The 576716-nt window shown below is 37.9% G+C and overlaps 4 protein-coding genes, 1 long non-coding RNA gene and 1 pseudogene across 9 annotated transcripts; 4 read left to right on the forward strand and 2 right to left on the reverse strand.

Annotated features, from left to right (window-relative positions):
- Window positions 1-11361: 11361 nt before the first annotated feature.
- On the forward strand, window positions 11362-102310 carry FGF2 (fibroblast growth factor 2). Its single transcript, XM_060096363.1, has 5 exons — window positions 11362-11422; window positions 14104-14159; window positions 39799-40579; window positions 83284-83387; window positions 96580-102310. The coding sequence occupies exons 1-5, from the start codon at window positions 11362-11364 to the stop codon at window positions 96763-96765; spliced, it is 1188 nt and encodes a 395-aa protein (XP_059952346.1). The 3' UTR covers window positions 96766-102310.
- Window positions 54064-54594, forward strand: LOC132494583 (succinate dehydrogenase cytochrome b560 subunit, mitochondrial-like; annotated as a pseudogene).
- On the reverse strand, window positions 57327-58805 carry LOC132494599 (uncharacterized). Its single transcript, XR_009533152.1, has 2 exons — window positions 58674-58805; window positions 57327-57795 (listed from the first exon to the last, which is right to left on the reverse strand). It is a non-coding gene; the product is annotated as an uncharacterized LOC132494599 (long non-coding RNA).
- Window positions 95124-131238, reverse strand: NUDT6 (nudix hydrolase 6). Of its 3 annotated transcripts, none has more exons than XM_060105708.1 (5): window positions 131165-131238; window positions 126542-126745; window positions 122223-122278; window positions 101780-101834; window positions 95124-97642 (listed from the first exon to the last, which is right to left on the reverse strand). In XM_060105708.1, exons 1-5 carry the CDS (start codon window positions 131166-131168, stop codon window positions 97245-97247), a joined length of 717 nt encoding a protein of 238 aa, XP_059961691.1. In that variant the 5' UTR covers window positions 131169-131238; the 3' UTR covers window positions 95124-97244. The 3 variants fall into 3 exon arrangements, with proteins under 3 accessions (XP_059961691.1, XP_059961690.1, XP_059961692.1); XM_060105707.1 differs by lacking the exon at window positions 131165-131238 and adding an exon at window positions 130832-131101; XM_060105709.1 differs by lacking the exons at window positions 126542-126745; window positions 131165-131238 and adding an exon at window positions 107148-107313.
- A 364-nt stretch (window positions 131239-131602) lies between these two features.
- Window positions 131603-479899, forward strand: AFG2A (AFG2 AAA ATPase homolog A). Of its 2 annotated transcripts, XM_060105705.1 has the most exons (16): window positions 131603-131786; window positions 138015-138136; window positions 139170-139327; window positions 142840-142898; window positions 143543-144187; window positions 145353-145482; window positions 145757-145813; window positions 147525-147648; window positions 150082-150337; window positions 175762-175916; window positions 210478-210687; window positions 227835-227888; window positions 229577-229656; window positions 243733-243859; window positions 418918-419082; window positions 478985-479899. In XM_060105705.1, the coding sequence occupies exons 1-16, from the start codon at window positions 131642-131644 to the stop codon at window positions 479159-479161; spliced, it is 2664 nt and encodes an 887-aa protein (XP_059961688.1). In that variant the 5' UTR covers window positions 131603-131641; the 3' UTR covers window positions 479162-479899. The 2 variants fall into 2 exon arrangements, with proteins under 2 accessions (XP_059961688.1, XP_059961689.1); XM_060105706.1 differs by lacking the exons at window positions 418918-419082; window positions 478985-479899 and adding an exon at window positions 255510-260877.
- Window positions 479900-544045: 64146 nt separating this feature from the next.
- Window positions 544046-551969, forward strand: SPRY1 (sprouty RTK signaling antagonist 1). Of its 2 annotated transcripts, XM_060105710.1 has the most exons (3): window positions 544046-544207; window positions 544935-545793; window positions 548628-551969. In XM_060105710.1, the coding sequence occupies exon 3, from the start codon at window positions 548683-548685 to the stop codon at window positions 549640-549642; it is 960 nt and encodes a 319-aa protein (XP_059961693.1). In that variant the 5' UTR covers window positions 544046-544207; window positions 544935-545793; window positions 548628-548682; the 3' UTR covers window positions 549643-551969. The 2 variants fall into 2 exon arrangements, with proteins under 2 accessions (XP_059961693.1, XP_059961701.1); XM_060105718.1 differs by lacking the exons at window positions 544046-544207; window positions 544935-545793 and adding an exon at window positions 546362-546833.
- The last annotated feature ends 24747 nt before the right edge of the window (window positions 551970-576716 follow it).

Raw genomic sequence — 576716 nt, forward strand, 5'->3', positions numbered from 1 at the left:
AGTACTACTTTTGTAATTTAGAAAAAAAGTAGCTATAAATTGAAGAGGGAGTATAAAACACTAAGCAATATGATACTACTCTCCCTAACTCACTCTTATTACCAGAAGTTTTGTAAGAAACCATGTTTTTGGAAGAAATCCACAGAACTCATGACACACTTCCTACAAGTCCAGTTTTTAGGGTTCTCCCTGATGCTCATTGATCTGTTAGCCAGTAAAGTTCTCTGATTTCAGGTAAATAATATCTACATTGCTTCGTGTGGCACTCTCTTAAAACAGAGTATGCCAGAATTCCTTGTCCCTCCAACTTACGGTTATCCACCTAAACCACTGAGTTCTGGCTCCTACATAGATGTACATAGTTGGACCTTGTTGCTGCTCTTCTACTCACCATGTCAGCTTCAAAACTCTAGCCTGGATAGTATGGTCCTCTCTGTAAGGATTACTGTTTTATGTCTTTCTCATTTCAATTAAACAATACCGGAGGGAGGAACAAAGATGGCAGAGTAGAAGGATGTGCTCTCACTCCCTCTTGTGAGAACACCAGAATCACAACTAGCTGCTGGACAGTCATCGACAGGAAGACACTGGAACTCACAAAAAAGATACCCCACATCCAAAGACAAAGGAGAAGCCACAGTGAGATGGTAGGAGGGGCGCAATCACAGCAAAATCAAATCCCATAACTGCTGGGTGGGTGACTCACAGACTGGAGAACACTTATACCACAGAAGTCCAACCACTGGAGTGAAGGTTCTGAGCCCCATGTCAGGCTTCCCAACCTGGGGGTCCGGCAACGGGAGGAGGAATTCCTAGAGAATCAGACTTTGAAGCCTAGTGGGAATTGATTGCAAGACTTCGACAGGACTGGGGGAAACAGAGACTCCACTCTTGGAGGGCACACACAAAGTAGTGTGTGCATCGGGACCCAGGGAAAGAGGAGTGACCCCAGGGGAGACTGAACCAGACCTACCTGCTAGTGTTCGAGAGTCTCCTGCAGAGGCAGGGGGTGGATGTGGCTCACCGTGGGGACAAGGACACTGGCAGCAGAAGTTCTGGGAAGTACTCCTTGGTGTGAGCCCTCCCAGAGTCTGTCATTAACCCCACCAAAGAGCCCAGGTAGTCTCCAGTGTTTGGTTGCCTCAGGCCAAACAACCAACAGGGAGGGAAACGAGCCCCACCCATCAACAGTCAAGTGGATTAAAGTTTACTGAGCTCTGCCCATCAGAGCAACAGTCAGCTCTACCCACCACCAGTCCCTCCCATCAGGAAGCTTACACAAGCCTCTTAGATAGACTCATCCACCAGAGGGCAGACAGCAGAAGCAAGAAGAACTACAATCCTGCAGCCTGTGGAACAAAAACAACATTCACAGAAAGATAGACAAGATTAAAAGACAGAGGGCTATGACCAGATGACGTAAAAAGATAAAACCCCAGAAAAACAAATAAATGAAGTGGAGATAGGCAACCTTCCAGAAAAAGAATTCAGAACAATGATAGTGAAGATGATCGAGGAACTTGGAAAAGGAATGGAGGCAAAGATTGAGAAGATGCAAGAAATGTTTAACACAGACCTAGAAGAATTAAAGAACAAACAAACAGAGATGAACAATACAATAACTGAAATGAAAACTATACTAGAAGGAATCAATAGCAGAATAACTGAGGCAGAAGAACGGATAAGTGACCTGGAAGACAGAATGGTGGAATTCACTGCTGCAGAAGAGAATAAAGAAAAAAGAATGAAAAGAAATGAAGACAGCCTAAGAGACCTCTGAGACAACATTAAACACAACAACATTCTCATTATAGGGGTCCCAGAAGGAGAATAGAGAGAGAAAGGAGCCGAGAAAATATTTGAAGAGATTATAGTCGAAAACTTCCCTAACACGGAAAAGGAAATAGCCACCCAAGTCCAGGAAGCGCAGTGAGTCCCATACAGGATAAACCCAAGAAGAAACACGCTGAGACACATAGTAATCAAATTGGCAAAAATGAAAGACAAAGAAAAATTATTAAAAGCAGCAAGGGAAAAATGACAAATAGCATACAAGGGAACTCCCATAAGGTTAACAGCTGATTTCTCAGCAGAAACTCTACAAGCCAGAAGGGAGTGGCATGATATGCTTAAAGTGATGAAATGGAAAAACCTACAACCAAGATTACTCTACCTGGCAAGGATCTCATTCAGATTTGATGGAGAAATCAAAAGCTTTACAGACAAGCAAAAGCTAAGAGAATTCAGCACCACCAAACTAGATCTACAACAAATGCTAAAGGAACTTCTCTAAATGGGAAACACAAGAGAAGAAAACTACCTACAAAAGCAAACCCAAACCAATTAAGAAAATGGTCATAGGAGCCTACATATCGATAATTACCTTAAACGTGAATGGATTAAATGCTCCAAACAAAAGACACAGGCTTGCTGAATGGATACAAAAACAAGACCCATCTATATGCTGTCTACAAGAGACCCACTTCAGACCTAGGGACACATAAAGACTGAAAGTGAGGGGATGGAAAAAGATATTCCATGCAAATGGAAATCAAAAGAAAGCTGGAGTAGCTATATCAGAGGGCACACACATATCAGATAAAATAGACTTTAAAATAAAGAATGTTACAAGAGACAAGGAAGGCACTACATAGTGATCAAGGGATCAATCCGAGAAGATATAACAATTATAAATATATATGCACCCAACAAGGAGCACCTCAATACATAAGGCAACTGCTGACAGCTATAAAAGAGGAAATTGACAGTAACACAATAATAGTGGGGGACTTTAACACCTCACTTACACCAATGGATAGATCATCCAAACAGAAAATTAATAAGGAAACCCAAGCTTTAAATGACACGATAGACCAGATAGATTTAATCTATATTTATAGGACATTCCATCCAAAAACAGCAGATTACACTTTCTTCTCAAGTGCACATGGAACATTCTCCAGGATAGACCACATCTTGGGCCACAAATCAAGTCTCAGTAAATTTAAGAAAATTGGAATCATATCAAGCATCTTTTCTGACCACAACACTATGAGATTAGAAATGAATTACAGGGAAAAAAACGTAAAAAGCACAAACACATGGAGGCTAAACAATACATTACTAAATAACCAAGAGATCACTGAAGAAATCAAAGAGGAAATCAGAAAAAACCTAGAGACAAATGACAATGAAAACACGATGATCCAAAACCTATGGGACGCAGCAAAAGCAGGTTTAAGAGGGAAGTTTATAGCAATACAAGCCTACCTCAAGAAACAAGAAAAATCTCAAATAAACAATCTAACCTTACACCTAAAGGAACTAGAGGAAGAAGAACAAACAAAACCCAAAGTTAGCAGAAGGAAAGAAATCATAAAGATCAGAGAAGAAATAAATGAAATAGAAACAAAGATAACAATAGCAAAGATCAATAAAACTAAAAGCTGGTTCTTTGAGAAGATAAATAAAATTGATAAACCATTAGCCAGGCTCATCAAGAAAAAGAGAGAGAGGACTCAAATCAATAAAATTAGAAATGAAAAAGGAGAAGTTACAACAGACACTGCAGAAATACAAAGCATCCTAAGAGACTACGACAAGCAACACTATGCCAATAAAATGGACAACCTGGAAGAAATGGACAAATTCTTAGAAATGTATAACCTTCCAAGACTGAACCAGGAAGAAATAGAAAATATGAACAGACCAACCACAAGTAATGAAATTGAAACTGTGATTAAAAATCTTCCAACAAACAAAAGTCCAGGACCAGATGGCTTCACAGGTGAATTCTATCAAACATTTAGAGAAGAGCTAACACCCAACCTTCTCAAACTCTCCCAAAAAATTGCAGAGGAAGGAACACTCCCAAACTCATTCTATGAGCCCACCATCACCCTGATACCAAAACCAGACAAAGATACTACAGAAAAAGAAAATTACAGACCAATATCACTGATGCATATGGATGCAAAAATCCTCAACAAATTACTAGCAAACAGAATCTGACAACACATTAAAAGGATCATACACCATGATCAAGTGGGATTTATCCCAGGGATGCAAGGATTCTTCAATATATGCAAATCAATCAATGTGATACACCATATTAACAAACTGAAGAATAAAAACCATATGATCATCTCAATAGATGCAGAAAAAGCTTTTGACAAAATTCAACACCCTTGTATGATAAAAACTCTCCAGAAAGTGGGCATAGAGAGAACCTACCTCAACATAATAAAGGCCATATATGACAAACCCACAGCAAACATCATTCTCAATGGTGAAAAACTGAAAGCATTTCCTCTAAGATCAGGAATGAGACAAGGATGTCCACTCTTGCCACTATTATTCAACATAGTTTTGGAAATCCTAGCCACAGCAATCAGAGAAATAAAAGGAATACAAACTGGAAAAGAAGAAGTAAAAATGTCACTGTTTGCAGATAACATGATACTATACATAGAGAATCCTAAAAATGCCACCAGAAAACTACTAGAGGTAATCAATGAATTTGGTAAAGTTGCAGGATACAAAATTAATGCACAGAAATCTCTTGCATTCCTGTACACTAATGATGAAAAATCTGAAAGAGAAATTAAGGAAACACTCCCATTTACCATTGCAACAAAAAGAATAAAATACCTAGGAATAAACCTACCTAGGGAGACGAAAGACCTGTATGCAGAAAACTATGACACTGATTAAAGAAATTAAAGATGGAGAGATATACCTTCTTCTTGGATTGGAAGAAACAATATTGTGAAAATGACTGTACTACCGAAAGCAATCTACAGATTCAATGCAATCCCTATCAAATTACCAATGGCAGTTTTTACGGAACTAGAACAAATAATCTTAAAATTTGTATGGAGACACAAAAGACCCCGAATAGCCAAAGCAGTCTTGAGGGATAAAAACAGAGCAGGAGGAATCAGACTCCCTGACTTCAGACTATACTACAAAGCTATAGTAATCAAGACAATATGGTACTGGCACAAAAACAGAAACATAGATCAATGGAACAAGATAGAAAGCCCAGAGATAAACCCACACACCTATGGTCACACACCTGTAATCTATGACAAAGGAGGCAAAGATATACAATGGAGAAAAGACTGTTTCTTCAATAAGTGGTGCTGGGAAAACTGGACAGCTACATATAAAAGAATGAAATTAAAACACTCCCTAACACCATACACAAAAATAAACTCAAAATGGATTCGAGGGGCCTCCCTGGTGGCGCAAGTGGTTGAGAGTCTGCCTGCCGATGCAGGGGATACGGGTTCGTGCCCCGGTCTGGGAGGATCCCATATGCGGCGGGGCGGCTGGGCCCGTGAGCCATGGCCGCTGAGCCTGCGCGTCCGGAGCCTGCGCGTCCGGAGCCTGTGCTCCGCAGCGGGGGAGGCCACAACAGTGAGAGGCCCGCATACCGCAAAAAAAAAAAAAAAAAAAAAAAAAAAAATGGATTCGAGACCTAAATGTAAGACCAGACACTATAAAACTCTTAGAGGAAAACATAGAAAGAACACTCTTTGACATAAATCCCAGCAAGATCTTTTTTGATCCACCTCCTAGAGTAATGGAAATAAAAACAAAAATAAGCAAATGAGACCTAATGAAACTTCAAAGCTTTTGCACAGGAAAGGAAACCATAAACAAGACAAAAAGACAACCCTCAGAATGGGAGAAAATATTTGCGAACGAATCAATAGACAAAGGATTAATCTCCAAAATATATAAACAGCTCATGCAGCTCAATATTAAAGAAACAATGAACCCAACCAAAAATGGGCAGAAGACCTAAATAGACATTTCTCCAAAGAAGACATACAGATGGCCAAGAAGTACGTGAAAAGCTGCTCAACATCACTAATTGTTAGAGAAATGCAAATCAAAACTACAATGAGGCATCACCTCACACCAATTAGAAAGGGCATCATCAGAAAATCTACAAACAACAAATGCTGGAGAGGGTGTGGAGAAAAGGGAACCCTCTTGCACTGTTGGTGGGAATGTAAGTTGATACAGCCACTATGGAGAACAGTATGGAGGTTCCTTAAAAATCTAAACACAGAATTACCATATGATCCAGCTATCCCACTACTGGGCATATACCCAGAGAAAACCATAATTCAAAAGGACACATGCGGGCTTCCCTTGTGGCGCAGTGGTTGAGAATCCGCCTGCCGATGCAGGGGACACAGGTTCGTGCCCCAGTCTGGGAAGATCCCACATGCCGCGGAGCGGCTGGGCCCGTGAGCCATGGCCGATGAGCCTGTGCGTCTGGAGCCTGTGCTCTGCCATGGGGGAGGCCACAACAGTGAGAGGCCCGCGTACCGCAAAAAAAAAAAAAAAAAAAAAAAAAGGAACAAAATTAAGTCATTTGTTGAGACGTGGATGGATCTAGAGACTGTCATACAGAGTGAAGTAAGTCAGAAAGAGAAAAAGAAATATCGTATATTAACGCATGTATGTGGAACCTAGAAAAATGGTACAGGTGAGCCGGTTTGCAGGGCAAAAGTTGAGACACAGATGTAGAGAACAAATGTATGGACATCAAGAGGGGAAAGCCGCGGGGGGGTGGGGATGGTGGTGTGCTGAATTGGGCAATTGGGAATGACATGTATACACTGATGTGTATAAAATTGATGACTAATAAGAACCTGCTGTATAAAACAAAGAAACAAAAACTAATACTAAACTTTCTTTGGGTTATTTGTATGGAAATATTTTAATATAAATGTTTCAGACATTACATGAAATTCCTAAAAATCTTATATTTTCTGGTATAATGTTATAAGTCATAATTCTAGTTATTACTTTAAAATGTATATCTCAGGGGCCTCCCTGGTGGCGCAGTGGTTAAGAGTCCGCCTGCCGATGCAGGGGATACGGGTTCGTGCCCCGGTCTGGGAGGATCCCATATGCCGCGGAGCGGCTGGGCCCGTGAGCCATGGCCGCTGGGCCTGCGCATCCGGAGCCTGTGCTCCGCAACGGGAGAGGCCACAACAGTGAGAGGCCCGCATACCGCAAAAAGGAAAAAAAAAAAAAAAAAAATGTATATCTCAGAAATAACTAAGTTTCCTTGTCAATTGCATTATTATGAACTTTCATCAAATCTTTAACTGTGGTCATTTTTAAGTCTTTTGTCATTTAGACAGTTCTGGGTGTACTCTGATGCTTTTGCAAAAGTGTTCCTATAAAAGTGTTTCATCTTCGAGGAGTTCATGGAAAAGACTGACAAGTACAGGTTTCTGGTAACTGACTATACTGCTGAACTGAATGAATAAGCATTTTCAGAACTCTAATGGAAAACTGATGAATTCATAAAAGTGCTAAGAAAAGATCAAGATGAAAAAAAAAGTAATTACATGGGACTAAGTGAACCAATGAGGATGACTATAATTTTTGTGACTTTCTGTTTGAATTTTTAAAAAATTTAAAAAAAAAACAGTATCAACATGTCTTGGTTCAGGCTGCTATAAAAGAATATATTTATTTCTATTATTAACAGAAATTTATTTCTCACAGCTCTGAAGGCTGGAAAGGCCAAGATCAAAGTGCTGGCAGTTTCAATGTCTGGTGAGAGCTTGCTTCCTGGTCTGTAGACTGCCTATGTGTTCTTCTCACTGTGTCCTCACCTGGCAGAAAGGGCAAGGTATGTACCTGGGGTCTCTTTTATAAGAGAGCTTTACCTTACCTCCATGGCCTAATCACCTCTTAAAGGCCTCACGTCTTTATACTGTCATATTGAGGCTTAGGATTTCAGTTTGTGCATTTTGGGGAGATCAAGCAATGAAGCAAGTTTATGGAGGTGAGCCTTATGATAGCAATTGTGACACTTCTAATAGCCCCAAACTTTGGGGATGTTCCACATTGAAAGCAATGCTGTAAACAGCCTTTCCACTGCTTATAATTTCTACACTATAATGCAATTTTTATTATACTTTAATACAATTCCTACAATATATACTATTATATATGAACTGATACGAACTGATCTATAATATACATTGTATATAAATATAATATATGTATGTATGTACTATTATATACACACATGCGTGCACGCATGCATGTGCACGCACACACGCACACACACACACACACACACACTAGATGTTCATCACATTGATGAGGGACACAGATAATTGAGTCTATTTGAAATTTAAGCTTTTCACCATGGTGTTGTTTGAATAGCTATATTCCCTTTATCTTAAGACTTCTAGTGCTGATGGCATTTTCTCTTTCATGACAGTGAGATATGTTTAGTAAGACACTAAGGCTTGTATATAACATTTACAATTATTAAGAATAAGCAATTATAAAAATCTTAAGAGCATCTTTCCCTCTCAAGAATCTAGATGTCTGTCAAGAGCCTAGGTCACCTTAACAGTTAAGATTATTGTAGAATTAACAAATTCAACTTGTTCCTGGTCTCCATCAGGTTTATTTAGATATAATAACTCCTATGTGTGGGCATACCATGAGAAATAGATATGATGAGATGTAGCTGTAATAAATGTAGGTATAATAACAGCTTCTACGTATCTGTGTGGAGTGGGGATCCCAGCTTGAACTTAACGTATGTCTACAGTTCTACTGACAATTCCCACCCTTTCCTGCCATTGAATTATCAGGAGTCCTTGGGGAGCTTGGCTTGAAGCAATGCCTGTCTCCCAAACATGTCCAGGCATGTTGGAACAATGTGTTGCCAAAAGATTAGAAATCACGAAAGGCCATGGGACAGAAAATGAGGTCCCAGTTGGCCTAGTTTCCTTAGTATTTCAGCCTAATGAGTTAATCCTGTAATCCATCCTTTTAATTTATTCTTTTAATTCCAGAATCTCGTGTTTATTTAGTCATCTGACTACTAGGAATTACTTCTGAAGTATAATATTACAAGAAGACAAAGACCAGAAGAAAGTATTACACACAGGATTTCCTGTTTATAGATTTGCAAAATACTTTAGGAACCCCATTAAATGATTAATGGTGGAGAATGGAATATATCCAATGTATGCACTAGAAGTTTCTACACAAATGCTTTGGATATCTTGCTCCAATGTCTGACTCAGAGGGAAACATTCTAGTCACTCATGTACACAGAGATGAAATCTAATGATAGATGGATGTAACTGTTGGGAATGTAGTGGCAGTGTTAATACTTCTGTTTTCTTTTCTTTCTTTCTTTTTTTAAAATTAATTTTTATTGGAGTATAGTTGCTTTACAATGTTGTGTTAGTTTCTGCTGTACAGCAAAGTGAATCAGCTATACGTATACATATATTCCCTCTTTTTTGGATTTCCTTCCCATTTAGGTCACCACAGAACACTGAGTAGAGTTCCCTCTGCTATACAGTAGGATCTCATTGGTTTTTTTTTTTATATATACATAGTAGTGTATACATGTTACTCCCAATACTTCATTAAAAAGATTTCATCAAAAATATAATGCTGGGATGCTGAATTTTTTAAATGACAGCATATTCTGCTATCAAATTGTCCAATGACACCAGTCAGTTTCTCTTTCCTTGTAACTTCAATTCTCTTCTGTTTTTCTACCAGTTTTTGAAAATAAATATGCAAGAAAATCACCAAAATAAACTGTCATCATTTTCATCTTTCTAACCTCCAACAGGTGCTGACTCCTCCCCTTTTGGACAGTAATTCTGATGTATGGAGCAAAGGGATTTTCTGATTCATTTTTTTAAAAATATTTATTTATTTATTTGGTTGCACTGGATCTTAGTTGTGGCAGGCGGGCTCCTTAGTTGCAGCGAGTGGGCTTCTTAGTTGTAGCATGTGGGATCTAGTTCCCTGACCAGGGATCGAACCCAGGCCCCCTGCATTGGGAGCATGGAGTCTTGACCACTGTGCCACCAGGGAAGTCCCTCTGATCCTTTTTTTTTTTTGGCTGCTTTGGGTCTTCATTGCTGTGCACGGGCTTTCTCTAGTTGCAGCGAGCGGGGGCTACTCTTTGTTGCAGTGCACGGGCTTCTCCTTGCGGTGGCTTCTCTTGTTGCAGAACACGGGCTCTAGGCGCATGGGCTTCAGTAGTTGTGGCACGTGGGCTCTAGAGCGCAGGCTCAGTAGTTGTGGTGCACGGGCTTAGTTGCTCCACAGCACACGGGCTCTTCCTGGACCAGGGCCCAAACCCGTGTCCCCTGCACTGGCAGGCAGACTCTCAACCACTAGTGCCACCAGGGAAGTCCCCCTCTGATTCTTAATAGAAGTAACAATACTTGGAATTTCGGTGCTTTGGGGATTTTTTTTCTCAAAAGCACAAACTATTCTTTTGTACTCTTTCCAAGAATTACTATATGACAGTTTCCAATCTGATTATGACTTTTATCAATGCACAGAAAATTCAAAGACAGTTAGTATTCAGTACCAATTATCAATAAAAAAAGAAAAGGAGAAATCTACAGTTTTCTTTTTTTTCCCCCACATCTATAACAAACGTGGCAAGAAGTTTCTTAAAGCATTTAGAGAAGAAAAAGGGAAAAAATTTATAAAAAAGGAAAGGAAAGAGGAAAAGAAAGAAAGGATAAATGGTTGCTGTTCAAGCTCAGAAGCTTCTTGAGTTTGATGAAGTTGTAATAGAAATAGTTTAAGGGAACATGGAATTTGAAAGCAATTTTGAATGTTGGAAAAGAAGTAGCAACATGAGGCTATTGTTGGAGCATATATGTATGCTGATTCCTGCTTTTGGAGCAAGTCAAAAGTCTTGCATTACCAGTCCCTTAGCTAACCTGCTCTATTCCAGCTTCAGTTTTGTGGTATATCTTTTCCCAAGATAAAAAAACTGTCATCAAATGAACATTTTTTTAGATATACTATTTTCTGGCTATTTTTTTTTCTTGTTGCCCAATTACAGGGGTAAACAAGTTATTTCTTCTGGGTTCCAGGTCTGAAACTCTTTATAGTAGAAGGATTGTTGTAAAGCTCAGAAAGATACTGTATATGAACATACATTAAAATATACAAGGAATCATACAAATATAAGGCAACATCATTACCAAAATCACTTTGTGATATGTCCATTTTTTCCTTTTGTTTTTATTTTTCTCTCTTATGCTATCTTTATTTTATGAATAATCAAAACTGCTATGTTAGAATTATAATATTATTCAGTTAGGTTGAAAATGGGAAACATTTTTGGTTTTACCTTTCAGGAAAACTAACAAAAATACTCTAAACTGCAAATTTTTACTTTAGATTGAGGATGGTATGTTAAAAAAGATTAGAAAACACAATCATAAGAAGTTATTTTCTAAAAAGTAGTTTTTCTTCTCGATTTTCAGTGATTAGCCAGCTGCTTTGGTAGTGGTCATTGTCATCAAAACTGCCATGGAAGCAAAATTCCATAGCCTGATATGCAGCCCTCAGAAAGCTCCTCTTATGCTTCAAGGTAATTCAAGTTGTTACAGTAGTCATTTAGAGGAAAGAAGTCAATGGTCACAATAAATTATTTCTTTTCTTAGTATTTATAAACAAAGATCTCTGGGAAACAGACTGTGTGCAAAAGACAAAGAAAACAAGAATAAGTTGTCAGATGGCTACAGTCACAGGGAATATGGTCTGTGTTTGGCCTGTGTCCCGTTCCTAGGGGTTTCTGCTTAGACCAGTAATGCAGCAAGCACACATTTTGCATATTAAACATGCAAGAAGGAAAAGCCAAAACCTGAAATGCTGTCCACTGCCAGTAATCTGCATGCTTTTTTTTTCTGGTTTATCAAGTAATGTTTTTTTTTGTTTGTTTTGTTTTGTTTGTTTTGCGGTACGCGGGCCTCTCACTGTCGTGGCCCCTCCCGTTGCGGAGCACAGGCTCCAGACGTGCAGGCTCAGCAGCCATGGCTCTCGGGCCCAGCCGCTCCGCGGCATGTGGGATCTTCCCGGACCGGGGCACGAACCCACGTCCCCTGCATTGGCAGGCGGACTCTCAACCACTGCGCCACCAGGGAAGCCCAGTAATGTTTTATATCAGATGGGAGATCTGGCTTACTCCTTGGCTGCTTCCCCTGACTATTGCTTTAGTGTTTGCTATGGTATCATTACTTAATGTTTTATTATTTCCCCAAGTAAAAATAAGAAGGAAAGAAGTAAACCCATTCTTTAAAAAACATAATCCATTACAAAGAAAAAAAAAAGGATTTGGAGTTTGGCTACAGTTCATTCTCTAGAATGAATAATTATGCGGGGCTCTCAGGTCAATACTAACCAGAACAGAGACGTGTGCATGAACCAGCCCTATTTCACTGTTAGTTATTGGTCTTTAATTTATCTTCCCTCCGTCTTTGCTCATCTGGAGACCCACATGGAAGAGCCAATGCCAATAAAAAAATGTTCTACATTCTTCCCAATATCCCTTCCTATACAGGCCCTTTTTTCCTAAAGCTTGGTCATTTTGCTCTCTTCACCTTTAAAACCCCATCAGAATCCACACTAAGACTGAATACTGGCAGAATATGCCTCCCCAAAGTATGCCATTGGGCATAAGGATTATTTCTAGCTGAAGGTACTTGAAAAACAGCAAGTACAAGAAGGATGCTCTCACCTTCCCTCCCCCCCCCCTTTTTTTAAAATTTATTTTTGGCTGTGTTGGGTCTTCATTGCTGTGCGCGGACTTTCTCTAGTTGCAGCGAGCGGGGGCTACTCTTCGTTGTGGTGCATGGGTTTCTCATTGCGGTGGCTTCTCTTGTTGCGGAGCACGGGCTCTAGGCGTTCAGGCTTCAGTTGTTGTGATGCACGGGCTCAGCAGTTGTGGCTCATGGGCTCAGCAGTTGTGGCTCGCAGGCTCTAGAGTGCAGGCTCAGTAGTTGCGGCACACGGGCTTAGTTGCTTCACAGCTTGTGGGATCTTCCCGGACCACGGCTCGAACCTGTGTCGCCTGCATTGGCAGGCGGATTCTTAACCACTGCACCACCAGGGAAGCCCCTCGCTCCCCTTTTCTTCCCCAAAGCAGAAGATAAAACTCCCTTTTGAAAGATGCCCTCCTGGTACCAGGAGGAAAGGAACATTCTTATCACCAGAGACGGGGAGTGGAGGCCAAGAGCACTCTATACAAACAGACCTTGTTAAAATAACTCTGATCTTCCTTTGCTTTCCCCATATATGTTAGTTACTTTTCCACAACTTTCTTTGTTCAATCTAGTATATAAACACTTAGGCCTGGCCTCTTCTTTGGGTCTTCATTTTCCCATGAAGGCTCCCATGTACATGTAAAAATAAAATTTGTATGCTTTTCTCCTGTTAATTTGTTTTATGTCAGCTTAATTCTCTGGCCTAGCTGGAGATCACAAGAGAGTAGGGGGAAAGTTTTGCTCCCCTTCAAGGCCAAGTGTAGACATTATACAATGGCTCAGATTCTTTTGAACTAGTTTTTCATTAGAGCTTGCTCTTCTTCTAATCCATCTGGAATGAGTATTCTTAAGATTGGAATTGGAGTAATCATAAATCTCATCTTCTATATGATTCCACTTACTTTCTGGTTTCCGGCTTTTTACTTGACTGCCTGCCTTGGGTAGACATTAAAGAGGAAGGCACTTGGGCTTCCCTCGTGGCGCAGTGGTTGAGAGTCCACCTGCCGATGCAGGGGACACGGGATCGTGCCCCGGTCCGGGAGGATCCCACATGCCGCGGAGCGACTGGGCCTGTGAGCCATGGCCGCTGGGCCTGCACGTCCGGAGCCTGTGCTCTGCAACAGGAGAGGCCACAGCAGTGAGAGGCCCGCGTACCACAAAAAAAAAAAAAAAAAAAAAAAAAAAGAGGAAGGCACTTAAGCAGGAAATGAGATGAAGACTTACAAATGTTACACCTCAATAAAATGGAATGTGCACACATTTCCCATAGATGTAGATTTCAATAATCACAATTTCTATTAGTAAACCATGATGACCTGCTCGATATTTTTGTTATGCAGAAGTTTTTCCTCTTGAAAAATAACTGTTAATATTTGAATAAAAAGGAAAAATACATACCATCTATGTATTTTAAGCAAAAGACTTTATTTTGTGGGCAATTATTTTTAATAATATTAAATTTTTTCCAGAATACCAATGCTTTCTTACTCTTTTTAATTCTCATTTAAAGGATCAGTTTATCCTGAAATATGTTACAGAGGAGAAATGGAAAGATTCTTTGAAAAAGTAAGTATTGCATATGTTACATAAAAGTCCTGCATATCTAGTCATCACTTGCTAGATGACTATTAAACTGAGTATGCAATCAGCTAAACTAATAGGAAACACAGTTTGAAACTTTATTGATTTTCTACTTTATAGCACAGGGAACTCTACTCAATGCTCTGTGGTGACCTAACTGGGAAGGAAGTCTAAAAAGAGAGTGGATATATGTATATGTATAACTGATTCACTTTGCTGTACAGTAGAAACTAACTCAACATTGTAAAGCAACTATACTCCAACAAAAAAAAAAAAGAAAAAAAAAGAAACTTTACTGATTTCAACTAAAAGCACAATTTGCCTTTCCTATACTTACATTAAGAAACATATATAATAAGGCAAAAAAATGCTTTAGATTATCTTTTAAAGTTGGAAATTGAATTATAAAATTATAATACTTAATAAAAATAGAACACATAGAAACTTAGAGAAGAATTATACAGAATATGAACTAAGGTAAAAAAAATATTAAATCAGTTTTGCCATAGTGACAACAGAAATAGCAGTACAAGGCAAAATTGGTGTCACTGGCCAAATTGTATGCATCTTGAATTCATTTGTGGTGTGGAAGTTAATTCTGTTCTTCAAATATGTCTTTCTCTCTCTGGTTCTTTGTTTCTCTCTCACAACACACACACGCATGAACACACATTCACAAATACATACATTCAACTTCTTTGGTCCCAGTCTACCATAGAACATTATTTCTTGATTCAATTATCTTCAAAAAAATGTTTTTTGAATGCCCTGTATGTAGTAGCATAGCACAGTAGTAGCTATGTAGTGGCAAGTAAGACACTGGTCCTCTATGTACTTAGTGGAAGAAATAAATTATGCACACAAATAGTTATAGTAGAAAACAGAGTCAAACACCATAAATGAGACATCTGATGGTTCAAGAGATGTCATTTTGCTTAGGGACAAGTCTTATGGAAAAAGACAAGTCTTTTGGAAAAAACAATGTAATTTAGTGTAGGCTTTGCAGGTGGTGAGGCTTTTATAGAAATGATGGCAGAAAAGCTGAGGGGACTGATGGAAACCAGCAGGGTGAGCAATGACACAGAGGAGAGCCCAGTCTAGAGTGATTATGAGCAAGTCATTCTATTTAGCTGCAGTGTAAAAAGTGGCGAGTAGCTGGCAGGGCAGGGAGGGTCGAGAGAAGCTTGAGAAGGTAAGTAAAACCACCAGTAGGAAATTATCCTTTACTCAGAAGACAGTGAAGATTCCTAGGAGGTTCTGGAGAAAGAGCATGGCATGCTCAAGTAGCAGTTGAGAAAAAATTATTTTTAAATGAGACTGTAGGTTAGACTGTAGGCACAGAGATTGATAAGCAGGTATACGCACTGCACAGAAAAATGAAGGAAGCAGTGGAAATGGACAAGAGGACACTAAGCCACAGATAGTTCAGGAACTTTAGGACCTGGTAATCAGAAGAACTTGGGAGCTAAAGGTGTTACTCTTGGTTACAGCCAGATAACAGAAGGTTAAATTGAATTAGCTTGGGCAAAAAGAGTTCACAAAATCCAAAGAGGGGCTGAAACCCAGCCCTGGGAGCAATTAGAGCCAACTAGAAGCAGGGACCCAAATGCCATCCTATCTCTCACCTACCATCCTTCCTGCAAGCTGTTGTCAACCAACTTTCCATCTTACAGAGGAGCTTTTTCCACGTGGCAGACGTGGTCACTAATACCTCCTTAGGTTTATATCTTTCAAGTTCTACCACTGAGAGGAAATAACAAACAGACATTGCTTTCTTCTCAAATCCAAACATCCCAGGAAATAACTGCTTTCCATGGTAATTTACATGTATTATCTCACTTGATACTCATAACAGTCCAATGAAGTAGGTACTTTATTATCAGAGAAACCCATGCCACCTGTCTAGAGGATAGTAACCTAGTGATTAAAATCCTGCCATTTACTTCAGAGTCAAGCCATCAACCACCGTGTACTGCTGCTCTCCACAGGCATACTGTGGATCCACCCTTTAGCCAATCATCTGAGGCCAGAGAAGGTTGAACCCTGTAAGACTGTGGCCATGTAGCTAGGATGGGACAGTTCTTGAAGAAGCAAGGCTGGCAGACAGAAAAGCCTCTAGAAAGCCACTGAACAAAGACAAATACAAAGTATCAAGCTAGGGTGCTGAAAGATAAATCATCAGGGAGTAATCATTTGCAAGAGAACATAATGAGTTTGACTTTGACTAGTTTAGTTTGTGCTGGCCGCTCACGTAGGTAGATATAGCCACCAGGTAGGTGGGAATGAGATGGCTGTGTACCCAAATAGAGACTAATTTTATAAATCTAGGAGTCACGCTCAAAGCAGGGGTAATTAAAGAAAAGGGAGTGGATATTTGCTGAGGAAAAAAGTATAGAGAGGGTTCTAAAAATGAAAGAGAGAGTAGGAGTTCTTGGTGGAGGAGCCGGGGAAGGAACTTGGGAAATACTTATACGTTTGGAGAACAGAAAAAGGAAAAGTCAGTAATAATGGAAGCAGAGAAGAAGCCACCAGGAAAAGACGAAAAGGATGAGAGAGGAGGGTCCGAAGACAAGAACACTGCAAGATGAAGTAATGACCGTATCATCTTAAGACAGAGAAGGAAGGGCCAGAACAATCTAATTAGACAACAGTCACTGGCATCCATTTGGCAGCAAAACGTGGGAGGGAATGTTTAAACTAATCATGGTTTAAGGAGTGGAGAGGGGCAGTGGGTCACGAAGTGGGTCGCAGGTGTAATGAGTCTTTGACGAGGTTCAGTGATGAAGGAAAGAAGAGAAGTCGTATGGAAAACAGCGTTTTATGATATGGTAGCCCCAAGTCTGCTGTAGGTCCAGGGGGCAGAGCCGTTAGAAAAGGAGGACTCACATGTGGGCAGCCCTGAAGGAAGGAAGGCCTCGTAGCACCTCACCTACCTAGAACCTGGCGATCCGGCAACCTCTCCTACCCAGAATACAATCAAGAACCATGAGGCAAAAATGGTCTCAACAGCCTAAATCAATGTCATTATACTTTTTCAATCAAGTTCATGGGTTTCACCTAAAAAAAACCTCTGATTCTTCTGCAAAACTGAATCAGTCTTACTCTCCTCTAGGTCAGAGATGGAGAAATGTTTCTCCTGGACTCTAGTCTGACAGTAGAAAACCACACCCACATGTACACATGATAAAAGGTTAAATCAAATTCCCATTTAATTAGCTAAGGATACAAAATCTCATGGGACATCAGGAAGCCACAGAGCAGGAACAGATGTAGCATATTTCAGCATGGCTTTCCTTGACCCAGGGTCCCTGGGAGCAGAGGTGGGATAGGGACAAGAAAATAAAACTGACACTGTCCATACGGGGTGGGGTTTTCTACCTGGAAACATAATTCTGGCTAAAATCCTGTCCTTTTATACCAAGTGTTCAATCACCATTCTAGAACTTACTCTAACACCATAGGTCATTCCGTTTGATGGAAGGCTTATAGATACCAGGTTTCCTGGTCCTTGAACCATTCTCAGCATCAGCAGGACACATCAGTGTATAGTCAGTACCAGGTATCCCCAAATAATAGCTCTGCCTCTGGTTCTCCAGTACCCTAGAAAGATCATTTCCCCTCTGAGTCAGAGATTTTCTGGTGCCTCCTATGTCCCTTCTCCACCCATCTCCATCCTGCTCTGTGCCCTGGGAGGGGGATCTGTATGCACTGTGCCAAAGAGATCTATCTTGCCTTCTGTATTCCAGTTGGGGTTGGCCAATAGGAAACACTGGAAGGACACTGAAATAGAGGAGGGAAATGAGGTCAGAGGTTTGTTCTCATAAACTCTCTTCAAATCACCAAGTTTGAGGTGCCATTTATTTTTTGCAGGACCTGACTGCTACCAACATCCCATGACAGATAGGTTTCAGCTCCCATGCCAATTCTATCAATTGGTAGGCACTTCTGGGAACGTCTTTTGTAAAGGATTCTAAGACCACGTCCAGGCTTTTAGTGATTGGTTGGGGAAGAGTAGCTCTCATGCCAAGTGTTGCCAGCCCTTGTTTTGCATCTTAACAATCATCTCGTGTCCAGATTCTCAGAAGATTTAAAGCCAGAGAGACAGAGATTTGTTACAAGTGGTCAATGTGGGAAAAATACAAAGTGGTGGCTGACAGAGTAGCAGAAGAGGAGGCTGAAAAGAAAGCTTAAAAAATAAACAAACAAAAAAGCTAAACACAATGAGATTTCTGCTGAAATCTAGCCTCAGCTTGCTGGGGAGCCCTGGAGTGTGAGTGCCACTACAAAGTCGATGCTCCTTATAACTGTTGAACCGCCCAAACTAGCCCTGTCCTGTTTCTAAAAAGGCACTGAGTTGTTTTTCAGAGACAGCAAAACAAAACCCACAAGTCATGTGGCCAAAGCATGCCCAGAGGAGAAAAGTTTGACCTAAAATAACACCTGGAACCAAAGTTCCTCCCCACGGAACCAAAGGACTGAAACATGACTGGAACCTGAACACCGGAACCCTTTCAGAAGTGAAGGGTGCTGAGACAAGGGGGACAGGTGTTTGTACCCCATGTCAGTCAGTCATTGGTTCCCTGGTTGGGTGGGTGGAGGCAGGGGGTATGCAGTAAACCTCACAGGTAGTTCTGGGCAGTTCCCTGGTGAGGGCAATTCTCTGGAGAAGGGTGGATCCACAAGCTACTATCAGCCAACACAACAGCTGAGGGTGCTGTACTGGTCAAATAAAGGTGGTGGGGTGGGACCAACAGTGTCTAGTAGAGGGGGCTTCCAAGGTGTCTAGGCATTGGCCAGTGTCCTGGATACTTGTTCTCCTTACCACTCTGTCATCCAGAGGTCTCCATTTATCAGCACGTACTGACACTGGTGGTGCACAGATATGCCATCCCATGTGGTCTTCAGGTGGCTGTCATCAACTGAGATCTGATAACTCATCTGATCCCCAGGTGTACTCACTGCTGTAGCAGCCCCTCTGAGTCCCAGCCCTGAGAGCCCTGCAGTCTCTCTCTCTCTCTCTGTCTCTCTCTCTCTCTCTCTCTCTCTCACACACACACACACACACATACACACATACACACACACACACAAAACCCTCTCATCCCTCCCAGGGCCTGGAAGCACTGACTGCACGCTGCACCTTCTCAGGTGAACGAGGTGAATAAGCCTGCACCAGGCTCTGTGTGGGTTTTATGAGGCTTCCAGCCATCCCAGAGCTCCATCTTAGGACAGGAGGCTCCCCATCTTGGCATTTTGAAAACTTGTCAGTAGAGTCTCTTCAGCTACCCTCCAAGGTTTCAACCCCTAAGGAAGTGGGACATACGTCTTCTCTGACCCACATGCCATCCATGTGCTCTGAGCCACTTTCCACCCCTCTTCTGGGGCAACACTTTTCTACTCTCTAGCCTGGTAGGTTCTTCAACTACTTTCTTTACAAGGTAATTTTTCTGTTAAACTTCATTAGGGGATTTTTTTATTGATACTGAAAACTAACCTTTTGGAACTGAAAAAACCTTTTCTCCCTCAAAAAGCCCTGATATATATGTTTTTTTCTTTCACTATTGTTTCAGCTCTGGGTTTCAAAAGTCTATTCTTGAAACACAAAAGCTGAACAATAATTTTTTCCTTGTTTTTACATTCCTGCCTTAATAATGCTGATCCTCCCTGAGGCAACGATGCCTCCGACTAAATAATAGAGCCTTTGAAACAAGGAGGGTTTCAGAAGAGAGGGCACAACCTCCCCACAGCTGAGATGGGACCACAAGACCAGAGGCACGGAAACGTGCAGCCGGCTTAGAGGCTCTGGAGGCATAAGAAATTTGCTAAAGAGGAGGACTGTGCCAGAAAGGCAAATGAAAAGGAATGTGGAAAGAAATCAAGATGAGTTTTTAGAGGTTTCAGTTTCAGGCTTGTTAGGGGAATCCCTAGATCACTTCACCTCGCCTGGGGCTGCCCCTCGAAGGGCATGTCCAGACTTGCAGGATCTGGGCCCTGAAGAAGAGAATAAGATGGAAAAGAATAGGAAGAGAAACCACTTTAAATTTGTTCAAGATACTTAAAATAGGCAGCGATGAATATTTGTCTTCGGTCCAGATACACGAACAAACATCGCAAATGTCTACTACTAGAGAAGAATTTAAAAGACATAAGAATTTAGTCCAAAATATGTCTGAGAGCTAGATAAAAAGAGTCGTATGGAACCAGTCAAAGGAAAATGTTAGTTTTCTTCATTGTAGAAAACACAGATGAAGAGGGAATATTGTTCTGGTTTTAAAACTGGAATTAATCGTGTTAGGGCAGGCTGCCCCCAAATGTGCCAAAGTGGCATATTGATTATTTTGAATTATTTAAGAAACAGCCGATACAAGATGGACACGCTGACCCTCCTCTGTCTCCCTGAAAGCAGGAAATAAATCCCCCGTGTGAAAGGTACCCTCCCTGCATCAGGAGGTAGGGAGACATTCTTATCACCTGAGAGAGAGAAGTCAGTGCTCAGAAGGCTGTATAAACAACACTTGTTACTTTACTGCCCCAAGCCCAAAGTTCTGTGTCTTGTCAGTTCTTCACAAATGTGTAGCTTCTTTGTCTAAAAAGTATAAAAGCTGCCTGCTCTGGTCATTTCTTTAGGTTCCATATCTATGAGACCTCTGTACACACAAAATTTAATTTGATTTTCTCCTATTAGTCTGTCTTGTGTCAATCTAATTATTATACCAGCAAAAAGAACCCAGAGGGTAGGGGAAAATTTTCCCTCTTCAACAATGGCATGATTGAAAATGGGCCCAGTAATCTAAATAAAACGTACAACTATCCATTGTGTTCCAGAAACTTACCAGAGTAAACTAAGGTTTGGCCACGTAATTCCTCTTGGTTTCAGATAGTTGGGTCAAAGAAGCATTTGTAAACTGTTTTTTAAAGTATTTTTGTCTGTTTATAAATAACTGACAGAGTTTGTTTTTCACTTTTTGGTCTTTTAATTGATAATTTATTATCAATCATCTCTGAATTGCTTTATAGCTGATAATCAGATTAACATTTACTGAGAACTTACTATATGCACTTTACATATAATAACTCATTTAATCATCACAAAAACACTGTGAGATGGATTCCCATTTTATAACTGAGGAAAAATTAATTAAGCAAATACTATGTACCAGGCACAAAGTGCTTTGTATGTAGTATCTCATTTAACCCTTAAATAGAAAATAACTATTGTTACCAAACCAAACTTGGGTCTGCTTGCCTGCCACGCAGCAAAACCAATCTAATGATACCAGGTTGTGATGAAGGAAAGTACAGCATTTATTTGCAGGGCACCAAACAAGGGAAATGGGCAGCTCACACTCAAAAGACCCGAACTCCCTATTGGCTTTCAGGCAAGGGTTTTTAAAGGCAACATGTGGATGAGATTTACAGCTCCTGGGCTTTCTTCTGATTGGTTGGTGGTGACGTGACAAGGTGAAGTTTCAGGAATCTCAATCATCAACCTTCTGGTTCCAACCGGTCTGGGGTCTAGTGCTTGTGCTCAGAATGTAGTCACCATCCTTCACCTGGACAGAGGTCTTTGTTTCTGCAGAACAACTCAAAGATATGCCTCAGATTGTTATGTATATCTCTTGGGAAACTAGGACTCTGTTTCCTTGCTGAACTATTGTTTCTTGACTGCTTTTCCTTTGTTTCTGAATTCCCTCACTTTCCTAATTAGTAACTACTTGAGTCTGCTCTTTGAACTGAAGGAAGGTCTAGAAGACTAAAGCCTTGTTTTACAAACAAGAAAACATGGAGCACAGGGGTTTTTGTACCCGGGAGGGCCCCGCAGGGTCCTGCTTGGTTTCAATCCCCTTTTCTTTGATACCCCTCAATCCTGAGGGGAACAGGTTTGGGACAAAAAAGGGAATAAAATTTCAGATAGAGAGGTTTGTCGTAAACTCAGCAGGGGAACTCGATTTTAGGGGGACTCAGTTTCACTATGAGGGTCTATTATTTTCCCCATTTTATAGATGAGGAAATTGAAATTCAGATAGATGAATTTGTTTTAAGGTGATACAACTAGTAAGTGATGCAGGAAGGATTTTAACCCAAGCCTACCTATTAACCCAAATGTAATGTTAAAAAGCTAGAAATAATCTATGTTTAATAGGTAGAAATAATCTATATGTTCAGTAATAAGCAATTAGTTATATAAGTTAATGGTACATCCATATAATTAAATATTATGCAGGTATTAAAAACAATGCTGAACATATACCATATTGACATATAAAACAAACTTTTCAGCTGAAAAAAGCAGATAACGTAATATGCACCTGTGATTTCATTTTAAAATATATAAAAATAAAAACATGCATACTTTCTTAGAAAGGAATGATGGAAGTTAAATGAAAATGCAGGGACCCTTGTGAAGGGTAGCAAAATATGCCACCCCAAAATATGCCTCTTTGGCATAGGGATTATTACCTTAAACTGATTATTTTTGAGAGCCTTCAGACACAGCAGAAGCTCTAAAACAGAGAAGTTCCCCTTTTGTAAGGGACATTTACATTTATAAAGGAAATCTCTGTGCCTCTCAGTACCAGGAATCTCAGCTTGACTAAATCACAAGAGAATCTTACTAGTATTAGAGAAGGCACAGACTTCAATCTGCATAACAAATTTTACCTTTGTTTACCTTGCTTTTCCTGGTAACTTCCCGTAACTGGTCTCTCCCTGTCTTTAGCAGAAGATGGTATTTAAGGTAGTGGCTTGGGCCATCTGGAGAGTTACTCATTTTCCCTGGGTATCTTCCACATATACATGAAGTATACATGTTAATAAATTTCTGTTTGTTTTTTTCTCTTGTTAACCTGTTTTTTTATTAACAAGGGGGCCTCAACCAAGAACTCAAAAGGGTAGAGGGAATGTTTTTTTCCCTCCCCTACACTTGTTCAACAATTACCAAGAATTTTAGGATGGTGACAGCAGAGCACTGAACCACGTACAGGAGCCTTCTGAGTTCAGGGCTCCGTGTGACGTGCCCATGCAGCTGGCCCGGTTATAAGTACTCTTTACTTTCTTGTTTTTGCTTGTGAAAGGAATCAGAACATACCACCCCCAAATAGGCTACTTTGGCATAAGGATAATTTTGAGCTGAAGGCAATTGAGAAGAGGTGACACAGGAAGAGCTCTTTGCCTCCCCCTTTCTGCCTAAAACCGGGACATAAATTTCCCTTCGTAAAGGTGATATAAATTTCCATTTGTAAATGTGCTTTCCTCTCCAGGAAGAGGAGAAATATAGCTCTTATCTGCCTAACTAAACAAACTTTGTCTCCCATATATTTCCTAGTCATCTTTCCACAGTTTACTACCCACAGAGGCCCCAAACCCCTTTTCCTTTGCTCACTTCTCCACAATTTATTACCCTTTGTTAAAAACGATACAGACATAAGTCCACTGGTTTAACTGATTCTTTGGGTTTTCACTTTTTTCTTGAAGCCCCTGTGCATGTGAAAATATTAACATCTATAAAGAAACACACAGTTTTTCTCCTATTAACCTGTCTTTTCTCAGTTTAATTGTAGGCTCTTAGATACAAAACCTGAGAGGGTAGAAGAAAAAGTTTTTCCTTTCCTACACTTATCAGTATTACATTGCTTGTATGACTTGCTTTGGTAATAAGAAAAAGAAAATAAAGTAATAAAAGAAAGGGCATCAAATATGGCGATGGGAATTTTGGAATATATACATATAAATATAGGTATACATATACATACACATATATGTATAGATAGATAATTTTTTTTTCTAAATGCCTGCCTTCATTCCTTCCTTCTTTCCTTCATTCTTTCTTGCTTAAATAATTTGGTCCTAAAGCCAGTAGGTGAAATTGAGCAAAAGTAAGCATCCACATTGGAGAGTGGGTGCTAGTGGCCCAGGGCAAGGAGGTGGTACCCAAGAGGGAGGAGAAAGGCCTTTGCATGGAGTGGGGTTGTAGCAATGGTGTGGCATGTGAGCCCACGCAAGATAAGGATAGCATCCATACATGTGGGTGACTGCAGAATGAGGTGAGGAGGATGCCCACTCAGGGGGCAGTGAGGATGAGAAGAGACTGATTACCTTGGGGGTTGATCCAACAAACAAATATATTGGGGTTATGGGGTCCATGCTTCTCCCTCTTAGATAAAGGATTTACAAATATGGAAAGGGAGGAAACTGGAATAAACCCTGCGGTATGTAAAATTAGAATTGGATATATCAGTCATTTTGTGTTTTCGATAGTATATGTATATAGGTGTGTGTGTGTGTGTGTGTGTGTGTGTGTGTGGAGATATATATGCCCTAACTCTTTCCATTGAGAGAGCCTAAGGGCAATGCCATTGCAAAAACATTGAGCATACCTACTGTTCAGATCTGTTACTAAATACCATTCTCTACAAAAAAAATAACAAAAGAAAAACAGACAGACAAACAAAACAAAAGAAGCCCAGAGCTCTTTGAAGATGTACTTGATTCCAGGGCTGGGGTTGGAAAAGTATAAGATAAGCCTGGAAATTTGTTTTTTTTTTTTTTGAGGTTCGCGGGCCTCTCACTCTTGCGTCCTCTCCTGTTGTGGAGTGCGCAGGCTCAGCGGCCATGGCTCACGGGCCCAGCCACTCTGTGGCATGTGGGATCTTCCTGGACCGGGGCATGAACCCGTGTCCCCTGCATCGGTAGGCGGACTCTCAACCACCACACCACCAGGGAAGCCCAAGCCTGGAAAATTTTTGTGTGTGTGCCAGAAAGTACAGAAGAGATGATGAGAATATGTCAAAAGAACTGAAAGCCAGCCTAAAGGGGCTAGGCAAATCCGGGACAATTTGAGGGTCAGTAAATAATGATAGAAACAGATATTGCCTACTGAATAAATTAAGCAACCGTGAGTTCATACTAATATACAAAAATGAATGAATGAATGAGAAGAAAAAGCTTTTCCTTACAGTATACAACACTATATATATTATGCTCACTAATAAATGTGGAAGGAATGATGGATTTAGGAAATCACCATTTGGCATCATAGTTGAAAATCTTACAAGGCTTCTAGACAAAGAACAAAACTTTCAAAGGCAATTGATAATGGAAAGATAACTAGACTAGTAATAGACTTCTTATCTGTAACCTTGGTTGAGTCAGACAATTTGCATTTATATTTACAGACCACTGGCAATATCCCTCTATCAAGGGAAGTTCTCATCCCCATGTGAGAGCAAAGTAAAGAAGTTTTGGCGTGTTGCAAAGGCTCCGAAAATATCCTACCTGTGTACCTTTCTGAGAAAATTTTCTAACCAAATGAAAATCAAATCTCTTGATAGGGAAGATGAAAAGTTCAGGAAACATTGATGAACAGTGAATTTCATAATACTTACAATTATATCTAAATGGAATATGACAGTTAACTGGATATTATACTCTGGTAAGAATTTTGAAACAGGAGAGAGATTCTGTGAGGAAAAACTTTTTGACTGTCTGGGATTGAAATCCTATAATTATCTCATACAAACTCAAGATTTGGGCAATAGGGAGAGTATGGGCAGTTAAATGTTCTAAAGGTTTCATTTCAGTGCAAGAAATGGAGAAGCATAAAGCTAGTAATAGAGTGTGGTAGGAAGGCAAAGTTGTTACTTATTTTTTGATCCATGAATAGAAAGATTTAATTATTACAGTTGGGAAGACAACTATTAGTAAAGTTGAAAAAATATATGTCTGGTAGGGAATGAGCAAGTTGGAAGACATTATTTAATTTTCACATATCCATAGAAATATAAAACTAACTGCTAAAGCCAGGAAAGTTATGAGTAACAGAATAGAAATCCAATTTATGAGCGGAGGAGAAAAAGATAAAAAGAAACCTTATCAATCTAATAAGAGTGAGGAAAAGAGAGAAAAAAAATATACAAATGTACAATAAAGTGGAAGAAATAAAATTAAGTATATAAATTTTTACTACAATTGTGAAATTCTCCTATCAAAAGGCAAAAACTCACAGATTGAGTTTGAAAATCAAATTCAATTATATTCTGTATCAGGCAGGGCCTCAGTAAGATGACATATTGGAAACAGGATAATTTGAGAAAGGCCCACTCTGGAAGGTGTGCATGGGGAGTGGAAGTACAAGGCATAGTGTTATACTGGGTGAACGCCAGCAGGGCTGTTCCCACTCCTAGGCCCAAAAGGACAAAGGGAGTGTGGGATTCCCAGAACCTGGAAAGAAAGAATCATGTAGAGTAGGACACCCAGAGAGGAACAGTGACTCTTAGTTGAAGGTCATAGAGGTGACATCACAGGAAGGAGCCAAGAATTAACTTCAGTCTCCCTCCCTTGGTTCAGCCAGAGAGCAAGGGAAGAAGTTGGTGTGGTCCCTACAAGTCAGCCCTTTTGCAGGGACCAGAAGGGTGAATGGTGGGTCCAGAGTAGCAAGCAGACAAGAAGCTTGCCACACATACTGTTTACAAGAACTGCACCAAAATTAAAGCAACAAGGAAAACTTTGAAGAAAGGAAAGGTATGTAATAGTAATAGGATATTAATAGGATTTTCCTATTATCCAGAAGTTGTGAGATTTATGCTAGACCCAATGCTGGGGAGCAGATAGGGACAAATGTTCTCCCATAAGAGAACTATCTGGAAGTCAAGCTGCCAGAATATCCCTGCAGGACTTACTAATGGACACACCAGCCAGTACCCTCCTCTCCCTAGTCTATGTAAAGAAAGATTTGGGGATGGGGAAAAGTGATTTTTAGGCCTTAAGGAAGACAATATTCCTGGAGAGAAGCACTTGAGGAGATGCACAGAGATTGTAAATGAGGTGACTTGTGTCCAGTTCCTTGGCTGGATGCTTGCTAAGTTGCAGAACACACAGGTCTGATCAGGTGATGCCACCAAAGTAATGCATACAGAGAGTTCTTGGGAGAGTAATGTGATCTCCTGAAGTATGGGGCATGCCAGAACATGGACACTGTGTCTACTTCTGGCCTGGAGAATCTTGAAGATGGCCACTGAATGATCCATGCCATCAGGGCTTGAAAGAACAGTGGTGAAGTGTAACCAGGAAGAAGATGAGGCAACCATCCTCCCATCCCAGGTCCAACTTGATGTGACATGATATTACAGAGGATCTTATACTTTTTCCATAGTAGATAGAATACCAGCCACTATATCATAGGATAGCTATACCACATTTTAAATGACTTCTCTACAATATACATGGACAAACAATTCATACAAAGGCTACTGGTAAATGAGGTACATGAGGTGCTTAACCAAAGCAGTATTAGTAACAGTGGTAAAATACCATGTAAATGGCCCAAAATAGTGGATGGTGAAATGAATTTTACACATATCAACTAGATGAAATTTAATTCTTAAAATAAGAATTCTTTAACTTGTGTAGCAAGATAGGAAATTATACTCTTAAGCAAGGAGAGTAGCATAAAAAAATATTCCTAGTCTATGATTGGAACAGGGTAAAAGGCATACACCAATGAGCAAATACAAAAAGTGAGCACAAATAAAACAAGAACTGATGTCTTAGGCTAGTGGAATGTGGATGAAGTCTTTTTTGCAGTCACCACTTTTGTTGTCATACAGTTGCTTAAGCAATAAATGAAATCAAAGGCTCAAAACAGAGAAACAAATGGGTGGAAGCAGAAGAAGCAACAATTAGACAACCCGTGAGGAATTTTGCTTTAGAGGGAAGCAGAAAATGGGGTGGTACCTGGAAAGGTCTGGGCCAAGGGAAAGGAGGGGCTTTTATGAAGTTAGGGAAAGAACTACATATTTTTATGCTGATCATATTTTTATGATCAACTAGGAAGGAGCAAAACTGATGCTGGAGAAAAACCCTTCAGCAAGGGAGAGGAAATGTGAGCCCACACTCAGGTGGAGGTGGGCAAGGGGCAGGTCAAGGGCCACATAGAGTACATGGGAGCAGATACAAGTAGGTTGGCTGTTTGATGGTGGGAAGTTGAGGGCATTCTATTCTGATTGATTCCATTACCTTCAGTGAAATAAGAAGCAAAACGAGGAGTCAACTAAGAATGGGGTTTGTTGGAAGTTTAAGATAAAAGGAGAAGTGTGAAATGGTCTCAGAGACTGAAAGTTTTAAGCAACCAAGGCAATATGGTAGAATTCCCTGAGAAAACTGAGGGTCTACTTGAGGTTTGGGCAGTAACAGGTCTTATTGACATATCCTGTGCAAGACAACCTATCTCAGCTATATGATATCAACGCCTTGAACACATGGTCCTTCCTTTTGCTGTGTCTCTTAAAAATTTCAGTTTCGGTGCTGTAAATTGCTAGTATCCTCCCTTTTCATTTTATGTGTGAACAATGATGTTGAAAGTACACTTGCAAGCAGCTGTCTTAAAGTATCAACTTCCATTTACTCTTTGAAAATTTTATCATTATTCCAGATCTTCTGGAAATATCAGAATGAGCTGACGCTAGGCACTGACACCATCACCCATCAGAAGCCATGACCCGTGATTTATGGGTGTGAATTAGATCGTAGACTCTCAAGAGAATTGACACCCTCAGCAACTGCAAAATGAAGAAATCTGTGTCATTTTGCTCAGGATGAGTGAGGTAGTTTTTTTGGGGTGTTTTTTTAATTTTGGTTTGGTTTTTGTTTTTCATGTGATGGCTTTAAGTGAAGACAGGGCCACACAAATTGCATGACTAGCTCCTCTCAAAAGTTAGGTATTTTTTGCAGCCTACACACTGATGTCACTAACAGTACTTAATACCGGTGAGGTGGATATGATTGCACAGTGGGATTTATTCAAAGTGTATCAGGAAATGGGGGAGAGAAGTGAACACACTAAGAGGAAAAATAAATTTAAATTAAGTGCTTATAATAATTTTTTTTTTTTTTTTTTTTTTTTTTTTTTTTTTGCGGTACGCGGGCCTCTCACTGCTGTGGCCTCTCCCATTGTGGAGCACAGGCTCCGGACGCGCAGGCTCAGCGGCCATGGCTCACGGGCCCAGCCGCTCCGCGGCATGTGGGATCCTCCCGGACCGGGGCACGAACCCGTGTCCCCTGCATCGGCAGGCGGACTCTCAACCACTGTGCCACCAGGGAAGCCCTGCTTATAATAATTGACCAAGAAAAACGGTCAATGAATATTTTATCTTTTGCTCCTTTAAAAATGCATGTCGTATGGAAATGTGATGAGCAGAAAAGAACAATTAAAAGGTACAGGTACCTGACTGGCTTTTCCTGTCTCTTTCCCGGAATGTCAGGCTCATAGGAACCCCTATAGTCCACCTCCGTGCAGATGAAAATCTTTCCTTTCCAGACTAAAAGTCAAAATTCTGAATATTTATAGCCTGAAGTTATTGTCTGTGAGCCTGGTAACTTAGACCAGAGAGTGTTGCTTTGAACACTGGTATTTTAGGCACTTTCCAGATAACATTGAAATGACCTTTTCTTAGCACTTGCCAAACTTATGAAAAAATTTAAAAATCTAAATTAAAACAGTAATTTAGTTAATTGACATTTTTTGCATGTCAAGGTGATGCCCGAGATGATACCCAAAGTGAATATGGAAAAAAGAGGGACTCTTATCATGCTTTCAGGAAAAGTGTAAACTGACACAACTTTTTCAAACAAACTTGATAAAATGTACCCCAAAGTCTTAAAACATTCATTTATTTAATCAAAAGTATTTATTTATTGAGTGTCTTCTATATCAAGGGCTGGAAATTATATTCTATCAGTGAGTGAATAGACACTACACAAATAATTACAAGTGCAATGAGCCCCGTGAAAGGGAAATCAAAAGGACCTAAGAGCAAAGAATTAGTCCTAAGAATGTAATTAGAATTATACAGTAAGATATAATTTAAACAGTGAGAACTACCTAAATGTCCACAAGCAGTGGATTAAGTAAATTATTGTATATCCATGAAATGCAACAATACGATGGCATTAAGAATAAAGCTATAGAAAAATACCTAATGACATGTAGAAATGTTCATAATATACTGGTTAATGGAAAATGTTATAAAAATGTGTCCAGTATGACCCAATTTGGTAAAAACTAAACAAAACTATTTATAGATCTCTATCCTTATCCATCATCTATGAAGGATACACCAGAAAATGTTAGCATGATAATTGCTGGCTAGGGATATTATAGCCATACTTTCTTCTTTGTGCTTATCTTCATGAACATTCTTGTAGTTGTAAGAAATAATAATAGTAATAAGTATATAGTTGGGCATGGGGTAACTGATATTTGAGAGAGAAGACCTAAGGAGTGTATTATTCAACTGCTCTTCTAAATTACATAAAATCTGTTCTTGTATTAAATTAGATCAACAGAATACAGTGTTCCTGAAATAGATTTTTTAAATCCTCTACAGAAATGCTTTCACCAAGTTATAACTGAATGTTGAACTTGGCTTTATTAAGGCAATCTGAAGAATATTTTCTTAATCTTTGGCAAAATTACAGTTCAAAATATTGGCCCTTATGTTACTTACTGCTCCCTTTATAAAGAGCCACTTAACAGGTTTCTAAGAGAATTGATGCCAGGAAAGAGTTAACTTTTCAGTGAGCTCTTATCAAATAGCACACATTTTAGAACACATCTTATTTCCCTTATTGCCTTGTCTGCCAGGAAGATTAGAGCTAAATTCAGTGTTTGGTTAATGTAAAGATCCAGCTCCTAGTACAATTAGTTCTGTTCTTTTAAGTGACATGTGTTGCTCATTTTTATAATTTTAAGCTCTTCTCCTTTTTTTTTTTTTTTTTTTTCTTTTTTTTTTTTTTTTCTTTTTGCGGTATGCGGGCCTCTCACCGCTGCGGCCTCTCCCGCCGCGGAGCACAGGCTCCGGACGCGCAGGCCCAGCGGCCATGGCTCACGGGCCCAGCCGCTCCGCGGCACATGGGATCCTCCCAGACCGGGGCACGAACCCGCATCCCCTGCATCGGCAGGCGGACTCTCAACCACTGCGCCACCAGGGAGGCCCAGCTCTTCTCCTTTTAATAGGCAAGTCCCCTCAAATTGTTTTTCTAAATAGACATGTAAGGTAGAGAGATGTCCAGATGCTCTATAATAAATAAACAGGAAAAATTGGAAATTAGTACTCATTTGCTGTTCGTACATATACATAATGCTAAAGTTTTAAAAATAGTTGTCCTTATAATAATCAATATTATTGATTGTTTTCCTAACTATGTTTGCCTTTTACATGGATAGTGAAAACATTAACTTTATCTCAGCCTATTTGAATTGCAATGGTTTTAAATAGAATCTTTAATGTAACTTCATTATTCTATTAGTTAACTACTGGTCAGAATGTTAGTTTTTTTTTTTTTTTTTTTTGTGGTACGCGGGCTTCTCACTGCTGTGGCCTCTCCCGTTGCGGAGCACAGGCTCCGGATGCGCAGGCTCAGCGGCCATGGCGCACAGGCCCAGCCGCTCCGCGGCATGTGGGATCTTTCCAAACCGGGGCACGAACCCGTGTCCCCTGCATCGGCAGGCGGACTCTCAACCACTGCGCCACCAGGGAAGCCCAGAATGTTAGTTTTTAAGACAGCATATTGTTTTGGAGAGTTTTAATCAATGAAATGCATTTTCCTATCATAGAAGGAATATTGAGAGAACACTTGAAAATTTCAAGTCTAGTCAACACTGGTTCCAGTTTTTTTTTTTTTTTTTTTAAATCACTACTCCTTTCTGTATTACTTTTGTGAGAAGAACTTAACCTTAAGAACACTAATTTGAAATGAAATTTTGTATTCTCCTAATGACTAGGGGCTGAAGTGTTTAAATAACCTTTTTCATCCCCAGGGAGATGACTGCTGTAGGTCAGGCTTGAGGTCATTGGCTGAAGAGTTACAAAGAAAGTCATAGTTTTGGCTGAAGGTATAGTAAATTGGACTACGATAAAGCTGATGCTTCCTCTGAGATGAAAGAGAAAAATATTCAGTCCTCTCCTCTGAACACAAATAAACACTGGCTATAGTTAGCCAGTTTGGGTGGGTTGGAGTTTAAAATATTTCTAAATTTGGTACACATTACCATATGTAGTCAGGTTAAAGCTACTGACGTCTGGGAACATTTCTGGGAAAACAGAAGTATATCCAAGAAAAGATAAAGAATCTTAGAACTGTAGAGATGGAAGAACCCTATGGTAGTCCATTCTCCTGTGTCTAGAAAGGCTGACAAAGAGTCCATAATAAGTAGAAACTGTCTTTGGAGAACTGAAGGAAGAGTGTTTCTGCAGCTTCTTGCTGTAATGAACTTTTATTCAGCCTTTGCATAAAAGAACCTGATGAAAAGTGGGCATTTGCATGATTATGGTAATCAGTGTTGCCCTATCTTGAATACTCTGTCTTGTCAATGTCCCCTTAAGATATTAATGTTCCACATGTGATGTATTCAGAGTTCAGAGAAATTGTACCCTCTTATCTGCTCACTAAACATCTATTAATGAAGCCCAGTTATGGTAGTTTTGGGGGCAATTATTTACCCTATTGGTTTCTACTAATCATGTGATCTTTTATTTTTCTTTTTTCAGTATACCAACAGCAATGATCGCCTTTATTTTCAAATCATGGACAATCAGAGGTATAGATTTACAAGGGGATTGTAGGCCTGGGATTAGGCCATTGAATTTTTACTTACATGTGATTTTTTTTTTTTTTTTTTTGCGGTACGTGGGCCTCTTACTGTTGTGGCCTCTCCCGTTGCAAAGCACAGGCTCTGGACACGCAGGCTCAGCGGCCATGGCTCATGGGCCCAGCCGCTCCACGGCATGTGGGATCCTCCCGGACCGGGGCACGAACCCATGTCCCCTGCATCGGCAGGCGGACTCTCAACCACCACTGTGCCACCAGGCAAGCCCTTGTTTATATATTTTAAAAGGCTTCTTTATGTAAATATTATGTATTAATCTATATATTTTATTTATATTTCTTTTTCTATGAACTACTTGTTCATGTTCCTTTGCCAGTGAGTCTTTTCTCACTGATATTTAAGGTCTCTTTGTTTTTTAGTTTAACTTTGATATCACAGATACTGCATAATTTCCCAGTTTGTCATTTATCTTTTGACTTGGGTTTAGAGCAGGGAGGGGGACGGCACTAGCGGTGGATACTTGTGTTAAATTTATATAATTGAAGGGTTTGTTCATATAGCTTTCCCAAAACCAAGGAGCAGTCTGTCCCAAAGGTAAATTCAGGTTCCTGCTTCTTACACAATTGTTTTAAGATGACAGGGGTTTTTTCTGCTATTTTTTGCACATTAAAAAAAAAAAAAAAAGTGCCTTGAAATGACGGTCAGGATGTCCCCTTTACACTACTGTCAAATAAGAACAAATGGACAATGATATTCGAATCTCTCTAATCTGAGCAGACCACACAGAAGATAAGGAATAGCAGGGTCTTTCTGTAAGGGGCTATCTTTGAAATATATTTATTATTAACAACAATTTATTTGAATGAAATTAATATAAGGAAGGCTGAGCTCCTCTGATTCAATAGCTTTTTTCATCCAACTCTTACTATAGTGTTGAGCTAATTAAAAAACATAGAACATATGAATAAACCTAGTTACTTCTAGCATCCCTCTCTTTTCAAAGGTAAAAGAACAAGTCCTTGTGGTTGTCCAGTGGCCCTCAGGGAAGCCCAAGATAATTTAAAGGTAAAAGACATCATGAAGTTTTTATTTTTCTGAATTTAGGAGTTGATCTTGGGAAGGCAAAATCAAAGCCTATGAGAGGATACTGGTCACTTGATTAATAAGTCATAGACATCTGAAAATAGTGCATGATTGTATCTTGACTGTCTATTTAGAGTGACAATACACTATTTAAAAATAAACTGACCGAAGGTGACATAATTAAGCCTTGGCTATTTCAGGAGCTTCGGTGTGTTCGTTGTTTATTTATCTGTTTTTAAAAATCAAGGACACAAAATCCACATAAATCACAGATCATTATTCTGGGTGAGACCAGAATCTGCCACCTGGGCATAGAAGATAAACAGTAACCTTTTATTACCTCTCATGGAGATAGAGGTGCTCACTCTATTATACCACAGCTGATGGTCATAATGATGACTCGAGAACTGATTAGATGATTTCTGATGTACCAGGCTTTAGAAGTCAGTAATTTGTATATTTTAGTAAGCTTTCATAAGGAAATGGGCTTGGAGTGATTTCATTCAAAAACGGTTAACATTTAGAGCTCCACAGTCATTGACCACACCCATACATAATGTAGACGGGGAGTTTGGTTTTCAAAAACAACTTTCTAAAATGAAATTAGTGCATGTATTCATTAAAAATATATATATATTTGTTCAGACTGCTTAGTGCCACTAGGTCCAAGGATACAGCAATGTTTAGGGCAAAAAGATCTCTCCTTTAAGGGACTTTGTATTCTATTGAAGTGAGGGGACTGATAATATATAATATAAGGAAACAAATAAACAAGATACAATTTTAGATAAGTTTTATGTAATAGTGAGTAGCCAGAGGTTATTTTTATAAAATAAAAATAATTTGACCATCCAAGGTATCAGTACTGACATTTAAACATATCTCATTCTAATATGGGTTTGGGAGTATATAACAAATGGGATATTATTCTATAGCTTTGTAAACTACTTTCAATTAACAATATGTATATTGCAAGTATTTTTCCATGTTATGAATTCTCCTACAAAGCTGTCTATGTGGCTACATGGAACACATTGGTTTCTATGACTATGACATGATTTATTTAAATTAATTTGTTCACCTTTAATTACTTGGATTATCCTTCATTTTTTCCTTATTATAATCAATGTTGTAATAAACACCAAGGTTGCTAAATGTACGTGTCTGTGATTTTTTTCTTTAGAGTAAATTTCTTGCAGCAAAACTGTTGGCCCAAATGATATTTAATTTCAAAAATTTAAGGACTTGGAACTTCCCTGGAGGTCCAGTGGTTAAGACTCTGCACTTCCAATGCCGGGGGCGCTGTTTTGATCCCTGTTGGGGAACTAAGATCCTACGTGCCAGGTGGTAGGGTGATTAAAAAAAAATGCTGAGAAAAAAAAAATTTAAGGACTTGATGCACACACTTTTAAACTGCCTTTTCAAAATGCTACAATAATTTATCCTCCATCTGGCAGTTCATGAAGTTTCCAGTTCACCCTGTCCTTGACAACCTGGGGTGATATCATTTCTTTTTTTCTCTCAACTATATAGGAGAAAATTTTCATTTTTATTTCAACATGCATTTCTTTATTTTTTTCTAAGATAATTCACATGCCATAAAATTCACCATTTTTAAGTGTACAATTTACTGGGTTTTTTAGTATATTCACAAAGTGGTGCAACCATTACCACTATCTAACTGCAGAGCTTTTTCGTCACTCCAAAAACACCCTACACCTGCTAACAGTCACTCCCCAGCCCCCTCTTCTCCCAGCCCTTGGCAGCCCCTTATCTGCTTTGTATTTCTGTGGATTTTTGTCTATTGTTGACATTTTGTATACATGGAGTCATGCTCTTCTTTCTGGCTTTTCTGATTCCACTGTAACAAGGTTCATCTATGTTTTAGCATGTATCGGTATTTCATTTGTTTTTAGAGTCAAATAATATTCCGTTGTATGGATATACCAAATTTTGTTTATCCATTTGTCAATTGATAGACATTTGGGTAGTTTCTACTTTTTGGCTATTATGAATAATGCTGCTATGAACATTCATTGACGTGTTTTTGTGTGAACACAGTTTTCATTTCATATATATATATGAATGCAATTGCTAGGTCATATGGTGACTCTATGTTTAATTTTTTGAGAAGCTTCCAGACTCTTCTCTGTATTTATGTTCCCACCAGAATTGTATGAAGGTTCCAATTATTCCACACCCTTGACAGCCCTTGTTATTTTCTGTTTTTTTAATTATTATAGTTATTTTAGTGGGTGTGAAGTGATAACTCATTGTGGTTTTGATTTACATTTTACTAATGACTATCTTGAACATCTTCTCACATACTTATTGGCTATTTTTGTACATTCTTTGGGGAAATGTCTATTCAAATACTTTGTCCACTTTTAAATTGGGTTGTCTTTTTACTGTTGAGTTGTAACAGTTCTTTATATATTTTGGAGACTAGACTCTCATCATATATATGATTTGCAAAATTTTCTCCCATTCTCTGGATACCTCTCATTTTCTCTATAGTCTGATTTGATACACAAAACTTTCTAATTTGGATGAAGTACAATTTATCTATTGTTGCTTATGTCTTTAGTGCCATATCTAAGAAACCATTGCCTAATCTAAGGTCACAAAGATTTATACCTATGTTTTCATCTAAGAGGGTTCATAGTTTTACCTTTTACATTTAAGTCTATGATCTATGTTGAGTTAATTTTTTAAAATATAGTGTGAGTCAGGGGTCCAAATTAATTCTTTTCATGTGAATACCTAGTCCCAACACCTTTGTTGGAAAGACTCCTTTTTCCCCATTGAATGGTTTTGGCACCCTTGTTGAAAATCAGTTGATCATAAATGTCAGAGTTTATTTTTTGACTCTCAATTCTATTGCATTGATTTATATGTCTATCCTTAATCCTGTATCACACTGTCCTATACATTGTAGCTTTGTAGAAAGTTTTGAAATCAAGTCTTCCAACTCTGTTCTTCTTGTTCAAGACTGTTTTGGCTATTCTCAGTCCTTCACCTGTCCATATCATTTTCATAGTTGGCTTGTCTATTTCTTCAGAAAAGGAAGTTGGAGTTTTGACAGAGAATGCATTGAAGCTGTAGATCAATTTGAGTATTACCATCTTAACAATATTGTCTTTCAATCCGTGAATACAGATGTCTTCCCATTTATTTACATCTTATTTAATTTCTTCCAAATAATGTTTTGTAGTTTTTGGTATACAAGTCTTGAACTTCTTTGGTTAAATTTATTCCTAAATATTTTATTTATTTTGATGCTATTGTAAATGGAATTGTTTCCTTAATTTCATTTTTGGATTGTTCTTTACTAGTGTTAAGAAATACAACTGATTTTAATGTACTGATCTTGTATCCTGCAACCTTGCTGAAGTCATTTATTAGCTCAGATAGTTGTGTGTGTGTCTGTGTTTGTGTGTGTGTATTCTTTAGGGTTTTCTATATATAAGATTTTGTACTCTGCAAATACAGATAGATTTACTTCTTCCTTGGCAAACTGGATCCTTTTATTTCATTTCTTGCCTAATTACTCCATTATAAGAACCCACCCTTATGACTTCATTTAACCTTAATTACCTACTTAAAAGGCCCCATCTCCAAATACAGTCACACTGAAGGTTAGAACTTCAACACAGGAATCTGGGGGGGGGGGGGACACAATTCAGTCCATGACAGTTATCTACAACTTACAAGACTTGTAAAGTTGCTCAAAGACAAAGGTACAGAGACCCCACAGAATCAGATAACCTAGACAATGCCTAATTTTCCATTGAAGATATATAGTAATCATTTTTGTCCACATAAAAGTCTTTCAGATTTTTTCCCTGCAATTAAGAAAAAAGTATTTGCTATTCTTATACGTTTATTTGTCCAAATGAATTTTACAATATTGTTAGATTGTTTTAAAATAGTGCTAAAATTTTAAACTAATATTGTTTAAAATTTTTAAATATGGTTAGGGGTATTTGACGTTGTTATTTTACTGTATGTTTCCATCCAGGAACGCTTAAAATTTTTTTAAGTTCTCATTAAGTCTTTGTACTTTTCATCATTTAGATTCTGAACAATTCTTATTAATTCCAAAGTAATTTACCTTGGTGTTGTGAGGGAAATTCCTCTTTCCTTTATGGTTCCTAAATAGTTATCACTGAAAACTAATGGTTTTTAAAAATAATGAGTTTTGTATCCATCATCTTATAGAATTCTCCTATTGGTTCTAGTTATTTTTCAAAATTATCTTTATTTTAATATTCATCCTTATAGTTGGGTAAATTGGGAATGTAAGTTGAGTGCTCATGGTTTAGCTGAGAGCAAATTGATTGCATCTAAGAATATTTTGTCTGTCTCTCTGTGTGTTTACAGGTGTGTGTTGAGAAGAGTCTGGGTAGGAACATGAGACAACTTTCTTAATGAAGTCTTCTTGGAATTAACACTATTTGTCTTGGAGACCTAGATTCCCAGAGCTGGCTTATCCATTTCATGTGACATCTCCTCCTCTGGTTTTGGAAGCAACTAAGAAACAAGCAGTTATTGTACATGGGATGCAGTTCCACAGGACCTGTGTTCTATTAGCATACAGATTACTTAACTGCTTGTAGCTGTCCCCCAAATTCTGGATGCTACTGTTCAAAAATATTTTGACTTAGCTTTTATCCCTTTGCTCTTGGAATACTCAGGTTTGTGTGACACGGAGTTCAAGGCTTATTCAAATCTAACTCGATTTCAAAGTTAAGTGGCAACCTGATGCATGCTGCAGTAGCTTTAAGCATTCCCTAGGATACCCACAGAGATCATCTGGAAGGGAGCTGTTTGTCTTAACAGACTTTCAAAGCAGATAAAACCTGTCCATTTTGGAGAGAGATGTCAGAGAACATACATCAGCCCGGAGAAGAGTATTCGTGGTTTTAAAGCTCCAAAGAATTGATTCATACGTCCTAGAAATGCATCTAGAGTTAAACACCTCTTGGAAACTTATGAACAAGTGTACTGATGGATAATCTTTTGAGACCAAATATGTTCTTAAATAGAGGAATTTCTGTATTCTCACAGCTTCCAAGAAGCTTTCCCTAACCCCTGCCTACCCTCAAGCTGAGTTACCCCTTATCTGAAATCTCACGACACTTTATTTTTACACTGCTATGGCCTTGACACTTTCTGCTGGTATTTGTGTTGTTCGTGCTCCCCATGTATCAGCCTCACTGTGCCAGAAGATTGGGTATCTCCCACTGCACTTACTGAAATGCTTTGCAAACAGTAGGTGCTCAGTATATGAAGTTCTGTGGATGGAAATTTTGATAATCTGTAGTACCTGTTATATTCTACTGAAAATTAGCAAAGTGCAATTAACTTCAATTTTGTAGTTTGGGATTTTCAGTAAACTACCCTCCCTCCAAGAAATGCCTAACAGTTTAGCTAGAATAAGACATTAACATACTTCTATCACGATGAGGACTTGAGGCCCATCTTCATCTTTCCACGTTTGTCTAATTCAAGTTAGTCAGACTAGTAAAAGGAAAACCTTTTCCTCTTAGCAACCCAACCCGCTCCCCTTCTCTGGCCTCTCTCTTCGCTTATGTTGGAGAACTACTTCAGCCTCTGCGTTCAGTGTTAACAGTTTGTGCTTGTGCGTAAACCTCGTCTTTTGGTGATGAGAGATGTTCAAAACCTATTCTGACACAGAACCCTCCCTCGCTTCCGATTCCTCTGCTTCTTGGGGGTGGAAATAGTTTCTCCGCTTTGAAACGCTGGCAGGGAAAAAGAATGGGGGAGAAAATTGCATTTAAACTTTGAAAAGTTGGATCACGGCTGGTTGCACAGCAAAAGCTCCGCAGTGTGGAGAAAGTCTGAATGTGACTTGGGTTACGCGGGGTTGGGCTGGGCGCCTTCTGGGGAACGGGCGGGGTCGAGCCCCCGTAGCGGCGGAGGCCCGGGCCGTGGCCTCCCGCCGCATCCCCGCACCTCCCCCGCCCCCCGGCTGCGTTCGGGCTCCCCCCGCCGCGCCGGGCACGGAGGTCGCGCGCTTGCGTGTTGCGGCCAGAGCGCCCGACCCGGAGACCGGCCCCAGAAAACGCCGAGCGAGTAGGGGGCGGCGCGCAGGAAGGGAGGAGGACCAGGGGCGTGCGGGGTTGGTGGGCGTTCGCGGGTGGAGACTTAGAAGATGTGACGCCGCGGCCCTGCTGCTGGCAGACCAGCGAACGCTGTGCCCGCGGTTGCAAAAGGATCCCCAGCGCTGCAGCTTCGGGAGGCGGCCCTCCCGAGAGCGGCGGCCGCGAGACACCCAGCCCTCACCCCCAGCTCCCGGGTCGCTCGGCTCCCCGCGCTCTAGGGCCGGCGGAGAGGGAAGCGCGGAACAGCTTGAGGCTGGGGGCCCGCGGGCGCGGCCGCGTGACGCGGGGAGGGAGGCTGGGGGGCCGGGGCCGGGGCCGCGCCCCGGAGCGCGTCCGAGGCCGGGGCCGGGGCGCGGCGACTCCCCGCGCGGCTCCAGGGACTCGGGGACCCCGGCCGGGCGCTGGCAGGGCCATGGCAGCCGGGAGCATCACCACGCTGCCCGCCCTGCCGGAGGACGGCGGCAGCGGTGCCTTCCCGCCCGGCCACTTCAAGGACCCCAAGCGGCTGTACTGCAAAAACGGGGGCTTCTTCCTGCGCATCCACCCCGACGGCCGAGTGGACGGGGTCCGCGAGAAGAGCGACCCTCACGGTGAGTGCTGGCCGGCTCTTCCTCCCCCGCGCCCTCTCCATCCCCTGCCGTTCTCTCCCCCGCCCCTGCCTTCCAGCCTCCGCGCTCCTTCCTTCTCTTCACTCTGACCCCAGTGGGGCTTGTGGTGTCTCCCCGCGCGGCCCTCGGCGGTTTCGGGTTCACCACTCGACCCCTCCTGCCCCGAGCTGCGGTGGCGGGTAGACGCTCGCCCAGGCTTTGGAGTGTGTCGGTTTCCACTGGTAAACCAGTCCCCCGGGCCCGGAGCCGCAGGGCGCCCGGGCCTTGCCGGCGACTCTCTGGGCGCAGACAACCTGTCGCGTCGGGGATGCCCGGCGGCCGAGCAGAGGTGGGTGGCTCACGGAGGTGCCGCCGGCGCCCCCAGCCTTAAGTTCCGACCCCTCTCTGTGGGATGCGCGCAGTCCCCGGGACAAAGCCAGGAGGGACCGCAGCCGAATTAAACGTTCCTTATTGGAAAGATACCTTTCCAGAGTCGTGCCCTTAAATTCCAGTTCGGTAGGATCCAAGGCAGCACACTGCTGTCACCCATCCATTTCTATTTTTTCCCCCGAATTTCGGAAAACTGAAAAAGCAGAAAATATGGACTGTATTGATAAAGTGCTATAGACCTTTGTTGCAGTAGTGAAAAGAACTGCAAAAACTTTAATCTTCCGCTTGCAGTTATTAGCTATGGGACCTTGAGCGACCCTTAACCCTTGAGCCCGTTTCCTCATCCCGAAACGGGGGATAATCAACTTTGCATCAGGCTTGAGGATCAAATGAGGATTTATATAAAGTGCACAGAGGACTCAGTTTACTAGTATGCAGTTTCGTTTTCTGTAAAAATAAAATAAAATAAAATAAAATCTATCTGTGGTTATAGAAAGAAGATTGGCCTAAGTCATTAGTTCTCAAACTTTAGGGGTGCATTAGAATCACGTGGAGGGTTTGTTATAACACATGGCTGAACCATCTCCTAGAGTTTCAGATTGCTTAGGTCTGGAGTGGGGCCTGATTTGCATTTCTAACAAGTTCCCAGGTGATGCTGACCAGGGAGCATACTTTGAGAACCCACTGGTCTAGAGAAAAGGTGGAGAAAAAGGTGTAAAATGGGCTGATAAAAATACTGATGAATTGGAAGTGAGAGAAAGAGATCAGATACATTTTAACTGTCATCCTGTAAGTGTAGGTAAAACATCTCTTTTGAAAGCTGTTTGTTCTGCCATTCCTTCCTTTATGGGTTTCAGGTGGAAAACCTGATCCTCTTTTTGCCTGAGAAAAGACCCGCAGGAGTCCGTCTTTACCTTATGATGCTAATGGTGTGCGCTTCACTTTGGAATGCGGGAGTAGGAAGTGGAGAGAGCTCTGCAGCCAAGGCTCCATTGACAAATTCGGGAATGGGAAAAGTGCTTTCATAAGAATTGAGTCTTTATTGGTTCCAAAATAGCAGCAAGCAAAAGATGCAGGTCTGTAATTTTTTTCAGGCCTGCCATAATTAAAAAATGTTCTCATGTACTATCCAGTGAATCTGAAAAGATGCTTGTAGTCCAATCTATCGGTAGCGCTCTTTCTCTATTTTGGTAACTTAAATGGATTTCACAAAATTATCTTTGTGTTTGGAGTTTGTTCTGCAGTTGTCTGCCAGGCTAGCCCAGCTGGTTAGGGCAAGGTGCACATATGTCCCAATTAGTTTTGCTGTTTTCTAGTAGCACAAAAAGGAGCATGTTCTTTGACTAGAAGACAGAAGAACTCTCCCCCAGATTGGGTTCATATTGAGGCTTCCCCTAGTACTGTTTTCTTTTTTTCCAGACATTTTATTCATTACAGTTTTTTTCTTTGACACTCTCGATACCCTATTTCCTTTAGAACAAAACTGTATAGGGGCTAGCGAGTGAGGGTAATTCTGAATTGCATACCGCATTACCACTCTTGTAAAAACAACCGTTAACTTTTTATTCCCAATTCTGGGCTGGGCTGTCATTTTTTTTTTTTTTTTTTTTTTTTTTTTTTTGCTGTACGCGGGCCTCTCACTGTTGTGGCCTCCCCCATTGCGGAGCACAGGCTCCGGACGCACAGGCCCAGCGGCCATGGCTCACGGGCCCAGCCTCTCCGCGGCATGTGGGATCCTCCCAGACCGGGGCACGAACCCGCATCTCCTGCATCGGCAGGCGGACTCCCAACCACTGCGCCACCAGGGAAGCCCTGGGCTGTCATTTTTGTAATCTGATTTTAACTCAGTGGTACTCAAATGGGATTGATACTGCCTGCCCCCTTCCACCTCCAGGCAACATCTAGCAATGCCTGGAGACATTTTTCGTTGTCACGCCTGGAAGGGTGCTATTGGCATTTAATAAGTAGAGGCCAGGGATGATGCCACAGTGCACAAGTTACCTCCCTAATCCCTCAGCAAAAAATTTTCTGACCCTAAATGTTAAAAGTGCTAAGGTTGAGAAACCCTACCAACTTGATAACTAGCTGAAGACAAAATGTTTAAAAGTGAAGAGTAGAATATTCATCCAGATCTGTGGAGACACTGATTTTTTAAAATCACCTTGTACCAGGTGATAGCCTGACAAGAATGTAAACCTAAAAATGATAAATTTAGGCCACTTTTGTATAGCCCAACCTGGACATAAGTTTAAGTACAGAGTTTTTTTCTGGCATGTCGAAGGCGTACTGATAGTTGACCAAACCAGGAGGAGACTGATGGGAAATATATTAAAAAAAAATGACATAACAATATCCTCTGAATTACGTTCCCTCCATTCCCCTGAATGAGCAAAACTGATCAGGAAACATGGAGAAATCAGTTAACCGTTGCTACAACTTCCCTCCAAATTAAGGCCCAGATATCTAGACCTATTTGAAACGTTGGAAAACCCAAGGCCCCATTCCTCAAACTGTTTTGCCCAATGGACCCTAAAATCTGTCATTGGAAATTTATTCTTTTGGCGTTAACACTTTCCGGACGTTTCTAAAATGCAAGTACAGTCTGCTCTCCGTATCCGAGGGTTCCCCATCTGCGGAGATGAGGGTCAACAGTACTACGCCACGTTCCTCGAGGGACTTGAGGCTCCACGGTTGTTGGTACCTGCGGGGGATCCTGGAACCGGCCCCCCACGGATACCGAGGGAGGAGGGTCTCTCTGGAAGGAAGAGTTCAGCAGCGTTCGGATTTTACCGTTTAGCGTTGATTAAATTGCACGTGCAGTTTCTTCCCCAAAACCTGACCAGGAGGACCGGAGGTGGCGGAGCTGGGGGGCGGGGAGCTGTGAAGGCTGTGGCATGAATGTGGGGCGCTGCTTAGGGGCGGGGGCCGTAGCTCAGGTTCTGGAGAGGACACGGGGCGGGGCGGACGGCGGCAGAAAGGAAGGGATCAGACGCCTGGATGCCTGTGTTTCCAGCTTCTCAGTGTTGCTGAAGATCACCTGTGCTTCTCACTTGGGTTCTCTCTTGAATTGCTTTCGCACTTTTCTTAAAATCCTGGAATAACCTGTGTTTGACACGAGAGTCTTGCTAAAAGCAAGATAAAAACAAGGACGAGCCTGTGCTGCCCGCCGCGTGCGCGGTGCACACCCACCACCTTCCCTTCGGTGTCCTGGATGTTTTTACAGGCCTCTTCCAAATGCCCATGGGAATGGGTAACGTTAAGTGTATGCGCTAAAGTAGTGAACCACGTGAAAACATTCAGAAGAGAGAACATTTTATCCCAAGCAGCACGTACAACATGTGGTGGAGTATAGTAAGGGCAAAGTATGCTGCTTGTGTGCATTTTAACATCAAATTTATTCCAGATGCTCTTATTTTGGAAAAAATGAAGGTAGTGAGAAGTGCTGGATCGACCCTTGGGCCTCTCCCAGGAGGGCTTCTCCCAGGAGGTGACTGCCTGCTTGCCTCACTTCTCGGCTTCCAGGCTCCAGAGGACACTGAGCCTTGAAAAGACTCGGGGACCCGTCCACTCCCATGTGGAGAAGGGATGGGATCCCGGTCTGTGTGACTCCCGTGCCCTGTACCATGGCACATATTCCATGCAACCCCTCATCGTTAAAAACATGAACTTGCGAAATTCAAAGGGAGGCTTCAGACCTTTTATTTCACAGATTTTTAAGATATTCGGGGGGGGGGCGTTTTTTGTTGTTGTTGTTGTTTGTTTTTTAAAGGAAGTTTGTATAGTGTAGTAATGATCTGGCTAGATTCTGTGAGTGGATTATTCTCTGTTCATGATTTACGCACTTTGAGAAAATGCTGGCACCTTAAGGTAGGAACCATGACTTCTCCATATAAATAAACATCATAAAAGATTTGTATCTTTTACTCTGGGAATTCTCACTAAATATCAGCTGCTGATGAGAACATTCTGTGTGGACCATCCCGTGGAATAACTCCTCCTGGACCACATGATGTATAAAAGCACGGTCGAGGTTTATAGTTCTCTTGGTGCAGTTAACACATACGTTTAGACACTTGGTCAGTCTTTTAATGAAGATGATTATATGTAACAAAATTATATTTGGAAAATATTTTGGAATCTTAAAAGCTGGCTATTAGCATTTTTAAGGGTAATCTATAAAAAGGTGAATCATTTCTCAGGATAATTAGTTTAAAGCTCTCATTATGAATCCTGTTTTCTTTAAAAAGCACCTGAGATTTTTACCATGTACTGTGTGATATAAAATCCTCAGGTATGCTGTGCATTGTTTGTTCATTCTTTCTTTTGTGGCCAACACCCTAGAATCCTGTACGCTCTTCTACTTCATCTCCTTTTCTCTGTTTAACTCTGGATTCTGCACCTGGTATTCTACTTAAATCATTCTGGGCCCCAGCAGTCTTCCAGTTCAATCACATGGACTTATCCAATTTGTCACCCTACTTCTGACACTTGACACCATTGTCTGCCTCTGTCTTGCCGAGAATTCCTTGGCTTCTGTTACACCACATCAACCTGGTTTCCTCTCACCCATCCGACTGTCTTCTCCTCTGGTTTCTCCTTCTTTTGGTCTTTTGCTATAATATTCCCCAAGGCTCTGTTTTGGCCCTCTCCCCGTCTTTCTGTGTACTCATGGTCCTTCAGCAGATCAATTATAGTCTTTGTCTCTGATTTCCCATCTCTGTGTTAGTACCGTGTTTCTCACTGCCCGACAGACAGATGCACTGCCGCAGCCTCAACTCAGCCCACGTAAAACAGACCATAACACAGTTTTCTCCAACTAGCACCCTTCCTACCGAATTTGTTTGTAGTGAAATTATCCTTCTAGTCTCCAAAGCTAGAAGCCTTGCAGTCTTCCCTACCTCAGTGACTTTTCTTTGCCTTGTCTCTTGGTTTCCCCTGTCTTTTATTTACCTACAACCATACCCTCCCCGACTTTCCCTCTCAAATATGACCTACCTGCTCAGTCTTATTTCCCACTCTCTGCCATCCGCACTCCCCTGATGCTGCCAGTGCTCTGTGCTTTCATTGTAGTCTCTAATCTGACAGACCCATCACTATTACAATGATGGGCTTTTCCACTTGTGATGCTTGTTTTTGGAAAATCCTTCTTTTCCTTATCAATTCTTCTCTCACACCCTCCTCCCACTCCCACCTTTCTCTGGAAAGATCTTTTATGAGTCAGCTCAGTAGTCTTCTCCTTTGTGAAACTTTCCCCTGCCTTCCCAGGGAGAATTAATTGTTTCTATCTCTGCATTTCCCATAGTACTTGGTACATATTCTTCTACGGACTTCATGATTTTTGTTGTAATTGTTTATGTGTTTGTCTCCTGCACTGGGGCTGTGAGCTCTGTCCTCTCTGTGTCCCCTCAAAGAATGTGTGTTAAGTTCAACATGTACCCAACAAATTAGCCAAGTCTTCTAACTTCCTTTCTGATCGTCTTCTCACATCCTTCTTCTCTTAGCCTTTAATTGGCCGTTAATCCTCTTACCTTACCCCAGTCCTAGGCATGCGTCAGGCCCCATTTCTTTCATACCGCCCTGTACCTGTCTTTGCTCTCCTGCACGCTATCTAAAAATTCTCTCTAATAGCTTGATATGTTCTAACTTAACGTCCCTCAGTTTTACTGGAAAGTTCTAGTTGGCAAGGATTTTTAAAAATTCAAATGACATTACCTAGCAGTCCTTTACTCTATTCTATTCTGAGGTCTGAGACTGCATTTACTCACCCCAGGATCCCCTTGACTCCACTGCTCAGTGAATGACCAGGCTGAGGCCCATTGAAGAGGTTCAGTCTGTATTGTTGAATGAACTAGAACTTTAAATAAACAAGCATATGTACTTCAGCATGAGGCGTGTAAAATGGATAAACTGAATGTAGCATCACTGTAGTTCCTTCTGCAGCAACACCTTTCACGTTATTTGAAGGAAGCAATAAAGGTAAAACACAATCATTTGTTAGGATTAATTTTTATTGTGGAAGATTTTCTTTTCAGCTATTGAATAACATAACATTTCTAGCCAATTCCAGAACTAGTTATAACCCTCTAATTAAAAAAATACAGATCTGAGAATTCATACTTGAATCATATACTTTAATCCTTAAATCTCTCTCTCTCAGGTCTAAAACCTGTGAATCATTTTATAAATTAGGATTAAGAACTGTCTGGTACCATTGTTAGTATCTGCTTTGGCTGTGAGGAAATGACACAAATAGTTTCATCCTAATATTCATTCAGATTTATGAGCCAGCATTCATCACAACAATCATAAAACTCTTAGAAGGATAGAAACAGTATGACAAAGTGAGTCATAGTCTTTGTGATGTGATGTCTGCAAGGGTGGGTGGGAGAGATTGCTGAATGACCAGTCTCCTTCTACTGCTTTCTGAGCTGAATCATTTTATAAAGAGAAAACAATTCATAGGTTTACAGATCGTCATAACATAAATAGGAAATGGAAGAGAGTAACAGAGTCAAATAATACCTCCTTTTAAAAAGTTACTTTTTGAAATATAACACTTGATGAACAGTGTTTGTTTTGAATTAGAAATGAAATTATTTACTGCCTAATAACATATATTTTAATTTAACACCTGCTATATGTCTTCTTTATATATCTTCATTTTTTCTATTAATTATGTTTCTTCTCCCATCTTTTTATTAAAAAAATTTTTTTTATTCTCTCATGTCATTTGACCTTTCCCTTCTTAGCTATTTCTACCTTTGGCTTATTTGACAAGTGTGTGTGCGTGTTTATGTAGGGGCAGATGTCATTATTCACTGGTTGGATGACTACTTGAATTGGATGGGGACTCGAGAAGAAGGTCCCTTTCATCTTGGAAATTCTGATTCTGGGATGGTATAATCTTGGATTTTGCATGGTTGGTCCTCTTTTGTTACTTTTTATCTTACTAGAATCAGAAATTTGGAGAGCCTCTCTCTGAGTCAAATTTAATCTTTAATCTTTAAATGTAAGATTGATTAATCTTATCTCCTTATCTTCTTTGAGGCAAAACATTTGTCAAAACAATTATGTGAAAAGAGAAATTCTATTTTGAGTGTGTTTCTTAGTTTTAGAAGTAGTTCTTATATACTTATATTTATACATTACTCTAAATGCAGCAGTTTAGTAATGGGAATATAATGCAAGTAAAATTGGGAAGCCAATCTTGCTGTCTGGTTTAGTAGAGCACAGTAGTATATGAAGAAGGCATATACAACAAGTGTTAGATTAAAAAATAATGAATTACAGCAACACCTTCAGCTGTGACCAGGTGGGGAAAGTGAGACACAGACTGTTTTGGAGGGGGGGTATTAAAGCATGAGGGGTTGATGGGATCTGTCCAGCCTTAGCCAGACACCTAGGGAGATTACCATAATGACTAGGCAAAGTCCCTGTGCCTTCATAGGGGAAGGGTCAGTTGTTTGACCTTCACCTCTGTATTCCTTGGACCTTGTTACTTTCTGAGTGTTTTTTCAATGAATGAATGAAATTCTTGAGGACATGCTCTATGTCAGCTTTATGAACAATATGTTTAATCTTATTACAATCTTCTGAAACAAGTATCATTTTCATTTTACAGATAAGGTTAGGGTTTTTGCTGTTGGCTTTTCAAAACATGATCTCTTTGCGACAAGAAGTAATTAATTGTGCCTTCCATACTTCTTAGTGTTTAGAATACAGTTCATGGCCAGAATTCCGGATGGATGGTGTAGCAGAAATTTGAACAGAATTAATGATTTTAAAAAATTATTTAAACTCTTCCCAGAGCCTTTACCGTGTCTAGCAAAGTTAGCCTCTGTCATCTTTTCTCCCACCCCTTGCTTTATTGCGTTCTTTTTTGTTTAGAAAGTATTTCTGTCATGATTTATTATGAAACAGCTCTTTAATATTTAGGGGTTGTTTTCTGAAGCACTCAAAGATTTTGAAATGGCTTATTTAATTTAAAAAGTAAAATAGAAAGAGTAGGAAGTAATTAAGGATAAATACTGTATAAGAATGGAATGAAACTCAAAGATGGGGTCTGGACGATTAAGATGCAGAATAAGCTAAAGCATGCAGAAAATGCAAAGAGAATAACTAAAAGGATGTTTAAAAATTACAGTTAGGCCCTTTCAAGGAAATTCAAGCTAGGCTCACTCTTTAAGGACATGTGGTGTAAGATTAAAAAAGCAACCAAGGGCTTCCCTGGTGGCGCAGCGGTTGAGAGTCCGCCTACCGATGCAGGGGACACGGGTTCGTGCCCCGGTCCGGGAAGATCCCATATGCCGCGGAGCGGCTGGGCCCGTGAGCCATGTCCGCTGAGCCTGCGCGTGTGGAGCCTGTGCTCCGCGGCGGGAGAGGCCACAACAGTGAGAAGCCCGAGTACCGCAAAAAAAAAAAAAAAGCAACCAAAAGAAAAAAAGCACATGTACTTGGACCTATTTTATTTTAATCTTCTTCACCAAGTGAGATTTTCAATCAACCAATAACTGTTTGGATGTCTAGTATGTGAGGAAGTAAAGACCAAGATAAGACAAAAAGATACAAAGAAAGTGCTTAGCCAGACACATCTAGAAATGTGTCTAAAATGAAAAATGAAACTCCTCTTTCCTTGGAATCACTTGCCTCCCTTTTTTGACTCCCCTGTATTTTAAAATATAAAATATATTAAAAAAATTTCTTGTCAACCTTACCCATCTCTTGGAGTAAATTTCTCCTCTTCATTTGCCTCAATCCTCACACCCCTCTCTCAGGCCCTGTGCGTTTCGGTTCTGCAGTGTCTTTTACACTCACGCTGGCCTCTGCATTGTTGCCACAGCTGCTCTAGTTCTGTCCCTGACTGTTGCCAATGGCTTCTAGCTTTTCCCATCTGTGTAAGTCTGCTAGGGCTGCCATAACAAAATACCATGGACTGAGTGGCTCAAACAACAGAAATTAATTTTCCCGTAGTTCTGAAGCCTAGAAGTCCAAGATTAAAGTGTCTGCAGGTTTGGTCTTTCTGAGGCTTCTTCTTGGCTCACAGACAGCTGCCTTCTTGCTGCCCTTTCACGTGGTCATCTCTCTTTGCACACATACAAACCTCCTCTTCTTGGTTCAGATTTGGTTAGGGCCCACCCTAATCGACTCATTTTAATTTAATCACCTCTTCAGAGGCCCTATCTCCAAATAGTCATTTTCTGAGTTACGGAGGCCTAGGGCTTCAACATATAAGTTTGGGGCAGCGAGGCAGTAGGAGATACAATTCAGCCCATAACACATCTAATCAACTGGATATTGTTCTGCGGCAGAGTAATCTTTCCAGAGAGCAGCTCTGATCTTGTTATTCCTCTCCTCAGAAAAACATGGACTCGAAACAGTCCAGTCCCCTGGTACACACATCACTTACAGATGTGGGCACTGTTAAAAGTCTGTGAGAATGATAGAGAATAGGAAAGTTACCAGCAGATGAGTGGTTGCCTTATATATCAAAAAGTGGGATAAAGCTATTTTCCGGAAACTCTATATAGGTAGTAAGCTTGATGTAGTTCCTTGAAAAAAAAAAAAAATTCCAAGAGTCTTGAGAATACTGAGAAAAGAAAATAACACAGAAAGTAGTAAATAGGGTAATATATAATGGGAGAGTAGTAACATACATAGGCTTGATATGTTCATTTCAGTGGAATATCAGACCAAACTTCTCATAATAACCTTCTACAAAAGAAATACATTTTCTTTGGGAGAGAGTTTAGAGTTTTTCATGTTTGGGTTTCTAAGGCCAGGCTAAGGACTGTATCACTTTTAATGAACTGGAAGTATGCTCTCCCTCTAAAAGGTAAAAAATTGAAGATAAATTGGTGATATGAATTTATTATCATAATCTAAAAGTATACCTAATAGACAGCTGACTCTGTTTTCTAACTACCACCCAAAAGTGAAGCTTTAGATTCTTATTCTAATTCAGGGTTATAATTTTTGCTAGACCTTCCACCCAACTTTTAACGGCAGTGTAGCTCACATCCCCATACAGCAGGAGAATTCATTTAGTGATTTACACGTATGTTTTGCAGCTCAACTAATTTTTCTTGGAACGCATTGCAGGAAGTTACATTACTCAAAAAGTAGACAGTCTTTGAGTGTTTTAATGAGATTAGGGGGAAAAAAAAACAGTTGGGATATCTATTTGGTTATACCTATGTTGAATATTTTCCAGACTTAAATTATTTTTGGCCGTGCTTAATGATGTAGGACTGTGGAGCTTTTGTGTTGTAGAATTCTGGAGACTCTTGGCCTTGCCCATGGTATCACCTCCAGAAGTGATTGGGTGTTCCTTGTAGGCACCTCTGTTTTTCTAGAAGGAGCCTAATGCTCACCATGGCTGACAGTTAAAGCACATGGTTCTTTACAATTCAGCCCATAGGCCAGAGAGCAGCACTTTTTTAAGGTCCCGCTGTGGGAAATAATATCTATGGAGGCCTGACTCAAGGATCTATAGTACATCTTTCCTCTGGGTTGTGGATTTTAACTTGGGTGGTCCATGGACAAGCTTCAGGTTTCCATAATCTCCTGAAAATAGATGCAAAATATTATGTCAGGGTGTTGTTTCTAAGGAGAAGATACATAGCATTTTATCAGGTTCTTCAAAAGTTGTCCATGGTCCAAAATATGTTAAGGATACTACCACTAATAACTAAGGTATATCTTCTAATTAACCTGACCATCAGCGAGGGAGCCAATTTGAATGTGTTGGTGTGAGACTGCGGTTTATGGTAAACGATTTTCAAGAGTAACATCTCTCTGAAACTGGTGTCTGTGTTAATTCTAAGAAATGTGTAAAGCTGCTGTTTATCTCATTACATAGTGTCCCCTCTGAGGACTCCTGAGAGAAATTTCTCTGTGGTAACCATGTCAGGACTAGTTATGCTTCTCCTTAGTGACCAGTTTGTTCTAACCTTATGGAATTCTGGGAGACTTGTTATGGCTACTGGCTTCTAGAAAGCTGAATATGTGGTGTGCTTCTAGCAAGTATAGTAATCTCAGTCCTGGCTTCACCAATTTTTAACTCTTATTTTCTACTTACCTTATTAAAAAGCCATTTTTAAAGTTTTTGTTTGTTTGTTTTTGGTCTTGTTATATTGTCAATATCTTTGTAACTCATCTTAAGTATTAAGTTGTACCCCAATAAAAATAAAATATTTTTTGATTTGCCATTTTAATCACAAAATTTCTACTATATTGTCATATATAGCATTGGGTGCTGGGGATTAAAAGTCAGATAATGTAGGCACCTACCACCTGAAACTAACACAATATTTTAAGTCAATTAAAATCAAATTAAAAATATTTTAATTCAATTAAAAAATGTAGGCCTCTGCCCCTTAAGGTGTATATTGTCCGACAGGACAAGAAAGCGATGTAAGTCAGAAAAAAAAAAAAAAAGAGATGTAAGTCAGTAAGGACACTGAAATGTTACGGCTGCTTTGCTTGTGTTGTGTCCTGGGGGAAGAGTGAGATCGTACTAAGGAGGACAGTGATTCTATGGGGAAGTCAGAAAGGGCTTCAAATGGGAGGGACTGCTGGCCTGGGTGTTGGGAGGCAACTAGATGTTTGGCTGACAGCTGACTCTGTTATCTGATTGCCACCAAAAAGTGATGCTTTAGGTCCTTATTCTAAACAGAGTTAACAGTTTTTGCTAGATCCTCTATACCACTTTTAACAGCAGTATAGCTAACATTCCCATACGGCAGCAGAATTCATTTGGTTATTTATATATGTTTTGCAACTCAACTAATTTTTCTTGGAAGGCACATAAGGGCATGAAGGCCAAGGAAGCAGCTCCAGGTTTGGTATGCTTTGGGAACTGCAAACATTTTGACATGGCTAGAGTGTAGGGTTATAGTAAGAGGTAAGGCCAGCCACGTAGGAAGGGCCAGGATTCTTTTTTTTTTTTTAAATTGAAGTATAGTTGATTTACAAAGGTGTGTGTGTTTCTGGTGTACAGCAAATGATTCAGTTGTACATACACATATATCTATTTCTTTTTGGATTCTTTTCCCTTATAGGTTATTACAAAATATTGGGTATCATTCCCTGTGCTGTATATCTTTGTTGTTTATCCACTCTTTTTTTTTTGCTGTATGCGGGCTTCTCAGTGTTGTGGCCTCTCCCGCCGTGGAGCACAGGCTCTGGACGCGCAGGCCCAGCGGCTATGGCCCACGGGCCCAGCTGCTCCACGGCACGCGGGATCCCCCCGGACCAGGGCACAAACCCGCGTCCCCCGCATCGGCAGGCGGACTCCCAACCACTGCGCCACCAGGGAAGCCCTATCCACTTTTTACGTAAGAGTTTGCATCTGTTAGTCCCAAACTCTCAGTCCAACCTTCCCTCTCTCCCCCTCCCCCTTGACAACCACAAGTCTGATCTTTATGTCTGTGAGTCTGTTTTTGTTTCATAGATAAGTTCATTTGTGTCATATTTTAGATTCCACATATGAATGATATCATATGGTATTTGTCTTTCTGACTTTGCTTAGTATGATGATCTCTGGCTCCATTCATGCAGCTGCAAATGGCATTATTTCATTTTTTATGGCTGAGTAGTATTCCATTTTATATGTATACCACATCTTCTTTATCCATTCATCTGTTGATGGACATTTAGGTTGTTTCCATGTCTTGGCTATTGTAAATAGTGCTGCTATGAACACAAGGGTGCATGTATCTTTTCGAATTATAGTTTTGTCCTGATATATGGAAGGGCCTGGATTGTGATGGGCTTTGTAAGCCATGCTAACAATTTGGTCTTTATCCTCAAGGCAGTGGGGAGTCAGTGAAAGAGTTTAGTCATCAGAATAAGAATATCAGGTTTGGGCTTTTGTAAAATCACTCAGGCAGGTGTGTGGGATGGATTGAAGGGTATAAGGCTGGGAGTAGGGGGGAGAGTTAGGAAATTTATTGTGGTAGTCCAGTTGAGAAACGTAGATCTCTTACATCATTGCCTGGCACATCATAAGTGAGGTACATACATTAGAAGAGAAGGGTCTCCATTTTGTCAAGAGAAAAAAGGAAATTATTGTACTTCTGTCCAGGCCAGAACCCAAGATGGCTGTGCCCTTGTTGAGACATATTGGCCGTCATTGCCTCTGTGCCAACCTTGGTCCTCAGCTCTGTATCAGAAATGCTGTTCCTTTGGAAACCACAGCCAAAGAAGAGATGGAGAGGTTCTGGAATAACAACAGTGGTTCAGAGCACCCTTTGTCTCCCCATATTGCTCTCTGTAGCTAGTCTCTTCCCATGGTGATGTCCATTTGCCACCACGGCACTGGTATTGCCTTGAGTGCAGGGGTCTCTCTTTTTGCTTGTCGGCCCTTTTGATCCCTGGGAGCTTTGAGTCTCATTTGGAACTTGTGAAGTCCCTGTATTTGGGGCCAGTACTGATCCACACAGCCAAATTTGCACTCATCTTCCTTCTCATGTGTCACACCTGGAATGGGATCTGACTCCTGATGTGGGATCAAGAAAGGGCCTGACAGTTCCCCAGCTATACCAGTCTGGAGTGCTTGTCTTGGTTCTTACCGTGTTGTCCTCTGTAGGGCTGGCAGCCCTGTGAAGAGCCGAAGTTCCCAGCATCTTCTTCCTCAAATTATTACATTGACCTGTCTTCCTGCTTGTCACTCTTATCTTCAGCCAGGGCAAAGTTCTCCTGATTTGTTTAGACCCCTTTGTGCTTGCAGGTCCCCTTGGAGCTCAGCAGTAGAGGACCTTTTAGAACCATAGTAGTGGAAAAGGGTCCAGTTTTCCCCTTATTTATTTCTGAAGGTAGAATGACTGCAATAACTCCCTTTTCCTGACGGTAGCTTGTAGCCTACTCTGGGCCTGGGAGCGCTCAGTCTTTCTTCATATTAGGCCTTGCTTAGTGCTGAGGGTCAGCTTTCGGCTCCTTCTTCCTGAGACAGTGGAAACAATGCCAGCTCTGTGGCCTCTGCCCTGGGGACTGGGAGTGGGGCTTTGGGTCCCACTGCCTGTGGGTTGCTGGCTTAAAGGACAATTCTGTTCATTGGTCAGAGCCCAGGGTCTTTAGCACCAACACAGTGTGACTGAAAGAAGAGAGGGGTGGTGGAGGGGAATTAGCCTGTCCCGGCTAGAGGCAGTAAAGAGAGTGAGTTGGCTCTTGGAGCAGGTGCTTTGGGGAGAAGATATACAGCTTTTGATGCAAGAGGAAGATCCAGAAAATTATCATTGAACCTATTAACGGTTATTTCTTTTCCTTGCATTTACAGAAAAACCAAGCCTCTTATTGTCATGTTTTCTAAACCAAATTTATGTGACAGCTTTTTCTGAAACTGAATTAAAAAGATCATTTTGTCTTTGGAAACAAAAAGGAAATTATTGGAATAACACAAAAAAATTACGCCATTTATAAAAATGCACACACACAAAAGAACTATATACTTATGGAGTAAATAGGTAGGCTAAGAGCTGAAAAGGATGTATACCAAACTGCTAACTCGTGCTTATAACTTTGGAGAGGGGGCTAGGATTGAGAGAGAAGAAATGAAGGGGAATCTTTACTTCTTTATCTATGTATATGGAAAATTTTAACAATTACATATCCACATATTATTATTATTATTATTATTTTTTTTTTTGCGGTACGCGGGCCTCTCACTGTTGTGGCCTCTCCCGCTGCGGAGCACAGGCTCTGGACGCGCAGGCTCAGCGGCCATGGCTCACAGGCCCAGCCACTCCGCGGCATGTGGGATCTTCCTGGACCGGGGCACGAACCTGTGTCCCCTGCATCGGCAGGCGGACTCTCAACCACTGCGCCACCAGGGAAGCCCTCCACATATTATTTATATAAAGATTTCTGAGAAGGATGAATGGGAGTGAGGGAGCAGAGACAGATGGTGGGTACTATTCTCTGGGGTGTGTGAATATGAAGGGACAGAGAGAGATGAGATGATAACCAAGAGGCTTCTGTCTTGGGAGGGTGGAGCCATGGGTGGGGTCTTTGGCCATCGGTCACACAGATGGACGCAGCACTCTAGCTGACTGATTGTTGGTGAGCAGTGCCCAGGCCTATGCCTGCCCCCTAGGAGGAACCCACTTCTTACTCCTTCATCCATTCTTTGGCTTATTTCCTCTTAAGCCCCACTCAGTTGCATGGCCTTGGTCGTTATCAGCAAAACTGCTTTACTTTGCTTTGGGAAATGGTGCTTAATTAGTACTAATTATTTCTAATTCACTGTACATTCTAAGTCAAAGCATACCAAAAATTTAAATCTAAAAGTATTCTGCATAATTTCGTTTACTTTTTTAAGGTGAATCATAACCGTGTTCTTTTGGAAAGTCCTATACTGGTGCAACAGTGGGCTGGAAGAGACATTAAGGGACTGGATCAGATCACAGAGGGATGGAGTAAGTTTAATGGAAGCAAGGAGACTCTGGGAAGGGAGGAGACCAGCACGGGTGCAGTTTGGACTGACCCTGTGGACGGGGTTTGACATCCGAGCAGCAGTGCTCACTGAAGGTCAGCCTGACTTTGGAATCTCATCACAGAGGCTAGCCCTGCTGGTGAAGATGCTGCCTAGGGCAACAGCTAAACAGCTGCTATCTCCTGACGACCTAGCAATTCAATCTGTAGGAGGACTGAATTAGTCAGGTTCTCCAGAGAAACAGAACCATTAGGAGATGCAGATGAGATAGAGAGAGTAGGAGAGGGAGTGGAAGCTGGAAACCTGTTAGGCTGGAGACCCAGAGGAGAGCCAGTGTTGTAGTTCAAGTTCAGAAGGCCGTCTGCTGGCAGAATTCCTTCTTGCTCAGGGAAGGTCAGTCTTTTGTTCTACTAGGCCTTCAAGTGATTGGATGAGGCCACCCACATTATGGGGGACAGTCCACTTTATTCAAAGTCCACCACTTCAAATATAAACCTCATCTAAAAACACCCCTCACAGAAGCATCCAGAATAATGTTTGACCAAATATCTGGGCACCATGGCCCAGCCAAGTTGACACATGACATTAACCATCGCAGGGCCCTTGTTGGCATAAATCCTAGATTGGCCTAAGTGTTCAACCCTGACTTGGATAGGACCCCCTTATTCACAGCGATATCCCAAGGACGTGGGGCGGAGGGTTCCTGAGAGAGGCACGAGACTGGCCTCCTATTCATGCTGAGATCATTTTGCTTTGGTCCCCACTGAGACCCCAAGGAGGCTCCACCTTCCATGACGGGTGCTTGCCAGGGAACATGGAGGCTAGCTTCTTTCTCCTCCCCCCCTTCTCCCTCCTCTCCTCCCTTTTCCTCTTCTAAATTGAGATATAATTGACATACAGCATTGTACTAGTTTTAGTTATACAACATAATGATTTTTAAAAATTATTTATTTATTTATTTGTTTATTTTTGGCTGTGTTGGGTCTTCGCTGCTGCACGCGGGCCTCTCTCTAGTTGCGGCGAGCGGGGGCTACTCTTTGTTGTGGTGCGCGGGCTTCTCATTGCAGTGGCTTCTCTCATTGTGAAGCATGGGCTCTAGGCGCGCGGGCTTCAGTAGTTGTGGCACGCGGGCTCAGTAGTTGTGATTCATGGGCTCTAGAGCACAGGCTCAGTAGTTGTGGCACACAAGCTTAGTTGCTCCGCAGCATGTGGGATCTTCCCGGGCCGGGGATCGAACCCGTGTCCCCTACATTGGCAGGTGGATTCTCAACCACTGTGCCACCGGGGAAGCCGTTTTTTTTCCTGAGGAACCTCTGTACTGTTTTTCATTAACTTTTTTCTTCTGGTTCTCTTTTCCTTCCCCCAACATACGTGAGTTAGTTTTGCTTCCTTAGGATTTCTGAAAACAACATAATGATTTGATATATGTATATATTATGAACTGATCACCACAGTAAGTTTAGTTAACATCTATCATCTCACGTAGATACAGATTTTTTTTTCTTATGATGAGAACTTTTAAGATCTACCCTTCTAGCAACTTTTAATTATACAGCACAGTATTGTTAACTATAGTCACCGTACTATACATTACATCCCCAGGACTTAATTATCTTATAATTTGAAGTTTGTGCATTTAGAACTCCTTTACCCATTTTGTCCACCTTCCCAGCCTCCTGGCTCGGCAGTTGATTAATCAATCTGTTCTCTGTATCGAAGAGTTTTTTTTTTTTTTTTAAGATTCCACATATAAATGATATCATACAGCATACATCTTTGTCTGACTTATTTCACTTAGCATAATGCCCTTAAGATCCATCCAAATGGATCAGGATTTCCTTATTTTTTTATGGCTGAATAATATTCGTGTGTGTGTGTGTGTATGTGTGTGTGTATTTCACATTTTCTTTATCCATTCATCCATCAATGATGGACACAAGTGGTTTCCAAGTCTTGGCTATTGTAAACAATGCTGCAGTGAACATGGGTGCAGATTTTCTTTTTGAGTTAGTGATTTTGTTTTCTTTGTATAAATACCCACAAGTGGAATTGTTGGATCATATGGTAGTTTCATTTTTAATTTTCTGAGGAACCTCTGTACTGTTTTTCATTAACTTTTTTCTTCTGGTTCTCTTTTCCTTCCCCCAACATATGTGAGTTAGTTTTGCTTCCTTAGGATTTCTGAAAACAAGAATAATGATCCTATTCCAGAAGAAGGGATATTATTAAAATCAACAAACACAAAAGGATTCCCAACAAGATCAGAGTAATACTTACATGTGGAGATGTCTGAGGCTGTCGCCTGTGGTCACAGATAGCATCACTGCTGTCCCTGGTCTCTATCAGCTACCATCTTCTCCAAAGGCTGCCTTGCTCGTCCCTCATCACAGAAGTGAACTGGGCCTCAGATGCCTGTTTCTGAGGACCAGACAGCAGAGGGCAGTTGAGGCTGCAGTCTGATTGGGTAGAAGAGGTGTTAGTTTTTTTTTAAAGTCATATTCTAGTCTGTGATTGGAAACGTCTGTTGCTTCTGTCTTACATCATCCTCAAACAAGCATTGATTAGAAGCAGGGTTATCAACATAACTAGAGACACTTCTGTTGTCAGTTGTCTGAGCCTCATGAGAGGTCCAAGGTGACATAGAAGTAAGGGAAGGGGGAGATCAGATGCCTTTCTACTTCACTGGCACTACTGGGAGAGAGCAGGGGATGTAAGGGGCTTTGATTAGGTGCTGGGCCAAGAGCAGGGGAGTTTCTCCATGTACTGCCCGTCTCCCTTACCCGCACCCTGGACTGTTGGGTCTCCTTGACTGGGCCTCTTTGTTTATCTTTATGTCCTCAGGGGCAAGGTGCCTCCCCACTGGGAAGCTAAAAGGTCATGCCAGACAACACCACCAGATACACAGAGATTTCAGTGTGCCGATTTTGTAGCAAAATGGCACAAAATGACAAACCCTCTTTGGTGGCTTAGTTGCTGTTTAAAAAAAGAAAAGAGAGAAAGAAAAGACAAATGTATTCCGCTAAATGATGAGCTTAGCTTGGCCAGCGCAGTGTGAGTGAATATGTTTTAGGTATGGGAACACCGAGGGACCTTAGGTCTGCGATCTTCGGTTTTTCTTTGAAGCAGGAGGCAGTGTTACCTCCGGGAGGGAGGTATGGCTGTGGGCTGGGCCTGTAGAGCCAGCTCTAAGTCTTATGGCTGCCCTAGGGAATGGGAGAGGACAGAGACCGGGATGTGCCCACGGTCGCTGGTGGCTCACTTGAGGCTGGAGACCCACATTCATAATAACACCGGTCTGGATGGTTGTGTCACTTCTGGGGATGTTTCCACTGTGTAGGTTCAACAGCGCAAGTGCAGGAGTGGAGAAGCCAGATGACTATATTGATCCAAAAGTTGGAGCTTAGATTGCAGAAGTACGAGAAAGAAAAAGCAGGAGAACTGAGTTATGCCCTGCAGAGCTCAGAGTGATAAGGAGGGGAAGCCCAAGAGGCTACGGACGGGTAGGTAAGTGAACCTGACTCCACCATTTAAGTCAAAGCAGCTGAAGAACCAGCCGAAGGAAATGAGGTTATACCATGTTGGAGTTTGAGAGGAAGCCGCTCTCTAATGATGGCATGGCCATGAGAGTGGTGAATGCAGGTTGCTAGACTTGATAAGCCAAGGATCTCGGAGGCTCGATTGTTGGTGGATCTTCTGCATGAACAGTGCCGTCTCTCTAGATGATGGCAAGGGATGCGGGGTGCCTAATTCCAAGGTCTTCAGTGAGTGACAGTGACAGTCAGTGGATAGCACTGACAAGGAGGAAGAGAGGGTATGGACCTTGAAGGATGAAAGACTTTAGTGTGGTGGTGGGAAATTTATATTGTAGATGCCGTTGCAGGAAGCCAGAAAACAGCTGCATATGCTAAGAGGGAAGAGGCCCGATTCCAGTGGAAAATGGCTGTTTGGAAGAATTGGCTGGACCCCAGTGTGTTTAGCTCCCAGTGGTGTTGCAATGGCCTGTGATGACCAGCAGCCCTTAGGATTTGAGTGTTGCAAGGGGGAGACGTCTGGATGGGGTAAGGAAAACATCTTTTGGTCAAAGTGATTGTTTCCTATTTTTAAAAACATCGGCGTTGGGACAGGTGATCTGCAAAGCACCTTCCTGGTTTAAAAGTTCTTTCCATGAATCTGAAAAAATGAAAATCAGGAGTTTGATCCCTTGTATTGTCTAGCTGGAAGAATATGCCTAGATTCTGAATAATCTTTTCTTCATGTGAAAATCACCGTTCCCATAGAGATAGAAAGTAAAATACTTTAGAAATTCTTGGGGGGGAAAAGATAATTACACTAAAAGGTATGAGTTGAACAAAGTGAGCTATATTTTGTGTCTGGTCTTGGGACAGTTTACTTGGGAGGGCGACTCCCTTCCATGCCTGAGATAAGAGGTTTCAATTCAGAGCATCTCAAGAAGAATCACTTTCTGTGCCTAAAGGCTTTCCTATTCCTCTAAAAATAATGTTGAGATAATGGTGGATGCCTTTATAGATGTCTGATTTTTTTTCTCTTTTTAGTAAACTCATATATCTTTTGGAGGAAGCAGAAAGGCTAAATTAAATCAGGGGAGCAGACGGGGCAAGGGAGGTAGAAAGTGAAGAGGGAAAGGAAGAAAGAAGAAAAACAAACACACACCCAGGAATATGCAAGAGAAGCTGAAACAGACTTTCATATTCAAAACTCCTGAGTAATTAGTTGTGTGGGCTCTTGGCATTCTCTTCAGAGAGGTATTCCAACTCTGGGAAGGAGAAAGGAGCAAAAGAAAACAAAATGATGACTTTCCATGGCACAGAGAAAGGAAATACATTCAATAATTATGATTTTAGGCTCCTTTTTTGGGATCGACGTGTGAGTACTAGAGCCAGGTGCTATTTGCTTTGCTATTTGTGTACTTTTATGGCTTTTTTTTTAACTTTATAAACTATAGCAATTAACTCTGTCTTTTTATTATGAGGAATAAGACGACATAGTATAAGAAGATTTTCTCTGGGGAGATAAATTCCCTTACTTCTTGGTATTTTTCTCCATTCGCCGGTTTTCCCCCTACCCTCTCCATCATCACACAACTCATTGCTTGGAACAAGGCACAATTTCAGCGTTATTTCAACCAGCTATTTCTTGAAGAATGGCAGATGAGGAAACAGTAGAGTGACATGCTTCTCAGGGCAGTTGGGCTCTACAGCCAGCAAGAGAGGAGGGTTAGGACCGCTGACTTACGACCCTGTGTCCTTAGGTGATCTTGGGCAAAGCAATCCACCAACCTGGGGCTCTGCTTCCTTATCTTGAACTGGAAAGTCTGCACTAGATGATTTCCAAGGGCTAAGCGCTAAGGATTTTTGACTCAAATTCTGCTGGAGGGTTTTGACAGTCAGTTTTGGGGAAGGGCTGATAATATCGTCAGAAATAGGCCTGGCCAAAGGAAAAGAGTGTGAGTCCAGAAAAGAGGGCACTTCGTGTCAGGCGTGTCCCTGGAGATGGCCAGTGATGATCTTAAAGCAAAAGACGTATGGGGTCAAGGGTCAACCAGTGACTGTACACGTGGCTGTGGGGGACACCTGCTGTTATCAGAGTTAAGTGCAGAGGGAGAATGACAACAGGAGCTGGCTTTCTAAATAGGGGCTAGATTTGATTCACTCCCTAACTAGACTGTGTTGAACAGCTCTTCTTGAAATCAAAGAAAAATGCAAAACTGTAATCAAGTCGTTGTTCTTTCTGCCCTGGTCCTACCCCCGGCCCCCTCTCCCCTTTATTCTCACTCCTCTGTTAAGGTCATTCTTGTCTTTCACATTTGTTCAGGCAACAGGTAGACCTGGGTTTAGGTCTCAGCTGTGCCTTTCTAGTTGTATGATCTTGGGTGAAGTTACTTCATTTCTTTAAATACCAGTTTCCTCATCTGCCAAGCAGGGATGCTAGCTAATAATAGCCACCGTGTTAATAATGTTGTATTAATATGTCAGATAGTAAGCCCTTAATGAATGTTAGCTGTGACTGCTGTTTACTGTTCCTAAAGCTCCCTTTTATAGACGTATATCTCGTCTGTCCTCCAGTGCTTGAGATATCTATTGGTGTGTAACAAACATCTCAAAATTTAATGGCCTAAAATTACCATTTTATTATTTCTCATGATTCTGTGTATTGACTGTAGTTCATCTGGATGGTTCTTTTGCTAGCATAGTTTGATATTTCTCTTGCAGCTGCAGTCAGATGGTGGCTGGAACAGGAATACCTAAAATGGCTTTACTTACGTGTCTGGTGCCTTGGCAGGGTAACTGAAACTCCAGTGATTTGTTCCTTTCTCCACGCGGTCTCTCCATGAGACTAGCTTGGGCTTCTTTACGTAGAGGCTGGATCGCAAGACCAGAGCTCCAATCTGTAAGCACTGTTCACGTCATGTCTGCTAATGTCCCATTGACTAAATTCAGGCAACATGGCCCAAGACTAGAGTCAATACGGGAGGGGCTACACAAGGTATGACTATCAAGAGGTGTGGTTCATTGGAGCCACCAAAATAAGTCTCTACCACATCCAGTTTCCAAACCCCTACTGTCTGGAAAACAACTTCACTTGGATGTCACTCTGTAAGCTTGAACATAACTAATTCACTTCCAATCAAATAAGCAATTCATTGTTCTCCTTGATGAGCAGGAAGCTGGTGCTGGATCATAAACTGGATATCCTCATTTTGTCAACTTTCTTCCCAAATTATTCCATCATTTTTCCTTATTTCCAAGTTGAAAACCTAAACATAACTTTTTCCCCCTTCTTGTTTTTGTTTTTTACCAAAATCCAGACTTCATGAAACCCTGGCATTTATTCCTTTGTTCTCTGACCTCACTGCCACTTTCAAAGTCCATATCCTTATTATCGTACACGTGTATGGCTGCAATAACCTTTTAGTTAGGTTTTCTTTAAACACCGCTTTCAGTCTGATGCCTTTCTTTTCAAGAACCTGCAATATATTTGTTGTTCTTACTGCATTAAATCTGACCTGTTGCATTAAACCTGCATTTTTTCCCAAGGCCCTTATTTATTGGACCCTACTCCATTAATACAACTCTTTTTTCCACTACTGTATGTCATCTACCCTTCAGAATCGGTGAGTGAGGAGGGAAGGTACTTAAAATGGAAGAGTTTCAGTCCATCTACATTATAAATATCTTTGAACACAGAGGGGAATGGAGGAGGTAATGTGGAGGCAGAGCAAAAATCCTGAAGATAAAATGTAACATGGAAGGGAGTTTATCGTTGCTATTTGTGTTTTTGAGAATTAGGTGGGAGGAAAAGGGGGAAATCAGATATTTCAGGGGGTTGGAAATTAGATCCATTTTAATGGAATTCCTTAAGTTGAAAAAAATCTTGAACTGTCTCGTTCCTTTCACTACTCCTGGCTCAGATGGGTTTTACATCCACGTAGTCTGGTTTTATTGTTATCGGTGGTGCCGGGTGTATGTTCTAATGTGGTGCTTGGCGCACACTGGGTGCCTCATAAATGTTTGTTGGATGGAGAACATAAGCAAAACTTAAAGTTAGACTTTTTATTAACTAAACTGGACAACATCAACAAAGTCTAAAAAGATGTATGTTCTCTTATGTTGAATGGAGAGAGATGCAGAAGGCAGTTCCATGAATTATCTTCATCATTAAAAATAGACATTTGTTCAGCACTCAGTACATGTGCTCTAGTCGCTCACCGAGGCGGGGATGAGTGAGGCTTACTTAGCTAGTTACATGGCACAATGAGAGCACCTGTTTCTTCTGTAGACGGAGAGTATAAAACATGTTAGGGGGCTTCCCTGGTGGCGCAGTGGTTGAGAGTCCGCCTGCCGATGCAGGGGACGCGGGTTCGTGCCCCGGTCTGGGAAGATCCCACATGCCGGGGAGTGGCTGGGCTCGTGAGCCGTGGGCCCGTGAGCCATGGCCACTGAGCCTGCGTGTCCGGAGCCTGTGCTCCGCAACGGGAGAGGTCACAGCAGTGAGAGGCCCGCGTACCACAAAAAAACAAAAAACAAAAAAAAACATGTTAGGAACATGGGAAGAGAAACCTATTACATTTTTTATTTTGGATCAGATAAAAATTTAAAAATTGGACTTTGAAAGAATAACTTCCTGTTCATATGAGGGAACATTATAAAGTGATAAACATAGAGAGGCATTAACCTGAGGAAGTTGAACAAGCATATTCAGTTAATCCCTGACGTTAATTTGATACTGTTCATTTCCATTCCAGAGGCGTCGTATTTTTGTGAAACCAGCGATAGTATTTAACCTCAGTAATTGAGATATCGTGTACGGAAATGGCAAACATACTGGAAGAATCTCTCCCACTCTGCCAACTTTCAGCCACAGTTGCAAATACCCTATTTCAAAGAACTTAACTCCAGAGTAGTCCACTTAACTTTATTAACTTGGACTTCAAGGCAGCTACGTTCTTTGGGGTGGAGCCATGCTCTTCTTTTACTGTGACCCTGTTATTCCTTTAAAGTTATTCCGTTAACTTCTCAGCACAGCCGAAGAAGGGGCCCTGTTTCTTCCTTGAGACTTTCAGGCAGAGGGGCCGTTTCCAACTTCCTACTAAGTCCACCCAGCTATGTCATGCAGGGGATGCAGGGGAGAGCTTTCCTTGGGAGGGCCTCCTCAGAACTTTTGGAGATGGGCCTTGAGCTCTTGGCTGCAATCAGGGTTTTCCAAAGTGGCGGCCACAGTAAAGCTCGTCATTGACTGAGAGACGTGCCGCCCAGGCTATTTTCATGAGGGTCAAATAAAACTCTCTTGTCTTAAGCCTGCTTTGAAAGGTGTTTTCCTAATGATTTTACCAGTCAAACAGAATGACTGTGTGGAGAGTGCAGTTAAATAGCTGGAACACTCTGGGCAGCTCCCCTTCTCCACCCTTTGCCCCCCCTCGCCTTTCCCCCGAAGCTCCTCCTTTCCCAGGCACACACTTGCTGCTCTGTTTTCTGTTCTGGAGCTGCCTGAATTGTGTGATTTTTGAGGATGAATGTGAACTCCTCAATCCAGAAAGAAGTGCCAGGAACACAAATAGCTAATTGGCATTCACCCCTAGGGCAGGCGCATGACCAGCCAAGCTGGTTGCATTATCTCCATGGGGCACTTAGCTTTGAGAGAGACCTCAGCTCTCTCAAATCATCCAAGAAGCATTTCCAAAAGGTAGAAAGAATCGCCAAGAAAAGGCTGTAATCGGGAGGTGCTCTGTCTCTTGGGTATGTTGGATTGGTTGCAGAAATACTTGTTTGAGGCAGTTTATATTTTTGCTATTACTCTCTACCTGAGCTTCTTGTGATTTCAGGGCACTCTGGCTAGCTTAATAGCCTTTGAAACAGGGATTTCAGATTGGTGATCCACAAGCCAAATTCCAGTCACAACTCTGTGTGTGTGTGTGTATGTGCGCACGCACGTGCAAGCACCTGGCTGGTACTGAGTAGTGGCTGCCCCATCGGTTGGGAGGGGTATATGTTCTACGGTTTATCATGGTCCCTACTATTCCCTGCTTCTCCTAGCCTTATCACCAAGGTGCTTCTCTCTTGTCTGTTACTCACATGGTCCCTGTAGGCCTTTGAGTTTGCTACCCTGCTTTTAGTACAAGTATTTTCAGTGTTCCTTGAACGCTGAACTCTTCACTCTGAGACAAACCAAAGGAGTTGATAAGGATTTTTCAAGAAATGATTTGTATTATAGAACTAAAATTGAGAAACATCAACTGTTATTTTTCAGTGAAAATATTTTTCAGCCTATAGCAGGGGCTGCCCCTGACTGAAGGTCTGTCTGACTTTGAACAATTTGGTCCATACTAGGCTGTTGACTTCCTCAGGGGCCTGTCTGCCGCTGGTCTCCTCAGACAACAGAGCAGCAATTCTGTAACCTGGTGCTTCCACCTCCAGCTTCGGAAGGCCTCTGCTGGAAGACGTCTTCTCATAAGTAGCACAGATGTCGGCCCCAGGAGCCGGTACACATCCTGTTTATTCAGTAACATTAGAGGAAATATGAAGAAATGGGTGCGGAGGGTGGGAGGGAGGGAGATGCATGAGGGAGGGGATGTGGGAACAGATGTATATGTATGACTGATTCACTTTGTTATAAAGCAGAAACTAATTAAAAAACAAAAAAAGAAATGGGAAGTGACCACATGTTCTGGGGTCACCAGAGCAGTTCTTAGCATTCTTTTACTGATTAAAAATGTAATGCTCTATAACATTCAGCTATCTGAGGCATACAGAATCTTTCTGTCTGGCCTTTATATAACCTTTCCATAACGTCCTTCCACCACCTAACGTTTTAGTATGGCCACAAACAGGTGGCAAAAGTGGTGTTTGAACTTCATCCTTCTTCCCTCGGCCTGCTGTTCCCTCACCATCTAGTGGGAGTATTCAGAGGCTATGAATAGAGACTGGAAGAAATTGAGAACCCATGGTGGCAGAATAGCACATAGACCATGTATTGAGCCTCTGAATAACTGAGAATCTGATAAGTAGAATAAGCCATCAAAAAACAAAAGAATTTTCAAACAGTGATTCATCTTAGAATCATTTCATATTTTCCCCATGACTATTAGAGTAAAATCCTAAAAATGGAGTGTTAACTGAAACTTTGCATCAGATCTTTGTACTGTGTTGTATTGTGTTTTATTCCATGAGCCCAGATAGGACTGCACTCATAGTGAGTGAACAAGTTGTAGAATGGAAAAACCTGCATACATGGGAGGCAAATTATTTGGTCTATGGGCTGTTCCACCTGTGGGTTCTCAATTACATCCATTTCTATTCTGCTATGGAAATGAAACTTACAGTAAAAATAATATCTAGAGGAGTCTATCTTCTTTACATTACTTGGCTTTTTTCTCTCTCAAATAATTCCTTGTATCTTAAAGCATATATTTCAAATATTGATTATTAAACTAGATGAGATTTTGAACTAGTTGGTTGATATTTTTTAAATTAGTTTAAAAAAATTTGAGGTAATTTTAGATTCACATACAGTTATAAGAAGTAATAGAGATTCGATGTCCCCTTTGCCCGGTTTTCCCCAATTGTAACATCTTGCAGTACCTTTTATAGTATCACACCAGGATATTGATGTCGACACAGCCAAGACACAGAACACTTCCATCATCACAAGGATTCCTCAGGTTGCCCTTTTATAGCCACACTCATTCCCCCAATCCCACCTCTGGCAACTGCCAATCTATTCTCCATTTCTGTAATTTTGTGGCCCCCTTATTTTTAGAACCATTTCTCCAACAGTTGGTCTCTGGGAAGAAAATAGCCTTTAACACTTATGTAGGGCTGAGGACTTTTTGTAGGTGGAAGCTGGTACTTGTTTATACCTGTGTGCCCTCAGAGTTGACTTGGGGTTCTATGCCAGGAGACAGCGTCTGGTCCTGAAATCCAGCTCACTAAGATGTCGCTACTGCGGCTATTGCCAGAAAATGCCCCTGCCAAAGGTTGATGGATTTTTCCCTCCTGAATTACACACCGCTTCAAAGCAGGCCAAGAAATGACCTGGGTGGGAGGCATTTCTGTACTCTCCCTGACACTACAATAGTCAGATATTGTCTGGGGCCCCTGGTAGCTGTGGAAAGGGTGAGAGAAGGTATTTTATTTTCTCCACCTATCAACCTGTTGTAATTGTTTACTGATGGGTGTTGAGACTTTGAACTCTTTCCTTTTCTCTCCATCTTTGAAGTTATCTTCGCTGCTGTGCAGCTCTGCGTTAACCCTATATTGCCCTTTGAGCTTCTGGAATGCCAAAAGGTGCCAGATAGTCTTTCCCTCTTTCTAGCTATCAGTGTGACTTCATTATTTGATGCCACTTACAAAGTAAAAGCCATTGCCATTGTGTTATTAGAAGAATCAGGAATCATCTAATGTCTACAGCTGTTCGGGCCTGTGTTACACTTGCTCTTATCTGTAGCTCAGCTACCTCAAACGCTTCCACTTTAGGACATGAAGTATGAGATCCAGTAGAGGAGATATTGGAGAAAATTGATTTCTGCAGGTTTTTATGGATTGGAATTGCTTGTAACAGCCCTGTCTTTGGCATAAATCAACTGTACATTTAAAAAAATTTTATTGCATAAATTAAATGATATGGCTTAGACGTAACTGGCAAGAAATTTGGTATTTCATATATTTCACATATTTTATTCACATATTATATTACACTTACTTTTTTAAAAAATTTTATTTATTTGCATTGCGTTTGCGTTGGGTCTTTGTTGCTGCGCGCAGGCTTTCTCTAGTTGTGGTGAGCTGGGGCTACTCTTTTCTCTTGCTGTGGAGCACGGGCTCTAGGCGTGCGGGCTTCAGTAGTTGTGGCTTGTGGGCTCTAGAGCGCAGGCTCCATAGTTGTGGCTTAGTTGCTTAGTTGCTCCATGGCATGTGAGGTCTTCCCAGAACAGGGCTCGAACCCACGTCCCCTGCATTGGCAGGTGGATTCTTAACCACTGCGCCACCAGGGAAGCCCCTATTACAGTTACTTTTATTTAAACTGTTTTCAATATTTTGTCACCGTTGGTAGTCTTAAGTCCCACGATGAAAACAATTTCTGCTTTGTGGATATAAGGCTTGATACAGAGAAAGATTTAATGGACTCATAAAGCCATGTCCTGATTGAGTAGTAATGAAAGAATTCATGGACTTCTAAGGTCCTCCCTTCCCTTCTTCCTTCCTATTTTTCTTTCTTTCGTATTATGTCTAACTTTAGCTTTCTTTGCAAACCGAGGAGTTGCTAAGAATTTCAAAGAACTGTGTGTGTGTCTAATATTCTTATCTATAAACTTTAACCAGCCAGTTGAGTTGTGAGAAGAATGGAATGTGTGGTTTTTGGTTGCTGGGATGATATGCAAAAGGAAATGACAAAAAAAAGAAAGTTTAAGGAGAGTCAGTGTGAAGCTCGTTAGTCAAATTAGTCAAACAAAAAAGGAAAGAAGGAATAAATAAATAAATTTAGGTTGCTGATCTTTGTAATCTATCTGATTATTACCTCTGGTATTCCACATATATATGGAGATTTAAAGTTTTTCATTTTTAGCAAGTGAGTTTCTTTTGTTACAGACACTCCTTTGTCAGTTACCTGCATTAAAAAGTTTTCAGTGCTTGGTCTTCAGCATTAAATTGGATGATTCCTGAAAGAAGAAAACAAACCAGTGGGTTATGCCTTGGAATTTAGTTATCAGTTACTCATTAATTTCGGTTCCAAGGAGACTACTAAACCTGACTCAGTTACTTTTTGACTCAAAAACATAATTATATTGGAAAGCTAACACACTGTACCACCAAGTTGCAAATTAATATGTTTGTTTTGAATGAGTAAGTAAGAAATTAAAATGTGTACAGGGTTCTCAGAGGAGGATGTCAGGAATGTAAGTGCTCGTCAGCGGTCGAGCCATATAGTGAACTTTGTAATATAGTATTAGACAACTTCTTTCCGATTATTTTTGTGTACTAAATTAAGAGTTTCACTTTGCTTAAGCTTAAAAGTATTTAAATGAGAAATAACATTAATGCTGGCCCAACTAAAGAAACACCATGCAGCTGCCACCAGAATGTAAGCTCCATGAGGGCACAGACTTTGTAGATCTGGGCTACTATTGTATTTCTAGCTCCTAGACCAGTTCCTGACACGTGAGGCAACTGATACCATTTTGTCAAATGAAGGAATAATAAACACAGGATAATAGATTGAGAAATTGTATAAGGTCTGTGTCTTCTTTGCAGTAAGTACCATTTAGTTTACTTCCCTTGAGAATAGTGAAACTATAAATTTATTTGCCATAGGTAGAGTCAGCCTCAGTATGGTACGACATTATGTACAGCATAAATGACATTACTGAAAGATGCCTCTGCCATTTTGTAGATCATACTTGCCCTTTTCTAGATATCCTCATGTCCTAGATCAAGTATAAGGTTTCCTAACACATCCTATAATCCTTGACTCTCAAAACAAAGCAATAGGAAGAAGCAGGTGTAGAGTAGGAGGCCAACATCTATGATGGTTACATAGATGATTACAAGGCTGTACTAAAACTTTTACATATGCAGAGAGATCTAATATCTAATTTTCACTATAGCCTTGTGCAATAGCAATTATTTTCCATTGTGCAGGTGAAGAGGTAAGCTCAGCTAGTAAGTGGTGAAGCCTGATGAGTCCAATTCTGTCTGAAATATGTCCAATTTGTCCAAAATGTGTGCATTTGACACCACGTTTTTTTTTCTGAGTACTACAATTTAATTTCTGTGGTTTATTTCAGTCAGAATTCTTGAAGAAGTTGTTTGCATACTGTTCTCAAATTCTTCCTGTGGTTAATCCAGTGACTACTTTTCAGTCCTATATTACCTGACTCTTCTTTTGTACCATTTGACACTGAAGTTCTTTTTAAAGGTCCCACTTGAGATGCTGTCTTCAGTTGGTTTTTACTCTCCCCTGGTTTTCTACTTCTGACCACTCTTGGGGGGTTCATTAAATGTATAGACTACACGGGGGGCGAAGTGACTCTCTATATTGAGTCTTCCCATTGGTAAGCATACATAGCTCCCCTTTTAAGTCTTTTCAGAATGACTTTCAATAAACTTTTATAACTTTCTCCGTACAAGTCCTTGGTACCTTTAGTTATTATCTCAAATGGTATCTTTTTAAAAAAAATAATTATGTGTTCTAACAGTTTGTTGTGGGTAACAGAAACTCAACTGATTTTTATATATTCTTGTATCAAGCAGCCTTGCTGGAGTATTTTCAGTACTTCATTTGTATTTTATTTCGACTTTCAAAAAACTTTTTATTTAGGAAAAATTATAGAAGATTTATAGAAGAGTTGCAAAGATTTTACAGAGTTCCCCTGTACCCTTCACCCTGCTTTCCCTAAGGTTAACTTCTTGCATAACTGTGGCACTTTTGTCAAAAGTAAAAAAAAAAAAAAAAGTAAAAAACCGATACTGATACATTACTGTTCACTACAGACTTTATTTGGATTTCACCAAGTTTTCCACTGACATCCTTCTTCTGCTCCAGGATCCAATCCTTGCATTTAGTCTCTTAATTTTAATGCAGAAAACTGTACCACCCACAAAGAATAAGTTTTGTCCCTTAGTTTCCAAATCTGTGTGTGTGTGTGTGTGTCTGTGTGGTGTAGGTGTGTGGGTGGGGTGTAGGTGTGCGTGCACGTGTGTGTGGGGTGTAGGTGTGTGCATGTGTGTGTGGGGTGTAGGTGTGTGTGTGCACGTGTGGTGTAGGGTGTAGGTGCGTGGGGTGTTGGTGTAGGTGTGTGTGTGGTGTAGGTGTGTGCATGTGTGTGGTGTGTGTGTGGTATAGGTGTGTGTGTGTGGTGTAGGTGTGCGTGTGTGTGCGCGTGTGGGGTGTAGGTGCATGTGTGTAGGTGTGTGTGGTGTAGGTGCGTTCATGTGTGTGGTGTGTGTGGTGTAGGTGTGTGTGTGCGCGTGTGTGGTGTAGGGTGTAGGTGTGTGGGGTGTCGGTGTAGGTGTGTGGGGTGTCGGTGCGTGCATGTGTGTGGTGTGTGTGTGGTATAGGTGTGTGGGTGTGGTGTAGGTGTGCGTGCACGTGTGTGGGGGGTGTAGGTGTGTGCATGTGTGTGGGGGGTGTAGGTGTGTGTGGTGTAGGGTGTAGGTGTGGGGGGTGTCAGTGTAGGTGTGTGTGTGGTGTAGGTGTGTGCATGTGTGTGTGGGGTGTAGGTGCATGTGTGTAGGTGTGTGTGGTGTAGGTGCGTGCATGTGTGTGGTGTGTGTGTGGTATAGGGGTGTGTGTGTGGTGTAGGTGTGCGCGTGTGTGGTGTAGGTGTGTGCACAGTGCACCCTTGTGAGCTGGCTTGCCTGACCACTCTTTTCCAGGCTCTGCTGGCTCTACACCCTCTACTCCTCCTGCACATGTTGGTGTGTCCCAGGATTCCATCCTTTGCCCTGTACTTCATGCCTGTTACACACTGTTCTGGATCTCATTTTATATCTCCCTGTGTGGGTTTGCAGCAGCCTGTGTGTCCAAGGTAGCCACTGTTTGCTATGATTACCAAATCTTTATTTCCAGTGTAGATTTCTTTTTTTGAGCTCCAGATTCATATAGCTGACTCTCTTCCGGATATCTCTGTCTGGATTTTCCACAGACTGTCAGTATGTCTTAAGGGAACTTATCTGATTATCTTCCCTTGCCAACTTGTCCCTCCTCCTGTATTTCCCATCTCAACAATCTCTCAAATAGCCAAGGCAGAGAAGCCCGTGGCTCAGAGAGAAACCATTCTTTCCTTCCTTCTTCTTTCCCTGCCTCCTTCTTACCTCCACTATCTCCCTTCATTAACTTTTTTTTTTTTTTTTTTTTTTTTTTTGCGCGGTACGCGGGCCTCCCACCGCTGCGGCCTCTCCCGTTGTGGAGCACAGGCTCCGGACGCACAGGCTCAGTGGCCATGGCTCACGGGGGCCCAGCCGCTCCGCGGCATGTGGGATCTTCCCGGACCGGGGCACGAACCCGCGTCCCCTGCATCGGCAGGCGGACTCCCAACCACCGCGCCACCAGGGAAGCCCTCTTTATTAACTTTTAATTCTTTTTCCTTCAATTCTCACATATTTATCAACTTCTCTCCATCCTGTTTCATGCAAAGCTCTCATTCTTTCTTCTTTTTTCATACTATCAAACTCCTTAGCATAGTCTTCAGAGCCTCTGGCCTCTCCAGCCTCATCCTGTCCCTCGATGCCCTCTCACACAGTACGCACCACCCCCTCACTCTGTGCTGGCCACACCCATGTACCTGACATTCCTTGGCTGTGCCATGCTTTCTGTCCCTTTCTCCTTTGCAAGTTACATCAGGATGCTTTTGTTGTTGTTGCTCCTACTCTTTCTTTTCCTGACTAACTCTGCTAATTCCTGTAGTCTCCATTCAGTTGTCACTGCTTCCAGGAAACCTTTCATCTCCCAGGCTGGGTTAGGTGTACCTTCTGAGTGTTCTTGGATAGCTTGTGTGAATTTCTCTCATGGCACTGACATTATGGAGCTCATCTAGTTATCTGTGTACCATCCCTCTTCTCCTCGACAGTATTGTATGTTCAAGGTCAAAGACTGATGATGTATTTTCCTTTATGCTTCCTATTGCTTAGCACGGTACCTGGCACATACCTATTACTAGTAAATGTTCATGAATGAATGAATGAATGTATTCACTGTTCTCGGAAACACTGACTTGTCTATTTCCCAAAACCATATTCTTTCACCAGGGACAAACCTCTCTAAATGTCAGCTTCTTTATTTATAAACGAGGAGGGTGCACTGGATGATATCTGAAGTCCTTTACTGCTCTAACAAATTAGTATTCATGATTTTAAGGTTTATCATCCTTGAGCCTATTCAAAAGAAGATGATAAAAATTCAGGAGGAAATTCCAAAAACGGAGTTGCAAAATGTTTCGAGCAATAGTGGTCACATTGAAGTAATAGTTCAGCTTTTTGGTTATACTCTGTTAACTAAATGTGTCAAGTGCTAATAAATGGTCTGAGCACTTGAACGTTTGAGTAGTTTACTGTGAAACAGAGTTTCTGTTCCTTTGCTTACATATCTAAATCATTTTAGAGAGACTGTGCAAATTCTCCTTTGCTAAAGATTTTCAAGTAAAAGTTAGACAACTGTTTCTCATGGATATTGTAGATGGGATTTAAGATGTAATTGTATAGTGATGGAACCAATTGACCCCTAAGATCTTGCCTAATGATGAGATTCTTCAATTTTGTGGTTTACAGCTTTTGTTTTTATGCTACAACAGAGAAAAAAAGTTGAATTTTAAACTTGGATAACACACTGTGTAGTTTTCCAAGTTCATCTCTTACTGGATTTAATATCAACATTAGAAAGCCACCAGAAGTCTATGTTTATCAAAATTGTTGACTTCTGTGCATCCAAAACCTGAATATAGTGGGTGGTCTCCAGCGTGCTGAAATGACCGGGGCTACATCAGTGTTCAAGGTCCAATTTAGAAAGGTCTTTTATTGTAGACTTTTTTTAATTTTAAAAACTTTCAAAATGTAAAATATAACATAGATACAGAAAAACACATAAAACAAATTTGTACTTTAATGAGTTATTACTAGGTGAACATTTTTGTAATCGTTCCTCAAGTCAGAAAACAGAACTTTGCCAGTCACCGTAGAAGCCCCTCTGTGTGTCCCCTGTCCCAATCACAGTCCCCTGCCTCCCCAATAAAAGTGTACAGATCTTTAATTACTTCTTTGAGTTTCTTAATAGTTTCATCACACTGATAGGCATCCTTAAATATTCTGCTTTAGTTTACTTTTTAAAGTATGTCAGTTTTAAGCCTTTTTTAGTCTCAGGTCCTCCTTCCATCTTTTTTTCTCCCTAGTAATTGATTGTTGAGGAAATTGGATTATTTGACCTGTGGGGTTTCTCTAAAGATTTTTTTTTTTAATGTGGACCATTTTTAAAGTCTTTATTGAATTTGTTACATTATTGCTTCTGTTTTATGTTTTGGTTTTTTGGCCTCGAGGCATTTGGGACCTTAGCTCCCCAACCAGGGGTCGAACCCACACCCCCTGCATTGGAAGGCAAAGTCTTAACCACTGGACTGCCAGGGAAGTCCCTGACCTGTGGGGTTTCTCAGTCTGGATTTTGCCTGTTGCTCTAGCTGTCTTGGACTTGGCTGTTTAGGCTGTGTGGCTGTTTCGTGCCTCAGTCCTGAAATGACATTCTACCTGGAATATCATTCTATCTAGTCTCCCTACCCTATACCTTGTTCATGAGGTTATCTCCTAGATATCCTTCAAAACTTAGCTCAAACCTCATCTCTCCTAGAAAGAGTCTCTGATTTTCCCTCTAATAATAGATATGTCATTTTCTGTAGTCTCATAGCACCTGTATAATGCTCCAGTATGACACCAAGGACGTTGCTGCAACGGTTCCTTTACCCGCTTTTTCTCGTGTGAGATGCTTTCAATCCATCAGACATGCACAAGAGACTTCTATGTGCCTGGCATTGTGTTAACTCACAGGATACAGAGATGGATATCGTTCCCTGCCCTCACAATCAAAGAGGGCCAGACAAGTATGGTACAAAATTGTTCCGAGTAGAGGAAGCAGGATAAAGGAGTATAGAGGAGAGGACTCCTATCATAAACTGTGGGGAGAAGGGAAAAGGGAATGACCACAGAAGGTTTTCCAGGGTAGATTATAATTCCACAGTCTAGCACACTGCGTGCAAGAGAATTGGTACTTATTTATACTACAAAAAGGAATGTTCTATTTTATAGTCATTTATTAAGCACTTTTTAGGTGGCAAGTTTCACATTATCAATATTATAGAGAAAAACCATGTTTTTTTGCTTTTTTGATAGCTATGACAGACACTTTTCAAGTGTATAAACAGCTAGATTGAAGTATTAAAATCGGGTTTAGTTTTATATAAGGTGAAAATCAAGGCTTTAACCTTTATTCTAAATGTAAAAAATATACATTAATATTTTCTATTTCCAGAAACTAGGCTGAGGATAATAGTTTCCCTGGTTAGGCACAGAAGGGAATAGATCATTTTTATGGTTCAGAAGAGTTGATGATAAAGTTATCCAAAGTTATCCTCGATTTTTCAGAACAAATTTTTGCTAGCTTGTCTATTGTTTCATTTCCTGAAAAGTATGGAAAATTTTACATTGTATGCGTTATGTGGAAATTTAATAGAATTCCTATCATTCCCTATCTTGAAGTGCCTGATATTTAAAACCACTCCTTTAAAGAAGACCCTCTTCCCACTCTTCCTCCAGCAAACAAAACATGTCTTTGGTTTATGCCTTTTCTATGTCATAAGATCTTTGCTTATTAAGAGTCTTCTAAATCTCAAGTGTGATTATTTTATTGTAGCTTTCCTCCCTATGAAGCCAGTCCAGTATGAAACAGTGACTGTCCAGTGTCCTTGAGTACTGGCTGAGATTTCACACTGTATAGAATCCAAAAGTATCTCTCTGGAACATTATTAACACAGTTTTCATACCTGTTATGGACTGAATGTTTGTGTCCCCCCCCGCCCCCCAAATTGATGTGTGGAAATCCAAACCCTTGATGGAATGGTATTAGGAGATGTAGGGCCTTTGGGAACTGGTCATGTTATGGTGGTGGAGCCCTCATGAATGGGATCAGTGTCCCTACAAAAGAGACCCCACAGAGCCCCTTCTGCTATGTGAGGACACTGAGAGAAGACAGCTGTTCGTGAACCATAAAAAGGGCTCTCACCAGACACTGAATCTAACGCCATCTTGATCTTAGATTCCTTAGCCCCCAGAACTGTGAGAAATAAATGTTGCTTAAGTCACCCAGTCTATGGTATTTTTGTTATAGTAACCTGAATGGTCTAAGACAATACCCTTCAATAAATCGGTACCCACATTTAACATTAATTGCCCAATGAACTGCCTTAGTTACTTTTTGTTCTTTTATAACCCCCCCAATTTTTTATTAGAGAAAGTTTCAAATATATACAAAAAATAGAAGAACCAATTTAATGACCCCCACGTATCCATCACCTAGCTTCAGTAGTTATCATCACAGTCTTGTTTCATCTATACCTGAGTTAGCTCTTTACCCCCTTCCCTACTACTGGATTATTTTAACTATATCTGAGACATCATGTCATTTCATCAAAGCATTTGAAAAATGACTACATAAATTATTACATAAGTGATATGTATGTATTAGTGCATATTAGATACATAAATGATTGATATGTATCTCTAAAAGACTGGTATATATCTCTAAAAGATCCTTTAAAAATAATTACAGTTCCATTCTCATGCCTAAAAATTAAAAAAATTCCCTTAGAAGTATAAAATATCCAGTTAGTGTTAAAATTTCTCCTATGGTCTTACAGTAATTTTTATAGTTGGTTTGCTTTCATCAAGGTTTACTCATTGCTTTTTAAAATAAATTTATTTATTATTTATTTATGTGTTTTTGGCTGCGTTTGGTGTTTGTTGCTGTGCGTGGGTTTTCTCTAGTTGCGCCGAGCAGGGGCTACTCTTCGTTGTGGTGTGCGGGCTTCTCATTGTGGTGGCTTCTCTTGTGGAGCACGGGCTCTAGGCGCGCGGGCTTCAGTAGTTGCAGCACATGGGCTCAGTCATTGTGGCTGACGGGCTCTAGAGCGCGGGCTCAGTAGTTGTGGCTCATGGGCTCTAGAGCACAGGCTTAGTAGTTGTGGCACACGGGCTTAGTTGCTCCGTGGCATGTGGGATCTTCCTGGACCAGGGCTCGAACCTGTGTCCCCTGCATTGGCAGGCGGATTCTTAACTACTGCGCCACCAGGGAAGCCCTACTCATTCCTTTTGATTGATACATTTCTTACATTACTTTTAATTGAGAAACTTCCCTCTTGGAACTCATGACTGCAATTATTTCATGTTTAATATGGCATACACTTGGCATTTTATTCTACATTATTTAAAAATTCTGACAATGCTAACATTGTTTTTATTATAAAAGTAACATGTTCAACCGAGAAAAAAATTTTAAATATCAAAAAGTGTATGAAAGTAAAATATTATTTTCCTTTTATTACGCTGAAATAACTGTTAGCTCTTTGGGATTATTTTCTACTAATATGTATATATTCCATTGTATAATTTTTACATAGTATGTATTCCCTCTGTTACTACTTTAGGCTTAATTTGCTTTTCTAGTTCTTAAGGTAAAAGCTGAGATTTTCATGATTTTTTGCTTTTCTAATATAAACACTTAAAGCTATACCTTTCCCTTTAAGCATGTTGAGTTTTTATTACCATACAATTAGAAATATTTTCTAATTTCCCTTGTGATTTCTTTGATATGTGTTTTGCTTGGAAATGTATTGCTTAATCTCCAAGTATTTGTGGGATTTTCTGGATATCTTATTATTAATTTCTCATATTACACTCTGTATGATTTCAGCCCTTTTAAGTATATTGAGACTTGTTTTATGGCCTGCATATAATTTATTCTTGGGAGTATTCCTTGAAAATATGTATATTCTGCAGATTTGGGGTGTAGTGATCTTTAAGTGTCACTTTAGGCACATCCACATGTAAAACAATGAAGTTGGACCCTCATACAACATACAAAAATTAACTCAAAATGGATCAAAACCTAAATGACAAGGTAAAACTAAAACTCTTACGAGAAAAGCATAGGCATAAATCTTCATGACCTTGGATTAGGCAGTAGTTTCTCAGATATGACACCAAAAGCACAAGCAGTGAAAAAACAAAATCAATAAATTGGATTTCATGAAAATTAAAAATGTTTATGCATCAAAGGATAATACCAAGAAAGTGAAAAGACAAGCCACAGGATGGGAAAAGATATTTGCAAATCAGATATCTAATTAGGGTTTGTATCTAGAACATATAAAGAACTCTTACAACTCAATGAGAAGAAGACAATCTAAAACATGGGCCAAGGATCTGAATAGACATTTCTCCAAAGTAGATATACAAATAGCCAATAAACACATGAAAAGATACTCAACATCAGAAAAATGAAAATCAGAACTAAGAGATACCACTTCACACCCAATTAGGACTATAATAGAAAAAACAAACAAACAAACAAAAATCACCACCACGGACTATCACAAATGTGGCCTGGATGTGGAGAAATTGGAACCCTTAATTTCTAGTGGGAATGTGAAATGGTTGCTTTGGAAAAGTCTGACAATTTCTCAAATGATTAAACATAGAGTTACCATATTGACTTCTTGGTATATACCCACGAGAAATGAAAACATATGTCTACACAAAATCTTGTACATGAATGTTTATAGCAGCATTATTCATAATAGCCAAAAACTGGAAACAAACCAAATGTCTATCACCTGATGGGTGGGTAGATCAAATGGGGTCTCTCTATTCAACGCAATGTTATTTGGCAATAAAAAAGAATGAAGTACTGAAACATGGCTATAATGTGAATGAACCTTGAAAACAATATGATAAGTGAAAGAAGCCAGTCACAAAAGACTACATATTGTATGATCCCATTTATATGAAATATCCAGAATAGGCATATCTATAGAGACAGGAAGTGGATTAGTGGTAGCCTAGGGTTGGGGATGGTGGTATTGGGGACATAGGAGGTGAACCATAGGAGGTGTGGGATGATGAAGATGTTCTAAAATTGATTCTGGTGATGGTTGCACAACTCTGTGAATATACTAAAACCACCGAATTGTATGTACACTTTAAATGAATTGTATCATACATGAATTATGTCTCAGACTGTTAAAAAACAAAAGTACCAGGGGTACCCACAGTACAGGACAAGAGCCAGTGATATTACTTAACATCATGGTAACTTTGGAAAAAGAACTTATAAGCTGAAGTTAATTGATATGAAAAATTCAAGTCCACTAGGCAAATAAGCATAGGATCATTTACCATGCTGGCAGAGTTAATTTTTTTTTAGCATAGTTTTCAAATGACAATGATGTTAAGAAGAGACTAAAGTTTCAGGTAAATGAAACCTACCTGATATTAAAAAAAAAAAAAAAAGTCAGGTCAGGTTGGCTGATAACATTATTCTTATATTCCATATACTTACTGATCTATTTCTTCTGTCAATTTTTGCTTCAGGCAGTTTATTATTATAGCACATTATCTATTATTATGTGCTACATGTTTAAAATTATTATGTTTTCTTGAGGTATCTGACCCTTTTATCATTATGAAATAACTTTGTTCATCTCTAGTTATACTACTTACCTTGAAGTCCACATCAGATATTAATATAGCCATACCAGCATTCTTATAATTAGGGTATACATTTTATATTTTTTCCCACATTACTTTCAACTTGCCTGTATCTTTGTATTTAATGTGCTTTCCTTGTAAACAACATAGTTGGGTTTTGCCTTTTAACTTCTTGACAATTCTTCCTTTAAGTGTTTAGTTCATTTACATTTAGTTCAATTATTGATGTGTTGGGTTTAATCTGCCATCTTGGAATTTGTTTTCTAATTTCCCCATCTGTTCTTTGTCCTTCTGTTCCTCTTCTGCCTTCTTTTGGGTTGAGTACTTTTTCATATTCCATTTTGTCTAAGACAGAAATAGCCCAGCTGTTAACTATTTGGGTAGGTCAGGATTATCCTTGCTCTTGAAATCTACCATTGTCTTTGAAGATCTCTCTTCATCCTGCTTTTCTTTTGATGAAGGCTCAGTGATTCTCAGAGGGCTCTCTCTCAGCTCTGTTCCACTCCCAGCTGTCACTGGACTGTTGCTTTGCACTCGGCAAAGCCTTAGGTGCTTCAGAAGGATCTCTTAGCCCTTCTGTTCTGTCCTCTGCCTCTGGTGTGTGATGGTTGTGCCCTAGGTGCAAGCTCTGTAGGAGAGAACTGGCAGGTGGGTATGGAATTGCTGTTTGATTAGGGCTCCTTAGAAATCCAGTTCTTCATGTCAGCAGCACTTAAAAGTTTGTAAAAGTTCAGCTGGTTTCTTTATACTCCCCATTTTGATAGGGTTAGTCTTCTTCCTGTCAAAGATGGAAGCAGGTCATCTTTTAAGTGGGGGAAGGGATAATCTGTATGTGAAATTTAGTTTACTTAGGTCTCTTTGCATCTCAGCTCTGATGGGTTTTTAAAGAAAATCTATGATTTTGTGGATTTTCCAGCTTCTTATTGGTTTCAGGCTCTGGTTACTTTTAAAGTTTATATTTTTATAGTTATATGTTAATGGAAACACTTTTCAGGCATCTACAATTAGTGTTTACTTTATAATGGCTTATAAAATGACAATATCCTAATGTGGAATCCCAAGAAATCTGTGAAAAGCCAATGAATAAATGAATGATGACGTTTACTTTGGGTACTGAATTGCAGGTACTGACCACACATTAATATCCATAATCTGCCTTATGACCAGTAATACACATTTACAAGATGGTGGGCTTGAGCTAGCCTACAGTTTATTGATAAAGTGCCAGGAAAAAAGTATAGTGATTGACTATGCAGTCTTGCCTCAGGAGCATTTATACAACCATATGAGTTAAAAAGAGATGCAAATACATTCATAATTAATATGGCTTATCTACATCACTTTAGAGCTATATACAAGGATTTTTATTCATAATCATTAATTTTGCTTATATTTGTTAAAAATAAATCTTATTTTCTACAGTTTCCCATAAAGTTTTGAAAGGGGCTTTATGCCTTTCTCCGTTTAGTTTTCATGTCTTGATTATATTCCTTTTACTTTGTGTACTGTCTTTTAAGATTCTGTAGAAGAATTTCACCTGGAGTGACTGGCACAGAGGAGAATCAGACATTAAATGTCCAACAAATATCTTTTTATAAAAAATGTAAATTCTCAAACATTCATAAAGTAATGAGAATAGAATAATGAACTCCCATGCTTCTAATAACTATTGACATAGGTTAATCAATCTTGTTTTATTATCCCACCCATTTTATTAAAAAAATATTGATTGATTGATTCCTGGAATGTTTTATTTTATTTTTTTCCTGGAATATTTTAAAGTCAATCCCAGATGTTATATCTCATTTTACCCGTATGTTGTTCTACCTGATAGGAAAAAATTTAAAACATAATTACTATGACATAATTATGTCTAACAAAGTTAATAGTAATTCCAGAATTTTTCAAACATTGCCTTTTTGTGCCGTGTTTCCTAGCTGCCCAGAAACACCTGGGAAAATTAAATTTACTTTATGTTTCTAATGTTATCCAAATAATATTATTCTGATTTCCAGAATTTTGAATATTCATTGCTTTTTTCTATTGCTCTCAAGAATGTCCTAGATATGTTTATAGGCCACAGAATAGCCTGTGAAAAAACTTGTTCTGGGACCCAACCACATTTTATACACACTGTGTACTTGATACCCTTATGGTGATTTATAACGCAGGTTATGAGAGGCAAAGTTCTGAGAAGTTTGACAATAAAGAGTTAACTTGACTTAACCAAGAATTTCCTAAATTTATTTGGCCCCAGAACCTGTTTTTTAAGTAATCTCTGTTAGCCAAAATACATTTTGGGGAATGCTGTTCTAGGCAGGAGAATGCTGCCTCTGAATAGCAAAACAAATTTTAAACTTAATTTTAACTGAATTAATTAGATGATTATTTGTCCCTATGGCATTATCATCATGATCATGTAATATCTATTTTTTTGTTTTCCAACAGTCTGCTTAATATTGATAATGTAGGGTAACACATAGGTCATCCTCTTCAGGATCTTACATTCTGAAAATCTTTCATCACACTATAAGCAAATTAAGCATAAACATTTTGTTTGTCCAATAGATATTTGCAAAAAAAAAATCTATACATCACAATCCCTCCATAAACAAAGATAAATGCATTTGGTATTGTATTGAAGGGGAAGCTAGAAATAAGAGGTGAGGAAACTCACGGAAATACAAACCAAAAGATAATAGTGAGCGATTATATTTTATTTGTGAAGAATTGGTTAAAATAACTTTTAAAGAGTTTAAAGTTAGGCAGTAGTGTGGAAATTCTCATAAGTAGTTTATATATTTATGTACTCTTAAAATATGTTCATTTAAAAAAAATCTAAGTAGTTAACAAGGCCAAGTGGAGGCTAATTACACATGAAGGGAAAAAAATTCTCCATCTGTCACTCTTATCCACTCACTGACACTGGATTGAGAAGGGAGTCAAGAGGCACTCATACTTTAGTGGGTCTGCCTCTCATTCTAACAGAATTTAATTGACATCTGTCCCCTGTCCCCCAGCTCCTTGGCTGGATGCACAAGCGCCTTGTCTTTACCCTGTATGTTGCATAAACGTGTAGATGCCTCTTTTTTCTATGATGCTACAAAGGTAATTTTCTCCATTACTTATAGTCAAACTACAACTTCAAGCAGAAGAGAGAGGGGTTGTGTCTATCAAAGGAGTGTGTGCGAACCGTTACCTTGCTATGAAGGAAGATGGAAGATTACTGGCTTCTGTAAGTAATGTTTTCTCTTTTTGTACTTTTTAAAAAAATTTAGCTTTTATTGCTATGAATTTACTAGTATTGGTATTATTAAATCTTTATTAAGGGTTTTACAGGTATATCATTTAATCTTCACATTCATCCTATAAAATAGAGTGTTATACTCTATTTCACAGAGGCAAAAACTGAAGTTCTGAGGGAGTAATAAAGTAACCAAGAAAACACAGGTCATATGAGGCAGAGCCTGGATGGCACGCCAGGACAGCATGCCAGGCAGTCTTGACTCCAGAGCAGGAACTCTAATTCACTGCATTTTACTGCCTTTGCTGCAAAGCTATTAAACTATAGTTTTATTTTTAAATTATTATATTTTTAATAAATTTACTTTTGGACGCATTGGGTCTTCGCTGCTTCACAGGCTGTCTCTAGTTGCGGCGAGCGGGGGCTACTCTTCATTGCAACGTGCAGGCTTCTCATTGCGGTGGCTTCCCTGTTGCGGAGCACGGGCTCTAGGCGCACAGGCTTCAGTAGTTATGGCACACAGGCTTAGCAGTTGTGGCTCTAGAGCGCAGGCTCAGTAGTTGTGGTGCACAGGCTTAGTTGCTCCACGGCATGTGGGATCTTCCTGGACCAGGGCTCGAACCCGTGTCCCCTGCATCGGCAGGCGGATTCTTAACCACTGTGCCACCAGGGAAGTCCCTAAAACTATAGTTTAAAAAAAAATCTTTATATTGTGCAGTTGTCTGAAAATCATTGGGATGGACATATAAAATTTTGAGTATGAGTTTTTGGTGTTTTTTTTTTTTTTTTTTGCGGTACGTGGGCCTCTCAGTGTTGTGGCCTCTTCCGTTGCGGAGCACAGGCTCCGGACGCGCAGGCCCAGTGGCCATAGTTCATGGGCCCAGCCGCTCCGCAGCATGTGGGATCTTCCCGGACCAGGCACGAACCCGTGTCCCCTGCATCAGCAGGCGGACTCTCAACCACTGCGCCACCAGGGAAGCCCTGAGTATGAGTTTTTAAGCTTCTTTCAAATATGACATAGAAACACTTGCCATTTAGAATACTATAAAATAGAGTCAATAATGATCGTATCTCAGAGGTTTTTTTTTTGTTTTTATTTATTTATTTACTTTTTTGCAGTACACGGGCCTCTCACTGTTGTGGCCTCTCCCGCTGCGGAGCACAGGCTCCGGACGCGCAGGCTCAGCGGCCATGGCTCACGGGCCCAGCCGCTCTGCGGCATGTGGGATCCTCCCAGACTGGGGCACGAACCCGTGTCCCCTGCATCGGCAGGCGGACTCTCAACCACTGCGCTACGAGGGAAGCCCATATCTCAGAGTTTTTGTGTGGAGTAAATAATTCATATCAAATGCCAAAATCAGGGTCTTATACATAATAGGTCCTCAAAATTGTTACTTCCTCCTCCTGTTACTTCTCATTTATATATAAGCTCATTAAGGGCAGGGACTTCTCTATTTTTTTTACTTTTTATCACAGCTACTCCAGGGTCCTTGCTGCTGGCTAGTATTCTTTCCATTAATACAGGCTCCCTGTCAACTTCACCATTATTACAACCAGGATTGTATGTCTATTGAGCAGACACTGTGTGGGGAATGACGCAGGGAAGCAGATCAGTATAAAAGACACAGATTGTACTTCTGTCTCATTGGGGGAGTACATAAGACATGTACCTAAAAGTGCGTGTATATACAAACCACAGCCATAATACCAATACCAGTAGCCGGTTATATAGCACTCTGTAGCTTTCCCCACAGAATGAATCTAATAGTACTGAGCAGTTGTGGTGTTTTGAGCTTAGTTTTTGAATTTTTTTCTGAGTGAAGATCTTTGGATTTTTTTAAATTAATTTTTTATTGGCGTGTAGTTGATTTACAATGTTGTGCTAGTTTCTGCTGTACAGCAAAGTGAATCAGTTATACATATATCCACTCGTTTTTAGATTTTCCCATAGGTCATTACAGAGTATTGAGTAGAGTTCCCTGTGCTATACAGTAGGCCCTTATTAGTTATCTATTTTATACATAGTAGTGTGTATATGTCAACCCCAATGTCCCAGTTTATCCCTCCCCTTTTCCCCCCGATAACTACATTTTTTACATTGTGACTATTTCTGTTCTGTAAATAAGTTCATTTGTACCATGTTTTTAGATTCCACATATAACTGATATATATTTGTCTTTCTCTGTCTTCACTTAGTATATAATTTCTGTGTGCATCCATGTTTTTGCAAATGGCAGTATTTCATTCGTTTTTATGGCTGAGTAATAGTCCATTGTGTATATATGTACGACATCTTCTTTACCCATTCCTGTCGATGGGTATTTAGGTTGCCTCCATGTCATGGCTATTGTAAATAGTGCTGCAGTGAACACTGAAGTGCATGTATCTTTTCAAATTACCATTTTCTCCGGATATATACCCAGTGGGATTGCTTGATCATATGGTAGCTCTATTTTTAGTTTCTTAAGGAACCTCCATACTGTTCTCCATAGTGGCTGTACCAATTTACATTCCCATCAAGTGTGGGAGGATTCCCTTTTCTCCACACCCTCTCCAGCATTTATTGTTTGAAGATTTTTTGATGATGGCCATTCTGACTGGTGTGAGGTGATACCTCATGGTAGTTTTGATTTGCATTTCTCTAATAATTAGTGATGTTGAACATCTTTTCATGTGCCTCTTGGCCATCTGTATGTGATCTTTGGATTTTTGAAGGGACTGAAACAGACTTACAGAGAAATTACAGAGAAAAAGAATATTCAACCATCTGACTGATCATCTGACAAAGATATGTTTAATATATTTATGTGATTTTTGCATAAGTCTCAGTGTAGCGGTGCTCTTTTCTTGTAATTGAATAAATTTTAGAATCTTCTTCAATAGCTAGTATTTTTTGAGTGTACAGCATACTAAGTACCATGCTAGGCATTAGGGTTATAAAGTTGAATACAAAATGGCCTGTGCCTTAATAAGTGACAACCTGGGGAGGCAGAAGTGTAAATAAGTATTTGTAATAATGTGTAAGGGGGGTGGCTTTGAAGTGTTCTTCTATATGTTGCATGTATGCATAGTAATAAAGGAAAGGGAGTGATTAAACTTGTCTAGATTGGGAAGAATGACCTACAAAGAGGATTTGACATAATGTAGAGGAAGGGGTTTATCAGGCAGTTCGGGAGCAGAGGAATGGAGATCAGGGTATAGGTAATTCTAGGACATGGCACTAGGGGTTTCTCCAGAATTACAATTCACTACTGCTGGAGTGTAAGGTGCCAAGGCAATAGAAGGTAGAAGGGAAGAAATGAGGCTGGAGAAGCAGGTAAACTGCCTGCTGAAGTACCTGATAGCACCATGCTGCTCTCAGCAGTGGGAAGCCATAGAGTTTTAAGAGACACATGAGATTTGAATTCAAGAAAGAGCTCTCTGGCAGCAGCGCAGAGGATGGATTTGAGGGGTCCAAGGCTGGTGGAGACAGGCCAGTTAGAAGGCCATGGGAATAGTCCAAGCAAGTGATGATCAGAACCTGGCAGTAACAGGATGAAGAGGATGGAGTAAAGTGCTAGCACTGAGGCTGACCAGAGTTAGGAGCAGAGTAGAGGGAAAAGTCAAAGATGACATCCAGGTTTCCAGTTTGGATGAGGAGGTAGATGAAAAAGGGGGAAGAGGAAAAGAGCAAGTGCTGGGAAAAGGTAATACAGGTTCAAATTTAGTCTTATCTAGTTTGAGTTGCCTAAGAGAAATTCAGGTGAAGATGTTCACTACATAGTTGGAGTTACGGGTCTGGAGTTTAGAGGTGTGTGTTGATATATAGATTTGGGCGTCATAAGCATATATGTGGTGGCTAAAGCAGGGGAATGGATGAGGTTTCCTAGGCAAAAAAAATATAGCTATGAAAGGCTGACTACTTGGAACTTTCACTTCTTCCACTGTTTTTTTTTTCTCTACCAGCCTGTTGTCAACTCAAGGGATGATGTAATACTTTGGGAATCTACTGAAGTAGCATTTTAAATATTTCCAGGGCAGTGAATCAATGGGTAATTTTGGATGACCTTGACCTTGTAGAGAGAAGGGGGGTTAACCCTGCTCTTCTCACCTCAGAATGTAACAAAACACCGTGTGAATCACTTTGTCTCCTGCAATAGTGTTGATTTGGCTACTGTCAGACAGTAAAGGTGGTGGAGGAAAGTAAATACATACAACATTTGCTTCTGTCTCAACTATGGACAACACTAGTCAAACTGACACTAGTCGAAATGGTTTTAAAGCTCTAGGCTTTGCTATGTCTGTCTTGTGACTTCAGATTGTTACCCTGTGGTTTTCCACTTAAAGAGATTAGAAGATCCAGTAATCATGGCCCTGTAAGATAGTCATTGGAGGGGTTATTTATCTTGAGAACACAGGCTGGAACACAGGTTCATCTGTAATGATAAAAATAATTGTCAAAAGTGATGAAAACAGAAGCTACTCTACCTTATTTATTAAAATTTTTTTTTAAAAATTGAAGTATAGTTGATTTACTATGTTGTGTTAGTTTCTGGTGTAGAGCAATGTGATTCAATTTTAAATACATATATATATTTTTCATATTCTTTTCCATTATAGGTTATACAAGATATTGAATATAGTTCCTTGTGATATATACACTAGGACTTTGTTGTTTATCTATCTTATACACAGTAGTTTGTATCTGCTAATCCCAAACTCCTAATTTATCCCTCTCCGCTCTTTCCCCTTTGGTAACCATAAGTTTGTTTTCTATGTCTGTGAGTCTGTTTCTGTTTTGTAAATAAATGTCAATGGACATTTAGGTTGAGAAGTTACTCTACAGTGAGTCTTTGAAACTACTGGGGTCTGTAAAAGAGGAGACAATTTAAGACACTAGACCTAAAACCTGAGCTGTCTTCTCATTCTTAGAGAATTCTCTACAAGTTAGAATTCAGAGAATTCTGACCTCTTCTCGTGGCACATAGGCATTAAGCTTCTCAAACTGTTGATTCTGTAGAAGCATAAAATGCTCTAAACAGTGTTTTCTAATTTTTTCTTTAGCTAAGCAGGACCTTTCACAAGATTAAGGTCACAGCATTCTATTTAGTCTTAAATATGTTTCTGTCCCCTTGGATGTGTGTTAATTCTTCCAGATACAACGGATTTCCTTCAAGCTGGTACAGTAAGAGTTAATTTAGCAATACTCAGAAATTTATCACAAACTCTGTAGGGACAAAGCCACAGCTGTTACACATAACTGGAATATTCAGGATTTATCAGTTTTCTTTGAGGAAAGGCACCAGCCAAGATCCAGTTGTTCCAGCTCCCGTCACTGGATCTATTCCATGCCAAGGTCACGAGTCAATCTCTAGTCTTACCATTCAATCTGTGTGGCTTGCTGCCTTGCCTCTTCAGCAGCAATCCTCTTTCAGATTAGTCTGGGTGGGCTGTGTCAATTTTCAGATGAAAAAGTAAGTGTCCCTAAAACAAGGGACACTTACCCCCAAACCAAGGAGGTGGTGTTGGTGGTGGTTCAGGAAGTGGCATGTTTTCCTCTGAGTCAGCTCCATAGGCACTGAGCTGTCAACAATAGCAACTTTCAGGCAAGAAATTAAAAGTCTTGACCCTTGGCTATTAATAGCATCTGTTCCACTGTTTAATGGGTTGAGATGAATCACTGATGATGAAAGACACTGTAGCCGGGGATGTCAGCAGGGACCTCACTCAGGTGACAATGGGAAGAGACATCTGGCATGTAAAAAAGAAAAACAAAACAACTTTGGGGGGCTTCCCTGGTGGCGCAATGGTTGAGAGTCCGCCTGCTGATGCAGGGGACATGGGTTCGTGCCCCAGTCTGGGAGGATCCCACATGCCGCAGAGCGGCTGGGCCCGTGAGCCATGGCCGCTGAGCCTGCATGTCCGGAGCCTGTGCTCCGCAACGGGAGAGGCCACAGCAGTGAGAGGCCTGCGTACCGCAAAAAAAACCCCCCAAAAAACAAACCAACTTTGGGATAAGTCCAGTATTGTGATCAGTAGCCATCATTTGGGGATGCAGATGTTCCTTATTACCTAGAGACACTGGGGTTTATGAACTTGCATTTGCCAAAGGCATAATTCTTCCCACTCTTCTTCTACAAGGCCCCATTTCAGACTGCTATGTTATGGCACATCCCTGGGTTCTTCTGCATTGTATCCTGTGTGTGATTCCTACACTGATTTGTAAAACATTATAGTTTACCCTCAGAAAAGCATGCTGGATAATAACACATTTTGGTTTCTAAGAGTCAGGTTAGGTTGATTACTACCAGTTGAGAGTATTAAAAAAGACTAAGTTGTGTACCATTTTTTTCCTCCAACATCTTCACATATTAATAGCATGAACGTATTCAGGCTAAGGATTTCTCACTGTTTGAAACACTTCTTAAGTGTCTTTACCCTTCTCTGAAGCTAGAAAATATAAATGTTCAAAGAGTAACTATATTTACCTGCCAAAGCCTAAATTTGGAGGCTGAAGTTGAGTAGTTCTTTAATATACAACAGACTCTGTATTCCATTCCATAGCAAAATAAATTTTGTTGCTATGAACAACAGAATCCCAGGACAAATATTAGGATCTATGATTTCTTCTATGTTCAAAAATTGCATATAATGAGGTTAAACTGTAGTCTTAAGTTTAAATCACCAAACAACCTCAGTGTTAGCACTGGTATGAAAAAATCTGCCTGGTCTTTAGCTGCTAGAAAGTTGCACATTGTTTTCTATATTATGCGACAGATTGTGATAACCTAAACAAAATAATTCAGTAAGTAATAGAATGTGTGTGATCTGTGTTGATCCGTAAGAGTCAAATATGCAAAAATTATGTATCGTATCTGAGAATATACATTTAATTACTGTAAAAGTAAATTTTTTTTTACTTATCCAATAACTTTCTTACTTGAGGGGAAATGAAACTTAGAGTAAAGAGACTTTTGAGGGTTCACTTATACAGAATGGTGATATATACTGATTAAATTTGTCAGAAGAATGCAGTAAAGAAGAATATCATTTTTCAGAGATAAAATACTAGATTAAATGCAAAGGTTACTGCTTAATAAGAATTATTGCTTCTTTTAGAATCCACTCTTATAAAATTTTATATAAGCTACATACATATATTACAATATTAAGATTAAATTTACTTTTAACTTTTTACAATTTGTGTCTTTCTTAGTTTGTTTTGAAATGATACTTACACATCATGTCTGTTTTTAATTCTCAGAAGCTGTGTAAGCAAAAGCATTCTTGGACTCATGTTGAGCAAACTCTCTCATAAGCCAAAACTGCAAAATCAAAGTACTGTAAAAGAATAAACAATCCAAAAAACAGAGCATGGGGGAGTGAGCATAAGGGTCAATCTAACATTTAGCAGTGCAGGAGAATTCTGAGGCTAATACATAAGGACAGGGGATGGTGGGGGGCGGCAGGGGGAGGAGAATTTACTCTAGTTCTTATTTTCTTATAGTATGCCAGGGCTTTAAGATTGTTTTAAAGGCTTAAAAATTGTTAAAGATTGGGAGGGATCTTAAAGATCATCTAATCCAGTCTTATTTCACAGATGAGAAAAGTAAGGTTCAGAGCGGTTAAGTGGCCTGCTCAAAGGTACAAGATAGTTAGGGATCAAGGCAAGACTGGAACCCAGGTTTCCTGGCTCATAAAGATCCTCACAGATGTTGTTAGGATAGTCAAACTCTTGCAATGGGCCAACTGGCTTAGTTTCCTCAGGGACTAAATTAGTCCATAAAATTAGACTATATTCTATATTTCAGTACTTAGGCTGGATTTTCCTTGGTCTTAGTTCCTTTGTTCTTATTTAGATTTTGCAGTGCCATTGAATGGTATTTTTACTGTAACCTATATGAAAGTTTCATTTATTCATTAATTTAGCAAATATTTATTGATCACTATGTGCCAGGCACTGATACAGCAATAGAACAGAAGAAAAACAACAGAAGAAAATCTCCACCCACCTGGCATTTATAGTATGGTGAAATAAAGTGGATATGTATATATAAATAAATGATCTGTATTTGGATGTTGTAGAGCACAGAAATGAATGAGATGCTTTTATCCCTCATAGTGTAACTAGAGTCACTAAATTCAGTTACTTGAGATTCTTTTTTGCGGTCATACTTGTAGCCCTAAGGTCAGGTTTTTTTAAAAATAAATTTTGATTTTAGATTAGTAGTAGGTTTACAGAAAAGTTGTGAAGATGCAGTACAGAGAGTTTCTGTATACTCCACACCCAGCTTCTCCTATTAACATGTTACATTAGTATGGTACACCTGTCACGACTAATGAACCAATATTGATACATCATTATTAGTTGAAGTTCACACTTTTCATATTTCCTTAATTTTTACCTCATGTCCTTTTTCTGTTCCAGGATCCCACTCAGGATACCACATTGAGTCATCATGTTTCTATAGTCTCCCTTAGATCATGACATTTCCTTAGACTTGCCTTTTTTGGATTACTTTGACAGTTTGAGGAGTACTGGTCAAGTATTTGTTAGAAAGTCTTTCAGTTTGAGTTTGCCTGATGTTTTCCTCATGATTAGACATGGGTTATGAGTATTTGGGAAGTAGATCACAGAGGTAAAGTACTATTTTCATTGTATCGTTTCAGGGAACATGCTTATCACTAATAATATTAACCTTGGTCAGCTGGCTGAGGTAGTGTTTGTCTCCACTGTAAAGTTACTGCTGTTTTCTTTCCCCTTTCCATATTGTATTTGGAAGAAAGTCACTATACACAGTCTACATTTAAGAGATGGGAGTCGGGGTGGGGGAGGTTTATGCTCCGTCTCCTTGAGGAGGAAGTATCTGCATAAATTATTTGGAATTCTTTTGTATGAGAAACAACTTATTTTATTTAGTTAATCATGTATATCAGTATATATGCATGGATATTTATTTTGTACTTTGGGTTATAATCCAAAACTGTATTATTTTGTTGTTCAAATTGTTTCAGCTTTGGCTCTTGGGAGCTTTTTCATTTGGCTCCTGTATTCTTTGACATATTCCAGTCAATGTGGGGTTTTTTGAGCACTTCCTTATTTATGTCCTCTAAGAGTGCTCCAGTCCCATCTTGTATATTCCCTACTCCAGCCCAGAATGAGCCATTTCTCTAAGGAGGCTTGGTTCCTTCTACTGGAAAATGGTATCAGAAACCAAGATCTGGGCGTGCTTGTTGCTACCGAGGTGTGTCTGCTTCCAGGCCCTCTTATCTGACCGAGCAAGGAATATAGGCATATACCAACCTGGATATATATATATATATATATACACATACACACACACACACACACACACACACATAACTATAAATACTTCTATATTTAACCATCTGTAGTCAACTAAAAATGAGTACATACTGATGTTATCCAACCCTAATCCAACAGTATCACATGAACCATTTTAGCCTTCCCTGCTGGCTTGTCTGTAACCACCCACTCCAATAGTGAGAAACCTGGTTCCTACCATTTCCTAGGGTCAGTTTTTCATTATGTATAAATATGTCACATCAGTTTACTTTCTTCTGAAATTTCAACGTAAATTAAATATATAGACAAAATACAAATCAAACTATTTAAAATGTTGATTATGCTTTTTCAAACTCTATTTGATTCTTTCCTATTCAGATGCCCCGACAAGGGGTCAAATTTCCAGCACCATCTTTAAAATCAGTAGCATCACTGTTATCAGTATCAACAAATGGTTACTGTGCCCCTTATATAGGACCATAAGCTAAGCTAGTTCATGTGGATAATGCTCAGGCAAGCCTTGAGGTGTGGCCTACCACTGATGTATGACTAATTTATATTACTCTTATACATGTACATCTACATTCATTTTTTAGACTGCATACCTTTTAGAATTGAGAATATGGCTTATTGGAATTATTGTAACTTAAAACACTTCTCAGTATTCCAAATAAATTAGTACTTTTCAAGTTCCAATTCTGTGGTTATTAGCATTAGTAAGAGGGAAAGAAGGTTAAGTGATTTGTCTCTTGCAGAGTATGTGCTCAGTAAACACTCTTTATCTCCTTTAGGACACCTAATATTTATCTCAAACTCAGCATGTCCAAAACTGAGTTCCTAACCTTTCTCTCTAAAACCTGTTCCCACTCATAGCTTTCCCCATCTCAGCAAGTCCATCATCTAGAACATAAGCTTCAGTGCCACCCTTGATTCCTCTATATCTTACACTGCACATCAGATCTGTCAGGAAGCTGTGTTGACTCTACCTTCAGAATACATCCGGAAGCAGACAGCTTCTTACTCTCTCTGCTGCTTCCACTGTGGTCTGAGTCTCCCTCTCTGTCTAGGTTACTGAGCAAGCCTCTAATGGGTGTATCTGTATCTGCATCTGCCTTTGGCCCAGAGTAATCTTGACAGCCAGAGTAATCCTGGAAAAATGTCAGATCATGCTCAAAAGTCTACAATGGCTTTTCAATTTCTCAGGATAGAAGCTAAAGTACTTACAATAGCCTATAAATCTCCTATCTCATTACCTCTCTGACTTCATTTCCTTGCCCCTTCAAACCCTCTGCTTCATTTACACTGGCCTTCTTGCTGCCCTTCACACACTTTAGGCATGATCCTGTTGTAGGGATTTTACACTGGCTTTTCCCTCTGTCTGCTTGGGATGCTGTTCTCTGGTATCTGGAGGGTTAACTCCAGCTCCTTCAGGTTTTTGCTCAAATATCACTTTCTCAGTGGAGCCTACTGTGGCCGTGCTATTTAATACTGCAGACTAATCTGTACCCACACCATCCCCCATCCCTCTTATCCTCTCAGTTTTACTTTTTCCCGTAGGATTTATCGTATTTTAGCAATTTATCCAATTATGCTTACTGCTTATTTTGTGTCTCCCCCATTGAGGATCTGACCACACAAAGGCAGGATTTGACCTGCACAAAGGCAAGGATCTTTGTTCAGTTTTGTTCACTGATGTATCCCACTGCCTAGAAGAAAAAAATTACGTTAAATGAACAAATGCATTATTTGAGCTGTGTGCTTTCTGTATCCCAAAATTATTCTTAAATTAAAAAAAATAAAGGAAAATGTAATTTGATGAAAAGGTGTCAGATGGACACATGGGCAAAGGGTATCCACAATCTGAAATAAGTTACTAAGAGCCTTGAGTTTTATGTATTTATTCTCCCGATTTTATTTATTTGTTTATTTTTTTGGAGTGTAGTTGCTTTACAATGTTGTGTTTGTTTTTGCTGTACAGCAAAGTGAATCAGCTATACATATATATAAATCTCCTCTTTTCTGGATTTCCTTCCCACCACAGAGCACTGAGTAGAGTTCCCTGTGCTATACAGTCGGTTCTCATTAGTTATGTTTTATACACAGTAGTGTATATACATCAATCCTAGTCTCCTAATCTATGAGCCTTGAGTTTTAGGTTCCTCATTTGTTAATGAGTATATATGATACATTATGTCAGAGGATTGTTGTGGTATTTAAATAAAATGATATGCATGAGAGCAGTCAGTAACCATGAATTAAGGGATTTCCCAGCTCCTGGGCCTATATAAAATAAGGCTTGAAGGCAAGGTACAATTTGTTATAAGCCTTTAGAAGCTACTTACCACTTCCTCTGTGATGTCCTCTGAAGATCTCCTTTTCTCTTAAGTTTGAAATGGTGAGCAGTTAAACATTGAGTATAGGAGAAAAAGCTCTGTGAATATGTTTATAAAGGTTAAAAAAATTACACTGCATCAGTTTTTAACAGGATTATTGACATCACAACCAATGAAGATGATTTGTAAACTTAGGATGGAGAGAACTGAAAATTGCTTAAAATGGGATGTTAGATGCATGCTTTTATTGAGGCTGAATTTTGGCTCTACTACCCATTAAAAAAATGCAGTTTGTTTTCAAGTGCACATCAGCTGTTTAGTAAACTTACATGTCTGAATGTTCAGCACAGATGCACAATTTCCTTCTCTCCCCTCTGTGTAAAAAGGTACAAGTAACCTCTGTTTAAAAAAAAAAAACAAAAACTTGTGGTTTCCATAATGTATCAATATTATCCACTTAATCCCTGGTACTATTTCTTTTCTCTAAAATACTAGCAACTGGCTGAGAAGGCAAATATTACTGGCATGGTATGTATCCCAGTTGGCCAAGCATTATAGGGAGTGCTAACTAGCAAGGTGGGACACCCTGTAGGCTGACTGAACACCAAAAAATGAGCATATCAACGTCCTGAGGATAACTGACTGATGTGGTTTAGGTCTATTTCTGGGAAATGAGCCCATGATGCTCAATGCTGACCTTTCATTTTATCTTTACGATTACATGACTTTTCACTCTTTACTTTTCGACTCCTGACCTTAAACCTGGAATAGAGAAAGAGGAAGATTTTTATTGGTGGCACTAAAAAATGACAAGATAAAGTAAAACAGGGTTAATTTCAGTTAATAAAGGAAGCACAATAATTTCAGCAAAGGTAGCAAGTATTGGCTACAGAGTATCCGTGTCACTGTTATTACATTTGAATCTCTTTGAAAATCATGAGACAGTCCTGGGTATCGTATAGCTGGGTCCTTGTGCAATGTATGCTTCTTTGTAAGGCTACCTGTGACTTATTTGCACTTAAGTTGCTTTCTTAGTAAGTTACAAAAAAAAAAATGAGCAACTAGGTAAGTTTGCATTTCAATTTTTAAAAGTTCAGTTAACAGTAGTCAAAACATTAAAGCCAAGTAAATATCCAGTAAAATTCTTATCTCTAGAAGCCGACTACAGGAGCTATTAATCACTTTTAGGTCTTTCTTGTTACTGGATGTATGTCTCTTTTGGAGACCACTGAAATCTATGTTCATGGGATGTTTCAAGTCTGAGCCAGTGTGGTTCCTACACCACCTGTGTGCTCTTGCTGCCTAGCACCTGACCTGTCCATTCATTGAGGGGCTGGAGAATGGTCCTTGGACTGCTCCTCTGAAGAAATGTGCTTGCAATTGTCCTGCTGATATGCTGTGTTCCTGCGCTGCGTCTTTCTGCAGACTCAGATTCTGTCAGATTTTGGCCTGTTGAGTCTCACTAGTTTGACTGTCCTGCTGGACCCAAAGCACTGTGTACTGTCGTTAAATATTTAACATGAAAAGTATGACAACAACTACTAATTTTTCCTTTGTTTTTCAGAAATGTGTTACAGATGAGTGCTTCTTTTTTGAACGATTGGAATCTAATAACTACAATACTTACCGGTCAAGGAAATACTCCAGTTGGTATGTGGCACTGAAACGAACTGGGCAGTATAAACTTGGACCCAAAACAGGACCTGGGCAGAAAGCTATACTTTTTCTTCCAATGTCTGCTAAGAGCTGATCTTAATGGCAGCATCTGATCTCATTTCATATACCTCATGAAAGAAGAGGTATATTTTAGAAATTTGTTGATGAAAGAAAAAGAAAAATGTATACAGCTATCTGCTCAGTTTAGGTAACTGGTCAGACAGCCTTTTATCTAACAGTAAAATATTTAACCATTGCCTTAGTTAAAACAACAACAAAAACAAAAATTCCTGGAAAATGCATAGACTTCCACTTTTTAGTGGATAGGCATTTGCCTTTATCCAGTGAAGCTTACTTACAGCTACAATCTTTTTCATACATTTGCTTCATTTGAAAAGAGGCTTTTAAAATGTGCATACGTACAAACAAGTTTTCTTCACGGCAATCATAGACATTAGAAAATTTAAGTCAGATATTTAGTTAACCCAAATGTCCACTACTTCTTATAATATGGCACACATTAATCTACAGGTACAATTTATTTAAACATTTTAAAACCATGTAAATATAAATTTAATCCATGCCTGTCATAGTTTTATAACTGTCTGGCAGTTCCTTGTGATAGATTTTATAGAACAAGCCTGTGTAAACTGCTGGAAGTTCTTCCATGGTCAGATCAATCTTGTCAAACCCTTCTCTGTATCCATAGAGCAGCAGCCTAGCGACTCTGCTGGTGATCGGAGTTGTATTTTCAGTCTTGACTAGGTCACTGAGATCCATCCACTCACACCTTAAGCATTCACGCTGGCAAAAATTTATGGTGAATGAATATGGCTTTAGGCGGCAGATAATATACATATCTGACTTTCCAAAAGCTCCAGGATGGGTGTGCTGTTGCCGAATACTCAGGAGGGACCTGAATTCTGACTTTATACCAGTCTCTTCAAAAACTTCTCGAACTGCTGTATCTCCTACATAGAAGAAAATGTACAAATCAATAAGGATCACATTTTTAGGAATTTAATCATCAAAGATTTTCAAGAAGCATTTTCTAAACGCTCAAAAAGCACAACTTTACCCTAAGAAGATAAAGTTTTCAATGTAAACTCTTTGCCTTCTGGACATCCTGAAGTACCGAAGTATTTTCTTACCAATGTATACCTAAGAAGCTTTTGAAATATTGAATATTTCTTTGGCTGCTACTTGCAGGCTTATTACCCACTTATATATATATTTTGGGAGTCACATTTTAAAAAATTCTTCCTGCTTTATTTCCCCAAAGGTGAAAACATAGGTTGCAAAGCTGCAGATACTATTCCTATGTATTTTTTTCATTATTATCCTCTTCCTGATTACCCATTAAAACTGCCTAAATTTATAAACATCAGAATTGAGAAAAAGTGATCCATTCTTCTTTATAAAAGTCTGGAGAGCTACAGAATGTACTGAACTATGAAATGATTCAACTCTCCCCTGGTCTCTCCTGGGACTGTCAAGCCTCTGAAAGTCATAGAGCAGACTCCTTTATAACCATTTTGTTATGCTCTTGTAGTTATCCTGTGAGTGGAATCCCACCATGGTTAATTTTTGGCATTTTCTTTGTTTCTTGCAATTTCAAAGAACTTGGATTCATTCCTCCAACAGTAAAATGCTACAGTCATTTCATCAGAAGTTTTCAAAAAACTTGCAATTTACAGAATTTTATAATACAACTAGGGTTTTCACATTTTATAAGGTTGATTTTTCAATAATATGCAAATTTCTGGGACAGGATTTTTATTGCCAATAACTTATTTTTGTGGCTGCTTTTTCTAAATATCCAGATGAACCTCCTACATGGGATTTCTCTAATTTTGTGATGCTCTGTCATTGTCTCCCTAAGTGTTTTACGAGAAGCCCCTAAAAAAGCTGCCTTCCTTGCCTATTTGCTGGGAAGCTTCACAATAGCCACAGGTACAAATTTTTGTTCAACTACCCTTTAATGCCTCCATTTTCTTGTTTGTCAAATTGTCAATTATATTTGTCTTCTTAGTAGTCCTACTAGTGAGGAATAGGCAAGGAAGAGCAAGTCCTTGAAAGAAAAAAAAATGTCTCAATGTTTTTTCTGATAAACAGCTCTGGAAATATGCACAGGAAAAGTGTTTAATATATGAGACATTTGTCTGCCATACTTGAATTATATGTGGACTTCCCTTATAATTGAGATTTGCCTTAGGTCAAACATGGTTAGAAATTATATTTTTAAACTGAAAACATAAAAGAAGAATTCATGTTAAGAAAAGGAAAACTTGCCTTAATAAGAAAGATAATTTTTAGTATACATGTTTGTTATTAAATTTGTTAAAGATTGTGGCAGTAGTCTTAAATTTCACATGTCACTTGCTGATCTGACTTAAAAATTGTTTAAATGTTTATTTTTATTCTTTAAACACTTTGAAAAATGACCATGGGGGTCTTGTTTAGCTGTTAGCAACACTAATCAAGAGTTTGGCATTTAGTTCCTGAGTCTGGCCTGTTGGTGTGTTATGGAAGCACAGGACGGGGCTGATGAACGAAATCTGCCCTGCTCAGCAGTCACCACAGCAGTTGATTCAAAATTGGCGCTGCCTGGGTACTTTGATCCATTTAATTTGAATCCATGATATTGACTAGACTAAAAACTGAATGGGCAAATAAGCGCTTTTGTATCTAGAAGAACCCCTTCCATCTTAAGATTGAAATCTCTTCTCCAAAGATTTTACCATGAATTTAAAGATTTTCTATCTAGATAAAGTGCTTTATTCTCGTGTACCTTTATTATTTTAATGTACTGTAAGCTAAATTGAAATAACTGTTTTATAGGTTTGAAGAACATAGGAAAAACCAAGAGGGTTTTGTTTTTATTTTTGCTGGTTGAAAGATATGTTTAAAAACATCAGTGTTTTGTTTCGTTAAAGGACAATAATGAAATGGAATTTATATTATTTCTATTTTCTAATATTTAATAGGATTAGATTGAAATAAAATAAAAGGAAAAACTGTGCAGAATATGGGTTTTCCTGGTGTTTCCCTCTGACTCTGGTACACTGATGAACTCTGATCAGACCCCCACTGCTTTAAAGACCTTTGGCTATGCAGGAATGCTCTTCCTGTCAGTGGTAATGAGATTTTTTTTTCAGGAAGGCAGCTTCTCCATTTTTAACCTTGTACATGCATTGTACTCTTAGGGTATTATATTACGTGAAAACCTAAGGATTGCATTCTATTTTGTATATGCCCCCTTAATTTTTTTTTTAAGCACTACAGACAATAGTGCTTCATTTACCTAGTAGTATCAAAGAATGAATGATTCCAAACAAATGTGCTTCTCAGTTAACTACTGTTTACTGCTTAAGAGCCAATATGAATGTTTGCACATTTGTGATGGCAGTATACCTAAAGTATATTACACACTTTCCTAAAAACAGAGCTTAAAGAAAATAATTTAAATAATTCCTGGATGATTTGGCTTCATCATTAAGAATAATCTATTATTGTACTGTTACAAAATAGAAATGCCCTCTATACACAGTCTTCCAGATCTCTACTGTCAGTTATCATTTCTAGCTGCTTTCAGGGTTTTATCAGTTCTGAGGCAAAGCTTCAATTTATACTACTCCTAGGTAGTGTGGTGAATGCCAATTGCTGCTTTTTTCTTACTTCCACATGGTGAGGTGTATATGATCTCTGAATAGGTGGGTTGTTGTGACAACCACAAACACACAAAAAAAGTAGTGAATTCCTAATAATATGGACTTGAAGTGTTCTGGAGTACACTCAAACCTCCAATTATACACATTTGGCTTGGAAATGTGTTTCTTCATTTACATTTAAATATATCTGAAACTCAGACTATCCATAAAAACTCAAATGAGGAAAGTCAATTCATTTGAGGAGGCAAGACTCAGAAGAGGAAGCTACACAAACCTTCTCCTGTAGACTGCTGTTTGCCCAGTATCAATTGGATAAGGATGTAAAACATAAACTTAACTAGTTCACATGATCTCATATCACATAAGGATAGTGTGAGATAATCAGGAGTTCTAGAATAAATGCCCTTCTCTTTCAACACTTGCACCACTACAAAATCCTTTTTATTTCAACGGAAGGCCTAGCAAACTCTAAGCAAAAGGTCAGTAAGTACCTAAAAAACAAAATTTGCTATGGATATATCTGAATGTAGTGAATTTACTTGTAGGATATTAGGAGTTGATTCTATACTATGTATAGGGCATTTCTAATTTGTGGAACATTAAAAAAAATCATTTCAAGTATATATATATTTAAAATACTGAAAAATAATTTAGGACATTGCCTTCATATAAATGATGGCTAAAGAGACTAGGGGACATACATATTGAGGAAAAGTCACAGACAAATAATACTGATATGAAATCAGTTGATTTATTATGATAGGGACTGCACTTGACCCAATGGTTTAAGGAATAGGTAGGAAAACTCAGTTTCTATTCTTTTCTTCCTGTAAAATCCTGACATAATGAGCTCAGTAAATTGTTTTAGGAAGTTATCTCTCATTTCAGACTTTCTCATATGAGACATTTTACTATGTTTTGGCTTTCTGACTCTCCAAAATAAACAGTAGATAAAATTTTCATAAACAGAAGAATTATGTCACCACTGTTCTATAATTCACTTTATAAATAATTCTTATTTCACAATTCATTTAAAAGTTACTCTTCATCCTTGTGTGATAGAATGCTCAAGAATTTGTTTTATCATAGTTTAATTCCGACAATTTTAGTTATATTCAAAATAACCCTTAATGCTAAACTTGACTGATGTACATCCAAAGCTTCTCATTTTCAAGCAAATTAATCTAGAAGCAGTCCTAAGCAGAAAAATAGGTGTTATGCTCCTAATGGTATTATTTATACAATGAAATAAGTTGTAATATTAGAAGTTTTGCTGCTAATTTTATATCATCCCTGAAGTAACTTCACTGAAATTTTCTGACTTAGTCTAAACCAATTAGAAAAGTTAAAATCTTATTCTCAGCTCTAGAGCAAGAAAGTAAACATATGAATTTCCTCAACATTTTCAAGTCAATTAAAGATATGTAAAATACACACCAATATCTTCTCCAGGCTCTGACAGGCCTCCTGGAAACTTCCACATATTTTTCAACTGCAGTATAAAATCAGAAAATAAAGTTAACATACCTTTTATTCACTAACATACACAAACACAGATGCCACAAAATTTACTCATAATTGGTCAAGGTGGTTGAGAATTTAATTTTTGGTAATTACACGCAAATTTTTTTCAGCTTCCTTCCTCACGCCTCCCTTCTTTTTAGGGGAAACTGGTGACTTGTGAAACCTTTTCCCACCTTTTTCTTCAGGAACTAGAAGTGGTTTTGTTTGGTTAATGTGATAAATTCTGTATGAGTGAAACAGTGGTGGGGGAAACATCTACTGAATTTGTGTAGTTAAAAAAAATTTGCTGCTAGTTTATTAAAAAATAGAGGAATCTTACTGATGCTGCTATAAATAAGTAGAAAATACAGTATAAATTTAATCACTAAAGTATGCTACTTTTAATTTTCACATTTACTTTCTGTATTATGTCTAATCAGATATGTTAATCTTAAGATTTCTCTTCTCTGTGTTAATCATTTTATGTAAAAATGTAACTGCTTTTCATGGGAAGTGTGAATAAAATTGATTAGTTTAAGTTTGTGGCTTTTTGTATATCATTTCTTTTTTTGGTGGGGAGGGGCAGGTGGGAAGATCTGATCTAGGAATGGGGATAAATATGGAAAATTGATTTTAAATAATTCTGAAGTGACATGGGGCAATATTCTTATGGCTGACACGATTATTTTTTCCTGTTAGGATTCTGTTTTATCAATCCATCACCATGATAAAAGCTGAAGAATGAGAAATTATGACATCCTCATAAAGGTACTGCAGCTTAGAGCCAGTACACCTCATACTCTTCATTCATAAAACAAGTTTATGGACCTTTACTGGCGTGCCTTGTGACCCACTCATTTCCTGCACAAGAGCTTCTTAAAGAATGTGTCATTTCCCAACTATGCTAGGTTGGAGCCCAGTGGCATGGTTCCCAGAGTTTCCACAGACTTGATTATGTGGGTACAGAATTGAGGCTTACCACCCTTCTGTGTCTGGCTCAGACTTGAGATTAATTTATAAAGCATATTATGTTTTACTTTTTTAATGTAGAAATATATCTCTAAGAATATCTCAACATTAATGCACTGTCTTTGGGGTTCCATTTTGAAATTGTTCCAGAAGCTATGTTTCTACAAAAACTATGCAGTCTTTTGTCTGCTAGTATATTAAACTTCACCACCGTAAATTGTTTCTAACAAAAGAAATGTTATAATAGGGCAAACAAATAATTCTCCAAAACAAAATCAACTTTTAAAAATCTTTACCTAGACCTGATTATAAATAATTGGAAACTGTTGATTAAATTTGGAGATATGAACTTATTAGAAGGGGAAAACACTAGCTATAAGGATTGAAAACAGCTCACACATTTGATTTTGATTATTTCATAAACCTTAGGTATGGAAAGATTATTTTTATGCTGGTGATTAGTTTGAGATATTTTCTGGCATCAATTAGGTTTAAAGAGCTTATTTTAAAACAGCTTCCTCCTCCCCAAAAGCTTGAGCTTACAGTTAGTTCTAAGTGGTAGGTTGAGAGGCCTAAGTTTGAAAAACCTGGTTAATATTGTAGATATGATAGATCAGTGGAGGGACAAGTAGGTCTTCTCACTTTTTTTTTTACATTAAAAAAATACTCCCACTAGCTGGGTTTAGCAATATCATAAGTAATAATAATAAATATTACTAGGTAATGTATATTGAATGTCCACTATGTTCCAGATACTATGTTAAGTGCTTTAATAATCATACACATTTAAACTTTATAGTAATCCCATGAGAAACTATTATTCCCATTTTAATTTTTTTCCATTTCTTTTATTGAAGTATAGTTGATTTACAATATTGTGTTACAGCAAAGTGTACAGCAAAGTGATTCAGTTATACATGTATTTTTTCAGATTATTCTCCATTATAGGTTATTATAAGATATTGAATACAGTTCCCTGTGCTATATAGTGAATCCTTACTGCTTATTGTTCCCATTTTAGAAGTGATGAAACTGAGGACAAATAGGTTAAATAATTTACCTGGAGTGACACAGTGTGTAGCAAATATCACAGCTAAGATCCAGGCAATCTGATTCTAGTCATCTTTTAAGAAATGTAAAAAGTTAGTTTGCTATTTTCATACTAATCCTTTACCACTATTTGCTTTTTCATATATCTTTTGATCTTCAGATCTCACTGGAACATTCTATATAAACCCAACCAGAATCTGTATCTTAGTCTTACATTCCTCCAGGGTTTGTGAATTTGAACTAAAACCTAGTTTGGTATCAAACGTCTTTGTATCTACCTCTTGCCTGTAAGTTCCCTATCAAGAATCGTTTGATTGGCATGAGATTTATTACTCTGCTAGTGGTTTACTACTACTCTACTAGTGATTTTCTGTTACCCCACTAGTGATTTACTGTTACTCTGCTAGTGATTTACTATTACTCTGCTAGTGATTTACTACTACTCTGCTAGTGATTTACTGTTACTCCACTAGTGATTTGCTATTACTCCGCTAGTGATTTACTATTACTCTAACACTTCCAGTATATTGTTTCATAGGGGAAAAATTACTGAGGAAGGGGTAAGGTTGGGTTTTGAATATGAACAGAAACCCACAGTTTCTGTTTTCATCTTTGTTCTCCCTTCCAATAAAAGACAAAACATCTCTGTGCTTCAAGTGTAAAATTCCAGATCCTTTTCTCCCTAATCTTAAAAAAGGAACTTTCCACTCTCTTCTAAAAGAAATACTCTACTCAGACATTCTCTTGCCTCTTTGCTTGTTGGGTCCTACCCAACATTCACATATATGACCCCTCCCTGCTTTGAGTTAGTGAGGTCATCTAGTTCCTGAAGCATATCTGATCTGATTTTTACATACTACAAAGGGCAGTTATCCTTTTAAGTTATAAAAATGTGTGATTTTAAAGCATATTTAGAGTAATTCCAGCATATTGTAGAATGGTGAATGTGATAAATTTTTCCTATACGTTTGCCAATTATAAATCTGATTGTGTGTGTGTGTGCACGTGTGTTTGTAGGTGTGAGTGTAAAACAGAAGAGTGTGTAAATGATGTACAGTGGTCCCATCAATCACTGGAACCTCTTTCCTTCCTCGGTGTTAGGAACTGCTAGCCCCAATAGTAAGCATTTTGGATATCAACAAAGGGTATTATTTTTTAATGCATTCTTCATACTAGCAGAGTGTAAGATATTTTCTGTTAAGGCAATTTCAAGTTTAATACCAATGTTTCTTATAAAACCTATCCTGAAGATAAACTCAAGTTTATTTTAGCATTTCTAGAATGGGTAAATAGGAATGACTCATTTTCTGATCCTTTTTCTCACTATTTTTCCAACCCCACAGACATCTTCTGTTTTCCTAAGCAGATGATTAGCATCAGGATCTTCCCTGGGTGTGGCTGCTGAAATCCTAACTAGGAATTTGTGTAAACAGAACCCCCCCAAAGACTATTAATTTCTTTCAAATAGAAATTGTCTAATCTCAAGAACCTAGAACCAAGGGTACAGACTTGCTAGCCTCTTCCTTTTGGTTCTTATATTATTTGACTTTATCATTCTTCCCTAACTCAAACTTGGTCAGATGCCTGAGATCTCATTATCTTTTCTTTTCACTGCTCTGGTCTTTAATGCTACTACTCTCACTCTTCAGAATTCAGAGCCACTGTGTTTAGATAAATCTAATTAACTACAATATTATCACTGTTATGAAACAGATGCTACCACAGAGATGTCTTAATAAGTTTGTTCATTCATTCAATAAAAATTTACTGAGTACTAGGTTTAGGGCATACACAAAATTAATGCACAATATAGCAAGGCTAGTCATTCTCTTTCTCCTTATACTACTGCATTTTTCTTAACATTCACCATCACTTTATATATTTAGTCATTCACTTATTATTTGTATCTTACCTATTTGAATATAAGCTCCAGATGTAGAAACTTTGCTTTGTTCACTAATGTTTACTTAGAGCTTAAAACAGAGCCTACAACATAGTTATGTACAGGCACTCGGTAATGTCTGGCAAATGAATGAGTAGGTCCCTACCATTAACTCAGCTCTTTAGCACCTGGTTTACAAGGTCAAGCCACTGTTAGGTCTTTTGTTCCTCAAAATTATGGGGCAGGGACAAAGGGAGGGACTATATGGGTAGGAAAGGAGAAAGGACATGTTTTAAGTATTTCAGCTTTGAGTCTGAGTGTGCATTTGCTCATGCAAAGAAAGGAGAAAAAATGGCTCAGATGTCTGAAAATAATGCTAATTAGTTATTTACAGCTAATAGCTGTCATTTATGCTTAAATTCCACCTAACACCAAAATAATTACAGAAATTAAATATGATTTAGTTTCACTTTATACTTTTTATTACAACATTGAGCTATACATTAATACTCCGTTTTTATATTTTATTGCTCTGTTAGATAGATCTCTGTTCATAATTTAAATCAAAACCCTAAGTAAGAGTATCACTTCTATTTAATTCACAAAGAAACCAAAGTCTTATATAATTTGAATTTGTTTCCAGCTTCTGCCAATCCCAACTGCCTAGAAGCATGGTGGGGATCATGATTAGGTTCTGAGCAGCAGTACTTTCGCACTCTTAAAGAACCAATCACTGGCAAGACTGAAAATCAGCAAATGAAGAATCTGGATGCCCAGTGTTCTAGTTTGGAGGTTCTCAAACTTGACCGTGCACCTAAAACACCTGGAGGGCTTGTTAACACACAAATTGTTGAGCGGCATCCCTAGAGTTTGATTCATCAGGCCTGGGGGTTGGGCAGGGGTGTGAGAATGTGTGGTTTCTAAGAAGTTGACACTATGATTGTCCCTCAACTTCAAATTCAGCCTCCATGCTCTGCCTAGTGATGCTGGAGCTGGGACTCTGCTAAGCAGTTTTGGTCTTGCCAACTGACTCCCTGTTAGGCTCCACCAACAGACTGAAAGGTTGGAGGAGGAAGAAGGGAGCAGCTCCTCCTGTCTTCTTCCTGTGGGCTTCCCACATGCTTGTGGTTCCTGTATTGCCTTTGCATGCTGCTTCATTCTGGCAGCAGCAGTTCCTTCCCATAGCAACAGCCAAATCCACTTTGCAGTTTCCTAGCCTTTCCAACATAAGCTTCTTTGTGTCCCCTCCCCAGAGACACCGGCCAGCTGATGCTGGGTCCCAGGCCCTTTGAGTTTAGAGACATCAGCAGCTGAACAGCATTTCTTATTAGAGATTTGATAAGCTAATGTGCAGTCCCAAATGAAGGAATGCACAACCTACCAGAATGGTATAAAGATTACCTTAAACTGAAGACATCTGAGATACAGCAAGATGCAGAAAGAAGCCTTTTCTGAGATTCCCTTTATCTGATTAAAAGTAAAGCTTTCTGAGAACAAAGCTGCCATAAATCCTTTCTGGGGAGCTTCCAGCCAGGAAGGAAACTAACCTTCAGCACCTGGTGAGAAACTGCATACACAAACTTTATTAGAAGCTGCCATAACTTCTAAAATTACTCTTTATATCCTTCAGTTAATCATGTCCCTTTTCTCCATAATACTTTTTCTTCACACACTTTTGTTCTAACCTCTTTTTTTTTTCTTTAGGCCAAATATGTACTGCTTAAGTATCATTGTTGGCAACTGAACTGAATGGAATTGTCAACCTAAGCGATAGACAGTGGCATCTGTACTATGTATTTAAAAAAGCGAAAAACTACCTCCCTAAAAAAACAAACCCCATTCAAGTGAAGTCTTTTGTATCCTATGCAAAGTATGATAGGCATTGCCATAAAACTACTGACTCCCTCAAATCCAAGTTTTAATTCCATTTATGTTTTCATCTGCTTTAGTTTAGTGAAAAGATTCCTCTCTAGCCTTAAATTCTGACTCTGCCAATTACCAGTTGTGTAATTTTGAAAAAGTTACTGCAACCTCTCTAAAGTTTTTTTGAAAAATGGAGATAATAACGAATACCACTATTAAATGAGAAAATTTTTGCAGAAGTATTTTGTCATCACAATTATCATCATTATTTATCTGATTTTATTTCTATTAAATAGCAAAATGATAGAATTAAAATAATTTTGTTTAGCCTGAAAACCTCATCAATTAGGATCACGAATATGTACTATAATAGAAGAACAAGTGACTTGGAGAATGGTCGAGTGTTAGCAAATGTTCGGTTATGAATTTTTAGTAGGCTGGAAGCCATAGCAGAGCTGGTGCTACACTTTACTTGGGTTTTTAATCCTCTTCAGATATGGCTGTTAGTTCCAAGAGACATCAAATAAACCATTTAGGAACCTATCTAGGGTTAATTACTCAAAAGTCCCCCCAGCTTAAGGGTATGACCTTCAACTGACCCTAAAGGCAACTGACCCCCAAAGGAAACTTGAGGTGGAGGATTGAAAACTCTCCACTCATCTTTATAAGCCGATGTTACAGGATGAAGAATGGCTAAAACAATGCCACTGTGGATAGGTCTCTTGGAGTTTTTGTTTAGTCATTAAGTCTTGGGTATCCCTTTGTTTCCTGACTACCTTGGAAAACACTAACAAACATTCCAGAAAACACTACCAATTACTTCTTTGAAATTAAGATGAGCAAAACTAGAGAGGCACTGAATGCAATCATGATTAACTGACAATTATAAAAGTTTTTAGTCATTTACGGTGGAGTTCAGGCAAATTTAGTATAGTTTTGACTATTGCCCTGTTTTAAAAATAAAGCTCAATTCAATTCTTTCCTTTTCAATTGCTGCAATACAGATTGCTCTGGAAGTTTGATTTCTGCAAATTAAACCTGTTAAATCATTTGTCTTGGAAGGTTTTATAAGGGAAAAAAAAACAACCATCCCCAAAACATCACGCTGTCTAGGTTTGGAGTAAGACAGGTTAGCCATAACTGCCAGGGAAGCTCCTTCTTTTCTTTTTTTCAGCCAATTTTTAATATTATTAGTTAGACCTAGGTTTGTTCTCCATGAATTTCCATGTTTTAATAAATGAGTAATTACATAAATAGATTCTTAATTTGGTTGATCCACCAGCCCTGAAAAACTGCTCAGAATGGAGCAATCATGTTACTCTGGCTGTCTTTCAGTCTCTGTCCAAGTTCTTAATGAAATTTTATTTGATAAAGTCACTTATGACACAGTGTGCTATTTTAAAATTTTAAAAGTTTACCCTTTTCTTTCCAAAATACCAAAGAAGTTTAAACCAGGTTATATCTGGTATCTTATCTTACATGTGCATAAGTGTATAGGGTGAATTATAGTATTGGGATATTTCATTTGTGAACATTGAATCTAACTCCTTAATTTCATAAATGGGGCAACTTAGGTTCCCAGGGGCTCACAGATTTGCCCAGAGTTGTATAGCTAGCTAATGGCAGGGCCAAATGTTAGAACCCAGGTCTCCTGATCCAATTTTGTTTGTACAACTTCTTATGTCACCTGAGCGTAGAAAAAATTAAATTTTGGTGATACTGTTGCTTCTTTAAATGCAAGGAAAAGACAGTTAAAGGGCTACACTTGAAAGATAGTAAAACCTTTTATAATATCTCTTTAGAAGTAACTTTTATATACCAAGGTATAGATTATTTTTCAAACTTAGCAAAAGAAATTAACCAATTTATGTTACTTGTATATACTTGTATACCATATATATATATGGTATCTGCCAATATGTTTGGGCATATCATCTCTCTGCCATACTGCAGAGAGTTATAATATCCATTTTCAGTCTAACCCAATTTAATTGAACAAAATCCTAAATAAGTTTCCTCAGACCTTGGGTACTAAATATTAATTATATATTAATACAACCTCCTTTGGCCTAAGGGTAGTTAAGACCTGAATGATAAAATAGTAAAATAATGACTACGGGAACTTTTCTTTTGTAGGTTAGAGTAGGATAAGTTAAAGACCATCTGATGGCTCTCATAATTTCATGGCGTGTAGGGAAATAGCTGTATATCTTTGAAATCCTTACTTGATGCTTGGAATTGAATGTGGAGAGAATCAGGGCTTATCACTCTCACATGAAATGAGTTTATTTAGGTTTTGGCTAATTTTTTTAAGATTACAGACTCTAAAATTAGATTGGCTAGATTGGTTTTACTACTATGTTATCTGCATAATTTTGGGTAAATAGCCTCTCTGCATGCCTTTCACCCTATCTCCAATTTCTAGATCTAGCAATTTATCCTATGGTAAAAGGGTAAATAACATAGCATAGAGATAAATAAACAGAGTAGAGCTGTCCATATATCATCTTCATCACTGTCACCTCAATCAAAATCTTTCAGTAAACAAAATCTGAATTGTTTCTATATCAAATCTAAACTCCTCTTCCTGGCTCTCAGGGCCCCTCATAACTAGGCCCTATTTTTTTTTTTTTTTTTTTTGGCAGTACACGGGCCTCTCACTGTTGTGGCCTCTCCCGTTGCGGAGCACAGGCTCCGGATGCACAGGCTCAGCGGCCATGGCTCACGGGCCCAGCCACTCCACGGCAGGTGGGATCTTCCCAGACCGGTGCACGAACCCGTGTCCCCTGCATCGGCAGGCGGACTCTCAACCACTGTCAGTGCACACATGGGGGTGGTGGATCAAACTGGGCAGACACTGTCAGTGCATGCACCGGGCGGTGCCACAATTACGTGCGGTGGCTAACTGCCAAATCTCCAAGTCCCTGGGAGAGGACTCAATATAGCTGCACAGAGACAACTTGAAGGGTCTGAGGTGTGGTCTGGGGAGAACCTCGGAGCCTGTGGTAGGTGTGTGCACAGCAGGGGCGGGTCTGGCTGCAGCAGACTTTGTCAGCGCATGCATAGGTGGTGCCAGAGAAAAGCAGAGTGGCTGGATGCTGAGTCTTGAGCAGACAGGCCCTGGGCAGGAGTATGCAGTGGTACGTTTCCAGTGGGAGCGCTCCAGCTCCACCCACTTCACACTGCAGTGTGGAGCTGGATGTGGGGCTGGCAGGTCCTGGTAGAGGTCTACCACAGAGGATGCCCAGGTCCCAGGTGCAGCACAGCAACCTCAATTCCTGCAGTCACAGCCTCCAGCCCCAGCCTACTCCGCACCACAGCCTAGCACTAGATCTGGGATGAACACTACAGAGAAAGGGACGAGACCACTGGCTGTTCTGGGTGAAACCATGGGCAACTACAGGTGCATAGGTTCGCTGTGACTACACAGGCCTTATATGCTTCCGCAGTCACCTCCTTTGGGGCAGAGCACACACTCAAGGGCAACTGAACCTAACTGCACCCAACCATTAGGGCTTCTTCAACAACTGGGGAGCAGACACTGCCCCCAACAGGGTGGTGACAGCCATGGGGCAAAGAGGAGGCCCTGCCCCTCATCTAGCACAGGTTCTGCACACCACAACACCTATTACAACCCCTATCAGTGGGATAACAGCCAGCACACTCTGAAGAAAGAAGTGGCTGGCATCTATACCAAAACAAGCCCTTGCACCAAAAATAACAGACTCACACAATCTACACACGGAAACACCCCTTCAAGACCAAAGTAGATAATGGTTTCTCCTAAATTCATGGAGACAGAGAAATTTAAAAAACAGAGGAACTACTCCCAATTAAAAGAACAAGAAAAATCTCCTGAAAGAACAAATAATGAAACAGACCTCACCAGTCTATTAGACTCTGAGTCCAAAAATGAGGTAATAAAAATGCTGATTTAAGAAAGATTATTGGGACTTCCCTGGTGGCACAGTGGTTAAGAATCTGCCTGCTAATGCAAGGGAAACGGGTTTGATCCCTGGTCTGGGAAGATCCCACATGCTGTGGAGCAACTAAGCCCATGTGCCACAACTACTGAGCCTGTGTGACACAACTGCCGAAGCCCACGTGCCTAGAGCCCGTGCTCTGCAACAAGAGAAGCCACCACAATGAGAAGCCCACACGCTGCAACGAAGAGTAGCCCCGGCACACCACAAATAGAGAAAGCCCGCATGCAGCAACAAAGACCCAACGCAGCCAAAAATAAATAAAGTTAAAAAAAAGATTATTAATAAAATTCAGATTATTAATAAAATGAAATTTACTAAGATCATTAATAAAATAATAATAAAAGTTTATTATTTATTAATAAAATAAAAAAAGATTATTAATAAAATTCAGATCACTGTAACAAGGAACTATAAACTAAAAATGAACCAGTCAAACAGACAATTCAATTACTGAGATAAAAACCAATCTAGAAGCAATGAATAGCAGACTAAATGACACAGAAGGAATAAGTGATCTAGAAGACAGAATAATCGCAATCACCCAATCAGAACAGCAGACAGACAAATGAAAAAAAAATGAAAGCAACATACAAGATCTATGGGATATGTAAAGTGTGCCAACCTATGCACAGAAGGAGAGAAGAGAAAAAAGGGTATCAAAAATGTATTTGAAGAAATTATGGCTGAAAACTTTCCAAACCTTAAGAAGGAAACATATATCCAGGTACAGGAAACACAGAGGGTCCCAAACAACATGAACACACACAAAGACATATCATAATTAAAATGGCAAAAGTTAAAGCGAGGATTCTAAAGGCAGCAGGAGAAAAACAAAAGAGTCAGTTACAAGGGAACTCCATAAGGCTATCAGCTGATTTCTCTGCAGAAACTCTGCAGGCCAGAAGGGAGTGACATGATATATTCAAAGACCTGAAAGGGAAAAACCTGCAACCTAGGATACTCTACCCAGCAAGATTATCATTTAGGAGAGAAAGAATTTCTCAGACAAGCAAAAACTAAAAGAATTCAGCAATACTAAACCTACCCTAAAAGAAATACTGAAAGGTCTTCTCTAAATAGAAAAGAAGCAAGAACCTATAGAAAAAAGAAAAACACAATAGAATAGGCAAATATATGAAAGGACTGAAAATTATATAAACAAGCACACAGATTTAAAAAACAATAAAAAATTGTAAAAGTGATTATAACTACAACAAACAGTAAAGGGTAAGCATGAAGATGCAAAACAGGATATCAAAATCACAAAAAGTGGGGGAGGGGAGTATAAAAATGTAAATCTTTTAGAATGTGTTTGAACTTGAATGACTATCAATTTAAAGTAGATACAGTTATGGGTCAACATACTTGTAAACCAGGGTAGCCACAAATCAAAAACATACAACAGATTAAAAAAAAACGAAAAATAAAGAAACTCAAGCAAACTAAAAAAGAAAACCAACAAATCACAAAAGGAAAAACAAAAAGAAGAAATGAGCCAAAAAAGAGCTACAAAAACAACTGGAAAACAAGGTTTTAAATGGCAACAAGTACATACCTATCAATATTACTTTATGTGTCAATGGACTAAATGCTCTGATCAGAAGACACAGAGTGACAGACTGGATTAAAAAAAAAAAAAAAAGAAGAACCCATAATATGCTGTGGACAAGAGACTCACTTTAGGGTGAAATACGCACACAGGTTGAAAGTGAGGGGATGGAAAAAGATATTTCATGCAAATGGAAACCAGAAAGCAGGGGTAGCAATACTCATATCGGACAAAACAGACTTTTTAAAAAAGTCTACAAAGAAAGACAAAGATGGACACTATAATGATGAAAGGGATCAATACCAAAAACCTGATATTACACTGTAACATATATGCACCCAATATAAGAGCACTTAAATATATAAAACAAATACATAACAGACATAAAGGGAGAAACTGACAGAAATACAATAATGGTAGGAGACTTTAACACCCCACTGATATTGACAGATATTACAGACAGAAAATCAATAAAGCAACAGAGGTCCTAAATGACACAACAGACCAGTTGGACTTAATTGATGTTTACAGGACACTACATCCAAAAAAAAAAAAAAAAAAAATTCTTCTCAAGTGCACATGGAACATTCTCTAGGATAAAACACATACTAGGACACAAAACAAGCCTCAACAAATTTAAGAGGATAGAACTTACCTCAAGCATCTTTTCTGACTACATGAAACTAGAAATTAACCACAGAAAGAATATTGGGAAAAGAATGAACACATGGAGACTAAACAATATGCTACTAAAAAACCAATGGGTCAACAATGAAGTCAAAGAGGAAATCAGAAAATACCGAGACAGATGAAAATAAAAACACAACCTTACAAAATCCATAGGATGCAGCAAAAGCAGTTCTATGAGGGAAGTTCATAGCAATACGGGACTTCTTCAAGAAACAAAAATAATCTCAAATAAACAACCTAACCTACCAACTGAAAGAATTTTAGAAAAAGAATGCACAAAATCCAAAGTCAGCAAAGTCAGCAGAAGGAAAGAAATAATAAAGATCAGAGAGGAAATAGAAGAGAGATCCAAAAAAACAAGAGAAAAGATCAATAAAGGCAAGAGCTGCATTTTTGAAAAGATAAACAAAATTGACAAACCTCTAGGCAGGTTCATCAAGAAAAAAAGAGAGAGGACCCAAATAAACAAATTAAGAAATGAAAGAGAAGAAATAACAACTGATACCACCAGAAATAAGAAAAAAAAATCCTAAGAGAATCCTATGAACAGTTATATGCCAACAAATTAAAACAACCTAGAAGAAACGGACAAATTTTAGAAACATACAGCCTGCCAAAACTGAGTTAAGAAGAAATAGGTAACTTGAGCAGATCAACCTCTAGATGTGAAATAGAATCTGTAATTTAAAAAACTGCAAACAATAACCCAGGACTGGACGGCTTCGCTGGGGGATTCTAGCAAATGTAGAAAGAAGAACTTATACCTATCCTTCTCAAACTATTCCAAAAAACTGAGGAGGAGGGAACACTCTCAAATTCATTCTATGAAGTGACCATCACCGTAACACCAAAACCAGACAAAGACACTACAAAAAAAGAAAATTACAGGCCAACATCTTTGATGAACATAGATGTAAAAATCCTCAACAAAATACTAGAAAACCGAATCCAATAATACATACAAAGATTAAACACCATGATCAAGTTGGATTAATTCCAGGGTTGCAAGAATGGTTCAACATATGCAAATCAATCAACGTGATACACCACATTAACAAAAGGAAAGACAAAAACCACATGGTCATCTCAACAGATGCAGAAAAAGCATTTGACAACATTCAACATCCATTCATGGAAAAACTCTCAACAAAGTGGGTATAGAGGGAAAATATCTCTGTAATAAAAGCCACTTAAGACAAACCCACAGCCAACATAATACTCAATGGTGAAAAGCTGAAAGCCATCCCACTAAATTCTGGAACAAGATAAGGATGCCCACTCTCACCATTTCTATTCAACATAGTATTGGCAGTCCTAGCCACAGCAATGAGACAAGAAATAAAAAGTATCCAAACCAGAAGGGAAGAGGCAAAATTGTATTTATACGCAGATGACATAATACTCCATATAGGAAACCCTCAAGACTCCACACAAAACTATTAGAGGTTTACCTCCTCCCACAAATACATCAAAAACACTGACAAGTGGAATGATTCACACAGAACATCTAGTGAATGCTGGCAGAATGGGCAAGAAAACTTCCACATAACCGAGTAAGACAAAAGAATAAAGGAAAAAAAAGAGAGAGAAAGGAATCCAATGGGACCTGAGCCCCAGGGAGGGAGCTGTGAAGGAGGAAAACATCAAATAAAATACAAGGGAATCCCCATAAGGTTAACAGCTGAGTTTTCAGCAATAACTATTCAGGCAAGAAGGAAGTGGCACGATATATTTAAAGAGATGAAAGGGAAAAACCTAGAACAAAGAATACTGTATCCAGTAAGGCTCTCATTCAGATTTGATGGAGAAATCAAAACCTTTACAGACAAGCAAAAGCTAAGAGAATTCAGCACCGCCAAACTAGCTTTACAATAAATGGTAAAGGAACTTCTCTAGGCAGAAAAGGTCACAACTAGAAACTAGAAAATTATGAATGAGAAAGCTCACTGGTAAAGGCAAACATACATTTAAGGTTGAAATCATCTACACACAAATATGATAGGAAAACCAGAAATTGTGAGCACAGCAGAGTACAAATGGAGGATATTGGAAATAGTTTGGAAATTAAGAGACCAGCAACTTAAAACAATCTCATATATATATATGGCCTGCTACATCAAAACCTCATGGGAACTGCAAGCTGAAAATCTGCAATAGATACACACACAAAAAGAAAAAGCAATCCAAACACAACAGAAAAGATAGTCATCAAATCACAAGAGAACAAAAGAAGGGAAGAAAAAAAACCCTACAAAAACAAGCCCAAAACAACTAACGAAATTGGCAATAAGAACATACATATCGATAATTACCTTAAACGTAAATGGATTAAATGGCCCAACCAAAAGACGGAGACTGGCTGAATGGATACAAAAACAAGACCCATATATACGCAGGCTACAAGAGACACATTTCAGATCTAGGGACTCATACAGACTGAAAGTGAGGGGATGGAAAAAGGTATTCCATGCAAATGGAAATCAAAAGAAAGCTGGAGCAACAGTACTCAAATCAGACAAAACAGACTTTAAAGACTGTTATAAGAGACAAAGAAGGATACTACATAAGGATCAAGGGATCAGTATAAGAAAATATAACAATTGTAAATACATATGCACCCAACAGAGAGGAACTCAATGTATGAGGCAAATGTTAACAGCCATAAAAGGAGAAATTGACAGTAGCACAATAATAGTGGGGAACTTTAACAACCCACTTTCATCAATGGACAGATCATCCAGAGAGAAAATCAATAAGGAAACACAGACCTTAAATAACACATTAGACCACATAGACTTAATTGATATTTACAGAACTTTCCATCTGAAAGCAGCAGAATACACGTTCCTGTCAAGTGCACATGGAACATTCTCCTGGATAGAGCACACCTTGGGCCACAAATCAAGCCTCGGTAAATTTAAGAAAACTGAAATTATATCAAGCACCTTTTCCAACCACAACGTTTTGAGATTAGAAATCACATACAAGAAAAAAACTGTAAAAAACGCAAACATGTGGAGACTAAACAATATGTGACTAAACAGCCAATGGACCACTGAAGAATTCTAAGAGGAAATCAAAAAATACCTAGAGACAAATTAAAATGAAAACACAATGATCCAAAACCTGTGGGATGCAGCAAAAGCAGCTCTAAGAGGGAAGTTTATAGTGATACAAGCTTATCTCAGGAAGCAAGAAAAATCTCAAATATACACCCTAACCTTATACCTAAAACAAGTAGAGAAAGACGAGCAAACAAAACCCCAAGTTAGTTGAAGGAAAGAAACCATAAGGATCAGAGCTGAAATAAATGAAACAGAGATGAAGAAAACAATAGCAAAGATCAAAACTAAAAGATGGTTCTGTGAAAAGATAAACAAAACTGATAAATCTTTTGCCAGACTCATCAAGAAAAAAAGGGAGAGAACTCAAATCAATAAAATTAGAAATAAAAAAGAAGTTACAACAGACACCGTAGAAATACATGAGATCATATGAGACTACTAAAAGCAACTACATGCCAATAAAATGACAAATTCTAAGGTCCAATCTCCCAAGACTGAACCAGGAAAAAATAGAAAATATGAACAGACCATTCACAAATACTGAAATTGAAGCTGTGATTAAAAACCCCCCACCAAACAAACGTCCAGGACCAGGTGGTTTCACAGGTGAATTCTACCAAACATTTAGAAAAGAGTTAACACCTCTCCTTCTGAAACTCTTCCAAGAAATTGCAGAGGAAGGAACATTCCTAAATTCATTCCATGAGGCCAAAACCAGACAAAGATACCACACACACACACACAAAAATTTACAGGCCAATATCACTGATGAACATAGACACAAAAATCCTCAATCAAATACTAGCAAACTGAATCCAACAATACATTAAAAGAATCATACACCATGATCAAGTGGGATTTATCCCAGGGATGCAAGGTTCTTAAATATCCGCAAGTCAATCAGTGTTATAAACAACATTAAGAAACTGAAGAATAAAAATAAAAAAACCCTATGATCATCTCAATAGATGCACAAAAAGCTTTTGACAAAATTGAACACTGATTTATGATAAAAACTATCAAGAAAGTGGGCACAGAGGGAACCTACCTCAACATAATAAAGGCTACATATGACAAACCTACAGCTAACATCATTCTCAATGGTGAAAAGCTGAAAGCATTTCCTCTAAGATCAGGAACAAGACAAGGATGTGCACTCTCACCATTTTTATTCAGCATAATTTTGGAAGTCCTAGTTACAGCAATCACAGAAGAGAAAGATATAAAAGGGATCCAAATTGGAGAAGTAGAACTGTCACTGTTTGCAGATGACATGAGATCACACATAGGAAATCCTAAAGATGCTAACAGAAAACTACTAGAGTTCATCAACGAATTCAGTAAAGTTGCAGCATACAAAATTAACACACAGAAATCTCTTGCATTCCTATACACTAACAATGAAAGATCAGAAAGAGAAATTAAAGAAACAATCCCATTTACCATTGCATCAAAAAGAATAAAATACCTACCAACGAAAAAACGACAATCCAAAACCTTTGGGACGCAGCAAAAGCAGTTCTAAGAAGGAAGTTTATAGTGACACAAGCTTATTTCAGGGAACAAGAAAAATCTAAGGAGGCAAAAGACCTGTACTCTCAAAACTATAATATGCTGATGAAAGAAACGGAAGATGACACAAACAGATGGAGAGACATACTATGTTCTTGGATTGGAAGAATCAATATTGTGAAAATGACTGTACTACCCAAAGCAATCTACAGATTCAATGCAATCCCTATCCAATTACCAATGGCATTTTTCACAGAACTAGAATAAAAAATTTTACAATTTGTATGAAACACCAAAGACCCTGAAGAGCCAAAGCAATCTTGAGAAAGAAAAACAGAGCTGGAGGAATCAGGCTCCCTGACTTCAGACTATACTACAAAGCTACAGTAATCAAGACAGTATGGTACTGGCACAAAAACAGAAATACACATCAATGGAACAGGATAGAAAGCCCAGAGATAAACCCACCCACCTATGGTCACCTAATCTATGACAAAGGAGGCAAGAACATGCAATGGAGAAAAGACAGTCTCTTCAAAAAGTGGTGCTGGGAAAATTGGACAGCTACATGTAAAAGAATGAAATTAGAGGGCTTCCCTGGTGGTGTAGTGGTTGAGAGTCCGCCTGCTGATGCAGGGGACACGGGTTCGTGCCCCGGTCCGGGAAGATCCTACATGCCGCAGAGCGGCTGGGGGCCCATGAGCCGTGGCTGCTGAGCCTGCGCTCTGCAATGGGAGAGCCCACAACAGTGAGAGGCCCGCATACCACAAAAAAAAAAAAAAAAAAGAATGAAATTAGAACACTCCCTAACACCATATACAAAAATAAACTCAAAATGGATTAAAGACCTAAATGTAAGGCTGGACATTATAAAACTCTTAGAGGAAAACATAGGCAGAATACTCTTTGACATAAATCTCAGCAAGATCTTTTCTGACCCACCTCCTAGAGTAATGAAAATAAAAAATGAGACATAATTAAACTTAAAAGCTTTTGCATAGCAAAGGAAACCATAAGCAAGACAAAAAGACAACCCTCAGAATGGGAGAAAATATTTGCAAATGAAGCTACCAACCAGGGATTAACCTCCAAAATCTACAAACAACTCATGCAGCTCAATATCAAAAAAACCCCAAACAACCCAATGAAAAAATGGGCAGAAGACCTAAATAGTTCTCCAAAGAAGACAGATGGCCAACAAATACATGAAAAGATGATCAACATCACTAATTTTTAGAAAAATGCAAATCAAAACTATAATGAGGTATTGCCTCACACTGGTCAGAATGGCCATCATCAAGAAGTCTACAAACAATAAATGCTGTAGAGGGTGTGCAGAAAAGAGAACCCTCCTACACTGTTGCTGGGAATGTAAGTTGGTACAGTCACTATGGAGAACAGTATGGAGGTTCCTTAAAAAATTAAATATAGAATTACCATATGATCCAGCAATCCACTCCTGGGCATATATCCAAAGAAAAGCATGATTCGAAAAGATACATACAACCTGGTGTTCATTGCAACGCTATTTACAATAGCCAAGACATGAAAGCAACCTAAATTTCCATGGACAGATGAACAGATAAAGAAGATGTGGTATATATATACACAATGACTATTACTCAGCCATAAAAAAAAGAATGAAATAATGCCATTTGCAGCAACATGGATGGACCTAGACATTATCATACTAAATGAAGTCAGACAATGACAATATCATATGATGTCACTTATGTGTGAAATGTCTAAAAAAAAAAGAGAGAGACAAATGAACTTATTTGCAAATCAGAAACAGAATCACAGACTTTGAAAGCAGACTTGTGGTTGCCAGGTGGGGGAAACGTGGTGGGGAGAGATAAATTAGAAGTTTTGGATTAACATATACACACCACTATATATAAAATAATCACCAGGGACCTACTGTATAGCACAGGGAACTCTGCTCAATATTCTTTAATAACTTAAATGGGAAAAGAATTTGAAAAAGAATAGATACATGTATATGTATAACTGAATCACTTTGCTGTACACCTAAAACTAACACAACATTGTTAATCAACTATACTCCAAAATAAAATAATAACTAGGAAAAAAAATGTTTTGCTATCCAGTCTATGGTATTTTTGTTATAGCAGAATGAATGGACTAAGACACCATATCAGCCCCTTTCTGAACTCTGTGCCTTTATATATGCAATTGTAATTTTCTCAGTCTGTTTTTCTACCCCACCTCCCTTCCCCACACTGGTTTTTGTTTTGTTTTGTTTTTGTTTTGCCTCGAACCTCCTACTCATTCTTCAAGACCCAGTTTAAATGTTACTTCCAAGGAGAAGTCTTTAGGGGCTTTTTAAAGGCGAAGTTAATTGTTAACAATCTGTTATATGACTACTTTCCCAAATGGATAGTAAGCTACAGGACATCAGGGATACTGTCTTATTAATCTTTGTATTCTTAGCACCTGGTTCAGAGTAGGAGCTCGATGAATATTGAATGAGTGGAATAATATCTTAATAGCTTGTTAGAAACAGAGTTTGTCTTCCTAATTAAATACAGCCATTTATAATTTTTTTGTAGTCATAAAATAATACTTAGGAATACTGAGGTTACTCTGACATTTTTAAGGCCTGGATAAGTGTTTTTTGGATTAAATAAGTATCCAAATGATCAACAACTCCTTAGAAATGACTTTAAAAATATCTAAGATATCCCATGCTCTTGGATTGGAAGAATTAATATTGTTAAAATGGCCATACTACCCAAAGTGATCTACAGATTTAATGCGATCCATATCAAATTAGCCATGACATTTTTCACAGAACCAGAAAAATCCCAAAATTCATATGGAACCATAAAAGACCCAGAATTGCCAATGCAATCCTCAAGAAAAAGAAAAAAGCAGGAGGTATAACTCTGCCAGACTTCAGACAATACTACAAAGCTATAGTCATCAAAACAGCATGGTATTGGCATAAAAACAGAAATATGGAACAGAATAGAGAGCCCAGAAATAAACCCACATACCTACGGTCAATTAATCTTTGATAAGGCAAGAATATACAATGGGAAAAAGACAGTCTCTTCAGCAAATGGCAAAGTAGGACAGCCACATGTAAATCAATGAAATTAGAACACTCCCTCATACCATAGCACCACTATTCACAACAGCCAAGACTAGGAAACAACCTAAATGTCCACTGACAGATGAATGGATAAAGAAGATGTGGTACGTATATACAATAGAATACTACTCAGCCATAAAAAAGAACAAAATAATGCCATTTGCAACAACATGGATACAATTACAGATTATCATACTAAGTCAGTCAGAAAGAGAAAGATAAATACCATATGATATCACTTATGTGTGGAATCTAAAATATGACACAAATGAACCTGTCTATGAAACAGAAACAGACTCATGAACATAGAGAACAGACTGGTGGTTGCCAAGGGGGAAAGGGTTGGGGGAGAGATGGAGTGGGAGGTTGGGGTTAACAGATGTAAGCTTTTATATGTACAGGGGATAAACAACAAGGTCCTAATGTATAGCATAGAGAACTATACTCAATATTCTATGATAAACCATAATGGAAAAGAATATTTAAAAAAAGAATATATATATATGACTGAATCACTTTGCTGTACAGCAGAAATTACCACAACATTGTAAATCAAGCATATGTCAATAAAAAATATTGATCAGAGTAAATTAAAAAAATATCTTTCTATAATTCTTTGAGCATATCAAAATTCTACACTTTTTCTCTAGATAGACCATTTAGAAAGCAATTTATAAAGCAGAAACAACTTACTTTATTTCGATCTTGTACAACCAATATTTTTCTAGTATTTTCATCAAATACAGCTCCTGTTGGGGGGGGAAGATAATTGAGAAATATGAATTTCATTCACCTCAGACTACTCCCACACTGTTACCTGTGGTCATCAAAATCCTACCCATCCCTGAAGGCCTAGTTCAAATAACCACCTCATTCATGAAGAGTTGTAAATTTCTCCAGCAAGAAATCAGTTGCTCAGTTATCTAGGTTCTTTTAACAACTTAGAGTACCAATGATGGTTCTAGCACATGCTAACTCGTAGGATAATCATTTGCATCTCCTTCTCTAGATCATCTATTCCTGACAGTATAAATTAATCTCTCTATACTTTTTTAGTGTTTAGTGTCCAATTTTATTTTTTTTAATTAAGTTTTATTGGAGTATAGTTGCTTTACAATGTTGTGTTAGTGTCTACTGTACAGCAAAATGAATCAGCTTTATGTATACATATATCCCCTTTTTTTGGATTTCCTTCCCATTTAGGTCACCACAGAGCACTGAGTAGAGTTCCCTGTGCTATACAGTAGGTTCTCATTAGTTATCTATTTTTATGCTAGTATCAATAGTGTATATGTGTCAGTCCCAATCTCCCAATTCATCCCCACCACCACCACTTCCTCCTTTGGTGTCTATATGTTTGTTCTCTATGTCTGTGTCTCTATTTCTGTTTTGCAAATAAGATCATCTATTAGTGTCCAATTTTAAATGCCTAAAAAGATTTATTGAATCAATGAATTGACTTTTCCATTCTCATTTTTATTCCTTGAATCACTATGTATAAACATGGGCTGTGCTCCCTGATGATCCAAATCTCAAATATCTCAATATTCAGTTCAAGACTGCCTCCTTAAAGCACTTAAATTTCTTTACCATGTTATGTACACAATGTTATAACTTACCAAAATATTGCTTTGGAATATTTATATTTAAGTTTTAGTCCATTGCTTTCATTTATTCATTCATCATATACATTGCCCAGTGTACTAGGCATTTTACTAGATGTTAGTGACTCAAAAATAAGTTTTTTTTTCTCTCTTTGGGTAATGCTAGGTCAAAAATACAAATGACACTAATGATTTGTATTAGGTTCCTTTAAATGTTATAATTTTAAAATTATTTGTATTTACATAATGTGGGAAGATACTGTTAAAAACATATTTTCCACTTATTCATCCATTCTTTTAATATTAACCGAACTCCTATATATAATACATACAGGTTCTATGTATAGCATATTAATTGAGATCCTATTATGTGTCAGGTACTTTTCTAGGTGCTAGGGATATAGTGGTGAACAAAATAAAATTCCCCATTGTTATGGGGTTCGTGCTCTGGTGTGTGTTTGAGGAGGTGACAAATAAATAAAAAATTAATTACATAGAACATGAGATGGTGATAAATACTATGTAAAGGTAAAATATAGTAGGGAATAGATACATGCAACAGAAGGAAGAACAATGGTCTCTGAAATTGAAACACCACATTTTAGTATCTCAAAGCCAAGAAGGAAAACCACAAAGTGAGATATAATTTAATGTTGGATTCTATTAGAAAATATAAACTGTAATTTAATTGGACTTTACAAGGGATAGAATGCCAGGAAAACCTATTCTTAAATTTTAATAATTTGTGATTGCTCAAATTGAACTTTTTCCTAATTCACTATAAACATGAGCCAAAATCAGCACAGCTAAACACAATGTGAGCGACCCCTGTTGGTCACAACATAAAAGTTAAATAAACCCAAAGAGATCAGGGATTAAATAGAGGTTATTATATTATGATTAGTCAGGTACTGTACTAAGTGCCTTAGGTGCATTATCTCAGCTATTCCTCATAATAATCCTGTGAGTGGTATAATTTTGAGTGCCCAACTTCACACAGCCCTAAAACTGACGTCCTGTCTGGGTCCCAAGCAGGTATTCTTCTCACTGTGCGACACTGCCCCTTCACCACACTACAACTGCCTTTTCAGAGGGCTGACATTGCCAACTGAAGATCTACCTAACCATTCGAGAAATACTTATTGAGCACCTACTTTATACCAGACACTGTGTTTAGCCTGAGGATAAAATGGTAAACAAGACAGATAAAATACCTGCCTTCGTGGAGTTTATATTATTGTGGGGTCAATTAAGTATATGACAATTTCAAACTGTGGTAAGTACTATAAAGAAAAACAGAGGATAAAGGGACAAAGGATGATGGGACTGGCAGGTGGGAGGACTCTATTTTATGCAGTAAGGTCAGGAGCTTTTCTGAGGAGATATTTCAGCTCTAAAGAGCTCAATAAACAAAGCTCTGGGGAAGAGCACTGAAGGAAGAGGAGCCAGTAGGTTTAAAGGCTCTGAGGCAGATAAAAGCTTGCTGCATGAAGAACAGAAAGAGAGCCATAGCTCACTCTATTCCAGTGTAGGGGAGGAAAGATTTTCTTCTACCCACTTAGGTTCTGTGTCTGGGACCTGTGAGTTGAACTGACAAAGTACAGATAAATGGATAAGAAGTATATATATTTTATTTGATGTTAATAATTTTACGTGGCCTGAGTAGGGGTGGAGAACTTCATAGAAAGAAGTGAAGATCCTCCCAAAGTGTTAGACCCAGGGGCTTATGTTCCATTTTAAGAAAGAGGGATAAATTGTGCAGAAATGACAAGAGGAAAAGGGGTGTGGGCTAAGGAAGATAAACTGTGAAAAAGTGACTAGGAACTATATGGGGAACTAACAGAATATAATGGCTGTTTGCACAGATTCATCTCTGTGCCAACTCCCCAGCTCCAGTGACAAGAATGTTCTCCTCTTCGTGGTAGAAGAAATTTATACTCTGCTTTAGGCAGAAAGCTCAGAATGATCAACGTGCCAAAGGGGCACTTGGGGTGGCGGGCTGTGACTCCCTTCACCAGCTACGCCTTCTGCAGCTTATAAACAAGTGTCAGCTATTCTCTCTTCACCTAAAAACTCTGTACCTTCCCAGAAGAATTCCTTACACAACCTCCTGATCCCAACAGCCACTTCAAATCCTAGCTGGCCTTCAAGACTCTCATGAAGTTTCCAACCTCTCATTCCCTGAACTCCTGTGGCGTATCTTAACTCTAATATACCATATTGTACTTGGTTATAAACAAGTTCTTCATAGGATACTCTTTACGCATATATTACCAAATCTGTAGTACTAACTGGAAACTCTGCTTTGAAAGTCTGTACCAATGAATTGATAATTATCTCTATGTCTTTTCCACGAAGTGTAAGGCTGCCATCAAATTTTCAAGTGGTCTTTTGAAGTAGAGCTGAATGGGAAGTTGCTGAATTGCCTCTACTTGCTAGAGGGGAGTGAGACCGTGGACAGAGAAAACAGAAATCCTTTAACAACTCCTTTAAAACACTTCAAAGATGCAAACTACCTTTAAAAACTCTTGTAAATTATATAAAGGCAAATAATACTATTATTAACAAATTACTAATAATACATATTACTGCTTTATTTCATAGTAAATCATAAGGATTCTTTCCTATTTTTGTTTTTTTGGAAATCTAGTTTTCTTAACCCTGGTTCTCCAAGGGTAGTCCTAGGACCAGCATCAACACTAGCAGCTGTAGCAGCAGAGCACTTATTAGAAAAAGCAATTCTCAGGCCCCGCCCCAGACCAACTGAATGAGAAACTCTTGGGGCTGGGGCCCAGCAATCTGTTTTAACAAGCCCTCCCGGTGATTCTGATGCACTCTCTACAATGTGAGAACTCCTGTCTTCACCTAAAGCAAGTCTTCTCTCAAGACTGTCTCTGAAGCTAACCAGTGACTTCAAAATTCTGTATTTAAATTATGCTATTTTAAAACAACTGCTTGGCACAATGACTTAATGTAAATGTCTCTAAGAAGTAATGTTCAAATCACTGAAAAACTGGTTTGCTTTGCCTTAAATTCAACTTAAAAGTTATCTTTTATTTTACTAAATCACATAATTAGTACTAATATGTTTTACCATAATGAAATGAATCTATTCCCTGATCCCAATTCATTGTTACTATTTCAGTAGTGAAGTTCACATATCCATGAAAAACATGTTCAAACATATCCTTTGGAAAACTAAACTTGATTGTTCTCTGTGCTGCCCTCTGCTGATTCATAAGGCAAACTTCATCTATTTAAAGTATCAATACTAGCTGCAGTTCCAAGGAGGACAATCATTTAATCAACTTAATCATTCCACATGAACCAACTACTGGCTCATCTGTAAGAAGAAACTGGGTGAACCTTTAAAAAGTTAACTGTGATTAACATTAGTTTGAAACAGACCTGCAACTCCCACTTGATGTGTAGCATATCCTGGTAATCTGCTGGGCCCCTCTCCCAGCCACAGAGTCAGCGTGGATGAGTCCGATTCTGCGTGGTGAAAGCAGAAGCCCAGGGAAGCGGCAGGGGCAATAAGTCGACTTTGGAGGATGGGAACGTGCAGCCATACTGCTACTCTACCTTCTGATCTCCATTTCTGTATTGCAGCTAAAACGCAGAAGATAAACATCTGTAAATATTTTCCAGTGAGAGGAGTGGAATAAAGTAAAACTCATCTCTGGGTGTCACCTCCTCCAGGAAGCCAAGTTTAAGCTCCACTTCCCTTACTAGTTAGCTCTCTTTGGGGGCGGGGGGGGCGGCACGGGGGAATCGCAAAATGTACTGTTCACATACATCAGCAGCACGTAAACTACCACGTTTTATTACAATTATATATGATTTTTCCACCAGACTGAATTCCTTGAAAATAAAGTCAATATAGTGATGATCTTTATATATCACCTGACACAATACCTGGCATATAACTGGTGCTCAATAATTGTATTAGAATGAACAAATAAATTGATTTAAATAAAACACCGTTTCATTGTTGTTCCTTTTAACAATCTTGGTTTTCATCTTTATAAATGACTATTATGGTCTTTTATTTACTCTTCCTTTAAAAGTCCTGTCTCTAATATATATGTGTGTGTATGTGTATATATATATATATATATATATATATATATATATATACACACACACATATATATACACACACACACATATATATATTTTTTTGGTTTATACATTTCAAGGTGAAAAATATAACTGTTGTTAAATAATGTATGATAGTTCTAGAAAATTTTCAAAATAAAGTACAATGAAGAAATCAAAACTTCACATTAGCACACAAATTTAAAATCGACATTTTTTGCATGAATATAATTTTGGAATTGACATACCATATATAATTACAACATTTTTTAAACTACATATTATAAACGTTTTGCTATGCCATTAAAATTCTTTAATGTACACACATTTTTAATGACTGTGTAATTTTCCTCATATAGGTATACCATAAACTACTTAACTGATCTCCTACTTTTGGACATTTAGATTGTTTCTAACTTTCCTTTATTACAAATTATACCATGACAAACATTAAAATAGATTTTCGGTCTTTGACTTTAAATTCTCTTACTTTATTACTTGAGACTGAGCCAGGGAAAAAAGATGCTAACATTTATATGGCCCTTACTAAATTCCAGACATTTTAGATACACTGTTTCATTAAGTTCTCACAACATGAAAGGCAGGTATTATCACCCCTAATTTATAGGTGAAGAAATGAATACTTCCACAGTTTTAGAAAAACTTTTCAGATCACTTTCTCCATCCACCATCGCGATCTTTACAACAATCCTGTAAAGTGTGTGTGGAGAGAGGGGGAAAGACTTGATTATTTATTTAATGGTTAGATTCCTTTCCCTCCTCTTCTATGGCCTCTGCAGTAAGCATCTCTTGGTTAAGGACCATCTTTCTCTACCTTTTTGAAGTCAGTGTGCCTAACACAGTGACAGTCAATGTGGGAGCCTTAATTTAACGGACCTTTTGATTTGGGGCCCTGGCGCCCCTTCAGGTCCTTCTCACATCAATTCTTCTCTGATCAAATCTTTTAAAAAACTGACACAGAATTACATAAAGTGAAATGCACAAACCTTAAGTGAACATTTGATGAGTTTTGACCTATGCATACATCTGTGCCACCCACACTCCAGTCCAGGTTATAGAACATTTCTATCACCCCAGAAAGTTCCCGTGTCCTCCTTCCCAATCATTCCAATCAAACGAAAAAGCTGAAGTTCTACAAGTATAGTCACTTGTTTCCTATTTTTTCTCTTTACACTCTGGCTTGGAGAATCTGTCCACTGCTACTGCTTCAGCTAACAACTAACAACCTAGTCCTGACCTCACTGAACACTGCATTTTTTTTGCTCTTCAGCTGCTCACATCTCCTGAAGGCTGCTGCCTCAAACTTCACACCTATATTCAAAACTGATTCCTACACCAGCCACCTTAGTTTTGCTTACAGGCATTTTTATGGCTCCAATGCTCAAAGCCTAAGAATCCTTTTTAAAATGCTTTCTTTCTTCTCTTTTCCACTAATAAACTTCAATGATTTTTCCTCCTCTTTCCCTCATCCCTCTGCTCAGATCCAGCCCTCAAAGTGAGCTCACATACCACCTCTTTGACAATAAGCTTTCCTCACGTGCTTTCCAAATATGAACCTGAGGACTACTTTCTAGTAGATTTACTAGAACTTACTACACATTGCCCGATGACACCTGTTACTGTCTGTTTTTCTAATCCTAATTAATATTTTGTGCATTTGCAATCCTCCAGGTTAACATGAGATTATGCACTGGGGCTCAATTCCTATTCAATGACTTGCTTGTCTAAACTCACACAGCTAGTGAGTGGCACAGCAACAACCAGAACCAGTGTTATTTCCCCGCTGATGCAGATATATGTGAAGCTTAGCAACATATTACCTCTTCATCCATCTAACTTTAGTTATCAGTAACATGAACAGTAAAAGAATAGACCTCAACATGTAAAGGTGCAAAACAACTATTGCTAATACATTATAGGCAATCAGTTCTATTTACTTGAAAAGAAAGAATACATTTAGACTTCCTACAAGGCTTTCTTCTCAGATAATTTTAAGATTCTTTTTATAGGCAATACCATTCACTTTTGTTTGACTGAATAACAAAAAAAAAAAAAAACAGCAATAGCTCTTATAGTGCATCCAAGAACAAATTCTAGAGTCAGGGGAAGTTAATCTGTCTCTTAGTACCATCATCTTTGAAATGGGGATAATAATAGTACCTACTTCACAGGTATGAGGATTAAATGAATCAATACTTTTGAAGTTCTTAAAAGTGTCCAGCACTTAGTAAGTACAAAAGAATTTATTAAAAAGATACAAAAGAATATGGTACTTCAGAGTTTATAAATTAGTTTCATGTAATTTATCTTTGATTACCACATCTATCCAGTAAAGTAGTTAGAGTGGGCATTATTCACATGAGCAACCTAAGAGGCAAATATTTTCAGTGGTGATTTTCCTAATGCCTGGTTAAGCATGTGGCAGAACCTGGGACTTGAAACCTGGATGTGTGACTCCAAATCCAACCCACTTTCTGCTTTGCCTTCCTGACTGAGGTAATGCTTTAATCACTAACAAGTAACAAGTGTGTACAATAAATACCTGTGTCTACCCACACAAACGTGCTCATATTAGAGGATGAATATTTGATTCTCGTACTGTTAACACTGTTGTAGTTAGCAGCTGTTCCCCAGGAGAGAAAACAAGGTGAAGAGGTAAACAGTTTAGAACTGAGGATGGTTGAAGATGAAAACGACTAGCTCAGTTATATTTCCATAGATGCTCACTTGCCATATTGCTCCATAGGATACAGATTACTTTGTTTCCTCTAAGTGTGAGAGGATGAGTTTCCATGCTGTGCTTTCAAGTTGATTATAAGGGCCCTCAGGGGCAGTGTGAAAAACAGGCTGCTCCGCCAAATCACGGGCTCTCAAAGTGAAGGCTCCTCCATCCAAGCTATCTTTCTTATCACAGGACTCAAGGTTCAAAGAGAGTGGCAAGTTTTCCCACTGGAGACTGAAACCACTCACCAATCTCCCCGGTGAATCACAAAAGGCTTGTTACTAAGGAAAAGCAAACTCTAGTTCTAGGCGCCACAGCTCCTGACCCAATTTGTGCACAAACAGACCACTCAGAACCTCTCTGGCCCACTCACTGTCCACCACCTGTACTAGAAAGTGCCATGGTTCTGCCTTGGGCAAAGTGTCCGGCGAAACGAAGGGTCGGTAAGTGATAGTAAACGAGAGCGTAACATCAACAAACATTTACTGAGCGTTAAATACGTGGCAGATACCGTGCGAGGCACTTCATATGCATTATGCAATTTATCTCTCAGCCATCCCATGAGCTCCTATTACCTGGTTTTACAGATGAGAAAACGGTGGTTTACAGAACTTGCCCAAGGTCACACACTAGAAAGATGACCAGAAACAAGGGCTGCCGATCCCAAAGTCTGAGTTCGTCACCATTTCACCCAACCGCCTCAGAGACCTCCCAGCCAAGGGCACAAGAACGAAAAGCAGAAAACGGCTGCGGGTCACGCACGCCCTCTCTCCTTCCCTCAGGCGCGACTCGGGGGTGGGGGCCGCGGTTACTTCCTTAGAAAGGCAGGGGAGCCTCGGACCAGGCGCACTTGCCCTGCAAGGCCCTCTGGAAGGCGACCGGGTCCAAGCGGTGCATTGCGTCCAGCCGCGCCAGGCGCACGGAGACGCCCCCGAATCTGTCAAGCTCGCCCCGCAGCTCGCCGGCTCCGGAAGGGGCGTCCCAAGCGCAACCCGGGCCGCCCGAGGCCCCGCGGGGCCCTGCAAAGAACACTGCGCGGCGGGCCCGAGCCAGCACCGCACGCCAGCAGCCCCCTCTTGGTAGCTGCTGCATCTCCGCACCGGCCCTCGTGGCCCACACGGACGCTCCCAAATCACGCGGCCAGTGAGTGACGGCGCTACCGTAAGTTTTAGAAGAGTGTCACCCACCCATTCTCAGAGTTGAGCAGGGGTCTGCAGCGCTAGGTAGAGGAGACGGCGAAGTCCGGTCGACCGGCTCCTCTCAAGAATTTGCCCGGCTCAAGGAAAGAGACAGAAACTTTCCCACCACTCACCCTCCCTCCCGTTCCCCCCACCCCCACCTCAGTTTAATTCAACAGACATTTTGTTCAGGGATAGGGAAGGAGGCGGAGATACGAAAAAGTCCTGTTTTTCAGGAATTTACAATCTAAATGAGGGTTCCGTCCACCTAATCCGTCTTCTTTGGCGAAAGTCAGAACGTCTTAAACCTCTTCAACGACAGCGGATTCTGAAGACGCTATGTTCTCCCGCTCTTGCTGCGCTCCACTCAGGGGATTACGGCGCGGGACGGAGCCTCGCTGGTTTCTGCCCCGGAAGTTTTTCTCTCAGCGAAGCGCGCACGTTGAGCCGGCTTTGCCGCTGCTTCTCTCGGGCTGCCTTCCGATCATGTCGTCCAAGAAGAACAGAAAACGGTTGAACCAAAGCGCCGGGAATGGTTCGCCCTCGGCCTCCGCTGCTTCCTTTTCTGCGGGGGCCACAGCTTCTGCCGTGGCGGCCGGGACTCTGGTGGTGATCAACTTCTTAGAGAAGGGTAAAGAGTTCTGAGAGGGAGACCCGAGGCCGAGGGGGCGCCGCCTGAGAGGACGAAAACCTAGCGATTCTGCCTTGAGGTGTAAAGGTTTTTAAAAAGTTGGGTGAGGCAGAGGTGTGCGAGAGGCACAGAAGTATGTAAGACGCTCGAAGCCGCGCCTGCACTAGAGAAGTTGGGCAGAAATGACTTAGTGGCTAAGTCAGGCTCTTTTGTAAATTGCTTTGAATTTCTAAATTGCGCTTGAAACGGCTTTGCCTTATTTAAGACTAACGGCGTATTTAACTGCGATGTCGCTCGTCTCTAGCGAGAATAGTATACCTATACTAAAAAACTGGAAGCCCAGTTCAGTACCGCTGTCGGTACGTCCTTCCTAAGAGACGTTAATGTGCCTTTAAAACTGAAACTTGGCTTTTTTTCCTACTACACGGGTTCTGGTATTTAATTAAACAGCTGTTAAGTGCGCACGGGTGCTAGCAGGAGCTTGGGTATTTCACGTATCTGCGCAGAGCTTTGGGAGATGGGTACTGTATTATGCTCATTTTACAGAGAAAGAAAAGTTAACGCAATCCCTCCCCCTTCTCCCCAGGTTACACAGGTCCTAACTAAATGGCAGAGGCTTTTTTTGAGTCCAGATGTATTTGACTCTAAAGCCATGGACCTAGATCACAGCAGCCTTGGGAGAACGGATTTAAGTGAAAAGCATTGAGTTGGAAAGCTTTTAGCAGGCGTGATGTTTTGTAGCTTTGAAAAAGGGATCAGATTAACCTAGTGACAAGATTTTTATTTATGTCTGGTGCAGACCTTAAGACAATCTAACAGTTAACATAGTATTTGCAGGCTTTTTTGGGGATCGGAGGACAACTTGTTCTGTTGGACATATTCAGTCTCTTTTTCAACTGGATCCTTCCCATTGACATTTAAACCTACTGATTTCTCTTTCATCTTTTTTTTTTTTTTTCCGGTACGCGGGCCTCGCACTGTTGTGGCCTCTCCCGTTGCGGAGCACAGGCTCCAGACGGGCAGGCTCAGCGGCCATGGCTCACGGGCCCTCCCGGACCGGGGCACGAACCCGTGTCCCCTGCATCGGCAGGTGGACTCTCAACCACTGCGCCACCAGGAAGCCCCTTCTCTTTCATCTTTAAACAAAAGCTCCACACTTCTTATCACCACCCTCCACTGCAAGACTTCTTAGAAGGAGGGGTCCCTGTCTCCTCATCTCTCACTTACTCCATAGCCTATTCCTATTTGACATCCACCTCATTATTCCATTCAGACTGCCTGTGCCCTGGTCACTGATGATCTCCACGTTGGTAAATCCAATGGATGATTTTTCATTACTTACTTTACTTGACCCCTCAGCAGCTTTTGGTATTGTCAGCCATTTCCATCTTCTTGAAACACTTTATTTCTTAACTTATGTGTCATCAAAATCTCCAAGTTTTTCTCCCTCCTTTGGTTCATACTTCATCATTTCCTTTTGCAGGCCCACCCTCTTCCACCTAACCATCAAATGTAGAAGTTCCTTATTTCTTAGCCCTAAACCCTCTTTTTCTCTCTATAAATCTTCTTTCTTTGGCAAGTTCATCCAATGCCCAGCGTTTCCTTCCCATTTACCCTTATTATTTTCAGATTTGTATTTGTAATTTAGATTGTTCTGAGTATGGATTTAATTGTCTTCTAGATCAATGCTTCTCAAACTCCATAGGGAAGGTTTAAAAATTTACAACGCGTCACAGATCAGCACTGTTGTAAAATATGATAAAAGTAAATTATTGGAAAAATAAGTTAAAAAAGAGAGATTTTTATTAGATTCAACAGATGTAAAATTACTCTGTCAAATTGCAATAAAAGCTTCTAAATGCATATTCTCATTTTTTTGTACTTACCTCATCATGAACAGTATCAGATAGTTTGTGGACCACACTTTTTTTTTTTTAATTGAAATATAGTTGACGAACAGTATTAGTTTCAGGTGTAAGTCATAGTGATTCACTTTTTTTTTTTTTTTTTTTTGCGGTATGCGGGCCTCTCACTGTTGTGGCCTCCCCCGTTGCGGAGCACAGGCTCCGGACGCGCAGGCTCCGGACGCGCAGGCTCAGCGGCCATGGCTCACGGGCCCAGCCGCTCCGCGGCATATGGGATCCTCCCAGACCGGGGCACGAACCCGTATCCCCTGCATCGGCAGGCGGACTCTCAACCACTTGCGCCACCAGGGAGGCCCATGATTCACTTTTAAATACATTAGGAAACGATCACCTTGACAAAGTCTAGTAACCAACCATCTGTCACCATCCAAAATTATTTCAGTATTGACTATATTGCTTATGCTGTACATTACTTCTCTGTGACTTATTTACTTTATAACTGGAAGTTTGTACCTCTTAATTGCCTTCCCCTGTTTGCCCAGCCCCCCCCTCCTCCCATCTAGCAAATATCCCTTCGTTCTTTGTATCTATGAGTCTGTTTCTGTTTGTTTTGTTTTTTAGATTCCACATATAAGTGAAATCATCTGATACTGATCTTTCTCTGACTTATTTCACTTGGCATAATACCCTCTAGATCCACCCGTGTTGTTGCAAATGGGAAGATTTCATTTTTATGGCTGAGTAATATTTCATTGTAATATATATGTATAAAAGTTATTTATGTATTTTGGATATTAACCCCTTATCGGATATATCATTTGCAGATATCTTCTCTCATTCAGTAGGCTGTCTTTTTGTTTCGTTGATGGTTTCCTTCATTGTGCAAAAGCTTTTTAGTTTGATGTAGTCTCATTTATTTATTTTTGCTTTTGTTGCCCTTGCCTCAGGAGACAGATCCAAAAAATACTGCTAAGACCAACTTCAAAGAGTTTACTGTATATATTTTCTTCTAGGAGTTTTATGGTTTCAGGTCTTATATTTAAAGTCTTTAATCCATTTTGAGTTTATTTTGTACATGGTGTAAGAGAGTGATCCAGTTTGATTCTTTTGCATGTAGCTGTCCAGTTTTCCCAACACCATTTATTGAAGAGGCTCTCTTTTGCCCATTATATATTCTTACCTCTTTTGTCATCTATTAATTTCCCCTATAGGTGTGGTTCATTTCTGAGCTCTCTATTCTGTTCCATTGATCTATGTATCTGTTTTTGTACCAGTACCATACTGTTCTAATTACTATAACTTTGCAGTATAGTTTGAAATCAGGGCACATGCTACCTCCAGCTTCGCTCTTTCTCAAGATTGCTGTGGCTGTTCCAGTTCCATACGGATTTTATGATCATTAGTTCTAGTTCTGTGGAAAATGCCATTAGTATTTTGATAGGGATTGCATTGAATCTGTAGATTGCTTTAGGTGGTAGTATAGACATTTGAACAATATTGATTCTTCCAATCTGTGAGCACAGTTTATCTTTCCATTTATTTGTGTCTTCAGTTTCTTTCATCAGAGTCTTATAGTTTTCCGAGTACAAGTCTTTCACCCCCGTGGTTAAATTTATTCAATGCAGTTGTAAATGGGATTGTTTTCTTAATTTGTGGTCCATACTTTGTATATAGCACTGTGCTATACCTCTTCTTTTGGACTTTTCAAAGATAGTTCAGGACTACTTCCTGAAGTCATATTTCCTCCAACAAAACAAATGAGCTCTGCTCAGTCTTTCTCATTGTAAAATTCAGAAATCTAAGATTCCTTCATGACACCGCTCTCTTACATCTCACATTATCCAGTCCACCACCAAGTCCTGTTTACTAACTAAGTTTTTCCCACATTCCACTTCTGCACTCCCTTCGCACTGCTTCAACCTTAATCTCAGACACCATCCTTTCTCAACCTGGACTACTACACTAGCTGCTCCCTTCCAATTCCTTTTCCACTCTGCAGACAGAATGATCTTTTAAAAGAAAAATCCTGTTATGACCTTGCTTTTCACCACTAACTGGCCTCCAATTACTGTCATTAAAGACCAGGAGCTTGATAAAGCCCACTGCCCTGGGTGGTCTTGACCTTCCTTATGTGGCTCCTTGTTTCCCACCACTCTACCTGTACTTTTCCCCTCAGATGCACAATGCTGTCTTTTGTCAAGGATGTCTGTACAAGCTGTTCTTTTTGCCGAGAATTGTCTTCGCCCCCCCGCTTCATTTAGTTAATTTTACTCTACTTCAGACCTGAATTTAAATATTCTTGGAGAAGCATTCTCTGATTCTTCCAAATTAGATCCCATCCTGCATTGTAGCCTCTCTTAGGACTCTTAGTTTTTCTTTCATTACATTAATCTTAGTTTAGAACTGTACAGTTATTTAGTGATTGTTTAATACCTCTCATTCTATTAAGTTATAAACTCCATGAGGCCAAGGAGTGTGTCTGCTTTTGTTCACCTTATTTCCCCAGTGCCTAGTGTAGTATCCTGCCATATAGTGGGCACATGGTAAATATTTGCTGAATGAACAAATGAAGGGTGGGTGGTTGTTTGAAATTACCTTTACTATCTCATTAGTTAATCTGGCACATAAGGTGCTCAGTAAGTGTGAAATTAATTAATAGGAAGTAGATGTAGAGATATATTTTTAAAGTATTGAAGGAATGAGGACTGGTGAAAATTGTGCGGGGGATAGCTTACGTAGATTTGGATGCCGTAAGCAGAGAATACAATGGAAATGTATTAGGAAATAAAGCCAACAGATGGGAATTTGAACATGATCTCCATTGCTGATAGGGAGGAAATGGAGGTATTTAGAGAAGTGTGTGATGTTTCAAATCTTGGTGCAGGATAGGATGGAGGGAAGAGAGGAAGAAAACTTAGAATCTTGTCAGGGACTGAGTACCCCCCTCAAGGTAATTATCAAGAGGGAAGGGTAATTCATTGAGGTTTCCTTTATTAGGAAGAAAGAAGTGGCAGAAACTGAACATTATGAGGTTATCAAACAGGACGCTTTGCTCTTATTGCTGGGTAAACTGTGTAAGAGACCTGGTACTCGTAGGAAAGTTGAATTTCTTTTCAGCCTGTCATATTTTAAAAAATGCTTATTTTATGCTCAGTCCTGTTAATCTTATCCCTGGGAGCTGCTTTGTTTTTCTAGATTTGTTCATCTGTTGACAGAGGGAAAATAAATGTGTTGGGAAGTTACTTTGCAGTGGCAGAGAATGATGTGAATCGGACATACCTCATGGTTTTGCTTTTGTTGATTTAGTTCCTTTTTAATTACAAAAGATCTGTTTTTCTGATTATGAAAGAACACTAATACTAGTCAGAGCTCTGTGATTATGATACATGTGACTGTAAGTTTTATAATAAAGTTTATGTGACAGGCATCATAAGTGTTACATGGATTTTGTGCTGAAAAGAAAAATATTGTATACTCATCTACTACATTCATTCATTTCATGCATATTTGTTATGCATCTGCTGTATTTGATGCACTCCTAGGCGTTGGAGTTACAAAGATGAAAATGATCCATTTCCTGTTACAAAGCAGTATATTGTTAAAGGAAAGTCAGATTGTAAAATAAATGAATATTGTGATAAGTGCTAGTATCTGACAACATAGGGTGCTGGGAGCATCAGAGGAGGGACAGCTAACCAAATGTGGAGCTTGAGGGAGTGTGTGGGCAGGGGTGGAGATGTTAGCACATCATTTTCAGAGGTTTAGAAACTGGACTGAATTCTGGGCCCCTTCTTTGGCCAAAAGTTGAAAGCTCTAATGGTCATTTGAGTCGGTGTGTGTTCGCCTAAGGAATAAGACCTGTGTTATTGTTATCCATGTGTTCCTGGGAGTAGAAAGGAAAAATGTCTGGTTGCTATCCTGTGGGTGAGAAGTGGAAACATAACTTAATCCTCCAGAACCAGATGATGTGTCATTTCCCCAGTTCAAGCCTTTGAGTACTAGTAGCCAACTCAACTTAGAATCTGTAATATGAAAAGTTCAGAATGCAAGTATGCAAAGCCCTACTGCAAGTATGTTCAGTTAGTAATGAAATTAGAGATTTTTAAAAAAATAATGAAAACCAATACCTACCCCATAAAACATCCTTTTTTAGTTAGCAGTCATATTGTCAGTGGACCCTCACAAAGGTTTGGTTTTAAGTCTGATTGCCAAAATAAGGAGGGTTGGGACAGTAGTTTCTCCAGGGTTTGGTAAGTGCATTCATATGGTCATGTGGAGAAAGGATTTTTATTTACTCCAAAAGAGCATGCTTTAACTTCAGTTACAAATAGTGCAAATATAATTTTCTTTTCCTTCTTGGTAGACGACAAAGTTCCTAAAGCATTCCAGAATTCCCTTGTTCAACTTGGACTCAACACCATGAAGTCTGCAAACATATGTATTGGTCGACCAGTGTTGCTTACCAGTTTGGATGGGAAGCAAGAGGTGAGAGTCCTTTTCATTTCCTTACTTTAGAAGTATTTCAAATGTTTTTGATCTTAATTTTCAACACAAGCAGTAATAAATGAAAAGCTGTATCTTACAGGACCCTCACATCTATGTAAACTTTTCCTTCCTTTGATACCCTGTGAGTTGTAGGCCCTGAGTGTCATGATGTAGAAAGAAGCCTTTCTTCCAGAGGTAGTGACACACTACCAGCCCTATTTCTCCCAGTCTGTTAGTTGCATTTCTTCACAGAAATGTTATTTTGGGTCATCTGTTTTGTACGTAAATATTTGATTACCCTCCGTTTGTCCTGGCTACCATTCATCATACCTGAGACTCTAAGTCCAGAACCTTTCCTGGGTCATCTTTGGCAGCTTAGCTTTCTTCCTCTGACTCTGCCATGTCTTCTGCTGCTGCTTGATCAGTCAATGTTCTCTCATCCAGTGGGGTCCTCTGGAAATGTTTTGCAGTCTTATATCTGCTGATGGCTTGCCTCCCATTCCTTTCATTGTTCTGGGCTTATACTGTAAAAAATCCTTTACTGTGTTTTGTGGAAGAGAAGACTATAAATGTGTGAGCTCAGCCTATTATCCGGAGCTCGAAATCTTTGAGTTTCTCCCTTACCATTTAAGTCGGTTGAGAACCAGGTTCCCATGGAGCTCTTGTACTAGGTCACTCACTGTTTCCTGGATGTAGTTTATGCTCCAAACTGAGCTACCTTACAGTTAGCTTGCCTTCAGTATTTTTTCTCGTTTTTCGCTTATCACCTGTTAATGCCTTTGTCTCTTTTCTTAAATCCATCTTTCAGCTCTTCCACCATTTTCACTGTGGTATTATTCCTAATCTTCACAAAAGAGATGTAATATTTATAAAAAAACAGTTTTTTGTAACTGATGTCAAATCATAACTCTGGGGTAAGGACTGTGTTTTGCAGATCCATATACTTGACTGTGCTTAGTTTTCTTCCTTATAAATGAATGATATTCTACAAATATTTATTTTCTTATATTTTTGTTTCCTATGTTCCGGACAGGTCTATACAGCCTGGCCTGTGGCAGGATTTCCTGGAGGCAAGGTTGGCCTGAGTGAAATGGCACAGAAGAATGTGGGTGTGAGGGTTGGTGATGCCATCCACGTCCAGCCTGTTTTGGGTGCTGTGCTGCAGGCTGAGGAAATGGACGTGGCACTCAGGTTTGGCTCTTTTCTTTGGTGACTGTCTGGATCAGTGCTACCCAAATGAGTCACAAATGTGAACCACACATGTAATTTTTCATTTTCTAGTAGCCACATTTAAAAAGTGAAGAGAAAGAGAAAGTAATTGTAATGGTATGTTTTATTTAACCAGTATATGTAAAGTCTTATTGGAATTTATAATAACTACAAAAAACTATTAACAAGATTTTTCATTCTGTTTTTCTAACTGAGTCTTCAAAATCCAGTGTGTTATGTTACACTTGTAGCATATCTCAATCTAGCCTAGCCATATTTTTAGCACTTGATAGCCGCATGTGGTGAGTGGCTAGTGGCCTACTGTGTCAGACAGCACAAGCTAGATGGGTGCTGTGTGATTTATGGACTATGGACTCTCTAATGTCCCGTGAATAGAATATGCCCTGACATTTTAGGTGAGAGGAATTGTTGTTGATGGATATTTAACAATGTTTTTTTTGGTCTTGGTTTGCTTCTTGTCTTTTTTACAGTCATAAAGACAGGAATAGATTACTGTGATTTGGCAAGAAACAAGTTTTAAATAAGACTGCTCAAGCGAAGTGTACCTGATTGTGTATTTTAACTCATTGATTATTCAGTCAAATAAAACAATTATATCTATCCAATTTTTAAATAGTCCCCCACCAAAGATGACAAATATGGTTAAAGTATATCACCCATCCTCTTGAATGTTCTGTATCTAATAGGATTTTTACTCAGTTTGCATATATAAGTCTTATCAAAATTTGTTTAAAAAAAAAAATCTTGGGCTTCCCTGGTGGTGCAGTGGTTGAGAGTCCGCCTGCCGATGCAGGGGACATGCGTTCGTGCCCCGGTACGGGAAGATCCCACATGCCACGGAGCGGCTAGGCCCGTGAGCCATGGCCACTGAGCCTGCACGTCCGGAGCCTTTGCTCCGCAATGGGAGAGGCCACAACAGTGAGAGACCCATGTACCGCAAAAAAAGAAAAAAAAAATCTTTTAATACTTTAATATCATGTTTGTAAAAACTTGGGGAATTTTATATTACATGCCAGAATCACAAAACATTTTTCAATCATTAGCTTGATTTTGAAAAATTTTCTTCACTTTTCTACTTTTGTAGATTCCAAGCTTAAGCTTTGGTGTATTTTTTCTTTTAAAAACAGGAAAATGTCTTCAGTGCATTGAATAACAGTTTAACAAGCAACAAAATAAAAAGCCAGAAAGGAAAAGAGAACACAACATATGTTAAGCATCAGCTGTGTACTAGCACACACATGCACACTTTCCCCTTTTTCTTCTCTCATTTAGTCCTCTAAACATCCAGCAAGGTATCCATATTTATCCCTCTTTACAGATGAGGAAACAGGCTCAGTGAGGACAAGTAACTTGCCCATTATTTTATGGTAATTTTTTAATTAACTCAGGTTCAACAGGATTAATCTTTAGACTGTTTTAAAACAGTGCTTTAGGTAGCAGTAATCAGTTGACTGGATTTTTGATGATTACAAGTGTGACCTCTTGAGGGCGCAGCAGTCTTAGGTGATAATGATTACCTACTATAGAGGGACTGTATATATTTTAAATGGAAACTTGGTTTTTTATTTTAAAGAACCTTGTGTTTTAAACATGGCAGCAGAACTTAGACGAGAAACTTAATTTCCAATAAGAAGAATCAGTTTTTTTAGTCTGCTGTTTAAATCCTTCAGTTGTATCTGAAAAAATTTATTTTCAACACGTTAGAGCTCCTTCTAGTGGAAGTGATTTCATCTGTGCTTTTTTTAAAAGCAAAACTGATTGTTTTACATATTTTACATATTTGTACATATTTGCAAATATCTTCTCTTCAAAGTTTAATAAATAAAAGCAATTTAAGTAGTTTCAGAGTTCTTTAAACAGTAAATTTAAGTATTTAAGGAAATATGTACAATCTTCTCTTTAGTGTATACACGCATTTGATTCCTGAAATTTTCTCCTTGTTTTTCTCTCTCTTTTATATGAATACATAGTTGGTTCTCATTATTGGTGGTAGTTGTGTTCCATGACGTTGCCACAAATACTGAATTAGCAAATACTGAACTGTTGCTCCTAGAGGGTGTGTGTGTGTGTGTGTGTGTCTATATGTATGTGTGTATTTATTTAACACATGAATATATGAAAATATATATGTTATGTAGATTATAATCTTAAGTCCTTGAAACAACTCATTCTGGTAGATCCTATTTTCTTTATTTTTCAAACGAGGAGAAGTGGCTCAGAAATATTAAGTGACTTGCCTGAGGCCACCCCATTAACAGATGCCAGAGTTAGGATGCAAACCCCGTCTGTGTGGTGCCAGAGCTGGAACTTTTCACGCCATACTGCACTGCTCCCTGCCCTGCCTGGCTTCCATCCTCTGGTCACCTCTGAATGAGAGTTGAAACAATAGGCCTTTTTCAGCCTCAGCTGGGAAAGTATTGGGTTACAGTTTTTGCCTGCTCTGTGCTCATCCACAAATGACTGGCAAAGTTCTGCTAGTATTGATTTTGGGGTTATAAACACATTTTAGCAAGTAGGTGAATTTGCATACGGAATTTTCAAATAATGTAGCTCGGCTGTATTGATTTTGTTACTGATAAAGTGGTTGGGAGCAAGGCTTAGATTTGGACCAGATGCGCCTGCTAATACACCTTTTCCTGAGCTAAACCATTCTCCCTCTGTGATCTCTGGCAGAGCTCGCAACTGTAGGCTTCCTCTGCTGATACTGGCTGCTTACACACGGAGGAGGACGGAAAATGCACATATTCTGAGAACTCTCCAAGAATGTGTTTCTTTACAAGTGTAATGATTTTTAGGCATGTTTCCTGTACTCAAACAAGCAATCTTCCTGGAAGACACAGTTTTTGGTCAGAAGAAGGCTTTTCCATTTTTTCCTAGGCATACCCTTTCTCTAGAATAAACTTGCACTGTACCATTACTCTGCTTTTTTTCTACCTCTTCAGATAACGTACTGTATAGGATTTAAATTTCCTTAAAGATAATTTATAAATTATACAAAGAGAATAAAGTAAGCTATTAGTAAAAGCCTTTCTCCAAGCTGGGCAAGTTCAGAAAGGAAATGATTAATTGAGGCCAGTGTTTTTCCAATGTTTCTGACTATAACACACAATAAAAAACACATACTTTTCATTGTGATTTATTGCTCCTATACATCCACAGATGTAGTACATAAATGTACACATGTGTGTACATGTATATACCCGAGTATATAGGGGTGTGTGTGTGTGGTGTATAAGATAGTAAAGAAAACTGATTTAGGCCACTAGGACACCAAATTGCAAATGGTGTTTTCATGGCTATAAGAAGTATCTAAAAAGTGTAAATCATTCCGAAATTGTATAAATCATTTCCAGGTTGTAAACTAACGATTCTTTTGATTAGGTCTACATCACAACTGTGTACATGTCATTTTATATTACCTTTTAGTTTCTGGTGTACTTAATGCTGATTTTTATTTCTCCCACCCTTCACAGTGACAAAAATGCAGATATTAATGAAGAACAACTGACTGCTTGTCTTCTGAGAAAACTAGGTGAGATGTATCTTTCATACGTTTTTTAAATTTTAAAACGCAAGGCAGCAGCAAATAAACTGATGTGTCTTTGAGGTCTTAGGTACATAATGCTGTTCTTTAAAATAGTGTAGAGAATATTCTCCTCAACGAATGAACGTCCTTTTAAGATAGGGATGTAGTATCTGCTGCCGCCCCCCACCCCCAACTGCCAAGTAATTGATTGGTAGCTGAGCAGTGGAGAGAATTTTTGACTTAACTGTGAGCAAAGTCAGTGGTAGAACTAAGACTTTTAACCCTTGAACTCTCTTCTTTCTGGTCAGGTATGTTATCTTGGAGTGTTGGTGTAGGTGTGCCATTTTAGCTTGGTTTGTTACTGAACATGGAATGCCTGGCTCTATGGGGTTATAGCTGATAGAATCCTAAATGTACTGAGTGTAGAGGATTTCAGAGAATTAGCTTGACCTTCTGTCTCCAGATAGTGCCATATCATAGGGGGATATTAGGTCCTCTGTTTTTCGTAACAGTTGTTTTATTAATACTTCCATCTTTGATTTAGTCTTTTCAGTCAGATAGTTTTGTTAATAGATGACATAAATTGCTATTTAAACTTTAAATGGGTGAAAAATTGTGCTAACGTATATATTTAATAAATTGTTTTCCAGATGGCAAGATTGTTTTACCAGGCAACTTTCTGTATTGTACATTCTATGGACGACCATGCAAGTTGCAAGTGTTGCGAGTGAAAGGAGCAGATGGCGCCATGTTGAGAAGGGCTCCGAATGACTCTGACACTGTTGCCCGGGGAATGGCCTCCATGCCATCCAGCGTGGAAGCTAGTACCCTGGATATATCCTTACAGCTAAGCCAGTTAGGTCTGGAAGTGCCCCAAAACCCAACATCAAGCAGTACTCCTTACAAACCAGGAGATGGCAGAATGATAAATAAAGCTGGTGGCGTTTCGTCAGGTGTTACACAGAGTCCTGGGAATGGCAGTGGACTTGGACTAGAGGCAGTCACAGGTCTTAAACGTCGTTCTCAGTCTGCCAGAGAAGGAAATGAGCAACCTGTCAATGAAGAGAGATTGCTAAAGTCACCCAGCGTGGGCGCACAGTGCAACACCGATACCTTTTATTTTATTTCTTCGACAACAAGAGTCAATTTTACAAAGATTCGTACAAATTCAAAAGATCAAGACAACCAATTAAAAGTAACTTATGACATGATTGGTGGCTTAAATAGTCAGCTGAAAGAAATTAGAGAAATAATTGAATTACCTCTCAAACAGCCTGAGCTTTTCAAGAGTTATGGTATGATTTCTTCAGTGTATTACACCCAGAAATGTTAAATTCAAACTAAAAAGCAGTTGGCTCATTTCACTTACCTAATAATTGTTCACCCTCTTTTCCTGTTTTTCTTTCCTGAGTGGGAGGTGTGGTAGGAGATGCCAGTTAAGTCGGCCTTTTTCTATGCTTGGTCTCTTCAGCTTGTAATGTGAGTTAGTTGTAGCCTTGTCTCTCTTAACTGCACACTTCCACAGTTGTTTGTATTAGATCTAGAGTAAGTATCTTGTCATGCTAGATTAGCCGTAATGACTAAAAAAATAAACATTTAAATAGTTTGGATAAAACTTCTTTGTTAGGAAATGTAGCTGGGTGCAGATCTCTTTGCATTGAAACAAGTAGTTGAGGGAGTGACTTGGCTTTTAGAAAACTCAGGGCTTCTTCTGCCTTGTTAACGGCCCAGATCCTCTGCATACATTTGGTGCATACCGTGTCTTTCTCTGCTTTTTGCCTTTTCTTTTTTCATGAATATCTATACCTATATCTATATATATAATGAATACTTGGATTCACATATAAAATGAACCCTGATAAGGCTTATATACTCTGAGATGGCTAGTTGGATAAAAATTGGGGTTGGTGGCTTATTTTGGATGCCCTTCTTGTTGTTCAGGCTTTGTTTTTTTTTTTTTTTTGCGGTATGCGGGCCTCTCACTGTTGTGGCCTCTCCCGTTGCGGAGCACAGGCTCCGGATGCGCAGGCCCAGCGGCCATGGCTCACGGGCCCAGCCGCTCCGCGGCATATGGGATCCTCCCAGACCGGGGCACGAACCCGTATCCCCTGCATCGGCAGGCGGACTCTCAACCACTGCGCCACCAGGGAGGCCCCAGGCTTTGTTTTTTGATCATTGAACTGTGCTGTGTGGGATGGGGCATGTCAATAGTGTGGGTGTTAAACCAGTTTTTTTTACTAACCAGTCTGGCCTGGTTGGGTCTACAGAGAAAAAGTCATTGCTTGAGATCAGCGTTTGGGCTAGTTAGTACATTTTTCTATGGGGAAAGGGAAGTTCTGACTCTTACTTTAGTTTTTGTGCAAGGTAAAGTTATTTTATAACTCCTGTTTGAAGTCATATGACAACACTTACAAGCAACCTAGTAATGCTGCATCCAGTGTTCTCTGCTTTTTCTTCTAGGAATTCCTCCCCCTAGAGGAGTGTTGCTCTATGGCCCTCCAGGTACTGGAAAGACAATGATTGCCAGGGCTGTTGCTAATGAAGTTGGTGCCTATGTTTCTGTAATTAATGGCCCAGAAATTATTAGCAAGTAAGTGCATAATTTAATAGACCAAACAATATTATTAGATATACTTCTAAATGTGGTTTTTAAAAAATGGCTCAATAGTATTCTGTCTGGATATTTCACACATTGAAATATTTTAAATTTGCTTTTTTAAATGTGTATAAACATTAAGTTTGGAAAATAATTTTTGAAAGTAGTATTAAGTAATGTGGAAAATTTGAAAAGTCAGGTGAGCTTTTATAGACAGAGCTTTAAAAATGATAAGAGTTGGTCCTTATATGTATTTTATTTGTTACAGATTCTATGGGGAGACTGAAGCAAGGTTACGTCAGATATTTGCTGAAGCCACTCTGCGGTATTCTTTATTTTTGGATGTTTGGAATTAGTAGTCAAGGCTGTATTAATGAAAGTAGAGATAGTAGTACTTTATACGAAGCATGAAAGAATAGAACAAAAATAATAGTGATAGCACTGGAAGTAGATTGTAAGTTTAATGAAGTTCTATCTAATCTAATTCTAATATTGTTTTGGAAATGTGAGAAATAAGTTATTAAATTACATAACGTAGCAAAAGGTACAAGCTTCCAGTTATAAAATAAATCATGGGGTTGTTATCTACAGCATGGTGACTGTAGTTAATAATACTGTATTGCACATTTGAAAGTTGCAAAGAGTAGATTTTAACAGTTCTCATTATAAGAAAAATAATTTTATAACTGTACGGAGACAACATGAATTAGAATTATTGTGGTAATCATTTCATGATACATAAATACAAATGTTGAATCATTATGTTGTGTAACTGAAAGTAATGTTATATGTCAATATCTCAATTTTAAAAATTACATAAGGTAAAAGAATTAAGACAGTGCTGTCTGATAAGTCATGTGAATTTGCTTGAGCATATAAATTTATGATTTTCTTTCTTTTGGGTACATCTAATCTCAATAGACTATTACAGTTGCCCTTTAGGCTTAAAACTTTGTTTTATTACAGTTTGCTTCAAAGTGACAAATCTTTTGCTTTAAAAATGATTCTTACTAATCATTTCTCAGTTTAGGCTACCATTGTTACATTGCAAGGAGTATTAACGAGTGGCCTGTAACTTGGTCTTATGTAGTTTTATTCATAATATGGCTATGTCTCTTCCATTGTTTTGGTATGTAACCTACCATAATTACTGCTCTCTTATCAAAACTTCCATTTTTAAAGTTTTTTTTTCACCCAGTAGATAAAATAAGTAGTCTTTACTCCAAATACTGAAGATTTGAGAACCAGTGGTATACCTTATTGTTTACTATGTTTTTGTTACTATTTTTTTTTTTTTTTTTTTTTGCGGTACGCGGGCCTCTAACTGTTGTGGCCTCTCCCGTTGCGGAGCACAGGCTCCGGATGCGCCGGCTCAGCAGCCATGGCTCATGGGCCTAGCTGCTCCGCGGCATGTGGGATCTTCCCGGACCGGGACACGAACCCGTGTCCCCTGCATCAGCAGGTGGACTCTCAACCACTGTGCCACCAGGGAAGCCCTGTTGTCACTATTAATTTGTTACTGGAAGTTGAGACTTCCTCTTAGGAGAGAATTTACATCTTTGTATGGGAGAATTGGTCATCTTGAAAGTTGTTTTTTTAGTAGATTTTTTAAAAAGAGCATTTCTACTTTCTATCCCTTGGAACTTTAAACCGTCTCCAAGGAATAGCATCACTGGCCTCAGCTTCTGAATTGATCCAGGCATAGCAATTTAGTGAGCATTAGTGGGCAAGTTCTGTCTGGGCATAGACTGTCATCTCATGAGCAATACGTGTTCTCAGTACTCTGCTTTTTATTGAGGGCAGATCTACTAGAATGTGATATTGGTGAGTTAATAATTTAGGCTAGAATTAATCTAAGATTTTTCAGCTTAACATCTTATTGCTTTTGTCTTTAATATTATTAATTAAGTCCTAAATTTGATGCATTGCATTTCAGTCAAAAAATTAAAACAATTTCAATTTTTTAACTGCAGTGCAACATATCATTTAAAAATTAAATATATATTAGAGAATTCATTTTACTTGTTTATTTTTAGGCACCCATCAATTATTTTTATTGATGAGCTGGATGCACTCTGCCCTAAAAGAGAAGGGGCTCAGAATGAAGTGGAGAAAAGAGTTGTAGCTTCACTCTTAACACTGATGGATGGTATTGGTTCAGTAAGTACAGCACCAGTATTGATTTCTGTAGGAGGGGCTATTTTCTTAATAATATGCATGTAGTGGCAAAAACTGTCAAATATGTCTGAGTTTTTTGGATACTCTAGGGTAAGGAAGAAATATTAGCTGTAAAAACTAGAGGAAAGACCCATAAAATAATTTTCTTCATGATTTCTTAGTAACAGCTAGGACAGTATAACCTGGCATATTTTTCTAGCATATAAAATTATATACAATGATAGATTTATAATAAATGGTATTAACCTAAAAACCTGAAGCCCAAGTCAGTAAGGAAAATTTAGCAATTAAATTTAAGGGGAATTTGCTAAGAAATTTCATGAGTAAGTCTTATTACTCTTGTAAAAATTGATTCTTTGGGGGCTCTAAGTTGGGCAAGTGAAAGGACAGGAAGTGAGAATAATGGGAAATGTGTTTGTACAACATTTAAAAAGAATTTAGTCATGTTACCAGATTCTTTAATAGTGCATACAGTCTTATATTAATAAAAACTATATGCTGATTATGAAAGGGAGATCCATAGGACTAATAGGGAAGAGGAATGAAGAAAAATTCTCTCAGACTCCTGTTAGGCATTTATCAGAAGAATACACTTCTTATACAAGATTGTAAATAACTCATATTTTTAGAATCATAATATGTCAGAACCAAAAGAAATTTTAGAAATCATGGAGTCCCTAGTCTTTTGCACATTGAAAAACTGGACAATTCGAACTTTTTGGTTTTACTGACTATTGGTAGAAACTGAACATGTGAAAATGATGGGAACGTTTGGTATTGTCTCTATTGGTTGCTAACCTGTGTTACAATTTTAAGAGTAACATAAGAGAAGGGTTGTAACCTGCAGGAAGCTGGATTACCATCTGGTTCTCAGTCTTAGGGCACTACCTAGGTGTGATCATAATGTCCCAGGTTCAGTCCTGAACTTAGAGAGCTGGAGGATTCAGTGTTGTTAGTATGTTGGAGATAGTGGAGCTCTGAGGATAGATCCATAATAACAACACTCACAAGAGACTGATACATAAACTGGGACACCAGTTCGTCCATTTATGATAAGAAGTATAATTATTATCAACTATACTTCAATGAAAAGAGTTTTAAAAAAGAAAAAGAAAAAGAAAAATATAATTATTAAGCTGACCAAATACTTAGTTTATGAACGGCTCTCTTTTCATCCTGAAGAAAAATATATGTGGAGAGCTGTATTACAATTAGAATGGACTTTGGTGAGTAGGAAATCAGGAGGCTCTGTGTTGGAGGATCTTAATTACTATGTCATTGCTACCTCTTTCTCTGCCACTGGGATAGACGTGCTGTGAACTTATGTTCTTGCCTTTGGGCAGGACTGGGAGCATGTGACGCTGATGTTTTAGCCTGAAAATGTTTAAGGGCCTGTATTTTTGTCTTCTAAACTCATAATTCATAGATTCACTGTAATCCGTGCACTTCCTGTTGGCACATCCAGTATAGTTGATTAGGTTTGAGTTTTCTTACTTCAGATCACATTCCAGTTAAGCTTGTCTCTGTGAGATTACACTTGGGTCTTCTGAGTAGAATGTTGGCTAATTTCTATAGGTGGCTCATCGTGAACACAGTTCTTTATAATTTGTTGTTCCAAATTTTATTCTCAGAGTAAAAATCCGTATGTATTCAAGGGTATCTGATACTTGGATGTTGGTTATATTGTTGTGTGTATTTTCAGGAATTTGAATATTTATCAAAACAAAATAGAAACAGTGTGAATGTGAGGAAGATTTCTTAGACAACTGCGTAATAGAGCCTTGTTCTGTTTGAAACGTGTAGGTCATAATCTTTGCTTTCAAGTAGGGAAAAGGACAACTTAAAACAATTAAACAAATTAAAACTATATGGTATAGGGTATATATGTTGTTATTCATGAGAATTGTGTAGTTAAGATGCTAGAAGTGGGAGAGACATCACTTACAGTAGATAGAGAGTTAAGTATTGGAAAACTTTCTAGGTAAGGGAGAATTTAGACTGAGCTTTGGGAAATATGGGATGAATGACAAAATTTGAGAAATAAGGGATAGGACTTAGCAGCCTGGACAGTTAGATCTATCCTTGTCTATATAGCGAGTGCATAATTTTTTTATTTTTTTACTTTTAGAAGAATATGTGTGTGTGTGTGTGTGTGTATATATATATATATATTTTTTTGTGTGTGTGTGTGTGTGTGGTATGCGGGCCTCTCACTGCTGTGGCCTCTCCCGTTGCGGAGCACAGGCTCCGGATGCGCAGGCTCAGCGGCCATGGCTCACGGGCCCAGCCGCTCTGCGGCATGTGGGGTTTTCCCGGACCGGGGCACGAACCCATGTCTCCTGCATCGGCAGGCGGACTCTCAACCGCTGCGCCACCAGGGAAGCCCCTGTAATATATTTTAATTTGTTTTGTTAGGAAGGAAGTGAAGGACAGGTGTTGGTTCTTGGGGCCACAAATCGCCCCCATGCTTTGGATGCTGCACTCCGAAGACCTGGACGGTTTGATAAAGAAATTGAGATTGGCGTTCCGAATGCACAAGACCGGCTAGATATCCTCCAGAAACTGCTTCGAAGAGTGCCCCATTTGCTCACTGAAGCTGAATTGCTACAGCTGGCAAATAATGCTCATGGATACGTTGGAGCAGACTTGAAAGCGTTGTGTAATGAAGCAGGTGAGAGTGATTTGCTGTAGTGATTCTGTACTGATGGATTTAATAACTGGTTTATTTACAAACTGATAATTTATATCTCACTTATTTCCTAATGGAAATAGCTAATTTTTTTTCTAATCATAAAATATATATGTTTTATGAAAAAAATCTGGATAATTCAGAAAACTATAAAAATGAAATAAGAATCACTCTTAATCCCTCTACCTAAAAATAAAAATATACACATAAAAAATATACACATAAAAAAAGGATGTACTTGGCATATACAAGCAGTAAATAAATATTAACTGCTGTTAATATGACTTAATAATTTCAAATTTTCAGGTATTTAACTGATCTTCTGTCTCCCCTAATCTAGCAATGAATCAGATTTTGAGAAGGTAATTTTTAAAAAGATTAGTCTTAAAATTAAAGTGTCCAGTAGGGAAAATATGTAGTTTTGTGTATACTGTCTTAAATACTAGTGTATGTTGTGTTATGCAGTGGTGTTCTCTAACTTTATATAGCAGAATAAAGCTTAACAGTGTGCTAGAATTTTTGCAAGAGATTTTTCTAAAGAGGCAGGGGTGTATAGTAGAAAATGGATTTTGAGTAGAAAATACCTTTAAAATCAGGCTTGTGGTCTTGGGCGAGTTCTTTCCTTATCTGAGCCTTAGTTTTTTCCATTTGTAAATTGAGGGGGTTGTGGTAGATGATACTTAAGTGCCTTTGTACATATGACACTCCTTGGATATAAGGGAGAAGAAGAAAGAAATGGAAAAAAAGAAGGGAAGAAAGGAAGGGGGGAGGGAAGAAGGATAGGAAGGATAGGATGAACTAGAACATAACAAGGAAGTACCCAAGTTAGGCACTAAACCTGGCCTGGCCTCATTAGCTACTTTCATACACCTGGCTTTTCCACTCTTCATTGCCTTCTCTTTTGTGCCTGTTTGTCTGAATGATTTAAACTTAGGTGGTTAGTCAGGGCTTTCTCCCACAGTGTTTTTAGAAATAATGCTACAAAGCAGACTAATGCTGATTGTGAAGTTAACTGCATTTTCTCATTGAAACAGTCTGACTAAGGACTTGATTAACTTATACATTTGGTTAATAGTGTGACTCAGAAGGAAAGATAAAACAACTCAAACTCTATAAGCATTAAAAATAGTAGAATTTGGGCCTCCCTGGTGGCGCAGTGGTTGAGAGTCCGCCTGCCGATGCAGGGGATACGGGTTCGTGCCCCGGTCTGGGAGGATCCCATATGCCGCGGAGCGGCTGGGCCCGTGAGCCATGGCCGCTGGGCCTGCGCATCTGGAGCCTGTGCTCCGCAACGGGAGAGGCCACAACAGTGAGAGGCCCGCATACCGCAAAAAGAAAAAAAAAAAAATATAGTAGAATTTTGCTCCAAATGCTATAGAATGGGCATATCTCACTTATTGGATATACAAGGGCACCCCTAATGTGTGCATTGAGCATAAGAAGAAAAAACTCAGCTATATAGTAAATTTGAACTACGTATTCTCCTAGTTCTAGATAAAAAGAATTGAACATTTAATGTTGCCTTCTAACTAAATTCAAATTTAGAGGAGTTATTAGGGGAAGAGTTGAATGGCTCCTAGTCTTTTAAAATGACTGCCTAGGGAAGTTTGAACTGCTGTGCCCTCCCCTTTTTTTTTTAACATAGTATCCTTGGACAAGTAGAAGCAGTCACAATTATTACACTGACCTTAGATTACACACAAATTTAGAATCATATTTTTTACAAAAAGAGTCATGGTAAAATTTTAATATTTAGAGACAATATGCTCAGTAAGTATTTGAGAAATGTATGTGAAAACTGGGAGACATAGTGAGATGTAATTACCACTCCACTCCTCTTGGTAGAGTAATAAAAATATTTATTCACTTCAGAGTTGAGTTTAGTTTTGTCTTTAAACCCCTGTTGAGCTTCATCCCCTCCTGGCCTTTCTTGCCTTTAGAAATCCCTGCTCTGTGCTAAGGAAACAACTCCGAGTGGTTATGTGGCAATAGACAAGGTAGTGTTCTGTGGTGCCTTAAATAACTGCTGCTATTTTTTTGAACATTTCCAGTCAATTTTTGGCTTCCCACTGACAAGATTTCTCAGCTATGGTTCTGACTGTGGACTTTAAATACATCTTGCTTAAAACCAGTGCTTTTTGGGCTTACCTGGTGGCGCAGTGGTTGAGAGTCCGCCTGCCGATGCAAGGGGACACGGGTTCATGCCGCGGTCCAGGAAGATCCCACATGCCGCGGAGCGGCTGGGCCCGTGAGCCGTGGCCACTGAGCCTGTGCGTCCGGAGCCTGTGCTCCGCAACGGGAGAGGCCACAGCATTGAGAGGCCCGTGTACCGCAAAAAAAAAAATAAAAAAAAACCCAGTGCTTTTTAGGAGGCATTTTCATTGTTCACCAGTTGTGCTGTGTTTAAGTGGACAGCTTGAGAATTCCTACTGGCTTATCTGGGAAGTAAGTCACCTTGACCTCCAAATTTGTGAGGAAAGTGAGAGACTCCAGCTCCAAGAGATGTATTCCTGAGTACACAAGTTAATTCTGTCTCTTATTTATTCTTTTCTGCAGAATTCAGATTCATTTCACATGTTCTCAATTCCAGACAGATCACTTGGAGTTGAGGTTCTCAGATTTTATCGTGCATCAGAATCACCTGGAGAACTTGGTAAACTATAGATGGCTGGCTGTGCCCTATTCCCAGAGTTTCTGATTCAGTAGGCCTGGGCTGGTACCTGTGAATTCCTAACATGTTCCCAGCTGATGCTGTTGCTGATGCTGCTGGTGTGGGGACCACACTTTGAGAGCCACTGACATAGGTCACTGGTTCTTTTTTTCTTTTTAAAGGTAGGAACCCCTGTTTTTGTTTTTTAACTTTTTAAATATTTATTTTATTTATTTTTGGCTGTGTTGGGTCTTAGTTGAATCACACGGGATCTTCCTTGTGGCACACGGGCTCCAGAGTACCTGGGCTCTCTAGTTGAGGCGCACTGGCTCAGTAGTTGAGGCACCCGGGCTTAGTTGCCCTGCCCATGTGGGATCTTAGTTTCCCGACCAGGGTTCAAACCTGCGTCCCCTGCAACAGAAGGCGGATTCTTAACCACTGGACCACCAGGGAATTCCCAGGTCATTGGTTCTTAAAACCTCATTATGCCTCAGGTTCACCTGGGAAGCCATGCATGCTCCCATGCAGGTGCGCGCGCACACACACACACACACACACACACACACTCACACTCTCTCTCTCTCTCTCTCTCTCTCTCTCTCTCTCTCTCTCTCTCTCTCTCTCTCTCACTCTCACTCACTTTCCATACTTAATTGAATAAAGAAGGTGGGGAACTGGAATCAGTATTTATAATGTTTTCCAAGTGATTTGAAGTAGCCAGTCTTGTACTTCCCTGTGAACAGGAAGTGTATCATTAATTTAGGCCAGTGGTTCTCCTGCCTTAAACCTGTATAAGACTCACTTGTAGAGCTTGTTAAAACACAATTCTGGGCTGCATGCTACTGGTTTAGTAGGTCCAGCTGGGGTACAATAATTTGCATTTCTATCAAGTTACACGTGATAATCAGTGCTGCTGGTCCAAGGGCTACCCTTTGAGAACCACTGATCTAGGCCAACCAGCTCTCCGATTTTTGGAGATTCTCTGTAACTGATTTAAATAACTGCATTAAGTTTAGGTAATGTAATTCTGACTCTCTCACTGATAGTGTTGAGTTTCTTCCTAGAGTTTTTATGTGATAGTAATGTACTATTCTAAACTACTGTATCATTTTAGTCTCTGACTGTAGGAGAAAATGAGTGTCCAAGTTTGTCTTGCAGGTATATATAATGGTTCTGAATAAAACTTTAAAATGAAAAATAATTCTGAAAGATAGAAAGCCACAATTAAGGAAATAGTTAAGGATTAACAATTAAGAATACAAGTAAAAATGTAGACATGTGTTTTTCTTAGAACATTTGCTTGCTTATGATTTGTGGATATGTATGTTCTTTGAGCTTTTTGTGTGTTGGCTGTCTGGTGGTTTTCCTTTTTCCTGGACTGCCTTCTAGTTGGGGAAGCTCTGCCATTTTTAATAAAAATGGTGCACAGGTGTCTAGTAGTTACATACATTGAAGTGATTCCGAATTTCATGAAACCTAAGTGAACTATGTTACTGATTGTTTTGTTAATCTTAAGGTTATTGTTTGTGGGTTATTAATACAAAAGATCAAAATCCTTGTAGTATATATGTTTGTGCATTCTTTTCCAGAGGATGGAAGGTTTGCAATCTATTCCAGAGTTTGTAAAGGTGATGCTGTGTCTTTTGCAGTGTGATTACTCTCAACTTTTCTAACCTTTTATTCTGGTGTTACTGAATATTTTCCGTATTTTTAAACTTTGTCTCCATAACAAATAAGAAAGTTGGAAATACTACTGTAGTATTGCTTTCAACAATTGGATCTCTTATTATCTGAGCAGATATAATGTTTAATGTTGAGGGTTGGGTGTGAAACTGATTTTCGAATGTTATGTTTTCTTTATAATTAATTTTTGAGCTAGAGTGTGGTTTGATAAGTCGTGACTTGTCCAAAAGCCTAATGTTTTGTAGCTCACCTTTTTAAGCAAAGAGCAGCTGCATTTTGAAATGTTTTATCTCAAGCAGACAAGCTGTTTATAAGCTCAACTCTGACACATCCTGACATTTGATGTCTATGTTTTTATCCCTCCTGGGATTAGGCTGCCTTTCTAATTAATTAGTTGCATAACCTTTTATTCCCTCAAAATTTATAATGTTTTAAATTAACAACATAGATAAGCATACCACACTTTTTTAGAAAACATGAAATGTTAATTATGCAGTGGAGGCATGAATTATATAAACTCTGCTGAATGTTAGAAGATGCTTAGCAACAGTGTTTTCCAAATGCAGGGATTTATTATAAACTTATCCTTCTAAGGCTGCCTGTGCCATTTCAGGAGAGTGAATATAAATAGAGCTTGATTTCTTCAAGAAGAGGACTCGGTCATTTTGTTAACAGTGGAAGGAAGCATTTGCTTCATATCTCTAAGAATTTATCTTTAGCATCCTTGTTGATTACACATCATTTCAACATGTTCATACCAAATGCTTGGGCCTTGATAAGATACCATCACAGAACAGGAAGAATTAAAACTCTTATTTAAACAATGATTTTGTCATTATTACACTTACGTAGGTCTAGTAAAAATACTGAATCTAATTATTATAACATAACTTCTTGTGAAATGGAAAATGTTATCTGTCTTGTAGCAGCGTTCTCAGATATTTATAGCTGTTAGTCCTTCCTCCCACCCTTCACTAGCTTATTTGAACAGGAATTTATGGAGGATCTCCTATGTCCAGTCCAGTTCTTAAGAAAGGTTCTTTTTCTAACATTTTCTACCATTTTTGAATTCTGTCAATGTTATTTTCTAAGTTAGAATTAAAATGTTGATTCTGTAAAAATTCAATATTTTTAAATAAGGTCCAGGGAAATTGTAGGATTTTGTGGAAAGCTTATGGTGAGCTCTAGTTTCAAATGCTAGTACTCCCCCTTATCAGCTGAGAGTCACTGGGCAAGCCATTTAACCTCCTGAACTCTTTCCTCACCTGCTAAATAGGGATAACTTTTTGTTTTTTTGGATAACATTTTTAAAAGAGTTCTTATGAGGTTTAGAAGTATAGCCTGACAGCAGTGTTCATGGTTTATACAGGCCCTTGGTAAGTGTCACTTTCTCTCTTTTTTAAAAAAAATTTTTCATATTTTATGTGTATTTATGCACTTCTCTGGTAGGTACTTATTTGAATTTTGACAGTATTCCTGATTTTATGAAGTATTTGGTTACTCTAGTACAAGTGGTATCAGGGAAGTCTAGCAGAATCCTTTACCTTGCTAGGGTAGTGACTTTTACTGAATCTGGATCGGTAAAAGTCTTGCCCATCAATAGAAATATGCAGACTAGAGATAGATATGGCTTATTTTGGGGGTTCCTCCCTGACAGATTTTCTTGCTGAATGTGAGAGCTCTCCTGTCATACATAGTCAGAGTTACAGTCTCTTCCCTCCCCTACCCACGTCGTCCCACATGTGAGTCCACTGTAGCCCTGCAGTAGAGCAACAAAATTAAATTGATGTGTGTATCACGATTATCACTCTAATTAATGCATTTTATAAGGGATCATATCTTTATTCATTATTGTAGGTGGATAAATAGGCAGTAATTATGCAATATAATATCATACAGCAATGAATTTTCCCCTCTGTTTTGTAATTCTGAAATATAGTTATATTTGTGATGTTAGGATTTTTCCTACTGCATAAACATTATGGATATTATATGAGAAGTAGAATTTTTTTTGGTCAGTGAATTGGGTATCTTAATGTTAGTTCTGCTGTTCATTTGAAATGACTGGAGCTGAGTGGTTTGTTTCAGAAAAACAAGTGGTAGTTTTGGTTCTGTTTAAGCTCTAAGTGATATATCCTATGTACTTCACTAGTGGAAAATTTTCTGAGTTGCCTTGCCAAGGCTATAAAAGTAGAAAACCTAAGGAAAGGTTTTCTTTCTAATTAAAAAAAAAAATCAGTCTTTCTAAAAGAAAGTTACTTCTAAGAGTTATTCTTGATTCCTTTTTTTGTTACTCTTTATCAAATCCTGTCGCTCTATTTTCAAAATTTATTCAGAGTTTCAGCTTTAAAAAATTTTTTTAACTATTTTTCGTTGCTCTTGTCTGGACTGTTGCGATGTCTTCTTCCTGCCCACTCTGTCCTCCACCTTCTACCCATCTTTATTGTTTACATTGTCTAAGCTGCAGGATTTTGAATTGCAGGTTTTGGAGATGAGAGTCTTGGTTAGATCTCTGTTTTAGTGAGTTGGCACCAGTTAGATTATGACTGAAGCCATTGAAATGAATGAAGTCACTTAGAATGAACAGAGTTCATTTGTTCGTTCATTTATTGAGCCAGGCACTGCACTTGGGGCTGGGACTACCTCAGTGAATAAGAGAGACTTGGACTTTCTCCTCTTAGAGCTCAAGATGCACAGAGAAGTGCAGCAGTGTAACGGGTAAAATTATAATATGTTGTGTTGTATTTGTGAAGGATCAGGGAGGTTTTAGCCTGCTACTGAGGAAAGAAGGGATCCTGGGGAATACCACCATTCAAAGGTTGAATTGTTAGGAAAAATCTGGTATAGGAGACTGAGGAGTGGCTAGAGAGGTGGGAAGAGAACCCCAAAAAAGTGGTGACTCAAATGAGGGAAGATTCAGGGAGGAAGTAATTAGAAATAATATATTATTAGTTACCACTAATTGAGTACTTACAATGTGTCATCCATTGTTTGAAGTGCCTTCACACATGTTAATGATTTCTTACAGCATTCCTTATATGGTTATCTTCATTTTATAGGTGAAGAAACTTAGGTCAGAGAGGTTATGGAACTTCATCAAGATCACACAGGAAATAAATAGTGGGGCCAGGATCGACAGTATAGAGACCACAGTGACATCAAGTGCTTAGTACTTAGGTGGTCACGAGGGCCTTGGAAGAGAGTAGTTCTAGTAGATCGCAATAAATTGAGGGGTTATTGAAAGTTGAAGGAACAGAGATAGTGACTGTGAATTATTTTTTCAGTTTTAATGGTGTGTTACTTAGAGTTTTTGTACCTTCCAAAAAGGACAAATACAGTTGGCCTGCCCCCCCACTCCCCAAGTCAAAATCATATCAGACTATATTCCTTCATTATTTTCCTGGTTCCTCTCCTCTTACCTGGACCTTGCTCTAGACCACCAAGCCATAGATCTTCAACCTCTGTTGGCATAAGAATTATGCTGTAAGCAAACTATCCTTTTTGTTCCTAACTCTGCATTTTTTTTTTTTTTTTTTTTTTTTGCGGTACGCGGGCCTCTCACTGTTGTGGCCTCTCCCTTTGCGGAGCACAGGCTCCGGACGCGCAGGCTCAACGGCCATGGCTCATGGGCCTAGCCGCTCCGCGGCATGTGGGATCCTACCGGACTGGGGCACAAACCCGTGTCCCCTGCATCGGCAGGCGGACTCTCAACCACTGCGCCACCAGGGAAGCCCCTAACTCTGCATTTTAATAGGGTTGGTAAGCCAGGTAATAAATAATTTGATATTAAAATTTTGAAACTAAGCTGTATTTTTAGGAAAGTTTGTTAAAACCTGGGACTGGTGAAGTGAATTAATTCTGTCGTTTTAGAACTAGAAGACCCTATCAGAAATCATTTAGTACATTCCCTTATTTCACAGATGAGTACAGACTGTGTGATCCATCCAAGCTTAAGCAGTTAGTGAAGTCTTGGCCCAAGATTCAGGTCTTGACACCAGGGTGCTTTCCATAGTGCTATTACTTTTAAAAGCAATTTTTTAAAGTGATAGGGGATTCGCAATAGACCTGGCTTCTGCAGTCAGTCTAAGTTATACCAATCATTTGTAATATAAATAATGCAAGAACCACAATACCCTCTTTGAGAGTATTCTGTTTAATTTCTTTTCTATGAATAAGGAGTGAGAAATGGAACTCTCCCAGTAATATATCAAGTAATACTTATCACCTTGTCTATACTTAATACTGAGTTGAGGGAGAGCAAAGACTCCAGATAAAACATTTCTGGAATTCTGATATTTTGAGGAAAGTATATTTTAAAAAGAGAGACTTAGATTTTTATAGTTGCTTTCAGTCTTCATTTGCCTGAATATACTATTCAGAAATTTTATGCCTAACTTTTACAATTCAAGTCTGAGATCCAGATGCCCATGTTTCATGTTACTTCTTTATATAATTGTCTGTAGGGTAGATAATAATTCTAAAAAACATTATTACTCCTGTGATGAATTTTAGTTTCTAAGGAAGGGACTTAATTGCATGCTCAAAAAATAACATCATTATTTAGCAAGCATTAAGTCTAAAATTGTAGGATGCCATATGCGTGGAGCTAGATGTTTGTTGATTGAATATGGAGCAGATGGTCTTGAAGAGCATGAATTTATAGTAATTGCTCTTGTCTAGAAGTGATTATATCTGGATAGTGATGTGGGGCTTGAGGAGAACATGTCATATACCGGAAAGAATGTGTTGGCATTAGGCTTGCCTGGGGCATTTTGCCTTTTGTTCTCTTCGTTGCAACTTGTTTCCCATTTCAAAACTTTTGAGATCATTAGAACATAAAATAATGAAAGCAAAATGACACATTTAATTAGCTACACCTGTTTTTTTGTTTCAAAGCTGTGTTTCTTAACATAGTTGTATTGCTTCTGTTTTTGTTTACATTTTTAAAATTAAACTTAGTAATGAAAGGAAATGTTATAGATTGCTTGCCCTAAGCTGTATTCCTTGATGATGTACATGTGTCCATTTGCTCCTCTAGTTAATTGTTTACTTCTGGTTTATAAAAATATGTGTATTTTTAAAAATTTAATTTATTGCCATAGGTTCTAGTATGGCGTCCTGAGGAATGGTGATGTCCAATAATTTAAGCTTAGCATCACAGAATTCTCTGCACACGGCTTCATTCCCAATGGGCTGGAAACAACCTGGGGTTGTGTTTTGTTTGGGAGTTGTTTGGCCAGGGCCTTTTGAACAGTAGTGTCCCAATGAAGTACTAGATACTATTTATGTAAGAATGAGCTTTTCTTTTTTTTAACAATAATCTCCTTTCAGAAACTTCTAACTACTTTGTAACTGCATGACTTAACCTGGTGACAAAAGCAGTTATTAAAAAGACTACCTTTTCCAAAAAAATAAAGCTGAAAATAATTCAGAGAAAATACTGATATATTTTAATCTTTCCATTTAATAAATGACATAACTGATGGCCAGAGGAGCTAAGTTTTATATGTCAAGTGACATCTGAGCTAGTGGCAGATCTAGGACCATGGAGGGTTGTTTGCATTGATATGATAGCTCCAAGGGTCTTTAACTTTGTAAGCTCTGATATACATTTAATTCATATAAATTCTGTTTCAACTTATGTTATTTTCAAGAATAGCATTTGTATAAAATACAGTACCTCTGTACAGCGTCTAGAATCATAGAACCTCATATTGAGAAAGAATCTGAAGGGCTCTGGTAGGAATTTCCAGTATCCTTGTTATGTTTTTACAGCTTTTGCAAATCTGTAATTTTCCTTATTTTCTTTTTCCCTTTCTGACAGTCTGCCATACTTCATCTTCTCACATATCTACAAATGAATAGAGATGGATTTAGGTTTATTTAAAACATGTTCTTTCATATTTCTAAGAGTGAACTCTTTAAGGACAGAGATTTTGTCTTTTACTGTTCTTCAGGGATGCATAATCTCTGAAGTGTTATGCTCATTCTTGTCCCTAGGCCTTTATATATGCTGTTCCCTCTGCCTTGAATACTCCGCTGCCTCTTTGGCCTTAATTCCCATATTAGCAGTTTAACATCAACTCATTTTTCAGGTCTAACTAATTTAGGTTGTATACACGTTTTAGTCTCTCTTCATTTGTGAAATAAAGGAATATACTAAATGATTTCTGTGAGGGTTATCTAACTCTAAACTGTCACTAATCCTACTAAACTGAGTTAGATGTCCCTGACATGTGTTTTTGTGCCACTTTGTTCTTTCCATGTCATAATACTTGGCACAGTATATAATAATAACTTGTCACTAATCCTACTAAACTGAGTTAGATGTCCCTGACATGTGTTTTTGTGCCACTTTGTTCTTTCCATGTCATAATACTTGGCACAGCATATAATAATAACTTGTTATCGTATGTCTTCTCTATTAGACTATTAGCACTATGAGAGGTTTATCTGCCTTCTTGCTCTTTTGTACTCTAGAAAAAGAGCTCAGTACATTGTTGAATGAATTAACTATGTCTAGGAGTTTCTAAGTGAATCTTTTGAATGAACGTATAGAACTAATGTTGAAGAAGAGTACCTGTGAAAGAGTAACTTATAGTCAATGAATATCTCTTCTCAGTGGCTTCATGACATGATATTTTATTTTACTATTTGCTTTAATATGAATTGTACTGAATTGGCAAGTAAATAACACAGGTACAGAATAGTGATTCTCTCATTGAGAACTATTCTGTAAAAAATACTTGCAGATTCATTAACATAGGGAATGCTCTTGTCTCTCCTCAAGTCCTGTTCTTTTCTCCCTTGTTTATAGTGGCTTTGTTTATAGGTTTTTTTTCCCTTTCACTTCATTTTTTATGTATTCTATTTTTTAATAAACTTCTTTCTGAAATATATATAGAAAAGTGTAAAGACTATAAGATCCATGCATTTTCCAAAGTGAATACACTCATGTGACCACATGAGTGTATTTATATATGTAACCAGATATAAAGCATTATTAGTGCCCTAGAACTTCCATCAGATTCTCTCCCAGCCACTACTCTTCATCTCAGCACAAAAGGCAACCGCTCTTTCTGGCTTCTAACACCGTAGATTAGTTCAGCCTGTTTTGTGCTGTCTTCTTTCTCTCATATTATGGTTTGAGAGCTTCATCATTTTATTCTGTTGTAGCATTAGTTCATTTTTATTGCTATATTTTATTGTATAAATATTGTGAGTAATGATGCCATCAGTATTCTTGCACATTTGTTTTGGTGCACAGATGTAGACATTTCTGTTTGCTTTATATCTAGGGGTGGAATTTTCAGGTTATAGAATATGTGTGTGAGTTGTTAGTAAATACTGCCAAAAGTTTTCTGTGGTGATTGCTTCAATTTCCTCTTCCACTAGTAATGTGTGAAAATTCCGGTTTCTTCTCATTCTTGCCAGAATTTGGTGGGTTATTAACAGTATTTCATTGTGTTTTTATTTCTCTGAAGACTGAGTTGAATACTTTTTTATATATGTATTGCCCATTTAGATATCCTCCTTTGTGACATGCCTATTCAGATATCTGTTCAATTTTTCTATTGTGTTGCTATTCATTCTTTTTTTTTTTTTTTGCGGTACGCAGGCCTCTCACTGCTGTGGCCTCTCCCGTTGCAGAGCACAGGCTCCGGACACGCAGGCTCAGTGGCCATGGCTCACGGGCCCAGCCGCTCCGCGGCATGTAGGATTTTCCCGGACCAGGGCACAAACCTGTGTCCCCTGCATCGGCAGGCGGACTCTCAACCACTGCGCCACCAGGGAAGCCCTATTATGTTGCTTTTAAAAAAATAATTACTCTCTTTACAGTGTCTTTGAGGAATAGAAGTTTGTAACCATATACATTTATTATAACATATAAATATAATGAACCAAGTTATCACCATTTTTCTTTATGGATAGTGATTTTTTTTATCAAGTTTAAGAAATCTGTGTAAATTCCACAATTGTGAATATTTTATTTTATATTACCTTCTTTCATTTAAAGATGCTTTATTATCTTTCCTTTTACATTACTATCTATAATTATTTCACTTTTTTCCATGTAGATAATGAGTTGTACCAGCACTAGTTAATGAAATGACCATTCTTCTTGCTCTGCAGCGTTAACCTTTGTCACAAATCAAGAGTTTGGGTTTGTTCTGAATTCTCTGTTCTGTTTCATTGATCTCTTTATCCTTGTGCAAAATACTGAAATATCTTTAATCACTTAAACCTTCTGAAAAGACTTAATTTCTGGAGGGTAAGTGCACCTTTTTTCTTCTTCCTCAAGATTGTCTTGACTATTCTTGGGCCTTTGCATTTGCTTAGAACTTTAAAAATCAACTTGCTAGACTCCCTCCCCTCCAAGACAAAACAAAATTGGCTTTAGATTGGAATTATTAAATCTCTTGATCAATTTAGGGAGAATTAGAAAGTTAATATCTACAAGTTATCTACCATGTGGTAGATCCCTTCATTTATTTTAGGTCTTTAATTTCTCTCAGAGTTTTATAGTTTTAAGTGAAGAAGTCTTGCATAATGTTCATTAGATTTATTCTAAGGTATTTAGGTTTTTTTTAATGCAGTTATAAATGGCATCTTGTAAAGTTTCACTTTAATTGTGTTCATTGGTATCTGGAAAAACTAAACTCTTATGTATTGACTTTGTGTCTACCTACCTTGCTAAATTCACTTATTAATTTTAATAGTGTGTATGGAAATTGGTTGAGTTTTTATGTATGTAGTCATGTTAAAGTTTTCTGTGTATACAATCTGCAAATAATGACAGTTTTCATTCCTTTTAACCTCTACACTTCTTTTCTTGCCTTGTTGTAGTGGTTAGGATCTTTAACAAAGTATTTAATAGAAGTGATAACAGTACTTATCCTTATCTCATTCTTGATCCTAGGGAGAAAATTTTTAACCTTTTACTATTAGGCATTATATTTGCTCTTTGTTTTTTTGTAGCTAATATGATAGAGTAACAAAATTTCCATCTGTTCCTAGTTTTTATAATTAATGATATTGATTTTTATGACGTTCCTTTTCTGGGTCTATTGAGATAATCATATTCTCTTCTTTATTCTATAATGTGGAACATGATGTTGATTGATTTTCAAATGTTAAGCTAACTTTACATTCTTGGAATATAGCCATCTTGTCATGGCATATATCCTTTATTTACATATTGATATTTTTGCTGATGTTTAGGATATTTGCACCTATGTTCAGGAGAGATATCAGTCTGCAGTTTTCTTTTAATGTCCTTTTAAGATTTGAGGAAGAGGGTTATGCTGGCCTCATGAATCAAGTTGGGAATTATCCTGGCCTCTTTTTTTCTCTGCAAGAGTTTTTGTAAGCTTAGTGTTATATTCATACTTAACTACTTTGTAACATTAACCAATGAAGCCATCTACGTTTAGAATTTTCTTTGTGGGAAAGGTTTTAATTATATGATGAATTTAATAGCTATTGGAATATTCAGTTATGTACTTTGTGTATTAGTTTTGATAAGCTTTTTACCCCCCCTAGAAATTGGTTCATTTCATCTAAATTTTTGAGTTATTTGGTATAAGGTTATTCCTGATATCCTCTTATTATCTTTTCAATGGCCTGTGGGTTCTGTAGTGTAGACCATCAGTAGTCATTTTTGCTTTCTGATATTGGTAATGTGTGTCTTTTCTCACATTTCCCTGATTCGTCTTGCCAGAGATTTATCTCTATCAGCCTTTTCAGAAAATAAACCTTTGGCTTTATTGATTTGTTTTTTTAATTGCACATTTGTTTTCCATTTCATTAATTTCTGTTCCTATCTTCATTATTTCTTTCCCACTGTTTTGTTTTTTTATTTGTTTTTGGTTTATTTTATTCTTTGTTTTATGAGATGAGCACCTCATTGACTTTCACCCTTTATTCTTCCCTAATATGTGCATTATGCCTGTCATTGTCCCTTTAAGTACAGCTTTAGTAGCACCCCACAAATTTTCATGTTATATTTTCATTATTATTCAGTTAAAAAAATTAACAATTTTCATTGGATATTTTTTTGACTATGAATTATTTGGAAATGTATTGGTTAATTTCCAAATATTTGTATTTTTGGTATCTTTTTGTTACTGATTTTGCTATTAAGTCTCTTGTAGTCAGAGAACATAAACATTATGATTTCAATCCTTGAAATTTGTGGAGAGTTGCTTTGTGTCCCACCCTGTGGTCAGTTTTGGTACTCCTTCCAGGTACCCTTGAAAGCATGGATATTTTACTATTTTGGATAGTTATTGTTTTGTATATATGCCAATTAAGATAGGTGAGTTAATTTTGTTTTTATAACTTCTACATATATATATTTTTGTTTGTTTGTTTGTTTTTGTTACCGAGGGAAGTGTGTTAAAATCTGCAAGTAAGGCTGCAGATTTGTCTGTTTCTCCTTTTAGTTCTGCTTAGTTTTGCTGTTTATACTTTGAGCCTTTGTTACTAGGTATGTATTAGAATTTTATGTATTCTTGGTGAATGGACCCTTTTATCATCCTGAAATGTCTAGTAATACCTCTTAAAGTCTATTTGATAGTAGATATAGATGCACTATTTTCCTTTTACATTCATGGTATCCTTTTTCTATTTTACTTTCAACCTTTCTGTATTTTTATATTTCAGAATATGACTCTTGTAAACAGCACAAATTTGGGTTTTATTTTTTTCATTTATCTGATGCTGTCAATCTTTTAATTCAAGTACATGATACGTTTATATTTAGGGTAATATCTTAAATACTTAGTTTTAATTTACCTTCTATTTGTCCCACTTGTATGTTTTTTTCATCTTTTTTACTGTCTTCTCTTGGAATAGTCAAGTATTTTTGTTACTTCCTCATCTTCTGGTTATCTTTTTAGTTATGTATTTTACTCATCTTTTAGTATTTATCTTACATACTACAATATGTCTCCTTGGCTTACTAGAGACTAATGCAAGAAAAGTGCAAACAGTTTGGGAACACTTTGATTCTCTTTACTGCAAAAACACTATTATTAGTGTTTTATTCAATTATTATTCATTTGTATTTGTCTACATATTTGGTGGTCCCTGTAACAAACCACTAAGTTTGATGCCCCACTAGGAGTCATCACAGGACTCAGCATATAGTTGTATTCATGGCCTTGATTTATTTCAGTGAAATAATACCAAGCAGAAGCAGCCCAAGGCACATAGTGCAAAGTGTGGGGAAAAAAATAGGCATAAGCTTCCAAGAGTCCTCTCCCTGTGGAGTCACACAGGACATTTTAAAAATCCTCCAGCAATGAAGTGTGACAACACGTATGCAATGTTGTCTACCAGAAATGATCATTAGAGACCCAGCACTAGGGATCTACACAATGAGCCAATTTTCCTATTATTCATTTACCAGCTACTAAATAGCCTGTCCTTTCCTCATTGATTTATGATATATTATCGTAAATTTATCAGATATTAATATTATACATTATCTCTGAACTCTATTCTGTCCTAGTGTGGTCTGTCTAGTCTTATAACTTTTAAACACATTTTTAATACTATTAATTATATCTTAATATCCAGTAAGGTAGATCTTATTTATTTGCATTACTGTTGACTTAGTTATGTATAGACCTTTATTCCACAGTATATTTTTAGGGAAAGTTTATTCTAATTTAACAAAAATATACAACTGACATTTTGACTGCAGTCACATTTACAATATATAGATTATTTTGAATATAATCGATATTTTTTTCGTATTGTCATCCCATTCAAGAACATGGGATGTCTCCCTGTGTTCATATTTTCCTCTTTATTAGAATTGTCTCCATAGAGGTGTTGTGTTTTTGGTTTGGAAAATTCCTATATACTTTATTATTTTTGTCATTGTTGTGAATGGTATCTTTTTTTCTTACTATATTTTAAAATTGCTTTTCTTGGTGTGGAAAAAGCTTATATTGATTATTTTTTGCAGGTTGTCTACTTTGCTTACCTCTTATAATTTTAGTAGTTTTCTTTTATTTTTTGGCTTTTCTGGGTAAATGATTGTCATATGCAAATAATGGCAGTTCTATTTCTTTCCATCGTTTTGGCTCTTTCTCAGTCTCATTTTTTGTATTCTTAATTGCCAGGGACTCTACAATTGAATTATCCAGTAGTAGTGATATTGGTGTCCTTGTCTTGCTGACAGTTTTGAAGAGACTACATATAAAGTTTTTTCATCAAGTGTAATATTTGCTAAAGATTTATGGAATGTAATCTTAAATACACTTTGCTAAGAATATTTTGAATTATTTTTATCATTATAAATGGATGTTGAATCTTATCAAATATTTTTTCTGCATTAGTAAAAATAGTTATATAATCTCATAATGTGGGGAGTTAGGTTTTTTGATGAACTGGCCTTTCATTTCTGAGATAAACTCTATTTGATTGTGAAATATAATTTTTAATGCACTGTTAGATTTAGTCAGCTAATATTTTATTTAGAACTTTTGTCCCATGTCCGTAAGTGAAAGGCATTTTTTTTCTTGGTCATATTTGGTTTTGGAGTCAAGGTTATATTAGCCTCTTAAAATGTTTGGGTAGTTTTGCTCTCACTTATAAAAACCTCAGTCTGGGGGACTTCCCTGGTGGCGCAGTGGTTAAGAATCCTCCTGCCAATGCAGGGGACACGGGTTCGATCCCTGGTGCGGGAAGATCCCACATGCTGTGGAGCAGCTAAGCCTGTGTGCTACAACTACTGAGCCTGTGCTCTAGAGCCCACAAGCCACAGGTACTGAAGCCCGCACACCTAGAGCCTGTGCTCTGCAACAAGAGAAACCACTGCAATGAGAAGACCGTGCACCGCAACAAAGAGTAGCCCCCGCTCGCCACAACTAGGGAAAGTCCTGCGTGCAGCAGTGAAGACCCACTGCAGCGAAAAATATAAATAAATAAATTAAATAAATTTATTAAAAAACAAACACCTCAGTCTGCATATAATGGGAATAAAGGATATTTCTTAAAAATTCCATAGGATTGTTACTTGTGTCATGATCCAGTTAGGAGATAGAACCTCTACCACTCATTTTTGTAGAGAGAATTTACTATAAAGAATTCATAACAAATTATAAAATTACTAACTGAGAAGCTACTATCACCTGTAAGGCTGGGGAAACAAAGGAAAGAGGTTGGGATTTCTAAAATCTAGAACTCAGACCTCTGAAGACCTACCTGATATTTTGAAGGCTGGCTCAGACCTCTGAGAAAGTGGCACTGGTAGGTTGGTGCTGATGTCTCTTAGGGGTTGCTAGAGTGGTGGTCACAGGAATAGCAGACAGACAGGAAGCCCACAGAAGTAAAGAGTCCCTTCTCTCCCCTTCATCTGCAATCTCTCTCTAGAGCTTTGCTCTAAGCATTGGCAAAGCCTACCATGGAGCCAAAGTGTAGTTTGCAGAGTCTCAGCCCTAAGTATCACAAAGCCAAGTTTAGAAGTATGGTTTTGGAGCTGAAAGTCAATAATTTAATAACTGGTACAACTGAAAACTAAGTTACATAATGCTCATATAATCTCTGTGTGAGCTGCAAAAGAAATTATATAAGGAACTAAATGTTAAGAATAGAATGGTAGTAAAAACTCTGTTTTATCTAAGAGGGAACTATAACAAAAACAGTTATCAGGAAACAGGAAGGGTTAAAAATAAATGCATTCAACTCAGATAGTTGGAAAAGAGCAACACAGTAAACCCAAACATGAAAGAAGTTTAAAATGTTAAGGGTAGAGTCAATAGACTTGAGAACAAAACAACAAAGTTTAAAATAATCTCATTCTTTGACAAGATTTTTAAGATTATGAAGTCAGACCAAGGTCCATTCAAGAGGCAGAACCACACTAGTGGAAGTTTTTGGTGAAAGAGAAAAGTAGAGGCAAATAAAATATAGAATGGAGGAAATAATGACATGGTAGAGATCAAAAAAACAAATGTTCATTCTGGCTGTTAAAAAACTTTGTCTGCGGAAGAATAATGTGGAGATCTATGTCACTGGCTTACCTATTAATTTCCTTGCAGCCTCATGATTAACTTTACTTTGATTAACTATACTTAAACATGTATGTTAACATTTTTAGTATAACCATTAAAATAATAGAGAGTGTATAACTTTAAAACTAGAAGGCAAAATGGAATGTGAAAAGCACAAAAGATTGAGTCTCAAAGAAAGCAAGAAAAGGAAGTGGTAAGGATTAGAATAATTTTAATGCAAAACTCACTCCTGAAGATAAGGATGACTACCGTATATTGATAAAACATTCAGTTCACTGGGAAGCTATAACTGTTTTAAATCTGATGTACTTGACAGGGTAGCTTTGAAACATATAAAACAAAAAATTTCTGTAACTACACAGAGAAATGAACAGAACAACCATTTTAGTGAGTTTTAACACATCTCTGTCAGTCGTTGAGGATAGAGAAGGTTTGAAGAACACTATCAACAAACTTGATCTAATGGATATGTATTTGGAACACTGAACCAACAACATATATACATATTCAAACAGGCTGAGAATGTTTAAGAATTTGCCATTCGAAAAATTCATTTCATACAAACCTTGTTCTCTAAGTTAAATTCAGTCAGTTAAAAAACCTTCACAGTTTGGAAATTAGAATATTTTAAATAAATTATTGGTTGAACTGTAATATGCAAATAAAAAACTATTTTGAATTGAATGATCAAAATCTGTGGTATGCGGCTAAAGTAATTCTAACAGGGAAATTTACAACCTGAAATTCTTTTTTCTTTTTTTTTTTTTTTTTTTTTTTTGCGATACGCGGGCCTCTCACTGTGGTGGCCTCTCCCATTGCAGAGCACAGGCTCCGGACGTGCAGGCTCAGCGGCCATGGCTCACGGGCCCAGCCGCTCCGCGGCATGTGGGATCTTCCCAGACCGGGGCATGAACCCGTGTCCCCTGCATCAGCAGGCGGACTCTCAACCACTGTGCCACCAGGGAAGCCCCTGAAATTCTTATGTTAGAAATGAAGAAAGGTTGAGAAATAAAAAGCTGTGCATTATTATTAAAAAAATAATAAACCCCCCAAAACAGAAAGATTTAATCAAGATTAGACAGAAATGAATGGAAGAATAAAAGAATTATGAGAAATAAGTAGAATGACTTTATGTGCTATTCCATCCTGATTGCCCTCCCCTCTCTGCTACCTCTGCATGGGTATCGTGAGCTCTGGAGTTATCACAGCCTCTGCTCAGCTTCTCTTGTTGATTCCAGTACTTCATTAGAAGCTCTTCTTGGGCAGATCTTTTACTTTATTTAAAGAATAGTCCTCGGCTTTATTGGCGAGGGGAGGCAAAACTATTCCTGCAGCTTTTCTCTAGGTCCCAACTATTTAGAACATGGTGATTTCCACTACTCTGTCTTCCAGTTTGCTGATGCATTCCTCTGTATCATGTAATCTACTGTTGATTCCTTCTAGCATATCTTTTATTTTAGTTGTTGTATTCTTTTTTATTGAAGTATAGTTGATTTATAATACAGTGTTGTGTTAATTTCAGGTGTATAACATAATGATTCAGTATTTTTGCAGTTTATGGTCCATTATAGGTTATTATAAGATAATGGGTGTACTTTCCTGTGCTGTATAGTAAATCATTGTTGCTTATCTATTTTGTATATAGTAGTTTGTATCTGTTAAGCCCATACCCCTAATTTGTCCCACCCCACTTGCCTCTCCCCTTTGGTAACCACAGGTTTGTTTTCTGTGTCTAAGTCTCATTTTGTTTTGTTTATACATTCATTTGTATTATTTTTTAGATTCCATATGTAAGTGATGTCATATAGTATTTGTCTCTTTCTGTCTGAGTTGTTTCACTATGCATAATATTCTCTAGGTCCATCCACATTGATGCAAATGGCAGTATTTCATTCTTTTTCATGGTGGAATAATATCCCTATGTTTGTGTGTGTATGTGTGTTTGTGTGAGTGTGTGTGTACATATATATTCTTTGATTTTTATGAGCTGTTTGTATATATGGATTTTATCAGTTATTCTTTTTTACAAATTTATTTTATTTATTTATTTTTGGCTGCATTGGGTCTTCGTTGCTGTGTGCAGGCTTTCTCTAGTTGTGGCGAGCGGGTACTACTCTTCATTGTGGTGCACGGGCTTCTTGTTGCGGTGGCTTCTCTTGTTGTGGAGCACCAGCTCTAGACATGCGGGCTTCAGTAGTCGTGGCACGCAGGCTCAGTAGTTGTGGCTCGCGGGCTCTAGAATGCAGGCTCAGTAGTTGTAGCTCACAGGCCTGGTTGCTCTGCGGCATGTGGGATCCTCTCAGACCAGGGATCAAACTTGTGTCCCCTGCATTAGCAGGTGGATCCTTAACCACTGTGTCACCAGGGGAGTCCCCAGTTATTGTATTCTTTACCTTTGTTTTCTTCAGTATATTTTCTCTCTGTTAAAATTTTCACTGTGTTCATCCATTCCGTGTTCGCTGAGCATCTTTACGATTATTACCTTGAGCTCTCTACTGAGTAGCTTGCTTATCTCCCCTTTGTTTAGTCCTTTTTCTGAGTCATTTTTCTGAGTCCTTTGTCTTGTTCCTTTATTTGGAACATATTCCTCTGTCTCCTCATTTTGCAGATTTTGCTGTGGTTTTTTTTTTCTGTGTTGGGTAGGTCAGTTATGTTGGCTGATTTTGGAGAAGTGGCCTTTTGTGGGTGACGTTCTATGGGGCCCAGCAGCACACTCCCCTCTGGTCACTAGAGCTATATGCTCTAGGGCAGCAGTCCCCAACCTTTCTGGCACCAGGGACTGGTTTCTTGGAAGATAATTTTTTCACGTGTGGTAGCAGGGAGGGATGGTTCAGGCGGTAATGCGAGTGATGGGGAGCGGCAGATGAAGCTTTGCTCGCTCGCCCGGTACTCACCTCCTGCTCTGCAGCCCGGTTCCTAACAGTCCCCAGCCCGGGGGTTGGGGACCCTTGTCACTCTAGGGTGTAAGTTGTGAGCCCTACATGAGCTGCATGGGTCCTTCTGTTTTGGTGAGGCTGACTGCTATTGGTGCTCGCAGAAGACACAGTTTTGTTTTTTTTTAATCAAAGTATAGTTGATTTACAGTGTTGTGTTAATTTCTACTGTACAGCAAAGTGATTCAGTTATACATATATATATACACTTTTTAAAAAATATTCTTTTCCATTATGGTTTATCATAGGATATTGAACATAGTTCTCTGTGCCATACAGTAGGACTTTGCTACTTATCCATTCCATATACAGTAAGGCCCCTACATACGAATGAGTACCATTCCGAGAGCCCGTTTGTAAGTCCAACAAAGTTAGTCTAGGTACCCAACTAACACATAGTACTGTACTGTAATAGATTTATAATACTTTTCACACAAATAATACATAAAAAACAAACACAAAAAATAAAACATTTTTAATCTTATAGTACAGTACCTTGAAAAGTACAGTAGTACAGTACAACAGCTGGCATACAGGGGCTGGCATCGAGTGAACAGGCAAGAAGAGTTACTGACTGGAGGGGGGAGAGGAGGTGGGAAATGGCAGAGCTGAAGGATCATTAGCAATAGGAGACGGAGGGCAAGCTGCAGTTTCACTCACGCCTGACATCGATGGCAGGTTCTGGTTCCTTGCTGGATTCAATTCTATCTACCCTCTTGAAAAAACGATCCAGTGATGTCCGGGTAGTAGCTCTTTTTTTTCTTGTCATAGATGACACCGTAGCACTGGATTGCATTCTGAATGGCTGCTGCAACCTTCCTGTACTGTTCTATGTTTGCGTCCTGTGCCTCAAAAACTAACAGTGCCTCCTCAAATAAAGAAAATCCCCTTGCCATTTCCTGTGTCGTGAATCTCTTCGGTTCTTCAGTTTCTTATTCTTCCTGTTGTCACTCCACTCTCAATTATTTTCACTTTTGTATCCATCGTTATTGCTTGGCGTTTCTTAGCAGTACCACTTATATCACCGCTGCTTTCACACTTGCTTCCCGACATCCTGGGCTTGAAATAAAGATACTGTACTACTGTAATCTATACAGCAGGGGTCCCGGAACTGGGCCACACAACAGGAGGCGAGCGGCAGGCAAGCAAGCAAATCTTCATCTGCTGCTCCCCATCACTTGCATTACTGCCTGAACCATATCCCCACCCCACCCCGCACCGGTCTGTGGAAAAATTATCTTCCACGAAACCAGTCTCTGGTGCCAAAACGTTTGGGGACTGCTGCTATACAGTACTCTACAGTAAAGTACACAAGAGCTCAACCAGTTGTAGAGGATGCATGCATGTGACAATGTATTCCAGACACGTGAACAAACTTACGTGATTAGACATGCAAATGCATGTTCGTATCTTTGAAAGTTCGAAACTTGAAGGTTTGTATATAGGGGACTTACTGTATAAAAGCCTACATCTGCTAACCCCAGCCTTCCACTCCATCCCTCTCCTAACCTCCTCACCCTTGGCAACCACCAGTTTGTTCTCTGTTTCCGTGATTCTGTTTCAGTTTCATAGGTTAATTTGTGTCATATTTTAGATTCCACATATAAGCGGTATCATATGGTATTTGTCTTTCCCTTTCTGACTTACTTGGAGGCAGGGCTGTCCCCAGCTCAGTAGGCTGCCAGTCCCTGCCTCATGAGTGGCTGCTGCCCTTTCCAAATCCCTTTCTCAAATGAAAATAATTGGTCTCCTTTATTGTCCCACTTTATGCCTTGTGATGTAAATGTGGGAAAATTATTAGACCACTTCCTTTGTTTCAGTTTCTAGTATATCAGTACTGGTAAGAGTAAGGTGTCTGGTCTAAATTAGAAATATTGACAAGTATTGCCAGATAGCCATTTGGGACATGAAGTGTTAGGTTCTTTTGGTCTTTTGATCACTTCCGTTTATGTAAGATTTTTTAGAACTGCTTTAATTCTTTCAGGTCACCAAGGTGCTGTTTAATACAACACAGTGCCTTGTTACTGAGGATTTATTTATTTAGTTTTTTATGATTGCACCATTTAAAAGGTATGTTGGGCAGTGAAACAACCTAATTTAAAGTAAACTTTTATTTTCATGTCAAGAACTGTGAAGGTTTGCGATTTTACCCTACTTACAAGTTAACAAGTTTCACAAGTGCTTTCAGAAGACACAGTATTCCTGGGTCAGAGTCAAAGGATAGACTACTACTTACAGCAACAGAAGTAGCCAGAGAAGCAGCATTTGCACCAGCTCCCGGAGCCTCACTTCTCAGAAAGAGATACAAAAAGGGCTGGGTGACATCTGAGTCCTTATAAGGTGGCATTACAGGAGAACCTTGAGCTTAGGGAACCTTAATCTTTTGTAATGGGCAGTAAGCATATCTGCCCTTTGCTTTGGAGGGAGACACTCTGTCTTCCTGTATACAAACATCCTTGAAAAGATAGTCTGTAACAGAGGCAGTTAGTGCTTCTGCTGGAAAGATAAGCAGAAATGTGAGAGATGTGAAGAATTATCTTTCAACATTTTTGGAAGGCAGAAAACCATATAGGTATTTGTAAGATAGACTTAAATAAAGTGACATAGATTTCAGATTGCAGAGTATGGCCTAAGAAATTTTCCATAGAAAATAGTGATCTTTTTACATATATTTTCAGTTTCCTCTTTTGTAGCTTTTTTTCTGGTTAGCCTATTGTCTCGGAGACCTCCATGAATATTAGACTCGCAATGATAGCTTTCCTTGGGAAAGATTACTGTGGATCTATTTTCTGAGTGGTGTATTATTCACTGTTTTTCCTTAGTAGTCGAGGATATCCAAACCTCTGTTTGGGGGAGTTTGTGTTTTCCTTCCTTGAACCAATGCTTCTGTTTCAAAGTTCAAATAAATGAAGGCAAGTAAGATGATAATTATGGTATCATTTTAATTTAGTAAAAATTCACTGAGGCATAACATTTTAGACAAAAGACATTCAAAATGATGGAGCTTGTTGGTGTCCCAGGGCAAGTTCAGTTATTCAGACTGGATTTCTAAGAGGTCTCTGAGACTAAAATTCTTCAAAGTGGAACTTCATTGTGTACTAGAACACAAATATAGCACTTCATTACAAAATACCCTCAGGCAAAGAACACATAGGGACTTTGCTGCCCTCTAGACTAGAGGTCTTTGTCACAGATAAAGGGGCTCTAAATCTGGCAACTTTGATGGGGGGATGGCTTGGGGCATTTAGTCCTATCAGTGCTTAAACTCCAAGCAAACAGCAAAAACAAAGAACCTAACATCGGTAATGTTTTAGGTCAGCATGATCTCTTTTAAGTTATTTTGCATCTCTCTAAATTTGACTTGGTTGATCATCTTTTTGGCTTTGTGGTATTTTACTATTCTGATTCTACTTGTCTATTTCTACCTAAACCATCGTTTGTTCCTATACTCCTCAAATGATCGACTTTCCTAAGATTGAGACGTCAACCCTCATTCTTCCATCCCTGATCCCTCTCTAGCTTCCCTTTTATAGGTCTCTTCTACTCCTATAATATCAGATCTCGTGTGTATACACATAACTCTGAAGTTTGATTCTGTCTTGAATTCCAAAACCACATTTCTAACTGCCAACTGAACATTTCCTTCAAGATGTTCTACCAATACCTTACAAAACTTGTAACTCTGGTTTATGTGTATTAACAAAAAGGGCAGGGCAAAAGGTATGTTTCTGTTTTAATATTTTACTCTTTTCAAAGAAATTCTCCAAACAGGTTATTTTGACAAACCTTTATGGTCTTTTTTGCAGAAGTTGTTTTGTAAATTTTATTTCACCTATGTAAAATATCTGTCTTTTCATATTTCATAGCAGTTTGTCATATTTTTACCACCAAAACTAAGCATTTAGATTTTTGCCTTCATCCCCCACATTATCCCTTCTCTCTCCCCACCCTCCCACCACTGTACACGCATGCACGCACGTGCACAAGCACACAAAATTTTAAATGTTATAATATTCATGAGCTTTGGGGTTTTTGTTATTATTTTTATTGGTAATGGTTCAGTGTGTATTTATGAGGTGGAAGACAAAGCTTGTGTTACTTTTCCCTTTACAGGTCTTCATGCCTTGAGGAGAGTCTTGAGGAAACACCCTAACCTCCCTGATAGCAAGATGGCTGGGTTGGTGAAGATTACTCTGAAAGATTTCTTGCAGGGGATGAATGACATCAGGCCCAGTGCCATGAGGGAGGTAGCAGTTGATGTCCCAAATGTAAGTCATTTGTACCCTCATGCCAGCCACACTGTTTGAATTAAACTCTGAAAGAAACTAAGACCCCAGGGAACCTACCTTCCTAAGCTAAACTTAAAAAAAAATTTTTTTTAATTGAAATATTTATGGAGATAATTGTAGATTTAGTACAGTTGTAAGAAATACTTTAGGGAGAGCCTATGTATCCTTTACCCATTCCACCCCACAATGGTAACATCTTACAAAACTATAATACAGTATCACAAGCAGGATATTGATAGAATCATCGATCTTTTGCAGATTTCCCCAGTGTTGCCTGTACTCATTTATGTGTACATGTGTGTCTGTGTCTGTGTATTTAGTTCTGTGCAGTGTTATTACATAAGTTTTGTGTATCCATCACCAGAATCGAGATACTGAGGATTTCAATCCCCACAATGATCCCTTGCTTTGCCCTTTCATAACTACACCCACCTTGTTCGTGCATCCATTTCCAAATTCTCTCATTTCAGAAGTGTTATATAAATGGAATTATACATTATATAATTGTTTGGGATTAGTTTTTTTCGCTTACTGTAATTCCCTGGCAATTCATTCAAGTTGTTATATATCAATAGTTTGTTCCTTTCTTTTGCTGAGTAGTATTCCGTGGTATATGTGTACAATAGTTTGTTTAACCATTCACCAGTTGAAGGACATCTGGGTTGTTTCCAGTTTTGGGCTATTATGAATAAAGCTTCTATGAACATTTTTCTACAGGTATTGTATGAATATAAGTTTTCATTTCTCTGGAACAAATACCCAAGTGTAGTATAGTTACTGAGTTGTATTCTAATTCCATGTTTAGTTTTACAAGAAAATGTCAACTAGGCTAATTTTAGAACAAAAAAAAATCTTCTAGTTATACTTTCTACTAATGATGCTTGATGTTTCCTTGGGTTCTTTTACATATACTTCATCATTGACTGTCTCTGCAGAGTTTTCAGTGAGATCACCACAAGGGCAACAGAAATTACCTTTTATGCATGGACCACCTGTTACGTCACCTGTGACACACATGTGCCTAACATTCGGGGGTGGGGGATGGCCTTATAGTTTTCTTTGAATATATTAATATTTTTAGAAAATGGACATTGAAACAAGCATTGGCAGTGTGTTCTGCATTATATTATATTGTAATATGTCAATATGTATTTTGAAGTGTCAAAAGAGAGCTGTTATTTAAACTTATTTCACCATGGACCACGTGGAGCTGAGACTTGCAGCATTTTGCAGTGTGGTAGATTGCAAAAAGTGACCACAAATTCTTCCCTTCACTGTGTTTGCCCTTTTGCACTGCAGTCTTGTAGCTCCTACTCTAAATGCTAGGGAGTCAAGTTTTCCATCGTTGAATCTGCACTTGGCCATGTAACTTGCTTTGGCCAGTGGAGTGTTAGCAGCCATAATGCAAGCAGGCTTGAAAGCGCTTAGGGCTTGCCTTCTCTTGCTGGTCTTTGACATTGCATTAGCTTTGTTAAGAAATCTGTACTAGCTTCCTGGAGGATGAGAGACTGTGTGAACAGAGACGAGCCCTCCTAGTTGAGATCCCCTCATTCTAGTCATCACTAATTGTCAGACATGTGATGCCATGCTAGACTATCCCACTCCAATCAAAGTTTGCCCCAACCGGGAGAAACCAGTTAACCCTCAGAATTGTCAGAAATAATAAAGTTATTTTGAGCCACTAAATTTTATGGTCATTAGCAAAAGCTAAGTGAAGCAGGCACTTGTTAGCTTCTTATAGAACATAGTTGTTTTGTAAGTTTAGGCTGGGAAACGGTACCCTGGAGATAAGAACATTCCCAAGGACTAACTGCTAGTTTAGGCTGCTTAATGTGATTTTGAATTCCTTTTGAAACATTTTCAAATTTACTACTGAAAGCTCAACTTTGGGGTTTTTCAGAAGCTCTGTAGCAGAACATGCCCATTTTGTATGAATAATTTGACAAATGGAATTTTAGAATGAAGAATGATTGATGTTGGGTTAGTAGAAACTTCACTTCTTTGGAACTTATGGTCTAAAGTTCGGGGACATTGATTGGTATGAATACCAATATTGGTATGAATATTTGCAGTATTTATCTGTATTTTATTGGGTACCGTAACATAATATAATGGGTCAGGTAGACACCTAATCATCAAATGCCTCATGTGAAAATTTCAGGGGATAGGGTTATAACCAACTGCACCATCCCAAAACATTTCAGTGATTAAAAAAGTTTAGGAGCTAAGGAAACCTACAGTCGGCTTTTAAACTTAAAGTTATTGCCAATGAAGAATGTATTTAAACAGTGGCTGTCCACTCTTAGAACTGCTGAACTGATTTATTCATCATAGGAACTGGTACTACAACTGCATTTTAAATTGCTCTAATGAAAGAGTTTTTCCTTTATTTTCTTTTGATACAGTATTTACAATCCATGGACTTGTGCCATTTTCCATTTGGCGTTTTATTATTTGGTCTAAGTCCATGGTGTACTATGATGTTACTCATGAGCTCCAAAGTGATTAGCCTTGGTCAGAGTACTTTCTTACATTGCTTTTCATGCTCACTTCAGATTGTAAAAATTTTCCTGAGAAGTCAACATTTCTGTAATTGGATTCCTAAAGTTCACTCTTCTGATTTCTGGCTATTACACCTACAAAAATATCTCCAAATTATTTCTGCAGAAGATTTAATATTTATTTTGCTATAGAAAACCTGTTTCAAGTAGCTAGTTAATTGCAGGCTTTTTTTTAATAGCAAAGTGAGCATTCAACATCTTTTGAGAAAAGATTTTAGTGTGTGAAATTAAACCTTCTAAATCACACTTGCTAAAGTTTGAAAGAAATGTCTTAAGGTTGGAATGTTGCCAATTATAATATAGTGCATTATTAATTTCAGGAGACCACAAGTGTTAGCCACTTACTTAAATGTAATGTTTCCTTTTTTTGGACTTTCTGAGTTGGTGTTTATACCAATTGGTGTGTTAAAAGTCAAATGTATTTTACAGTTAATCAGTGATGAAAATCAAATATATTTCTTTACTTGAGGAATCCTTAGATTCTTTGAATATGCTAATATGCATTGTGAAATTTCAGTTTTTCACCCAGAGATAACTGTTAATATTGTGTCACAGTTCCAATAGATTTTTTAGAAATTTATAGATTTCCTTCTGTGCATATAGGTATTTTAATATAGTTAATCTTAGGATATATATAGTTTTATGTTCTGCTTTTTTCATTTAAAGTTATATGATAAATGTTTTACTCTAAAATTTCTTGGCAAACATCTTTTTATTGACAGCATAATAGACTATTATGTTGATAAACTGTAATTGTTTTATCTTTCTTCCATTCTCAAATATTTAGGGTTTTTTCTATTTTTCTCTCATATAGTTATAAACATATTTGTGTCCAAATCTTTGCACTTTTGATTTTGATGAAGTGGAATTACCAGACTAAAATATGTGATTTTTAAAGTTCGTGACAAATATCGTTTTCTTTTTTTTACCCCAGAAAGGTTGTTATAATTTTTAATCATGTGATAAAAATGTAAAATTGCAAAGAGCTTAAGCAAAATCTCATTTTATTTTCACTTTAGTCCTTTTCTCTTTTTACTTTCCACTAGATTATTTTCTTCACTGAAAAGTTCTTTATTACAAGGAATAATACTGGATAAGTTTTAGATGAATAGAGATTTAAAAAGAAAATGAAAGGCAGCTATCAGTTATGTCTCTTCTCCTCCCTATAAAAATGTTAAATTTTTAGATCAAGGGTATACCTGGATGGCTTTTAAATGAATTTGAAGTTCCATAAGACCAGAGGTTCTTACTTTTTATTTTTATCCTTAGTACTTAGCATAGGACTAGCACATAACAGATGTCCAATTAGTATTTGTTGAATAAATGAGCAAATAACTATAATTTTCATGAAAAAACATATTAGATTGTCAATTTCAGATATTTGAAAAATATTTTAAAAAGAGTGTATCATCCTTTTTCTGTACCAAAGTACAATATAGGCCATTACTACCCTCATGAAACATTCTTCAGATTTTTCATATTTTATAAAGCAACTAATTTCTTTAGTGAATTTACTACTGTTAGTGAAGTTAACAATTTTGGAATACAGATGCCTATAATAGAGTTAAGCTGTCTAGTCTGGAAGGATATACAGTAATTCTTTATATTTTCTGCAGAACATGTTACTTTCTTGATCTATTAAAAATTCTCATTTTATTAAGGTAAAGAAAAAATATAGTGCTTTTAATATTTGTATTTATATATTTTTGTTGCAATAAGTCATTGTGTATACGTCACAACAATCATTCCTGATAAAAGTCATTCTTAGCCAAATATATACAAATTAATTCCATCAAGTTTATGTAATTCATATATGTATCTTAACAACCCCCTCCTCCTGGCTTTCTCTATTTTATTTTATGTAGTTTTAGGTTGTCCTTTATTATTTGGAAATAATCCATCTGTACACTTTTGATATTACCTTTGGATTGCAGTTTTCAGAATTTGGACCTTTGGTTCAGAATAAGCCAAAAGCCAATTAAAAAAATAGGACTCTACTTTCACGTGAACCCACTTTTGTAAAGTGAACTGCAGGCAGAGCCTCAGGACTACCTGTAGAGCCCCAAACCCATTTGCGGTCTTGGATCCAGGTTAAACTTAGAGGTAGTTGGTGGTCAAATTGAGTGTCTACCAATGTCATTATTTAAGTAAACATTACTCATTTACTCCCATTTTAAAAACTAGCAAACCTGTTAATTATATGAATAATCAAAAGGTTATCTGTTTCACTACATATTCAAAATTTGCAGCTGTATTTTCATTTGGAACTTTTTCAGATGAGACTAGAACATCAGAATGTGACAAGTGAGTTGAATTTCCTAGGATGAGTTCATTAGCATTACTTTTCTGGTGCAGAGATATGAGTTAAATAGTTTAATTGACCATAATTAGATTTTATTCTTCTTGTACCTTCAGGATAATTAGAAGGAATTTGAGTTTCCATCTTTTAAAGGCAGTACTGTATTCTATATTTTATTTCTTACAGACTCAGAAGATTGAAGGCTTCTACGATGCTTTACTAAATAACAGATTTTTTTTTTTTTGAATAGATAGTACAACCTGTAGAAATTCTATTAATTCCATATTGGTCCTTGGCAGGGCTTTTGATTTTGGTTTCTTTTGATTTTGCTTCTTGTTGTCTAGACAGAAGAGTGTCTTCTATCACTTCCAAGATCCCAGTCTTTCCTGCCAACTACTCTTGCGCATTTTTATAGTTTTAAGTAATAACAATTGAACAGGAAAGCACATTTGGAAAAGTAGATTACTTTTTTTTTAACATCGTTATTAGAGTATAATTGCTTTACAATGGTGTGTCAGTTTCTGCTTTATAACAAAGTGAATCACATACATATACATATATCCCCCTATCTCTTCCCTCTTGCATCTCCATCCCCCGCACCCTCCCTATCCCACCCCTCTAGGTGGTCATAAAGCACTGAGCTAATCACCCTGTGCTATGTGGCTTCTTCCCACTAGCTATTTTACGTTTGGTAGTCTGTATAATATGTTCATGCCACTCTCTCACTTTGTCCCAGCTTACCCTTCCCCCTTCCCGTATCCTCAAGTCCCTTCTCTAGGAGGTCTGCATCTTTATTCCTGTCTTGCCCCTAGGTTCTTCTGACCATTTTCTTTTTGTTTTTTTTTTAGATTCCATACATATGTGTATGGAATATGGTATTTGTTTTTCTCTTTCTGCCTTACTTCACTCTGTATGACAGGATCTAGGTCCATCCACCTCACTACAAATAACTCAGTTTTGTTCCTTTTTATGGCTGAGTAATATTCCATTGTATATATGTGCCCCATCTTCTTTATCCATTCATCTGTTGATGGACACTTAGGTTGCTTCCGTGTCCTGGCTATTGTAAATAGAGCTGCAATGAACATTTTGGTACATGACTCTCTTTGAATTATGGTTTTCTCAGGGTATATGCCCAGTAGTGGGATTGCTGGGTCATATGGTAGTTCTATTTTTAGTTTTTTAAGGAACCTCCATACTGTTCTCCATACTGCCTGTATCCATTTACATTCCCACCAATAGTTCAAGAGGCTTCCCTTTTCTCCATACCCTCTCCAGCATTTATTGTTTGTAGATTTTTTGATGATGGCCATTCTGACCAGTGTGAGATGATATCTCATTATAGTTATGATTTGCATTTCTCTAATGATTAATGATGTTGAGCATTCTTTCATTCTTTCTGCTATCTGTATATCTTCTTTAGAGAAGTGCCTGTTTAGGTCTTCTGCCCATTTTTGGATTGGGTTTTTAGTTTTTTTGATATTGAGCTGCATTAGTTGCTTGTGTGTTTTGGAGATTAATCCTTTGTCAGTTGCTTTATTTGCAAATATTTTCTCCCATTCTGAGGGTTGTATTTTCGTCTTGTTTATGGTCTCCTTTGCTGTGCAAAAGCTTTTAAGTTTCATTAGGTCCCCTTTGTTTATTTTTGTTTTTATTTCCATTTCTCTAGGAGGTGGGTTAAAAAGGATCTTGCTGTGATTTATGTCACAGAGTGCTCTGCCTATGTTTTCCTCTAAGAGTTTGATGGTGTCTGGCCTTACATTTAGGTCTTTATTCCATTTTGAGTTTATTTTTATGTATGGTGATTCTAATTTCATTCTTTTACGTGTAGCTGTCCAGTTTTCCTAGCACCACTTATTGAAGAGGTTGTCTTTTCTCCATTGTATATTCTTGCCTCCTTTATCAAAGATAAGGTGACCATATGTGCGTGTGTTTATCTCTGGGCTTTCTATCCTGTTCCGTTGATCTGTATTTCTGTTTTTGTGCCAGTACTGTAGTGTCTTGATTACTGTAACTTTGTAGTATAGTCTGAAGTCAGGGAGCCTGATTCCTCCAACTCCGTTTTTCTTTCTCAAGATTGCTTTGGCTATTCGGGGTCTTTTGTGTTTTCATACAGATTGTGAAATTTTTTGTTCTAGTTCTGTGAAAAATGCCAGTGGTAGTTTGATAGGAATTGCATTGAATCTGTAGATTGCTTTGGGTAGTAGAGTCATTTTCACAATGTTGATTCTTCCAATCCAAGAACATGGTACATCTCTCCATCTATTTGTATCATCTTTAATTTCTTTCATCAGTGTCTTATAATTTTCTGCATACAGGTCTTTTGTCTCCTTAGGTAGGTTTATTCCTCGGAATTTTATTCTTTTTGTTGCAATGGTAAATGGGAGTGTTTTCTTAATTTCACTTTCAGATTTTTCATCATTAGTGTATAGGAATGCAAGAGATTTCTGTGCATTAATTTTGTATCCTGCTGCTTAACCAAATTCATTGAGTAGCTCTAGTAGTTTTCTGGTAGCATCTTTAGGATTCTCTATGTATAGTATCGTGTCATCTGTAAACACTGACAGCTATACTTCTTTTCCAATTTGGATTCCTTTTATTTCTTTTTCTTCTCTGATTGCTCTGGCTAAAACTTCTAAAACTATGTTGAATAATAGTGTTGAGAGTAGGCAACCTTGTCTTGTTCCTGATCTTAGTGGAAATGGTTTCAGTTTTTCACCATTGAGCATGATGTTGGCTGTGGGTTTGTCACATATGGCCTTTATTGTGTTGAGGAAAGTTCCTGCTATGCCTGCTTTCTGGAGGTTGTTTATCATAAATGGGTGTTGAATTTTGTTGAAAGCTTTCTCTGCACCTATTGAGATGATCATATGGTTTTTCTCCTTCAGTTTGTTAATATGGTGTATCACGTTGATTGATTTGTGTATATTGAAGAATCCTTGCATTGCTGGGATAAACCCCACTTGATCATGGTGTATGATCCTTTTAATGTGCTGTTGGATTCTGTTTGCTAGTATTTTGTTGAGGATTTTTGCAACTATGTTCATCAAAGATGTTGGCCTGTAGTTTTCTTTCTTTGTGACATCTTTGTCTGGTTTTGGTAACAGAGTGACGATGGCCTCGTAGAATGAGTTTGGGAGTGTTCCTCCCTCTGCTATATTTTGGAAGAGTTTGAGAAGGATAGGTGTTAGCTCTTCTCTAAGTGTTTGATAAAATTCACCTGTGAAGCCATCTGGTCCTGGGCTTTTGTTTGTTGGAAGATTTTTAATCACTGTTTCAATTTCAGTGCTTGTGATTGGTCTGTTCATATTTTCTATTTCTTCCTGGTTCAGTCTCAGAAGGTTGTGCATTTCTAAGAATTTGTCCATTTCTTCCAGGTTGTCCATTTTTTTGGCAGAGTTGCTTGTAGTAATCTCTGGATCCTTTGTATTTCTGCACTGTTAGTTGTTACTTTTTTTTCATTTCTAATTCTATTGATTTGAGTCTTCTCCCTTTTTTTCTTGATGAGTCTGGCTAACGGTTTATCAATTTTGTTTATCTTCTCAAAGAACCAGCTTTTAGTTTTATTGATCTTTGCTATCGTTTCCTTCATTTCTTTTTCATTTATTTCTGATCTGATCTTTATGATTTCTTTCCTTCTGCTAACTCTGGGGGTTTTTTGTTCTTTTTTCTCTAATTGCTTTAGGTGCAGGGTCAGGTGGTTTACTCGAGATGTTTCCTGTTTCTTAAGGTGGGATTGTATTGCTATAAACTTCCCTCTTAGAACTGCTTTTGTTGCATCCCATAGGTTTTGGGTCACTGTGTTTTCATTGTCACTTGTTTCTAGGTATTTTTTGATTTCCTCTTTGATTTCTTGAGTGATCTCTTGGTTATTAAGTAGTGTGTTGTTTAGCCTCCATGTGTTTGTATTTCTTCCAGATTTTTTCCTGTAATTGATATGTAGTCTCATAACATTGTGGTTGGAAAAGATACTTGATACGATTTCAATTTTCTTAAATTTACGAAGGCTTCATTTGTGACCCAAGATATGATCTATCCTGGAGAATGTTCCAGGCACACTTGAGAAGAATGTGTATTCTGTTGTTTTTGGATGGAATGTCCTATAAATATCAATTAAGTCCATTTTGTTTAATGTATCATTTAAAGCTTGTGTTTGCTTATTTATTTTTATTTTGGATGATCTGTCCATTGGTGAAAGTGGGGTGTTAACGTCCCCTACTATGACTGTGTTACTGTCGATTTCCCCCTTTATGGCTGTTAGTATTTGCCCTGTGTATTGAGGTCCTCCTGTGTTGGGTGCATAAGTATTTACGGTTGTTTTATCTTCTTCTTGGATTGATCCCTGGATCATTATGTAGTGTCCTTCTTTGTCTCTTATAATAGTCTTTGTTTTAAAGTCTATTTTGTCTGATATGAAAATTGCTACTCCAGCTTTCTTTTGATTTCCATTTGCATGGAATATCTTTTTCCATCCCCTCACTTTCAGTCTGTATGTGTCCCTAGGTCTGAAGTGGGTCTCTTGTAGGCAGCATATATATGGGTCTTGTTTTTGTCACCATTAAGCCAGTCTATGTCTTTTGGTTGGAGCATTTAATCCATTTACATTTATTGTAATTGTTGATACATATGTTCCTATTACTATTTTCTTAATTATTTTGGGTTTATTATTGTAGGTCTTTTCCTTCTCTTGTGTTTCCTGCCTAGAGAAGTTCCTTTAGCATTTGTTGTAAAGCTGGTTTCGTGGTGCTGAATTCTCTTAGCTTTTGCTTGTCTGTAAAGCTTTTAATTTCTCCATCAAATCTGAGTGAGATCCTTGCTGGGTAGAGTAATCTTGGTTGTACGTTTTTGTCTTTCATCACTTTAAGTATGTCCTGCCACTCCCTTCTGGCTTGCTGAAAGATCAGCTGTTAACCTTATGGGGATTCCCTTATGTGTTACTTGTTGTTTTTCCCTTGCTGCTCTTAATATTTGTTCTTTGTATTTAATTTTTGATAGTTTGATTAATATGTGTCTTGGCGTGTTTCTCCTTGGATTTATCCTGTATGGGACTCTCCGTGCTTCCTGGACTTCATTAACTATTTTCTTTCCCATATTAGGGAAGTTTTCAACTAAAATCTCTTCAAATATTTTCTCAGTCCCTTTTTCCCTTCCACTTCTGGGACCCCTATAATTCGAATGTTGGTGCGTTTAATGTTGTCCCAGAAGTCTCTCAGACTGTCCTCAGTTCTTTTCATTCTTTTTTCTTTATTCTGCTCTGCAATAGTTATTTCCACTATTTTATCTTCCAGGTTACTTATCTGTTCTTCTGCCTCAGTTATTCTGCTATTGATCCCTTCTAGAGAATTTTTAATTTCATTTATTGTGTTGCTCATCTCTTCATGCTCTTTAGTTCTTCTAGGTCCTTGTTAAACATTTCTTGTATTTTCTCCATTCTATTTCCAAGATTTTGGATCATCTTTACTATCATTCTGAATTCTTTTTCAGGTAGAGTGCCCATTTCCTCTTCATTTGTTAGGTCTGGTTGGTTTTTGCCTTGCTCCTTCATCTGCTGTGTGTTTCTCTGTCTTCTCATTTTGCTCAACTTACTGTGTTTGGGGTCTCCTTTTCACAGGCTGCAGGTTCGTAGTTTCCGTGGTTTTTGGTGTCTGTCCCCAGTGGCTAAGGTTGGTTCAGTGAGTTGTGTAGGCTTCCTGGTAGAGGGGAGTAGTGCCTGTGTTCTGGTGGATGAGGCTGGATCTTGTCTTTCTGGTGGGCAGGTCCACATCTGGCAGTGTGTTTTGGGGTGTCTGTGGCCTTATTATAATTTTATGTAGCCTCTGTGCTAATGGATGGGGTTGTGTTCCTGTCTTGCTAGTTGTTTGGCATAGGGTGTCCTGCACTCTAGGTTGCTGGTTGTTGAGTGGAGCTGGGTCTTGGCATTGAGATGGAGATCTCTGGGAGATTTTCGCTGTTTGATATTTCGTCGAGTTGGGAGGTCTGTTGTGGACCAGTGTCCTGAACTTGGCTCTCCCACCTCAGTGGCACAGCCCTGATGCCTGGCTGGAGCACCAAGAGCCTGTCCTCCACATGGCTAAGAAGAAAAGGGAGAAAAGAAAGAAAGAAAGAAAGAATAAGATAAAATAAAATAAAGTAAAATAAAATAAAATAAAGTTGCTAAAATAAAAACTAATTATTGAGAAAAAAATTTTTTAAGTAAAAAAAAAAAAAAGACAGAACCCTAGGACAAATGGTAAAAGCAAAGCTGTGCAGACAAAATCACACACAGAAGCATACACATACACACTCACAAAGAGAAAAGGGGAAAAATATATATATATTGTTGCTCTCAAAGTCCACCTCCTCAATTTGGGATGATTCGTTGTCTATTCAGGTATTCCACAGATGCAGGGTACATCAAGTTGATTGTGGAGATTTAATCCGCTGCTCCTGAGGTTGCTGGGAGAGATTTCCCTTTCTCTTTTTTGTTCACACAGCTCCCGGGGTTCAGCTTTGGATGTGCCCCGCCCCCCGTGTGTAGGTTGCCTGAGGGTGTCTGTTCTTCGCTCAGACAGGACGGGGTTAAATGAGCAACTACTGATTTGGCGGCTGTGGCTCACTCAGGCGGGGGGAGGGAGGGGTATGGATGCAGGCTGAGCCTGCTACGGCAGACGCCAGCGTGAGGTTTAACCAGCCTGAGGCATGCCGTGCGTTCTCCCGGGGAAGCTGTCCCTGGATCACGGGACCTTGGCGGTGGCGGGCTGCACAGGCTCCCGGAAGGGGAGGTGTGGATAGTGACCTGTGCTCGCAGACAGGTTCTTGATGGCTGCAGCAGCCGCCTTAGCATCCCATGCCTGTCTCTGGAGTCCGCACTGATAGCCGCGGCTCGTGCCTGTCTCTGGAGCTCCTTTAAGTGGTGCTCTGAATCCCCTCTCCTCGAGCACCAGGAAACAAAGAGGCAAGAAAAGGTCTCTTGCCTCTTCGGCAGCTCCAGACTTTTTCCCAGACTCCTTCCCGGCTAGCTGTGGCACACTAATCCCCTTCAGGCTGTCTTCACGCTGCCAGTCCTCTCCCTGCGTCTGACCGAAGCCCGAGCCTCAGCTCCCAGCCCCGCTCGCCCTGGCGGGTGAGCAGACAAGCCTCGGGCTGGTGAGTGCCCATCACACCGATCCTCTGTGCGGGAATCTCTCCGCTTTGCCCTCTGCACCCCTGTTGCTGTGCTCTCCTCTGCGGCTCTGAAGCTTCCCGCCCCCGCCACCCGCAGTCTCTGCCTGTGAGGGGGCTTCCTAGTATGTAGGAACCTTTACTCCTTCACAGCTCCCTCCCACTGGTGCAGGTCCCGTCCCTATTCTTTGTCTCTGTTTTTTTTTTTTTTTCTTTTACCCTACCCAAGTACGTGGGGAGTTTCTTACCTTTTGGATAGTCTGAGGTCTTCTGCCAGTGTTCAGTAGGTGTTCTGTAGGAGTTGTTCCATGTGTAGATGTATTTCTGGTGTATTTGTGGGGAGGAAGGCGATCTCCGCGTCTTACTCTTCCGCCATCTTGAAGCTCTCAAAGTAGATTACTTTTAACCAGCAAATACTCTGTGCCAAAATCAAGATTTTAGTTTTACCATTATTAAATATTGTAGAAGTTTAACTCTTTCATTCCACTTTTCTTTTTATACCTTACTTTTCTCTGGTTCAGTAGGAGGAGAAATGAGTGGAAGGATCACCAGTTTCTGTTCTCAGCTCTGATCCCAGTTAACATTGATGAAATTGAACACTTTTCCGTTCAGGTTATAAATAGAGAACTCTTAATTTTCAGTTTCTGTTGGGTGTCTCCTTTTGAATGTATAAATAATGTTGAGGTTGTCCTAGAAGAATATGCCACACTTGTATGTATAGTTGATCAGTACTCAGTACAAGCACAGCTCATTTTGTTGTGGTTCACAGATACTGGGTTTTTTGTTTTTTTTTTAATCGAAGGTTTGTGGCAACCCTGTGATGAGCAAGTCTGTCAGCCAGTTTTCTAACAGTATTTTCTCACTTTGTGTCTCTGTATTACATTTTGGTAATTATTGCACTATTTCAGACTTTTTCATTATTATTATATTTTTATGGTGATCTTTGATTAGTGATCTTTGATGACACTATTGTAATTGTTTTAGGGTGCCACGAACTGCACCCTTATAAGATGGTGAACTTAACTGGTAACTGTTGTGTGTTCTGACTGCTCTACCAACCATCTGTTCCCCTAGCTTGCTCCCTCTCCTTGGGCCTCTCTATTCTCTGAGGCACAGCAATATTGAAATTAGGCCAATTGATAACCCTACAATGATCTCTGAGCGTTCAAGGGAAAGGAAGAGTCACATCTCGCACTTTCAATCGAAAGCTACAAACGATTAAGCTTAGTGAAGAAGGCATGTCAAAAGCCAGGATAGGCCTTTAAAAGCTAGGGCTCTTGTGCCAAACAGTTATCCAAGTTGTAAACGCAAAGAAAAGTTCTTGAAGAGAATTAAGTGCTACTCCAGTGAACACATGAATGATGTGGAGAAAGTTTTAGTGGTCTGGATAGAAGATCAAACCAGCTACAACATACCCTTAAGCCAAAGCCTAATACAGAGCAAGGCCCAAACTCTCTTCAATTCTATGAAGGGTGGGATAGGTGAGGAAGCTGCAGAAGAAAAGTCTGAAGCAAGCAAATGTCGATTCATGATGCTTAAGGAAAGAAGCTGTCTCCATGACATCAAAGTGCAAGGTGAAACAGCAAGTGCTGATGGAGAAGCTGCAGCAGGTTGTCTGAAAGATCTAACTAAGATGGTTTAATGAAGGTGGCTACCCTAGACAGCAGATTTTCACTGTAGATGAGACAGCCTTACATTGGAAGAAGATGCCATCTAGGACTCTAATAGCTAGAGAGGAAAAGCCAGTGCCTGGCTTTAAAGCTTTACAGGACAGGTTAACTCTTGTTAGGGGCTAGTGCAGCTGGTGACTTTAATTTGAAGCCAGTGCTCATTTACTATTCCAAAAATCCCAGGGTTCTTAACAATGATGCTGAATCTACTCTGCCTGTGCTCTCTATAAATGGAACAACAAAACCTGGCTGACAATACATTTGTTTACAGCATGGTTTTCTGAATATTTTAAGCCCACTATTGAGACCTAATACTCAGAAAAAAAGCTTCCTTTCAAAATATTAATGCTCATTGACAATTCACCTGGTCATCCAAGAAGTCTGACCGAGATGTACAACAAGATTAATATTGTTTTCATGCCTGCTAACACAACATACATTCTGCAGGCCATGATCAAGGCATCATTTCAACTTTCAAGTCTTATTATTTAAGAATTACTTTTTGCAAGGATATAGCTACCATAGGTAGTGATTCCTCTGTTGGATATGGGCAAAGTAAATTGAAAACCTTCTAAAAAGGATTCACCATTCTAGATGCCATTAAGAACATTCATGATTCACAGAAGAGATGTCTATACCAACATTCACAGGAGTTTGGAAAAAGCTGATTCTAACCCTTATGGATGACTTTGAGGGATTCAAGACTTCAGTGGCGGAAGTAACTGTAGATGTGGTAGAAATAGCAAGAGAACTGGAATTAGAAGTGGAGCCTGAATTGCTGCAATCTCATGGTACAACTTGAATGGCTGAGGAGTTGCTTCCTATGGATGAGCAAAGAAAGTGGTTTCTAGAGATGGAATTTACTCCTAGTGAAGATACTGTGAAAATTGTTGACATGACAACAAAGAAGTTAGAATTTTACATAAACTTAGTTAAAGCAGTGGCAGGGTTTGAGAAGATTGACTCCAGTTTTGAAAGAAATTCTACTGTGGTTAAAATGCTGTCAAAGATCGCATACTACAGAGAAATTGTTTGTGAAAGGAAAAGTTGATTGATGTGGCAGGCTTCACTGGTGTCTTCTTTTTTTTTTTTTTTTTTTTTTTTGCGGTACACGGGCCTCTCACTGCTGTGGCCTCTGCCGTTGCGGAGCACAGGCTCCGGACGCGCAGGCTCAGCGGCCATGGCTCACGGGCCTAGCCGCTCCGTGGCATGTGGGATCTTCCCGGGCCAGGGCATGAACCCGTGTCCCCTGCATCGGCAGGCGGACTCTCAACCACTGCGCCACCAGGGAAGCCCCACTGGTGTCTTATTTTAAGAAACTGCCACAGCCGCCCCAGCCTTCAGCATCCACCCTGGTCAGTCAGCAGCATCAACATCAAGACAAGACTGTCCACCAGCGAAGGATTGTGACTCACTGAGGCTCAGATGATGATTAGCATTTTTAGCAATAGTATTTTTTAATTAAGGTATGTACATTATTTTTTAGACATAATGCTACTGCACACTTAATGGACTATAGTGTAGTGTAAACAACTTTCACATGCACTGGGAAACCAAAAAATCTGTGTGATTCACTTTATTGCGATATTTGCCTTGCTGAGAGTGGTCTTGAACCAAACCCACAGTATCTCTGAAGAAAGCCTGTAAATACTTGATGAGTGTTTGCTAAAAACACCGATTTTCGTTTACAGTAAAGGAAATCGTTGGTAGGGTTAATGTGGTTCTTTTGTGGTACCACCTTTTCACTTCACCTTATACAGATACAGAGTAATTACACACTGATCTGATCTTGTCCCGTAGTCCATCTGTCCCAAACTGTCTTAAATGCCATCAGCATAACTCCCTATTGATAACCTCTAAGACGAAGTCTAAGCTCTTTAGTTTGGTGTTCGTAACCTGGCTCGTGCCTTCTTCACTTTCATCTTACATTGTTCTGTTAAACCACTTTGTATTTTTGCACGTTGTCCTCCCCTCTGCCTGAAAAATTACTTTCTGACTTCTCAGTTACCAAAGATCTTGTAATATGATTCCTAATAAACACACACAAAGCTAACACATATATGCCTTGTGGTTCTTTTGTCTTATTCATCTTTGTATCCCCTCTGTTTGGCAAATAGTACCAACTAAATAAAAGTTTGTTGAATGACTGAATATTTTATGTAGCATTTTGGTTCATAGTGGTTCTCATTTTTCAGAAATGATTCTTTTACCTTTTTGTATAAAAATATATGTATATATATTTGGTAACAGCTTTATTGAGGTATAATTCACCTTACAGTCATTCACTTATTTAAAGGGTACAATTCAGTGGTCTACTATATGCAAAAAGTTGTACAGGCATCACTACATTTAATTTTAGAACATTTTCATCATCCCCAAAAGAAACCCTATACACTTTGCCCATCATATCACAACCTGTGCATTCCCCCATTTTTAATTGTTTTTTATTTATTATTGAGTTGTATATGTACTAGATACAAGTCCTTTATTCTTATATTTGATATCAGGTATATATGATTTGCAAATATTTTCTCCCATTCAGTGAGCTGCCTCTTTTCATTTTCTTGATAATGTCCTTTGCTGCATAAAAGTTTTTAATTTCAAGGAAGTCCAGTGTCTCTATTTTTTCTTTACTTGTGTGTAGTTTTGGTGTCACATTTAAGAAAGTATTGCCAAATCCAAGGTCAGGAGGATTTACTGTATATTTTCTTCTAAGAGTTTATAAGAGTTGCTTATAGTTTTAGCACGTACATTTAGGTCTTTGGTTAATTTTTTTTCCCCCAGGTAGGGTTAACCCTGCTCCTCTGTGTGTAACCATAGGACTCTAAAACTCCAACTATAGCTTGGAGTCATAAACATATATGGGAAAAGTTTTGTTGTTTTTTTTTAAACTGTGGTAAAATATGCATAACATGAAATTTACCGTTTTAACCAGTCTTAAGTATATAATTGGGTGGTATTAAGTATATTCCCATTGCTGTGCAACCATCACCACCATCTAGTCCTGTAATTTAAATTATTTGAAGGCTTGAGTTAAATTTAACTTTTTAGTAAATCTAGGACTATTCAGGCTATCTGTTTTTTTCTTGAGTTTTGGTAGTTTGTATCTTTTAAGGAATTGGTCCATTTTGCCTTAATTGCCTGATTTATGGACATAGTTGTTCATAGTCTTCCTTATTATCTTTTTACTGTCTGTGGGATCAGTAGTGTTTTCTCTTTCACTTCTAATACTGTTAATTTATGTCTTCTCTTTTTTTTCATGATCATTCTGCCTGGAGGTCTAGCAGTTTTATTGATTTTTTTCAAATTATCAGCTTTTTGTTTTATTTTTCTGATTTTGATTTCATTGATTTCTGTGCTAATCTTTGTTATTTCCTTCCTTGTTTGCATTAGGCTTAATCTGGTCTTCTTCCTTTAGTTTAAGGTGAGAGCTGTGGTTAGTGAGTTTAGTTCTGTCTCTTCTAGGTCTGTGTTCAATGCTATAAATAATCATTAAGCATTGTTTTAGCTGCATCCCACATATTTGATATGTTGGATTTTCATTTCCATTTAGTTCAAAATATTTTTTATTTCCTTTGAAACATCTTTAACTTAACATGGTCTACCTTCAAGTGGTAATATATCACATGTATAGTGTAAGAACCTTAAAACAGTATACTTCTTTTGCTTCCCTCCTGGCCTTTGTGCTGTTGTCATACATTTTACTTTTACATGGTTGTAAACCCCAGAGTACATTGTCATCATTTTTGCTCTAAATAGTATTTCCTTTTGAAGGGATTTAAATAATAATAAAGAAAATTTTCTGTTTGCACAATGTAATTACCACTTCCAGCTCTCTTTAGTCTTTTGTGTAGATTCAGGTTTCCATCTGGTATCATTTTCCTTCTTCCTGAAGGGCTTACTTGAACATTTCCTGTAATGCAGGTGTGCTGGTCAAGAATTCTTTTCAGTTTTTGCACGTCTCAAAAAAGTCATTATTGTGTTTTTGTTTTAAAAATATACTTTTATTGGGTGAAGAATTTAGATTGACAGTGATACCCCTCCCATTACCCACGCACCCCTAGTTCTTTAATGATTTGCTCCAGTCTCTGCTTTCTTGCATTATTTTTGAAAAGAAATCTGCTGTCTCCATTTTCATTGTCTTTGTGTGTAATATATCTTTTTTTTTCCTCAGGTTGCTTTTAAGATTTTCTCTTTAACACTTGTTTTAAGCAATTTGATTACCATGTGCCTTGGTAGTTTTCTTCTTGTTTCTTGTGCTAGTTCATTAGTCCCCTCACTGGGGACTAAAAATACACATGTACATTTGTCTGCTTGAGATTCTCCCAAAGCCCAGTGATGCTGTATTCATTTTTTATATTCCTCTGTTTTCTTTCTCCCTTTGTTTTGTTTTAGAGGGTCTCTATTGCTGTGCCTACCAGTTCACTAACCTTTTTTCCCCATTAAAGTGTCTAATCAGCTGTTAGTTCCATCTGGTGCATTTTTAAAATTATGGACACTGTAATATTTCTTTAGAAATTTGATTTTTATCCTTTTTATATTTTTTCTTCTCTACTTAGTGTTTTCAGTGTTTCCTTCATTTGAACATATGCAACACATTTATAATAATAACTGTTATAATGTCCTTGTCTTCTAATTCTATCTGTAATTTCTGAATCAGCTTCAATTTATTGATTTTTTTTCCTTATTGTAGATTATATTTCCCTGCTTCTTTGCATGCATGATACATTTTGATTGGTTTCCAGAAATTCTGATTTTTATTTTGTTGGGAGGTGAATGCTTTATATGCATAAAAATATTCTTGAGGTTTATTCTGGGGTGTGGTTAAGTTATTTGGAAAGTTTGATCCTTTTTGGTCTTGCCTTTAAATTTTCTCAGGTGGTACCACGGCAATGTTTTGTCTAGGGTTAATTTTTCCCTACTAGTGAGCTAAGATCCTTATCAATATCCTACCTGATGCTCTATAAATTATGAGGGTCCACTCTGGCTGTTGGGAGAAGGCATGCTTCCTTCTAGTCCTTTTAGGTCTCTGGTTTCATTTTTTTTTTCCTGGCCTCATTTGTTTTTCTCACATGCGTGTACTGATAACTGAATATTTGATGGAGACCCTGTACAGATTTCAGGAGTTCTCTCTCTGTCTCTGTACCTCTTTTGCCTCTAATACTCTGCCCTGCAATACCTACCTCTTTGACTTTCCCATACTCCTAGCTTCATTTTCTCATCTCAGGGAGACTGTGGGCTCTGCTTAGGTTTCCTCTCCACTGCTGCAACCTGTGGCCTTTCTCCAGGCAGTTAGATAGGCACAGTCATAGGGTTTACCTCATTGTTTCCCTTCTCTCAAGGATCACCCTCCTTCATTGCCTGATGGTCGATGTGTTAAGAGTTTGTCAGCTTTTTAAGTTTTATTCAGACAGAAAGGTAAATCTTATTTCTTCTCCTCCTTGGCTGGAAGCAAAGGTCCCTATTTGGCAGTTTTCAAAAATACCATTTTTAATAATTTACATCTAAGCCACAGGGTGGGACATATTCCAATGCCCCATGTTAGAATTACCATGTCAGAATTTCATGTACTCCTCAGAAAAATGCTTTGCAGTTTTTTATATAGGCTTTTTTTTTTTACATCTTTATTGGGGTATAATTGCTTTACAACGTGGTGTTAGTTTCTGCTGTACAACAAAGTGAATCAGCTATGTGTACACATATATCCCCTCCCTCTTGAGCCTCCCTCCCACCCTCCCTATCCCACCCCTCTACTTCGTCACAAAGCATCAAGCTGATCTCCCAGTTCTATGCAGCAGCTTCCCATTAGCTATCCATTTTACATTTGGTAGTGTATATATGTCAGTGCTACTCTCGCACTTTGTGCCAACTTCCCCTTCCCACCGTGTCCTCAAGTCTGTTTTCTACGTCTGCGTCTTTATTCCTACCCTGCCACTAGGTTCATCAGTACCATTTTTTTAGATTCCATATATATGTGTTAGCATACGGTATTTGTTTTTCTCTTTCTGACTTACTTCGCTCTGTATGACAGACTCTAGGTCCATCCACCTCATTACAATTAACTCAGTTTTGTTCCTTTTTATGGCTGGGTGATATTCCATTGTATAAATGTGCCACATCTTCTTTATCCATTTATCTGTCAATGGACATTCAGGATTCTTCCATGTCCTGGCTGTTGTAAATAGTGCTGCAGTGAACATTGTGGTATATGACTGTTTTTGAATTATGGTTTTCTCAGGGTATATGCCCAGTAGTGGGATTACTGGGTCATATGGTAGTTCTATTTTTGGTATTTTAAGGAACCTCCATACTGTTCTCCACAGTGGCTGTATCAATTTACATTCCCACCAACAGTGCAGGAGGGTTCTCTTTTCTCCACACCCTGTCCAGCATTTATTGTTTCTAGATTTTTTGATGATGGCTATTCTGACTGGTGTGAGGTGTTACCTCATTGTGGTTTTGATTTGCATTTCTCTAATGATTAGTGATGTTTAGCATCTTTTCATGTGTTTTTTGGCAATCCGTATGTCTTCTTTGGACAAATGTCTATTTAGGTGTCTGGCCGTTTTTGGATTGGGTTGTTTGTTTTTTTTGATATGGAGCTGCACGAGCTGCTTGTATATTTTGGAGATTAATCCTTTGTCAGTTGCTCTGTTTGCAAATATTTTCTTCCATTCTGAGGGTTGTCTTTTCATCTTGTTTATGGTTTCCTTTGCTGTGCAAAAGCTTTTAAGTTTCATTAGGTCCCATTTGTTTATTTTTATTTTTATTTCCATTACTCTAGGGTCAAAAAGGATTTTGCTGTGACTTATGTCATAGAGTATTCTGCCTGTGTTTTCCTCTAAGAGTTTGATGGTGTCTGGCCTTAAATTTTGGTCTTTAATCCATTTTGAGTTTATTTTTGTGTATGGTGTTAGGGAGTGTTCTAATTTCATTCTTTTACATGTAGCTATCCAGTTTTCCTAGCACCATTTGAAGAGACTGTCTTTTCTCCATCGTATATTCTTGCCTCCTTTGTCAAAGATAAGGTGATCATATGTGCGTGGGTTTATCTCTGGGCTTTCTATCCTGTTCCATTAACTATGTTTCTGTTTTTTTGCCAGTACCCTACTGTCTTGATTACTGTAGCTTTGTAGTATCGTCTGAAGTCTGGGAGCCTGATTCCTCCAGCTCCGTGTTTCTTTCTCAAGATTGCTTTGACTATTCGGGGTCTTTTGTGTTTCCATACAAATTGTAAAATTTCATGTTCTAGTTCTGTGAAAAATGCCATTGGTAGTTTGATAGGGATTGCGTTGAATCTGTAGATTGCTTTGGGTAGTATAGTCATTTTCACAATGTTGATTCTTCCAATCCAAGAACATGGTATATCTCTCCATCTGTTTGTATCATCTTTGATTTCTTCCATCAGTGTCTTATAGTTTTCTGCATACAGGTCTTTTGCCTCCTTAGGTAGGTTTATTCCTAGGTATTTTATTCTTTTTGTTGCAATGGTAAACAGGTGTTTTTTGGGCTTTTTTTTTTTTTTTTTAAGTGTTATACGAGTGAACTTTCTTCTGGTATTGACCCAATAGAAAGACCAAAGCTCTAAGGTGGAATGGTATATGATGCAAAAGTGGGAAAGATGGGATAGATTGAGAAAATGTAATCTGAAAATCAGCAGATGTCTGAGAACTCCACTATAAACCTAAGATAAATTTAAAGATGAGTTTAATACCCTGTGATAATGTTTCCCTAATGTTCAGGCCTATAGATGGGTAGTGGGGGAGCAGGTGGGAATGTGAGTTTTAGGGAATTCTAAGTTGTTTGTAATTTTATCATCTGTCTTTCTGTCTTTGTTGGGGGACCTCAGGATCACCCTCAGGCTTGATGATTCGCCGGAAGGACTCACTGCACTCAGAAGCTATTATACTCATGGTTATGATTTATTACTGTGAAAGGATACAGATCAAAATACTCAAAAGTGAAAAGTCACATGAGGTGAAGTCCAGGAGAAAACAGGAACAAGCTTCTAGGTGTACTCTCCCAATGGAGTCACTTGGGAGCACACTTAATTCTCCCCTAAACAGTGTGTGACAATATGTGTGAACTGTTATTGACCAGGGAGGCTGACCTGAACCTTGGTTTCCAGGGTTTCATTGCAGGTCAGTCAGTGTAGGTATACAGCACTGGCATGTCTGACTTCAGCTTCTTAGATTCTAGCTCTTCCCAGAGCAAAAACAAATGTTCATAAATCACATTGTCAGGGTCAACTTATCTGGTCAAACAGGTATAGCGTAGCCCAGGGCCTCATGCATACAAAAACACTCTTAGAGGCACAATATTTAAAAGGCCTAGAGAATATCTCCCAGAAGACTGCTAAGGGCCAGTCCTAAAGACTGGCCTTTCTTTGAAATGGGCAGGGTTTGAATAACGCAGGTTTTCTGATTAAACCTGTCTTGAACACTATTTACTAAACTCCACACTTTAGTTGGATTTCATTAGTTCCTCCTAATGTCCTTTGTCTATTTCAGGATCCCATCTAAGCTATCACATTATATTCAGTTGTCATGTCTTCTTTGGCTTCTCTGGGCTATGACAGTGTTTCTGTTCTTAACAGTTTTGAGGTATACTGCTTAGGTCTTTTGTATAGAAGGACCCTCAATTTGAGTTTGGTTGTTGTTTTTATTATGGTTAGGCTAGGATTATGGGGTTTTGGGAGGAAGACCACCGAAATGATATGTCATACTCATCATAGCTTAACAAAACTATAAAATTAGTTATCTAAGATAAAACTCCTCCAGCCCCTCAGAAGTACTTAACCAGAATTTAGGCTGATGTGCTGCTTACATGCAGAATTTATACTCAATGGCTCTTTTTACAACTGTTCTCTTTTCAATAGTGTCAAGATCTCTAATGTGCATAACTTCAGATTTTTCTGGAGACAGCAGGGAAAAGAACAGAAAGTATGACAGTAACTGGTCAAGTCATAGATGAGGAAAGCTAAAATGGATCTGTTTTACCAGATTGAATCTGGAATGATAATGAGTCAGGTCCCTCAGTATGACTGCCATTATTCTCATGCATCTCTTCCTTCCCCAAGATGAACTAAAAGCCAGTATTAGGGGCTACAAATGGTTCAGTGTCATTCAGTCTCTTTAGTTGCCTAACTCCTACTTACCTTTCATGCCTGTTTAAATATCAGATCTTCTAGAAAGCTGTACTTAACACTCTAGGACCCTCCAGGCCTATTATGTACTATTTGTGGCACCCCGTACAATTTTTTGTCTAGTCTTTAAATTAAATACTTATTAATGTATTTGTTTAATGTCTGCCTCTCCTTTCAGTCTATAAGCTCCATGATGTAGAGACCATGTCAGTCTTGTTCATTTTTTGTTATCTCAATCTGTATAGTCTACCTGTATTCCTAGAGCCTGGCTAAGCACTCAAAACCTAACAGCCTTTTGCACTAAGATGAATATATTTGAGTGAATGAGTGAATAAATAAGTGAGTAAATAAATGGATATTTGATATTAAAACCTCTGTTAGTATACCTATAGGAGTCTGACTTTCTTGTTGATACCCACAGCAGAGGAGACCCATACTTGTGAGAACTTATAAAAAATGGCACAGTTAGACAACATTTACCATAGGACAGTTAATTTTTTCTCAACAATCTACCACTTAGGCTTGGTCAGTTCTCTGAGACTTGCCTAACCTGTCTCAGTGAACTTAGTTATATGCCTAGGATAAATGTCTAATTTCTCTAGGCAGCTTCTTTCTCTAGGATTTTCTTGCAGCATCTTTTGGCCTGATTCTCAAGTTGATCCTGTCCCACTAACATTCATCCCCCTAGCTATTACGTGCAGCACATTTAGCAGCCAGGGACCAGCTTTGAGTATAAAGGTAAAATCTTTTATTCTTTTTCTAAATATTGCCCGTTAAGACTGTCCTGTAAGGATTGTTTCCTAGTATCTCTTTTACCCTTTTTCAGGGCTTTCTCCTTATGTCTGTAGACCTCAAACCAAAACAACATAGAGAATAACCAGTGCTCTCTGGCCAGCAGCATTCGTTATTCTCCCCCATGTAGGAACTTCCTTTCTGGTCTGTATCTCAGGACATAGTCGGGACTGCTTAGGAAATTTGCTTACATGAGTTTGCTCAGCTTTCTGACAAAGAAGGGCCTCCTCTCTTTGCCTTCTATTTAACAAAAACTTGGAGCATCCCTTTAGCCAGTCTTGTCAGCAGAATATTTTTCTGTCTATATATGCAAACATTTTTATTGTCAACCAGCCATCAAAGGAGATTCAGAGGAAATGGTTTGAATTTATTACCCAACTATTTGGACAGATCTGGGCTAGAAAATGTCTTGCAAAGCATATGTATAACCCTTGTACACTATTACATGTTGGCAACATTTTTTTACTAGTTCTGACCACACATGTTGGTTTATTCCTAACTCCCTAACTCTCTCCTGTTTTCCCCATCTCACTTCCTACAGCCTGTCTCCCTGCCATTTCTACCCCTTCTGCTACTTTTTTTTTAAGATAACCCAAGAGAAATGTGCATCTGCCCATTAATTTATTCCTATACCAAACAAACATTGAGCATCTGTAATATACAGGCACTGTGTTAAGAAGGTCCTGGTGATACCTACATATATAACAAAAGAGCTTTTCTGTTTGATTATTATTTGCTTATATCACAAATTCCCAAAGACAAGTAATCCGAACAAAACTCATTTGAAAACTTTTACTATTTGAAACATTTTTTTCTGGGCCTTTTATATGATTTCTTTTAATTTTGGGGCATTTGGTCATATATTATTTACATGTGGTTGATTTAAAATTCGCTTGAGAAACTTGTGACCATGTGCTTCTTTAGTTCCTGGGCTTGGGGCCCAATCAGTAGAAGTCCTGATCTCTTTCCTCTGTTCCTGTATTTTTCATTTATTTTATCCATACTCCTTTATCTTTTCCTAGTTCTGCTATGCCAAATAAGAATGGCAGAGGTTACTAAGTTTCCTTAAATATTCAAAGCATTTTATGCTGAATGCAGTTAAATTATTCAAGGAATTTAGTAAATTAGGAAAATATTTTAATGAGATATGAAGAATTTTCTAGGTAAGACTTTATGTCATTTTCATGGTGTGAGTTTTACTTTTTTTAAATTATTGCTTCTATTTTTTTTTTCTTGTTTAAAGTTTCCATTTTTTGTGAGACTTTTCCGTGTTTATTAAACAAAAGTAAGTAGTTTTTTAAAAACTCATTTTGGAAATGATTAACCATTTTTAAGTTGAATTAAGGCAGAAAGTTTTTTGATCTAAGGCAGGCTTATTTAGATAATTACTATTTTATTTATAAGATTTGACTTCATATATAGCCCGCTCTCTGAGCACAGCTCATAGTAAACTTATTAAAGAGGGATTGTAATGTAAATGCTATTTTTGAAATTGAACTCAGGTTTTAATATAAGCACTAAACTGATTATGAAATCTATAGTTTGAAATTTGGTTAAAATATTTGCCTTTAAGTTGATCATTATTTCCATGTTTTTTTGAATATCTATTTTAGTTTTACTTGAATAGTTCCTTTCTTCTTTACCTTAATGTTTCCCTTTATTAATTAGGAATTATAAGAGCATCTGGCTCCCATAGCCTTTATAATATGTTTCAGTGAGATTCTGAAATGTGATTTACTAAAGAATAGCAAAATCACTCGGATTAGTGGCAGTTTGCAATTAGTGGCAAAGTTTTGTTGTAGTTTCTTATATTCTTTCTCATTTACTTTTTTTTTTAAACATTCTGTGCTCTTTCCTGTGAAAATATTAGATATTTCAACCTAGCAATCTTATGCAAAATGGAAGTGAAACAGGAGGGGAAAAGCTGAGTCAAGAAAGAAAAGAGAAGGACAAAACACTACATGCTCAGCCCTTTCCACCACACTGTGCCGGGCCCTTCTCCATAGTTTTACCTGCCTCATGCTCCACTTTACTTTTCAGAGTCCTCCTGTAGTGGGTTTTGTATTTTTTGTGAAGTGTGTATTTTTAATCAATTTGGGGGTGAGGGAGAGGCTGTAGATGGTTTATGGTACCATAGTGGAACTGGAACTTTGACTTGTTTTTTTAAGAAACCTCGATAGAATTTTTTTTTAAGCATGGGGAAAAATATTTTGTCTTTCACCTTATAAAGCTAATGGCTTTCACATATTTTTACTTAGATCTAAGAACATATTTTGAACACTTAACTGCATCCTAATTTTGCTTTGTCGCCATTAAAGAAGCATCTGGAAATGTGTTTTTTTCTTTTGGATCTTAGAGGTGGGTTTTCTCAACTTATTTCTTTCTGCATTATGTAGTATCCCTAGTAATTTGGTATCCTTATTATTTCTTATCAAAATAAATCTACTTTAAATATTTGAATTGTTAAAAAGCTGGTGTATGGCCCAGCAGAGAATTGCCAACCCACGTGTTAGTGCCTGGGTTCTTATCCTTATGTTGGGACTTGTTAGTGTGAAAGAGCAAAGTGAAAGGCACTCTTTGTTGCCATGTTTTCTATAAAAATAACACTTTCAAAAGAATTTTTGTGCCTGGCAGTGTAAAACTTGGCACCTAGAAAATAAGAGGATCTTGACTCATAGATGTATAAGGACACTGAGTCCCTCTGGAGCTACTGAATTCCTCTCTCATAGTAATTCTCCTACTTCATTCATTTTTATTTTGTCCTCTTGGAACTTGTCCATAAAAGTTTTTTTGTTTTGTTTTGTTTTAACCTAATCATCAGGTCTCTTACTTCTGTGGGTGTGCAGTTTGAATTGAGTTTTTGTTTTTTTTTAGATTTATATATTGTTGGATGCTTGCTTAGAAAGTACTGTGAGATATTTGTGGGGGACATTTCCCTTGGGAAATTTATGTCACTGCACTGTGTGTGCTTGTTTGACAGCTGTTCCGTCACTTCTAACTTTATTATTAATTCAAAAAGTTATAAAGCCATATGTGAGCAGCTGTTCACTGTTTTCATCAGGACAAAATAAGAAGGCAAGGACCCAAGTATAATATTCTCAGGAGTGATTTAGGTTAGATTGTAGGAATAATTTTCTGGCAGTTACGATATAGTGTAACTTATTTAAGAGAGTTATAGAATTAAAAATAATTTTAAAGAGCATAAAATAGTATTTGTTGAAAGATGAGAGGATTTGAAAGATGAAATACTGACTGAAGGTAGGATAGTGAACCAGCTAGTTTGTGAATTCCTGTTCTAGTTCTAGGATTTTATGATTTCATGCTGGTGCTTATTCTTCTCTTACTGACTAATTTTCCCATGACTTTCTGTGCTTTAAGACTCTCCTATGCAATAGTATTTTAAAGCCAATTTATATTTATTTTTAATAGGTATCTTAGCTATACAAAGAGCCATCATTTATTTGGCATTCAGGTGCTAAATTAAAATGCAAAACTTTTTTGCCCTTATTTTAAGAAATGTAGTAATCAGACAAAAAGAAAAAGAATAGAAAAGTTATGGTAATTAAATATTGTTCATGAAACTACAAATGTAATGGCTTGATTGTCCTTTATCTTTTGTCACTAGTCCTTTAAAATATGACTATTCATTGTAATCATCTTTCAGACATTTAAATAAAATAATAATAATAATACCTACCTAGTATTTATTAGTTAACATGTACCAGGGAAAGTGCAGTTAATGGAATATTTACTATACTGTTTGATTCTCACAATAATCCTGAGAGCTTAGGTTTTATTGTCCCCTATTACAGATGAGAAAGAAGTTTAGAGAGATGAAGCAAATTGCCCAAAGTGATACAGTAACTAGTAATTTCATACAAAAAAATGTATGAAGTATTTAAAACGCAGAATATAGAATTGTGTATATATTATGATCTCAATGAAAACTCATGCACAGGCATTTGAAAGACTAGAAGGTACTAAATACTAAAAATGGTTACTTTTAGGTGTTGGGGGAATAGATAATTCTTATATTGTCCTTTGTAATTTCTTATAGGCTGTACTTATATAATAGCTATCCTCATAAACATATGAGGTGGGAATTGCTATTATTACTTTGATATTCTAACAGCTTGATGTAAATCTTTCATATATGCAACATTTTCCAAATCTCTGTTCTCACTATCTCACATATTTACGAATATCTTAACCTATTTTATATTTTTTTCAGTAGTTTTTGTATTAATTGTGTGAAGACAGATATTTTATGTCTTTAGACAAAGACTGTGTTTTTTAAGATACTTTTCTTATTCCTCTTTCTAGATTAAAAATATTTGGAGATATTATCTCACTTACCTTTGTGCGCTTACAGTCTCTAAAACAAGTTGAGCACATAGAAGACATTTCCCAAAGTTTATTGAATTTCTTTCCCTTGTAAATTCCAACCACGGTACAGTAACTGGAAACTAATTCCTTAATTTTCAAATATGTTTTTTTTCTCTTTTAATGTAACTTTCATTTACACAATTACCCAAGTCTGAATCCTGACTGTTACCCTTGATTTCATTTTTTTTTTTACCGTCTCCTCTCCAAATCTCATTAATTATCAAGACTCATTGATTAGCCTTGTTTAATATAGTTTTTATCCTTTTTTGTTTTCTCCATAGCCCTACTGCTACTACCGTAGTGCAGATAACCACAGTCTCTTATAGGAATTACTGTAGAAGCCTCTCCTCCTCACCCTCCCAATTCTAAACCCCACTCTACTTTGTAACCACAGTGGTCTTCCAGCAGTCTGATCATGTCATTTCCCTGATTACATTGCTCTCCATTGCTCTCAGGATAAAGTCTAAATTTCTTGATGTTTTATGAGTCTTCAAGGTCTGATAGCTCCATATGCTGGCTAACCTCTTTTGTTTCTACTCCTTTTCTGGCTCTCTAAATTCTAGCCATACTGAATTACTTTTATGTAGTTCTCCTAATGTATAATGCTTTTTTTTTTTTTTTTTTTTACCTTTGTCTTCTCCACGGCATTTGCTGTTACTTTCAGCTGGCTAATTTCTGTGTTTATTAGATCCCACCTCATATGTCACTTCTGAAAAGCTTTTCCTGACCGTCCATTTAAACTCTGTGGCTACCCTTTTAGCATATACCAGGCTTTATAGTAATTGCATAATTATGTAAGTATGCCTTTTTAAGGAAATATTCCATCAGGTCAAAAACTCAGTATGGACAGGAACTATTTTGTTCCCAGGAACCAGCATAGTATGAAATAGGCATTTAGTCAGTATTTAATAGATAGATTGATGTTTCTGCAGATGACTTTGCCTCAGATTTTCCTGAGAGTCTAGAGACGTTCTGACATAATGCCCTTAGCTCCGTGCTTTCCTGCCAGTCTTTAAACTTTTTACCTTTATCTTTTACTCTCCTTTCCTATCACTGCTTGGGGGGATAAATACTTAACTGAAATATAAAGTGGAAAATATAAGTGCAGTAGAAGTAGAGAGGTATTAACTATCTTTCAAGAAGTTTAGTGGTGAGAAAGGAGGAGATAAAATATTAGGTAGAAATAATATCAAAGTAAGGTTGTTTTGAAGGATAGGGAGAAAAAGGAAATATTTGTAGGCTGAGGAAAAAATATAGTGAAAAATATAATTAAAGCAGGAATAGAGAGAGACAGTTGGTGTAGCAAGAGCCCCGAAGTTCAGGAGATAGGAAGGGGATAGGATTGTTTCACTTTTTTGCTGGTTCTTACAGCCTTCAGGGCAATGGACCAACTCCTCAGTATAGACTACTAGTCCATGCAGTGGCATTGGTGTTTTGGCCTGTTGCATGTCCAGTGAACATTCAGTTTTCTGGTAAGAGCCTCTTAATTTCTCTTGAGGAACACGCCTTCTTCAGCTCCTGGTCCAGCTGACACTGTTTGCTACTATTCCCAGATCCCTAACTAAAGATACCATTTTTTATGATATGGACTTCCTTTTATTTTGGTGATTTCCATGTGTGTTCCACGTGAGTTTAATATCTTATATTAGGTTCTTTTAAATGACTCTTTTTAAAGGTTTTTAAAAGACTGATTAAAAACCAAACACACGAAAATGTATTAAATACCAAATTTTATCATATTGAAAATTATCAGGTTGTATTGCCAGGTTTATTTAGTTTTATATATATCTGAGAAAAACATCCTCCTAGCCATTTATAGGCATATCATTGAATTTTGTTTTAAATGCTATTAATTAGGAAGGATATAGTTCTGTACTAATCTTGAAGAAAATTTTATCTGTATGTGTGCTTATTAAATTAGCTTAAGTAAATATTCTGCTATAGTACTCAAGGTATAACTCAAACATGCTCCAAGGTATGGAATAGCTGTTCCTCATGGAGCACGTTCTCCAACAGAGCATGCTGTTCTCATTGTATAGGTATAATAGTTGTATAGTAACAACTGAATGGGTATCTGCAGCATCATAACAATAACATAGTGTCAGTTTAGTTCTTATAAGTTGCTTCCCTGACTTGTGTATCTATGACAGTTATAAATACAGCTTTCATCCATTTTATATATATATATATATACACACACACACACACACACATACTGTCCCTCTCTGTATGCATGTATGCATGTGTATGCATGTATGTATGTGTATGCATGTATGTGTGTATTGTGTGTATGTATATATGCCACTCTTAAAAGGCATAAAAATAAACTCTACTGACTGAATTAAACCACTATCCAGTAACCTCATTGCCAGATCTACTGACCATTTCTTTTTAAGTCTCTCTACTTTCTGATCTATTAATTTTTAATAGTTGTTGACTACCCTCCTTAAAAATTTCTTCCCAGAATGTTTATTTTCATGAGAGGTATGCTAAAGTATTTAGAAGTGTCATACCTGCAGCCTACTTTAAAAGTTTCAACAGAAAATTTAAAAATTGATAGTGTCTGGCCTTACATTTAGGTCTTTAATCCATTTTGAGTTTATTTTTGTGTATGGTGTTAGGGAGTGTTCTGATTTCATTCTTTTACATGTAGCTGTCCAATTTTCCCAGCACCACTTATTGAAGAGGCTGTCTTTTCTCCATTGTATATTCTTGCCTCCTTTATCAAAAATAAAGTGACCATATGTGCATGGGTTTATCTCTGGGCTTTCTATCCTGTTCCATTGATCTATATTTCTGTTTTTGTGCCAGTACCATACTGTCTTGATTACTGTATAGTATATACTACTATTTGTAGTATAGTCTGAAGTCCGGGAGCCTGATTCCTCCAGCTCCGTTTTTCTTTCTCAAGATTGCTTTGGCTATTCAGGGTCTTTGTTGTTTCCATACAAATTGTGAAATTTTTTGTTCTAGTTCTGTGAAAAATGACATTGGTTGTTTGATAGGAATTGCATTGAATCTGTAGATTGCTTTGGGTAGTATAGTCATTTTCACAATGTTGATTCTTCCAGTCCAAGAACATGATATATTTCTCCATCTGTTTGTATTATCTTTAATTTCTTTCATCATTGTCTTATAGTTTTCTGCATACAGGTCTTTTGTCTCCTTAGGTAGGTTTATTCTTAGGTATCCAAAAATGGGCAGAAGACCTAAATAGACATTTCTCCAAAGAAGATATACAGATTGCCAACAAACACATGAAAGGATGCTCAACATCACTAATCATTAGAGAAATGCAAATCAAAATTACAATGAGATATCACCTCACACCAGTCAGAATGGCCATCATCAAAAAAATCTACAAACAATAAATGCTGGAGAGGGTGTGGAGAAAAGGGAACCCTCTTGCACTGTTGGTGGGAATGTAAGTTGATACAGCCACTATGGAGAACAGCATGGAGGCTCCTTAAAAAACTAAAAATAGAACTACCATATGACCCAGCAATCCCACTACTGAGCATGTACCCTAAGAAAACCATAATTCAAAAAGAGTCATGTACCACAATGTTCATTGCAGCTCTATTTACAATAGCCAGGACATGGAAACAACCTAAGTGTCCATCGACAGATGAATGGATAAAGAAGATGGATGTGACACATATATACAATGGAATATTACTCAGCCATAAAAAGAAACGAAACTGAGTTATTTGTAGTGAGGTGGATGGACCTAGAGGCTGTCATATAGAGTGAATGAAGTAAGTCTGAAAGAGAAAAACAAATACCTTATGCTAACACACATATATGGAATCTTAAAAAAAAATGGTTCTGAAGAACCTAGGGGCAGAACAGGGATAAAGACGCAGACGTGGAGAATGGACTTGAGGACATGCGGAAGGGGAAGGTTAAGCTGGGATGAAGTGAGAGAGTGGCATGGACATATATACACTACCAAATGTAAAATAGATAACTAGTGGGAAGCAGCTGCATAGCACAGCACAGGGAGATCAGCTCAGTGCTTTGTGACCACCTAGAGGGGTGGGATAGGGAGGATGGGAGGGAGACGCAAGAGGGAGGAGATATGGGGACATATGTATATGTATAGCTGATTCACTTTGTTGTAAAGTAGAAACTAACACACCATTGTAAAGCAATTATACTCCAATAAAGATGTTAAAAAATAAAAATTGATAAAGTATGTGTGTTTTTGTGTGTAGTGTGTGTGTGTGTGTGTGTGTGTGTGTGTGTGGAGAGAGAAGGAGAAAGAGCACGTACTAAAGCAAAACTGGTAAATGTTAAAAATTGGTGAATTTTGGTAGAGTATATATTCACTTATGGTACTGATTTTTCTTCAACTTTTGCATGTTTGAATAATTTCAAAATTAAGTTAAAAAGTAGAAGAAAAGGATAAAGGAAAGATCAGAAACACCAGAGAGCACAAGCAGGAACTACACATCAGGGTGTGACAGCTCTGCTGTACTTCTGCCTATATCAGGCCTTGGTTATACAAACACAGTCACCTTCTGCGGTAAACAGTCACTTTGTTCCTGCTGATGATAGCTGGATGTTTTTAGGGCCATAAGATCATGTGTACTAATCCCAAGTTTAATTTTAATTTTATTAATTGGTGAAATCAGAAATCAGTTAGGAAAAAGAAGTTAAAATAAAACCCAAGGCTAATGATGCTGCAGGGAAACATACATGTATCGCTCATGGCATTAAAATAGATGAAGTGGTTGGGATAGCAAACTGGCATCATGTATTAAGAGACCTAAAATGTTCATGCCTTTTAATCCAGTAATCTCACTTCTCAAATTAACTTCCAAGAAAGCAATTTAGAAAAAAATAATTAAATCTGAGCTCAGGGTTATGGTTGATAATACAGAATTCTCCTTGTTCTGTGAACAAAAAACAAAAACAATAGAATGCCCCCAAAAAACCATGCAAGTTCATTTGGAAAAAGTAATCTTTTCCTGATAGTAACAAACAAACAAAACCCTTATCTTTTTTGGGTTTGTAGATTGTTTTCTGACTTTTCTTCCTCTTTCTTTTTTTCCCTCTTCCCTGTTAAATGTAGGTAGCATCCATAGACATGCCTTTCATCCACATTTCTCTTCTCATGGTTGACTACTTCAATTGATCTCATGGTGTCTATTGTTTGTATGTAGCTATCTCTGAAATCTAACATTTCAACCCTATTCTCTTTCCAGAGCTCCATTTGTGATATATGTTCAACTTCGTTTGTGATGTATATTCAATTGTGAATGTATGCAATTCTGTGTATCCAAAAAAAAATCTCATTTATTTTCTCTTCTACTGATCATTTTTTCTGTGGTCTATATTCTTCTTATCAGTCCATCTTGAAATCTTTAGCTTCAGATTTTCCCTTTCTTCTGCCTTCAGAACCCTCAGCTGTAGACCTGTAGAAGTTTTCTGGTGTGTCTTCATCATCTCCATGTGGTTACCCTAGCTCAGGCTTCTTTTTTTTAGAGGATGTTTGTGATAGATCCTTAATTGTTCTCCCTGCACTTTCTCTCCTCTCTAATGAATCTTGTCAGAGAAGTCTTTCTGAAGCTCAGATCAGACCATATCACTTTCTAGATTAAAAACCTTCAAAGACTTCTTATGAATAAAGAGATTCGTGAACTCCATCTAGTCTTCAAGGTCTTCCACTATATGGCTTGAACTTACTTTTCTATTTTTATTTCCCCCCTTAAATCCATTTTCCTCTCATCTTCTTCATACTTCCTTCTGAGCTTTTCATAATTTTTTGGCCTCTATCTGACATTGTCCCTATTTTCACATTTCTGGATCTCATCCATGCTTCAAGAGTTGGCTTTCAGATTTGCCTTCCAGCTGGGAATAATCTTTTCTTCCTGGGAAGTCCCAAAGCCTTTTTCTGTTTCTTTGTTATTGTGGTTAGTATGCTTTCCATTGTACTATGGTTATTTATGTGCATGTTACTGGTAGTTGTTAAGTTCTTTAAAGTCTGGATTTATGTCTTATCTATTTCCTGTGTACAGTATATGATACATAGTTCTCAATGAATATTTATTAAGTAAATATCTAAGGAGCTATCTTGTTTGGGGGGCCTTTTGGGGGGAACAAAATTTTGAGGATTCTTTATTAATATACCAAAGGCAGAAAAGATTACATATTTCATAAGAACCTACAGAAGTATATTTAAAAGTAATTTTGCTAAAAAAGAAATACAAGAACTTAGATATATAGATGAGACCTTGGATCACTGATTCAAACCATTTTCAAACAGATGAAAGCTAGTTTTTACAGCCACGTAGAATAGAATATAGACTTCTCAGAATGTTCAGTCGTTTAACCAGTTACTTATACAAGTCTTGGCAAACAGAAACATTTTGTTTTTCTTTAGTATTTCTATAATATGCAGCTCACATTTTATAAACTCCTAATTTACTTCTTGATGCTGTTAAAATTGTTTTTAGGAAATTATTGATTCTTAAATAGTTCTGTTTCCCTTCTTGCATATATATTTTTTAAAATTTTTATTATTTGTTTGTTTGTTTTGCAGGTATCCTGGTCAGATATAGGAGGACTAGGAAATATCAAACTGAAGCTGAAACAGGCTGTGGAATGGCCCTTGAAACATCCAGAGTCTTTCACCCAAATGGGTATTCAGCCACCTAAAGGAGTTCTTTTGTATGGGCCTCCTGGATGCTCTAAAACAATGATTGCAAAGGCTTTGGCCAATGAGAGTGGGCTGAATTTCCTAGCTGTAAAGGTAGGGTGTTAAATTTTTTAACTGCTACTCTGTCTTCTAGGCACCCCCGTCCAATCCTCTGATTCCTACCCTTAGGAGCCATCTTAAAGAGTAGTTGATTTTTATTTGAGATTGATGGCAATATAATATAGGGAGATGGGAGATAACTAAATTAGTGCCTATAATCAGCAAATCATGGTTTAGTTTCTTGATTCTAAATATTTCTTAGACTCGTGTAATAGAAACCAGTTTTCTTTAGTTTCTGCATTTTTAAATTGTACTAATCACTTTTGTTTAACCAAGACTTAATTATAAATTTGATTGAATTTAATAAATTTAATATTTACAAACATATTTTAAAAGAAATCAAATACCTTATATGGTACAAATAATTTTTTTTAAAATATTCATCATTTATTTGGCTGCGTTGGGTCTCAGTTGCAGCACACAGGCTCTTTGTTGCAGCATGTGGACTTCTCTAGTTGTGGCACACGGGCTCCAGAGTGCATGGGCCCAGTAGTTGTGGCGTGCGGGCTCTTTAGTTGCAGCACATGGGCTGTAGAGAACACGGGCTTAGTTGCCCTGCGGCATGTGGGATCTTAGTTCCCCAACCAGGGATCAAACCTGTGTCCCCTGCATTGGAAGGCGGATTCTCAACCACTGGACCACCTGGGAAGTCCCCGAAAATACATTTTTTAAAAACACTTTCCCGGGCCTCCCTGGTGGCGCAGTGGTTAAGAGTCCGCCTGCCGATGCAGGGGATACGGGTTCGTGCCCCGGTCTGGGAGGATCCCATATGCCGCGGAGCGGCTGGGCCCGTGAGCCATGGCCGCTGGGCCTGCGCATCCGGAGCCTGTGCTCCGCAACGGGAGAGGCCACAACAGTGAGAGGCCCGCATACCGCAAAAAGAAAAAAAAAAAAAAAAAAAAAAAAACACTTTCCCAGTCAGAAGATATATATACATTATTTATATTCTGAAACACACACATGCATATTTTATTTGTTTACTGCCCTGCCCTATTACTTGGGATAGATTATCTTACCTGATATGTAGTTTTACATTTACTATAGGACTAGATATTAATTTTGTTATTAACTTCTGTGTAACATGATAATATATCCATTTACTAAATATATATATATATTTTAGTATATGTGTATATGTATATATAAAGCCTTAAATCCATTTCTGTAGACTTTATCACAAAAATACATATTTAAATATGTTAACTATCAAAGTCATTTCAGAAAAGGTACATGATAATTTATTTTGATGTTGTCAGGGAATTTTTTTTGTAATAAAGTATGTTTCTTTAATCTTAAAACATTGAAATCATTGGCAGGTTGAACGTATAAAACTTATTTCAGAGTGTCAGTCTTTTACTTTACTGTTGACCCTTGAACAACGTGAGTTTGAACTGTGTGGTTCCACTTATACGTGGATTTTTTTCTATAGTAAAACTATAGTATTACATTATCCGAGGTGGGTTGACTCCGTGGATATGGGGAAACTGTGTAAATGGAGGGCCGACTATAAGTTACACTAAGTTATACTTAGATTTTTGACTGCATGCAGGGTCAGAGCTCCTCACCCCCTCATTTTCAAGGATTAGCTATACTTAAATTTTTTGTGGAATGATATTTAGATGTATTTAGGCTATTTGCTATTTAAGAATCAGTATCTTCACAATCACTAGTGTTTGCCTGTTTTTTATTATCTTGTAGAAGACATTGGATAGGGATTTGGGGAGGGGACCATTTTCACTATGATTAGTTACGCTGAATCATGACCATAGTTTTAAAGGTTGCAGTTTTAAATGTTGGAGTAATGAGTGATTTTGAAATTTCCAGAGACATCTTGATTTCTCTTTGGTCCTTGTCCTCTCATCTTGTGGTAGTGGAAATGGTCATTTTACTGGCATTTCCTACTCTTTTTTTTCTGTCATCTCCATTTTTCTGTGCCTACCTTCCACAGTGTATATTCATAATTGAATTTTTCCTGTCTATTGGAAATCTAAAACTTACTTAATGAGGATTTAGCTCACTGTTATTTACACTTGAATGTCAAGGAAGAAACAGCACATATATTTCCTTACAAATTAGTATCTCACTCTTTTGTGATCCAAGATAACAGTTCCAGGTGCTACCAGGACTGCTTTCCGGCCTATCCTAGGATTACTTAGAAATATATTTATTATTGCTTTTGCATATGAAAGCTTTCATAACTTTACAGTTTCACTTTTGTCTTTTTTCATGATGAGAAAATGAGGAAGACCATTTTTTCATGTAAAATAACCAACTATGTGTTAACTTATATGCACCTTTCATTAACTATTTAATTCTTTTAGGTCACACACAAAAGATAAGTGATGTTAAGAAATTGTCTTAATAAATTGAGTTTGTACTTGCTTAGGGATTATTACATATCCTACTTACTAATTTTTATTTAATGTGGACTTTTATTCATTATACAATTTAGTGTACTTTGACAGTATTATTCAATTTTTGAATCTGGGTGGAGGATATATTAGGTGAAAAATGGGTGTTCATTTACTATTCTTTTAACTTTTCCTATGTGTTTAAAAATTACAAAAGAAAAAGTTGGGAACACAAAAAATATTTGCTTTTTTATGCATTTTCATTGGTCCTTTCATCTTGGTCTGATTAATGCTTATGAGAAGAGTTAAAATAGCTATATCATACCATTTATGTAGGAGGATATCAAGTCAAAGAAGTTAGGAATTCATATTGTATTCTTTCAGGTTTTATTTTCCTACAAAGAAAAAGTTGTCTTTTGTTTCCAACATAGATAATTGTTTTCTGTGGGATTTAAGTGTTATAATTAAATTTGAACTTTTTGAAATAACAAATCTCACACATTTTGAAAGTGATCAGAAAAAAATAGGAAGACTCTGGTTTTTTGTTTTTTTAACATCTTTACTGGAGTATAATTGCTTAACAATGGTGTGTTAGTTTCTGCTTTATAACAAAATGAATCAGTTATACATATACATATGTTCCCATATCCCCTCCCTCTTGCGTCTCCCTCCCACCCTCCCTATCCCACCCCTCCAGGCGGTCAGAAAGCACCGAGCTGATCTCCCTGTGCTATGCAGCTGCTTCCCACTAGCTATCTACCTTATGTTTGGTGGTGTATATATGTCCATGCCTCTCTTTCGCTTTGTCACAGCTTACCCTTCCCCCTCCCCATATCCTCAAGTCCATTCTCTAGTAGGTCTGTGTCTTTATTCCTGTCTTACCCCTATGTTCTTCATGACATTTTTTTTCTTAAATTCCATATATATGTGTCAGCATACAGTATTTGTCTTTCTCTTTCTGACTTACTTCACTCTGTATGACAGACTCTAGGTCCATCCACCTCATTACAAATAGCTCAATTTCATTTCTTTTTATGGCTGAGTAATATTCCATTGTATATATGTGCCACATCTTCTTTATCCATTCATCTGATGATGGACACTTAGGTTGTTTCCATCTCCGGACTATTGTAAATAGGGTTGCTGTGAACATTTTGGTACATGACTCTTTTTGAATTATGGTTTTCTCAGGGTATATGCCCAGTAGTGGGATTGCTGGGTCATATGGTAGTTCTATTTGTAGTTTTTTAAGGAACCTCCGTACTATTCTCCATAGTGGCTGTACCAATTCACATTCCCACCAGCAGTGCAAGAGTGTTCCCTTTTTTCCACACCCTCTCCAACATTTATTGTTTCTAGATTTTTTGATGATGGCCATTCTGACTGGTGTGAGATGATATCTCATTGTAGGTTTTTTTTTTTTTTTTTTTTTTTTTTTTTGCGGTATGCGGGCCTCTCACTGTTGTGGCCTCCCCCGTTGCGGAGCACAGGCTCCGGACGCGCAGGCTCCGGACGCGCAGGCTCAGCGGCCATGGCTCACGGGCCCAGCCGCTCCGCGGCATATGGGATCCTCCCAGACCGGGGCACGAACCCGTATCCCCTGCATCGGCAGGCGGACTCTCAACCACTTGTGCCACCAGGGAGGCCCTCATTGTTGTTTTGATTTGCATTTCTCTAATGATTAAAGATGTTGAGCATCCTTTCATGTGTTTGTTGGCAGTCTGTATATCTTCTTTGGAGAAATGTCTATTTAGGTCTTCTGCCCATTTTTGGATTGGGTTGTTTGTTTTTTTTTTAGACTCTGGTTTTGAGAAACACAAGTGTTCTGGATGTATTGAAAGAATAAACTCCCTAACACTTTTTGCAATGATGATTACCTTTAATTCTGAAGATAAAGAATTTTAAAAGTTTAAACATTTCTTTCTCTGAGTTTATGAAATAACCCTTTATCTTCCCCTGTGCATCTTTTCTAAACAGTGATTACAAGATTTATATTCTACTCAGAGTTAAGACTTCACCTTGCCTTGTGTGGGCTCTTAATAGCCTTTGGCATCTGTGTGTGTTTTTGTGCAGACTGTAGCACTTGACATACGCTTAAGTTTAGTTTGTCATCTGGGTCAATTACGTCAAAATATTTTCCAGTTGAAATTTCCTCTCTGCTTCTCGCTTGCTTTTTGTCCGGAGTGCTACAATAGATTAATTATCCTTGAATGGCTGGGCTGCTTTACTTTATGAAGAACTGTTACTGATTCTGGAAGAAGGGTGATTAGGCCTCTGACAGGGATTTTCAGAAAGTCCTTTATTAGCTGTATTGGTGAGTACAAGAATGTAATGAACTTAGTATATCCTTAACTTTTGGGAGAAACTTTTTCTGACACTTGTCTCAGAGAGGAATTGTGCAAAATACATCCCATTTTCAGGAAAAACCTGTATTTTATTGAAAGCAGTGCACAATTCAAAGTAATTACTATTGTTCGTTTAACTAGATCCCCTACTATTCTGTTACCAAAGGTACAACATAATTTGAACTTTGTAGGTTCCAAGTTCATCTTTAAATTAAAAAAAAAATTATATAGGCTAGTCTATAAATCATAGAGCTTTCATTTTGCAGATATTGCATGGAAAACTGCATAGATACCTCTTTTACATACTGAATGCTTTAAGATTAGTTTCTAGGATTACAAATAAGGATAGTGATGTTTAAGAAGGTGAAGTGACTTTTCCAAGTCAAAGTGGTGGTAATGGAACTGAAATTTGATCTCAGGACTTTCTGACTCCAGAGTCTAAGCACTAAACCCCACTGTATTATACAGTCTTCCATTTTCCTTTTTTTTTTTTTTTAAGTAAAACTAGTGCCCAGTGCTTTTTTTCATTAATTACACCAAATTACTTGAAGAGGTAGTTCAGGCAGTTTCTATGGGGCAGGTTCAGAGATGTGGAAAGATGTTTCTGGGACCTAGTTTAAAAAATAATTTTGTTTCTCTCAGACAAAGAAAACTGAGGAAAATAGCATGACTTTGGAGTGGAAGTTGATTGAGTTAATAAGAAAGGGTAAACACTGCCAAAGAAACAGGAACCTGATGAACTAAATGGAAGTGTAGGGAAAAAGACTAATGGTTGAATAATGTGAAGCTTGAAATTTACCTATTACTATATAATTTGTGCCCTTGAGATTGAGTGTGTTACAATGAAAAGAGCATTAAGCTAGGATTCTGATAGCTTTGGTTTGATTTCTAACACTAGCACTTTTTAGCTCTGTAACCTTAAATGCGTTAGCTCTAAGACTTAGTTTTTTCATCTCTATAGGCCTTTTGAGAGGATTATATTTAAAACGTAAGTGAAGAAGTTTTAGAGGGCATAACTACTTAACTCTTAAGTGTGGGCTGCATATAGTTATGACTTCTTTACAAGAGGGTTCCTTATGGAAAGGAGGGAGGGGCAGAGTTACTTGGTAGTGGAGAAGCCTACCTCAGCCAGGTTATCATGGTTAACACCAATTGGTCATGTTGTTAGTATGTACCCATGCATGATGCGATGAGAATGGTCCTTTCTTCCCAAGGTCTTCCTCCCAAACACTCATAATCCATGTCTACCTATGAGAAAAACATCAGGCAAACCCAAATTGACGGACGTTCTGTAAAGTACCTAACCAGTACTCCTGAAACTGTCAAGGTCATCAAAAATAAGGAAAGTCTCAGAAACTGTCACAGCCAAGAGGAGCCCAAGGAGACAGGACAGCTAAATATACTGTTGTGGTTTCCTGGATGAGATCCTAAAAGGACATTAGGTAGAAACTAAGAAAACCTAAATAAACTGTGGACTTCAGTTAATAATAATGTATCAATATTGGTTCATTGTGACAAATGTATCATAATATATTAATATATGATGAGAATAGGGGAAACTGAGCGTGTGTTGGGGTAGGGATGAGTATATGGGAACTCTTGGTACTGTATGCTCAGTTCTTCTGTAAACCTTAAACTTTACCAAAACAAAAAAGTCTGTTAATTAAATAAGAGTTCTAAGGTCAGTATCAGGGCATACATATTATGTCTGGATTCAGTGAATGTAACTGAAGTTGAAAAGGCCAGCTTAGGACGTCCCTGGCAATGCAGTGGTTAAGACTCCATCTTCCACTGCAGGGGGCATAGGTTCATCCCTGATTGGGGAAGTTCTGCATGCCACGCAGTGCAGCCAAAAAAAAAAGGCCAGCTCAAGTGTTCTGTACTGTGCTGTACATGATGAGTGGGATGCAGGGAAGGAGCAGAATCACAGGGAGATTGTCGATTCCTTGGGTGAGGGCTTTGGAGGAGACCTTTCCTATTCATCACCGCTCTGTTCATGTTCCACAAGATAGTGGAAAGTGACTGAGAAGAGCCCTGAGAGGAAGTTGGCTAGAGAAACTGAGTTTGAGGCTTCCCTGAGCTTGCCTGTTTTACTGCAGTTCTCAGTTGAAGCCTATAAAGGTGTGTTGGTTCTGGCCCTAGGCCCCAACATTATAAAGAATACTTTCTTTTAGTGTTTTAGTTATTTTTTCTTTCACCTGGGTGCAGCTTCTAATTTAGAGTCTCACTAGGAACTATGTCCAGTTTCATGCCTTTTGTGGACCCTAACTCTTTATTCTCCTTCCACAAGTTTATTGCTATTTGGGCTCATCTGGAGTCTGAAACCTTTTGAGTTTCTGTTTAATTTCCATTAGGGTTTTTTTTTTTTTTTAACTTAAAACAATCTTGATGTCTCCAAATAGTGTTGTCTTACGTGCCCCATGCTCTTAAGTTGACAGTTATTAGCATCCATGTTAAATAAAGACATATAGTTAGTTTTATCAATGTTTGAATGGCTATTAGGGGATAACTAATAATTATATAGTTTTCTTAGGACAAATAGAATTGTTACTGTGCCATGGTCAGTATCACAAAGTTATGTAGAAGTTAGATTGAATTTACTTAAATTTTGTGCACCATATAAGCTGACATGTTAAATTTGAGACATCATATATTAAAACCGTGTATGTTAATAAATTTTTTTTGAGTTGGGCTTGTATCAGATTAATGTCTTGACATGAAAGTATTCTGTAACACGTGGCTAAAAGTAAAAAATGACAATATATATAACAAATAATAACAAAACCTTTAGTATTTGGAATCTAAGAAGACCTAGAGAAATTTAGAAGGAAAAGAATGCTTTTACACTTCCAAGAAGTTTACTTAATAATAGAACATTTTGTTGTTGTGTCAGTTCAATTTTTATTTGTGGATTTCAGCTGAGAGAGTTTAGTTATTTTTTCCTTCTTTTAAATCTCTTTTGAATGAAATTTAATTGGGGTTGAAATAAATATTACAGTTTCATGTCTATAACACTAAAAATACTTGTAAGTGTTTTAGTATTGCAACAATAACTCAAATATATATTAAGCACCTTCTGTATGTTTGGCACTGTACATGGTAAACAAAGTGCATTAGATGGTCTCCTTGCTATCTACCAACTCATGATTCAGTAAGAAAGACATTTGACTAAGCAAGTGATATAATGAAATGGATAGCATTTAGAATCTTGATGATTAATTGTATGTGAGAAATGAGAAAGAAGTCAAAGGTGATTAAAATTTTTACTTTTAATGACTGGCAGATGGAAATACCCCAACTCTAGGAAGAGTTAGCATGTGAGGAGGAAAAGTAGGTTGGAGGTGGGAGAGCAGGTACCAGATTGAGATTTAGATATGTGGAGTTTGAAATGCCTTTAGAGCAATATGGCAGAAATGTCCAAAAGGGTGTTGAATATGAGTTTGTAGCTCAAGAGAAAGGTTATTTCTAGAGATTAAAACATGGAAGTTGAGACCTCGTGTTTAAGATTGTGCACAGTAGTCAGTAAAGGAGATTGAGAGTCATGAGAGTGGTCACTAATAATATAGGGGATTTTTCTGGGGGGGTGTGCACAAGCGCACTTTATAGCTAGCTTAACTGTAGTCAGCTTGGTGCCCACAGTGTAAGTTCTGAAGAAATGTGTCATTTTCTTTTCTTGAATAAATGAATTGTGGGGAAAGTTTGTATTATACTTTTTGAGAAAACAGCTTGAATTCTATTTCCTTCTCTGCCAGACCCTCTCACTTTTTAGGGGTTTTTACTTGCCCACGGCATTTCTTGCCTAGTACTTAATGCCTGTTTTCAGACTCTTTGAAGTGCTTTCCCAAAATGGCCTTCTCTGTGTGCTGATGCTGTACTTTTTATTAATTTTCAAGATCCTTTACTCACATTGCATATATATAATTCTATCTCATGTGACTTTGGGTTTTTATGAGCTTATTCCATAACATTTAACCATAGTTAACGCTTGGGTTAACTTGCCTTCCCTAGACATTCGGGAACTTATAAAACCTTGATTTGAATTGTAATAGCCAAAAGCAACAGGCAGGTGTCAGACACATTTAAAAAGCCCTTGAGAAGACTGGAAAAAAACCAGTAGTGATTAAAGGGGCAAAATTGCAAGAGCATGAGGTATAAATATTGTACTCGAATTTGTGACTGATATGGTGTAAAATACTGAAACACAGTAAAAAATAAGTCAGGTTTAGTTTTCACTAGATTTAACAGAACAGTTGGGCAAATTTTTACATGTTTTTATGTTATTTTTGTTGTTTTATAAACTTGAACACTTGAAATCTTGGTCATGGAAAAATTAAAAATAACACTACCCCAAAACAAGCCAATTTATGGTACTTAACTTACTTTTGGTGGTTTTCTTGGACACGCTTATCAATGAAACACTTACCTAGGCAGGCAAAATGTGGCAGGACTAACATAGTCCTGTTACCAAAATAACATAGTTATTTTGGTAAGTAAAATTAGAAGAGAAATAACCTTATCAGGTTTCATCAACCTTATCCATTCTAGGGATTCATGTATTATTTTTTTAAAGAGTTAAATAACTTAAGAGCAAATATGGGATTCATAGACCATACTATATGTACCTAACCCTTATAATTAGATATTAATGGTCTCTTGTCTATAATGGTTATTAATAAAATCCTTATTTTCAAATTAACCCATGCTAGCAGCCATTTATTGAGAGTTAGAATTTGCCCTTACCACTTGATCTCTTCCCACAAATACCTTTGAATTTGAATTGCTGGTACCATGTACAATCTTAAGTGGACATTTCCTTTTTTTTTTTTTTCCTAATTTTATTTTTTTTTTTAGAACTTGGAAAACAGAGGACATCATAGTTTTTAGAAAAAGTAGTCTGGGAACTCAAATCCTGTATTCTTGTCATCATTTCTGTCATTTAACTTTTCTGGGACTTCTGGCATTTCACTTAACTTCTTTGGGCTTTGTTTTCCTCAGGTTTTAAATGAGATAGGTTAGAGTAAATGATTCTCCTAAAGCCCTTCCACGAATAACATTCTATGAGTAACTCACATAATGCTTATATTCTAATCTGTTGTTTATCTTTTTTGCCTGTTGGTGGCTAAACTATTCACCTCAGAGGAGTGTTGTAAGCAGTAAGGGGATAATACATATCAAGCGTTTAGCAAGATTTCATAAAATTAGCTGATGCTAGTTGCTGTTTTCCTCTGTTTTTAAGAATTGGATTGTATTTGACCTCAAATAGAACAAAAAAGTATAGCAGCACAGCTTATGATCCCTTAAGTTTTCTGTTAGTGTTAGAATAAAATGTAGTATATATCTTTGAAAGTGATTTTAATCTTTTGCAACTTGTACCATAACACAGTGATTTTTGGCAATTTGAACTTCAAACTCAAAATAACCTTTCTTGGGGATGATATTTCCTAGACTTCATATGGAATTCTGGATTTATGTAACATATCAGTTCAGTTACTGGGATTGCATTTTTAAGCCAGTCATCCAGGTAGAATTCCTCAGCATGCAGTTCTGTACAAAATCACATGTTCTCTAGAGACCTTACAGTACTTTTCATTACTGCTATGACTTGTTAGTAATACTTGACTTGAATTATTCTAACCCAGATTTTCGTCACAGCGCTAACTTCTTAGGTTAGATTTTCAAATCTGTTTGATTTTTTTTTTCTTTTGTTTTGTTTTTGGAGAAAAAACACTGTTTGTTATCCACAGGTTTTTCTATACGTAGCCCACCTCTACGTAGTAGTGGAATGGCCCTTCATTATTTAAGGCTGTAGGCCATATTTTCACATTTTCAACACAGTATTGTCGGTTTGCCTGTACATCAGATTTTTAAAGCATGTTAATCTTTCTGTTGTCTGTAGCACCGTATTGTGTTCTTAGATCATGAAATGATCATAATCTTGTACTTTCCAACACCGATATTCAAGTCATCTTTTTTAGAGTCAGCTCTATGGAGAACAGTAATCATTTTTCTGGATTCTCTAACCGCTTTCCTTCACTTAAGCCAGATAATTAGAAGGCAGTATATATGTATTAAGTATATTGCCTGCTTAAGGAAATGTCTTCACTGGCTTACTATTTTTATGTTACACCATTGACTTTTATGGAGAGTAGCTAGAAGAACAGTAACAGTAATACAGACTTTGCATGATAATAAAGTAACAGTGAAACCAGTTTCCTTTCTGATTTTTATTAGGTCACACTTGCCTAAGTAGTCACCCTAAACTGAATGAAATTCTGCATAAAATTTTCTTATCCCTTCCTCACTGCCCGCCCCCAACCCCTCCCCAACAAAAATCCATTCTCCTGATTATCTAAAGCTTCTTTTATTGAATGGGCCCAAATTGTTTTGTTGTTTACTTTCTTAACTCTTTGTTCATAGTCCCTTTTGGGTAAAAGTATAATTTATATTATATATTATAAATGGGCAGACCTTGTTTTGCCCTGTAGTGCAGGGCTCTAAGAATGGTCATGCAAGATGAAACCATGCAAAATGATCTTAATAACCAATGGGGAAAATTACAACTGTTCCATGACCTTTGAAAATTTGGCAAAACATTAGGAGCTCTCTACTCTTGGTTGTAAGTGTACAAGGCAGTGGATTTTGGCTGTATAATAACTTTCTTGCTGGTCTTCCTGCTGCCAAACTGTCTCTGTAGTCCAGCCCTTCATATTTTATAAGGACACTACAATTTATTTACCCATTTTTATGTTAATGAATTTTTAGATTTAATTAATGTTTAGATTCCAGGTTTAATTTTTTTTGTTGCTGTTAAGAATGCTACACTAATATTCTTGTACATATCTCCTTGTGTGTATGTACAAGAGTTTCTCTAGGGTATACATACCTAGAAATAGAAGTTTGTCATTGGGCATGAACAACTTAAACATTACTAGCTATTTTAAAATTGCTTTTTTTTTTAACGGTCATTGATTTTTTTCACTAATATTTTGATCAATTCAATTTTTTTTTTTTTTTTTTTTTTTTTTTTTGCGGTACGCAGGCCTCTCACTGTTGTGCCCTCTCTCGTCGCGGAGCACAGGCTCCAGACGCGCAGGCTCAGCGGCCATGGCTCACGGGCCTAGCCGCTCCGCGGCATGTGGGATCTTCTCGGACCGTGGCACGAACCCGCGTCCCCTGCATCAGCAGGCGGACTCTCAACCACTGCGCCACCAGGGAAGCCCTCTCTCAATGTATTGAAGTCCAGGTTTTTCACTCAGCAATTGTGTCATTGATATTTTTGGTGACTTTTGATCTCATTGGCAGAAATGAACTATTTCAAATTGTATGAGATTAATCTAGATCAGGGGTCAGCAAACTGCAGTTTTGGGGCCAAATCCAACTTACAGTTTATTTTAATTTAGCCCTCTGGTTAAGAATGAACCTTATGGGCCTCCCTGGTGGCGCAAGTGGTTGAGAGTCCGCCTGCCGATGCAGGGGATACGGGTTCGTGCCCCGGTCTGGGAGGATCCCATATGCCGCGGAGCGGCTGGGCCCGTGAGCCATGGCCGCTGAGCCTGCGCGTCCGGAGCCTGCGCGTCCGGAGCCTGTGCTCCGCGACGGGGGAGGCCACAACAGTGAGAGGCCCGCATACCGCAAAAAGGAAAAAAAAAAAAAAAAAAAAAAGAATGAACCTTACATTTCCAATGGGATGTTTAAAAGAAGAAGAATATGTGACACAGGGTGTATGAGTCCCAGAGTGCCTGAAATATTTACTCTCTGGCCCTTTACATTTTATCTTCCTCAATCCCACAATACTTGGGAAAATGCCTCCAGGTTTATTTATCTTACTGATAGTTGTGAGTATAAATTTTGTGTTTCTGTTGTATAGTCTAACCTGTGTCTAAAAACAAACTTGTAAAATTGGTTTGGTGTTAAGCTGTTGCTATTTCTTTATCCTTTAAAAAGTGAGAATGTTGTGTCTTGGCATTACTAATGTTTCATTGTTTGTCTTTATTCAAGTTAAAGCTATTTGGGATTGTATTATTTAAGAAATTAAGATAATTAAATCATTGGTGATGAGGTCTCTCTGTAGTTATCTTTGGGGAATTAGCTTCAAAACAATTCTGTTGTGTAAATATGATTGCTTGGAGACAGTTTAAGTGTCGATGTACAAACAGTTGACATTCTAATTGTAAATAATATTTAGTCATCAAAAGCACTGTCCAAAGCAAGTTTTCTTAATAACTTTGTTTGCTTACAGGTAATTTATGCATTCCTTGGTTGTTGGTAAGTTTCAGTCAGATGTAGGAGTACCTTTAAATGTTAGTTATGCTTTTCATGCATTTGCCCCCTAATTAGCCTCAAATATTATTTTTTTTACAATATGTATAATTTATTACTTTGAAATAATTTTGAAAAGATTATTTTTAAAGAAAAGAGGAAAACACACATAAGATATAGATGAGAGTTTTCTTTTGGGGGGAGAGGGGAACATTATAATTAACCTTGTTAATGTTATATAAAACTTACTAATGCATCAACTTAGATTACTCAGAAAATCAGGCAGAAAGGTAAAATTGCCCCTCTCATTACTTAAGGATTTCTGTATTGATGCTATCAGATAACTCAGCTGAACATGATGAATGGCAGTCTCTTTGGAGCAGCTAGGTTTTGTCAGCCTGAACTCTGAGTTATTCTTCCTATCCTTTCCTTACTCTTATTCTTGACTGTTCTACCCTGATCCCCATATGTTCTAATCTATTTACTTGTTACCATATTATCAAATTTCAGTAGTTTTGAAGCACCATTGTAGAGGTAGTATAAAAAATATTAAAAGATTATCTTCCTTTCCTCAGGTGTGTTTGTAATTTGAAAGACTTTTTTACGTCTGTAATTTTTGTTCATTTATCCCATCTGTTCTTTTTTTACCCCCTCTTCCTGCCTTCTTTTGGATTAGTCGAGTATATTTTGGTATTCTAGTTTATCTCCCCTATTTTCTTGATAGCTAAACCTCTTGGTTTTTCTTTTTAAAAAAATACTTGCTCTAGGATTTTAGTATACACACTTAATTTACAATTTACCTTCAAATAATACTGTGCCACTTTATGTATAATATAAGATTCTTAAAGCAATTTGCATACCTTTGGATGGAGAATTTAGAAACTAAGTTCTGAGTGTTACCTCATGGTGAGACCCCTCTGTGGGGAAGGTCTCCTTAGCCCTCTTGATCTCTGACATCTCATGCTAAGTGGCTGCCACCACAAAACCCTGTACTGATGTCCCCTCGTCCTTCTGTGCTGTCCCTGTCTCTACCACCCCATGGCTCCCAAACTCTACACTGCCTTTTCTCTGTCCCTTGTGGTGTTGCCCTTCTCACCCTACACCTAGTTATTCCCAGCATGTTGCCCTGAAACCATTTTTTGTCCATGTGCTTCCAGAAATTCTCTTTCCATGTTCTGTTATATCTGACCGTTTCCTTTATGTTAGCTTCTAGTTTCCTATCCTAGTTTATTAACTCCCTCCTTCCATTCTAAATGACCTGACATAGTTGTGCCCTTATTGCTGTTCAGGATTATTCCTTGATTCCTTTACCTGGAAGGAATCTTTGTTTTATTTTTGCTTCTCTTCGTGGCATTCTCTATATAGGTGTGATATTTTTTTCCTCGCTGTATTTTTATTTTTTAAGAATATAATTATTGTTATATTTTAAGAATAAGATTATTTTAGCAATCTATTAAACCATAAACTCATTATAGACACTTAATAAATATTCCTTGAATGAATAAATGAATGTTTCAGTGCCTCTATATGTCAGCAAAGAAATTAAGGTGCTAGATATTTGTTTCTGATTTTCCCTGCCTTTGATTTTGTGTGGATCTTTAATTTACTCACAGATGGAAAGTCATCATAGTAGCTCTGCATCTCTGTCATTTTACATAACTGAATTAATATATATATATAAATTGCTTAGAACAGTTCATGGCACATAGGAAATATTCAGTAAATGTTAGCACTTATGTTTATGATTACAAAATTTTTAATTTTAATCATCTTGGATGGAATATTTTTAATGAGATATATATTTCTGAGAGTTGCTACACTGAATATTGAGCATCCTTTTTTCCTTCATGAATTAAGTCATTGTGAACATCAGAAATAGTATAAGTCAAATTTGAATTAGTATCCCTTACCTCTTATTCTCTCTTTCACATCTTGCTACTCACAACAAATTAAGTTGATTTTATCTTTTTAAATAGTTTATGTGGCTGTCTTCTCATTTCCATTCCATTGTTTTACCTTAAGCCTGTGCCTCATCATTTCTCACCTTTGCTGTTTTAAGAATTTCATAACTGCCATTCTGGTCTCATATGTTCCTCCAAACCATCCTTTATATTGTGTCTGGAATCATCTTTCCCTAATACACCTATTATCAGTTAACTCCCCTAAGACTCTTCCCATTGCTTACAGGATAAAGTTTAAACTTGTTTTTGACATGCTCCTGCCTCCCACTTTAAGTAGCCTTACTGTTGCTGCATTCTCTCTGCCCCCTAAGCTCCACCTGTTATAAATTCTTAGATCAGTTCAAACTCAAGTTTGTTAGTCTTGTATATAACTGAAAAAGTCAATGAACTCTAAGTTAAAATCTTAAGAGCTCTTCTACCATTAAAGTGCATATCAACACCTGTTTTAGCTCATCAGAGACCTTTTTGATTTATTTCTGGGTCTTGATGTATTTCATATTTTTGAGGGTGGTAAATCAACTGCACACTCACCTGAAATGTTACTTTCTCTAGGAACATCCTTGACTCTAAGCAGTTGCTTTTCTATGTTTCAGTGGCACCTAAGCATCCCTCTATCCTAGTACTTGCCATGCTATATAGTATAACAATTATCTTTGTAATAAGGTGTCTTATCTGAAGCTAACTATTGCCTGTACCAGTTTGTAGCACTAGTTGACATTCTGCTAGGGTTTGCCTGTGTGCTTCAGTCAGTCCGATTTTTATTTAATTGGTGTATTTTGTTTTGGAAATACTCAAGCTAGTGTCTAGTTAATATCCCGTAAATTGTTGGGACCCATAATTTGCCTGGGGTAGAACATGAATCTTGTTCAAAATAATGTGTGTGTGTAGGTGTGTGTGCGTACACGCATGCGTGTGCAGAGAGAGAAGCACACACATACATGTCTAATGGGTTTGGAATTGTGTGGGGAAGGGTGTCAATAGAAGCCAGATGCTGGGAAGAACAGTGAGTGAAAGCCCATAGCCGAGAAAGACATCTGGCATTTTGTACAATAAACTTTATACCAGTATCTGAAGGGAAGAGTTGTGGTTCTCAGGACAGCATTATTATTATTATTATTGTTTTATTTATTTATTTTGTAATCCCATGACTTCTTGTGATGTGATAACTAGCATGAGAAAGTAGATAGGTGTGTGGTAAAAATGAAAGCCTACCATTTCATACTATACATAATATTTTAGGTACTTAAGAAAGAAAAATCTTACTATTCAGAAATGTTGAATGTCCAAAAAAAAGTGTATCTTTGAATCAGTGATAGGTGCTTTATTGCTGGGAGTCCAGCCACTTTTATGAGGATTCTTCTGTTGATGGCTGGTTAGTAAAAACTGGTAGATTTTATTACTAGAAGTCCATACCTTTCATTCTTGGTACCCATTCTAAAATAGCTGGACACAGAAGGGAAAAGAGATTTCCCATCAACTGGATGAAATGCTGAGTGGCAGATATCTGAAGGGAGATTCAGACAGAGGCTGAGTGAATAGACACTATGGAGGGTAACAAGGTTATTGTCACAATGTGATACACTGACTGAGGGTTAGCTTTGTTGGTGGTCCTAAGATTTTTTTCTGCAGGAGTTATCTCCTTTGGCTGGGATAGTGGCTGAGAAGAGCTCGTTTGGCCCTGCAGATCCATAAAGTCAGCGTCTACATGGCCAAGTCAAATGAGAGGAGGGAGCTGGAGAGTAGCATTTATTTTGGAAATACTCAGCGACTAAGATAATGTCATTGATTACATGATTCCCATTCCATTTTCAGGGATTATCATGGAGTCATAAAAAGAATTAGCCCTGAGGTCTTGCTTCTTGTCAGAGAGGGCTGTAGATCTAGTATTAGACTGTTCTATCTTCAGTGCCTAGCACCATTCCTGATATATAGTAAAATTATGGATGGATGGGTAGACAGATGATGAATGAGATGTTAAACTATCATGTTTAGTTGCAGTCACTGTGTTGACCTGTAGTTTTTGGAATACAGAATGGCTTTAATTTTTGAGGCATAAATAACACCCAATAAAAATAAGCATGCTAGAGGAACTATTTTAATTAAAAGCTGATTTTTGTCTATTTTTTTCATCTTTTTCTTTTATTTGTGTATTTTCTCTTTTATTGAAAGACATACATGTGTTTGGATTTATAAAGACACTGAACAGTTGTTTTCTTTTCATTCAGGGGCCTGAATTAATGAACAAATATGTTGGTGAATCTGAAAGAGCAGTTAGAGAGGTAAGAAGATTATGTCTTAAAGTGGAACTCTGCATAGGAGAACCAGGCTTCTGTCCTGTACGGTTTCCATTTTGGTTGGGGTTATAGATTTTGAAGTTTCCAAATCTAAATTCTAGTGGTATATTTTTTCTTCAGGAAAATATTATATTTAAATGCAATTTTGGTCATCTACAATTCTTTGTTTTTGTTTTTAAACATCATAATATTTCCAGCCTTTAGTTTTATCAGATATTTTTTAACGAATGTCAGCATTTCATTAAAAAAAGTAAGGATACTTTTAAACTTAACAAAGCATGCATGATGTCAGAATGAGATTTAAATCCTTTAAACCAGGTAGCCCTTTAAATCAGATAAGCTTATTAGTATATGAAAATGTCACTGTACTCTTCTTATTTTATTTACTTTACCTTTGACTGGTGATTTAGAAAGTGCATCCCCCTCCTGTCTCTTAAATTTTACAGCCAGTGCCTGATTGGCCTACTGGCTAATCCATATTGCTGAAGCTACATAACTGGGAAGTTCATGCAAAATCAAGGCACTGAAATGGGGGTAACTATAGCAGTTTGACCACAAGTCTCGGCTTTCCCAAGCAAAGATTGGCCTGCCTCACACAGGCACCCTGTATCCTCACAGAAGCTAAGCAAGGACAAGAACACATAAATAGCAGTGGAACGGATGGTCTCCACTTATGACATATGTGGGTATCAACCAAGAGTCTTAGAGACTGGAATACTTCGTTTTGCATCTGAGAAAAAAAATTTAAGTTACTTTTTCTTTCTTTTTTTTCTTGAAATATAGATGTTGGTTATCATATAAAACATTAACTGATAATGATAGCACCTCATTGATTAAAATATGAAAAAGCTGGTGTTTATTAATATTAAGGTTTTGGTGACAGTTGTGTATTTTTATGGTCATCATACTTGTGGCCAGAAAATGGAGGCCTAGGTTACAGGTTACACACATTTGGATTTCTTTCTGCTTATGCTGACGTTTTCTAGCCCATTTCCACATGTTTTCCCCGTGGCTGTCTGGCCAGTCTTTGATGTTGATAGTGTGATTGACTTCAGGTCTAAACTATCTATGCTTTTCCAAGTTTTAGCTGTTTTTTCCATACAGTCTTCAGAGAAATGAGCAGTGTGTGACTTTTAGGTTTATGGGTATTTTATATGCTAAACTTTGGCTGATTTTATACATTTATGATTTTTCTTTTAAATATGTGTTTCTTTAGATAAATGTTCCAGGCATTATACTAAGTGCTTTGCATTCTTTTTAAATTCATTTCTTAAACTTCTGAGGCAGGCATTTTTCATAATCTCCATTTTAGAGATGTGGAAATCGTAGTTTAGAAAAATAAAGTTACCCACTGAAGGTCACACAGCTACCAAGTGGTGAAGGTGGGATTTTAACTGAGATTGTTTGATTACTTAATCAAATTGTCTCCTACACACCTCTAAGAATATGTATTGGTGTCTTGTCTCTGATTGCAAGTAAGCACCGTGGAAGAGGATACTTTTACATCCATTATGAAATGCTTATACATCTGTTACAGGTTGTATACAAAGTGATTGGGCTGGTTTACTAGTACATAATAGATTTGGTTCTAAATATAATTTTCAAACTAAAACTAGCTATGGAGTGTTCTGGAATTTGCTGATCTTTAGCTAATGTAGCACTCTTTCCACCAGATCTTCCGAAAAGCGAGAGCAGTGGCTCCTTCCATCATTTTCTTTGATGAACTTGATGCCTTAGCAGTTGAAAGGGGCAGGTAAGAAATATTTAATAGGACTGCTATTAAATATTAGCAATTACAGTGTAGAGGAATTAAATTATTTCACGTCATCACTTTATAGTACTTTCATGTATAATTTTTTTTTTAAGACTGATACGCATTTGGGGCATTTGAGCTAATTTCCATAGTTTACTATCTAAAGAGAGCCCCCTGCACTGCCTATCAAAATTTGGGTTTTTATTAACATGTGATTAAAACTGTAAATAAAGTTCAGTTAAGCATAATTACATGATAGAGTAGAACCCAATTATAATAAAAGTTGTTATTATAGAGATTTTAATATTATCTGGATTCAGTCATGTTTCCTAAAATATAGTTACAATAGAATAAAAATTAGTATTAATAGTTTTGTTTCTGAATGTCAGACAATAAAGAGGATTATTTATAATATATCAAACATATTATGTGTGTGTGTATATATATATATATATTAAACTGTTTTCAAGTGTGATTTTTTTTTTCTCTACAAAGATTTACAGGTCTTTTAAGGAATACATGGTACAAGTACTTCATGTTGGAGAGTGTTTATTTGTGTGTTTTCTTCATAGCCCTCTGATTATACATTGACTAGAAAAGTTTTGCTGATGATAATTATAGTGATGGCAGAAGGCACCTTCTAACTCTCAGTGTTAAATTTGATAAGAGGCACACTGCTCTCTTCTTTACTAGGTAGAGCTGCCTAATCAGATGAGAGTATGAACTGTCACTAGGAAACATTAGGAGGTAGCCTGCCCTGCTCTCTACCCCACCCATTTGATATTCTGTAAATACCTACCAGTCTTGTTATTTTATGAGTTGGAGTTCATGAGTCCTTTTATTACTTCTGAAGTGAGATGGACCAAAAGGTTACAAATAGCTCAAGTTCACCTTGACTGCAGGAGAAGAAAAAGAAGCCAGAGAAGTTTACTGAAGTAGGGTGATCTGCCACATTTATGTGCCATCAGAGACGTCTGTTTTTGGAGCCTAGAAAGGGACAGGGTGGGAAACACTGTTAAATATGAACCAAATGGGAGGTGGAATATGTAGCAGAGTTCTCATAAAATGCCTTTGAAAGGTAATGGTGTGAGAAACCAGACAAGGCACTTGGTAGAAATAACCTGTTTTTGTTGGCAATTTGGCGCAGTAGGAATTTGCAAATGTATTAAGAGATGCTAATAATTTGCACCCTCTAGATATCATTTCCTTTAGTAGTCTTCATCATATTGTGAGCCCTTCCTCAGTGGCTCATTCAAATAAAGTACAGGTAAATTCTGTGTAGTTTCCTTTGCATAGAGAAATTTCGGTCAAGTTAGTTGACATTTCAGAAAACAAAGATAAGGCTGAACTACCAAATGTAATGTTAATAGTCCAAAGTAGAGAGTTTTAGTTGTACTTTAGCTGCACTAAGTCTTATATAGTTACTAAGTTTTATAGCCATAAGAATCTCATAGAGTGATATTTTGGTTGTTTTTTCCCCATAATTGTGTGATGGGCCAACATTACCTAGAAAGTTATTGTTTTATCTAGTTAGAGTGCTGTAACCTGAAAACAAAAACAAACAAAAGCTTCACACATATATTTTTGTTCTTCAGCTATTTGAATTGGACACAGTTTCTAGAAACTGAAAGCACAGCTGTTGATAGATAGCAAAAGTATGAAATTCCGAAAATACTAAGCCAACTTTATACATTGTTAAAGAAGTAGAAAACATAGGAAAACATAGAAAAATTAAAAATTCCATAAGCTAGAAATTTTCTATATAATTTTGGGCTGTAGAATATTCATTGCTTTCATTTCTTCTGTTTTTCTATGATAACATTCAGATCCAACTCATAATATGACTAGTCCAAAAATGACAGTGCCTAAGATGACTGTTTCTTCTTATCAAGATTTGGATTTCCACACTTAAGATGTTTAACAGATTGAGCCCTGAATTATGATATATACTAGTCTGTACTATCCTGTGCATGTTATGTCAATTATTTTGACTACTTGAAGTTACTCAAATTAGCCACGAAACTGAGGATTGCAACCCGCACATTAAATAGAGTATAGACATACTATTTGCTTAGCTTTAGAAATATTTGTGCTTTCAGAGAGATTTTTCATGTTTATAAAAGTGTCTACTTACAACCATTATTTTCTCCTCTTCCCTGCCCCATTTAAGTTCTTTGGGACTTGAAAAATAAGTAAGCCTGATATTTACTTGTCTTTTTCTGTATGCCTATTTAAATTATGGGTGTTCTGAATAAGATTTTTTGTCTTATTTCATATTGTGAGTTGGATGAAATGTTGTAAGATTCCCTTTGCAAAGTGCTTTAATGATCTGTAAATATTTGGGAAAATCGAAAATGCTGTTAAAGTAGCATAGCTCTTTGGGAAATGGATACTATGGTAGGGAGTAAAGCACTGATGTAGGGAAGAGATTTGAATTATACTGAGCTAATAATAATATTGGGTAACATTTATTTAGTGCTTATTGTATTCTAGAAACTGTTTTAAGTGCTTTACAGCTGAAGAAAAAAAATCATAAAAAGACCCCTGCATTAATGCAAAGTAGGATATTACACAGTTGGTTTTAGTATTCTGCCCTGCCTCCTAGCTAGCTTAAATTTTTACCTTTTTCAGGGTTATAGTGGGGAGGGGAGAGCACGCTGGGCAGTAAATCATCAGTCACTCTTGTCTTAGGCAACACTTCTGTCCCCAGAAGTGAAGAAGGATAGGGTGATTCCCCATATACTGTATTCTGTTGGCCCGGTCTCCTCTGACTGAGGAAATGGCCACTAGACTAATCTAGAGATTCCTAGAACAACTTCCTCTGTCTAGGACGTTCCAGCTAGTCAGTGGATCTTGGAATCATCCTCACCAGCTGACATTAATGACTTTCCTTAGAGAGATGGCCTGATGTAACATTTTACTAGGAATTGGGAGTTATTTTTTGTTGTTATAGGACACATAGGTCATTTGTAGCTATCTTTTAAAATGAAAATTTGCTTGCATTTTGCATGCACCAAGAAAATTACCATAAGTAGTGCTTGTGTGCAGAGTGTTGATAGTATATGTTTGGCTAGTCTTTAGGTCTCTTTCAAGCCTGAATATTGACATTGGGGGTGTGGGGGATAGATTTTAAGAAACAAATTCAGACGCTTGCCATTTGGGATTCTTTATGACATTTAAAAATTATACTAAAAAACATTTTAAAATTTGAATTGGATATGAGTTGTTGGCCTATAATTTAGAAATCATATGAAGAGATGATAGGGGATTTTATTTTATTGCAGGAGCTGAAAGGAAATAAATATCATTTTTGTGAAATTTTTGCTATTGAAAAATAAAATCAATGTAATAATTACCATCATGGTGGTGAGATCTCCTTAAGATAGGGGTTAGCATTCCTTTTCTGAAACAGGCCAGTTAGTAAATATTTTTTGCTTTTTGGGCCATACAGTTTCTATTGCAGCTATTCATCTCTGTTGCTACAGTGCGAAAGTAGCCATAGACAATATGTAATCAAATAAGAAACAGTTGGCTGGCCAGATTTAGACTGGCTGTAGGTTCCTGACCTGTTTTAAGATACCATAAAGTCCCTTCAGTCCACGGCACTCTGACTTTTGAACAGGGATAATTTGGAAAAGGGGCTTGACTTCCGAAGGGAAAAGAAAATTAATCTTTTGGAAACGTCTAATTTCAGTACTTTCTATAGCTGAACATTTTTTCCATTGTTGTGTTGCCTATCTCTAGCAGATAATAAAGTTTTATAAAATCATTTCATTATGTTAGTGATTATACATTTGTTCTTAAACTTGGAGTTGGTCTTGATTTCCTAGGATGTCAGTTTTATGGATTTTGTTTCCTACTGCGGCTTTGAAAGTCAGCCAAGAATATTTCTCAGTCCATAAAACAGTTTCACTATGCTACTCCAGCTAGCTATCAGTGATCTGTGGAAATAAAGGGCAAAGGCAACATGAATAATGGGAATCCAAAGAATTCCCTTCACCTTATCTTCAACATTAATTATAGCCACCAGTTTCTCTGCAGCAAGTAGCAAATTAGACCAGTATGAGCTTCACCTCTTTCTGTTTAACGGTACTTGACTAGATCAATACATTTCTGAATACAAGGAAGGGATATATGTATACAAATAGTTGATTCACTTCATTGTTCAGCAGAAACTAACACAACACTGTAAAGCAATTATACTCCAATTTAAAAAAAAATAATGAATTAAATAAGTTACGTGCTCCGTGTTACCAACACAGAATTTTTAAACTAGAAAGACCTGTATATATGTCTTATCTAATTTAACTCCCTCATTCATACATGCCAATAATTATGAAATCCTCAAGGGAACAGTAACATCTTCATCCTCTTACCTCAGATGTCCAGCACAGTGCCTAGCAGAGAAGGCACTCTCTGCTAAAACCCAGACATTTAGTTTTTGAATAAGGGAATGAAGCCTCAGAGAGACCAGAGATTAGGTTCACTCAGCTGGTTGTTAGCAGAGTATGATTTCACCATGTTTTAGTGTCATTTGTGAACCAATTTTATTTTAAAATTAAACACTGAGGCTGTCTTTTGGAATTTTGTCACCTGCATTACGTTCATAGAAGCATCAACATCTTCATAAAGAATCATTTGTAAGCTTTGGAATACATTCACCTGTCAAAGAGCTCCAAAAAGAATTAAGGAAGTGCTAAGTGATGCGTTTTTCAAAAAAATTCAGTAGTTTTTGTACACACTAACTTTAAAAGTGAGTCTAGACTCACAAAACTTTGTCAGTTGTGCTGAGGGTACAGAAAGGATAAATGTTCTTTTTAATGTAGCTGATAGCAACAGTATTCAAAGGATAATAGAGGATAGCAACAGTAATGAAGATCATGCTTATTAGATCAGTGGCACAACATTTTGAAAGACTATGTACGTCCTTGGTATACTAATTAATTTTGTAGAAAGATCACCGCATTACCCTCTGCCAGAAGGCCATTCAATCACACTTATTTTATTGTAGGGGGATCAAATTGAGTCTTTTCTCAAGTAAGCAAGCATGCAAATCACAGGGTTCCAAATCCTATGTGTCTGTAGTCACAGAGGGTTATAAATCAAGAGCCTGAGTCAGTATCCACCTATCCCCCACTTCCCCCCCGTGCCCGCCCCCCCCAGAAAAAGTTCATTTAGAAGATACAAAAAGAGGATAGAAAAAACAGATGGGGCCTCCCTGGTGGCGCAGTGGTTGAGAGTCCGCCTGCCGATGCAGGGGACACGGGTTCGTGCCCCGGTCCGGGAGGATCCCACATGCCGTGGAGCGGCTGGGCCCGTGAGCCATGGCCGCTGAGCCTGCGCGTCCGGAGCCTGTGCTCCGCAAGGGAGAGGCCACAACGGTGAGAGGCCCACGTACTGCAAAAAAAAAAAAAAAAAAAAAAGAAAAAACAGATGAAGAGAACTTCTTTCGGTATAGATCTAAGAAACCAGGGAAGTGGAGATTTTCTTCTCACTCTATTTCATTTCTGCATCTGAGCACAAAGTCTTACAGTATATTCTGTTTTTTTTCTGTTTTAGAAGGTTTGCCGTTTTTTAAAAAGTCATTTTTCAAGTATAAAAATATCTGAGAAAGTATAAAGGTCTCCTCATCTGGAACTTTTTGCTGTTCAAAATAAATTGTTCCTTGAGGACCCTGAGGAGCCAAATTGTCACTACATTTGAGCAGCTAACGAAATAAGAAGAATTCTCATTGCCAGGGCATAGCAGGCTCCTACTAATGCATCTTGTATAAACAAAGTGTCTTTTAGCAGTTTATTTATCAGGCTCACTGTTTTGGGCATAGTTACAAAGGGCTTAAGAGGAGTAGTTTTTATCTTAGAATTATGTTGGTGGCTTTCATGGAAGAACTTAAGGAAGTTTGATACTTTCTACCATGTTTTAAGTAAAGCTCAGTAGAGAGCTGGCAATGTGAATCTGCATGTATCTGCTGACCTGTACTATCCTGGCTTCTGAAAATCTTCAATCATATATCACGTTCATGCTTTATTTCAGTAAGGTTTATGTGCCAGACACTCCTTTTTCAGTTTAATTTGTTAGGATAACTTGTAAAAGGTTATAGAGATCTCTTCATTAAGCCAGGTATACTGGTGATAATTATAATGATAATGCTTAAAACTGTTATCTATTGACATTTCCTTTGTGCTAAGTATCAGTAGATCCTTTATACATTTTATTTAATTTTGAGGGTGGTATGAGTCTTTCCATGTTTGATTGAGAAAACTGAGTCTCAGAGAGGTTAAGTAACTCTTCCTCCAGATTACAAAAAAAAATAATGGTAAGGCTTACTAACTGAACCCAAGCTTACTGATTATCAAAGCTCTTTCCCAAATTCAAAGTAAGCTTCCCAATGAGTACTAATCAATGAAGATTTTACTGGAATGATTTTAAAACCTTTATGTTGTATAATTATATATTATGATTACTATAGAACTTTAGTTTTTGTTGTCACCATTTCTAGCTCTATGGTACTTAAGAAAATGACACATGTTTAGAAGCATTTTCTCTGCTTTAATTTTTAGCTTGAATAAGTTTGAACTTACATATATTAATTTTCCTTATTTTTCTTTTGTTGGATTATGTTTATAACAATAACCTGGGGACATCCAAGATTGTGAAAAAATTCCCTTCAAAAATTGCTTTTGGGGGCCTCCCTGGTGGCGCGGTGGTTGGGAGTCCGCCTGCCGATGCAGGGGATACGGGTTCGTGCCCCGGTCTGGGAGGATCCCATGTGCCGCGGAGTGGCTGGGCCCGTGAGCCATGGCCGATGGGCCTGCGCATCCGGAGCCTGCGCTCCGCAACGGGAGAGGCCACAACAGTGAGAGGCCCACATACCGCAAAAAGGAAAAAAAAAAAAAAAAAAAATTGCTTTTGGCATAGGGTAAATTGAACTGTGAGTTTAAGAATCACTTGTTTCTCTAATACTGTGTTTGAGTCAAAACTATACAAATGAGTGTTGCCTATGTTAGCTTGGAATTTCTACTGGGAAATCATGGCAAGACGGAAAAATACATACTTTTATGTCATTTTCTGTGTTAACACTTTATACAAAGCTGCAGTTATTCAGCGCACATGCAGCTTGCACAGCTCTAGGACAGCATGTGAAGATAACTCATTATATATGTCTGTCTGCTTTTATAGGGTATGTTGTTAATCTAAAAAAATTTATTTACTATTAGGTTCAAGCTGAATATAGATCATAATCTGACAGCATAGTTTATCGTGAAGTGGTCAGCTAGAATATTCAAGGCATTATAGATTCTTGACATTCATCAAATGATTTTTGCTTTCACTTTCTGAGTTTCTTGGCATATATTTCTGAATATTACTCAGCCATAAAAAAGAATGAAACAATGCCATTTGCAACAACATGGATGGACATAGAAATTTATCATACTAAGTGAAGTAAGTCAGAAAAAGACAAATATCATATGATAAATAGCTTATATATGGAATCTAAAAAAAAGATACAAATGAACTTATATACAAAACAGAAATAGACCCACAGACATAGAAAATGAACTTATGGTTACCAAAGGGGAAAAGGAGGGGAGGGAGTTTGGGATTAACATATACACACTACTAAATATGAAATAGATAACCAACAAGGACCTACTGTATAACACAGAGAACTATACTCAATATTTTTGTAATAACCTATAAAGGAAAAGAATCTGAAAAAGAATGTTACACATATAAATAATATTAAATTAATATAAAATCATAAATATATAAAATTATTAAATATATTAATATAATATAAAATTATATAAATATGTTAAATATAATACAATATAGAATTAATATAATTTTATATTTCATTTTATATAACTATATTATATATAAAATTACAGTTATTTTATAATTATTAAATTATATTATAAAGTAATTATAATTATAAATAATACAAAATATATAAGTATATATATAAAACTGAATCACTTTGGTGTATACCTGAAACTAACACATTGTAAATCAGTTATACATGAATTAAAAAATTTTAAAAACCCAAAAATACCCCAAAACTAGTCTTCCATGTGATTTTATTTTTCATGGATTATAACTTGCTTAAGCATTTGTTCTCTTGCTGGACTTTTTAAATATATAAAAATTGTCTCTCCTTTAAATTTTTTTTTTATTTTAAAGAAGTGTCTATCAAGGAGCCAGAACTGTAATTATTGTTCCCGTAGTGTTATCATCTTCAAGGTATTTGATCAGAGTATAATTCATATTCTGCCTGAACCTTAGAAAAACAGGGAAAATAAAAAATAAATATTGTATCTGTTTCCTCCTGCCCCAAACTCATTTTCCTTTAGATGGTTATACTCACTGCTTCAAGGAAAACCAGCTCCTTCACAAGTATATAGGTTTCCTAATCATGGCAATTCATTTTAAAAGAAATTCACATTGGGCTTGTCAGGATCAGGTAAAGAAAGAAAAAGCAAAATAGGACCTGGAACACTTGTATGTATTCTTAACATTTTCAGTGAGTGAACAGTATCTATGCAAACAGATGGCCTCATAAAATCTACAGTTTCTCTCATTAGGGAAGTTGATACTTAGGACTCAGAAGTATCATGTTTGTAACTCTTTTAATTTTAACCACTGTACAGAAATCATTTTGCAAAGAAAACTTTTTTGTTGATCACTTTAAATGTTGATCACAGACTTTTTATCTTTAGTTAGTAATAATTTTATTGGCTTTAGCATTTGAGAATCCCGAGCCCATTCTTGATGCCTTCGATTACTTTTGATGATTTTGGGAAATTCTCAGGTTGTGTTTCCTAAGATATGGCTTCTATTTGATTCTCTCACTTCTCTCCTTATGAGACTGCAGTTATACGTTTCTTAGGCTTTCCACTGGGTTCTATATGTATTTTTACTATTTTCATTCTTTTTTTCTCTTTGTGCATCAGTTTGGATATTTTCTACTGACCTACCTTCCAGTTTAAGGATCCTGTGTTCTGTTTAATCTACTATTACATTCATCTTTTTAATTCTTAATTTTAGTTATTATAATTTTTAGGTTTAGAATTTTTCTTATGGATCCCAGATCCCTGCTGAAATTCACCACTTTTAAATTTCTCTGTTTTTTTCTTTTTTTTTTTAATACAATTCAGGTGAATTTTTGTTTTTAATTATCTCAGTCCCATCCCTGTCCAGATTACATCTTAATTTAACATTGTTTCAGATTCTAATTCCCTAGCATCCTTCCTCTTCTTAAGAGGGAACTAAAAAGTAGAAGGGATAAAGGCTAAATGAAAAAATAGGAAAAATCTTTTCCTATTTATCTTTTTATTTGTAGGGTATAGGGTTTTGAGGAATGGGTGAATTAAGGATGTATATATTCAATATTATGCTTTTGTTGATAACAGTGTATCTTGGACTTAATTGTTCCGTTTCTTTTGTGGACTCCATATCTAATGCTTATTGTTCAGGTTCAGTGTCTAAAGCGATTATGGTAATGGTTATTTTTCTATTCGTGAAATGTTTTACCCATTCTTAACTTTAGATTAGTTTATGTTAATAGAATGTGGTGGTGCGTCAGTGTGCTTTCAGCATCTAAAAATGGCATTTAAAAAGCCCCTTAATTTTCTTTTTCTTACCTATGACTTAAATTCAAACTGAAAGACTGTTGTATAGTTTTTGTTTTTGTTTCCCCTGATAAGCTCTCATGTAAAAAGTGCTTGTAATGAAGCTTGTATGTGACATCCTTTCATCTTTAAGTCTGTTATTTTCTACAATGATTTATGTTCAAAACATTAATCCAAGGTTATAAGATACTGAAATATGTTCAAATTATATGATGAAAATTTTTGTAAATTTGAAATGCCTTCAAATGTATTCAAATTTTTTAATAAAGTTTGAAGAGTTAAAACCAATATGTGGATTTTAATAATAATAAATCTGTGTTATTTGTTAAACTTACTCATTTTTTAGCCTCTTAACATCATTGTTTAATTTTTCTTTCAAATGTTACCATGTAGGAAAGTTTGTATTGAATGGTGCTCAGATTCAGTACTAGCCCTGGCTAAACCTAACTTTGATAACTATAAGATTGCTCTCCTTTCTATAAAAGATTCTAGATGTTCTATATAGTATGAGCATTCATGATTATAAGTTAGAGCCACTTCTTCATTACTGATGGGGTAAATCAGTTATCTTAATCTAGTTTTATTTAGTTACGTTTATTCTGTCCAAGTTCTTGATTTAAACTGAAAGCAAATGTTATCCAGAGTTCTTGAATCAGTCTTTCAGGAAATATTCTGTGTTACTTATTTTGGAAAAGCAAATGAATGTGGAGTTTTCTTTCTCCCTGCTAGACTCTAAGGTCCTTGAGGAAGTAGGGACTGCCATCTTAGTGTTTTCATTCCCATTTCCTAAAGCCATGTCTGGCCTGCTAGGCAGTGAATGTTTATTGAATAAATGAGTTGAATTGAATTGAATGAATTGTTGCACTTTCTAATAAAATTACTCCCCTCATTTTTCCTCTCATTCTTCTCTCACTGTACCACAACGATGTTTGCCTGATCTGAAACAAAACCTAGTAGCTATTTTTTTTTACTTCTCAGGAAGTTCGGCTAATACATTCATACTTACCAGTAAGACATCTAGCAGTCTTACTAATTCACTGGAGGAAGAAGGGAGAGTGTACATAACATAGTTAAGGATGGGTTCTGACATTATTTGAATATAGTTCCTATTAGGAGAAGGCAAAGCAAGCAATAGCAGACATAAGATTTAGATGTGGCATGGGCCCAGGATTTTTTCTTTTGATGGAAGTGTGCCATTCACTTGAAGCTATTTAGTTATGTTACACAAATTCCTTTAGGTAGGTCACAAAAATTAGAACTTTATCATTATCTAGTAACGCTGTTAGGTTAATTTTTTTTTTTTTTTTGGTGTATGTGTAACTCTCTCCAGTGCTAGGTAGTATAACATTCCTATGGGGATTCATTCTACTCTCCTTGCTGACATATTTTCTGAGGAGTCATTCAATGTAATTCTTATCTTTGTGCCTCTGTAGTGAAGTGTTTTTGTCCTCTAGCTACTTTCAAGATTTTTTCTTTATCTTTGATTTTCTATTGTTTGAATATGATATGCCTAGGTGTAGCTTTTTGGCATTTTTCCTACTTGATGTTCTCTGGGCTTCTTGGATCTTGGTGTCAGACATTAATTTGGGGAAATTCTCAGTCATTATGGCTTCAGATAGTTTTTCTATTCTACCTGTCTTCTCCTTTTGGTGTTTTAGGTACCCATATATTACATATTTTTTTGTTGTCCACAGTTCTTGGATTTTCTTTTCTGTTTCTTTTTTCTTTTTGTTTTTCTTTTTCACTGTTTTCTTCAGTCTTTTTTTCTCTTTCCTTTTCCGTTTTGGATGTTTCTATTGACTCATACTTAAGTGGAGAGATTCTTTCCTCAGCCATGTCTAATCTGCTAATGAGCCCAATAAAGGCATTCTTTATTTCTGTTATAGTGTTGTAACAACCTTAGAATTCTTTTTGAGCCTTAGAATTTCCATTTCTCTGCTTATGTTGCCCCTTTCTTGTGTGTTGTCTACTTTGTCCACTAGAGCCCTTAGCATATTAGTCATAGTTTAAAAAAATTACTGGTGTGATAATTCCAGTGTTCCTGCTGGTTCTCTGGTTCTGATGCTTTCTCACTTTCTTCCAACTGCGTTTGTTTGCCTTTTAGTATGCCTTATAGTTTTTTCTTGATAGACATGATTTACTGGGTAACAGGAACTGTGGCAAATAGGACTTCAGAAATATAGTGGTAAGTGAGGACACAGTGAGGAGGTGTCGGTTACCAGCCAGGGGAAAAGAGTCCTCATCTGACCATGCTGGCCTCTTCATCTTACCAGCCTCCAGACTGTGAGAAATGAACTTCTGTTGTTTATAAACCACCTAGTCTGTGGTGTTTTGTTATAGCAACCTGAATGGATTAAGGTACCTGTGATCTCACATTTCTGAGGGATCTAAAAAGAATTGTTAATTTTTCAGTTTATAGAGCTTTTTACTTGTTATTAGGAGGAAGTAGAGCCTTCTAAGATTCTTATATACTGGACTGGAAAACATACCAAAACTGCCCTTTTGTGATCTGTTTCCTATACTGTAGCTGCTGTAGTCCTCAAAAACATAAATCTGATCTTGTCATGTCTCTACCTGAAACTTCCCATCAACTTTAGGACAAAATCTAAACTTAGTAATTTGGTAATTTGGATAACAAAGCCTTTGACATCCAGCCTTGGTTTATCTTTCTCTGCTAATATTTTACATTTTTATGTTACTGCTATGCTGTGCTACTCTGAACTGTTTTCCATTTTCAGTGTTCTGTATTCTCTCTCTTCCCTATCTTTTTCTTTGCTGGTCTGGCCCCCACTCATTTTTCAGGTTGTAGGTTAGAAGCCATCACCTCTGGACAGCCCACCTTGACTCTCCCAAGACCTGTTCCTGTGACCTTCCTTTGCCCCTTGTAGTGTAGGATCACAACTAATTAGCAAAGTAGATACAATTAAAGGCCTTGGATGTAATCTGTTGGCATCCTTAAATACTTATATGCTTGCAGTCATCATGAAGGAGCCCATAGAGCTTTTGCTAGCAATGTTCCTATCTAACATTTGGAAAAGTTATATTTTGAAGCATTTTTGGAAAGATATATAATCTATTTATTCAAAATGTTAAATCTTAAGTAGACCCAGATCAGCAAATCCATGCACCAGCCAGCTGGTTACTTGCAGGAATTAATGTTAACCAAGACAAATCTCAGTGGCTTCCCAGATGCTCCTTGCTTGGTCCCAAACTTTCTGACAATGGGAAGGACCATTTAATAAATTGACAGTGTAATTTATGTAACAACCTGGAAGGACTAACCATTTAATTTAATTGACAGTATGATTTGTGTAACAACATCATGTATGTCTGATTAGTGTGACTTAGAGGCTACTCTCCTTTGTGTCAAGTTTTTGAAGTTGTAATGCACACTGAGATCTAAATTCTTTTATTTAGAGATCCTGATTACCTTATTATTAAATATATTATGTGATGATTATACTAAGGTGTACTTGCTGTCATGGGTGCTAAGACAAAGGTATGGGGTGTGTCTCTTCTATCCTCTTTCCCTCTTCTCCCCCCTCCCACTCTCAACTGCATCTGATTGAATTTATATGTTTAATATACTTACAATGCTGTTTCACTCTGTAATTGTCCACCTAGATGTTTATTATATATTTCCCAATTCTGAACAGAGCTTAGTAAATCCCAGCTAGTGCTAATGAGAATTATTATTGTGGGGCCTTGATTGTGTAATATCAGGGTTTTGTTCACTATTAAGACCTGTTGAGTTTACTTCTTAAAAATCAATATTCAGTAATTTTTTGTGATCAAGGAAATGAGATTAAATTAAGGTGTAGTTTGTTCAGGAGTAGCTTTGTAATTGACCTGGTGCATGAACAAAAGGAACAAAATAAAATGGTTTTTTTTCCCCTATTTCTCCAGATATGGGTATTGTGATGACGCCCTACCTGCTGATGTGTTTTTAAAATATTCTTAATATTTTAAAATATCAAGATAGGTCAGAAATATCCCGTTTGCTATAGGTTTGTAAAGAGTTTTCTGTCTCGCATAGGCTCTAAGGTTCATGTGAGAATGAGTCTGTATCTTATTCATTTTCTTATTCCCAATTTCTGTCCGTTTATTTGCCATATAAAATGTAAATATTGATTAAGTTAAATAATTACATATTTGATGAACTTTTAAAAATAATCTTATATCTTACTTCCCAGATCTTTTATATTTGACACTCTTAGCATTTCATTATTGGAGAGAAAATAATCATGGTTGTTGATGGAGGAAAAGAAATGATTTAATATAGTTAGTTCTTGGATCTAATTCAACAAGTAATGAATTCTGAAGCATGCATTTTATGTTTTGAAAAAGACAGTGTTTCTTGTTATAGAATATACGATCTTTTAAAAATAGTAGAGTATTTGGGGATAGATAAACAGATTTTTAAAACTGTATTTTTAAAAATCAGTTCATCAGGTGCCGGGAATGTAGCTGATCGTGTTTTGGCTCAGCTCTTGACAGAAATGGATGGCATTGAACAGCTAAAGGATGTGACAATCCTGGCAGCTACTAACCGTCCAGATAGGATAGACAAGGTAAGAAAGAAGGCAGTCTGGGCATTTTAAAATCAAGAACTGGATCGTTTGATTATGTTGGGGATTTTTGGTTTTGGGGGGTTTTTTTCTGTCAAATTACTTTCTAATCAGTTTGTCATTTAGAGGATACTGAAAGATTAAAGGAAATGAAGAGAACTGAGAAAAGATTTTGTTTATGTTTTTATTACTTATGTTTGGTATTAATGAAACTATTTTGTAACCCCTTGAGTTTTCCCTCCCCCATTGTTGCATTAAATTCTTAGTATATTTCCCTAGAGTATTTAAGTTCTGAAATTCTTTTTGTGTTTCATCTGATTTATTTTGAGAACTTTTTAACATTTTCATTCATTTTAAGGTAAGCTTCCGGCTATTTACTACTAGTTAGACTCAAGTTATTTTCAACAACTTTCTAGGAGTCCTGGCCTATCAGTTGCTTTCAGAGTAATTAGAATAAAAATGACAATGGATTTTATTTCTCTTAAGAAGTTACTTAGGCTTAAATTAATCTACATAGGTGCAAAATTAACACTTTCAAGCTATTGCTACCACTATTTTTCCCCAAGTCATATTTTAATAAATGAATTCACTTAACTTTTAAGTGCCTAATTTATACTTAATGATCTAAACTGAGAGTAAAAATTTACTCCCAGGGCGTGAACCAGTTTCTCATTTTTTTGTTGCTGTTATTGCCTCATGTCCATGACCTTATGAGCTCCTCCCTCCCTGTGCACATATATACAAACTTGCAGTTTTAACAGTGGGATTTTGAAAGAAATCATCTTTTTGAAGATATGAAAAGAGGTTTTATGTGGGAAGGTATTTCGCTGTGTGATAAAGTCCCTTGGTCAAATGCAGGTAAGGAAGTTTTGAACCTTAATAAGTTAAATTGTGCCCTTTCTGCTGCAGTGTCTTACAAGAAGCTAGGTAAGTTATGAGCATTTGTAGGCTCTGGGTTGGTGCCCAGACATCTCTGATGTCTATAAAAAAGATAGAATTGTGTCTTGACAAGAATTACAGAAAGTGCTGAAAGAGACCTTAAAGATTACCTAATCCCACCTTTTGGTTTCAATGAATCCAAGAATCATCTTTATCCAGGTAAATATACATTGTATTTTTATGACATTTGTCTCCTGGTTACCCCATGGCTAATGAGCTCTAAAATTTCTTAGGTTTTTTTCTCTACAACGTCTAATCTAATAGTGGCCTTCTTTGGTTTCTTAATATTGTATATCTTTGATGTTAGACACATTTCTTGAAGTAGGACTTTGGGCTTATAGTAAACCTCTTGGTTTCTTCTAAATCAAGCTGTATGATTTAGCTTGTTTAGTGCTTGTACTAATTTTGTCTTGCTGTGTAACAGATTACCTCGAATTTAACAGCTTCACACAATGCTCGTTTATTAGTGTTTCTGTACGTAGGTCAAAATCTGGGCGTGGCGTGATGGGGTTGTCTGCTCAGGGACTCAACAAGGTGTTGGCCGACCGTTCTCATCAGGAGCTGGTATTCCTCTTCTAAGCTCACGTGATTGTGGCAGAATTCACTCTTGTGACTGTAGACCTAAGGACTGAATTTCCTTACTAGATGTCAGCTGGGCCACTCTCAGCTCCTAGAGACCCACATACGTGGTCCCTTCCATCTTCAAAGACAGCAATGGAGAATCTCCATCATATTTTATCCATCTTATGCTTTAAATTTCTATTGCTCGGAAAAGCCTAGTCTCTTTTGAAGTCTCACCTGATCAAGTTAGGCCCACCAAGAAAAATCTCTCTACTTTCAAGTCAGCTGGTTCAGGATCTTCATTACATTTGCAAAAGCCCTTCCCAATAACATCTAGTCCAACATTTGATGGAATAACTGGGAGAAGGTGTGTGTCTAGCAGAGGACCAGAATCTTGTGGCTGAGCAAAATTCTTTCTACCACAGTGCTCTTCAGCTTCTTCCCCAACCCCTATGTGAGTTCTCTTCTGGGCACTAAGAACAACTTCCAACTTTCATAGAGACCAACTTATCTTTGCCAGTCATTTGATTGGCTACAGACCTGCTCCTTTGAAATGTCCTTTTCTGTGGATTCTATCTTTTCACAGATGGAGCATTTCTCTGCCTTGCCTTGTCCAGATATATCTTTCTTCAAGTTATACATATAATCTCTCTTAAAATAGAAAAGAATAAATGAATTTAAACTCCTTTATTTAAAAGATACATTTTTCATGTTCTTTATATGTATAACATGTAGTAAGCCTATTATTTATTTAATACAGTAGAATTGTTGACTTACCTCTTTTGCTTACTTTTCCCTCTGTAAGACCTAGATTGAACCCCAACTGTTGTATTTTGCAGTAAGGTGAAATTTATCCTAGGTTTTACCTCTACCTGATACAAAAGACCCCAAGAAATTTTTAATATAAACCTAGAGATAATAAGTTATCTTGGGCCACTCTAAGGTTTTGCACCTTTTTTCAGCCTCATCTTAGAATACGTCAAAACCCCAAAGATAATGGTAGATGACTTCCATTCCTTTTGGGATACTTTAGTCTGTGGATATCTTGGCTCTCTTGGAGAAAATGATTGACTGGATTATGGGCAGAACTTGTCTCCAAAGGTGGGAGATTGAAGGGATGGAAGTGGTTCTTTTTTACATTTCTTTTTGCATTGTTTTTAATATGTTTCTTGCTTGCTAATAATATTTGCCTTAGAAGGCAGATGCTGTGTTTTATTATGTCAGCTCATAAGTGACAGTCTCCAATATCACAGTTTGAGAAATTAAAGTTTGGAAAATATCTTGCCAAAATTCTAGTCATATTTTTGATCCTTTATAAAATGTTACCTTTAATACCTTGGTTCTCAAACCACCTAATTGTCCAAAATAAGTGTTTAAGTACCAATATTATTACACACTGGTAACATCTTTTGACTGATTAACCTTTGCTTCAGGAGGCTTCAGAGAGAAGTGCAAACATATACAAACACACACATATATATATGTGTATTTATATGTATGCTTGTATGTGTATATGCATGCATCATATATATACACACATGTTCATATATATACATACATGTACATACATTGATTAGTTTTAAAAATTAGGAATCCAACTTTTTTTAACCAGCTAATCTTGGATGAGCACATTTAAATTAAGATATTGAAAGTGTTTGTAATTAGATACAAAGACTCAATTTTCTAGTTCAGGGGATCTAAAGGCCTTTTTAATTTATTCAAATTTTTCAAAATTTATAATGTTTAATTTTTAATAGATGAAATAATATAATTATGACTGGCAGTAAAACATAAAATTGGTAAATGGAAAAAGTATTTTTAAGTGGTAAAGCAGTGCCTTCAAGATCATCAAATTATATGCTCTGCTTTCAAGTACAACTTTGAATTTAGTACATTGAACCATGGTCTAAATTCTGCATATGTTCTGTAATTGTACAAAAAATACTACTTTAAATAATCAGTGATTTTTGTAAAAAATATTTTAATCATTTTCTATTTCAGGTAGAATTCCATATTCATGTGTAGTGTGAATTTTTTGTTAACTGTACTTCTTTTATTACTCAGATGGTATAAACTATCAGAAGTATATTTTCTAGATTTTTTTCTCTGAACTATTATACAGCATTATTTGTGTATTGTTTAATAGCACTATAAAAAAAAGTTTCAGCACATGTGTGATTAGAACATGGTGTTCAAACTGTGCCCTGAATGTGCCATTAGAAACAAAGCAGTCTTAAGAGATGATTTAAAAAAAAAAAAACAACTTCCTTTTATGAAATGAATAGACATAGTTTTCACCACCTGTCTTGTCTGGAGGAAACAGTAGTAGGAAGAGAATAGGCAACAGGAGAATTAAAGTAAATTTCCTGTGCTTATACTGAAAGGTAGAGATTTTGTTTTTGGCTTAAAACTGGAAAGAAAAAGGACTGTTCTAGTGTGAAAGAAATAATGCATTTAGTCTAACTTTGGCTACATTTAATTCAGGTGTTTGGCCTTGTAAGTTAGCTAGCTTACTTTACAGTCCTTTTGCCTATTAACGCACAACCTCTATGTCATGATGACCTTAAGTTAGTATATTGGAAGGGAGAGAATTCTTGGCTTGAATTAGCTTGAAAGTGTTAATTTTGCACCTATGTAGAGGAGTGAAATTGATATCATTATATGACCCATATGTTGCACATTTTTCGTGTCTTTTTTGGACAATATTTCAGTTTCATATAGTCTGGGGAAACTAAAGCTGGAGCTTCCTGGGGCTTCAGCAAGGGAAGTGAGACACATAACTCAAGATTCACTTTATCCTACTTCCTGCTATGTCATATTTACATGTCAAACACAATAGCTGTAATGTAGCACACTAGGCTGAGTAAAGTGATTGCTTGGGGTCTCCAGTGGTATCCTGAAGTCTCCATAGACCTTTTACCCCGCTACCCTCCTCCTTCAGCTTATAGATAAGTGAAGAGAAGTTGCATTCTTAAGAGTCCATTTTGCAAAAGAATGACAGGATATGAAGGACAGATGAAGATTAATGAGATTGTGATGTCAAGTAGTTACATTGTCCTTAGGTTGATGATGGCCTGGATTTCCACAGCATCAGGAGACTTCAGAGCAGCAAACAACTAAATTGTTTTTGATGCCCAAATAATAGTTAAAAGCCTGAACTCTAGGAGTTTATATTATTTTTTGTTAGACTTTTGCTTACATGGCCCCTTTTAGAAGAGTATAGTGTTCAATCCACGGTATTTCATGCATTTGTGTTGAATATTAAGGAAGAAATGATCATGTCTTCTTATCCTAGTGTTAAACAAGCTTCAAAATTTTTTTAATTTTATGAATATTTTTAAATTTAGTCCCTTTGGTTACTTTTAGTACTGATGCTTGGTATATAATAGGCTCTCAATAATGATTACTATTGTAATTATTATCTCTAGCCTGAAACCTGGTTTTCTTATAATAATAAATTTGTAAAATTTTAAAAATTCTGCTCTGAGCTATCCATGGAACAGATTGCTTGATTTTTTGTAAGTTTTGTAGAGGTCTTGAGTAATTCAGTGTTCAGAATTATTTTCTAACTTAGTATGTTTAACTCATGGAAGTTATAAACTGGCATTAATTTTCCTTCCAGTTTTTCTGGAAGATGGGTTGATGGGTTAAATATGACAATATTTTTATTTCTTAAATACTATAAAAGTTGGTTTTGATTGGTTTGTAACATGGAAAAAATTAGCATGTTTAGAAATGTCAGCAAATGAGAAGCTAAATATATGTAGCTTCCAATTTTAAATGAATTGTGTTCCAAAAATACCTTCAGACAGGTTAAAAATATGTTTCTGAATGGTTTTCCTCCCCACCCTTCCTAGTTATAAATTAAAGGTCCCATTCATCTATTATTGCTGTTCTCAGCTAAGTCAGCACTAAAAAACAAGCTGCTTGATCTAAGAAACATTAAAAGTTTAAATGAATCATAATTCTTTACTTTCCTGTAAGTATTTAAGGAAGGGATGCTTATTGATCTTTTATGTTTATCAAAATGATGTGGAGAGTCTTAGGGTGTTAGAAGGTGAGCCACAGTGTGGTCAGACTTGGGCTACTGCTTCCAAGGTCATCTTCCAATATCAGCTTTACCATCATTTTACAGGACTGTTAGAAGTAGTTTTATTATTGTTGCTGAGTGTTTGTGTGTTTCTTTTTTGTTTTTTAAAACGCCAAGTGTTTTCACTATATCTATTATGGTAGCAGCTGTAAGGGTTTCAGCTTCGGGAATGGGGTGTTGGAATTTGGTCAGAGGTTATATGCATATGTGGGTCATATTTCATTTAGAAGTTAAGATAAAGACTGTCTGTCCCAGGGGTCAGCAAACTGTGGCCTGTGAGCCAAGTCTGACCCAGCAACTGTTTTTCTACATCCCATGAGCTAAGAATGTTTTTTACATACTTAAATGGTTGGGAAAAAAAGATGATTTAGTGACATGTGAAAATGATTGAAATTAAAATTTCGGGCCTCATAAATAAAGATTTATTGGTATATAGTTACACTAATTTTTGATGTATTGTCTGTGAGTGCATTTGTACTACTGTAGTAGAGTAGTTACAGTAGAGAGCTATGGCCTATAAAGCCTAAATTATTTACCATTTGGAACTTTGCAGAAAAAGTTTACTGACCATTGATCTATCCTTGTAAGCTTTTAGCAGTTTCCTAAAGTCTCTAATGTCTGTTGTTCACACATGAACCACAAAATTTTTCTAAAAATTGTTTAAATATATGTATTGCATAAATTTTCTGAAGATAAATTATATATGTCAATAATATCATGCTTAGCTTAAAGTAAACCAATAGTAGTAGGAAGGCTGTATTAACTTCTTGTTCTTTAAAATACCTTCAATCTCTTCTTGAATATTTTTTAATACTTAATCTTTTAAAATACATTTTCTTGGACTAAATAATTATTTTTCCAACTGAATGACTTACCCAAATCCATAAATATAGAAATGAAGTTTTTTATTATATGAAAAAATAGCAAATATTTATTCATGACACCTCAGTCTTATAGTTGCATTGGTTTTTTTGCTTTCTATAATTGTGAGTTGAATGCTCTCTGTAGTGTTTTTCATCATTGAGATTTTCAGGCTAGATATTTAAATTTTGAGAAGTTAAGAGTCTATGTTTATACATTTGATAGTAAATAATATTTGGTTATGTCACCATGCAAATAGGAGTATGTTTAATCTTCTTTTAGAGAAAGAGTAATAACATAATAAAATACATATTGTCCTTGATACACAAGTTCTAAAAGAAATTAATTTTTTCAAGATTGGAGAGAACTTGGAAGGTGTGATAGTCTAATTATCCTTCTGATGCATTGACCCTGTTATAAAATTTCTACCCCTCATTTCTCCATCCTTTGCTTACTTGCCTATACTGATGGGGAACCTGTTAACTCATGAAATAGACCACTTCATCTTTGTCTCAGACTATTAGAAAGCTCTTTATTCTACTGAACAAGCACCTGTTTTTCTGCCTAAAGCTTCTACACACCAGCCTGATTCTACTCCAAAATGCTATAAAGAACAGTTTTTAATACCTCTTCTATGTGGTTCTTTATTTTTGAAAACTGTATTGTGTGTCTTATCTTTACATTCCATCTCACGAACCAATCTTTCCTCCTCCTGGTTTGGCATCTTGTTTTATTTCATATGATACCCTTATTCCATCTTCAGCATTCTTACCCTTCCCCCCCCCCCCGAAATGTTGTCCATTTGTTCTTTCTCTCTGAAATTGTGGTATCCACAAATGTATATACTATGATTAATTTTTAGTGTGATCAGTACAGAGCTGACTGAGACACTTAGGCATTTAATCTGAATACTGTGCTTCAGCTAATGCATTCCAGGACTGTGTTAGTTTATTAGCTAGGTCAATCACACTGTGGACTGCCCCAATGTGATATACCCCAGAATTCCCCTAGCCTGCACCCACTCCAGCTCCAGCTGGCCTGCCAAAGATGCACAGCACATTCAATCTACATAGGGGATGCTTCTACACAAGGTGATAGCTTCAAGACCAGGAGAGGTAGCTATTTCATCTAATTCGTAGAAACAAACAGAAAGTCAAAGCAAAATGAGACAGGAATATATTCTAAAAGAAAGAAAATGATACAACCCTGGGCAGGGTTGGGGAGGGGGGCTAGTGAAAGGGAGGCAAGTCATTTACCTGATAAAAAGTTAAAAGTAATGGTCATAAAGATGCTCAGTAACTTGGGACAAGAATGGAGGAACACAGTGAAAACTTCAACAAAGAGTTAGAAAATATAAGAAAGAACCAACCAGAACTGAAGAATACACTAATTGAAATGAAAAATACACTAGAGGGATGGGCTTCCCTGGTGGCGCAGTGGTTGAGAGTCCGCCTGCCGATGCAGGGGACATGGGTTCGTGCCCCGGTCCAGGAAGATCCCACATGCCGCGGAGCGGCTGGGCCCATGAGCCATGGCCGCGGAGCCTGCGCGTCCAGAGCCTGTGCTCCGCAACGGGGGAGGCCACAACAGTGAGAGGCCCGCGTACAGCAAAAAAAAAAAAAAATACACTAGAGGGAATCAACAACAGTTTAGGTAATACAGAAGAACAGATCAGTTATCCGAAATACAGAATAGTGGAAATCACCCAATCAGAACAGTAAAAAGGAAAAAGAATTTTTAAAAATGAGGATACTTTGAGAGACCTCTGGAACAACATCAAGCATACTAACATTTGCATTATAGGGTAAGAAGACATGATCATTTCTTCCTTAATAGTCAGCACAAATGCATGAAATACCATGAATTGAACACTGTACTCTTCTAACAAGCAATAGTCTTACAAAGAATAATATAAACTCCTAGAGTTTGGGCTTTTAACTGTTATTTGGGTATCAAAAATAATTTAGTTGTTTGCTGCTCTAAAGTCTCCTGATGCTGTGGAAATCCAGGCCATCATCCATCTAAAGATGAACAGTTTCCTAACCTGGGAAAGGAAACAGATGTTCAGGTCCAGGAAGCACAGAGTCCCAAACAACATGAATCCAAAGAGAGCTATACCAAGATATATCGTAACTAAAATAGCAAAAGTTAATGATAATGAAAATTTTAAAGGCAGCAAGAGAAAAACAACTACAGTTGACCTTCGAACAATGCAGGTTTGAGCTGCAAGTGTCCACTTACATGCAGATATTTTCTAATAGTAAATACAACAGAATTATATGGTCTGTCCTTGGTCGAATCCATGGATGTGGAGGAACCATGCATACTGAGGGCTGAGTATAAGTTATACACAGATTAACCCCCATGATGTTCAAGAGTCAATATATAGTCATAAGACCGTCAGCTGATTTTTCAGCAGGCACTTTGCAGGCCAGAAGGGAGTGGTGTGATATATTAAAAGTGTTGAGAGGAAAAAACTTAGAACCCAAGAATACTGTACCCAGCAAAGTTACCATTTACAAGTGAAGGAGAAATAAAGAGCTTTGCAGACAAGCAGAAACTCAAGGAGTTAATCACCACTAAAATGGCCTTACAAGAAATGCTAAAGGGTCTTCTTTAAGCAGAAAACAAAAGGTCATAACCAGAAATAAGAAAATATATGAAAGAAAAAAATCTCACTGGTAAAGGCAAGTATATGCCAAATGCAGTGTGTCAGCCACTTAAAAAGCTAGTATGAAGGTTAAAAGAAAAAAGTAGTAAATTCAACTATAACTATAGTGAGTAGTTATCAGATACACAAAATTAAAAGCTGCAAATATGACATCAGAAACATAAAACATGGTGTGGAGAGTTAAAATGTAGTGCTTTTAGGATGAATTTGACTTACATGTCTATCAGTTTCAAACAAACAGCTGTATAAATAGGCTGTTATAAATGAACCTCATGGTAACCACAAATCAGAACCCTACAGTAGATACATAAAAAATAAAGAGAAAGGAAATCAAACATTATCACACCACAAGGCAAGAGACCAAGAGAAGACAGATACAGAGAAGAACTACAAAAACAACTAGAAAACAATTAAAATGTCAGTAAGTACATACAATCACTTTAAATGTAAATGGGCTAAACGCTCCAATCAAAACACATGTGGTGGCTGAATTAAAAAAAAAATGATGCCACCCCTATGCTGCCTACGGGAGACTCACTTCAGATCTAAAGACACACACAGACTGAAATTATAAGGATAGAAGAAGGTATTCCGTGCAAATGGAAACACAGAAAGCTGGGGTAGCAATAGATGTATCGGACAAAATAGACTTTAAAACAAAGATCCTAACAAAGGACAAAGATGGGCATTACAAAGTGAAAAAAGGGTCAATCTAAGAAGAAGATACATTTGTAAATATTTATGTACCCACCATAGGAGCATCTAAATATGTAAAGGAAATATTACTAGACATAAAAGGAGAAATTGATGGTAATACAGTAACAGTAGGGGTCTTTAATACCTCACTTACATCAACAGATAGATCATCCAGACAGAAAAATCAATAAGGACACAGTGGCCTTAAATGGCACATTAAATCATATTAAATTAATCGACATATATACAACATTCCATCAAAAACATCAGAATACACATTGAAGTGTGCATGGAACATTCTCCAGAATAGATCTCACGTTAGACCACGAAACAAGTCTTAATAAATTTAAGGAAGGGGACCTTCAAGATGGTGGAAGAGTAAGACACGGAGATCACCTTCGTCCCCAGAAATACATCAGAAATACATCTACACGTGGAACAACTCCTACAGAACACCTACTGAGCGATGGCAGAAGACCTCACACTTCCCAAAAGGCAAGAAAATCCCCACGTACCTGGGTAGGGCAAAAGAAAAAAAGAAACAGAGACAAAAGCATAGGGATGGGACCTGCACCTCTGGGAGGGAGCTATGAAGGAGGAAAAGCTTCCACACACTAGGAAGCCCCTTCACTGGTGGAGATGGGGGGTGGGTGGGAGGAAGTTTTGGAGCCACAGAGGAGAGCGCAGCAACAGGGGTGCAGAGGGCAAAGCAGAAAGATTCCCTCACAGAGGATTGCTGCTGACCAGCACTCACCAGCCTGAGAGGCTTGTGTGCTCGCCTGCCGGGGCAGGTGTGGGCTGGGAGCTGAGGCTTGGGCTTCGGAGGTCAGACCCCAGGGAGACAACTGGGGTTGGCTGCATGAAGACAGCCTGAAGGGGGCTAGCACCACAGCTAGCCAGGAGGGAGTCCAGGAAAAATTCTGGACCTGCCGAAGAGGCAAGAGACCATTGTTTCAGGGTGTGTGAGGAGACGAGATTCCTTCCCTGTGTGCCCACAGAAGGCAGAGCACCACCTAAGCAAGCTCCAGAGACGGGCACGAGCTGCAGCTATCAGCTCAGACCCCCAGAGACGGGCATAGAATGCTAAAGGCTGCTGCTACCAAGTATCCTGTGTGCAAGCACAGGTCACTACCCACACGCCCCCACCCCCGGGAGCCTGTGCAGCACGCCACTGCCAGGGTCCCGAGATCCAGGGACAACTTCCCTGGGAGAGCACATGGCATGCCTCAGGCTTTTGCAGTGTCATGCCGGCCTGTGCCACTGCAGGCTCGCCCCACATCCCAATTATGATTACCTCCTTCTCCCCAGCCTGAGAGAGCAAGAGAGCCCTAATCAGCTGCTGCTTTAACCCCTTCCTGTCTGGGCGGGACCACATGCCTGAAGGCGACCTACACGCAGAGGCGGGGCCAAATCCAAAGCTGAACCCCAGGAGCTGTGCAAACAAAGAAGAGAAAGGGAAATTTTTCTGTGCTGCCTCAGGAGCAGCAGATTAAATCCTCACAGTCAACTTGATAAACCCTGCATCTGTGGGTACTTGAATGGACAACCAATGTTCCCAAAATGGAAGCAGTGGACTTTGGGAGCAACTGTAGACTTGGGGTTTGCTGTCTGTGACTGATTTGTTTCTGATTTTTTTGTTTCTCTTAGTTTAGTTTTTAATGCTTGATACCATTGGTGGATATGTTTATTGGTTTGATTGTTCTTTCTTTCCTTTCTTTCTTTCTTTCTTTTCTTTCTTTCTTCCTTCTTTTTTAAATTTTATTAATTTTATTTTATTTATTTATTTTAACTTAAAATTTTTTTTTCTTCCTTTTTGTTCTTCCTTTTCTTCTAAGCTGTGTGGCTGACAGGGTCCTGGTGCTCCGTCCAGGTGTCCGACCTGAGCCTCCGAGCTGGGAGAGCCGAGTCCAGGACACTGGACCACCAAAGACCTCCCAGCCCATGTAATATAAATCGGCAAGAGGTATCCCAGAGATCTCCATTTCAACACTAAGACCCAGCTCCACCCAATGTCCAGCAAGCTCCAGTGCTGCATGCGCCATGCCAAACAACTAGCAAGACAGGAACAACCCCACCCATTAGCAGAGAGGTTGCCTGAAATCATACTAAGTTCACAGACACCCCAAAAGCACCACTGGACACGGCCCTGCCCACCAGAAAGACAAGATCTGGTCCCACCCACCAGAACACATGCACCAGTCCCCTCCATCAGGAAGCCTACACACGCCCCTGAACCAGCCTCACCCACTGACACCAAAAACAGATGGGAACTACGAACCTGTGGCCTGCAAAAAGGAGACCCCAACACAGTAAGTTAAACAAAACGAGAAGACAAAGAAATACGCAGCAGATGAAGGAACAAGGTAAAAACCCACCAGACCAAACAAATGAAGAGGAAATAGGCAGTCTACCTGCACAAGAATTCAGAGTAATGATAGTAAATATGATCCAAAATCTTGGAAATAGAATGGAGAAAATACAAGAAACGCTTAACAAGGACCTAGAAGCACTAAAGAGCAAACAAACAAACAATGCTGAATGACACAGTAAGTGAAATTTAAAATTCTCTAGAAGGATTCAATAGCAGAATAACTGAGGCAGAAGAACGGATAACTGACCTGGAACATAAAATAGTGGAAGTAACTGCCGCAGAGCAGAATAAAGAAAAAAGAATGGAAAGACTTGAGTACAGTCTCAGAGACCTTTGGGACAACGTTAAACACACCAACATTCGAATAGTATGGGGTCCCAGAAGAAAAAGAGAAAAAGAAAGGGTCTGAGAAAATATTTGAAGAGATTGTAGTTGAAAACTTCCCTAACACAGAAAAGGAAATAGTCAATCAAGTCTAGGAAGCTCAGAGAATCCCATACAGGGTAAATCCAAGGAGAAACACGCCAAGACACATATTAATCAAACTACCAAAAATTAAATACAAAGAAAAAATATTAAAAGCAGCAAAGGAAAAGCAACAGATAACATACAAGGCAATCCCCATAAGGTTAACAACTGATCATTCAGCAGAAACTCTCTGCAAGACAGAAGGGAGTGGTGGGACATATTTAAACTAATGAAAGGGAATAATGTACAACCAAGATTACTCTACCCAGCAAGGATCTCGTTCAGATTTGACAGAGAAATTAAAATGTTTACAGACAAACAAAAGGTAAGAAAATTCAGCACCACAAAACCAGCTTTACAACAAATGCTAAAAGGCCTTCTCTAGGCAGGAAACACAAGAGAGGGAAAGGACCTTCAAAAACAAACCCCAAAAGATTAAGAAAATGGTAATAGGAACATACACATTGATAACTGCCTTAACTGTAAATGGATTAAATACTCCAACCAAAAGACATAGACTGGCTGAATGGATACTGAAGCAAGACCCTTATATATGCTGTTTACAAGAGACCCACTTCAGACCTAGGGACACATACACACTGAAAGGGGATGGAAAAAGATATTCCATGCAAGTGGAAATCAAAAGAAAACTGGAGTACCAATTCTCATATCAGACAAAATAGACTTTAAAATAAAGGCTATGACAAGAGACAAAGAAGGACACTACATAATGATCAAGGGAACAATCTAAGAAGAAGATATAACACTTGTAAATATTTATGCACGCAACATAGGAACACCTCAATACATAACGCAGATGCTAACAGCTGTAAAAGTGGAAATCGACAATAATAATACTAGGGGACTTTAACACCCAACTTTCACCAATGGACAGATCATCCAAAATGAAAATAAATAAGGAGACACAAGCTGTAATGACACATTAGACAAGCTGGACTTAATTGACATTTATAGGACATTCCATCCAAAAACAACAGAATACACTTTCTTCTCAAGTGCTCATAAAACATCCTCCAGGATAGATCATATCTTGGGTCAGAAATCAAGCCTTGGTAAATTTAAGAAAATTGAATTCGTATCAAGTATCTTTAAGACCACAATGCTATGAGACTAGATATCAATTACAGGAAAAAACTGTAAGAAATACAAACACATGGAGGCTAACAATACGCTACTAAATAACCAAGACATCACTGAAGAAGATATCAAAGAGGAAATCAAAAAATACCAAGAAACAAATGACAATGAAAACACGACGACCCAAAACCTATGGGATGCAGCAAAAACAATTCTAAGAAGGAAGTTTATAGCAATACAATCCTACCTCAGGAAACAAGAAAAATCTCAAATAAATAATCTAACCATACACCTAAAGCAGTTAGAGAAAGAAGAACAAAAAGAGCCAAAAGTTAGCAGAAGGAAAGAAATCATAAAGATCAGATCAGAAATAAATGAAAAAGAAATGAAGAAAACAGTAGCAGAGATCAATAAAACTAAAAGCTGGTTCTTTGAGAAGATAAACAAAATTGATAAACCATTAGCCAGACTCATCAAGAAAAAAAGGGAGAAGACTCAAATCAATAGAATGAAAAAGGAGAAGTAACAACTGACACTGCAGAAATACAAAGGATCATGAGAGATTACTACTAGCAAGTCTATGCCAATAAAATGGACAACCTGGAAGAAATGGACAAATTCTTAGAAAAGCACAACCTTCTGAGACTGAACCAGGAAGAAATAGAAAATATAAACAGACCAATCACAAGCACTGAAATTGAAACTGTGATTAAAAATCTTTCAACAAACAGAAGCCCAGGACCAGATGGCTTCACAGGTGAATTTTATCAAACATTTAGAGACGAGCTAACACCTATCCTTCTCAAACTCTTCCAAAGTATAGCAGAGGGAGGAACACTCCCAAACTCATTCTACGAGGCCACCATCACACTGATACCAAAACCAGACAAAGATGTCACAAAGAAAGAAAACTACAGGCCAACATCACTGATGAAAAGTCCCCAACACAGTACTAGCAAACAGAATCCAACAGCACATTAAAAGGATCATACACCATGATCAAGTGGGGTTTATCCCAGGAATGCAAGGATTCTTCAATATATGCAACTCAATCAATGTGATACACCATTTTAACATATTGAAGGTAAAAACCATATGATCATCTCAGTAGATGCAGAAAAAGTTGCCGACAAAATTCAACACCCATTTGTGATAAAAACTCTCCAGAAAAAAGGCATAGAGGGAGCTTACCTCACATAATAAAGGCCATGTATGACAAACCCACAGCCAATATCATTCTCAGTGGTGAAAAACTGAAACCATTTTCTCTAAGATCAGGAGCATGATGAGGTTTCCCACTCTCATCACTATTATTCAACATAGTTTTGGAAGTTTTGGCCATGACAATCAGAGAAATAAAAGAAAAAAAGGAATCCAAATCAGAAAAGAAGAAGTAAAACTGTCACTGTTTGCAGATAATATGATATTATACATAGAGGATCCTAAAGATGCTACCAGAAAGTGAATTTGGTAAACTAGCAGCATACAAAATTAGTGCACAGAAATCTCTTGCATTCCTATACACTAACAACGAAAAATCTGAAAGAGAAATTAAGGAAACACTCCCATTTACCATTACAACAAAAATAATAAAATACCTAGGAATAAACCTACCGAAGGAGACAGAATACCTGTATGCAGAAAACTATAGGACACTGATGAAAAAAATCAAAGACAATACAGACAGATGTTCTTGGATTGGAAGAATCAACATTGTGAAAATGAGTATACTATCCAAAGCAATCTACAGATTCAGTGCAATCCCTATCAAACTACCAAGGGCATTTTTCACAGAGCTAGAACAAAAAATTTCACAATTTGTATGGAAATACAAAAGACCCCGAATAGCCAGAACAATCTTGAGAAAGAAAAATGGAGCTGGAGGAATCAGGCTCCCTGACTTCAGACTATACTACAAAGCTACTGTATTCAAGACAGTATGGTACGGGCACAAAAACAGAAATATAGATCGATGCAATGGGATATAAAGCCCAGAGATAAACCCACGCAGATATGGTCGCCTTATCTTTGACAAAGGAGGCAAGAATATACAACGGAGAAATGACAGCCTCTTCAATAAGTGGTGCTGGGAAAACTGGACAGCTACATGTAAAAGAATGAAATTAGAACACTCCTTAACACCATACACAGAAATAAACTCAAAATGGATTAAAGACCTAAAGGTAAGGCCAGACACTATAAAACTCTTAGAGGGAAACATAGGCAGAGCACTCTATCACATAAATCACAGCAAGATCCTTTTCTAGAGAAATGGAAATAAAAACAAAAATAAACAAATTCGACCTAATGAAACTTAAAAGATTTTGCACAACAACGGAAACCATAAACAAGACAAAAAGACAACCCTCAGAATGGGAGAAAATATTTGCAAACGAATCAACTGACAAAGGATTAATCTCCAAAATTTACAAGCAGCTCATGCAGCTCAATATCAAAAAAGCAAACAACCCAATCCAAAAATGGGCAGAAGACCTACATAGACATTTCTCCAAAGCTGATATACAGATTGGCAACAAACACATGAAAGGATGCTCAACATCACTAATCATTAGAGAAATGCAAACCAAAACCACAATGAGGTATCACCTCACATCAGTTAGAATGGCCATCATCAGAAAATGTGCATAGAATAAATGCTGGAGTGGGTGTGGAAAAAGGGAACCCTCTTGCACTGTTTGTGGGAATATAAATTGATAGAGTATGGAGAAGAGTACGGAGGTTCCTTAAAAAACTAAAAATAGAACCACCATATAACCTAGCAATCCCACTATTGGGCATATACCCGGAGAATCCATAAATCCAAAAGATGCATGCACCCCAGTGTTCACTGCAGCACTGTTTACAATAGCCAGGACATGGATGCAACCTATGTGTCCACTGGCAGATGAATGGATAAAGATGATGTGGCACATATATACAATGGAATATTATTCAGCCATAAAAAGAAACAAAACTGAGTTATTTGTAGTGAGGTGGTGGATGGACCTAAAGTCTGTCATACAGATTGAAGTAGTCAGAAAGAGAAAACCAAATACTGTATGCTAACACATATGTATGAAATGTTTAAAAAAAATGGTTCTGATGAACCTAGGGGCAGGACAGGAATAAAGATGCAGACATAGGGAATGGATTTGAGGACACAGGGAGGGGGACGTGTAAGCTAGGATGAAGTGAGAGAGTGGCATTGACGTATATACACTACCAAATGTAAAATAGATAGCTAGTGGGATGCAGCTTCATAGCACAGGGAGATCAGCTTGGTGCTTTGTGACCACCTAGAGGGGTGGAATAGGGAGGGTGGGAAGCAGGCTCAAGAGGGATGGGATCTATGTATACATATAGCTGATTCACTTTGTTATACAGCAGAAACTAACAACATTTTATAGCAATTATACACCAATAAAGATGTTAACAAATTAAAAAATGAGTAAATTTAAGAAGATTAATATCATATCAAGCATCTTTTCTGAGCACAACAGTATGAAACCAGAAATGAATTACAGGACAACTGGAGAAAATACAGACACATAGAGAACTGAACAACATGCTACTAAGCAACAAATGGGTCAATGAAGAAATCAAGGAGGAAATGAAATGAAACACATGAAATGAAAGAGAAACACAACTTTCCAAAATCTGTTGCACTCAGCAAATGTAGTCTAAGATGCAAGTTTATAGCAATATAAGCCTACCTCAAGAAACACGAAAAATCTCAATCTATCTTCACACCCAAAGGAATGAGAAAAAGACAAAGCGCACAGTTAGTAGAAGGAAGGAAGTAATAAAGATCAGGGCAGAAATAAATGAAGTAGAGACTTAAAAAACAATAGAAAAGATCAATGAAACCAAGAGCTATTTCTTTGAAAAAATAAAATTCCCAAACCTTTAGCTATAAGCATTGTGAAAGAAAGAGGGCCCAAATAAATAAAACTAGATATTCAAGAGAAATTACAGCTAGTTCCATGGAAATACAAAAAGTCATAAAAAATTGCTACAATTACACTACAACAAATTGGACACCCCAGAGGAAATGGACAAATGCATAGAAACATGCAATCTTCAAAGGCTTAGACAGGAAGAAATAAAAAATCTGAATGGACCGATTAGTAGTAAAGAACTTGAATCATTAATTGAAAAAGCCCCAACAAACAAAAGTCTAGGATCAGATGGCTTCACAGGTGAATTATATCAAACATTTAAAGGAGAAGTAATAGTATCCTCAAAGTATTCCAGAATAATTGAAGAGGAAGGAATGCCCTTAAACTCATTCCACAAGGTCAGCATTAATTACCCTGATACCAAAACCAAAGACACAACAAAAAAAGAAAATTACATATCAACATCCATGGTGAACATAAATGCAAAAATTCTGAATAAAATATTGGCAAACCAAATTCAGCAACACATTAAAAGGAACATACACAATGATCAAGTGGGATGCATTCCAGGGATTCAAGGATAGTTCAGTATCTGCAAGTCAGTCAAAATAGTATACCATATTAGCAAAACAAATGATAAAATCATGTGATCATCTCAGTAGGTGCAGAAAAAGTGTTTGGCGAAATTCTGTATCCATTCATTCATTATAATAGCTCTCAACAAAGTGGGTAGAGAGGGAACATATCTCAATATATAAAGGCCATATATGGCACACCAAGAACTAACATCAGACTCAGTATTGAAAAGCTGAAAGGTCTTCCTCTAAGATCAGGAACCAGAGAAGGATGCCCAGTTGCCTCATCTATTCAACATAGTATTGGAAGTCCTAGCCAGAGAATATTCAAGGAAAGGAAGTAAAAAGCATCCAAATTGGGAAGGAATATGTTAAACTTTCAGCATTTACAGATGACATGATATTGTATATAGAAAACCCCAAAGACTCCGCCAAAAATGTAGTAGAGCTATAAATGAATTTAGTAAATTTGTAGGGTACAAAATTAATATACCATACCTGTTCCATTTCTATACACTAACAAAAAGCTATCAGAAAGAGAAGTTAAGAAAACAATTCCATTTTCAATTGCATCAAAAATAAAATACCGGGCTTCCCTGGTGGCGCAGTGGTTGAGAGTCCGCCTGCCGATGCAGGGGACATGGGTTCGTGCCCTGGTCCGGGAAGATCCCACATGCCGTGGAGCAGCTGGGCACGTGAGCCGTGGCCGCTGAGCCTGCACGTCCGGAGCCTGTGCTCCACAATGGGAGAGGCCACAGCAGTGAGAGGCCTGCGTACTGCAAAACAAATAAAAATAAAAAATAAATAAATAAAATAAAATACCTAGGAATTCGTTTAACCATGGAGTGAAGACGTGTACTCTAAAAGTTATAAGACATTAATGAAGGAAATTAAATATGACTCAAATAAATGGAAAGATACACTGTGCTTTTGGATTGGAAGAATCAATATTGTTAAAATGTCCGTACTACCCAAAGCAATCTACAGAGTCAGTGCAATCCCTATTAGAGTTCCAGTGGCATTTTTCATAGAGCTTGAACAAATAATCCTCAAAAGTTGTATGGAACTACAAAGGATAGCCAAAGCAGTCTTGAGAGAAAAACAAAGTAGGAGGCATCATGCTTTTTTTTTTTTTTTGTGGTACGCGGGCCTCTCACTGTTGTGGCCTCTCCCGTTGCGGAGCACAGGCTCTGGATGCGCAGGCTCAGTGGCCATGGCTCACGGGCCCAGCTGCTCCATGGCATGTGGGATCCTCCCGGACCGGGGCACGAACCCGTGTCCCCTGCATCGGCAGGCAGACTCTCAACCACTGTGCCACCAGAGAAGCCCGCATGATGCTTTTTGATTTCTAATTGTACTACAGAAATATAGTAATCAAAACAGTATGGTACTGGCACAGAAAGAGACATACAGATCAATGGAACAAAATAGAGAACCCAGAAATAAATCCGTGCTTATATAGGCAATTAATCTATGTCAGTGGAGTCAAGAATGTACAATGGGGAAAAAACAGTCTCTTTCAATAAATGGTGTTGGGAATACTGGACAGCTGCATGTGAAAGATTCAAACTGGATTACTTTCTTATACCATATGCAAATAAACTCAAAATAGATTAAAGATTTAAACATAAGACCTAAAACCATAAAACTCCTAGAAGAAAACATAGAAGCTCTTTGACATTGGTCTTAGCAATTTTTTTTTGGATCTGTCTCCTGAGGCAAGGACAACAAAAGCAAAAATAAATAAATAGGACTACATCAAAATAAAAAGCTTTTGCACAGTGAAAGAAACTACCAATAAAATGAAAAGGCCACCATCTACTGAATGGGAGAAGATATTTACAAATAATATATCCAAGAAGGGGTTAATATCTAAAATGTACAAAGAATTCATACAACTCAACATCAATAAACAACTCAATTAAAAAATGGGCAGAGAATACATATTTTTCCAAGGAGGACACACAGATGGCCAACAGACACATGAAATGATGCTCAACATCATAATTATTAGGGAAATGCAAATCAAAACCACAATGATATATTACCTTACACCTCTCAGAGCTGTTTTCAAGAAGACAAAAATTAAAAAGTATTAGGGAGGGCTTCCCTGGTGGCGCAGTGGTTGAGAGTCCGCCTGCCGATGCAGGGGACACGGGTTCGTGCCCCGCTCTGGGAAGACCCCACATGCCGCGGAGCAGCTGGGCCCATGAGCCATGGCTGCTGAACCTTTGCGTCCGGAGCCTGTGCTCCGCAACGGGAGAGGCCACAACAGTGAGAGGCCCGTGTATCGGGGGAAGAAAAAAAAAAAAGTATTAGCGAGGATTAAGTAGAACTAGCATATTACCCAGAAATTCCACTTCTCGAGATTTATCCAAGAAACAAAAAAACTAATACAAGAAGATATATGCACCCCAGTGCTTATTGCAGCATTATTTACAATAGCCAAGATAAGGAAGCAATCTAAGTGCCCAACGATAAATGAGTGGATAAAGATGTGATACACATACACACACACACACAATGGAGTATTACTCAGCCATAAAAAAATTGTAATCTTGCCATTTGGAACAACATGGGTGGACCTAGAGGGTATTATGGTAAGTGAAATAAGTCAGACAGAGAAACATAAATACTATGTTATTTCATCTACATGTGGAATCTAAAAAGCATAACAAATGAACAAACCTAACAAAACAGACTCATAGATACAGAGAATGAACTAGTGGTTGCCAGAGTGTAAGGGAGTGAGGGGATGGGCAAAATAGGTAAAGGGAATTAAGGGGTATAAACTTCCAGGTAAAAAATAAATATGTCATGGGGATGTCATGTACAGCATAGGGAATATAGTCAATAAAAATTATTATAACTGTATGTGGTGATTGATGGTAGGTAGACTTATTGTCATGATCATTTCATAATGTGTAAAAATATCAAGTTATTGTTTTGTACACCTGAAACTAATATAATATTGGAAGTCAGTTGTACTTCAATAAAAAATGGAATGAATAACTGATGCACACAATAACATGGGTGAAATTCAGGGACGTTTCTCTAAGTGAAAGAAAATATAAAAGATTACATATTGTATCATTCCATTTGTATGAAATTTCTAGAAAAGTCACAGCTATAGAGATAGAAAGCAGATTATTGATTGAGCGTGGGAGTGAAGATTGACTACAAATGTGCATGAGGGAAATTTTCCAGATGATGAAAATATTATAAAACTAGACTGTTGATGGTTGTACTACAGACACTTTAGATGGGTATATTTTATGGGATGTAAATTATATCTCAATAAAATAAAATGAAGTGAACCTGTTTGGAAAATAAAAGAAAAAGACAGATGAAGGGATCTTGGTTTCTAACTCTAGCTCTGTTGCTATCAAACTGTGTATTCTTTGAAATTATTTAGCCTCTCTGGGCCTCTGTTTCTGTACCTGTCAAAGATGTACTAGACAATCTCTGATATATCAGTAATATTCTACAATTCTCTTACTTTGTGACACAGAGATAGATAGTAATAGAGATTACAAATGCTACATAAAAGGTTGATATTTACCAAACAGATGTCTGAGGTTTCTCTTTTGGTTTTTTGGGTTTTATTTGTCTTTTTTAAAAAAGTTTTTTCAGATATCACCTTTTCAAACTTTCTTGTTATTGAAAAGTTCCTTTCTTCGTACAGGTTATAAAGTAAGCAAATATCATCCAGGTACAAAAGTGACTTTTCTTTTTAACCACTTGATTGTCAGAAAAGGGGGGGGGAAGCCATAAATCAGCCTTAAAGGTGCTGTTGTGTAATAGAGAACTTAGTTGACAGTTGAAGAACACTTTAACTTCTTCCCTGAGAATTTATTATTCTTTCAAAAAGGAAAACTTGTTGAGCTGCATATTTTCTCTTTTCACAGTTGTCTGTTCAGCCTGTAATATTTTGGTGTATTTTGTATGCTCTTTTTAAAAGCTTCTATTAATGTAAAAATAACTTTTACTTAAAATAGAAATGTCTATATGATTATTTAAAATTGAGTTACTTTGAAAGTTGAAAAATCTTCTTCACTTGGATTATTAATGCTTATAGAATCTCATATTAGGGAACTAATGTTGATTGTAGCCAAGAACTAAATCTGAAGCCATTTATTGAATATTTTAAAATCATTAATAGAAGAGCTAATTTGGTGATTACTTTTAAAGTGCATAGAGAGCGTTAGCAGTAACCCATTTTTTTGTCTGGCATTATATTCAGTGTGTGTGTTTCTGTGTTTGGAAGGGGTGTGCAAAAGTATCAGACAGGGGCATATAATATAAGAAAACTCAGTTCTTTTTCTAAGGTATAGGCCATCTAATTTGAAATACAGTTAAATTTTGAAATATTATAATCATCAAACATGAACAGTGTAGACTTTGTATGCCATAATGTATTGGCGTATACATCAGAGTAAATTTGGAAAAATGGATTTTAGATCTCATACTTGCTGGTCTCTGTCATCATCTATCTGTGTTCTCTATTTGACAATAAATTTGTTATTGCAGTTACTCTTTTTGGACACAAGATGGTGATGCTTACCTGAAATGTTTCCTGTGTGTAGGATCTACTGCTTCTATTTTAATTTTTTTAGTCATCCATTACATTTTTATGTATTCATTTACTTTACCTATTTATTGATTGATTGAAGTATAGTTGATTTACAGTATTATATTAGTTTCAGGTGTACAGTATATTGATTCAATATTTTTACAGTTTATCCTTCATTAAAAGTTATTACAGTATAATGGTTATAATCCCCTGTGTTATACAATATATATTTGTTGCTTATCTATTTTATACATAGTAGTTTGTATCTCTTAATCCCATACTAACATGCCCCTCCCCTCTTTTCTCTCCCCACTGGTAACCACTAGTTTGTTTTCTATATCTGTTTTCTGTTTCTGCTTTGGTGTATAAATCCATTTGTTTCATTTTTTAGGTTGCATATGTGATATCATACAGTATGTGTCTCTCACTTATTTCAATATATATAAATAGCTTATACAACTCAATATCAAAAAAAAACAAACAACCCAAATAAAAAATGGGCAGAAGACCTGAATAGCCATTTTTCCGAAGAAGACATACAGATGACTAACAGGCACATGAAAAGATGCTCAGCATCACTAATTATTAGAGAAATGCAAATCAGAACCACAATGAGATATCACTTCACACTTCTCAGAATGGCTATTGTCAAAAAGTCTGTAAACAACAAATGTTGGAGAGGAAGTGGAGAGAAGGGAACCCTGTACACAGATGGTGGGAATGTAAATTGGTGGAGCCACTGTGGAAAACAGCATGGAGGTTCCTCAAAAGACTAAAAATAGTTACCATATGATCCAGCAGTCCCACTCCTGAGTATATATCCAGAAAAACCAGAAACTCAATTTCAAAAAAGGTACATGCACCCCAGTGTTCATAGCAGCACTATTTACAATAGCCAAGACATGGAAGCAACCCAAGTGTCCATCAACAGATGGATGGATAAAGAAGATGTGGCATATATGTATATACACAACAGAATATTACTCAGGATCTGCTGCTTTTAGAGGCTTCCCCTCCTGCAGCTGAAGAGTGAACAGCTTAAGGGAGTGAGTGGAATTGGCTTTGCTTTTAAAAATAGTAGTTGAAATTTTTGTGTGCTTTTGTTCTACTGTATAACTTATTTAACAAATAATGATTTAAGTTTAAGTGTATGTTTATGTAAGTTTGGGTCTGGGGGAGTTGGGAACATTAAGAAAAGGGAAGTTTGAACATTGGAGAGAGAACCAGCAGTCATTAGGTTTATACTCTGCACCAGGCCTGCTCTGGGTGATTTACATGTTATCTAAATGATTCTAGTCAAATATAAGCACTCTATATTTTACACACCACCAATGTATTCCTTAGCTCGATAACTTGTGCAGGATTAGTAGTGTTTTCTCTCTCATAAAAACTATGGTATACCATCAATTTAGTATCTTTCTTCACAGTTTAAGTGAAGTTATCAATTTTTTTAAATAAAAGTTTCTTATATAGTTAAATACATGCTTATACTATATAGCAATCCTACTCCTAGGTATTTGTCCAAGAGAAATTTAAACATTTGTCCACACAAAGACCTATAAGTAAATGTTTAAGGCAGCTTTGTTCATAATCATATAAACAGCCCCAAATGTCTATCAACTGATGAATGGATAAAGAAATTGTGATATGTTCCTACAGTGATGTACTATTCAGCTGTAGAAAGGAATAAACTACTGATACATGCAACAAGATGAATGAAATCTTAAAAGTGTAATGCTGGATGAAAGAAGCCAGATACAAAAGGCTACAGAATATAATGACTGATTCCATTTGTGGGACAGTCTGAAAAAGGCAGGATGATAGGGACAGATATCAGATTTGAGAATTGAGGGAAAGGCCCTGGACCACAGAGCACCACGAGGAAACTTTCTGGGAGGATAGAAATACTCTATATTTTGGCTGTAGTGGTGATTATCGGACTGTATGTGTTTGTCAAAACATTTCTATCTGTAAAACTAAAAATAGAGAATTTTATAGTACTTAAAGTGTATCTCAATAAACCTGACCATTAAACACACTTGAAAAAAACTTTTTAATTGTAAATGCAAAGGAAAATGTCAGCTTTATTTCAGCAACAGTTTGTCCTCAGTAGTACCTTCTTGGAGGTAAAGCCTCCTGCATCTTGGCTCTTTTCCCAGCCTTGATTATCTTCTGATAACCCATTTACACAGACCTCCCTTTGTCACTGCCTCAGTAAGCTCAGAACTGCTTCAGCAGATTTTGCTTTCAAATATTACCACCCAGCTTTTAGGGCAGAACAGATAGAATTTTGGTGCTGGGAAGATTCTTAGAGAATTTGGTTTCTTAGTAAAAATTTGGCAAACTAGAGATTTTACAAATAAATCTTTTAGTAAGGTTATTAAGTAACAAAAGTCAGTTAATTTGTTATGCATGTATTATGGACAGTTTTAAATCTTTTTTTATTGTAATAAAGTATAACTAAAATTATGAAAATATAGTTTTCCTTTCTTTTTTTTTTTAATGCTAGATTATATTCTTGTCTCCTGGAAGGAACAGTGCAGGTAAACCAGACCAGGGATTTGGATACATCATTATATTGCATATCAAGTAATAGTGTTTACCTTCCCAGTAGCTTTTTAATCTCTTATGCCAGTAAAATTTATGGCCCAAAGGTTACATATTTGATGGCATTTGATGGCAGACCTATTCAGAGTTATACTTTCTTATGGAAAAAAACAAGTATAAGCCAATCATCATACTCATACCTTTTGGAAATCTTGATTCTCAAACATCTTTTTGGTATTAAAGTACAAAAAAGAGTATTTAATGTAATAACATAAAAATAAGAGGTAGTATATTTTATATAAGTAGAAAGGTGAAGAAAATTAAATGTTAATGTGTGGGGAGGGTGAGCAAAATTGTATTTTTAAGCACATGTAGCATACTTTTGGAGATTTAAGAGTTCTCCTCCATTAATCCCTTATTTTCAGGCTTAATGATGTACTCATTTCCTCTTCTGGATAAAATGAAGGTGTGCTTTTTCAAACTCCAGTAGAAGGCTGATAATTTTATTGATTGCAGTGACTTTATGAGGTAGGCGCTATTGTCCCTGGTTTACAGCTGAGGAGACTATAACTTTTTTTTTTTTTTTTAGAAGATGTTGGGGGTAGGAGTTTATTAATTAATTTATTTTTGCTGTGTTGGGTCTTCGTTTCTGTGCGAGGGCTTTCTCTAGTTGTGGCAAGTGGGGGCCACTCTTCATCGTGGTGCGTGGGCCTCTCACTATCGCGGCCTCTCTTGTTGAGAAGCACAGGCTCCAGACCTGCCGCAGGCTCAGTAGTTGTGGCTCACGGGCCTAGTTGCTCCGCGGCATGTGGGATCCTCCCAGACCAGGGCTCGAACCTGTATTCCCTGCATTAGAAGGCAGATTCTCAACCACTGCACCACCAGGGAAGCCCCGAGACTATTACTTTAAAAGAGTAAGTAAATTGCCTAACTCACTGGGGCTGGCAGTTTAACAGATTCAGGCAATTTCAGAACTCATACTCTGAACCACTAACTAAATTAATTCTTAAATTCTGTGTCAGATTTAATGTCTTTGAATTGTTTGCTTGTTTAATACTTTGACCATCTTCTGCTTTTGCATTTATAAACCTGAATTCAGTCTCTGACATTTGCATTGTATTACCAGTTGACTGGTGCTGCATGTCTGTATGTTCTCCCTCATAAAAACTATGGGCTAACATCAGCTAGCGTAGTAGCTTTTGTCACAGTTTGAGTGAGTTAACCAATCTTCACTTAAGAAAGAGAAAGGGAAAGGAAAGGAGAAAAGGAGACAGAAGAAAAGAGAGAAGGAGGGAGAAGTGGAGTTTGCATGTATTGTTATTGTTGTAATTATGTTTTGTTTATTTGAGTTAGTTGATTAGAATTAAAAATGTAAGCATTTGCAAGTAGATATAAATTTACCTTTATACCCCCAGGAAATTTTAACTGAAGGGTTAAGCCAATTAGGTATAGAATAAAGTAAGCTGAGATTGGAAAACTCCTGTGCTTGCTGCCTGTTTTTGTTTTGTTTTGTTTTGTTTTGTGGTACGCGGGCCTCTCACTGTTGTGGCCTCTCCCGTTGCGGAGCACAGGCTCTGGACGCGCAGGCTCAGTGGCCATGGCTCATGGGCCCAGCCGCTCTGTGGCATGTGGGGTCTTCCTGGACCGGGGCACGAACCCGTGTCCCCTGCATCAGCAGGCGGACTCTCAACCACTGCACCACCCGGGAAGCCCCCTTGCTGCCTGTTTTTATAAATAAAGTTTTATTAGAACAGCCACATCCATTGCTTGTTTAGATGACAATATGAAAGTATTTACTGTCTGGCCCTTTACGAAAATCCCTGAACAAATTTTGGGACCAAAACTGTTCAGATAAACTGTTTATTGGCTTGGATTGAGTCATTCAGTAAATATTTATTGAGCATCTGATATGTGCCAGGCTGTGTGCTAGGTGATGGAGATGCAAAATCAAACGTCCTACAAAAATGTTTGACTCTCTTTTTTACTACTAATTATAACACCAGTTGTAGAAAGCTAGTAGGAGTTATAAGAGCTAGGAAATACTAATAAGACAGATCTCATTTGTTTGAAGCAATAATAATACTGCATCTCTTAGGCAATGACCTTATCAGTTATCTGACACCATAGATACTCCAACTCCTTTTCTCTGATTTTCCTGATTCCCTTCTATGCTACTCAATTATTTTTTCTATAGTATTTATTGCCATATAGTTTACTTACAGTGTTTATTATGTTTTATCTCCCCTTGTCCCAGTGTAAACTCCATAAGGGCAAGGATTTTTGTTCTGTTTACTAATGTGTCCAAGTACCTGGAACACATGGTAAGCAGTTAGCATGAAGGAGACCTGCTTTACATACTCTTCTTAGTAGTTATATTAATATATTTGGAAAGCATCAGTGTTTTCATGTCAGCTATAATTTTGTTGATTCAAAATGAAAATAATTTGCTGAGCTAAATTGTGTATATTTTTTTTTTTTTTTTGCGTTACATGGGTCTCTCACTGTCGCAGCCTCTCTGGTTGCGGAGTATAGGCTCCGGACGCGCAGGCTCAGTGGCCATGGCTCATGGGCCCAGCCGCTCTGCGGCATGTGGGATCTTCCCAGACCGGGGCACGAACCCGTGTCCCCTGCATCGGCAGGCAGACTCTCAACCACTGCGCCACCAGGGAAGCCCCTAAATTGTGTATCTTTTTGTTTTATATGTTCTTCATTGAGAAAACTAGTATTTCCTATATTCTTAACCTCCTCACTTTGTCACCAGTTATATGTCATTCATGTAGTTTTTCTTGGACGTAATAGATAAATGTTTAGTAAAAATTGTTTTGCATAGTTGAGTAATATATTTATTGAAAAGAAAAGTGCACACTAAGATTAGAGTTTATATCAATTTTTCTGATGACCTTGAGGAAGTAATGTGCTTGCACATTTGCTATTAAAATAATAAGAATAATTTCTCATAAAACTTTTTTTTAGTTACATTCGTGAGTATGTTTTGGTGATAGTTGATTACCCTGCCTACATAGTTTGCAAAATTAGTAAGGAGAACAGTATTCTGAAGCCAAGTTTCCATGAGTCGATATTTCACATTCAAGTTTGTGACCTGAACCTGTATTCCTTCAGACAGTGAGAAAAGCCAAATGTTCTCATAAGCAGTGAGGATTTTCTTCATGGAAAACAAAGCAGTAAAAGTGTATTCCAAATAAAAGTATAATGCATATATTGAATATTATAGGTCAGTCTACCTATATAAATATGAATAAATGCTTTTATGCATTTCATTGTAGGATTTTTTTCTTGGTATTATTTTTAAAGTAAAAATTGAAGGGAAGGTACATGAAGGGAATCAGAAAAATCAAGAAATATTACCATTTTTAATTGAGCAGGCAACATCATCTGTAATTCTAATGACTCTGCAAAGTAGTATTTCTGTTTACATTTTGGAGATGGGAAGATTGATGTTCAGTGAGATTAATAGCTTGCCATGGTTCAAGAACTAATAAGTAATAAAGGCAGTATTGTACGTCAGGGCTTTCTGCCTCTGAATACCTTATTCTTTATCCTACAGCATGTCAATTTCTCATATATTGTCATGGTGTGCTCCCAAATAACTATACTCTATATTGACACTTCATTTTAAAAATTGTAACATTTACACTGTATACTTTTAAAATTTAAATTTTGTAATGTAGTATGCTTCTAAATTACCTGGAAAGAATGTTCTACAAAAAGAAACGGTTTTCTAATTCCAGGGAGTGGTGCATGGAGGGAATAAATGCCTCCTTGTCTGTCATTTTCAAATTAAAGCCATTGCTTTCCAATTTTAAGCTGACATATGTCCTTCCATTTTACCTCTCTCATCTTGTTAACATTTATTAGTCATTATATAGCCACATATATGCATGCACATAATCACAATATGATTTTCAAAGTTTATTTTTATTTAAAATATTTAATATTGCAAAAGTTTTTAATTGAAAGTGTTGTGTATGAAGGCATTACCCAAAGACATCTTTATTATATAAATTGACTGCTGAAGGAACTGGGATGTTATATGGTACTTTTTATGACTATAGTTTATTTTGTTCATATCATTAACTGGGATTACCGTGCCATATTAGCCAAGAAATTGAGATAATGTCATTCTGTAGCCCTTCACATAAGATTCACTTCTAGTTTTTCTAAATTCAGATGTGTAATTTTCTAAGAATGAATACTTTGCCTCATTTAATGAGTTTTCACTTTTTAAAGCATTAAGAAATAATGTTTTTGTTTTTACTGTGACTTGAGGATATATGACATATGAACCCTTATATTCTGGTTTAATATAGAATTTGATGTTATCTTGTTAGATAAACATCTAAATTTTGAGATAGCCCTCAGATTTTACATTTAATAAGACAATGAAAAGGGCTCATTAAACTTCGTTTGATGAAAGACTGAGAAACCATAGGGCAGTGAAGGAATTAGCATTTGTGATAAAAGTTATATGTTTAAGTCTTGTGGTGGCATATGAAAAAGAACACTAGTCTTGAAAAATCAGGAAATTTAAGTTTTAATATTATATTTAATTCTGTAACTTTCCAAGACTCCCTACAGCTGCCTCCCATTTCTATCTCTTATTCATCATGAATTTAACTTTTCCCCTTGCATTAGTAGATCATAAAACCAAGAAAGAGTGAAAGGTTAATTATAATAATGTTGTGAAGTTGTTTTGTATGTACTTAAACATTATATAATGTTAATTCTTATTATAATAATGATTATTATAATAATAGAGGACCTATGGATACTGTTTATTAATATCAGAGATGAACTTAAATTAGTATCTGTTGAATGAGTATATCACTGAATGACTGAATGAATTCAGATCTCTGGGCTCCAAAATTATTTAGAGCCTCCCTTTGAATGGAAGGTCCTTCTCCTTGGTTTTGGAAATATTATTTTAAAAGACAACTTAATATTGTTATTTAGTTATTTTCTATAAATGCCAAAGAGAAACTATAGAGTCCTTCTAAAGACAAGTAAGGAGGTAAAGAAAAACCAAAAAAATTGATGAGCTAAATTGTTAATTTTTATTTGTTTTATATGTTCCTCAGGTATTGAGATTAAAATTCAGGTGTAGATGCAGTCCTCTTTTGAGTTTTTTGTTAGAGTCCTGTGATGTTCATTCTCTCCATATCAGACAATAATACTGCCCAAGATGGTTCTTGATTTAAGGATGGATTTTTTTTTGTAGTTCATATTTGTTTATCAGTTGTCTTATGAAACTTAATTTTTTCCATCATTCAGATTTCAGTTTCTCTTCCATCAGAGAAATATTGATATGGAATCATTTTGTCTAATTAGTTGGTTAAAAGTACAAAATGCAGAAGATAGAAACTTAAATACAGAATAGTAAATTTGTTTCTATTCTTCTTTATCTGATTCCCAAGAATTAACATTTTTTCTTCTGGTACGGTGTTTTTAAGATTCTTCCAAAAGTGTCCCCGGGGCACAGAAACTCTGTTTAGATTTTTCCTATGTGCTTTATTTTCTTGATATTTTCATTTTTCAGAATGAATTTGCCATTTACTTTTGATGAAGTTAATATCTGTATAGTAAGTATCTTTAGATTCTTATTTCCTTGATTTAGAGGATAATTTGAGCGTTAGATTTTTTTTAAAGGCATGTACACAGATGGCCATTGGTAGTCAAATCTGGTTTGTAACTAATCTACTGTAAGTTAGTTACCAGGGGCTAGTGGGGAGTCATTCACATATTTATATTTCCTGTTTCATGTATTTACAAATATTTGATGATCGTCATTGGCTTTTTTTCTCTAATGTATTTTAAACTTCAAGGAATGAAGGCTCTGTATACTTATCTCTCTGCATGTGCATTTTCTTGTGTTTATTTTCACTGGTTTTAAGTAACCTACTATACATATAAATGTACATTTAAAAAGATGGTCCTTCCAAAAGCTTTGCTTGGGGTCTTTGCTAGGAGGATGATTTAGAGCTATGGAGAGGGTCGCTTGCATTACTATTTATCATTCTCCCAGACAAATCCATGGAGACAGGCTGCTGATAGGACAGGAGAAAAACAACAAAAACAAATACAGTGCTTTGGCTTGGAACTGAATTGTATTATCTGTGCTGTCAGCTAGAGTCTTTGCTCACTTACCCAGACAATCTCTACAGGGATTAAAACATCCCCCTGCATTAGTAATAGCCTTTAGTATGCTGCAGCCTCATATCCAGTTTAAAAAAAAAAATCTGGCTATAAACAGTTTTTAATAGCTTGCAAAATCCTCACCGGTTCAACCTTTGGGGAGAGTGATTATGCTGATGAATCAAACAGGAGTGTCAATAATTAAATTACTAATTACCTGTATTTCATTTTTAGTTTCCATGTATAGCTCCTCACAACCCCCAACTTTGAGCCTGATTTGGAAGGTTTATATTTTGTTGTCTTTGTCAAAGTTAAGAAGAAAAACATGAGCATATATAGTAATGGGTACACTGGCAATACAAGAGTTATTTTGAGGACATTTCTCTTATTTTTTAAAGTTATAAGAATTTTGACTCTGCATGAAAGTTTAGAGGGAGAGATTTATAGAAACAAACAACAAGAAGAAGAAAAACTTCAAAAGATGCTGTAAACCAAACAAAAACTATTAGAACTAGCTTTTATATCAGTGTCTGAGCTATCCAGGAAGTTGATTATCTATTCTTTTCTTTAAAATCTTTAATAGTGGCGATTTTACAATCTTCTATAGCAGTGATTCTCAACTGGTGGTCCCCAACCATCCCACACCCCTCGGACACTTCGCAGGGTCTGGAGACATTTTTGGTTGTCGCAAGTAGAGTGATGATATTGGCATCCAGTAGGTAGAGACCAGGGATGCTGCTGAACATCCTATAATGTACAAAAGAGCTCCCACAACAAAGTATTATCTAGCCCAAAAGTCAGTTTTGTTGAGGTCGAGAAACCTTGCTCTCAAGCATGGATTTTTATCTTGATGGGAGTTTTTAAAAATGAATAGCTACAGTGATGTTTACGGTGTTTTATAGAGAGATTTTATTTTATTTGTTTGAATTACTAAGAAGAGAGAAAAGAGACTTTAGACGTTGATTTGGGGTTTATGGATTTGGAAAATACAAACATTCTTTGAAAAATGTTCATGGAGACAATATGGTGATCTCATGATACAGAGGAATGAAAATCTTACTTTATCATAGATGGACATGAGACATTTTATGTTATTTTTTTACCTTCACAAATATGGAAGGAAAACAACTACTTTATAGGATTTGGGGTTATAAAGAATTATTTCTATATTGATGAATTAAATAGTTTAATAAAAAAGAATAATCACAGTATGTAAAGTTAATTATCTTAGCAGAATATTCAGCAGCCGGAAGCTCTGAATTTACTTCTTAGTTGTGACTGTGGTTAATTTATGTAATGTCTAAACCTCAGTTAACACATCTGGAAAGTCATGTGGTTATTTTAAACTTGTCAAATGGGTGTTTGCTAATTTGTATTGACACTTAACTTTTCTCAGGTGAATTAAAAGAATTGTCCAACCTTTAACTAATTGATTGCTGCACCTCAGTGTAAGAAGTAGGCATTCCCTTGTTCATTCCACAAATGGAGCTATTGTACCTCCATTCATTTTCATCATTATCTACTAAATCACAGTAATTTTCAGTAGAAGGAAGTATATGTAACCACACATGTATAAACACAAAACACACCTAGTAACTTAGTGGTAGGGAAGTTAGAAACTGGCAAAAAGTACTTACATTGCCTTCCAGAGCTCTAGGCTTTTGGAACCTGGCCTGGGATCCAGGGCATAGCTATTACAACCATTGAGGTTTATGGAAGTAGTACATGGGGAAGAGAATATAGCCTCTAAAGAGATTTAATAATAGTTCATCCATTGTGCTAAACAAACCAAAAAAATACATTGGGCACTAAATGTAAGTCATCTTCTTAACTCCATGAACATTTAAAAAATTGCAGTTGACCTTATTTTTTAAATAGTTATGTTGTCTGCCTTACTTCCCACACCCCAATAACTGGATGCATTCTATGAAAAAGTCATGTTTTCTGTAAAGTAGAAGGTGAAAAAAAAATGCAGTTTGAAGTCACACATCATAGCAAGTCACTTTACCTTTGTTTACATGGTTAAGAAGTTGTCTCTTTCATGAAGACACACAGGAGATCTGCATTCTATCATCACCAAAAGTCTTCTTAGGGTTTTCGTATTGTTTTGTTTTTTTAAATTAAGGGACCAGCCAGAGCCGTGAAATTAGTACAGAGAAAAAAAATGGATCTCAGCTAGAGGTAAAAAAATGCAGTTTGACGATCTCGTCAAGATTGTAACGTGTAAAATAACTTCACTGATAACCGAAAACAAAGTAATAAATTTCATGTTATCCTGTATTTTGTATATTCTTTTAGTTATTTTTTCATTTTAAAGAATTTTTTAGATGATATTTTGAATAGGCAGTATAGATCTAAAAAATCTAAAATGTATAGAAAGAACTACATTGTGATACCTTGCTCCTACCTCTGCATCCCAGTCTTGTCTCCCTCACCTCATTTTTATTAGTCTCTTTCTTCTTCCAATGCTGTTTTTAATACAAGCAATATGTATTTTTATTGTTTCTAAACCCACGTCCCCATAGATATACAAAATGTAGGAAACTGTGCATACTGCTCAGTGCTTGGTTTTTTTCCTTTAGCCTTGTATCTTGGAGATCTTTCCTTCTCAGTATATGTGTATTTTCCTCATCCTTTTGTAGGCTACATAGACACAGAACTACATACAAATAGTCCCCTTTTGATGCACACTTAAGCTGTTGCCAGTCTTTTGCCATAACTAACAGTACGTCAATGAATAACCTTGTCCAAGTGTTATTTTGTACTTGTACAAGTTTGTTGTAAAGTGGAATTGCTGAATTAAAGGATAAATGCCTTTGTAATTTTGGTAGATATTGGCTTATTTCCTTGTTTACTAGTTCTACCATTTTGCCCTTTCATCAGTAATTTTGAATGTGTCAGGATTTCCAGGTTGGTACCAGCAATTAGTAGTTAATTGAAAAAGTCAGTAAAGAATCATTAAAATATTTTATATGAGGTTTAATGATTTTACTTTAACAAAACATTTAGATACTCATTAATTTCCTGTTCTTCTTTTTTTAAGGGAAAATGCTTTTCTTTGAGAATAGTCCACTGATTTGGAGTTCCATGATATCTCTGATCTAAACTTCATTTATTGATTTCAGTGTTTGGCTTTTATAGAGTGAAAACTTAGGACACTCTGAGTGTCCCTATTCTTTTACAGATGTTCTGTTTACACCAAATTAACAGTTTAGTTGCTCACCTTTATTGAATTTTCTTGAAGCATTTACCTTGGTTTTCCCGGAAATAGTAATGTTCTTTTAGCAGTCATATTTTATTGGCTTATTTTATTTATTTACATAATGTTACTTTAATATTAAATCATTGTTAAGCTAGAATTTTTGATTCAGGATTTTAAAACTGTGTTTTATTCACTGATGTTTCACTCTTTAGGTATGTCTGGACAAATTAAGTGCTCAGTTAATATATATTGAATAGAATATAGAAAGGAAAAGAGGTAGTATGGGAATAGACCCAACTGACTGTTGGTATGCACCCAGAACAAGAGAGCAAAAGTTAGGCAAGGAAGGGGAAGTGAGGCATAGCAGAGGGTAATTTACCAGCCAGGGATGTTTAGCCCGTCGTCACAAGCACTATTGTGTATTGGAAAATTAAGACTTTTTGTGTTATTCCTCTGTGATGAAATTGAAAGAGAAGTGACCTAAAGGAAGCCTGAACTCTTAAGTTCTAACTCACTTACTTAGCATGAGTGCCAGACTGGGCTAGACATCTGTATTATGCTCTTGCCCAGCCAGCAGCATACTCTCTTTTTGAAAAAAGATACTCAGACTAGTTGAGTATTTTCTAAATTTTGTATTCCCCCATGCATCACCATGAATTTGCCATATTCGCCTTACTGCAGCACCTTACTGCTATTTGCTTTATATTTTTCTTCAGTTGACATTTTAAACACTTAAGGACAATTTATATCTCCCTAAAAGGAGCACTTACTATAAATAAAAACAACAGTAAAAAATAAATACAGTGCAAATAAAGCAGTGCTATGAAGCAAAAGTTAAATATGATCTTTGCAGAGGGCTCTGAGCAAAACAAGATTTGCAGTTGTTTAGAGAGATATGAAAAGCATACCAGTAAATGGAAACTTTCTTATTTGGTGAAGGACCATGATGTATGCAGCCTATTCTCAGATGGTTCAAAAAAACAAAAGCAAACAACTACAAAAACCCACAGCACACTAGAACAAGAGAGCAGAGATAAGGCAGAAGGGTAAAATGTTAATAATAGATGAATTTGAGTAAAGGTTACATGGGAGTTCTTTGTACTGTTCTTATTCTTGCAACTTTAATGTGAATTTGAAGTTATCTCTAAAGAAGTTTAAAAATTAAACTTATGTGAAAATTGAAAGGGAATAAATTTTTGATGTTATTTATTTAGTATAGTATCCATGTATTATCTAAAAGCATCTCAGGTTGTTTTAGGCACTCTACTCTTCCAGAAATAGTGTACTAGATGATCTCTAAGGTCCTTTATAGTTCCAGTGTTCAGTGACAGTGTGCATTGCATTAAGGCAGCATAGTTAAAGCCACCTGTGCTCCCAACTCAGTATTTCAATGAATAACATTATAGATACTCAGTCTGAGGAAAGGCTATATATTTAGATAAGGTAACCTGAATGGGTTGAAGAGTAGAAGTAGCTTAGGAAGAATAGCCTGGTCTGTTTCAATTGTGAGGAATAGAATATTAGGTAAGAAAGTTTTTGAGAGGATTCAGAGAGGCTTCTGCCTAACACACAAAATTATTGAGTTTTTTATTTGTTATGTTAATAATACTGGTCCTGCTATAATATTTTATTTCTGATAATAAGAGACTTTAAGAAGTTTGGGTATGGATATATTTCTGAAAAACACTACCACTACCATTAATACTACACTGTTAATGGAAGATTTTTTATGTGCTGATGCTGTTCTAAATTCTTTGTATAAGTTAGCCCACTCACTTAGTCCTTATAGCAGTCATATGAGGAGGTACTCTTAATCCTATTTTACAGATAAAGAAAGTGAGGCACAGAGGTTAAATAATTCGATCAAGGTTATATGAAAAGTATGTGATGGAACCAGATGGTCTGACTTGAAAGTCCATCGCCTTGGCCTTTCTTCTCTACCATATGTATTTTTACAGTTTGTTAAAAAATAGATAACTAGGGACTTCTACCTTTTAGTTTTCATTTGTCACTGTATCTTATTTATCCATTATTATGCTTTTAGTTCCATTTTATTTCTTTAAGCGTACTAAATATAGTCATTTTATATTCAGTTTCCAAAAAATTCCAATATATTCAGTCTTTGTAGATCTGATTCTGTGTTTTATAATAACTAATTCTTTGGTGGTGTATTTCCTCTATTTTGTATGTGTGTGTCAATTTTTATTGTTAGCTCATGTTTCTTGGAAGTTTATTTTTTGAGATCTGAACTTAACTTTTTTTTTTTTTTACTACCCAGAGAGTTTGTTTTTATTCTGCAAGGGACCTAGAGACACTATCAACCGAACAAAAAACTTAAAAACAAAAAAACCCACCTTTTTTATTTATGACATTATTTCAGACTTACAGAACAGTTATAGTAATTTTGCAACAAATTCCCTTATATCTTTAACCCAAGCTTCCCAATTGTTAACATTTTCCACATTTAATTTGTCCATTTTCTGTCTACCCGTATTTTTGTATTTTTTCTTAACCATTTGAAAGAATGTTACAGGTACAGTGCCTTTTGACCATAAATACTTATATGTGTGCTCCCTCAAAACTAAGGCCATTCTCATACAAAATCACAATTTATTGATAAAAATCAGGAAACTGATGCTGACACAATAATGTTATCTAATGTATAGATCCTCACATTTTGTTAATTATCCTAATAATATCCTCTGTAGAAAAGAAAATGCAGTATCATGTACAGCATTGAGTTGTTATATCTCTTTATTCTCATTTAATTTGAAATAGTTCCTCTGTCTTTATCCTTCATGATTTTGACAGTTTTCACAAGTACGAGACAATTATAGAATGTTCCTCCATTTAGATTTTTCTACTGTTTCTTCATGAGTAGATTCAGGTTATGCATTTTGACAGGAATATCAAATGTATGTTCTTCTTATATCACGAGGCACATGACTTTGATTTGTATAATGTCATTACTAGTGATGTTATCATTGATCACTTGGTTAAGGTGGTCTCTTCCAGGTTTCTTTACTGTAAAGTTACTATTTTTCCATTATAGCTTATAAGTATCTTGTTGAGGTATATTGTAAGATTGTGTAAATACTCCAGTACAACTAAGACTTTGACCACTAGTTTTAGAATCCGTTGATGCTTCTTGCCCGAACCAGTTATTATTACAATGGTTGCCAAATGGTGGTTTTTCTCATTACATCATTTTTCTGTCTATTGATTGGCTTTCTGCTATGTGGAAGAATGTTCCCTTTTTCCTTGTTTTTATCACTATGGACTTATGAATTCTTACTTTATTCAGTGAGTTTTAATCCTTTACTATCATTATTTATCTTGATGTTCACATTGTCCCAATTTAGGCCACTTGGAGCAACTTTTAGCCGCCATACCCTTTTGCTATATCTCCATCATTCTTTTATACGTTCTTTCTGGCATGATGTATCCTGAACTAATAATATACTTTCCCTGCTCCAGTCCTGAAATCAGCCACTTCTCAAGGGGCCCTGATTCGTTTTGATGGAGAATGGTATTTAGAAGCCAGGTTCTGCACACTAAGTGTGCTTATAGCTACTGGGGTGTCCAGGACCAATTTAAACTAAATTTTTAGTTTGAGGTTTTGGGGGCTATGTGTGTAGTCTTAAGACTCGTGATTATCAATTCTATGGGGAGTCTTTTTTTTCTTTACTTCTCTTTTACCAAGATCTAAGGCTGTGATGCCATATTCTGTAGGCTGGGTTAGGCAGTATTGACCTATTTAAGATGTCCCATTTGGGAGTCACTTCTCTATGTGCTCCCTCTGATTCAACCATCCACCAAGGCCAGGCCCTTGATTTTTTTTTTTTTAACTTTCACAGATATATGGGATTCATTAATTTCTGGACCACAAGGAATTCTCAGATACACTCAAGGCAAATGCCTGCTCTATAGTTAGCTATTTTTCATTAGCTTGCCTCTGTAAATTTGTATTTTCTTTTTGTTTCTTGAGAATTCTCTTATATTGCCTTCACCTTTTTTTTTTTTTTTTTTTTTGCATTACGCGGGCCTCTCACTGTTGTGGCCTCTCCCGTTGCGGAGCACAGGCTCCGGATGCGCAGGCTCAGCAGCCATGGCTCACGGGCCCAGCCGCTCCGCGGCATGTGGGATCCTCCCGGACCGGGGCACGAACCCGTGTCCCCTGCATCGGCAGGCGGACTCTCAACCACTGCGCCACCAGGGAAGCCCGCCTTCACCTTTAAAAAAGACAGTTTTTTAAATTTTGTGTTTGATATTTTTAGGTGCTGATAACCTAGGTTTTCTCTTTGTTGGGAAAAATACGTCTCTATAATTTTAAAATTAGAAATATTTGAGGCTTTCTTCAACAATATGGGATTTTGCTTAAAGAAATTATAAAAATATTAAAGCAAAAATCAAGACAGGGTGTCTTAGAAAGAAGGAAATATTTATGAAGAGTTACAATTGACTAATTTGGTGCTGAAAGTGAAAAGGTAATTCTGAGTGTGGGCAAGTTTCTTGTATCATTTAGACAGTTTATTTGTTCTACCATTTCACTCCATCTCCTTTTGTCTCTTGTTCTTGTCTTTGAGGAATCTGAGGATCATAACCTTGGCTTTCAGAGAGAGATGAGATAAGCAATAAGTATCCTTGATCTTTTCTGAAGAGTCTAGGAAATTATGTACTTTGCTTTCCACTTTCCACACTTTCTCTTCTTAGTCATAAAAAATTAAGATGCAATAGAGTAGTATGCAGGGTGGATCTGTCTTCACTCCCCATTTGGCTTTCATTTGCAACTTGTTTGTTCTTGAAAATCATAACATTGCCTGTAGAATTGATGAGCTAGACGTGCTGGGGCTTAGAGAGCTTTAGACCAGATTACAAAGATAAAGGTTCAGTTTAGATAGTATTGTGTTAATGAGGCCGTAATTATGGGATATTTCCTTGTAGTGACCAGTGATTTTCATCTCTTCCAAACTCACAGAATTTATCATCAACCCTGACCAGCCATTTCAGTTTTGTCTTAATTGTTGCAAATACTGGTCAAGGGACTGTGGATGGATCCCTGCAAATCAACAGGAGTGATTACTCCTGTTGAGGAAACAATTCATTGCATTTGAATTTGTACAGTGAGTTATTAACATAATGCCCATATTTAAAGTTCTGCCTGTATCTTTTCTGACATTTTCTATCTTGCCTTTATCCACATAACTTCTAGAGAAACCCTTAAAAAACAAAAAAAGACAATAATAATTAAGTGTTAATAATGAATAAAGGACTTTGGTGTGATGATGATATCATTTTATTCATTACTATTTACCAATAAAACTGATAATTAGAATTAACCATCCTTTCAGTTTACATATACATAAATTATTTTTCTTATTATGTGTGCTGTCATCATATACAGGACCTAAACATGTCCCTCAGGCAAGACTAAATAAGTCTTGGTGAGTGAGGATTGTTACTGCTGTCAAATTCAAGATACTTTGTTCTGTAACCTTGTCTAAATAGACTATTTTAATTGAGTCAAATTCCACAGGCCTTTTTGTATCCCCTTGGAGCATAATAACCTTTTTCCTTCTAAGCTCTTAAAAGATGAGTATATTCAAGGCTGACTGTTTACAAAACTTTTTAGGGGGCAAATTTAGCTTTTTATTTTAAACTGGCTTTGTCACTCTCAGGGATACCATCACCCCGTATTTTTCATTTCTGACCCAGGGGCCAATGTACTCTTTCAATTTCCTAGTTGTTTTTTGTTGTTTTGTTGCCTCACTCATGTCCGCACAGCACCCTATTTTTCCAGTCTGTATTCAAAACTTACTTGTTTTAGTGTCTAGAGTAATATTTAGATAATCAGGTAAATAGTTCCTCAGGATATGCTGATAGGAAAGAGGTAGATTTGCTCTGGGATACATATATTTGATTTAACTATCCTCTTCTTAACATAATACTGCTACTTTTGATGTTTAATGCAATAATAGCTAATGAAGAAAAATACCAGAAAGAAAGATTTTTGATATTGTATTGGTAAACTGTTTTTTCTATACATAGGGCTATCTCCTTGTATTTATATTCATCTACTTTAATGAATATAGTATAAAGCTATTATTTTGGCCATGTTATCTTTTTTCAATTACACACTTGTTAGACAACATATACATTGTGGGTAGTGTTTTGAAATACACCTCTGCTCTTCACCCAGATGTGTCCTACATGCAACGTCGAAATCTGCTTTGCATGCCTCAGATTTAAAATTGTCATTCCTATTGTTTTATCATATATATTTTACTTTCTGAAAATTGACCTCTTTTTTTTATTTTATTTTTTTGCAGTTAAGTCTCTTGTCAGAGGAACTCTTATTTCTTTTTCAGGAGGCAATTGCCTTGGAAAAATCCCTTTACTTGAGTTTGAAAATGGAAAACTGACATTTTTAATTGCAAAAGTTGTTTGAAATATCGAAAATAACTATTGCTATAAAATGTATTCATGTATATAAAGACTAGAGGATAATATTCAAAGAAGAAAAAATGGTTAATTCTTTTTTCTTTTTCTAAAATTTTATTTAATAACTTATGTAATCTTTTTCAATTTAAAAGGAAAAAGGTATTATCAGATCTCCGCCTATTTAACTTTAGAGAGAACTTACTTTGGTCTATTATATAGACATGTAATCAGTGTAGCACTTTTATTCATTGTACAAATACTTAGGAGTTCTTGCTGATTTTTAATCTTTTCTAGGAAGTATCAATAAGTGTTAACATCTCATATCAATTTTATTGTAATATTCAGAATATTTAGTCATGAAGAATAAGACCTTGCCTCAAACCAATTAGTGACCTGTTCAGTAAAATAATATGTTATTGGACCTCTGCATATCCTGAGGTTTATTGCATCATTTTTTGAGTTTTAAGAGGAAACTTTATCATTACACTGGTCATTTTTTTACAAGTGACATTACAATGACACGTAGTGAACTTGGGTCAGAAACATTACACATAATTTGCTCTGTAAGCAAATTAATTAACTGAAATCTAACTTTGGTATTATACTTCTTTTAAGAGAAATTTCTTTACAAAGAAAATGTAGCATAACATTCAGAAATTATGATTTCCCATGTTTGTTTGTTTTGGTGATTCTAAAAACTACACTTTTATCTTAGAAGACACATTATTTTTCCATAAGGTCTTACCATTACCACTTTTACCTATAGCATGTGAATAAGATCTATTATTGAGTTGCATGCTTGATTCCAGATGTCTTCACATAAACCATGTTTGGAAAAACTATATTTGTATGTGTCGGAAGCAGTGTCATCAGTGAGTCAGCTTTGAACTTTTTTACAAAATAGCACACAGATTTTTCTAGACAGGTATAGAAAAATGAGAAGTCTTGGCTAGATGAGGCCATCCCTTGGGACTGGATATCTCCAGTAGAAACTGGACTCTGATGTAGAAAAGTGATATCAAATATTTTTCATGTTTTTTTCTGAATATTAATCTATCATTCTTTTTTTGAGAAGTGAACTTGGAAACTGATTTATAGAGATAATTGAGACCATTTGCCATGAAATTCCTCATGCATCCCATCTTTAACTATAAACGTAGCTCTGCCCTGTTATTTACGTGTTCTTCCTCTCCTCTACGTTAAGATGGACGTGTTCTCCCTAAAGTGAATTCCTCTACTTAGTTTCTGAATTTCATCTCAATTTAAAAAATTTTAAGCTCTCTAGTTCCTCCTGACTGTACAACTTTATTAAAAGTGAGTATGTGAGGGTCACCATTGGCTGCCAAGCAAAATGTAATGGCTTCTTAAGGGTTCTTATTTGTTTTGAATTCCACAAATTTGATCCCGCTGACTACTCACATCTTCTTGAAACTCTGTATCCCATTAACTCCAGTGACACTACAGTTTTCCCTTCTGTTAACTCTTTGTCCACTACTCCTCTTTTATTTCAGTTGAATTGAACAATCACTTAATATGGCATAAGAATTAGGCAAAAATCTAAATCCAATCAGGCACCCAGTTTTGTTTTTAACTCAAAATGTGTCTCAATTCCATTTTCCTTTTCCATTCCCATTGCTTCCGTTCTGGTTGACTTCTTTCCTTGGCTCACTATAGTTGTCTCTTCACCAGTTTCTCTGCCCGCAGGCTCTTCTTCCTCTGTTTCCTCTTTGTTCTATTTCACGGTACTCTTCCTAAAGGATTGTCTTTAACCAAGTTATTATGTTGCTTTACCCATTTATTATAGTGCTTTACCAGGTTATCATACTGCTGAGGAGCCTTCAGTGGCTCCTTGTTGTTTGCCTCAAGTCCAGCTCTTTATTCTGGCTTTTTTAGTTTCAAAAGTTGTGCCCCAACCTCTCACTATTTTCTGTTCTTACGAACATTTGCCCATTTATTCTGGAAATTAAATCTCCTGGTGTCCTGTGTTATATGTCCTCATTACTTTTTCTCAGCTGTCTCAGTCTTAACTTTTTCATTAAGTTTTTAAAACTAATTTGTCCCTACCAATCTCTCTTTCTCTAGCTTACTTCTCTTCAGTATCACTTAGTTTAGTTCTTGATTTTCTCTAATAGTTTATTATTTTCCAGATTTTTCCTATCCCTCTAATAACTTGTAAGTATTTTGGGGTCAGAGAGATGAAACCATATTTTTGATAAGTGTCAGGTCATAGATATTCCACAAATATTTGCCCATTGAGTGAAAATAAGACACAGAGGTTATTTAAATATTTAAATCTCCTTAGTTTTCAATAAGAAATTGAAACCAATTTCTGAGTAAAAACAGTTTAAAAAATTAAAATTTTATCAAATCAACTTCTGTAGTTCTAAAAATTTCACATCAGCAGGGGGCAGTCAAACCAAAGTTCATTTTGCTATCATACAGAAAATTAAAATTTATCTCTGTGAGACTTATTCTATTATTACATGGGATACCAGCTGTACTTTATAATCTATTTGTAAATAAAGTTTAAAACTCTTCAGTAGTAGGTTTGTAGAATTAATTTTTTTTTTTTACTTATGGAAGGTAAATACTTCTTTGTTTTGGGGGGTTTTTTTAGTGAAAAAAATGGAAAAATATTTTTTAGAATGTGAAATGGTTTATTTGGTGTTTTTGATGGGTGGCCCCTTTACATAGAAATTTGTCTTTTCTGCCTCCAAATCAGTATTTCAATTAAATTAATTTATTATTAGGTTGTTTTTCATTCAATAAATTATTAACTTTTATAGAATACTTTTATTTTCCCCTGTGAACCTGGGGGAAATGAGTTTTTATTAGAGACTGTAGTGTAACTCTTACTAAAACACAGTGTGGCAAATTCTTAGTTTAATTGAGTTTTTTTTCCCTGAACTTTGGTCTGGCCAACTGCAAACAACTAGTGGTTTGTGTTTAGAGATGTGCTCATTTTCATCTCCTTCTCTTGGAGCTTAACCTAGTACTTATTAAGGGAGAAACACAGTTTATGCTAAATAGTGTTTAACATATACCAGTGGTATTACTGTATTTCCTGTTTTGTGTTCACAATAAGAAGATTCTGAAAAACTGCCTTTGTATAAATACTTCACTGACATTCCAGACATGTATAATCTTGTCTGCTGGTAGACAGGAAAGAGTGATGTCCTGGAATGCTGTTAGAGAAGGAAATCTCTTTGTGTTCCACAAATGATACCCCTAAACCTTTTAAGAATATAATTTAGAAATGACAACACTGTATTTGTTTTTCCTTCCGTTTATTAACTTTGTATGCTTTTAGTTCAGAAATGCATTTAGTCGGGAAAAAAAATCCATTGTGTCTAAGAAACAAGCATCTTCCTGGTAGTTTGCTGGAAATTGTTGGTAGAAGCATCAGAGGGTAAACATAAAAAAAGCTTTAGTAAATAATTATTACTTTTTTTCCTCTTAGCTTCAAACATTTTTTTGATACTTGAATCAGGCTCTTGATAATTCTTTGTAGGCATAAAAGATGCAAGGTTTCCTACTCCTTTCCAAATTTCCAGTAAAAAAATAATTTGGAGATTGTTTTTAAAATACAGATTATATTTTTTTAAAGTTAGATTTGGAGTTTTTATGCTATTCTATTATTTAATGTGAGTCATTAAGATATATAGAAATCAGCTGTATACCTTTAGTCTTGAATAATCTAATGAATGTATTTTCTTATACTTAATTTTGATAGCTAAGAATTCAATTAAAATTGTACTGAAGTTTCTTTTCCGTGACTGAAAAAAAATACTCATAGTTAAAGCTTTAAATAATAGCCAAAACAAACAGCATAGACTAAATCTATGTCTAATTTCTAGATCAGTAATTCTTTTTCTTCTCATTATTCCCATTATTAACATGGGAAGTAACCTAATTACTTACATTGATTCTCTACTTCAGCCCCTCACTCCCTCTAAAAGCCAACAAAAGGAAGAATCACTTGTGAGAATTTCCAAATATATGCAAAGTTTAAAATGCTTATCAGTCAGTTTCAAACTGTAGAAAGGTATCGTGCTTTTTATGATCAGATAATTCTTATATTATTAATGTATATGTCATATGTTGTGCCTTTTGTTTAAGTATTTGCTTTAAAATATGTTGACATCATTCTTTGTATATGTCCCTTCTCGTAAATCTGCTGTGAAATACCAAGGCTACTGCATCTTCAGTTAAGAGTCTTTTAAAGGGAGTAATTTAACACAATGGAGCCACTAACTGATATGGTGGTTCCATGGTGTCAGAAACTCAGGTTCCTTCTGTCTTGCTGCTGTACCATTCCTTAGGCCACATGGTAAGAAACATCACTCATGTCACTTGGGTTCTCATTCAGGTGAGCAAGAATGAGGAGGTGAATACGACCCAGCACTCCCACTACCGGGAATATACCCTGAGAAAACCATAATTCAAAAAGAGTCATGTACCACAATGTTCATTGCAGCTCTGTTTACAATAGCCAGGTCATGGAAGCAACCTAAGTGTCCATCGACAGATGAATGGATAAAGAAGATGTGGCACATATATACAATGGAATATTACTCAGCCATAAAACGAAACGAAATTGAGTTATTTGTAGTGAGGTGGATGGACCTAGAGACTGTCATACAGAGTAAAGTAAGTCAGAAAGAGAAAAACAAATACCGTGTGCTAACACATATATATGGAATCTAAAAAAAAAGAAAAAAAAACGGTTCTGAAGAACCTAGGGGCAGGACAGGAATAAAGACGCAGATATAGAGAAAGGACTTGAGGACACTGAGAGGGGAAAGGGTCAGCTGGGATGAAATAAGAGAGTGGCATGGACATATATACACTACCAAATGTAAAATAGATAGCTAGTGGGAAGCAGCCACATAGCACAGGGAGATCAGCTCGGTGCTTTGTGACCACCTAGAGGGGTGGATAGGGAGGGTGGGAGGGAGATGCAAGAGGGAGGACATATGGGGATATATGTATATGTATAGCTGATTCACTTTGTTATAAAGCAGAAACTAACACACCATTGTAAGGTAATTATACTCCAATAAAGATGTTAAAAAAAAAAAAAGAAGAATGAGGAGGTGAGGTAATAGCTCAGTCCCTCACTTTAAGGACATAACCTGTAAATTGCATGTATCATTTACATCCCATTGGCTAATCTTAGCTACATGACCATGTTCAGCTACAAGAGAGGCTGCAAAATAAATACATTCTGTATTTTGAGTAGCTGGTTTCACAGCTTGAATTGAGGGGTTTTGTTACTAAACGAAAAAGAGAAAATCTAAAAGTCTTAGTCATCATCTGTTAGCTTTATTCACTGTGTTTATCCACTCCTTCCTCTTGAAACATTCTCTGTTTTATATGACATAATAATCTCCTGGTTTTACGTCTATTTCTGTCCCCTCTTGAGTCCTTTGCATATTTATTCCCCTCTGTCTAGCCATAAAATATTGCAGTTCATGAAGACTGGGTGCTAGGACCCCTCTTCTGTGTCCGTGGGCACTGTCATCCACACCCACGGCTTCAGGAATCAACATCATTGTCCCTGATTCAGCTCAGAGATTTCCTCTGACCTCTTCAGTGAATTGCCTACTTAGATATCTCAAAGGCATTTCAGATTCAACATATCCTGAATCTAAGTTTTGCTCTAAGTGTTTTAATCATTAAATCTTCTTAACTTTATGAGGTCAATGCGATTACCATACCCGATGCTATAGGTGAGAAACAGAGATACAAACAGGTTAAGAAACTTGACCAAGGTTACAGAGCTAGTAACTTGTGTAGAGTTATGTGAGTTTTGACAAATGTGCAAAATTGTATAGCTACTACTACAATCACAATAAAAAACAATTATTCACTCCAAAAAATTTCTTCAGGCTGTACTTTTGTAGTCAAACCCTCTTTCCACCACTAACCCCTGGCAACTACTGCTCTGTCCCTACAGTTGCCTTTTTTCATATGTCATATAAATGGAATTATATAGTATGTAACCTTTTAAACATGGCTTTTACTTAAGTTTTTGAAATTTATCTGTGTTGTATGTATCAGTAGTTTGTTCCTTTTGCTGGGTAGTATTCCACTGTATAGAAGCACTTCAGTTTGTTTACCCATACACTTGTTGAAGGACATTTTAGATTGTTTTCAATTTTTGCTATGAATAATGCTACTGTAAACATGGGTGGACAGATTTTTGTGTGAATGTAAGCTTTCATATCTCTAGGATAATTACTAGGGTGGGACTACTGAGTCGTAGGGTAACTAACTCTATGCTTAACTTCATAAGAAACTGCCATATTCATCTTCAGATTGTTGGAACTTTGTTGCATCCCTGCCAGCATTGCTAGCACTTGGTATTGTCAGTTTAAAAAATTTTTTTAACCATTCTAATAGATATGTAGTGTTAAGTTATTGTGGTTTTAATTTGCATTTCTCTAATGACTAATGATATTGAGCATCTTTTTTTGCTCTCATTTGTCATTAGAATATTTTCTTTGGAGAAGTGTTTTAAATTCTTTTGACCTATTTATACCCTTTTAATTAGGTGGTTTTCTTACTTTCATTCTTTATATTCTGATTAAAAATCCTTTGTTAGGTATATTGCAAATATCTTCTAGTCTGTGGGTTATCTCTTCTTTCTCTTTTTTTTTTTTTGCGGTACGCGGACCTCTCACTGTTGTGGCCTCCCATTGTGGAGCACAGGCTCCGGGTGTGCAGGCTCAGCGGCCATGGCTCACGGTCCCAGCCGCTCCGCGGCATGTGGGATCTTCCCAGACTGGGGCACGAACCCGTGTCCCCTGCATCAGCAGGCAGACTCTCAACCACTGCGCCACCAGGGAAGCCCTCTTCTTTCTCTTAACAGTATTTCACAGAGCAAAAGTTTTTAATCTTGAAGAAGTTCAGTGTCCTTATTTTGTTTTTCAGGGTTTTTTTGATCAACTCTTTGCTTAACCCAGGGTCATAAATAATTTAAAAAAAAATTTTTGTGGTAAAAAAACGTACAACATAAAATTTACTGTCTTAGCCATTTCTGAGTATACAGTTCAATAGTGTTATGTATATTTATTGTTGTGCAACCAACGTCCAGAACTTTTTCATCTTGCAAAAATGAAACTCTATCCCGTAAAACAGCTCTCCATCACATCCTCCACCCAGCCCTGGCAACCACCATTCTACTTTCTGTTTCTATGAATTTGACTACTCTGCATACTTCAGACAAGTTGAAGTATGTATCTTTTTGTGACTGGCTTATTTCATTTAACATACAGTCTTCAAGGTTCATCCATGTTATAGCATGTATTAGAATTTCTTTCCTTTTTAAAAGGCTAATATTCTATTATCCTTTTATATAGGCTATATTCTATAGCCTGTACATACACACACACACACACACACACACATGCATACATACATACATATGCACACTACATTTTGCTTATCTATTTATCCGTTTGTGGCTGCATGGGTTTCCACCTTTTGGTTATTGTGGATAATGGTGCTTTGAACATGAATACAGATATTTCTTTGAGATCATGCATTCAGTTATTTTGGATATATATCCAGAAGTAGAATTGCTGGATCATATGGTAATTCTATTTTTAATTTTTTGAGGAATTCCCACACTTTGTCAGCAGTGTACAAGGGTTCCAATTTCTCCACATCCTTGCTAACACTTGTTATTTCCGGGTTTTATTTTGTTGTTGTTGTTTTTTTGTTTTTTTGTTTTTTTGTTTTCTTGTGATGAGAACTTTTTAGATTTACTCTCTTAGCAGCTTTTAAATGTGCCAGTATTATTAACTATAGTCACATGGTGTACATTACATCCCCATGACTTATTTATAACTGGAAGTTTGTACCTTTTGACCCCCTCACCCATTTTGCCCATCCCCCAAAATGGTTGCCTCTGGCAACCATCAGTCTGTTCTCTGTATCTATGAGCTTGTTTGTTTTGTTTTGTTTTTCAGATTCTTCATATAAGTGAGATAATACAGTATTTGTCTTTCTCTGTCTTATTTCACTTAGCAGAATGCCCCCATGGTCCATTCTTGTTGTCACAAATGGCAAAATTTCCTTCTTTTTTATGGCCAAATAATATTCCATTGTGTATATATATCACATTTTCTCTATCATCACTTCATCCGTCAGTGGACACTTAGCTTGCATCTATATCTTGGTTTCTATAAATAATGCTGCAGTGAACATGGGGGTGCAGATATCTTTTTGAGCAGTTCTTTTTTTTTTTTTTTTTTTTAATTTATGGATCTATTTTTATTTTTTCAAGTATGGCTTGATTTTTTTTTTTTATTTTTTTTTATTTTTTTATTTTACAAATTTAATCAGTTATACATATACATATGTTCCCATATCCCCTCCCTTTTGCGTCTCCCTCCCACCCTCCCTATCCCACCCCTCCAGGCGGTCACAAAGAACCGAGCTGATCTCCCTGTGCTATGCGGCTGCTTCCCACTAGCTATCTACCTTACGTTTGGTAGTGTATATATGTCCATGCCGCTCTTTCACTTTGTCACAGCTTACCCTTCCCCCTCCCCATATCCTCAAGTCCATGCTCTAGTAGGTCTGTGTCTTTATTCCTGTCTTACCCCTATGTTCTTGATGACATTTTTTTCTTAAATTCCATATATATGTGTCAGCATACAGTATTTGTCTTTCTCTTTCTGACTTACTTCACTCTGTATGACAGACTCTAGGTCCATCCACCTCATTACAAATAGCTCAATTTCATTTCTTTTTATGGCTGAGTAATATTCCATTGTATATATGTGCCACATCTTCTTTATCCATTCATCCGATGATGGACACTTAGGTTGTTTCCATCTCCGGGCTATTGTAAATAGGGCTGCTATGAACATTTTGGTACATGTCTCTTTTTGAATTATGGTTTTCTCAGGGTATATGCCCAGTAGTGGGATTGCTGGGTCATATGGTAGTTCTATTTGTAGTTTTTTAAGGAACCTCCATACCGTTCTCCATAGCGGCTGTACCAATTCACATTCCCACCAGCAGTGCAAGAGTGTTCCCTTTTTTCCACACCCTCTCCAGCATTTATTGTTTCTAGATTTTTTGATGATGGCCATTCTGACTGGTGTGAGATGATATCTCATTGTAGTTTTGATTTGCATTTCTCTAATGAGTAAAGATGTTGAGCATCCTTTCATGTGTTTGTTGGCTGTCTGTATATCTTCTGTGGAGAAATGTCTATTTAGGTCTTCTGCCCATTTTTGGATTGGGTTGTTTGTTTTTTTGCTATTGAGCTGCATGAGCTGCTTATAAATTTTGGAGATTAATCCTTTGTCAGTTGCTTCATTTGCAAATATTTTCTCCCATTCTGAGGGTTGTCTTTTCGTCTTGTTTATGGTTTCCTTTGCTGTGCAAAAGCTTTGAAGTTTCATTAGGTCCCATGTGTTTATTTTTGTCTTTATTTCCATTTCTCTAGGAGGTGGTTCAAAAAGGATCTTGCTGTGATTTATGTCATAGAGTGTTCTGCCTATGTTTTCCTCTAGGAGTTTGATAGTGTCTGGCCTTACATTTAGGTCTTTAATCCATTTTGAGCTAATTTTTGTGTATGGTGTTAGGGAGTGATCTAACCTCATACTTTTACATGTCCCTGTCCAGTTTTCCCAGAACCACTTATTGAAGAGACTGTCCTTTCTCCACTGTACATTCCTGCCTCCTTTATCAAAGATAAGGTGACCATATGTCCGTGGGTTTATCTCTGGGCTTTCTATCCTGTTCCATTGATCTATCTTTCTGTTTTTGTGCCAGTACCATACTGTCTTGATTACTGTAGCTTTGTAGTATAGTCTGAAGTCAGGGAGCCTGATTCCTCCAGCTCCGTTTTTCGTTCTCAAGATTGCTTTGGTTATTCGGGGTCTTTTGTGTTTCCATACAAATTGTGAAATTTTTTGTTCTAGTTCTGTGAAAAATGCCATTGGTAGTTTGATAAGAATTGCATTGAATCTGTAGATTGCTTTGGGTAGTAGAGTCATTTTCACAATGTTGATTCTTCCAATCCAAGAACATGGTACATCTCTCCATCTATTTGTATCATCTTTAATTTCTTTCATCAGTGTCTTATAATTTTCTGCATACAGGTCTTTTGTCTCCTTAGGTAGGTTTATTCCTAGATATTTTATTCTTTTTGTTGCAATGGTAAATGGGAGTGTTTCCTTGATTTCACTTTCAGATTTTTCATCATTAGTATATAGGAATGCCAGAGATTTCTGTGCATTAATTTTGTATCCTGCAACTTTACCAAATTCATTGATTAGCTCTAGTAGTTTTCTGGTAGCATCTTTAGGATTCTCTATGTATAGTATCATGTCATCTGCAAACAGTGACAGCTTTACTTCTTCTTTTCCGATTTGGATTCCTTTTATTTCCTTTTCTTCTCTGATTGCTGTGGCTAAAACTTCCAAAACTAGGTTGAATAAGAGTGGTGAGAGTGGTCAACCTTGTCTTGTTCCTGATCTTAGTGGAAATGGTTTCAGTTTTTCACCATTGAGGACAATGCTGGCTGTGGGTTTGTCATATATGGCCTTTATTATGTTGAGGAAAGTTCCCTCTATGCCTACTTTCTGCAGGGTTTTTATCATAAATGGGTGTTGAATTTTGTCAAAAGCTTTCTCTGCATCTATTGAGATGATCATATGGTTTTTCTCCTTCAGTTTGTTAATATGGTGTATCACATTGATTGATTTGCGTATATTGAAGAATCCTTGCATTCCTGGAATAAACCCCACTTGATCATGGTGTATGATCCTTTTAATGTGCTGTTGGATTCTGTTTGCTAGTATTTTGTTGAGGATTTTTGCATCTATGTTCATCAGTGATATTGGCCTGTAGTTTTCTTTCTTTGTGACATCCTTGTCTGGTTTTGGTATCAAGGTGATGGTGGCCTCGTAGAATGAATTTGGGAGTGTTCCTCCCTCTGCTATATTTTGGAAGAGTTTGAGAAGGATAGGTGTTAGCTCTTCTCTAAATGCTTGATAGAATTCGCCTGTGAAGCCATCTGGTCCTGGGCTTTTGTTTGTTGGAAGATTTTTAATCACAGTTTCAATTTCAGTGCTTGTGATAGGTCTGTTCATATTTTCTATTTCTTCCTGATTCAGTCTTGGCAGGTTGTGCATTTCTAAGAATTTGTCCATTTCTTCCAGGTTGTCCATTTTATTGGCATAGAGTTGCTTATAGTAATCTCTCATGATCTTTTGTATTTCTGCAGTGTCAGTTGTTACTTCTCCTTTTTCATTTCTAATTCTATTGATTTGAGTCTTCTCCCTTTTTTTCTTGATGAGTCTGGCTAATGGTTTATCAATTTTGTGTATCTTCTCAAAGAACCAGCTTTTAGTTTTATTGATCTTTGCTATCGTTTCCTTCATTTCTTTTTCATTTATTTCTGATCTGATTTTTATGATTTCTTTCCTTCTGCTAACTTTGGGATGTTTTTGTTCTTCTTTCTCTAATTGCTTTAGGTGCAAGGTTAGGTTGTTTATTCGAGATATTTCCTGTTTCTTAAGGTGGGATTGTATTGCCATAAACTTCCCTCTTAGAACTGCTATTGCTGCATCCCATAGGTTTTGGGTCGTCGTGTCTCCATTGTCATTTGTTTCTAGGTATTTTTTAATTTCCTGTTTGATTTCTTCAGTGATCACTTCGTTATTAAGTAGTGTATTGTTTAGCCTCCATGTGTTTGTATGTTTTACAGCTCTTTTCCTGTAATTGATATCTAGTCTCATAGCATTGTGGTCGGAAAAGATACTTGATACAATTTCAATTTTCTTAAATTTATTAAGGCTTGATTTGTGACCCAAGATATGATCTATCCTGGAGAATGTTCCATGAGCACTTGAGAAAAATGTGTATTCTGTTGTTTTTGGATGGAATGTCCTATAAATATCAATTAAGTCCATCTTGTTTAATGTATCATTTAAAGCTTGTGTTTCCTTATTTATTTTCATTTTGGATGACCTGTCCATTGGTGAAAGTGGGGTGTTAAAGTCCCCTACTATGATTGTGTTACTGTCGATTTCTCCTTTTATGGCTGTTAATATTTCCCTTATGTATTGAGGTGCTCCTATGTTTGGTGCATAAATATTTATAATTTTTATATCTTCTTCTTGGATTGATCCCTTGATCATTATGTAGTGTCCTTCTTTGTCTCTTCTAGTAGTCTTTATTTTAAAGTCTATTTTGTCTGATATGAGAATTGCTACTCCAGCTTTCTTTTGGTTTCCATTTGCATGGAATGTCTTTTTCCATCCCCTTACTTTCAGTCTGTATGTGTCTCTAGGTCTGAAGTGGGTCTCTTGTAGACAGCATATATATGGGTCTTGTTTTTGTATCCATTCAGCCAGTCTGTGTCTTTTGGTGGGAGCATTTAGTCCATTTACATTTAAGGTAATTATTGATATGTATGTTCCTATTCCCATTTTCTTAATTGTTTTGGGTTCGTTATTGTAGTTCTTTTCCTTCTGTTGTGTTTCTTGCCTAGAGAAGTTCCTTTAGCATTTGTTGTAAAGCTGGTTTGGTGGTGCTGAACTCTCTCAGCTTTTGCTTGTCTGTAAAGGTTTTAATTTCTCCATCAAATCTGAATGAGATCCTTGCTGGGTAGAGTAATCTTGGTTGCAGGTTTTTCTCCTTCATCACTTTAAGTATGTCCTGCCACTCCCTTCTGGCTTGTAGAGTTTCTGCTGAGAGATCAGCTGTTATCCTGATGGGGATTCCCTTGTGTGTTATTTGTTGTTTTTGCCTTGCTGCTTTTAATATGATTTCTTTGTGTTTAATTTTTGACAGTTTGATTAATATGTGTCTTGGCGTATTTCTCCTTGGATTTATTCTGTATGGGACTCTCTGTGCCTCCTGGACTTGATTAACTATTTCCTTTCCCATATTAGGGAAGTTTTCAACTATAATCTCTTCAAATATTTTCTCAGTCCCTTTCTTTTTCTCTTCTTCTTCTGGAACCCCTATAATTCGAATATTGGTGCGTTTAATGTTGTCCCAGAGGTCTCTGAGACTGTCCTCTGTTCTTTTCATTCTTTTTTCTTTATTTTGCTGTGCAGCAGTTATTTCCACTATTTTATCTTCCACCTCACTTATCCGTTCTTCTGCCTCAGTTATTCTGCTATTGATCCCACCTAGAGTATTTTTTATTTCATTTATTGTGTTTTTAATCGATGCTTGATTCGTCTTTAGTTCTTCTAGGTCCTTGTTAACTGTTTCTTGCATTTTGTCTATTCTATTTCCAAGATTTTGGATCATCTTTACCATCATTATTCTGAATTCTTTTCCAGATAGACTGCCTATTACCTCTTCATTTGTTAGGTCTGGTGGGTTTTTATCTTGCTCCTTCTCCTGCTGTGTGTTTTTCTGTCTTCTCATTTTGCTTATGTTACTGTGTTTGGGGTCTCCTTTTTGCAGGCTGCAGGTTCGTAGTTCCCGTTGTTTTTGGTGTGTGTCCCCAGTGGCTAAGGTTGGTTTAGTGGGTTGTGTAGGCTTCTTGGTGGAGGGGACTACTGCCTGTGTTCTGGTGGATGAGGCTGGATCTTGTCTTTCTGGTGGGCAGGTCCACGTCTGGTGGTGTGTTTTGGGGTGTTTGCGGACTTTTTATGAATTGAGGCAGCCTCTCTGCTAATGGGTGGCGTTGTGTTCCTGTCTTGCTAGTTGTTTGGCATAGTGTGTCCAGCACTGTAGCTTGCTGGTCGTTGAGTGAAGCTGGGTGCTGGTGTTGAGATGGAGATCTCTGGAAGATTTTCGCCGTTTGATATTATGTGGAGCTGGGAGGTCTCTTGTGGACCAGTGTCCTGAAGTTCGCTCTCCCACCTCAGAGGCACAGCACTGACTCCTGGCTACTCAATTTGGGATGATTTGTTGTCTATTCATGTATTCCACAGATGCAGGGTACATGGAGTTGATTGTGGAGCTTTAATCCGCTGCTTCTGAGGCTGCTGGGAGAGGTTTCCCTTTCTCTTCTTTGTTCTCACAGCTCCTGGGTCTCAGCTTTGGATTTGGCCCCGCCTCTGCGTGTAGGTCGCCGGAGGGCGTCTGTTCTTCGCTCAGACAGGACAGGGTTAAAGGAGCAGCCTCTTCGGGGACTCTGGCTCACTCAGGCCGGGCGGGAGGGAGGGGCACGGAGTGCGGGGCGAGCCTGCAGCGGCAGAGGTCGGCGTGACGTTGCACCAGCCTGAGGCGCGCCGTGCGTTCTCCCAGGGAAGCCGCCCCTGTATCCCGGGACCCCGGCAGTGGCAGGCTGCACAGGCTCCCGGAAGGGCGGTGTGGACAGTGACCTGCGCTCGCACACAGGCTTCTTGGCGGCGGCAGCAGCAGCCCCAGCGTCCCACGCCCGTCTCTGGGCTCCGCGCTTTCAGCCGCGACTCGCGCCCGTCTCTGGAGCTCCTTTACGCGGCGCTCTTAATCCCCTCTCCTCGCGCACCAGGAAACCAAGAGGGAAGAAAAAGTCTCCTGCCTCTTCGGCAGCCCCAGAGTTTTCCCGGACTCCCTCCCGGCTAGCTGTGGCACATTAGCCCCCTTCAGGCTGAGTTCTCGCCGCCAGCCCCAGTCCTCTCCCTGCGCTCTGACCGAAGCCCGAGCCTCAGCTCCAGCGCCGCCCGCCCCGGCGGGGGAGCAGACAAGCCTCTCGGGCTGGTGAGTGCCGCTCGGCACCGCTCCTCTGTGCGGGAATCTCTCTGCTTTGCCCTACCCAGGTATGTGGGGAGTGTCTTGCCTTTTGGGAGGTCTGGGGTCTTCTGCCAGCGTTCAGTAGGTGTTCTGTAGGAGTTGTTGCACGTGTAGCTGTATTTCTGGTGTATCTGTGGGGAGGAAGGTGATCTCCGCGTCTTACTCTTCCGCCATCTTACCCGGATGTCTGTGCAGTTCTTTAGATAAATACTCAGAAGTGGAATTGCTCGATCATATGGCAGTTCCATTTTTAATTTTCTGAGGAACCCCCACACTGCCTTCCACAGTGTCTGCACCAATCTACATTTCCATCAACAGTGCACAAGTGTTTTCTTTTCTCCACATCCTTGCCAACACTTGTGATTTCTTGCCTTTTTAAAAATATCCATTCTAACTGTTGTTGTTTTTTAATAGTAGGTGTGAGGTGATACATCTTTGTGGTTTTGATCTGCATTTTCCTAATGATTAGTGATGTTGAACATCTTTTCATATGCTTCTTGGCCTTTTGTATGGCATCTCTGGAGAAATATCTAAGTCCTTTACCCATTTTTTTAATGTGATTTTTTTGTTGTTGAGTTTTAGGATTTCTTTATGTATTCTGGATATTTCCCCCTTATCAGATATATTATTTGCAAATATTTTCTGCCTTTCTGTAGGTTGCCTTTTTACTCTGTTGATTTTGTCCTTTGAGTCACAGAAACTTTTAATTTTGATGTAGTCCAATTTGTCTATTTTTACTTTGTTGCCTGTGTTTTTGGTGTCATTCCAGGAAATCCAATGTCATGAAACTTTTCCCTTTTGGTTTCTTCTAAGAGTTTTATAGTTTTGGCCTACATTTAGGTGTTTGATCCATTTTGAGTTAATTTTTATACATGATATAAGGTAAGGCTTCATTCTTTTGCATGTGATATCTAGTTTTCCCAACATGATTTGTTGAAGAGACTCCGCTTTTGTGAAAGTTTTACAGTTTTACATTTCACAGTTAGATCCATAATTCATTTTTGACGTTTCGTATCTAGTGAGAATTATATGTGGAGGTCCATTTTTACATGTGCATGCAAAATTGTTCTAGCACCATTTGTCAAAAAGACTACCCTTTCTCCACTGGATCGCATGTACACCTTTGTCAAAAATCAGTTGACCATACTTCTGTGGGTCATTTCTGTCTATCCTTTCAGTAAACCACACAGTCTTGATGATCACAGCTTTATAGTAGGATCTAAAATCAGTGTGTTTAACTTTGTTCTTTATTTTCAAAAGCTGTTTTAGCTATTCTGCTTCCTTGGCCTTTCCATATAAAGTATCATCTCAGGTTGTCATTATCTTTGAAAAATCCTTTTGGAGTTTTGTTTGGGATTATTTAAAATCTATAGATCAATTTGGGGAGAATTTATAACTTAACAGCATTGAATCTCCAGTCGTAAACATTGTCTATCCATTTATGTAGATGTTCTTTTATTTCAGTGTGTTGTAGTTTGCAGCACAGAGAACTTGCACATATTTTGTTAAGTTTATACTTAAGTAATTCTTTTTCTTTGAGGTGTGTTATATGTGGTATTGTTTAATTTTGGTTTCTAGTTGTCTATTGTTAGTGTCTAGAAATATGGTTGATTTTTGTACATTGCCACCTTTGCTATACTCACTATTGGTTCTTTGTACCTCTTGGTACTTTGTAGATTTCTTGGGATGTATGTACTTAATCATGTTGTCTGTGAATGAATATAGTTTTACTTCTTCCTTTCCAACCTGTATGCTTGTTTTTCTGACTTCCTACAAGGATTTCCAGTACCATGTTGAATAGAAGCGGTGACAGTGGACATCCATGTTTTGTTCCTTATCTTAATGAGAAAGTGTTTAATGTTTTACCATTAAGTATGATGGTAGCTTAGACATTTTTGTAGATGCCTTTTAACAAGTTGAGAAAGTTCCTTTCTTCCTAGTTTGATCAGAGTTTTTAATCATGAATGGATTTTGAACTTTGTCAAATACTTTTCCTACATCTATCAATATGATCATGGGATTTTTCTTTTTTAGACTGTTAAAATCTTGGATTACATTGACTTTGAAATGTTAAGCCAGTCTTGCGTTCCCAGAATAAACCCAGTAAGTCATGTTGTATTACTCTTTTTATATATTACTGCATTCAGTATACTAATATTTTGTTAAGGATTTTTCTGTCAGTGCTTATGATGGATATTTGTGTATAATTGTTTTACATTTTCTTTGTTTTAGTATCAGAATAATACTCTCTTAATAAAATGAGATAGGAAGTATTTCCTTTCTTCTAGTTACTGGAAGAGATTAATTTAGAATCAATATTTCTTCCTTACATTTTTGGTAGAATTCTCCACTAATACCGTCTGAGTCTCGAGTTTTCTTTGTTGCAGTTTGTTTTTGTTTTACTAGGAGTTCAGTACCTTTAATAGATAATAGACAATTTTGGTTATCTATCTTCCTGGAAAAGTTTTGTAAATTTGTGTCTTTCAGGGAATTTTGTTCATTTCATCTAGGTTGTCAAATTTATACCTTTAGAGTTCACTGTTTTTTCTTATCCTTTAGTGTCTGTAAGGGTCTGAGTAAGATTTCCTCTTTCCTTTCTGATGTTGTCAATTTGTGTCTTCTTTCTCTTTTCACTTTTCCATTTTAGTAGCAGTTTATTAATTTTGTTGATCTTTTCAAAGACCCAGGTTGTGGTTTCATTGATTTTTCTCTATTGCTTTTTGGTTTTCAATTTAACAGATCTCTGTTCTTGTCCTCTCTCTGTTCCTCCCTCCCTCCCTTCCTCTTTCTGTCCTTCTTCTTCCTTTGAGTATTTTTTGCTCTTCTTATTCTTGTTTCATATGGTGGAAACTTAGGTTATTGATTTAAAACCTTTCTTCAGATACTATAGATTCCCTTCAAAGCACTGCTTTAGCTGCATTTCACAATTTTTTGATATATTTTATTTTTATTTGCATTCAGCTCAAAATTTTCTAATTTCTCCCCTAAGACTTCCTATTTTATTATAGATTATTTAGAAGTATATTGCTTAATTTCCAAATATTTGGGAATTTTACAGATATCTTATTGTTTTTAACTACTAGTTAATTGTTATGGTCAGAGACATGCTTTGTATGATTTCAGTTCTTTTAAATTTGATAGATTTGTTTCATGATCCAGGATGCCATCCTATCTTATTGAATGTTCCATGTGATTTTTAAAAGAATGTAGTTTGCTGTTGTTGGGACACCTTTTTCCATTCTTTTACTTTTAACATACCTATTTCTTAATTTCATTTCAGTTTTGTATAGGTAACAGTTAGGTCTCAGGTTTTTTAATTGGTGTGTTTATACCATTTACATTTAGTATAATTGTCAGTATGTTTGGGTTTAGTTCTGTGATTTAGTTGCTTTTCTGTTTTTTATTTTTTCATTCCTCTATTTTCTTCTTTCTGCCTCCTTTTGAATTATTGGAATATTTTTCAGTACTCCATTTTACTTCATATTTTGCCTTTATTATTGTATTTCTTTATATGCTTTTTAAAATTAGTTGTCCTAGTGATTGCAATATTCACACTTCACTTTTCAGACTGCACTTAGAGTTAATATATTATAAGTTAAAGTGAAGTGTAGAAACCTTACAACCATCTAGGTCAAGATGGGTATTCAGTGGGTATTCAATTCAAGATGGATATTCAGTGGGTATTCAGTGACAGCTAGGTGTGTGCCTCAGAAGGCATCCTTAAGTTAGCTGCTCTTTAGCCTCTTCTTCTTCACTTAATCTTTTCTGTAGTACCTTTAAACATTTGTTTTGTTCTGTACTACTTTCAGCCTTGTAGTGTTACAAGTATGTGGAAAATAAGTTTATTCATGCCTCTTTTCTTGGAATTTTTTTAAATTCAATATGAGATTATCAATATAGATGAGAAAACTGAGATGCAAAGAGATTTAATTGCCTAAGGTCACACAGCTAATAAGTGGCAGAGCTGTGATTTTTACTCTGGCACACTTGCTTCAGGGTAGGCACATTTGACTGTATTTTATTTCAGACAATAGTAGTGCTTATGACAAATCTCTTACTCTTTTAAGCATGTGGTTTTAAGTCTACTTATCATATCTTAGTTTTTTTTTAATATACTTATTTATTTTATTTTTGGCTGCGTTGGGTCTTCATTGCTGCATGTGGGTTTTCTCTAGTTGCGACGAGCGGGGGCTACTCTTCATTGCGGTGTGCGGGCTTCTCGTTGCAGTGGCTTCTCTTGTTGCGGAGCACAGTCTCCAGGAGTGCGGGCTTCCGTAGTTGTGGCACGCAGGCTCAGTAGTTGTGGCACACGGGCTTAATTCCTCCGCAGCATGTGGGGTCTTCCTGGACCAGGGCTCAAACCCATGTCCCCTACATTGACAGATGGATTCTTAACCACTGAGCCACCAGGGAAGCCCCTAATTTAGTTTTTAAATTGTGACTTTTTTTCCATCTTCTTAAGTACTTCTTAAAATAGCTCATTAAAAATTTATTCCAGCAATCTTTAACTTTTTTGAGTAATGGAACTAGTTTTTGGCATCAAAACATTTTGTGGATTCCAACATAATTGCAGTTAAATTTTCTCAATGTAATTGAAAAAATATTTTATGGAAAAAAATATTACTGAGAACTGTGTAACACCTTTAAATGATTTTCTGTTTTTGTAATTGCAACACAATATACATATATTTGAAAAAACAATAGCATATATATGTGCATGTCATATTATTTATTCATGTTTTAGATCATGCTTGGTATTAATGTAGGGCCTTCAAGCACAGAAGTCTGCAACCCACAAACTGGGAACCATACTTTAGACTATTAATGAATAATAATAACAAAAGTAAAATTTACATTTTTTTCTAGGATGCTAGAGTTGAATAGATTCAAATTCAGGGGGAAAATATTTACATATATAGATCAAAGAAGTCTAATTTTTATCAAACTCAAACCTTACCATTAAAGTGGAAGTACTCTTCACATTATCCACCTAAAAGGTTCCTATTACCTGTGAGGTGTTAACAGGTATAATTATGGAATTTTTAATAGCTATCTTTTTCACCTTTGATTATAGTATAGTCTTCTCAAATGGAAAAAGAAACAGATTTTTCAAATATTAAGACAACCAAAAACATGATGTCTATGAAGCACAGATTATTTCCAGGAAAATAGAGCTGAAAGATCAAAAAATGTTTTGAGTTTGGCTGCTTTCTTTTTCTTTCTTCTTTAGTAATCAGTGTCTTGTTCCTAAAGAATTAGTACTAAGAGTCATTCAAAAAGATTCATTAAAACCAGTAATGAAATTGTTCTGAACAGACTTCTCTTAAGCAGCCTCTATTTTGTTTTTTGTTTTTTAGCCTTGGACACAATAGTCTTTTTTCATTCTTCTGAAATCAGATGAGTTTTAAAGATTTGAGAAAATGAACTCTGGTATTTGAAGGTTAAAATCTGATCCATTCAACAGAATTTTGATTCAGAAAAGCTAGAAGTAAAAGTACAAACTCTAGTTTTACAAATATAGTAATAAAGAATATACTTTAGTGGTAACTTAATCTCCATATTAGAGAATTAAGATACTCAATGAATTTCAAAGTATCAGATTGATAAAGCAACACCTGGATTAATGTACTTTATTTAAAACCGTTATGAAGGAATGACTAGTCATATGAAGTGAACTTTTTATCTTTCATTTAAGTAAAAATGTATGTTGTATTTTATGTTCTGTAAAAGTTTACACATTATTACACTACTTGTAGAGCATAAGTAGCAACTTGGGAACAACTTTGTGAATGGTTACTAGTTTTCTAAATCATTTAGTTTATACATTCTATTAAATTTTTAAGCTTATTAACAATATTTAGTATGAACTTTTTCCCATTTTCAAATTGAGATTCATTGCTTTTCAGCCATAGCAGAGAGATAGGTTTCCAGAATAAAACAAACAGTTTAAAATACTATGCCCACAAAGAGATAAATTAGACGTCCCGTGGGAATAGGGCTAAAGTTGGAGAACTCACATTCTCCCTTCTTTTCAAGACACACAAAGTGTGAAACAAGATAATTTGTCCTGTTCATTGCCATCAAGATTTGCATGTCAAAATAATAGCCCCATTCTGACAGCTCTGTGTTGAGTACTCTCCAGAATACTGTGGTAAATCACAGGTGGATTGTTCAGGTGTTCAGAGAGCCCTGAGGAATGGGCAAATAATCAACTGACAGGTCATTGCTGAATCAAGGAATTTACCCTTTTCTTTGGCATATCATAGCTCATGAAGGCTAACATTTTGGTAACTGTTTCAGGAAAAGAAATATTGTACTATATTTCCTTTCTTCCCTTCAGTCTCTGTGATACAAAGCAAACAAACTTGTTTACAGAACATCCAACATTTGATTGAGTAAGTGACAGGTAGGAAATTAAGCTGTTAATACAGAAGGATGATTAAGTGAGGAAATCCGTCTTTTGTCAACCACTCTTATATTTTTATTAGTTTTAAAATAGAATCTGCCTTCAGTTTCAGTGGGAGTGTTAGATGTACATGGTTTAATGGATTTTGTACTTGAAATTCTGGCTTTCCTCTTTTACTTACAATCTAACATCACAATAGAAAATAATTAAAATAGTCTTGTAAATGATTGATAGGATGATGGTTTAGGCTTATTTATTGAGTCAGAACTCCACACCTGTTCTGTGTCATAACAACTTCCTCAGAGGATGCGTTTTGTTTTGTTTTGTTTAAGCCATCCTTTCTTGTGATGCCAGAGACATTATAAATCTCTAAATTGTAAAATGCTGAATTAAATTTGGTTCTTATTTAAATCTGTTTAAAATTAACCCTTTGGATACTTTCTGATTTTTAAAGTGGGTTGCTGATTATCACATTGCTCTTTATGTATTTCTTTTTTTTTAATAAATCTTGATATTTATTGCAATATAAAGAATAATTCTAACATTACATACAACATTCTTCCCCTAAATGAAGTTTACTGAAAACAACCATAAATTTTTACATTTAAGATCATCAAAGTAGACATATAGGATGACCAAGATTTTATTTGTTTGGTGGTAAATGGAAATTTGAGCTCACATGTAATATACACATTGTCATAAACCTACTAAAAAATGCTCATGTCATTTTAGGCTTCATTAATTATAGTATCCAGATCACATAAACTAATAGTTTTGTGGTACTCTGTCCTGGTCAGATCACATCTAGAACATAATACACAGTTTTGGGATCTCATGGTTTGTGAATAATTTTAGACATAACAGATATGGATCAGAACATCATTTTACCTTGGAAAATAGAAAAATAAAAGGCAGTTATTGCCTTTAGATATTTAAAAGTTTATCCTGTAGAAAAGACAGAATTAAAAGGTTCTGGCAAAACAAATAGAACAATTTCCCAATGAACTAGAATTGTTCACTTATTATTATCATCCTGTTATTGCAGGTGTTTTAAAAAGGGGTTGATTATGCTAAATGTCTGCTATGTTGATTGGAAGTTGGAAAAGATCATTTTTGATCTCTTCAATTTTGATTGAAATTGATTAGGAAGTTGGAAAACATAATTTCTGATCTCTTCAATTTTGAATTGAATTGGCAAGTATAAAACGATTTTATTATTCAATCACTTAGCATATATGTGAATATTTACAAATTTGGGATTTGAATTTTGAGACTAATCATTGAAAATTACCTTTGGCCCTATGAACGTTCCATGTATTTTTGCCTTCTATATTTTTTCTTCTTTTTAAAGATGATTCCAAATATGTATCAAAAAGAAAAAGAAAACAAACATCAAAATTTGGCCCAGGTCATATAAATCCAGTCTGAAGCTAGAGATAGGAATAAGAATGAACAATACAGGTCCTCTGTTTAACATGTGAATCCCACTTTTCCAATCATATGTGAAAGTTGAATATTAGGAACTTAATAGCACAGTCTAGTAACTTGCTGCTTTCTTTGAAGCAAACATGGTCCCTCCCCGAAAGGGGGGAAATGTACTTGAAGATCATTCCTTGGCAGTATTGCCCATTGAACTCTAGGTTGACTATTTGAAGAGATAGGCTTTCTGGCTCATCTCATCATCCAAAACTTCTTGATATTCTTCTCCTTTCTTTAATGTTGTAAATATTTGGGAGAGTGGTTAGTGAATATAGGTTGTATGTTTGTACAGAATTCAGCAAGAGAGGTTGGGTGTTTTGCATTAAGTATCTATATTACTATAAAGTTTAATTGCTTTTAGATACTAGTTAGCACTGAGTAGTACACAGAAAGTACCTGTTACACAGAGTTACTCATTTGCGGAATGTAAGAGTGAAAGAATATATGCATGCATCCTTGATAGTTACAAGGGCAGTCATCATGTTTTATCCATGGCCTAGTCTCAGGATGTTTTTTGGCACTCTCAAGTCCTGATTAACATTTGTCATGTAAGTAAATATATTCAATTTAGATAGCAGCAGATAGATGTTAGCATTTAGACAAAGCAGATATATTGTCATTTTTTAAATTATATATGTAATTTATTTCATCATTAAATTATGAATTTTCTAGGGAATCTATACATATGTTGATTTCATATCAATCTAAAACAATGTATTGTATAGATATATTAACTTTGGTAGTCTGCCATAAACTTCACTCCATTCTTGTGACCACTGATATAGGAGAATGGTAGTTCTTTTTTTTGTTTGTTTTTTGGCTGAGTTGGGTCTCCGTTGCTGCGTGCAGGTTTTCTCTAGTTGTTTTGAGTGGGGGCTACTCTTTGTTGCAGTGAGCGGGCTTCTCATTGCGGTGGCTTCTCTTGTTGAGGAGCACAGGCTCTGGGTATGCAGGCTTCAGTAGTAGTGGTGCGCGGGCTCTAGAGTTCAGGCTCAGTAGCGGTGCACGGGCTTAGTTGTTCCATGGCATGTGGAATCTTCCCAGACCAGGGATCAAACCCATGTTCCCTGCATTAGCAGGCAGATTCTTAACCACTGCGCCTCTAGGGAAGTCCTGGAGAATGGTAGTTCTTTTAGATGCTCTCTCACTATTAATCTCTGAAAAACCAAGAGCAGTTACGAAAAGTACTTCTTACATAATACAGGATAGAATAGCTCTTTTTTTTGTTTTCCCCTTAAAATAATCTATAGTTATAAATGGGTCTTAAATAATTTGAAGCTGGATTTGAATTCTATTTTGGCCTTTACTGTGTGATATGAGGCATTGTTTGCTTATCTGTAAAATGGGGATGCTACCTCTTTTTCAAAAATGGTGGATTGTGTGGGGTAACTCATATGAACCATTGAGCTTTGAGCCTGTTACAAAGTGAGCCCTTGAGAAACAATAGCTATCATTACAATTTTGCCAGGAAAAAAAAAAGAAAAGATTAAAATGTCATGGATAAATACCTGACTTTAGCACTTAAAATTTTAAGTTTAAAATTTTAAATTGTTACATCTTCGATTGTTTTATTTTTCCTTTTCAATTCTAATGTTGAAAAGTTTTCTCCCATTATACAGACTGTATCGGCATTTTGTCGTTGGTCATCACTATAAATGAATTGCTTGTTAACTCTAAGTATCCTTTGGGAAACCTGGTGATATCTCCTTTTTCTCTCACAGTGTGATGGTTAATGCATATGATATCTATGCCCCTTCCTCTATATTTTTCTGCACAAAGGTTTCTGAGATCTCAAGGAATCTGGTATGGTAAGGTCCTCATCCATTGTCAGGAATCCAGCTTCTTAGGAGCTTTTCCAGCCTTTTGGCTAATACCTAAATAGAATCTTCTGATTTCCTCAACTTGGTGACTAACCTTTTTGTATTTTTAAACTGGCCTGGGTTGATATGAGTCTGTTTGGAGAAGGGTAGTCTGGAAAGTGTTAAGCCAGAAACAGGAAGATTAAAGATTGAATCACCCTGTCATTCATTGTATACATAATACCTTATTTTCTCCAAGGTTCTTGTTTAGCCTGTATGATTTGCCTTATATACATGTGCACACACACACATTTTCCAATATAGTCTATAACATATACTGAATAAACTACACCATCTGTATCTTTCTGTCTATTCTAATCTTGGTCAGCATCTGCATAGCACTTCTAATAGAATTGCATAGAACTTATGAGCTCAAAATAAATACAAATTTAAGCTTTTCATCTTTATTCTAGGAACATTCCCCATTTCCAGATTATTTATATTATCATAATTCTACTCTGAAATCATAAAACAAAAATTGTACCATCCCTTCAAATCAGAACTTTATTCAGTTTATTAATCTGCTTGGAATAAGAACAAAAGCTTAAAGAAGGTATGATTTAAGTATTACTAGGGGAAAGTAAGGAGAAAAGTGTTATGTTAATAAATTTGCATTGTATGCACATTGTCAGCCTCCCAATCTGTAGAAACGTGAAGAATAGAATTTATGTTTTGCATTTTTCAGAAAGTGAGAGACCAGTAGGATTTTAACAGTTTCATAAATGGAGCAGAAAAGAAGAAAACTGTTGAACCTAAAGCCTGGCTTCATCCAGAAATAAATATAAATTTTTCTTTTTCTGTCTTTAACCTGAAAGTGTGCTCAGAAAGTCAGGCCTCACCAGAAACATTACTGATGCTTTGTAGGGGCAGTATTTTTTTCAGCTTATGTCCTTTAGTTCAGTCTTTCTGTCTAATACTGGGAAATATTCCCACCAATATTGAATGAGTGAATTTATGTGAAAATTTATGCCTGGGGAAAAAGCAAGCTAGAGGCTTTTGATACCTAGTACTAGCTGGTTTGATATAGTGAATGTTACAGTTCAGAGAACAGAGAGATTACGGAAAGTCAGAATAGTTAGGAAAAGATAAACACACATTACTTATTTGTTAAAAAATTCATTTTCTATGTGGTAGGCTAAGTAGTTTGCATATACTATCTCATTTCAATCTGCATAATAATGCAGTTAAGGTAGATATTTTTCATACTGTTTTGTAGGTAAAGAAACGGTCTCACAGAGGTTAAGAAACTTGGTCCGTGATCTAACAGCTTATATGTGACTCTATAATGAATGTTACTTTTGTTCATTTGGATATTCTTCCCAGAAATCAGTGACTTTTCATGGCCTTTAAAGAATCTGAACTAGTTAACAGGGTTGCTACAGACCTTGGGAGTTTCTGGGAATGGATTTAAAGGCACTGAGAAAATCTGATGATGGCTATTGAGTGGGAAGTTAAGTAATCCACCTAATTCTCTGTACTAAAAATAAAGTCAGTTGCAATATATTCTTTTATCATTGACCTGAAAAATTTCTGAGTGTGTAATCCTATGGTGAGTGATAATGTGTCATCCAAGCTTGCTTTACTTTTGGCAGGTACCAGTTGAATCTAAGAAGTACCTGCTTCTTGTATACAAGGTTTTAATTTGCTTAAGAGACAAAAATATGTATTTGCAGCTTGAGGGATCTTTCACGAATGGGGGTGTTCAGTAACACCTGTCTTTCAAGCATGCCATGATATCTTATTAACAGTGATGTTTATGAGTTGAACTAGAAAGCAAAATCATTTCAAAATAGACACTGTTCACTACAACATTATTGGCATCTGTTTTTAGCATACCAATAATTATTATTAGGGAGCTCTTTTTTGTATGGCAATTTAACATTTTTTTATTTATTGATTGGTTGTATCTAAGCTTCTACAGCTTGATATGTGATGGTTAAGAACATGGACTCAGGCCATGGGTTTGAATTCCAGTTACATCTCCTACCATATGTATGACCTTTGGTAAATTAGTGAATCTGTGTGACTCTGTTTCTTCACCTGTAAAATGGAAATTACAATAGTACCTATTACAGAGGGTTGTTGTGAGGATTAAATGAACAGTAAATTTGAAATAACTTAAAACAATGCTTACTAAATATTGTTTGCTAGCCTACTTTTTAAAAGTTTGCCTCAGTTTATACCCATGAAAAATTCTTTATGGATATTTTGTTCACTGTGTATTAAAATACATTATTAAATGTGGTTGATTTATATGTAATAGATCATCTATATATACTCATTATAAGGTATCATTTATATATTAATCTGGTAGGCTAGTACAAATATATTCTTTTTGAAAATTATTTGTGCTTTTGGAAATCTGAGATCCTTCCCAATATTTATGTATAGTGAATTTTCAAAAAGAAAATGAACATTAGATTTATGAGATACATGGGAAGGTTCTATTCCCAGACAGTTAATAATTATTATTAAATTCCTAATTATACTTTCCCAATAGTAATAATAATTATTATTAAATTCCAATTATATTTTGCCTTTAATAATTATTATTAAATTCCTAATTATACTTTGCCTTATAATTATTATTAAATTCCTAATTATAATTTGCCTAATTATATTATTAAATTCCTAATTATACTTAACTTCCTAATTATACTTTGCCTATACTTTTTAATATATTAAAAATATTCCTAAAAATATTTTCAACAGTTTGATTGTTTTCTGGGGGTTTTGTTTGTTTTTTACCTACTAAAAATATTTGTTTAGATCCTTAGTGTGTATAATGTTAAGTGCTGGGAATACAAGAATGAATAAATCGATGAAATCTCTTCTCATGAGGCATACAGTTTGGTGGTGGTTACAGACAAGTAAACAGGGAACTACAATAAAGTATGCTAAATTCTGTGATGGCAGAAGTGCAGAGAACTCCAAGGGGAGTGGAGTAGGACAAAGAGAACACTGAAACTAGATTTAGGAAAAAAGAAAAGTTTCTTAGAATGAACCTGGTAAGGGGGCTAGAAGTAATGGAGTAGAAGGGATGAGATGTTTCAGGAAGAGCATAACATTATGTGGAAAGGCCTAAAGTGGAGAGAGCACATGATACATTTGTAGTTCAGTATGGCTTGTCCATGGAGGGGAAGATGAGAATGGCAGAAGTGACGATGCTGAAGAGACAATTTATGGTTTAACCGTAACAGTCTTTGAATGCCATAGCAAAGAATTTTTCTCTTATCCTGGGAGCAAGAGTAACCATTAAGGCTGCTAAGCAGCAGGTGGCATGATCAGATAGGTGTTTCAAAATTCTCTGATTACAATAAGAGGATGGACAGTGAGGGTCTATTGGTAGAAGTGACTTTTCAGCAATCTAGGAGGAGAGTCAGTGGTCTGAATTAGGGAATTATGAAGATGGGGTGAAAGGAAGTAGTTAATTTCAAGAGATCCTAAGGAGTGGAATGCACAGGACATCATGGTTGGTTAGAGGATGGCCTTGATTTTACTTTGACAGGATCAGCATTATGAGCATTCAGTCTGTACAGTTGAATGGGGCCCTGTGCCCAGAAGGGACTCACTATTGGTTTAATGCTGTTGTTGCTGTCTTTAAATTCTTAATGGTTTTTGAACAAGGAACCCCAGATTTTCCTTTTAAACTCAGCCTTGTAAATTATGTAGCCAGTCCTGGTCTCGAGAACTGGTTGGATGGTGGTATGTTTCACAGGGAGAGGGAAAACAGGAATACATTTTGGGGGAGAGATAAACAGCTCTGTATGGGATATATTGAGTTTAAGGTATTTAAAATATTTAATAGCCTTTGGATCCTTAGTTCAACTGGCCAATGATACAGATTTAAGACTAAGCATTTTAGTGATAATTGAAGCCATTGGAATGGATAGTATCTCCTAGCATAAGTATATAGTAGCTGAAGAAAAGGTTGAAAGGAAGGAACCCAGGTGCACTCCAATATTCAAGGGTGGGCAGAAGAAAAAGAGTCTGTAATGAGTGCAGAAGAAATTATATCTATGTAGGAGTTTGAGTATTCAGAAGAAAGAAATTATGTAAAGTTAGAGTTTGTAAGTTTATTGATGTCAGGAATTTAAGAGAGTTCCTATCTAATATATTTTATTTCCTCTGTGACATAGGAGGTTAGGTCAGCTGCTGAGAAAAAAGGAAAGTAGTCAGGTTAGGGACTTGAGGAGAATGGAGAGCTTGAAATAACTTCTGAGAAAAAGAACTTTATGAGGAAATTGGAATGCCAGACAAGGTTAAGGATCTATATGAGAATGGAGATAATTTTGTTGAGATGTTTCATTATCACTGCTTAGCCATCAGTTGTAGTTGTGTGAAATGGAGATAGTCATATTGATTGGGACTCAGTTTTGCCACATGGAGGAAAGATTGTTGAATGGATGATTAGGCAGCGATTCTTAAACTTTAATATGCATTTGAGTCACTTGTATGTCTGTGATGGAGTCTGAGATTTAGCAATTCTAATGTTTCTGGGAAAGACTGATGGTCTAAGTATTATATTTTAAGAAGATCTCCCAGATAATTCATATGCACATTAAAGTTTGAGAAGCACCTAGCTGGAGAATGATTGAAGTATACAGTAAAATCTAAAGAAAAGGACTGATAGGGTGAAAATTGAGGGGTTATACAACTGGTAGTCTCAATGAATAAAGACTATCTTTAATCATTTGGATAGTCTCTGAATTCAGTGTAGGTATATTTTTGTCTTTTGTGACTGTTAATTTTTCCATTTTACCAGAGGCAAAATATTTTCAATGATTTTTTTGAACAAAGTAACACTTGTATATAATACATGTCAAGGTCCATATGCAGAAACCAGACCAATTATAAATTAGTAAGTAGAATCTTGACAGTGGGATATTATAAAAATCATGACTCCAATTTGTATGGAACTTTTAATAATCATTATCTTATTTAGCCTTTATAATCCTATGAGTTGGTAGAATTAGATAGTTTATGCTAATTCTACATGTAAAGTAGAGCTACCAGATTCATTAAACCCTCCCATGTCATTTTGCAAATACATATTTTTAGTGATTTAGAAATTGAAGTTATGAATGCCTCTGTTTCCACAAATGAATACTTTTAATAACTTAATTTCATTTTAACTTTTATAAAGTGTTGCTTTGCAAATAGACTGCACTTCATATTTGGACGTGCACATAACACCACATTTCATTCAGAGACATAGATGTTGGTGAATAGACTGGGGAGAATTAGCCCTTCATTTTGCCTAGTAATTTTCAATATAAACTCTTAAAAAAACTGCTGTATATGCATAATTGTGTGTACATATACCTTTGTTTATAGGAAAAAAACCTGAAAAGATACATATGTTCAAATGTTAAAAGTGGTTATATCTATGGAAGTGATGGTAAGTATATATTTCCCTCAGTTTTCTAACTTTACTGCAATGAACATGGATTTCTCTTTAAATTATTTTTAAAAGTGTAAATATATATAAACTTTACTGTCATAAAATTTTGATAATGTCTTAAATTGTCTCCTGAGCTAAATTCTTTACCATTCCTTAGCACCATAACTAGACATACATACTTGATCTCAATTCCACAATGAGTCAAGACAAATTCAACAGTCATTAGGTGATGAAGGTCTCATTCAGATGAAGTAAATAATCTTTTCCTTCAATGCCAGTAGATAACCTATTTTATATAGACATATTATTTTTCAGAGGGTACTTAGCTGACTGTAGCTTGCTATAATTGTGCCCACTAATGATTAAAATCTCTGATAATTATCATGGTAAGGCTATAAGGACTTGTATCTCTGCAGTAAAATCTTTTATCAACACAACTTAAAATGTATGGTAAATTTATTCTGTGGTACTAAATAAACCAAGGATTATGGGTTTTGAGAATTACAATGAATTCTACAGTTCTTATATATGTTATATATAAGAATTAGAGCTAGTAAGAGAGTTTAAAATATTAATATAATAGTCATTAAAATTAAATTTTGTGAATATTCAGGTTTTTAGAATGTTTTTTACTCAATCTTCTGTTATCTTTTTTGTACCTAAATCAAACCACAAATAGTGGTTACTATTAATTTTAATAATAAATATGTTTAATCAAAGTACTTTGAAAATAAAAACTCTTATTATTCCTTAATGTTACTCTAATCTGTTCAGGTCATTAAAGTACATTTTATAAATATGTATCTTCCCAGGAATTAAACTATGTCCTGTTTGCACCCCCAGGAAGAGACTAGTTTACTCTTCTCATTAGTAAGGCCAGGCCAGTTGTCTTAATTAATTTGCCAAGACATACTATGAAATTAGTAAGTGCCAATTATCCCCTTTTTATAAAAGACTGAGGGACAGAAAGCATTAGGCAGTTTGCCAGTAGACAAGTAGTGAACTTCATGGAAGAGCTCAAGTATTCTCTAGGCCTGGGGAATTGACAATTTTTCTAGTTGCTCTAGGAATCATTGGCATCATTTTGTTGTTATTACCCTGTCATATATAGACATGACAGAAATTCTGGAAAGAGTACATCCTCATAACTTTTTTTTTCTTTTTTTTTTTTGCTGCATTGGGTCTTCGTTGCTGCACATGGGCTCTCTCTAGTTGCAGCAAGGGGCGCTATGTTGCGGTGTGCGGGCTTCTCATTGTGGTGGCTTCTCTTGTTGCGGAGCATGGGCTCTAGGCACGCGGGCTCAGTAGTTGTGGCACACACGAGCTCTAGACCGCAGGCTCAGTAGTTGTGACACACAGGCTTAGTTGCTCTGCGGCATGTGGGATCTTCCCGGACCAGGGCTTGAACCCGTGTCCCCTGCACTGGCAGGTGGATTCTTAACCACTGCGCCACCAGGAAAGTCCATCCTCATAACTTTTTGGCTCTATATATCCATCGGTTTCATTTACTTTTTTTTTAATAACCAAAATAGTTTATAACTTAAAATTCTTTCACATAAAAAATAGCAATCTTTAACTAATGCTTTCTACTCTCCTAGGAAAAGGACATTAAAAATGCTGGACATTAAGACATTAATTGCATTCCTTATATTTAATTTCCACATTTCACATTTGCTGCCTGTAATTTCTCCAAGATCTATTTCACCTGGCCTTTATAAAATATTTCACTTTGAAATGATTATATAATCATTCATTTACTTTTTAATATTCTTTCTAACATATTTTTCTGTCTTGCTCAGCAAAGTTCAATTTAAGGATAAACTATATAAATGATCTAATTCAATTTCAGTTTCTTTACATGCTTTAAGAATATAGTCATGCTAATTATGCTTTCCCTTTTGTTCTCTTATCATCTGAAGCCAGATTATAGTTTTATACACTAGGTTCTGCACTGGGTGCCAGATGCAAGGGAAGCCAGTAAATAACTTAATATCCAGAAAGATCCTAGCTTTGGTTGAAAAAGGAAGATGTCTTGTAAGTAGGACTGTTGTAAACTATACAGTAATTGTAAATCTCCATAATTATAAAGGGGCATTTTCTCTTCTTTCTTTAACCTGTCTTAAGTATTAGATATGATTAAAAGAAGAAGTGTTTCTCTCAATAACAAGAAAAAAATTACTTGTTTTTACAGTCAGTTTTGAGACAAAAGGAAAAACTCCACTGGGATAAAAATATGTCCACACAGGGCCTGCTATGTAAAATTTTCCAGACTCATAGGGACTTGAACCCCGTTTTTTAATTATTTGATGAAATTGCGCATACTAGTTTATGAATAGTTCTGAATGTTCTTGTGTTCTTTTTCATATAAAATATTTTAAAAATCTGTCAGTTTTGGTTTCTCCATTAGTAGATGGACCTGTGGAAAAGTGGGACTTGCTTACAAAATGCATTGAAAGCAAGTACTTTCCCAGTCTTGAATAATTTATTTTCTCCTTCTTCCAGTCTCTTGTGGAATGTATTATCTATTGTGTCCACTGAACATTTAATATACATGGCTTTAAATTGCTATTTATCGTTTTGTTTATCTCTACATTGCAAGCTCCTGAAAGGCAGAGATTCACTCTCTTGCTTGTGATTTTCCCAGTGCCTGTATCTTACATAGAATTAGTTTTTAACAAATTATTCATAAATTATTTATTCTGACAGTTTCTTTTACCTGTTACACAATTGGGGGAATAATTTTATCTAGCTACACTGACAGCTTGTATATATATGCCAGCTCTTTTACTCAGTTGCCTAGTTGTTTAAGTGAAACTGAAGCTGGAGACAAGTCAAGGAAGAGGACCAATGCAGCGAAGACACAGGAGTCTTGAAGGTGGCTGCAATTTCTTCATTAAATCTTGTCAGTGACATAAAGAGTTCTTCAAATAAAACTCATCGATGACAAATTGAGCAGTTGGTGATACTGCACATCTAATAATAGCAAATCATGCAATTTCAATTTGTTAACATGCTAAGCACCTTACATTATTTCTTTCTTTTACAAGAGAGAGTCTGAAGCTTAGAGAGTTTACAAATTTCCATGGAGTAATATAGTTCGTAGTGGCTGGATTAATATTCTGTTTGAATCCAAAGCCAATGATTTTAACAACTTCAAAACAATTAATAATAACAACAAAAAATGAGAAACATAATTCACTGTATACCTGAGTTCACTGAGGCATACACTATCTCATCTCATTGTTAGTCTTCCCAGCAATTCTCTGGCAAATACCTTCTCATTTTATGGATGAGGAAATTGATGCCCAATGAGAGATATCCATTTGGCATGTTGGTTTACATTTGTAGATAGATACAGATATAGATAGATAAAGATACATCTTTTGGCATGGCATTCTAGTGACTGATGATTGAACTACTAAATTTTTAAGATTTAATTAGCAATAATTTAATTTCAGATGCATTTTATACAGTATTTCTTAATCCTCGATTTTTTTTTTTCCTTTTTGGAGGTTGCATATGGATTACTGTTAATGATTTATAGCAGTACTTTAGAGCAGTTTAGAAAGGTCCCAGCCTAGAAATGTCTGAAATATTTGTAAGGAGTAATGCAATTTTATTATCTAGAATCCTGCTAACATATATGATAAATGTTAGTAGAAAAAGATATATTTACTGTCTTTTAGATTTTCATTTTGTAAAACAAAACATTCCTGTTAAGTTAGAAAATAACCAGGATTTCTGATTTGGAGAAAACCATGTTTAAGTTAAGTAGCTTTATATGTTTTATATGTCAATTGTTCTGGCAGCATTCAGAAACCCTGGTGTTTATGAGTATGAGCTGTTATTTAGATTTCCATGGTCCTTCACAGCCCCAAGTCCTAGAAGCAAACAAACAAGACTTTACATAATAAAAATTGAAACAGAAATTTAAAATATGACCTATAACATGAGGTATGAACTTGCTTAAACTGTGGTTGCTTCCTGCTATGAATTTTCAGAATGCCATTGGTAAATGTGGAAGTAGTTCAGAGTCTAGTACGAAATAATTCTGGAGAGAATCAATGCAGTGTCAAAAAGAAAAATGTAAAAGGAGAAAATTTACTCAATTTTAGAACCAGGAAATGTTAGAACTTAAAGAGACTTTAGAGATGATCTTAGCCTACCTCCCAACTAGGGAGGTGGAAACTGGCTTTATTATGAAGGAGAACGTCAAGAGCCATATTAGAGGGATCATAAGCTGAGGGAGAGTTTTCTAATTGAGCCCTTTTCTTTCCTTCATAGTGCCCTTATAATTGCTCACTCTGTTTTTAGTATAAGGCAAGAAAGTAGCAGTCTAGTGCCAGCTAGAGACAGGACAGGAGTATCAGGACATTATGGGAGCCTGGCTTGGGAGACAGTATTGTATTAGCAATAGATTTAGGTATCTTATCTCTCTCAACTCTCTTCACTCTGTGGACCAGGCAACTGTTATAGAAGCAGGAAAGCCCCTAATAATAAAGATGCCTAGGGTGGAGATCCTAAGAGATTTGCTAGTGAACAGAGGCCCTGGAGAAGTGGGATTGGAGAGTAAAAACAGGAAATGATTTTCACTCTCATTTTCTCAGGAGTTGCAGTTTGAAAAGACTTTCAGTTGTGATTTGTTTGTTGTCTTTTCTGATATATAATTCAAATTTCAAAGAACTGGGAGATGTTATTATAGCAAAATTTCCTATATTGTCACCTACTTGTTTATGTGAACAAAGTCTCTCTGTGCTTTACTCCATTAAAAGAATTAAAAAAGAATTGAATCCTAGCAATGAGTAATAGTCTCCCATGTTTACAAGAATGCATTGGGGAGGAGGAGACTAATGAGATAATTCTATCGGTCTCATTAAGAAATGAATTTCCAATAAACTTGGGCTTCCCTGGTGGCGCAGTGGTTGAGAATCTGCCTGCTAATGCAGGGGACACGGGTTCGAGCCCTGGTCTGGGAGGATCCCACATGCCGCGGAGCAACTAGGCCCGTGAGCCACGACTCCTGAGCCTGCGCATCTGGAGCCTGTGCTCCGCAACAAGAGAGGCCGCGATAGTAGAGGCCCGCGCACTGTGATGAAGAGTGGCCCCCACTTGCCACAACTAGAGAAAGCCCTCGCACAGAAACTAAGACCCAACACAGCAAAAATAAATAAATAAATCAATAAATAAAAACTCCTACCCCCAACATAAAAAAAAATTTAAAAAAAAGAAATGAATTTCCAATAAACTTTAACTTTTTATGCTTAATATTTTGTCTAAGTCTATAATATATATAATGGTACATAAATAATTGCAATGCTAATTCAATCCAGGGGAACCTTAATAGCTAGAACCTTATATTCATGTGAATTTTTAAAAATTTAATGTATGTACATATTTTCATTTGTGAAAGTTATTACAAAATGAGTAATGAAGGAAGGAAACTCTTGGGGTAGTGGAATGGAAATACAAATTTAAGGAGAAAAAAAGCAATTTAAAGTTTCTCAGAGCTAGCTTTTATATGGATGATAGTGTTAAATCACTTAAAATCTATTGAATAATCGGAAAAAGTTGAAATAAAAGTCATTTTAAAATATCAGTATTTATGGTATTCTGGAAGTTACATCTGTTACAACTATTTAAACATGGGTACATGTGAGAAGGCAATAATTTCACCTTTCTTTTTAAAATATATGTATAGTTCCTTTTTAGCACTGCTAAGAGCTACATGTGCACACTGATTAAGACCAGAACTCTACATTTTTGGAGAACAGGAGGGAGATGAAGAGAGAGAAAAATGCTTTTAAAATTACACAATGAAGCTTTTCCAAGGAGTGATGAAGAGTGCATGCTTATAAAATGATTTTAGAAGCAGATCAGCCAGAATGGTGAAAGGATCAGAATGCTGATATGGCAAAAGATAATGGAGTTGGTCCCTAGCCAGGCTGTAGCAACTGCCTTATTATATTTCAATATGTGCCATTTGCTGTATATCTTGATTCCTTCAACTTTCTGCCCAAACGAATGACTCTTATTTCTACAGTAACTAGAATAGAGTTGGCTGCTCTGCTGATACCACCACAGCCTTTACTAATCCACTGTATATTCGTAGAGTGGGATAGGAGGATGGTGGTGTTCCTTTGATTACCAAAAAAAAAAAAAAAAAAGTACTGACCTTGGAAAAATTTATGACATGTTAGAATTGAAGTCAGTATAGAACCCACACGTGAGTGCATATGCCTGTAGCGCACTGTTCTTCTACACCTTACCCAAGTTGTAACAAAGGTCTTACTTATGCTTCGTAATTAGAGGAGTTTCATGCTTAGAAATGGGGAATAGAGAATCAAGTGATGAAGGGAGATAGCAATAAAACTATGTAAGATGAATCTTTGCTGCAGATCTTGGCAAAATCCTAGGCTAAAGAATTAGAATCATCTAATTCAGAAAATGTACAAGGAGTCAATGGAGGGAAAAAGGAAAGAAACAAACACAGGAAGAATACTATGAAAGAAATTGCAGAGAAATTGTGCATGGTGGGGGAAGGTCTGAGGGGAGGGACAGGAAATAAAATAAGTTGTTTACCTAAATCAGTGATTATCAATGGGTCTCCAAGGTGTGCCTCTGAAGAGTATGCATGTATTTACATCAAAGTATACAAATGCTCTCTCTTCTTCACGGGATTCTGATATGACCAAATGATCTTAAACAATGCTTCCCCTGCCTACCTCACACATACAAAAATAAAGTAAAATAAATAACTACTTGATTTTGCATGTGGAAATATGCATCCATGTCAATGATGAAGTCTAAACAATGTTATTTTCATCATACAGCAAACATGTAAAAATTTTAGATTTCCTAAGCATTATTTTAGGTAGGAAATTGTGGGGGGGGTTTACTGCTTTAAAAAAAAAAACTTTTAGTTAGAATAATTTTCATACTACTCATTTAACTGAGTTAGAAGTAAAATATTAATGAAGAAATATAGCAGCCATTTAAAATATATAATCCCCAACATTTCTTAATGGGAAGTGGGTTCTGGTAGCTAGAATGCTTTCTACTTTATGCTGTGGTAGGTGTGTATGGACACGTTTGAAAGAGGAAACTAGGATTGGCCAAACTGCTCACTCCGGCAAGGGGATAGCTGACATCTGATGGATAAAATAATAAATAATGAGGAAACTCAGGTTTTTTCTTTGATAGTAGTTATAATAGCTAACATTACTGAATACTTATGGTGTGTTGGGCACTATCTTAAAATTTTACACATGTTAAATTATTTAATTGTCATAATAATAACCGCATGTGTCTTATAACCACAGAAATGTCCCAAATTTTCCTCTTATTTTCTTTCTTATTTATTTCTTTGATCATTCAGCTGTTGATTAGCTCTCCCCTTGTCTGAGTGGGCAGTTGAGCCCAGTCCTAGCTCCCTCTTAAGTGGAGGCTTGACTGACCTAGAGCATCCACAGTGGCTCACTCATGTCTGGCTCACCTGGGGCATTCTCCTGGAGCACCTTGGAGCTCTTCCACATGGCCTCTCGACAAGCACAGGCTTGTAAAGACATGACAGCTAGGTTCTAAGATGGAGGTTTCAAGCCCAGAAACACAAAAGCCACAGATCTCTGAAAGCCCCTCTCTGAAGTTATACTGTGTCAGTTTACCCAATTCTCTTGCCCCACCTTTTGGCCAGAGCATCTCACAGATTGAATGGGAGGAGAATAGACTCAACCTCTTGATGGGAAGATGGGAAAATATTTGCAGCCATCTTTAATCCACCATAGATAATATGATAGCGTCCTATGTTGTTGTTATTGTTAAATTCTGTTTATGAGAGCTAACCACCTATTTTACTTCCAGTAACATAAACTATTTCAAAAGTGTCTTGCCTATGATAGTTTTCTTAAAGACTGTCTGATAGTTGGATAAGATTTTGGTCCTGGAGGATGGAAGGGAAGGGGACTGAGTGTTCTTGTGCACAGAGTTTCACTTATGCATGACTCTACTCAGTCTCAGCCTTCAAATAAATCACTCTAAGCAGTATGAGGTAGAGAAAATTATCCCAGTACTTCCCAGAGTGCAAAAGCTTATATTTTGTGGGGAGACAGAGAGAGAGAGGATCGTATTGCTTATAAAATCATTTTATATATGTATATATATCTATATTTTTCATTTATATATCTGTTTCTGTTTAGTTTTATCATAGTAATACCTGCTCATATTTTTAAAAATCAAAAAGAACTACAAGGCTAAAAAGAAAACAGAAGTCTCCTGCCCTTTCCTCCTCATCTCAAATTTCTACTCCCCAAGACGAACTGCTTTCTATTGATTTAGTAACCCTCCCCATTGCCTTATCAAATGTCATATTTATATTCTTATTTCTTGAAAAAAGAACCAAATGAAACTTCTAGATCTAAAAAATACAAAATCTGAAATGAAGCTTTCACTGAATGGGATTAACAGCAGATAAGACATTGCAAAGAAAAATCAGTAAACATATCAACTATTGGCAAATGAACCCATTCAAACTGAAGCCCAGAAAGAAAAAGGCAAAAATAAAACAAAATCATGCGCGTGCGTGTGCACACACACAAATACACAAAAGAACAGAGCTTCAGTGACCTGATGGACATTATTAGGTGATCTAACATAGATGAATTCCTGGGGGTGGATTGGGAAGAGAATCAGAGAAAATAGGTTTAAAGAAATAATGGCCAAAATTTGTTCAGATTTGATAAAACTGTCAACCCAACAGAAAAAAGTAGCTCCAAGACTAAGCAGGATAAGCAAGCACAAAGCAATTCAAGCAAGATAAACACAAGAAGACCTCACTAGGGTATATGATAATGAAGTTGCTGAAAAGCAGTGATAAAAAAGGAAGTCTTAAAAGCAAACCAAAAAGAGAAAAAAAGGAAAAACATGTTCAATACAGGAACACAGGTAGGAATTGTCAGAAACAGTGCAAGCCAGGCAACAGTGGAATGATATCTTTAAAATGCTGAAAGAAAAAAAAAAAACATCAATATTACAAAGAGCAAAACCTATTCAACTTAAATAATGAAACGTGTTCATATTGAAAGAGTCCTTTCCATTTATAGAGTCACAGAAACCAATGCCGGAAAGGACCTTTGAGCTTATTATAAGTCTGTAGTAATGGGAGTAGGTAGGAGTAAGGAGGCGATTAGACTGACTACCCCCAGAAATGCACACAGGGCTTTAGGTTTCTCACATACACCCGGAAGCTTTTTCACAGACACCCTCCCCCTCCCCTCTCACTGTAGCATTACTAGGGCAGTGAGCCTCTGAATAGAATGAGACTGAATAGGATCATCTCTGGTGTGTTGAGGCAGAAAACAAATTGAAAACCATCTGCAGTCCAAATTCTCACTTTATGCATATGATCATTAAAGCTTTGAGAAGATAAAATGACTTTTCCCAAATCATTTGTGACAGAGAAAATAGTAAACCTGAATCGCAGATCAGGTACTTCTCTATTTCTTTTGGATATTTAAAAAATTGGGGGTCCTCTTGGAATTTGTCTATGACAGTGTATTTGCAATGAGATGAGTCTAAGGAGTTACAGAGCAAAGGTTGTGTTTATATATGTGTGGAGGGGGAGATACTTAGAGTTTTTATATCAGTGCAATTTTATATAAACTCTTAGTATATAAAGACGAGTTTACTAAGCTATTAATTTACTAAGACATAACAATAATAGAGATGAATAACATATCTTTCCAGTATTTCATCTCTCTCCTTCTTGACAAGTGAAGTTCCAGATGTGGTAATACCTATTATGTAGTGGCTCCCCAAAGAAGTTCAAGTCCAGAAATACAGAATACATAGGCAGTATATAAATATGCTTATTGTTGCATCATGTCAGTGGAGGAAAATACAGAAGGAACATTTGAGCTCAATAAATCTCTGCTAAAGAGAGCTTTACTTGCTACAACCTGTCTGCAGCAATCAGAGGAAGGAAGTCAGCAAGAAAGGGAAAGAATGCCAAGTTGCAAGTGCCAAATTGTCTCATCACTTGCAACTCAAGAGAAAGAGCAGATTCCTATAACTCAAAACAAGGTTCAAATTCAGCTGCTAAAATCGTAATAGTATCCTACATTTTAGAACCCATTTTCCCCTTTTTTTCCCTACCAATAAAGGTGATCTGTAACCAAATATCAGTACTGAAAACCACAGAGGCTAAGTGTTGAAAGGGTCTTGAATCATGTCAAACCGTCTTCTTTTCAGATGAGGTAACATGGATCAAAGAACATTATTTGACTCCTGCTCCAGTGTTCTGTCCATTAGACTCTGTTATGGAGAATAATTCTAACCAAATCACTTGCAAATTCCAGGTAAATCATTCCCCACCAAAAGTGTGTGTCTTTGTGATTTGGTTACAGCTATTAAGTATTCTGAGGAACTAATTCTGAAGGATTTACAGGCATTATTTAGTTTTCTTTTGTAAACATTTTGACAAGTTTTTAATCTGATATTTTGATCCATTTGGGAGCTACCAAATGTTGCTTTTAAAAGTCTCATTTCTCACTCAAAAGCAGTTTTAATAAGATAAAACAGGCATGATTCTGTGGGGGAGTATTTTGAAAACATAGGAGCCAAGTCAGATGGAAGTCATACAGGTGTTAATATGCCATTGATGGTAAGGTATATCATTACTTTATAGATTACTGAGAAAGAAAATGCAGCCAATTAAGTTACGATGTGCATTGATTCCAAGATACACACTCACTCATTTCTGTGATGTTAAAGGATGAAGAAGTGTGCTCCTTCGAATCATTGAAATATTGGAGGTAGTTGGTTAGGAAAGGTGAGGATATTCTGAAGAGGAGGAAGCAGAATGGAGGCAGGAGTGCAAGGTAGAGCCTGGGTTACAAAGCAGGTGAGCCTAGCTGAAGACTCCTCAGGGAGCAATGGGAGATAATTGCAAGCCAGCAGCACCTGGGGGCCGGGGAAGAGGGTGTTGTGAAAAGAGTTGTGAGGCCCTTGGTTCTGAGATTCTGATTCTGTTCAGTAGTGAACAGAGGAATGTATCCGAAATTGAGTCTTAACAATTTAAATGGGAGAACAACCCTCAAAATCTATGAGACTCTCCTAAGATTTAGAAGACAAGTTAAAAGATTGAATGCTAACCTAAAGCATTTGAACCTTAGTTTTTAGTCAATAGTGAGCCTCTGAAAAGGAGCGAAATAAAGTTAACCAGTGTTTTAAGAAGATGAATCTAACTAACGAAGGTGTGAATAATTATAGTCTGCCAAAAATCTTGTCTTTTTTTTTTTTTCTCCCTCAGCAAGTACTCTCTCTGGAGAAATAGTAATGTGATGACTAGCTTCTTTCTTTCTTTCTTTCTTTCTGTTTTTTCCAAGTTGTGCTACTTCTTTGAGAAAACTCCAAGTCCTACGCATGATAGTAAAGAAGCTAGAAGTTATTTACATGAGATTTTAACCCACCCTCACCAGTAAACTAAAACACAACATTGAGTTACATCCTTCAAAAAAAGTGATTCACTTTGGGCAGAGTACAGACTTGCCCATAGTCTTTGGTTTTACTGTAGGCAAAATAAAGACACACCTCTTCCTGAAAACATAGACAACACAAATTACTGTGGCCAACTTCTTACCTGCTCATCACCTAATACTACTAATGTAAACACCTGCCCTTTTCAAGCACCAGGCCTCCTGCGGTGTAGTACTCTGGGATAATCTCTCATTCTGCACTGTCTTCTTTGACATTTCTTCTTCCTACACGATTCTCTCATCTCTGTATTTTATTACCTCCGCCATATCAATATGAACAAGAAATGGTCTTCCTATTTGTTTGCTTTGCTAAATTCCTTTTTCTTTTAAGAATCAGATCCCCTGATCACTCCCAGCAGAGATTTGGGGTTCTTCTATGCATAAAGCAGTCTTCCCTCCCTCCCTTCCTTCCTTTCTTTCTTTTTAAACATACTTTAGTTCTTTCATTGTATTGTATACTCCTTGAAAGCACAGACCATATCTCTTCAGATTTATATCCCAAAAGCTTAGCATAGTGCCTCATACATAACAGATGGTCGCTAAATATTTGTTGAATTGATTGGTTAGATCATGGTGATTTATATCATCTGCTAGCTATAAAGTTTGTATTTACCATGCACAGTATTGGCTTAATAATATATATCACTAGCCTCAAAATCAGAATCTAATATGAAACTTAAGAAACACAACTACTTTGAAGACAAGGAATCTGGAAATAGTGCTCTAGAAAGAGTGTGGAGATCATCTAGGAAGGACAGATTGCTTCCAGCAAGAGTAACTAAGAGATAATAATTATGCTAAGTCTTGGGGGAAAGGATGATATTTCAGGAATCAGAGGAGAGGAGTAGGTAGACATTCCATATAGACCTGACACTATAGATAAGGGACATAGACATGAAAACAAGGAATGTATTTAGAGAATGATGAATATTCTAATTTGCATGGTTCAGAATTATAAGTACAAGATCAGTGGCTGATACAGCTATACAAGTAAGTTGAAATCACATCTAGGGGGAGTTCAGACTTTAGTAGACTATGGAGAGAGATAATTTCTGAGTAGAAGAAAGAAACTGTCATGAGATTTTAGGAAGATTAATCCATGCTCAGGCTGGATTAGAAGAGGCAGAAACTACAGAGTGGGGTGAAGCGTTTATAGTAGTTCTTTAGGACAGGAATTTAAGACAAGCAACTAAACTAAATCAAAAGAAGGATATATGTGAATGACATTGTAATGTATAAAGAAAAAAAAGTGTCTCACGCTATTGCATGTTGGTCAGCTTACATTTGGATCACCACATTTTATGAGAAACACTGGCAAGCCAAGGTAAATCCAAAGAAGAGTAATCAGGATTTGGATGGGAGGGAGGGACAAACAAGGGTCTGCAAACTGTGAGTTCCTGATTAATCAGGAGGAAAAAAAAGACTCTGAAGGAGAGGTGTGATAGGCAACTTCAGTTAATTCAAAGGACTGTCATCTAGAAGAAACGACAGCATCCTTATTGTGTTACTCCAGGGGGACAAGCAAAAATACTAGGCTGTTTCCAGAAGAGTGTGACCTAGATGTAGAAACCATGTCACACAGGAAGAATAATTGAAGTATTTTGAGAGGTTTAATTTATGATAAAGGAGATTTGTAAGGGACTGAGCTCTGTCTTCAAATACATGAAAAGTTGGCCACGTGGAAATGGGATTTGTAAGCAGATTAACTCCATACATCAGAACTATTTGTAAATTATAGATAGGCAGCTTTCTCTTTAATATAAGAAGCTGACTATCAGTTGTAGCAGGGCATCCATCAGAAATATTATAAAAGGTATGTTAGGGGCTTCCCTGGTGGCGCAGTGGTTGGGAGTCCGCCTGCCGATGCAGGGGACATCGGTCCGTGCCCCAGTCTGGGAGGATCCCTCATGCCGCGGGGCGGCTGGACCCATGGGCCGTGGCCGCTGGGCCTGTGCGTCCAGATCCTGTGCTCCGCGGCAGGAGAGGCCACAGCAGTGAGAGGCCCACATACTGCAAAAAAAAAAAAAAAAAAAAGTATGTTAGAATTGGCAAATAGTTTTAAAAGGACCAATTAATAGAGACCATTGGATTTATTTTATCAGTATGTATCTCTATTATCAGAGAGTAAAGAAAGAAAAATCAATGAGCCCACCAATGTCTTAGAATTTAACATCCATATTATTTACTTATTGTTATTGAATGAGTATTTCAGGATTTATAGCTCTAAGATAAACAAAGTACAAAGTCATATAAGGAAGTTTAGGTACCCACATATCAATAACAAAATCTCTTTCTTAAACTGCATGCCAAATAAGGAGGTATGGCATAGTATAAAGAGTGTGGGTTGACATCAGGCATACCTGAATTTTAAGCCAACTCTGCCACTTACTAGCTATTTTAACTTTAGCATATTACTTGGTCTCTCTGGGTCATGGTTTAAACAGGGATATAATTACTGTCTTCCAGGGTTATTACACAGATTAATAATAATGTTTATTCAGTACATAGAAAAGAACCTAGAACATATTTGATATTAAAAAATAGCAACAATTGATGTTATTATCTGAAAAAGTTTTAAGTAAGCATACTTCATAGACACAAAATGGTAAAAAATGGAAAGAGCATGGGCTTTGGAGTCAGACTGACCTCACTTTGAAGCCTAGCTCAGTCACTTCATTAACAGTACATCCATAGCAACCTGTTTAACCAATATGAACTCAGGTTCTTTATCTGTAAAATGAGAACAATACTTATCTACTCTCCAGTTCAGAACATTAAATTAGGTCATTTTCATTATTTCTATGTTTAGCAGAGTATGGTATATAGTAAAACCTCTGTGTTAATATCATTTCCTCAAATGTATGAACAGGCAGTATCCCACTCATGACCTGCTAATAGTATTTTTACTCACTTACATGGACTGGAAGTCCTGGCTGGGCTTCATAGTCCCTGAGGGAAGAAAGAGCTGTTCCTGTTTGCCAGTGCCAGCTCCTAGGACTGAGTCACCTAATGGACTGCCCTCTATTATGCAACCCTGGAAAGGAAATGTCTAAGTTTTAATAGTTGAGGAGAGGACAGAGACTCAAAAACTTACTTTATTTTATACCAGAGTAAAGAGTTTGTTACTAACATCTGGGCACACTTGTAATTCCTCCTCTCTTAAACCTTATCTAATACTTCTATAGCTTTACCTTTTCCAGAACTGCATAGTGACCAGAGGAGAGATTTGAAGTCACCACTTTACCTGGTTTTTTACCCTCTCATCTTCAGCCATATGTCATAGTTAACTTATATGGACTCTTCCTTATTATTGAGCTAACTCACTTTCTTCTTTCTTTCTGCAGATTTACTGTGGTGTTCTTCTTATTTAGAAAGCCACCCCCTTCGGGCTCTTATATAATTCTGAGCCACACTTGAAGAGTCATCCTAAGTTCTGCCTCTTCTCTGTGGCCTCTAGTGATCTTCCTAGCCCACAGTATTTTTCCTACCTTGATCTCTCTCAGCCCCAATTCGGACTTCATATTTTGACACTTATTTTCTATTTTGAGTTCTCTAATCATTTCATGTGTGTCATTTATTTTCCCCAATAGAAATTTAAGCTCTTGACAGGTAGAAAACTATATTATTGTATTTCTACTACGTCCCCCGTGGTGCCTAGCAAAAAATGTAGTTATGTATGGTAAATATTTGATTAAGATTTATTGAATTACTTAGTTTTAGATATTTTTTGAGGTCTCTGCCAACACTTAATTACTTTGTTCAGTTAATTTGCCTTTGAAAATTCTCTTAGCATTTCTGATTTATTTTCATAATTGGAAACACTTTGAGGTTTCATGACTAGGAATCACTTAATGTAGAAAACAGACTAAGTGTTCTAATCCCTAGTCCAATTTTCTTTGTTCTAAATATGATACTGAAGAAAACAACAAATAGCACTTCTACTTATTTAATGATTCTGCAGTTCTGACTTATGCTTAATCACAGTGAGTGTAACATTTGAAGGTTCTTTAAGTATCTCTGAACAGTCCTAAAATTTTCCTTTTCATTTTATGGTTATAATCTTGATAAACATCTGGGATTTTCATTTTCACTTCACTTGAAGGATAGCTTTATTTGGCGAGTCCTGTAAAAAAGTACATTGGGCTTTAGAAAAATTCTTCTTAGTGTAAAAATAACTAATAAGTTACGTGATTCCATGATTTATATCAAATATCCAGATAAGACAAATCTATGGAGACAAAAAATAGAACAGTAGTTGTCTGGGGTTGGGAGTTGCCTGGGGGATTAACTAAGAAAAGTTATAAGGCAACTTTGGGGGGCAGTGAAAACTTTCTGAAACTAGATTATGATAAAGTTTGGACAACATGGTACATTTACTAAAAATCATTGAATTGCACACTTAACAATGGTGAATTTTATGGTATGTAAATTAATTCTTCAATAAAGTTGTTAAAAATAACTTATGAGATTACATGGTTAGATTTTATTTTACAATAAATTGTCCAAAGTGATAATATTTCTAGTATGAAAGACCAATATGTTGATTCAAATTACTCTGTTAGAAAAACAAATTATTGCTACTTTTTAATTGTTGTATTGATATATGTAATATTCATTAAATTCAGATGACTTCTGACTGATATCTGTGATTTTCAACTCTGAAAAATATAATTATTACTTGCCTTTTTAAATCAAGATATACTACCAGAGTTGATCATAGAGTGTATATTTTCAAAGGAAGTCTTAATTTTTCATATATTTCTATCATTAAATTTGAGAGATATTCACATTGGGAAAAAAATTCAAATTTGGTAAGCTGTAAACTTTTGACAATGGAAGGTTGAATCTACTGGCTTAAATTTTTGCTAATCTCTGTTTACTATTCCATTCCCGAGAATTTCCCTTATGCCTGATGTCGTTTGACTTTATACTTTTAGCTTCTGTTTCTAGGTTTGTGTTCTCATGTCCAATTGAGCAGTAATGCTGCTGTTTTACTTCACAAACATGTGCTATCAGACAGGAAAATTTGAAGGTGCAAGAGACCTTAGAAATAATCCAGTTTGTCTTATTAAATTATGTGGTTATTATGAGATCCTAGGTGGTGAAGGGACTTGTTTGGATGTATAGAGTTAAATAGTTAGCTCTTCATTTTCAAGGAGTAGTCACAATAAACCAGCATAATTTCCTCATCTAGTCAAAGAGAAGAGAGTTAGACTGATTTGGTCAGTTCCTTGAACTTCAAAATTCCATAAACTCCCTGGATTTGAATCTAGCTCTGCCAGACATTTACTCTGTGACCTTGGACAAGTTATTCTCCCCCTCAGTATGGTGAGAATAAAATTCTTCATGAACTTGTGAGGATTAAATGAGTTAATATATGGGAAGTGCTTAGAATAGTACATTGAATATAGTATAATAGGAACTCACTATTAACATAATGTTAATAATATGCTGAACAATTAATATAAGTTGAACAAATTGGTTGGAATGGGTAAAGAGACAGATATGTATTAGTAGCTTTTTTACTCTCTTTCTTAGCCTTTTTCACTTCATAGGTTTAATGACTTACTCTTAAACTTAAGTAATGCATGAACACATTTTAAAGAAAATAATTCCATCAGGCTTTTAAGAATATACCTCCAAATTCCAGCCAAGGAATGTGCATTATTTAAATGCTGTCATTTCCATGATAACTTGGTACCAACACAATCAGAAATACAAATGCAGATTTATATGCTGAAATCAGGTTAGCAGTAGCCTGTTGTAAGGTGTTCATTCAGTTGATCTCGCATTTTTATTTTTTGAGGTTATCATCAAAATGAAAACACAAATTTAAACTTTTAAAATTTCTTGACAATATTTCAGCATACCTTAGTATGAGTATTTTTGCATCAGAGGCAAAAATAACCCACCTTATATATAATGAATCTCTTGTTTTATATGTACCTAAGACTCTATTATTCCTATTTGTTTTGATCAGTTGAAATTACTGCAAGGTGCTACCAAGTCTGGCTGCCAGTTGGTGGTAGCAACTGAAGCTGACTTTGGTCAGATCACCAAAGAGCAAGGACCATGCCAGTGCTGGGGCCAGCCCTAGGTATAATGATAAAATTGGTTGTAACCTCTTTGTCTTCCTTCTGTCATCCCACTAAGTCCACTAAGTCCTCCTGTCCGTCCTCCCATCTGTGACTTTACTCTTAAGTATACTATACTCCCAAGTATATGTTCCATACTAAACTGAGATTGATAAGTGCTTATTAGTGTGTTACTTCTCCCAGATTTACTTTTTAATTAAACAGTTCTAAGGCCCTGAAAGACCTTAAGATTTATTAGAATCTCTTAAAGTGGAATTTCCAACACTACGACAGTTTCAATAAGAAGAAATATAGGGATATATATTTTTATGTAATTTTTTTATGTTTGTAAAACAAGAACATGCTCTCTGTAGTAAATTTTGAGAATGCAGTGAAATAAAGAAAAAAAACATGAATTCTGAGCTTATGAAGATAACCAATGATAATATTTTTGATATGTTTTTGACAGATATCTTTGGCATTTAAAAAAAAATTATTAAGCTGGGACAAAGTGAGAGAGTGGCATGGACATATATACACTACCAAATATAAAACCGATAGCTAGTGGGAAGCAGCCGCATAGCAGAGGGAGATCAGCTCCGTGCTTCGTGACCACCTAGAGGGGTGGAATAGGGAGGGTGGGAGGGAGGGAGAAGCAAGAGGGAAGAGATATGGGGATGTGTGTATATGTATAGCTGATTCACTTTGTTATAAAGCAGAAATTAACACACCATTGTAAAGCAATTATACTTCAATAAAGATGTTAAAAAAAAAACTGACCAGTTTTATAGTTTGTCTTTTTCATGAAACATAAACATAAATTTTTCATGTTTTTATAAACTATCTAAACATTATCTTTAGTGATTGCATACTGTGGATTTACTAGGTTATGAGTATTTATAATGTTCTTTTTACATATTGCTAATAACTTTTCAGAAATTTTGTACTGTATTACATTTAAGTCAGCAGTATATGAGTCACTTTATTGCCATATTTTAATTAATTGGTGAAAATGGTATCATTAAAAATATCTTTTCTAATTTTCATATTTTTATTAATCATTTGATTTTCTCTTGTGTAAATTTTCTCTTTATGTCCTTGCTCATTTAGCTATTGAAATCATAATATCTTTCTTAGTAATATGTTTACATTCTTTACATAATTAGATTATTAATCTTTTCTTGGAGGTATTTTCCCAGGTGGCTGTTTACTTTGTAATTTCATTTGTAATGTTCCCTAACACACACAAATCATCTCTACAGCTTCTTCTTTGCTTTTAAACTTGGAAAATTTTGAGGGGAAGATATTCAGAGATAATGTGGGACTTCTACTGCATTTCAAACTGTTAAGCTTTATATTTTTAAAAAATCTAAACTTGTGTTCATCTCTAAGCAGTTTTATTAATGAAGAAACAAAGAATGTCAGAGGTTTGTATAGAGTCTTAATTGTGATAACAGATAAAGTGAAAATGAGAAAGCAAATCTCAACTAATTATTTACATTTTTATTTTTATTTCAGATGATACAGTAAATGATGTAATATCCAACTGCTTTTAAAAATATGTACAAGACAGGATTGCTAGTTTTTAAAATAATTTGTCCAACTAGGTAATAACAGGTTAATATTCAAAACCTAGGGTGCTTTTGCAAAATAAAAAGAAAGTTAAATTTTAGAACCTGGCACATTACGAATACCAAAGTTAGGAGGAAGGGCAGAGTAGTCTCCATTTTCCCTTAAGTAAAGCTTGCTTATAAAAAGATAATGATCATAAGGAATTAATTGAATACTACTTCAAATGGGGGATAATTATACCTGGAATATTTTGGATACCTATTAAGATAGAAGTCATTTAAAATATAAAAGCATTATATCTCTTTGTAAGTCTTTTTAATTTGGGGAAGAAAAATGCCAAAGATTCCTTTTGTATGTACTAAAAGCTATAAATATTATTAATTTGTGTCTGATAGCTCCGTATAGAAAAGGAAAAATTGATATTACCATAAATATACTTTGTTCTTCGACTGAGTAGTTGAAGCTAATTGTAGGTGATTGGGATTTCATTTTGTTTCTGGTTATCATGTTTAGAATCTTATCTTACGACATGATTTGTTTTAGAGTACTTAATGCCTGCTTGCAGTTAAGTGCATCCATTAGCTGTAAGCCTGGTTAAATAGTACCTGTCCTCAGTTGGTAAATGTCTACTTGTATGATGATAATGCAGTAACAATCTGGATATAACAACTACAGTATTAAATCCATGATGATGAGATGGAAACTGTCGTGTTAGTTTAAAATACTATTAGAAGGTTGCACATTTAGTGGGGGTGGGGAGAAGACAAAGTAATAGCTTCTTCTTGCTAGAAGTCAAGTGAAGGCTTATATGAAGATTTCTTACATTCCTTGAATGATCCCTTAAAAGGTAACATTTTTTCCATCTTTGCTTTCAGTTCTTGCTTATATAGTGAAAATAAAGTGAGGAACCTAGAAATAAGAGCTAAGTAAATTCTCATTTTTGTATTCACATGCTATAATATTTCAATCAGTAAGTACCAAATGGGGGAGAGCATTTATATTTGTTACCAATCTATGGTGTTCCCAAATTTTAAATTATCAGTCCTCAGAATAACCCCATAAATCCAGGGAGGATTAGTGACTTGTCCAAGGTCATTCAGTCCCAAATAGGTAGAGTCTGCCCTGGAGCCATGTTCTATCTGACTGTAAAATCTTACTCATTCCCTCTTTTTTTTTTTTTTTTTTTTTCCAGGGAGGTCATATTTCTTTTTTTTTTTTTTTTTTCATTTTACAAATTTAATCAGTTATACATATACATATGTTCCCATATCCCCTCCCTTTTGCGTCTCCCTCCCACCCTCCCTATCCCACCCCTCCAGGCGGTCACAAAGAACCGAGCTGATCTCCCTGTGCTATGCGGCTGCTTCCCACTAGCTATCTACCTTACATTTGGTAGTGTATATATGTCCATGCCGCTCTTTCACTTTGTCACAGCTTACCCTTCCCCCTCCCCATATCCTCAAGTCCATGCTCTAGTAGGTCTGTGTCTTTATTCCTGTCTTACCCCTATGTTCTTGATGACATTTTTTTCTTAAATTCCATATATATGTGTCAGCATACAGTATTTGTCTTTCTCTTTCTGACTTACTTCACTCTGTATGACAGACTCTAGGTCCATCCACCTCATTACAAATAGCTCAATTTCATTTCTTTTTATGGCTGAGTAATATTCCATTGTATATATGTGCCACATCTTCTTTATCCATTCATCCGATGATGGACACTTAGGTTGTTTCCATCTCCGGGCTATTGTAAATAGGGCTGCTATGAACATTTTGGTACATGTCTCTTTTTGAATTATGGTTTTCTCAGGGTATATGCCCAGTAGTGGGATTGCTGGGTCATATGGTAGTTCTATTTGTAGTTTTTTAAGGAACCTCCATACTGTTCTCCATAGTGGCTGTACCAATTCACATTCCCACCAGCAGTGCAAGAGTGTTCCCTTTTTTCCACACCCTCTCCAGCATTTATTGTTTCTAGATTTTTTGATGATGGCCATTCTGACTGGTGTGAGATGATATCTCATTGTAGTTTTGATTTGCATTTCTCTAATGAGTAAAGATGTTGAGCATCCTTTCATGTGTTTGTTGGCTGTCTGTATATCTTCTGTGGAAAAATGTCTATTTAGGTCTTCTGCCCATTTTTGGATTGGGTTGTTTGTTTTTTTGCTATTGAGCTGCATGAGCTGCTTATAAATTTTGGAGATTAATCCTTTGTCAGTTGCTTCATTTGCAAATATTTTCTCCCATTCTGAGGGTTGTCTTTTGGTCTTGTTTATGGTTTCCTTTGCTGTGCAAAAGCTTTTAAGTTTCATTAGGTCCCATGTGTTTATTTTTGTCTTTATTTCCATTTCTCTAGGAGGTGGGTCAAAAAGGATCTTGCTGTGATTTATGTCATAGAGTGTTCTGCCTATGTTTTCCTCTAGGAGTTTGATAGTGTCTGGCCTTACATTTAGGTCTTTAATCCATTTTGAGCTTATTTTTGTGTATGGTGTTAGGGAGTGATCTAATCTCATACTTTTACATGTCCCTGTCCAGTTTTCCCAGCACCACTTATTGAAGAGACTGTCCTTTCTCCACTGTACATTCCTGCCTCCTTTATCAAAGATAAGGTGACCATATGTCCGTGGGTTTATCTCTGGGCTTTCTATCCTGTTCCATTGATCTATATTTCTGTTTTTGTGCCAGTACCATACTGTCTTGATTACTGTAGCTTTGTAGTATAGTCTGAAGTCAGGGAGCCTGATTCCTCCAGCTCCATTTTTCGTTCTCAAGATTGCTTTGGCTATTCGGGGTCTTTTGTGTTTCCATACAAATTGTGAAATTTTTTGTTCTAGTTCTGTGAAAAATGCCATTGGTAGTTTGATAGGGATTGCATTGAATCTGTAGATTGCTTTGGGTAGTAGAGTCATTTTCACAATGTTGATTCTTCCAATCCAAGAACATGGTACATCTCTCCATCTATTTGTATCATCTTTAATTTCTTTCATCAGTGTCTTATAATTTTCTGCATACAGGTCTTTTGTCTCCTTAGGTAGGTTTATTCCTAGATATTTTATTCGTTTTGTTGCAATGGTAAATGGGAGTGTTTCCTTGATTTCACTTTCAGATTTTTCATCATTAGTATATAGGAATGCCAGGGATTTCTGTGCATTAATTTTGTATCCTGCAACTTTACCAAATTCATTGATTAGCTCTAGTAGTTTTCTGGTAGCATCTTTAGGATTCTCTATGTATAGTATCATGTCATCTGCAAACAGTGACAGCTTTACTTCTTCTTTTCCCATTTGGATTCCTTTTATTTCCTTTTCTTCTCTGATTGCTGTGGCTAAAACTTCCAAAACTATGTTGAATAAGAGTGGTGAGAGTGGGCAACCTTGTCTTGTTCCTGATCTTAGTGGAAATGGTTTCAGTTTTTCACCATTGAGGACGATGCTGGCTGTGGGTTTGTCATATATGGCCTTTATTATGTTGAGGAAAGTTCCCTCTATGCCTACTTTCTGCAGGGTTTTTATCATAAATGGGTGTTGAATTTTGTCAAAAGCTTTCTCTGCATCTATTGAGATGATCATATGGTTTTTCTCCTTCAACTTGTTAATATGGTGTATCACATTGATTGATTTGCGTATATTGAAGAATCCTTGCATTCCTGGAATAAACCCCACTTGATCATGGTGTATGATCCTTTTAATGTGCTGTTGGATTCTGTTTGCTAGTATTTTGTTGAGGATTTTTGCATCTATGTTCATCAGTGATATTGGCCTGTAGTTTTCTTTCTTTGTGACATCCTTGTCTGGTTTTGGTATCAAGGTGATGGTGGCCTCGTAGAATGAGTTTGGGAGTGTTCCTCCCTCTGCTATATTTTGGAAGAGTTTCAGAAGGATAGGTGTTAGCTCTTCTCTAAATGCTTGATAGAATTCGCCTGTGAAGCCATCTGGTCCTGGGCTTTTGTTTGTTGGAAGATTTTTAATCACAGTTTCAATTTCAGTGCTTGTGATTGGTCTGTTCATATTTTCTATTTCTTCCTGATTCAGTCTTGGCAGGTTGTGCATTTCTAAGAATTTGTCCATTTCTTCCAGGTTGTCCATTTTATTGGCATAGAGTTGCTTATAGTAATCTCTCATGATCTTTTGTATTTCTGCAGTGTCAGTTGTTACTTCTCCTTTTTCATTTCTAATTCTATTGATTTGAGTCTTCTCCCTTTTTTTCTTGATGAGTCTGGCTAATGGTTTATCAATTTTGTTTATCTTCTCAAAGAACCAGCTTTTAGTTTTATTGATCTTTGCTATCGTTTCCTTCATTTCTTTTTCATTTATTTCTGATCTGATTTTTATGATTTCTTTCCTTCTGCTAACTTTGGGATGTTTTTGTTCTTCTTTCTCTATTTGCTTTAGGTGCAGGGTTAGGTTGTTTATTCGAGATATTTCCTGTTTCTTAAGGTGGGATTGTATTGCCATAAACTTCCCTCTTAGAACTGCTTTTGCTGCATCCCATAGGTTTTGGGTCGTCGTGTCTCCATTGTCATTTGTTTCTAGGTATTTTTTAATTTCCTCTTTGATTTCTTCAGTGATCACTTCGTTATTGAGTAGTGTATTGTTTAGCCTCCATGTGTTTGTATGTTTTACAGCTCTTTTCCTGTAATTGATATCTAGTCTCATAGCATTGTGGTCGGAAAAGATACTTGATACAATTTCAATTTTCTTAAATTTACCAAGGCTTGATTTGTGACCCAAGATATGATCTATCCTGGAGAATGTTCCATGAGCACTTGAGAAAAATGTGTATTCTGTTGTTTTTGGATGGAATGTCCTATAAATATCAATTAAGTCCATCTTGTTTAATGTATCATTTAAAGCTTGTGTTTCCTTATTTATTTTCATTTTGGATGACCTGTCCATTGGTGAAATTGGGGTGTTAAAGTCCCCTACTATGATTGTGTTACTGTCGATTTCTCCTTTTATGGCTGTTAATATTTCCCTTATGTATTGAGGTGCTCCTATGTTTGGTGCATAAATATTTACAATTGTTATATCTTCTTCTTGGATTGATCCCTTGATCATTATGTAGTGTCCTTCTTTGTCTCTTCTAGTAGTCTTTATTTTAAAGTCTATTTTGTCTGATATGAGAATTGCTACTCCAGCTTTCTTTTGGTTTCCATTTGCATGGAATGTCTTTTTCCATCCCCTTACTTTCAGTCTGTATGTATCTCTAGGTCTGAAGTGGGTCTCTTGTAGACAGCATATATATGGGTCTTGTTTTTGTATCCATTCAGCCAGTCTGTGTCTTTTGGTGGGAGCATTTAGTCCATTTACATTTAAGGTAATTATTGATATGTATGTTCCTATTCCCATTTTCTTAATTGTTTTGGGTTCGTTATTGTAGTTATTTTCCTTCTGTTGTGTTTCTTGCCTAGAGAAGTTCCTTTAGCATTTGTTGTAAAGCTGGTTTGGTGGTGCTGAACTCTCTCAGCTTTTGCTTGTCTGTAAAGGTTTTAATTTCTCCATCAAATCTGAATGAGATCCTTGCTGGGTAGAGTAATCTTGGTTGCAGGTTTTTCTCCTTCATCACTTTAAGTATGTCCTGCCACTCCCTTCTGGCTTGTAGAGTTTCTGCTGAGAGATCAGCTGTTATCCTGATGGGGATTCCCTTGTGTGTTATTTGTTGTTTTTGCCTTGCTGCTTTTAATATGATTTCTTTGTGTTTAATTTTTGACAGTTTGATTAATATGTGTCTTGGTGTATTTCTCCTTGGATTTATTCTGTATGGGACTCTCTGTGCCTCCTGGACTTGATTAACTATTTCCTTTCCCATATTAGGGAAGTTTTCAACTATAATCTCTTCAAATATTTTCTCAGTCCCTTTCTTTTTCTCTTCTTCTTCTGGAACCCCTATAATTCGAATGTTGGTGCGTTTAATGTTGTCCCAGAGGTCTCTGAGACTGTCCTCTGTTCTTTTCATCCTTTTTTCTTTATTTTGCTGTGCAGCAGTTATTTCCACTATTTTATCTTCCACCTCACTTATCCGTTCTTCTGCCTCAGTTATTCTGCTATTGATCCCATCTAGAGTATTTTTTATTTCATTTATTGTGTTTTTAATCGATGCTTGATTCGTCTTTAGTTCTTCTAGGTCCTTGTTAACTGTTTCTTGCATTTTGTCTATTCTATTTCCAAGATTTTGGATCATCTTTACCATCATTATTCTGAATTCTTTTTCAGATAGACTGCCTAATACCTCTTCATTTGTTAGGTCTGGTGGGTTTTTATCTTGCTCCTTCTCCTGCTGTGTGTTTTTCTGTCTTCTCATTTTGCTTATGTTACTGTGTTTGGGGTCTCCTCTTTGCAGGCTGCAGGTTTGTAGTTCCCGTTGTTTTTGGTGTCTGTCCCCAGTGGCTAAGGTTGGTTTAGTGGGTTGTGTAGGCTTCTTGGTGGAGGGGACTACTGCCTGTGTTCTGGTGGATGAGGCTGGATCTTGTCTTTCTGGTGGGCAGGTCCACGTCTGGTGGTGTGTTTTGGGGTGTTTGCGGACTTTTTATGATTTGAGGCAGCCTCTCTGCTAATGGGTGGTGTTGTGTTCCTGTCTTGCTAGTTGTTTGGCATAGGGTGTCCAGCACTGTAGCTTGCTGGTCGTTGAGTGAAGCTGGGTGCTGGTGTTGAGATGGAGATCTCTGGAAGATTTTCGCCGTTTGATATTATGTGGAGCTGGGAGGTCTCTTGTGGACCAGTGTTCTGAAGTTCGCTCTCCCACCTCAGAGGCACAGCACTGACTCCTGGCTCCTCAATTTGGGATGATTTGTTGTCTATTCATGTATTCCACAGATGCAGGGTACATCAAGTTGATTGTGGAGCTTTAATCCGCTGCTTCTGAGGCTGCTGGGAGAGGTTTCCCTTTCTCTTCTTTGTTCTCACAGCTCCTGGGTCTCAGCTTTGGATTTGGCCCCGCCTCTGCGTGTAGGTCGCCGGAGGGCGTCTGTTCTTCGCTCAGACAGGACAGGGTTAAAGGAGCAGCCTCTTCGGGGACTCTGGCTCACTCAGGCCGGGCGGGAGGGAGGGGCACGGAGTGCGGGGCGAGCCTGCAGCGGCAGAGGTCGGCGTGACGTTGCACCAGCCCGAGGCGCGCCGTGCGTTCTCCCAGGGAAGCCGCCCCTGGATCCCGGGACCCCGGCAGTGGCAGGCTGCACAGGCTCCCGGAAGGGTGGTGTGGACAGTGTCCTGCGCTCACACACAGGCTTCTTGGCGGCGGCAGCAGCAGCCCCAGCGTCCCACGCCCGTCTCTGGGCTCCGCGCTTTCAGCCGCGACTCGCGCCCGTCTCTGGAGCTCCTTTACGCGGCGCTCTTAATCCCCTCTCCTCGCGCACCAGGAAACCAAGAGGGAAGAAAAAGTCTCCTGCCTCTTCGGCAGCTCCAGAGTTTTCCCGGACTCCCTCCCGGCTAGCTGTGGCACATTAGCCCCCTTCAGGCTGAGTTCTCGCCGCCAGTCCCAGTCCTCTCCCTGCGCTCTGACCGAAGCCCGAGCCTCAGCTCCAGCGCCGCTCGCCCTGGCGGGGGAGCAGACAAGCCTCTCGGGCTGGTGAGTGCCGCTCGGCACCGCTCCTCTGTGCGGGAATCTCTCTGCTTTGCCCTACCCAGGTATGTGGGGAGTTTCTTGCCTTTTGGGAGGTCTGGGGTCTTCTGCTAGCGTTCAGTAGGTGTTCTGTAGGAGTTGTTGCACGTGTAGCTGTATTTCTGGTGTATCTGTGGGGAGGAAGGTGATCTCCGCGTCTTACTCTTCCGCCATCTTACCCGGAAGTCCACTCATTCCCTCTTAAACAAGCAGATATGTATGATATATGAAGCATAATATAAAATAGTTACAGAAAAGGTGACTGCCAATATAGTGTAGTTTCTGGTTAGTGCTGAAAGAGTGGAAGAAAGAAAGGAGAGATTGCTCCAGAGTGGAATAATGAGGAAAAGCTATATGAGGTTACAACTTGGAATTGGACTCTGAACTCTGGGCGGATGGATTATCACTAGATAGAGATATTGGCCTTAGGTGGAGTGAAGACCTTTGGAAGATAATTGTTCGTATATGTTTGAAGACAAAAGGGAAGATGGTCTCTGGGTTACTTAAGGGCGCAGTTTCTGTTATTGGTGTCTCAGTACTTAGCACAGTACCTGACACCCAGCTAGATGCTTAACAATATTTAAATGGTGCATCTGTTGAATTGAAAGCTTTCTGGGAGATGAGAAGCATAATTGAGCATGTGTTGCATTGTTGGAGGTAGCAGAATTAAGAGCACTTTCCCCCAAGTTGTTAGCCTTGTGTTGGGGCTGGGAATGGGGAAAGGAAGAAAGAAAGTGAGGGCAAGTCAGCTCTTCCTCCGATTTAGATTAATGGGTCTAAAAAAGGAGGACTTTGAGGTCATGAGCAAGGTTGTTGAAAGAGTTAATGCCTGATGCCCTTAGCCAACTTTGAAGGACAGGAGACTTCCTTGAAGCTTTGTGGGGAGTAGAAAGGATTTGGATTAGCCATTGAGGCAAGGGCAGATGGGTTAATAAAATGAATAGCCATAGAGCAATCAGTAAGGACCAAGTTGAAATTTGAGAACTACATTTGAATTATGTTTTTTTTACAAGGTTTTTCTGTTTTCTTCTCAGAAATCTGAGGTAGTGCAGAGCAAATAGCTCTAAATTTACTGTTCCAAATCTAACATATGCAATCATATCAGGTTCCATACTTTATTCAGGTCACGGGATCTAACTGCAAATATATCCCTAGATCTTTATGTAGGGTTGGAGCAGTGTGTAGACACAAATTAAAAATATTCTCCTAAACAATTTCTTTTACGAACGCTTAAAAAACCTTTAGGTCACACAGCTCAAGTAGCAGAGCTGGAAAAAATGATTTGCTGGGGATAACTAATGGGTTCATTTTTGCAATTCTAATGATTGTAGTATTTTTAGTAGTTAGGATGTGGAGCTCTGTCCTTCCCATCATCTAATTATAATGTGCAAGGGCTGATTGCATGTGCTCTTTGACTACCCTCCTGGCACTAAGAACCATAAACAAAGCTGCAGGCACTAATTACCTCCTTTTCCTAATCTGAATTTTGATGTGCTTTTGAACTAGTAAGTCTTCCAGCATTCTAATAGGTCTTCTCCCACTATAGAAAGAGTTTTACTTCCCCTGAATTCCAGTAACAAGATTTTGAATTAAAGTTTTTTGGAGAAGTTTTTGATGCATATCGTTTTATAGCAGCACAAATAAATCAGTATGTCTTTGTTTTATATATCCAAACCAGCACTGCCTGCATATGAGAAAGAGATAATTAATTATAAAAGTTTAAGATACAAGATGTTGTGTGCTTTTTCATAGAAAACATAGAGACAGAGAGGGTTCATTTTGTCTCCTGATGGTCAGATTCTATCTATAACTAATCAATAATGTGACCCTGTATCTCTTTTTGATGTGCTATTACCTGAATTTCTTGTGCTAATACTAAGAAAGTAGAAAGAATAAAAACTAACTTTGGGTTTACGTCAGCTTAAAGGAAGGTAATTCACTGATTGCTGAACAGATTTGAAAAATGACAAAGCAGAGTCTATTTATTCCTTCTTGGTTAAAGAACCAGGAGACACTTTTTGGCTAATGGCATTGCAGTGAGTCAGATTTATTAGCTTGAAGCACAGAACTGTTGTTTTTCTCCAAAATCTTGACCAAAAGAATATGGTCACATATAAAAATAAAGATAATTTAGTTTATGATTTTTTCTTCTTTTTTAAAAAATTCATTTAAATTTTTCTTACTCCTATTATTGTTTTTATTAGTTATGTGACTTGGGCAACTCACTCTACTTCAATTTCCTTATCCTTAAAATGGGGTTATTAACCTACCTATTTAACAGAGTCATTGTGAGGATTAAATAAGATCATGTCTGTGTAATGATTAGAATGACTAGAACAGTACCTGAAAATTACTCAGTTGTTTTCAGTTAAACTAGTATGGCTTCAACCACACTGGCAGGGATAATATTTCAGTTCTGCCCTTTACTAGTTATGTGACCTTAGGAAAGTTACTTAACCTCTTTGTACCTTATTTTCCATATCTGTAACATGGATGCCTACCTTATAGATTTTTTGTGAAAAGTAAATGAGTTAATGCATGTTGAAGTGCTTAGAACAACCTGGCATATAGTAAGCTTATTACTGTAATTATTTTCAACATTATCACTGTTTTTGTTAGGACAAATTTTATAAAAATGCAAAAAAAAAGTGCTATGAATACATAGTTCTACATCATGGCCAAGTAGGGAAATAAAAATAGATAAGGTAAAATCACAAGACATGAGGGAAGAAAAAGAATGCAAATTGATAGGATTAGGCATGAGAGTAAGTACTATAGAAGTAGACAGTGTAAAACATATACACACAGGGAGAGAGAACACATAACATAGGAAAGTTCCTGAAAGTTCTTCCTACTTCTAAAATTCATTTACTTGTTTTTACACACACACACACACACACACACACACCACACACAAAATAAAATCCTAGCCACTTGCTCTGTGTGCTGCTATCTCCCATCACTTCATAGCATTTATTACACTGTATTCCATTTGCTTGATTAATTGTCCATCTTTCCCTTCAGACTGCAGGCTCTTTGAAGGCAAGAAACATCTATGTCTTGTTCATTTTTGAAATCATTGTATCTTTCACATTGTAGGCACTCAGTAAGTATTTAAATTTCAAAAATAGGACTTTGCAATACTAACTTGGATTTTTCCATCATTTTTTCCCTAATATTTCCCATAAATATGCCTTGAACATGAAATATATGTGTGTATTTTATGATTATATAAAATCCCTTGACTGTGTGTAACCTATTTGCCTTTACTACATGTAACATTTTTGTTTATAAATTTTTTGTTTTAACTTGGAAGTCTCAATAATTACTAAATACCTATGCTATTTAACATAGTAATGCTTACCACATCTTTAGGAAAATGCAGTTTTCTTATTCACCACATTTATGTCATGTTAATTTTTCTATATTTCTTTTCTTTTGGAGCCTATTGTTCTTTTTGTTTGTAAAGCAGCATACTTGTTACTGCAACCAGTGGCTTTTTGCCATGCATTCTTAGTACTTATTGGAACATTTGGTTTAGGAAGTAGGGTAATTAGTATATAAACATTGTGTAGCAGAACTATTCTAATTAGTGCCTTTTGGCCCAGGTCCAGTGATAAACAAAGTAAGATGCATGTCAGTATTTGTCTTAACAGTTTATAAAAATCCTGTTATGGCCCTATGGGACAGCATACACAAGATATATTAAATAATGTGGTTGTTGAGATCATGAGAAAGGGTTCCATCATGTCAATTTAATAGTCTTCACATAATAAATTAGCTGCCTAACTTTGAAGGCTTTCATTTGTCTTAATTATTCAGAAATCCTAAACTTAGCCATCCAAGTGTATCCCTAATAACTTTTCACATCTTTAGTGAAATGTTGCCCCTTTAATCTATACCTAAACCAATTTTTCTATGTTCCTACAGTCTGCTAGCAGGAGAAGAACATTGATTTAGATTAGACCATCAAAATGGAATAGATTTAAAAACCAAGTTCAGCGGCAAAACATTTCTCAGTCACTTTATGGGACCTTCAGCAAATTTTCTTTGGTTCAGTTCACTGTTTCTTAAGTCGCTTACTTCTGAAAAGCACTACTTCCTATTTTTGAAGTATACATGCTCAGAAGACTTGTCCTATTAAGATGTCGTCCTGTCAGTCCACATTACTCAAGCTGCTATCCACATAGGGAAAGATAATTTTTTCTAGAGACTAAGAACAGAACATTTTGCTAGCCAACTTATTTTTTAGAGATACTCTGAGTTTAAAATTGGGAACAGAGTATGAGGTCTCAGTGCTGGTTCTTTTGAATCTCATTTGTGCTTAGAATGTTGGCTGTCAAAAACCTTGTGATTAATTTCCTTGTATGAAACCACTGAAAACAGAAAGTAAATATGTATAAAAGTGGAAAACTTAATAGTCAAATATTTGTCAAAGAAATGGAAATGATAATCAAAGCCCTCCCTAAATTCTACACACAAACACCTGAATAAACCGACACACCTCCCCCTGTTGAATAAGTTTTACAAGGTACTTTTGCCAAGCTTTCAGGAGTTATAGCTTCTGTCTCATGCAGTTTTTTTTTTTTTTTTTTTTTTAATCGAGAGGGGCTGGGAGAATGCTGCCTGGCTAATTTTGTAAGACTTGTACAACCTTAATTCCAGAATAATAGTAAAGAAAAGAAAATTATAGGTCCATCTCACAATGGCAAGTGTGGGAATTCTAAATGAAATATTTGCTGTCTAAATCCCAACAGCAGATTATTTTAATACAGTATTTTGCTCTGGAGGGTGAGGATGTTTTAATATCAGAAGTATCAATGAAATCTATTAATGGTGAACATACATAATAGACAAAAAACATCACAGTTTATCTCAGAGAATGCTTAAAAAGTATTTGATTAACTCCTATTTATGACTGAAAGTCTAGAAAACTAGGAAAAGGAAACTTTACAAGCTTGATAAAGGTTCTATACTAAAACCTATAGCTATACACTAATATGTATAAAATGGATAACTAATAAGAACTTGCTGTATAAAAAAATAAATAAAATTCCAAAAAAAGGAATGGATATATGTATATGTACAACTGAATCACTTTGCTGTACACCTGAAACTAACACAACATTGTAAACCTATAGCAAACATCAAAACTTTAAACAAACTTTAGATAAAGCAAGACAAATATACCTGCTAAGACTGATATTCTTGATATAGATCTGACTAATTCAGTAAGAAAAAAAATAAAGTGAAATAAAGATGGACAGAGGGAAAGGAGGAGGGAGGGGGAAAAGAGAAAAATATAACAGACAGAACAGCCCTTATTTAGAGATTATATGATGTCTACATAGGCAAAGTATTAGAACTAGCAAAAGCAAAGTGTATACTTTCAAAAATCAATAGTTTTGTTCTTTCACATTAGCAGTAACTACATGGCAAAATTCACAGTAGTTTTAAAAAAATTATAATCCATTTAGACATTAACCTAAAAAATGCATAACAACTTTATAAATTTTAAAACTTTATTATAAAGGATGTAAATTAAGACTTGAATAAATGAAGAGTTATAACATAGTCATTGGTGGGGCACATAACAGCATAAGATGTCAATTCTTACCAAATGCAATTCCAATTAAGATTATAGTGGGACTTTTTTTGAGGACCTCAATAAAATGCCTATGATGAAGAACAAAACTCTCCAAATAGCTTTCTATTCGAAATATATCTGGAAGAAGATTACTTTTTTATTTTTTTAACCAGATTTTAATTCATATTAATAAAAACAGTTTGAAACTGGCACAGAAACAGATAATCAAGCTAATGAAACAGAGATGGGTACTCAAAAACAGACCCAAAGTGGGGAAGAGGTTTGTTGCTTAGTAGGTTCTTGGAATAATGGTTTATTAGATGAAAAAAATAAAGTTGGGCCCCTACTTTACATCATATACTATATATGAACTGCAGAGAGAACAAAGACCAACCTAAAAGTAATAGGTAAAACTATAGAGCTAATAAAAGAAAATGTTAGAGAATATCTTTGTGACCTTGGTATGTGAGAGAACTTCTTAAACCCTTTACTAAAAGCACAGGCTATCAAGAATAAATTGGTAGCTTTACAGTGTCAAAACTAAGCATTTGTGTTCAGTGAATTATAGGGTAAAGCAAAACTAACATTGAAGTGACAGGTTGGAAGAAGATATCTGCAGCATCAAAGACTGAAAAAAGATAAATATGTGGAGTACATGAGAAATGCTTGCAAATTCAAAAATAAGAAGAGGAAACATATATTGGATTGGCTGAAAAGTTTGGGGTTTTCCGTAACATCGAACTTTTTTGGCCAACCCAATATATACATACAAAGGTTATTACTAGGCAATTCATAGAAGGAGGTTCCTGAACAACTAAGTGTTTGAAGAGAGATGTTTAACCTTATAAGTAATTAGAGAAATGCTAATTAAAATAACAGTCACATACCACTTCACACCCATCTGAGTGAGAAGAGATTTTTGAAAAATCAGTAGGTAAATCAAATCAAATCAAAATGTAGGTGAAAATTTGGGGTAGTGGGGACACTTAATAACTAATGGTGGGAATCTAGACTGCTGTAACCAGTGTGAAGAGAAATCTCTTAACAATCCGTAGTAAAAGTATATGTATAATTTTTACCCAGTAGTCCCTTTTTTAAAAAAATATCTTTATTGGAGTATAATTGTTTTACAATGTTGTGTTAGTTTCTGCTGTATAACAAAGTGAATCAGCTATACGTATACATATATCCCCATATCTCCTCTCTCTTGCGTCTCCCTCCCACCCTCCCTATCCTACCCCTCTAGGTGGTCACAGAGCACCGAGCTGATAGTAGTCCCATTTTTGTGTACCTATTCCAGTACAACACAGCTCAGGTCTATAACAGGGTATATTGCAGACATTGTTTAGCACAGAATTGTTTCTGGTGGTATAGAGTTGAGGACAACTTAAGGGTCTATCACTAGGGGAATGGTTAAGTAAATATGATGGATGCATCCTATAGAACACTGTAGCAGTCAGAAACAGTAAAATAACTGTATTGGCAATGCCCTCCAGCCCAAGACCCCCAGGAACATACCCCTGTAGCTGAAACAAAATGGATTTATTATTCATCATAGGGAGTGGGTAACACACACTAGAACTGTGAGGCTTCTCAGCAAGAGAATGTTTGGAAGGATTTACAAGATTCGAGCTTGTGTTAGATGATTTGAGAGAGGGTTAAAGTGGGACTTTGCTTTGGCTTGGACACGTCAGGAAGTAGAAGCAATTCTATGATTGGTTATCTTAATTAAATCTTATCCATAGGAAGGGAAGACTAGAATGAGGCAAAGCTATAATTGACAAGGAAGCTGTGGTCACTCTTACTAGCCAGGATAGGGAATGTGTGGTTGTTTGTGTGGCTTGGACAACGTTCATGTGTCTGTGTTCAAACATGATTATGCAGTTGGTCTTGTGTTTGTCTTGATCCATTATGGTCACAGAGTGGCCTTGTGTGATGTTGATGTTCTGTGAAATTGTTTATGTTCAACAGAACACAAGTGTTAGGCTCGTAATAACATGAAGGCCTTGCTGATTATACCAAACCCTGATGTGCTTTTCTCTTTCACAGTACAGCAACAACTTGAAGAGAACTTAAAACATGATATAGATTGTTAAAAAGGGCTTACAACAAGATCTATAGCATTAAACACATAAGTAAAACAAGAGTATGTATTATTCAAGGATGAAAACACACACACACACACACACACACACACACGCACACACGGTTCTATACCAAATGCATAGGTTCTCATCTTTAGTGAGGGTAGAGGGAAGGGGCCAGTAGCCAATACTGGGGGTAAACAATATTGGGGGTGAAAGGAAATTATTAAATAACAGAGGAGTCTCCTGAGGACCATTGTGATAATATGCTATGGATTGAGGATTATAATAATTCAGTTCTCAACTGCTGAGATCTAAAGGGCAGTCTATACATCAGCAGAAACATGTTAAGGGAAAGAGTAGGAGCCTGTGGCCCAGCTTCATGTTTGCATTTACTGCCCTTGCCTTGTGGGAGGTGAGGGAGGCCTTCTTTAAGCTTTTCCTAAATCTCTTTCATTTCCCCCAGCGGGAATGAGCTATTGTAATGATAGCATGTTGATGCTTGTTGAAATAAAACATGCCCACTAGTGTAAAATTAGAGCATTAATATTTCATGTGAAAACTTGATTTAACTTTAAACATATCCAAAAGCTTTGAAAGTAAAAACAACAACAAAACAAAAACAGCAAAACACCCAACTCATATTAGCTGCAGAGAAAGCTAGTTTATTACGTTGGTAAATAAAAGGTAAAAGAAAGGTAAAGGTAGAAGATTTAAAAACAATCTTTTTCATAGGTAAAAGATTTCTTCGTAAACCTTAAAATTAGTGTCTGTAATCATGTAATTATGTCATAATTTACTTTCAAACTATAGAACAGAGCTTGTACTTGGCCTCTCCTGTTGCGGAGCACAGGCTCCAGACGCACAGGCTCAGCGGCCATGGCTCACGGGCCCAGCCGCTCCGCGGCATGTGGGCTCTTCCCGGACCGGGGCACAAGCCCGTGTCCCCTGCATCGGCAGGCGGACTCTCAACCACTGCACCACCAGGGAAGCCCAAGAGCTTGTACTTTTAAGAAACAAAGACTTCCTATCCCCACGCCTGGCATCTTATCAGTGATTCTTTAAAAGTAAATGTCCTAGCGTCTCGAGTGAATTGACTTCAATTTCTATAATACATATTTAGAGGCAGTATTAATAGGTATTAAGATAATAGATTCTTTAACTTAGGAAAGAAAAAAACCTTAATTTTTATTTTGAGACTTTTCTGCTCAACTCTTAAGTGAACGTGTAGGTCTCTGTCTCCTGGGGTCCTCATTATGCTTTTCTTTGCCCTTTCCAGTGTTTCCATCACATTGGGCCCCCTGGCTTCACAGGCGTTAGCAAGATAAGGCTAGTGCACCTATGAAGGGCAATCTACCTTATGTCTTACTGTTAGTTCTTATTCTTCATTGACTATGTTCCGGAAAGGATATCTTGGTGTTTTTTGAAACATTCTTTCTCTTTATTTACATCATTTTCTGGACAGGCAGGGGGAAAAGTATCCTGTGATAGTTCTTATGTCATCAAGTCTTGTTTTGTAATCTCTATAATTACTTGAACCTTCATTAACATTGTAGGAACAAATATAGAACTTTTTTATAAGCATTTCAAAACCCTGAAATTGGTTTTTAAGGATAATTACTCTTTATTACACTACCTCTATAAATCCATGGCAGATCCCTAGGTCTCTTTTATGTCCACTGATAAATATAATGAATTTTGATTTAAGAAGCAAACATACCCCAGTTGAATTACTCTGGAATTTTGCTTATGAAAATACAATATAAGCTATGAAATCCCTGTATTGTATAAGACCACCGTTTTCTTTCTTTTTTTTTTTAAAGAATTGGTCTGTAGCAAACTAGAATTTTTTTAATTAATTAATTAATTTTTATTTTGGCTGCGCTGGGTCTTCGTTGCAACACACGGGCTTTTCTAGTTGCAGTGCGCGGGCTTAGTTGTGGTATGTGGGATCTTAGTTCCCCAACCAGCAATCGAACCCAGGCCCCCTGATTTGGGAGCACAGAGTCTTAACCACTGGACGACCAGGGAAGTCCCTAGACCATGTTTTCTGGAGAGAAGTGACATTGTTTCTATAGAACTTATTCAGACTTCTGAGTTTGATCTCTTGAAATGTCTGTGTTTCATCTCTAAAAATATTTAACAAACTCCACATTTGTTTTATGTAGATAGGATTATGAAGGAACTGTGTTCTCAAAATTGTATTGTACATAAATTGTCCAAATTCACATTTTGCTGTAAAACAGTATTAAGAATGATAGCTCACTCACAGTCTCTTTTAAACCCATAATGTGGCCAACATACTATGTTTGCAATAAAGAATACTAGAAAAATAATACTACTGTAAGCATACAGAATAGTCTTTAATTCTACATGCCCCGTGCTTCTGTTAGTACCTGCAGATAGGCTTCCCACAGCTGCATTGGTCCATTCCAGATTCTGAAACTCATTTACACTAAAATGAGTGAAAAATGCTTGATCTGCCTTTGATCTTATGAAATAGAGGGAGCTAATGGACAGTAGTACAATATTATTCCCCTCCTTCCCCCCAACCAGTTTTCCTTCCTAGACATATTTATGTTTTCTATATCCCCTACACCCTTGGGCCCAAGACTATGAAACATAGTAAGAAGCTGAAAAGAATACCTTTAGAGGAACTTTTTTCAAGTTAGTGTACCTAAGCGGACTAGGACCTTAAGCAGTTTTTCCTACAGATGCTAGCAATCTGGAAGGAGTAAAATGAGAGCAGACAGGTTGCTTCCTCAACTAAATAACTGAATGTGGTTTTTTTGCAAACTCATCAAGTTGTCAATTCACACACACTTTAAGTAAGACTGTACTTAGTATCTCCATATCAGGAATGGAACTTGACACAAGTTGCCATATATGCACCCACACATAATAAATGTCAGCCTCTTGGCAACTGCTATAAGAATTAGTGCTTATAGCATTGGAGATTCTGTTAAAATCATTAATTTGAAATAGTGTTCTTTACAGGGGAATTTTATCAGAAAGGATATAAAGTGTTTTAAGCATGTGATTCCAAAGGAAAGGGAAAGCGAATACAGAACTTAGTAGCATCACATTGATTTAGCTATTTTACAGGTACAGTTTGGAGCTAAAGTGATTTTTAGCCTCTTTAGTGATTTAAGTCTAACCACTGTGGTGGTAGGAGACAGATTTCATATTTACAGAGGTTCATATGTGGTACATTTGGCTTTAAAAGTAATTGTGGTTGGCACAGTAGTAGGAAGCCATCTAGGGCACTGCTGACATCTAATACACAGTGTTTCTGGTAGGCATGGGCCAGAGTTTGATTTGTTTTTTGAGGAGAGGATTATATACCTATTTAGGCAAGGTCAGTTCTTATTTTTGGCATTCATACTAGAATTCTCTATTCTGGTTCTTATGTTTTTGCACATTATAGACAAGTAGTAAATCCCAAACAGAGAAATTCCTGAGAATACAGGTGTTTAAAATCTGAAATCAGTTTACCTTAAAACATTTCAATGTTTTGAAGGAGAAAAGGATATTGTTTTAATTCCCCCTTTGCAAAGAAGTTTTGACTACCTTTTTGAAATGTGTTTTATTACCTGATATACCAGGGGTATTTGGTTGGTATTCTTTTTGTTCTTAAGTCTCAGTATCTCTGTTTTCCTTTAAAACGAGGGTCAGCGAACTTTTTCTGCAAAGGCCCAGAGAGTAAATATTTTAAGCTATGTAGACTACATATGGTGTCTGTTGCATCTCCCCCAACTCCACCGTCCTCTTCCCCTTCTCTCTCCTCATCCTTTGTTTTTTTCCAACCTTCTAAAAATGTAGAAACATTCTAACCTTGAGTAGCCTACAAAAACAGATTTGACCCCCTGGCTGTTTTAAGTGAGCCCTTAATTCTAGACCCAGTTCTGCCCCAAACTCACTTGCGCTTATAGGCAGTTGGTATGATTGGCTTCTCTCACCCGTTTATGAAAATAACTTAATAGTCTCTTCCAGCTTGCAGAATCTATGAAATACCTATACACTTGCTTTTGTTTTGTCATTTTAGATATACAGTTTAATTATTGCAGAAAAAGTTTGATTGTGCTTCAGTTAAATTCCATAATGCCGAGATTAGAATTATCTAGAGCCAAGTCATCTGGCATGTGAACTCAGTGTCAGAAAGCCTGAATTTGAGTGTTTCCGACCCCCACACCCCTGCCAATTGTTAGACTCTTATGGTCTCAAGCAAGCCACCAAACCACTCTGACTTTCCGTTTCCTCTTCATCAAATTGAGGAAATGACATCAATTCTTCCTACCTCTTAAAATTGCTTAATTTTCTAATTGAAATGTAGATACTGAAAATGCTTTGTAAACTACAAAACATAAAATCGTCATTATACATCATTCTTTTAAGCTATGTGCTTTTATAACTGAATTTCCCTTTATAAATTTTATTATAGGAAAAAAACATATATATATATATATATATATATTTTTTTTTTTTTTTTACTTAAAACTACTAGTTTAAATAACATTAGCCAATAGGGGCAATAAATTCTTCTTAGTTTAACATCTGGAAAATAGTAGGTGACCAATGACTAGTTAGTCAAGGCAGCAGTAGCTTTTTCCAACCAGAACTTATACCTAGATTTTGAATACACTGTTTCTTTTCCAGTGGTATCAAGTGCTCTCTAGAGTATGGATAACTCAGTTCTTAATATAGTGCCTTGCACATAGTAGCCACTCAAATATTTGCTGACTTTCTCTAGGACCTTAGTCCACAAAGACATCAGATGTTCCTATTTCCCTTTCAGCTGTAAATAATTACATTTTTATACTTAGAATATAAAACTGTTGGCTTTCCTTCTTTCATAGTTGTTGTTAAAGAAATTCTTCACTGATGTTTGCTCCATTCCCTCTATTCCTTTTCTTTTTTTCCTTCTTCCGTGACATGGAGAATGAAAGTCTCCATTCCCTGAGACTAGACAGGTTTTGTCCAATTAAAAGGTAGTTAATTCCCAGTTGACTTTTTTTCTTAGCCCCCTCCCATCAATTATGTCCATCAAGAGCCTCTTTAAACCAATTTTCATGTAATAAAAGCTATGCCTTGGTTAATGGAAGTTGCTCTGGGTGGGGGCAGGTAGGAAGGAAACTCCCTAGAAATCTGAGATGAATTTCTCAGGTTTATTTGGTTTTGTGTTATATACAACCTAAAGTACTGCACAAAATACCCTAGTGCAGTACTCCCCAAATCTGGCTGTACATCAGAATCACCAGAGGAACTTTGAAAAACCAAGGATTTCCAGGCCCTGTCACAGACTTACTGAATTAGAGTCTTCGAGAGGGTCATGCCTAGGAATCCATATTTTTTAAAAGATCCAGCCAGATTTGAAAACCAGTGGAGTAGTTACTGCTGTGGTCTGTAGGGTAAGACAGATGTGAGTTTAAATTCTGGCTATGTGATTTACTTCCTATATGAATTTGAGCAAATCATTTAACCTCTCTCCAAAAAAGTAAACATAATAATAAAATTATATTGCATAGATGTTTTCAAGGATTACATGAGATAATTTAGCATTTAAATGCTTGGCATGGAACACTCAGTAAATCATTTATCATTGTATATGACTGTATTATTATTTTTCTGACAAATACTGTATTCCTTAGGAAAAAAGTTTAAACTGAATTTAAATTTTGAATATAATCTTATTTAAATAGGATTTGAATTAGAAATTTATTTCATGACAGTTCCAAATTAAATTAGTTATGCCACATGTGACTTTTCAGCATCTCATTAATAGAAATATATATTCACTCTGTAGTTTTCTTAGGAAAACTTGGTACTTCTTACAGTAGTAGTATGTACATGTTGCTAATAGGCCAAGGAGACAGTCATGTCTATTTGGTAGAAACTATTTAGAATTAAACTAAATGCAGTAAAAGAAAAATTGAAAAGAAAGGATACAAAAGTATTCTGTGTTCACTGCTTGATTTCCATTAGGCCCAACCTGATTTTTTTTTTTTTTTAAGACCAAAGCCACAACTGAGTCTGGGGTGCTAGTGCATACAAGAATATGATATATGCATGGTAATTGTAGCAAATGTTTAGTTTTCTTTAAAAATATGATCTCAAATACTATACCAGAAAGAAAGAAATGATATCAGCCTTTTATATGTGCTAAAATAAGTATCTATATAGGCTGCTATGGTTTTTAACATCCTAAATATTATGAGATCCTTTAAAAATACTTATCCTTCATGTTTGTTTATATGTAAGAAAATAAGTCTTATCGTGAAACGTAAGAGTGCTTCATGCTCCACTCGTCATATCATGCTAAGTATTGTCTTACTATTTTAAAAAATTATTTTCCCAATAGTTTGGATGTGTTCTATGAAACACTGAACTGCTATCACAGTTATGCATTACTGGGACTATCCCTTTCAGTAAGGTCTAGGGTAGCCATTTCTAAAGTGAAAATGAGCAGTGAAAAATCATCATTAAAAATAGCCAATTATGTTGGTTCTTTGGTTACAGTGAAATTCCCAGGGTTAGCCGTATTAATTATAGCCTTGTACTGGTAAGTTGAATTTGGCCAAGTCATAGCTCTAGTTTGTAGCAGAGTCAATCTTAAAACTCAGGTCTCCTAACTCCCCTCGGAAATGAGCCCTTTATTCAGTAGATAAGCCTAGACTAAGCCAATTTGGTCCTCACCCCCTTCCCAGAATCCCCAAGATGGATTGTTAGAGAGTATTGAGACCAAATGTCTGAAGAATTAGAGTAATATTAGGAGTAATAGTTAACCTTTATTCAGGTACTGAATTGGTGCTTTACCTGCTTTCATTTAATTTTTATTCTATCACCCTATGAGATATATATTGTTATTATGTCCATTATGGGGTTATTATCTACCTAGTATTCATAATTTCATATCAAAACCAGCCATAATATTAACTTATTAGAATAACTACTGTAGGACCTTATTTCTGATACTGTCCTTTACTTTCTCTTTTCATATTATTTTATATATTTATGAGAGTATGGGTGTGAATATTCACATTTTGAACATGTAGCACCTGACACTAAACAGGTTGAAATAACTTATCCAAATTCACACAAACTGAGGTTTGAACTGAGGTTTGAAATCTGATTCCAAATTTCATTCTTGTTCCGCAACTTTATTTTACTTCTTCAACACTGTATTCACAACTCTTATTAAAAATAAGATTGGTTTTATTTGGGGAACAGGGAGGGCATATCAGAGCAAACATCTTTTCTCTTAAACCAGGGGTTCTTACCTTATGTATGCTTTACTTTTCTAAGATAAAAATGTTTTCCTGTTCCATTGTTATCAAACTGTAGAAAATCAGTTTAGCGCCACAATATACAAGGACTTTAAAAGTTACTTAGAGGGTAGAAGTGTTGTGGCCTCTCTGTGAATTGTCAGAGATCTTCTCCAGGTATGTTTCATGGGCACTTTTGTTAGGTGAACTCGGAACATAGATACTTGTGGAAAGTATCATAGTGTCATGCATGTTATTATTTTCTTTTGGAAGCTAGACAAACTTGCAAGATTATATCATTCAAAATGCTAAACTTTGGATCTTCTGTAGCTAATCTGATTAAACATTCAAAGTTTCAAATTTGTGATGAGTATAATGCCAAAATTTGCATAGGTTGTAGTAATTAATAGCACAGTTGTCTAGGAATCGTGGTATAAGGATTATTTTGGAGACAGATCATTCATCCATTTCTATTTTAGTTTACAGCTGACAGTAGTATGATTGATACTGGTACTGTATTGATTCATCTTGATGGATATTGTGACTCCAGAATAATTAATATAAGGGATGATTTTGACATAAGCAATGGAGAAGTTGAATAAAAATTATTAAAAATGGAAGGTTTACTTCTCCAAGACATTGGCTTTTCAGTTTTTCATTATTGTGTTCTGCCTTAAGTAGCTTTTAGAATTTAGTAAATACCTATAACCTATTCCAATAGAGTTGGTAGACCTGTCAAAACTAGATGCCTTCTTTTTCTTTTTATTGGTGTATAGTTGCTTTATAATGTTGTGTTAGTTTCTGCTGTACAGTGAAGTGAATCAGCTATATATATACATATATCCCCTCCTCTTGGACCTCGCGCCCCCCCCCCATGCCACCCACTTAGGTCACCAAAGAGCATCCTGTGCTCTTTGTGCTATACATCAGGTTCCCACTAGCTATCTCTTTTCCACATGGTAGTGTATTTATGTCAAACCTAATCTCCCAGTTCATCCCACCCTGCCCTTGCCCCTCTGTGTTCACACATCCATTCTGTATGTCTATGTCTCTATTCTGGACCGGCAAATAGGTTCATCTGTACCATTTTTCTAGATTCCACATATATGCATTAATATACAATATTTGTTTTTCTCTTTCTGACTTACTTCATTCTGTATGACAGACTCTAGGTCCAGCCACATTTCTACAAATGACCAAATTTCATTTCTTTTTGTGGCTGAGTAATATTCCATCATATATACGTACCACATATTCTTTATCCATTCATCTGTCGATGGGCATCTAGGTTGCTACCATGACCTGGCTGTTGTAAATAGTGCTTCAGTGAACATTGGGATGCATGTGTCTTTTTGAATTCTGGTTTTCTCTAGGTATATGCCCAGTAGTGGGATTGCTGGGTCATATTGTAGTTCTATTTTTAGTTTTTTGAGGAAATTCCATACTGTTCTCCATAGTGGGTGTACCAATTTACATTCCCACGAACAGTGTAGGAGGGTTCCCTTTTCTCCATACCCTCTCCAGCATTTATTGTTTGTAGATTTTTTGATGATGGCCATTCTGACCGGTGTGAGGTGTTACCTCACTGTACTTTTGATTTGCATTTCTCTAATGATTAGTGATGTTGAGCATACTTTCCTGTGTTTGTTGGCAATCTGTATATCTTCTTTGGAGAAATGTCTATTTAGGTCTTCTGCCCATTTTTTGATTGGGTTGTTTGTTTTTTTGATATTGAGCTGCATGAGCTGTTTGTATATTTTGGAGATTAATCCTCTGTTCGTTGCTTCATTTGCAAATATTTTCTCCCATTCCGAGGGTTGTCTTTTCATCTTGTTCATGGTTTCCTTTGCTGTGCAAAAGCTTTTAAGTTTAATTAGGTACCATTTGCTTATTTTTGTTTTTATTTTCATTACTCTAGGAGGTAGGTCATAAAAGATCTTGCTGTGTTTTTCCTATGTTTTCCTCTAAGAGTTTTATAGTGTCCGGTCTTACATTTAGGTTTTTAATCCATTTTGAGTTTATTTTTGTCTTTGGTGTTAGGGAGTGTTCTAATTTCATACTTTTACGTGTAGTTGTCCAGTCTTCCCAGCATCACTTATTGAAGAGGCTGTCTGTTTTACATTATATATTCTTGTCTCCTTTGTCATAGATTAAGTGACCATAGGTGGGTGGGTTTATGTCTGGGCTTTCTATCCTGTACCATTGATCTATATTTCTGTTTTTGTGCCAGTACCATACTGTCTTGATTACTGTAGCTTTGTAGTATAGTCTGTAGTTGGGGAGCCTGATTCCTCCAGCTCCATTTTTCTTTCTCAAGATTGCTTTGGTTATTTGGGGTCTTTTGTGTTTCCGTACAAATTGTAAAACTTTTTGTTCTAATTCTGTGAAAAATGCCAGTGGTAATTTGATAGGGATTGCATCGAACCTGTTGATTGCTTTGGGTAGTATTGTCATTTTCACAATATTGATTCTTCTGATCCAGGAGCATAGTATATCTCTCCATCTGTTTGTGTCATCTTTGATTTCTTTCATCAGTGTTTTATTTTTTTTTAAAATTAATTTATTTATTTATTTTTGGCTGTGTTGGAACTTCTTTGCTGTGCGCAGGCTTTCTCTAGTTGCAGCGAGCAGGGGCTACTCTGCATTTAGTATAGATGCCTGCTACCTCTTTCCTCAATGTATGCTGACCATTATCCCCTTTATAGGTGTGGCTGATGTGGTGACCAGAGCCTGCATTGGCTATTGAGAAGGGCCACCCCTTTGCTCTGTGGTTGTCACTGCCCTGTCAGAGGTGGGGTCTGCTCTGTAGTTGTTGGAGTTGAGGCCCCCAGATCTGTTTCTGAGCTGTGTTTCTGATCTGTGGTGCAAGGTAAGTGGGAGTGGAGCACTCCCACTGGGAGAGAAGCAACTGAATATTGCTCCTCTGGAGTTGTTGCCCTGTGGGCATGCTCTGTTGTGTCACCTTTCACCTGTTATGTGAGCTCTCAGATTACACTGTTGTTGGCACTGCTCTCGGCCCCACCCAAACCCGGGGTATGCCAATAATTAGCTAGCCCTGGTGTCTCTCAGTTGTTTTTGTTTTTGTTTTTAATTAATTTATTTATTTATTTTTGGCTGCGTTGGGTCTTCGTGGCTGCACGTGGGCTCTCTCTAGTTGCGGCAAGTGACGGCTGCTCTTCATTGTGGTGCGCGGGCTTCTCATTGCAGTGGCTTCTGTTGTTGCATAGCATGGGCTCTAGGTGCGCGGGCTTCAGTAGTTGCGGCATGGGGGCTCAGTAGTTGTGCCTCACGGGCTGCAGAGCGCAGGCTCAGTAGTTGTGGCACACAGGCTTAGTTGCTCCGCAACATGTGAGATGTTCCTGGACCAGGGCTGAAACCCGTGTCCCCTGCATTGGCAGGCAGATTCTTAACCACTGCGCCACCAGGGAAGCCCCTGTAGTTTTCTGAGTACAGGTCTTTTGCCTCCTTAGGTAGGTTTATTCCTAGGTATTTTATTCTTTTTGTTGCAATGGTAAATGGGATTGTTTCCTTAATTTCTCTTTCTGATCTTTCGTTGTTAGTGTATAGGAATTCAAGAGATTTCTGTGCATTAATTTTGTATCCTGCAGCCTTACCAAATTCATTGATTAGTTCTAGTAGTTTTCTGGTGGCGTCCTTAGGATTTTCTATATATAGTATCATGTCATGGGCAAACAGTGACAGTTTTACTTCTTTTCCAATTTGTATTCCTTTTATTCTTTTTCTTCTCTGATTGCCGGAGCTAGAACAATACTATGTTGAATAATAGTGGTGAGAGTGGACATCCTTGTCTTGTTCCTGATCTTAGAGGAAATGCATTCAGTTTTTCACCATTGAGAATGATGTTTGCTGTGGGTTTGTTGTATATGGCCTTTACTATGTTGAGGTAGGTTCTCTCCATGCCCACTTTCTGGAGAGTTTTTATCATAAATGGGTGTTGAATTTTGTCAAAAGCTTTTTCTGCATCTATTGAGATGATCATAGATTTTTATTCTTTTATTCGTTAATATGGTGTATCACATTGATTGATTTGCGTATATTAAAGAATCCTTGCATCCCTGGGATAAACCCCACTTGATCATGGTATATGGTCTTTTTAATGTGTTGCTGGATTCTGTTTGCTAGTATTTTGTTGAGGATTTTTGCATCTATGTTCATCGCTGATATTGGTCTGCAGTTTTCTTTTTTTGTGTGATATCTTTGTTTGGTTTTGGTATCAGGGTGATGGTGGCCTCATAGAACAAGTTTGGGAGTGTTCCTCCCTCTGCAATTTTTTGGAAGAGTTTGAGAAAGATAGGTGTTAGCTCTTCTCCAAATGTTTGATAGAATTTGCCTGTGAAGCCGTCTGGTCCTGGACTTTCATTTTTTGGAAGATATTTAATTACAGTTTCAATTTCATTACTTGTGATTGGTCTGTTTACATTTTCTGATTCTTCCTGGTTCAGTCTTGGAAAGTTGTACCTTTCCAAGAATTTGTCCATTTCTTCCAGGTTGTCCATTGTATTGGCATATAGTTGCTTGTAGTAATCTCTCATGATCCTTTGTATTTCTGCAGTGTCAGTTGTTACTTCTCCTTTTTCATTTCTAATTTTATTGATTTGAGTCCTGTCCCTTCTCTTGATGAGTCTGGCTAAAGGTTTATCAAATATGTTTATCTTCTCAACCAACTTTTCATTTTATTGATCTTTGCTATTGTTTTCTTCATTTCTATTTCATTTATTTCTTCTATGATCTTCATGATTCCTTTCCTTCTACTAACTTTGGGTTTTCTTTGTTCTTCTTTTTCTAGTTGCGTTAGGTGTAAGGTGAGATTGTTTATTTGAGTTTTTTCTTGTTTCTTGAGGTGAGATTGAATTGCTTTAAACTTCCCTCTTAGAAGGGAAGTTTTTTTGCTGTGTCCCATAGGTTTTGAGTCATCATGTTTTCATTGTCATTTGTCTAGGTATTTTGCTGCATCCCATAGGTTTTGGGTCATCGTGTTTTCATTGTCATTCATTTCTAGGTATTTTTTAATTTCCTCTTTGATTTCTTCAGTGATCTCTTGGTTATTTAGTAGCACACTGTTTAGCCGCCATGTGTTTGTGTTTTTTACAGTTTTTTTCCTGTAATTGATTTGTAATCTCATAGCATTGTGGTCGGAAAAGAGGCTTGATACATCTATATTTCAATTTTCTTAAATTTTCTGAGGCTTGATTTGTGACCGAAGATGTGATCTATCCTGGAGAATATTCCATGTGCACTGGAGAAGAAAGTGTATTCTTCTGCTTTCGGGTGAAATGTCCTATAAATATCAGTTAAATCTATCTGGTCTGTTGTGCCATGGAAAGCTTATGCTTCCTTATATATATTCTGTCTGGATGAGGTTTTCAGCTGATTTTTCAGCAGAAACTCTGCAGGCCAGAAGGGAGTGGCAGGATATATTTAAAGTGATGAAAGGGAAAAACCTACAACCAAGATTATACTACCTAGCAAGGATCTCATTCAGATTTGATGGAGAAATCAAAAGCTTTACAGACCAGCAAAAGCTAAAAGAATTCAGCACCACCAACCAGCTTTACAACAAATACTAAAGGAACTTCTCTTGGTGAGAAACACAAAAAAAGAAAAAGACACAACTCAATTAAGGAAATGGTAATAGGAACATACATATCAATAATCACCTTGAATATCGATGGAGTAAATGCTCCAACCAAAAGACACAGACTGGCTGAATAGATACGAAAACAAGACCCCTATATATGTTGTGTGTAAGAGACCTACTTCAGACTAGGGACACATACAGACTGAAAGTGAGGGGATGGAAAAAGATATTCCATGCAAATGGAAACCACAAGAAAGCTGGAGTAGCAATACTCGTATCAGATAAAATAGACTTTAAAATAAAGACTGTTACAAAAGATAAGGAAGGACACTACATAATGATCAAGGGATCAATCCAAGAAGAAAACATAACAATTATAAATATTTATGCACCCAGCATAGGAGCACCTCAATATATAAGGCATATGCTAACAGCCATAAAAGGGGAAATCAACAGTAACACAATAATAGTGGAGGACTTTAACACCCCACTTACACCATTGGATGCCTTCTTTTCTTAAAAAGCAATGTGCTCTTCTGATTTGTAAGCTCAGTTTTCTGTAGTCTTATAACCTTGTAAAAGATAGAACATTTTTCGTTTGAACTCTAGTTGAAGTGTCTAATTGAATGCTTTCAATCATGGGTTGTAGTTTTCCTAAAGGTTTCATTCTTGAGAAGTATTGGCCCGGAGTATCATAAAGGAAAATAATGAAAACTGTATTCATGAACATACATGCTGTTGAGGATGTGAGGTGTAAAACATGTGGGGATGTTCCTAAGAAGTTACCTTAATTGTAAGGAGAGCACCGTATGCTATTCTTCGGCCATTCAGAGAGCGAGAGTACAGGTATGGGCAGTGGGGAGGGTGAAATATGTACCTGCAGAGCTTTTATGAATGGAACTGAAAGGCATGTCTGGCATGTGAAAGGAGTGTAGGTCAGACTGAGCTACCTAAAAGACTGTTGTCATTGCAGTGGCTCCTAGACACTGCTTTTTGAGGAAAGAAATGAAAGAGGAAGTGTGTACATACTAAGGGAAAGACTCAGGAAAAAGAAACATCCTTGATTTTCTAAGTGCCTCTTCTGTTTTCATTGCTTTGTAAATAAGATGGAGGGCAAATACAGTTATTCAAAAATATAAATGACCACAAAAGAGAGAAGTCATGGTTCAGTATACTTTGGTTTTTACTGCTGTTTTTTATGGTGTGCATTTGTGTTTACAATGCTCTCTGAAACAAACCTCCCATAGTCACTTTTTTTGTAACTTCTTTACCACTCATCATCTCATTTTTATGAAGTTGTTTGCATTAATTTGCATCTGTAGTCATTCCCTAAGTTCATTCTGGAATGGCTGAAACCACTTATAAAGAAGAAAATATTGGGCTTCCCTGGTGGCGCAGTGGTTGAGAGTCCGCCTGCCGATGCAGGGAACACGGGCTCGTGCCCCAGTCCGGGAGGATCCCACGTGCCGCGAGGCGGCTGGGCCTGTGGGCCATGGCCGCTAAGCCTGCACGTCCGGAGCCTGTGCTCTGCAACGGAAGAGGCCACAACAGTGAGAGGCCCATGTAACGTAAAAAAAACAAAAAAAACAAAAAACAAAAAAAAAAGAAAATATTGAGGGTATCTAATGGCCCAGTGTGTTACTTAACTATTGTTGAATTTTGCTTTTGACCAGGAGTGTTTTTTTGTTTTTGTTTTTTAATATTTATTTATTTATTTGGCTGCATTAGATCTTCGTTGTGACGTGCGGGATCTTTCATTGAGGCACATGGAATCTTTCTTTGCAGCACTCAGGCTTATCTCTAGTTGTGGGACAGGCTTCTCACTAGTTGTGGCACTCAGGCTCAGTAGTTGTGGTGCATGGGCCGTAGAGTGCATGGGCTTAGTTGCTCCACGACGTGTGGGATCTTAGTTCCCTGACCAGGGATCAAACCCGAGACCCCTGCATTGGAAGGCGGATTCTCAACCACTGGACTACCAGGGAAGTCCCCTGACCAGGACTGTATTAACGTTTTCATTAAAATATACATCATTTTCTCTTTGTAATTAGAATATGTATGGAGACAATAGAGTCTTTAATTTATTTATTAAGACTAGTAATAAATATTATTTTGAATATTTCTCTTTGAAGCTTAGAAAATTTTGGCATCAAAGTTACATTTAGTGCTGATTATACACAACAATTGTATTATTTTTATCAATTGTATCTCAATTAAAGTGGTCCTCTGTGATTCTATGCCCTAGGGAGAAAAAGACTGAACTCTGTTCTTTAAATCTATACTACTAGATTTTAAGAAAAAAGAAAGGAAATAAAATTACTTTTATTCTTAATCTTTTATTTTTGTTTCCTATTATTAAATATATAGAGCACAGTATTATATAGTCCATGTAATAAATTTAATAATCTGTATTTAGTGGGGATTTGTATATTTTAATATCTCTTCCTTAATAGAATAGATATGTTCCTAAAAAGTTTGCTCTACAACTTTCTATTTATTATAGTGATTTTTTTCCCGATGATTTCCATAATATTAAAATTGTAAACCATTCTTCTGTTCTGACATTTAACTATCATAAAATCATATTTGTTTTTAAACATCTATATCCTTAGAAGAAAAGCAGTAGTTCTCCCATAAAATATTAACAACCTTGAAATATTAACAACATTTCTGCAACGTACTCAAAATAAGAAACAGAATCTTTGGCAGAAGGATTGTCATTCTCATTTTCCTTCACAAACTGTTTTCCCATCATAAACAATCACATGAGCTTTAGTGATTAGGTGACATTGTATGCTAGTGTGGAACTGCACTACCACTTCAAATGTTATCTCCACATTAACAGTATGTTTTTTCTCTTAGCCTTTTTCCTTCTTTAAAATTTATTATCGGGCCTCCCTGGTGGCGCAGTGGTTGAGAGTCCGCCTGCCGATGCAGGGGATACGGGTTCGTGCCCCGGTCTGGGAGGATCCCATATGCCGCGGAGCGGCTGGGCCCATGAGCCATGGCCGCTGGGCCTGCGCATCCGGAGCCTGTGCTCCGCAACGGGAGAGGCCACAACAGTGAGAGGCCCACATACCGCAAAAAAAGAAAAAAAAAAAAAAAAAAAAAAAAAATTTATTATCTTTTCCAAAAGTCTTGATTTAGATCACTTCTATTTTGACATGCTGATCATAAATAATTCTGTTTTAATAGTGTATCTATTGTATATTGAATCATAAAAGCACCATTTTATAGGTAGGCATCCTCATAGTCATAGATGTTGTATTGGGCCCCTGAGTTCTGTAATCAGCTAGTTCTTGTTCGGTAACGTTGAGACTATTGACAGACTTCTAAAATTTGCAGGTTTAACAAGTGAATTTATACTCATTGTTCCTAAAGGTATGTCCTTCTTACAGTATTAAGTATATGAGATAATATCTATGAAACACTGAAGAGCTAAACATATTTGGTAGTTATGGCTATCACTGCTCTGTGTCAGCCTTCTTCCTTGGGTCATGTTTTCCCTTTTCTCCAAGGACTTCTTTGGGTTTTTTTATCTTCAGCTTCAAAAAGCATTGTATTGGTTTAGGTTAACTCAGCAGCCAAGCAGAGGTGGATGGTGAGCCGTTATAGAAAGGTTAAGAAATGATGGGACTATTGTACAAACACTTCTCCAGTCCCTTTTTATGTGAAAAAAATGACTTGTATTTGTCTTTGTAGTGCTCTCATTGTGACCCACTTAATAATATATGAAAAAGAAGCATCATTTAGATGATAGAAATAAAACATGCAGAGGCAGAGAGTGGAAATTGCTTATCATTCCCCAACTTTTCTTTAAGCACCATCCTGTGTCAAACCAGATTAATGTAAAGTAGCAGAAAAATGATATTAAATATGAATATACCCAGATTTTCCTGGCCAGGCTTATTTGTTGGCTTCTTGATATAATTCCTGAATTTCAGAATCCAGACCTCAGCATGTACTTTAGATGAATATTTTTTAAAATTTGAAATACAGAAAATATTATCAAGTACTTGGTTACTGGATGTTAAAATTCTGAGCTCCCAACTACATCTCTGTATAACAGATTCTCTCCATTTTACCAATTCACCATGTAGGGAGGGGTCTTGAGACCTTCAGGAGAGACTTGATAGCAGTTAAACCTTATACTCCCGATCCTTTGGTTCAGACTTAAAGAGGTTGCATACAAAGCTTCATGGCTTTGCCTTTGTACATTTCATTTTCCCTTTATGGAATGTGCTGACCTCTGACAAGCGCTGGTTCATTCTATAAAACATAGTATAGGTGTCCTTATCATCTAAGGCAACTCCCTGACCTTTCTACTCTTCATAGATAAAGTTGGTTGCATCCTTTGCTCTCTCATATCACTTTGTGTACACCTATTAGAGCACTCTTTCTCAGTGAGTAGGATATAAGTTCCTTGAGGGGAGAGACCAAATCTAATTATCTTTGTTTCTGTTTAACCTGTATACAATGGTTTATACCTAGTGTATGTTTAGTATGTGATTGCTGAATACAAAGATAAATGACCATGTTAAGAATCAGTGACTCAGTGAATCCAGCCATATCCTGGGTTCAGGAATATATGTTCCATCTTTACATGTATATTTTAGGTGATTATCAATCTATAAGCATTATTGAGTATACCATATCCACATCTACCCCATAGGCTAATAGAGTTGCTGGAAAAAAAAAAAGTTGTAGAGAGTCAGGGAACAAAGTTAAGACAAAGCAAGAAGGTGGCCCAGATCCTAGGCTAGACTGAGATTGGATTTTACAGCATTAAATCATATTAACAAGTGAACTATTTTTATTGAATATTAAATCATATCAACAAATGCAACTATTTCTACTATGAGCAAGGCATTATGCCATAGTTAGTTGTGGGTTCTCTGTTATAAAGAAACTTATAGTCTAATTTAGGTAGCAAGACATAAGCAGATGAAGAGTGGCTCTACAGTTCTCAACATTAGTTCAAAATATGAGAAGTCATAAGAGATGCCAAATGATTTTACAGATCAATTTAAAACCAAAACCAGAACTACTATGTTGAATCCTGGTCATGTAATGGCGTGACCACTAACAAATCACCTTTCTCCATTTTATGCAGCAGATGTGCTACACTGCAGAGGACCTCCTCTGTGTTCTTATTCTCTCATACCTAACCTTCCCCACCATCGTCTTCCAGTCCCCTGCTGTATTCAAATAGGGAAAACAGGATTATTTTGTGACGCCTGTCTCCTCACCCTAAAAACTTTAACAATATCTTTGGCCATTTTGGGGGTCTTTTTCCTATTACTTTCTAGGTCTTCATATCTTCTGATTACTAATCCTTTGTCAGTTATATGTAACTTAAATGTCCTCTCCTAGTCATATTACTTGTCTTTGTACTTTATGTTTTTGTTTTTTGTTTTTTTTTTTTTTTTTTTTTTGCGGTATGCGGGCCTCTCACTGTCGTGGCCTCTCCCGTTGCGGAGCACAGGCTCCGGATGCGCAGGCCCAGCGGCCATGGCTCACGGGCCCAGCCGCTCCGCGGCATATGGGATCCTCCCAGATCGGGGCACGAACCCGTATCCCCTGCATCGGCAGGCGGACTCTCAACCACTGCGCCACCAGGGAGGCCCTGTACTTTATGTTTTATGTGGTCTTTTATTGTAGGAGAGTTTTTCACTTTAATATAACCTAGTTTATCAGTATTTTCCCTTTTGTGTTCTTTATGTCTTCTTAAAGAAATCCTCTGTACACCCAAAATCATATTTTTTATTAAATTCTTTCAAGTTATACCTTTTATATTTAGGTCCTTAATCAAACTCTAGTTTTTGATGTAATATTCAGTGCTGCAGTGAATATAGTCATGCATCTCCTCATATAGATACACACTGTCCAATACAGAGACTACTACCCACATAACTATTTCAATTTAAATTGATTAAAATTAAAGAAAATTTCAAATTCAGTTCTTCAGTCTCACACTAGCCACATTTCAAGTTCTCAGTAGTCCCTTGTGGTTGATGACCACCCTATTGGACAGTGCACATACAGAACATCGCCAGCTCTTCTCTAGGGTCTTTATCAGGACTCTCTTCTTAGTGGGTTTTGATTCCAGTTTCTGGCCTCCTGAACCCACAAGCATGTTGAAAAGGCAGCTAGCTTTTTATCTCTCAATAACTTCTTCCAAGAGTTAGAGCTGTTCCCAAGTGAAAAGCCGCCCTAAATACAGGACTCATCTCTATAGTCCTCCTCCCAGATCTTGGCCTCATTATTACTTGTTATTTCTCTGATTTCTTCATTTAGATGTTTTTCTCCACTTTTTCTACCTATTCTGAGCAGGAGGGTTTGTTCAAATTACCTAGACTGTCATTATTAAGAATGCAGCTACCCAGCATTCAAGCTTGCATTCCTTAACTAAAATATTGTTCATTTATATAAAAGTTTGATTCTTCTACCCTTAATTTGTATTAAATTTACCCTTAATTTTAATTTAAATTAAATATAGTTTATTTTGTAGTCAATATATTTTTCATCCTAAATCCAAATCTAGTTTTCTATTCTACCTGTGATTAGGCCTGTCAAGTAAATAAACCAGTCTATTTAAAGACATGCCGTATTCAGTATTAACTTTAAACATAAGCATAAATTATAATGGAATATTTGCTTAATATTTCTAAGGTACTCATGTGAATAAATAAGAAATAAGTCTAGGCTTTATCTGAAAAAGTACATTGTTCATTTTTTAAAATATGTTTTGTTTGCTCATTGAATATCTGTAATTCTTCTGAGGACACCAGTAAACTCCAAGTAAATACAAGTAGTCTTGGAAACCTGAAGCTTTCTAGTAAAACTTCGCTGAAACACAATTTTGTGGGGAGAATTATAAACTTTTCAGATGAACATAGCGACAACAACCCAACTTTAAGCATTAAAACCAAACTGCTTGATAACCAGTGTCAATAAGGCTATCATTCATGCAGCTACACATTAACATACTTAGTGGCATTAATTCAGTGCTACCAACTGTGAAATAAATACTGCAAGCTTCAGTGCACTCAGAAAGCATCTAGGAAATTGAAAACAGCATTCTTAAGGTTTCTGTTTTTTATACACTCCCTAATGTTACAAGATTTTAATATATTTACCATATGAAGTTTTGGCCTTCAATGCAATACGAAGAGAATATAAGATTGAAGATAACTGTTAATACTGATTATTCCTAATAAACTTTGTTGCTGAATGTTATAATAATAAATAACAAGCTTCACTTTAAAGCACCACAGATAAGAATAAAGGGTAATATTCATTTTACAGCCAATTAATAAATGATTTAACATTTTAAAGCATTTAATAAGACTGAAACCCACAGCAAAGCTGTTCGCTGGTGTATAATTACCAGAGAAGTTCACTAGGTCAGAGTAAAAGCAAAGAAGATCGATCTTAACGTGTAATATGCAGTGTACCTTTGTTTCTTAATCAAAATGTGGAAAAGGACATAAAATACAGACTTGTATTTTCATCAAAATTTAAACCAGACTTGACATCTTTAAAATATGCCTCAAAAATTAGAAGTATAGGAATGTCATCATTTACACAAGTAAGAAAAAACTAACGTGTGTAGTCCATCTCAATCATTCCTGAAAACAGACCACACAACAAACTTACTTTTTTAAGCCAAGGTGTAAAGGGAGAAAAAGGAAACTTAATGGCATCAGAACTAATGTCCCCCCGGGTATGGAAAGGAAAGTCTAGTGTAATAGGGCAAGGATTCTTCCATCAGCCTCTCTGTTTACTCTCCACTGTTTTTTAGGGTGAGGAGGTAATTAATTATCTGTACTTTATTGAATCATAAGGCTTTATTAAGCAACAACTTGAGATGACTTATATAAAATGTCTTATTATGTGGACTTCAGTCTTTGAGGCTAATCATCAAATTTCTTTTTATAAGGTGATTTACAAGGCTATACAGTTTCCATGTTAATATGTAACTCATATGCTGCCTTATTTTATGTTCTACCATGTCTTATAAGTGGCTCTTAGAAATTTTAAAGCACTTATGTAATTCGGTATTAGCTCTTGGGTGACTCTGAGGAATGGAAGGCAGGATAATACAATCTGCTTTTCTTCCATAAGGAACATGAGTATTAGCAGGGAGAAAGCAAGTTCGGACATAAGGGCTAGAGAAAAACTCATTGAAACCTCAATGGCACTTTTTATAGTAATTTTTCTTAGGGCTATGCTAAGACTAAGCCATATTTTTAAATATATTTTCTCTATAAGAAAAGGCAAATCTGTCTTAATGAGTAATATAAAAGCTAAGAGATTTGAAAATTCAAAAAATTGTAAAGAAAATGTATCAGGATTTTTATTGCATTTCAATTAACAAGTTCATTTATTTATATTTTGAATGGTGTTTAAATTTTTTAATTGTTAATTCAAAATCAGTGATCAGTGCATGACTTTAAACATGAGATTTCGTAGTTTTGTGGTGACGACAAAATCAAAGTTCCTAGGCTCGTGAGCAAGACTGGTACTTATTAGCAGTAGTAGAAGTCATAATAAAAATAATGATGTCTGACAATCATAATAACACTTCTTACTTGATTACCATCTATTACCGATTTTCTTTTAAGATGCCCCCATATTATTATTACTCTTAAATAGCAAATAGGGAAAATAAGGCAAAAACAAGTCAAATAACTTTAAATCTTCATTCTTTCATTCATTCCCTCATTATTCATTCCCCTCCTAGTTTCTAAAAGGATATTAAGCTAATAACAGCTTAATGTTAGACATCATATGGTGACTCTTAAACAAGTTGACAAGGTAAAATGAAAGCATGACTACTTTACACACTTCTCTCATCACTAAGGCATTATGCCAGTTAGTTAAATAAAAAATAAAGAGATAAATATGTCAAACCAACTTGTTTTATGTAGAGAAGACATAATCCAAGACATTCCCTTTTCTCACAGTTATTTGCTATCCTGTGAATCCAATCTGAATCTCAGTAGTAGATGTTTGAAAATACAGTGCATGTACAGAGAGAGGGCTTATGAGTTTAGGTATATGCAGATATACAGTGATGTTTTTAAAATCTAGATTACAAAACTGATATAAAATTCAAGCTAACAACATATCTTATTAAGATAAGAATCTTAATCCTCTGTGAAAAGAAAAACAAAACAAAACAAAGCCGGATAACAGGTTTCTTTTGGTGGTGATCTACAAGGTATTAGGGATATGATTTCCCTCTTGTTCTGCTGTCTCCGTGTCCCTCAGTCATCAGAGGTAGCCCATCACTCCAGTTACTCTTCCCGTCAGTTATTGGTGGCGACAGCCAGTCTGACCTGAAAAGAAACCAACACTCCTTCCCAACCTGGAAATGCTGGTGACTTATTTCAGCAGCCCCCATGCCCTGCAGCTGCTGCTGTCACCCTCCCAACAGCAAGCTTTGTTTATTTAAAATACAGCAGGCCGCCTTCACATGGAAGCTGGCTGGATTCTTCAAGCACTAATCAGCTTAACACAGTTTTCCTGAGCATTTCACATAAGAAGAAAAAGCCTGTCACTTTTTTCCACATTAGACCATTACTTCTGAACCATCCTACTTCTTTAAAGAATTTCTTTATAGTGGATGTTGTAATAGGAATTGTTTTATTTGCTATTTGTTGGTCAGGTATAACTAGGTGCAGAGAGTGGATGAGGGAAAGTAAAGAGAAACTACGGAAGCATACTTCTCAGACCCCACAAGTTAGTTACTATTTAATAGTATTAGAAGCAAAGTCACTATAACTTCCTTTTCCAGCCCTATGTGTAGTGTTAGTAATATTGTTGTCATGGTGTCTTTACTATTTATGGATTTATAGGAGCCATTTTTCTGGCAATCCAAAACTCTCTTAAACACAAAACATTGAACGAAATGAGTTGAAAAGATTATTAATACTATTAGACAAAAATGCTGTCCATTAGTTTCAAAGAAGATGATGTCATTAATATTAACAATGTCACTTGCTTTAAAAGAATAAGTATCCTACTCCTGTTTTTCATTAGAAATACAAGCAAGAATACTAACAAAGTCTTTACTGCAATAATCAATCATTTGAAAGAGTTGTCTGAAACTATTAGATTTACACACTTTATATTAGCCGTACCTAAATTTATTATAAGTAGTCAAATACAGCTAAAGTATATATTAATCCCACCAATTCAGTCAGTGCAACAGTTTAGGGGGACATTGATTCTCTTATTTTAGACAGTGTTAGCTCAAATAATATGACTAACCATTAGTGCTTGTTATAATTATATATTTTCCCCTACTCATCCCAAATTATTCATTTCTGTTACTTCTTAAATCCACCCCTTGGTTAAGAGAACATAGATGTTTGCATGTAGCAGTTAAAGACAAGTAAGATAAAAAAGGAAATACATATTAAATTCCCTATTAGGCTCCCGACCTTGCTCACTAGTTTCATTCTAGGTTTCTTTTTCTATAAGCATATGTACTTTACTTTCATGGATGTGTTCAAAGTATTAACTCTATTAAGAGTTTTCGAATGCTGAATTGCAAATTCTATTTAAATAACAATAGAAACTCTGGGATTTTGAAGCCGCCAACATAATGGTACATTAAGAGGATAATAGAAACCAACTTGAAGGTATCTAGCTTACAGCTGCCCAAGCCTCCTCTCCCTACATCATGGACCTATTTTGCTTGGTATTATGGTGTGTGTGTATGTGTGTGTGCCTGATTGTGTATCTGTGTTTGTATATATGTGCATACATCTATCTGACTAGAGTGTTCTTGTCTCCTTTGGGTCTCTGGCTCCCTGGCTGAACTCTGATAAGACCACCATTTGAAGGGATCCTACCAGCCTCTTCCTAGAATTATATCTCTGCTTCTGAATTTGTATCTTCTCAGATAGACATCATTAATTGAAGCTAGGACTTTACATAACACTAAAAATCACGAAGTAGGACCATTCAAAGCCAAAACAGCTTCCTACCCTAGGATTGGGTCCTTTCCCCACCTGAGATTGGTATATGCTAAAGTTGACTTTCATTTTAAAATATGTTTTCTGTTACTTGTTGCAAAACAAAATAAGATTAAGGAACGCGTGGACATTTGTGGGGGTTAGATCTAGGAGGTGAGGGGTGAACTGGAATTCTGGGACATCTTGTGTTAGTCTGACATAACATAGATGAAGGGCAACATGATATTAGTATTGGTAGATTCAAGGCATAAATTGTATTGGTGTCACTGTGAATGGTGGGAGAAGGGATGGTCAGGTGTTTGGGGCTCCCTCTTGAACCCACTTATGAAGGCTTAATGGTCTAGGAAAGTGGATCTAAACCCCAGTGTTCAGAACTCATGCTTAACCTGTCTGGAGGAGGGCAGATGCCTCCGTGTCAGGGGTACTCCTTGATACCTATGGGTTATAGACATTCTGGATCAGTAAATAGATGATCGGTATGGATATAGAGCCTGGTTAGGTGTATTAAAGATACAGATTCCGATCTCTCGAAACATCAAATATAAAACAATCTTAATGTTTACATTATACAAAAGACTTTTAAACAAATTGAACTTGGAGAATTTAGATGACCCACAGAGACTGTGATTTTCAGGATCAGTAATAACATCATTGTTTTTTTTGTGGTACGCGTGCCTCTCACTGCTGCGGCCTCTCCCGTTGTGGAGCACAGGCTCCGGACGCGCAGGCTCAGTGGCCATGGCCCATGGGCCCAGCCGCTCCGCGGCATGTGGGATCTTCCCGGACCGGGGCACGAACCTGTGTCCCCTGCATCAGCAGGCGGACTCTCAACCACTGCGCCACCAGGGAAGCCCTGTTTTGAATTTATGAGAAGACTTGTAGTGGTAATATAAGAGACTAAAATATAGCTCTAAATAGATAATGTCATATTAGCTTTTCCCCATTAAATTTTTTAATTCGTCATATTATAAGCACTAGATACAATAAATTATAGAATCTTTTCAATGATATACCCAGATTTCTAATGTTTTGTCTGTGACTTTCCTGCAAGTCTACTTATAGATCCACTAATCCTCATGGCAGAGTGTATAAAACATCTACCTTTACATGGTCCTTACTTTATATGGAATATTTACCTAAACCAGGCTTTGGTTTTCTTCTGGACTAAATTTTTTAAAGGTATTTTAGCATGTATACATTTAGCATGCTTCTAAAGGAATGAAAAATATCTTTAGGTTCCTTAAAAACTACTTTTGTTAATTCTTTGTCCTTAGATTGCTCTCTGTCTTTTTTATTATTATTATTATTGATATGTGGAGCAAGACTTTAATTTTTCTCTTTTCCAAATTTTGAAATGAGAAATATGTAGCAATTCATGTTATGATTATTTCAGAGATGAACTTAAATTCACAGGGCTTCAGTACACACCAACCCTGAATAAATGAATAAGTAAAACACTGACACCAGTTATTCTCTTCCAAAGGAATGTCCGCATTCTGTGTGTTAAGTTGTTTTCTACCATAACCATTTCATATGGTATTCAGAATTATGAGAGGATTAACATTTATTTTCTCTACTCTTCCTGTACATCATCTTGAAAGCCCAAAGGAATGTTGTGTCCAGAACAGCAATTCGTGCTGTTGTTCAGTGCATATTGAAAACATACTGTTAACAAAGATGTGGATACCTCAGGGGCTGATGCATATGTAATATTAAAACATTTCTTTGAAGAGAAAACTTGTGTTTGCCCACGGTTGCCCAGTTGGGAGTGCTCCTGTGCATACCATAAGCTTGGCCCTCGGTTTGTCCCTGCTCATGGTTTGGAGTGGCTGCTTTCGTTGTTTGAATTTGGTTGCACTGAAAAAGCAAGCCTGTTACTTCATTGTAAAAAGAAAGTACTTGTCCAAGCACGTTGCATGTTGGCAGTTTAGAGGCTGCTCTTTTTGCTGTCTGGAACTTGGACAACTTTTTAACCTCTCCAAGGCAAGGTAGCTGTGACAAGGTGTCAGTTACTTTAAAAAAGTAAATAAATCACAGGCTTCGAGTTTCGGTGTAATAATAAAGATCCAATGTCCTCACGTGAGTTTCTCATTCCATGATTTTGAATCATATTTTTTGTAGTGAATGCTCTACCTTCAAAGTAAAACTTTAAAACTAAATAAATAAATTTAAAAAATAAAAGCACAGTTTAGAGAGCAAAGCACCCTGAGAGGAAGATTTTTAAGAATTCACAATGAAGGAACAATGAGTTAACTTTAATAACATGAACTAAAGAACCAAAAAAATTAAAGATATATTTGAAATTTCCTCTTTCCTTGCCTATTTTCTTTACCAAATCAGGAAATACCAGGATAGCTGTAGTGTGAACATCTTTGTACTTGAGGGAGTGACTTTAAATGTTTAAGATATTTCATAAGCCAGTTAATCACTTGCTGTAAGTTCACCTAAGACAAATTTCCATGAATAATTCTAAACTTACTCTATAAGACAGTACCTCAAAAATGACAAATCCAGAGATGAATCTTTATGGCTTAACTGTTGATCGGCTAATATCAAACAACAGTCTACATTTGCCAGGTTCCCCTCCAAAACCATAAATTCGTACTTTTTTTTAGAAGGGCAATAAAAACACTAGTCATTAATTGAACAGAGAGACTATTTGCTTGATACAAAATGGTCTGCAAATATATGGAGCTTGAATTTGCTAATCTTTACCAGCTAATTTCCAGGGTTCTTCAAGTATGTGTAATAGAGGAAGGATACCTTGCTGAGCAAAAATTGTTTCAGTTTTAGTTTCATTTGTTCTTATAACGTCCAAAACTGTTGGTAGGTTTAATCCTGAGTCACAGATTGTCTAAAAAGAATGAATAAGAATATGTAAATAATAATAACAGTAATAACAGCAATAACATCCATAAATTAGATGAGAGTACAAAGGGTTTTTACAGCTGACTGAAAGTGTGTTAGGATTGCTAAAGTCTTTTCCAGAGAGAAGCGACATAAATGACTAGTTGCCAGAATTGCTGGTGCTTACTCTATTTCTACTTAGCATTTTCTCAAATTTATTTTTTGTATTTCTTACTTTTACTGTTTAATGCTTGGTTAATATTCTGGAGATAATACTGTGTCAGAATACTATATTACATTTTGTTTTTCACTGTTTAAGAAAGATATGCTAATAATACTTCAGAGCATTGGTCTCTAAAAAGTAAACTTTTTAACTTTTTAGCATGAACCACCGGTATATGCTTATTTATTTATAAATTATATACAAGTACATTATACAACATATTAAAAAACATATAAACACAGAAGTATAAAAGGATGAGATTTTATGTATTAAATATCTATTCTAATTATCTTAATTTTATACCCAGTGGATCATTTTTCTCTTCCCTCTTATTTTTTAACTTTTTGTTTTAGTGTAATTATAGACTTACAGAAAGCTGTAATAAATAGTACATAGAATCCCAGGAACCTTTCACCACCTCCCCCCAAATGTGACATTTCATGTGACTGTAGAACAATATTAAAACCAGGACATTGTCGTGAGTTTAATAGTGTTAATTAGACTACAGACCTGATTTGGTTTTCACCAGTTTTTACATGCATTCATTTGTATTTGTGCATTTGCATGTGTATTTGTGTGTGTATAGTTCAGCACTGTTTGATCCCATTTATAGATTAATGTAATCACTACTACAATCAAGATACAGCCTTGTATCTTGGATCACCACAAAGAATTCTCTTGTATACTCTTTTATTGTTGAATATTCCCTCTTCCCTTCCTCTCTGTCCCTTGACAACCACAAGTCTGTGTCCATCTCCACAGTTTTGTCATTTCAAAAATGTCATATAACTACAATCATAGAGCAAATATGTAATCATTCGAGATTGGCTTCTACCAGTAAGCATTATATTCTTGCGATCCATCCAAGTTGTATGTATCAATGGTTGTAACTTTTTTTGTTGCTGAGTAGTATTCTACCATATGGATATATCCGAGTTTGTTTAGCCATTCACCTGTCCAAGGACATTTAGGTTATATCCAGATTTGGGCTCTTATGAATAAAGCTGCTATGAACATCCGTATAAAGATTTTTGTGTGAATAGAAGTTTTCATTTCCTTGTGCCCAAGTGTGCAATTGCTGGGTCACATAGTATGAAGTTTAATATGTATCTCACTGGCTAAAATCAAGCCGATGGCAGGGCTGCATTCCTTTCTGGAGGCTTTAGGGGAGAAACTGTTTCCTTGCCTTTTCTAGTTCCTTCTGATGTCCTTGCCTAGTGGCCCACTCTTTTTTTCATGTGCTTATTTGCCCTTAATATCTCCTCTGTGGTAAAATGTCTGTTCGTATCTTTTCCCCATTTTCTAGTTGGATTCTTTGTTATTTGACTGTTGTGTTTTGAGAATTCTTTATGTATTCTAAATACAAGTTGTTTGTTGGATATGTACCTTGCAAATATTTTCTCTCAGTCTGTAACTTGTCTTTTTATCCTCTTTAACATGTTCTTTTGCTTATGGGAAACTTTATAAAATCTCATTTCTCGCCTTTGAGTGAGTGACGCCACATGCTACAATCATGAATATTTCATGGGGTTTTAAAGAAATTTACATGAGACAGTAATCATTACTTAAAACTGTATTTCAGGTAATACTTTGTGTTGTTTTGGATGCATTTAGAGTTGGACCAAGTGATGTGCTAGAACTGGCTCTTAACCAGTTTGCAAGAGCTGCTTTAAATTTTTTCACGAATGTCACAAATCAGTTTTAAACAGTCAGTACCCATGGTGGGGTATGTCTACCATGGGAATTGTCAATCACTACAAACCAGTGTTTAGAGGTGAGATTTGAACCAAGACTATCTGATTGTGACGTTTATAGTCTAATCCACACCACTAAACTATACTACTTATTACTGCCTGATATACTGGAAAATTATAATCCTAAATAAGACAAAGTTGCCGAAACAAAAATAAAATAGCAAAAAAATACAAAGCAAATATTATAATCTGTTGCAGAGAATGCCCTGACTTATTTATTTATGATAGATATCTCAATTGGTATTGATTTACTTTTTAAGAAAAGAAAAAAAATCAATTTATTGATAATGCTTTGCCTAGTTCCACTAGTGGTGTGCTGATAAATATTTAACAACCCACTCCCCAGAAAGAAACAAACAATTTAGAAACTGTTTGACCCTGGGCAATATCATCTCATATGTAAAATTGTGATAGTGATAATACATACTTCTAGATTATGCTGCTCCTATCAGTATAAAATGATGTTTATAAAACAGCATTTAACAGATAATGACTCAGTAAATGTTAACTGTTACTATAATCATCATCTCTATAATCTCTACAGGGTAAACTGAACACCTTTTATAGCCACAGCAGATTTTACCACAGGACATTCAATAAATTATGTATATAACAGTACTAAGAACATGGCTACCTCCATATGTTAGTCCATATGTTAGTAGAGTTGAAAAGATAAATCAACAGACTACACATGGGAAAAATTCATCTTATAGGTATGACACTGGACATAGAAATATATAACAATACAAATATATGTAATAGAATAGGTTAAATATAAGTCATTCCTATTTACTAAGTACCTACTATATGCTGTTGGATACCATTCTTTTCTCTTGAGGGAAAAAGCCCTGGGAAGTATAAATAAAATAAACCCTTTTCTTAGAAAATAAAATTAAAGAGATAAGATGATTTAAAAATTACATGACATGAGCTTTTTTTGTAGTTAAACTAAAAATGCCTTGTTGATATTAGAATACCTTTTTAGTATTCAGGCATTTCCTACCTAACACTTAACATCCTAGAAAACGAGGTGTCCTGCTTGAAAACGCTAACCAGGAGCCCATTTCCCAAAAATCCCCAACCAGATTCTTAAAACCTGCTAAGTCCATATAATGGAATGTTTTTAAATTAGCAAATTATGATGTTAGGATGTAAAATGCTTAAACCGTGCTTCCTGCTGACCTAACAATCAAATGTAGCTGTTAAGGAAAAGTTGCTTGGTTGACACTCTGAGGGCTTTCATAATGTCTACACATGATCTGCCCTTTCCACCGATTGTATTTGGGCTGTAACATGAGACTTTCACCTCATACACCCTTTCGTTTAAAATGTTATATTACGTTTGAGAAATTTAAGGAGAGAATTTTTCCTGTATAAACATCAGCTGGAAAATGTTGGATTAAGAGACATATATTCCCTGAGATATGGGTGTTAAAACTAAGAGGCATTCTACCAGGTAAATGTTAGCCATGGAGACTCCCTTCAGGTAGGCCTGTTTTTTGTATTCTGGCTTACTTATTGGGTGAAGTGCAGTATAACAGTAAACCCCTGGTTTAGTGCTGCATGCTTTAAATATGTGCATATTTAATTCTCAAACAACCTTTAATGAGAAAATGGGAGTTCAAAGGCCTTAAATTAATTTCACAAAACCATATAACTCCTCAGTTTCAGAGCTGGGATTCAAATCTACTTCTATGGTGATATTCAGGAACAGCTATTAGAAAACTTGTAAAGCAACAAGGAAAACACACTGTAGTGTGCCTCAGATGGATCCAGTGTCATGTTGTTTTGGATTAAATGCTCTTTCCATCCCCCCTGCTCCTACAGGAAGTTTTAATCCCTGTTTCCAAATAATCATTATATGAGTCACACTTTTCCATTGTGCTATATATACAATTACCCCATAGTATTTTTTTACTCATCCTTTAGTAAATATTTCTGAAATCACTATTTGCTGCAAAAGAATTAATAAAATGTATTAGGAAGTTTGCTAGAGCTTTTTACTTTGCTTATCTCATGGAATCAAGTGAAAAATTAGACATCATATTTCATTTACTCAGCAATTCACATGAAAGTCTACTTTAATATGGCAGTTGAACTGAGCATATCCTAACTGCCAGCCTCATGGAATCATTGGGCATTGAAGCAATCAGTTTTTAAATTTATGTTAGAGAAGAAGAAATGAATTAATGAGGAAGAAAATCATGAAGGGAAAGTTGAAGCATTATAGAGAATTCTATTGAAAATTAGCTGCTCGACCACTTTTGCATCAAGTGTTCTAGAAAAAAGCAATGTGGTACTTGGTCAAATGTTAAGTCACAGTCTGGCCATTCTGTTTCCTTGGTAGCAGTCAAATTATTTTAGATAGTGTTTCCATATACCAGCAGTGAACAATCAGAAAATGAAATTGAGAGAACAATTTCACTTATAATAACATCCAAAAGAATAAAATGCTTAGTAGTAAATTTACCCAAGGAGGTGAAATACTTGAAATACTTGAAAACTACAAAACATTCATGAGAGAAGTTAAAGAAAACCTAAATAAATGGAAAGATATCCTGTGTTCATGGATTGAAAGACCTACATTGTTAAGATGTAGGTACCACCCAAAGCACACTACAGGTTAAATGTAATCCCTGTCAAAATTCCAACAGTGTTCTTACAGAAATGAAAAGATTGATCCTCAAATTCATATGGAACACAAGGGGCCCCGAAGAGCCAAGACGGTATTGTAAAAGAAGAACCAGGTAGAGGACTTATACTTTACTGATTTCAAAACCTACTGCAAAGCAGTAATCAAAACAGTGTGGTACTAGCATAAAGAGAGACTGTATGTAGATTAATGGAATAGGATTGAGAGTCTGGGAATAAACCCATGAATATATGGCCAATTGAATTTCAACAGTGGCCAAGACTGTTCAGTTGGGAAATAATAAACTCTTTAAGCTGGCACAATTGGATATCCACGTGGAAAGAATGAAGTTGGACCCCTGCCTCACACCATATACAAAAATTAACTTAAAATTTATCAGTGATCTAAATATAACTAAATATAACTAAATATATAAAACTAATATAGCTAAAATCATAAAACTCTTAGACAAAAACTTGGGGATAAATCTTAATGACTTTGGATTTGGCAATGGATTCTTAGGTATGAAACCAAAAGCACAAGGGAAGAACAGAATTAAAGGAACAGCTTGGCTTGTAAACAAACCCAGACCACAATGACAAAACTGTTATAAAAACAAACTAGTTAGATCCATCTAAACAGATTAGCTAGCTATCTACTGATTTGGATAAGTAACATGAGACCAATTTTTTTATTTGTTGGCAATTAACCTACATGTAGTAACTAACCTCCAGGCTTTCTATCTGTAAGCTTTGTCAGACTTTACCAAACTGACCATCAATGGTATTGTGGATAGAATATACCAAAGTCTTTGTGGTAATGTATTTGGATGGTGAAGAGGATTAGGGATATTCTCCAGAAGGATACTAAAGTGATTCTTATCAAACAGTATTAAGAAATAGCCATTGTTCTGTTTTCCTCCCACTCCCCAGATCTACTCTTGCCTTTATCAGTGTTGCATGTGTATACCTCTACATGAAAGGGAGGATGAGGTGACCCCTATGGGCTGTATAGCCCTGACTTCCATTCCATTGAGTTCAGTGAAAAGCATCAAGAGGAGATTAGATGATGGGAGGAGAAAGAAGTCAGGATATGTCTTTCCTCTCCCATCCTGTGTAGCACTACAGTTCTAGCATTGGCTGTGTCACTTTGTGACTATATTTCCTGTACTTTGAGTAGCCACCCTAACTTCCCAGCAGCTTCAGCTTTATTTAGGTTTTGATAAAACTATCTCCTCCCCCTTGCTCCTTCAAGCTCCTAAGCAGTAATAGCTTCCTATAGTTTCTAGGTTTTGGGTCCCTCAGCATCCCTGGAGGGTACTCTTAACCTTTCCCACTCTTCTGGAAATGTTTCTTAAACTGATCTATCTTTAAAATCCCTGCAAGAACCCTGGCTAATGCACTGATCTTCCAACACAGTTATTTCAGCAAATATTTACAGAAGCTATGTAGAATAACTTGTATCTGTTTAGTTTTTTTATATAATTTAATACAATATAAATTAATTTACATGTAAATGGTCCTTAAAATAGTTGAAATTATTAATAATCTCACTATATTTACTCTTAATTGTCCTATCTCGTTTTACAAATATATATAAGTACCCTTGGGTATTTTGTTACTAGATCAGTGATTTAAACTGTCAGTACATTTATTATTAATACCTACAAAGGTCACTGAGGTGCAAAACAGCAGTTTAAGCAGTTGAGGAAAAGCATGGGACATTAGTAACATATTTATTTTAATGTCTTTGCAATTAATGGGAAGTTCAGTAAGCAAAAGAAACAGATTATGACAGAGTTCATAATTATAATATGTTAACAGAGAATTTAGAAGTATGGCATTAACATTGATCTTATTGAAATTATTTGTTTTGACTGGATATTAACTGCTTATTTTTTAAGATATATTTTTAAAAACTTAATATTATGTAGATATAAAAATTAGGTCCAACACTGGTTTTACTTTAATTAACCTTTGGAATAAATTAAAATTGAAAAATAATACTCATTTGCCCCTGCTCATTTTAGATATTGAAAATATTAAACCCAGTCTAGAGCTAAACCAGTTTAGACAAAGTCGACATATCAGATTTGCCCACTTTTCCATGAAATATTTTAATGCTTTAATCAGGCCCTAAAGTTATCTTCTAATACTAATTGTAATGATGTGGATCATATGGGTCAATAATTTTATTTTTTAAATGTTAGAAATTGTTGGATAAATTGTAGCTGTTTTAATGACTTCTAGAGTTTATTTGTACAATAAAGTCTGATCAGAATGCTTGCGCTAAAGAATATGTTAGATATAGTGGTCCAGTCCCTGTCCTTTTACAGATGAGAAAGCTGAAGCTCCAGAAATAAAGTGAGAATAACTTCGCAGAGGTCACACATAGGATGAGAAGAGACGTGCAGATGTGCACTCCAGTCTGTCAATTCCTTTTTTTAAAATTTTTATATCAACGTCATTAGAGAGGTTCTATGATGAGCACTATTTTACACATGAGGAAACTAAGAATAAGAAAAAATAAGAAAATCATCTTATCAATTAATTGGAAGTTTTTTTCGGGCCTCTCACTGTTGTGGCCTCTCCCGTTGTGGAGCACAGGCTCCAGACACGCAGGCTCAGCGGCCATGGCTCACGGGCCCAGCCGCTCCGCGGCATGTGGGATCTTCCCGGACCGGGGCACGAACCCGTGTCCCCTGCATTGGCAGGCGGACTCTCAACCACTGCACCACCAGGAAGCCCAATTGGAAGCTTTAACTAAGTATAATTATACTTTGAAGCCTCCCTTTTTTTTTAATGGCTTAAAACAGCACAAATTTATTATCTTACAGCTCTGTAGATGAGAAATCTGACAGTGATCTCACTGGGCAAAGATCAAGTGTCAGTAAGGCACATTCTCTTCTGGAGGCTCCAGGGGAGAATCCATTTCCTTACGTTTTCCATCTTTAATGGCTACTTGATTTCCCTGGCTCATCCCCATCTCCCTTTATCTTCAGAGCCACCAATGTCAGTCTGAGTTCCCATGCTGCCATCTCTCAGTTCCCTCTTCTGATACTCTGTTCCACTTTCAAAGACCCTTATGATTACATTGGGCCCACTGGGATAAGCCAGGGAAATCTCCTTATTTTAAAGGCAACTGTTTAGCAAACTTATTTCCATCTGCCACCTTAACTCATCTTTGCCATGTTACCTAACATATATTCATAGGTTATAGGGATTAGGACATACACATTTTGGGGGGCCATTATTCTGCCTGCCACAACTATCTTATCTATCTATCCAATTATATGTACATACAACCTAGGAAATGTAGTGAGTCATTTTAAAAACTTTGTCTGTATCCTACCTCTGCTTTCCCAAACCACAGCCCCCCAAAAAAGAAAGAAAAAACTATCCAAAGACTCAAACCACAGAATGAAGTAGTTCTAGAGTCAAAAAAGTCCAGTTCCTCTTTTGCTATATGGATTTAAGAGGTCAAGATCTCCAAAGTATCACTTGTGTGGGAGTTTTTGTGTGGGAACCTAAATGCTCATAAGTTATTTCCAAGTCCCTCTCACAGAATGATAGATATGATCCTGTTATAATCTGCCTGCTGTTTGCCTGAAATTTTTTAAGCCCTTTTTAAAATTGAGGTGTAACTGACATATAATGTTTTATTTTAGGTATACAACATAATGATTTGATATCTGTATATATTGTGAAATGATCACCCAGTCTACTTTGAAAGCCCATGTTTTTCCTACTACATCACGGTGCCTCCCACCTTTTAACTTCCCACCCGTGCTCCTTCCACATTCCAGATATTACAGGTTTTCCTACCTTCCCTCAACACCCACCAAAGAAAAGTTCCTAATCCCCATTCTCTCTCTGCCTCCAGGGATATTTATTGCCTGAATGAATCTCTAAATAACATGTTCAAATAGTGTAACAAGATGAAAAGAGCATTCTAATGTCAGAGGGGCTCTTTGGGGGGCCAACGGGGCTACTAATGCGAAGGCTATTCTGTCTGAATCTGCCCTAGTTCCAGTCTTGCTTCTCATTATCTCTTGTTCTTTAGTTCACTCCTGAACTGCATGCGGTCTCTAAAAACTCTGGGTGTTTTCCTTTTTTTTTTTTTTTAAACCTATATGATCTCCTAGTAAGGGCAAGAATAAAGGGGAAAGGCTTTTCAAGAAAATAGAGATTATTTTTAATTTGGTAATTAAGTGTATAGCAGACATTTAGGATCCTGAATTTCATGTTCCAAGATAGCAAAAGAATATATATAGACAGCACAATGGCGTGAGATTTGACCTATGACATGTTTTTCTTGGACATTTCTAGAAGGCATTCTACATTTTTTTCAATATCATATATTTCCATATTATACTTTTGAAAATATATGTAGATAAAAGTGATTGTGGGCATAAATTGGCATAACCTTTCTAGAAGGTAGTTAATATGTAACAAAAAAACTTCAAGTGCTCACCTTTTGTCCCACTAGGAATTTATCCTAGGATATAACAAGCAATCCAAGATGTTAGTTTAAAATGTTTGTTGCAGGATTTTTATAGGTTGAATCTCTAAAATAAGAGTAATGGTACCCACCTATCTTAAGGGTTGCTTTGAGGATTAAATATTACATATGTGTTATATGTAACAAAATAATAAGCAACTATTAAAATGGTGATATGTACTATATGTATTAACAGTAAAAGAAATCCATACACTATAATTACTGAGAAATAAAAGTATCAATAGGTTATAAAACAGTCATAAATAACACAAATTTTATGTAAAACAATGTACAGTGATCTGGAAGATTGTTCCCAAAAATGTTAACAGAGCCATCATTTTGTCAATTTTTACTCTCTAATTAATGTAAATCAGTATTGTGTCAAAATTGTTTACAATACTATGTATCATTTTTATATTCACAGAAAGCAGTCATTTTTATTTTTAAAATAAGCTGAATGTGCATAGCGTTGCTAGTTACTAACAGTATCACTTTAAATTTGTTCTAAACTTCCTCCTGTGTAAAAGGAGAGTAATAATAAACTTCCAGCATAAATGTCAGTTATAATCCCCATCCCATCTTCCTCCCCGTTTATCAGTCCTGAGCCATTCTTGGCTCCATAATAGCTGAAATGAATGAATGCCTTCTCAAAGGATGTGGGGTCAGATTTCTTATCATCAGCTTCCTTAGCACAAGTAATGCTGTCAGAGAGGTGGAAGGGGGTGGAGGGAAACCAAGATGTTGACAGAACCGAGGAGAGAAGTCAGCCTGATGATTCAAAAGAGTATTGGCAAAGTCGAGAATTGTGTGGCAATTTTAAGACTGTATTTAGTTTTACTTATCATTTAGAACTCAGTCATGTTTTAAACATTATCTCGGTGAATTTCAGGAACGGGAGACCATCTCTCATTTGGACTCAGCAATTTTATTTTTAGGAATATATAGAGGGGAAATTCTCTTCGTTAAAAAAAAATTTTTTTTTTTTTTTTTAAGGAAAAACTTTAGACAGCTAACTGAAGTGAATGGTAGTCTGAGTGTATGTGTAGAGTATGTAGTGAGTGACAGTGTGTCATACCCCTCCCACACACACCAGAACCTTTACCTTGAGACATGAGTGCTTTTGCCTGGCCATTCTTAGAAATAACACAATTTTTTAAGAGTACTGTGTGATCAAATCTGAGGGGTTTAAAAATAGGTGAGACAGGGTATCCTGTAGTGCAGCATATGGATTTACAGGGTTTTTTTTTTCTTTCTTTACTTCCCCATTTAGTTAATACTAGGCAGTAAACCCATTTCAGAATTATTCACTGAAAAGGAAATGGCTTAACTACTCACAGCTGTAGCTGCATAGGTCATCAACAGCTCCCTGGGATTTAGGATCAAGTCTGAGTTGATATTATCAGACTACTTCTGCCCAAGATAATAAAATTTGAAGTCCTGTGTTTTAGGAGGACTGAAATGTGTGCAAATACCTGAGGAAGTTTATTTAAAGTATTATCTTTTCAAAAAGCAGGAGAAGCAGGAGTGCAAGACCAGGATAGTATATTGGGGCTTTAGTTTAAGATTTCCTTAACAGTTTCTTTCCCTGAGGAATTTTAGTTCTCTTTAGCAACCTAGCTGTCAAGTTGCTAGTGAATTCACAATTGTGAATCTTACAGAAAATATGAAAATGAAGAAATGAAGAAATTCATTTGCTATTTGTACTGGATTGGGTGCAGGTGTAATAAAAGTAGGCATCTGATATAAGAAAAAAGAATTCTACTTAATTGAGCTGAAGTGAATCCCATCTCTATATAGTTTGAAGGGTTGTGAGAGGTTTGTGTTATGATTATTTTGTTTAGAAAAGTTATACAGGTTTTGTCTTTAAGAACAAAACTTTCAACTTTTCATCATGATTTGAAACCATTTGTTACCTGTCATCTCCATTCTGTAAGCTTCTTTAAGGAAAGGGTGATATTGCTTATCTTTGATAAATCCAGCACCAGACATAAATATTTATTTGGTTGGCTAATTAATTGATTCTGCTTTTTAATGCAGGTGATTTTGCCTAAAAATAGTTTTATACACACACGGGCCTACCTTCTGTTTTCTGCTGCTTCCAACTTCAGGAGTTTGTGAATGGGAATAGTTTTGCTACAGCAATTTACAAAGTTTTAGTCTTAAGGGATGAAATTACAATAAATTGAGTGGGAATTGGAAGGAACAGTAATATTGGAAGCTGTTTTTATTTTAATGTTTATTGCTAGAAGATAGAAAATGGTTAGCTGTGGCCTTCACTACATTGAAACATCACAATCTGTGACAAAAATGAATTAACCACCACTCCCCATATTGGCACTTAGTGTGACAAGTGATGCAAAGCATAATTATATAATTACATAATTTCTTTTCATATTTTAATTTCTATAGATAATATATGTACCCATCATTTACATATATGTAAATATAAATATAGAAAAACAAACCATAATAGTATCTATTTCAGACAGTTGAAATATAATTTTACTTCTGTGTGTGTGTGTGTATATTTATTTATACATACATACATACATACATATACACATAATATTTCTAAAAGTAGTACCTAACAAGAAGACCTTAGCTCTGTTTCTTAAAATTAATATAAAGCTCTAATTAATAGACATTTTTTCATATCTCTGAACTTGAATGAGTTGAAATCTTGAATTTCTGCTAAAAGTCTATGACAAGAATTTGGGACCCAGTGTCATAGAAACAGTACAATTCCATTACATATTTCTCTTAACAAGTAAAATCAAATAGTTTACAGGATTACTTTTCTTTCTAACAGTTAGTTAAATCTAAACTAGAGTTAAATCAGAGTTCAGCATATAACTGAACAACAAATTAAAATTTTACTTGAAATACACCTCTGTTGTCACAGATTCTATTTTATAGTGAGTCTTAGCCATGATCCTTTTGTTGTTGTTATTAATGAGCTAAACATTTTTCATCTGATAATGGTTAATTTTTTTTAATGAATTTACACATTTTTTAATTTACTGGTGAAGATAAACAAAAGTCTTTGGAAGAGAAAAATGCTCTCTCATGCATGTGAAGGAAGTTGATGAGACTGGTTAATGCTTTCATAAGGGTAATTTATCCAGTGTCCTAACAATTTAGTTTGTATCTGGGAATAGTTTCTTCAGTGAAGTTCTCCACATACCCTAGAACTGCCTGTCAGTTTGGTAGCCACATGTGGCTACTGTGGCTTGTCCAAATCAAGATGTGCTTTAAGTATAAAATATACTCCAGATTTCAAAGACTTTGTATTACAAAAGTATACTATTTCTTTAATAATTTTTACATTGATATTTAAATCACACTGTGGATGTATTATATTAAATAAAATACACTGTTAAAGGTAAGTTTACCTTTTTAAAAAACTTTTAAAGTGTAGCTACTGGAAATTTTTAAATTATATATGTGGCTCACATGATATTTCTATTGGGCAGTTCCAATCTCAAGTTTTACCTTTATCATTGTCAGAGTTTAAATGGATGATGATCATGATGCCGCAGGTATAATCAGAGTGGAAATCTGGGTCCTGGGTCACAGGTGGCCTCCAGCTTTTACTTACTTTTTACTGACCTCAATTGTGGCCTGCTTTTTGTAGGAAATACAATTTTTCCTGAGCAAATAGGATATCAGAATTTTTCTTCACTTCTTTAGATCTGGTAAAATAAGTTAGAACATTATGACAGGAATGGCTCTTTCTAACATATAACACTTTCTTGTGTGTCTGTTATTTTAAATTTCAAATTCTCCATTAAAACTCTGGGATGGGTTTAGGACATGTTTCTCCTTGCTCTGAAAGGTGTCATTTTCAGGCAACAAACGTTCTTAAGCACTAATATTCTGGTATGAAGTTGCTATGTGTTTTATAATATTACTGGTATAACAGCCACGCATGGTTTTAATCTTTGAGAGGTTATATTTTTATAGTTTTGTCAAAGGACTTTCCTCATAATCACATCTGAATGTTGTTGCAGTGACAAAGGTTAGGGATTCATACTGAGCAAAACAAGCTCCCAAATTTCAGAGATGTTTAAACTACTTCTTACATCCTCCTTACTTATTATGCTTAGAGATTATTTAATGTTTTTTGTATGCAGATTGTTGGGGAGAGGATTTATAAGAAAGAATAATTTGCAATATGTCTTTCCAGTTAATTCTTTTATCACATGGCCTTGGGGTGGGGAGATGGGTGCAGAGAGAGGGTAAGACCAGATTGGTCCATAAACTGAGGAAATTTGAGCCAAGAGAATCCTCTGCTTCAAGATAAAGGCCAGGTGGACCACATTTTTGTTACTGTTTTTGTTGTACTTCTCCAAATTATTTCCTTCTAAAGTTCTTGAAATTTCTAGTCAACTTTGAACTGAAGTCCAAACTGATGATGATTTGCTTCCTGGATTTGTGAAAGGAAGACTAGAGGTAATACCCTTTTAGCAAGTTTGATTAGGGGTCAGGGAATCATTAAAGGCCCTGAAGCATTTTTGTGAAACTGGAGTTCTTAGTCTGAGTGTCTGGGCCACATAGTTTCAGTAAACTCAATCTTACCATGAAGAATGTAGATAGAAAGGCAACCTCTGTATTCTCTTTGGCTAGATATCTGCAGATACAATGGCAATTCCATTTGTGTACAGTGATCACACTTTCTTCTATTTACTTTTGAGCTCTTTTCAGTTTCTTATTGAAAATTAAATAATTACGGAAATTACTTAAAATAGATGCTTTATCTGTTATTTCAAAACCTCCTCCTCAAAAAAAATCTAAACATTTCATTGAAACTCCTTGAAGGTATTTAAACTGTGATTTCCACAGATTTTTTTTTTCTTAATCTCAGTTTCTTCTGGATAACATCATTTCATTTACTCCTAGTTTATTTGTTGTTTCACTCTCTTAGACCACAATCTAGTATGTTCTCTCTTCAGACTTTCAGTACCGTCTCCTCTATCCTCAGTCTCACCTGATGTCTTTTTAATAAGAAGACTGAATAATTAGCAGGAAAAGCATTCAATAGAAAATAAACCAAAGCTAGTAAGGATGATAAAATTAGCAAACTTTAAAGCAGGTATTATAAATGTATTTAAGAATTTAAAGGAAAACATAATTAAGAGGAGATAAATGGAGGCTATGGAATAAATCAAGTGAAAATTCTAGAGTTGGAATATATAGTATCTAAAGCAGAAATTCACTGGTTGGACTTAACAGATTAGGTGCTACATAACAATAAAACTATCCAAACTGAAGCATAGAAAGAAAAAAATGTGTGTGTGTGTATTGGGAGTGTGGGTCATGGAAAGAATATAGCCTAAGTAACCTGTGGGATGATATCATGTAATCAGAGTACTTAAAAAAAAATCAGAGAGATTGGGGCAGAAAATTATTTGATTAAATAATGGTCACAAAAATTTCCAAATATGATGAAAAAATACATATCTTAATAAACCCCAAGCAGGCTATACATAAGGAAAATTACACAAGGCACACCATGATTAACTTGTGAAAAACTAATGATAAAGAGAAAAATCTTAAAAGCTGCTGGAGAAAAAAGTGATATTACATACAGATTAACAAGATAATAATCCTGCTGATTGCTTACAGAAACCATACAAATCAGAACCCAATGGAATGACAAAGTACTGAACAAATGAATGCACAAAGTCAAACATTTCTTAATAAGGATAGCTTTCATTTATTTAGTACGTATTATATACCAGAAATTGTATTAGGTTTAATATACATTATCTCATTTAATCCATAGAAAACTCTGAGAGGTAGTAAAATTACCACATCTTAGAAATGAAGAGGGCTTCCCTGGTGGTGCAGTGGTTGAGAGTCCGCCTGCTGATGCAGGGGACACAGGTTCGTGCCCCAGTCTGGGAAGATGCCACATGCCGCGGAGCGGCTGGGCCCGTGAGCCATGGCCACTGAGCCTGCGCGTCTGGAGCCTGTGCTCCGCAACGGGAGAGGCCACAGCAGTGAGAGGCCCGCGTACCGCAAAAAAAAAAAAAAAAAAAAAAAAAAAAAAGAAATGAAGAAAATAAATCTCAGAGAATCCAAATGACTTGGCTAATAAATGTTACACACTTAGCAAATGGAAAATTAAGGATTTGAAACCAGGTGTGATTTGACATAAAGCCACTTCTTTCACTATAAACCATACAAAGTAGGACATTTATATAACCTGATTTATTAGCCAGTTGGAGGCTATTTGTTGTGGTTTGTGTGTTTGAAAACTACTGTCAATCAACAAGTATTTATTGAGCACTTAAGATATGCCTGGCTGGCTATTGGAATGGAATAGTAAACGATACAAATATGGTTCCCCATTCTCATGGAGCTTATAGTCTAGCAAGAAGAGAAATATGGTAAGTCTGACAACCTCTCAAGGTTGTTCTAAGGGTTAAATGAAATAATGTATGTTACAAGAATCAGCACAATTTGGGTATATGGCATCTCTATTAAGTGTTTCTATTTATTATATAATTTTAAGTATTTAAGAAAATAGTTGTAAGTATTCAGAGTGCTTTGAATAAATACCAAGTGCTATGGAAACATGTAGGAAAGGGATTCTGACTTAGTCTGGAAGATTAGAGAGGGCTTCCCTGAGTTGTTGATTTTTTAGCTGAATCTAAAAAGTGAATAGGCTGTTAGCCAGAAAAAGAGAGAGTGGGGTGCAGAAGATCATTCTATTCAAAGGACTTAGCATTTGAAAAGACATAGAGGTTGGAGAGAGCATAGTATGTCCTTTATTGGCCGTTGAGAAATAATTGATGGTATTAAGGATGTGATTGGATAGTATCTGACAGTCATCACATTTGCATTAAAAAATCATTTCATCGGGCCTCCCTGGTGGCGCAAGTGGTTGAGAGTCCGCCTGCCGATGCAGGGGATACGGGTTCGTGCCCCGGTCTGGGAGGATCCCATATGCCGCGGAGCAGCTGGGCCCGTGAGCCATGGCCGCTGAGCCTGCGCGTCCGGAGCCTGCGCGTCCGGAGCCTGTGCTCTGCGACGGGGGAGGCCACAACAGTGGGAGGCCCGCATACCGCAAAAAAAAAAAAAAAAAAAAAATCATTTGATCATTCCAGCACTCTGTATGACCAATCTTTGAGGGATGTGACAAGAATGGATGCAAGGATAGCCATGAGAAACTGGTTCAAACATTGGGAATGGAACAAAGTTAGAATCCACACAATCTGGCAGTTTTGAAAATGGGAAAGGAGAAAGAAGATACACAGTTCCTCGGTTTCTGGGTTGGTAGAAAGGCTTTTTGCTGAGAATGGGAATCTTGGAAGTATCGCAGGCTTGGAAATGAAAATTATGAATTATGTTGTGTATGTTTATATGGATATACTTGTGTGACATCCAAGTAGAGATGTCAAATATGAAAGTTTTACACATGAGTCTGGAGCTCAGAGGAGAAATGTAGACCTGATATGTAGATTTGGGGAATCATTTGTCTGTAGATGGTAACTGAAGTCAGAGGAATGGATGGAAAAGTGAAGAGAAGGAAGAGAAGAAAGATAAGTGTAAGTGCTGAGGAACTTCAATCTTCAAGTTTAGATAAAGGGAGAATAACCAGCCAGCAAGGGTAGCTGAGTAAGAATATCCAGAGAAATGAGAAGTATAGTGTAGAGTGTCAGAAACCAGGAGAGAAGTGTTTTAAGAACAAAGGAGTATTTCAGCTTTTTAAATCCTGCTGGAAGCTTAGGCAAGGTATGGGCAGAAAAAGTATTTGTTTTTTTAATTCAAAAATCTGGAAGTCACTGATGATCTTAACAAGGGTCAGTTTGGTGGTGTGATAGGAACAGATTGGATTCAACTGAGAAAGAGTGACAGGTGAGGGCTTCCCTGGAGGCACAGTGGTTAAGAATCCACCTGCCAGTGCAGGGGACACGGGTTCGATCCCTGGTCTGGGAAGATCCCACATTCCCCAGAGCAGCTAAGCCCGTGCACCACAACTACTGAGCCTGCGCTCTAGAGCATGCGAGCCACAACTACTGAAGCCTGCGTACCACAACTACTGAAGCCTGTGTGCCACAACTACTGAAGCCCACTTGCCTAGAGCCCGTGCTCCACAACAAGAGAAGCCACCACAATGAGAAGTCGACGCAACTCAATGAAGAGTAGCCCCTGCTCGGTGCAACTAGAGAAAGCCCGTGCACAGCAAGGTAGCCATAAATAAATAGATAGATAGATAGATAGATAGATAGATAGATAAAGTGACAGGTGAGTAACTAGAGCTTAACTCTTTAGCTTTGCATGGGGAAGAAAGAGTTTGGGCAGTAGCTAAAACACGATGAGGTGTTCAACAAGGGTTTTTTGTAGGTCAGGGGTATCTGAGTATGTTTAAACCGTAATGGAAAAAAGGAAACAGAGTAGAACTTGAAGTTATCCCAGAATGGGGATAATTGTAGTGCCATATGTTGGCAAGATGAGGTGGGGTTTGGAGGGAGTGCTGCTAGATAAGGAGAATAGTTGATAGAAACTTAGATAAAGTAGGTAAAAATGTCTAAACATCTAGTCTAAATGTCAGTTCTTACCGTCACACTGAAATCAGGCAAGGACTTTGCTTGCTATTTCTAAAGGAAATCTTTCTTGTTAGAACAAAAGGCAAAACTAACTCAAAAAAAGCAAATGAAGATACTGAACTGACATCAAGGAGCAATATCAAATAATGAAAAACAAAATTCAGTTATTGTTTAAATCATTAAAGCAGAATTTTCTATTTGAGTTCTTTTATATCCACAGTCCTATTAATTTTAATGCCTGAGGCAGTGCTAATCCATGACATACATGAAAGATTTTTTTTAATGCTTTGTTAGAGAATGTGGTGGACTTTAGTTGCAACTTTCAGACTCTTCTTTAACAGTTCGTAATATTTAGCTAGAATTCCATTTTTTCTTTTTTTCATACAAAGAAATCACTGCCCTCCCCCACCTTCAGAGTAAGATTTGAGATGATGCAGCCACATCTGTCAGAGCTGTGCTAACCTCTGTTGTCCAGCTGTTCTGGTAATAATATTTTCTTTCCCTTTCCTCTCGTCTCCTATTCTCCCAAATCTTAAAAAAAAAAAAAAAAAAAAAAAAAAGGTTGAGAGAAAAAAACAGTTGTCTCTCTTTCATATTGATACTTAAGATAAAATAAAGGTAGTTATAAAAGCATCTATCAACATAGCACTATCTTGCCAAGCTAAGTATTTGGGTTGGAAATCTTTCTTTCCCAACTGCTTAAAAACAGGAAATATCTCTGTTAAATTATAGATAGCTCCCTGATGCCGGAAGGGAAGGTCTCTTTCATTTCTCTCTACATTTTTCAGTAATACAGTGAGTTCTGCAGTTTCATACATAAGAGCCAAATACATACATACATACGTACATACACATAATATATACATACATATATGTGTGTGTATAGATATATATATATATACACACACATACATGTTTTGCAAAAATCCATTTGCAGTATGTATGCACACATACACACATCCGTACAGGCATACCTCATTTTATTGTGCTTTGCAGACATTGCAATTTTTACAAATTGAAGGTTTACAACCGTGCAAGTTTATCAGCACCATTTTTCCAACAACATTTGCTCATTTCAGGTCTCTTTGTCACAGTTTGGTAATCGTCACAATATTTTAAGCTTTTTCATTATTATTAAACTTATTATGGTAACCTGTGATCAGTGATCTTTGATGTTACTATCGTTACTGTTTTGGGGCACCACAAACTATACCCATATAAGATGGTGAACTTAACTGGTAAATGTTGTGTGTGTTCTGACTGCTCCACTAACCAGCTTTTTCCCTGTCTCTCTCCCTCTCTTTGGGCTTTCCATTCCCTGAGACACAATATTGAAATTAGGGCACATAGCACCCCTACAGTGTTCCAGTGAAAGAATCAATTAACGTGGCAGACTTCATTGTCTTGTTTTAAGACACTGCCACAGCTGCCCCACCTTCAGCATCCACCCTGGTCAGTCAGCAGCATCAACATCAAGGTAGGACCCTCCACCAGCAAAAGACTGTGACTTGCTGAAGGCTCAGATGCTGATTAACCTTTTTTAGCAGTAAGTATTTTTAAATGAAGATATATACATTGTTTTTTTAGACATAATGCTATTACAATTTTAATATGCACTAGGAAACCAAAACATTTGTGTGACTCACTTTATTGCAATATTCACTTTATTGCAGTGGTCTGGAACTGAACCTGCAATATCTCTGAGGTATGCCTGTATATGTAAATATATGTTAAAATACCTTCAAAGGTTTTAAACATAGAATTTCTTTTCATAAGCCAGCCCAGGCACATCTTATCCAACAATTCAGGCAAAGCTTTTGGATCTGTCAGAAACAGCCTATAGGTTTGCACTGGGTGATTAATTGCCAGGAGAATCTGGCTCTATATTTCATTACATATAATTGTTATCTTTTCTAAAGGTGTTCTTTTACTAAGCTCCTACCGTAAACAGGGGAAAATACACACACATAACTTACATTCCTGATGCTTAGCACTTCTTACAAAAAGAAAGAGGAAAACTTTAGCTTAATCCAGTAGGCCTGTTCATCTTGGTTCACAGATGATTTTTTCCCCAAATTTTTACTGGAACTTTAATAATATTTTTAATTGCCTAGAAATTTGTCTTGGGATAGCAGTGTGGAATAATGGAATAATAGTTTAGTTACCATGATCTGAGGGTATGGAATTAAACCTTCGTTCAAATTCCAGCTTTATTACTAATGTTCCTCTGACCTTTGGCAATTATTTAACCTCTTCAAACCACCATTTTCTGTCTTAAAACTGGGTATAAGAATATCTTCTTCTGAGTGTTATTGTGAGGATTTTACAGATTACCATAGTAAAGCATTTATCACAGTTGTGAATATATAGTATGAGCTCAATAATGTTATCATGTTAAACATATTTAGAATGCTTCTTCTAAGTCTACCACTTAATCATGGGATGTATTTTGGTGTAGTGGTTGAGTGTGGACTCAAGAGTGAGACTACCAATATTACCCCCAGCTCTACTACTTACTAGCTGTGTGACTTTGGGCAAGTTATTTAACCTCTCCCTACCTCAGTTTTGTTATCTGTAAAGTGGGGTTAATAATAGTACCTAACTCATAGGGTTGTGAGGATTAAATGAGTTATTTTATGCCAAGGGCTTAAAACTGTCAGGCATACAATGACTTCCACGTACAGGTATTATTTATTGTTATCATCGTCCTCATCCTGGAACAACCTCTTCATTGTCTTTTAGCCATAGCCTATTATACCTATTATAACAGGTAGATAGGGTTTGGTTTCTCTGAAATACAGAGATAGAGCTGTAAGCTTTGATGTACACTACCTCTTGTTTAGGACTGAGATCTCTAAAGATGCACATACACACCAATAGGGTGAGAGAAGAAAATATTAGAAACTTATATTCATAATTATTTTATATAGCATTTTTTAAATTTACTTATTTATTTTTGGCTGTGTTGGGTCTTCGTTTCCGTGTGAGGGCTTTCTCTAGTTGTGGCAAGCGGGGGCCACTCTTCATCACGGTGCGCGGGCCTCTCACTGTCACGGCCTCTCTTGTTGCAGAGCACAGGCTCCAGACGCGCAGGCTCAGTAGTTGTGGCTCACAGGCCCAGTTGTTCCGCGGCATGTGGGATCTTCCCAGACCAGGGCTCGAACCCATGTCCCCTGCATTGGCAGGCAGATTCTCAACCACTGCGCCACCAGGGAAGCCCTATAGCATTTTTTAAATGTACATTTGTGTGTGTTACATAATATACACAATATGTTAATACCGGGATGCATATATATACTTTCTGAATAAGTATAGGAATACTGGGAGAAAGTGTTCAAGTTGATTTTAACAATATGAATGAATGATCAAAAAAGTTTGAAGACAACAGTCCCAAGAGCCAGTGTCTTCCAAACTGACCTAGCTGTCAGTCTCAATTGTCTGCCCTATACTAGTTAGAGATGAACATGTGCTGAAGAAGCAAATCAAGCTTCTCTTCATAACTCCAGAGTGCTTGGAAAGACCATAGCCAGTGAGTGGTTCTTTGCCAAAGATAAGGTAAATGCAGTGTGGAATCTGGGTTACTCTGGGTGTGTTGACCACTTGATGCGACTGAATAATGAGACGTCTGAAAAATATCAAAAAAAAAAATCATTTCTTTTCAGTACTCATATTTGGACTTGACCATGTAAGAAATTCTGTTGTTCTCAGTGTCCAGGAATCACAAAGATACACTTTGATAGGATAACCAAATTCCTTTTCTGCTTATATTTAATGGTAATACAACTGGGGCATTTCTGACCCTTTAAAATTTTTGATTATAAATATAGTCACCTCCATAGAAGTGAGGAAATTATTATTAATTTTTTACTTAATCTGTTTAGAAAGCACCAGGAATAAAGGAAAGCCAATAGATTTATTTCTTAAAAGGGTTCATTTTAAATGAGGGCAACAGCATTTGGAAATAACTCACAATGGATTTCTTTTCTCTCCATAACAAGTTTTCATAATGGGTTAATAAGGCCAGTGTCCTAGGATGTAGATACTTAGGGGTAAGTGACTGCCCTAATCTCTTTGGAAAGTGGATTCTTTTGGGAATCTGATGGATATACTCTCCTGGAAAATGTGCATACAAAGTTTTTACATACCAAATTTGGCCTACAGTTTTAAGAGTTCACAGGTACTTCCTTCTCTAAGACTGTCCATGAACCTTTAGGTCATTAAGATCCTCAAGACAGTGAAGGGGATATAGCTACATTTGTACTCCAACCCATGAGCCACTGTGTAATCATTATAGTATTGACCCCTTTCTGTAAACCCTTTATTTTCCAGGTTTGACTGCAGAAAGTCATTGGCACAATTCTTAGTTTTATGTCTTGTTTTTACACTTGAAATTGTGTTGAAATATTGTATCTGCATTATCTGCTTATTATGTGTTATCTAAATTTTTTAGAAGGCCCTGTTGGTTATGATCTGAATCCACCAAAAGACATATCATCTTAGATTTGACCAGAGGATGAGAGTTGACAGAGCACTTCTTACAGCAAACTTATGAGATAGGCAAGGCAGAAAAAGAAAGAGTTCCATTTTACAGGTGAGAAAACGAAGACAAGAACAATTAGAGTGATTTGATTCATCACTGGGGTGGGGACAAGGGACCATCCAAGTTTACCTGAGTTTTTTTCAAGCCAACTTCTATAAGCCATATCTCTCAAATTCTGTTCTATGGGCTCCCTGCATCAGAGACAGCTGGTATACCTGTTAAACATGAAGAGTCTAATCTCTCCCCACCAGCCCTAATGTATCAGAATAGAGTATAAATAGGGCATGAACTCTCCTAGATTAACAAATAAGTCAGTTGATTCCTCTGCATGCTGAGGTTCGAGAAATGAGAAGCCACCTGAGCAGTGGTTTAACTGTGACTGCACATTGGAATTACTTGCAGAGCTTTGGAAAAATAATTTGCCCTGACCTAGACTGATAGAGTAAAAATCTCTGGAGGAAGGAGTGCAAGGAAACCTGCTTTTTAAGAAGTTTACCAGGTGATTATGATGCACAATGAGGATTAAGAACCACTTTCTAAAGGATTTGGAAACTTTTTCTGTAAAGGACCAGATAGTAAATATTTTAGGTTTTGCAGACTGTATATTATCAGTTGCAGCTACTCAACTTTGCTGTCCTAGAATGAAAGCAGCCATAGGTAGTACTTAAATGACTGAACATGGCGGTGTTCCAGTGCAACTTTGTTTATAAAAACAGGTGGTGGGACAGATTTGGCCCATGTGCTGTGATTTGCCAAACTCCACAGAGGTACATGGTTCTTCACCTGCCTCATTGAGCCACTGTTGGACTGTGTTCTCAGGTACTTTGGGTTATTTGACATGAAGGTTGAAACTACTGTATTAAAATTCAGTTAGTAAGTAATAGAGCCAGAATTTTAAACTCTGTGAAGCAAGGAGGGAAGGGAGGGAGGGAGGAAGGAAGCAAGGAAGGAAGTGAGGAAGGAAGCAAGGAAGGAAGTAAGGAGGGGTGGGGGGGAGGGAGGAGGGAACCTTGTAGAATATATTACCAAAGATAATATCAAAACAAAAAGGCATCAGGTACTAGGAAGAAGAAAGGTACACTGAACAGCCAAAGCAGATAAAGCAGATACAGTACTGACTGACGGTCACAGAGCTCAGAAGTGGGCTAGGATCAACCTAAGAGTTTAAAAAAAAAAAAAAAAAGGCAAAGAAAAGGATAAAACAGTTCTGCACTCTCAGATGGTGGGATTGATAAGAAATAGCTTCATAGATGTTTGTATTTTGTACCTTAAAAAATTAGGGTGTTGGCAGGAGTGGAAAAGAGAAACAGTGATTCTCTTTGGGGTGAGAGGCAGAGTAACATTGCTGTTCAGCTCAGCGACTGTAGAACAATCATGAACCTTGCAAATGCAAGCAGGGAGGCCATGTGTAGAGCTCTGTAGTGCTGCTCTGCAGTACCCATCAGTCCTGTGGTGCCCATTCAGGTCACACTGTATAAATCTGTCATGCTGCATCTCTATCCTTGACAGCTACCTTTCGCACAGAACAGTGCATGAGAGGGGGAAAACTTTGAGTCAACAAGAAAAAAGTTCATTTACATTGACCATATAATCTGTTGTACATAGTATATATCAGATTTCTATTTTAACTTTTTAAAAATGGTTTGTATGTAATGGGTTAAATACCCCAGCTATCCAGAAAATTAATATTCTCAGCAATTTGTTTGTACCACCTGATATTTCTTGTATGCATGCTTCTGCATCTGGTAGGTATCTGTAGGTGGATCACCTTACATTTTGACAAACTGATTTTTTTTTAATTTGGAAAAATACGTCCCTTGAATACCCTCCAGTCCAGTGGGGGCATTAGAACATGTAAACAAATACTGTAGTATAATGTATGCAACAGACATGTAAACAATGTTCAGAAGTAATATAGAGAAGAAAATGGCTATTCCTTTGTGTATGCAGAAGTGATTTGAGGAAAGAACCAGAATTTTCATGGAGTACATGGCATAGAGATGGGTAGGACTTTCAGAAAGATCAGCACGTACAGAGGTGTGAAGGATGTGCTATTTTCAGGGAACTACAAGGAGTTCAGTATTGGTAGAAAACAAAGGGCAGAGAGGGGTCAAATGATGGGAGCTGATTCTGGGAAAATAAGTAGGGGATAGATCATTTCTCCCCTGACCATCACCTCTCACCCTTTTCCCCATTAACAACCTATGGGTTTATTTATATTTAAATATTATAAAAATTGATGTTTACATGTAAGAAAGTTTCCACCCCTTTTCAACCTTATGGAGAACTTTTAAAAGAGTGAATTTTATAGAGATATTGGAAAGATTAATTTCACTATTTTCAGTTTTCCTCTGTAGTGTATCAAAAAGCAGATTCACTTGTTTTTTTTTTTTTTTTTTTTTTTTTTTTGCTGTACTCGGGCCTCTAACTGTTGTGGTCTCTCCCGTTGTGGAGCACAGACTCTGGACGCGCAGGCTCAGCGGCCATGGCTCATGGGCCCAGCTGCTCCGCGGCATGTGGGATCTTCCCGAACCGGGGCACGAACCCGTGTCCCCTGCATTGGCAGGCAGACTCTCAACCCCTGCACCACCAGGGAAGCCCTGCAGATTCACTTTTTACAAGAGGAAGAATTAGGATTAGTTCTACATAAATACTGTTTTAGCTTTGTAAAAAAGCTCTTTAATACAAGTGGGTGAAGAATATATCATTCTAGTAAAAGAACTTAAGTGTGTGTGTGTGTGTGTGTTGAATTATTTTTGTTCTGTTTTCTTCCCTCTTTTGTGCTCCTCATCAAGTACTGCCATTTACTATGGTACATTCTTCCTAAACACCTGCTGTCAAATGCATCAAGTCTTTTCTTGCACAGTGCTACGGGTTTCTACAGAACTGAGCAAGCCCAACTTTAGACAGATAGCCTACAGAATGATTGATTTATTTGTTTTAATACAAACGCATGCTCAGATGTTGTCATACAGAAATCCTTTTTAGAAGAATTATTTTTCAAAGAACAAAGAATGTTGTAACCCTAGCACCTAACCCTGTACCTGACACATAGTAGATACTCACAGATGTTTGTGGAATTGAACTGTTCTGTGAAGTCTCAAACTGAATAGTCTCAAACTCCCTCAACTCTACGAGTAACTGAATATTTTAAATAGCTACAATATGAATTGAAATGTTTAAAAAGCATTTCCAGCAGTTGAAAAGTTGTATCATATTGTAAGACCCAGATTTTAATTTGGCAAGTATTGTTCTCTTTGCAGAATACAAAACAAATCTATATAAAAGAAATCCTGCTTTATCTTTATCTTTCTTTGCAAAATGGGAAGCCATTGTCAAAAGGGGGAAATGTCTAATAATAAGTTGAAAACTTTGGGCAGTTCTACTTCAAAGATATCTCTTAAATTGTGCTTTTCAGGTTCACTGCCTCTGTTATTATTATGTTCTAATTTAAGACCTCAAGATTGTTTTCTCTTCCTAACTGGAAGCTGCACTTCATTCCTGTGCTACCTCCACACAGCGGCCAGAATTATTTGTTTCCTTAAACAGAAAATTGAGCCTGTCTTTCTTCACCTGATTACAAACCTTTCACAATTTCCTATGGACCATGATGAGATAAAGACCAAAGTCCTTGGCATTACCTACCATGTGTAATAATATCATACCTGTAGAGGGTATTTGTTTGCTTGTTTGTTTGTTTGTTTGTTTACTTCATCTACCTTCATAGTCCCATGTTTCCAAGAAGCCTCCACCAGTGCTTCCCAAACTTCTCCATGATATGTCACACATGGTAATAATAACCAGACAAAATTGCTGTCTGACTGCCTAGGGCCTCTGGCTTCTCTGGGCTCCTGGCCTTCCTGAGAGCTGAAGGAAGCAATAACCTTAGCACATGCCTTCCCAGAAATGGTTTGTACATTGTTGCACCCTTAATTCTTTGGACATAGTATTTACTCTGCCTTTCTCACCTTCTCAACCTGGTAAATATTCCCTACTTGCCATGTAAGGCCCATCTCATTTGGATCAGAGTAATGTTTCTAGATTTTTTAAGGCAGTTTGAAATTTCTCACTCCCAAAGTCTTAAATCAATTAATCTTGACTCTTGGAACTTCTCACTTTCCATTATCTGAATCAGTTGTAATAAGTATAACTTCACTAATAATGATTTTATGTTTTAAAAATGCAAATAAAATTTTTATTCCTTGGATTTTTTGGAAAGATTCTTTCCCGCATAGATTATATTCTCCATGGTTTCAAATATACCCATCTCAAAAGGGTTACTTATTTAAAGTATGATGTGTGTAGTACAACTATATATCATTACTACTTAGTTATACTACAAAATTTAAAAATCTCAAATTATTTCTTATGAAAAGGTTTACCAAGCTAAAAGCTATAAGAAAGGAATTATGAAGACTGGTTAGAACCTATTGCTTGTTTTAAGTGTAACTGACTTCTAACACATTCCTGTCAACTCTGCCTTTCTAAAATGTTTTGTATATGCATTAGGTAAATATGGCTGGTTTTATCTCATCAAATGAGTGGCTTTTGGTATCACAGCATCCATCAAGTTGCAATTTTATTCTCAGCTCATCCTTAAATTATTAATTAACACTTATTAAATATTTTGTCATCTTTTCTACTACTGTCTTAGCCCATTGATTAAGACTTACTGTATTTAATTCTTTGTATGCTGACTTTTCTCCACTTTTAAAGTGTAAGTTCTTAAAGATTAGGTCCGAGTCATATGCTTGTTTGTATTGCTCCTAGTTTGTATTGCTCATAGTGCACAAAAAAGTAACTCAAGTTGGTGTTTTTAAGTTACTTTTAAAATATCACATGGGTAGTTAAAATTTTGTTATTCAGATTTTATGTAAAATCTGTTTCTCTTTTCTGATTTCTATTCAGCAGGTATTTCCCCCAACTTAAGTACAATTTATATACTTTCTCATTGCCCTAAAAGCTTAATTACCAAGTAATATAAGGCAGAGTGTTCCTTGCAGGGGCTTGCATGGTTTTTGCTAAATATTGCTTATTTTATTGGTCTCTAAAGCTATTCTTCCTTCAGTCTAATTATACTTTTAAAGATTATTAAATTTCATAGAAGATATTAAGAAATAGTATTCCTGAAACATTAAGAATTTCAAGACTTAAAAAGATAGTAGCTAAAGTGAAATAAGCCAGACAGAGAAAAACAAATACCATGTGGTATCATATATGTGGAATCTTAAAAAAAAAAAAAAGCAGATTTCATAGAAAGAGAATAGAATGGTGGTTTCCAGGGGCAATGGAGGTGGGGGGTATGAGGACATGTTGGTCAGAGGGTACAAACTTTCAATTATAAGAAAGTTTTGAGGATTTAATGGACAGCATTGTGACTAAAGTTAATAATATGGTATTATACACTTGAAATTTGCTGAGAGTAGACCTTAACTGTTCTCACCACACACACACACACACACACACACACACACACACACACACACACAAAGAGTTAACCAAATGTGAGGTGATGGATATGATCTTGATAATAATTTCACACTGTAAATGTATATCAAATCATCACATTGTACACTTTAAATATATACAAGTATATTTGTTAATTTTCCTCAATAAAACTGGAAATAAATAAATTTAAAGATAACAGCAATATTCAAAGGTATAAAACATTTCTGTACCAGCAGATTGGACAACCTAGAAGAAATGGACAAGTTTCTAGAAACATACAGCCTGCCAAAACTGAGTCAAGAAGAAGCAGATAATTTGAACAGAACAATCACTAGAAATGAGGTAGAATCTATAATTAAAAAAACAAAACAAGACAAAACAAAACTCCCTGCAAACTAAAGTCAAGGACTGGACGACTTCACTGGGGAATTCTACCAAACACACGAAGAAGAATTTATACTTACCCTTCTCAAACTATTCCAAAAATTGAAGAGGAGGGAACACTCCCAAATTCATTCTGTGAAGCCACCATCACCCTGATACCAAAACCAGACAAAGACACTAAAAAAAGGAAAATAACAGGCCAGTATCTTTGATGACTATAGATTCAAAAATCCTCAACAAAATATTTGCAAACAGAATCCAACAATAATAAAAAGGATCATACACCATGATCAAGTTGGTTTCAGTCCAGGGTCACAAGGATGATTCAACATACAGAAATCAGTTAATGTGATACACCACATTAACAAAAGGAAAGACAAAAACCACATGACCATCTCAATAGACACAGAAAAAGCATTTAACAAAATTCAACATCCATTCATAATAAAAACTCTTACCAAAGTAGGCATAGAGGGAACATATCTCAACATAATAAAAGCCATTTTTGACAAACCCACAGTCAACATAACACTCAAAGGTGAAAAGCTGAGAGCCTTCCTGCTAAATTCAGGAACTAGACAAGGATGCCCACTCTCCACTTCTATGCAGCACAGTACTGGAAGCCCTAGCCACAGCAGTCTGACAAGAAAGAAGAAATAAAAGGTATCCAAATTGGAAGGGAAGAGGTAACACTCTCACTATTTGCAGATGATGTGATACTCTATGTAGAGAACCCTAAAGTCTCCACACAAAAACTATTAGAACTGATAAATTCAGCAAGGTAGCAGGATACAAGGTTAACATACAGAAATCTGTTGCATTTCTTTACACTAGCAATGAAATATCAGAAAGAGAAAGTAAAAAAGAAAAAATCTCATTTAAAATCATGTCAAAAATAAAATAAAATAAAATACTTGGTAATAAACTTAACCAAGGAGGTGAAAGACCTATATACTGAAAACTATAAAACATTGATAAAGGAAATTGAAGATGATTCAGAGAAATGAAAGCTATCCCATGCTCTTGGATTGGAAGGATTAATATTGTTAAAATGGCCATATTACCCAAATCAATCTACAGATTTAATGTGATCCCTATCAAAATAGGGACATTTTTCACAGAACTGTAACAAATAACCCTAAAATTTACTTGGAACCACAAAAGACCCAGAATTAATTGCCAAGGCAATACTGGAGACATAACCCTTCCAGACTTCAAACTATACTGCAAAGCTACAGTAATCAAAACAGCATGACATTGGCACAAAAGCAGACATATGGATCAATGGAACAGGATAGAGAGCCCAGAAATAAACCCACACACCCACAGTCACTTCATCTATGACAAAGGAGGCAAGAAGGTACAGTGGAGAAAAGACAGTCTCTTCAACAAGTAGTTCTGGGAAAGCTGGACAGCTACATGTAAATCAATGAAATTTTAACACTCCCTCACACCATATACAAAATAAACTCAGAATGGTTTAAAGACCTAAATATAAGACATAACGTGTAAAATTCCTAGAAAAACATAGGCAAAACATTCTCTGACATAAATCGTAGCAATATTTTCTTAAATCATCCTCCCAAGGCGAAAGAAATAAAAGCAAAAATAAATGGGACCTAATCAAACTTAAAAGCTTTTGCACAGCAAAGGAAACCCTCAACAAAATTGAAAGACAACCTATGGAATGGGAGAAAATATTTGCAAATGATGCAACCGACAGGGGCTTAATATCTAAAATGTAAGAACAGCTTACACAGCTCAATATCAAAAAACAACCCAGTCAGAAAATGGGCAGAAGACCTGAATAGACATTTTTCCAAAGAAGACATACAGATGGCCAACAGGCACATAAAGAGATGCTCAACATGGCTAATTATTAGAGAAATGCAAATCAGAAAACACAAAAAACATTTCCAGGGCTTCCCTGGTGGCGCAGTGGTTAAGAATCCGCCTGCCAATGCAGGGGACGTGGGTTCGAGCCCTGGTCCGGGAAGATCCCACATGCCACAGAGCAACTAAGCCCGTGTGCCACAACTACTGAAGCCCGCGCACCTAGAGTCCGTGCTCCCCAGCAAGAGAAGCTACTGCAATGAGAAGCCCACGCACCGCAACAAAGAGTAGCCCCCGCTCTCCACAACTAGAGAAAGCCCGTGCACTGCAATGAAGACCCAGCGCAGCCAAAAATAAATAAATAAATTTATAAAAAATAAACACACACACACAGAGCTAGGATCCCACATTTAAAAAAACATTTCCAAAAGTCAGCTATGTTCTCTAGGCTGAATAATGTGTATCCGCAACATGAAAAGATTTAATAAAGACAAGCATGTTCTAGGGCCTCCTCCCTTAATGGTTCTTTTATTAGATTCCTATTGAAGAGAGCAAGCCTATATCTATAGCTTCTCCCTTCTCTATTATGAAAGGGCTATGAATTGAGCATTTCAGAGACTATGATAAGAAGCAGGAAGAGGCAAGTAGAGACTTGTTAAATAGTAATCCTGTTTAAACATTGAAATATAAATATAAATCAAGAATCTGTATTTTAACCTGACTTGTCTACCATTATTCTAACCTCGTGGTTTTAGAACATTTATTCGTTCATTCAAAGAACATAAATATCTACCATGTGCCAGGTATTAGGATCCAAAGATAACTGGCGTTCCCTATATTCAAGGAGCACAGTCAAATACTGGGATAATTATACAGGAACAGTAACAGTGATAATAGCATCTAAATTGAAGCATGCATGCCATGTGCCAAGCACTGTGCTGAGCCCTTTATATAGATTCTGTCATTCAATTCATAGGGTCATCCTCTGAGTAACTAGTACTGTTAAGGATTTTAAGGTACCAAGAGGTTTAAATGATTTATCTAAACACACAGCTAATACATGATGGAGCTAGAATTTTAACCCAGTTAGGCTGATTCTTTTGCCCTCACTTTTTTTTTTTTGACATTTATAAAATTTATTTTGGTAAAATATTAATAACATAAAATTTACCAATTTAGTCATTTTAAAGCACACAGTTAGGTGGCATAAAATATATTCACATTGCTCTACAACTACTACCACCATCCATCTGCAGATATTTTTCATCTGCAGATCTTTTTCCATTTCCCCTAAATAAACCTCCATACACATTAAACAATAATTTTCCATTCCCCCACTTGGTTTGCTTCCACCTTTTGTGTATTGTGAATAATGATACTATGAACATGGGTGTACAAATATCTATTAGAGTCCCTGTTTTTAACTATTTTGGGTATATACTCCAAAGTGGAATTGCTGAATCAAAAGGTAAAAGTCAATTTAAAATTTTTTTCACGACCACCACATTGTTTCTGTAATGGCTGCCCATTTTACAATACATTCAAACCAACAGTGCACAAGGATTTTCTGTATATCCTAACACTTGTGATTTCCTGTGGTTTTGTTTTAATGATAATGGATGTACATGGTATCTCATTGTGGTTCTGACTTGAAACTCCTTAGTGATTAGTAATGTTGAGAATATTGTTGTGCGATTATTAGCCACCTGTATACATCTTTGGAAAATTCATGTCTTTTGCGCATTTAAAAAATCTGATTGTTTCATTGTTGAGATGTAGGAGTCATTTATATATTTGGATATTAACCCTTTATCAGATATATGATTCGATGGTGTCTTTGGTGCACCTTAAAAAAATATTTATGTATTTCAGTTTATCTGTTTTTCTTTTGTTGCCTGTACATTTGGTGTCATATCAAAGAAATTATTTCTAAATCCAAGGTCATGAAGGCTTTCCTGTATTTTTTAATAGTTTAACTGTTTTAGCTCTTATGATTAGGTCTTTGATCCAACTTAATCATTCTTTAATAAAATGTAAGGTAAGGATCCACCTTCATTATTTTCCATGTGGATATCCAGTTTCCTCAATAAGGTTTGTTGAAAAGACAGTCCTTTCTTCAATGACTGGTCTTTGTATCCTTTTCAAAAATCATATGACCACATTAGTGAGGGTTTTATAAGGGGCTCTCCATTCTGTTTCGTAGGTTTATGTAACTCTCCTCGGATAAGTAACACAGTGTTTTGATTGATGTAGGTTTTTAGGAAGTTTTGAAATATGTATGTGTGAGTCCTCCAACTTGTGTTCTTCTATAACAAGATTGTTTTGGCCATTCGGGGGTCCCTTGAAATTCATTATGAATTTTAGTCTTCTAACTCTACAAAAAATGCTATTCTCACATTTGAATCTGTGGATTGATTTGTATAGTTTTGACATCTTAACAAAATTAAATTTTCCAATCTTTGAACATAGATGTCTTTTCATTTATTTGTGTCTTCTTTAAATTTTTCAATTTTGCCCTCACTTTTAACCTGTATGCCAAATTACAAGTTATATAGTACTCAGAAGAGTTATAGAAGGTTGTATAAAAAAGAAGACTTTTAAGCTGAAACTTGAACAAGAGGCGAAGCTTACCTGATAGGCTATGAGATAAAAGCATTCAGAGCAGAGAGAGAATTATGTGTAAGAGCAAGGATGCAGAAAGCAGCATGGAGTTTGGCTAACTGTGAGTGCTTAGAGTTCTTGGAGCCACAGGGTGAAAAAGGAAAAGTGGCTGCAGGTAAGTTGGGAGAGTTACACCAAAATTACAGAAGCTTGAAATATTATACTTGAATTTAACTTTTTCCCTTGAGGTGCCCTTAAATGGTTAGAAAATAGGAAGTTACAGTATTTGCAGTTACAGTGATCAGTTTAGCAGTGATGTAGATAGAGAGGGAGAAGAAGGAAAGAGTAAGACTGCAGGCAGGAAAAACAACTAGCAAGGTAGTTATGGTATTCTAGACAATAGATTATGTTGGCACGACTTCATTGAGTAAACATGTATTGAGTGCCTTGAATGTGCCATTGCTGAGTTTACATTGTTGAACAAAAAAGTATGATACCTGCCATTACATACTGCCTGCAATCTATTGGGAAAGACAGACAGGAAACAAACAAATATATAATAAAGAAGATAGAATAGAAGTAACAGTTTCAAGAGAGATTTAAGAGGTATCATTAACCACACCTATTAATCAGTTGAATTTAGAGTGAGAGAGAGATGCCTAAAGTCCAGGGTTTCTTTGAAATAAATCAGAGGTGTTACCAAGGATCCACCTCTCTCCCTAGTTTCTGGAACTGTTTTCTCCATGAATCATGATATATTGATATGTTTTCATTAGAGTAAAATGTAAAGGCTCAGTGCTGCTTTTCTTTATAGAAGAAAGACATTCCCTACACTCACATACACACCCTTGTTGATCATTTTATTTATTTCTTTTAACGGAGGTAGGCAAATTATGTTTTCTGAACACTAACCTATGCCAGACACAGTGCTAGATGATCTACATACATCATTTCCCATAATCCCTCTAAAAGGCTTGTTGATCATTTTAAATGAATGCGAGCCAACGGAACCTGATTTTTCAAAGTGTCTGTTTTAATGCTTTGGTATGAACAAGTATTTCTCTGCTAATTAGATAGGACATTGATAGAATATAAAATTATAAGTGTTGAACTTCAGAATTTATGAGAAAAGAAAAGGTAGCCCTTTAACTGTGGTAAAGGTAGCTCTTGAACTGTGACCTTTACAAAATGAACTGAGTTCATTTTGTAAAGGTCAGAAGAAGAAAAGGTAGTAGTATTAGTTTAAGTAGTGTAACTACTAAAATTGTAATAACACATTTTCAGTAAAGATCATATAATGTAATCAGGCATTGCCTTGAGTAATATAATACATGGAATTGGGTCTAGAAGGACCATTTAAAAGGTCACCTAATACTGTAATTCTTACTGTGAGGTGCACAAGCAGATTTCACTTGAACTCAATGGAATTATTTGCAGAATTGTGTGGGGATGTTTTCTCATCTTGTATATTTTGAGGGAAATTCTTGTCAGAAGTATATAGGCCTCTCTGATTAAAGAACCACCATCATTTTCACACATGAGGAAACTGAGGCTGTGAGAGGTATAGAGACTTCCCCAAGGTCTTGAATAAGTCCTCTTGAAAAGGCAGTTTGCCCGACAGTTTTTAAAATAGAGTTAATGTAAGGCTGCAGTGTCTATGACCTTGCGGCCAGAAGCGTTCAGAGTATTAGGAAGCCTGGGCTTGTTTCTTCATTAGAATTGTCATATGATGATTTTAAAATATCAGAACATGCCATCATTCAGAATACATTCTTTCACCCTAATATTGCAGAACAGTATCTTTAAAGAAATTCTAGGAAGGGTGTTAACTAATTCAGGATTTTACAGGAAGGAAAGCTTTTTCCTACCTTTTTTTAAGTTAACTTTCACTGACAAGATCAAGCCAGAAAAAGCCTAGCTGGCTGATGGCCCAGACAAAGTTATAATCGTTCAAGTGTCCTCAACCTGCATTGCCCAGGGTCAGCTACAACTTGTGGGGGGGTGGGGGGTGGGGGGCACAGATGCATGCTGAGTGTTGTTCCAGTGACTTAGATGATGTGTGCGCTCTATATCCTTTGCTGTGTTGTTCTTGCAGCTATTAGAAAGGAAATTTTAAAATAGCCTAGAATGACTAGTTTTCCCAGAAAGGTGAAAAGGATAACCTCAACTTTAAAAAACTAATCAAGCCATTCGCAGCTGTATCCCCAGCAGCTAAAACAGAGCCTGGCACAGAGTAGCTGTGTAATAATTTTTTTGATGAAAGAAATATTTAAATTTATTGTGTTACCTGTGTCATATTTCAGAACAAGAATTTTTTTTCTTTGTCCATTGATACTGAGTATCATATTGTACTGGCAAGATAATAAAGTAAAAAAGGTATGATTCAGTATTCAGAGACCTCCTGATTTCAGTTCAATTTCTGTCATTTATTGCATGATCTTGGGCCTCATTTTCTTTTTCTTAACAGGGGTATATCTAATTCACAGAATTTAGAGTCATATTAAATGAAATACACTATGTGAAAATTGCTTTATAGATTCTTAAGAGCTATATAAATATTAATGTTATTCATCTTAGATAATATTTTTTAATAATTTGAAAAAATATGTTTACTGGTATCATCCTAATTTCCGAAATCCTGTATTTATTTGTTTTAGGTAGGGAAGAAGTGATCCCTGTGATTGAAATGCAGTTTTGAATTCTATGATAAAGTACATTTCAAGGAAGATGATCTTGCATCATTTCTACCTAATGAACTAATGTTAGGTGTGGGGAATAGTCTGAAAATAATTAAAGTATTCATTTTTAAACAAAGGCACTATTTACTATGCATTTGTTAGTTGACTTTTTGCTGGCTAATTTGTACATGACTTAAGAATTAATAGATATTTGATAAACGCTCAGCATGTTCTAGGTATTGTGATATGTGCAAAAAGTATACAGCAGCGTTTCTCAAAGTGGAAATGTAATGTTAGCTTTTGAGATGTTCTGTGATTAGAATTTGGGATAGAATTTCTATCTGCTACTGCAGCTCTCTCTTGGAGATTTTTCATACCCATTAGTATCGGCTCCAAAAATTCCTGCATATAGAAACCTGTTTAATTTTGTTTCTACCCAGTGTTTCCCTAACTTATTTTAACAAGAAAATCCTTTCATTATATCTGCTAACATTTACCCAAGCATTTTATGAAACACCTGTATAAGATATGTGGTATGGTCTCCATGAGTTTTAACGTTCTGTTTGGAACTCTAAACATAAATATAAGGTAATTATAAAAATAAAAAAAAAAGAGGGAGAGAGAGTCCAAGAAGATAATCTTTTTAGATAGAGAAGATCTGAAAACATCTCTAATGCCCTTAACTTTACTGATGTATAATACTGAGAACCTAACAAATGCAAGTTTAATCAACTTTATTTAGTTATAATTTACATACAATAAACTCTATCAACTTAAAGTGTACAATTCAGCTAATTTACATATATACTATATGTGAACCTGTGAAGCGACCTCTGCAATCCAGATGTAATAGAACATTTCAGTCAACCTAAAAGTTTCCTTTTGCTCCTTGGCAATCCATTTTTCCCTCTACCCCAGGCTCCAAACAACCACTTGTCTGCTTTTTATATAGATTAGATTGAATTTTTAAGTATCTTATATAAATAGAATTTATAGTATGTATTTTTCAATGTCTGGTTTCTTTAACTCAGCACAATGATTTTGAGACTCATGCATGTTATTGAGTGTATCAGTAGTTTTTCTTTTTTATTGCCGAGTGGTATTCTATTATATATAAATACATATTTTGTTCATTCATGAAATGGTAGACATTTGGATTATTTACAGCTTGGGGCTATTGTGAATAAAGCTGCTATGAACATCTGTGTACAGATCTGCATGGCTATACGTTTTTGTTCCTCTCGGATAAATACCTTAGTAGTAGAGTAGCTGGGTTATGGTGGGGAACTTTCTAAGAAACTGCCAGTTTTCCAAAGTAGTTGTACTGTTTTATGTTCCCATTAAGAGTGTAAAAGTTCTAGTTTCTCCATATCCTTATTCAGTCTTTGGTGTTGTCAGTGTCTTTAGTTTTAGTCATTCTTATGAGAAGGTAATGATATCTAATTGTGGCTTAAATTTGCATTGATCGATGACCAATGATTCTGAGCAGCTTTTTACTCAACACTTACTTGCCAACCCTATAGCTTCTTGTATCTGAATCTGTTCAGATTTTTTGCCCACTTTCTATTGGGTTATTTATTTTCTTATCACTGAATTTTAAGGGTTCTTTTTATATTTGGATACAAGTTTTTTGTCAGATATAACTATTGTGAATATTTTATCCCAGTCTGTGGCTTGCCTTTTTCTCTTCTTTTTTTTTTTTTTTTTTTTGCGGTACGCGGGCCTCTCACTGTTGTGGCCTCTCCCATTGTGGAGCACAGGCTCTGGACGCGCAGGCTCAGCAGCCATGGCTCACGGGCCCAGCCACTCTGCGGCATGTGGGATCTTCTTGGACCGGGGCACGAACCCGTGTCCCCTGCATCGGCAGGCAGACTCTCAACCACTGTGCCACCAGGGAAGCCCCTTTTTCTCTTCTTAAAGGTATCTTTAGAAGAGAAGAAGGGTTTATTTTTATAAAGACCAATTTATCAATTTTTTTCTTTTATACTTCTAGAATTTTGTAGTTTTAGCTCTTACGCTGAGATTTATGATCCATCTCAAGTTAATTTTTGAGTATATAGGGTGAGGTAGGGATCGATGTTCATTTTAAAAATATGAGTATCTAGTTGTTGAGCATCATTTCTTAAAATACTTTCCGGGGCTTCCCTGGTGGCGCAGTGGTTGAGAGTCTGCCTGCCGATGCAGGGGACACGGGTTCGAGCCCTGGTCTGGGAGGATCCCACATGCCACGGAGCAACTGGGCCCGTGAGCCACAACTACTGAGCCTGCGCGTCCGGAGCCTGTGCGTCCAGAGCCTGTGCTCCGCAACAAGAGAGGCCGCGACAGTGAGAGGCCCGCGCATCGCAATGAAGAGTGGCCCCCGCTTGCCACAACTAGAGAAAGCCCTCGCACGGAAACGAAGACTGAACACAGCCAAAAATAAATAAATAAATGTATTTTTAAAAAAAAATACTTTCCTTTCCTCATTGAATGCATTAATAATAAAAATCAATATGGATTCCTTATTCTGTTCTATTAATCTTTTATTTCTGTCTTCTAGACCTTATCACACTATCTTGTTTCTCTATTAGCGTTGTAAATTTTGAAGTCAGGTAAGTCCTTCAACTTTGTTCTTCTTTTTAGGTTGCTTTTACTATTCTCAGTCATTTGCATTTCCATATAAATTTTATAATCAGTTTGTCACTTTTTAAAAAGTCTTTATGTAATTTTGATTGGAATTGCACTGAGTCTATAGATAAATTTGGAAAGAGAATATCTTCATAATTCTGATTCTTCCAATGAACATGGTATATCTCTCTGTTTAAATAGGTCTTGTTTAATTTCTCTCAACAGTGCTCTGTAGTTTTCAATGAAGCATTCTTTTGTTAATTTTATTCCTGTCTTTTATATTTTTTATATATTTCCATAAAGTGAATTTTTAAATTTCATTTTCTAGTTAATTTGCTGCTTAATACATTTTTTCTAATATTAAACTTGTATACTGTAATCTTGCTGTTAGATGTTTTGTAGATTCCTTAGGAGTTTTATATAAACTCTCATGTTATCTGCAGATGAGGATAGTTTTACTTTTTACTCTTCCAAGTTCTATACTTTCTTCCCCCCATACCCTCCCTACTCTGGTTTCGCCTTATCGCAAAGGCTAGTATCTCTATTATAATGTTTGGTGAAAGTGGTGAGTTTTTTACCTTGTTCTTGATCTTAGGTCTTAGGTAGAAAACATTGAATATTTTGACAACTATGATGTTACCAATAGTTTTTTTATTTTATTTTATTTTATTTATTTATTTATGTTTGGCTACATTGGGTCTTCGTTGCTGTGTGCAGGCTTTCTCTAGTTGCGGTGAGCAGTGTTACTCTTCGTTGCGGTGCACGGGCTTCTCACTGTGGTGGCTTCTCTTGTTGTGGAGCACAGGCTCTAGGCACATGGACTTCAGTAGTTGCAGCACGCAGGCTCAGTAGTTGTGGCACGTGGGCTCTAGAGCACAGGCTCAGTAGTTGTGGCTCACGGGCTTAGTTGTTCCACAGCATGTGGGATCTTCCCAGACCAGGGATTGAACCCATGTCCCCTGCATTGGCAGGCAGATTCTCAACCGCTGTGCCACCAGGGAAGCCCTACCTGTAGGTTTTTGTAATACCATTTATTATATTGAAGAAGTTCCCTTCTGTTCCTAGTTTGCTGAGTGTTTTCTTATTGTGGATAGATCTTAAACTTTGTCATTTGTTTTTTCTGCACATATTAAATGATTATATTGTTTTTCTCCTTTATTCTGTTTACTGTGGTGAATTATATTCATTGGATTTTGAGTGTTAAAATAACCTTGCATTCCAGGGATAATTCTTACTTGGTTATGATGATTTATCCATTTTATGTATTGTTAGATTCTATTTGCCAATGTTTTTAAAGGATTTTTAGGTCTATATTTATGAAGGTGTCATTAATCTATAATTTTCAATTTTTGTAATATCTTTGTCAGGTTTTGGAGTTAGTATTATGCTGGCTTTATAAAACAAGTTGAGAGGTGTTCCCTTCTCTGTATTCTAAAGTGATTGTATAATTTTGATGTTATTTCTTCTTTGGTAGAATTCAGAAGGGAAATCATCTGGGCTTGGATTTTTCTTAACACATTTTTGACCGGAGACGTATTAACAGCCACAGGCATTAGTTTCTGCAAAAATCCCTTGGTCAATAATGTGTTAGTGGAAAGGTTGGTTACGATGGATTCAATTTTTTTGATGAGTTCAGTTCCATTTTTAAAAATAAATGTAGGAGTATTCTGATTTTCTGTTTCATTTTGTGTCCATTTTGTACCTGAATTTTTCAAGAAATTTGTTTCTTTTTATCATCATGAAGTTGTTTATAATATTCTATTATTATCCATTTACTGTCTTTAGGATCTGTAGTGATAACCCTTTCATTTCTGATGTTGATGATTTGTTCTCTCTACCCTTGTTCAGTCTAGCTAGAATTTAATCAATTTTTTAAATCTTTCTAGAAAACTACTCTTGCCTTTGATTTTCTCTCTTGTTTGTTTCCCATTTCATTGATTTCTGCTCTCATGTTCATTATTTCCTTCCTGTACTTACTCTTGAAACTTAGGACATTGCTTTTAGACTTCTTTCCTACTATAAGCATTTAAAGTTATAAAATTGCCTCTAAGCACTGCTTTAACTATATTCCACAAATCTTCATACGTTAGATTTTCATTATCATTCAACTTGAAACATTTTCTCATTTCCTTTGTGATATCTTTGACCAATAGTTTATTTAGAAGTATGTTGTTTAATTTCCAATGTGTTTGGGGTTTTCCTCTGTGTCCTATTTTTATTCATGTCTAACTTACTCTTCTCATAGAGTTCTACTCTGTATGATTTCAATCCTTTTGAATTTGTTGAACTTTGTTTTATGGCTTATCGTATGGGCTGTCTTGGTGAGTATACCAAATGTACTTGAAAAGAATATGTGTTCTGCAGTTGTTGGGCATAGCGCCCTATAAATAAATATCAATTAGGTCAAGATGATTGATGGGCTTGTTAGATCCTCTCTGTCTTACTGATTTGTTTTCTAGTTCCATCAATGCTAAGAGAGGAGTGTTAAAATCTCCTATTATGATTGTGGAATTATATATACTTATCTTTTTAAACCTGTCAATTTTTGCTTTATATATGTTGAGGCTCCATTATTAGGAACATATGTATTAAGAAATATGAAGGTTTCGAGACTTTACCCTATTTGAAAGCTAACAAGTTAGTCTGCCACAATTTCATAGAATCTGGCAAAAGACTTGAGACTCCTGAGTCAGAGACAGAGGACAGTTTATTACTCACAGAATATCATCATTTTTTGCACCAGTTCCCTAAGAACTAAGTCCCACAGAGCAACCATATGAGGTTTCAATGTTTGTATTTTCTGTAGTGTTTAATGTATGGTCCCAGCTACATTTTCAGGATTTGGAGATTTGTTGTTGTTGTTTTAGTTTTTATAATTAAAAGAGGTTCATGTCTAAGTTCTTATCTTCCTTACTTTCTGTATTCTATCACACCTTCTTTCTGGATACTTCATATTCATAAGTACACATATAGAAATGTGCTGTTTTTCACTCGTTATAAGTGAGTATCTCCTAAATATTCAAGGAGTGCTATTTCTGATTATGCCAGCAAGAAGAGTAATTTTTTTTGGAGATGGAAGGAGTCTACATTTTTGGGGTATATCATTTCTAATCCTTTCTCTTTCTTCCTGAAGATTCAATTTTCCATCTCATGTCATTTCCCTTCAACCTAAAGGACTTCCTTTAGCATTTTTTGTAATGCAGATCTACTGGAAACAGATTTCCTTGGTTTTCTTTTATCTAAAAATGACTTTAGGGCTTCCCTGGAGGCGCAGTTGTTGAGAGTCCGCCTGCCGATGCAGGGGATATGGATTCGTGCCCCGGTCCGAGAAGATCCCACATGCCGCGGAGCAGCTGGGCCCATGAGCCATGGCCACTGAGCCTATGCTCTGCAACAGGAGAGGCCTGCGTATCGCAAAAAAAAAAAAAAAAAAGACTTTATTTTTCCTTCGTTATTGAAGAGTACTTTCACTGGGAATAGAATTCTGGGGTGACATTTTTATTCTTTCAACACTTTAAAGATGTTGTTCTACTGGTTTCTGCCCTCCATTGTTTTAATTGAGAGTCATTGGTGATTCAAATCATTGTTCCCTGTATTCACTCTGGCAGCATTTAAGATTTTATCTTTGGTTTTCAGCAGTTTGACTATAATGTGTTCATGTATGGTTTTCTTTGTATTTATTTTGTTTGAAATTCACTGAGCTTCTTGATTTTGTGAATTTATGGTTGTTTACCAATTGGGGGAATTTTCAGCTTTTTCTTCAAATATTTTTTTCTACCCCACCTTCTCTTTTCTTTCCTTATTGGCCTCTTATTAGACCTTTTTTTATCCCACAAGAATGATCTTTGCTTGTAAACCTTACCATTTCACCTTCCTATTTAAAACCTTCCAGTGGCTTCTCATTGCGAATAGAATTCAGTCCAGACTCTTCACCATGTTGTTTAAGACCTCATAATCTGCCTGTGACTATCTCTCTAACCTCATTTCCTACGTCTTTTCACTTTATTCACTTTTTCTACCACAGTGGGGTTTTTCTGTCTCTGGAACATGCCAGTCATCTGTGCCTTTGTACTTGAGGTTTCTTTTACCTTGAATGATCTTTCCCAGATCTTTGTATGGGTGTCTCCTTTGGATATCTGCATAAGTTACCTCCTCAAAGAGGCTTTTTCTGACTACCCCAACTAAAAGCTACCCCATTCCCTCAAAGCACACACAGATACACACACACTTTTGACCCATACCTCTCTTAATAGCTTTATGGAGATATAATTTACATACCATAAAATTCATCCACTTAAAATATAGAAGTCAGGGCTTCCCTGGTGGCGCAGTGGTTGAGAGTCCACTTGCCAATGCAGGGGACACGGGTTCGTGCCCCGGTCCAGGAGGATCCCACATGCCGCGGAGCAGCTGGGCCCGTGAGCCATGGCCGCTGAGCCTGCGCGTCCGGAGCCTGTGCTCCGCAACAGGAGAGGCCACAGCAGTGAGAGGCCCGCATACCGCAAAAAAAAAAAAAATATATATATATATATATAGAAGTCAAAGGTTATTAGTATATTCACAGACCAGTAACTCTCACTATAGTCAATTTTACACTTATCTATCTTATTCGTGTTGTTTCCTAGTACCAAGAACAAACTCTGGTATATAGTACAGCTCAATAGTTTTTTCGGAATAGATGACTTCATTAGCTCTAAGGTAGTTCAGGCATTCGCCTTCAATAAAATATTAGGGAAGTTCATTTGACTACCGTCAGCTCTAGAAGTATTCTTTGATGTGAGCTATGTTATTTTGTGGGCTCTCTGAAAACAGCTTAACCCATATTTGAAGAGTTATTGCAGGAAGTTACCAAAGAAAACCTTTTGATATGATGAATGCAAGTCATATACACATTTCCTTAAAAGACAGTAGTCGTCTTTTACTGACCTGACAGTTGCTGAGGAGCAAAAATGCTTTCAGAAATCCTGCTTTTCTATTTTCAAAAGTACTCTGACATTGTTTATTTGTTTGAATCTTTAAAATAGACTTTAGAATCTCTAGTACTTGTCTTATTTACTAATTATGATAATAGTGAGATATTCTTGAGATTCTGGGCATCCTCTTTCCTTGGGTTCCTTCATATGGAATATCAATTCTGAGCTTGGTTAATCTTTGTTGCCCCTTCTTCTTTATAGGCCTTGATGCGGCCTGGAAGAATTGATAGAATCATCTACGTGCCTTTACCAGATGCAGAAACAAGAAGGGAAATATTTAACTTGCAGTTTCACTCTATGCCAATCAGTAATGATGTTGATCTGAATGAACTCATCCTCCAAACAGATACGTATTCAGGAGCAGAGGTAAGATAGTTCCCCTTAAAATACCTTGGTGGGAAGAAAGCAGTGGCTTGGGGTCATTAGCAGAGAAAAGATTGCTTGATGCCAGCTGTTTTAAATAACTGTGTATTAAGTAATCTTAAAACAGGAAATATACTACATTGACAGGTAGTCACTAAATTAAATTGCATTTTACCTTGCCTCTATTATATTTCAATTGGTTTTACCTGGCTTATCTTATTTCTCAATATGTAGTCTTCAGAGAAGCAGCATAATATAGTGGAGAGAACACTGGATTAGAAGTAGAAGATTCTTCTTTTGGAGCTTTTTGTTTTTGTTTTTTGTTTGTTGGTTTGTTTGTTTTAACAACTTTATTGGAATATAATTGCTTTACAATGGTGTGTTAGTTTCTGCTTTATAACAAAGTGAATCAGTTATACATATACATATGTCCTCATATCTCTTCCCTCTTGCATCTCCCTTCCTGCCACCCTCCCTATCCCACCCCTCTAGATGGTCACAAAGCACCAAGATGATCTCCCTGTGCTATGTGACTGCTTCCCACTAGCTATCTATTTTACATTTGGTAGTGTATATATTTCCATGCCACTCTCTCACTTTGTCCTACCTTACCCTTCCCCCTCCCCATATCCTCAAGTCCATCTCTAGTAGGTCTGCATCTTTATTCCTGTCTTGCCCCAAGGTTCTTCTGACCATTTTTTTTTTTTAGATTCCATATACATGTGTTAGCATACGGAATTTGTTTTTCTCTTTCTGACTTACTTCACTGTGTATGACAGCCTGTATGACTTCACTCTGTATGACAGTCCATCCACCTCACTACAAATAACTCAGTTTCGTTCCTTTTTATGGCTGAGTAATATTCCATTGTATATATGTGCCACATCTTCTTTATCCATTCATCTGTTGATGGACACTTAGGTTGCTTCCATGTCCTGGCTATTGTAAATAGAGCTGCAATGAATATTTTGGTACATGACTCTTTTTGAATTATGGTTTTCTCAGGGTATATGCCCAGTAGTGGGATGGCTGGGTTGTGTGGTAGTTCTATTTTTAGTTTTTTAAGGAACCTCCATACTGTTCTCCATAGTGGCTGTATCAATTTACATTCCCACCAACAGTGCAAGAGGGATCCCTTTTCTCCACACCCTCTCCAGCATTTATAGTTTGTAAATTTTTTCATGATGGCCATTCTAACCAGTGTGAGATGATATCTCATTGTAGTTTTGATTTGCATTTCTCTGATGATTAATGATGTTGAGCATTCTTTCATGTGTTTGTTGGCAATGTATATATCTTCTTTGGAAAAATGTCTGTTTAGGTCTTCTGCCCATTTTTGGATTGGGTTGTTTGTTTTTTTGAAATTGAGCTGTATGAGTTGCTTGTATGTTTTGGAGATTAATCCTTTGTCAGTTGCTTCAATTGCAAATATTTTCTCACATTCTGAGGGTTGTCTTTTCGTCTTGTTTATAGTTTCCTTTGCTGTACAAAAGCTTTTAAGTTTCATTAGGTCCCATTTGTTTATTTTTGTTTTTATTTCCATTTCTCTAGGAGGTGGGTCCAAAAGGATCTTGCTGTGATTTATGTCATAGAGTGTTCTGCCTATGTTTTCCCCTAAGAGTTTGATGGTGTCTGGCCTTACATTTAGGTCTTTAATCCATTTTGAGTTTATTTTTGTGTATGGTGTCAGGGAGTGTTCTAGTTTCATTCTTTTACATGTAGCTGTCCACTTTTCCCAGCACCACTTATTGAAGAGGCTGTCTTTTCTCCGCTGTATATTCTTGCCTCCTTTATCAAAGATAAGGTGACCATATGTGTGTGGGTTTATCTCTGAGCTTTCTATCCTGTTCCATTGATCTATGTTTCTGTTTTTGTGCCAGTACCATACTGTCTTGATTACTGTAGCTTTGTAGTATAGTCTGAAATCAGGGAGTCTGATTCCTCCAGCTCCCTTTTTCTTTCTCAAGATTGCTTTGGCTATTCGGGGTCTTTTGTGTTTCTATACAAATTGTGAAATTTTTTGTTCTAGTTCTGTGAAAAATGCCAGTGGTAGTTTGATAGGGATTACATTGAATCTGTAGATTGCTTTTGGTAGTAGAGTCATTTTCACAGTGTTGATTCTTCCAATCCAAGAACATGGTATATCTCTCCATCTATCTGTATCATCTTTAATTTCTTTCATCAGTGTCTTATAGTTTTCTGCATACAGGTCTTTTGCCTCCTTAGGTAGGTTTATTCCTAGATATTTTATTCTTTTTGTTGCAATGGTAAATGGGAGTGTTTTCTTGATTTCGCTTTCAGATTTTTCATCATTAGTGTACAGGAATGCCAGAGATTTCTGTGCATTAATTTTGTATCCTGCTACTTCACCAAATTCATTGATTAGCTCTAGTAGTTTTCTGGGATCATCTTTAGGATTCTCTATGTATAGTATCATGTCATCTGCAAACAGTGACAGCTTTACTACTTCTTTTCCAATTTGGATTCCTTTATTTCTTTTTCTTCTCTGATTGCTGTGGCTAAAACTTCCAAATCTATGTTGAATAATAGTGGTGAGAGTGGGTAACCTTGTCTTGTTCCTGATCTTAGTGGAAATGGTTTCAGTTTTTCACCATTGAGGATGATGTTGGCTGTGGGTTTGTCATATATGGCCTTTATTCTGTTGAGGAAAGTTCCCTCTATGCCTACTTTCCAGAGGGTTTTTAATCATAAATGGGTGTTGAATTTTGTCAAAAGCTTTCTCTGCATCTATAGAGATGATCATATGGTTTTTCTCCTTCAGTTTGTTAATATGGTGTATCACGTTGATTGATTTGCGTATATTGAAGAATCCTTGCATTCCTGGAATAAACCCCACTTGATCGTGGTGTATGATCCTTTTAATGTGCTCTTGGATTCTGTTTGGTATTATTTTGTTGAGGATTTTTCCATCTATGTTCATCAGTGATATTAGCCTGTAGTTTTCTTTCTTTGCGACATCTTTGTCTGGTTTTGGTATCAGTGTGATGGTGGCCTCGTAGAATGAGTTTGGGAGTGTTCCTCCCTCTGCTGTATTTTGGAAGAGCTTGAGAAGGATAGGTGTTAGCTGTTCTCTAAATGTTTAATAGAATTCGCCCATGAAGCCATCTGGTTGTGGGCTTTTGTTTGTTGGAAGATTTTTAATCACTGTTTCAATTTCAGTGCTTGTGATTGGTCTGTTTATGTTTTCTGTTTCTTCCTGGTTCAGTCTCAGAAGGTTGTGCATTTCTAAGAATTTGTCCATTTCTTCCAGATTGTCCATTTTATTGGCATAGAGTTGCTTGTAGTAATCTCTCATGATCTTTTGTATTTCTGCAGTGTCAGTCGTTACTTCTCCTTTTTCATTCTATTGATTTGAGTCTTCTCCCTTTTTTTCTTGATAAGTGTGGCTAATGGTTTATCAATTCTGTTTATCTTCTCAAAGAACCAGCTTTTAGTTTTTATTGATCTTTGCTGTCATTTCCTTCATTTCTTTTTCATTTATTTCTGATCTGATCTTTAGATTTCTTTCCTTCTGCTAACTTTGGGGTTTTTTTGTTCTTCTTTCTCTAATTGCTTTAGCTGTAAGGCTAGATTGTTTATTTGAGGTGTTTCTTGTTTCTTAAGGTAGAGTTGTATTGCTATAAACTTCCCTCTTAGAACTGCTTTTGCTGCATCCCATAGCTTTTGGGTCATTGTGTTTTCATTGTCATTTGTTTCTATGACAAATGACTTCCTCTTTGATTTCTTTTTTTTTTTTATTTTTTTTTCTTTTTGCGGTATGCGGGCCTCTCACTGTTGTGGCCTCTCCCATTGCGGAGCACAGGCTCCGGACGCGCAGGCCCAGCGGCCATGGCTCACGGGCCCAGCCGCTCCGCGGCATATGGGATCCCCCCAGACCGGGGCACGAACCCGTATCCCCTGCATCGGCAGGCGGACTCCCAACCACTGCGCCACCAGGGAGGCCCCCTTCTTTGATTTCTTGAGTGATCTCTTGGTTATTAAGTAGTGTGTTGTTTAGCCTCCATGTGTTTGTATTTCTTACAGATTTTTTCCTGTAATTGATATCTAGTCTCATAGCGTTGTCGTTGGAAAAGATACTTGATATGATTTCAGTTTTCTTAAATTTACCAAGGTTTGATTTGTGACCCAAGATATGATCTATCCTGGGGAATGTTCCATGAGCACTTGAGAAGAATGTGTATTCTGTTGTTTTTGGATGGAATGTCCTATAAATATCAGTTAAGTCCATCTTGTTTAATGTATCCTTTAAAGCTTGTGTTTCCTTATTTATTTTCATTTTGGATGATCTGTCCATTGGTGAAAGTGGGGTGTTAACGTCCCCTACTATGATTGTGTTACTGTCGATTTCCCCTTTTATGGCTGTTCGTATTTACCTTATGTATTGAGGTGCTCCTATGTTGGGTGCATAAATATTTACAATTGTTATATCTTCTTCTTGGATTGATCCCTTGATCATTTTGTAGTGTCCTTCTTTGTCTCTTGTAATAGTCTTTGTTTTAAAGTCTATTTTGTCTGATATGAAAATTGCTACTCCAGCTTTCTTTTGATTTCCATTTGCATGGAATATCTTTTTCCATCCCCTCACTTTCAATCTGTATGTGTCCCTAGGTCTGAAGTGGCTCTCTTGTAGACAGCATATATACGGGTCTTGTTTTTGTATCCATTCAGCCAGTCTAGAGGCTTTTTGATACAGCAGCTTCCAACCAGTTATACACATCTCTGAACTTTGATTGCTTTACCCTATCAAATGGAAATGGTGTACAACTTGCCCTACTGTTTTCTCATAGAGATCATAAAAATGAGATTAAGATATCACGTAAGCACTCTGAAATACAAAAGACTTGGCAGAAAGATTTTATTATTATCTTTTAAGATTTGGGAAAATTATCTCAGTCTACAAAGATTCTCTCATAAAAAGCATAAAAGTGACAGCCTGTCTGTCCTTAATAGTAAAAGTATACTCTCAACAAGAATAGCAAGACCTCTGTGAAAATATGAAAATTTTAAGTATGGGAAATAAATAAATATTTTTTCTGTCCTTAGCAACTCTTTACTTAGGCTGTTTTTATTTACAGAATAAAATTCCATTAAACTATTTGTGCAGCTTTTCTACAAGTATATCTTAAGAAAAATTTGGACTATATATTCCTCAACACAGAAATGTCTTCTGAATACCACTGATATGGGTCTGTACTGGGAAATTAACACTTTCTTAAGTAAGAAGCTGTAGATTCCTTTCATTCTGAATTATCCAGCAGGCTGGGACTCCACATTCTGTTTTGCTTGCTATTACTTTTTATCTGTTATTTTTTATCTGTCTTCTGTAAAAACCAAAGAGATTAACACATAACAGATCATTAGCGGTACTCAGAGAGGCTTGTATGTAAATTTACATGTGGAATTGGATTTAGTATATCATGTAGTCATAGCTAATAACAACAACCAAAATAAATCTCAATTCTACTCACTGTTTTTTTCAACTAGTAACTATGTATGTTTCATTTCCTCCCTTTAAATTTTTAAATTCCACTGGGGTGGAAAATCCATGTAGAAAGTAGCTTGAGAGCAGTTAAAGTGCATTCACCTTTAAAGTCCTGTCTGAAACAGTGATCTTTATTAGCATCTCTGTGGCATGACCATCCATTAAGCTAAAATGAACATACAGTTACTGCTAACTGACTGCTCCAGCATTTCTAGAATTTAGTTTTTGGTGTGAGACCAAGGGCTGTATATGATATGTCAGTTTACAGGAAGTAGGCAGGAAAAGAAACCATAAATCTTTCACTTGAGTTGAGTGAAGTGGAAGAGTAGTTAACAAGGTATAAATATGCCTTTCTCACTTTGAAATAATTCATGGTAGTAACACAGAAGTGCAAAACAAAAAGCAAAGCCAGTGAGGTCCTGTCTGGCTGAAAGGTAAAAACTCACTTGGTACCAGGAATTATTGTACCAGCTTACTAGTTCTTATGTAGTACATGTCTAATTCAGTCTGAAATATAAGCAAATTCATTTCTGATTAATTTTTATATCAGATTTTCTAAAAATAGTCCCAGAGAAAGTAGCAGAAAATTCTGTCCCTCAGTTTACGTTTTTATGTCCCATATGGCTTGGGTGAGGGAAGGGTATCTTACTGTGGTCCTAGTTATAATCAGTATATTATTACAACTTCATAGACATTTATTCCAGAGCCATATCTTAGTAATTCTAGGCTTTTCAATTTGGACAAGGCAGGTTTGTTCCACATTTTTTGTTTTGGGTGGAGGGTTTGGTCTGAATATTTAAGTAATTCACACAGGTGCCTTATTGTTTGAGGAAAAATATTATCTTTTTAAAGTCTCAAAATCAATAGGAAATTTAAGATAGATTAAACAGCTTCACATAAAATATAAGATCTCTCATCTTTTTTTCTTCTATCAGAAGTAAAATGGCACAACAATGTTTGAAAGCCAGAATTAGTTTTGATTTTTTTTTTTTTTTTTTTTTTTTTTTTGGCTGCATTGGGTCTTCATTGCTACAAGGGCTTTCTCTAGTTGCAGCGAGTGGGGGCTACTCTTCGTTGCGGTGAGTGAGCTTCTCATTGCGGTGGCTTCTCCTGCTGCGGAGCACGGGCTCTAGGTGCCCGGGCGTCAGTAGTTGTGGCACATGGGCTTAGTTGCCCCGAGGCATGTGTGATCTTCCCAGACTGGGACTCGAACCCGTGTCCCCTGCTTTGGCAGGCAGATTCTTAACCACTGTGCCACTGGGGAAGTCCCTGATAGGTTTTTAAATAGTAAAACAAACTCAAAGCTTGAACCTCAGTCATCTGATACCTACAGGCTCAGTGCTTTACCACTGATGTAACTAGTTTATTTCTTCCCCCAGCAAGGCTATATCCTTCAGCACAGAACCTACTACATAGTACATACTTAACAAACATTTAATGAACTGAAAAAAAGTTAGATTTAGGAAAAATAGACTTTCCCTTCTCATTTGTCATAGAGGAACCTTCTTGTAGCAATGCACCCTGCTATAGGCACAGCCTCTTTTTCAGAGTTGGGGTGTCTCTGTGGGCACTTTTGGTATAAAAATGAAACTACTGACTCAGTTAATTGTCTTCATGGGAGAGTAGTATATTCAGTATTATGTAAAATTAATTTTATTTGACTGTACAGTATCAGCTATACGAACAAGAATTTGGCTGGGTGAGCCAGAAATGAGGAAATTGCTGACACTGTTTTTTAGAAACATAAAATGTTTATTTTAACTGTAGTGAATATTTTATTTTTATTTTTAATTAAAAAGTTGTTTAGAATGTTTAGGATGGAGATGATACTGGCACTCATTAAAGGACTGGGATAGGAGGGTTAATTTTTAAAAATATTTTCTTGTCACCTGGTGCTTTTGCCAGGTCAACATTGTTCTGTAAAAGCTTACAGACACCCAAAGTTTGAAGTAGCTCCTTCTACCCTTCTGAGTTACTTCATTTTCCCTCCTTGGAGAGGGTATACAAGGAATTAAAGCATTATTTTAATCCTCAGGAGAGTCCCAAGAGGAAGTTTGTCACCAGCTGAAAAGGGAATGTGGTCCCTAGGGAGCAGCCTCTAAGGAGCGGCTGAAGCGAGCGGCATCCTTCAGCCATCTCTGCCGCCTGCTGCTCTCCCGTGGCCAGAACCTCATTGTCTTTGGCTTCTTGGCTGTAGCTCCCAGTTAATGGAAAAACATGTTGCCATTTAAAAGCAGATGGGAATTCACTTCAGGAGGAAATAAAAAGTCATTTTTGGTTATAGCTATTGTTTTCTTTTGCCTTTGATTTTTGTTTTTTAAGTTATTTGTAGCATATTCCACTTCATGTATTTGTCTTATATCAAATTATCCTAGTTCCTTTAAGAAAACGTTTATCTTACCCACTGACAGGAAATCAGCAGTCACAACTATATGCATGTGAAGCCATGACTGGGCCCATTACCCATGTGCCATGTGCTTGAGGACAGAGGTGATGAATAAGATACATAATTTCCTCTCTGTATAGGAATTTGCTAACACAGGCTGACAATATCTAAAATTTGGATTGAATGTTTATTTGCATTTGGATGTTATCCTCCTTTTAGTGCTTATCTCATTAAAACTGACAGACTCTCTAAGAGCCAGGTATCAGCTGTACATTTTATAAATAATATAGGCAATGATAGCATTTATTTCATATATCAAGATTTGAGAATTCAACTTTCAAGAGAGGCAATAAAGTAGGGGAAAAAAAAGAATTTTAATGCTGCAGTTGAGTAGACTTTTAATCGAATTGTAGCTCTTTTCTCTCTGGGTGGTTACAGGCAAGTTACTTAACTTCTTTGAACCTCAGTTTCCTCATTTATAAGATATCTATGTGACTGAAATTGTTTTGAGGGTTAAATGAGATAATAAATGTAAAAGCACCAAGAAACAAGGCCTGACACATAAGGAGTGCTTCATAAATGTTATCTCCCTTCATCCTTTCCTCATTTTATCAGTTCAGTATTTATATTTACCACTACAGTATTGGATAATGCTGCCATTAGGCAGTTTTCATTGTCTCAATAACCAGATAATTTATCTGAAATTATTATTTATAATATGAGTTTGCCTCTTAGTCTTTTCTTCAAAACCTAAAAATCTACTTTATATGGTGATTTTTAGGGTCTAAATCTAGCTCTAGCAATTTGTTAGAGTTAAATAATTTCACATTAATTTTTCAGAAAGCTTTAACTTCATGTAAATTTAGTGTACTTATCTCTATTTTACTAAAGTGATGTGTCTTGCCCTGAATTCTGTTTTATAGTCTAGGCCCTCCTGGGTCTCATAATAGCTCAAGGTCTTCATGCCAGCTTGACATTAAAAAATCACCTTCCAGTTTGCCTCTTTAATTCAAGAAGCGTTCCTTTCACTGTGCTTGAGTTATTGTAGCTAATAAAGGGAAAGGCTTAAATTACTTTTCTATCTTGCTGATTATTATTCCTTCTGATAGCCTCTCTCTTTCCTCCTACCCAGTGAAAACAGAAGGAGCAATTATAACCACGTAGGATATCTGTACTCTTCCTACATGAAGCCTCTTGTAACTGTTTTCCCTAATCTAAAAGTCAGGATCAATGTACTAGAACCTGGCATAGATTGACTCTATATGACCAGCCTAACAACACATCTAAGATAGGACTAAAGATCCTAAGGCAGGACAGGACACGTTCTGGCCTGGTCTCAGGCTCCTGAGTAGTGCTGATAGAGAGCAGCCAGCAGTGGTGTTCCTATCTCAGAGGGAAGCAGGGCACTGCAGGACTTGGCAACCTCCTGTAGACACACGTGCAGTCTGCTTGTCCCGCCTTATCAGAAACTGCCCTATGAAATCATGCTGTTGTCACCAGCTGGTCTGCTGTTCTTAATTTGAGATCTTTGTTCTCTCTACTCTTTCTTGTGCATTTACCCTAAAATTCTATATCTCTAGCCCAGAATTTCAAAGTACTCTTTGTTTATACAACCTACTGAAATCACTGCTTTGTCATAAAACCATCATGACAACCCCACCCAGAAATGGCTTCTCCTTTTGAACTCCTTTACTCTGATTTCTGTTTCACTTGTTTAGCTCTTAGGATATTTTTGTGGTTATTTTAATATGAGCAGCCACCTCATGTCCCGTCCCCTTCCCCACTCCGCCCCCGGCCCCCCGCAAACAAACTGTAAGATTCTCTATGGCAGAAACCAGGTTTTCTACTTCTTGGAGTCCAGCAAAGCAACCATTCTGTCCACTGAATCAGTGGACATTAATGTTGGATGGGTGATTTATGTGTTGACTCTAAGTAATTCAGATGAACAAAAATATCAGTTTTAACATTCACTAAAGCAACACTTCTGGTTTTAAACTTTTTTTATATATATATACGTTATCTGAGTGCCTAACACTATGAGAACACTGCTGTAGCAAAAGAACTAGAGCCAAGCAAAAACAATTGATTTGTCTGAAGTCCCACAGCAAATAAGGGACAGACCCAGAACCAGAACCTGGATCTTTCACCAGAACCTGGATCTTTCAACTCCTCCTGAAAGGCTCTTCCTGCCTCTGAGTCAACAGAAGAATCATAGAAATGGTTTCTTAGTTCCCCTTAACATCTCTGAAACTTTGATAAAGATTTGCCTGCTCTTGTGGACAGTGGATATGAAACATCTTTACATTTTTTTATATGTACTTTTCTGACAGTTGTCTTTAGCTACCTCGATGTCATCTTTGCAAAAATTGTAAGCTACTTGAAGTTAGGAGCTATGTTTTCCTTTATTCACTTACAGTATTTACCAGGTATTGTGAATAAGGTCTTCAGTTCAGAGGGAAAGACATATAAACAACTAAGTTCTGTATAATGTGTTTTATGTGGCATGATGTAATGATGTGCACAATACTAGGGGAGAAAGAAGAGGATGTAACTCACACTAACTGGGATTGAAGGTGGGGATAGTTGATCTGAGTCTTAATAGGTGAATAGGAGTTCCCAAAGTAGAGTAGAGCTGGAAAGGGGAGCATGCCTGGCATACAGAAAGGCAGAGATGCATAAAAGAACATAGTGTGTTCTAGATTCAGTTAAAGTTTAAAATATGAGTAGAAAAAGAGTCTGAGAGTGGAAGTAGTAAGTGATAAAGCAGGAAAAGTAGGTCAGACAAATGTGAAGGACCTTGCACATCATCTGGACTTGTTTTTCTCCTTTAAGCCGTGGAGAACCATTGAAGAATTTAATAAGAAATATTGTGGTCAGATTTGTGTGTTTGAAAGATTGGTGGCATTTGTGTCCAAGGCCACCACTAGCTTAGCCTATGGAGCACCTTTACGTGAATTAGAAAAAGATGCTCCTTTACCCCACTTGGTGACAGATTCCTGCAAGGGCAAAAGGCTTGTCAAGCAGAGCATGAGCTTTCATGAAAGTCCCTATTTCATTAAGTCCTTATTCACCCCCTCAGCTGGGCATCCTTGTATATGCACAACCTTCACATCCATACAGGGTCGTCTCATTTTTTGGCTTATCCACCTTTAAATATCCCCCACAGTGCCTACTAGCACAGTACCTCATATAAAGTTTATATGTATTCATCAAATAAATAAATTTAGATTTTAATACCAAGTAGATAAACTACTTTCTGTGACTTTAAGATTTGCCTCATGAGCCCTTGGACAAATATGTTTTGTGAATGGGATAAATGGGAATTTAAAGATGTCTTTTGTACAACATTAGCACGTTAAACCTGCCATGAGGTGCAGCACCTGATATGAATGGCCAAAATATTAAAAGTCAGTTGGATTATGTCTTCTGAGCCATATTACCACTTGTAACTTTGAATATAAGCTCCTAGGGCAAGTACCTCACCTCTGCAGCTCTGTTCAATGGCTAAAATGTAGCTACCCTGTTGTAAATGAATCATGATAAAACCTTCCAGAGCAAAAATCAGATACACTAAAAGCTTATATTTAGACTGTAACTTTTAAGCTAGTCCTCCAACCCTCTCCCTTACCGTTTGGTAAAAACCAAGACCTAGACTTCAGTCCCATCTTGACCATTTACTGCAGTATTAGTTTGGCCAAATCAGTTATCATCTCTAGAGCTCAGTTCTCGTATTTTAATAAGGGAGTAGAAATAACGGTCTTTATGATCCTTTCTAGTGCTAAAAATGTGTGCCTGTATACCTGTCATAGATTAGATTAATTGTATAAGGAATTCTTTAGGGGTTGGACCTCCAGGGACAGATAACATGGTTATGTTTTCCTTACAATGCTTCTAGAAATCTGAGATCTTGGGGTTGTGGTCAGTGTCTCTGTGAATACTTGCTTCTGTAGCCTAGAGATCCTAATCATGGCACCAGAGGAATGGGAACCTTGAACGACTCTGACAGTTCATAGAATTCAGATTTTAATAAAATTCTCCTAGGAATTCCCTGGCAGCCTAGTGGTTAGGACTCCATGCTTTCACTGCCGAGGGCCCCAGTTCAATCCCTTGTCTGGGAACTAATATCATGTAAGTTGCATGGCATGGCCAAAAAAAAAAAAAAAAAAAAAAAAAAACTCCTTAGCAAACTTTAACAATTTTCCACTGAATGGAAATGAAAGTTTTAGTTGCTCAAGAGATTCCCATGCCCAGTGATTTTTTTTTTTTCCTGATACTTTTGGTTTTTCTGCTTTTCACCTTCCTTAAGAACAGCAAGTCAAGTTCAATATCTATGATTCTGGAGATGTTAGGATAAAAAATCTTATAAAACAGAAATACGCATCAGCCCACTTTTTCCCTAGACTCTTTGTTAGGAAAGTAAGGAAAAGCTACAAAGTTATAATGTTCATTTTAACTTACAGTTTTTAAAACTTAGTATGGAAATGTAACATTCTCTATATTTCCAAACATGAACTTCTACTTAAATTGGCAATAAAAAGAACCTTAATTCAGCTTACCTGAGGTCTATTTTAGATAGGATGTTCACACCAAGCAAATCATCCTCCAGAACACCTTGTGCTGCCATACCTGTATTACTGACTCCTTGCCAGGTGTTTAAAACTGCTGTCAGATTACAAAAAGCATTAGTCAGAAAGGAAATGAATATTGAATGAGAGGCTGGCTGGCAACAAACTTAATACAGCATTTTATTACTGAAAGTATAAAGTACTGAAGCCCCTTTATAAAGAGAAGCAGTATGTCAAGGCAACAAGTTCATCAAGACCTACCTGATAATCTAGTCCCCAAGCCTGGTATCCAGGCTAAATAAGTATCTATGAAGAATTACTCAGGCCAATAATAATGGCATTTTAACATTCCACCTTGTTTCTCCTCGTCCAAATTCTGTCTCTCTATTGACTCATGCTGGTTCTCCAGAATTTTTGTACAGACATTTAATCTTTGCTTCTTCATCTTCAAATGTGTGATAAATTTGGGGGGGGGGGAGGTTCTACCAACTTGAAAGGAACTCATGATTTTAAAAAGATGTGTAGGGACTTCCCTGGCGATCCAGTGGTTAAGACTTTGCCTTCCAATGCAGGAGCTACGCGTTCGATCCCTGGTCGGGGAGCTAAGATCCCGCGTGCCTCGAGGCCAAAAATCCAAAACATAAATCAGAAGTAATATTGTAACAAATTCAGTAAAGACTTTTAAAAAATGGTCCACATCATAATTAATTAATTAATTAATTAAAGGATTGTAAAGCATGGTACTAATTCTATAGTATAGATTCTGGTAGAGTTGGATATTTTTGTTTGGTTATTTGAGGTGAAGGTAGGCTAATTTCTAGTAATGATCCTAATTGATCTGTATACGAAAAGTATGCCACCAATGTAAGGGAAAACTTTTTCTTCTTTTATGAACAGTTTGTACTATGTGCAACTGGATTACAGTTAAGCAAATGAGTTACGGAATGAGAAATATCTAAATCCAAATGCCAGGTCTGACCATTTCCTAGATTGTGACCAGTTTCCTTATTATGTAAATTATGTGAGAGATCTCTCCTTTATAGATCTGTTGTCCAGAATAGATGAAATGATTCATATAATAAGTAATGTGTGTACTTATCCTAGTACATATAGCAAGTGCTCAATAAATCATTTTTGTTATTTTTTTATAAATCAGCAAAATCAATTTAATTGATATCTAATATAAAGAATTTACAATTTGCTTAATTTTTCCATATTTTGTTCCCTTATATCTTATGAATACGCATGAGTGTTTCATGTGTATGTCATGTTTTTAGTTTTGGTGGTGTGTTCTTTAAATTCAAACTATATTTCATACTTACATTCAGCATTTATTTCATCTGATTTATATTTATAAACATCTGTAATTCCTATTTTTATTTGTTCCTTTTTAAGCATGTATACTATTTTTTTGCTTTCAAGTGTAAAGCTAATGTTTATTTTCAAACTGTCTACATAATATCCCTATTTTAGTATATCTGTTAAGGTAATAACTAGTTCCTTGCATACGACTTAAATTTTTTTATATAAATTTATTTATTTTATTTATTTATTTTTGGCTGCGTTGGGTCTTACTTGCTGCGCACGAGCTTTCTCTAGTTGCGGTGAGCGGGGGCTACTCTTCTTTGCCGAGTGTGGGCTTCTCATTGCGGTGGCTTCTCTTGTTGTGGAGCACGGGCTCTAGGCGCACGGGCTTGAGTAGTTGCGGCTCGTGGTCTCTAGAGCGCAGGCTCAGTAGTTGTGGCCCACGGGCTTAGTTGCTCCGCGGCATGTGGGATCTTCCCAGTCCAGGGCTCGAACCCGTGTCCCCTGCATTGTCAGGCGGATTCTTAACCACTGTGCCACCAGGGAAGCTCACGACTTAATTTTTAATGTAAGTTTTATTAATTAAAAAGAAAAAAAATAGTGAACCTAGCATTTCTACTAGAATGATGATTTAGGAAATACGCATACCTAATTCGTATGCCCTTTCATTTTAGCTAAGGGTTGCACCTGAGTGCTTAAGTAAGTCTCAGAAATCGAACACTAAGGACAAAAGTACTGCAGGTATGTCATGTGGTGTTTGACGGTGACATAGGGATGTTCTTATTCTTCATCCTCAAGAGACAGTAACTCTGAGTTCTCAAAGGTATCATTTTATTAAAATGTTGCTAAAACTCTATAAAATAGTTGTTTAGAGTTGCACTGCATTCATTAAATTGTTCTTAAACATAACCTCTACTGTGTTTCAGGGATTTAAAAACTGAATCTAATCTTGCCTTAGGCTTGAAAGAAAAGTAGAAAGAATAAAGATTTGCATGTCTCTCTTTTGTCTATGTTTTTAACCTCCAACTATTATTCCTGGTGTTCTTTAATAATAGCTAGCTCTCTTTTCGTTTAAAATCTGGAAAATGGGTTTTGCTTTTATATTTGTAGGAAAGTTCCCCTGTTCATTTAGAAGAAAAAAAAAAGAATTAGGTATAATCCACATGCCACTTTTATGATTTTGAAAGTTCCAAATCATAAATTAGTCATTTTCTCTTTTTGTTCAGAATTACAAAAAAAAAATCACTTAAACTGTTTTTGGCATTTGGACAAGACCTTCTTTCAGTGATAGCAAAAGTAGCCCATTGGCATATTTTTATTCACTTTAAAAGAATCCTTAAGGAGTGGTTTTATATTTAAAAGCAAGAATTGTATTTAGTTTACCTAGCATTAACTTCTTGCCAGAATTCTTAAAAATATGAAAGGTCAAACAAACACTCTGAACAATAGTAGTCCCCAGCATTTCTTTTTTCTTTTCTTCTCTGTGTCATAAATCTGGTCAGAACTGGAGTTTAGTGGGTAGATGAATCAAAAGTTGTCAATTCAAAGTGAACTTTCTTGTTGTACAGCTGAATTGGTCATAATGAGCATGAAGTTTGCATGCATGCACGCATTTCATTCATGGCTTCTACCATTTCATTCATGGCTTCCTTGTAGTTTAATAATAGACGTTTATGCTATAAAATTAATAGGGTGCACCTGCTGTGTACAGCACAACAAAACTTTTTGCCATGTCTAGTTTATTTTTGAACCCTATAGGGATAGTTTCATGAGTAAATTATACCCTCAGTACTTTTAAATTACATATTTTAAAGAAATATTTCTTTACAAAATTTTAGAACATTTATTATATAAAGCAAGTTACATTAATATTTTCATTCACTTTGTACTTGTATATAAAATTATAAATCAATAATTGAATTTTAGGAACATAATAAAATAACTCAAGTAAGTATAAGACTTGGTTGATATTATACAACCTTCTAAATTATGTAAAAATTGAAACATATCGAAGTCCAACTGGAACATGATCTGGCTTATTATAAAGTCTGGTTTAATGTGGGCATGTCTTGGATCCTACCCCAAGTGGTTTATTGCAATTAGTACCCTAAAACCTCAATATAATAATTTTTTCTATAATAATATCTTATAGCATAAAGTAATATATAAGTATGTTCTGTATTATTTTGAACTTTTATGTTTGCTACTCCTGTAGTGATATATCCTGAGGACCTCCAAGGCCTAAATATAACTTTTACAGGTGTTTGAAGAATCAGGTGACTTGCTGGCTGAACCAGCTACATCTGTAAAGCTTTGTTTAAATATAGCTCTACATGTAAACTGATCATGCCTTATAAGCTAACCACCCATGAAGACTGTATGTTTTCTTCTTTGGTAGACAATACTTTAGGTGATCAATATATAATCCACATTTATAGTCATATAATAGGCAAAATGTAGAATAAAGTAGAAGAGAATATTTCTCTCATTTTATGTGCTTCACAGAGAGACCCACAGGCTGATTGGGAGAAAACAAAAAAACAAAAAGAGAGTGAGAGAGAGAGGTCTTAGTGCCTGATAAGCTTGAAGTTTTCTTTCCTCTTTTTCCTGATAGTAATTGCTTATAATTTTTTAAAGAGTCACTATGAACTAAATTCTGTCCCTGCAAAATTTACATGTTGAAGCCCTAACCCCCAGTGTGGCAGTATTTGAAGATAAAGCATATAAGGAAAGGAAGTAACTAGCATTAAATGAAGTGATAGAGTAGGGTCCTAATAAAGCATCCTGAATGTACAGAGGGAAGGCCATGTGAGGTTACTATGATATTTGCGGCTGTCTGCAAGACAGGAGAAGAGCCCTCACCAGGAACTGACCATGATGGCATGCAGTCTCAGACTTCCAGCCTCTGGGTTGTGGGAAAATAAATTTCTATTGCTTCAGTCACCCAGTCTATGGTATTTTGCTATGGCAGCCCAAACTGACAGAGACAGAGTCCATTACACCTCACATCATTATAGCACAGATCATGTTCTATTTTTTACTTCTTTTTTCTAACAAAGATGATTTCTGTTAATTTGTAGTCATTAATTTCATCCTGAATTGTCTTTGAGAATCAGATGAGTATAGGCAGTTCCTAGTTTACAAGAAGTTTGCTCTAAGTTGCCTTTGGAGAATTCAAAATAACATTTATTTCAAGCAGTGCTTCCAGAAGCATTGGTGGATAGTTTCCAAGCAAGCCCCCTGACATGTCTTACACCCTAGTATAGGTAACCTAACAGTAGTAGGCATAAGTTTTAGATCCTGGAGGAAGAACATGCACTATTAGAGCCAACCAAAGGAAAAGGGGAGGTTTTTTTTTTTCTTTTCTAGGCACAGAGCCAGTCCTTTGCAAGATTAGGTTAGACAAAGTTTGTCATCACTTTATCTATTTGTATAACTTTTCACCCTTCATCTTCTAAGATCCCCAGCATCCTCTTGACCTACTTTTCTGAGTTCTTTATTTTGACAGTCTCAATCACTTGTCTGGTTGGAACAGTCTGATTAAATCAATTCACTACATAATGCCAAATAATCAAGAACACTTCTAGAGGTATCTGCATTTTTTAAAAATTTTACTTTCCCAAATGAATCTCTTAACTGGTGGATTTGGGGGTTATATAAAAAAAAGTAAATAGAAAAGAACTCAGAAGTATTCTAGTCTACTTTCTATAGCTTTTCTTGCTCTTTAACCCTTTACCTTTCCTCTTCTGCTGACTTTCAAGGTACTTAAAGGGTTTTACAAGGCTCCTTGTAAAAAAGGATTTATTCTACAGCAAAAATTTTTACACATCCATTGAACATAAACAGATTTATAATTTGCTGAAAGGACTTCCAATCTTTTCTGTTATATGCAGTTACATTTTGACATGGTTATACTAACATTGCATGACACATTTTATTGACTCCATCGTATTAGTCTACTCTCATCTTAAACACTGCTATTCCATTTTACTGAGCCTTATTAGCTTCAGGGACTTTGCAGTGGAAGCTGAAAGGAAGGTAATAGTAATAGAAACTTCTGTAGTAAGTGATTTTGTAATTGGAAAATATTTATATTTTAGAGAATAGTTTAAAGCTGACTCTAAAAGCACCAGGGTTCTTTGAGGTTGTCTCAAGGCCAGGTCATAGGAGCAAACAGTAGGAAGAATCCTAGGGCCCCGCACCTGGACTTCATTGGGGGGAGCAGCTCCATTTAATCTGTAAGATTTTGTTTTATAACAGGGATTTGTCTCTAAAAAATTTTCGGTTTAAGGCTCCAATTTAAGAGGAAATTCATAGTTAAAAATATTAAAAACTGGGAATTTCCCCCACAAGCACCAAAAAGACAACTGAGTTAAAGAATAAAATTAATAACCAATTTCTGCCCCTTGTAAGAAGTTTTTCTTTGTTAGACATTTTTATACAAAATTTTTGGAAATGTATTAGAAGGCATCAATTAAAGAATTTCCAAAGAAAAATATTTATAAATATTTGGTCACCAATTCTTAAACATGACCCCTAAAACTAGGACATACATGCTTAAGATCATATTTTTCTAGTATTTGTATACAAAATCTGAAAAGTACCATTTTCTATTAACAAAGGGCCAAAATTCTCTCTTTTTTTTTTAAGTGATGCATTTTTATAGCTTGAAAGCTATATATGGGAATCATATCTCCAAACATTTATCTCACTAGAAAAATTAGAACTATTTCTTCTACATTACTAAAAGATATGCTTTTAATAGCTAGAATTATCTCTTACATAGCATTTTTAATTTTATTAATAGATTTTATTTTTGAGCAATTTTAGGCTTACAGAAAAATAAGTGGAAAATATAGAGTTTCCATTTACCGTCTCACCTCCTCCTCCTAATTTCCCTTATTATCTTTAATTATTGTGATATATTTATTGAAATTGTTGAGCCAGTATTGATAGAGGGGTTTTTTATTATTATTTATTTATTTATTTATAGGCTGCATTGGGTGTTCATTGCTGCACGTGGGCTTTCTCTAGCTGTGGCAAGCAGGGGCTGCTCTTTGTTGTGGCGCACGGGCCTCTTATTGCAGTGGCTTCTCTTGTTGCGGAGCACAGGCTCTAGGCCCGTGGGCTCAGTGGTTGTGGCGCACAGGCTTAGTTGCTCTGCGGAGCATGGGATCTTCCCAGATCAGGGATTGAACCCATGTTCCCTGCATTGGCAGGCGGATTCTTAACCACTGTGCCACCAGGAAAGTCCCTAGATTATTATTATTAACTAAACTCCATAATTTATGTTAGGGTTCACTCTTGGTGTTGTACTGTCTATGGTTTTTGAGAAATATATAGTGACATTTGTATCTACCATTACTGTATCATATAACAAAGTTTCATGGCACTTAAAATCCCATGTGCTCCACTTATTCATCCCTTCCTCCCTGACTCCAAACCCTTGATCTTTTTACTGTCTTCATAGTTTTGCCTTTTCCAGAATGCAATATAGTTGGAATCTTCTTTCACATAGCATTTTGCATTTAAGGTTCCTCCGTGTCTTTTTGTAGCTTGATAGCTCATTTCTTTTTATTGTTGAATAATATACCATTGTCTGCATGTACCACAGTTCATCTGTTCACCTGTTGAAGGATTTACAAGTTTACTGAATGAAGCTTGAATAAAGCTGCTATAAACATTTTTGTGAAAGTTTTATTTATGGACTTAAGATTTCATCTCTTTGTGGTAAATATTAGGAGTGTGATTGCTGGATCATATGTAAGAATGTGTTTAATTATAAGAAAGTGACAAACTGTCTTCCAATATGGCTGTGCCATTTTGCATTCCCAACAGTGAATGAAAGTTCTTGTTGCTCCATATCCTCATCAGCATTTGATGTTGTCAGTGTCTTAGATTTTAGCCATTTAAATACATGCATAGTGATATCTCATTGTTAATTTGCAATTCCCTAATGACATATGATGTTTAGCATCTTTTCATTTGCTTATTTGCCATCTATATATCTTCTTTGGTGAGCTGTCAATATTCACATATTTTGCCCACTTTTAACTGGGTTGTTTTCTTATTTTGGGATTTTAAGAGCTCTCTGTACATTTTGGATACCACTCCTTTATCAGATTTGTGTTGTCTAAAGATTTTTTTCTTAGTTTGTGGCTTATCTTTTCACTCTAAACAATGTCTTTCATAGAGCAGAAATTTTTAATTTTAATGAATTATCTATTTTTTCTTTCAAAATACATTTAATAAGGTATTAAATGTATTCTTTCTGTAAAAAATTGATTTGGAATCAGTTTATGCTTTGTAAATGTTTATAGATAAAAAAAACACCATATTTGCTCAATAGTTTACTTTTGTCCTCATAATTGTGATGATTTATAACTTTTAATGGCAAGGGAGAATTATTCCCTCAAAGAACTGTTAGCCATGAAGAAAACCATTCTCTTTTGAACATTATGCTACTGTATTTGAATCAGATATTTCTGCCTGTATGAATAGAAAAACATTCTCCTCAGAAACTGGGACTCAGTACTCAACAGGAGCGGTTTTAACTTGGGCACATGCGGTATTTTACATGTAGATCATATACTACACAATGGCAGTACTATATGGCCATGTTTTAAAACACAGGATAACTGTGCTAGGAGATGATAGATGAGGGGAGGGACCTTTTAAATGAAGAAGTACATTATAGAAAGAAGTTTTTACGTTTTTAAAGTTTTGTCTGATTCAAGAACCTTGTCACATCACACACTGGCAGTGAGGTGATGGAGTTTATATATTCAGCAATCTCTTTTTATTGGCACAATTTTAAAAATACCCTAACAAAATACTATAGTAGAGTAATACAGAGCAATCTAGGATAATTTTTCTTTTTACATTGACTTAGCTTTACCTGTATTTTGTGAGTTTTCTGTTGCCACAGTGCACATATATATATGTATGTTCACCTACACATCAAACTCATACACAGATCACAGCAATTAGAACTTTGGACTTAGCTGAAACTAAATTATTTTTCATATCAGGCAGTTTCCCACAATTAGCAAAGCTACCTTATAGGAGTCATATAGTAAACTGGAGCCATTTATTACACTATTAAAAATGCCCATGTCCGCCTGCCGATGCAGGGGACGCAGGTTCGTGCCCATAAAATGGGTTGTGCCCTACCTGTTACAACAGCTTTAGAGAATGAAAGCTTGGCAACTTTAGAGAATGAAAGGAGAAGCAAATACAGTTTTATTTGGGTGGCAATAACAGATAGACTATCGTCTGGAGTCTAGTATAGATAATAAACATTCACCTTTGTTTTTCCTACTCTCCCTCTCCTACTTTCCCCTTTTTTCCCCCAGCTTTATTGAGATATAATTGACAAATAAAAGTATAAGATATTTAAAGTGTACAGCATGATGATTTGATATACACTGTGAAAGGATTCCCTCCATCAAGTTAATATCAATACACGTATTTTGTGTGTGTGTGTGTGAGAGAGAGAGAAAATTTAGTTTCTACTCTTAGCAAATTTCAGTTATACAATACAGTATTTTCAACTTTAGTCATCAGATTATACATAGATTTTCAGACCTTTTATTCATCGTATTACTGAAAGTTTGTACACTTTTACCAACATCTCCCTATTTCCCCGACCCCCCAGCCTCTGGAAACCACTTTTCTATTCTCTGTTTCTATGCGTTTGGCCTACCTTTTATTTATTTATATATTTTTAGACTTCACATATAAGTGATACCATGAAATATTTGTCTTTCTCTATGTTATTTCACTTGGCATAATACCCTGCCTGTTTATTCATATCACAAATAGCAGGATTTCCTTCTTTTTAAAGACTGAGTAATATTCCATTTTATGTATATTTATAAATATATAAATATTTATATAATATATATATATATATCACATTTTTTATCCATTTATCCAGAGACAGGCACTTAGGTTGGTTCCATACCTTGGCTGTTGTGATTCATGCTCCAATGAACATGGGAGTACAGGTGTCTCTTCAAGATAATGCTTTCATTTCCTTTGGCTATGTACCCAGAAGTGGGATTGCTGGATCGTATGGTAATTTTATTTTTAAGTTTTTTCGAGGAACCTCTATACTGTTTTCCATAGTGGCTGTATTAGTTTACATTCCCACCAACAATGTGCAAGTGTTCCCTTTTGTCCACATCCTCAAATAGTATTTATCATCTCTTCTCTTTTTGATAATAGACATCCTGACAGGTGTGAAGCAGTAACTAATTATGGTTTTGATTTGTATTTCCCTGATGATTAGTCATGTTGAGCACCTTTTTATGTGCCTGTTGGCCATTTGTATGTCTTTGGAAAAAATGTCTATGTAGGTCCTTCACCCGTTTTTTATTTGGGTTCTTTGGTTTTTTGCTGTTGAGTTGTATTAATACTTTGTATATTTTAGATATTAACCCCTTTTCAGATGTATGATTTGCAAGTATTTTCTCCCATTTAGTAGGTTGCCTTTTCGTGTGTTGATGGTTTCCTTGCTATGTAGTAGCTTTTTAGTTTGATGTAGTCCCACCTGTTTATTTTTGCTTTTGTCACCTTTGCTTTTAGTGCCAAATCCAAAACATCATCACCAAAACCAGTGTCAAGGAGCTTACCCCCTGTGTTTTCTTCTAGGAGTTTTACACTTTCAAGTCTTACATTTAATCCATTACAAGTTGGTTTTTATGTGTGGTTTAAGATATGAGTCCAGTTTCATTCTTTTGCATGAGAATATCCAATTTTCCCAACACCATTAATTGAAGAAACTGTCATTTCCTCATTGTATATTCTTGGCTGCTTTATGAAAGTTAATTCATACGCATGGATTTATTTCTGGGCTCTCTATTCTGTTCCATCTATCTATATGTCTGTTTTTATGCCAGTACCATACTGTTGTGATTACTTTAGTTTTGTAATATAGTTTGAAATCAGCAAGTATGATGCTCCAGCTTCGTTCATCTTTCTCAAGATTGCTTTGACTATTCAGAGTCTTTTGTGGTTCCATACAAATATTAGGGTTGTTCGTTCCATTTCTGTGAAAGGTGTCACTGGAATTTTGGTGGGGATTGCACTGAACCTGTAGATCACTTTGGGTAGTACAGACATTTTAACAATACTAATTCTTCCGGTCCATTAACACAGTATATCTTTCTATTTATTTGTGTCTTCTTCAGTTTCTTTCATCAGTGCCTTATAGATTTCAGTGTGTAGATCTTTTACCTCCTTGATTAAATTTATTCCCAAGTATTTCATTCTTTTTCATGCCATTATAATTGGGATTGTTTTCATAGTTTCTCTTGCTGATAGTTCAAAGCTGGAGCACCAGATGTGTGTAGAGGATCCTTCCAGGGAGATACTGGCAACTTGATTTCACTGTTTGAGCTGGCCAAAAAGAGAAGGTGGGAGAAGTGTTTGCAGGCTTCCCCCAGAGATTGCAGCCAACTCCTAAATGTGTGCATAACTACAAGCTGGACCCTTGGGCAGCAGTTTGTAAAGTATGCATTTAGACCCCTTTCAGGGAAGGACTGGGAGAGATAGGTACTTTTTTATTTCTTCCTCTGTGCTGAGTCCTGGGGGGGGATAACTACAGTGATTACATATGTACACGTGAAGCACTGCTTCTTTGTTTGCTATAATCTTATAGGTCTTATGGACACAAGCCCTGTTGGCTTCCAGAGCTAGGTATTTGGGAGCCAGGTGGAAGTCTTAAAAGTTGAGGCCTTAAATGTGCAGTCCAAACCCTTGCTCCTCAGGGAGAAGCTGAGACCTGAGAGTTAGTTCTCTTCAGATTGTATGGCTGTGTGCCAGAGTGGGGTTTATGACAAGAGTGCATCTCAGCCTTTCCTACCCATTTCAGTGTGGGTATTTTCTTCTTCATCCTATGTATACTATGTATACAAGTCTCTCAGCTTATTTCTGGATTTCTTTCTTAGGTAGTTGGTCCATGTGTAGCTGTACAGCATGTATGTGGGAAGAGGGAAGTTCAGAAATCTCCTGTATTGCCATCTTGGTCAACTCCCCTCCTGCTTTCCTTTTTATAGTATAAAATCAAAGTTCTTTCAGTGGTATCAAGCAGTGTAAGGGGTGAGCAAAGACCAGACCAGAAATGGATGTGTTTCTCTGCCAGGGTTCTGTTGCCTACGTTAAAAACTAACAGATGCCAAAAAGAAGTTATAATAGAACAGGATGTAACTTATGGTCTAGATTCATCTTTTTGCATTTTTTTTAATGAGTAATTTGGAAGCTTTCTTTGAGGACTGGTGAGCTTAAGCAAAACTGAGAAATAGGGACTTCTCTGGCGGTCCAGCAGTTAAGACTCTGCATTTCCACTGTAGGGGTCACAGGTCCAGTCCCTGGTTGGGAAACTAAGATCCCACATCCCACATACTGTGTGTTGTGGCAAAACAAAAAACAAACAAACAAAAAAAAAAAACTCTGAGAAATAATGTTTTTTTTTTAATCCGGGAGACTGGCTCGTTTGACTTTGCTTAGGATTGTTCAGTTTCTTATTTCTCTGAAGAGACACATGGACTTCATTTGATGACCTTATTACAACAGTCTTCATTTATATTAGCATATTACAGGTTGAAGTTTCACCTGCCATCAGTTTCATTTCCTGTGTAATACCTTGCCTTTAAAGCATTATGTTTTGCTTTTCCTGCTGCCTATCAACTGCAGAGCTGCTGTTGTTTCCCTTGTTTTAAAGGCTACATTCTCCCCACCCATCAAATGGGGATAAATTATCTTATTGAACGAGGAGAACAAGGATATTTTAAAACATTTTGCTATATAGCTGCAGCTTCATGGAACTATTTGTTTGAGTCTTTTGTACCCACTCAGCTTAGAGATAACGTCTTCCAGAAAGCCATTTCTAACCACTTCAAGCCCAGATTAGATACCTTTACTATGTATCCCATAACACTTGAATATTTCCCTTTCTTATCTAGCTTTGGGGTTTTGTTTTGTTTTTTAAGCTTTGTTGAGACAGAATCAGTAAAAGTAGCTGTAGCTGGTGTTGAGAATCTTGACTCATGAGTTAGGATCTACGTAGGCCTGGTAATTTTGGTGACTTTAAGCTAAAAATGGGTACCTCAACTTGGCACTTGATGAAGATGGGAAAAGTTGTTGAAAATATCTTAACATATGCAGTGTAATAAAGCTCTAGGAGATTTTACTTTCATATCTTTCTTGTAATAGTTTCTGATAGTTTCTTACTCCTCCAGAATGGCTGTGGTAAATATTTTGGTTCACTTTGGAAGCTCAACCACATGTCTTGATGCTATTATCTCATACCCTCTGAGTCTACAAGTCCTCTTTTCATTTCAGGGCTGTTACTGCAAAGTCTTGAAATGTGTGCTGCTTTGGCCATACCCTTTAAGAACAAAGCCCTTAAAAAGTAACTCCAGAAAGGGCTTTAATTCTCTAACTTGCTCACCAAAATGCTAGTTATGCCTGTGTGGTGCTACAGCTCTGCCTGTTTTGACTGAAACTCTATGTCTGTGTCCTCTTTGATGACCACATCCTCCCTTTGGGGCCAGGATTCATCTGGATACTGTGGCAAAAGGAAAGATGTTTACATCCCTTTCAGCAAAGAATTCTTTCCATGGGCTCTAAACTGAAGTCAAATCCCCCTATTTTACAGAAATATGCAGACCATGTAACTTTCAGTGTGATACTATTAAATATGTCCCCAGAATCAGTGTATCCAGCTATTGTTTAAGAACTTCATGACTTCTGTTAACATGGGCCACAGGAACCCGCTCAACACACTGTATCCTACTCACCTTCAACTGCTGAATTATAAGCTTCGCCAAGGTAGGATCTGTGTCATATCTTTGTATCCCCAGCACTTAAGCACTTAAGAGATGCTTCATAATTTTTTAATAAAAGAATAAATGGCAGAATGAAAAATGAAGTGCCTCATAGGTCCAGATGCTGTGAACTTCATAACGACTCTTTCTCATCTCAGTTTCTTTAGAAAATAGCAATTACACACACACACACACTTTTTTAAGTAAACAAAGCAGCAACTCATTAAATGCTGTCTGGTGATTTTATATACTTTATGATATATTAACATGCTAACCTGTCTTAACAGAATAGTAGAAAAAGATTAGTGGGCAAGTATTTCATCATGCACAAGCATATTAGAAAAACTGTTAAGAGCAGCTAAAATATAAGCACTTAGTATCTCTTAGCCACTGTTCTTACTTAAGACTTCATAAGCATTATCTCGTTTGTGTCTTTTAGCAACCCTTTCAAATAGATACTACCTTATACCTTTGATTATAAGATGCCATCAGTTGTTAGGGCCATCATCAAATTAATCATAGCTTTACAAATGACTCTGTGTGTTGGAGGCATAGAGATTGCCACTTTAATGTCCATGTCTATTTTATGACAGATAACTAATTTTAAATGTTAAACATTTAGAAAATCATATCTTAGTAAAATCCTTAAGTACTTTAGAAATTGAGGTCCAGGCCTCAAGATACAGCATGCTGGCATGGTTCTACATGTAGCTTGTTCTGCATGTTGAGGCTAAGTTCTGAGACATAGATGTGTCGAACCTGTGGGATGACCTGTGGAAACCGAACATCTTTAAACAGATTTATGAAACTTCTCATTACGCCTGGTAACCTGAACACACTCATTTACATCTGCTTCCTTCTGAAACTTACTAAAATACAAGTAAAGAATAAGAATGGCATAAGCCAATAATGACAAAGAAAATGAGAAAGTTGATAACCAATGAAAAATAGAAATAAAATTTTTGAAGCTAGACAATAAATGTACAGGTTAAGAGAATACTGAAACCTGTAGGCAAGAGAAATAAGTAAGAAGCAGCTGATTTCACAATAGGTCTCAAGACTCAAGAAAGGAATTAGAATATAGGGCACCTCTGAAGAAAAAGGGGAAGGGCCAAGAGCAGGATTTGTTGCAAGTCTTTACATAGAAGAGGTGGACTCCTAGACTGTTTTCCAGGCTCCTCACAGATGACCCCCAGCAGAAAATTGGAGCTTTGTTTTCAGAAGAGTTGAACTACAGAGGTTCTGAATATGAAGATACCAATTCCATCTGAAGATGAGGGAGATGTGACATGTCAAGCGAAAAACAGGGTATTAAATGAAAATCTGTATACTTCATGCTGAGATTTCCAAGCCCCTTCCCTTGCTGTGCTCCAGTCATGCTGGCAGCCAGGCAGAGTACTGGAAGTTTGCCGTCTGGAGAAACTGACTGTTAGTCTAAGAGAACAGCTCTACAGATACTTACATTTGAGAAAATTACAGCAGTGAAGATGACCAGCTGACAAGCCTCACCCATGCACACAGAGTTTCCAATTGAAATTTTAGCCCCTCATTCCTGAGTATGAATGGAAAACTGGGTAGGGATCACCAGTATTTTAAGAAAGCTTCTAATATGAAAGACACTCTAAAACAAACACAGGGAAAATAGAGACAATGAGGGAGCAGATTAAAAAAACAAGAAAAAGATAGTACAACCAGGGATTTCCCTGGTGGTGCAGTGGTTGTGAATCCGCCTGCCAACGCAGGGGACACGGGTTCGAGCCCTGGTCCGGGAAGATCCCACATGCCACAGAGCAACTAAGCCCGTGCGCCACAACTACTGAGCCTGCACTCTAGAGCCCGTGAGCCACAACTACTGAGCCCGTGTGCCGCAAGAATTGAAGGCCACGTGCCTAGAGCCTGTGCTCTGCAACAAGAGAAGCCACCGCAGTGAGAAGCCCATGCACCACAACGAAGAGTAGCCCCCACTCGCCACAACAAAGCCTGCATGCAACAAAGAAGACCCAACACAGCCAAAAATTAATAAATAAATAAATTTATTTTTAAAAAAAATAAGAAAGATAGTACAACCAGGAAACAAGCACCAGAGGTTCTAAAAAAGAATATTTAATCGTTCCTTAATTGAAATTTTAAGAAGTTCAGGTAGTCACAACATTGTAAATCAACTCTACGTCAATAAAAAAAAATCAAAGAACAATAAATAAATAATTTCTAAAAAAACTTTAAAAAAATGTTCAGATAGAAATTTTTTTTAAATGCAATAGAAGCATTGGAGGAAAAAGTTGAGTAAGTCTCCCAGAAAATAAAATAAAAAGACAGGGAGATGAAAAATGGAGACATGTGACTAATAGGGATTTCAGAAAGGACAAACAAATCAGAGGAAAGAAAACTATCAAAATTTCTTTCCACAAATTGAATAACATAAGTTTCTAGATTGAAATGCTTTACTAAGTGTCCAGTCCCAACCCATCACGTACAGAGGACTAAGAATTTGGACTGTCACAAGATAGTCTACAACAGCAGTAGAAGCCATGAGACAGGAGAGCAACTATGGTTTTAAATTTCTGAGGGGAAATGATTTCCAACCTGGAGTTCTTTATGAAGCCAAACTATACAGTCAAATGTGAAGATGAAATAAATACATTTCAGACATGCAGAGTCTAAAACACATTTATCTCCACGTACCTGTTTTTAGGAAGCTACCAGTGGATGTGTTCTACCAAAAACAAGGAAAAGACATGGCATCTAGGAAACAAGCAGTTCAACACAGGAGAGTAGTAAAGGGAATTAATTCCCAGGGTGATGTTGAACAGAAGTTCCAGAGGAAACATTTTTAAGCTTCTCTTTGTAAGCTGACAAGGAAAAGTCATTCCTTTCAGGTTGTCACTATTTGTCTGACTTTGCTTTTCAATTGAGAATAAATAATAAGAAAGACTAGTAGGTGAAGATTACATCAGTTACACTTAGAAATTATAAAAGCAAAATATTGTCTCAAAAAATTATGTTCTTTCCATCTCTTCATTCCAATCCAGAGCTGTGTTTCTCCATGAAAGCTTTATTTTAGAATTCAATGTTAATCTTTTCTCTCATTTTTGAAACTGAAGAAGAGTAGTTTCTGAAAGATTTTAGTAGCTGAAACTTTTCCCCTCCCTCAAATAAAATCTTATGTAGGAAGACCATTATATAGAAGAAATAAGAATGAATCTGCTTTGGTTGGGGCCTGTCCCACCTACATACCTTTCCCTCCTCCTGCTGTGACCTCTAAGGCACATGGGAGACTCTGCAGAGCATTTTAAAAACTATTTCGCTAACCAAAAGAGCTACTGAACAACACGTGACCATTCTTATTTCTCAGAATTACAACCTGAGTACTTATTATCTTCATGAACTTAAGAAGCAGAACATTGTTGTGAGGTTGTGTACCTGTGTCTGTGTGAAATGCAAACTAAAATTCCATCTTGACAAGTTTGCACCTATCTGACTGTAACAGTCTTGTTTTTAATGAAATGTCTTTGCTTGTTTCAAATAAAATTTAGAACTTCAGTTTTTACATTCCTGACATTTTTAAGTTTGAAATTAGTAACTCATATTTCCTTTCCCTTGTAAGCATGAGCTTAGGCAAACATTGAGCAGTAACACTGTATTTGGGGAGGGGGAGCGTGCATTGCAAGTACTCCTTGTACTGCACCCTTTGTCCCTCTTAATACTGTCCTTTTTTCTCCCACGTCACCCTATAAAAGAAACCGTTGACAGATTTATAGTTTTCAATAGCTTTCCAGATACAGTCTTCTCTGGTAAATAAAACTAAAAGATGAGGTTAAAGAATAAAAACAGATAACTTAATGCTATGGGAATTTGAGTTTTTGTGTGTAGTGTGGTCATTACGGGATGTCTTTCACATCGGAATGGAACCTGCCTGCTTACCTTGAAAATGTAAAGCATAAAATAACAGAGCCTGGCAGTAACTTTTCAGTTTGAAAAATGATTTATCATTGGTGAGTATTAAAAATGCCAACTTTATTGTCTTTATTACCTATGTACTTTCTAGGGGAAGGGTAGTCCCGAAACAAACTTTTTGTGAACTGGTTAATGTTTAATATTTATTTGTAAAGCTTAGAAATATAATGAAGAAATAGCTATAAATCTTGCATGCTTTGTGCATCAAAGAATTTAGGTTTGTATTGATTTCCCATTCACCTATTCTTTTTGGGTTCTTCAACTAAATAATGCAGAAAACATAGCTTATGAAATTCAAAGAGGAAAATAATATTTTTTAAACTCCACCTTTTATATCCCTACCTATAATTTTGAGAATTAAAACCTTGAGCAAGAGTGTATCTTGGCAGGCAAATTATTTTAACCTGAAGCTTGATCAAAGTACAATTAGAAGAACACTCTGAATCATAGCTAGAGATATTATCTTCTTATGCTCAACCTAGAAAGCGGATGCACAGAGTACCATTTCTACTCAGAGGATGTTTTTATCTTGAAAACCATGGAAAGCAATTTACATGGGAAAATCAATACAACAGTTCATCATTTTTATCCCTCATTCATTCTCCAAAGATAGTTTTTGTGACACCTGTGAAGAAGCAGTACCATGGGGTCATGTCCACTTAGGTAATAGGATGTACCCAGGTTTAGCATGATAGATCAGAACTTTGTAGTCCACTGCAGCACAGTGCTGGAAAGTGAGTAGCACTCCAGAGAAGTCCCTCACTTAGGGGCTACTTTCAAGGTCAAAGAATTAATTAAACATACCTTTAACGAAAATTGTGCCTTCCCAACTTGGCAAGAAAGTAATGGTTGGAATAGCTTGAGGATGTTCTTCAGTTCTTTATCATCTTCCGGTTTTCTTCCTGTAGAAAGAGTTAAAAATATCTATCAGTTATTTTTCTTCATCTTGTATTAATTTAATGGGCATCTTTTTGTTATCAAGGTTGACAGCACTGGTAAATTCCTGCCAGCAGGAACACAGCAGTGCACAGTTCCAGGGGGATCCATGTGAATATCACCCCTTGACTTAGGCAAGACTCAGTCCCTGTGGCCTTATTTGGTGTCCTTGCCTGCCAGCCTCATTTTATATTGCTTTTCATGCAAGGTTCATGGCTTGAAGGATGTCCTGATCCCTGTGTGTTAAGCTGTCCTCTTATTCTCCTTTGGTTTATAGCTGGCTTACCCACTACTGAAAACAAAGATCTCTGGGTACTTGAGACTCATTGTTCCTTTGATGGAACTGTGATGCACGTACATTTGAATAAATTTAAGCTTTTCATTTGAAATTGTAACTTATACCAAAAAGTCATTCTGGTCCTACGTTAAAATCCTACCCTGGGCATTCTTAATATTTTGGTGGTGTTTTTCATGCTCCAAGGTGATACTGATAATTTTGGTTTGCTCATTGGAGCGTGAATATAATTTACCTATAATAATTTTGGAAAGACTTCATATGCTAAGAATCATGATGTCATTAATAATGCACTGTAGTACACAGTGAAATTGTTTGAGGTGTTGGCAAGAATGATCTTTCCTATCAACTTATAAATGCTTCCCCCAGTCAGCAGAGGCAGTGCAAAATTTCATCACTCAGTCTTGAGGCTCAGATAATACCAGTAGTCAGGGTGACATTGTGGAGCTTCTGTCTGCTAGAAAATGTTTTGCTTTTTGTTTCCAAAGATGGCTGTTGACAGATAACTCATTCTCTACGTGTATAGATGTAATGAAAATGCCACTGTGGGTTTAGTAGACCCACACAAAGTCCATCTTCAGGATTTGGCTGCATATTTGCAAAGCTTAGTTATGCACAACTGTGTCTCCAACCTGTGAACTTCGCTCCTCATTCCTTTATGCTGTTGCTGTATAACAATGTATTCCCCCTCAGTCTCCGACATTGGATGCTAAATGGCTGTAAAAATTAGTTTGGAGTTGCTTTGCTTATTGTCATCTCACATCAGAACCCTATTTATCAGCTTCAGTTTTTTTCTGGATGTTCCAGAAGAGCTAGAACTTCAGGAATTAGTGGCAAATAACAACCAAAAGGAGAACATATCCACCTGTAGAAACATAAGGACATGTATGACTTCCACTTGAATTAGGTTATTAATAATTTATATTGGGAAAAAATGGTAGATAAATCTATAGCCACCAGATTCTCTATTGGCCTTTATTATACTTTCACTAATCAGGTAATATACTAGTAGTATTAATAATGTTTGCCACAATTTTGTTGAGCGTTTACTATGTGCTAGACATAATAATAAGTCTAGCAATATCTAATAAGTCATACAGTATCTAATTTAATACAATAACCCTAACTTAATCTAGTTATGAGATACAAAATTGTCTAATTTAATACAATAACCCTATGAGAAACAAAATTAGTACAGTCATTTTACAGAGGAAGAAACTAGCTTAAAAGAATGTTTTCAAGATCTCACAGATAACGTCTGGTAGATCCAAGATTTAAACCCAAGAATGACTCCAAAGCCTATGCCCTTAAATCCTGATTTCCTTGGATAGCCATTGTTTCTTTAGAATGGTTTTGATTGTTTTCAGTAAGAGAGTGTGGTGGGGGTGGGGGAGGTGGTGGGGGGGGAGGTGGGGGGGGAGGTGGTGGGGGGGAGTTGGGAGAAGACAAAGGTACTGACATTGGAAGATTTCCTTCAAAATATTGAGGAAAATTATCTTTAACCTAGCATTATATGCCAAACCAGACTTTAGAAATGTGAGGATTAAATAAAGGTATTTTCTAATATTCTAGAAGGGACTCAGCATGTACTCTTTTTTACAAAGTTACTTAAGATTGTATACCAGCTAAACAAAGAAATAATTCAAGAAATAGGAAGACATGGGAAGAGTAATAATAGAAAGTCTTAGGATGAGAACTGTGCTGCAGGTCTAGAGAGCAGTTAGTCCATATGGAACAGGAAAATGTAGGGTTTCAGGAGACAGGTGTCAGGGTAAAGAGAGTGGGCTCCATAGACTAGGTATAACGATTGAGATGCCAGAAGAACCCAAATTTTGAAGAAGGAAAAAAATATTAAAAGTGTGTGTTGGGGGGGCTTCCCTGGTGGCGCAGTGGTTGAGACTCCGCCTGCCGATGCAGGGGACACGGGTTCGTGCCCCGGTCCGGGAAGATCCCACATGCCACAGAGCGGCTGGGCCCGTGAGCCATGGCCGCTGAGCCTGCGCGTCCAGAGCCTGTGCTCCACAACGGGAGAGGCCACAACAGCGAGAGGCCCGCGTACCGCAAAAAAAAAAAAAAAAAAAAAAATGTAAACATTGAGTTTGAGGTGTCTGTGAACATCTTTTTTTTTTAATAGATCTTTATTAGAGTATAATTGCTTCACAATACTGTGTTAATTTCTGTTATACAACAAAGTGAATCAGCCATATGCATACACATGTCCCCATATCCCCTCCCTCTTGTGTCTCCCTCCCATCCTCCATATCCCACCTCTCTAGGTGGTCACAAAGCACCAAGCTGATCTTCCTGTGCTATGTGGTGCTGTTTCCCGCTAGCTATTTTATATTCAGTAGTGTATATATGTCAGTGCCACTCTCTCACTTCGTCCCAGTTTACCCTTCCCCCTCCCCGTGTCCTCAAGTCCATTCTCTACATCTACGTCTTTATTCCCGCCCTGCCACTAGGTTCATCAGTACCTTTTTCTTTTTTAGATTCCATATATATGTGTCAGCATACAGTATTTGTTTTTCTCTTTCTCACTTACTTCACTCTGTATGACAGATTCTGGGTCCATCCACCTCACTACAAATAATTCAATTTCATTTCTTTTTATGGCTGAGTAATATTCCACTGTATATATGTGCCACATCTTCTTTATCCATTCATCTGTCAATGGACACTTAGGTTGCTTCCATGTCCTGGCTATTGTAAATAGTGCTGCAGTGAACATTGTGGTACATGACTCTTTTTGAATCATGGTTTTCTCAGGGTATATGCCCAGTAGTGGGATTGCTGGGTCATATGGTAGTTCTATTTTTAGTCCTTTAAGGAGCCTCCATACTGTTCTCCGTAGTGATTGTATCAATTTACATTCCCACCAACAGTGCAGGGGGGTTCCTTTTTCACCACACCCTTTATTGTTTCTAGATTCTTTAATAATGGCCATTCTGACTGGTGTGAGGTGATACCTCATTGTAGTTTTGATTTGCATTTCCCTAATAATTAGTGATATTGAGCATCTTTTCATGTGCCTCTTGACCATCTGTATGTCTTCCTTGGTGAAATGTCTGTTTAGGTCTTCCACCCATTTTTTAATTGAATTGTTTTTTTGATATTGAGCTCCATGAACTGTTTGTATATTTTGGAGATTAATCCTTTGTCCATTGTTTCATTTGCAAATATTTTTCTCCCATTCTGAGGGTTGTCTTTTCATCTTGATTGTAGTTTCCTTTGCTTTTAAGTTTCATTAAGTCCCATTTGTTTATTTTTGTTTTTATTTCCATTTCTCTAGGAGGTGGGTCAAAAAGGATCTTGCTGTGATTTATGTCATAGAGTGTTCTGCCTATGTTTTCCTTTAAGAGTTTGATGGTGTCTGGCCTTACATTTAGGTCTTTAATCCATTTTGAGTTTATTTTTGTGTATGGTGTTAGGGAGTGTTCTAATTTCATTCTTTTACATGTAGCTGTCCACTTTTCCCAGCACCACTTATTGAAGAGGCTGTCTTTTCTCCACTGTATATTCTTGCCTCCTTTATCAAAGATAAGGTGACCATATGTGTGCAGGTTTATCTCTGGGCTTTCTATCCTGTTCCATTGATCTATGTTTCCGTTTTTGTGCCAGTACCATACTGTCTTGATTACTGTAGCTTTGTAATATAGTCTGAAGTCGGGGAGCCTGATTCCTCCAGCTCCATTTTTCTTTCTCAAGATTGCTTTGGCTATTCGGGGTCTTTTTGTGTTTCCATACGAATTGTAAAATGTTTTGTTCTAATTCTGCGAAGAATTCCATTGGTAGTTTGATAGAGATTGCATTGAATCTGTAGATTGGTTTGGTTAGTACAGTCATTTTCACAATATTGATTCTTCCAATCCAAGAACATTGTATATTTCTCCATCTGTTTATGTCATCTTTGATTTTAGAGTTGATATCCAGACTAGTTTTCATTTTGTTTGAATTTCTCCCCATTCCATTGAAAATATCCATTGTGTAAAGTTCTAATTAATATAGATCTATTGCATAAAAAGGAGAGGCTCTATGTGCATGGATGGTCATGTACTTATGGAAGTTTTTTTACTATAAATTAATATTGCTTTCTGATCAGAAAGTACGATTGAATATACTCAAGTGACAAGTAATTCCTTAGTCTCCTGGCTTTACGTAATTACTCTTTAGGTCAGGACCTTTTATCTGTGTAACATTTTTGTTCATTAAGCTTCTACTCTAGCTTTTTCTTTCTGACCTGCTTGATAATCTAGTCTCATATTCAGTATCACAAAGAATTAGTCTATGCAGTATGTTAGTTGTAACTCAGTGTCGCCTTAAAGGGTTTTCTGTGTTATTTTAATACTTGCCCTTCTGCAGTGATCTGAAAACCATTTACATTGTCCAGAAATAATGCCTTTTGTAATACAGTGTTAAAGCTTCAGAATCTTAGAATGAATTGATTGATTGAAGAAGACTAAGAGTGCCTGGGCCACAGTTTGTATTAATACTTAATAAATGTTTGATGAGTGAAAGACTGAATGCATGCAATGTTATTTTTGTGAAATTTTACCTCACTGAACACTCTCCCATCTTCTCTGGAAAGACGTAGTATATGTTCTTTTTGGAATATCTGAAACTGTTTTATCTTAACTATAGTAACAATCATTTTTGTGAGTCCCAGGCATTCACCAAGGCAGTCACGGGAGATAAAGAGACTTCACTTACTTCCTTTTCCCTTGGGTATGAGTTTTGATAGTTGCTGATAACAAGTTGGGATCAGTGCTGGGTTGGGCAGGATTCAGATTCATTATATAAAAGAGTACATAGTTTTTTAAACCCTATCATATCCTGTTATCCAGTTCTCTAGTTCAAGTGCTTTAGGCACTGATTTAATCTGGAAATGATAATTGGACTATCCACTAGAATAGGCCATGTGTTTTGAGAGGCTATCTGGTAATGAGAGGATATCATTCTTACACAGAAGAAGTTGAGGCAAGAATCTAGAATGAAGAACTCTAGTTGATCTCACCATAGTACTGGCAGCACTGTGATCTGAAACATTTTGGTGAAAGTCGAGTTTACTGAGGGTCATAATTTTCAGTAAGAAGAAGTATCCCAGAGTAATTTGCTGGATGGGTCGGAGTAAAAACACAACTCATAGGTTTCATGATTGAACACATTTGCTTGTATTTCTTGAGTTGTGCAGATGTATTTGCTTTCATATCCAAGTGTGCTGGAAGCACTTTGTATTTTAATTGAATTACATTTATCTTAATTTTCTCTGCAGTACTTTTTCCTCAGACAGACCCTTGGATGGTTGTCTTTTTCTTTTTTACCCCCTTCAATTTCCACCATCTCATCTCATGTGTGTTCCAGTTAAATGTAAACAGCCACACTCTGTAAAATATCCCATTTCTACTCTTGAGTCTATGCATTCACTTTTCTCTTAAATGACTTTGGGGTCCTGCAGAAACCAAGTGATGAAACCAGAGATAGTGCAGATGTGTTTGCAAGCAGTGTTTGCATAAAGTTCTGGTAGCCTCTTCTGTCCTTGTTTGGTTTGATCTTTTAAACTCCCTTACCTACTGTTGTGTTTTTGTTTTTTCATTATTTTAGTCTCTTTAGGGCCAGGGAAATGACTTGGAGGGATAGGAAAGTCCTGTGGCAGTCCGGCTTATATGCTTAGCTAACTGACTTAATTGGCTTATTTAAATTTTGTTTATGGGGCTTCCCTGGTGGCACAGCGGTTGAGAGTCCGCCTGCCGATGCAGGGAACACGGGTTCATGCCCTGGTCCGGGAAGATCCCACATGCCGCGGAGTGGCTGGGCCAGTGAGCCATGGCCGCTGAGCCTGCGCGTCCGGAGGCTGTTGCTCCGCAACGGGAGAGGCCACAGCAGTGAGAGGCCCGCGTACCGCAAAAAAAAAAAAAAAAAAAAAAAAAAGAAATTTTGTTTATGAAACTATAAAAGCATAAAGCAGGTGATAAATGCATAGTTACAGTACTGATGCTTTTCCTTGATTATGTACATCCCATAAATTAGTTATGTTTCCACATTAGGGTGAGTTGTATGCTGAAGTTTTAAGGGGAAATTTTATGTCTTAATCTATGTGTTTCTTATATAAATGGCACCTGGCATTTTGTGGACATTGAAATAAACCCCAGGGTTTAGGACCATGGTAAAGAAACCTGAAATTACTAATTTTTCCCTTACTGTGAGTTTAGTTATCTCTGGTTAAAAAGACAGTTTTTTTTAAGCTTCAACTAGAAGAAATGTATATAAAAATATATACAATTGGAAGTATAGCAGAGAGATGAAGAACTCAGTGTCTGAAATTAGGCAGTCCTGGATTTGAATCCCATCTCTGCTATTTACTAGCTCGGTGACCCTGGGTAGTTTTCTCATACGTGTAGTAGTTGTAGTAATAGTTACTTCCTAGAGTCACTGTGAAGATTAAATTATTATCTGAATATTTTGTCTCTAATATTAGCAAGCAGATAGCTGGCAAAATTTTTAAAAGATATATGAGTCATATTTTTTTATAATACTAGATGCACCAAAAAACAAACAAACCAACAAATAAATGTGACTTTCGGGGTGTTAATCCTGGATTAAGCATTCGAATCCAAAGACTAACAGATCTTCAGACCTGCAGGCTGCCAGTGAGGAGAGCAGTACCTTTAGGTGGTAGATGTTGGATGCTGGGTTCAGACAAATGCACAAGGAAGTGAACAGTGCTGTGGGCCTTCACTTAACCTCTGGGCCTCTTGTTTTTTCATAGCTGTCTTGAGGAGTGTATGGGTTGCTATTTAAGACCCTGTCAGTTTTTGACATATTTTGACTTTAAAGCAGAAGAAAGAAATTAAAATAAAAAAAGAATCACTACAAAAATTGTGGAAGCAACCAAGGTGTCCTGCAGTAAGCGAGTGGATAAATAAACTGGTACATCCAGACAGTGAAATATTATTCAGCACTAAAAAGAAATAAACTGTCAAGCCAGGAGGGGAAGGGGAGGGTGGGATGAATTGGGAGATTAGGTTTGATATAAATACACTACCATGTGTAAAACAGATACCTAGTGGGAACCTGTGGTATATCACAGGGAGCTCAGCTCGGTGCTCTGTGATGACCTAGATAGGCAAGATGGGGGGCGGGGGGGAGAGAGAGGTCCAGGAGGGAGGGGATATATGTATCCATATAGCTGATTCACTCCATTGTACAGCAGAAACTAACACAACATTGTAAAGTAACTATACCCCAGTAAAAAAAAAAAAAAGAAATGAGCTATCAAGCCATAGAAAGACATGGAGGAACCTTAAATGCATATCACTGAGAAGCCAATCTGAAAAGGCTATATACTACATAATTCCAACTGTATGACATTCTGGAAAAGGCAAAACTATGGAGACAGTAAAAAGATCCGTGGTTGCCAAGGGTTAGGAGGGAATGAGGGATGAATAGACAGAGCACAGAAGATTTTTAGGGCAGTGAAATTACTCTGTATGATACTGTAATGGTAGATACATGTCATTATACATTTGTCCAAACCCATGGAATATACAATGCCAAGAGTGAACCCTAATGTAAACTCTGGACTTTGGGTGATAATGATGTGTTGCTGCAGGTTCATCAGCTGTAACAACTATACCACTTGCTGGGGGATGTCGATGGTGGGGAGGCTGTGTGCATGCAGGGGCGGGGGTGTCTGTATTTCCCACTCAGTTTTACCGTGAACCTAAAACTGCTCTAAATAATAAAGCGAAGTGTACTAAAAATAATAATAACAGTGCAGATGGGAGGAAATGAAGGAGAGAAGAAATAAAAGGGCTACTCACTGAGCCTGCCCTCGGCGCCACTGCCTGTTTTATACACTAGGCCTTTCCACTCTCTGCGGCTCTCCCTCTCTTCCAGCCTCAGTCGTCTCCATGTGGATGGTTGAGGCAGCATGCTTCCCCACAATGAATTCCTAGAAGCAGTGCCATAAAGCAGACCTCCGCAAAACAGATCGTTGTTGGAAGAATTATATTTCCTTATACAAACAATAATATAATAGAGGATTGCCGTCCTGCTCAGAACTTGCCCTCAAATAAAAAAGTATGTTCCAAATTCTCTAAAACGAGCATGAGTATACACTACACATCGATCGGGATCCTGTGTCCCATGAGTGATTGGTTGATAAAAGTACAACTCTGGAAATAATTATGTTTTACAACCATTTGGGGGTAGTATATTCCTTTTTAAACCTTCCTTGGATCATTGTTACCCTTAGGATACAACCTGTCTCAACCAGCTGGGTCATGCAGCTACCCCTGTGGCCCGAGGTACAGGGCACTGTGACCAGCTTATAAAGGGTTGGTGTGGCTGAGCAGCAGTTCCCTAAAACAGAAGTCCTCATTTGTTCCCATTACTAAGAAGAAGTAACGGAAATAAACACACACACACACGCACAGAGACACACACATGCACAAAGGAGGAAGGAGAGGAAGAAGAGTGCTGTTTTCTATATCAAGGAAGTGAGACACCTACCACGGTGTTTTATAAGATTTTCCCTTTTAATGCAGAAAGAGAAAGTCAGTGTTTGTTCTATAACAGAATATTTAATGTATAAAAGTTATTTTGCTTCACCAAAACTATGAATGTAGATGCCTTGCACTTTTATATTTCCTTTGTTACTGGAAGTCTAGGTCAGATGCTCCATAAAGTTTTTATCACCATGTGATCTGTAAAGCATATGTTCCACCAGAAAACGCTTCTAGTCACCAGCTCTCTGGTTTCCATAGAGGTGATGATGGAAATTTATGTGTAATTCCAGACTAGCCTTATGCTGCAAAGGATGTTTATAAAATATTAACTTCTGATAAAGGGGATAATATTTTAAAACATTCTTGATCCCCAAATAATGTTGCATATTAATGGTTATATAGCATTTCGCTTCAAAATTTCATACTGCATAAACTTTGATTTCATACTTCTGTAAGTATCCTGCTAGAAACAAACAGAGATGCTTGTCTTTTTCACAGGGTTAGAGAGAGTCTGCTTTATCTTCCAAATAAATGCTTTTGACCATTACTACCATTTTTTTGTTCAGCTACTGACAAAAAAAAAACAGCAGTTTTTATTACCCAGAATCCCAAGTTTGAGTCAAGCCCAGTTTCATAGGAATGTTCTATCTAAATCAGGGGGGTCAGCAAACTACAGTCTGCAGGTCAGATATGTCCCACAATCTGTTTTTGTAAGGCCCATAAGCTAAGAATAGTTTTACGTTTTTAAGTGATTGAAGAAAAATCAAAAGCAGAGGAAAAAACATGAAGTTCTAATTTCAATGTTCATAAAGCTGTATTGGCACACAGCCACAACTCATTCATTTACATACTGCCTATGGTTGCTTGCACACGACAAGAGCGATTTGAATAGTTACAGGAGGGCCCGTGTTCTCCACAACGCCTAAAATATTTGCTCTCTGGCCCTTTGCAGAATAAATTTGGTGGTCCCTGATCTAAAGAATTTTTCACCATCTGCCATTCTACCCACACACTCATATTCATAGTCATTCCTCCCTCTCTCCCTCCCTCCTTTCCTCCCCCTCTTTTCCTTCCTCTTCACATGCATATATCATTTTGAATCTGGCAATTGCAGTTACAAAGAAATCAGATTGTGAGCCTACAGTAAAGGCTAAGCGGAAACAAGTTTTAATTTCCCTTTGACTTGTCAACTTTCTCCTCCCTGTGTACTTTCCCTTTCCTCTACTGCCTTTATATAGAATTTCTAAGGCCATGCCATTTCCCAAACATAGTTTGTTTTTAAGGTGGGGGTTGGAGCTTGATACATTTTTTAACTTCCATGGAAAGTTCCCTGTTAGTATGTGGTCCCATTTTTAACCTATTTGTAGACACCCCCGATTATCTAAAATCACTTTCACATGGGGCTGAGGTTAAGCTTTATTTCTCTTGGCATGTCCCTGCCATAGCAGACACTTCCTCTTTGCCTTGAAAGGACAAAACGATGTTCAGCTGTCTGGGCTTAGGCCCAGTATTTGATTTATACATTATTTAATTTCCTCCTGAAAATTGGAAGCAGGACTTTCAGGAATGGAAGTCAGTATTTTTCATTTGTTTAAGAACACTTTTAGGTCTAATATAATCATCAGTAGTAGATGTCAGCGTGATTAGGGGGTGACTTAAGGTAAAGCAAATAAAACATGAATACAAAGGAAAATTATTTGACAGTGGAAAAGATCTGAAGTTTTTGAATAACCACATTGTATGTGTTAGTAGGTTTTTTGTGTGCTAGTGTTCATTTAACAAACTTTTCTGTGCTACATTTTGGGGCACCTGTCTTTACCCACTGGTGGAAAGACCTCTAGCCATTATGCTATAGTTGAGATTGGGGGATTAGAAGTTTGAGGAGAAGTTAATGTAACCATTCCAGTAATTTTACAGAGGATTTTTGGTTTCTGTCTGAGCTGCTACTGCGTTTATCTCCACAATTAAGTTCAGACGCATGCCAGGATATGAATGCCAAAATGGTTTGAAATTCTTACAGCAGTGAACTCAGGAAATTAAAAATTAACTCTGGAAATACCATTTCTTGTTTTACATCCACTTTTGGATAGTGTATTCCTTTTTAAACCTTCCTTAGATCGTCGTTACTCTTAGGTTACAGCCTGTCTCCTTTTTGCACCGAAGTCCTTAAAAGTCCGGCACACCTACTCCCTCCACTTCCTCACTCCTAACTCACTCTGCAAACCCTGGCAGCCTGGCCCCTCCCTCCCTCCACACCGCTGAGCTGATCTCACCCACTGTTTCCTCATCTCCAACCCAGAACCAGCTTGGAGTCCTCGGCTTGCCTGGCCTTTCTGCTCCATCTGCCAGAGTTCTCACCCCGTTCCTGAAACACTCTTCCGGTTTCCATGTGAACTCTCTTAGATTCCTCTAGTTCTTCCTGTCCTTTACAGACTCTCTCCTTGTATCACACCAAGCTGAAGTGTTCCTCAGGTTCTGTTCTGTGGATCACTTCTTCCCCTACACTCTTAGCCTTTTCCTTCTCATCCTTCCTCAGTACCTCAGACATTTGAGGAGAACCTGGAGGCTGCAAGGGGCATACTTTGAAAACCACCGCAGTCCTGTGAAACTACTTTGCGTCTCTGAATACAGCCCACCCTGTGCCACCTCTGGGCCTTGCTCAGGAGTGTTCCTTCGTGTGGAGTGCCTCGCTGCCAACACCAGCATTTCCACGTTCTCACATTCCTTTAAAGCTCGTCACTAAGGGATATCCTCTTTGATGTTAGTGAGCTCCTGGTAGATATTTTCTCTTCCTTGTCTGAGCTACAAGTGGGGGACAGCCTGATATACTTAGAGCAAAGGTACTGGGGTCACCACTTACCTGATTGTGTGATATTGGGCAAATTTACCTAAATGCTTTAAATGTCAGTTTCTGCATTTATAAGTTGTGGGGGAGGGGGAATGCTGCCTACCTCACTGGACTGTTGGATGGATTAGACATGTAAAGACCTAGAACATTTGGGAGTCAGTCAGTAGTGGTCCTGGTAGTGGTGCTGATGGTAGTAGTGGTAAGTGTTATCGTCATCATCACTATTATTCTCCCACGCCAGCGTTTTATGTTTCTCATATGTCAGTTACTTCACTTTCTGAAAAGCATTTACACAATTGTCTTATTTCCCCTTCTGAATTCTAGGCTCCTCCAGGTTGTATTTATATTCCCTCCCCAAGAGCGTTGAACAATGACTTGTGCATGGGTTTTCCTAAATGAATTGAGTTGAATAGAATAGCCCTTCTCCTCCCCTAAAGAAATACTGGCTTCACAGTGTTCTTGGGATTCAGAGCTGGGTATGTTTGTAGCTATATCTTCATATTTCAATCAGATATTAGCATACTGAAAAGTCTCTGCCTGTTGTTATATTTTGTCACACTGAATCTTGAAACTAGCCTCTAAAATTATTGCATTTTAATTTCTCAGAGACTTAAGGACCTGTATATGTAGAGCTAGTCTGAAATAATTCTTATTTTTGAAAAAAAACTACTAAACTACTTTGTATTTGATACATAAATGCTATCAGTAGTAAAATATTTAAAATAAGGTAAATTAATATATATTTAAAGTTTCTTACATTAAAATATTTCTGTCTTTTTATACTTTCTGATATAAAATCAAAGCCAACTGCAGTTTTTTTGGCTTATATAACTAGCAGTTTTTCTTTTTACGTTATGTTTTTCCTTACAAAACCCTTACTTTCTGTCTCTAAACCTATTTCTGGAAAGCAAATTTTCTGCTTCTCAGAAGCATCACTTCTTCACAGATCACACATTATCCTGGTTACAGTAACCTCCAACTGCTTTGTTGTTCAGAGCACCAGGAATGTAGAACAGGTTCTGCTGATGATTTTTGAAGGAGAAAGTAGAAGAAGAGTTGTTGTACTATTGCTGATCTGAACTTCTGTAACAGAGGAGTCTGAAGCTAGTGGATTTGACTGACCGACCAGGCAGGCATTGAGGCCTTGGGAAAACAGCATAAATTCACGTGGAGTACTTTTTTTTTTTTTTTTTTTTTTGCTGTACGCGGGCCTCTCACTGCTGTGGCCTCTCCCGTTGCGGAGCACAGGCTCCGGACACACAGGCCCCGCGGCCATGGCTCGCGGGCCCAGCCGCTCCGCGGCATGTGGGATCCTCCGGGATCGGGGCACGAACCCGTGTCCCCTGCATCGGCAGGCGGACTCTCAACCACTGCGCCACCAGGGAGGCCCTCACGTGGAGTACTTTTTAAAAGTACCAGCAGAGAGTCCGCCTGCCGATGCGGGGGACACGGGTTCGTGCCCCGGTCCGGGAGGATCCCACGTGCCGTGGAGCGGCTGGGCCCGTGAGCCATGGCCGCGGAGCCTGCGTGTCCGGAGCCTGTGCTCCGCAACGGGAGAGGCCACAACAGTGAGAGGCCCATGTACCGTAAAAAAAAAAAAAAAAAAAAAAAAGTACCAGCAACCGAAAGTCACTAAGATCTCCCCTGATCAGGCATTCATCAATCAGAAAGCCTTTTTGGAGCTGCAGTTTTGCAGAGCTCAGTATTGGGTGGTGTTCTCAGAGCTTTGAACCAGGTGTGCTTCACCTGAGTTAAGGCTACGTCTCCGGCGAACCCTGGGTTAGAGTAGTGATGGGGTCAGGGAAGGGAGGGGGGTGTCCAATGGACAGAGAATTTACACTTCGAATACTTTCAGGAATTATTTGCAACCACTTGGGAATATAAAATAGTATCACAGCTGAGAGCTTTATTTCACATTCCATTTAGCTCTAATCTCTACTTCATCTCTGTTTTTATTTGGTTACTAGGTATTTAGTGCAGCCCCATTTTGTGGAAGGCTGGCCAAAAGCACACTTGAAATCAATAGTAGTCAAAGCTAGCTCTACTGAATCTAGATTAGAACATGAGCATAAAGGTTCATTGGTTCTGAAGTTTGTGGGATAGTTGTTTTGTATTTTGTTTTTAAGTCTTAACAATATGCCTAAGCAGTATAAACAATGTAAAGTGATAAATACAGCACCTGATCTAAGGCATAAATTCCACATTTGGTAGAAAACCAAACTGTTAGGACTAAAGTCCTAACTTTAGTTAACATTAAGTCAAATATCAGACTTGTCCTCATTCATTCATTCAACATATATTTACTGAGCAACTACTATTTGCCAGGTAAGTTTCCAGGCACAAACAAAATAAACAAAAGTCTGTACTATTTGTGGTCTTCATTTTTGTGAGGAGAAAGAAGACATCAACAAAATAAGTTAAAATGTAATACATTAGATGACAATAACAGAGGAGGAGCAAAATAAAGCAGGGAAGGAAAAAAGGATTATAGGGAGGAGGCCACAGGTTTAAATGAAGGTGGCCAGGGAAAATCTCACTAAAAAAGGTGACAGGGTTTCCCTGGTGGCACAGTGGTTGAGAGTCCGCCTGCCGATGCAGGGGACGCGGGTTCGTGCCCCAAACCGGGAAGATCCCACATGCCGTGGAGCGGCTGGGCCCGTGAGCCACGGCCGCTGGGCCTGCGCATCCGGAGCCTGTGCTCCGCAACAGGAGAGGCCACAACAGTGAGAGGCCCGCGTGCTGCAAAAAAAAAGGTGACAACTGAGTAAAGACCTGAGGTAAGTGAATTGTGCAGTTAGTTATCCAAGAGAAGAGCATTCCAGAAGGGGAACAACAAGAGCAAGTGATCTGAGTAAGACTGAGTTTTTCCCATGTTTAAGAATAGTCAGGAAACCAGTGTAGCTGGAGTGAAGAGAGTGAGGTGTTCCAGTGTCCTGTTGAAGAAAGTGGGAGGGGGTGATTGCTATCAAATGATAGATGAAGTAAGTTGAGAACCGAGGATTTACCATTGGATTATGATCTTGACAGAGCAATCCAGGTAACAGGCGAATGAGAGTTCACTGTACATTATTTTCTCTACTATTGTATATGTTTGAGTTTTTTCTAGTTAAAAAAAAGTTTAAGTGAGGGGGGAAAAGTATAATATTATTCTCTCCTTAAATATTCCCTAAGGACTCAATCTCATCTATCTCCCCTTTCACCTCATTCTCAAGAGAAAGAGTTGGTCAAGTTTACAAAGTGGGGTGGAGCTGGTGTGAAAGACACTTAAAATCATTTTTCAGACACTTAGAGTGGAAGAATTAAGGCAAAGTTTTCCAAACTTGGAATACTGTCCATTTCATTCTTCCCCTCCTTAAGTCTTGTCAACACGTGTTTCTAGTTACATGCACAATTTTAATTGAATTTAGGGACTAGTCTCCAAATAAAATTTCCATTAACTTCCAAACTGAACAGCTCCAGACTCGAGCTTTGTAATCTATTAGCTATGTCACCCCTCCCCCGACAAAGGAAGTTGAGTTTTTGTTTGCTTTCTTTTCTGATTTTCATTGAGACTTCTCTAGTTGCTAAGAAAGAGAATGGATTTAACACAAAGATAACATGTCTTTGACCATGACCCATGTTAGAATCATCATTCAAAAAAACTAGCTTTAAGTTTTCCTGTAGATTCCATAATCATTGCCAAAGAAGTTGGACCTTGTGGTTTTTCAACTTTATCATATTTTGTATAAGTACTGCGTGCTAACCGATGGTGCCACTGGAGCTCCATCTTTATCATATTTTGGATGATAACCTGTGATCCAAAAATCAGTTGTACAGCCCAGAATGTTATCTGGACCCCCTAATCAGCAGCATGATCTAGGAAAACGGCAGCTAGAAGCAGCTGGCCCCACTGAGGTATGCTGAGCACTGTTGTTTTGGAAGTATGGTTGGCAGGGAGGCAGTTGCACTGCTGGGCACAAGGTCCATTTGGCACCTTTTCAGCAGAACGTTTTGATAATGTGTTACCAAGACAGCATTCGAAGCAATGCATAAGTGACGCAAGGTTACATATACATAGAGAAGAATAGAGGACACTTTTTAACATTCTCTCTCTCATTCCTCAACCAGCCAACATAGGCCTGCTCCAGTTGCCTATACTTCCAGGGTCCCAAGGATCTTCACCTGCTCCCCCCAGAAAACTACAGAGTTGTCATCACAACGTGACAACACACACATGATTGATATGTTGCAGAGGAAATGACCTACCTGAATTTGGCTCTATCATAATGCCCTTTCCCCAGCCACAGTGATTGGGCCAAGCCACTCGGAGACGTGCCACAGGAGTTTTGGTTACTAAAATGAGAATATGAGGACTCTCTGGTGGCTAAAGCTGTAAGATATAAAACACAGAAACTGTGCATTGTCGTGTTTTCTACCACGTGGAGAAAACCACTCTGCAGTGAGAGACAAATAAAGGCGAAGTACACAGAGAAGCATAGATCAAAATCGTGGACAGAGAGCCAGTCCAGGTGGTCTGTTGAGGCCCAGCCACACTACTGTCCTCAGGTTCTGTTAGATCCAATAATATCCTTATAATGAATTTCCCCTTTTGATTCAAATTGAGTTTCTGTCCCTAGCAGTCAAGAACTAATATACGGCAGATGTCACAAATGATTGCAAATATTTGGAGACATTAAGAGAAGCGGAGGCAGAATTTAATCCACCTTGCTAAGAGGCGTTCACATATGTAGTGTGAAAACTACTCATTAGTCCCTGTTGATTGAAGTTAGCCTGGTCGTGTTTGTTACGGCAGTTAAAGAATACATGCCTTGAACTCTTTTCAAGACTTGGGTTTCTTCTTAAAGAAAATAAAAGTGTTGTTCATTAAAAGGTTGATATAAAAAGTTAGTAATTCTGAGGTTAACCCAAAACTTAGCATAATCTTCCTTGGGAACATTAGTATATGTGGGGCGGGGGGTTAAATTCCACAAATATTACTAAAATGAGCAATTGGCAGAAAGATGGTTTAAAATATTTTGTTTCAGCATGTAAAATCTCGTTTTATTACAGAATTCTTTTGTTAAAGGCACAGCTATGCTGGGTTGCTGCCAGAGTGATGGGATCTTAACAGCCTAGTTAATTTTAAAAGATTTACAAATGCTGGGCTTCGAACTAATGATAGTAAAGTATACTTCACACTTTAATATAGTGCTTAAACTCATGCTGCATCTTGTGAACTTAATATTGCATCTGCAGATGAGGGGGGTTGTGGGTGTGTGAATGTAGATATTTTATTTCAAAGAGAACAGAGTTGGTGGGGGAGAGCAGGACAGACCTGTAAAATAACTCAGAATTTCTCCTGACTCTCACATTCTTCAGTGTAATTATAAAATATGTACAGAAGATATTTGAACACGCTATATCAAAGATGGTATGGGTTTATTTCCAGTTGGATGCCAGCACAATAAAACGGAGGTGCTTGTTACCAAGGTGTAGCCTATCTTAAGTTTCGTGATTAGATCTCCAAATGAAAAAGTACGGCCCTTAAGAGGAAATTCTTGGCACTTGCTCCTCTTTACAACATTATAGGGTGCTTTTATGTGTATATTTTATCATTCATAATAGAGAATACATTGACTAAAATTGCAAAATAGTTTCCATTGTATCGTAATCCCCTTGTGTCCAGTTGACTCACCTCCATGAAAAAAAATTCTGTTCAGTTAGAAATATCTACTGGTCTCCTTCCAATGGTAAGTTTTTTGATGGTTAGAAATTTGGTGGTTAGTTTAAAATGATGAGGTAAAATGTATGGGTACAGTCATGAGATTTACAAAATAGACGTACTCAAATTCACTAAATTTTACATCTTTAGACTTTAAAAACTATAGATGAATAATCTATGCTTTAAAAATTCACCATTAGCTCCTTAAATATACCAACTGTTGCATTTCTCATAACAAACCAATCCCACCAAGTGACAATTTAATACATCTTTTTTTTTTTTTTTTTTTTTTTTTTTTTTTTTGCGGTACGCGGGCCTCTTACTGTTGTGGCCTCTCTGGTTGCGGAGCACAGGCTCCGGACGCACAGGTTCAGTGGCCATGGCCCACGGGCCCAGCCGCTCCGTGGCATGTGGGATCTTCCCGGACCAGGGCACAAACCCGTGTCCCCTGCATCGGCAGGCGGACTCTCAACCACTGTGCCACCAGGGAAGCCCTAATACATCTTTTAAATTAAAAAAATGTTGAATGTGATTTCTTCATTATCAACAAGTAGTTTCATTTGTTCTCCTTTTTCCACAACCCTTTCCATATCTGTGGATTGCTTTTATGGCCTTTCTCACAGTTTTTAGTTTATTCTTTACAAATGGAGACTTTCTGGCTCTTTTCTTTGCTGAACTTGTCACAACCTTGTTCTCTCATTAGAATTCTTGTAAAGGAGTTTAGGTAACAGTAGTTGAGAAAGAATGTTTAAGTTTCATAGGCCATTAAGTAATGGACTTAATGATCAGAAGATAAAAACATGAATGTTTTGGTTAAAGCCTTCATAAACTGAATCATCTTTATTCTTCATCTGCATCTGGATTAAGAGTAACGGTAATGAAAAAATGATTAGCCAATGTGGCTTTTACAAGTATTTGTAATTTCTTTTTGAGTTATATTACATATATAATTTTTTAATTGTTAAAAGGCAAGCACTGTATCTTACTACTGGCTTTTAAATCAGTAAAATCAGAGTTTTTTTTTTATCCTTTTTAACGGACATTCAAGAAATCGTTCAAAGTGCATCTCATTCCTTAGAAGACAACAGGCCAGATAGTTTTTCAGATAAGGAAACAACTTCCTCAGTTTCTAAATACCCCAGTGTGTAATGTTATTACCAAACATCAAAACCTACATATATTTAAATTTAAAAATTCACTTAATGGGTAATCTAAAATTACACATAGTTAATACGTGCCACTTGTAAATGCTAATCTTAACTTGGGAACTTGGGTTCTGTTTTCCTTAACTAATATGCTTAAATTTGCAGTCTTAGTGTCTTATTATCCTACCTTTTTTTTTTCAATAAATGAAATAGGATATAGATCTTTAGTTCCTCTTCATGTCAATAAAGACCTAAATAAGCACTTAGTTATACCCAGAGGCAGTTGTTGAATTGTTCTAGGGTACAAGAGGAAGGTCTAAGAAAGTAAAAACTACTTGTCTTTACTATGATCAACTCTACTTCGTAACTTCTGTATTCCCCAGCTGTGGTAGTTCTAGCCCAGTTGCATTCTGGCCTAGATCATCTGGAAAGGGGAAGATAGATATTACAATGAAGGATTCATAGAATTTAAGAGGATTTGAAGTGTAGTTACTATAGAGCAGTAGTTCTTAACCCTTTTGGGGTTATGGTTCCTTCTTAGAATATGATGAAAGCTTTGAACCGTCTCTCTACATATAAAAGTTTTCATAGGTTTCAGAATATTCTTAGACCCATCTAGCTATCCAGGGACCCTAGGTTAAAAATCTTCCTTTAAGCCAATAAACACACAAAACTGGTGAAGTAATACTTGAAATAGCATCCAGTTCATGTAACAAATAAGACAGTGTTGCTTTATTATTATTTGAGTTTAAAACAAAATAATATAATGTGAGCCTCTAAACAAATGGCTAATAAGCAACATGAGGATTATCTGTCAGAGGAAACAGAGACCACCTTAAAAATGTAAAAGTAGAGAAGATATGTGAATATATACTGTTAGGTGTTTTAGAGTGTCTTATTTGATGGTGATATCACATAATATAAATCCATTTTTATTTATTTATATGCTATTGGGAAAGAAGAGCTTTCCTTTCTTTCGGGACAATACTACTGTCAATGAGAATGACATCTGTAAAATAAGTGTAAGATAAATAATCATGTTGTCTTCTCTCTCCCTGTCATGAGCTAATGGTATACTTAGCATTTGCTCACTGGGACCTGTCTTCAGATCCCCTTTAGCTAGCTAAGTATTGTCAAGTCATTTTTTTCTATTTAACACAGATAGCCATTAACACCATACCATACTCTTTAAAATGACTTTAAGGATGGCAAGCAAGGCTGCTGATTGAGCAGGACCAGCCTGCAGCTGCTCGGAGAATGGGAAAGGAGAAACGAGTTCATTATATATATTATATGCGTGTGGGGGGTGAAGGCGATCAAAAGGTAAAACTTCCACTTATAAAATGAGTGAGTCCTGGGGATGCGGAGCGCACAGCATGGTAACTGTAGTTAATAACACTGTGTTGTGAATTTGAAAGTTGCAGAGAGAGTAGATCTTAAAAGTTCTTATCACAAGAAAAAGAAATAACTGATTGTGGTGATCATTTCACATCATACACATACAGTGAACCATTATGTTGTACTCCAGAAACTAATGTTCTATGTCAATTATATCTCGAAAAAAGAAAAAAGGCGTAAAAGGTACTAACTCCCAAATACTCCGTTCTGTGGTCAGAGTCCAGAATCCCAAGCTAGACAAGATCCAGGCTACCCAGAGCATCCCCGAAGCTCTGGAGTTTCAAAGGAGGCATTTGTCTGTGTGTGTTGGTGGGGCATGATGTGGGAGTTTGCAGTGAAGACGGTTGACAGATGATGAAACATGGGGTATATTAAAACTGGCTTAACACCCCTGCTTACACCTTCCCCCAGCCACTGCTTCCCAAGCTCCCACAACACTGGCAGGGAGGATCCAACCCTCCAGACTTCGAGAGGAGTCCTAGAGCTAGCTGAACTTTGCTTGGTCTCCTCTCCCTAGAATACCCCCTGTGCTCTTCTCTCCTCTTTGCCAGGGGCCTAGCTCTCCCATTCCTAAGTGCTTTTTACCCAAAGTTTGGTGCCTCTTGCAGGGCTTCAGTAGCCTTCTGGGCGTAACTTGGTCATCAGCACGCCCCCCCAAGGGCTCACGAATACACACCTAGGATGACCCATTGTGCCCCAGACTTTATTGCTTTTTTAGTCTACAGTAGGCAGTTATCTTGGCTGCAGTTGTCACAGCAAGAGCTGCATGTGTATGTGTGTTTGTGCGTATTTAAAACAAAAAAATGTAAAAACTACTTTATATCTCTGTTCAGAGATGAGCTCAGCAGTAGACCTTTTTGTAGACTCCCGAAGGTCAAGGGGCTTGGTACGTTTTGGGAGTACAGCAGGGCCAAGGCTGGCGAGCCTGCATGGAGCTTGTAATCTAGTGAGGAGGCAGACATTTACCACTAATAACTCTCTACCTGACAATTGTGATATGACAGAACAGTAGTACAGGCTGCTACCAGACCATTAGGCAAGGGATCCTAAAGCATCCAGGCGTGGGGAGGTAGTGAAGTTGCCGCTGGGAGCGCCTCTCAGTGGCAACAGTCACACTGAACCTTGAAGGGCAAGTACGTTAAACCAGTACTTTGCACAATCTTGTCGCGTGAAAGTGGGACTCTGTTTTCTTCACTGCTCTGTTCCCAGGGCCTGGAACCTTGTAGGTGGTCAGTAAAGATTTGTTGAGTAAATGAATGAATGGAGGCCTCCCAACATCTGTTTGCCTTTCTCACCCCCTCTCCTTCCCTTACCACGAGGTTCTTGTTCTCTCTATACCCATACCAGTTGGGTGTTCTTCAAAACTAAAAATACTCCTTTTTATCTTGTTATGGGTTCAATTAATGTTAGAAACTTTTAAAGTTCCCACAGCTGCAGATGGTTGTAGAAACAATAAGAATAAAAACCCCAGCTCTTTCCCTCTGTGGGATGATCAATTCTTTTGTAAATTTTTAAAGAACAAAAACTATTACGGGTTTCTCCGTGCAAGTAATAATGACTGCATGTACATATACTTCAGCTATATATTTTAGAGACCTCATAATAACTTACATCGGCAAAATTAAGCAACCCAGGGTTTTTTCCCCTTTCTCTAACATCACTAGGCTTCTAGAAATTCTTTCCCTTTGACTCTGTACTGTACTCTGTATGGCACTCTAGATTGTATGATTTTAACATAACCCCAGATGGATTCGTATCATAAAGCTTATTTTGCAGACAATCCAAGGGCAGTAGTTCAGTGATTCCTTAAATCTGAAACTTGCCCTCCAAAATTCTCACTTCTAGCCGCCTCCCACGCTTGCTGAGGTGTTATTTTAAAGAACTTTGAATAAACGCCGCTTGCTTCCCTCCAGTTCCCTTCCCCGGCTGGCTCTGTGCTCTGCTCCGCTCTGCGTTCTCGGCGGTTCGGGGGCACCCCTGGCCGCGTTTGCGCCTGTGACAGTCTGACTCCATCTGCTGCTCTGTGGCCAGGAGCCTGCTGCGCTCCCCTCAGTCACATCTTTCAGGCCCGGCCACTCAGCCACCTTTCACCGCGTCTCAACGGGGCCGGGGAGAATGGGCCCTCGGCGTCCGCGTGAGCACATAATCTCCCAGGTAGCCTCCTCCCTGAAGCACCTCCAGTGCAGGCTATTCGCAAACAGCAGGACTCCGCTCTCTGCTGGGTTCCTAATCCCTCAGACACGTAGGGGAAGTTGGTCGCGGGGCTGTGAAAGTGAAAAGGAAAGCGAGGGGCGGGGGGCTGAGCGCGCACCACGTCCCCCGCCCCTCGCCACAGCCAGCGCCAGCTGCAGCCCAATTAAGCGCAACAGGGCACAGGTGTTCCAGACAGAAGATGCTTTTAACAAAACCACTTTCTTGAAAATACCTAAGACTTTTTAAAGCACTGCAGCGCATTTCTTTTGGTGGATTCTTTAGAGCTGTTTAGTACACTTGAAATACAAAGAAGCTGAAAAGCACATTTAGGCCTCACTGGGAGGCGAGCTTTCTTCGCGCCGAACATCAGGAGCGGCGGAGAGAGGGGAGCTCTGCCTCTGTGGATCCGGCGTGTAGTTGCCCAAGAAAGGGCTTGGGGGCGTCTCTCTTCTCCAGCTCCGTCTCCCCATGTAGCCTACTCTGTACTGTGCAGTTCACCTACTCATGCATGGCCATATCCTTGTACCCATAAATTACTGTCCCTAGGATGCAGTTGTAGTTTTCCTATGAACTATTTAAAAAGCAGCCCTGACATGTGCTGATTAAACTAGGTAAGTGAACTCAGCTCTCCGGAGCCACTTTTTTATCATCTGAGGTCTCCCTATAAATAAGCCTCTTCTTCTGGCACATTTAAAATCACTGACTTCTTTTTCTCCACAGATCTGAGTACACTCTGTGCCTGCAGGATGGGGTGATGGAAACCAAACAGAACTTCAGTTGGTTGTTTAAGCCACCTTCAGAAGTTTGTTACCCTTCCGTTTTTCTGGAGGATACAGATAAGCTCTGAGAGGTAGTTAGGAGCTTAGTAGTGGTGGTTGCGTTAGAATCTCAGCATCCCTGTTGGAAGCGCGCAGCTCCTAGGCCTACTTGGAGCAGCAGCCCTTCTTCCCAGGCTTACATGCCTTCAGGGGTGGTGTTCCTGTTGTCACTGTCGTGATCTGTTTACAGTCAATAGAAAAGAAGTGCAGGTTACTACCCAGGCCTCATCTGGGATGGAAATGACTGTGCTTGAAGTTTTATTGGGTTCCTCATCTCAGTGCACCAGGAGAACTTGTAGTGCTGCTGTGAAACTGAAAAGAACAAGGGAAGGGTCACAGCACAGGAGGAATGAATACCCAAAAGAGTGCCCGACATTTTCAGGTTTTCCTTCCTGTTGATTAGTTTTTGGTAAACAGTTTTTGCCTTGACTGTCATTCTTAATCACGTCGTTTTAAAAAATTGCCGCTGCCTGTTTAGAAACCATGTTGGTTTTAATTTTCGCAATGAGCCTGTTTCTGTTTCGCAAAGCTGAGCCACCTGTTTAAACTCTTCTTGTTTCGTGGATTGAGGCAAAGAACCGTAGGCTGTGTATAAGAGGTTTCGGTTTTTTTTCCACAGTGAAGTAAGACATTGTTCTTATTCTTCGTGGCATTCAGAATTCTGCACAATTGCCTCTTTTGCCCTTTTGCATTTAAAAGTGAGGTAATTAGATTTCCCAAGGTTCAATGGTCAAGAGCCTTCTCACCCTGGGAAGTTGCCTCTCCACACCCCTCACAAGGGGAGTTGTCTCACGTAATCCAGTTATTGCTGTATTGTTGCTCTAAAGGCACTGCTTTTTCAGAGGACAAGCATAGCATGAAAATTCATACTCATATGTCCCGTCGCTTATATTGCCGAGTTACGTTTTTTCCAGCAATTGAAAACAATTACTGTTTTCCTCAGTGACTTTGTTTTGAGGATTTCTAAACATTTTCATAAAACTCTTTTCCTTTCTTACCTTTTAGGAGCTCATCTCAAATATGCCTAAATCTTTCATATAGAGATTTCCTGCTTATTTTGTTATTTTTCAGATATCTGATAGATCTATTATTACTGCTGAACGAATGGAAAGAGGATTTGTGACATTGGCACCAAAAAATGGGTGTCACGGCTACTGAAACACAGCCTTAGTCGCTCTGACAGTGAGACCTTAGGCCTACTCTGCTAGTCTTTTGTCTTGTTTACTCATTTCCCCAAACAGATAACATTTTCACCTTTCAGCAAAGCACATATCTATTTTTTAAAACAACACGCTGGCTTTACAGAGCCGGCCAAAACATTTTGCTTTTACAGGCTAATGGCAAAAGCAACCTGATTGGTAATTGGCTAAAAATTCATTTAAATGGTCTAGTCTGCAGCCTTTGGGGGAAGAGGAGAGACAAGATGGTGAAGGGATTAGGGGAAAGCTTCCAAAATCCTTTTTGCCAAAGATGTTAAGGCGCCTAAGTGCCAAGAGTTTTCTTTCTAAACGGGTTAAACATTCCAGACAGTCTGTGACTCAAATTTGCATGTTCGTCTACACCCCTCAGTGAGGTTCTTCTGGGGCCTCATGGGGAAAATTCATCTGAACTCCCCCATCACTGAAACAGTCCCAGACTCCGTGTGCTTTCAAAAGTGATGCCAGCAGAATGATGAGCTGTGTGGTCCCTGTATATACTGTAGATGTATATATACATATACATACACTCATTCAATTTTCTTACAAACTTTAGAGAGAGTAATGAAAAAGGTCCTAGTTTAAACTGAAGGTCCTTCTTCTCAGCTTCCATAGTATTCATTCCCAAATAGAGAGGTGTATTAGCAAATTTATCTGAAAAGACCTCACCTTTCCAAGCTTAATACAGAAAAGTCTTCAGTAATTAACTGATGCCAGATTACTTTCATCAAGTGAGACAATAGATAACCATTTGCACAATTTTTTAAACAAATCTTCCATTTCAGTTCTCTAAACCAATATATATTACTGCCTTGTTGGTAAATTTGGGGGAATCTTTCTCAATTAAAGTGTGGTTTTCTCCCCCATGACAACACAGGAAAAATTTCCTGTCCCTGTATAACAAATTTTGATACCTAAGGAAGCATCCCTCAAACTAACAGGTATACTTGTATTCTTGCTAAAATTTCTTTTACTTCTAAGGAAAGAACTAGATTCAAAGTAGTGCCCCAGACCAAAACATTTGCTTAAATTGAACGTACATCACAGTATTAAATAATTTTTCTTACTGAGTTTATCATTCCAAAAACTTAAATGTAACTGACAAAGTCTAGGTCATGTGAAACTTAAGTAAAAATATTATAGGATATTGGCCAAATGTTAGAAATATGTATAAAACATGCACTTTTGGAAAATCTGTGGGTAGTTAAGGAACTGTTCAATTCAATTCAACAAATGCGCGTGGACTACATGCAGGTCCAGGGCACAAGTGTGTGCTGTGGCTGCTGCCTTTTGACTCCGTTAAACAGACTGGTCCTCCTCCAGTCTCTCTTGCTCAGCCCTTTCCCTTTCCTCTCTATTCTGGAATGGGCGAGAGCAAAAGAAAAAAGGATATAAGCTAGGCAAGAGCCATATCGTGCCTAGATTGAGCTGCTTGGTGTGGGTGAGCACCTCCCAGAGTGCGTGCTGAAGGTCAGCAGTAGCCCTAAAGGTAACCATTTATAGGTGTTCTGCCAAAAACAGAGGACAGGTAGAAAGTTCTGTGGGAAACATCAGCTTAAAAAAATTAAGCAGATCATCATTGCTAGGCTTCACAGAAATCTTTAGCATTCTACTGTGCTTTGTGGGAGACAGAGTATATACAGTGTTACCTAAAACCTATTTGATCATGAAATACTTCTTCCTCTGAAAAGACACTAATATGTCAAGGGGAATGCTGGCATGGGCCATGAAAACAAGCAGGAAAGCTGCACGTTTCTTGGGAAGCATGGTATCTTGGAACTCATGCCACAATAAATGACCCAGGGCAAATAGAAACCAGCCATCATGAAATGGATCTCCTAAGAATACTTGCATTTCCGCGCCTGTCTTCTTATTGGAATTAGGAGAAAAGAACCAATAGTCTGATTAATGTTTTTCCTTTTGGAATTTCTACTAAAAAGCCCTTTTATGGGGAAAAAAATAAAAACAAAGGATCTTTTAGGAGTTATGCTCTCTCCGCTGCTAGTGCATCATCTGCTGGTGAGTTGGGTTTAGAGCATTAGAGATGACTGTCATTGACTAGCCTTTACTGTCATTATGGCCCACGTGACTTCTGAAAACTATCATTGTTATTTTTAGTGACATGTTCATGATAGAATTACTCTTTTTTTTTTTTTTTACCCCCTCCATTTTGGATACTGAGGCTAGATCCTTGTAATTCCTGGTCTCTTTCTCCCCACCTTGCTCACTTTATTTCTTCTGCTCAGAATGCCCCTTCCTTTCCTGTGTGCATATCTAAATTCTGTCCTTCCCACTCCAGTTTATGAACCAATAATTTCTTCCTTCTTTCCATACCAAAGCACTTTCCTTTTGCCTTGCTAGTGGTACCTCTTAATGCTATGTCTTGGACATCTCTGGACCCTCCAGCTGGCCTCACCTAGTTGTTGCACAGAGTAGCCAGCCGTTCAGTGGATGTTGATTGATGAGTGACGGGTCAATTATGAGTAGAGTTCTATTTCCTCTCAATTACTTGTTGTATATTGCTAAGCAAATATGATAGGGAAAAAAAAGTGGCAGAAAGGATTGCCTAATTGACTGGTTCTTCAGGGCATCCCTTGTAAATAAAAAGAAACAGGATAAGGTTTATTGAAGCAAGTGTTGAATTCAGGCAGCCCTCAGCCACGCGAGAGCTGCAAACAGCTGGGCTCCTTCTACACAACGGAAGACAACTTCATATGAGGTGCTTGAGTACCAGTATTCAGCTGCTCTGTTTCCCTTGTCATTGTCTCCCAGAGATTCTAAAGGTCATCTCTGTCTAATCCAAACATTTCTTAGCGCTTTAGTCAAAACTCTGTCCAAGTTTTCTATACCTCACAATTCTGTAGAAATTGTTAATTAAGGGTCAGGCCAGTATTAAATATAGTTGGCAAATTATTGTGAAATGTTAACATATACTGAAGGCCCCAAGTTACTAACATCCAGGTTTCAAATGGCAGTTCCTGCTCTGACCACCACCAGTGCCCCCCTCTGCCACTGCCGTAGCAGCTAAGGACAAAGAGCAGTTTATAGCTTAGAGAAAAATCTATAGATGCAGATATGAAGGAAGGAAGGAAGGGTGATCTGCAAAGAGGAATTGCTCAGGGGAGCCAACCCCAAGGACGGCCTTTGAGGCCTCAATGACCTCTCTTCCCACTACCTACAGTTCCCTACCTTGCCATGTTAGGCTACTTGAGATTCCAGTTATTAGAGGAGTATAATCGTTTCTTCTTCTCCTAGTTTGATTACTGTGTATTGAGAGAGGAAGCCTTACTAGACTGGTGGTTCACTTTCTCAAATGTGCCAGCAATATTAGCCACCCAGCCACATGAACCAAATTCCAGGAATTTTGAGAGGTTCCAGGCAGCCTTGCGCCTCCCCTTCTTTCCTCAGCCCAACCCAAACTCCCTCCCCCACCGCTCACCACCACTCCATTTGCCATGCTTCCATCAGGCTCCACACACACCTCTACGATGGGGTCACTGCATGTACAAAACCTGGGGGCACAAGTCCCACAGCAATTAATTAGTGAAGTCATTAGTAATTGTCTAGCACACATGGTAGGTGTTCAGTAAATGTTTGTAGCCATTATGTGCTGGGTCCAGTATTCTCTGAGGGAAGTGTCAGGTATGAAGTGTGCAAGACATGGCATTGGCCCAGTGGTGGCAACCTCTCTACTCGACTTAGCCTGAGGGGGGAGCCACACAGTGAAAACCTTTCCTGTACTGTCTCAGAGAAGCAGCTAGAACTGCACCAGCGAGCAGGAAATTCAGTCCTCTTTGGCTCTTCCAGTGATTCTTCTTCCTACTTTTCAGCCTTGCAACCATCGCTTCAGATTCTTGCACAGATGAAAGAAGTGCTGCTCAGATGGAGGAGATGAGGGGATTGAGCTCTCCGTACTTGGTCCCTTCACCTCCTTCTGGAGGTCCCTGAGGTTCCTTTGGAACAGAATAGAACCAGTTTACCATGGGGGCGTTTTATGTGCTTTTACTGTGCTTATTAAATATCACATCTGATTTTCACATAGCCCTTTTTGCACCAGAATATGTGATGAAGTTGTTTCACTAATCCCTAGAAGTTTTGTTTTTTCCTTCAACAAGTTGGTAGCCATTCTTTTTGGAAAATCATTAACATGCATAACCACTATAGTCGACTTCAGTGCTCATTAATGAAGCCCAGAACTAACAGTTACATTGTCGTAATTTGACAAAGCCATCTAAATCTATGCATGTTTTTTTGAAAGCTCCCTAAACATGCTGCTAAATCCCCTAAAGAGCTACTAAACTGCTTTGGCAGCCATTAGCCCAGCATAAGCAGAGGAACTCCTTTCAGTAAGTGAACAAACAGAGAAAATATGCTGAATGGCTGGACAAATGTGTTTCAGCTGGCCCTTTCATTTACCGATATAAGGGTGCAGTCAATATCAATCACTGTTTTCCCTGTTGCCCTGAAAATAACAATATCTCTTTTCATCCCACAAGCTCTTTTCACCACAGTAATGTGTCTTTAGAATGACACTGGCATCAGCCCGCTTCCGCTGTCTGAAGTCCAGAGAGCTTAAAACACATTTCAGGATTCAAGACTTGAACCTTCCTCCCTTCCGTTTTCCTACCGCGCACTCTCTCCTCCCTCCCTCTAGCATCCACTCCACCCCCTCCCCAGCTTCTTTTCAATTCTCCCAGCTTTCCTCGCTGAGTAAACAGAATTCACTTCTCTGTTCTAATGCAGCTCTCCAAAGTAAACGGAGACAACTCTATCTTGATATTCCTAAGATTTAAGAACTCATTAAGGAGATGCACATAAAGAAATGCTTTTACATGTTGGTAATAGATCAAAGGTTGAAAGGAATGTGGAAATTCTATGCTATGACAAGGTGTGCTGATGTGCAGGTCCTCACTCTGCATCAGTGCCTCCTTCCCCAGCCCTCCCCTTATCACTGGGCTTCTCCCCCGTCCACCCCACCACCACAGACACACTCATCCTTTGTCATCCCGTGTTAGAGGTCTGTGCCTGCACGTCCGCTCCACCTTTACAATTGTAAGCTCCTTAAGGACAAACGCCATAACATATATCTTTTTGCCGCTCCTGGATCTCAGTACTTAATATGTTGTTTTGAAATGAAGGTGATTACTTTTTATCCTTTTGAAAACTTAAGTGGAATGACTCCCAAAGATAAATTTTAGGGATAGGCATTTAGTTGTAGAAGTTACCACGGATGAATATTTGAAATGTTAACATTTCTGAAAAACAGTATTGATTGTTTTCTCTCTCCTTTTTTTTGTTGTTGTTTTTGTTTGTTTGTATTGTTTCAGATTATAGCCGTATGTAGAGAGGCAGCCCTTCTGGCTCTGGAAGAAGACATTCAAGCCAACTGCATTATGAAAAAACACTTTACTCAAGCCTTGAGCACCGTGACACCCAGACTTCCTGAATCACTGAGACGTTTCTATGAAGATTATCAACAGAAGAGTGGGCTGCATGCGCTCTGAGAAAATATACATATTCATTATACTAAAAATACTTTCTAGAGAAAACTTGTTTCTTTTTTAAAGAGTGTCAGAATAGCCCTTAATAAGCAAAATGTCTTAAATATGTTGACTAGATTGAGGGGCTTCAGTTCTTACAGACATTTTGAATCATATGGCAACAATGAAAATATCCATGAAAAATCTCTGGACAAGAGTTTAAGTCAGTTTTATCCAGAAATGTGTGCTGAGTTTTAAAAGGCAAACTTTTAGCTTTTTCATTATTTGACCTGGTTCATTCCTCTCATGAAATGCTTTCCTTACTCTAGAATCCATTTCAGTGCATTTCCAAATACCAAAACTGTGGGCATCAGTTTTATACAAGAACATAGAACATGCGTGTAGATGAAAGCACGGTGAAAGTTATTTACAAACCTTTAATTTTGAAGACCAGCCCATGAAATGGCTAAAGCACCAGCTAGGCTTATGTGACCTTGTTTCCAAATACGTATTTGTTCTCATTATAATTCAGACTTAGCATTTTCCCTTTAGCCTTCTTAACCTCTACTTATGGCAATTAAAAAAAGAATTGAGAGTTATTTCACATACTGTAATGCCCTTTGAACGTTTAAAAAATTGGAAATATAAGCCCAGTCCAGACCTAGAAGTACTTGTGGTTTTTTTTTCTTTTTCTTGTTTTCATAAAAATGCTATAAATTAACCATATGAGGTATTCATGTTTTAACTTGTACGCATTTCCAGGTTACCAATAAACTTCTTCAGTTCAAAGAAAAACCAACTTGTACTCTTAATCATATTGTCTAACGTTGCATTCTAAATATCTGTATTTATGCTCCAAATTATTTATCCTTGAGATTTCTTGACACTTTGATAATCCATAAGTATCCTTGAAAAAGCTGTTGGAAATTGATTGGCTGACTTCCAGTTCAGAAGCTGGCAATGGAAAGAATGTGCACTTAAACCCAGTCACTGTAGATCTTTGAAAATTCCCAGAAAGACAAGTCAGGCGAGAAATACCTGATTATCAAAATAACAGGGCTGTACCGTTTTGTGGTGGTAGACATTCTGAAGTCACATCTCAACTGTTTCATCCTTTGACTATCAGAAATAGATTTGCAGGCTTCCCTGGTGGCACAGTGGTTAAGAATCCGCCTGCCAATACAGTGGACACGGGTTCGAGCCCTGGTCTGGGAAGATCCCACATGCCGTGGAGCAACTAAGCCTGTGCGCCACAACCACTGAAGCCTGCGCTCTAGAACCCGCGAGCCACAACTACTGAGCCCACACACCGCATCTCCTGAAGCCCGTGTGCGCCTAGAGCCCGTGCTCCACAACAAGAGAAGCCACCGCAATGAGAAACCTGCACACCACAGCAAACAGTAGCCCCCGCTTGCCACAACTAGAGAAAGCCCGCACGCAGCAACGAAGACCCAACACAGCCAAAATTCATAAACAAAAATAAATAAATTTTTTTAAAGTAGATTTGCAAGGGGTTTTTACCCAGACTACATTGGTTTATTAGTACATAAAACCACCCAAGGGACGAAGAATATTACTACTATTTAGAAATGTGCTGGGAATTCCCTGGCCGTCCAGCGGTTAGGACTCTGTGCTTTCACTTCCGAGGGCCTGGGTTCAATCCCTGGTCAGAGAACTAAGATCCCGCAAGCCATGTGCGGCCAAATATATATATATATAAATGTGCTGTCAAATAAAATAGTCACATGGCTATTTGAGATTTTAATTAAAATTAAATAATATTAAAAATATAGTTCATCAGACATGTTAGCCACATTTCAAATGTTCAAAGGCCACATGTGACAAGTGTCTACCATATTGGACAGAATAGATTGTAGAACATTTCCATCACTCAGAAAGTTCTGTTGGACTCTCTTGATTTAGAAAATAAGGCTTACACATTGAAATAAATAGAACCTCAAAGTTACTTTTGTGCTTCCCATTATCCCTTTAGTCATCAGGAGACCATAACTTCCCTCTAAGTGCTGGGGCACAAGAAAATAAGAGAAAAACTTATCCCCAAAGGCCTAAACAGGAAAATTAAATCCCATTGCCAATAAACGAAAAACCAAAATAAGCTTGAACCAACACTGAGGCTCTCAGGCTGGGGCTGGGTGTTGGGGAGGAGGATGGCAACCTCATCAGCAAGGAGTTTAGGTGCTAATGGCCACTCCGACCCTTCAGCCCATACAATGTTTGAAGTTGTGACTGAGCCTCATACATAATGTTCAGATCTTTAAAGACCAACACCTTCAGTGTAAGGGCAGACTAGACATCCTCCCACAGGCCAGGGAGACCACAAGGAACTTCTCTTGACTTGGTCTGTGCTTTGGAATAAAAAAGAGGATTGACTATGGGCTCACCCGACCATGGCTTCAGGGTTTGAATTCACACAAACTCTGACACAGAGCTCAAAACCTAGAAATAAACATGAAGACAGAATCCAGGCTAGAAATATCCTTTGGGTGACTAGCAGTTGCACTAGTTGGAGGAATATATCCTCACCCTGGCCACAGAGGATTCCAGCAGCTAAAACCCTACTTACAGAGTTCATAATCCCAAAGGATATGGAGCAGTGGAGCGTCATGCTCTGCTGGCAGAGTATAAATACGTGCAGCCACTTTGGAAAACAACTAGCATGTCTAATAATGTTGAAAACCCTATAATCCCAACAGTTCTTCAAGTGTATATCTCAGAGCAAGCTATTCAATAAATACGTGCAGCCACTTTGGAAAACAACTAGCATGTCTAATAATGTTGAAAACCCTATAATCCCAACAGTTCTTCAAGTGTATATCTCAGAGCAAGCTATTCAATAAAGTAATGAATGAGAAAATCATAGCACCATTATTTGTAAGTAGTAAGAAACTGGAAACAATCTAAATATCCTTCAGTAACAGAATGGATTTCTATGGAATACTCATACAATACGGTACCCGTGGCAGTTTAAAAAAAAGAAAAGAAAAGCTGTATGTAAAACAGAGGAATCTCAAAAGCAAAAAGAATGTTTCAGAAGGATACTTAACAATATTTATTTAACGTTTAAGACATGCAAAATAATATGTTGTTTATGCGGACATGTAGTAAAAGACTACATGAATGGAAACATAAAGCACCAAGTACTGGGAAGGAATTTCCTCAGGGGAGAGAAGTTGAAATGTTTCATATCTTAAGCTGAGTGGTGGGAATACAGATGTTGATTGTAATACAGTCTATACTTTTTGTATGCCTAAGTATTTTATGACAATTTTTTAAAGATGACTTTAAACTGACATGGTGCAAGGGCAAAATGCACCTATAGCCATGTTCTGCATCCTAACAAACATCACAATCCTATTCACCCCATTCCATGGATTTCCAGTGCAATCCACAACGCCCACAATTCCATGTGTCTGGAAAATCAGGGGTACTGGGTATGATGGAATAAAATGCAAGCAGGGAAATAAGAGATCAGGCTTTTATGACCCAGAAAACAAGCTGAAAGAATTTTTTTTGTTTTCTACTAGCTTTTTTTTATTTCCAGTTTTATTGAGATATAATTGACATAGAGCCCTGTATAAGTTTAAGGTGTACAGCATAATGATTTGACTTCCATCATGAAATGATGACCACAGTTAGCGAACATCCATCATCTCAAACTGATACAAAATTAAAGAAATAGAAAAACAATATTTTTCCTTGTGAGGTTGGAAGAAATTTGTTGGTGAAAGTTAGTGTTTAGGTGCTACATGTCTTGCAGCAGGTTGGAGAAATTAAATCTGAGAGTCAGACATCTGTTTCCATGGCACTGTGATCATACAAAGAGTTGGAATTTAAGAACTTGAAAAGATTTTAGAGCACTACATCTTTAGTCTATTCCAAACCAATTATATTTTATATCTTTAGGCAATGATAAGTCGAAAAGGCAATGATAGTCCTTTATTTGAAGTTTGTGCCCTTTCTACAACAGTAACAGTAAAGGTCTGAGCCACAAAAAGGAGCAGGTCAGGTGTTGCTGATTAGAGTTTACCCTGCTTTATCCATGGTGGTCTGACTTCTAATTCCAGAATCTCATGTTTATGGACTTAAAAATAGTGTATGATCCTATTATCTGGGATAGTTTGTGATTGAATACACAGTATAATTCATGGAAAGTTTAAGTTCAGCAAGGAAAGAAAATGCCTAGCTTCCTGTCTTTTTCGTATTTTGGCATCTATTTGGTCAGAAGTTTGTCATTGGTTCAGATTCTTTCCAGGGTTTAGGGATATTCACATTGACAAGCTTTTTGCAGCGTGCCAAAGGATTTTAGTTTGAATAGTGAAATTAATGTTTCCTTCTAACAACAAAACTTTGAAGAATGGCTTCTAACTTTTACTTCTTTGTGACCAAGAAAATTTATTTATAAGCTTAATACCGACCACCCTAACTTAGTTTGGAAAATATTCAGTTCTGTGTTATTTCTAATATGTAAAACAGGTTTTAAAAATAATGTATAAGCTTTCCATTTTGGAAAAATAATTATTGAATTTATAGAAAAACCAAACCTGAGTGTATGTTTAATTTATCTTAATCAGGGGAAGGCTATAGAAAGGTTGCTCTAAAGATAGAATAAAATAATCTCCCTGGCCTGTTGTTACTTAAATTCCTGAATGTGAGGTTGTTAGAGTCTAGGTTCATTTTGTCATGTTTCTCTGAGTCCTTCCTTTAAAGATGGGCACGCACCAAAGCACTTACGGGGTTAACAGGAGATTCCAAATACGGTTTACGTAGAAATTCTAGTTCTCCAATTGATTTGCTTTCCTTCCTTCCATTTTCATTATACCAGTTGTGTGCATGGATAGACTTTACCTAACGTCTATGTCAAATATAACCCAGTAGCCTGTATCTTTGGTGGGGGTCTCTTTTGGGGAACAGAATCACTAGCAAATTGAAGCAGAAAAATTTACAAGGTTTTTAATGGTTCACAAAATCATTGGGAAATATGTAGACTCTTCTTTCAAGACTTAGTGATAAACGTACCTGGAAAGATGTTTAAAGTATCACACACAACACATACAACAGAACCCAAGGAAATTAAAAGAAAGAAAAATAGAGCTCATCTATGCTGAAATTAGAGAACAGATAAACTGCATGTTAAATATTTCAAAGGCTATCTGTCAGGTACAATTTGGACCAACTTGAAAATGTGCTCTATAACCACCATGTAATAAAACTGAAAATAAGAAATGTAGAAACAACAATAATAAAAAAAACCAACTATTCAGAAGTTCAAAATTCATTTTGAAATAATTCTTTGATCAAAGAAGTCAAAATCAAAATAGTGGAATATCTGGAAAATAATAATGAAATACTTACATCAAAATTTATGGTTCATTTCCATATAGCTACCTCTCAAAAAATTTTAAGCACAGATGGTTTTATAGGCAAAAATTCATTTAGATCTTCAACCTGATCATTGTTATGTTATTTAAACTGTTTCAGAGCATAAAGCAAAAGAAATCCGAATTCTTGCTATGACTAGCATACTGCCAACCCCCCTTTACTAGCTACATATCAATAGAAGTACTTTAAAGAATGATTACTCAAAATCAGATAATAATTTAGCATATTAATAGATCAAAGTAGAAAACAATGCACTCAGTTTTATGGAATTCAACATCCGTTTCTCATTTTTTAAAAAAGTAAAGATAACATTAACGTGCTAAAAATAGTCATCCTAAGCCAATGGGCAGTAACATAATTAAATATCAGAAATGATTTTCTAATTTTGTTGTAAAATCGATATCTCCATCTGTGCTTCATCCAGGACAACTTGGAAATAAAAATATTTTTAATGTGTAAAAACTAATAATAAATAAATAAATATCAGAAGCTAGAGCAATCGTTCATCTTAATTCCTTGAATGCTAGCCAATGAAGGCATACATGGAAGTAGAGTAAAAAAAAAACCCAAGATAATTCACTGAGGGATTATGATGCAGCTAATACGGCCTCAGACTTCACTGGCTGTTACAACAAAGTAAGTTCACATTTTCTTTTGTACCCAATTTATGTCTTTAAGCCTTCATCCTCCAATAACCAGAAGTCCATTCTACTGATTTTGCCTCTTCAAGTATTTTCTGGGGCTCCCCCATGAACAGACTTCAATGTTTGTTAAGTACGTAATGGCAGTAGCTTAATACCAGTTCCTCGCTCTCCACTCATCCCCCACCCCGCCCACCTTGTCCCTGCCGTGAGCTACTTCTCACCCCTGGGCCCCTGACGCTAGCTCCTAACAGCTTCCTCCAGCTCCATGCTGCTCTCCCTCTCTCTTCCCCCCAGTTTAGACAGCGACCTTACCTCAACTCCCCCAGTGCATAGGCTAAGGCTAGGCTGTGACGTTTTAGAAAACTGATAATAGAGAACCATTACAATGATGAAAACATTTCAGTTTCATATTGGATATCAGGGCTCCTAGAGTCTGTACCCGTGTTCCTCCATGGGCAAATGATCTCTTTCTACTACCCTGTCAAAAGAACCAGCCTATCACATGCTAACTGCGGTGTCCTTCACTGTGTGTCTCAATCAGGACACAGAGTAATTTCTGCCATTCTGCCCACCATGGAAGCCACTGTCATCTATGGTGCAACTCAATGGTCCCCCACATTTTCATTCTAGAAAGATTTTTGTTTTAATTTTTGAATATCTAAAATTTACATGAAGATTTTTTTTAAACCAAAATCTTTCCCCTAGAGGTAAACTTCTCTTCTACCTTGAGAACAGTAAACAACATCAGGAAGTTTGAAAACTGCTCTTAGATGATCAAGGTTCCAGGAATATTATATTCCAGTCTTAAAGGAGCCTATTACCTTTACAAGCCCTAGAGTTCAGTAAAATGGATCCTTGACTAGTCTCTCCATGAAGGGAACAGGAAAAGGAAGAGAATATAGGGAGCTCAAAAGGATACCTTAGAAGTGGAAAAAGAAGACATTTTCCAGAAGCAGAAACAAAGGGTCAGTGAGGAGGAGCAACTTCAGTGAACATCATTGGACTTAGTTCCTAGTAGTTCATGAATGGCCTTCAAAGAAACTATCTCAATGGAGTGATAAAGGTTAATGGTGGTTACACTATGTTACATACTGTATGTGGCTTTTTCCAAAAGAAATTTTAATACAATAAGTGTGTCCGTTAAGTTCTTTTCTGCCATCTCCAAACTCAACCTTCTAAACTTTGCTTTGTGGTGCTGAGGCTGGTACTCAACAAACCACATTCCTTCATTGCCAGCTGATGCCCTAATAGTCGTGCCAGTAGGAGGCGCTAGTGGAAGACTGCGAGGCTGGAGCAGAAGATGGAGCTTGTTCCTTTCTGTTGTTTCCTGTGGGCTCCCTGTTTCCTGAGCATCACCTGAGCACAGTTGTTTTTTTAACCCCATCAGTGGCAGTTCCTTCTCACAGCAGTTGAGTCCAACATTTGCAAAAGCAGCCTCATGGCTCTCTTCCTTTCCTCAGAGATGCCAGCACTAGGAGAATGTTTGTGGGTATAGAGTTTAAGGATATTAAACCAAGGAGGATTTAGTGTAACACTGGATTGAGCTGAATGTATGATATACGCTCATTTATCACAGATTTTGGATTAAATGTGTTAAGTTTGTTTAGCGGCAAGTGGATGTCATAAGATACTTCTTTATTTTACTTTGTATTAGTTTCTTGTTTCTCTGGTCCCCACTGCTTCATGTGTGCAGGGGTTTTTCTCTGTTTTGTTCACTGCTGTATTCTCCCCAATTGCCACTGTAAGTGAAAAATTTTTTGGCTTCGCTGCCACATTTTAAAAAATAACATCTTTTTTAATTTGCATATTTCCACACAAAAAAATTTTTTTCGTGGCCTTCTGTGCTCTGTATAACTTCTCAGTAGAAATTCTTCAGAAAACTTGATGAGAGTGATTGAATGAATGCAAAAGAGCCTATTGGCTGAGAGTTAAATGACAACAATTTGCCATTTCAGCTGCTCCTACTAAGCTTTCTGAGGTTCTGTCAAAAGAGAAATCTGGTCTTTTGTCTCCCACCTTTAACAATTCACCCCTTTATTCCTCCATGTCGCTCCCATTTTAGTAATAAAATATCTAGTAACAACTAGGAGTTGGTGGAATCATTCAAATAGATATAGTAATATTTACACACATTTTTAAACATTTTGTTCACAAAGGCCCACACTTTGGGAAAATTTTGAGATTTTTGGTAGGTTTTCTCACAAAAAGTTGGTGTTCCTGAAAAAACATTACAGTGAAGTTTTAGCACAGAGCCAGGATGCAGCAACCCAAAGAACAGTAAGGATTTTTCCAGTGTCTTCTGGGGTAATTTGTACTTTTCACCCCTTTGGGCAGGTTAGAGTGCATCATCACAGGGCCCATCGGCCCTGGAATCACAGGAATCACAGCTCAGAACCACAGGAATTTGTTCAACATTCTGGGCAGAAATTGTGTGTCATTGCCACCCAGGATCAGACTTCTCCTCTGGTCTCAGGGAAGAGAAGGTCCACATGCCTTCCCTCCTCTCCCCTTCCCTGGAGGGTCAGTGGAGGTGGTGACCACCAAGCTTTGTGTACACCACAGTTCACATCTTTCTTTCGTGTTTCCTTTTAACAAGGTTCGTTCTTTACCATGGTCTTAACTGCCCAGCCCTGGTGGACTCCAGGTGAATTCCATTAGAAAGCACACTGGGAAGAAGGTAGAAGAATTTTGGCAAAATCACAAAATGTGGATAGTAATATACCAGTTGCAATGGAACACTCACCTATCTCATGGGGGTGCTGTGAGAACCAATTAATGTTTGTAAAGGCCTTTGGGTTCCTTGGAGGGAAGGTGCCACCAGAGCACTAAGCATTCTTGTGGAGGGATTATGTGCACAAATACAATACCAGGAGCCAGGATATTACTAAAAATAAAGCAGAACTTTCTGTGAGGAAGGTAAGGAAGGAAATGCCTCACTGAAAAAAAGCTTAACTGTCTCTTAATACAAATGCTTAGGCCACCGGGTAATGGAACGGCAAATCTGAGATTCTATTCTAAGTAAAGAATTATGTTTTCTCAGCATTGTCAAGGTGCTGTGGAACAAAACAAAGTGACTGCTTTACCCGAAAGAAAGTTATAGTCTTTGAAAAAGAGATTAAGATGATGTTTGGCTACTGCACTGTGTCCATCCATGAGGAAAAAGGCAACAGAAAAGCAAATGTTTGTTTGCTTTACGGGGGAAGGACTTTAAAACATTGGAAGAAAGGAGACTGTTTCAAGTTTAAATACTTGTTGATGGTGGCTCCCAATAAATCTAGTGATGAGGATTAAAGCTTGTTAGAAACCGAAACACACTTTTCATTTGCTTCTTTCTCAAACAAGTGCTTTAAAACCTATGTTTGAAATAGCAGAAGTAATATCTTCTTGCTTGTGGGTTTACAAAAATGATCACATTAACTGTGTAAAAAAACAAAAACAAAAACAAAACAAACAAACAAAAACCCTTTACTTTGTCCATGTTATAAGTACCACAGGCTATATTTACGGAATGGCTTGTATAGTGTTTTCGAAGCCCTCATTAGGCACTGGGTTAATAAACTCACAACAGAAATGGGGATGAAAACTGTCTCCTCCCAAACCCCTCTTTCTGACCCTTTCTTTCTCCTCCACCTGCTTCTTTTATAACAAGGCCTCAGGAACCTGAAGCAGATTAGCAAACAAATATATCCTTTAATGTCATGGCATACCTTCCCCAGCATAAATGGGATTAATCTGCCAACCCAGCAAATTCTACGTTGCAAATACCTCAGCTGCATAATCAGCCACTTCCGCCAACCCCCTAATTTATGGCACAAAGTTCATTTTATTTTAATGTTTGCACTTGTTAGACTTTCTTTCTCCATTCTTCCCTCCCATTCCCTCTCTCACTCTCTCATTTTCTACCTTTGAAAAGTCCTGTATGCAGCCTTTAGACAAGCATCAAAGAGCACAACCCTGTGGCTCCCAGAGAAGCCAGAGAGTGAAAGAATGTGGAACCTGAACTGCCCTCCAGCAGCCCCAGAAGATCCAGCTCCAGAATTTCCCACGGCAGCCTGGGTCTGGCCCTGGCTGGACAGCGCAAGGGTGAGGCCTGAACATCATGGCCAAACATAGGCACTCTATCACCCCCAAAGCTTGTTGCCCCCAGATTTTACCATAATAATGAAGAAAATCTGGGCCGGTTCCCTAGACCCTACTCAGACATTTTAAGAACTAGAAATGTGTTGAGTTTTGTATGAATGGAGAAGGCAAGCAGCCTGATCGCTGATCTCAGAATCAGGTGTGTCCAAGCGTCATTGATTTCAGTGACTTGCTCAAGGTCACAATGTAAGAGGAAGGGCAGGCGGTTTACAGTCACTAGCTCTTCTGCCCACCCAAGCCGTCCTGTTCCTACCAAACCGCACTGCTTCCCTGAGGAAAGGATCACCACGCTGCTCTCATTCAGGAACCTGAAGGGAAAAGGGCTATTTTGGGGTTATTTACTCAAAACCATTGGGTAAATTCTGAGTCATATTAACGTTTCCCTTTACTCACCCTTTGAAACCTGATCAACGTGAGTCACTAAACTGTTCTATCCTCTTGGTTGGTGACCAAAGGGAAATGCTTCATTTTAAGAAGTAGGTCATCCTGGCTGTTGTGGATGCGTTTCTGAGAGTCACAATGGACAGAGATGTGACGAATAATGAGGCCGGAAGAGCCCTGCAGCTGTGAGCCCCCAAGTCCTCATGGCACGTGAGCCAGAGAGACTCCTCCTTCCTGAAATACAGGGTCTCCGTCAGGCCTTTAAGCTAAAATAGTAGGAACAATGGGTTAAGGAAGAGTGAGAACGTAAGCATGTTTCTAAAGAACGGTCATGACATCAGGACCTTTTATTGCAAAACAGCAAAGGAGCCTAACAAATGAAGCACAGCAACGTGCAACACAATGGATGAATCTTAGTAATAGGATATTAAGTGAAAAAGAGTGTCCCCAAAGATTAGGTACCACGTAATGCCCTTTATATAGGTTAAAGCAACTAACAGTTTCTTTAAAACCATGAGCAGTTTAGGAATACAATACAACTATATAGAAAGAAAAGCAAGGAGTTGATGGGTTCAGGATTCAGGATGATGATGGGGAGGACAGTAGTGATGCTGGTGGGAGAATGTATGAATAGATGTGAGTTATTTTCCAGTCCTATTTTTGCTTTGGGAGATGGGTTCATAGATGCTAAGTACATTCCCATAAATTATTTACATACCTAGGATTTAGCAGGTACATTATCTATACCTAATTAAGGTAAGTAAATAATTTATGTACTTAATTATATACATAAATAAGTAAATAACTAAATTTAAGCTGAACATTCACAGCCCAGTGATAACAATGTATCATGAATCAAGGACCCTTGGCTCATAGACGGCCATCTTCTCCCTGTGTCTCTTCATATCATCTTCCCTCTAGCTGTCACTGTGTTGAACTTTCCCCTTTTATAAGACACTGGCCATACTGGACTTAAGAACCACTCTAATGCCTTCATTCAAACTTGATTACTTCTCTTGAGACGTTTTCTCCGAATGAGATCACATTCTGAGGTACTGGGGGTTAGGGTTTCAACATACCTCCTTTTGGCAAGACACAATTCAACCCATACAACAATGCACAATACTTGACTGTTAAGATCCATGGCATTGGGAAAGGGGGAAACAGTTATTTTAATTGTGCATTTACAATGCCGTTTTCAAAGTTTTTTCTTCATTTTGGTACTGCTGGCTTAAACATTGTGAATGGAAGAAAGCATAGAAAGATTGTTGAAACACTCTAAAAGAGAGACAGAGAAAGACAGACAGACAGAGACAGAGAGGAATCTCATTCTCTGAGTCTTTTTATTTATTTATTACTTTTTAAAAATTGAAGTATAGGGCTTCCCTGGTGGCACAGTGGTTGAGAGTCCGCCTGTCGATGCAGGGGACACAGGTTCGTTGCCCTGGTCCAGGAAGATCCCACATGCCGTGGAGCGGCTGGACCTGTGAGCCATGGCCACTGAGCCTGCGCGTCCGGAGCCTGTGCTCCGCAACGGGAGAGGCCACAACAGTGAGAGGCCCGCGTACTGCAAAAAAAAAAAAATTGTAGTATAGTTGATTTATAATATAACAGTTTTAGATATACAACATAATTATTCAAAATGTTTATAGATCATACTCCATTTAAAGTTATTATAAAATATTGGCTGTATTCCTTGTGCTGTACAATATATCCTTGTAGCTTGTTTATTTTATATATAGTAGTTTGTACCTCTTAATTCCCTACCACTGTCTTGCCCCTCCCCCCTTCCCTCTCCTTACTGGTAACCACTTGTTTTTTCTCTATGTCTGTGAGTCTGTTTCTGTTTTGTTATATATGTTCATTTGTTTTACTTATTAGATTCCACATATAAATAATAACATAGATTATTTATCTTTGTCTGTCTTATTTCGCTAAACATGATATTCTCTAAGTCCATCCATGTAGCTGCAAATGGCAGAATTTCATTCTTTTTATGACTGAGTAATATTCCAACATGTATACATACACCACATCTTCTTTATCCATTCTTCTGTTGCTGGGCACTTAAGTTCCTTCCACATCTTGGCAATTATAAATAATGCTGCTATGAACATTGGGGTGCATGTATCTTTTAGAATTAGTGTTCTCATTTTCTCTGAGACTTTTTAATTGATCACAAATATTGATTACAAAACTTTAAGCCAACTTTGATTCATTCTGCTCCTTAAAGCAGCCACTCAATGCTAGGTACCCCTTCTATCATGCAACATCTATCAACGTTTAAAATGCATCAGCTTCTCTCTTCCTGGAATCTATTTATAACATGAGTTTTTAAAAGGTGTCCAAGGCTGTTTATGGCAACATTGTTTGTACTAGCAAAAAAAAAAACCCAAAAAACTAGAAACATACTAAAGGTGTATCAGTAAGGGAATTGTTGAAAATTTTATGGTATATCTATGCTGTGCAAGCATTTAAAAAGAACAAGAAAGAGTCTTATAATAGTAGCCAAGCAGTGGGGAGCATTCACTCTGTGCCAGCCCTGTGTTAGGTGTGCTTATACAGATTGTCTGATTTATTCTCGGCCAGTCGGTCACTGGCCTGGGTACAGTTGAAGAAAGAGGGACCTAAGAGACTTAAGTGGTGAAGTCACTTGCCTAAGATTACACAGCTAGTTCAGTTAGGATTCAAGCCACGAAAGTGTATAAATGAGAAGACACGTTTTGAAAAATATGTACCGAGGTTCGAATAGCGGTTATCACTCTGAAGTGGTGGGGTTGGACTTCCCTGGTGGCGCAGTGGTTAAGAATCGCCTGCCAACACAGGGGACACGGGTTCGAGCCCTGGTCCGGGAAGATCCCACATGCCGTGGAGCAACTAAGCCCGGACGCCATAACTACTGAGCCTGTGCACTAGAGCCCGTGTACCACAACTACTGAGCCCGTGAGCCACAACTACTGAAGCCTGCGCACCTAGATCCTGTGCTCCCAACAAGAGAAGCCACTGCAATGAGAAGCCAGCATACCACAACGAAGAGTAGCCCTCCCTCGCTGCAACTAGAGAAAGCCACAGCAGCGAGGACCCAACACAGCCATAAATAATAAAATAATAAAATAAAGTGGTGGGGTCATGGATGATTTTGCTTTTCTTTTTCAAAAAGACAGAGTTTGTGTCTCTCAGGCCCATTCCTTTCTTCCTTTTTGTTCCCGCTGCTCCCAGGTAAGCCCAAGTTTCATCGTCTCATGCTTAGTTTACACACTCGTCTCCTGGTCTCTGGTTTTCCTCTAAATATCCTGCACGACCCTTGGATCTGGCAGTCCCTTCAGTAGGTACCCTGCCTTCCAAGGAAGGCCAGCTCTTCAGGCTGGAATTGCCTGGCCACCTCTTAATAATCCAAACTTTTCTTCCTCTAGGGTTCAAGCTTGACCAGCTCTGCTGCAAGAAGCCCCGTCTTTTTCCTGCCCGTCTCCGTTCCACGTTTCTGCCACCGGTATCCTTACATGGTGTGCACTCTCATCCACAGGGGCTCCCCTTTCCTTCTTTGCTGAACTAAAGCCTTCAGCGCTCAGTCAAACACCATTACTCCATGAAACCGTCCCTCCCTGGCTCTGCCAACCTTCAGTGCCTTTCCCTCTCCATGCCCTCCTGTGGCATCTATACCATTCATTTTGGCACTATGTTCTTGCAGTGCCATTTTACTGTTTAATATGTGTTTTATTCCTTGTTGGAGAGTAACTCCCAAAGGCAGATAGCACCTATTTTCCTTGTTGGAAACAGTGTACCATACAGCACTGTGTTGTGTCTCTACCTGGTGTCCAAGAAACATGTATTTAATAATGCCAATGAATTAAAGTGCCATGTTTAAAATAGCAAGCTTATGGATACTGTCCATAAACGAAATCATAGATGGCTTACCTAAAGTAATATATAAAGCATAAATATTGCCTCCAAGCAATACTGACCTGTTGTTACACCAGTTCCTCCATGACTGACCTTCTCATCCCTGAATTGAACCTCCACCATGGATGTACCACCACCTGCCTGGCCGGACTCCTATGGGAGCTTCTACCTAGAACTCACTTTGGACTTTGGATTAGGTTTGAACCTTTAGTTAATGGCATTTATTTTCCATCCCCAAGCTATCTAGGGGCCCAGCCAGAGTCACCTCATTAGCATAAACTCAGGCATAGTTGAATGGGGTTTATTGCGAAGAACACAAGATGCTTCGCTCACCCCTAACACTCAGGAAAGTCCAAGGGTTTTAGGAGCTCTGTGCCAGGAGCCAGGGATGAAGACCAAATATATAGTTCTTATTATATCACACTATCGCACTCTGAAACACAAAACTCATAACATCTACGTTTTAAGGTTGTGAAGGATAAAATGAAATAACATGTGTGAAGTGTGACCCAGGCTTCATCATTAATGAGAGTTCTGTGGCCTTCCCTTCCTGCCTCCCTCCCAGCCCTGGTTCTAAGCACAGGGCACGGCATCCCTACGTGTACATCCTTCTGCCCTTTAAACACATCCTGTGGAAATTTGAACAATTCAGAGAAGTTTTTCTGAACAACCATCACCTGTTCTTTTTCACAGTGTTCTATCTGACACTGGCGGTTTTTGGCTTTTTTTTTTCTTCAGAGTTTCCCTTCCTTGTGAATCATATTTCTGGCCAACACGGGCATACCTATCATTTTTCTGAACTTTCTAAAGCCTGTTTTCCGAAGTCCAGGACTCACGTCAGCTCAGCCTGATAGTCCCTTTCCTCTATTTGACCAGGAATGACGCAGTGGTTTTTTTCTCGAGGTTCCTGGAAATTACACAATAGCCATCAAGTGCTTTTTCGTCAGAGTTAAGTCAAGAATAGAAGTTCCCTTGTTGTTTCCTCTGTTTTCTTGGTGATGAGAGGATTGTGAAGACTGGCAAGGACTTACCACATGGTTTACTTTTTTTTCCCTGTATCTTTTTTTAAATTTTTATTGAGGTATAGTTGATGTATAATATCGCATGGTTTACTTTTAGCAGAATAAGACTTCTAGTAAAATCTGAACCTTTGAAACTGGTCTCCACCATCACCTAAGTTACCTATTTATTATCTAGTATTGATAAAGCATTTTCCCACTTCACTTTAGGAATAATAAAACAGTAACATCTTACATTTACTGTGCGTTTTCAATGTGTGTACCAGGCACTTGCTAAGTGCTTTAAGTACATCATAGTTTTTAGGCTTAAAAACAACCCCATATATATATATATATATATATATATATATATATATATATATATATATATACACACACACACACACACACACACACACTGCAATATTACTCAGTTTAAAAAAGAAGGATATCCTGTCATTTGCGACAACATGGATGGACCTTGAGGGTATTATGCTAAGTGAAAAAAGTCAGAGAAAGACAAATACAGCATGGTATCACTTACATGTGGAATCTTTTTTAAAAAATCGAACTCATGAAAAGAGTAGAAAAGGGGTTGCTAGGGGCTGGGGAGAGAGGGAAATAGGAAGAGGTTGGTAAAAGGCCATAAATTTTAATTTTGTGACTCTAGTTGATAATGCTGTATTGTATAGGTGAAATTTGCTAAGAGTAGAACTTAAATATTCGCTTCCCCCTCCAGCCGCCAGAAAAAAAGGGAAACATGTGAGGTGATGGATGTGTTAACTCGATGGGGGGAATCCTTTCACCATGTACACGTACACCTATCAAATCATCACATTGTAGACTTTATATATCTTGCAATTTTATTTGTCAATTATACCTCAAAGCTGAAGAAAGAAAAAAAGCCAAAACCAATCTCATAAGGTAGGTGCTCTAATTAGTTCCCATTTTACAGATGTGGAAACTGAAGCACAAAGACATCATGTAATTTGTCTAAAGCCACGTGACTTGCAAGCTGGACAGCGGGGATTCTAAGCTGTCTCCCAACCGCTGCTCTCTACTGTTCCTCCAGCTTGGAGTCTAACGCCAGCTCCCTAGCTCACCGGCTTCAAACTCAATTTCCTCATTTGCAAAAAATGGGAATAACAATATCGACATCATAGGGATTGTTATGAAAATGAAGTGAGGTACCACGGGGGCAACCGGTAGCACCGGTCCCGGTAAGCGGGGTGCCCGTCAGCTGCGCCGTCGGGAGCATCCTTCCTATTCCTGCCGCCGCCGCGTCTCCTCTACTCGCAAGCTGCTCCCTTTCTTCGCACGTTCCTATTTCTGAAGTCAGATTCCATCTTATAAGCAGTGTATACACACTTTAGCTTTTTCCCTAAGAAGTTACTACTTGGTGGCGTGTCTTTCCATAAACGGCATCTATGAATCAAGGAAACAGAGCATTTCCGTGTGTATTTGTTTTGTCTAGCTAGTTTATGGATAACGTAAGGGCAAGAGGAATATCTTGAATTTGTCTGAGTTCTCTCAACGCCCAGTACCGAGTCTCACACTCTTTAAATACTCAATAAATAGTCGTTGCGCACAGTAGTATTTGTCCAAAGCTCAGAATTCGGCAGCTCTGCGCCGTGCTGAGTAAATGATGCTCCCCGCTCCCCGCCCCGCCCCCACACCGTGCTCCCCCACTCCCCCCTGCAATTCAGGACGCGGAGTCGGGGTGAGGCGGGCAGCCTGTGTTTTCCTCCGGGGTCTTTTTTCCTTCCAGCAGAGCGGGGCCACCCAGCGCTTCCTGGAGGGAGTGGAGCAAACAGCCGCCCGCAGCAGCCCTGGGCTCGGCAGAGCCTCCCACCCCACGGCTTCCCAGGAGATGCGGTCGCCCAAGCCGAGGAAGCCAGCAGCCAGGGGGCGAGGGGAGGAGGATTCCTCTGCGCCACTGCGCTAAGCTCCGACGCTGCGGGGTGCGCAGGGGGAACGGGAGAAGGGCAGAGCTGGAGTCTCTCCTCCGAGGTTTGGGGTGCGTGTGTGCCGGGCTTTCGCACCCCGCCCGCCATCAGGACTTGCTGATGCAAACGTCCTGGCGGGACCTGATAAGATAGCGAAAGCGGTCCGGAGGCAGGCCCCGCGGGGACAGGGCCGCTGTCCGCACCAGGTACGGGCCGAGCGCAGGCAGGAATTACTGGGAACAAGAGCACCGCGATGGTATCTTTTGGTAGCAGTTTCCACGCCTCCCCTTTGCAAGACTTTTATGACTAGTGCTCGAAAGCAAACAAATGAATAAAAATGAACTCGTCCGAAAGGTGGTTTGCTAAACCTCAAGCTGGAGATCATTTTTTCCCCCTGAAATTAATAAAGTTCCTAAATTATTGATCTATAAACAAGTGAAGTCCTGTCCTGGCTGTGGGGACGTTTTTACTTGCACTTTAATGGCTTCAAAATTAGAAAGAGTAGATTGTCGGTTGTACTTTCCTCCAGGATTACCTCCTTCTTTTTATTAAGAAGGTGACAGAAACAGCATCTATGTGGAACAAACTTCTGTAGCATATATACTGGTTTATAAATATTTTACAAAACTTTGCTGATTGGATTTTGAAAAAAGTTGAGATGTCCAGCTCCTGTTGTACACAAGAAACGTCCCCTTGGGTTTCCAGGGGTTTTCTTTGTTTTTCTTCGAGTTTTCTTCTTTAGTTTGTTTTGATGGACAGGGCCCGATGCTGGAGTTACTTATGGTGGGAAACCTGCTTTTCTTCGTGAATTTACAGACATGGAAACATGCTTCTGGATGAGCTCTGTTCCCCTAATGAAAGGGAGCTCTATGTTCTGTTCCTCATGCCACTCAGCTTATGTTGGGAGCAGAAGCGGCCTGGACAGCCCTCACCTTGAGAGTGACCAGTGGGCGGAGGTGGCATCACCCCAATCGGTAGGGATTATTTGTGCGTTAATTAATAAAAGGTAAAGTCTCCTTTTGCACTTTTTGCTAGAACTTTACAATTACGGCTCTTCTCAGACGTTGACCTCAGCCCTCTTCTTGTCTGTTCTGCAGGGCAACTGTGTTGCCAACTCCAGGGCCTGTGTTCCCTCTGGGTGCAACACTCGGAGTCTCGGGACTGTGCAGCCCCTGTGGGAACATAATGGTAATGGTACGTGGGAGCAAGTGCCTTTCTCCCCTCCCGCGAAGTTTCCTTCCTTTCTATCCCATTCCCTTAGGACCTCCGACACCCCTCGTAGCTCTTCTTTCCTCCCCTCTCTGGAACTTTCCCCCTTCTGCCACGTATGTCCCTGAGGCCCAGCTTTACCGCATCTCTCCTTGGATGAGACTCGAACACCATGACAGACTTTGGCAAAGTATTTGAGAGTCATGTTTTCCAGAGGGTTTACCTTGGGACATTTGTTCTGAGAAACGCTTCGCAATTAAAGGGGTTTCTGGACCTTTTGGGAGAAGTTTCATAACATCTTTCTTTTGGATAGTCAATTAACCTTGTTAGTCAAGGTTTAAATAAGCCTGGGAGAAGTCCTGTGTTTAAAAAATAACGAACGAACCAACCAACAGCAGGAGCAAAAGTAAATGTGATTTAACTTTGATTAACCCACAGTTTCCCAGATGATCTGTGGCCCCCAGGAGAGGCTTTGGGAATTTCTGTCCTAGAGCATCCTGGCCACCTTCTAGGTCCAGGGAAGTCATAGCAATTTAGCAGAACTCTTCGATCAGGTTCCATGGAGCTGTATATGATCTCTATTATGTTTAAACTTTTACATTGTTGTCCTAAAGTAGGTAACACCTGGAAATCGAGTTGGGTTATGACTCATAAAGCCCCATCATGCAGAGACCATTCTGCTGGTGCACATGAGAAACGACAGTTGCTACACTGGCCCAAGTCTAGGTGGTGAGATTGGAGAGAAACAAACTAGAAACATTGTAGATCAGGCCAGATGACAAGAACAGCCTCTTAAGGAAAAAATACCCAGATCCTGTCCTCAGCTGCATTCAGGTTGAGAAACTTGATTTGGTCAGTGCACTCAGGTGATCAGGCTCAAAGCTATTAACTCCCATTAAGAAACCTCACACACAACACCAAATGCTGGTGTGAAAGTGGAGCAACAGGAACTCCCATTCATTGATGGTGGGAATGCAAAATGGTGCAGGCGCTTTGGAAGACAGTTTTTCAGTTCCTTACAAAACTAAACATACTCTTACACTACGACCCAGTAATTGCATCCCTTGGTATCTACCTAAAGAAATTGAAAACCTATGTCCCCACAAAAACCTGCACATAGATGTGTATAGCAGCTCTATACATAATTGCCAACACTTGGAGGTAACCAAGATGTTCTTCAGTAGGTGAATAGACATACTGTGGTACATCCAGACAATGGAATATTATTCAGCACTAAAACAAAATGGTCTATCTAGTTATGAAAAGACACGGAGGAATCTTAAATGCATATTAGTGAAAGAAGCCAATCTGAAAAGGCTACATACTGTATGATCCCAACTATATTATATTTTGGAAAAGGCAAAACTGCACGGGGACAGGAAAAATATCAGTGGTTGCCAGGGTTTGGGGTGGAGGGAATGAATAACCAGAGCACAGAGGATTTTTTTTTTTTTTTTGCGGTACACGGGCCTCTCACTGTTGTGGCCTCTCCCGTTGCAGAGCACAGGCTCCGGACGCACAGGCTCAGCAGCCATGGCTCACGGGCCCAGCCACTCCACGGCATGTGGGATCTTCCCGGACCGGGGCACGAACCCGTGTCTCCTTCATTGGCAGGCGGACTCTCAACAACTGTACCACCAGGGAAGCCCAAGCACAGAGGATTTTGGGGGGGCAGTGAAACTACTCCGTAAGATACTATAATGATGGCTACATGTCATTATAAGTTTGTCCAAATGCATAGAATTTACACCAAGAACAAACCCTAAGGTAAACTTTGGCCTTTGGGTGATTATGGTGTGTCAATGCAGGTTCATCTGTGGTAATAAATGTATCACTCTGGTGGGAGACGTTGGTTCTGGGGAGGCTATGCATGAGTGTGGGCAGGGAGTCTATGGGAAATCTATGTGTATTCCTGGCAATTTTGCTGTGAACTGTCCTAAAAACCATCTTAATGGAAGTCTTTCATTAAGTCTTAGAGAAAAAGAAGGCAACTCAGAAAGGAAAAAAAAAAACAAGAAAGAAACCTCACACACAAGATTGATACATACACCAGAATGCTGAGGACTGCTGTTTAGTAAGAATAGCAATGCCAAGGCTTGCCATATGGTCATATTGGCTGGTCAGTACACTCTCTTCCTGTTGGGAAGCTGCATGGAAGCCAGAAATTATAATCCTAAAATTGCTTCATGAGCAAGAAATATGAACAAGGAAATTTCATTGGATAGTGAGGTTAGAAGAACAAATAGAAGAACATTGGCAGATGGAGACATACCTCTCTCCTGGAGATGCACTAAAACATTCTTCCCATGAAAGACCCCCTTTTACTGCACTCTGAAGACTAAATCTATTGGGAGAATAGAAAGAAAGTTTCCAAATTGGACTCCAGGCCTGACTTCCAGCACCCCTGCTCTAGTTGTCTGGGTTGCACTTGGTACTTCCCTAGATCACTTGACTTGATATTTCCAGACAGTCTTCAAATGGTTTTCTTCTGCAGATGGCTGATCCCCATCACCACCCTTCACTGTCAGAGGTTATTTCCATATCTGGGCTGCATTATTTCACCCCATGGGTCCTGACGATGCTATGGTCCAGCCTGAAAGGTCTCTCTTTGACAGAGACATGAGCAGAGATGGGGGGAATCTGTGGATAATGCTCCTCATAGATTTGCCACCCATGAACTTTTCTATACAAACAACCCTTCCCCCCAGTCCTGTTATGCTTCTTGGGTTAATTGAAGGCAATTCAAGTCAACAAATACAACAAATATTTGTTTACTGAGTATTATGGTGTATGGTCAGGCCACTCAGAATGGCTATTCTCTTGCTCTCTGTAAATCCCCTGCTTGACCAGTGCCTGCTTCACCTACACCTCACTCACATGGCTGACCTTCCTATGTATTTGCCCCTGCGCCAGCTGGTGACTGTTCTTATCAAAGGGGCAGTGAGGGGCGTGCCCCTCTGCTAGTTTCCCGATGATACCACCTGATGTCTGTTCCCCCTATAACTGGCAACCTCCCCTTCCGCTCCGCAGAGAAGACTGTCCTGCCGTCTGCTGCACGTGGTGGGCAGTCCCTCCAGGACCTGGCTTCACACATGTAAGCTCCCCCATCCATTAAACCATTGATGTCTCTGTTGCTGACTCCGGGCTCTTTCTTCGGTCTTGAAGCTGGGCAGGCACAGGGCTTGTAGGCCTGCAGGGTGCAGCCCAACCTTTGGGCTGAATGTTTACATCTCCCCAGATTAATAAGTTGAAACCCTAACCCCTCACCCCCGACAGGATGGTACTAAAAGTTGGAGCCTTTGGGAGTAATTAGGTCAAAAGGGTAGAGCTCCCATGATGGAATTAGTGTCTTTAGAAGAAGGCAAAAGCTACCCCTCTCTCTGCTCTTCACCACGTGGGGACACAGGAGAAGATGGCCATCTGCAAACCAGGAAGAGGACTCTCACCAGACGCTGGATCTACTGACACCTTGATCTGGGACTTCTCAGACTCCAGAACAACTGTGAGACATAGATCTTTGTTGTTTAAGTCACCCAGTGTATGGTATTCTGTTACAGCAGCCCGAATTGACTAAGATACCAAGTGCCTATTCTGTTTAAAGCGGTATGCTTAGTGCTGTTGAGGAACTGGAAACAGAAAGTCAGGAATTCTGACCCGTGTTCCAGAATTTTGCCCACTTACTGAACCTAGCAAATAGTTGTCTAAATATCTTTGAGTGCACACAGATTCTATTTGCACTGAAAAATTGAAACTGCTTCCTCCCACCTGTATCATCCCGTTTCTGTCACCTGTACTATCCAGTCTTGTTTTGTTTCCAGGTCTCCTAGCACTAGACCTGATGCTTCAAACTTTTAACTTCTATAACCACCCTATCTAAAGCAGTGCTCCATCACTCCCCATCCTTTGTTTATTTTTAGAAGCACTTATCATTATCTGAAATTATTTTGTCCATTTGTTAATGGTTATTTCTCTGTCTTCCCCACGTAGAAAATCCAAGCCCCATGAAGGTGAAGATGTTCATTGTCCATCACTTAGGGTGGTATTAATATGTCGCTAGTCCTGGGAGCAGCCTTAGTACACAGTAGGAGCTCAGTCAATGCACACTGCAGAGGAGGAAGTCAGTGAGGCTTGTCCTGCAATCAGCACACCTGAAATCTTCCATCAGAACCTGATTAAATACAGAAGCAGGGCGTGCACATTCCCTTGATTCTCAAAAGACAGCACTGCTAGCAGGTGTAGCAGGGGCGCTATCTGCTCCGTCAGCGAAGACCCTGGTATCTGGCAGCCCCGCGAAGCCCACGGCGCCCTGATTCACGTGGAGCTGACGAGGGAGGACAAGTGAGAACGTGCCTGTGCCTTGCTCAAGGGCAGAAAGGTGTTAATAGGAAGAGGGAATAGGGACTAAGGTAGAAAGGGTAGTAGCAGGGATGGAGTAAAGAATTATTAAGTCTTCATTGTCGGGAGCCTTCAAGGACTCCAAAGGCAACCCTCTACCTTTGCTGTCCTCTACAACAGCGGTCCCCAACCTTTTTGGCACTAGGGACCAGTTTCATGGAAGACAGTTTTTCCACGGTAAGGGGTTGGGGGTGGGAGACGGTTCAGGCGGTAACGTCAGCGGCAGATGAAGCTTCGCTCGCTCGCCCCCCGCTCACCTCCTGCTGTGCAGCCCGGTTCCTAACGGGCCCGGACTGGTACTGGTCCGCAGCCGGAGGCTTGGGGACCCCTGCTCTACAGCGAGCCTGGAGAGTGGCTTTCTTTTCTCTGTACAAGTTCGCCCCACGATGGGGAGTTTAATACACAGTGTTACTAACAGCAGCTGACATTGATTGAGCGCCTACTGCGTGCCATGCTGGGCCACCAGCTCTGCTGTACTGCGAGTGCACGGCGTTTGCAGAGACCGTGACATGAGTGGTGGCTCCTGACCGCGTGCAGTGCTGCACCCTGCGTGCTGGGGTCATTAAGTTTATGGGCACCACCCAGCCAGGTAGGCACGTGGTGACTGGTGGGAGGGCTGGGAGCTAAACCCCAAAGTAAAGCCTCCCTAAAGTGGAACTCTGACCCCTTGACACCCACTACCTCTGCGCTTCCACCAGTGGTCCTACACACACACACACACACACACACACACACACACCCCACACCACACACACACACCACACACACACCACACACACACCACACACACACCCCTGCCTGTCCCGCTCATTCTTTTTTTTTATTTTTTTATTTTTTTTATTTTTTTAAATTAGTTTCTGCTTTATAACAAAGTGAATCAGTCATACATATATATCTGTTCCCACATCCCTTCCCTCATGCATCTCCCTCCCTCCCACCCTCCCCATCCCACCCCTCCAGGCGGTCACAAAACACCGTGTCCCGCTCATTCTTGAACTTCTCCAGGTCCTTCAGTGGCTCTGCCCTGGTCTTGGACCTAAGGCCAGACTCCACCCACGGTTGGTCCTAAGGCCAGCGTGACTTACCCCGCCCATCTGTCCGTTTCTGGCCTGAGCTGCCCTCTTCCTCGCTTGCTTCCCTGAAGCCACACTATTCTACTCTAGGATCCAAACACATCACACTCTTTGCCGCCCAGAGCCTTTGCATTCTTGGGTCCTCTCCCTAGCGTGCTCTCAACCTCTCTCTTCACATGCTAGTTCCTTCTGTTTTTTTAGGTCTCAACTTAGTATCACATTCCCAGAGGGGCTTTCTCTGACAACAATACCTAGGGCATTTTCTATCTCATTTTCTTGTTTATTTCCTTCCCAGGATTTTAAAGCTCATGTGAGCTTTAAAAACAAATCGTCTGCTTACCTGTTTTTATCATTCTCCTCCCCAAATGTAAACTCAGGAAGACAAACCCTGTGGCATCTTGTTTACCATTGAATCCCCACTTTACCCATAGGAAGCATTCTATGAATATTTATTGAGTGAATGAATGAATGAATGAATGCCCTCTAAGCATTTGTAGACAGTTTTCTCTCATGAGTCTGTTCTTTTCCTGGACAAAATGTGCTCAGTTATTTCAGGTATTCATGGTACTCCCTGGGCACAGAGTAATTTTTCCAAGTTGTACTTAAAGTACAACACTCTGGGTATGATTGAACTTGCACAGGGTACAGTGGGATTGTCCACTCCCCTTTCTATCCACACTGGAGCCCAAGAGGTAGCTTCTGTTAGGGGAGGTGGTTGAATGAGTTAGCTAACTACACTCACTGAATATGGTCACTTCAGATATTGCCAGATTCCTGCGCCATGGGGCACTAGTTAATAGTTAGTAACCAGCTGTTTTCACCACCTTCGCCAAAGCCATGATCTTTAGTGCTTGCCAGTTCAGGGGTGTACATACTCCCACCATAGCTGACTTCAGGCCACCAAAGCGAGGCCACTGGATGTGGATTTGGGGAGAGCTGCTGACTCTCAAAGAGCCGGTGGACGCACACTGCCCCTCCCCCACAACTGCCATGTTCATTGAGAAACATAACCTAAGAGAACCCACACATCTGCCTCTTGCAAGCACTGTGTTCCTCCATAAAGCCAGAGTTCTTTAAAGTCCAGACATAAAGGCAACCGGAAGGGAAGGAAGGAACGTATTAAATCTCTTTCAGGTCTGCTGCTTGCATCTCATTAGGCCTTTGGGCACATGGACACATGCCTATTTTCATGGCTTCCCTAAAACATGTCGACTTATTAAAATTCCTTGTTTTCTTTTTCTGACCAAAACTGGCGGGCAAAAGAGAAGTAGTTCTTTTGTTGTTGTTTTGGTTTCTTTTACGTCACGACATTCATTTCTTCCCCCACCCTCCTCAACTCTCACAACAGGTGGTATGATTTTAAAAGACATCATTCAGCATCAAGCTCTTCAGTGAATGTGTGGATGTGAGGTGTTCCTCACAGAGAGCTGTGATGTCATTTGAATGCCAGGTTGTGTGTGTGTGTGTGTGTGTGTGTGTATGTTTTGAGAATATGCTGCAGAACTGTAATTTATTTACCATGTTTTTATTTGGGTCAGTGGGAAAGGACTGGCAATTAGTTATTTTGGCAAAGGTTCAGTTATGCCTGAAAAAGGAACACAGGCTTAAAATGTTATGTAATCACTCTTAAACCACCTCTGGGAAGTTCTCCAAGCCCTGTGTGTCAGTCTGCAATGTGCATGTCTGAACACAACCTCTACAGGAATTCCTATTTTATGAAGCAGGGTGGAGAAGTGCTGTGAGACGAGCTGAGTTTAATTGTGAGGTTGGCTTGTTAGGGGAGAGCTAAGAGGAAGAGCTTAGCTTATCTTGAGATCCACCACATTCATCGCTAGGCAACGCTGGGGCACAGACTGTCTTCCCGAGCACTGGACTCTATACTGTAAAATGATTTTACTTCAGAATTGAATTATGTCTATGGGTGATTTTTTATTTTTGGGTGGTGAACTTCTCATTTAAGTGTAGATGCCTACAGAAAAGTACACAGATCATAAATATACAACTCTAGGGATTATTAAGAGGGGAATACAGCCATGGAATCAGTCCCCAGGGCAAGAAATTAACATTATCAGAAGCTCTCACCTGCTTACCTAGGTGCCATGTCCCCATAGGTGACCACTAACACCTCTTTGGAAAAGTTTTCATTTCACTTTTCTGATTCTAAATCAAAGTTTTGATTTTTTTCCCCAATAATTGTCTAGAAAGACTCTAACTTACTGGTGATTTTCAACTAGAGGTTGGGAGCTGTGGAGCGTGTGTTGGGGACATCACTGAGTCAGATGTTGGAATCTGTGCAGAGGTCAGGGCCACCCCGAAAGCAAGCAGGGTTCTGGGTGGACATTTTTTGCTAGGACCCCGTCTATATAAACAATCTAACTAAAGAGTATACTACAAAATTAATGGTGCCATGAGAGGTATAGTGATTTATCATGAAGATTTATAATGATGGTTAAGAAGAAGTACTTACGTGTTTGCTTATTGTCCAGTCAGTGCTCCTGGAGGGTCTTAGTTAGTACTGTCCAGGCACCATCTCTTCCTCTTCAGGTCCAGGAAATATCTCTTACTGTTGTTTATTGTCAAATGCCTTGTTTCTGGCTCATTTCACATCCCCCATCACAAGAAAGGATAGCAATGCTGCTATTACTCACAAATTGCCATGGTTCTTCTCAACCATGAAATAATATAACTCTTCTTGCCTGTTCCTAATTCCACTTATTTCATTCTGGCCATGTCGTTACTTGTGATGCTACATCATCCAGTGTGCCATCCATGAATACTGGCTTCTAGTGATGCTCTAGTTTCTGTGCTTTGCTGATGACGTCCATGAATGCAGTTCTTACCCCAAGTGTGCAAGAAATTGTGAATGGTGATTTGTTTTCTGGTCATGTTGAATTTACCATTGGGAATTTTACAGCCTTCACATACAACAACTCATCTTCCAATCATGCTTTTTTGTTTTGTTTTGGTTAGTCTCTCCTCTAATGCCTTTCCTTCTTCCTTTCTCATTCCTTAAAGAACAACTTCAAAGAACATCTTAAGCTGCTTCTTCCCCCACAAAGCACTTGTCATTATTTAACATACCATATACTTGTACTTCACTTCTTTATCCTGTTTATCGTCTGTCTCACTCTATACAATGTAAGCTTCATGATGGCAGGGACTTTTTACTGTTCTGTTCACTGCTCTAGTCCCAGGGTCTAGAATAATACCTGGCACAGAGTAAGCACTCAATACATGTATGAATTAATACATAAAATTCCACCTACAATACATACTTAAATTAATAAAATTCCACTCAGTCTATGAAGTTCTCCTTCATGCTATGACTTTTTTTTTTTTTGAAAATCTAAACATTTGGTCTGTTTAGCACCCAATCAGGCTGTAATTGTTTCATGTGTTCTATTTTGTTTTTCTGAGTTGTAGGATTATTTGTATATGTTTGTCTGTATATGTCCAACTTCCTTTCTTCCCTACCTGTTCTAGAAATATACCTGCCATTGTATTCCACCTGACTGCACAGAGGTGGACATGAGGCTCAGTATGGTTCAGTTGTAGAATCCCATCCCCCTGGCCATAGAGAATGGTCAAGGGATGGTTGCCAGTTACAATGTGTGGATAGTTTTTCCCCACACCGCCAAGCAATTCTTGGACGCCGGCTGAGTGTCCCACAATTCAACTCAATTCTGATACTGTCTACCTGGAGGTAATATCAGATTCCACAGGTTAAGAGCTTAGTCCTACAAGATCACCCCCTCAGCTGTTTCATACACCAATCATAGGTCCAAGTTGTCACCTGTGCTTCTAGCTAGTGAGCTATAGACTGGAGGTTTTCACGACCTCCTCCTCAGCTTGGATGAATTTACTAGAGCAGCTCACAGAGCTCAGAGAAGCATTTTAATTGCTAGATTACCGGTTTATTATAAAAGGGTATAACTCAGGAACATCCAGATGGAAGAGATGCGTAAGGCAAGGGAAAAGGGAGAGCTTCCATGCTCTCTCCATAAATCTTCACCAACCTGGAAGCTCTCCAAACCCTCTCCTTTTGGGTTTTTATGGAGTCTTCATTACAGAGGCATGATCAATTAAATCATGCACCATTGGTGATTAAGTCAATTTCCAGCCCCTTTCCTCTCCTAGGAGGTCAGGGGATGGGACTGAAAGTTCCAACCCTCTAATCCCCTGGCAACCAGCCCCCATCCTTAAATACTTTCCAAAATTCATCTCATTAACATAAGTTCAGGTGTGGTTGAAAGGACTTGTTATGAAAATCAAGACACCTTTATCACTATTATCACTTAAGAAATTCCAAGGGTTTTAGGGGCTCTGTGCGAGAAATGAAAGGATTACCAAATATATATTTCTTGTTATAAATCACAACATCACACACCCCATTCCATCAAACTCCACAGAGGTGGACACAGGACCCAGGCTGGATCAGTGGTAGAACCCCATTCCCCTGGCCACAGAGAATGGTCAAGGGATGGGTGAAAGACTTACGCAGGGAGAGTTGGAGACCTTCCCACGACTTCACTATTTAGGCTCTTGTGAGCTTTTCCTTCAATTCCACTAGCTACCCTTCCAAGAAATTTCCTTTTCTGGCTTGAATTAGGTTTCTGTCATGTGCAAATTGAAGACCCTGTCTTGTATATTTCTTATATTTTTCAACTTGCAGGCCGATACATGCATTTGGTTGTACGTAGACGTCTACTATATACTAAATTACAGGTAATTCAATACAATATCTTTCTCCCCTTGTTATACTAGCAGTGAATTACTACAATGAAAAAGTGTCTCTAATACCTGGTTATGTGGTCCAGCATAATCTATGAGAAACGTAAGACAATAGCAATGGCAGTAATGATGGAAGAAAAAAATAAATGCAAAAGGCTACTTTTAAGTATATTGTAGACTGTACTTTTTATGGTTCCATTTTCCAGATGGAAGATTTTGAACTTAAAAAAAGCAAGTATAAGGTCTGGCTTTGTAGGTGCTTGTTGCAGCTTTCTGAGTTCTATAATACTGTTGGACCTGGGTGAATTCTGGTTCAGCTTTTTAATAGCTTGGCTAAGTTACTTATCACCAATATTCTCATTTTTCTCATCCATATAAATGAAGATGACAACCACTTATTTTTCAGGATTGTTCAAGGATTTCTTTTCTTCTTTTTTTTTTTTTTGGAGGTAAACTATATACCTGATTTAGCCTAATTTCCCTAGGAAGCAGAGCTTGAAGCAGAAGCTTATGTGCTAACACTTTCATGGGGGATGCAATCCCAGGGAAACACGTATGAGGGTTAAAGGGTAGAGAGGCCAGGAAGGAGAGAGACAAACCTGCCAGTGCGTTATCAGGAGGCCACAACTTTGAACCAAGCATAGCTGTTGCTTATTCTCACGATTCTGCTTCCCAAGAGTCTGCAACTTTTGCTACAGCCTGTCTGGGTAGAGGAAGGGAGAAAAAATTATGTGCTGGTCCCCACTCGCAGTGGTCAAAGTTTGCCCACAGGGTGTCTGCTCCCGACACTTCCTGGGTGCATGACCCCGCCCCCTCTGGCAGTTGACACGGAAGGCTCCATAGCGTGAGCCCCAGCGAGTCACTGGTACCTCCACTTGCCTATCCACGCTCTGCAGCCTGGTGGGCCAGCCAGGTGAGCTGTTGCGAGCGTGTGCACTGAGCTGGTTCCATCCCACCAGAAAGGCAACACCAAGCCCCTCCTACCAGCTTTCTAGGCTGGGCCCAGGGTTGTGATCAAGCCTCACCTGGCAGCTTGTGCTGTTTTTTTCTTTTTTTTTTTGCCCTGCCACAGGGCATGTGTGATCTTAGTTCCCCGACCAGGAATGGAACCCACGCCCCCTGCTTTGGGAGAGCAGAGTCTTAACCACTGGACCACCAGGGAAGTCCGTGGAAGATGCTTCATGGTGTTAGTGTCCTTCCTTCCTTAGGCGGTTCAGATGTACTCTGGGGTGTCTGTAGCTCTGACATTATTAAAGTGAAATTCTATTAAGAACAAACAATGCAAAATGGCTTAAGTTGACTACAATGGACTTAGCTTTAATATTTGTGAAGATGAGTGAAACCATATTAGGGAAGACCTCAGCATTGCTAGTTGGTGGTGGGTGAGCCATACATTTGGAGAATATGCATATTGTTGACAGCACACTTGCCAAAACTCATCTTTTCTAAATACCACCACCACCAATGATGTCCAAGATTTCATACCTAACTGGGGGAAAAAAGTCTCAGTTTCTTAGACATTTGGCTCCTTGGGGTGGATCCTGGGGCATCGATGACTTTCTAATTTCTATAATGGTCTGGGGGCTTTTTACTTCTTTTCCCTATTGAAATCTCTGCCAGAGTTGGATGATTTTCAAGAACAGACTCCAGGAAAGTTTGGAAAGTAGGCTAGTTTGACCCTGGCTTTTATTTATTTTTATTTTTTATTATTATTTTTTTTTGCGGTACGCGGGCCTCTCACTGTTGTGGCCTCTCGCGTTGCAGAGCACAGGCTCCGGACACGCAGGCTCAGCGGCCATGGCTCACGGGCCCAGCTGCTCCGCGGCATGTGGGATCATCCTGGCCCGGGGCACGAACCCGTGTTGCCTGCATCGGCAGGCAGACTCTCAACCACTGCGCCACCAGGGAAGCCCGACCCTGGCTTTTAAAACACCTAGAGTTTAAAGACAGTCTCAGGAACCTGATAAAGGGACATGGTAACAACAATACCTACGAACTAGGTGACCCCACAAGATGTCTTTAACATGAAGTAGGCAATTTCTCACATAGACCTTTAATATCCCCAAATTCCACACAAGATTCCCCAAATCTGGCCAAGTAATATGAGTAGTAGTATGATTTTACCAGCTTTTTCCTTAGCTTGGGATTATTTGTAGTAGTTCTAAAAACTGCCTTAATGTGTGACTTTCCTTGCTAAAGGAAAAAAACAGGACTTAAAGGTTCCGACTGTCTGACATTTTCTACTTTAAAAACATTACATGAATTAGACAGGAAGATAATGGTACATGACTCTTGGTAAACAAACATCAAACACATATCTTAATCATTCTGTACAAAAGTCAGGAAATTATACGAATCTCTGTAAAGGAATGATCTAGAAAGGGAAAATAAAGTGTATCCAGAAGACAAATTTGAAGGTTTTATTTTTTCAAATTATCAGTTTGTATAACTTCAAACAACCACATCAATCAGAATCAGTCAGAATATAGATAAAAGAACATGTAGGTATCTTGAGATCCACCCCTGTCCCACCAAACTACGTTTTAGTTAATGAAGTATTTATTTATGAAAGTCTCCATTAACTTTTTGCAGTCCCATCCTATTTGGAATGATTAGAATCATAACCCATCACTCCTATAAGCAACATCACTAAAATCTATTGAGTGCTAACTGTGTATCATGCATTCCGTGGCAAACAAGACGTGTAAGTTATCCTTGCCTTAATGGAATTCTTGATCTAGTTACATGAGTGGGTATGATGTGAAAATTCCGTGTTTTATGAAGCCATAGGGGGCTAGCTTGGAACAGGGAAGGAATTCCCCTAGGTGAGGTAACCTGACATATCTCCTCCTAGAGACAAGTCGCGGTGGCCAACACAGAATGGTGGCAGAAGGTTACTCAGAGCTATTTAAAAATTCTCATATAGGGTTATTATTTTTAGTAATATATAGCTATATATTTTACCCCCAGAAGAACATAAGTAGCTTACAATGTTGCATAAAATATCAAAAGCACATGCATTTGGAGTGAAAGAAGAAAAATAAGATAGGCCCCAAGTTGGAACGAGGAATTAAGTGAAAGCAAAAATGTATATTTGATGATGTTCTAGATGGGAGACAATATTGAACTTAAGCTTTCTATTAGTTATTATGCAAAAGGGAAATCCAAGCAGTTCTGCCTGGATTCACAATGTACCTGAGCTTAAAACCTACCAAGGGCTTAGAAGTGAAACTGTTCTTGAGAGGAAGATCAAAGAGGAGTTTCTTCTCTGGTAGCTGTTGAAGGCAGCGAGTGAGGTCATGAGCAATGCTCTCTAGAAGACATTGTTAGAGTCGACACAAAAGTGAGTTTTCGGGCTTCCCTTGTGGTGCAGTGGTTAGGAATCCTCCTGCCAATGCAGGGGACACGGGTTCAAGCCCTGATCCGGGAAGATCCCACATGCCGCAGAGCAACTAACCCCGTGAACCACAACTGCTGAGCCCACGCGACACAACTACTGAAGCTCACGTGCCTAGAGCCTGTGCTCTGCAACAAGAGAAGCCACCACTTGCTGCAACTAGAGAAAGCCTGCACGCAACAGCGAAGACCCCGTGCAGCCAAATAAATAAATTAAAAATAATAATAATATTATATATTAAAAAAGTGAGTTTTCTAGGCCTGTTTCCTACATTGCCCTCTCCTTTTTTTTAAAAATAAATTTCATTTATTCATTTATTTTTGGCTGCGATGGGTCTTTGTTGCTGTGCATGGGCTTTCTCTAGTTGTGGTGAGCGGGGGCTACTCTTCGTTACCGTGCGCAGGCTTCTCATTGCGATAGCTTCTCTTGTTGCAGAGCATGGGCTCTAGGCACACAGGCTTCAGTAGTTGCGGCACGTGGGCTCAGTAGTTGTGGCTCACGGGCTCTAGAGCACAGGCTCAGCAGTTGTGGCTCGTGGGCTCTAGAGCACAGGCTCAGTAGTTGTGGTGCTTGGGCATAGTTGCTCTGCGGCATGTGGGATCCTGCCAGACCAGGGCTCGAACCCTGCATTGGCAGGCGGATTCTTAACCACTGCACCACCAGGGAAGTCCCTGCCCTCTCTTAATACATGTCCAGGATACCCCACAAAACCTTTAGGAAGGAGTTAGTTCTACAAATGTGTGGATGTCGAGGAGGGCAGCAGAGTGGAGAGGTGAGGGAGATGGCATCCCAGATTCACACACAAGGTTCCACACACCTGGCTTAGCCTGGGCTGATTTTTAACTAAATTTTCTAGAGCCTTGTGATTCAACATGTGGTCCTCAGACTAGCAGCATCAGCATCACCCAGAGCCTGTTGGAAATGCCAAATCTCAGGCCCCACCCCAGGCCTATTGAATTAGAATCTTCATTTTAACAAGGTTCCCAGGTGATTTGTATGCACAATAATGTTTGAAAGTCACTGCTCCAGAGGATGGTATGTACCTGTTCTCGGAGTATTGTTTTTCCTACCTAAGCTTTCAATAAGTAAAATTTTAGCTCCTTCACTGTTGCGTCTTGTGTCTAGTTCTCTACTTGGTGTATATTAGGCCCTCCCTAAATGTACATTGAGTTGCTAATTATTTGACCCATATAGTTGTAGCTTGGGAAAGTTTTAAGACAAATGTAATGAAATACGCTTTGTCCTGGCTATTAAAAATAAATTAGAATCAACATGGTCCCTACCTCCTAACCAGGACTATTTGCAAAGATGTCCTCCTTGTCTTCTACCTCACGATGTCCTCTTTCTGTCACCTGCATGCACTGACATGGAAAAGGGTCCCAGATGCCATCAGTGTGTGAGAACACAGCTGACAAAAACATCCAGGGAAGGAAAGGACCCCAAACTCTCCTTGAGAGCTACTGCCTCCACCTCCAACTCCATGGGACTCCTCACCCCTTGCTTCACCCACCTTGTTTAATAAACTCAAGTGTCTGTTGTGAATATGCCCAAGGCTGAAATGAGCTCTGCTCTCCAAGCCTGTTGAATTCCAGAACTTGGGAAGCAAAAAAAGAGATGCACAACTCCTCCAGCTCTTTTCCTGGTCTCTCCTACATGTTTGTGGTTCTGTGGGCATCTGTCTCTCAGGGTGTCACCCACGTACCCTGGAAACACCAGCTCACTTGTCCATCATCCCTATTTGGCCCTGAGCTGGATCAATATTAACTAAGTGATGGGTGAATATGTCTTCACCTTAATCTGTAAAATCACCCATGACATCTTAAGCTTCTGTAAAGTTAGAAACTGTCCCTCTGATTTTGTTTTAAATGATACGCGTGAAAGTTTTTATGTCACTGGGCAGGAAACCAGGAGAGGGGACCAGAGATTAGAGGGCTGTTTATCACAAAGAAGTTTATCATTAAGGATTACAAGGGTGAAGCCAGACTTTACATTTTTACCAAGACCAGTGTTTCCACCTTAATAATTAGAAGCCAGCTTTGATTTCATATAAATGTTTCAATTATAACTGAAACTCAGTATGAAATTTAAGCATTTAAACAGAACTTTCCAACTACCATAAAAGTCATTGTTTTAATCTTAAAAGCAAGACTTGTGTCTTTTTCATCTTTGTATTCCTAACATCTAGCACAGTGTTTAGAACACAGTAAACACACAATAAATATTTATGGAGTGAATGCATAAAATGGGTAAACTCCTTCAGTGAAGGGTCTGGGCTAGAAGACAGGCTGTCTCCTTAGGGACTCTGAGCTCTATGCCTCTAGTCTCACCAAAAATTGTGAATGGAAATCAACAGAGACTCAAGAAACCAAAGGTATTACAAACCATTTTTAACGTCACTCATGTGAGACTCATCAAAGTAATAATTGGAAATTATCAAAAGATAAATGAAGTTTTAGCAAGTTACAGTGATTTATGCATTCACATTCCTGACTACGAGAAATTCTGAAATAGATTTTATATGGTTGCAGGATGTACACTTTATAACTGCAGTTAGCTGGAGCACGTGTGGCTCGGGAATTCTGACCTCTCTCTGCAGTTGTACTTGGAAGAGTTGGGTGCACGCCTTGAAGACATACGTACCTAAAGGGATATTTAAAATACCACTTTCATGGGGCTGAGAGTCATAGCATCTCTGGTAACTTGGTGTTGCCCACCTTTATAGCACGACATGAAAGTAACTTGGAGGAGAACTGGGGAACTCTGATAGTTTCTGGAAAATTAAGCAGTATCTTTTGCAAATAGGCCACTGAAGGCCAGAGTGGAAGCTCAGCAGGGCTGGGGTGGATTTGTGTGCCTTCTGAGTGTGGTCAGTGACAGAGGCAGACACCTGGGAAGGGGACAGCTTCTTTGTCCGGAAATCCTAAGGGATGTGATTCCCCAGGGTGGTGGAAAGCAGAAAACAGAAGAGTTGCAGGAAGCAGAGAGGATGGAGTTGAAAGGAGGCCCTGTTTTATCAGCATCACGCAAAGAGAACAGTCTTTGGTAAATGTTAGGGAGAGAGATGGGGGAGACTTTGCTGACTGGTATAATCTCCACGCAGCTGCACGGCTCAGGAAGAACTCCCAAGACTTCTCATAAAATGCCAAACCAAGAAAGGCATCTAGAAGCAGCAAAAGTGGACCCAAAGGTCATAAGAGCTGAGTGTGAACCCTGAGGCCACAGAGAAACGCAGCAGAAGACAGGGCCAGAGTTTGCCTCACCCAGGGAGACACTTGGTGGAGCATCTACTCCATATTAAGACTGAAAGTTCCCGAAGGCCCTGTTTGAACTAAGCATTTCCCCCAGCCTGTGAGAGGCTCTCGGAGCATGAAGCAACTTTGACTGTTGTTGCACAAAATCGAAGATGGTGAGTTTTCTTCTCTTTTAATAAAACCACCCTTTGCCCCAGTGTAAACATTGTGCTTGCAAGTAGGGAATGAGTGCCAGGCACTTACTCTGATCTTCAGGGAGGTAACTTCACTGGTTGCTCACAAGGGCCAGAGCCAGCAAATTGCCCCATCTTTGCAAAGGGGCCTGGACCCACAGAGGCTTTTTTCCCCCCATTTTTTAATTGATACATTTTTTAAAGTTTTTATTTTATATTGGAGTATAGTTGATTTACAATATTGTGTTAGTTTCAGGTGTATAGCAAAGCGATTCAATTATACATATACATCCATTCTTTTCCAGAATCTTTTCCCATTTAGTTTATTATAGAATATCGTGTAGGGTTCCCTGTGCTATACAGTAGGTCCTTGTTGATGATCTCTTTTATATACTCTAGCCACAGAGGCATTTTTGTGCAGTATTTTTAGTAGTAGGATCAATGTCTTTGAAACTGCTGGCATGACTGGGGTACATTGACATAAATCTCACCTCCTTCTCTACGTGTCTGAGTCACACACCAGCGGCCCGTAGGTCACACTGTCTTCTTTGGCATGTGTAGTATTTTGCAAAATGAAATGAATCTTCAACATTCAAAAATCAAGGGGCGGGCCTCCCTGGTGGCGCAGTGGTTGAGAGTCCGCCTGCCGATGCAGGGGATACGGGTTCGTGCCCCGATCTGGGAGGATCCCATATGCCGCGGAGCGGCTGGGCCCGTGAGCCATGGCCGCTGGGCCTGCGCGTCCGGAGCCTGTGCTCCGCAACGGGAGAGGCCACGACAGTGAGAGGCCCGCATACCGCAAAAAGAAAAAAAAAAAAAAAAAATCAAGGGGCTTCGTGTTCAGAACCTTGATGTCCATTTTTTTCTGCAAAACTTGGAAGAGCTGCCCACACTGGGCCCTGGCTCCTGCATGAGGGCATTTGGCTGGAGCCAAGGAGCAGCTGCCTCCTGTAGAAGGGGCCGTACTTTTCTTTTGTGGGCGGGTAGGGGGGGCGGGGAGCGCACTTTTCAATTCAGCACAAGGCCCACCCTCCGGATTAGGTACCTGGCTTTGAGGCTGAGTGGAGCCACCATTCATCAGAGTGTTTGTGTTTTTCTTCCTAGAGCAGAAAATTTCTTGGTGCCCACATCTTTATGAAAAGAGAAGAAATAAATGCAAACTGAGAGAACCACGTGTTTCTTACCCCAAACCCCCTTCACCCTTATACAACACCTGCTTGGGCCTCCATAATGTAGCCTAAGATGTCCTCAGGATATTTTTCCCATTCAATATTTTTAGTATTAGTACCAGCATTCTCTAGTCTTTTCTCCTTACACCTGCCTCCTCCCACCCAGGAAGAATGCCTAATTTTTTTTTGATCAATTGATTGATTTTTATTTCTTTATTTTTGGCTGTGTTGGGTCTTTGTTGCTGCGCACGGGCTTTCTCTACTTGCAGCGAGCGGGGACCACTCTTCGTTGTGGCGCGTGGGTTTCTCATTGTGGTGGCTTCTCTTGTTGCAGAGCATGGGCTCTAGGCGCGCAGGATTCAGTAGCTGTGGCATGCAGGCTCAGTAGTTGTGGCTCGCGGGCTCTAGAGCACAGGCTCAGTAGTTGTGGTGCACGGGCTTAGCTGCTCTGGGGAATGTGGGATCTTCCCAGACCAGGGCTTGAACCTGTGTGCCTGCACTGGCAGGTGGGTTCTTAACCACTGCACCACCAGGGAAGCCCAAGAGTGCCTAATTATTATAAAAATGTATTTTGCTTACCAACTAACATACTCTGTGGCTGCTGCATATCCAGAGACCTGTCTGAGTGCGAGAGGTTATTTTCTCCGTTTGGTAAATCTGAAATCTGAGAGTAGGAAGCATATTTGAATTATAAAAGTTGGCACTTCTGGTTTAGCTCCCTGAAAAGTGCCTTAGCAAAAGCAAAGAGTCCCCAGGGTGTGGTGTGAGAGCAGGGATGAGGGACCAAGGCACCGAATCATCTTGTTTTCCACAATCTGGGGTGTTATGTTCATATTCATGATTTGTTAGTCAGGAGATGTTTTCCTGTCCCGAGGATCTTTCTCGTTGCTTGAGTTGTTGCAAAACGATTCACACCAAGAAAGAAATCTGGATCCGTCTCTGGCTTTACCAGGCTCCAAAGTTTATCTCTGAGGATCAGCTGGAGATAAAAATATATTACCTTTCTTTCCATTTGACATGAAACATTTTTTTCTTTGAATGCCTTTCCACTTGCTGTTGTTGTGTGAAAAAAGTACTCACCCGGGTAATTAGGTGGAGGATAAGTATTTGTTAATTGAACGAATGAGTGAACGTCACAGGTTATATCTATAAGACTGACTCATAGCCTGGAGCATATTGGCAGCTAAGGCTGAAAGGCAGAGGGTGGTGTAAGGAAAGGCCTGCAGGGGTTATGATGGCCCAGGTGACCTCTGCAAATCCGGTAGCCTCAGTTACTAACCAAAGACGGAGGAGGGGGGAACTGGGAAGACAGTAAAGAAATGAGAGAAAGAGGGGCGAGTGACTGACTTCGTCAATTCTATGCTGTATATGAGAGATATATCTAAAAGAAGATTATTCCAAACATGTTGAAAATAAAGGATGAGGAAATGTACATCAGGCAAGTGCAAGCAAAAGGTAAGCACCATCATTGTCTGATTGCAAGTATCAGACAAGGTGGGATTCAGGACACAAACATTATTTAAGGCAAAGAAAAATTTTAAAGTGTACAATTCAAAATAAAGCCATAATAGAAATGACTTTTATATATCAAACAACATAGTAGCAACATTCAGAAAGCAGAAATCATAGAAACAGCAAGGAAAAATTAACAGAAAAATACTAGTAGTAGATTTGTTTTCTTTCAGTTCATAAAAGATCAAGGGTTCTAAAATATGACAAGACATAGAGGACCTTAAAATATCATTAATAAGTAAATAGTTCTACAATATATATCAAGTTTTCTCTCCTAATAATGGAGAACATATCTTCGTTTGAAGTATCCCTGAACTGATACCTTATATTAGCCCACAAAGGAAACCTCAACATATATTCCCAAAAATTAAAAGAGTATAGGCAAAATTCTCTTATTACAATGGAAACAACCCAGAAATTAATAACAATAAAAACCCCTACTACCTGGAAGTGAAAAGCAGAAAACAAACAAACTAAAACAATCTGTAATTCTTGGCTCAAAGAGGAAATACAAACTGAAATATATATAGAAAATATACAGAAAGTACAAGGAATAGAAAACCTTCATATCATAACATATGGAATATAGCTAAAGCAGTTTTTAGAGGAAAACTTCATAGCTTTCCATGCGTATATCAATAAACAGAGTGAAAACAAATTAAGCATCTTTAACAACAACATGATATGCTGAGAAATGCAAAAGGAATATAAAAATAAAATAGAAATTAATAAATTGGAAAACAGAAAAACTAGCAAATATAATTACATTCAAAATAGGTCTTTGGAAAATACAATAAAATAGACAAACTGACAGCTGAACAACTAGTTCACAGGAAAAGAAATATACATATAATTTAATGTGTACACATAATTAATGTATTTACAGAGTCTTTTAAGATATTCTGAAAAGATGTTCAACCCTATTACTGTTCTAAAAGAAATATAAAATGAAACCACACCTAGGTACCATTTTTTACTTATCTGATTGGCAAACATTCAAAAACTTGATGACATACTGTGTCTATGACACCTTGAGGAAATAAACTCTCTTTAACAGGTCTAATGGGTGTGAAAAATTGTACCATCTCTCTTGATGAGAATTTGAAAATATCTAGCAAAACAACAACTTCACAAACTTTGCCAATCCATTTCCAGGACTTTATCTTGCAGGTACATTCATGCAAGGATGAACAAGTTTATCTTTTGCCTCTCATAGCAAAGGATTAGAAAAAACCTAAATGTCCATGTTTTAATAAACTGTAATCATCTATGTAATAGAATACCATGCAGCTGCAAACAGGAGGGAGAAAGTTATCTATATGCTGATATAAAAGGATTTCCAAAATATAATGTTAAGTGAAAAGAGCAATGTAAAGGGCAATGTGCAGAATATTTATATCATTTCTATAAAAATGGTGGACTAAATGGAAAACAGATATATATTCATAATTTGTGCAAGCACTAAAAAATTCTAAAAAGGAAACCAAAGAACCTAATAGCTGTGGTTACCTGTTTGGGAGGGCTAGGAACCAGGTAGATAGGGGATGTACACATTTTTATACTTTTCAGTTTTGAACCACGTAAAAGTATTATCTAGTCAAAAAATTTTTTAATAATTTTTTTAACTGTAAAGTTTTGGAGTTTGATTTGCTGTGCTAGATTGAAGTAAAAATTAATATTTTTTATGAGAAAGGAAATCTCCATAGCAAATCATTTTGAAATTTATTTCTTCCATGATCAGAGTCTCTATGACTCAGAGATGCTATTTCTGAGTAATAATTTAAATAACTGGAAGCTTAACTATAGATGTGGACCTCTTGATGGAACATGAAGATTAGACATTGTCTTAAAATAAGATAATTTTGAGTAAATGAATAAACATTATGTGAAATCCATGATGCATACCTATATTTTTCTACATTTTAATAAGCTGATATCCACCCCCATGGTGTGTTTATAAATACACATATAAAATAGATGATCAGCACCAGGCTCTGCAGTAGATCAACTAAATCAATGAGTCTCAAATTATATGTGAGTAGAGTATGGGCACTGCTAAATGAGTTGTGTTTTTAGCCTCTGTAGCTAGAAACTGGGAGCCTTCAATAACAAAGAAGCCTGATTGGCCATGCCAGGCCCCGTGGCCTAAGAAGGTGGAAAAGTCAGCTCTAATGCAGGCTTGGCCCTCTGTCTCAGGAAGTAGACTGTAGACCCCCTGCATCCAGGTTCTAGAAGGTGCATATAGAAATGCAGATTTTTGTGCCTCACCTCATCATCATAATCTCTGCAAGTGGGATCTGTGAATCTAACATTCTGATTATCTCTGCCCTATGGAAGGCTGAGAAAATGAATTGAATACTAGCCTTTTTAGGAATAATAATAGTGACTCTCAGCTAATATTGACTGAGAACTCAGTTTATGCCAGGCATTGTCATAAGAATGGAGCTCATGTAATTTTCCTAAAAGAGCTTTAAATAAATAAGCACATGTCTTTAATACTGAAACTTACATTTAAAAGAAGGCCATGGCCAATGAAATTTAAGTACTACTATGTTACTGAGCAATGGAAACAAAAATGCGCATGCAGCCTTAGGTAATCTAGTTTAAGTTAAGTATACATTTTAAAAGTCTTAACTTTTGCAAAAGTGAGATGCAATGCCAGAAATAATGAATGTTTGTAAGGATGACATTATTAAATAATGCATTAAATAAACTCACGGTAGAATTCAGATCTGTGAAAGATAGTTGATTAAAGCTAGAAAATGGAATATGAAAGCATCCTTTGTCCTTGAATCAAATGAGCAAAAGGAACTGGAAGCTATTAACAAATCTTTCTTGCTCCTCTTGGGTAGAATGAACAATTTCATTCCAACGGGCAAAGATTCATTTCGTCTGTCATTTTATCGGTCACACAAGACTCCTATTCTATATTTAAGAAGTAGAAAGGGAGCCTTTCTGTTTAAATTTAAAGAAAAGAAAGAGCATATATGTCAATAATTTAGTCTTCTAATTTCTATAATAATACCTGAAATTATTAATGTGGTTGGTGAATATGGAAAAATTACCAAGTAATTATGTCTCATGCGAGCAGGGCAGTACATATTAGTATATTCTATGTATTGGAATTTCTAAAGTAACTTTGTTTTTCTGTCTAAAATTGAATTTTGATTCAGAAGACTGGAAAAACACTACACTGAGAGCCAGGAACTTGGAGTCTCATTGAAGCTTTGGTACTCATTAGCTGAATGATTTGGGGAAAGGTTTTTGGTTTTGGTTTTGTTTTCACTGAGGGGGAAAAAGAGAATTGATGGAACATCTATAATATTTCAGACAATTTACACATATCTCATTAAATTCTGAGAACCACACAGTGATGTAATTGCTCTTTCTATTTTATAAACAAAGCCACCAAGGCTCAGAGAGACATGTCACTTGTCAAGGTTACTCAGGTAGTTAATGCCAGACTGGTTTCAAACCCTGCTCTGATCTGTCTAACCTTAAAGGGATCCCATGTGGACTCTCGGGGAGAGTCCTTGCACATGTTATTGTTAATGTATAAAAGTACAATTGATTTTTGTGTGTCGATCTTATGTTCTATCCTGCAGTCCTCCTGAACTCATTTACTAGATCTACAAGTGTATTTGTAGATCTCTTAGGATTTTCTATGTAGTCAATCATGTTATCTCAAATAGGGACAGTTTTATTTCTTCCTTTCCAATCTGTATGGATTTTATTTCTTTTTCTTACCTTTTTGCAGGGGCTAGAACTTTCAGTACTATGTTATAACAGTAGTGAGAGTGAACATCCTTGCTTTGTTCCCAGTCTTTGAGGAAAAGTATTCAGTTTTCACCACCAAGTATGATGCTAACTGTAGGTTTTTTGTAGATACTCCTTACCAAATTGGGTTAGTTCTCCTCATTCCTAAGTTTTTTTGTTTTTAATCAGAAATGAATGTTAGATTTTGTCAGATGCTTTTTCTTCATCAATTTATATGATGATGTGATTTTTCTTCTTTAACCTGGATTATACTGACTGATTTTCAAATGTTAAACCAGACTTGCAAACCTGGAATTAATCTCACTCGGTCATGAAATAAACAAACAAATAAATGAAAACATTCTTTTCTTTTTACACATTGCTGGATTGAATTTGCTAATCCTTTTTGAGGATTTCTGCATCTGAGTTTATGAGAGATACTGGTCTGTAGTTTTCTTTTTTGTACAATTTTTGGGTTTTGTATGAGAGTAATACTAGTAATCTGCCTGCCATCTACATACAATAATGTATGTAAGAGTGTTTTGCAAATTTTAACACACTCATTTAATACTGACCAAATATCAGCTATATGCCAGATAGTCTATGAGATGCTAACCTCAGCTAAGTTTTCTCCGCTGCAAAGAAGTACTTGGCTCCACCCCCATGGGCTTTTTCATTCTTTCTTTTTTTTTTTTTTTTTTGTGGTACGCGGGCCTCTCGCTGTTGTGGCCTCTCCCTTTGCGGAGCAAGGCTCTGGACGCGCAGTCTCAGCGGCCATGGCTCATGGGCCCAGCCGCTCCGCGGCATGTGGGATCCTCCCAGACCGGGGCACGAACCCGTGTCCCCTGCATCGGCAGGCGGACTCTCAACCACTGTGCCACCAGGGAAGCCCTCATTCTTTTTTTAAATATAAATTTATTTATTTTATTTTTGGCTGTGTTGGGTCTTCTTTGCTGCACACGGGCTTATCTCTCTCTGGTTGTGGTGAGTGGGGGCTAGTCTTCATTGTGGTGCACAGGCTTCTCATTGTGGTGGCTTCTCTTGTTGGGAGCATGGGCTCTAGGCGCGGGCTTCAGTAGTTGAGGCACACAGGCTCAGTAGTTGTGGCTCGCGGGCTCAGTAGTTGTGGCTCACGGGCTCTAGAGTGCAGGCTCAGTAGTTGTGGCGCACAGGCTTAGTTGTTCCGCGACATGTGGGATCTTCCCGAACCAGGGCTCAAACCTGTGTCTCCTACATTGGCAGGCAGATCCTTAACCACTGCGCCACCAGGGAAGCCCCGCTTTTTCATTCTTGACAGTAAATCTCATACCTCCTTTTGTAAGCAGTATAGGGCTATTAGAATTCTCCGAATCTATCAGGATTTTCCAAACTTGCATGACTTAGAAGATGTTTGTTTTTCCTAGATGGTCACTTCCTGGCCCTTCTGCTTAATCCGGAGAGCCTACCTCTCCCTCACTATTTCCACCTTCAACCCCCCAACCCCATGATTCTGATTGCAGATGCCTGTATCACCCTTAGCACCCTTAGAATGACCATGGCTACTTTAACATTTCCACACTGTGCTGAAACACTTGGTTTACTGCCCAACGTCTCCACTAGATCTATAAGGTATATGAAAGCAGGGACTGAGATTTTATTTTCTTTTTATCCCCAGTGCCTAGCACAATGCCTGGGACAAAACGGGCACTATAATAATAATCATTTTTTTTGCTGAATGTAAAAAACAACCCCTAAATCCTAAAGTTTGATGTTCAAACTTTGCTGTTCTTTTCTTTGTTCTCTCCCTTAGGGATTCTCTCCAAACAGTCAACACTCTGCTCTGTGTATGAGGCTCACATATCTAGGTTCACATGTTACTTCTCTCCCAAGTTTTTAGTGTCTGCTGGATGGACCTCCACCGTCATGGAATTCTCCATACAATTTCTATCTATCTATCTATCTATCTATCTATCTATCTATCTATTTATTTATTTATTTATGGCTGTGTTGGGTCTTTGTTTCTGTGCAAGGGCTTTCTCTAGTTGTGGCAAGCGGGAGCCACTCTTCATCACACGCGCAGGCTCAGTAATTGTGGCTCACGGGCTCAGTTGCTCCACGGCATGTGGGATCTTCCCAGACCAGGGCTCGAACCCATGTCCCCTGCATTGGCAGGCAGACTCTCAACCACTGCGCCACCAGGGAAGCCCTCTATACAATTTCAAAATCACCACGTTCAAAATATAATTCTTTTTTTTTTTGCCAAATAAGCTCTATTTAAAATTTAATGTTATTTTCACCTCCTATTAGTTTGAAATTTTCACCTACCTTGCTTTCTCTCATGTCCAATACGTTGCCAAGTCTTATGAATTACCTGTCTCCCAAATCCCCTCTGTTTTATTTCTTTTGGAGTTCCAGGCCTCATCATATTGTACATGGCTATTTCAATAACCTCCTAACAAGTCTCCTCTGGTCATTCCTCCTTTTAATCCAGCCTACACCACCGGACATGCTTCCTAAATGTAACAACAATCAAACCATTATTTTGCTAATAAACCTTCTAATGCCTTTCTATTGTCTTGTGCCACGTGGGTTCTCCATATAGTACAACCCTCTTTCTACTATCATATTTGCATTTTTTTGCCCTCCGCTTAAACGGGACTACTGTGGTAGGTGGAATCATTAGCTCCTCCTCTCAAAATGTCCATGACTTAATCCCTGGAACTCAAGGATATGTAACCAGACAGGGCAAAAGAGATTTCACAGATGTGACTAGTTTAAGGGGTTTGAGGTGGGGAGATTATCCAAGTGGGCCCAACGTAAACAAAAGGGTCCTTATAAGAGGGAGACACAAGGGTTTGAATCTGAGGAGGAGGTGTTATGATGGAAGCAGAAGTCAGGGTGAAGTAGGGCCAGGGATGAGGAATCAGGGAATGCAGAGTGGCCAGAAGGAATGCAGCCCTGCTGGCCCATTTCAGATTTCTGACCTCCAGAACTGGAAGATAATACATTTGTTTTGTTTTTAAGCCACTAAATTTGTGGTAAATTTTTACAGTAGCAATAGGAAACCAACACAAGTACTTACCTGTTTTTCTCATTCTGAAATATAGTTCAAGTTATTTCTTAATAGTTTTCATGCCTCCTTCCCATGTTTCCAATTGGTTGAGTCTATCCACCCCCAGTTTCATCTCAAATGCTACCGCTTCTTTCCTGAGCCTTCCTGCAACTTGATCTGGGGGCACATCATTCAGGGACACTTTATTGTTTATCCCACCAACTACAATAACCTCCAATTTAGTCACCTCCACTCCAGCCCTCATACTACTGCCTAAGATGCAGATCTAAGCTTCTTACTCCTACCTGGAGTCAGCCAAAGTCAAGGTTCAGGGTACAATCTTCCAGACTGCCAAGACTTCTGATACTAGTCCAAAGTTCAGGGCTCCAGGGACTTCCCTGGTGGCACAGTGGTTAAGAATCTGCCTGCCAATGCAGGGGACATTGGCAGGCGTTTGAGCCCTAGTCTGGGAAGATCCCACATGCCCCAGAGCAACTAAGCCAGTGCGCCACAACTACTGAGCCCACATGCCATAACTACTGAGCTCGTGCGCCTAGAACCCATGCTCTGCAACAAGAGAAGCCACCGGAATGAGAAGCCCGTGCACCGCAACAAAGAGTAGACCCCGCTCGCTGCAACTAGAGAAAGCCCGCACGCAGCAATGAAGACCCAACACAGCCAAAAATAAATAAATAAATAAATTAAAAAAAAAAAAAAAGTTCAGGGCCCCAGAGCCACTGTGACTTCAGACCAGCTGACTACAAATTCAGGGGTCTCCATAGCCCCCGTCAGGTTCAATGATTTGCTAGAATGACTCACAGCATTCATGAAAGTGTTACACTTATGATTATAGTTTAATAGGATAGAAATCAGAATCAGCCAAGGAAAGACATGCACAGAGTGGAATCTGGGACTGGGAATGATCTCAGGTGGCCTCGGCCTGCAGTGGCTTGAAGCAAGATTTTGGTTCCTGGCCAGAGATTGAAGTCAGGCCGTGGCAGTGAGAGCACTGAATTCTAACCACTAGACCAGTGGCTGGTGACAAGGCCTTGGCCCGAACAACTTTGCAGAAAGTGAGTTTCCACAAAGAAACAGAAAGTAGTCAAACAAGTAAAGTGTTTATTAGGAAGAAAAAGACTACATGTGAATAGGCACACATGGGCGGGCTCTGAGAGAGAGTCATGCCCTCATGGTAGTTTGAATCACTTATGTGGGGCATTTCTTCTGGGTTTCCTTTGGCCAATCATCTTGCTTTGCCTGGTTCTGAGTCTGTATTTGGTTTATCTCAGGGTCCTCCCATGTGTGCATGCACATCTCTTAGTCAAGATGGATTCTAGTGAAGAGGCCTATGGGTAGGTTGACATCACTCCCTTTTTTGACCTCCAAGGAGCCTTTCTGTGCAGGTGTAGTCGGGAAGGTCTCCTTGACCTCGAGAATGAGAAAAATGTGGTCTCTTATTCTTTTATCTGGGCAGGGCTCAACCTCTCTTGCTATTATCTTCCTCTCGGAGTATCTGTCCACAGGGGACAAACTCCGGCTGCTCAGCCTGGGGCCCATCTATCTCCTGCCTCAGGAAGATGCCCAGTGTGAAGCTTCCACATCCTTAGGGACACATTATCCTCCTGGCATCAATATGTGGAGGTATATACATGGAGAATTGCCAACTCAGGAAGCTCACCTGAGCTCCCGTGTTCAAGCTTTGTTAAGTAGGTGTAATTAATTAAATCATGGCCCCTGTGTTTGAGCTTGATTTCCAGCCTCCCTCCCATCCACAGAGGTTGGGCTGATGCCACCTGACTCAAAGCGCCAAACCTCTCATCACGTGATTGGTCTTTCTAGGAGGCCCACCCCCTACCCTAAAACTAGAGGTGTGGCTGGCCCTACTGTGAGTCATCTAGTTAGCACAAACTATTGAGTGCTGCTATGAGCTTCCTCATTAGTATAAAATATCAGATACGGCCTCAGGGGCCCACCATGAATAACAAAGACACTCCTATCACTCAGGAAATCCCAGGGTTTACAGGTTACCTCCAGGAAACTGGCATTGTCAGGTCAGTCAAATTCTTTATTACACATTCCCTTAATTTGCTCCCTTACTTTGAAAATGAAATGCAAGCTACTTAATAGGCTATTCCAGGAACTTCATGAGAAGCAGCCTGATACAATAGGCTTAAAAAAACTTCTTTGTAAAGAATGGAGGAGCTAATGCTCACTACCTGGCATATGGTAGATACTAAATAAATTCTTTTAAAATTAATTACTGACTGACTGATGAGAAGACAGAAGGAAAAGTATAAAACAAGCAATCAAGATAAATTGCTTAGACTAGAAAACTATTTACCAGAGTACTAAGAAAATTCTGATTTTGCACATGAGATGATGGAGAGAGAAACAGAAAAATAACATTTATAAACTAAAAAGGGACAAATAATTTTTCAAGAAAAGAAAGCAAAAACGATAAAACTTAGATCTCCTTTCCATGGCTCTTGGAAATTGAATGTTTTAATTAATAGTTTTTTATTCTGGCTTCTAGTTTTAGCTTAGAGTCTAAAGATTTTGTCTCCTTATTTCTAGACCAACATTAGTCTGTCTCTTTTTTGTCTTTTCATGAAGTTACTATATCTAAATAGTGGGAAGTAAGATCACTATAAAATATTAAAATAGACATTGATTGATTCTTGAAATAGATATACAGTGTGTAGAATAGAGACAGGAATTAGAAATGTGTATCCATGAATACATTGCTAATTTGATATTCTAGATCCCCTACCAAGACATAAGAATAATGTACACCATGTATAATAAGACTTTTGGATGATACTATCTTTGCAAAAGAATTTTTCATGCAACTGCCATTTCTTACTCCTATTACTTCAGACAAACAGGAAGATGTCAGCTTACTAGTTTTACTACAATCACAGTTATATTGTTTGATTCTCTACTTTGTGTAGAATAAAAAGATATAACTATGGAATACTATGGTAAAAGAGGATACATACCTAAGGTACTTGACAAGAGGAAATTATGTGGTATAGATGTTATAACATGAAGAATACAGTCTATATTTTCTCCTGTCTTACCCAGCGTTAAGGAATTTTTATTTTTATTTTTTTATAAATTTATTTATTATTTATATATTTATTATTTTTGTCTGCGTTGGGTCTTCGTTGCTGTGCACAGTCTTTCTCTAGTTGCGGCGAGTGGGGGCTACTCCTCATTGCGGTGCGCGGGCCTCTCACCGCGGTGGCATCTTTTGCTGTGGAGCACCGGCTCCAGGCATGCGGGCCTCAGTAGTTGTGGCTCCCGGGTTCCAGAGTGCAGGCTCAGCAGCCGTGGTGCATGGGCTCAGTTGCTCCATGACATGCGCCATCTTCCCGGACCAGGGCTCAAACCCGTGTCCCCTGCATTGGCAGGTAGACTCCCAACCACTGCGCCACCAGGGAAGCCCCAGGAATTTTTATTTTTAAAGTAAATAATTTCTTTCTATATAACTAATACTTTAAAGAAAATGATTTTCATATTTCAACAAAGAATTTAAGAAATTTTCTTACAACTCGGGCCTAGCTAGGGTAGATTAGGCAAAATTACCTCTTCCTATTTTAATACTGGAAGAGAAGGCAAGATAGGGAGCCAGCCTTGCTGGTAGGTGAAAATGAAGGAGCGGGGTCAAACTCCTTCTATGTATTATACCAGTTTCCCCCCATCACAACCCCATACATTTCCTTCCAAAACATGTAAATCTGATGTCAAAATAACATAATACAAACTGATTTGTACAAATGATTGCAACTACTTTATAATTAAACATCTAGGGAATTATATATGTGAAATAGATATCTCTGTTCCTACCAGGGATTTAATTACATCCTGGATTAAAAGAAATTTCGACCCAAGATTGAAAACAGATGGTCAGTCACCTCATGTCCCAATGGTTGCTTTGTAAGCAAGTGACACTGGATTCTTCGCCTTCAAGAACATTTCCCCCACCTCACTGTTTTTGTCAAATACTCATTAAAGCAAAAAAAGACAAAGAACTCCACTGTTAGATTTTGCCTGGGTTTCTTGAATGTTAGAAATCAATGGGATTAGTAATGTTTGATTGGAAAATTGTCTTAAGCAGTTCCCCTCATGATTTGTCTCTAATCTGGAAGGAAACAGCTGACTTATTCAATCACCATGTAACATCTTGTCCTTCCCACTGGTGAAAAATCCAAAATCTGGAATTTAGACTGTGGTTCGTCTCATTTCCTACCTTTATGTCTTAACTTTATACAAATGAGCAAATTGTATGAGATAGGGATATGTTTGATATTCTTCACCTGCTTTTGCTGGTGAAACAACGAGAATCCCCCCCCACAATGAAAGACACAAAAATGTATTTGAATAAAGAAATATACAAGCAATTATTGTTAATTGTTGATATGATTGTTAGAGTGAACAGAAATAATTTGAATTTTCTCCCTCAGTCAATGAATTAGGTTTTTCATATAAGAGGGAAATCCTTTGTTTAACTGCACAGTATACATTGATGGAGTCTCAGACACTATATGGATGCCGGAGATATAATGGTGACTAGAACATACATGTCGTGGAGGCTTAAACAGTCTAGAAGGAAGAACAGGTTTCAAACAAATGATTAAAAATAATTACAACTGTGTAAAATTATGCAAAGAAATACAGTGTGTTGAAACAGCATGTAACTGAGGAAGAAATAATGTGCAACACTTCTTGAGGTTAGAAAAGCCTTGGCACATTCAAGGAACTAAAAGACTGCCAATGTGGCTGCAGCCCAGAGGACGGGGATGTGGCTGGAGAGAGAGGCAAGGGCCCGATCACAGTGACCTGAGGCCAAGTTGCAAGTAGGGATTGGAGCCTGTGGACAATGGGAAGCAACTGAATTTTTTGTTTTAAAAAAAGAGGGATCAGATTTGTGTTTTAGGAAGATCACACTGGCAGCAGTATAGAAGCTAGTCCAGGTAAGAGTTGACAGCGCTTGTTCTTGGGCGGGAAACAGTGGTGTTCCTGGAGAGAAGGGGGGCGCTTAAAGGAGGTGTAGAAGGTAGGAACTGTCAGAACTTACTGTTTATTGGATGTTAAGGGGGGAGGAAAAGGCTTTTGATTTGGGCAAGTGGTTGGATAGAACTGCCTTTTAGGGAGATAGGAATTGCTAGAAGAGGAATACATCTGAGCATGGATGAGAAAAGAGGATATCGTATATTCTGTTTTGGAGTTACTGAGTTGCAGGTGCCTGTAACACATCCAAGTGGAATATTCTTTATCTCTATGGGTCTACGGCTCAGAAGTGAAGTCCAGGCTGGAGATATTTGGCCATCATTTGGATAAATATGATAAAGGAGCCGTGGGCGTGGTTGAGATCACTTGGGGAGAGAGCGTGGTGTGGGAGAAGGACATGGCCCAGGAACACGATGACCATTAACCCCAGTTTGCCTGGAATAGTCCTGGTTAACAACCACCGCCCCGGTATAATTATTAATTGCATCCCTTTCATTCCCAAAGTGAGCCAGTTTGGACAATAGATATATAGTCATTCTATTTAAGGCAGAGACAGAGGAATGCCAACGTTTAAGGCTTGAGTGAAGCAAAGCCACAAAAGGAGCCAAAAGGAAGTAAACCAGGAGAAAACAATGAAAAGGAAGTAAACCAGGAGAAAGCATTGAAAAGGAGGTAAACGAGGAGAAAGTAATGCCGCTGAAGCCAAGGGAAGACAATGTCTCAAAAAATTTTACATCCGGCATTGCATAGAGTTCGCTCTTGGATTCCATAATGATTGCATTGCAGGATAGACAAAACCTCAGACAGGACTGAGGGTGGAGCAAAGATTAGTTCAGGAATGCAGGCAGAGGTGGGGACAATGCTGATCAGTTCTGAAGTAAGATTAGTGCCACTGGTACCAAAAAAAATACATAGAGCTTAGACACTAAAAATACAAAATAATTTTCTTATCTTGGCCAGTATATTGGGGAGACTGTAGGAATGTTAGCATCAACTAACTGGAATAATATTAATTATTTTTAGCTCCTCACTCAAGCCGTGTGGTTTCTTGTTTCCAGAATTCTGAGTTTTCCCCAGCCTGAAAATCTCTGTCCCTCTATCTTCCTCTTTACTCCCAAGATAAGGTTCTGGTGTCACCTTTTCTGGGACCTTTCTTCCTCTAAGATTGGGTTCCCTCTTCTAGCCCATCTCTGTCCCCACAGCTCTACTAAGGCTCCTGCCATTTTACAGTGAAATTTACTTGTCTCTCTCCTTCACCAGAGTGTAAATCCTTCTTAGACTTTACATATCTTAAAGTCAGGGAGTGTGTCTTATTCTTATTTATTTTTATATCCTTGGCCACTATACAGGATTTTGTACGTAGTAGAAATTCAATAAATATTGAATAGAATTTAAAATGTTGGAGATGTCAGAATTATTTTCTTTTTATTGGAGTAAGATTTACATACAGTGAAATTCATGGATTGTAAATGTGTAATTATTGAGTTTTGATAAATGTATTTCAATGTAACTACTATTCTAATAAATAGACCATTTCTATCATCCCAGAAGTTTTCCTCATGCTCCTTGCCAGTCAATCCCTACTCCCTATCACAGGCAGTTACTATTTTGATTTCTGTTCTTGCAGATTAGTTTTTGCCTGTTCTAGAACTTCATAAAAATGGAATCATATGTTATGAGCTCTTTTGTGGCCAGCTTATTTCGTTTAGCATTATGTCTGTGAAAATGATCCATTTTGATGTATGTATCAGTCCATTCCATTTTATTGTTGAGTGATATTTCACTGAATGGCTATGCACAATTTGCTTATACATTCTCCTGTTGATGGACATTTGGGTACTTTCCAGTTGGGGCTATTATAAATAAAGTTGTTATGAATAATCATGTAGAAATCTTTTTGTGGACATATGTTTTCATTCTTCTTAGGAAATACTTAGAAGAAGACTTTTTGGGTCATAGGATATGTGTGTGTTGTGTGTGTGTGTGTGTGTGTGTGTGTAAATAAGAAACTGTCAAACTGTTTTCTAAAGTGGTTGTACCATTTTTAAAGTTCTGCCAGCAACACATGAGCATTCTAGTTGCTCCACTTCTTTACCACCATTTGGATTGCCAGTCTTTTATAACTTTAGTTGTTCTAGTAGGTGAGAAATGGTATATTTTGTAGTTTTATCTCCATTTTCTTGATGAGTAAATAATGTCAAGCCGTTTTTTGTGAGCTTATTAGCCATTCATATATGGTCTTTTATGAAGTATTTAAGTATTTTGCCTATTTAAAAATATGGTTATTTGTCTTTTTCGCAATATATTTACAGTACCTTATATAGTCTGGATACAAGTCCTTTGTCAGATACATGTATTTCAAATATCTTTTCCCAGTCTGTGTCTCGCCTGTTTATTTTCTTAATAGTGTCTTTTGATGAGAAGTTTTAAATTTTGATAAAGTCCAATCTATCTTTTTACGTTTAGTGCTTTTCATGTCTTCTTTATGAAATCAGTGTTTTCTCTAGGGTCATATTCTGTGTTTTCTTCTAGAAACTTTACAGTGTTAGCTTTTATGTTTAGGTCTGTGATCCATCTTGATAAAATTGGAGTTGGAGACATGTTTAATAATTTATATAGAAAGAGCAGTGGAGTCCTACTCCATTTGATTGACCTTATGAAAAAAAGATAGGCTATTCTCTTGTAAAAAGACTGTGATCATCATTTTGAATATTCTGTGGGCCTTATATTGATAAAACATAATTTATCCACTGTTAAAGAACATTAATATGCCTGGACAGATAAGCAACAGACTGGGAGCACAATCACTGTGTTTTTTCCTAAACCTTTGTATTAGTTAAGACTCACTGAATTCTTTGATTTTCATGTCTCAGGTTTTTTTTGTTTGTTTGTTTTGTTTGTCTGTTTGTTTGTTTGTGGTACACAGGCCTCTCACTGTTGTGGCCTCTCCTGTTGCGAAGCACAGGCTCCGGACGCACAGGGTTAGCGGCCATGGCTCACGGGCCCAGCCGCTTGGTGGCATGTGGGATCTTCCCGGACCGGGGCACGAACCCGTGTTCCCTGCATCGGCAGGCGGACTCTCAACCACTTGCGCCACCAGGGAGGCCCAAAACTGACATCTTTTAAACCAACATAACTGTGTAAACTTTCCATGACACTGTTACATAATGAACAGTTTGAACCTATAGTCCCTTCTAACAGAATAAAGATTGCTGTAGTGAGGTATGCGCACCAGCTTTACTGTCACAGTGAACTGAGAAGGAGCCCAATTAGTGATGTTTGGAAAGGGCCTTATAAAAATACACCCATCAAATGGCACATCGTGGTTGAGTGAAGGGCCATTCATTAATAAAACTCCTACCCCAGCATCAAAACCCTTATACAGTGTTAAAAAGTCTCGTTAGCTCAGAATCCATTTTGGAACTTGTAATAATTCCGACCTGGTATATGTGATTCTTTTTCAGTCGCAAGTTCATAGTTCAAAATAGAAGGCAAAATTCAGAATGACTGTATTAAACAATTATGGGAGTATAAACCATTTTGAGATTAATTTTACTCTTTTTGGATATTTAGTTTTTGATATGTAGTGTACAAGGCATAAGCCTACATTTATTTTTAAATGTAATTTACTGTTTAGACTTTTTACCAGTTAAAACACCCCTCTCTTTTCCCTCCCTCACTTCCTTCACCCCCAAACCCAAAGTCCTAGAGTGCATGTGACCACACAGACTCACCTGTACCCAGAGGGAAAGCAAATTAACATGGGTAGGAGGCTAATCTGCCCTGTAATAATGAGGTTTTCCATATAAAAATAAAGATAAAGCTTGAATAAGATGCAAATGCATATTAAAAAGTAAAATCACACACTAATTTAAAAAACATCTCCTGACATTTGTGTTTTCCTCATTTATAATCAGCATTTTACTTGGTATAGTTTTTATTATTCAACATAAATCCCTTAGAGGTAGGAAATGCTTCTTGCTTGACAGATCACATAATATAAAACATTTCAAGGCAATGGTTCTAAATGCTTAATGATTTTGCTTTGGTGAGAATGCAGGCACTTAAAGATGGGGGGGGGAGGTCTTTGTCACAGGGGATGCTGACCACTCCATTTCTGTGGTCATATATTCATAAAGACACCACCAGTGGCATGTCACAAGAGAAAGAGCTTTTACAGTGTACCTTTCAGGCAGAAAACACACAGATATTTCATACATTTTAGTGCCACATGGAAAAAATTTTACAGCAGCTTATAATTATCATGTCTGTGTATACATCATGCTCTCTTGGTTATATCTGTTAAATGGAGAGAGGGTAAGCAAATTATCTACCTGAGGAAGAATTCCCCCCAGGAATTGCATCCCATAGTCAGGTAAATTTCACTTATTCCTGGTTTAGGTTTCATATCATCTATCTGGGAACTATATTTCCAGTATCTGATTATCAATGCTGTGCTGTTGTTTACACTTAACCTGTATGTGTATATGTGTGTGTGTGTCGGTGTGTATTTGGTGGGCGGAGGGGGGTTGGTTAATTAGGGGAAGAGCTTCTTTTTACTTCCACGCATCTCTTGATTGAAACTTTCTGATTATTTCCTATATTAGGTTTCACAAAAATAGTACTGAATTCAAAGGTAAATTTGGAATCTTAAGTATAGTACTTCAACCATTAACACGCACATGTACACGAAGGGCCCTGAACAGGAATAAGTTATCTTCAGAAGAGTGGGTTGTGCTTGTGATCTGCCTCACAACTGGACTGCATGTGAAATTCCCTGAAAATTCCCTACGATGGGCATGATAAAAGAAAGAGGTATATAGGAAAAACCAGAGATGCCAAAGCTCCAGATGCATGGTCTTTGATGTGAGAAATTTCCCATCCCCAGTGACATCATTGTTCCCACTACATGCGGCTTAGCAAGCAGGGTTGGGGTGGTGGGTGGTACCCCACAAGATAGTGAAAATCAGTCTCATGAAATCTTGATATCAGGGTTGAGACCCAGTAACCGTGGAAATTTGTGCTTTTTCTTCTTAAAATTTGGAACTGGACTATTTAAGTATATTGTAATAGATTCTTACAGTGGAATATCAGCATTTATTGAAATAATGTTTTTGGAGGGCTTTTAAATAATGGAATCAAGAGCTGGTGTTCTAGAGTCAGACAAATCTATTTTCAAACCTGAGCTTTGTCACTTGCAACTTGTGTAGCTTTGGGAACATTATTTAATCTCTAGGAGCATCAGTGTCTTTCTCTATAATCAGAATATTTAACTAATATGATTTTTGTATGGATTAAAAGAGATATTGTATATAGAATTCTTAGCAGAGAGACTGGCACACAATAAATTTATATATTATATATAATGTATAAGGTATTATAGATTATCATTATCTTATAGCATTAATATAGCAGGAGATAAACTTACATACCCATTATCATCTCATTATGTAGACCCATCAGAAAACATGCCAAAAAAGACATCTACCATCACTCTGTGTCTTCCCAGTTCCGCTTTGTGTATAATTAATTGTACTTTGTTTTCTGTCCTCAGATACTTGTGCGGTTGTTTGCTGTCTGTGTATAAGAAATCCCTCTTCACTTAAACTTTGTTTTCAGTCTAACCCTAAGACATGGCATTCTTTGTATCTGAGCCTCTCCCCTGGTTGGTTGCAATGGTTTCTTAGTGGCCGAGAGCAATGATCAACTCTGCCCCTGCATCGTCTTTATTACTGTCAAGATGATCTTTCTTATGTTACTCCTCTGGTACTGCATTTTAGCTCTAGAACTGGATTTCAAGTTGTGTTGTATGAAGCTGCTTTTGGAGAGTCTCGTCCCCCTACTGCATCCTTGCTTTTTTGGTGCAGTGCCACTTTATGTCATATATTTTAGAGTTTCATGGAGCAGTTTTTGGGAAAAAACAGGTCACTGCTAAAACAAAATTAAGAACCACTCTTCTACAGGATAGCATACAATTTCTTTAGGCATAGTGTCCCCATGTGTTCTGATCCCTGTTTTCCTACCCAGTCTTCTCTTTACTTCTTCCACCTCCTAAATTTCTGCTTTAGCAACTTCGAATGCCTTAAGATATTCCCCAGATGTGCCATGATTATTCTGCCCTTTGTACCTTTGCACACATTTGTAGCTCTTCTAGAATGTCATGCCTCTGCCTCCCTTCCCACCAACCCAGTTGTGTCTGCCATACAACAAATCTAAGCTCAGTGTGCCTTTCTCTGTTTAATATTCCCAATTCTCCCAACCAGATTTCCGTGCTTATATTTATTAGGATCACGAGTTGTAAGCAGCAGAGACTGAGGCCACCCCAAGCCAAGATGGTAAAAAGAGAGCTAGGAATCTCATGGGAATCCAAGAAAAGAAACCTTAGCATGGCTGGGCTACCCTGAAAGCCAAGGAGCTTTGGGGACATCAACAGTAGGCTGGTGGCAGATCTTCAATGAAATATCCTATTATCACAGCTATTCAGCTATCCTTTCTGGTCTACGTTTCTTTCTAGCAACTAACTTCCTCACCCTTGACACTATATACCTGGGTTCAAATCCTTGTTCTACCACGTGTCGGCTAGGTAATCTTAGACAAATTACGAAACTTCTTTGTGCATCATATGTACAAGGAAAGCACAGATTATTTTAACGATGAAATGCTCTCCACTGTAATCACCAATTCAAGATGCACATTTTCATCCACATTTTGATACCTCTGAAATCAGGATGCATCTTACAATGACTGTCGGCCAGACAGGAGTCAAGTCATGAGGTAGTTATTGCCTGCTCATGAGAATATGTGGTTTTTATTCCTGGCCGGACAACTGCAACCTCTCCATGTTTGACTTGGGAGATTATTTATGAACCATATGAGGCAAGTCTATGAACCCTGGCTGTTGGCTGAAAACCTCCTACTGGCATTCGTTGATAAGACATCAGTAAAAAACACTCCAGTATCCAAAATTGCAGAGAAAGTGTTAATGGCTTGGAAGAAATCCTGAAAACAACGGTGGAACATTCTTCTAAGAACTGTTGCCCAGGGTCCTTGATGGTCAGAGCATTATGTTATGTAGAAAAACACTAGCATTGATGACGGCATCAAAAAGTGATTCAGAAGAATTTGACTCTGTGAGGAAGTTTCAGGAAACCTAAGCAATTTATTTTGCTTCTATTTTCCTTTTCATGTGTGCACAAGAATGAAATATGATAAAATCTGTGTGTAAACCATCATTAAAAACCCTTTCAATAAGTGTAACTCTAGGTGATAAGAAAATTAGTGTCATGTATTAATTAGCAGCATTTTTGTCTTTCATAATAGTTCATAAAATAAAAGTGTATTGTGCAGGTAATGACATCTTAGATTTGATGAAATGTGGTTTGTGTTATTATTACCTAATAGCATTTGTTTGCTCATAATTTTTACTCACTTGTGGTGAGTAAAAATTTGCCTTTTTCTTCATGACTTTGTAGCTCTAGTTCACAAAATAACTGCCTTATTCACTCCATAATAACCAGACTTGCTCATTCTTTTTTTCTAATCTGTCTTTTGTTTTTTTTCCTCACCCAGGACATCGTTTAGGCTATGGCTGGGTTTAGGTCCTAAGCTAACCCCTAATCCAGTCAACTGTGGGGGGAGAGTCACGCGGTCCAGAGCACGGCTGCTAGGGCTTCCCCAGGAGTTTGTTGTCATCTTTGTATCCTCAGCACTTAGCACAGTACTAATACATGTTTGTTGAATGAACGTATAAACCACAATGATCTTGTAAGAGAGGGAAGTTCGTGACTCACTTATCACATAGAGTTCGACAATAAATTGTACAGTTTTTTAAAGTTTTTTTAAAAATCACAATAGTATGTCGAACTTACTTGCTATTATAAATATTTGATTTCAGTTTTCTACAAATGTAGTATTTGATATCTTTCATGGATTAAGTTTTTCTAGTACCTACACACTCTTCCGACTTGGGAACATTTTCAGTTATCATTTCTATGACCTAATTAATTAACTCGATAACATACTGCTTGATATCTATATGATATAACAGCATAATATAATCAATATCCATTCCTTGGGTTGGCCACATGTAGCTATAAATGTTAGTGATGTCTTATGAACACATTTCTCTATGAAACCATTTTTCCTTCTCCTCCTGTTTCTTGCAAGATTGGATAGAAGAGAATGGAAGAGATGAGTAACACCTCTCTAACTTTACTGATGAATTGTGGATTCCTTCTTTCTCTCTGAAGGTCCATAACATTGGGTAAATCCTATAAACTTTATGTGTTCAAGTCTCCTTATGTGACTGGCTTATTCCCAAAATAAGTGTCCTTAGTATGACTGACCAGTTAGGTATATTTTACCATTCTTTAAGGTTTCGTTAAAACTTTGTGGGCAAAACTTCAGTCTGTTGTTATCATATCATTTAATGAACAGGCATGCAATGAATGTTTATATTATGTTAGATCCTCTCCCTCTTTCTCCACTGCCACCAGATCCAAGGTATCCCTGCTCCCTGCTTGGATTAACATATTCACCTCTAAGGCAACTCTCTGACTCCAGCCTCTGCTTGCTGCAATCCACAAGGTTGGATGAATCTTCTAGGAAGAGATTATTTCATCAGGTAACTCCTTTGCTCTAAAACTTCATTTTCTTTGGGATCAAGCCCAAATCCTCATCAAGGCATTAAAGTCCCTCTGTGATTTTGATAACTGTGATTTTACAAAAGAAATCTCCTTTTCCAGCCATGCCAGTCCTGTAAATCAAATGTGATTGTGATGTGCCAATTGCCTATTTCCACCCTCTGGTATTTCCTTGTGCCATGTCCTAAGGGTACATTGTCTTTTTCTTTTTCTGTCTTATGAATTCTATTTATTCTAGAATAGGGTTCTTCTTCTTCCTATCATAATTAATACTCTCTATTTTATAGCAGCATATACTTTATACAATGTATCAACATAAATAATTTCCTTTCACTGTTAATTCTCCCCACAGCAGCTAGTGATCTTTTAACAATTTTGAACAGTTTTGTTATTTTTATGTTGGCACCTTGTTTTTCTTCCCAGACTTTTACTCAGCTTGAGCCCTCATCTTACTCAATACAAATGGCTCCTATTGACTTATGGGTTAATAAAATCCAAATCCATCTTCAAAAGGGAAATATTTTTCTAATATTGATATTATTTATGATATATACACTAATCCATATACAATATTGGTATAAAAGATTGAGATTCAAACAAATGTGATGTTTAGGCCCAGATGATGTTTTCAATCAAGGATTAAAAAAAATTTTTTTTTTTAATATTTTTATTTTTGGCTGTGTTGTGTCTTCGTTTCTGTGCGAGGGCTTTCTCTAGTTGCGGCAAGCGGGGTCCATTCTTCATCGCGGTGCGTGGGCCTCTCACTATCGCGGCCTCTCTTGTTGTGGAGCACAGGCTCCAGACGCGCAGGCTCAGTAGTTGTGGCTCACGAGCCTAGTTGCTCCACGGTACGTGGGATCTTCCCAAACCAGGGCTCGAACCCGTGTCCCCTGCATTGGCAGGCATATTCTCAACGACTGCGCCACCAGGGAAGCCCTCAATCAAGGATTTTAAAGAAAGATCCATCCAATTGTGACACCAATTGGTATAAGTGTACAGCTTTTCTAAGTAACTACTCTGAGTAGGAAAACACATTTTTGGATCTATTAATTCTAATATGTTAGTCAAAAGTCAGTATCACTTCTTTATTATGTTTACCATTGATATTGTAACTTCAGGTAGACACAGTGTTTTTATGTCTTTTAGATTCCTCAGAAAGCATCCAATGTATATAGTGCATCTTTTGCATTTTTATTGAAAACTAACACACTAACTCATATCACAATATGGTAATGTAAGGGAAAAAAATGTACGACACTGACCAATGTGAATACCCAAATCCAAGACTCAAGCGCCTTTTTCAAGTTTTGATTGAAATTTGAAATGTCTTATTTTCAACAATAGGTGGCGCTTCTTGGGTTTTTTGTTTGTTTAGTTGAAATGCTTTGACTGTATGAAATATCTCTGCTATCAATTTAAAATATGAATACAAAACATTAAGATTCAAATAGTACTTTGGTAATTGACAGGAACTATATCTGCTACCAAATCTGCTGTATTTATTATCAAAATTAACATTCTAAGAGATTATCAAAAAGAAGCAGCAATAAACATACTTTTTGAAAATATATAGAAGGATCATTTGGTTTTTTACTTTTCTACTGATTTTCAACTTTTTAAATGTAATTCAATTACTTTTTTATAAACATGTATTTTCTTTATTTACTCTTAATGATCATGAAGAGTTTACAGATTTTATAGAAGGGATTTTTAATATTTGCAATGACCTTTATCTTAATGGGAAACAAAATGTAAACAATTAAAAATTCTGGATAAATGTCAAGGTGATCAGGGCTCATTAAACTCCTTAATCTGAAATTATTAGCAGATAGCTGCTCCAAAATCCCACTTCACACACACACACACACACACACACACACGCACACACAGCAATACAATTTTTCAAGCCTGAGTTCAGCCTTAGAAAAACAAAAGTTAAACTGAATTAACTTGAAACAATTATAAGACAAATAAATCCAGTATTTAGGGATGAAGCACCCAGAAAGAGGGGGCCCTGAAACATTTCTTCATCACACAGTGTGTTTGAGGCAATAACACGCTGTATGGCAAGAATTTATACAGGGCTTTAAAACTTACAAAGCACTGCATATACATTGAGTCCACAGTAGGACTACAATTTGGGAAAGTGAAGTATTGTTATTAACTTCAGGCTATTGATGAGAAAGCAGGCTGAAAGAAATTAAGTGAAGGTCACCAAGCTAGAAGTGGCAAAGCTGGGACTTGAACTTCATATCATCTGAGCCTACATCAGGAACTCTTTTCTCTATACCATGCCATTTTCATATTTGTAATATTGGACATGGGGACATTATGGGCAAATATGGCATATTAGCTAAATTAATAGACTATGATATAGAAGAATGATATAATCAAAACAGATTTTTCAATATGTGTATCCTATCAAATATGATAGACCACATAAAATGTTTTTATAAATGAAATTAAAATGCTCCAAGAGAATTGCAAATCAAAGAAACCCGAGGTATAAAATCTTTTTTTTTAAAAAAAACCTCTTGGAAGTTTTTTTGTTTTCTTTTTTCAATATTAAGCATTCTCATAGAAGGCATGCCTAGAGTCATTTCATCAAATAAATATTCTACTTTTATTTTCCCAAAGGATAAACTATAGCCTTTGGCATAGGTTATTTCAATAGGAAATAAAGATTAAAGCAGACAAGCCACAGGAGATGTTTTAAGTTGTTTTTGTCTTAATGAAAACATGATTTTGTTTTCTTCCTGTTGTATCTATGAGGGCAATTAAAGGTTTAAATTAACCTAGGTTCTTATGCACTTGTCTCTGAAGATGAAGTTAGCAGTACATAGTTGTGGAAATGAGAGATTAATAACTTTTGTTGACCAGAATCAAAGCGAATACCAGGTGATTGTTTTAAGGACCATTCTACTTCTAGGTTCAGAAATCAAATCAGCAGAAGAGATGGCTAATCCTGTTTTCTTGCGGAAATGAAGAGCAAGTCAAAGCTTAGAAGGGAACATTTAATAATATGGAAGAGGAAAGAACACAGGATTTATTCTTCAACTAGGTAGATAAGAAATGAAGACTGTTTTGTACTAGGGCAAAGATGTTTCCTTAGACGACCTTACCATGTGGATCTGATTAGCAAAATCTTTGATATGTAGTAGTGATGCAGTTTGTCTGAACTCTTATTGCTTTGATTCTCTGTAAAGGAATATAACACTTAAGGAATGAAGGGCACTAATTCAGAGCCCTTCCATGTGCATTTCTTTCTTTTTTTACAACTTGTAGGAAAACAGAATCACTTGTGACAAAGAACACAAATGGTTAGTTGTAGAATTATAGAGCTGACAGAAACTCTACAAATCATTCAGTATAACTTATTCCATGTATTGTTTGATTTGCCCACTTCCAGGATTTGAAACCAACACAGAACATTAATATTTCAAATAGGGCAGAAGGATGAGAATTACACTTACGAAAATGAAAAGAATGTTTATGGAAAATTTACAGAATAGGTTGGTCTATTTCTGTCAACTACAAAGATTGTTTACAAAAGGAAACTGAAAATAAAATGGCTTATCCTTGCCAACTTTTCTTGGGAAGTATAGTAATATAGTGACTCTTGCCCTAAAAGGAAAGTAACGACTTAGTTTCCATTCTTGGTTCTTCATTACTTAATTAGATACTTATAGGGTAACTCATCAATTTCTGTTATTGTTTCTCAACAAGATAAAAGATTATATTTATTATCATGACTTCACAGAAACATTGGGAGGATTAATAAGGTATTATTTTTCAAGAGCTTGGAACACATTGTGGTTCTGCTAGTTTGGCAAATAAAGTAGGTAAATGAGTAAGTTAAGCCTCAGTACTACACTTTTTTCTTCTTTTTTAAATCACTAGCAGTTGTCAGGAGTTACCAGACCTTTTTTTTTTTTTCATTTTACTTTATTATTTTCTCAAAAGTCAAATCAGTAGAAGAAATGGCTAATCTTGTTTTCACATGAAAATGAAGAATGTCAGGGTTCACTTTCCATTCCACCTTATTTTTTTAGATCTTAATATAGTAAACTGAAAATTATTGTAAGATTTTCTCATGGATATTTACATTGTTTTTCCTTTTGGGGAAAATTTCATACTCTAGCTATCCATTTCTAGCCAAGGTACACTGTAATTAAACTTTCTAAATAAAGAACAATGTCTATTTTAAGCTAAAATTTTAGAATTTCTACCAAGTCTTAGAGTTGTAGGCAATCAGAAGAAGGGGCAGGTTTTATTAAATGTCTTCTAGATCCAGGGCGGCAAGGCTATACCTATATTTATTTGGAATGTACTATTTAGAGAAAAACATTGATGCATTTTATGCTAGATGATGTAAAGTGTCATTGGTCAACTTCGTGCAGCATACTGTTTGATTTCTAAGTAGAACATGACCCATGATGATGGTGTTATAGATAAAATTTCATGGATTTTATTATTGTAATTTGAAAATACTTAATCTCATGCAAATTGTAGTTTAATAATGCACCCATGGTTGAAATAGTTTGAAGTTTATTTGCAATAGAAATCTTTCAAATATATTGTTGTAGGATTTATGGAAGTAAAATGTTCAGTGCTCCCTCTCCTGGTTTTATCATATTGGTGAAATGACCTCTCGTCCTCAAATTGTGGTGATAGTGGAGAAGACAATTTTGAAGACCCACGTAAGATATTCTGATGGAATATTCTATTTCTGAGTTGACTATTCCAAACCCATTCAAACTGGGCAAGAAACTTATCCACTGGTTAAAGTTCATTACATCCCCAAATATAATGAGATATATGAAAAAATAGAAAATACGTACAATAATGTTGATTTTATCGTTTGAAACAGACTGTTTTATTACAATTTATATTATTGACTGAATAGGTAGCTTCTTGCTTTAATTCTTGTTCTATGTTATTTTCTAGTGATGCTTTCTTCTTCTTGCTGATGGTCTTAGCAGTGCCCTAGGGTCCTGAGAGGTCATTCCAAATACAACTTTAATTTTTTAAAGTGCTCAAACATTTGAAAGTCTAGAATAGAAAAAAACAGTTTCAAAAGAATCACTTGCTATTAAAGAAGATTTAAAAATTACTTTGAACCAAAAATATCCGTACTCAAATTTATATGATTTTTTTTTCCTGGAGTTTTGCTTTGTTTGCTTTATTTTGTCAAAGACTTTAAGCTACTTCTGATATGTAGTACATGGAGAAAATATTTCCTTTCCACTTACTATATGTTTTTGGGGTTTAGGTATCTTTTAAAAGTCTCTGTGGAAACTCAAGTTTCACATATAGTTACCCTCACTGCAGCATGAAGTACACGATTTTGATAATAAATGTCTAAAATCCAATAGTTTGTAAGGAAACAAAAAGCAAGTTTCCTACTGACTAAAATGCTTTTTTTTTTCAGTGACACATCATTTATGCTTAACTCTTGGAAAATTATTTCTATTTTAATTGATTGCCATTTAGCTGATTTTTAAAAATAAAATTTTTTTCAAAATTATAAATATATTACAAAACTGAAGGAGTTTGTGATTTTTAAAATTTGATTTTGGGGAAATTATATCACAAATCAAGATAGAGCAATTATTATAAAATCTACAGCAGGAGACTGCCTTAATGACATATTGTTACATACATTTGCAGTAAGGAGTGTCACCTTTTGAACTTTGAGGTTCCACATATTCTGAACTTTGCTTTAAATAGGAACTAATGTTATATTATCATCTTTTTTCTATCAATATACATTCTCTCACTAACTGATCAGAAGTGATGGCTTGATATACAACTTTTTAATCTTCTTTTATTCTTCAAAATTGTTTTCTAATTCAACTTTAAGAATAGAGTCCACCAATCCTTTTACTCAGATTGATGACTAAAGACTGCTGACTAAATTTAAAGGTATTCTTTCATGACAAACAGCATTTGCAGGATTTTTAAAGGCAATCCACATTTTTAGAGGACGTTTTTCACAGGAGGGTACAGGGCAACATTTCCAAGCGAGAAGTCATGAACGAAAGAGGAAACGACTGTTGGGAAAATCCTGCTCCAGGTTTTCAGGCAGCCCGTATGATTGACATATGATATCACTGGAGGCGTGTCCTGGAGCGGAGGTGGAGGTGCCCGCGACGAGCTGAAATTCTGCGGAGCCGGAGTGGGACTGCTCTGTAAGGCACTCAGTGGTTTGCAGAGTGATAGCTGCAGACAGAACTCCCTGCCCTGGATAAGGAGCAGCTACAGTCGCTGTAAATGTGCCTGAAAAGCAATTTCCAATCTTTGCGTTAGGTAAGAACTGTTTCCTTCCTTTCCTTCCGCAGACATTTTAGGAAAGGTCAGGTGAGAAATGTTGGCTTTTGCAAGGAACTGGTTATTTCTTTGAATTCGCTTTAGATCTAAGATTACTGGTTGCATTTCAAATTACCAGTAGCATTCCCACTACTAAAACTAATGCTCTTAAAGTAAATGCTACCACCAAAAGAAAAAGCAGGGCCCCTTTCCCTCCCCCCCCGCCCCCGCGTAAGCGAACTACTTAACAAGGTTAAAGTCTGAAACGGTCGGATGTGTGAAAAACTGGGTGGTTTATGCCGAAGAGGGGCTAGCACTCGGGTGTGTGGACCAAATGCGTGTTTGTTTAGGCATTGTTGGCGACCGAATCCCGAGAAGCAATTGTCTAAAACCTGAATTTCCCGTCTCTGTGTATTGATTTCCAATGCGCAGAGGCGTCGCTTGAACGTTGTTTGAACTCCTAGGCATTCCAAGGGGCAAAAGCACTTCGGCAAAAACGTGCAAGACTGCATGTTACTTTGGTTCGCTGCTGACACGCCGACTGTGCGCCCGCCTGTCAATCACTGGGAGAGCAACAGCCAGCACATGGCAGCGGGTGCGGGCGGCTGGCGAGCTGGCGAGCGGCCCGCTCCGCTCCACTCTCCTCCCGGGCGGCGGAGCGCGCTGCGCGGCCAAGTGCCTGGAAAGAAAGGGAAATTAACGTGTTTTTCTCTCTAATCGTCTGTAGCAGGCATTTCGGCCGTGGAAGAGGAGGGTCGGAGGACTGGGAGTGAGCGCTGCCCGGGAGACGCTGACTGCCAGCACCGGAGTTCCCGGGGACGCCGTGCCCCCACTTGCCCGGCGTGCGGGATCGGGAAAGTGCCTGGACCTGCGCGGGGGGACCTGCGCCCCGCCTCCTCCCCGGAGGAGAACCCCCAAACCTCGCTGCCTTCACCACCACCCCTCAAAAAGCCGGTAAAAAAAAAAAAAAATCCCCCCCCCAACCCGCGGAGAGCGGCGGCTCGGCCTCGCAGGCGTGTGCTCCCGCTTGCCTGCGCGGCTCCGTGACCCGCCCGCGGACGCCGGTTCGAGCCCCGTCCCGGGCGCCGTAGAGCCTCGAACGTCCGTGACGTGGATTTTCACGCGTCAGGAGGCCGCCACTCCCGCCTTTCCCGCGAGGAGCGACTGGAACCCGAGAAGAACTCTGGTCCGAGCACGCACCCTTATCCCCGCCGCTCCCTCGCTTGCTTTCCGGAGAGACCCGGAAAGCCCTCCCGAAGGGAATTGTTTTCTGGTTCTCGGAGGGGGCTGCAGGAGAAGAGCCCCGGAGGTGGATGTTACTGAGCTGCGCGGCGCACGCGAGCTGTGAGGAGTCTACGCCCGGCCGCGCGGAGTCTCCGGAGGCTTGCCCCCCGCAGCCGGAAGGGGGCCGCGGGGAGCGCTCCTGCCCGGCGGGGACGGTGGAGGCCGCGGGCCGACCGGCCGCAGCTCGGGCCATGCCTCCCCGTTCTCCTCGCCGCGGTTGATGCGGGGCGTGCACGCAGCCGCCCGCACCGGGACCCGGGCTGGGTTGCACGGCTTGGCCCCCCGCCCCCGCTTCGGCCTAGGTGAGTGTGGGGCGGCCGCTCTCCCGCCGCCGCGGCGGGAGGCGCGCGGGCGCGGCGGGGCGGGCGGCAGGTGCGGGCCCGGAGGAGCAGCGCGGGGGCCGGGGCCGCGCGAGGGGAGGGAGGGCAGAGGAGGGAGAGGGGGGCGACCCTCTCCCGCGGCGCGGCCCTCCCGCTGGGGCGCTCGGAGCTCCGGAACCGAGCGGGCGACCTTCCGCCTCCGCACGGGATGGCGAGCGGGGCCCCGCGTCCTCAGTCGCCTGCAGCGGTGGCGCCATGACCCGGGGTGTCCTCTCGGAGGAACCGCCCCCCTCCCGGGGGAAAGACGCGTTCAGGGAGGCTTTTGGGGGGGTCAACGGGGCGGGGGGGGGGCTCGGAGCTGTTCGGCGGGTTTTCTGGGTCGGAGGCTCCCTGAGACTGGGGCCGGGAACGGCGTGTTTGCGACCGCGTGAGCCTGAGCAAAGCCCCAATTCGCTGGGGACGCCCTGGCCCGGGTCTGCGTGCGCCCGAGCGAGCTGCCACTGTATTCTTGTAGTGAGAGCGGTGGAGCGGCGAGGGGAGGGGAGAGGGAACTGCCACTTTAAAAGTGGGGAAGTCCGCCCTCCTGAGGTAATGGTAACCTCAGCCTCCTCCCCTCCTCCTGCCCGAGAGGGAGAGCGAGAGCGGGTGAGAGAGCGAGCGAGCAAACTTGTTTTCATTCATAACTTTTTCCTTTTCCTTCCTCGCCGTCAACTCTTTATTCCCCGCTTGTCTCCGCGCGGATTGCAGAGGGCGCAGCTCCACCGCGGTAGCCGGCGATGTGGCGACGCCGCTCTGCAGCCCCTGCCCCTGGCTCGCTGCGCCCCGGCTCTTTAGGAATCCGGCTTCTCCTTTAAAGTGTAGACAGCTATTTATTTATAACCCTCCCTGACGTGGGCTTGCTTTTTGGCGCCCGCGTTCGCTCTGAAGGCTCTCCCCGATTTGTGAGCCTCCTTGGTGGCATACGCCAAGAGGTTTTGGAAATCCACGGTGATCCTTAGGATGTGATGGGATTGTCCGAAAAGGTATTCGACTTCGATTCGGGGTTTCTTGGGGGAAGACAGTCCGCCGAGAGCGTGTGAGCGTGTTTGGGGCTAGATCGAGGACTGTCACTGCTGGAAGAGGGGCTTTGCTTCAGATCAGAGGCGGCCGAGTCTCTTCGCTCTTTCCTTTTATCCGGTGGTCTCCGCCACCGGCCAGCGTGAACTTTGCCACAGCTAGCGTTTAAAACTCAGATTCAAGTGCCTGGTGTTTTATCTGCCCTCTTCAAATCCACCGTTTTTCCTTTCGTGTGGAATCCGCCTTACTACCTTTAGGTACTCTTTGCTTTAAAAGCATTGGGTTAAAAAGTGCTTTGCGAGGAGGAATGATATTGTGCAGAGTAACGATGGAATCTTTTGAACAGCCCTTAAGGATTCCAGGACTAAACCCAGCAGGTTGCGAATGTGTTTCTCCTTCTGTACAGAGAAAGTAGAAGAAAGTAGAAACTCGAGGATCTGAGTTGGGAGAATGAGGGAGGGGAACGCCAAGAAGTTAACATGTAAGACTTAGTCCGGGGACATTGAGTGAAGTTAAGAGATGAAATGGACTTCTTTCCGCTTTATTCCTTAAGCTGATGTGTTTTGGCTCAAGGTAGTAGTGGGAAATGGGCATTTTTTTCTTTTCATTCTTGAATTGGATCAAATCTGTAGGCTTTGGGAGGAATTTGTTGAAAAATGTTCTAGTCTACCATTGACTGAAAACAGAAACGTTTTTATGTTTGTTTTATGAAGAAGACATTATAAATTAGGAACTATTAACTATTGGTGTGGAAACAAATGCTTATTTTTATCAGCATATTACTGTACTTTATTACAAGAAGCACATGGATTCAGAGTTGGCAGTGCCTTTGAAAATCAAGATCTGTCATGTAAATACAGATTTTTAAATTAGAGGAAATACAGATAATTAAAATGGCCAGGATTTCCCCATACTACTAAAGGCCTAACACTTACTTGTGTGTGAAAGTTATCTCATTAGGTGAGTGAGCCCTTATTGAAACCTTAAAAAAAAATTCTTTCATGATTTCAAATGTGAATACTCTTAACGTTCACAGAACTGTACATTAAGTTTCATGTGTGTGCTTTAGAGGCTATAAAACACCAAGAACTGTTGTATTTGTCTACATTTGCATCTTGTACATTAATAATGAGCTAGCTTTAAAATTCTGGTTTCTCCTGAAAAATGACCTCTTATTTTGAGATTCCATTTTAGTTTGGAATCTCTTTGATTTTTTTTTAAATGCGTGAAGTATACCTTGACTAATTTCCTCACCATTAATCTAATGCTTGTAACAGCAAACAAATAACAGAAGGCAACAGTGCCAAAGCCATTCTTAATTTTTTTTTAAAGAGTGGCTATTTTCCTTTATGGAAAACACCCAGGAACTGATACTGAGCTCTCTTTAGATGAGAGTTGTTTATTAGTGCTTATACTCAATATTCCCCATGAGGGCATACTCCATTTTAATTGTTTGTTAGATTCACAAACAGGAAGACATTACTTCTTGATTCTGCTTTTTAAAACTTGAAAAAACTTCTAATTCTTATGGCATGGGGTCTCTTGCTTACATTCTTCTTCTCTGATGTGGTCCTCAGCCTCTCTTAGAATTGGACTCTGGCCAGGACCCCAACATCATTGTAATCCACTGATGAGGGAGATCATTACCAGGTGGTTTAGGCAATTTGTGACTTGACAGGATTTCTCGCATCCCCCCTCCCCCAAATGCTTCTCGTCATTTATTTTTTTCTCTGTTTTTTTCATCTTTGATTTCCTTTTAGGATTTCAGATGCATGCCAGGTTTCCACTGATTGCCAGAATTCAAGATCACTACACATGGATCCCCAAAATCAACATGGCAGTGGCAGTTCATTAGTTGTGATCCAGCAGCCTGCCTTGGATAACCGTCAGAGATTAGACTATGAGAGAGAGATTCAGCCTGCTGCTATTTTGTCCTTAGACCAGATCAAGGCTATCAGAGGCAGCAATGAATACACTGAAGGGCCATCAGTGGTGAAAAGACCTGCTCTTCGAACAGCCCCAAGACAAGAAAAGCATGAAAGGACTCATGAAATCATACCAATTAATGTGAATAATAACTATGAGCATAGACCTACCAGCCACCTGGGACACGCAGGACTCTCACATAATACCAGAGGCCCCATATTGAGCAGATCAACCAGCACTGGAAGTGCAGCCAGTTCTGGGAGCAACAGCAGTGCCTCTTCTGAGCAGGGGCTGTTAGGAAGGTCACCACCAACCAGACCAGTCTCTGGTCACAGGTCTGAAAGGGCAATCCGGACCCAGCCCAAGCAACTGATTGTGGATGACTTAAAGGGTTCCTTGAAAGAGGACCTGACACAGCACAAGTTCATTTGTGAACAGTGTGGAAAGTGCAAGTGCGGAGAATGCACAGCTCCCAGGACCCTGCCATCCTGTTTGGCCTGTAACCGGCAGTGCCTTTGCTCTGCTGAGAGCATGGTGGAATATGGAACCTGCATGTGCTTGGTCAAGGGCATCTTCTACCACTGCTCCAATGACGATGAAGGGGATTCTTACTCGGATAATCCTTGCTCCTGTTCACAGTCACACTGCTGCTCTAGGTACCTGTGTATGGGAGCCATGTCTCTGTTTTTACCTTGCTTACTCTGTTACCCTCCTGCTAAGGGATGCCTGAAGCTGTGCAGGGGGTGTTATGACTGGATCCACCGCCCAGGGTGCAGATGTAAGAACTCCAACACGGTCTATTGTAAGCTGGAGAGCTGCCCCTCCCGGGGTCAGGGTAAACCATCATGATCTTTGGAGGTGGGTTGGACCTCCTGAACTTCTAGCTTTCAAGCTGTGGCTGTTATGAAAAGATCCTGTTAGATACTGGTTTTATTTTCTTCGCAGTTTTTCCCTGTTTCCCATATTCTCTCCCCCTCTTCCCAAGGTTTGACTCATGGATTTTACTCTTCTCTAATGGATGATCTTCAGTAACAGTGAACTGTGAAACTGCACCTGGCTCCCCCTTATGACAAGAGCCTCTGCCATCCACTCGAGAGGATATTGAGAGCCAGTGGGCTTTTGTGTAGCCTTTTTGTTCTGCAAGCAACTTTCCAAAGTTGTACACATGAACATACCCACACACACACCCAGACTACAGTGACTTAGAGCTGTTTTTGATTGGGTACTCTGGGAGTAGGGAAATTGGTTTTTTAAAGAGGCAACCGTTTAATTGCTTAAATAAGCTATGTATTAAATCTGTCTCCAGTTAGGGCTGTCTTCATAGCATTGGACCCTTAAGTAGCAAGGGGGATATGTTTCTGTTATAACATTTAAATTCTCCTTTAACCACTGCCCTCTCCTTCTTGCCCCTCAACGTGCTCTCCCCTCAGTTTTGGCATTATCTTATTCTAGAGATGCCAGTTTTGTTTTTTGGGTTTTTTTCCCGTGTAATTTTAGATTCGCTTTACAATGTAAATCTTCACATTGGAGATATATTAGTTGTATCTTGTTCATCCTCGTTCAAAGCTTTCATATTTGTGAAGGACTCGGCTCCCTTCCTTCCGTACCCCACGCTTTTCACCAAATTACTCTTGTCACTGAGGGCACTTGGATGACTGAAGTTGATATTTATAGCTGATCGATCTATACATGTCACAGAACTATGCTGCCTAAAGTGATCTTGGCTCCTTAATGGTTTTTGGACCCTTTGGTTAGTTAACAGCTGAGTAGTTCTAATCTTTTCTGTTTTCATTGCCTTAACCACAAATTGTGGTGCTTTTTGTATATTTTATGTATAAATCACAAAGTTGAATTCTGACTATTTTTAAGACAAAAGTCTGTTAAACTTTTTTATTGTAAAGAATATTTATTATGCGAATCTATTATTTTATGATATTTATTGCAAAAACCGTTGAAATGTACTCATGTCTGAATATAACAAAATATCAATACATAACGGAAGATAAGGTGACACGAAGAAAGTACATATGTTAACTATAATGCAGAAAATATATTAATTAATGAACCTGTCTCTTGATTTCTTCATTTATTATCCTGTACTGTGGTGGTGATTTTTGTCATTTGCTTCGACTCTTTCGTCATGCATACCCATTTTCTTTCTTTCCCTTAACATACCAAATCTAGATGCAAGTGAGCTCAAATTTTGAACTAGATGTTTCTTGGAAAATGCATTAATCAAGATTTTGTCATCCCAATTGTGTTTCAACAAATGCCTGAGTAAATCACTTTACAGAGTGAAAAAACTTTTTTTGTAATTAGTGTTAACAATTCCTGCCTCTTTTGGCTATTTTGTAAGCAAGGGGTTTTGTGTATGTCGTAGTTTCTTGCAATGGGACGTATTTGTAAGTTTTAAAAAATGTTTATCTTAACTCTCTTGGATTAGTCAGAAATTAGTTTTCATCTGCAAAACTTAAAGGACTTAGTTCTGTAGGCATGCTTGGAGTCTCTGGCACTGTCACTTTAATAAAACATTCTAAAAGTTAAGAGTGCACCAAGGGAATAGTTAACATTATCAAAGAGATGTTTTAAACACATTCCAGTCCTTACCTTTTCATTTCGTTTCATAAGTCTCTAATGTGACCTGATCAAATAACATTTTGTCATGTTTTATGGAATAAGAAATCTGAGGGCCCTGAAACTTTATATAAAGAAAGTAAATATTTTTAGTTTTTAGTCTGCTGAAGTCACGACATGGTTAGAACCTTTGGGTCTGATAAAATTTTGTGCATGTGACCCCTCAGACTCAGTTTCACGAACTCCTCCCTACGCCTAAGTGATGTGTCAAAGCTGAATAATCTGCATTTGAGAATAAGATGTTGACATAATATGAGCCCAGGATTTAGACTGTCAAAACTTACCCAGCTTTTTTGTTTTGGTTGTCTCTTTACATGATTTGGCTACTAGTTTTGGAGTACTTACTCTTTGTAAATAGGCTTTGATTTTGGTTTAATCTGACAAGACATAAGTGGTAGAAACGTGTTTTAATGCTTTTCCATCAAGCCACTAACCTATTAGTTGGCATTGTGACGTTTGGTATAATCAAGTATTTTCTCTGTGCTCTGAAAGCAGGAACTTTTTTTTTTTTAATGAGTATTTGTGTTTTGGAGGCCATTTCATAATCTACAGTATTTCAAAATGTGAATTTATTTCCTCTTGTACTTAAGTTATGTGATGATATCACTGATTCCTTAATATTGAATATTTCATTGAAGTTTGGCTCCTTAATGAAGTGTATAAACAGACTCCCTCAAAATACTGTGTAACTATTTTCTGTTATTTAGACCCTTCGTATAATTAGGAATTGGTATAAGAGCTGTCTGTAGCTATACTAACCAGACTAAGAAGCTGTAGCTTTTATTGAAAGAAATTTATAACTTTTATGAGAAATGAGGTATGCTGTGGAGTTTTAACTTCAGGCTATATGGGGAATACATTAAAATTACAATGTTAAGAGGGTAGTCTTAGGCCTGTATTTGGAAGTAGCAATAGGTTAGAGGTTCAGACCTCTAACATGCTTGTCAGGTGCAAAGCATAAATACTTTGATTCAAAACTGCCTCCTTTGTGATGGTTTAAACCTAGAAGGAAAAGATATTAGGGTGTGTCTTCATGAATGCTTATGAGTCCTATGCTTTTTAATACTGATGATCATTTTAAAGTGCTAAGGCTTTGAAAGCATCAGCAAAGCTGAAATTTCTTATAAATTCCACTGCCATTTATTTGATACTACCCAGTGAAAAATACCAAATAGAGGGGTTAACCTTTCCTTTTTTATTCCACAATTTTGTCCCTCTTCCTCAGCTACTACAACTTGACAGAATGAATATTTTTGTTAAATAGTTCCTTTCCAGCATATTTTCTGAGTGCCATTCTTTTCATTCCAAGAAGTTTTATTTAGATAATTTAATTGTGAATAAAACCAATGCAGGATTGCTGTAATTGAGTAGTTTCCTGTCAACAGTTTATAAAATGTCACAGCAGAAAAATGGAATGTGAAAAAACAGATGTGCTTCTTTTTGTGAAGGCCTAAGGTGAAGCCTTAAATGATAGTCTGTTATAATTATTATATGGTTTTCAAAATCCAAACCATAGAATGAACATTCCAGTTATGACTAAGCAAAATAAAAAACAGTGGTTTTTAAAGTGAAAGGAAGGGAGTTAAAAACTAACGTTTTTACCCTAAAGTTAATATTGGAATCAAACTCAGAGGGTTCATTTCCAGAAGATTGATATAATTTTTTAAATTGTCTCCTTTTCCTAAATCTTTCCTCTTTTTGTTGAGTAATGTATTCATGGCAGTTTTTATGTATAGCTCTTTAGCAAAGAAGTACAATCCCATTTTTAAACATTATATATATATATATATATATATATATATATATATATAGCAAGAGAAAGTTTGGCATCATTTTTTACACATCTTGAAAACAAAACTTTAAATCCCCCTTTTGGCCAATTGACAATTGGAGGACTGTTTTTTTCCATTATTTCACTTATTAGATAAGACAGCCATGTACTTAATTGACAAAGTTATTGATTCTTCTGATATTCTCTTGGACTATTACCAAGCCATTTTGCTACATTTATTGAACCCCTACTATGTGCATTATTCCATATGCAGAAGAATTCTAGAGCTAGAAATAGCTATCAGAATATACTTTATGGTTCTCAACCATATATGGAAGTAAATGTCACTAGTTAAAAAGTTAAAAATCAGAAGTCTGTGTCATAGCTCAGACCTACTCTACCAGAAGAATCTCCAGGAGAGGAGCTTGATATTAATTTCAAAAAGCTTCTTGGGTGATTATATCAGGCAATTTTGGAGTTGCTTTTTTAGTTTGATGTCTTCATTTTGAGAATGTAGAAACAAAGGCCTGGCTTGAGAAATGTTCTGATAGCTAGCATAGAACCAGGAATTTTCAGATACAGGATTTTCTTCATTTCTTGGCAGCAAGCCTGGTACCTTTATGTTACACATTAGCCTTTACCATTTCATTCTTTTTACCAGAACGTGTTTCCTTCATAATTAATCAATTTGACCATGATTTAGGAAATGGAATGTTTTTCTGCATATATTATTTGCACTTAGCTATCAGGAATAAGTAGCAAATGACTTCATTGCCATGATTATTTTTCATATGTTATTATTAAAGTTAACAGCTTCTTCTGAAAACATGTGTGCTTCCCCTGGCCAGGTGCATATGGTAATAATGGAACAAACAGGATTCGATCAGTTTGTAAAAGATAATAGTAACTTGGCATCTAGATTTAAGAACTTGTGTGATGGCACTTCTTACTGTTATTCTGGTCGTTTCAGGATCACAGTGATTAAAAAGCAGATTTAAATGTTTTATTTTGTACTATTAAAAAGATTGGTGTTAAAGTCAGATAGTTGAGTCATACTAGGTATGGCAATAACTCTAAGCGCAAAAGCCATCAGAGAACCTAGAACTGTTTTGAACTAGGTAATTTGGGAAAATATACTAAAAGCTTCTATCATTCACGAGTAAGTAGTCCAAGAGCTTGTTTTGATAAAATAATCATAGAATCATACTTTTAGTGGTAGAAAGAAACTTAGAGGTCATCTATTGCATCTTCTTTAGAGATGAGAAAGCCAGGTTCGGAGATGTTACTTACCTAAAGTCATGATCTAATTGCCAAAATAAAATAAACTTTATTAAAAACTGCTTGCTGCATATGTACGTTTAGTAAAAGATTGGAAGAAAGGAGAGGTTGGTTGGGGGGGGCAAGACCAACCTCTAAACCAAAGTTTCAGGTTAATTTGTAAGTTATAAAATTTAACAAATTTGTGAAAGCACAATGGACTAACGGTAGTCCAAGTCAGAGAAATAAGTGCCATAAAAAAGGAATCAGACAAAACGAGCTGAATAAATTTGATGTAAGAAAGCAAGGTGAGTATTTGAAAAAACTGAGTTCCAGTTTGGCTAGCAGCAGTTCTCAACTTCAGCTGTACATTAAAACCACCTGGAAGTAAAACAACAACAAACAAAACCTGTGCCCTGGGTGGGGCTTTGTCTTTTGTCTGTCTTCCAAGCACCCCAGATGATTCTAAGGCACAGCCACAGTGAAGAGCCTCTGAATTAGATTATAGGTAAGTGTAGAAGAATTATGGGAGATTAAAATGGCAGCTACTAAGGTAAGAGGCCAATTTAGAAAAAGAAAGAAGTATTAAGGGTCAGAACTAGCTTGGAGGTTAGTAGGAATGGAAAGAAGGAGGCAACGTGAGAAGTAAACCTAAAGGGCTTTGCAGTTATTTATATGTGGGGCTGAGAAGGAGGAAAGAATTGAAAATGATGCTGAGGTTTTGGACCAAGGTGAATAGGCAAATGGTAGCTCTGTTAAAAGAAATGGGTGGAATTAGTTTAGGAGGTATGTGGGGTGGGAAAGTTATGAGTTCTATTGGGATAAACTCTTACAGTGCAGGTGAGTGGCCAGAAGGTCACTGAGAAAAAAGTCTAGAATTTAAGAGAGGTGGGTGATGGCCCATCACCCACATGGGGGTGAGAGGGAATCTGTAGCACAGATTTTTTTCTAAGGGAAAGAATGGAACTAAAAGCAGGCTAGGAACAAAACCTTGAGGAACATGCCTATATTTAGGAGGCATAGCTGGGATTTAGAGCTAACAGAGGGGTGGTCAAAGAAGCATAGGCACTGAAGGCTTGGTATGTTTTAGAATCCAAAGGAGACTTTCAAGATGGAAATTAGTCACTAAATGTCAAAAGCTGTGCAGACTCCCAACTAAATTTGGTGGGTGGTATTTAGGTGAAATTGTGGTAATAAAAACCAGATTGCATGGGATTAGTGGGTGGTGAGTACAACGCAAGTAACAGCTTTAGACTATTCTAGAAATTTTGAGATGATAGGAAAGTAACTAGAGACAGGTAACAGCTGAGGAGGATTTTTAGAATAACAGAAACCTGCGCCTTTTTGTAGGGCAAGAACAAGGGCAATTGAGAAAGACGGGGCAGAGGAAAGAGCTAAAGGAACGCAATTCCAGAATAGAGAGGAGGGGATAGAAGACAGCACGAGGGCTCTATAACCTTGGCAACAAAGGTTCTTCTCCCAGAGGAAAGAACAAAAGGTGAGAAGGAAGAAAAAGACACAATGGAACTTTGAGAGGCAGAAGAGGGACATTACAGAAATGTACCCTGATTTTGGTAAGTAGAGGATGGACTTCTCTTGAAAGTTAAGATGCATTAAGGGACTGACTGGTTCTTGAGAGCAGGGTCTGGAATGGCTAGAGGTGGGGATGCTAATGCGTGGTCAACAGCAACTGATGAAGTGAAGAGCGGTGCTTAGAGCTCAGCTCACATGGAACCGGAAATTTTGGGGGAGCCACTAAGTGTTTTTCCAGATTTTATCAAGACAGTCCTTGTAGCTGTTCGAGGGGCAGTTAAGGCAGAGAATAAGGGACCATTAAGAAATGGTGGGGCCTCCCTGGTGGCGCAAGTGGTTGAGAGTCTGCCTGCCGATGCAGGGGATACGGGTTCGTGCCCCGGTCTGGGAGGATCCCATATGCCGCGGGGCGGCTGGGCCCGTGAGCCATGGCCGCTGAGCCTGCGCGTCCGGAGCCTGCGCGTCCGGAGCCTGTGCTCCGCAACGGGGGAGGCCACAGCAGTGAGAGGCCCGCATACCGCAAAAAAAAAAAAAAAAAAAAAAAAGAAATGGTGAATTTGATGGGGCTTCCCTGGTGGCGCAGTGGTTGGGGGTCCGCCTGCCGATGCAGGGTACGCGGGTTCGTGCCCCGATCCGGAGGATCCCACATGCCGCGGAGTGGCTGGCCCTGTGAGCCATGGCCGCTGAGCCTGCGCGTCCGGAGCCTGTGCTCCGTAACGGGAGAGGCCACAGCAGTGAGAGGCCTGTGTACCGCAAAAAAAAAAAAAAAGAAAAAAAGAAATGGTGAATTTGAAAGAGGTCAGGAATTTTCGGGCAGCAGTCTGAGTATTTGATGAAATGACCGGGCAGAAGAATTGGATGAAGGTTCCAATGACGATGAAATACAGGCTTACAGAGAGTATGGAAAGAGCAAAGGTAGACAGCTGAGGACAGAGGAGAATTTTCAAGTCAAGATCTTAGAAGGTGGGCCATTTTCAAATGCTGAGGATATCTGGGTTTCTCTGTGCTCATGGGTAGCTGAGGCAGAGAGGAAATTTTTGGAGCAAAAGATGAAGAGGATGAGAAAACAGGCCAATGTGTTAAAAGAGTTGTTAATTTAAGTATTAAAATGTTGGGGCTGGAGAGGAAAATTTAGAGGCTGGTGTTTATGTTTGGAAAGGATGTTTTTGGACACTTTAACTTGTTTTTAAGCTAATGGATTATAAATTAAGTAATTAAGAGCTGATAAAAATGTAAGATTTCTTAAAAAGGAATGAACTAGTGGAGTAGAATTTATTTCAAATGGGACATGCTCCATTTATAGCACAAATGATCTGTTAACAAAATCTGTTACTGAATAAAGAAAATATCTTCATGAAAATTGATTGACCAGTCAATTCCGTCAAAATAATACACAGAGCCAAAAGACCTTCTGCCTTCCCCATTCCCCTCTTTAAGCTTTTGCACACTTCAGAGGCACTTCAGAAAGCAAAGAGATTGGGTCCAAGATCCTAGTCCTGTCTGTTTCACAAAGTTTGCATGTTGCAGATTTGCAGTAGAAGCTGTGAGTGAATTGACTCCTTAACAGAAATACATTTTATTCTCCTGGGCCACCCAGAGTCTGCCTTCTACTCCAAATGTAGAGAGGCCTATCTTTATAAAGAAAACTGAGGGTGTTAGAGGTATTTACAGACCATGTGGAGTTCTAATTGGTTACTTTGTGGTTTTTAAACCTGCTTTTGGAATTACCTGTAATTTCCTCTTCGAATCTGCCTTTGGCCACTTTTGGCTATTGCCCTTCAGTGGTACCAGAAACAGAATCCAATTAGGGAAGATAAAATAAACACAAAGATGAAACTAAAATTTATCAGTTTAACTTCTCACTATCTAACACCTAGAACAGTGCTTGTTACAACAGAGTAGGAGCTCAATAAATATTTGTTGTCGATTGCCTTGCTAGATTTATTCATAAAAGCTTCAGAGAAGGAAAGATGCTTAGATTAATGACCAAATTGAATTTTTTTTGCAAGGTTCTTTTTTTTTTTTTTTTTTTTTTTTGCCGTACGCGGGCCTCTCACTGTTGTGGCCTCTCCCGTTGCGGAGCACAGGCTCCGGATGCGCAGGCTCAGCGGCCATGGCTCACGGGCCCAGCCGCTCCGCGGCATATGGGATCCTCCCAGACCGGGGCACGAACCCGTATCCCCTGCATCGGCAGGCGGACTCTCAACCACTGAGCCACCAGGGAGGCCCTGCAAGGTTCTTGATACTGTTTCTAATGTTAACAATATTGGCAATTTTGAGAGAAAATTAAAATTGCTTGGCTCTGTCAACCATTTAGTCATTTATTTAACAATCGTACTTTAGGTGCTGAGAATCCCAGTCTTTGACTAGTACTGCATACATTTTTAACCATGTGATTGGTATTACAATATCAGCTGGTGACTGGGCCTATGGAGACACTCTGGGAAGAGGCACCACATCTGTCTCTGCAAGTCAGGGGAGGCTTCATAGAGAAGTCATGAAAGATGAGTAGTAATTCATCAGGTAGACAAGGGAGAGAAAAGCCTACCAGATCAGTACAAAGACATGTTAGCGGGAATGATCATGGCATGATGGGGAAATTGCAAGTAATTTAGAATGTTTGGAAAGTAAGGTGTCTGTGGGAAGGAGAGGAGCCAGCCATGGAAAGTGTGAATGTCAAGTTGAAAAGTTTGAGCTCCATCCTGTGAGTGAGAAGGAGTCACAGAGAGGCCAGATTATAAACAAGAGAGTGACATGACCAGATTAGAGTTTCAGAAAGATTCTTCAGGCAGCGCTGTGGAGGACAGACTGCAGTGGAAGAGGGAGACCAGCTAGATCATTAATATAACTGTCAAGATGATTCATGTGACAAGGACAGTGGAGACAGGCAGGAAGGGTGGGTTTGAGATGATGCGTTGAGGAAGATGAGTGAGGATGGATCTAGGTGACTAATCACTGAACCAACTCATAACTGGTCCATAACTGGTAACATAAGGCAGAGAGAACATTTATATAAATAAAATGCATAAGCAAACCAAAATTTTGTACATTGAACATTCTACTAATTGTGCAGATTTGGGAATCTTTTTTCCCCCTAGGACACATCTGTCTCTGAACAATTAATGAGTGATGAAGTGGACCAAAGGCAGGAAGCAAGAAGGCAGAGAAGAGAATCAAAGTCTTTGAAAATCAAGCAAACTAAATTATTAATTCTTTCTTCCACCCTGGCTCCCCAGACAGAGTTCAGACTGAGAAAAGTGAATTATGTATCTATCTGAACACTGTTGTCAGAAATACCACATTCTAGGATGGAAAATTCAGCAAGCCAACTATTTTCTCCCGATTATCTAAGAACATTAACTCCCCTACTCCCCCCCTCTGCACCCTGGACACACCCTGGCCCAGGCATTACATTTTAAATCACTGGAGTATCTTAAAAATAATGTTGGCAACTTCAGTGTCCTGGTTTTCCTTATTCCTTTTATTTTTCTCTGTTGGTCAAAGTGAGAAACAGTAGTGAGGATGGACAAAGGAAGAAGGGTGGTTGGGGAATATGTATATTAGGTGATTGGGAATTAGTATTAGAGAATAGTTTGAAGCCACTCAACGTCAAATCTGGGAGGACCTTAAAGATTACTTAGTTCCTTTCCTTCATTTTAAAGTAAATACTGTTGAACCACAGAAAGATGAAATGACTTACTTAAGGATAAACAGCTAACAGGAAAGAGAACAAGCTGAATGAGAAAAAGATGTGAAAACTACTTTTAAAAGTCCTACACTATTTCTGTTATGTAGACCTTATCCATACTTGAAGCCTGGGAGTTTAATTTACAATTCCTAAATAGAATATACCATAACAATAGGCCCAGTTAGTGAAACCCAGATTCTTGCAGAAGCTGTAAAAAAAAAAAGTACAAAATCATTTGGGGATTGGAATCAGTCATTCTATTCTTGTAGTTTGAAATGCTTGTAAATGAGAGTATTGGAGTTAAACATTTTCTACATTTTATAAGTGGTATGTGGCACATGTAGAGACTTGGAAATGCTTTTTTGAGAAGTGATCATTATAAAGCGGAATAACTTGAATTTGTGGGAAGCTGGCATTGCTTGATTTCAAAAGTTTAGTTAAAAAAAAAGGCAAGTGTGAAAGTCCACATAATAATGGGATTTTTTTTTTCTCCTTGGCACTGGAATAGGTACCATATAGTCCCTTAATTTCTTAAGTAAAAACTTCAATTAAGGGGATTCTCTTAATCCTTATGGAAAATATGCTTCATATGGTTTGTAAAATCAGGCAAATTTTGGAAAGAAGAAAAGCAGGCAGTACTCTTGAAAAACAAAAATGGTCTGCTTCAACTTGCCTTTCTTGAAAAAAACAAAACCCAACATTCTTTCATAAAGCATTTTTTTCAAAAGTATTTGCCCTTGAGCATTTTTTCCTACTTACCCATGCTTATCTTTCAAAACAAACATTTATTCCTTTCTACTATATAGTGTGAGGAAGTTCCTTTGAGGTTATGCCCTACAAACTATCCAAGCAGTAACTGTCACCTCCTTCCTATGGCACAAAAAATGACTAACTCAACCGCAGGCCGTGCTGAGCATGGTGTGGTGATTTCACGACGGGGGCCGTTCGAATGTTGCCTATGGGGCAGTTTCTCAAGGGGAAAAAACACAGAATTGTATTTTTGTGTGCAAATAAAATTTTGGGTCCTTTTGACCCAATGGAAAATGTGTGTCTGCTGGTGGCTGCCAAGTTGGAATATGATGATTTACACTTGGAAATATTTGTGTCATTTATCATATGATGTTACTGGCCTACAGCATGACTGCATAACAAGTAACCATATTAAAAATTAATCCTTTCCACTACATCAGACTGTACGTCTTTTGGAAGCCCCAGGTTTTCTCTTTCCTTTTTGCCCTGTCCTTTTTTCCTGCCATGACCCTTTACATTAACTATACGATTAAGTTAAAAACTCGTGCACTAGGTATTCATGGCTGTGCTTTCAGACTCCCAACCTCCCCTTTCACCCTTCTTACCTGCTTCTCTGCAACATGTATCTTCTATCCAGTGGAATTGGTTCACTCTCTGTCCCCGAAACACACCTTCAAATCCTGACCTCAGGGACTGCCTTTACCTTCTTAATCCTGTTCTTTTATAGCTAGGTTTAAAGCCTACCTCTCTGACTAAATCATGCCCAAGTAATCTCTCCCAGAAATTCTTTAGGAACATCATTTTGTAAACCGCTCATTACTTTTAATGTTTACTTTTTAATATTGGAGAGGAGGCAAAACTTTACCGCTACCTTCTTAAAATCCCTGGCTGGGCCTGAAAATTAAATTGGCATAAAATGGATTAACAGGAGAAAAGTGTACAGATTTTTTTTTTTTTGGTTTTTGTTGCTGTGCGCTGGCTTTCTCTAGTTGTGGCGAGCGGAGGTGGCTCTTCGTTGTGGTGCGTGAGCTTCTCATTGCGGTGGCTTCTCTTGTTGTGGAGCACGGGCTTTAGGCGCATGGGCTTCAGTAGCTGTGGCACGTGGGCTCAGTAGTTGTGGCTCGTGGGCACTAGAGCGCAGGCTCAGTAGTTGTGGCACATGGGCTTAGTTGCTCTGTGGCATGTGGGATCTTCCCAGACCAGGGCTCGAACCTGTGTCCCCTGCATTGGCAGGCGGATTCTTAACCACTGTACCACCAGGAAAGTCCTGCATGCAGATTTTTACATGTACCTAGGAACCCCATAGGAAGATGAAGACCCAAAGATGTGGCCAAGCCTAAGTTTATATACTAGGTTGAACAAAGAGAGACAGGTACAGAAAAGTAGTTAAAATATATGAAGAGACTAAAGGAAGTTGAGATATTTTAACAAAGTCTGTTTGTACAGAGTTCTCTCGGCCTCCACTTCCCATCTCTGGTGGTAAAAATGTTCCTTTCCTCCTGGTACAGAGAGGGCATCCTTCATATGTGAATTTTTATCTACTGCTTTCAGAAAGAAAAGGGGAGGTTGGAGCACCCTTCTTGTACCTGCTGTTTTTGAGTGCTTTTATTTTAAAGTTTATTTATGTTATTTGGCTGTGGCGGGTCTTAGTTGTGGCACACAAGATCTTCGTTGAGGCACGCGGGATCTTTCGTTGCGGTGCGCAGGCTTCTCTCTAGTTGTGGCACGCAGGCTTCAGAGCGCACGGGCTCACTAGTTGTAGCACACGGGCTCTCTAGTTGTGGCATGCGGGCTGTAGGGTGCACAGTCTTAGTTGCCCCATGGCATGGGGGATCTTAGTTCCCCGACCAGATATCGAACCCGCGTCCCCTGCATTGGAAGGAAGATTCTTAACCACTGGGCCACCAGGGAAGTCCCCTTTTCAGTGCTTTTAGTTCAATATAATCCGTATGCTAAATTGGCATATTTTAGGGTGGGAATTTCTGCCACTGTTCAAAGATTATGTCTTATCTCTCCTTTGATATTGTAATTCTTTGAGACTGAGATTATGTTGTAGACTTATCTGTTCCCCAAAGGTGCTTTTTCCGTAGTAGGCACTGAATAAAAATTTATTGATATTTTCCTGCATTTTACAATCGAGTCCCAAAAGCCCATGTTTGGATCTTGTTTTTCTGACCAGAGGAACATTTACTACCTTAATAAAATGTGTATTCTGATATGATCTGTAATCTGCTTTAAGCCATTTTAGGCTTGCATATACTAGCGAATAGAGTTCTTAAAAATTACGTAATTATTTACTGTGGAGAATTTTGGTAATATCATTAATGACGTTAAAGTTTCTAGAAATGAATTGTTTCAAGAATTGGGGCAGTAACGTTTTGGCATTGGAAGAGATACAGTAGAGGTCACTGAATCATCCTACATGTCTCCTACTGTAGTAATGCCTTCTCTCTATAACATCCCAAATAGGCCCTGACATGGAAGTCCCTGGAATTATTTGCTCCTTCATTTTACTAATCTAGTCTTAGTTATTCATAATGCAAACCACTTGGTCTTTTCCGTTAAGAGTCAAAAGTATCCTTAAGAGTAACTAATATTGAGTTGACTTGGGAGTCCTGGAGGATGCCAGAACCCTTCTCAGCTTCCTAGGTGCTAACGCTCTGTCTCCCGGATACTAAGCTATTGCTTACTCCTCTAGGCTGAACTTGGCCTAGGCACGAAACTCTCCAAAATGTCCCTATTTTCAAATGTACAGTGGCTATACCATATATGCTTTGGAATGCTCTTTGGATAGATCTATGATAATACCATGTAATTTATCACTCAAAGTGAAGTATCGTTGTCAGTAAATACAGTAATATCTCAAATTGTACATTGCACGTAGCATTTTTGTAAGTACCTAGGTGTATAAACTTTTGGTATTTCAACAGACTTGTGAGTTAAGGAGGGACCAAATTATTAGCCTAGCTTTATAGATAAGGCAGTTTGACCCAGGGAAGAAATATGATTTTCCCATTTCTAGATAAAATTAGGGTTGGAACCTAACTTCCCTGACTGTTCATTCATTCTGCTGTCTTTCCAATATCCATTATGTAAGAACAAGTGGGTATGCCACACCAGCTCATGAGGCATCAGTGTTCTGCCTATGACTTTAGCTGTGGTGAAGCATCCAGTTGAAAAAAGAATCCCTACTTTTATGCTTGAATTTTACATGGAGTTTCATTCTAAATTGTGCTATGTTTTATGAAAGATAATCTGGCCAATTTCTTAATTGCATTCCATTCCTATGGTTTAGAAAAAAAATGTTGTTGCATTTACAAGGAATGTGTATCACCCAAATACATAAAAGCATATTTAAATTGCCTTGGATTTTGATTATTTTAGTATACTAGTTTACCATAACTCAGCAATCTGTAGTGAACCACTGGCCTCTGATTGCATTGTCCCCTCCAACTCTATCCCTGCTCAAATTATTAAGTGGAAAGAATTCTAATTATATAATCTGATTTTGGGGAAAATTGGGAAGAGTAGGTAGAAATCTAAATGATGCATGTTACTCTTGAAGAGAGCTAGGAAACTAGAGCCAGGTCTCATGGCATTCTAATTAAAACTTTTATTTCTGCAGATTTATTCTGTGGTCCTTACTGAACAGATCTGCCTTGGGTTTCTGCTGGTGAGTTTTTCAGCAGGAATGCGGGCTTTGTTTCTTTGAATAGTTGAGTGCAGATTAGTGGTATGCCAATTTCCTGTGGCCTTTCAGAGCTGCAATTTGAGCCCTGTTTGCTCCTGGCCCTTGCACAGGGGAAAACAATGGGTGACTTCTTTTAGGTTTCACTTCAGGGCTCTTAGAAACAGGGGAAGTGGCTAAAGCCCTACTTTACAGGTAATTAACAATAGATAATGTTTGCTCTGCATTTTTTAGAGCCGATAAAAGGTAGAAGAACATATTCAGCTCCTGATTTAGACACTGTGCAGTGGTTTTATGGATACAATAGCTGTCTTAGCATCAGCAAGGTGGCATTGAAATCTGGGTCACATATATGACTGAGCACAAAACTTTTAAAAAGTAGAAGAAAAATGAATAGTATTAAAACACTGATGGGTAAGCAAGAAAGCACTCCTTAGAGACGCGAAAGAAACTGTCACTTCAAGCCATGCATTTTGGTTAAGGGTGCATTTATTATATCTATATCTGTTTTATGAGGTGAACAGTTTTCATCACTTGTTGATACTTAGTCAAGATAATTTTTTATGTTCTATAAATTCAACTCTAGAATCCATCTGTAAAATAATGCCAGCTTAAGAAGTTTTTATTTGCCATCACATTTAATCATTAGCCACAGGTATTCTTATGAAATGGTCTTAGATGTCTAATATGTTGTAGAAAACAGTGTATCTTATGCTTTTATTGTATATTTGGTAGCGATAGCATTTTTATTTTAATACTCTACTCTGAGTAAATAACGTTTTCTTAGACTACCCTTCTCCCTGAAACATATTATGTCTACCTCGTGACAAAGTAGGTTTGTAGCCATGCTGACAGACTAATTGATTTATTCAATTTTCAACAGTTATAAAATACCTGCTCTGCCCTCACATACTGGCAGAAACACTAAGGATAAAAAGACGGTTGGGGCCCTGTCCTTAAAGAGATTATGGCCATCTTTTCCCCAGCATTGTTGCCAAAAGAAGGTGGAGGCTTCTCTTTGGAAAAAACTAATCTCAATTTTAATACTTAAAATTTACACCTATAATTGTAATGTGTAGGCAGCATTATTGATAAAAATCTAAAGACTGGGTCATGTCTGAGATCCCCAAGTAACTTATTTTTAGAGTGAACATAACTCTAAACCCAAAGTTAGTGGCTTTTCGTTCCAAGCCACCTCTAGCTAACAACATGAAAATGTCACCTGACTCATCTGCTCTTTGGAGATGATGAATATGGAGAACTGGCTTTAGCAGAGAATTTATATACCATTTAAAACCAGAGCAGCTCTTTCTAAGTGTGTTTAGATACCCTGGAGAACCGTGTTTAAGTACAGAGGTGTACAAAGGTGAAGGAGCCCTACATCAATTAATTAGCCAGTCCAGACTTGCTGAATGCCCAGACCGTGTGCAGCCCTGTGCCAGGGCTGTGGGTTTAAGGAAAAAGTATAAGCTCTTGATCTCCACTAAGAGCTGGATCAGGAGGCTGACCTGGCAACCGGAAATAGGAAAGCACTTAAATCCTCTTTTCTGCTGATACAAGTAACATGTGTTTATTGTAACACTGTTTTTGAAAATTTAGAATAAGAATAAGGCAGAAAACAAACAAAAACAACACACAAGCCTGCCACCCATTTCTGAGTCACAAAGGGACAATTCTCTGCATACTCTCTTCACCTATCTATTTTCTTTACCTTCTAAAATAAAAAAAAATTAGAAGTAGACACATGCCTCTACTTTTATTCTCCCTTTATTGTCTTGTATTACTCATTGAATCTTTCAGAATAGAGGCATTGGTTCCAAAATATGGTGTAGACCAGAACAATCTTTCAGAAAAGAGTCACTCTGAAATGAACCAAAATTTGTCTTTTGCTTCATTTACTTCCCTCCTTTCTATCTTCTTAGTGAAGTGGAGCTTTTTTCACAGAGTTGAGAAGGGGAAAAACTCAGCTTGTCCTTCTCAGCTTTCCAGTACTTACTCAGCTAGGCACATTTATTGGAGGAAAACTAAGATACTCCAAAAGGTAAGAAAAAGAGAACTAAGAAAATTCGGATTGCCAGTGAAAGCATAAAGGCTCAGTGGCAAGAATCCAGGATTTTTATTTAAAATAAACTATAATTATTTGATATTGCCAATAATTACAGCAAAATAATCTTGTAAAGAAGGGACTTTTTAAAAAATGTCTACCGTGGCTTTGCTGTGAGAGCTAGGTAGCTGTTCCTTCTCTTCCCCATCTCCCACTTTTTATGTTAATCACACTAACGGGGCTAATAACTTACCTTAAGAAACTGTGTCTCTGAAGACTAATGTTCATCATTTTCCCCACAGTGACTGGCTTGGAATCATGTAACCAAGTTTATTATCACTGTCATTAAAATCAGTGTATATTTCATTCCGGTTGTACAGGAAGTGATTACTTAAAGTATCCATTTAAAATATGACTTAATGTTTAGATAGTGAACTTGTATGTTTATCATGTCAAAGCCTCAGAGTATTATTTTGTTTTCCTTAAGGGCTCTAAATGGCTGCCAGGTTGCACACAGTTGTGATTAGCTATGTGTACACCCACAAAGTTATCAATATTAAAATAGTAGTGCCAAAATGATACTATTAGAATGTTCAAGTTCTCTTGTTCCTTTGTTCCACAGATTGAAGAAATGTTTGGAGTTGTAAGCACAGTAACTTCTTCAGCGTACATAATTCTCATACTAGAGCGCTGACATCCTTGATCTTTCTCGATGAAAGAACTTATTTGCTGATACAACTGATGCACTTAGGAAGAAGTGATGATCCTATTCTGATTTTATTTAACTAACCTTTTACAATGACTCCTAGATAGGTAAGTATTCTGCCCAAAATTAAGGTATTTGAAAGCAGCAATGAGCTCACTTAATTTCTCTATTTTAAACAGAGTGCTTTTGATGGTTTACTAGACACGACATCACAGCTTCCTGTTTCATAATTGAGTTAAGCAGAGGTGGAGAAAACCATTTGCCTTAAGTTTTGAAACTCTAGGGACAAAAAGCCCCTGACCAGAAGCTTCAGAAGCACAGTAGCTTTTTTTTGTTGTTGTTGTTTTACATCTTTATTGGAGTATAATTGCTTTACAATGGTGTGTTAGTTTCTGCTTTATAACAAAGTGAATCAGTTATACATATACATATGTTCCCATATCCCCTCCCTCTTGCATCTCCCTCCCACCCTCCCTATCCCACCCCTCTAGTTGGTCACAAAGCACGGAGCTGATCTCCCTGTGCTATGCGGATGCTTCCTACTAGCTAACTATTTACGTTTGGTAGTGTATATGTATATATGAAGGGTAAGCTGTGACAAAGCGAGAGTGGCATGGACATATATGCACAGTAGCTTTTTTTAACTTTTAACAGTATTAAAACCTCAGTACTGATGAACCAAAGAAATATACAACCTCCCTCCTGCCTGCCCCCCCCCCCCAAAAAAAGAAGGGTAAAAGTGAAAATAGAGAATTGAATAAGGCAAATGAGTAATTAAGCTCTTCACTTTTAAGGGCTCACAGGTTTTTTTTAAAGAAAATATTTTCCTTCTTCCTAATCACAGCTAGCCTAGCACTTTGCATGTTGGCAAAATTGTTTTGTCTTCTCAATTGAGAAAGGGACATTTAAGGGAGAGTCAAGCTTTAGGCTCAGTCAGTCACTCGGAGTTAGAATTTCGTGCTGATGGTGGCTACAGAAATGAAGTGTTTAGTAGTGTGGTAAATAAAGAAAAATTATTGAATCTCTCCTGCTCCTTGGGGAATCAAAAACATATTTGGCATTGTGTATTGCTCTTGTGCAATAATTACTTATAATTATTTTATGACTTTTAAAAAAGGCAACAAAGGAACATATTACAGAAAACAAGACACTTCAGAAACCTGCATAACCCACTGATAACTTAAGATTCCTAGAGAGGAAGTTCTACCATGTGACAACTTAAAGTTATAAAGTATGATAGTTTTAAAAGACGGAATACAATAATTTGAAATAATTGGGCAATTCAGCAAAAATGTTTTGTAAGCCCAACCTGTACACATCCATAATAAGGAATTGAAATGCACTAAATTCTCTTAGAGAAGCAAATTGAAATACTGAGTCTGTGGAGAAAAGAATGACTATTAACTGGGGTGAGGTAGCAAACACACGCTGGGAGAGGAGACGTGGGCCAGCTTCCTAGGTCATGGTGTTGAATGAGACACATAGATTGCTTCCAGTTTGGTCTCTTCTTTTCTCCTCTTAATTACAGGAAGAAAAAGATTTTTTAAGGGTGGGGGGTACCATCACAGTTTCAGCTCTAGTAACCTACTAGCTCTGTATTTCAGATATTGCCACCCTTAAGAGGTGAAAGTTTTCTTTCTCTTCTGGGGTTTATTCTTCTGTGAAACTCAGAAAGACTAGACCTGTTCCATATAGGAACCCAGGTCACAAAGTAGTGGAACCCTAGGCTGGGGTCCTTGTCATTTCAGTTCTTATTACCAAATATGGCATTTGAACTCTTTGCTTATTTTGTGATTGACTTTTCCTCCATGAAAGGTTACTAGCCTTTCTCTGTAAACTCCATTTCCTGAATTTTCAGTTTGGAAGCTGTATGTTTATTCTTATGCGTATTAATACTCATTCCTAGATCATTTACTTTTTTGTGATTTGTTTTTCTCACTGTATCATAAGTTTCTCCAAAGGATAGATCTCTGTTTTCATATCCATTCATTATATTCTGAGCTCAAATTTATTGAGTGCTTACTATACACTGGGGTAGCTGGGAACTGTTCTAATAACTCTAATAAATTAACGTGAATTAATTTATTTGATCTTCTCAACAATTGTATGAGCTAGGTACCATTATTATCCTCTTTTATCGATGAGGAAACCCAGGCAGAGGGAAGTGAAGTAACTAACCCAGGTTCCCATGGCTAAGACTTGGGGAACCAGGATTTGAACTCTGGTTACCTGCCTCCAAAGCCTGTACCTAATGCATGAGTTTAAGATCTGCCTTTGATTATTTTAGCCACAGACTTCCAAGAGAGTGGCCGTTGCTACTTTTCCTTAGAAATGTTTGTGATGCCTCCAAACTCCTTTGTTAAATCCTAATGCCCAGTGTGATGGTATTTGGAAGTAGGACTTTGGGGAGATGATTACATCATGAGGGTGAAGCTCTTATGAATGGGATCAATGCCCTTATAAAAGAGACCCCAGAGAACATTGTTAGTCCTCAAAGTATTATCAACCGGATAAATGGACACTGCTCTAAAGGAGCCTTCAATCTAATTGAATAAGACCAATGCACAGAAAACAAGCAATAAATGCTATGTATGAGATCTAGTGAAGTATTATTTTAAAACAAAGCTCCTCAGGTAATTCTTGTGATAAGCCAGGTTTGGATTCCCTAGTCTAGTTCCCAGGTTGCCAAATGTATTTTCTAGTAGAACTCTTTTTCGACCAAATAATGTTACCTAAGTTGGTATATATTGATAAAAGAGATAATAGGTAGCCACTTCAACTAAAGAGAGAGGGGTGGTGGGTGGCCTTTCTTCCTCCCCACCTCCTTAGCTTTTCCTTTCTTCCTCTCCCAGAACACCCCCAGAATAATTTTAAAACCATGAATTTAATGAGCAGATGAACAGTCATCCATGGAGAGCCTTCAGGGACCAATAAAACTTTTGAAATAGTATGCAAAATTGTGTACGTGTGTGTGTGTTTTTTTCTTAGGGAAGAGTCCAGGACTTTTTCAGATTATTAAAGAATCGGTCCCAAAAAAGGGATAAGAACCACTGCCCCACCTACAGAGAAGGTACTTTATTTTCTATGCATAACCTCCTTTTCTGAGGCAATTAGTGAAGATTGGATAATTTATAACAAATATAAGCATAAGGTTTTTAAATGCTGCCCCTTATCATTTGGAAACTAGAGGGGGACCATTAAATGATTCCACCTGGATTATCATCATGTAGCAGTCAAATGGTAAGTACTTCACCATTTTTTTCTGTGGCTGCATTGGGTCCAGAATTTTTGTTCCTGATCCCCTTGAATCTCCAGTTTCCAAATAGTCTTCTATTACTGAAAAAGAAATTCAATTTCAAGACTTTTTAATAACAAGTACAAGATATCCTTGCATTCTAATACAACTGTGCCTTTTTCAAAAGTTGACTTTACCTGTAGTTTTAAAATTAATTTATTAATTAATTTATTTTTGGCTACATTGGGTCTTCGTTGCTGCGCGCGGGCTTTCTCTAGTTGTGGCGAGCGGGGGCTACTCTTCATTGCAGTGCGTGGACTTCTCATTGCGGTGGCTTCTCTTGTTGCTGAGCACGGGGTCTAGGCACACAGGCTTCAGTAGTTGCGGCTCGCGGGCTCTAGAGCGCAGGCTTAGTAGTTGTGGCACACGGGCTTAGTTGCTCTGTGGCATGTGGGATCTTCTCAGACCAGGGCTCAAACCCATGTCCCCTGCACTGGCAGGGGGATTCTTAATCACTCTACCACCAGGGAAGCCCCTACCTGTAGTTTTTTTTAATGTTCCAACCAAAATAGATATTTTTAAAACCTTCATAAAGTTTGTTGCTCAGCAATTGCTTAACTGAGTCTTGGGTTTTCCATATTGCCAGATCAAAGAATACTGGGAAAATACAGAGTATATACAATTCTATTCTTTCCAGGTTTCCATTGGAAAGCTATTCCAGAATTAATATGAATATGTAGATTAGTTTGGCACACTGCCATTACTCCTAGTACTGAATCACTATATTTAAGTGATGAGCTCATTTGTAAAATGTTCACTTAGGTTACTACAGTGAGTAGAGGCAAGATAGATATGCGATGTACTGATGCTATAGCCACTCTTTCAGATATGGCACTTACTTCATCACTTAAGTTGGAATTAAGTCATTCAATTCAACAGATTTATCAGGTTTTTGCTAGAGTTCTGGAGATTACAGCATTGAACAAGATAACTACAATTTTTTACCTCGCAGAGTTTATGCTTCAATAAAGAGAAATAGACAGCTATAAACAGGCAATACTAATATGTTATAATAAAAGTGCCCTTGTGCAGTGGTAGTAGAGTGTGGGATGTGAGTTTGCTAAACAGATGAACAACTGTTTTTCTGAGATTCTTGGCTTTTCTGTCATGAAATATGGAAAAAGAAACATATTGTCTTAGTCCATTTGGGCTGGTATAACCAAATACTATAGACTAGGTACCTTATAACAACAGAAATTTATTTCTTACAGTTCTGGAGGCTGGGAAGTCCAAGATCAAGGTGCTGGTAGAATCAGTGTCTAGTGAGCACCTTCTTCGTGGTACATAGAAGGCTGTCTTCTCATTGTGTCCTCACATGGTGGGAGGGGTGAGGGAGCTCTCTGGAGTCTCTTTTATTAGGGCACTAATCCCATTCATGAAGACTCTACCCTTATGACCCAATCACCTCCCAAGGACCCTACCTCCAGTTGTCATCATGTTGGAGATTAGGCTTCAACATATGAATTTTGGGGGCACACAAACATTCAGTCCATAGCAGTAAGTGTATAGTTAACTTTATAAGGAACTACCAAACTTTTCCAAAATGGTATATCATTTTTGCATTACCACCAGCAATAAATTAGAATTCCTATTGCTCTGCATCCTTGCCAGCTTTTGGTATTCTACTAATTGTACCCTTTCTTCTTTTCTAATATTCTTCAGGAGTTATTCCCTCCCATACGATCTCTCCTATTCTTTCAGAGGGCTTTAGATAGGGAAGGTAGATGCTTGTGCTCAGTCTCCATCTTGATCTAATTTTCCATACATGGTTTAGCCCAGTCTTTTTCCCCTACTTCGTAAAAACGTATTTTTCCAGAGACCTCCTAACACTTCCCTATCAGAATGTAAGTTACTTTACTTAATTTTTTTTCTCATTCAATTGAGACCACAACATAAGACAGAGTTTTTATGGAGGTCTGTCCTATTTGTGTAGAATTTCTGGAAGACCTTATCCAGTTTTTTGCATTAGTTTCCTTTTGTTCAACAGATCCCAGAGCATATTGTTTTCTGACATCCATACATGACTGATAGATTTTAAATATTATCTTAACACATGTTGCTGATATTTTATAATTGCATCTTCTGGATTTTTACACAGCATGTGCAAAACATTTGTACAACATAGTGCAACATGATATTTGAAGGCATTATTTTTGTACCATAATAAAAGAACTAAGTATTTTTGTTTCTGATTTCTTTGACCTCTCCTTTCACAAGCTCCCTTTCCAGAAATTACAGTTTCTTTCTAAACCTTAAAAAGCTCAGCTTTTTCTTAGGCATTAATCTTATCAGCAAGAGGCCTTGAAGTCATATCCTAGCACGTGGGCAGACTCAGAAGGGGCATCTGTCCTTTGCCTGCTGGGTGCTCTGCTGTTGCTTTTGTTTAATCTTTAAACTGCATCATCCAGCAGTGGACTACCTCTGATAGAGGTCCAGGGCAAAAAACAGCGGGCTCACATCAACCACAGGGTAGGGCTTATCTCCTAGCAACTATTACTAGCTAAGATAAAGGTTCACTTTAAAAACTACCAAACAGTATGAAAGTTAATTTACATATAATGGCTCAAAATTATCCATTTACTCTCTTGGGAGCTTTGTCTTCCACTTTTAAATGAGCTTTGCTACTTTTAAAGTTTTATTTTCATATTCATTGCTAGGTATTCATTTTTCTGGGTATGGTGAGTGAAAACCTAAGGGGCAATCAGGATTCTCTTTTTTGGTGGTGACTCTCTTTTTAATTTTCCAGGTATTTTTTTCACAGAATTCAATAGCTGCCATCTGATTTTTTAAAAATCTGGTTTAATCTTATGAAGATACCTGTAGTACCAGGGGTTTACTTTAATGTGTTTAAACACTATCTTTTTTTCATGAAAAGGTATTTTTGAGCCAGCTAAGAAGCATAGTAAGAGAATTGTTACTAAAAAAAGAAATAAGAGAATCAGGACTAAAAAGCAAAAAATGTAAGAGGATGATTACAAGTAAAAGCAGTTAATAAATTTGCTATGTTTGAGCTTCCAATATGATCCAAAGTTTCCTGCCAGACTAGAAGAGAAGGTGAAAAAAACTGTAGTTTGAGATGCTTGAGATTTTTAGGGATTATAGGAAGTTCTCGTGGAAGACAATATTTGCCCCTGGCACTAAACTCCAAAAGACAATTCTCACACAGAGCTTATATAGAGGGAATTGAACTTTGGGAATGGACAGTATCCTCAAAAAAAGGTAGAAAGAGTTCCTGTAGTTATTTCTCATAGCAAACTTCAATAAAAGCCAGAGATATAAAAACTAAACCATATTTTGGTGAAAGGAACTGATTTCTTTTTTCCCCTGGAAATTTACAAGGGCCTAAACTTTGTGGACCAAGTCATAATCTTTTTTTTTTTTTTTTTTCTTTTTGCGGTATGCGGGCCTCTCACTGTTGTGGCCTCTCCCGTTGCGGAGCACAGGCTCCGGACGCGCAGGCCCAGCGGCCATGGCTTCACGGGCCCAGCCGCTCCACGGCATATGGGATCCTCCCAGACCGGGGCACGAACCCGTATCCCCTGCATCGGCAGGCGGACTCTTAACCACTGCGCCACCAGGGAGGCCCTAAGTCATAATCTTTTGATGGTGGTAGTCTTCCATAACTCTCTAAATGTAAGGTGTGTGTTATGGACTGAATTGTATTCCTCCCAAATTCATATGTTGAAGTTCTAACCCCTAATATGACTGTATGAAAGGAAAGGCCATGTGAGGACATAGTGAGAAGGCAGCCATCTACAAACCAGGAAGAGAGGTCTCACCAGAAACCAACCCTGCCACACCTTGATCTTGGACTTCTAGCCTCCAGAACTGTGAGACCATACATTTGTGTTGTGTAAGCCACCTAATCTGTGGTATTTTGCTATGGCAGCCCTAGCTGACTAATACAGTATGGTTTCTGGATAGAAGATAATTCTTCAAACATTACAATAAGGATTCCTTGGTCTGCAGGTACTTCAGTGACTTAGCTGCATGCAAAGGTGGGCCGTGGCTTTAAAGCAAACATCCATTAGGCAGCTCTGTAACTTTCATAAGAGGTTGCCAGCCTTACCAAGGCTCCAGACTTCCAAAGCAAATGGATTGCCTTCAGTCGGCAATGTATTGCTTACTGTAGGTTAGTTCCGGCTCTTTAACTAGTTTATAAGCTCCTTGCCAGTGACTTTGGGGCATATATAACTAATCTTTATTTTCACTATTTAGCAAGAGAAAGATTGTTGAGCTTCATGTTTTTTGCATTGCTAAAGTATTAAGATGGTGAATAATATATTTTTCCTCCCATAGTTTCATCAGTGTAAGTACTTAGAGAGACCAAAGAGGAGATGGCAGGAAAAAGAAGCTTGTGGGATAAAAGATGTGACCTCAGTCATCTGAATTCTCCTCTAATTCTGAATAACAGATTCAAGGAAATAAGAATAAATAGTATACAATAAATCTCTTATATTACATTTTTTAAAACCTTATAATTTGCTGTGTCCTTTACTATTTTACATTGCACATATAGGCAGTGGGGTAAATTTTCCCAAGTTTACCTGCGATAGAAGAATTTGAGTCTAAATGCATACAAACCTGAAACTAAAATTGTATTAAATCTGGCAAAGTTTAGACAAACTCAAGAATGCCAGGGGAGGGCTTCCCTGGTGGCGCAGTCGTTGAGAATCCTCCTGCCAATGCAGGGGACATGGGTTCGATCCCTGGTCCAGGAAGATCCCACATGCCACGGAGCAAGTAAGCCCGTGCATCACAACTACTGAGCCTGCGCTCTAGAGCCTGCGAGCCACAACTACTGAGCCCACATGCCACAACAACTGAAGCCCGTGTGCCTAGAGCCTGTAGACACTGCAATGAGTAGCCCCCACTCACCGCAACTAGAGAAAGCCTACGTGCAGCAGTGAAGACCCAACACAGCCAAAAATAAATAAATAAATTTATTAAAAAAACAAAAGAATGCCAGGGGAAAAAATTTCATGAAATGGACATGTTTTGACACTTCAGATACTGTTTGATTAATGTTGTGAGTGTCAGATATGCCTCTTTCCATATAGCAGCTATTTTAAATGCACAGGTTATAAATATTTGGTCTGATGGGTAAATATGGAAGATCTAGGAGTGGAAGATTATACCCTAAATCTCATGGTGGCCAAAGGCACGTTGATCAGCTGTCTGTCAGTCTATCTACCTATCTAGGCAGCCTCTCCCTCCCTCTCTCTCTCTCTCTCTCTCTCTCTATGTTTTTATCTACAAAATTCTTGTTTCTCACTGCAAGAGGTTTGGGTTTAAGTATTTGTGCAGTAGTAAAATATCTTACAACTTAAGCTAGAGCAGTGTGATCTGAATACACAGGCAGCACAACAAAAGTTCTTCAAACTCTCTATACTAGAAGCCAGTTATCAGTGAGATAACAGGGGGAAGGAAAGAAAAAGGTGCTTAGATAAGCCCCTAACGTTGAGTATCAGGCCTTGATTGATTGCTAATAAGTTTTGCAGCTTATAGCAAAATATTTTTTTGTTCCTTTTTTAGGAGGTTGTAAGTTATTTGGCTGCTCTGCATTGATTGGCTTAGTTTGGTTTAACAGGTTTGTCAGTGTCTCACTAGGTGGATTCAAGTAGGTAAAATGTAAACCAGAAAATAAGGATATGCTTGCCTTGTCTTATGGAATGAGAGTAACAGGACTGGGCCGTGCCAAAATCATGCTTCTTTTTCTAGATTCATTGTAAGTTGTGAAGTGGCGTGATGCGGTGTGAATGTCTGGACAAGCATCCCTTTTGTTGTTCTCAAGGGGTTACGTCCTGGATTTGTTCCTTTGCAAACTCTTTGCAGTTTACATAGCTGTAGAGACTTAACGCCTTGGCAGGAGCACAGGTTTTTTTTTTTTTAAGTTTATTTATTTATATATTTATTTTTTTATCTTTGGCTGCACTGGGTCTTCGTTGCTTTGCTTGGGCTTTCTCTAGTTGTGGCGAGCGGGGGCTACTCTTCATTGCAGTGTGCAGGATTCTCATTGCAGCAGCTCCTCTGTTACGGCTTCAGTAGTTGTGGCTTCTGGGCTTAGTTGCTCTGCGGCATGTGGGATCTTCCCGGACCAGGGATCGAACCCGTGTACCCTGCATTGTCAGGCGGATTCTTAACCACTGTGCTACCAGGGAAGTCCCAGGGGCACAGATTTTATCTGTGGGTTTTCCCTCTTAGGACGGCAGGCAGTTAGTTTATGTAGGAGCTGCATGCTTTTTGCCTATGGGTTAATTTCGATGTTTTATCACTTATTTCTCTTTTTAATCACATGCCAAAACGATATTTCAGATGTCCACTAAGCTTTCAGAAGGAGCAAACAAGAAAGAGAGCTCTTTTGGATTTCTTCTGTCTTCCTTAACCTTCCATTCAACACACAGTTCCTCTTTTCAGAATGTGCAATCACTGATTTGACTCTTTAGGTATTTGAGCACTTGCTACTGAAAATACTAGGCTGTGTACATTATGTTCACAGGTGAAACAGGTGAAGAGAGCACGCACGTTCTTCAGGATCCTTCTAGGTCTTTCCCTTA

The sequence above is a fragment of the Mesoplodon densirostris genome, chromosome 1 (genome assembly GCF_025265405.1).
Source record: "Mesoplodon densirostris isolate mMesDen1 chromosome 1, mMesDen1 primary haplotype, whole genome shotgun sequence".
Classification (NCBI taxonomy): domain Eukaryota; kingdom Metazoa; phylum Chordata; class Mammalia; order Artiodactyla; family Ziphiidae; genus Mesoplodon; species Mesoplodon densirostris.

What these genes read in the sequence shown, in the direction of transcription:
- FGF2 (XM_060096363.1), top strand. Translation starts at nt 11,362, where the DNA reads ATGGAAGCAAAATTCCATAGCCTGATATGCAGCCCTCAGAAAGCTCCT. An exon ending in AGCTCCTCTTATGCTTCAAG is followed by an intron (nt 11,423 to 14,103) that starts GTAATTCAAGTT and finishes TCTCATTTAAAG; the next exon opens with GATCAGTTTATCCTGAAATA. An exon ending in CGAGAAGAGCGACCCTCACG is followed by an intron (nt 40,580 to 83,283) that starts GTGAGTGCTGGC and finishes CATTACTTATAG; the next exon opens with TCAAACTACAACTTCAAGCA.
- NUDT6 (XM_060105707.1), bottom strand. Translation starts at nt 131,069, where the DNA reads ATGCAGCAGCTACCAAGAGGGGGCTGCTGGCGTGCGGTGCTGGCTCGG. An exon ending in CTTCCAGAGGGCCTTGCAGG is followed by an intron (nt 126,746 to 130,831) that starts GCAAGTGCGCCT and finishes TCTGCGTTTTAG; the next exon opens with CTGCAATACAGAAATGGAGA. An exon ending in ACATCAAGTGGGAGTTGCAG is followed by an intron (nt 122,279 to 126,541) that starts GTCTGTTTCAAA and finishes CCCCCCCAACAG; the next exon opens with GAGCTGTATTTGATGAAAAT.
- AFG2A (XM_060105705.1), top strand. Translation starts at nt 131,642, where the DNA reads ATGTCGTCCAAGAAGAACAGAAAACGGTTGAACCAAAGCGCCGGGAAT. An exon ending in TTGTCTTCTGAGAAAACTAG is followed by an intron (nt 142,899 to 143,542) that starts GTGAGATGTATC and finishes ATTGTTTTCCAG; the next exon opens with ATGGCAAGATTGTTTTACCA. An exon ending in ATACGTATTCAGGAGCAGAG is followed by an intron (nt 419,083 to 478,984) that starts GTAAGATAGTTC and finishes GTATTGTTTCAG; the next exon opens with ATTATAGCCGTATGTAGAGA.
- SPRY1 (XM_060105710.1), top strand. Translation starts at nt 548,683, where the DNA reads ATGGATCCCCAAAATCAACATGGCAGTGGCAGTTCATTAGTTGTGATC.